The 521,420-nt window shown below is 34.5% G+C and overlaps 19 protein-coding genes and 1 long non-coding RNA gene across 41 annotated transcripts; 7 read left to right on the top strand and 13 right to left on the bottom strand.

Annotated features, from left to right (window-relative positions):
* The first annotated feature begins 149,691 nt into the window (after positions 1-149,691).
* On the top strand, positions 149,692-151,536 carry LOC143180512 (U3 small nucleolar ribonucleoprotein IMP4). Of its 3 annotated transcripts, none has more exons than XM_076380281.1 (2): positions 149,692-149,831; positions 150,450-151,536. In XM_076380281.1, exon 2 carries the CDS (start codon positions 150,504-150,506, stop codon positions 151,437-151,439), a length of 936 nt encoding a protein of 311 aa, XP_076236396.1. In that variant the 5' UTR covers positions 149,692-149,831; positions 150,450-150,503; the 3' UTR covers positions 151,440-151,536. The 3 variants fall into 3 exon arrangements, with proteins under 3 accessions (XP_076236396.1, XP_076236397.1, XP_076236395.1); XM_076380282.1 differs by lacking the exon at positions 149,692-149,831 and adding an exon at positions 149,983-150,000; XM_076380280.1 differs by lacking the exon at positions 149,692-149,831 and adding an exon at positions 150,213-150,308.
* A 39-nt stretch (positions 151,537-151,575) lies between these two features.
* Positions 151,576-155,005, top strand: LOC143180511 (uncharacterized). 3 transcript variants are annotated; one of them, XM_076380279.1, is made up of 5 exons: positions 151,576-151,907; positions 152,559-153,097; positions 153,155-153,230; positions 153,316-153,501; positions 154,052-155,005. In XM_076380279.1, exons 1-5 carry the CDS (start codon positions 151,787-151,789, stop codon positions 154,393-154,395), a joined length of 1,266 nt encoding a protein of 421 aa, XP_076236394.1. In that variant the 5' UTR covers positions 151,576-151,786; the 3' UTR covers positions 154,396-155,005. The 3 variants fall into 3 exon arrangements, with proteins under 3 accessions (XP_076236394.1, XP_076236393.1, XP_076236392.1); XM_076380278.1 differs by having other exon boundaries at positions 151,580-151,907; positions 152,565-153,097; positions 153,983-155,005; XM_076380277.1 differs by having other exon boundaries at positions 151,580-151,907; positions 153,983-155,005.
* Positions 154,660-158,759, bottom strand: LOC143180513 (glycine dehydrogenase (decarboxylating), mitochondrial). Its single transcript, XM_076380283.1, has 10 exons — positions 158,545-158,759; positions 158,376-158,454; positions 157,721-157,856; positions 157,270-157,660; positions 156,677-157,197; positions 156,329-156,605; positions 155,610-156,259; positions 155,083-155,546; positions 154,860-155,005; positions 154,660-154,797 (listed from the first exon to the last, which is right to left on the bottom strand). Exons 1-10 carry the CDS (start codon positions 158,746-158,748, stop codon positions 154,687-154,689), a joined length of 2,979 nt encoding a protein of 992 aa, XP_076236398.1. The 5' UTR covers positions 158,749-158,759; the 3' UTR covers positions 154,660-154,686.
* Positions 158,760-159,362: 603 nt separating this feature from the next.
* On the bottom strand, positions 159,363-161,093 carry Pont (RuvB-like helicase pontin). Its single transcript, XM_076380054.1, has 3 exons — positions 160,892-161,093; positions 159,990-160,665; positions 159,363-159,917 (listed from the first exon to the last, which is right to left on the bottom strand). The coding sequence occupies exons 1-3, from the start codon at positions 161,030-161,032 to the stop codon at positions 159,364-159,366; spliced, it is 1,371 nt and encodes a 456-aa protein (XP_076236169.1). The 5' UTR covers positions 161,033-161,093; the 3' UTR covers position 159,363.
* Positions 161,094-161,710: 617 nt separating this feature from the next.
* LOC143180601 (solute carrier family 35 member E3-like) lies at positions 161,711-163,366 on the bottom strand. The gene is made up of 5 exons (XM_076380456.1): positions 162,531-163,366; positions 162,286-162,438; positions 162,141-162,223; positions 161,929-162,067; positions 161,711-161,858 (listed from the first exon to the last, which is right to left on the bottom strand). Exons 1-5 carry the CDS (start codon positions 163,020-163,022, stop codon positions 161,796-161,798), a joined length of 930 nt encoding a protein of 309 aa, XP_076236571.1. The 5' UTR covers positions 163,023-163,366; the 3' UTR covers positions 161,711-161,795.
* Positions 163,367-163,461: 95 nt separating this feature from the next.
* Positions 163,462-169,357, top strand: Nup160 (nuclear pore complex protein Nup160). Its single transcript, XM_076381435.1, has 9 exons — positions 163,462-163,546; positions 163,803-164,116; positions 164,200-164,329; positions 164,393-164,919; positions 164,995-167,134; positions 167,203-167,906; positions 167,974-168,207; positions 168,285-168,388; positions 169,109-169,357. The coding sequence occupies exons 1-8, from the start codon at positions 163,462-163,464 to the stop codon at positions 168,384-168,386; spliced, it is 4,236 nt and encodes a 1,411-aa protein (XP_076237550.1). The 3' UTR covers positions 168,387-168,388; positions 169,109-169,357.
* Positions 168,424-170,297, bottom strand: LOC143181163 (uncharacterized). The gene is made up of 3 exons (XM_076381438.1): positions 169,965-170,297; positions 168,821-168,909; positions 168,424-168,709 (listed from the first exon to the last, which is right to left on the bottom strand). Exons 1-3 carry the CDS (start codon positions 169,978-169,980, stop codon positions 168,596-168,598), a joined length of 219 nt encoding a protein of 72 aa, XP_076237553.1. The 5' UTR covers positions 169,981-170,297; the 3' UTR covers positions 168,424-168,595.
* A 235-nt stretch (positions 170,298-170,532) lies between these two features.
* On the top strand, positions 170,533-182,360 carry LOC143181160 (calcineurin-binding protein cabin-1). 2 transcript variants are annotated; one of them, XM_076381434.1, is made up of 14 exons: positions 170,533-170,965; positions 171,280-172,841; positions 172,977-173,102; positions 173,161-173,349; positions 173,422-173,565; positions 173,641-173,821; positions 173,949-174,073; positions 174,145-175,407; positions 175,482-175,857; positions 175,921-177,339; positions 179,066-179,229; positions 179,344-179,611; positions 179,699-179,845; positions 180,006-182,360. In XM_076381434.1, exons 1-14 carry the CDS (start codon positions 170,882-170,884, stop codon positions 181,686-181,688), a joined length of 7,731 nt encoding a protein of 2,576 aa, XP_076237549.1. In that variant the 5' UTR covers positions 170,533-170,881; the 3' UTR covers positions 181,689-182,360. The 2 variants fall into 2 exon arrangements, with proteins under 2 accessions (XP_076237549.1, XP_076237548.1); XM_076381433.1 differs by having other exon boundaries at positions 170,534-170,965; positions 172,938-173,102.
* LOC143181162 (uncharacterized) lies at positions 177,322-178,888 on the bottom strand. Of its 2 annotated transcripts, none has more exons than XM_076381437.1 (5): positions 178,786-178,888; positions 178,366-178,561; positions 178,113-178,284; positions 177,792-178,042; positions 177,322-177,712 (listed from the first exon to the last, which is right to left on the bottom strand). In XM_076381437.1, the coding sequence occupies exons 1-5, from the start codon at positions 178,845-178,847 to the stop codon at positions 177,401-177,403; spliced, it is 993 nt and encodes a 330-aa protein (XP_076237552.1). In that variant the 5' UTR covers positions 178,848-178,888; the 3' UTR covers positions 177,322-177,400. The 2 variants fall into 2 exon arrangements, with proteins under 2 accessions (XP_076237552.1, XP_076237551.1); XM_076381436.1 differs by having other exon boundaries at positions 178,366-178,615; positions 178,786-178,851.
* A 114-nt stretch (positions 182,361-182,474) lies between the features above and the next one.
* LOC143181185 (uncharacterized) lies at positions 182,475-187,211 on the bottom strand. Its single transcript, XM_076381471.1, has 11 exons — positions 186,901-187,211; positions 186,398-186,588; positions 186,114-186,323; positions 185,830-186,042; positions 185,641-185,753; positions 185,337-185,563; positions 183,764-183,936; positions 183,474-183,683; positions 183,180-183,392; positions 182,986-183,098; positions 182,475-182,888 (listed from the first exon to the last, which is right to left on the bottom strand). The coding sequence occupies exons 1-11, from the start codon at positions 186,963-186,965 to the stop codon at positions 182,640-182,642; spliced, it is 1,977 nt and encodes a 658-aa protein (XP_076237586.1). The 5' UTR covers positions 186,966-187,211; the 3' UTR covers positions 182,475-182,639.
* Positions 187,212-193,924: 6,713 nt separating this feature from the next.
* Positions 193,925-197,117, top strand: LOC143180796 (uncharacterized). The gene is made up of 2 exons (XM_076380762.1): positions 193,925-194,112; positions 196,543-197,117. Exons 1-2 carry the CDS (start codon positions 193,987-193,989, stop codon positions 196,744-196,746), a joined length of 330 nt encoding a protein of 109 aa, XP_076236877.1. The 5' UTR covers positions 193,925-193,986; the 3' UTR covers positions 196,747-197,117.
* A 2,292-nt stretch (positions 197,118-199,409) lies between these two features.
* On the bottom strand, positions 199,410-310,331 carry LOC143181101 (uncharacterized). Of its 6 annotated transcripts, none has more exons than XM_076381321.1 (9): positions 309,979-310,287; positions 270,024-270,145; positions 229,908-231,571; positions 227,852-228,883; positions 225,929-226,364; positions 225,419-225,519; positions 212,660-223,627; positions 210,270-210,811; positions 199,410-204,883 (listed from the first exon to the last, which is right to left on the bottom strand). In XM_076381321.1, exons 2-9 carry the CDS (start codon positions 270,085-270,087, stop codon positions 202,003-202,005), a joined length of 17,688 nt encoding a protein of 5,895 aa, XP_076237436.1. In that variant the 5' UTR covers positions 270,088-270,145; positions 309,979-310,287; the 3' UTR covers positions 199,410-202,002. The 6 variants fall into 6 exon arrangements, with proteins under 6 accessions (XP_076237436.1, XP_076237440.1, XP_076237439.1 ...); XM_076381325.1 differs by having other exon boundaries at positions 210,270-210,796; XM_076381324.1 differs by having other exon boundaries at positions 225,941-226,364.
* Positions 310,332-313,683: 3,352 nt separating this feature from the next.
* Positions 313,684-343,602, top strand: LOC143180777 (uncharacterized). 2 transcript variants are annotated; one of them, XR_013002180.1, is made up of 9 exons: positions 313,684-313,918; positions 333,954-334,136; positions 334,926-335,401; positions 335,865-336,011; positions 340,896-341,305; positions 341,501-341,535; positions 341,601-341,628; positions 341,727-341,801; positions 341,864-343,602. XR_013002180.1 is itself a non-coding variant. In XM_076380739.1 (8 exons), exons 2-7 carry the CDS (start codon positions 333,956-333,958, stop codon positions 341,780-341,782), a joined length of 1,398 nt encoding a protein of 465 aa, XP_076236854.1. In that variant the 5' UTR covers positions 313,684-313,918; positions 333,954-333,955; the 3' UTR covers positions 341,783-341,801; positions 341,864-343,602. The 2 variants fall into 2 exon arrangements, 1 of the variants encoding a protein (XP_076236854.1); XM_076380739.1 differs by having other exon boundaries at positions 341,501-341,628.
* A 5,131-nt stretch (positions 343,603-348,733) lies between these two features.
* Positions 348,734-352,898, top strand: Idgf4 (Imaginal disc growth factor 4). 2 transcript variants are annotated; one of them, XM_076381119.1, is made up of 6 exons: positions 348,734-348,752; positions 349,523-349,658; positions 349,834-350,087; positions 350,950-351,253; positions 351,355-351,517; positions 352,269-352,898. In XM_076381119.1, the coding sequence occupies exons 2-6, from the start codon at positions 349,538-349,540 to the stop codon at positions 352,729-352,731; spliced, it is 1,305 nt and encodes a 434-aa protein (XP_076237234.1). In that variant the 5' UTR covers positions 348,734-348,752; positions 349,523-349,537; the 3' UTR covers positions 352,732-352,898. The 2 variants fall into 2 exon arrangements, with proteins under 2 accessions (XP_076237234.1, XP_076237232.1); XM_076381117.1 differs by having other exon boundaries at positions 352,251-352,898.
* A 535-nt stretch (positions 352,899-353,433) lies between these two features.
* On the bottom strand, positions 353,434-359,289 carry LOC143181002 (uncharacterized). Its single transcript, XM_076381120.1, has one exon. The coding sequence runs from the start codon at positions 359,156-359,158 to the stop codon at positions 358,634-358,636; it is 525 nt and encodes a 174-aa protein (XP_076237235.1). The 5' UTR covers positions 359,159-359,289; the 3' UTR covers positions 353,434-358,633.
* Positions 359,248-454,232, bottom strand: Stacl (SH3 and cysteine-rich domain-containing protein). The gene is made up of 13 exons (XM_076381116.1): positions 453,963-454,232; positions 424,830-425,627; positions 390,905-391,161; positions 389,498-389,890; positions 388,363-388,619; positions 387,458-387,569; positions 375,835-375,986; positions 373,818-374,089; positions 371,537-371,695; positions 363,710-363,886; positions 361,840-362,089; positions 360,992-361,175; positions 359,248-359,542 (listed from the first exon to the last, which is right to left on the bottom strand). Exons 2-13 carry the CDS (start codon positions 425,233-425,235, stop codon positions 359,396-359,398), a joined length of 2,766 nt encoding a protein of 921 aa, XP_076237231.1. The 5' UTR covers positions 425,236-425,627; positions 453,963-454,232; the 3' UTR covers positions 359,248-359,395.
* Positions 454,233-460,067: 5,835 nt separating this feature from the next.
* Rab3 (RAS oncogene family member Rab3) lies at positions 460,068-474,903 on the bottom strand. Of its 4 annotated transcripts, none has more exons than XM_076379510.1 (4): positions 474,689-474,903; positions 467,069-467,290; positions 466,075-466,365; positions 460,068-464,476 (listed from the first exon to the last, which is right to left on the bottom strand). In XM_076379510.1, exons 2-4 carry the CDS (start codon positions 467,288-467,290, stop codon positions 464,321-464,323), a joined length of 669 nt encoding a protein of 222 aa, XP_076235625.1. In that variant the 5' UTR covers positions 474,689-474,903; the 3' UTR covers positions 460,068-464,320. The 4 variants fall into 4 exon arrangements, with proteins under 4 accessions (XP_076235625.1, XP_076235624.1, XP_076235626.1 ...); XM_076379509.1 differs by lacking the exon at positions 474,689-474,903 and adding an exon at positions 468,772-469,117; XM_076379511.1 differs by lacking the exon at positions 474,689-474,903 and adding an exon at positions 468,537-468,716.
* Positions 474,904-481,679: 6,776 nt separating this feature from the next.
* On the bottom strand, positions 481,680-489,767 carry LOC143180023 (facilitated trehalose transporter Tret1). Its single transcript, XM_076379508.1, has 5 exons — positions 488,586-489,767; positions 483,843-484,063; positions 483,206-483,619; positions 482,419-482,984; positions 481,680-482,340 (listed from the first exon to the last, which is right to left on the bottom strand). The coding sequence occupies exons 1-5, from the start codon at positions 488,621-488,623 to the stop codon at positions 482,017-482,019; spliced, it is 1,563 nt and encodes a 520-aa protein (XP_076235623.1). The 5' UTR covers positions 488,624-489,767; the 3' UTR covers positions 481,680-482,016.
* Positions 489,768-491,563: 1,796 nt separating this feature from the next.
* Positions 491,564-501,181, bottom strand: Scap (SREBP cleavage activating protein). Of its 5 annotated transcripts, none has more exons than XM_076380693.1 (13): positions 500,707-501,181; positions 500,070-500,252; positions 499,465-499,698; positions 499,217-499,397; positions 498,957-499,102; positions 497,776-498,874; positions 497,428-497,701; positions 496,307-497,352; positions 496,067-496,226; positions 495,812-495,995; positions 495,599-495,738; positions 495,319-495,530; positions 491,564-494,622 (listed from the first exon to the last, which is right to left on the bottom strand). In XM_076380693.1, exons 2-13 carry the CDS (start codon positions 500,183-500,185, stop codon positions 494,443-494,445), a joined length of 3,972 nt encoding a protein of 1,323 aa, XP_076236808.1. In that variant the 5' UTR covers positions 500,186-500,252; positions 500,707-501,181; the 3' UTR covers positions 491,564-494,442. The 5 variants fall into 5 exon arrangements, with proteins under 5 accessions (XP_076236808.1, XP_076236809.1, XP_076236810.1 ...); XM_076380694.1 differs by having other exon boundaries at positions 496,067-496,120; positions 496,318-497,352; XM_076380695.1 differs by lacking the exon at positions 500,070-500,252.
* Positions 501,182-514,188: 13,007 nt separating this feature from the next.
* LOC143180773 (uncharacterized) lies at positions 514,189-518,708 on the bottom strand. Of its 2 annotated transcripts, none has more exons than XR_013002178.1 (2): positions 518,303-518,708; positions 514,189-514,410 (listed from the first exon to the last, which is right to left on the bottom strand). It is a non-coding gene; the product is annotated as an uncharacterized LOC143180773 (long non-coding RNA). The 2 variants fall into 2 exon arrangements; XR_013002179.1 differs by having other exon boundaries at positions 518,364-518,708.
* Between the last annotated feature and the right edge of the window lie 2,712 nt (positions 518,709-521,420).

Here is a 521,420-nt window from a genome sequence, read left to right as displayed (position 1 = left end):
CATTATTCTAAAAGTGATCCAAGTTTGGGGAGCTTTCAGATTGCTCAGGGTAACTGAGAAGTTAAAGGAAGAGTCCTAAGCAAGCAAGTGGCAAAAGTGACCTAAGAAGCATGAAGGGTCGACCAGCGACCGTCGGCGCCATCTTTCCCTCTTGTTCTGTTAAGAGAACAATAAATTTCGTGGAATTCTAAACAAACATCGAGTCAATGAACCTTGGAATAAGGAAAAACAATCATTAATCGTATTTAGATATAAGAGTTCATTGACTTCCCAAGTTTTCAACGAGTACATACTCGAGATACGATTTTATTAAATTAGAATGTTGAAAGTTCATACTAACAGGAATTATGATGTTCTAATAGTTGATTATGGATCTAATTAGGATTTCAGGAGTTCTAATTTCCGAATTTGCTTACCAATACCACGATGCATAATCCCAAAACATCATTTCCACTATCACTTCAATTTTAACACAACACTTGCTTTAGAAGATCCTGATTTCCATCGTAATTTGAGCTCTACCACAGTAGTTATTCTAGTGGATTTAGATTTCCACCACAACATGAATCTTAACTTTGGAATTTGCTTCGAGGGTCTCAATTTCCATTATGATGTAGACCTTGGTGCTAAGTCTCTATGAAGGGTAAAGATACTCTCTGCTCCTATCTATCGCCAAATAATTCTTTACATGAGTGCTCTAGAAAACATCAATTTTAACTATGACCAAATTGATCTTCTCAACTAAATCTAAAACTCGTCTCAAAATTCAGAATTCGAATCAAAAGCCGCTATCCTTTAATTTGATAGAGGATTGATGTTCATGGAAGATCAATCCTATTTCTATGTAATACATAGAGAGTATTGATTTTCTGTAGGTCTTTACTCAACTCAATCTTCTTAAACTACTGTGTGCCTGAAGACACTATTTGTCTGGATAAAATCAATCAGTCTAACCGCAACAAATTTACTTCATGATTTTAAACTTCGACATAATGCTACAGAAACTTCAATTAAGATTACACAATACTCTTTTCACTTTGAACTTTACCTAACTCAACTATCTTAAAACCCTGCGTATACAGAGACACAATCTGCTCCGAAAGAAATTTAATATTTCAACCTATTGCTCCAACTTTACCTTACAATCTGGAACGCCATTACACTATTGGGACTTCAACTAAAACTATACAGCAGGTATAATACGTTTCACCTAGAATTTGACTAAACTCATTTTCTTCAATCAGTATGTGTGCGAAAACACAATTTGCTTTAAAAGAAGTTTATCGCTTTAGACTCTTGCTCTATAATCTGAAACCCCAATGCATTGCTATGGAGTCTAATTAAAACCACACGATATTTATTTCACTTAAATCCTTACGAAACTCACTTTAAAACTTGTCAAACCACTTGCTCTAAAAGAAATCAACTGCTCCCAGCCCTGGTCCCAAGCCTACTCTACGATCTCAAACTCCAAAGCGTCGCTTTGGGGATTTTACTTAAAACGATACTACGTCTGTTTCACCCAGATATTTCCTAAATCGAACTTTCTCAAACCACTATGATATATTGGACACTTGCTCCGACAGACGTCAACTGCTCCAATTCTACCCTATAATCTGCACCCCGAACGCAGCGACTGCTTTGGAGACTTCAATAACCTACCCAACATCCACGACCTGGTTCTGAGCTATTTCCTTCCGAGTCAGGGGGTCCGATATCACCAATCCCTCAGACAAAGCCCACGCTTGAGACGCAGGAAACCGGCGAGCGACGAGCCGCGCGTTAACGCCGGCATGCCCCACTCGGTGGGTCGTCTAGCGGTCTTACCTTGTCTCTTATCAATCCAGAGTGGCGCGATAAATCGCGGCGCGTCGCCTCGGCAGCGTGTCGGTGGGCGTGTTCAAGATTCGTTATCACTAAGTTAGCACCAACAAGACACTGCACTGTACACACACACAGCAGCACATCGTGGCTTCGTTCGGAGCGTTCCTCGCGGCGAGAGCCTGGCCCCTCTCGCGAGTCGAGGCGTATGAAGCGGCAACAGTACGAGAGTAAACGGTCGACCCTCGGGTCGGAAGTACACCGGTTGGTCCCAACGGAAGTGATCGTCCCCCGCGGAAGAACCAAAAACTATCGAAATCCTGCTCCTGCGTCTGCCTTCCTCCTTTCCTTCTTCTGCCAGTGTTTTTTCCTCTCGTTAACCCACTGGGAGGAGGGGGGGGGAGGTAACGAGAACGAGAAAGAGAGAGAGAGAAAGAGAGATTTTTGGAAGCACGCGCGCGCGCGCACGTGAACTCGAGTCGATGCGACTATCGTGGCACCCGGCGCGGAACTAAGGCGAACGAAAACACCGGTCTCGGCGTTCCCCTCGAGATCGCCGGCGTTCGTGCGCGCCCGCGCGCACTCGGCCGACTTCGGCTCCCGTCGGACACGCCCACCGCCGAACGGACCAACCCACACGCGGGCGTTTACTTCATGTCCCCACCACTGGCAACCGCCGAGAACGACCCCGCCGCGTTCGTGTTGCTTCTCCTGTCAACACCGAATCCCCCACTCCTTTCTACGACGACCACGACTCTGACGGTGTTTTTCTTCCTCTTCTTCAGCGCGACACCGAGTCGGTTGTTTTTTTCGGCTACACGGTTTTTTCTTCGGTAGGCTTTTTTTCGGTCGCGTTTTCTTTGATGGATCTTTAGGGGGATTCAAAGGGAGTTTGATTTCGGCTAGGTTTTTCTTATGTTTGGGTATTAAAGTTGTGGTTTAGAGAGTCTAGGCATCTCTCGTAGCTGACCATGCAATTTTGAATATGTTAGAAATGGTAGGAGCTAGTGAGTAATTAGTTAAATAGGTTAATTTTTGTGACACCTCAAGCACGGTCGTGTGCGTAGACGTGTATATCCTGGCCCGTGATCAGAGCGCGAGGCACGCGCCATGACCTCCCGTTTTCCTCGATCCGATCTAAATTCGGGGCGACCGATCGCGAAAGGCATCTCTTTCAGTGCTACACACAGGGACACGCGCGTGCACGCAGCTGCACGCTCACAGTCGTAAGAGGGAACGATGGAATCAGTGCACTGATCCGATGGAATTATTCAACACCTCCCTCACTGCTGGCTAAATCTAGATAATATTCGTACGTTCGATAAGCTCAATTTCGCAGAGGGACATCTTTACGAGGCTTTCGGACTTTCGAATTCCAAGAGTTCTGGTCTCTGTTTTCGATGTGAGTTACGTATTTGGATTCTGACATGGAAGACGTAATCTATTCACGAGAACAATTAACGTTATCATTAATGAACTTATCGTCGGTAATACTATTTATCGTGGGGACAACCTAACCCAAATTCAATCGAGCTTGACTCGACATGGCTCAATTTGGAATTTAATCAGTTTTAACTGCAAATTAATTAAAATCTGTCTCACAGTTGGTTCTACTTGTAAACGATTCAGAAGTACAGAATTTAATGCAAGTTTTACTTAGCCTGACTTAAGTAGCTGGGTAACTTAAACTAACTTGATTTTGAATTGACTATAACTCAAGGATCTTTCGTTTTTATTTCTAAGTTAATCTAAGACAACTTTGATAAAACTCAACTGAGCTTAACTTTTGACCAACTTTAACTGAAAGACGATTTGACTTTGACTGTAACTTGAGTTAACTTAACTTAACAGATAAGCGATTCAGAAATAATTTAAAAAGCTAATGTTCTATGCCACTAATTTTTTAACATTTTCTCATACAAAATTACAGTTTGTAGAATATCCAACAGCGCAAGTTTAAGTTAGGTTGGGTTAGGTCTTGCGTCGACTAATGCACACAAGGCGGCACTAAATTCGGCAGAAACGTCAGGCAAGGGATACCCGGGCCGAGATATTCAGAAATATTTATACAGAGCAAACATTTGTAAATTTTCGTGCGTCCCACTGTAAAACACTTTCCGTGTAACGTTAGACGCGTCGTTTTATCGTGGATCTACGCAAATTTGTCGTGCAAATATTCCAGCGTGCCTGTGGTGGGGTTATTAATGTATTCAAAACAGTTCGTACGAGAGCATATGGTGTGCCCACGGTCTGATGGAACGATTTGGCAGCGTCGAGTCGTAGTATCTGCCAATCGCTGGTGAGAACTGCATTAAATTCGCCTGGGGAATATTGAATTTTCTGCTGGCGCCCTTTCGCGGCCACGGATGGCTGATAATTACGCATATCTCTGAGAAATTAGATAAACTTGGATTAAAACACATCATTACACAGAATTCACTTGCTATAAGCTCGTGACTGGATAGAACATGCACTTGCAAAAAATAACGTACAGTAGGAGTATAGTATTCCCTTGATATAAACTTAAGACTTTTTACTGAGCTCATAACGAAGTACACATTTCTAAGATCACAATTGGAGCAGTACTCTTTTACGTACACCAATTAAAATAATTTAAAATTCCAGCGAATTAGTGAAGATTCCATAACAAACAACCCACGAAGTATTTATTAACATATAGATACATGTCTTATCAATTCTAATCTTAAGTAATAGATTTCCAAGTAAATTTTACCTCAATATTTCTTAATCCTTCGACGAAGGCATTTTACCTACAAATAGAAATTTTCTTTTTAATTTTTTCAACAATTTTCTGTTTTCGATTCATGACAGATTATTCGCAGTGATGCGACATGATAAGGGACATTTTTGTTGTATTTACCCAAAAGGTAGGGAACAGAAGTTTTCTAACTTTTCTTATGGAATAATATGTAGTACTACTTTTCAAGCAGATAACACTTCGTAAAAAAAATAAATATTAAAGGCGTCGTCAGACCACCAAGAAAGTCAGAAGGTGCTGTCTGCCAGTCAGATCTGGTCAGCATTAGTACAGTGGCGTAGTTTGACGCGCTACACGCTTCTAGAGCAGCGCCAGCGTGGATAGAGGCGGTGTTGCACGCGTGCACGCGTTTCCATGAGCCGATCTTGATGTCGCGGCCCTATCTAGATGAGATACGACGATTAAGATACACGCCCCCTCGAAATCCAAAGACCGAAATCCGACGGGAGATGCGTCGACACCGGTGCACCGACCACGTTACAGGTTGTCCCAGGTCGGGCCATCCGATGGCCCACTTTCCCAATCTATTCTCACGGCTTCTATCGCGATCGGATCACGGGACCTCGACGACAATGATGCAGGATGGATTTAACGAGGAACTGAGCAACAGCGTTCCCTAGAAATTATTAGGAGCGTCATTAATGAGGATAGGGGCGAGACACTGGCGAGGCTGAAGGTGGGATTGACCTTAAAGGGTTGGGAACGAATCGATCCGATTAGCAGTGGAAATTGCAGTCTGGACAAGGAGGATATTCCCTTAAGAGGATTAGCTAAAAATCTTAATGACTTTTGGGTACTTCCGACCATCGAACTCACTGGCACGAGGGATCGCTAGAAGTACCTACTTACAGGAGGCCTGAAATTTTTCTTGAAAAATGCTGTAGTTGTAAGACAAAACAGCATAAGTCATATACAGAATATCTCTTTGTGGTAATCTCACTATTATGCTTACTTCTTGAAGTTATTTGGAGCAAACCAGTTCTACTTGTAGACTGTCATTTGCATATTTTAGTAAGAATAAATTGGGTGACCAATTATTGAATTGACCTCAAAAATGTATCTCACTATAAACTCGTCAATGAACATATACGAGTCTGTAGCAAAAAAACAGTGAATACAAATTTCCGATATGTTGACGATCGTAGTTTTCTCTAGTGTCTCATTATAGTCATTTATGAAACAAAAAGTTCCTTAAACTCGCACCCCTTTTATCAAAAACACAAATTCTATCCTACAGTTCCACTTCAGTAATACATTTAAATCTGTTCAAAAATGTGACTTACATCGTGCTACCTTACGAGCACAGAATTTTTCAGGCTAATATCGTCCGAAGACTCCTCAATTCATTTAGAGATCACCTCCCGGGATCAGAAAACGAGAAAGCACAGTGGGTAAGTAAACAGAAGGAGAAAATCCGACGAAAAGGGCTCTCGAGAGGAGCAGTCGTGTCGGTTCGGAATCGTCTCGGGAAGGACGCGTCGTCCAGCGTGTCGTCTCGCTTTCACGGTCCCGTGGTGGGGGTAAGCGCGGTGTGCGTGAGCCAGGGTGGTGGGAGGAAGGGGTTGGCGGTGTTGCCGGGTCGCGGGGTGGCTGGAGTGCCGTCAGAGAGAGTACAACCGAACAATCTGTAGAAGCTTGTTCGGGACGAGAGAAGTCCGTAGATCAGCCAATCAGATAGGCATACCCCCTCTCGTCCATTGTCACAAAATGGCGGCCCTAAATCAGCCAGACTCCGCCTATCGCGTCCCCCACCCTCGGAGCGCCTTTAGCGGCGCGTCGTGAAAAACTCCGCCTATCGATTCATTTTTACCGCTCTTGTTTCCCCTCTCTCCCTGTTTCGAGCGTCTTTCCACCACCCGCGCCCTCTCTCACTCTCGCCAGCTCCTTCCGCGGATCGCTCGACCGGCATACGGATGCATCCCGTTCTCGTCGAGGCGTTAGTGCCTCCAAGTCGATGAAAAATGGTTGAAAGGGTAGCAGTGCTTTCTTCTTTTTTTAGAGTTACTGGAATCTTGCTGGGAATTTCGAGGAAACTCGTTTTATTAATTTTTGGAAGACTGGAAAAGGCGATGAGTTTTTGGAGCGTGAATTTTTTGGTGAAAAAAATGGAGTAGTTCTCTATTAATTGAGGGCATAGGCACTTCGTATAAAGTATTATTTCGCTATAAGCTTATGACTTGAAATTGGGAGTTTTAAGCATGTTAGAAATGAGTTTTGATGATGATATTTTGCACTAACAATTTGTCTTTTCCTCTTCAAAGACGTACTGGAGTGAAAGAATATTTGCAAGGAAACACTAGTACCTACACTTTAAAGCTTTCATCGGGACAAAACGTTTTTTATGTGTAATGAATGTGGTATAGGTACTTGGATGTTTTACAGATGTACGCAGCTTACTGATTTTCAAGTACTTTTAGTTTCAATTTTCAGCTATCCCTTTTTCACTTCAAATGAAAATCGGAAATCGTATCTTTTATTATAGACTCCCGCTCTTGAAATCACTTCATAAGGTAGTGACTTGTTCTCATGGTATTGTCTGGATACAAACTTGACAGTAGACTTATGTTCCTTAGAAGTAGAATATTCTTTTACTTCTTCTTTTAAATTCAAGTTGCTAATTTCTTATATTCTCGGTATGCCCTTAACTAATTCTAATTTGTGAGCTTCTATCAAGGCAATACAAAAACCATGATAAGCTAAGTAAGTTTCTAAAAATTACCGTGTTCAATGAATTCCTGTTATACCAATCTACTTAGAAACTATACAATGTGAACATATCAGAATACAAAAATATCTACGTTTCCAAAAGCTAACAGAACTAGACTATTTGGTTCTCATATCTAACAAAAGTGTTACGGTATTCCCTCGATATAGGCTTGTTGCTCAAGTTTATACCGTTTTGAGATCAATTCATGCTTATATTTGTCCACTTGTGTTTTATTAAAATTGTGAATGCCAGCACACAGAAAGAAAACCATTTTGCTCTAAATAATTTCATGCAACACTAAATTACCTATAGCAATGACTTTATACCGAGGGAATATGTGCTGTACTTACTAAAAATATTAGTAATTAACAAAAAATATCTAGGTTTTAGTTATTAATAAATAACTAAACGCCCGTTAAATTATTTTCTTTCTAAAATTTTAAAAACTTCAACTTAACTTCCTCAAAGTTTCTTCAATTTAAGGGTTGTCTATACAGCACCCCAAGACTTTGTGACTACAGTAATAAACTTATAGCGTAGGAATGCTACATATTTCCAGGAACATTGTACCTACCTGCAGATATTAGATCGTAAGTTTGATTTCCCTAGTTACAATAAATTTTCTAACCGGTGAACGATAAGGGGGTGAAGAGTGTCGAATCAGTCTTTAATCTACTGTGTTTGCTGATAGAGCAATTCACGGACAATTTTCTGTCTGCACACACACGTGACCTTAGGGGTGCATCGGTATCGCGTTATCGCGGGCTACCTCCACTTTCATCGGAACGTATTTTAACCGGATTCGGTAGAAGCAGCCTTGGAATAAGCGGCGCGCGAAATAATCCCAGCCCTAGCAGGGGTCGAAGCTCATTATCGTTAAATGCGTGTCCCAAACTCATTTGGCTGTGTGCCGAGCGAATAAAGTTCAATCGAATTATTTGTCGACTGTTCGAGAGTCCGTTCACACGAATGCTCTATCTATTACTGGAGTATTCTAACGACGCTAAAATAGGTTTCTCAGTCTCTATAGACTCAACAACGACAAAATATTGTGAAGATCGAAAATTCATATTTTATAAAAAAGAGTAAGGTAGAATATACTCAAATTGTTGTATACTTTACACTCTTTGAAAGAGATGAATAAAATATTTAAACATATAAAAGTGGAGCAATTCTGCTGTCTCTGTTTGTTGGCTTTGCACTCAGTTCAGTATGGAATTAATCAATTCTTGTCTATTTTCAAGATCTCAAATTAATTGCTGTATTTATACTAAGGCGGACAGACAAACTGACACAACATTATAGTGGCTGTAATTTGAAAACAAGATATCGAACGTATCTTTATAGAAATTTCTTTTATTGTTTACTTTCGCAACTTGATTCCATCCCTTGCAATACTTTTCACATGCTACAAGGTACTACATAAAGGTTGTTCAGATACAGGTGGAGAAAAATTAAGGGGTAATTGTAAATGTTAAAATAAGAAAAACATTAAGAATAGCGAAAATGCAATTATTCTTTCGTTTGTTAATTCGAGTAAAAGCCTCAAATTAAGAACTTTAAGTCTCTTTAAGGATCGAATCTAACATTGTTTGCTTATTTCCATAGTTTTTCAACCATAATTTCGTTACTCTTGATACTCGTCTTACATATTTGAAAGTTTGGAATTACATCTTACTATTCATCCCATCTATGACTAAATATCCTGTAAATAGTGTATGTGCATAAATCTCTCCACGCACTCCAAACGTGTAAATAGGACTATTGGTCTTTGACGACTGCAAAAATTGTCTAAGCAAAACGTCTCTAATCCCAAAGCAAAGAAGCTATCATCGACACGAGAAACTCTGTACCAAGACATACCATTCGTTGGCGATACTCGCGCAGCTTCACTCGACTGGACTCGACCTAAGCTCGAATTCCGTCTGGATAAACAAACAGTGGTCGTCTAGCAGGAGAAAGGTCTGCTCCCCCGGGAGAAAAGGCCGAAAAAACAACGACGAGCAAACTTTCCAGGCTTCATCCCTCGTTCGGCTAATTTACGACGTTTGCTTTTCCGTGGGCGAGAGAGAGAGACAGAGTGCGCACGCTAGCTCTGAACCACTCGACTTTTACATTGTGTAACCTAGACTCGTAAAACACAGACACCTTTTCGGGGGCTCCGACCGCGAGATCCGAGGTTGCTCGTTAGAAGGACATCGATATCCTGGCCTGGCGACAACTGTCCAGGACGAGACAGGTCAGAAAAAAACGTTGGAGCCTTTTGTTTTACGCGGGACTCGAAAGCAGTTCCCTTTCTTCTGATGAGATCGATTTAGCCTCTGTGCTCCGATAGAGCAAGGGTTCTTGCGGCTGGGCAGTGTTAGACGAAGGAACGTGTCACGCTAGTTAAGCTCTTTGTCTTTCGCTTTTTGCTCGCGAGGTTATTATGTTTGGGAAAGTCGATGAATCTTTCTTGAAACAGGTAGAGCCAGATTTTTTCAATTTCTTTTTACGTTTAGTAGAAATTATAATTATTAGTTAGAGATACACATTGTTTTTCATATTTATATGGGTAATGTACCTATTGAAGAAAAATTAATTTGAAGTATTCTAAGAAAATGTAGCATAATTTTCTTTCATCTTATTTCTTCTTCATAATATGTCTTTGGAGTAGTTGAAATTATGTTAGATTACTTTGATTCGATTACTAATATTCATTATATTAGTTAACACTAATATACAAATGTATAAAACCAACCTACATTTTACGTGCTCTAGTAAACTGTCTGATACACATACAATTTTCGATGAAAATCTTCATTTATTGAGAAACAATAATTAAATATTTGACAAATATCTAAATATTTGAATTTTGTAGGATTTAAATATTTCAATGTTCATAAAAGATACAAACCTGAACTATGAATGTATAATTTAGTTTAGATCTATGAACATATAACTTCATCTCTAATGACCAGAAAATCAAGGTAATTCGATTCGATGTAATAACAGTAATTCGCATAAAAAGATATTATAATTTCCTAATTTCCAAATATTACAACAGATTTTCAAACGTTTAAGTACACTAATACTTAAAGGTTCATATTTTGACTGTAAATTTGACTTTGAATTTAAAATTGTAAAACGTAAAATTGAAATTTAAAGAGAAATTTTAACGTGCTCTAAGAATCTGTCAACTATGTAGTTCTAAATGAGAAACATATCCAATAGAAGTACATCAACCTCAAACACTGCTTTAGAGTATTGGATTCATTCATTCTTAATCGAACTAACTCTTGAAAAATGGATTGTACGTGATTCAATTCCTTAAAATCCAGTCTAAAATAAAATTCCTTACAGCCATGAAGTTAAGTGAAGTCTTGAAAGTCCACTCCAGTGACTCCTTTTTAGATGAGTGCTAATTTATTTTTGCTTGATGGCTTCTTAGTAATAGCTACTGAAAGTAGATTTTTTTGCAGTATCCCTTATAAACATTAAGTTGTTTGAGAAAGGTCGGGGATTTTGTACCTTGACGCCACATTTACTGTCACTTTTTAATTTTAATATATCATTTTTCAATTTTGAGTATTGAAGCCTTTCGTTTTTATTTAAAGCAAAAGTAGATCATGATAATAAATAAGTCCCAAACCCTATATTCATAAATTAGGTAATTATGAGGGAATATTTTAATATTAACAAATTATGCATTTGATAAATAGTGTTCGAGAGTTCTGAGCATAATGAACCTTGGCTAATGACTCATGACTCCTTCAACGGCTTACTAACGTCCTTCCATTAACCAGCATTAGCGAAATCACGAAATACTTTAAGTAAACCGCTCTTAATTGTCCACTTTAGTCTGTTAAGCACTCTATTACGCCTAAATTACGAGTTTCGATCTCAACCTCCCTTTCACTGCTGACATTTCACCCTTTAAGTACAGCATTATGTGCTTTATCATAATCTCATATTACATAATTACTACAGAACAGTAACAGTACCTACATTACTATATACAATTACATGTATGTACATAAAGACAACACTTACAATTAGAACTAGATTGGTATACCTTTTATAAATTTTGCAAACAGATTGGTTTCTCAAGATACTACTGCTTAATGGCTTCTACAATATATCCATTTTTTATACTTCATACTATAATATACCTATTATAAAATATGATAGGTAGAATATCAAACCCTAAAGCCTAGAATCTGGACTCTAGACGAAAATTACATATAGTACCTGCATACTAAGTTTGGTCATTTGAAAGCTTCACCTCAAAGGGGTAAACGCTTTTTAATGGATAACAACACCCAAGTTTCATGAAAAGTTTTCCCTAAACAAATAACTTGCGAAGTTTCGACTTCAGTTACGTGAAGACACGTCCAAGGTAGGGTAAAGAAAGTTATTATCGCCAAGAATTTGACTTTTGGGAGGTCACCCCGCAAGGAAAAAGACACCTCGCTATCTGAAAGGAGACCCTGGAGAGTGCTTTTTCTTTTCCTACCTATACTTATATTTGCGGCGTTTGATACCGCGAGGCTTTTCTAGCTCCGATCATACAACTACCCGCTTTTTCGAACGTCTTATATTCAAGAGGATTTCCTTATCAGGAGGGTCAAGCGATGCTTTTTCAGAAAGTGAAGCTGAATCATTTTTAGGAACAGTGGATATCAATTTACGTTGCTTCGGCTATTTTTGTGTAATTCATCTTTAACATTAAGAAAAGAAAATAGAACGTTCAAATCAGTAGCATTTAGTTTATACTAGAAGCCTTTTGGTATATTTTTATACTGTATTATATTTTTATCTTATATATATTCTTAAGTATTTCTATTTTCGGAAGTGTTCACGACGAAGAATATATTTCTACATCACATTTTCGAATTGTTGATTTCATTCTTTTTACTTCTGTTACTACTATCTCTTTAAAATACAGAAATTTTTACATACATATATTTGACTATTTATATTTTATATTAATTTCATTTTTTTTAAGTTGTTTTTCCTTTATTGTTCCGATTTTCAACTCTATTTTGAATACCAAAACTCGTCGATTTCCACTTAATAAAGGCACAACATACACCACTGTAAAAAATGTCAAGGAACGTAGCTCAATTGTCAGAAAGTCTCGACGAGGCGCTCCAAAAGGCGACATAGCGTTTTCTGGCCATACGAAAGAAATGATTGCACCCTTGAAGAGAAAACGCTTTACGACGCCTTTGTACCTGGATTCTCGGACAAACGAGACGTCCATTGCTGAACGCCACAAATTCACGGGCTTTATTACGGATCAGTTACAGAGTAGAATCGCTGGTTTGTAGAAAACGGCGCCCTCTTAATGATTTTATTAACCTTTATCGCTCTAATCTGTCGCGTATCTGGTTGAAGGCACTGTCTGGTTAGTTAGATAAAAATCAAAGTTAGAGCCCGGTCGAGGAAAACGCTATTCGTCACTGTCTCTTGCGTGACAAACGACCTTTGACTTTGGAGAAAATCTTTCAGACCAGTTTTTCGAAAACGTATACATATATGTACATTATCTGTATGTATACAGCAAATAATAGATATAAGTCAAATACTTTTATTTTCGAGATTACTGATATTCGAAGTTTTAGATCTTAATTCTGTTTTATGTACGTAGACTTATGTTTCATTAATTATGGTTTTTTTTTAAAGGTGAGGTTCTTTAGTTGAATCTTTTCTGAAAATCTCTTTTGCTGGAATCACAGATTGAATTTTGCAGATTATAATTAAGGTATGAATTCAAGTCCTTTGAAAATGTAACTTTTAACTACAAATATGTGGTGTTATAGAACTAGGATTACCAGACGTTTGGAATTGACCTGAATAGTCCTGAATTCGAGAAAGTTCGGGATTTTTAAATAAGTGGTTGTAAAAATTGATAAATATGTTATTAACTTATAGAAGCAAAAGAATGGAAGAAATTTAAAAATGTTACTACCAGACCGAAGGGTGTTTATGAGTGAAAGTATATAATTGTTGGAATCTTGGTGCATAAATTCATTAACACGTTGAGTTTCTTATCCTACAACATGGATCCTTTTTATTGCTTCATATTAACTGTTTCCAAACTAATTAGGATATAGATCAGTCGATTATAAGTATTGAAGAATTAAACCCTTATTTGGGTATTTACTGTATTTATAAATTTCCTTGTATTAACTTGTGGTATCCTTATAAAGATATTGCAAAATCGTTCCAAGTACTCATTCTTTACACATTATTATATCAATTCACGTTTTGTAAAAATATTTATACTCAATATTTTAAATAACTAAGCTTCAAAAAGAACCTGGGAGTCCGATTATACAGAGAAGGATAAAAGGATGATTCTAGATATTAAAATAAAAATATCTGGGCGAAATTTTTGCTTTGCTCTCATTTGTTATCGTTTAAAAATCTGTACCTCAAAGCTAAAATAACTCAAGTCCTTTTTTGTTATTTTTCAGGAGAGCCGAAAAACAAATGCGATTACCCATGTATTAACATGGCATTCAAAGTAGTCTATCCTATTAAATTTCCTTCACTTACAACGTAACTTAACTAAATTCCTATTATTCTAATAAAACGAAGAGAAAGTAATAAGATTCCGTAAAAAACTTCATTTGAAAATAATGGACTTGGGTTACTCTGGCTCTAGGGTACAGAAATGGTTAAAATTTTTCTGAAACTCGATAAATTCAATAGTATGACTGCTAATGCGAAACCTGTGCCTAAAGTACCTCTCTTATGTATCATGGATCAAGCGATCGAGAACGGTAATAAAAAAACGGAGGTTTAATCATAATTTCATTGTTCTTAATTGTCGTCTTATTTTAACGTCTAGAATCACCTCTTGAATTATCTTTCACTTCTTACCAAATATCTTAGTGTGGTATACGTACTCAGAAAAATTCTAAGAATCATGTGAAGTGACTGTAAAAGAAATGATGTGGAAGGGACTGAATACTTAAAAAAGAAGGAAAGCTTGATACCACGTATTACTGTTCGTGTCTCATGAGAAGTTGCTTGGAAAGCATTAGGGGCAATGCTTGTTAAAAGACTTCTCACGAGACACAAATAGTAAAAGCTATTGCACAAATTATTTAAAATAATGATTGGTTACAGTCTACTACAGTATTCAATATTATAATTTCCTGGTATTAGATATTTACGTTCATTGTAACAAATTATATTCAGAAGTAAATTCGAAAGAGGACGCTACGCGATTTCAAAGCTAGGAGTTCGGGTAGGACGTTGCACAAAGCGCTCCAGAATTCCAGTGGATTTCGTTACTCGAGGACAGTTAATTAAAGAGGACAAAATTGGCCATTTTCTCGGCATCGATTCCAACTTCCTCGAGAACTTTAGCACTTCTTCAGAACTTACTGGCAGATTTACAGTCCCATGACGCTGCGTCCACCGTTTCCAACGAGATCCTTCTTTTTTTTTTTTTTTTATTATACCCGATATATCTCTTTACGAAATAAATCCTCTCGGACTTGCTCTCTTCCACTGAGTAAGAGAAATCGCGAGAATTATTTTCGTTCGCGGCTAATTGAATTTCGAGACGCGATAAAAGAGTTCAAGTGCTTTCCATGCGGTCGAATTGTTTACCGCGAAATACCTATCTACACCACTTGGTTGCGATTCGCCATTCGACTTGGAAACAAGACTGTCGTTCCCTGATCATCGTTCGATGTCGATAGCGATCGTGAACAGGAAGAGTATCACCGTGAATTCATTTGGTCGGTGTCGTAATTAGATTTGGAGCGATTCCGTTTTTATCGATTGCCCCGAATCAAGCTTATTTGTCGGACTGAAAACGATAGCGGCTTCTGGGCTGACAATCGCGTCGATAATCGGAGATAAGGGGGCCGTGAAGCGAGAGCAGCGAAATATCATGTCGGGCCGCGCTTTCAGCCCACAAAAATCGAATTCCTGCAGAGTCATAGCCTCGTACCAACACGAAACACGACTATACAGAGCGTTTCCAAAGCAACGTCTGCTGCTGGTTCATAGTGTTCTCGAAATGTGTTTGAAATGCTGTAGGTACATATTTGAAACGCAAATTGAATGGAACTCATTCGTTGCTTCTGCATACGTGGCTTGAACATATACTGCATGGACATATTTCAAAAGTGATACAATTCAAAAAAGTGTTTTTCAAAAGCCAAACGCTTCTCATGAGCTCGAAAGAAATTATTTAGTAAGCATAGACAAAAAGAATAGAATTATTTAACGAAAGTTATTTAACTTGAATAATTCGCAATTTGCAATAAATGATTGTGTCAACATTATTTGTATAATTTGTAATTTCTTACTATTTTAATGGAATGTATACTATTAGTTATTTTAAATAGCGTTATTCTATCATTATTTCTTTTTTAAAAAATAATTGCGTTACTTTATTTAAATTTTTACTTATGCTGTAATTGTAAGCTGTTATGTAACTCCGATAGGGAGGATAAATTGAGTAAATGTATAGAATTATTAGTAAGGATAAAATATCACAAGTCTTTTCTTAATTTTATGAGTTTATAAAAACTAAACGATTTTAAATCAAGGAGAAAATAATTGATTTATTTATGGTAACTCTAACACAATGTAAATATTCGCATAATTTTTAGTAACAAAAATAATGAGCTTCTCTTCCTTAATAATTATTGCACCTCAATTATTGTTTTAAAATATTGGTAATATATCAAGTGAAAAATAAATGGTTGCCTCTAGCTGATCAGTTAAAAAAAAGCACAAAATAGAGTTTCTTGATCTGATTCTCGCTCGAGAGCTTAATTACACTCTTTTTAACGAAAGAATCTATTACTTTACCATTTCATATAAGTATTAATCACACTGTTCCACACTATTTAATGTAAACCTCAGTATTTCTTCAATTCCTACTACTCGAAGAGGATTCTAAATGCACCTTTGTTCATGGAACTTATTTGGAACGCGCTATATATTTTCACCGTAGGTCGACGCAGCAAATTCGAGTCGAGGGGTCGAATGGGTGGATTTCTGGTAACATATAGACGCGTGTCAGGAACGTGTTGCATCGACCGGATGGCGGGCAACCGGAAAACGAGCGGTTTCGGACGGGGATTCAGAAAAAAAAGACGGCCCATCCTGCGGAGTCTCTGTGATTACGCTAATGCACCGACCAACAGGGATGTGCTCTCTGCGCTCGCAACTTTGGTACGCGATACCTTGACTTTGGCGAACGGCCCTTTAAAAAGAAGGTGGAAAAAAGGGACTTGAAAAAAGTACTCCGGAACCCCTTTAAAAACTCCATCTTTGAATGTGGAGAGAAACAAAGAGGACGCAAGCGAATTTGTTCGGTACGAAGGTTCGAAAGAAATTCATCCCTCCGAAGAATCGAATCTCCCGATCGTTCCACCAGGACGATTTCCGAACGATCAATCTGACCAAAGGACAAAGGGACCCGTGGGCTCTGTTTACGTACGAATCGCAACTGTTCGTGCCTCCCTTTTGTGCATTGTGACGCGGTTGATTCGACGCTGCACGACAATGGAGACGCTTCGAATACTGCTCCACTCGGGAGGACAGGAATTGAAGTTCATGGAGTCCTTGGAACGTGTCCTTACACTCCTTCTGTCGCCGCGGGACGGAGGATTTTCGTGGCTCCGCGAGATAACATCTCCTTCGATCTTTTATGGCTGCTCCGGAAAACTCGAAGATGGACAGTTGCTCTAGTTTGCAAGGCCTCCTACGATCTTTACAATTTTCTTCGCTACCTACCAGCTTCTCTTTGTACCGAGGTTCATTTTCATGTAGATTGTAGAGAGAATAAGCAAGATGAGAGAATAACGCGGAATAAACGATAAATGCAATAGTTGATTGAACTCTTTACGCTCAATAGACCTTGTAGGTACATATGTACATGTATGAGAGATTGGCATGTTTTCTGTATACAGAATAGAAAAATTTCTTTTTCTTTTGAGGAGGATACGTAGTTACTTAACACTTATCAACTTCTGGTACACATAGTGTTAAGAAAGACACTATTACAGTTAGACTACAAACCTTTCGTCTATGAAAAGCCAAATGCAAAGTAGTTGACCGAATTCCAATTTAATAAATCACTATATCGCATACTTGCTTCAAAAATGACACAGACGAGGAAACATGGTTTCAAATTATGACTATACTTTCTTGAGTTGTGTCACGTTTAAAGCAAGTGTGCGTACGTACCCTAGTTATACCTATTTAGTAAAGTATCTCATAGACTAAGCTGAATGGTCTGAACTACAAAAGTCAATCAGAAATTAAAGTGCCTGTTTTACTATTTATTTTATTAATATTATTAGATAACATTCTATGCAGGTGTATCATTCAGAAATCTTCTTCTTTCAGTATATTCAGTAGTTAAAAACAAAAATAACAACTGAATGAGATCAAACCCAAATCGAAGAAGATTTCCAAATACTGCAGCCACACAGTATGCTTTCAGAGAACACTGTGAGTAATCAAGAGTCAGATTTCTACCAAGAACGAGCTTATTCCATAAAGGAACAAGTGTATAAATCCTCTCAAAGACTATGTAGAAACTAGTTTAACAGTAACGAATTCATTTGTGCATCAGTAATGAATAAAAACCATAGCAAATTGGGGAATCTCAGTGTCTGATCGACTCTCGTCTTTTTAAGCTAGGCTCGATTATGTCTGTCTTAATTCTGAACTTAGCAAGCTTGAATCTCAACGAACCAGGGAAACTCGGCGAGCTCCTCCGAGCAGCTCGGTCTGGGATCTCGAAAAGGGCAAAACATAAAGCACGCGTACAATATGTTCTCGGTTCCTTCGCGAGCTGGAGCGCCTACCTTCTCGCTTCCTCCAAAGTGTTCCACCACCAGACCCCTTGGACAGCGTTCTCTTGGAAGAAACACAAAGCCAGCCAGGGAGTTATCTTGATGAACCCTAAGTACTACAAGACCTATTTGGAGGAGAGATAGGCCCAGTCTCTGCTGTCGGGGGGACGAGGGGGCAAGCTCGAAGGAAAGGCGAAGGTGGACGAAGGGAAGGTAAAAAGGACGGGAAGGGGGGCAGCGTCCACCTTGGAAAAGAGATCTTTCACGGTTGTCGATGCCACGATGATAAGAGGACGGCATTCTCCATTGCTACTCTTTTTACTACCACTCACGGCCTTTCTCTATCGCTTCCTTTGCTTCCCTGCACTTTCTTGTCGCTACGCCGCGGCTACTGATCGCTGACAAACCGACTCTCTGCGCCCAGGACACCCGATCGAAAGTGTGCCGATCAAAAAGCCACCAGCGAGGCACGTCGCGTTGGTCAGAGGACGAATTTTCACCTGCATAGATCGATAAACTGAAATGGAGGGGATGACTAAGAATGCGGAGGTGCTTGGGCGATGCAAACAAATTAAGTATCTGTAAATAGCCTGGAGATGGCTCACAGAGACCATTTGGCAAGAGATGACTGAAGAATGGCTGAAGAACGACTGAGGTTGCTGGATTCGCGTAGAATATTTCAGAACTGAGCATTATTTGAATAAAATATTTCAAAAATTATTATTTCAATAACATATCCTATTTAGTTAGAAGACATTTTGAGACAATTACAGTTAGTTTGTTTAAACAAAGTGTGATTTTTCTTTGAATTATTTCATTATTTATCTATGAAATGAAATTATCTGTCATCTTACTTTGTATCTGAATAAGTGATTTCTAATACAGTTTCTGAAATATTGTTTGATTCTACTATATCAAATCTATTATGTCTAAATTATTTTTTTAAGAAAAATAAAAATATCATTTAAATGTCCTATTTTTCCAAATTATTATTTTTTATATTCATTTAACAAAAAGTTTGTCCAGGTCTAAAATATTGTTTCTGAAAAGTCACAAGCTAAAAAAAAATAAAGAAAAGTCACTTAACTAAAAGTATCTCGAACAATACTAAGCTCTGAATATTTAAACGAATGAGCAAAGACGAATTCTAGAATATTAGCTACTAATGTTCCACTACATTCACTCCAAAATAATTTCTGACTCCTCCTATACTCTGACGGCTTTCAAAATATTCCAGAGTCCCAGTAGATTTCCTTAACTTACAAAACCTCAATTCTCTTACTTTTCCTGACTTAGCAAAACCTTTCAAATGTCCAAGGCTCCCAAAACATTCAAAGCAGACGTTTCTGAATGAGTCGAATATTCATTAATTCATTTCACGTTCAAATCACTTAAAAGCTCTCATAAGGAAGTCATCAAGTCACCCAGAGACCTCGTTGAGGCACCTGGCTACCAGGTTTCGTCTTCGACGGCTCGTCGCGACGAGTAATTAACGATCCAAAGACTAAGCCGACCCAGGGACAGTCAGGAGGTCGAACAATTACGTTGCAGCGACACTGAAGGGTCTGAACGTCGTCGAAGGGCGTGCCAACGCTCTGCTCATTCAAGATTCACGTGGTTTCTCCTATTTTCCGGAAGCAAGGGTTGGTAGGGCCACGCGCGGACATAAATCTTCCAGCTCGATCGTCTGTGCGAATTTTCGACGGCTAATTTCACGAGGAATCTTCGAACAATTGGCTTGTTTTGGAGACTCGAATTCTTCAGGGTTAAGGGAAGATTTCTAAATGGGTTCCTTTTGTCTTTTTGTCGCGACTATTAATCATGGGTTTGAGACTCTTGGGTTTGAAATGGCCCCTTGAATGACTTCTTAATCCTGTAACTGCTACTGGCGCCTATTGGCGTTTACGTTATGAATGTAACTGTGCGTAAGACGTTTATAAGCGTCGGTATATAAGGTAAATGTCTCAGTAGCCGACTATGTCTCGGGACCCGAATAGTAATGACAATTTTATTTAACTGTAACTCTCAATTGGTATGATGTTAATATTATAACATATAATAGTAGAATTACTGACATTCCATTACAAAAAACGATTAATAATAGTAAATAGAAAATTGAGGTAGTAGAGATACTGTGACCTCAACATACTAGTTAAGAGTTAAACTTAAATTCTAATGCAATTAAAAACAAGGAATAGAATAGACGTGGTATGTGTAACCAAGAATTTCAAAGTCCTTATATATTTTTCACGAATTGTAAATAATTTTTGCTATTATAACATTTTTCTGAAAACTTGTCCTACATTTGGAAGCGTCAGAATGTTCAGGAAATGAAGAAAGCGGAATCAGAAAGGGAGAAATCGAAGGCTAAGAAACCTTAAGGGTCCTAGAGATGTCATGGATTAGTCTAGCACCGATTCGACGCGGTGGTATTTTTGAATCTCGACCTCAGGTTCCTTCCTGATTTCACCCCGACGACGCCGTCACGGATTTGGTATCTTCAAGCTTGACATCTTTCGGCTTCCTTTCTCAATGCAACGCTGAATGAAGGAACATGTTCCACCCAAACTCAAAATTCGTAAATTCATCATATCGACAGATTTTTAGACAGATCTTTAGTTATAGTAAATCATTCAAATCTATATACAGTTTTCGAGTTTGCAAAATTTTAAATATTGTAACGAATTGGAGTATTCGATCATAAATACGTACATAATAATTGTATTCAGTTTTTCACAAAATTAATTTTTTTCTTTCTACTTTCCTCCAGTTACAAATTGAGAAATAACTAAATTTTTAAATCTTTAATCTAAACCACCTTTCTACTTACTTGCATAATTAGCGTCACTCAACTCCCAGAATTCCATATTTTAAATCCTGCATTTAATGCACCTTCTCAAATGACTCGTCAATTAAGAGTTAACCATTAGAATCAATTTCACTTTCGAGCCAAGCACCAATCACCTAGCAGGTGTTCAACCATGATCCTTCCAATCGTTCTTCCACCATTCGATAAGCATCGAAGACTGAATCTCTCCAATATCAACCTGGGCATATAAAATAGCATTATTTATAGCCTTATTTCATTTTTTAAATATAATTATATTTAAAAAAATAAAAAGTTTCTGCTCGAATTAGTGATATTTTAAAGCTTATTTTCTTCTCAAGTTTTCATAATTCATTATTTAATAATTAATTTGCAATTATTTGAAATAAATGGATATTTTCGCTATTTTCAAATAACATAATTAAAAATAACGAAATTAAATATTATTTTCAAAACATAGTTACTTTAGTACCCAATTACTTATAATACTGCTAGCCAAACCTAGTCATAATAGGAGTCATATTTCATTTATCAGTAACACTTAAGAGCCACATCCTCTATTGAGATAGTAACAATAATATATATCACACATGTATTTTAAAAATGACAGAACTAAAAATGGTGAACTGTTCAAGAGAAACCAAAATCAACATATAAACCTACATGAAAAACTGAGTCGAAAATGTAGAACAAAATTTTTTCATGTCGTACTTCGTTTTCGAGAAAATTGACTTTGAGTATCAATCGGGTAGAAATGTACGGAATGTCGGGCATCTGAAGGATGCACAAGTTAAGGGAAACACTCGTGATGTGATCTCTACAATAAGCTAAATAGAAATATATCTTTCTCGCCATTTACCCTTTAAGTGCGTAACATTGCGCTTTGGTACTTTTCTCTTAAATTTAAATTCAAAGTCAATTTTTTCATTAAACGAAGCACAGTATTAAAAAATTGTATTCCATATTTTCGACTTACTTTTTCGTGTACTATCACCATCTTTTCGCTTACACCACTGTTTATACTAAAATATCTTGTATAGTATAAAATATAGTCCTCCCTCAAAATGCACCTCCACAACATACTTCAAACTTATTGAAATCGACAAAATGTACCTTATCGAATATAATTATCGTTACAGTTTATCTTGATTCGAAATAAAATTTGCCGAAGTCTGTTCCAAGAGCTTCCCCTTCAATCAACACCTGAGTGCCAGCCCACCGTCAGCTTCGGCACCAGTGCCCAAACGAGATCGACAATTACAGCGATTCCGAGCGGCGAAAGCGTTGTCAATCGACGCTGGTTGAGGATCGATGGCTATCTGGGGCCCAGATAACCGGTTCCCTCCGTGAGAAGCCGCTAGGAAACGAACACGATAAGGCTGGACGAGCGTCGACCGATGGACGCGCGCTGGTATCCGAGGAGGATCGGCCACTTATCTGTTGCTGGCCCCTCGCAGATAACCGCCGCGCGGTTTTACACGGTGTCCGGGGCGTGTCGAGGCCTCTTTCCTCGTTTGTTCGAAAATTGAAGTTTATCGACGCAGCCCTGTTGTCCGTCGCCCTTATCTCCGAGGCGTGGCCAGGGGGGCTTTTACCATCGCCACGAGCCCCGGAAACACGTGTAATCTGGACGCCGCGTTCGAAAGGGTTTGTCACGGAGGATTTTTCCACCGACCAACTCTTCGATGCTCGTCGTGCACGGCTTCGGGGTGGCTGACTTCCTGGCGGGGGCGGCCCCCGGGGGCGTTCTGGACGACCGATAAGGGACAAAGCGATTGCTGGACGGGTTTCGTGGACTTCGGCTACTGCAGAAGTTTTTAAAATCCGAAGGAAAGGTGTGTGTTACGGTGGAATGAATTATAGGAGTGAAATTTTTGTAATATTTATGACTTCTAATGGTGGACGGAAAATGTTTCTTACAGCGGTATTTAATATCTTCGGAGACGAATTTCTTAAAGTCAAATAGAATAATTGTAGTTTACGTTTTTAAGCGTGTTTATTTGAAATATATTCAAATGGATCACAAAGGAAGAACGATAGGCAATTTTCTGAAAAATACCTACTTCCATGAATTTTCATTGTGACTTTTGTAATTATATGTGGATTAAATAAAAACTAAATTTACACATATTTATGTGCTATCTTCAAGAGGATAAGCTGATGAAAGCTAAGTTTGACCGATGAATTATTTGAAATGTCACAAGTCACCCAAAAAAGATTATTATGAAGTATTATCTTTATAAGTTCTTTTTCTTGTGAAATGTGAAACTTTATTAGATTCTTTCTCATGAAAGAATTGCAAAACAGTACAAATTTTCATTTTTTCCTTTTATTGCCGTGAATGTCTATGTGTATTAATCTAAGATTTTATAAATGTACAAAAGCAGAAACTAAAATATGTTAGAAAGTGTTGGCAATTTTGATATAGGAGACACTTTGCTGTCATTTACACACAGTATAGAAGTTACTTCGTAAATTAACTTAGACATGCCAATATTTTCTTTCGTAATTTCTTTTACAAAGTAAATAATGCCACTTTTCTGTTTTTTCCGAAATAAACTAGAATATGCACCAATTTTACTCACAAAAACACAACATTTATACCTAAAATTTGAACAATGCCACTCAGAGAACATAATTAAAATAAATGTATTGAATAATCATATAAATTTATTTGACTATGTTAGTATATTCCATTTTCATAGAATGTAATACAGAAATCGGAATAAAATAATTCTGAAGACACCTAAGTAGCAGCTCGTAAAGATCAAGCCTCGTATCCAGAAAAATAGATTTCTTAAACCTCATCAATTTCTTTTCTAAACAAAAAAGGTGAACTTCATTGTCTGTACCTTTAACACCCTTGGACTACTATAAAATTTCATATTTTACTGTTCACTAAAAACTGTATTTTTTAAACTACGTGCATCTTTAACACACTGTATATATAAGGAAGATTTAATAAAATTTCAAGTATCGAATTTTATCGAGAGAGAAATTTATTAAGAATGAGCTTCGAGTTGGCCGACGCCTCATATTTAAATGCAAATTCCTTCGTAAAAGGCCAAGGGTGCTTTCAGAGGATGTTTCGAGGGTGAAAGAGGAGGGCTGGGTACATTGTAAACCAGGCGCCAGGCCTTGTAACCTCTAAATACTGTCTCCCTTTCCTTTTTCACCCGCGTCCCCTTTCTTCTCGGGGGTTAGTAAACCCCGATGGCTTCGCCTTACACCGCAAAGATTCCTTTTCCAAGCTTCTCCCTGTGTCGTTTACGATGTCTTTATCAATTCACGTTTCACGGTTCTTTGTGGCGACCACATTCAGCTACGTGACTCGGCATAATCCATGTATAGGCTACACAATTAAATCGTACAATGAGGCGACTATTTGGAATAAGTAGCTTCTATCACGTAAAGATATTGTAAATCTGACGAAAAAGAAATGTTGAGATTTCGAACTTTGAGAGTACAGAATAGTAGAACTGAAATTGAAAAAATTGTAAGTTTTCATATTCTGACGATTGAAATTGGAAAATTGGAAAAATTGGAGAGTTAAGACCTTAAAGAAATTCGTAGATAGCAGGCACAGAATAGAAGAATTTTAAAAGTCAGAAATGAAAAGGTTCGAGAACTAAAAACGGAAAAATTTCGAGTATCTACATAAAAGAAATAAATTACAAAATTGTAGGTTGAAGAACAGGGAAGTTGGAAAAATAATCGAAAATGTCAAAGATTTAAAGCAGGAGGAACCCGAAATTTTGGATAAATTATGATGCATAGTTAATTAAGAATTGAAAAATCAAGAAAAAATCGTTTCGCCGATTCTTTCAAAGATTTTGAACAGCTTTCGAGTAAAATACCGTTCTCGCTCCGTTTCGCCTGATTTGCACTGTTCAGCCGCTTACCTGCGCCGACAGGGGGTGACGAAGAGAATGAATGGAAATTCGGCTAGGAACTGGAGTATCCGTGCGGATGCGATGAAACAGGGGTGACCCAGTTTCGCATTACCGATATTTACGATGTCACTGGGGGGTCCATGGTAAGGTGCACAAGCTGACCATAGCCCAGTGAAACACTTACCTGGATCACCTGTGCTTCCATGCTCTAGAAACCCCTATAGAAAGCGGCTCCGCGGCTCTGTGTTGTCTCAGAAAATATTTTTAATGAGGGTGGATACCTAGCAAAGTGAAAGGGAATTTGCAGTATTGTAAATGATATATTGAGACCCTTGAAAAATTATGAAGCAGTTGTAGTTGGCGCCAGATTGCTATAAATGGTTCTACTCGTTTTTAGAAAAATAGTACATAAAAAATATTGTGTTTTTCTAGTTGAAATCATCTTCAAATTTTACAGATATTTTGTTTTTGTACTGAAATTAAGGAAACCAGATAAGGGCTGTACGTGAAAGGTGAAAATGAGATAGATAGGATAAAAATACACCATTATTAATTAATATCACTACGTCAGTGTACATTCACATACTACTACTCTTGTCTACACATCCATTTGCTATAACAATTCAGCACACAACTGGAATTATAGATTACTACGGCTTGCTGTGTTTTCTTATGTCAAAATCTTATGCTACATATTCTAATCAAATCCAATTTTCATCAAATATACTACAAAACATTATGAATTATTTCTCACAAGTTATCACTGATTATGAGTACGAACTCATTCAGAGTATAAATACAGAATACAAGACAGTGTATAATTCTTCCTAAATTAAATACTATTAACTATTATCCAGAAATTACACCTATGTACTTAGTTACATTTTTCCCTGTTCCACCTCCATTTCTTCGTACTTAAACCCAACCATAAGAAATTATACTACACTAATTTTCCCCAAAATTCTTCTAAAAGTAGAGCAATTAGAGTAAAATACAGCGATCGAGAAAACGTCTACGTTCCTATTCAAACACTTTAAACCGGCGATTGAGACAAAACTTCTGCTCAAAGATCACGCGCGGGGGTGGTTGGATTAGCTGCTGAAGACGTTCCCGGAAGAGTTTCATCCAGCTTAAAGCCGCAGGTACAAGGGATCCTAACGTTCCTTCGTCGAGCCGGTGTCGTCGCTCCAAAATGTCGCAATGTCTTACGTGTCCAGGGCCCCCTTTGTCCTTGTCTGGGGCACCCTGCCTGCGTCTCCCCTTCCTCCCCACAAGCCCCTGGACCTCTGCACCTCTGCACCTCCGTGTTTCAGGAGAGGACCCGTGGAACGACGACGAGACAAGCTACGCTCACTTCTGTATACCTTCGGCGCGAATACCACGGTTTTATGGTCGGTCGTGGCTGATTTATGGACGGTGCGAACCCCGTAAAATGTAAAAAGCGTCTCGTGCTCACGTGAGCTCCCCTCCCTCTCCTTGGACGCGACGCCGCCCCCACCGCTGCATCATCTGTAGCAACGTTGGCGCACGATACTTAATCGCTGACTTCTTTGTGAAGCTGTTGTAATACATTTTTAAGGAAACTGGAAGTGTCTGAATTTTTACAATTTTTGAAAGAAAACTATTTTCACTTTTCTACCTGCTTTTTAGAGTAGAAACTTGTTCGTGGCAATTCAACTCAGGGATATGAATGTAGGGGGTTCGCTTTTTGAAATGACTCCAGGAGAGTTAGTGCACGATCTTTTTCTCGATGTTATAGCAATTTAAAAATTGATAATGTGATCCTGAAAACGGAATCTATGTAGTACATTATCTAATTGCAGACACAACGATAAGCATGTCAACCATCAAAACAATAGAACATAGAGCATAGTCTAGGCATTATAGAAGTTTCAATTAGAGTATCGGAAAAAGAGAAACTGGAGTTTTTCAATTTACAGTAAAATTTTTCCTTAAAATAAAAACAATCAGAATTGAGTGAACGAAATAGCAAATAAAATTCAGTTCCTTAAAATCTCTAGAAGACACTACAGAAGAAGTGTAAAGACTATATTTTATGTCATTAGATTGCTTCAACAATGATATAATTCCAAATAATGACAGTTTTGGAATTAGGCGTATATTAATCAAAAAAAGAATGATATTTCCTATGATTTATCATATGTCGTTTTGCGGATCTTCGCATTGTCTAACTACATATGTCTCTAATATAGAAAAAAGGCGATATTATTTCAAATTATGTAAATAATTATGTAAATAAAATTTAAGTAAATTTACTTAATAAATAAGACTGATTGATTATGTGACAAAGTAGTATTGCCAACGACAACAGTAGTACCTGTATTCCTGTACCTAATTTTTCGTGAGCTTTGTAGCATCTGAAATATAATTCTTATATTGCTTCACACTGTTGAAACAGAAAAGTGCAAAGACCATTCTTTTCGATCCATAAAAAAAATCGTATCATAACGCCCAATTTCTATGGATTTTGTCAATTTCACCAAAGTTCAATAGCATCCCCTAACAATCTTCTTAGAGACGTTCGTGAGGTGTAAAAGGTGTCCCAGGCAGCGAGCCTCCGCCTCGGACGACCATCAGAAAAGCTATATTGTCATAATTGATTTGCCGGGGTATCGATTTCAGCGGTCGTAAATAACGATCCACCCTTCGATGCGGGGTGTCCTTGTGACTCGGCCTGTTTCGTATTCTTCGGGAGGATTAGGGTAGCGCAGGCAATACCTTCCAATTTTATGGCACGTCCAGAGGAGAACCGGAGGACTCCCCGACTTCTGTAGTACGAGGACTTGCTTGCCCCTCGCAGCCACCCTAAAACCATTATTTTTTTCACTCCACCTTTTTCTCCTCGCTTCGTTAACGGAGCTGACTGAAAGGAGGTCCCGTAACAATCGTTTCGGAGGACGGAAGGGATATCCTCCAACTTTCATAATTCGTGGCGCCTTACTTCCGTATTTCATCCTTCGAGTTTTTACTTCAACGTCGCGAATGAAGGTTCGAAAGATTTGTTTTCGACGAATTAATGGGGAATGTTTTTAAGCAGAAGTTTAAATTTAATCGTGTGGTAATACCTGGAGCTTCGTAATTAAGTTTCGCAGTTAATTCTTAAGTCAGCTGGAGGTGGAGAAGACTTGGTAACGCGAATTAGTAGTCATAATTACAGGTAATTGGGAAGCAATTAGTCTGACACGTGACGAACATCGAATTCTTCTCTAATAAGGGGTCCTGTGAACCCTCCTTTCTTCCAACGGATTTTTTCTTCCTCTCCGTGGACCCATCGCCTGACCCCACTCCTTCTTCCCAATGATTCGGTGATCTGTGGTTATACGGTAGCCCGTTCTTTAACAATCGCAACAGTGGAAGACCGGAAGCCCCTGCGATCCTAATTTCTGTTATTACTGGTCGATATTTTCCACGTTCTCGACAGCTTGATCGTCTTGCCGTTCGTAATTGAGGGTTCAACATTAAACGGAGGGGGCTACAGGTATTCTTTTGGCGCGAAATTCAAGTTACTGTTGCACGAATGATGAAGGTTACAATTTTAGGTCACAATGTTTTTTAAAAATAGTGGCACTTTTGATGAAAGGAATAGTTGTATTTTAAATAAAATGCAACAAAATGGAAGTAAATACTTGATTTTAAATAATTTTCGAGTAAAGAAGTATACAAAATTTAGTAAGATGAAGAAGTGGAAAATATAAAAATTCCTGAAGTACGTTATAATGCTACTGATTGTCATTTTATTTGCTTATACATGATGGAAAATATTCTAAGATTAAATTTGTTAGCATTCAAAATTCAAAGATATCGCTTTCAAAATTTTTGTAATACTTTCTTCAAACTTGTTTTAAAGAATTAAAAAAAATGATATATGCGAAGTTAATCAATAGTTCTACCCTTATTTCAAAATTTTATTTGTAACATTAACAAAGGTCTGTTCATTCTTTAAACCATTCACCAATTTTTTACATGGTCCTCTCAGTTTTCTCAAATTCTAATCACAAGAATAAAATCAGAATTAGGCGTTATCTGAATACAATTTCCAAATACATTTCCTCAAATCGATACCACTTCGAATAAAGTAAAATTACAAATGCATTGACTCACTCGTAAAGATTTCCAGATTGTACAGTAAAGTATTACAAGCTACAACTTCAGTTGGATACTTTTACCTGTATTTTTACACACATTCATGTATTTGGCGGGAACGTAAAATAAAAATAAATGTTTATTCGACTAAATGATTGTCCGTTATTCACTATTTTCTTTTCATTGAAAAAATAAATCTGTTTAAATAACGTTCAGTTCTCGATGCAGTGGATCATTAGCTACACCCGAAACACATGTAAAACCCATCGCAAAACAGAACATATTCCCATGAGAAATAGAAGGTCTTCTGGCAATTCCGCAAAATATTTTCGAATGGAAGGAGGAAGAACCTCGGCAAGGTAAATCTTCGTCCTCGGGGGACGCGTTTTTCGGGGATTCTCGGGGGTTCCCGGGCTTTTCGGCATCGCGCACGTAAAACGGAAAAACGGGGCACGCCTACCTCGTTATCGAGCATGAACGACTTATCCCGACAAATGCTTTACGACCTTCTAATGTGCGGTCGTCTCCTTGACTTCTGGGCTTGCCTCTTCATTCGTCTTCTGCTTTTCTAAATATCGACCGTAAATTACTGGGAGTCCAACAGGCGAAAAATAAATTTATGGGGAATTGGTTTAGAAAATTGGGGCGAAGTCTGGGCGGTACAAAAGAGGCAGGGGTTCTATGGTTCTTCATAACATCATTTATCCTTTTCAAGTTGATGATTTAACGTGTGTCGTGTCTGTTATTGGATTAACCCTGTGTGTTCATCGTATTATCTTCGATGCACACCTGTTTCAGACAATTTTACTGTTACTACTATGTATATTGACCCATTTGGAGACTTTTAGTATTTTGAAGGTTATCAGGGAATCAATATTAAAAAGAATAATCCTAAAATGATACCATTTTTACCCGTGTTTGGCATACAATTACGAAACTAAGATTTATACCAAATGTTAATTCATAATGGGACATGAATTACTGTAAAATTTTTAATTGAGCTGACAATTGGTTTCTAAGATATGAGAAGTCAAAGTTGATAAAATTCATTGAAACGTTAGTCACCATACACTCTTATATCACGCTTTCGAACATTTTCGTTTGTCTGATAATTTCAAAAATTGTTTCCGGAGTTTTTAGATGCTTACAATGAATTTTAACTTGGATTTTTAAAATTCATAATGGCTCATTGTAACGACAGTTGTGTGATTCCGCGGATATGATCAATGTCATGGAATAATTATACCCAATCCTGTTACTTGTAATATATCCATCACTATATCCAAAAATTAAAATCAATAAAAATAAAAAATATTGATGTAGCGTGTAGGATTAATATCATATATCACCCATCATATTAAATCGGTAAAGAAATCAAATTAATACCCAATCAGACATTTTAATCAATACAAATAATAATCAATACAAATATGACATCCTAAGCCACATTTGAACAAAAATGGAGATATTTACATAGACATATGCCATACGATTTTAACGAACTACGTAACACAAAATTATAAGAAAATAATGAAAATTAGTGACACTGTGCTTAAAAGTCCTTATTTATCCAATTTAAATATTTACATTATTTTATATCAATAACATCCTAAGTCACGCGCAATTTGACATGACGGGTAAGTAAGAAACTGCCCCTACACAGAAATAATAAGTATACTTTATATAGTACATATTTAATAAATTTTTACCTATTTTCAAGATTTATTGAAAATCATTCAAGTCGATTTTCTCAATACAAACATAAGTCTAATATAGCTTAATTATATCCTTGTTGCTCTGAACGCTTCAATTTATGTATCAACAACTCATACTTGTCTCATGAGAGCTGAACTAGAGAGACAATACTAGTAATTCCAAGAAGAAACCGAGATGTTAAGATGAACCCTAATGCACTGATGAGTATGAAATTGGGGTTAGTCTAAAATTAAAAAAGAAGTTACCCTATTACTTCAATCGCATAAAAAGGAATCAAATAAAAAGAAGACAAGTTTTAGAAAAAAATATTAGACTCACTCCACTTTCATAACTACCACCACATATATCATTTCAATTAAAAATGATAAAGAAAAAGAAAGCTCAAAGTCCGACCAATCGTATCCCATGTTTCATTAGCATAGCAACTTCGAGGACTTGAGCGTAATCGTCGCAAAGGATCAAGGGAAGCAGAATCTTACCATCATCGTCGAATTATCCCCGTCCACTCGGTTCCTGAATTCGGAGGCAGATAAGGAAAATCATACTTGTCTGTTGTCTAGGAATGCTCGCAGCATGCATAGGAAAGCCATTAGTGGCCGGTGTTAATCCAACGTACGGGCCGTGCCGCATTAAGCCGCATTTCCAGCGTCCGCGTGTCGCTCGTTAGGCTGATTTGTCGCTTTATTAGATCTTAGTTTGCGCACCGGCTCGGGGATCGTCGACATTACCGCGTAACACGCCGTGAGAGCGACGGAGAACGGGCAGATTTGCAATTTGCGTAAATTAGACGATTGCGCATCGGCCTTCGTGCTCCCTCCCCCTTTCCTCTCCCGCCCTCTCTTATTCGCTTGTGATCTCAGGGTCTCTCTGTCGAGGACTCGGTCTCTCTGTTTCGCTTCAAGTCAACAGGAGCCTCTAATGGCACGTGTAATTGGCCGATAATTCGCGCCAGGTGTTTTGACTTGGCGTTAATTGAGCCCCGACTGAGGTTAATTAATGAGACACGGAAGGTGAGAAGAAATTTTCTTGATTTTCTCCCTTCGTCGCTTGCTTTTGCTTCGTAATCTTAGGAAATTGCGTTCTTAGGCTAGTCAACTGCTGATGAGATTGATATTTGTTATTAAAGTAGCGAATTGGAAAGGAGCGGATGTAATAATTAGATTCATAATCGAGTTCTGCACCATTAAGATGATATATGCGTTTACATAGATCCTGAGTAATGTTTTATGAATCCTCACACGAAACTATTGGAATATTTGAAAATTTTAATATTGAAAACTTCGATATCTAAGACTTGTGAGATGAGGAAAATTTGGAAGGTAAATATTAGTGTATTCAAAGTTCGAATGCTTAACTATTAAAATAGCTAGAAATTTCAATATTTAAATATTCGAATATTGGTAAATTTAAATACTTACTTAAATTCTGAGATATTTGAAAATTTGAATGTCTAAAAATTAAAATATACGAAAATTAGTAGGTAATTATATTTGAGTCTCGAAACACGTGGAAAATATTTAAATATTTAATACAATAAAATTTGTTGGTACTACCTTTCCCTTACGAGATGTGCCTCTGTCTCCTGATCAAATTTTTAGTAACTTTAATAGTATCAATGTCCCATGTACGGAAGCCATCATATCAAATTTTTGGATTCAAGAGACCTCAAAACGTCAAAAAATTGAAAAAACGCGGGGCTGGGGGGTAAAAATTTAACTGATAGCGATACTTTCCTCTCTGTTATCTATATCATAACACTCAAGAAAGGAAGAAAAGTAACCATCAGGCAATACTTCGTCTGAGAAAACGAGAGAAATGTAATAAGGATATAACGAATAAGAATAACCCGATGTGAAAATCATAACTATACCCGTGCTCTTCTATAGTATAGAAAGTTGTACGCGCGATAGAAACGAGTGGAAAGCTATACTTCCGGGCGTCATCGTCCTTCGTGACACGACAATGAGAAAGATCAGAAGGCGTTCGCAGGGCTCCTCCGTTGAAAAGGCTCTACTCGACGCCGCTGCGGAACTCGAGTTACCTTTTTCACCCCGCCAGTCCTTCTGAGCTCGTCGAGTAGGGTACCTTGAGGAGGGCCACGATCTGCCCTATCGACATCTGTAAACTGGAGGGCGCTAAAGCGTTTAATGCAGGCCACTCCTTGAACCCATACGCCGCAGACGAGTGCACCGCTTCTGCGGAACGGTTTGTATAACGATAGGTGAAGTGGCCTTAGGCTTGAGGGGAGAGCCAGTCTCGCGGATGTCATTTCATCAAGTCAACTGGCTAACTCACCCTACAGCACCTTGCATCGACTCAGGCTCGATGGAAATATTGCCTCCAAGGTATTATTGGTGTAGGCATGTATTGTGTATGTATGTACCTTGATGATCATATGTTCTTCATTTTATTGAATTCTGGACTTGGCGAAAACTGATAGAAGAGTTTCTGTGTAATCATCTACAGACAGTAGAATCAGTGATACAGAGTACAATAGTGAGACGACAGTACATAATCCTATAGTTTGAGTATGTATTTTATAGTTTATACCTCTGTTGTTATTTAATATTTACGATCACATTTAAAGCATTCAAACATTCCTAATGAATCCGATGAATATAATATTGCCTTAATGAAAAAAAGTCTACAATCGAATAAAATTTAATGAATTATACTGGATAGGATTACCAACAGGACATTAATATTCAAAACTAATATTTAATAAAAGAAAACAGAATTACCTTACTTTTTTACCGAATCCTTACACTGTTAGAATTAAATGAATTAGATACGTACCTAATTCTATTCTGCGTACAGCTGTGAGCAAACAACTGCAAAGAAATATTATTAAATTTGGAAAATAGTCGTAAAGTAATACAGTGGAGTCTTCCATATTCGAACTACTCCCTCGAAAAGGGATTCGATGGACTGAAGGACCGAAAAGAATGTAACTATACAAAATTACATATTGAGTACATATTCACTTAAGAGTCAAACTATCACGAGTTGCTCTCGACTCTCGAGAGTAGTCCTGCAAGTGAACATTATGTTTGAGGGTCACTGTCTGATAGCAACGTCCAACTATCTGATAACAATATTTACGTAAATTTTATTGATTTCTGTATATTTGCATAAGTGAAAATTAAAGTCCCCCACAGACCAACGTGAATTTGTCGCAGCGACAACGAATTCGAGACGAATAATAAAAACAGACATATCAATTGATATTAGTGCGAAGAGGATGCCACGAGAAATTCGCTGCTGCTACAGAAAATTCGCGTTGGTTGTGAAGGCCTTAATATCGTCAACCTTCCTATACATGATTAATTCGTTTCCCATTGTATAAAAATTACGAATAATGAGAATGCGTTTGAGGCTTCCTTTGAGAATTAATTGACTGTAGAAAAAACGCCGAAACTACGCGTAAAATACGACTGACATAGGACTTGTTCTACTACTGACATGTACTACCGTGGTCAGACTCAGGCGCATCGAAGCCAGTAGAATAAGCCCCAAGTCAGACATATTTCTCCCGAGTTCTGAGTGTTTTCTCAACAACTAATAACACTGAAATGAAGGATTATACACAGTTTTGTCATTTTTTATTTTCGTCCTATTTTGACATGTAGAATCACTCCCATAAGTTTCTGATACCCTGTACAGAAAGCTATAATCAACACATTGTCGAACCTATTGGATGCAAAGGATTAAATAACTACTACATAGAAACAAATGTTAAGCTGAAGGTATTGAAGTCTTTTGTAGAATTCATAAAAGTATTCTAACAGGCCTGAGTATAATAGAATTAGAAAGAGCCAACTTTGTAAGATTTAACAAATCTGCTCTTACTGTAGTAAAGCTACTTGCGTTAATTTTATAAAATCCTACTCTGCTTAAATTTACTTAGAAGACTTTTGCAAGATCAGTATCACCATTTTTTTCGCGTAAATGAACAAAAACATTACTTTACTCTTAAGAATTTCCACTAGAAAAACCAAAACTAGATAAAACTTAACCGAAACTTAATCTAAAGGTATCAGTCTAAAATACACGAGCGTCTAAGTATAGGAGTCTTGAAGTTATCCTAACACTAACTGTTCTAACTTAGAAGCACTACCTTCCGCTTCTAAAGGGACACCTGGAAGGGGTTGTAACGCGTTCACGGATAAGATCCAGCGGCGATAGAGGCAAATTTCGAAATCCCCAGGCCGCTCGGACTCCTCGTTGGCGAATTAATTGAACGTTGGCGTATTTATGCGTGCATTATGCGACACGCCGAGGGATAAGACTTTCGGTCAGGCCCGCGGCTAATTGAAACGCCACTGTACGCCCGATAAGCCCGATTGCGACGGAGAGTTATGAGACAATATTATGAGGCGTCGTACGTCAAGCTGAAATTAATTTCAGCCATCGCTTTGCCGACTGCAGATAGTCCCTCTGGCCGTCTCTATACGTCATCGCGATGGAACCGCGATCGTTTCCACGCTGCTCCTTTCCGTGCGTTATCTTGCTACTCTCGAGCTCGTTGGAACCTATCTTCCTGTGATTTCGAGTCCAATTGGAGCAAGCATTATGACTCTCGATGGGCTGACTAGGAACAAGAACACTATATTAATAGTGATGGAAATGCACAGATTTTGTTGCATAAATCAGGGAGTTCTAGTCTCAGAAAAGTTTAGAGGAAAGGGTAGGAATATGAAATAGTTGCTCATTTCTTTTCAATAGCTGAAAATGAAAACCGTGTCAGGGAATTTCAAATGATATGTAAAGTAAATGTCTCAGTAGCCGACCATATCCCGAATCACGGATACTAACGATAATTTTAAACTTAAATTCTAATAAAATACCAGTACTGCTAATAAAAAATAAGGAATATTATCGTAAAATAGCATGCTCAGTCAATAAAATGCAATTTAAGTGTTGAGATATGTATTTTCAACTGTTGACTTACTGAGATATTTGACATCTTAACCGACCACGTATTGGGACATTTACTTTACTGCATAAACATGGATATTCTGGATCTTATAGAACTCTTAAACTTTTAATTTTTTACACCAAAGCAAAAGCGGAAAAACAAAAATTCGAATAATAATATGAGATAGTATTACTTAGGGATGGGTTGGAACATAAATTTTAAATTTTCAAAATTAGAATTCGAAACATTCAAAACTATCGAAATTATCGGAACTCGAGAGTCTCAAGATTTAAACTGCTGGTTTTGTTTGGTACGAGGAATATATTGTTTGAACTATTGATAACCATTTAAAACAAGTTCTAACAACAAATTTAAAAACGTCTAGAATCTAGAAAATAAATTCAGAGTCAAGGATATAAAAACCCATTAAATCCTCGTGTCCCCTACTTCATTATCTACTCGCAGACTTCCTTTAATTAAGTTACTACGAATCTGCTTCGAATCTGATTAATATCTCCGAACTTCTTCATCAACATGTCTCAGGATAACAGATATAATTCCCTATCGATGCGTTTCTATCCAGATGGGCTTTACCGCACCCCAGAGGCCTAATAAAACCACGGCAACGTCAACACGGTGGTTCCAGGTCATCCTCACGACGATTTAACATCTCTATCCGCGCGGACAGGTCGCGTTGGCGAACAGATGCGTGGTGCAGTTTGATCCGGCCAATTGACCTCCGCGGGTGGTCCCTTGACGGGGGGTGAATCGACCCTTAACGACCGCCCAGGGGCCGCGAAACAGTCGTCGCATGGGTCTTTAAGTGGCTCGTAATTGTTGGTGTTGCGTATTGGCGACACGCGAGCAAACAAGTAACTCACAACTGACCATCTATCCACTTTACCACATCTGAACAAGTGAATCGTATAACTGGATTGAATTTCAGAATATGCTAAAATCAGTGATTGGAGAACCTCGGCACAGGACAGTTTTTATTCAGAGGATCGAAAACTAATCACTAGACTATGGATTTCTATGCATTTATGGACATTTCAGAATGTATAAAAAATTACAGAATACATATAATATTCAAAAATATAGAAAATATTAAAAACAGCTTGCAAATTATAATATTTGAAAGACGAAACAAATGTTTATTTAGGTTCCATTTCTTTAACTGTGTTTATAGAATACATGTGCTTAATTATTCTTATGATTTTCATCGCAGATTATAACTAATCATTTCTATTATTTTTTTTGTTTCTTCCAGGTGAACGCTTTCCCATGATCAACCATTGGAATATTTAAATATTTTAATTTTCAAAGTTTTGGCTACTTTAGCAGTTAAATATCTAAATTTTCAAATATCCAAATATTTAGATAGTCTAAGTTTCTAAATCTTAGTCCTATCATAGTCCTAAAATTTTTAAATATTCTTATTAGTAATTAAATCTTAATTACTAAATTACTTTAAAATACTTAAATTTTATAGTGTTCAAATATAAAATCTTTCCTTTTTTCCATACTTCAATTTTTGAATTGTCCTCGTCAATACTTTTACAAGCGACCCCGAAAAACTATAACTGGCCACCTCCGCGTAGAGATATCACAAATATGTAACACTGATGTAAAATTTCATTACCTTTTATAATAAAACATTTTTAAGTTTTTATAATAAATAAATTAAGTAATATAATAAAAGTATTATATATAGTATATGTATCTATGTTGTCAAGTTGAAACTTCACGTATGCACAAAATAAATAATTACTGTTCTATTTCAATCTTTAAGGAAAAAAGTTAATATAAGTTGAAACACGAGGAATTTACACTATTTCTTGTAACTTAAGCTCAAATAGCCTTTACCTAATGGACGAGTAAAATTAATTACTTTACGGTAACAACGATTTATGAAAATTCTTACTAGTCAAAAATGGCCAATCCCTGCGACTGTAAACGTTCCAAAAATCGCTGTAGTAGACGACAAATCGCAGTGCCAGAACTCCAAGAAACTTGTGGAATCATGAGTTCACCAAGAAGTCGATACGACAGGCAAGAAGAAGAAAAGTTGCGGAGATAAAAAGCGTGAAACAAAATTCCAACTCTGCGAGGGATGGTGGAGCGTCGTGACGGGGTGGGGGAGGAATAAATCAGACGGGCACCCGAAGGTACCCGCGGAATACAAAACAGAAGAAGAATCGTCCAGCCCCCTTCTCTTTTGGAGCTACTGGAGGATCTCAGGGCGGCCGACTATTTTCCAATAATTTACCCCGACGGGAGGGGGTTGCGTTGGGTGGCGGTTTTCCGGACGGGATGTAGGTGTACGACTTGATGGTGGTGGTGGTGCTCGAGCGCGCAGGACTGACACTATCGCGGCCATAAATACTGGGGAGCAGCCTCTGACGTCACCCAGCGAGGGCCCGATATTATACTTTATCTCGAAACTAATTCCCCGCGACCAGATTTATTGCAAGAAAAGGGGTGAAAAAATACACCTCCTCATCCCTTCTTCAACCCCCTACCACCCCATAGCTCGGAGTTATCTGTCTGATGGAAAAGTAACGAGTGGTCTTTCTTGCGTTTTTTTTGGACATCCCCTTTCAAGGGTTAAGTCTGATTCAGGTTCTAAGTTTCGACCAAGTCCATTAGATTCAGTTGGATCTGTGACATTTTAATTTCTGCGGTGGTCATATGTGAGCATTCATTTCCTGAGTGAGACTGTGGAGATCAACAATAATCAGCGGTATGAAGTTTAAATGTAGGTAATTACGATAAATTAAAAATCATCGAATAGAAAATCTGTTATACAAATTATAACCTACGTACGTAACAGTATTATAAGTCAAGGTGTTATACTGTTGACTTAATAGTACATTCGTATTTTCCTGTAGGTAGACGTTCATTCTTCCACTGTCCTTAGTCCTCGCGTTTCGAAAAAGAAAATGGAAATTGTTTGCACATAAGCTTATGTTAGGAACTGTTTTCTTCTATTTTCCAAAGTGCACCTGATTCCAAGTTGCAAGTTTAGATACATTAAGACAATATTGTAATCGAAGCGTTTTTATGCAAAGGTAACGTAAGTGCCAAAATTGAACAATTTTGTTTTTCGTGTCACATAAAATATTCTTCATAAAAACAAAATTTTTCAATTTTGGAACTTACATAACTATCCACAAAGCTATCTGTAAATTACAAACGGATTAAAGAGCGAAACTAGAATCAAATTAAAAGAATTGTTTTTTCAAAACATTCTTAACCTTCCCTAGAAAACTAACTCTTGAACTAACGTTACTGTGTTCCTTCTTGTTTCTTTCTTTTGAATTGTCTGATTATCTACTGAGTATGCCCTTGAATTAAACCTCAAGAAGCCAGAAAAAGAGAATACAAAGAAACTTATTGCAAACAAAGAGCAAGCAGAACAAGCAGCACTCCTCGTCTACTCCTCTCGACATTTATCATCCTCGTTCGTGTAACTTATCTGGTTAACATAAATGTAACGAGCAGAGCTGATGTCCTCTGGGTTTTTCCGCGGCGTCGCGATAAACCCGTGCTTCCAAGGAATTCGAATACGCTGGCTGAAGTGACGAACCATGGAAAATGCAAATGGCGCCTGATCTCGTCTCCCCTCGGGAGTCGTAGCTTATCTCCCAACTAATTCCCCGCGATAATATTCGTCGAGGTCGTGGAACAGAGTATTTCACCGCTCGAGAATTTTAATCTTTCGCATCCACAACGTCTCTGGCTCGTTCCTCTGTATCGAGCTCCGAGCACCCCCTACCAATTTTCCGTCTGAGGATTCGTCGAACGTTTCACTCGCGAAGGCAGCTTTATGGGAATTTTTCCTCCTTCTCCTTTTTTTTTTAAATTCTTCCGCTGATTCCGAAAATATACGAGCAGCAGGAGGAGTCCTGGAGAAGAGCCCTGGCAGGACGGCGGCCATATAGAGACGGCGATATATGTATATCAGTGATATCGGCGTTATCTGTGACCAGATACATCGAACTCGTATACTTCGGCAGGACGCGACCGGGAAAAAGACATTTTTACGAGGAGCCTGCGGGATATGCGTACAAATACGAGCAATATATCCTATTGGTCGACCGGCAGTCATTCTCTTGTGTGAAATATTTTAACCGGAGATAACGGTTCCATTATTTTATTCGGCGTCTGCGTTACGTCCACCCAAAACGCCACCCTTGTGTTTCATTCATTTTTCTTTTTTTTTTTTAATTAAAAATTTGGGTTACATTTTTGTTGTTTTAGTAATTCTGAGTTATTTCGAGGAATTCTCAGGACAGTCGCTACGATACTTTATGAGAAGAGATGCCGAAACGTACATGCCATGATAATATTCATTTTTGCAGATACATGACATATTCTTTGTGAAATACTATTTAAAGTTACCCTGTTGGCCGTTGCTTTTTGATAGGTTTCAGAATTCAAGAATTAAAAAATTAAAAAATTTGAAGTTCAAATATTTCAGTATTGGGATATTTAAATATTTAAATGTTTAGGCATATAAAGGTTTTAATATCAGAAAACTTTACTATTTAAGTACTGAAATACGTACTTGAAATTGTGGATATTTAAATTTTGAAATGTGCAACCTACTGCGCATATTAATTAGAGCATGTAATTCTACTAATTTAAGCATGCCCTCTAAAAGCATGCGGTCAGCGTTACAACAAAACATTCCGTTGTACAAAACAATTAATAGCAGTACAGAAAAATCTACGACCTTTTCGGTTTCTAAAACTCAGTCTTCTGTCTGTAAATGATCCGTGACTATTTTCCAGATGAAATAACTATTAAAAATTGGTCACTGCAAATTCTGTGACCAGCATCATAGTGGACAAGTAAGAGTTACTAGACTACCAATGTACAATGACTACATACGAGTTACCTATGTACACAAAAACCTACCAAGGTAAATACTTGTCCATATTTCTGTGCCCATACCTATTTCTGTACCTTCGAATTAATATCATTTATAAAAAAACGAACTTCTGTTAAATGTGTAATACTTCTTTTCAGTCTTATATGTTAATAACTAAACACAAATAAAAAAAAATAGTTCCTCGATTTAGGTATAAAAGTTCGTTTTTTAATAAATAATTTTACTCTGAAGGCATAGAAATAGGTAAACGCACGAAAATATAAACAAGTGCCCTATAACCGTATAATTTTATTTTAGGACGTTCCATTTTTAATTAGAATATACATCAGAATCCAAGAAAGTGGAGGAGATGGCAGACAGACCGGAGAGCGGAATTAAAACAAATCCCTCGACACGATTTCATTAAAAGTGATCCAAGCATGGAATGAAACGGGAAGACGAAGGGGACAGAGCGGAGGCAGAAAAAAAAGAGGAACACTTGGATGAGAGACGTGTTCGCCGCGAGTTCTGTAATTACTGCTGATCGAATCCACCCCCTGGTGGCGCGTCCACCCCCGCGAAAGGGGAAGCGTAGTGGAGCGTGCAGGCCGCAATCGGCGAACGCTTAATGGAGACATCGGTTATCCGTGTCTATTCGCTTTGTACTTCCAATTACCCCTTCCCACCTCGTAGAGTCACGTTCCTGTCCCCACATACGGGATTCACGTTTCCAACCCCTTTTGAAGGGGGCAGGAAGGGAGGGGCTGCTGGCGCGACGAGAGAGTCAGATAGACTCGACTATCTGCCTTTGTACCCGTTCTTGGTACGTGAGTCGACGAAAAAAATTCTGGAGAGCAGAGGAAAGGGTATGGGGAGGGACATAGGGGACAATGGGAATGGGAATAGGAGTGGAGGAGGGTGGCGAGAGAAGGAGGAAGTGGAATGAGACTCGATGAGAATGCATGGAAAGAAGAAGGAAAAGAAAGAAGGGGTGGGAATATGGAAAATCTGAAAGAGAAGGAAGACGAGCGAGAAGGACAGTAATGTAGAAAAGGGGGTATTATAGAAAATTATAAGATTGAAATAAGTAATTAAGGGGAAGAAAGAGAAAAATAGGAACCACTGATTTTTTGTTATTTTTATACTACTTGTATAGTTTTTAACTAAAAAAAGAACATTAAAATGGAGTGCTTTAAAAAATTATATTTACACTTTGAGTATCACCTTAACAATTAGTGGGTAGCAGTTTTTATATGATTATGAGTGCTATCTAATAAACAATTATAGTGGACGTTATTATAATAGAAGAACAGGAGTCCTACTATTAAAAAAAATAAAACAAATTAGAATCGCTGTGCATATAATAGCAGTTGTAGTAAATATAGCGTTACACTCAAGTATTAGAGAAATATGATAAAAAATGAGAAAAAAGTCTCCAATATCTTCTCAAAGACCAAAACAAACATCACAAATATTTTAAAATAAGAATTTAAATCGTTAGGTGGAAATGAAAAAGGCTCAAAATTCTTAATAAATCGTGCAGATAAAAAGGGCACGATCGCCACCAACCTCTGGGTACAAGCGAAACGTGGACGATGAACCGAAAGGAGGAGTAAAAACGGGGGTGGTTGGCGATATAGAAGGAGACTCGTTTAATTTTGCGGTTTAATTATTTTCTAAATTAAAGCCGGTGCAGCGACGCGTGCAGGTGCAATCCACGGATGCACCCTCGTCCACCCGCATGCAGACAACCACTACCACTCGCGACGCTCCGCGTTTTTATATTCCTTGCAGAGATAGAACTCTGTCCAGGAGAGTCCACGAAGGGGTGAGTCCAGCCGCCCTCGTCGGAAGAGGACGCTTTGAATGTGAAATACGGGATGGGGTGGGTCGAGGCGGTGTCGGGGGGTTGATCGTGTGCTCGTTCGTTCACCAGCAATGGAGCCCAGCCAGGGAAAAAAGGAGAGCGTGGAGTAAAAATGTAAAATGCGACTCGCCTCCGGGTTCCTCCTACATGTACATATGCACCCTCTGCAAGCGTGGCGTGGAGGTGCGTTCGTGGCCGTTCCTACAGAGGTGTGTGTGTGTGCAGGTCTACTAGCTTGTTTTTCTCGGTGGCTTCAGAGACAGCGACGCTTCCCGAGGTTTTTCGACTACGAGTTTTCATAGGGGTTGTTCGTTACGATTTTAATACTACCCTAGTTGCTCAAGCTTGTCCAAAAGCATTACAATGTTTGGAGAACTTTTCTTAAAATTCTGGTGGTGTATACTAGATAACATCCCTACAATACGATACAAAGAAACAATCAAAATTGTATGACTAATACGTCCATCTAGGTATAGTGAAAGAATTTGTCTTCCTAATTACACTTGTCAAAGATTAGTTCTCATTTTTGAGGTGTCGTAAAATTGAAACTTCAAGCTTTTATTTCCTAAGATACATTTACAGAATTTTGTCTCTCAGTTTTCATATATTTTTAACATTAAAAGTGGCTCTTCGTGTTTCCTGGTAAAACGGAATTCATACAAGGAGTAAGTCAAAATTCTTTCAGTACCTATCTACATTTTTAAAAGCTTTTGGGCTTTTTTGTATTCTGAAAAGAGGCTCTCATGTTATAAAACACTTTTTTGAGAGATCATCTAAATGGTTCAGTAAGAATATATAATATAATCTCTCAAATAAAAAGGAAGCAAAATCAATAGCAATAAGTTTTAATTGCTTCCGCTACTTCAAAAAAAGTATCAAACAATTCAGCCTTAAGATGCGACTCCGCTGAAGCAACAACGGGCAATATTTTGTCGCTTCTTGTTACTGTATGTTCCAAAAGGTTTACAACTAACTGTAACTTATGCAAGCTTTTTGTTCACAGTGGAGCGACACAATCCAAGGAACACCTGGATTTTGTAGGCTACATTTGTTGTCTACAATAAGTTGACCACAAATGTACATATACACCGCGTTCGTTCCAGCAACTACAAAATCGGATGACAAAACCTACAAACTGAAGAAACATTTTTTTGTGTTGCGAATGGAAACAAACAATAGGCGGCGACAATATCACCAGTAACAAAAGCATGAAGAAATTACGCCAACAAACGGCAGCCTTTTTGTTAAATATTACTCGTTGTTGCCTCAGTAGAGTCACACCTTTAACAGCTAAAATATCTCTATAAAAACAACCTTTGTCCATTATCAGAAGTCATAACAAATGCAGAAAAATTTCTGTCCTTATACATATTGAGTTCCACCCTATACTACAGCATGACTTATAGAAGAAGAATCGCCATAGAATCGTCACTATACCAAACAAATAATGCTATTTAGATTTACTTTATTCTTAACATCAACAAAGTGTACATTCTCAAATACACTTTACTATCCTTTACAAATAAAACTTTCACAGCCCAAAAAACCACAATAGCGAGGACAAGTGCGCGCGGAAAATGGAAGAGCGTCCATCACGCCGAAGGCATCAATGTTTACAGAGCTTAACGCGAGAGGATATTGTTCGAGCAGGTTGCTAACAATGCTCTCGCATTACGCGGCTCTCATTATATTGGCGCCAACTCTTTTTGTTAGCGCGGATTAAGGCCGATCCCTCCCAGCGGGGGTGCACACCCCCGGGACTGAGATCCTTCGGTTTCAACCCAGGGAAAAGTGGAGCCGCCCACCTCCATTCTTCACAATAACTGAGACAATGGATGAAGGCCAGTTGCGAAGGATCGGCCAGGTCCTGCGCAGGATTTCGCGATCCTGTCACAGGATAACGCGGTCGCGAGAAACCTTGAACCGGATTCCACCTTTTTCCTCTCTCTACCCTTTTTTTAGAGCTTGGACAGGGCGGTAAAAGAATTTCAGCAATCTTAAGTGAAACACGTTGCGAACGTAACGAATACTATTCAATTTCTAGAAGACATAAAACTGTAGCTTTACACTTAATCACATTAACCCCTTAAAACGGCGCACTATATGTTCTATACTGCGTTCACTGGGAGAACGCAGTTGCCGGTTGACGAGTTTTCGTACCCTTTGCGCAGTTCACGCTTACGCTCATTAGTTATTGGCTCTGTCACTCCCGAGCACATCCCTACCCATGAACCCCTTGTTGGGCCCTTGGAGGTCCTACCATTTCTAAAGAAAGTCACTTCTTCAAGTGTTAGCGCATAAACGGTGTGAAAGAAATTTTGAGCAAGCAAACGATATTCTTTTAGATTTTAATTTTCTCCGAAAGTATTAATGCGGCTCTGTTAGCAAATAAAAATCTTCTTGAATATCGTCTCTGTCGACCGAAAACGTACTGGTACTAGTCAGAATTCTTACTACGTTGCAATACCATAAACGACCCTAGATTTCCCGTGTCATAAACTACCTGGTCGCATCGAACATTTTGTAGGAAATCCAGGAAACAGTTCTACCGTTGCTGTTTCTTTATAATCAAATAAGCTGTGGATTCTTATACATTGATATCTCAATAAATATTGTTTCTTAATAGATAGAAACATTTGTTTCATTTGGACACTAGGTATACAGAGTAGAAAGAAGCAAGGCGTGTCCTTTTAGACTCTTGAATCCTTCACCAATCTCAGTGGAAAAGTCAGTTGGGGCAATGGAAGCCATCTGCGTGAAACGACTGCGTTCTCTCAGTGAACGCAGTATAGCTGCAGAAATCCTGTGCAAATGGATATTAAAATTATCTATATTGTTAGGAAGCTTGCGTTTTACTGACAATGAATTAAGCAGCCTATAAGCGTGTTAGAATTATTCAAAAATTATTGAGAAAAATTTTCCTAAATAGAACTATGGTGTTTATGATGTACTGTATGCATTTGATAATGGTAGGTATATAGAACTGAAGGGTTAATATTAATATAAGTATGGAACATAGACTTTCATCGCTAATGACTCACCGAAGCTGGTGTAATATTAAATCTTCATAAGAAGAAGGAACCGAAGACTTTTAAGTCGAAAAGGAGTCAAAGATTCCAAGATTAAACTAGATATTTGAGAATTTGAAAATTTAAGAATTTGAAAGTTAAAATAAGTATTTGAACATCTAAATCTGTATCTACAGGTATATCGAAAAATTTTTAAATTTGGAAGCTCGAATATTTAAATATTTCAAAATTTTAAACATGCTTTGCTTCAAATAAAAATTTTAATACTGTTGGATGGAGAAAAGACGAGATAGACGACGTTAACATAAATCGCCGGCTGTCGTCTCGATTAAACCCGATTAGACGCGTATCGATGGCATAGAGGGGAGGATAAAACTCAGCGTTGCGCGTGCAGGAGCTCAGGTGTCTCCGAATCGGTCGCGATGCACCTGCAGAACAGATATCACGGCTCGGTGATCGGCATCTGCTAGTAAACGATAGCCAATGTCATTACGCACCAGTGGGATCATTTGAATATCAGCTAACCGCGGTCGGTGTTTTCTCCTGAGGAAAGAATCACGTGGAAATGTCTCGTGGAACGATTGGTGTTTCTTAATCCCTTGGTGTATCATCTTTTCCGCTTCAGTGGGAAGAAATAATCGACTTTTTTTATTTACACAGATTTAGTATCTACGAATATCGCATCATGGTGTTTATATATCTGGTAAGATATAAAGAATTTTTTACAATGCAAATACTGTCACAGACATGTGTCAAAGACAATACGATTTTATACCATAGGAACTCTTTAATGTACGAATTTCAAAATTTACAATCACCTATATTTTATCATTTCATTTATGCTCGGTGTACCATGTGAAAATACAGTTTTAGAAAAATATCCAAATTGAAATTTGAAAATATTATGTTAATAAGTACTTTGCTTTACGTTTTTCCGAAGTACAAAAATGGGTAGTGCTTATTTTATGTAAAATAATGCATTGCTTCTGGCTTATCAACCCCTCAGTGTATGCCTGTACATGATACGTAATTCCGTTTTTTTTCTTACACTATTATCAAATACATGTAACGAGCCCCATACCACGATTCTAGCTAGGAGAATGTTTGTAAATAATTTTTAAACAATTGTAGAATACGCATGAACTATTTAAAAAAAACTAAAGCTTTTGAATGTATCTAATATTCATTTTTCTTTGCACAATATTTTTTGCAGAAATATGTCCTCGTTGAAGGATTAAGATAAGTTTTTGACTCTTCCTAATATTTTTAATAAATAGGCATGAATTTGGCTTAATGTATAAAAATACGATACTTAATACAATCCAGGTACCTAGGTAAATTATCTCTACAACCATTTTAGTTACATATTATTCCTAATTCTGTAAAATCTGAGCTAAGCCTTGGTTAGGCATAAAACGAATCACTTGTTGCTTGCAGCAACAACCTCCCTATCTACATCTTAGTATCAATGAAATCGGTGTCGACGTACGAATCAAAGGAATACAATCGACGCTCGACTAGATATCCGCGAAAAGAGGAATCTCGCGGTGCCTCGAGTGCATCCCGATATCGCGGTGCACCTACCCCCCCCCTCCCCACCACCTTGAACTCTGTCGATCACGAAATTGCCCAAAGCGTTGCAATAAGCTATAAAGATACCAGGATGGATACTGCAACGTGCACGCGAGCCCTTCCTTATAAAGATATGTGTATCCTGCATCAAGAATAATTATATAGAGGCAACCGGTGCACCGTTCGTGAATCGGCAGATTCGTACCATAGATGCACCCTCGATGCACCGTCTTCCCCCTTCCTTTTCAATCGCTTCTTTTCTCTTTATTTTGGCCGGTGTTCAGAATTCCTTCATCTACGCATCGATATCTTACCGCGATGCATCATAAATGACTCCTTGATTTAAATATTCGTTCGTTCTTGTCCCACGTGATTGGCTATTGCAATTTAAAGTCCTACGCCATTTGTGAAAGAATGCAACATCTGCAAAGCTTGTATGGATTATTTTACAGATTATTCGAATAGAGTAGGTACCTACACTATTGTTGGAAGTCCACGATATTGAAATGTAATGTTCGAAGTTATTTAAATTCAAACGATAAATTAAAGTCTTAAAACTCTTAAATATTGTTTCATTAGAAACCAGCTTTCCGAAGTTTAGCCCTAAACAACGAACATCCAATTTTAAGATACGATAACTCTGATTATGATCTATTCATATTAAATATTTATAAAATTAAGATGACGTTAATTTCAATAGAAAAACGAGGTATGACATATATATCCAATTTTCCATATTTAAATGGGAGCAGTAATAACAATATATTGTATGGAGTCCACCACACTCCATATCAATAATTAAGGGTAAATCCAAAAGGTGAAAATTTTGTTCACTATTAGGAAACAGTTAACTCATTTTTATTTTTCTTGCACATTATTACACAATGATTTGAGATCTAATGAAAAAAAGTGGGAAATAGAATGCAGACACGATCTCTAAAGTCCCCTCTGAACTTGGTAGAAGAGGACTGGCATTTCCGTCGCCGAGAGGCAGGAGGACGTTCCAAACCGAGTAATTCGCGGGGCAATGAACAGATAGAGAAAGACAAACAGGTCTCCACGGGCGAAACGGGGACGAAATCAAAGGGACGTAGAGCTGGCCGAGTCGAACAGAGGGCGGAACGAGCGCGAGATGAAAGGAGAAAGGAGATTGTTGAATGCTATCTATATTATCCGAGCAAGGGTTTAGCCTGGTCACGCTGTTTGGCGTAGATCGAGATTATCTTCAGCGGTATCTGGAGGTCGCGGCCGCCGAAAAGCGAAGGGGTGAAGCGGGGCTGAAAAGAGAGACAGAGGGAGAAGATTATCGCGAGATAGGTTTGTCTGCACGCACGTTTGCTCTCCAAATCTAATGTGACGTCTGCGTCACGTACCTCTCGTCCCTTTTCCTTCTACCCCTATGTCCCTGGCTTGTGATAATTGTCCCCCGACTGGGTGAATGCCGTTGATATAACGTGGACGACACGGTTTCGCGAAACAGGAAACCTGGTCCGATCTGTTCGCCCAAGTTTCAGATTCTTTGGGACATTAATTGATGCGGAACGATACGGCCTTTACTACGACTCCTGGACTAGACTATGTCACTTCGGAGTCTGAGACTTATTCTGACGAGAACAGCTGAGAAACTCTGTAAAGCACACTTTTTAATGGGTCTTATCTAATTCGTCGAATTGAATATGCTAATATGCACTTTTGTGGCTGAATGAATAATTCAAGTCGTTCACGTGTTCCATTTTCTCGACAATTTATTCATTTAGAAATTTGAAAAATTTTGAAATTTAGTAACCAGAAAATTTATAGGCGTAGTCGGAAACTTAAGAATTTGAGTGTTTGATAACTAGAGAATTTGACAAACAAGAAATTTGAAGTTTCCCAGATTTTAAAATTCTGGAAATTTTAAAATTTTCAAATCATCATTTAAATAAACAATTATAGGTAAAGTTACATGTTTGCTTTCATTAGACAGATATATCCCAAAATTAGGGAACCTAGTATCTACTTGTTAAAAGTAAATAATCAAATTCATATATTTGCTACAAGCCTAATTTAAAGACTGTAATACTTGATCAAATTCTATCTGATTTAGATGAACTTAAATACAAGCAAGAACCTTAAATGTTCAAATCCTTAAAAATCGAAGAATTAAACTATGTTGCAAAACACACTATATTAACAAACTTTTGCATTCACTGTCGACTTTAATAACATAGGCACCTGCGAGGAATCGCTCTTCGACTCGATAATCCTCTCTTTGTTTTGATCTGCGGAAACTATCGATAATTGGTAGATTACGAGAGACGAACTGAAGAATAATGAAACTCGATGATTAGTCTCTTTAATCGCCGGTAAGTCCAGGTCCGTTACCTGAAAGTAGAGCGGATTTTCGACGCAGGAACAGACCCAGATTTTCCACTTGGCACCTGACTATCTACCTACTATTACCTAGGTTTGTGGGCGTTTCTCTTTCATTCCACTTACTTGAAAGAAAGGCCGAGAAAATTACGCTAACGACCTGTGTAATCGTCGGCGAAACGAAGATCATTTCCTACCTTGAATCATTAATTCTTCTAAATCAAGTATATTAGGCTTTTCTGGACTAAAGTTGGGATAGATATAGCTATTATTGTTTCAAACTATCAGTTGTTACCGTTATACAATAAAACTTTTATTTCGATGCTTATTTCAGTGACAGGATGATATAGAATTTTAAGGTTTGCAACAAGAGCTAGTATATTATGAAGAAAGAAGTAAATACCCATAGACAGTAGGTATTTTTAATTATGCAAATTATAATAACTTTAGAATCTACATATTTAAAACCTTTATTCATAGACTATTAGTCATTCAAATTAATTTCATGTCCTTTTAAATAAAATATTATTTTCATTTATTCGTTTATGTAATATTTACTATAGAACTAAAGTATACGAAATTATCTAACTGCAACTGGTATTTCTTTAAATAATGAATTCCCTCTTCACCAGCACCATTCCGTGCCTTCCCTATAACAATCTTGTGATTTCGTTAATGAAACATTCTACTTATTTAGTTTCAAGTTTGTAACCATCAAGAAAGTTTCTTCTCAAACCAATGTTCCCAAATTTCCCCTAAACAAAATTCATTCCTATTATGTGTCAATGATATTTCAAATGCAAATATATGCACATAGTAATAGTTAAAATTTTCTCCTTAAATCATAATTTGGTATGATATTTCTATCTATTTTATCAATTCGAGCAATTGTAAATTTTGGAATGTTTAAGATTATCGAAACTAAAATTTTCAAATCTTCAAATCTATATATTTTGGATCTATCTTCTTTATAGTCTATCTCCTTATGAATAGTTTGTATGTAAATCTGAAAAATATACCTACAATTGAATCGATAAGTCGAAGAAAAGTATAAGTTCAAAATTAGCTATTTTCAAATAATCTCAAAACTATGTCTGGATCCAGAAGCCAAAGTATACTAAAGTCATACAGAAAACAAGTGGACTTAATATACTCTACCTCTGGAGTTCGCATATGTAAAATGCATAGAACTACACGTTGGAATCGAATACCTAAAAATATGGTTTTTAGATTTGTATTGTTCTTCAACTCAAAAATTCAACTGGCCGTCTGTATTCAGTCTCGCCCTTGAATCCACCTTTCCAGTTTTCCATCAAATATAAAACCTGGGCTCTATATTTGATCTCATTACCAGGATTCAATTAACAAAGTCACACCACAAATTAATTCTACTGGAAATAACGTTCGCGAAGCCAGAGGGCTGTCGTATCAAGCGTCAGCGTCTCTAGGAATTGATTCGTCGGGTCTGCTGAATTTAATTAGCGTGATCTTGACCCCGATCGACCGGAGGACGCCTCGAGTCATCCGCTAATTGATTTACGAGCCTGGCTTCTGCGCGGTGGCCGTTAATCGACTCTGAAAGCTGAAAGTCGCGGTCCATTTCGGCTTCCTCGAACACGCAACCAGCGTAAATCGTGGATCGCGGTGAATTTCATCGCGGCCACCGCTTCGTTCGCGAGGGATTTAACAATTTCTACGGGCGGGAGCTTTCTTGTTTCGTTTATAAGTTATGGGGATGTGCTTCCGCGTTATTCTTTGGGAAAAAGTTTCGATGGCAGTTATCGGGGTCTGGTAGCCGCGGCCCCGTCGTGATAACTTGAAATTAAAGCGGACGCTGATAAGGAATTTATGACCGAGCGCTCAAGGCGCGTTGTTTGCGCGTTGTACCGTGGAATTGCGCGCTTGCCCATCGATTTCTGAGCCGGGGACTCCTTGTGAAACAAATCTGTGGGAAATATAGGGTGTCAGCGGGTTACTCCTATAATTCAGGGGGAATGGTTCTTTAATGAAAAATGGGCTGAAGATATGGGGCAGCATTCTTCAATTTGGAGCTTTATGTTTTAAAAACAGTTCCTGTAATGTACGGTTTTCATGTAGTCACCTGTTCGTTGTTTTATTACTTTCTTATCGCATATATTTGGTCTCTTGTCTTTTAACCCATGCGTGCATAACTGAATGTGTACTCGGGCACCCATTTGTAATTTTCCTTGTAGGGATTAACTTTTTGTGTTCTTGTAAAAATAGGTTTACCTTGATTCATGTTTTACAAAAAAATTTATACCTTAAATTTTAAGTGGTTAAGCTTCGGAAAAGTCTGGGAATCCGTCTGTGTACACAAGGATTAACAATCAGTATCATCCTAAGTTACGTAGTTTCAATAGTTTAAAGACTCTCCATAATTTTAATATTTTAGAAAAAGAAGAATAGTTAAGAAACAGCGATATTTGTTAAACTTGTTTGTAAAGGCGGCAGACAAGTCTTCTCGGCTCGGCGCGTGCTAACTTATACGAATCCAAATCTACAAATCGTATGAAATTCGAAACTCAGCAAACCAAGGAAAGGTACAAGTTCACAGATTCGGACAAACTTCCACGAGTCGAATCAGACTTGCTGAGGCAGGTCTGTCGAATCACTCGTCAAGCCAAGCAGGCTTACCAAATTACTCGCCCAGCCAGGCTTGCCAAATGACGCGCTGTAGGAAGCTTTGTTAAGAAACATATTAAAATAAAATTATATCACAAATTGTATGTACCTACAAATATATTAAAGTTTAATAAATTTGTTCCAATAAATGTACTTCCAATACATTTCATGTAAATGCATGCATATACATATGCTAGAAATTTATTTTACAGTGAACATTTAATTAATTTCTGCTATATCATAGCTATATCTGCTATATCATGTGAGAAAATCATAAGACAAAGGGTTGATCATTCGTAACACTGTGATCCCCCAAAAAGAATTTCGCAAGAAAGTTCTTAGATTTGCTACGTTATTAAAAATAAATTAATTCACATTGCTTTATAATATTGTATAAAATTGCGAATGTCTGAGGAAAGAAAAATCGTTAAACTATTTGTTGTCATAATAACTACGTTTTCAAGTATCAAATATATTTCATGTACTCAACCAGTGAAGAAATTTTACGCTCTATGTATTGCAATGATAATATGAAGAAGCGAATCGGAAATGACTGTGAACAGTGTGGATAAATTGTCCGCGATAAATATTAAATTACCTGGAACACTGAATGTTCTGAAAATTGGCCTTGAGACGCTTTTATCGTTAAGATGATTAAGAACATTTATTTTAGAGACAAATATCGACTTCAAAGCACTCAATTATTATAATGAATTTTATCATTATATTAAATTACATAAAATATACAATCAATTATCTGTCTATAATATAATGATTTTAGTAACAGAATTTGTAACATGGCAGAGAAATAAACAAGTCAGAAGCGAAATTTATTTTCAGATAAAATGGACATACCTAAACCTAACTTAACATATAACTTAATATATAGAGGTAAATATTGGAATCGTCCACGTTTCGCACCAACGAATTTCATTTCTTCAAAGCGTGTGATAAAATACAGTAGCAACACTAAATTCATCATTTAAGTATAATATTGATTTTAGAAAATATATCTTATTTTAAACCAAATATAAAGTTCACCTTCTATACAAATAAATTTAATTTATGATAATGTAAGCTTACTAAATTAGGTATAATTAATATTACGATTATACCTGCAAAACGCCTCCCCCTGGCAAAACGCGTACGACCAAACGCAACAATACAAAACTATTTAAAAATATTGAACCTCTATATTAAACGCAATAAAATATTTCACTCGAACCCATCTAATATTGCCATACGCTTTATATTCATATAATAGAGTTTTACGTTTAAAAAACTACAATACTTTTAAATAACTTTATATTGTGATCGAAAACCTCTTGCTAGGGGTTGTAGTGCCTATCTATGCAACATATAAGGAAGTCGAAAGTTGCATGCAAATTTTTATTGAAACATAAAATTATGCATTTTTGCAGAATCTGGATTGATTCAAAAAGTAACTAGGCTACGATACCAATTACTGTGCACTGAACAACTATTGTAACCCTCTTTTTATTTTCACATATGACAACATGTAGTAGGTATTATTAAAGTGAAAATGCTTGAATTTATTTACAAAACATAAATATTTTCAATTCAATAGTGATACATCTTCTTACATGTTAAAATTAAAGAGATGTACACAGTGATCGATCAGCACATAGTATGCAAGTTATCGATACCCTTACTCTGAAGTACTATAAATAATGAAAACGTCATAGGATCTTTGTATCTACTTATTTAATCCCCTTCCAAAAAGCGCGACGAAATAATATAAAAAAAGACATTTCTAAATATTTAATATACCTGAAATTGAACAACCAATAACATCAAAATTCAGAGACACCTGATGCCCAAAAAATGAAAAGAACTCAATTATGTTCTAAATCAGTTTCAACTAAAAGTTCACGAGTCCGCCCGAATAAAATTAATACAGGAGAAACCGTCATTTTCCATTAATGATGCAATTGATCGCGGAGCAGTGCCCGACGTATCTGGCGGGACGTCGCTGTTTAATCCGTTTCGAGGCGTCCCGACGTCCCGTCGCCGCTCGAACGGCCACCGAAACCCATGGACTCCTCGTAAAATCCAGCACGAGCCCACGTGCCCCCTGGAATAACGCGCGTTCGTTCCAGAAAATGTGGAACAAACTTCTCGGCCCCAGTACTGTTGGTTTTTTGCGTGCGTGCATAACGAGACGGTCCTAAGAAGTCTCGAAGGGGAACGCGAAGAGGCGGGCTCGCTTAACGCGCAATTGGCGTCGACCGAGCCGGAAAGAATCGCTGACAGGACGTCGACGAAGTGGCTCGACTGTGTCATAATTAATTGCCAGAAACGAGGAGCAAGCCAGGTTTTGCTTTCCCTTTCTTGGGATCCTGTGGCCTTTTTATGCCTTTTTTTCAATCTTGGTGGAACCTCGAATTTGTTTGTTTGATACATGGCATTGATTAGTACGGTCATTAATTATAATTAAACAAGGGATCTGTAGTTGTAGGTTGTAGGTGGATTAACCCTTCAACGACGCAAGATACATTTTCACTTTTAAGAGCAAGAACACTGTGCCAATAGAAATCAGAATTATATCATTTGAAAGCTTGTGTTCTCTGAGTTAAATACTTTGTATGCATTTCAGAATTATTAATAAATTACTTAGGAAAATTCAGCATACCATTGCTGATCGATACATGCATTTAAGGGATATTGTCACTTGGACAATATGCCGTAAATTTTAGACAATTGTTAAAGTAAAGTATTATTATACAATTATAGACTAAAAAATTTGAATCTTTTTGTACATATATTAAGTAATTATTCTATATAATACAGTATAGTTTTCATGCAATTATCTTTATTATTACTCAAATTATTACATGTTTCCCGTAGTGAATCGTTTTGAATGATTGCCATAATTAACATCATTGCAATCATCTGAAGTAGAAAAATCAGGCAGTCTTTATCAATATGAGTGTAGTTACTGTCTGAACTAGAATAAAATAAAGAAAATGCATTTTATCAAAGTGGCAGTTATGTAAAGTCAACATTCCTTTTTTGTTGTGAAATTTTTTATTTCTTCCGGTGATAAGAAAAAACTATTGCAGATATTGACAATTCTAGTTCGTGCAATAAAGAATCATGTATTTTATATCTATGTAAAATATTTAAAGGCAATCGGTTAAATTATTATTCATAGTAAGCTATGGCAGCCATTCAAAACAATGCACGTCAGGAAACATGCAATAAACTTGAATAATAATAAGGTCAATTACAATTAAGTTAAAAAAATTATAATATGTTATCTTGAAAAATGACTAAACATATAACAAAAATTTTAGAATTTTTAACCTACAATTATTTAGTAATTCTGTATTTTAAAAATTCGCTACAGCCGAGACACCTTCAGTTAGGAATGCCCCCTTAACATTTTACAAATCTTACAATTAGTCTACGTGCCGCGATTTCATGAAGTGGATGACGTAAAAACAGAATTTTCCGTTGACCACAGATAAGTGTTGCAAAAGTAAATACGGAACACTCTATCGCCCGCATGTAGGTATTTAAAGTGTTAATAGCGACATAAAAAAGAATGAGAGTCTATTTGACATGTAAAACTCTGTAGGGTTAATATCCCTGATTTGGCAACAATTGGCAGTGATTCCTACGTGGCCATGTATCCAATAAAGTGCAGAATTTCTGTTTATTATTTATGACTAGACTGCAAATATCCGTGCAAATTAAAATTTCTGCAAACATCAAACCTAGAAATAGAGCCTAAAAAAAGATCTACCTCATTTTCCAAATATTAGATATAACAAGTACTTTTTTTAGAGATTATTATTTATTCAATTAACTTTATACGATTCGTTAATATTTTTGGTGACTAAGGAAAGACTTCATTTGACTTCGCAGACTTTACTCATGATAATGCTGCGACTTGTTATCAGCAATACATGTGTGAAATATAACAGACATACTAATTGCATGTATGTAAATCATTAATTTAAGTATCAATAGCTTATGCTTGAACACAGGTGAAATTGATGATAAATAAACAATAAGACTATCACCTGAAGAGATAGTAGAGATGGCGGAAACCTACAGTATATTTAATTCTATGAGTACCAATAGGTACTTTCTAGATCCTGAATGCTGTTACATAATAGGATCTACAACCTGGTACGTAAAACCTGGACAAGTTAGACATATTTATAAAAACTATGATCGAAAATGGTTCAACAGTAACTGAAAAAAAGGAATACTTTCGCGCAGCAATTTTTGATAAATCAATCAAATCGAGCCGCTGGAAATTCCGCAATAAGTTCCCATTGGAACAGCGCGCGCGTATCCGTCCGACTGTAAATCAGATAAATCCGTTTCCGTGTTATCTGAGCGGGCTTTTCAAAAGTGCATTTTTTACACTTCGTATATTTACAATCGGCAGATGATCTCGAATTAACGCGGTCCATAAATCAGTATTAGCTCCGCGGACCAGCAAGGAAAAAACAAAAAAAAAATAGCGGGGAACGTTCGGTACCAGACTCGGAAAAAAGCCTGATCGAGATTAATTTTGTTTGCCCGTTCGACGACAGTCGAATTTTTATAAGCCGCTGCATAATGCCGATAACTTATCGGATCGGTATCGCGAAACGATACCCCGGACACTGCTGTTTCAACGACAGAACAGCGAGGAAAAGTATATATGATATTCCAAATTCCCGATTTTTTCATGGCCTTTCCAATAGAAGGCAGTTTTCGTGCACCAGTTTCTCGAAATTCGCTTGAACCTGTTTCCTACCGTGGATAAAGGAAATTGTGCGAGAAATTACAAATTTGTGGAGGCTATTATGATCTTAAGGGTGGACCTTGACAGCTACTAAAAAGTACCTACTGAAAAGGATTGCAAATTAATATTCAGCACCATGTGAATTAAATCTATCGATGGCTTGATTCACAAACGTTATTTGTCCATTTTTAGACCACTTTTGGTCATCGATATGTTACTTGAAATCGTGTAGTTTGAAATGGTAGCCAGTAGTTTTTTTTCAAAACTACAATATCTGTGATTTGTTTCAAATTTTGGTACATTATTTCTCATAAAATTATTTACAATGTAACACATGATGCTTTCCATATTTTAGTTTGCCGAAACTTATATTAAATACAAGGTGTCTCAATTTTTTCCGGCATAACTTTGCCAGCATATTCTACAAGTAAATTGAAGAGAAAAATGTTATACAAACATAGGTTCTTAAATGCTTCGTTATGGAGTTATAATGAAAATAAAAAATAAAAATATATTGCTTTGTTGATGGATTCGCATTGTAATTCGATTTCAAAATATGCAATATCAGTACTCAGTAGTATCAGTAATGGTTAACTGACCATTATCTACAATGATGGATAGGTTGAGAAGGTCCAATTCCTTGTGTAAAAGAAAAAGTTTACTAAAAGGATTCCTGACGTATTTACTGCAATTAAGGAAAATGAAGAAGAAATCAAAATTGCACTAAATTCTATTTCTTTTAGATGTCAGTTCTATATTTGTAATAACAGATAACATTTTGAAATAGAATTATGATGCAAATTTATTCATGGAACAGACCGTAATTATTTTGTACTTTTATAATAATTTCTTAATAAAGCATTTAAGAGCCTATGTTTATATAAGATTTTGTTTCATTTGACTTGTACAGTATGTTGGCAAAGTTATACCAAAAAAAACTGGAACACTGTCGATAAAAACGAGATTAAAACGTAGTCGAATAACTCCTGTAAAATCCTGATATTTTCCTAAATAGTTACTCGAGTAAAAATATTTTATTTACTAGCATGTCTTAAGTCAATAAAGTGATGCATCCCTTTAATAATCACTAAACCATTGAAGACGCGGAAAATAGAATGAAAAATAAAGATAATATTCATTTAGAAATATAAACTTGTGTACTCACGTTACTTGTCGTGTTACCATCCATGGCAAGTGTTTTGTATTTATGAAAATCTCTTTAAAATAGTTTCTCCACATCAACTGGGCGGTAGCAGATCGATTTTCTGTTTCCTTACTCCTTGTCAGTATCTAAAAAACAGAAACAATACGTATTACATATTCAATATTTTTTTCTTGACATAGCATACATGTAAGTATATAAATAATTCTCTTTAATCGAAGAATGCAAAAAGTGCATTCATATTCATGAAAAAAGAAAATTATGAAACACGCAACATGAAAATAACAACAGTAACAAAAGAGTAACTAGTAGAAATCCTAACTATACAAAATCAAAATATCAAGATTTATCGAATTCACACTTCGTCATTTTATTTTCAAATTTCCTAATACCTACATTCCTTTCGCTATATTATAAATATAGGTATACAATACTATGTAGATATTACTAGATGTGACAGTACAAAATATTGTATGTAATGGTAATAACTAATTTCTATACAAGTAAACTATACATGACACAAAAGTGACTTTGAGAAATTCTCAAAACAAGAACCTCACGATGTCACCTGCAGAAACGCTGATTACACAAAGCAAAATAAGCAAATTTAATTAATTTTCATTTTAACGCATTACTATGATACTACATTAGAATGTAAAATTATATTCAACAATAAAAATTGCAAACCTTGCCAAACGATCTATTCGATAAAGTAACGTAACCTATATCTCTTTAGTTGGCAGTTTTTTCTATCACATAATAAATAGACATTTTATGCAATAACACAAGAACCAATATATCAGGGCTAGGAAAATTAGTACTGAGATTAATGACGAAGAATTAAACACTTACTCCACAGAAAAAACAAACAGAAACTGAGAGACACTTTTGACGTTCGAAGGAACGCGAGAAAACTGACAGGGCGAATGCGCATGCACAGTACTAATCACGTGACTACTGTTCAAATATACGTACTATTTAAATAAACAATATGTTTCTATAGAAAAAATGATTAATTGTAACGTTTATTAAAAATATTATAAAGCACTTATACATATAATGAGAATTCTCTTAAACTCAGTATGTATTATGTGATTTTAATTACGTAATTTATTTTTATATTATATGCGAAATTATATGTAGGAAACTGTAACATTTCATTTATGAATATCAAGATTAACTTGAAATTCTATGAGATACAACATTTTAAACGATTACATTTATTTATTTGCAGACTTTTTCGGAGACATTTTCTGGAACATATAGGTAAATGATAAAATTATTCGGGTGCTTGTGAATCATAATAACATGAGCGAAACTGTGTATTTCCCGGAATCTCTGTAAGGTTTTACTTCCATTAAAAAGAATTTTAAAAATTTGACAATGTACGATTGTACAATGTAGTACAGGCTTATTCAGTATCTCAAACTTTTTCAAATGATTAATGAGCTTCAAAAAGTAAAACGATTAAGTTTAAACATAAATTACTCAATTTGTCTATAACGATAATTGATAGAACATTGTCTAAGGAAGGTTAAGCAACTGAATTCCAGATGTACTTAGTGTACTGTAAGAATAAAAATAAAACAATAAAATTTCTATTTTACTATTACAGTTGTCCTTAAATTTTATGAGACTACCTAATTTTTTGATACCAAATAAACTTGTAATTTTAGTGAAACCAAACAATTTTATAATGGTTGTAGACTTTCTTGAATATGAATAAATTTGTGGATATAGAATACAATTTAGAAATCTACGTAACCTTGTCTGTTTTCGTAGATTTATAAGACTAAATAAAATATGTCTTTAAGCTCTTCTGAATAGACTCGCTTCTTCAAACTCAAGAATGTTAAGTACCAAGATCTCTAGACCATTTGAGACATTCAAGCTTCACTAAAACTCTGCAACAGAACACCAAGCACTTACGCCTTCGCAAAGTACTGAAACCTTAATCAGACTGTTTCTCAGCGTTTCAATCTCCCCCATAATCAAGGATCAAGGAAGGAGAACAGGTCGACGACATACCACCCGACCCCCGTTGTAAATTCGTCGACAAAGAACGCGTCTCGTCCTAGCCTCGTCAAATTTTCCATCCTTAATAAGGATGTCCCGTTTGAACGTGGGCAGAAGAGAGGAGGCCACCGAGCAATCTCGTCATCTAAATTCGCGTCGAATGATCATTCGTGGCCCCGGTCCCCGACGCTCGGAAGCTACTCCCAGCACGTGAATATGGACGCGTGGTTCGTGTACACGGGCGCAAAACGCGCGTTTACGTGGGTAGAAAGGGACTAAAAAAAATAGAGGAGAAGGGAAGAGAAGAAAGACAGAAAGAGAAAGAACGGGCAGAGGAGGGATGCAGATGAGATCGTATCGGGACGCGTAATCGTCGGATCTCTGAGAGCAGGACAATACCGGGTGTTCTCCAGTGTTCGGGAACACTCAAAACATCGCGCGACAATGGCGCAGAATGGGCGACAGCTGCCTAACGCTCTGGTCGTGCCACTCTCTTTCTCGGTCCCGCGTGGAAGACCCGTGAAAGAACAACCATGTCGGAGAACAAACTTCGGGGGTATTCTTTCGATAATTGTGTTGTCAGATTCGATGGAGACCGAGACCTTTATCTCGCGAGATACAGACGCTTCAAGTTGGCCATTTCGGAGAAACATCGTGTCCTCTGAACGTTTCAACGGAATACAGTACCTCCTCGATGTGGATTCATGGATCACTGACGAACTTGTGGCGAGCAACACGTTTCTAAGGCAAATCTATGCTTGTAGTATCTGGTTTTAGGCATTGCTTCGCTTTAAATAATTGTGGGCTAGCGTAAATATAACAAAGAGCTTATACCAAGGAATTACTGTGTTGTAACATATAAATGTAATTGTAAGATTTAGGACTCTACCTCCACCGCGACTCAGTCCAAATTATGTACAGAGAAGAAATGACAGAATTGAAAATTAAATAAATGTATCAGGTGTACTCAAAGGATATTCAAACTGCCATTATAACTTTGTTCATCCCTTATATATATATCATATTATTAATTTGTCAAACATAAAAGTATTCATATTTTTCAACATTCCCAAAATCCCCAGTTCCCTTTCCCTTTTCCCCAAAATCTGGAAACTCCACATCCCCTTCGACTCGCTACAGAGGCAGCCCTGGACCGTTTGCCCCAAACAAACGGTCCAAAACGAGCTGGCGAGCAGGAAGAAGACCAGTGATCCCCGAAGGAAGGAATTCCTCCGGAGGTGCTCGCAGGCAACGGGAATCCAAGGAGACAGAGTATCGAGCGGTAAAAACCGGTGGTGAAAGCGGTTTCGCCCCGGCAGGGGGGTGCGCGTCGCCCTCACCCCCTCCCTAGCCGGCCATAAAAACCGAAAATCCGCAGATCGGCGATGGCCGATAACCGAAAATACAGCTGCAGTTTGCGGTCACACGATGCACGCTGCCTGCTAGATGCCTGATCGCGATTACCGCGCAAAAGGGGAGCGAAACGAACGGAGGGGCGTGAGGAAGGGCGGCTGAGGGGGAGGGATATATTTTGATTAGAACGGGCGTAATTTGCCGAGCATTGTGCATTGCCATTGTACGCCGCTGCAAGAACGTCGTGACGACGGACAACCACCACGGGAATGGCGTATGTCTTCATGTGAAAGGATCGACGGGAGGTAGCCGCTTGCGGGATCTCCTAGGCATCTCCGTCACGTGACACGCTCGAGCCCCTCGAGAATTTGTTTGCGGTTGTTGGTACCATCGAGTGTCAAGATCGTGTTCGAGGGGGGAGACGCGATCGGGACACCATTGTGACGATCACGACAACAAGGATGCTTTTACTGGGAAATCGGCTCTACTGCTGTGCGAAATCGACGTGATTGGAGGTGTATTGATGTGTTTTGAGTGGACTTTGCCACCTCCACAGCGTGTTGCCGAGTGAAGCTCTTTGAAGATAGCCTCTATCGATCGTGAAGAGATTTGAACGAAGGGTTAAATATTTTGGTGGGTTTGGGAACAACGTCGGCTTGGGTATTATTTAAATAAAATATTTCATAAATAAATGTTAAAATAATATAGCATGTTATTGAGTTGTTGTAATAATTATTTTAAAATAAGTAGGTATAATCTTTTCATTTTTACTTGAATTATTTCATTATTTGGGAATTTAGAGAAAAAAGTTTTTATTTTATTTTATATTTCAATAAATTATTTTCGAAATAATTGGTTAAATATTATCCAATATTATTTATGTCAACAAGCGCTGCAAATATATTTCCACAATAACTTTATAGATACAGATTCTTATCATATCAGATATTGTATTATTTTTGGAAAAAGACTAAAATGTAAAATAATTAACTTATTATTTAAAGTGCAATTTTTTACATATTGTAATTTATAATATATAAAATTATTATAATATGTAATATAACTTATCGATATATTATAATTTATAATATATGTACCTATAAAGTTGTCCAAATTGATGCCGATTCTGTTGATTATTAGGTCTGAACTAGTGATTGTGTAACCCTCGATAGTGATACAAATAGACATTTTGTCATCAACATTTTATTATTTTTAAGTTTCTGTCTGAAAGTTAGAATTTTTTTAAATTTTACTTCGGTTAACGCTCCTAATTTACAACTATTGTACGATAATACAACAAAATTAATCTGAAAGAAGTTGTAAAAGCGGTGTAATGTACTTTACGATTGCACGATGGTGCAAAAACTGTATCGACTAAAAAAACCTAATTGTTAAATTAAGTTTAACTTAATTAAATTAAACCATTAAATTAAATGTTCCTTCCGTATCTGAAAGGATTAATCTAACGCTGTGACAAAATTATTGACCTAAGAAAATATTTAAATGAAACATTGTAGCACTCATAACAGTAAACTTCGTTCTGAAAAACTAACACGACAGAATTTTTCTTCCTTCAATACCAAAAATTTACATCCATGTAATAGTTAAAAATCGTAAAAATATTAATAACCTATGGAAACTGAAATTCTTGAGGAATTCAAGCGCCTCAAAGTATTTCAAAACCATAAAAGAACTTCAATACCTTAAGGTGGATCTACACCAGCGAACAATCCGTAAATACTGAACAATGTTCGTAAACAATGTTTACAAAGTTTGCAAACTTTTCATCACCCTTACTCAATTTATCGAACATTATGAACAGAATTTGAAAAGATGTGCGAACAGACAATTTCTAGGAAATTTAATGTGTATACTGTTCGCGAACAGTTCGCCATCTCTGGTGTATTTACAGCTTTATAGTCCTAAATTATTCAATGCATAAACATTTGAAAGAATTTTCAAGAAGAATCCAAGGTATCAGGTATAACACGCAATAAGAAACTTCTTCGACAACAATTTATCTTGCGCAAAGCCCACACATTCCGCGAACAATCGTCCCAATCAAGATTAAGCCCTCGGAAACGTTGGACAAGCTAAGGAAACTGGCTAGCGGAGGAAGCCTCGGAAAATAATGGTTCCACGGAAAACAGGGAACGATCGTCATGGAGGATGACGCGAGGTTCCAGGATGTAACCCATACATTATGTTCGGTGTTGGCTGGGATAGGTTTGCATCCTGAGGGACTGGTAGCACGATCGTTAACTGTAGGAGGCCTTGCCAACGTCCTGGGGGGCTCTACGGCTAGGTATCAATCTCGACACCTGGCCAGACTGATTTCCCTACGAACGCAAGTCACTCTTGTAATTTATTTTACAGACACGTCGCTACTCCCACGCGTTAATTTCAACGTACCACGATGCTGTAATAAGGCTCTTCCTATGGTCATTTTTTTCTTTCGTCAAAGAAACTACTCTCGTAATGGAATTGCGAAGACAGTCAAGACGCATACACTGTTTCCTCGTTATTACACTCACGGTTCAGTGTGACTAGTTAAATAACTTATAATGATGAGTACTTTTCTAAAATCAATTCGTGTACTGATAGATCCCTTTTATTTATTTAGAAACATGAATGAATGTATAAAAAAGTAAAGTTCACTTACTTTAAATAAGTAGTTATAAGGTATATATTGTGATCATAATAAGCCTTTAACGAAAAAGTACTTTTAGATGTTTGATCTCGCTCCACAACGAAGAGGACTTAAGCTTCATACCATTTGGATCCAAATTTATATGGCTTAGGTACTTTTTTCGATTATATTGAAATTACCTATTTAAATAGTAATAAAATTTATAGCCTCATTTACTAAAACAATTATTTTTAATTGCGTTCCTACTTATGGCAGTTTAATCTTAAATTCCTTAATTACAGAAAATATTCGTGATACACATATGCATGCAGTAAGTAGGTATTATTGTCACTAATTTATATAAATGTAACAAGTGTAATACTGATGTCGTGTATGTCGAAGGTGAGTGAAAATGCGTATGTACTAATCACTAAGATTTATTATAAACTAATACAGTGACGAGTTGGGTTGAAGGCTGGAGACGCAACTGCAGCGCGTGGCAACGAGTATCCCGGTTTCTTGCTCGGCTACTCGTTTTTCTGTTGTTTTTCAAACATTCGGGATCATTCTCTACAATGCTTCTCGAACCTTCCCGCGCGTTCTCGAACAACTGATATCTTTTAAGTAATTACTAAATATTATGTCAACATTGGCTTTAAAACTTTCGTTAACCCATATGAGATAAGATTTCATAACATTTTCTACCAAATGATAACCTCGCCACATACATGAACTAGCAATCAGTAACTATTCATTGGAATTAACTCCTAATAATTATCGCATACAGCGATATTCTTCGTTCGACTAAGTAGTTTGAAAAAAGAAATAATTTTCAGGAGATGTGAAGAATGTTACCTCGTTGGTGAAATTAGGGGTTGAAATTGTCCATTCAAAATGGGCACCATTTCGTTCCAGAGATATGCTATATGTATAGTCCCAAGGAAGTCCCAGGAAGTTTCAGCTCCAACGAAAGGAGAAAAGAAGAAGGGTGTGGCCGACGGTAGCCGAATCAGAGAGACGAAGTCGTGAGGTCCCCGATGGATCCGATTTGAGTCCTCGAGCGTTAAATATGGGTGTTCCCCCGGGGATAACAGGATGTCCTCTGATTGCCCCCTTGTCCGCGAGATTACCAGCGGCTGGGAATTCCTCTGATCTATTAGCATTTTTAATATCCCGAACGGTAGCCGCGCGAGGGATTTAAATATGATCACGGACAACCACCTGGTCCTCCGACTGACGTAACTTGACAACGAAACGCCTTGATCTTTGAAAGAGGATCAAAAGATTCCGAGAAATTGACGGTTAGGACTGGTGATACCGACTGCCAAGATTCAATTTGATCTTGGAAGGTGGTGGAATTGAAATATCAAATAATTTAGGAGGGACACTAAAAAATATACATGTATTGCTGTTCTTATAAACACTGGTACTTTCCTTTATTCTCTTCTTCACTTATTTAGAATGTTTGTAATAATTTTTCTGAATTACGAAAGGTGCAATAGAAGACAAGATACTACTAAATTTTCTACCTGTAACAAAACTTACTTTAAGTTTATATTTTATTAAAATGCAAGTAAAATAAAACATTTTCTATATTAAATTAGATTACTATCTTGCAGCATTTAAAAGATAATGAAAACGACAGCAGTAATTTACAGCTAACATTGGACTTTTTGGTCAAAATACATATCATGCATTCTACATATAAATTGGAACACAAATACCATATAAAATAGAATATAAATAAATTGAATACACTTTCGCTACTTCATTTCAATATTCGTCTAGTACCTCGAGGAAATTCGTAGGTATGTTTTAATTATTACACAAAACTATTCCAAAAAAACTTCACAGCATATTTAAAATATAATTAAGCATGTATACCAATTGTTTTTTTAAATTACATGTTCCGATTTTCCAGAAAAAAGTTCTCAAACATCCTCTTACAATCGTGCCACCAAACCGGAACACACTAACTCAACTCGAGCACCGAAATTGCAATTTCTGAACCTCGAGCTAACATTTATTAAAACTTCCACCGAGATTACTTACTCTGAGTACAAGTTAGAGGAACAGGAAAACAACAACCTCGAGAAAAAATTATAGTCCTCTGAAAGGAAGCCTGCCATTATGTTCCAAGGGTGAAGCAGCCATCAAGCACGAGCTTCCTGACACAGCGCAGAGACATCCTCGTATTTTGCAATAACAGAGGAAAATCGGCTGGCTTCGACACCTAACGAGACGTCCATTAATTATAATTAATTATAATTAGCCCGAGCGACAAGTACGCGACCGCGTCGACAAGGAAGAGAGGAGGGAGGTCAGCAACGGAGACGGAATAATTTCTCAGGCACACGGTGGCCGTCTAATTAGCGGAAAAAGGGGACGAAGGGGGAAAGAGGAGGAGAGGAGACGTCCTTTTCACCTGAAAAGAGTGGGTTGCACGCGCTTAGGTTTGTGCAAACATAACACATGAAAGCCTGTCTGTGCCCTCTCTGTGGAACAGGAAGAGACCTTTGATCGTGGCGATGTGCGACGACGAAACCCCGGCCGTGAGGAAAAAGCAGAAAATGTGGAGTGAAAGGGGAAAACATGTATGATGAAGAATATAGGGATTTAGAGGAAAAAGGATACGGTGTTTAACCCTTAGCTGATATAGTGAGGCCACCGTGTTTATACTATTCAACTTTTTATGTACACTTGATACACAAAAGATTCATGGATAACTTACAGAAACTGATAAATCCAAATACTAAAAAGCTTTTGTACGTGTGATATTTTGAATCAGTTTTCTTAATAGAATCACTGTAACTTTAGTTTAATATGTTATAATACTAATACTGTAGCGGAGAGTTAAAAAATAGAGAAAGATGAAAAGTTGATATGTGGACACTTAAAGAGGAACATCATTTAGAGTCCCTTGAATATAGAAGTTCTTAATAAGAAGGATCATGAATTCTTTTTCTACATTATCTGCTTGTATAGAGTCCAACATATGCATGTAGAATCATACTGGAAAATTTGTCAAATTGACGAAACTAAATGGCTTAGAATGAAACAATTTGTTTAGCTACATTTTCCTTCTCAATAAGTAAGTCGCAAAATGAGCTTCTTTATAAAACTTTGTTCAATTAGTTAGAGTTCAGTATGTACCTCATTTCAAGAAAACTTTCAAAAGAACCTACTTAGTTTCAAGAAAATCCCATTTGTACATCCTTCTGTTTTTAGCACATTAATTAATGAAGTTTATTTTTCCAGACACTGAACGTAAGGACCCCTCCATTAACAGTGGTCAGTTATTTTTCCAAGAATATAGGTATATGTATACATTTACATAATAAGATGACTGTATCTCCCAAAATTAGAGAGTAAAACACACATTTGTTCCCATATTTCACAGACCACTCGATAGCAATAACATCTAATTGTAAGTACGAAACTAGTATATTTTATAATAATTAAAAAATTGCAAGAAAGCTTCCAAAAAGGACAAAAAATCAATTTCAGCTTTCTTTACTTTAACAACCAACTCAAAAAAGATTGTTCCGTGAACGAAAGAGAACAGAAGCTGCAAAGAAAAAAAAATTGTGGAAGATGCGACGCTAAAGAGAAAGACCGATGGCGGTCGAATGAAGAGGAAGAGGTTGAATCGGTGGTGAAGAGAGAAAGAGGAGAGCTGGTTTCCTATGACGGGGCGAAGAGCAGAGGCCCGTCGTCCTCGTCCTCGTCGTCTATGCAGATACGCCGAGCTGATACGTTTCAGCTCCCGGTCTAGCCCCCACAGATAGAACCGATATTATTCAGCTAGCCTCCTCACTAATTCCATTCATTCGCTCGAAAATGGAGAGAGGAGAGAAGGTTCCAGCCGGACCCTCGGCATCGAGGAACGTGCTCCCGGCACCCCTCGAATTTACATCAACGCACCCCCTCCTAACCCTGCCTCGCGTTACTTCCATCCGGGTCTCTTCTGTGTCGCGTTCCCCGTTTTCATCGCTCCTTTCCCTTCTCCACTGCTTTAATTAAATTGTCCCATCGGGATTTTTGGGACTCTTCAAGCTAACTAGGGTGGTCAGTGAACCGAGGTTCGCTGTTTACTCGTTCATTCAATTTTAAACGAAATTCGAGAGTCTGAATCCCGTACGTCGACCTTTGGATTTTAGAAGAAAGATTATTGTATGCTTTGAAACTTGCATTTGGAAAACAACTGGCAATATGTACATAATACAATGGTATAAATACTAATAATTACAGAAATACACGTAAAAATACGAGTATGTAGTTAATATTTGCGCAGACATTAAGATATATAATCTTTTTATTACGTACTGAACAAATGGATTATTTTAAAAACTGTCCTTTAGTATTGGACCGACGTCTGATAGCTTTCAAAACATGACATTAAACGTAAAGACTAAAAGAATAAATAATTAGTAGACAGAAGAAGCAAGTCCAATTTCATTTTCCGCTTTTTCTATTGGCAGTTTCTGATTTTAATGTAGAAGTTGATTTTTCAATTATTATGTCATTTGATCACGAAAAGAAATATTTTCCGGTTGAATACAAACAATTTTAGTTACATAAAATTTTTCTAATAAAAATAAAAAATTAATTAAACTTTAAAACTACTCTTCTATAAAAAATCGAATACGTGATATGTCATACTTTTTCTTATGGTTCTCATATATTTTCTATCTCCAATTTTATCAATGATTTTCGCACTGAAACATAAATAAAAAGTCACAAAAAAATACGCGCCAAAAATTTTTAGCTACTCCATAAATCTTTAAAGCTGCTTTAAAATTGGGAATGCTAGTATTGAAATAGATCCTCGTTAAAATTTTAATTGCTGAATGCGACATATGTCAGCGGCCGAAAATGTGCTGCCCTCAACCATGAAATGTCACTGGAGCCAATGCACTTGCCGCAAAGCTACTTGTTCCATCCACAGTGATTTCTGATCAGAGTTGCCCGAAAGCAGATGCGCAATGCGAATTACACGGCCGATTGTAGGGACAGGATCGCCACAGGGGTCTCTGCATTATGTCCTAACCACGTAACCCTCGTTAAGGGGTTTCTTAATGGGGTATAGACCACCGTATCGCGCGTCGATAGTTTAGCGAGGACTATTAACCGACCGCCAGCAACCTGCTGCCATTTAATCTCGATATTCCTCGATCTACGGTAGAACTCCTCGAACTGCTTGATTATCTCATTCCTTAGAACTATATAGTCCAGTATAGTTTCCTCTGCAAAAGCAATACACTGTTTAATTATGAACGATGGTGTTTAATTTCGCGCCATCAGTGATTTCTCGGTATAAAGCTACTGTACAAGCTTTGAACACAAGGAAACAGGTTTTCTCTGCACAATTTTGTCTATGTACTCTACTCACGGAAGTTAGCCACTATTGCGTTTGCACACTAACGAAATATGTAAAACGTCGATATGATAAGCTCTTAGTAAATAACGAATTTATTTCTAATGCAGATACATGCATTGTATCTGGGGCTGTGAGACAAAATAATATAAGTTATATTTTCAAAAAATATGAGTTTATGCCTTAATCGAAGTCTGTGAGATAAAATTTATATTTTTATATTTATACCAATAATTGTTTGACAGAAGGAAAGAAGAAGATTCACTTAAAGGAACTCTCTGTTTAAAAAGTGAGCATACATATAACGTATGTAGGTATGCATGAATCATTTTTTTTAAATGACTTTGGAACTGAAAAACTAGTTAATAAAAGAGTAAGAATAAAAGTTGCACAAAAAAGTAATTGAGCTACAAAAGAGTTAAGATTCAAAGTTGCAACAATGAAACTCATTTACTTCAAATTATTGTAAGAAATGTAGCGTACTAGTAATGAGAAAATATCGTACAATGTATCATTGTATCATTGAAAAGAGAGCAATAGCTTTGCCACATTAAAACATATCTTTATCTAATATTGTTTAGTAAGTTGAACTTCTTCATTACAGTCAGGTGAAATTTCAGGTGAAATTTCAGGTGAAACGCAAATAGAAGGAAAATTAATCTATATTACATATTTACACGAAATACAATGTTCGATTTTCTCTAAAATCTCACATTCATCTGATTACGCTATTTAAAGCATATTTAAATTCTTCAAATTTGAATAAACTGTTCAAATTTATCTAATTTTTCACAAAAAATAGCATCGTATACCTATATTCGAATAATCAAGTATCATATAAGAAGAGAAACAGAGTAGAAGGTTCTTTCAAAGGTGATAATGGGATGGAAGTACAGGAAACGAGAAAAGTGACGTAATTGGTCGATCAGTGGAGCCGAAACAACGCAGTGCTCTAATAACAGGGGACGATCGGTTAATAAATACGCCGCGTCATCGTCATTCTCCGGGCGTCATCGTACTCGCGGAGAACCGTTCTCGTTCGAAAGGCAGAGCAAGAAGGTCACACGGTTAATGTATTCAGATTACGTGGATGGGCGTTTATCGAATAAAGTGCTGGGCGTCCACTTTCGCCGGCCCTTCGAAATTCCTGCTGCTTGCTTACTCAATCGCCCCTTTTTTCCCTTCTTCGTTTCCATCCTCGCCCCTTTCTCGGCCACTGAACCACCCCTTCCCCTGACTTCAGTAAAAACATTTTACTAAAGACAATGGATATCGAGGACTACAAAGCAATGGAATTCTAATTTCTTGTACAAGATTTAAATTTAAGAGCTTATAACGAAAGCAGTCCTTGTTAAATTGTATGACTTTTCTAGAGTGAGAACACATTGTAATGGTTAGAAACAAGATTTACAACATAATGGAATCTTTTTCATTGAAAACGAAATATGTGTACTGTAACGAATATTTTGTTAAAAAGAGCATTAATAATTCAAAATTCTACAGTATCTTTTTTATTTCCTAAAAGAAGATAAGAATTGATAAGGGTTGTTTTTGTAATGAGCTCTTCAATTCTGCTAAAATTGAAGAATTTTAGAAGCTGCGATTAAATATAGAATTTGGTAATTTGATCAACACTTTCATTGGTATATTTTATTTATCATTACTTCCTCGACTGTTAAGTATAACTTAACAAAGAAAAAGTACTGCTATTGGCCAAATTTTGACCCTTCCTATTTTTTTTAAAATTTCTCGACGTTTTAAAGTCTCAAAGCTTCAAAATGTCCTGAATTTAAAGTAGCATGATGGCTTCTATATATAGGACATTGATGCTATTAAATTTTTCAAAAATTTGATCAAAGAAAATGAATTAAAGTTACAAAACAACTTATTCTATCAAGTTTTCAGCTTATTATAAAGAAGTACAACAAACAACAAAACAAAAGACTTTCGTATCATATATCAACACCTAGGATAAACAATTTTGTGTTCACATAATAAACTACTTATCCAATGTCAGAAAAATATTGCAACCACGTCCACGTTGCCAATTTTGAAAAGTTCTATCGGCCACGGTGATTTCAATTTTAACCTATGATCCTTCAAACTTATTAGAATATGTATCCCCTCTCGATCTCATCCGCGGCAGGGTTGTGCTTCAGACTAAATTCTAGCTGCTCCGCTTGTTTCCTCGAAGGAATCTCGACGAAATCAGCCGCGAGGAGGCTGGAGTTTATCGTCGAAACGCGGAACTACTTTCTGTCCCCGATACAATATTTACGAGGCGATGCATCATGGGCAACAATGGCTCATAACACCCTCGAAGAAGAGGTAGCACCCCAGTCTGATCGCGGCCGCATACACGTCCCCGAAAGGAGGGTAAAAGTGGCCCGTACACGACGTGCATGTGCGCACGCACACGCGCCACCGAATACCCGGGGGCTCTATCGTATCGGAGGCCAGCAGATAACTCTTATCTCTGCACAGCAGTATTCTTACGGAGCTCGGGAACGGGGACGGAATGTCGAGCCTCAGGGTCGTATCTACAAGGGGGCAGGAAGCGAGCTTTCGCGAAGAATGTTCTTCTGAGGAGGATCTACCTTCAAAATCGATGGGCTCGTTGAGTCGTCTGATAAAATTACATAACCTTCGGCTCAAAAAGTCAGTTATCAGAGAGAGGAGTCTATAAAATAAATATAAAACCAAAAACGTAAGACGATAGCCGAGTTCAACTCAGAGGATCTTACTAGAGATGAAAAAGGGTGAGATTCAATGTATTTTCTGTTTATGTGGGTGGCGTTAGGCCCCTAGTAGATACGATCCTGTGCAGAGTGACGATCAGGCATTCTGAAAATTCGAGAACGAATGTGGCGTAGGTTGCGCGTATAAATAACTGTTGGTGTGACTGGAAGCAGGGGTTGATCGTCGCGGAACCAACAGGGGTGGGACGACACCCCCATCGAGGGGTTGCACGCGCGCTCTCCGCAACCCCCGGGGTAAGAGTAAATCGACTAAACATATACCTTCCGCTTCGTTTAACCGGTGAATATGTTTTAGATTCAGTTCGACCTTAGGCGGTGTTACTCGATAAGTCGGCCAATTAGGTTCTCCCAGTACTGATAAAAGAGATTTCTGATACGATTACACTTTGCTGTCGATTCTTGGCAATGTAATGAGTTAAACATATATTTCGGATGCCTCGCGATAAATATGGGTCCTCTGGTGTTGATTTAACGAAACAAGAAAGTGTTTTGCATCAGTTATAAGTATGTATTGATATTGTATATGTATGATTAGATTAAAAGAAATATTGTCTTCCTTCGCTATGAACTCATGAACCACTGATAAGCTTATAGGGAGAGAGACGTTCCTGAGAACACATTATACGTGTATGTATTGATAGCTCAGTGTGGTACTACTAAAGATGTGACAACGTATAACAAGCGAAACTCATATATCTACTCCCAATACAGATTATAATTTCAAGGTGTAGTGAATTTGGCAATGAGCTTATAATGAGGGATTCTGTAAATAATTAATGCATATAATTTTAGGTTCTTCTTTTAGAGACTTCATTTAACTTTATGATGTTAATAGCTCGTTTATCATATTATTCGTATATGGAACAGTCTTATTTGCATTAATATGGTGATAATTTAATACTCTGACAGAAATGGTTAGGTATTATCACTTCAATTTTTAATTCGATTTTCACAAAATATTAACTTACAAGAAATGTTGACCACCCTTTGCAAATTAGTATAAAATTTTAAACAGGTATATTAATATAATTTAGAAGTAATAAAAGTTACGTTTAACATCATTTTTGTTCAAGATCGGGCAACTATCTCGAATTTACCCTATCTCTCGATCTACACCAAATCAAGTATCTATACATATAGATAATTATGATCTCTGATTCTTCTATTTACAATATTTGTTATTTAACTTCTATGTGAATTCATTAGGAAATACCTACACTAATTCCATAACGAATACTTCACTTCAGATCCTTCTAAGAAACTATTAACCACATACTATAGAAAATTACAAGAAAGTATAATTAGAAAATAGGTCACCAAATTCATCGTAAATTCCAAACTAAGTTAGATACAATAAGATGTTTCCTTTGAAAATTATTGAAACTGCCTTTCAATACTGAAATAGTAAAAAATATGCTGCCTGAATGTTGTAAACGATCATAGAAAAATATAAACGCTAAATAAGACACTAAAGAACAAAGTGGTTTTACTATGTAATAAGAAATTATCTATCGATGTCCCCTTAATTATATCCAAGGTACCTTAAAACAAATATTCTTTTACCACCATGCTTAGGATGATCTTTAAGGATGAAACTTAAAACTACCCTCAAAATCCACCCCCAAGTATGAAAGCATTTCTCGATGAATTCTTCGACAGGTTCGAAACCGATCGGTGCTCTAATGCTCGCGGCTCGCTAAGTATAAAGCTGGACCAGGAACGGTTTTGTCCCTCGCGCTGAGTAGCCGGGCGTAATCTTCATCGATGGTATCTCCGGTGCTCGGCCACGGACTATAATTATATCGGATCCCCGAGCCACCGCGTATATTATTATTAATATACTTTACTTGGGGAGCGGTTGGCTCGTATGTGTAACACGTTCCAGTACTCGAGTTTCCCTGCCATGTATGCGTTCATACGTGCCCATAGCACAATGGACGCCCGAGGACGGGGGTGGAGCTCTGACCGAAGGAGAGAGAGAGGCCTTATTTGCATACGGAACCACCCTGTAGAATGTGGATCGGCCGTTTCGTTCTCTACAGGGTGTTCCTTCAGCTCCTTTCCAACAATTCACCAAGAAGCTATCGCTGTACCAAAAATTATTTTCCATTGCTCTCTGAGTTGTATCATCCTACCCTACTCAATTGTTCTTGATATCTGTTATTAAATAGTGTCTATTAATCTGTCGATGTGACAACATAAACCAGGCGTACCTATTAGTATCTGTATAAATATATCAGACAGTAAATTTACTAACATTTATTTACACAACTGATATCAAGAACAATTGAGTAGAGTAGGATGACAGAAGCTATAATAAAAACCATGTAAATAAACATAAACACAAGTAAGAACAAAGAGAAATATGACTTATTACCTACTTATGCATTTAGGAGTTCACTTTTTTAGAACTTAATCTTCAAATTTGATTTTCTCTAAAACGATGCTTTACTTGAACAAATTTTATTCTTCATTTTCAATGTATTCTAACATTAAGAATCACCCCTTCTTTGATTATATTACAGTTTGCAGATCACCCTATACATTAATTTTCTGTGATATGTAGTCATTTACAATAATTTCCAAGAATCAACCTCTGTCACGTTGACGCAACTAGGTATGTAAAAGAATTAAAAGGCACAACTACAAGAGAAGTACTTGATATTTTTTTTTGTTGATCTACGATATTTTCCCATCATATCCCAACAATTTTTTTACTGATATATTATACGGAGTCAGTTTACTATTGCTCAAATTCATCTAATACAAAAAGCAGAGAATTTACCATCCTGGTTAAGTGTAGCTATCACTTGAATTATCCCTCAGCTAAAGAAAATCAATTTAAAAAAATTATTACATTTTAAGTAATAAAGAATAGAATCAATTTTTACATGGATTTTTGTAACATTCAAATTTAATTTCATTTAATTTCGTATATTCATTACTCACTTGGTAGATCCGATAATTACATTATGTAGATTAATCGTTATATTTCATTAAATCTAATGATTATGATCATATCAGTCACACAAAATACAAAGAAACGCACTGCAAGGAAACTTAGGATATCTTACAATTATCATACATATTATTTCATTAGCAAAAAAGATTCTAAAATTACGTACAAACACCTATGTCAAATATATTTAAGTATATTATTGTGGAAATGTTGAAAATGTTGAACTGTATAACATGAAAAAAATGAATAATTAAATTACTTCTTTAAATTCCTCTTATTTTTGTTCTATAGTAATTGAGAGCTACTTGATAATTTCTCTCACATTGACGTTCGAGTGAAAGATAGAAGAAAATGTTTTCCCGCAGAATTAGAGGCTTCGTGGCTGGGATGAAGGTGGAAAAGAGGAAATGTCAAGAAACTACGGTGTTCGATGGAAGATGGCTCGCGAATGGAGTGACAGACTCATTTTCAGCCCGATCTTGGTTCGCCAGCACGGCCCACCAAGACCGTCGTCTGGGATAAAAACGAGCAGACGGCGGACTTGTATATCCCTTGGACGTCTCGACTGCTTCTTGAATGGAATTTTCATCTTGAAATGTCACTTAAAATCACTCCATCATTATACAAAATCTTATAATAAGAAAACTCGTTAAAAATAATGAAAATCAATATACATACAGTGACTCAGAAAATCCATTCGAAATGTATGCAAAACATTAATAAACTATGAAAACTACTGTGGTGTATTTTATCTACCATCTACATCCTTTTTAATTAGTTCACTTAGTGAGTTTTAGCTTTCAGTTTCCTTAATCTTAAAACAATAAGGAAAATATCTTCCGATTTTCAATATGTGAATTTAGTAACCCTCCCTGAATCAGCAATTTCATGAGTCACTCTAGTTCGTAGATAGTTACATACTAAATTTTCAGTCTCCCTAAAGATGTTTTCAACAAAAGATCTAATAAAAAAGCCTCAAAGAGTTCTAAACAGACTTTTGATGCGGAAAATGTTCGTACAGAAATTTCTAAAGAAACCACAAAGACCACAAAACACCTGAGAAATATAGAAAAACGCTTCGAGTCAAAACCTGTCGCACAATTTGACTTCCCCGTGTCTGTAAGGGACGTATGGTATGAATATTCTTCGAGGGAGAATATCAACGGGACAAAGTGCATTGGTGCTTTCCATTTCTGAGAAGTTTCAAGGGAAAGGACCGAACCCGCATTCGAGATATGTGATCCTAACGCAGAAGGACCGTTTTCCTTCGTTTCAGCCAGCGTTTTGACGTATCCTCGACATATTTTGACGCATCATTCTTCCACGGAGGATTTCCAGGGCCCAACCACCAACCTTTTTCCCCCCTTTTCTCTGAGTCGTCGCGAAAGATGACAGGCTTTTTCTAACCACCGTCAACCTGGTAAAATTGAAGCTACAGTGGACAGAAGATGGACCTGTCTCACCTTCTAATTTTTACTATGCATCCATTTCATTTTCGGAGAGCCATTATGTTAATGCTAGAATTACCAACGACTAACACCTACTCCAATCTCTGGCGATTAAATTGAAAAGCATTTATATAATTACTTGTACCTATTTCTTTTTAACATTATTTAACAATTATTAAAATGTAATACAGTTAACAGATATAGTTAGCACAAATTATTTAAATTAAGTAAATAATTATACTAATTATTTTGATTGTTTTGGTAGCTCCAAGTTCAGGAACTTTTCAAGTTAGAAAATATATAAAAGTTAGAAAGTTAATGTAACTGACGGAACTAGCAATATTGATAGAATTGATAAAATTATAAAACGTAAATTGAATAGTATCAACAGAATAAATGAAATTGACAAAGTTCAAAAAACTAATATAATGGAACTTTCAAACTCGGACGAACAGGATTATACAGAAATCGTTCTATCATAATGTGCAAATGGCAGCACAGTAACAAGTAATGAATAGATTGACAATGCAAATGAATTTATATAAACATAATTAAAAGAATGAATACATATTTAAATCTCTATTTATAATACTTCGAACAATTTTGTCTATTATGTTTTAAAGAAGAACAGAATAAGTTGATACATAAGCAGGTGTATCAATTAAATGTATATAAAAATGTTGAGTTTCTGTTTAATCCATATTCAGATTAAAATTTCCTTACATTCGTAATTTATTATTTTTTTAAAGCACTACGTTAAATTGAAATATAAAATCTATTGCGTCTGAGACGATTTCTAAAATGGAGTTAAATTATAATATAATATCGACAAACCTAGAACAATATATTTTGATTATTATATAAACTACTCAATATTTTGATTATCTGATAATGAAATAGAGTGATAGATTTTTATTTGATCAAATGAATATTTCTCCATGTACAGTATATGTATTATATTTTTTTAAATTGTAATTTTTCATAACTGTCTAAAGATCCACCGTCGCGTAATAAGGAAATTATAATTTGAAGAAGAAGTGTAAGTATATCTCTGTACATGTACAAAACATAAAAACTTTACTAAACAAATCTGTAATACTGAAGTATACAGGGTGTTTTAGGTCTCAACCATCAAACTTTGCCGACATGACTGAGAGATCATCCTGATCAAAAAAATATTACATACACTATGGGTCACTTCGTTACCATTTTCAAGATGCAGACAGAAATATTGAGGCTACTTTTACCATTCATAATTATCTTCCTAATATGAAGTCGATGCGATCCATGGAAGCACACCTATAGTACTACTTGTGTGCATAGAAACAAGAGGTGATCGTTTTGAACAACATGTTTAAATCAGTCTAAGCCAGTACAAATCAGTGTAAACCATACTTCCAAATAAATTACTATAATTAAAAGCTAAGTATCTTGAATCCATTTGATTACTTATGGTTTATACTACTTTCCTGTCCATATTTCGAAAACGAAAACAAATGAATCCATAATCTATACAAAACTTCTTGCTCAAGATTACCTCCTAAACACGCGAACAAAGTTTGTCGATTGAGATCTGAACCCCAAAATCTACTATACGTACATACACTTACTTGAACAAGTTAAGCATCATCAATCTTCGTTCGACGATCACATCACACACAAGACACTTGTGACTTACGACACCACTACTACTAGTTATATAATTCAAGGATTAGCAAAAGCTCGGAGTGAGAAACAAACGTTTCGAAGAAGTCATCGTAAGTCCGATTCAGAATCGATCAGGGCCAGGGGTCGCGTCCGAGGATTCCAAGCTCGCGCTATCGATTTTGTATCGGGTGAAACTCGAGGCGGCCACTTAGTCACGAGATTAGCCGGTCCCAAAATTCCACGTGTCACCGTCGGTTCCCGTTTGGTTCCTTTTCTCCCGAGAGACGTTCCCAATGGGAAGAATGACAGAAACACAGAGAGAGGCTCGAGAGGCGAGGTGGAAAAAAAAGGAGGAAACCGAGGTCCCGGATCGGAGAGGCCGCAGGAGCACAATGTTCGTCAGTCGGACAATGAAGTCAGTCTCTCGGACTCCAGTCCGAGAGTATCGATACTAATCGATGTACACGCACACCGACCTGTTCGTGCCCATACGTTACACATTGTAATGCATACAGCACCAGGCAAAAGTTTACGACGTCAATGTTCCTCCCCTGAACAGTCCATTTCTTCTTTTTTTTGTAAACTCACTTGTAAACCTAGCTTGAGAATAGCTAGATGACACCTGACCTATCCAAGCTCTGTTTTTGAGGAAAACTGAAAATTGATCCTGATAAGTCTTTGATAGGCTCGACCTCCGCTTTACAAGCTGATTTCTAATGATACTGAAAGTGAGAATATATCTGATGAAATTCCTAGCAATAGATTGTAGATACGAAGTGGAAATATGGTGGACTTAAGTGTATGCACAGTATTAGTACTAATCAGAGCAGAATATTTCTTTCCAGGTCTCACAGACCCAAAAGAGCTACTGCTAGGTGAAAGAATATGTAAAATGCAATAGCTAGGAAACAAATTATAGGCAAGATGTCCTTTATCTTTTAATCTGATTTTCACTAATCTCTACTTTTATATCTTTCCATGACAATTCAGTCGTTTGCAATTTCTCTAGTAGTGTCCCGTTTAGAGTTACAGAAGTATTATTAAAAAGACAGACTGGGTTATGTCTAGATTAAGTAATCTCTAACGAAACTGAAAGTAAAAAGATTTAATCCTGATGAATTTCCTAATGCCAGATTGCAGATACGATGTGCAAAACTGTAAGACTTAAGCATAGACACAGTTTTAGTATCAATCACAACAGAATAAGAACTGCTGATAGGTAACCCGCCGATAGGTAGCATGCAACACCTATGAAACGAGTTAAAGACAAGGTTTTCTTCATTATCTAATCTGGTTTTCACTAATCTTTACCTCTACATCTTTCTATGACAATTCAATCGTTTTTAATTCTCATAGCTCATTTAGGGATTCAACATCGTTAAAAGAATGGACTGAGCATCTGTGATCGCCAGGGATGATCCTCAGCGAGAGTCCAAGGGAACTTTTACCAGGCACTGTACGTGAATGCAGAGTCGCAGAGAACGCGAGATTCGATTAGTCTCCGCTTTGTGGGCCACGTCTATGGTCGTGCAGAGTCTGAATGCACCTGAAGCCCACGTACACACTGGCAGCAGGTGTGTCTGAATCACAGCCACGGGAAGAGTCAAGCACACACGCCCGCCTAGAGGATCCGTGGAAGAGAGGCGAGCGTGTCATTGTTAACCACCTGAGGTCCTAAGTGATTCCTGACACGTTGCCCGTGAAAATGCTTCCTGAGGAGAATCGGAGTGGCCCTTTCTCTCGCCTCATCTCCCGGGGGGAGGAATGGCAGTCGAGGCCTCCCCCCAGATCGATCGCTATTACCGGGCCAGGCTTTTTGTTTCGAGTTCCAGAGGTTCGGGGTGCACCGAACCGAGAGGGGAATCCCTGCAGCGGCGATAAGCGAGATGACGGTCATTCGTTCGGCTCTTCTGCCCGCTCATCTGCTTCCTTTCGCGGACGCCGCCGTTTACGTATTCATCCACTCGTCCCTTTGATACCGGGGATGACGCGCCTGCTCAGGAAATCGTTTTTGTTCTTGACTTTGGCTTGCGGAGACTACAGGCGATCCTGGATCGACGATCATTTCTTAGTGTACCTGTTTTAATATTGTCTTTTGGATACAAATTAATTTTCAATCATGTGAAAATCAGTTTTATTTAGTTTCTTTTTTGTTAGGATTGCAGAGATTGATTATCCTTGGAACTTGCTATTCACTGTTATAAATATATCAACAGTTTTCGGGTAAGCTCTTGTAAATGAACGATACGGATAATTCTAGTGTGTGTAATTACAATTGAATCAGTAATTTGAAGAACAGTACACGTACAAACACCGCATTTTGAGGGATTTGATCCTAACGTGTAGTTCTGTGTATTTTACATATTTGGATCCCATAGTGATTGCAACTGAACACACTTTGGCTTTGGAATCCAGATATATATAGTTTTGAGATTATTTACAAATGTCTAATTTTGGATGAGTTCTTTAATTCACCGATTCAATTATAGAAACTGTCACTATTACAACGCACATACTTCTGCGTAATGTGTATAGTAGGGTGGAACGAAAGAATCAAAATTATACTCAAAATATATACTCTCGAAACATTTTAGATGAAGAGCGCTTACTTTTTCTATAAAAGCATAAGTGATATCATTTGCAAGCGTTCTCTTGTTATAGACTCACGGCGGCTATTTTATAACAAAGACATGTATCTGCAAATAACTCGTACCATGATAATTTACTTTGGTTTTTACTAAAAATGCGCGTGAGCAAAGCTGGTTCAGTATATAGATTACTTCAAAGTACTAGTGAATATAGTAATGAATTTGAAACTGAGGTATACTGTACTTTTCAGAAGTTACTTATTTAATACTTTAATAGTCAAATCACCTGTATTTGAGTAATACTTTCATCTACTAACGATGAATAATCTTAGTTTATTAATAGAATACTGTGACAGAATTAAAATATTGTACCTAATTAATTAAAAACAATTACCTACACCTGCTTAAGCTTTAGAATAGAAATACGCAAAATCTAATCAAACTTCTGTTAAATGAAACGCAGCACTAAACATACTAAATAAGAAACCAACGAATATCATTTTGAATCATTTGAGTTTCTCAATTTGAAACAATAATTTCACAAATGCTAATTCGACGAAAATCGAGCACTTACCCCAAATATAAAAACCCGATGACCACAGTTCGCAAGCGACTGCGTCTTCGTAACATCCCAATAAATTTCCCCGACAGAGACGCATTAAGAGACCTATTCTTCTTGGAGGTGGCTCTCAGGTTGGACCAAAAGCTCCAAGACAATTTCACGGCCTGTTCCACGGGCAGCCGTCTTTAATTTTTCATCCCCCGTCAGAGGCTGGACAATATGTGCACGATCCTCGCCAAGGATTCCACGGTTGCCCCAAGGATAGTCAAAACAGCCCTATCCTCGCTCGTGGTCACGCGTATATACCTACTACCCCCTGGACAGGATCCTTCCCTGGGCCCTCCAGCGCGTGTCCCAAGGGTTGGCGAGCCGCTGGAGGGGATGGAAACGTGGAGCACGGACCGTGACACCATCGAGTTACGGCTGTTTTGTACACAGATTCGGCACGGCCAATATAATGGCTATTTGCTAGCCAGCTAGAGCTCGTGCTCTCGTTGTTCTGCTTGCTAATAAAATTATTCAAGGTACGGACGTTATAACGCGTTGCCAGTCGATTCGTGGCCACCGACAGCCCTCGAAGAATAAGGGAGAACTGTTACGTCATTGTTCCGACGCCCGTGTCGCAAATACCATGGGCTATTTCAATTATCCAGAGAAGCTATCGGCGATGATAGATGCGCGACAGGGTCGCTAAGAGAATCGAGGAGGCGTGTGAACACGGTCGTTCCTATATTAGATCGCGACCAAGAAGTCCATAAAAACGTGACTTTACGACCTATGCGTTTGGTCGCGCGATTCGCTACGCGAGCCTTTTCCATTTGAACAATTGAATCCTGATGGATAGGAGGTGGACTGAAATTTGAATTCGAAACATATTTGCAGATTTACTAGAGTTTTTGAAAATATTGGCTCTCTTGGAAAGCTTGATCTCCTGTGACCCGATTTTTCCTTTATTTGTGAAAAAGAAATTACAGAGTTAGATACAGAAATTCATATTTTATTTCAACGAATTTGAAGTAATATTACTGAATGTGTGTAAATTTATATATTTTTAACGTTATTTGTTAACCCCTTGTGTTATAATGTTGAACACATACTGTTAATGGTTAACAAAGAAGGAGAAATTCTATAATCTTCAAGCAGATAATTTATTACTTTATAATAATCATTTACATAACAATTAATTCATTTATATATTTTTCTTTCTTTTAAATTAACTCTGATGTGTACAGCTTTCAAAAATTGTGAAGTTGGGATTAAATAATTCAGTATGTAATTATATCTTTAAAAATACTTTAGAATCCAACCTTATAAATGAATTTAATGACAATTATTGTCCTTTTAGAAACATTCTTACAGTCACTTAAAAAATAATTTAATTAGCATCCCATTACGAAAAGTTTCATGCTACCTAAAATATTATGACTTACAAGGTGCATTTAAACTTTTGAAACTAATTACCTGTAGAACATTGTTACATCAAACGCGATCTATAAAAAAACGAAAAAGTTCTTATACTGGAGGTAGATATATTTGTAATCCTAAAGGTGAACACACAACAATACCCTGCATATCTACTATTCAAGACATTCGAGCAAACCACTGAACTACAAAATATACTCTTCTTATCTCTCAAAAACAATTTCTAAGAGAATACCTTATAATATTTATCGCGTAATGTAACCAGTATATAACTTATTTTTAGTAAGCACGCAAAGTCATAAAATAGTTTGCACTAATTAGAGGCAATAAAACAAGAACAAAACGTATCAATCTACTTGCAATTCATTGTATTACATTACAAAAGGTTCAGAAGAAAATACCTCTGAATAGGCATACAAATGAAAAGTTCTAATAACGAGGTTATAAACTGTAACAGATATTTATTACCAATTCATTTGCTAATAGCTCGTTTTCGCCATTATGAAGTCACGAATGGGAAAGCATGAAAATTGAACACATTTATACCGTATAATTTCAGGCAATAGTAGAGATAACAACGAGCTTCTAGCGAAAGAAGGTAGTAATGACTGAAGTACGACTACCGGAAGTAATGACGCTCAGTTAGATACGCGTCAGATAAACCTTCAGATGAGAAAAAAGAGACCAGAGGAAAAAAGCGAGGTTCCAGGGGCGCGTAATGCGCTTCGAGATTTCGGTGCGCATCAATCAGCTGCAGATTGCAAGGTATCGTAACTGCATTAGGTAAATTATACGTTGTTCCGTACCGCCTCAACGATGAAGAGACTCATTATCGTTTAGTAATGATTCGACGACGTGTTATATAATTTATGAAACACGCGATGCCAATTACCTTGATACACAATGCTGATTTACATATAAAACCGTCTCTCTGAAAGCATTTTAATCCTTATCTATCAGATACTAAACATGCTCAAGACTTGCATTATTACATCGACTCTAATGCACAAGAAAGTGCATGCTTCTTAGCGAATAAAACGGAGATGGAAGAAATCGAGAGCGCTCAGGCCTAAAATGGCTCTGGGAAAAGTCTGCTTAAAGTCTGTGCTCAGCCTAAATTAAAATTAGGTTTAGATGATCTGAGATCTAGATCGAGTTGAACTTAAATTGAAATTGAGCCTACTTTAGGATCAATTTAAATAAAAGTTATATCCAAGAGACGACCATATTAAGTCTTAATTATATTATCAATGAAATCTGAATTAAATATTAAAAATGAACTTAACTTGAGATTGAGTTGAGCTTGACGTTTAACTTGAATTCTAAATTATAATAAAGTTAAATCTATATAGATGAAATTTGAATCATAACTACCAAATTTAGATAAACTTTGAATTGGATGTGAATTGTTTCCGTCAAATTTTAGTTACATCTCGGTTAGATGGATACTTAAGTCTTAATTACGTCTACTATTCCTCAGTTGTGTAACAATTAGGGGAAGATTGGACAAAACGAGATAGTCCAATAAAATGGGATACTCATTGGTATATATAGTTTTTGTAGATGATGCTATCTTATTGTTGGCAGTACCTACTTACTTCTGTTATTAGGTATTGCACTTAACCTCTATTTTCAAAAATTATTTAACAACTACAAAAATATATTTATCATATTCATACCTCATTCCATTCGTTGTGATTTTCTAACAATAGCAAATAAAAAATTTAAATAAAATTTTGATTTAAATTGATATATAGTTATATGATTACTTAGGGGACGAAAGTGTTAACAGTTTTCTTCAATAAGCACAAAATTCCAAAAGTTCTGAAATCATGTACAGTACTGCCCCACAATAAGGCCTAGTTTTAGATAGTTTACCCAAAAGATTGCGTCTAAGGGGTTTATCAAAAAACAATTCGAGCATTCTCTTCAGAATTTCCAGCAGCGCAGGACGATATACAGCTGCGAAATACATATGTACTGGCAGGGACACGAAGTGGCTCAGCGAGATGAAGATAAAACGTAGCAACGCGTGATAACGGGACGATAAACACACGGTTGACGTAGCTCCCTGGCCGGCTGGCTACAGCCATTGCATGCAACCATATTTCTTAAACATTTCCAATTCCAACTTTCCGCGGGATCTCGCCTCCGCGGAACGGGTTGCATGTCTGAACTTCTTCAGGCCGTGTGTCTTAACTGCAACGATGAATAGTCTGCGCGCGCGTTGCTCCAACTTCCCGTGTACGAACTTCTCGTGTTTTCGCAACGGCGCATCGAAACTTGTTAAATTTCCGCGTACACGCGCCCCGCGTTCTTATCAGATGCGATCCTTATAATTGGAAAAAGCAGCCTTGCTGGCGCCTGACTGTCTTCAGTTTCTAGGCCGTTATGAAGGATAAACTTCGCTTCAGTTTTGATATTTACTATTAATAGGTGTAATCACTCGCAGATCAATCGTTCAAGTAAATAATTAACTGACTAGTGACAAACTTCTTATTTTCTTCTTTGGAATCATATTGGAAATGGTTTAAAATAAAATAACTTTTATTTGGACGAATAAAATGTTTATCTGAATTTTAAGAAAACAACTTTCCTGCCATTCGAAAAAGAGACACGCGATACTATGCCTCTTAAAGTAAGGATATGATGATTTTCAAAGTTTGCATAGTAGCCCCAGTTACCATTTTTATTACAAAAAGTTAAGTATATACAAAATGTTCAAATAAATAAGTAGTAAAAAGAACTATCAATAAGAAATCGAGATCCAAGCCATAGGGCTTGTATTGAAGAAGATATTCTGGTGGAAAGCATTTGATGTAAAAACATATTTGTACTTTGCAAGTGTTATGCTCATCTATTTAATAAATTTTACTGGTTTGTCGAACTCTTCAAATCAAATGCGTTAATAGTCCTGTTGCTGAGCGTATGGTCAATAATTTATGTAATGTGTATTATACATGTAACAATTTATGTTCCTTCGTTTGCTTTAATTTCTTGAAAGATTTCGATACGAAAATGTAGATATTTAGTGATTTGAAAATTTAAAAAAATCTAGAATTTTAAAACTAAAATATTCGAGCATTCAATAATGTAAAAATTGTGAATATTGCAAACTAAAAATTCTGAAGATTATGACAGCAGAGAATTTCTAACCATCTATACCCTTCAAAAAGATAAAATGTAGCAACTTCAATTGTTAATATTTCATAAACTATTAACCGTGTATGCACCCAAAATAGAATAGCATACTCACTTGACAGAATTCGATGAATTAGCAGAGATTTATTAAAAGGTAAGTATTCCAGTTAGGAAATTCTCCTAGTCAGAAGTTATTGATGACTATACTAAAATGCCTCCTCACATAGTTACCGAAAAACAACGCAGTGGTGCGCATGATTTCAATCCGGTGCACCAAGTTTCCTTATCCTAGCAGAAATGATCGCTCACAGACGATGGACTTTCTCGCGGGATTCTAGATATCGGGGAAAGCTAGCTCGGCAGACGGTTCCCAGTGTCCGTCGCTTCCAGGAAACCCTGAGATCGATCAAATCGGGTAGGGTGACCGTTGCGTCGCGAAAAAGCGACGCGGAGGTGGAGAAGAATAATAGGAAACGACACGAGAGCGTAGGAGACGAAGAAGAGAGGGGGGGACAAGACCGAGAGGAGATTCGTAAGGTGCGCAAGAGCCACGGGGGTGTCCATCGTCCATGGCCCATAAGGACTTCTCCGCGGGTTCCCATGGGCAGGTTGGCCCACCCATGGGTTTTTGAGGACACGGCACGCTGGCATTCAGGGGGGACAGAAACCGAGGGAAGAAACGGATAGAGTCCTTCGTTGCTCGTGACAGCGGGGGCCCGCCGACCTGGCAGATATAAACGTGTAATTCTTTCGCGTTTCGCACTCATTGTTCCCCTAGACTATGGATTGCGCCATTGTCGCGGCGAGCGCACCGCTCCGCGGGGGTGGAGGCATTATTTCCCGCGGGGTGAACGCGCAAGCTCACGGGGACTCCGCTCGTTACCTCGTGAAAACGATGCACTTGACTCTCGGCCCACCTGAAGACATCTTTGGACCTCCTTGCTGCTAGGCATAGAGGATCATTAACCCATCTGAGGTTTCTTGTCACCGAGCCACTATTCCGTGTCAAGAGAGCCTTTTCTCCAAAGGAAGAAAGGAGCTTATTCTGTGTGACCTGAAGTCAGCCACTCAGTAATGACTAGTGGATCACCTGAAGCAATGTGGAACTGAGTGTTGGAAAACCGAGTGAGAAACACCATATACCAAATATTTGATATGTTAACAATTTTAATAAAGTTTTGATATACAGCACGGGTGATAAATATTGGATTAAGTAGATTCAACGAAACGTAAATTTATGCAATTGAATCGTTGAGCTAAAGAACAGTACGACTCCAAAATCAGCCATTTTCAAATAATCTTAAAACTATATCTGAATCCCAGAGTCAAAATGCATGATATCACACAAAAAACAAATGGACTATGTTAATACACTTTGGTTCTAGGGTCTAGATATATAAAACACATGAGATCATATACCTTAAAATGTAGTTTTACTGTCCTTTAACTCACTAATCTTTTTCATGCTATTCAAGGATCAATGTTGTGTATACGTAATCCCACCAAAAATAAGTATATTAAGCGCTTAGTTTTTGTGAGCTAAAATATAATGTTATATGGAAGGGTCAAGAATACTACCCTAGATTTTAAATACAGTAGGTATTTAGTGGAGACAGAATAACCAAAGTTCTTAGATGTTAAGGTCAGCAAGTTTTGTTCCACATAATTTTGTACTTTAAATGCAATTATACGTAACTTATTTAACTTACAGAATGTTAGCAAAAAGCTGGTCATCCAACTTAAGCAACAGAAAAAGTCACTGACTGAAATATGTCAATCTTGACGAAAGATTGATCCAATAAGACTTTCACACGATCTGACAAGGGTTGCCCAAGTATAAGCTGACCAATTAATGATCTGGACTCCCTTGATCCAACCATTTGGTTCGCGAATGACTTTTCATCCCCCTGGCATAATTCGATCCACGCTACCCCTTGGCTTTAGCCGGTCGAACGACCAGGCTAAGGGTGTTACGACCTCCCCTCGAGACCGTTTTAACCCACCGACTAGACATCCTCGTTCTCCCTCCCCGTATTAAAGGCATCAGCCACTTATCTGGCACGCGCATCGGATTGCGTTCCTTATCACGCGGCTGCACTACTTTCGCTGCGATCCACCCTCGACCACTTGGCCAGAACGATGGAAAGTAAACGGGAGAAGCAATGGAATTGTCTGATCCAGGGTGGACTTTTAATTTCGCTGCTCTACAACTACATTTCGAAGATTTCTCGTTGACTCTAAGTCTATGTTACGAAGTGCCTGTTTGCGTTGACCTGCTCAGTAATGAATGATATTCCCTGTCTTGATGACTTCAAATCCTTGTCGAGGGATACAAAGTTTACATCACAGTGGACACATCACTGTAAATCCGCCACCGTAGACCATAGAATGTGCACCAAAAGAAAAAACATATTTATTGAAACTTCGAAAAAGTAGCTAGAAGTAAATTTTCAAAAAGTCATACCATAATTGAATCGTTAAGCTGAAGCATAGTACAAGTCCAAAATTATGTATTTTTAAATATGTACTCTCAAAACTACATCTGGATCCAAGAAACAAAGTCTAAGAAGTCACAAAGAAAACAATTGGACTCAAAACACTTTGGCTCTAAGGTCCAAATACATACGTAGAATGCGTGTAACTACATGTTGGGATCAAATATCTGAAAATTTGGATTTGTAGGTACTATTCTTACTTGTTAGAGTATTAATCGCGACATCTCATGATTTCAAGTATAAACATAATGTTGAACGTGTATTTACGGTTGTGTGTGTGGCGTGTGTTTTTATATGTCACGGCCTAGTGTGCCTCAGTCTGCCTGAAACAGTGGCAAATAAAAGACCTATCCTGCACAACGAACAGATTCTATAATATCAGCAACATTCGTTCAATCCACTATAACTAGCGTACTCCATCATTATTCAAATATCCTCTGGTGAAATTGATATTAATAATACCTATGCCGTACTCAAAAACTTCTATTTGTATTAATAAAGTGTATTAAGTGAACCCGAAAGCTTTGATTTCACTTCGTAACGTTCTACGAAGAGTTGATCTTCCATCCAAAGAGCCCTCGCACATTTTCCCAAATATAGGATCATCTTCTCTGATCCTTCCACGAGTAATTCTTCGTCACGCTTCAAGGATGACATATGACCAGTCATGGGGTCAAGGAGTTGCATCAGGATTCGATAGAAACACGAACGATCTCCTGAGACGACTCCGTCGCCATAATCCGTAACAGGGCCTTTATAAAAGTATAGTTACACTGTCGTACATTATATCGCGGACATTGTGTTCGTAAGGGCCCCTCCATGTGTCAACGTCTTATTCTTATTCTTAGAGGGGGCCTATAGAGAATCCCTGGGAAAAGGTTAGAGGGAACGCATTATACTCGCAGTCCATTATATGGAAGTGCATTAAAATGTTGATAAATAGAGTCTGAAAGCTTGTCGAGGAGAGCACGTAGCTTGTTATCGCGTAGCCTCGTGTAACTGATCTTATTAATTGAAAATTTGGGTCGGGAGACTGACGAGGGAACTTGTCTGAGATAGGGACGGTTCTTGGAGCTGAACAGGTACATCTCTCCCAAAGAAGGGAACGTAAGAGGATACCTAACTGTTTCAGGCGAGATCGTAATGATCCAGGGATCAGGTGTAGCCCAAGGAAAATGTTCGGAAGAGGACGCTCGTAAGTCACAGTATTTATAATGGGTTTGTTTGGAAGTTGCTGGAAAATTATGCAGACTCTCGACCCATGGAAAGCGCCACCCTCTTTGGGACGCGCTAGTGGATGTTTTTCGACTGAGAATGTCAGCCCAGCGCGTGGACTGTACCTGGAGCGAAGGATGCCATTGACTTTCAAAGCCACGATATGAATCAGGTGTATTAAAGCGTCAGTCATAATTTGCAAATAGCGGAGAAGACGAGGGCACGAATCAAAGAGAGGTTATCTAGATCTACCCTTTACCAACAGATGGAATTTTGGATCCTCTAAACGACGCTAAGAGACCAAAATAATTCACTCTCTTTTGAAAGAGGACTGACACCGAGCTTTAGACTAATAGCATCTAGGGTGAAAAAAAATCAGGATTGTACACCTATTTCTTAACAGTGAATAAAATTAGTTTTAATCTTACAGATAAAACCTCTTGAAGACAATGTTCGTGCAAATAATTTTTGAAGTATTACAAAGGCTTTGAAGCTCTAATTTTTTCTTCCCTTACATAGGTTCCTAATTGTGTCTTTAAATTTTCTGTACTCTCGAAAATCATTTTTATGCCTTCTTTTAAAACAGAATTTATTTAAGGAAATATAGAATATGCGCTAGACTGTCTTCCTGCAAGTTTAAATCCGTATGTGGAAAAACTGCAAAACTGAAGTTATTGAAATCTTTTGTAGAATTTACAAAAGTACTCTAACAGACCTGAGTTTAATAGAATCCATAAGAGTCGACTTTGTAGATTTAACAAAGCTAGTCTTAGTGTAGTAAAACTACCTTTGTTAATTTTACAAGGTTTTATAACAGATCTTACAAAAGCCTACCCTGCTTAAATCTGCTTAGCAAACTTTTATAAGGTCTGTATGATTCTCTTTTTTTATGGAGCACCTTTCGTCTAGATGTGTACTTTTCACTTACACTTAACTTTAATTTTGATACAAAGAATTTTCAAATTATAGAAATATCCAATTTTAATTGATTCTGATCCTTGTCGCTTCCCTCCTCATTCCCTCAACCAGAATGATATTAGTCTTCAAAGATTCAAATTTCCAAACATTATTTAAGCTAAGGTATTGAAATCTTCATTAACATTCACGTAGACTCACAATTATTCGCAATTTTCTTCATTCAGGATTAATGTAATCCAGTGTAATAAAAAAAGAAAAAATAGAACACTGATTCCAACTTGAACTATGTTTTCATAGTAATCTATTGAAAATAATGAAATTAGAAATACTAGTAATCATATCTGCGAATAATTTTTTACATACTGTATCAGGATCCTTCCATCAAGTGGCAAAAGTATATTAACAAACACTCACAATACAAATTCAGATTTCGTTAAAGATTCTCACACGTGGTGCTAAAATCATGGTATGAATATTTTCAAAATATTCAAGTCCTTACAATTTTATATCTTGTTGTTAGGATCTGCTGGGTTGTTCAACATAAAGAAATTACTTTCTACAATCTTCTCTATATTACACACAACATGTACTTTTATGTTACAATATGTCACAATGATCTATACTCGTCGGAAGTCAGATCCAGAGAGAATCACGTGACAATTGGTTACGCGTTATCGGAAATCGATAAGAGATGTCGTGATTATTGTCCATTCTAACATCTGCTTTCAATTTTTAAGTTTCAATATCAAATAGTTTCTCGTATAATATACTCCCGACAACGTAAAATAAGTTTCTTTAACTTGAGTAACAATAGAAAACAACTGTGCACCTAGAACCATCTAAAGATGATCAATGAAATAGGCCTTCATTTTGTGAAACAGATCTCGCGTCCGAGTGGCTTTACGTTCTACGTGGACCTGTATGCGTATTTAGCGGACGCGGCACGAAAACCAGAAGGCAGCATCGTATAATTGATAGACTGAGAGCCCAGCATAATGCCAGACGATTTGTCCAGTTACCCGAACACAATCAGACTTATTGCCGGCGAACGGATACATCGCATTCGTAATCTTTTATGTCTCGCGTGGCGGGCAGCATTCACTGCCGTGGCGGCGTGCGCGCGCGTTCTACCACTGGCACGCACACCCACGCATGGACCCTTTGGAAAAGTGTCTTGTTACGCGGCGATATTAATCCCGGCCATTAAAAACTGGACGAGTGAAAAATAGTCGCGCAAAAGGAGCATCGAGTGCGAGCTGGCTACCTGTGTTCGGATGGATGGCAGGGATACGGTCTGCCTCGTCTGGGAGATCACTCGATGCATGGGCGAAAGAGAAGAGGTAGGAGATCGAATGGACGATCGACTGTCGTGGAGTTTTTGTAAGTTTTGTTCAGATGACAAAGATACTTGTGTTGAGGCTCATGATAGAATGTCAACAAATTTGGTGCAAGTTCGGGTGAAGTGTTTAAGTCTAAGCTGAAGGTGCCTAAATAGATTATGTTATAATTTTTTAAATGTTGACCAATTTTTGTATATGTAGACCTCGATTTAATTGCATTAAGCCTGATTTGAAAGTTGGTTAATTGTCAGTTAGGTTCTAGTTGTTCTATAATATCTTTGATACCTAGATCATATTTTGAAATCTAGACTAAATCCAAATTAGTTTTCTATTACATGAAATTTCATATGAAAACCTCATAAAGTTATCTTTACTTGCAGACTATAATTAACTACAATATTTAATCATAATACCCAAATATGTCATATAAATTTATATTCAGCTATTAAAACATACAGATATGTACAAACACATAATCAACTTTACCATGCAAACAAGAAACGCAATTTTAAAGACATGAAAAATAGGTACACCACAAGGCTATAAATTAGAAGTTTAGATGTCTTTAGATATAGGAGTAATTAATATGAAATACGGCTAATAAAGCACTGCATGGATTACCTGTCAGAAGTCATGTTATATAGCAGTGCTCAACGAGTAGAATAATAATCATCTGTTGGGTGCAGTAGAGAAACTTAGAAAAAGATCTGGGATATATTACATACATAATTTCCTAAAGTTATATCGATACCGAACTGTGCTTCAGCATTCCATGAAGTTATTACATTGCAAATAAGTAAGCTCTGCGTCGTTTGTGACTAAAATCTTAGGAAATTCAGATAAATAGACGATGGGAGACCGAAAAGTTTTTTCTAACTAGGAGCAGATACCTAACGCTAGGCGCGTATAATGTCCTCATTCGTCATAAGCACGCCGTGTATAATATGGAGTTCAACTGGCCCAGCGATCGCCCAATGGGTCTGTCGTCCTTCTTCCAGCGCGTTAGGGGTGGTCCCCTGAGGTAGAAAGAAGGACGCCACGCTGAGAGAGTCGAGAAGTCCCTAATTGAAACGTTCTCTTTCATTTATTATTCGAAAACCACAAGATGTCATTTTACTTCCTGAGAATTGGTTCGGGATCAACGTTCTACTTGGGGCCAACGCCCTCCGGGTGGGCTGAATCATTACTCCCGAATAGGAATCAATAAAAGCGCCATAATACTGTAATATTCAAAGTTGTGATTGTCAAATTCCTGTGGACCCAAACTTGTAATACCTCTTTAGACTCACTTATTGCAAGGAAAGGGATACCTCTACCTCTATAAAGGAAACTTGTCTTTCTTACAATTTTCCAGAACGATCGTGTGTTACATACAAGTTCCTGATTGATTTTTGATTGGTTTTAGATATAGGTACTTAATAGGTATTAGACTGTTGAAAATGAAATGATCGATTTTCATAATTTAAACTTTCTGTCTTTGTAGCTTAGCTTCTACTTCGTACATGATATATACTTGCACTACTTGGAAAATGTATGTTTAAACATGTATGCGTCATACGCGAATGGGCATGCAATTATTTCATTTACTTCATACGTTATATGTAAGTAATGGGCAATTATTCGTCATTTTTCTTCATTACCAGGACAGTCAAAATAACCCATATGCTTATTTTTTACTTACACTCAATGCATTGAAACTGTTATGTTTTTTCTTCGTTAACCCTTGTGTGTTCAATCGGATCCCAGGTTTGTTTTAAGCTTAGTTATTTAAAACTTTAATCTAAATATGTGCCTTTATGGGGATCTGAAACGTTTTTGCGATACTTTCACAAGAACACAAGAAATTAAAACAAAGAAATTTATAAATGAATACTCAGGTAGCCGGTTGTAAACACAAAAGTTAATGTTGAATAAAAGTAAGGGAGTGTATAAATAAACATAGCAAAATTTTTTATGAACTTTTTAAGAAAGCTGTTATTTTGTTTCTTCGAAAAAAATAAACACAGAAGACAAAAAATGGATTTTGTATAACAGCTGACGACGTTTTGTACAATAAATGGATGCAAGTATACCACAGAGATATGTAACTTTTATTACCTAATATTCTTAAAATTATGTCGTCTACAACTATATCCTATCACCCCGCGAAAATACACACATCAGTTGACAATGACTCCAGTTGATCTACTTTGTTACTTTTTCAACAGCATCAGATGCCAAGATTCCTATGAGCTCAATTAACTCCTAACCAGTTTAGATGGAACGAAACCGCTATCTGGGTCAGCATTAATCTACTCACCAGTGATTTCTCGTATCGGGGACCGACAGAGTCGTGCCACGCACAGGTAACCCGACAAAGCAAATGGGATTGCTGGACAACAATGCGCATGCAGCAGCATCGATTCGATCTACGCGGAGATACGCATCAACGACGCGGATTTTCTGGTGGCATCGGGAGCAGAAGAAGGGGCAGGAGGCATACCGTGGGTTGCAGTTAGAGGATAAGATCTGCTCATCCCCCTAACGGGGAGGGTAGACATCGCGGTTTCAACGTCACTCCCATCAACCCCTGTTTGCTGGCTCGCCCGGCTTTTATACGCCGCTCGTTTCACTTTACGGCCGCGATGCTTGCTCGCAGGGGCGGCAGTGAGGCCTCCGATTCCACCCTCACTCCGATTTTCCTCTTTCGGGCCTATTTCTCGCGAAAAGAAGGTCCACGGAAACGACTGGACATAAGAGGATTAGATTCCCGTGACGTTGAACATTTCTTTAGATAACCTCTATTCGACATTTGTTGAATTTTTTGTTTCCAAATACCGTTTCCCGTATTTCTAGCAAATGTGAAAATAAGAGATTGGAACATAAAAATTTAACATTTATGGATTTCATCACAATTCCTGAAACAGGAGATTTGTTTGACAGTTCCAGAAATAGTATTTAAATGTTTCGATATATATTTTTGATACACTGAAAAGTAAAGTACGGTTGTTGCATTTATGGGAAATTTTCATATGCAAAAAATACAGAATGTAGATGCAATGTAAAAATATAATATCTAAAGTACATAACATAATATGTAATAATAATAACAGTTATAGGGTAAAACAGATCTTAATTTAGGTTAAATTCCTTCGGTTGTGTTTATAACAACATAAATTTGTATAATAATTCATAATACTGGTAGGACATTTTATTTTCATTTTATTTGCCATTTTCCCGTTCCTTGCCTTTAAGAACACCATTTATTTTAGAGACACTTTATGCTATCAAAAATTATATCTTTCTCTCTTGAAACATACACCAAAATTACAGTAAAAGTAGTTTAGAACAAAAAACGTATTAAAAGCTGAGAATAATTCTGGTATCCCATCGTGTTTCCCCAAACAGGGTCCGGTTATAAGTTTAGCCAGCAGATATTGCAAGATTAACGAGCACCTGGACGGCAAGCATCGCCATCCAAGCGGAAGCTCCTCGCATTTTATTATTCCTCTTCCTGGTTAGAGCGGACGGTCACCATAAAAATTTTAATTTCGCCAACGGCGAACGCGTACCGTTGCTGCGCAGGGCGCTCGTATATCTAGGGTCTTTTTATCTAACTTCATACATCGCGTTTTACGTCCTTCTTCTGCGAAGGATCAGTGCACAAGGGTTTCTTACACTTTGGCTTGCACTTCGCCTGCAATTCGCCTTAAGGGGAGGTAGCGGTAAACCTAATTGGAGATTAACCCTTAATACTCGACCATGTGACTTTTATTTGACATTCTTTAAGTCTATATCCTTAAGTAATTAAATAGTTGAATAAAATTACGAGCAGCTTCTAAGAAGGATCAAATGCAATTGTGTCGTTTTTAATTTTCGTTTTATCTTGACGTTTTAGGTGACCCTTTAAAATTTAAGGCTTAAACGTTTCCCCATCTGTGGTTCATCACTTAGTATATCTAAAGAAGTATCTTAATACGTGATCAGGTTTCTGTATTCATTGTGTAGTGGTGCCAATAAAATTGCAACATTCGCTAACACACTATTTGATGAAAGTAATTATAAACGTGATACCTAAATATACCTAGATTATTATATAACTCAAAATTTCAGACAAAAAAGGGAGTTAGATTAAGGACAAATAATACAGACGATTACTTCCCATGTGACAGTTAAACCAAAAGCATTGATATTTGTAAGGTGGTGCAATTTCAATCGTCACTACTCTAGACTACGTATAATCACGATTGGTCCTGAGATTCGACTACATTTAGAAACAAAACTATATGTGAATCCTTGCCTATTACCTACACCTTTCTTTATTAAATAAATCCAATATAATGAAATACTATAAACGCATAAACGATCAAGCGTATTGTAAATGCTACCTCGATCCACGTCGATTCTTCTAAAATCGACCCTAGAAGAATTGAATTCAGAAGAGCATGTTCAAATCCAAGAATCCAAAGAATCCAAGGGGACCGAGACCACACCCCCACATTCCCCCATTAGCTCATCCAACCAAAAGCCTCGGTGGTATCGCAACAAGGTTACAGGCTCATCTCTTCTTTTATTATTCTCCCGGCAGTCCACCGTAAAAATTCTAATTTCGCGAACCCTTTTTCGCGTGCGGCGCAGCCCGGCCGTATATCTATGCCGCTCCCTTATCAGGCTTTATGCTCTTATATACGTTATACTTTATATTTTATAGCGTATACACCTCCTCCGCCTCGGCCAACCCCTGTCTCCCTCCTCCAGCCCGCGCCCCTTCCTCGGCAGGGCGATTGCATGCACCGACGGTGGTTTCTCCAGGCGCAGATATTATGCCGTTGCCGTAGACCGACTCTCGAACGCGACTTTCGCGATCCTTCCCTCCCCACCCTCTTTCCTCCCCCGCGAGGAGAAACATTTTTCCGGGGCATTACTTTTATCGCGCGGGCTCTCTTCGTACGTGAGCTCCCGTGGGTCGCGATACCATCCGCGAATTAATCGCTCGGCCGCAAAAAAGAAAGAAAGAGAAAAGAATAGAAAGTGGCCCCGCCGCGGGGAAATCCAAATCGTGGGAGGGATCAGTTTCGGCTAGGTGCACGCGTGCGAAAGGCGTTCGTGCCTGTGGGCAGTTTCTAGGACCGAGATATTGGAGGAAATAAAGGGCGCTGCTCTAATGGAATATCCGATTGGGCTTCGGCGTCATCGACATAGGTTTTCGACGCCCTTGTTGATGAACGCTCCGACTCGACGGACAGAGTGCAGTTAAACGCGCTATAAAATTGTCCGTCGGCTAAAACGACCTTGTCGAGAATAATGGTGGACTCCAAATGGTGGTGCATGCGCTGGTATTTAATGTTGAGAAGTTATTGGGTGTAGATGGGAGCATAACTCGCCGTGTCTGTTTATTGTAGTCTGAAACTACTTATAAGGGATACTGTGGGCTGTGTGAGAATTTCAATGAAACTTTATGGATTTGTGAAGTAGTTAAAAATGAGGTCAGTGTTATCTTCTAAAATTAATTCTGTAACCTTTTTGAATAATACTATGTGCTGATGATTCTATTTTGTCGTGAATATACTACTTATGCTTTTATTAAATGCTTTTATAGTTGTTACTCTGTGTAATATTCATTTGGAAGTTGTTTAGCGTTCTGTATTTTAATAACTTTTTTGAAATTACCTGATAGTTGGGATTTATAAAATTTATTAAAACAGACATTTATAAGTTTACGTTTATATTAAATGTTACTTATAAGTAAAGTAATGCAGCTGAAAAAATTATTGTTTCTTCTTATACTGGGTATTCAATAAGAGGTGTAATAAAATTTTAAGAGGCAATTCTATATACATGTAGTAATTCTACACTGTGTTTGAGGCTACACCTCAGAGTTATTAATTACTCCAAAAATGTTTAAAATTCGCTTGAAATGTGTCTGACTTATGACTTATTCTACTACCAACGTGTATTAGATTAGGAGTAGTATAAATATAATCAATAGAGTAAAGCCGGAGGTGGACATGTTTCACGCGTATTTTAGGGGTTTTCTTAACAATTAATAACTCAAAAACGAATCTAAAATACAATTTCATCTATCCTCATTTTCATCTTATTTCAGCATGAGCCCTTAAAATTGTTGACGCCAATCGTTAAACACTATATGTATACAGGTAACATCATATAGTTCTACAGAAGATTGTTATACTTCATACATACAACTCATTTTGTCCAATCAATTGCAGAATTTAGAATCGTTTCAAAATTATAATTACATTTAGACTCGTTTCAAGGTTAGATAACTATTTAAAGTTAGAAGTTCTTAAAACTCTTTAAAGCTTATACAAAATATGATGGTCCTAATAATGTCCTATCAAAGTACTAATTATTTTATTGTCTTATAAGTTTGAACACACTGTAAGGACTCTTAATTAAACGGTATTAAAACTTGGATAATCATAAATAAAATATAAAGAAATCTGAACCTCTAATATTTCAAGGGATTTCTTATTCCCAATTTACCGATTTCTGGTTGTTAACCCTCCATTACCAGTAAAACATAACCACTCCTCAGTATTTCACCTCTGCAAATACTTTGAAAATACGACCTGCCTTCAGGCGTATCTCTTATAATGTCCTATAGGAAACAAAGCGAAAAAAAGTTAAACGGTCGAGTTAAAAAAGATCACTGTTATCGTTGTACAAGATATCGTTTTATCTAAAGCCAACCAGTAGCATCATGTAGAACCACTTGAGACAAGGTCAGACACGATCACGGATACAGGGAGCTACCTGAAGCTCCTCAGCAAAGCTTCTCGCTACCTTCGACGCGCTAGGAGTGAAAAAATCGAGTAAAAATGTCGGAGCAAACACGTGCAGAGACGACGGGCGATAATCGCGTCAAGATTCCCCGATAACGGCGCGTAGGACCATCTGGCATCGGTCCCAGAAGATGCTCCTCAGAAATCTAATCGCGCACGCGAAAGGACTAATTACTCCTCTGACACGGTAATCCTGGCATCCCGACTGACAGATAGCATTCAGAAGGTTCGCGATTATCACTCGTCATTGGCGCCGTGCGGCTCCCATGGTAGTCGATGTCATCTTGATATATCGGGTTATCGTATCAGATATACGCGTCCATATCCCGCAAGGTATTACCGATTCACTTCGCCGCACAATGGATATTGTTGTCGGCTGACGTGTGACTGACAGACGCGGCCCTCGCGAATGCCTCTCAGAAACCCCCCAGTCCTCCCCCTGATCTCGTTCACCGGCGTTATCTGACTGCGAAGGATATGGATTTCCGATCGATTCAACGTTGGTTTAGCGAACACCTTCCTCGATGCAACGTGCTCTCTACGTGAACGAGACTCCACCGAGCCGTGACTCTTTCTGCCATGTCCATTGGAGTACCAGGAGACACACAAAGGCAGACAGTGGCTACCATTCGGATCACGGTGTTTCATAGCGACCGATACCACTTTTTTCACGAACTAAATTGAGATTAGTTGTCTATGGACTTTGTTAGGGCGTTCTGTGGGCTCCTGGCTACCGAAAATTCGCTGGCCAATAAAACAAACCCGGGCAGGATAAGCCAACAGGCGAATGGAGTCTTGACGAAACCGGCCTGGCTGGTTACAACTTCATTCCTTTTTTCTGCAGGCCTGTCGATTCTCGGTCTCATTAGCTATTCAGCAGATTCAGTGCCACCTGAGCGATATGACTAACAGGACGTATGCAAAGCTTCATCATCGTCCGCCGAGAGGGACTTCTGACATTTTAACTGGCGTGCCGTGGCGAGACGGTGGCGTCACTGATGCCAGATTTGCAATCGCGCTTGGTGGAGTTTCACTTTATCAATAGGGGCCGGGGTTGGGGTCTTTCTTGCGGAACAAGTACTGCTTCCACTGTTGAATGGAATTGAATGCCTACTAAGAATCCCCTTCTAGAGTTTAGTAGCTTTAATAAGACTAACTGAGTTAGAAATTCTAAGAAACTGTTTGGATCATCCTTCAAGGATGATCTCATTATTGAAGATATAATAATATTAGTCTACTTAGTGTGTGGGAACTCTAACTATACGTACTCGTTTAAAAAATTTCAAAAGTCCAAGTCTTTAAAGATCATTTTTGCAAATGTATGTCTACATAGTTCTATCTAATCTACAAAAATTCAACTTAAGATTGCTTTCACTGTCCGAGGTTTCCCGCCAATTTCTTTCTAAATATCATTAAAAATCTCGAAAGTATCTAAGTCGATTTTGCTTCTAATCTTTCCTGGAGGTAATCCCCGCTTGCACCAGCCAGCAAAGCACACACCAACTTCCAGGTTTCTCTTGTAGTCCTCTGAATCTCAGCCGGCATGTTGTTTTTGCGTGGAGGCTGCGAGAAATCTATCGACCGATGTATTCTCAATGCGTACCAGTGTATTACTGTGTAGTAGAGACACAAGCAAAGAGACAGAGAGTGAGAGAAAGAGAGGGAAGATGGCCGCATAGCATTATATGTATCCGGATGGCATCGTAGCTCGGCAGGGATGCGCGGCATAGGTGCAATCTTCGCACGCATCGACATGTGTATTTAAATTAGCCGCTCCTACGGTTGGTACCACTGCAGCCGAGCCTCTCTCCGAGGAGCATCGGGAATCGAGCTACACGTTTACACGTACTCCACGCACACACGACTCCCGGCTGATATGTGTTTACACGTACTTGCGTGGCATCGACGCGCAAGCCGCCCCGGCCAGCTTGTATTCAAATTAACTCCCCGAGAAGCTGTTAATTAGCGGCCCTATTGCTACAGGCCCTTTCATTAGCGCGTCTCACGCTTCGTTATCCGCGTAACTCTTAAATATCACGCGCTCACGTGCCAGAAATGCTGCCACCTCACATTCCCTGGAACCCTGCCGAAGTGGCCCTTAATCGAGCAAGGATCAAGCGACAGTCAGAGAGGATGGGCCTAAGAAGGATCTAACGCTTCGGGAATAACTTTAGGCTCGACAGAGATACAGCAGGTTCAAGAGGATTCACTGACAATGCGGGGTTGTCATTCGAAGGGGCAGTATCCCCGATAATCGTAACTATAACTATCCTAGTGGCATGTATATACGTGCATTTTGCTAACGATCAAAGGATTAAATCAAGTCCCTCATCAAGGTAGCATCACTTACGATCAGCAGATATCCCTGCTTAGAGCCATAAGTACTTTAATTCCTCTTTTTGGGAAGTCAGATCGCAAGGTAGCTACTTCGATATCACACTCCGATCTTCTGAAGATCTTCAAGCGATAGTGAATGTTGCTTGCATCTTTGATCATAAAATCTTAATTCCTCCAGTAAAGAACGTGCAACAGCCTTTCAATCTTCCTACGTCTTCATTATTTCAAACTCAATCCCTGAAGCCGAGTCAGGGCTCTCGACACATCATTGGTTCGGCAGCAGCAGCGATCGCGCGGTGCAATCGCAGGAACAAGTGTCTCGGAGCCAATAAAGACGTTAACTGCAACAAGTGCCAATCCCATACGAGGATTTCGATTCTATCCGGCCGGGTGTACGCGTACAACGTTGCTCTATCTCGGATCCATCGCAGCAATATCGGCGCGTCATGTTTCGACGTACGCGCGCGCCTATGTAAATGCCCGTTAAAGTTGCAGCAGCCTGCTCGCTTAGCAGATACCAGCCTCGATTACTTCCCCCTCTGGCTGTCCTACAGAGCTTCCTCGGCGACACTTCGCGGCGAGTTAAGGCCGGGGCTCGGTATCGAACGCGCCGAATTAAACGGGTGTGTCGAGAAAACAGCTGCCGCGGCCCGCTTCGATCAGGATAAGCGGCTTAATTCCGCTCGGGACACCTTTCCAACAGACATCGTCGTCGCTGGTGCATTAACTGGACGCGTTAGTCCACGGGAAACGTCGCGACATCTGATTGAAAGCCACTTGCGAAGTGCCGCGACGCACGAGAGAGTCAACGGCGATGGGTGTACGCTGCACCCGTCTAAAGGATTGCCTGCTCGGCTCTGACGATCGTTGAAGACGAAACTAGAAGAGCAAATTTTGCTCGTTTAGTTGATCCGCCGGCTCAGAAAGGCTACAGTTTGGATTTGACAACAGGAACAGCGATATTGAACGCCATATTGGTGGCGGGAGTAGTCACGCCTATGATCTTCGCAGCGCGACGAATCAAAGTTAAATCCTCGAAGTAACAACCCCGTCAACAGAGGGTAGATGCTGTCTGTAGCCACGGAGATGCGATCAATATTATGCCTCTCTCTCCCTCTCTTTTCCTCCTCCCTCCTCGTCCCTCTCCTTCTTATCCTCGCTGTCTCCCTCTTTCTCTCCGTTCTCGTTCCCTCTCACTGATTATTCTGTTTCCTTCTCATGGACCAGCCACTGCCTCCCTCTTACCCCTTGTCTCCTCCTCCTCACCCTCTGCACGCTTCTCCGTCTCGCTTCCTGGATAGTGATGGCCTTAAAATGCGTGTTCAAAAGCTCGTTCGTTGTTCGATTTTGATCTTGAGCTTTGAATAATTTGACAGTATCGTTGTAATAAATGCAATTTATTTTGAAATCGTGTAAAAAGTGGAAAGCTCGAATATGTGGGATATCTTGGATGAAGCTTAATGATTGTAATATTTCTGGAGCATTAAATATTGTGTCGTTTAAAGTGTTCTATTTTCAGCATTGAAATTTATAATTATGATAGATGAATGGCGAATTTCATAGCTAAGTTACAGGTTTCGACAAGATTCTAGTTTAAAAGAGACTTTCCAATCAATTATTTCATTGCCATTATAATACATTCGTCGTTAAAGCAAACCATTAAAATGTTATCAAACTGAATATAATTGCAAAAAGTAATATTACTTATATTGTTATTATGTGTAATTATGACTATCAACGGTACATTTGTCCTTGTTAGATGATGTGACAATCAAAATGACCATTTGTACTTAATCCCAAAAAACTGATAATAGTTTTTTGTAAACTTTAAATGAGTACTCTAATTAAGACAGAAAATACAGTGCGTAGCTTTAGAAAAAGGAGATTGAATGAAACAGCCTATTCGTCTTGGAATAATAATGTACAGTATTAATTAATTGTGAAAGCTATCATGGTGTATTGTTTCTTTATTTGCTACATTCCCAGCTTTTACATTGAATTTTTATCTAGTTTCTTTAACTGTTTAACTGTAAAACTTTAACTGTAACTTTAACTGTAAAATATTATACAAGTATAATATTATACAAGTATAATATTTTTGAAATTTCAACAAATGTGTGAAGTTAATAAACCTTCACGAACAAAATCGTGAGTCACTGTATGAAGAGTTTAAGAAGTATCAAGTATTCAAATAGACCTGATAGTAAATATATCTGCGCTTAGAAATCAAGATGACAACCCACATTCTTTAAAATTTAAACTTCGATTAAAATTTGGAAAATGTATTTATAACAGGAAAAGATTGAATTGAAAAGTCATTCTCCTCTTCAAATATTAGGTTTCTCAAAACGTTCGTGTTAATTCTTAAATAATGAAAGGAGCCGTAGAATTTAGTTTCTTTATTTAATAAAGCAAACACATGAAAAGATCATCTTTAGGAATATTGCATATGTAAACATATATGTTCATTAACAACTCAATATATTATTGATATCCGAAACATTAATACATAAATGATCTATTTACTGCTTGCTTTACCCCCAAACGTACTTTTACCACTAGCCATTTAGGCGTTGAACAGCAGAATTGCTCAAATCGTTCAAATCGTCCCATCGCTACTTCCCCAGTCCCAGTACTCCGCTTCTCCCGTCTTGCTCGCGTCCTATTCTCCCTTTTCCACCCTCTTCCATCCCCGTCCCGGTTCCTCTCGCCCAGCTTTCTCTGCCACCCCCTCGTGGCCTCTTCCAACTCGAACCACAACCTGTGACGTCACTATCGTAGGACGCCATCTTGCCATCAGACAACCGAGGCCCTCCGTTATCGTTCCTCTATATAGCCGCACCCTGGCTGGCTTTTCCGACCCTCTCTCGACCAGGGATCCGCTAAGGATATTCTCGTTCCACCCCCTGGCAAGGGTTCTCTACGTTGGCCCGCACTGGCACGCAAATTAACGAGATTACTCGGGCTCTCCTACCACCCTGCGTCACCCTCCACTGACCCCATCTCTCGTTCTCGAAATCACCGACTCCTTTGTGGACGCTGAAGACGCTGGTCGTCGAAGTCGTTGGGGTCCTCAGGATCGTTGGCCCCGAATTTTGCGAGCAGAGAACGAATTTTCGGGGTGGTATTTTCGTTCATGAAAGCATAAAGGGATGGACGTCGAGACTCAAGAGATTTTGGGGAGATTGCTGGGAGATTTCGAGTTTACGCCATTTTTCACCGTATTTTCGAGAGCGTATCTCGAGGAAGTTGTGGAAGAAGCGTCTAAGAGAGCTCGAGAATCTTCGAGGGGTCGAATGGAAGTTTCCCGAACGCTGATTCAGAACGATGATCCTCTTTGTTTCGAGGTCGGGTCCTCTTTTTTTTACAAAAACGTTGCGATATACTCAGGAAAGTGAAACGGGGTCTCTTGGAGTTGACTTAATTAGACGAGCCACCTTCACAGGAAGCGTATTAATTAATTGAAGGCTGAGTTTATTCAACAAAGAATATTCAGCTGCTGGTTTGCATCACCGAGTTTCCGAGTTTCCAGATCGAAACCAACCGGATTAATAATTTCCATTAATTTAGCGGAAACCACCTGAAGCGTGGCAACGGTTTGCCAAGACAGAAGGTTGCTGCAATAATTAAGAGAAGAAACTTGCAAATAGCACGATTATATCGACGGGCTGGAGGTTACTCGGTGAAAATGAGAAAGAGCGATTAATTATTATTTAGTGATACAAGACTTTGCCAACGCGATTTATTGCTTCCCTTTGGTGAATCGAAGCTGCTACTATGTATATTCAGAAGGACAGATCTTGCGTAAAGAACTTAAATACAAATTGCGTTTTCTCTATTTATTCAGAACCTTCAGTTTGTAGTACGAAAATTTACAACTAAAGACTTTTTTAATGTAACAAGAAAAAAATACGCAGGTACATTTCGTTGAAATGAAAGTCGATGCATTTGATATTGGAGAAATGTAACATGCGGAAATTAGAGTTTCAGGTTTGCAATCTATGATCAATGCGGTCACGTATGTAAACAGAATTATAAATGAGAGAAATTACTCTAACATAAGGCAACAATCTAGTTAAGACACTCAGATTAGATCTAATTTAAACTTAACGTAGATTTAACATTCACCTAATTTTGATTTAGCTGAAATTTAATCTAAGCCACCTCTAAACCAGACTTAGATTTAAGATAGAAAAAAAGCGAGAAAATAAGTAATAAAAATTATTACAGCCATATTAAATCTAATTTAGTTTCTCCATTAAACTTTTTTACTATTTTTTATTATTTTTACTTTTTCAGTTGTCTTCTTTGTCGAAGAAATTCTTTAATTTAAAAGTCGGATATAATCTTACTTAGCAACGAGTTACATTTTTATTCGTTATTTGAATTTACTGACTACAAAATGACACTTATTGTATAAAATTAGTCTATTTAAGCCACTTCGAAACTAAAGCTATTTAATTATCGTAAGAGTGCAAAACGTCTGCAAAATATTCATGTTATCAAAAATAACAAATAAACATGATTTTCTCGGGCAAACGATATTATGTCCACGTTTTCTACATCCCGAGTTTACATCTTGACCGTAACTGAAGATCTTTAGATTTCAACAGTTCTAATCTGTCATACATATAAAATATACCCATAAAACTGATTTTTCATAAGAGACGAATGAAATACTATGAAAACAAAGAAAGATAAATTATCTTCTAACTAAGAACGATTTTAATTTAAACCAAAATCATCTCTACACGAAACCGAGTTCACTCAATTAATAATCCAATTCAGAACAAAGATGAGAAAACAGGGTGGTAACATACAGCAACTTCGATTAGGGAATCCAAAGGAGGAAAGAAGTGCCGCTTCATCTGTTACTCCAACCAAAGCCAGGATCGTGCAAAGTGTTGGCAACCCTCTTCCGCACAGGGTGTGTTTCCGTCGACCTCCCGGGCAATGCGCACGAGGTAACGAGCATACTGTCAGCCCTAGGCCGTGCACAATGGCCGCATGGAAACGTGTGTTGCATGTCTCCTTGTTCGTAGCCGCGTAGCCCCCTGAAACCTACCGCAGCAGCTCGGTGTGTGACAGGGGCGCGTGCCCTCACAAAGAACACTTCAGGGATGACTCGAGTGCCGTCGTGGTGGTAGTTAAGCTTTATTGTTTCAACTTACAGAGGAGGCTCACCGTTCTCGTTGCGGAAGATCGCGAATGGGGTGGCCAGACCACCACCGCGTTCCGCCGACAATGCTTTCAATTTCAGCTCGCAAACTCCCTCGCCGACCATCCAATAATATAACTATGAACGCGAGCCATTGTTTCGCACGCCGTGGAAACAGATCTCCGAACTGCCCTCGAGATTCGGTTCGTAATTGTCTCGGCTACTGAATTCTACGACCTGATCCAGTTAGTGTCTACTGATCTGCGTCCTTTTTGGATAGGCTGGTTTACAATCTTGGACGAGTCTTTCTGAACCGAGACTACTTAAGCAGCGGAGAGATATTTTGAGTACTGAGTTTCCCCTTTGACAAGATAGATTCATGAAAAAGATGTAGGATGTGTTTCTCTTAAGATGGTATCAATGAGTGGAACTTGGCTGATTAAAGCATTTGTGTTAAAGAATAATTAATGGAGAATTCATTCACTTTACAGAAGTGTATCGTTACTTCAAGATTTGGAAAATTTTCGAAAATTGAAACAAACAGTAAAACTTCAAAATTTCAATTCTATCCTATTTTTGTGCTCCTAATCTGAATTTTTAACTTTTGAATTTAGTAAATATTAACAAATACACACATTATTAATAGATTCCCATCCACTAATTAAGAGCAAAGATTAAAAAATTACCTAAATTTATATACATATACATATGTACACATGTACCTATATCCTAATTTCCAACTACAGATAGTTACATTTAAGTATGTACCCAGGTAGCTTTCTATCTTTATCAACTTACACCGATTATTCAGGAATTTATTCAAATATTGGAATATTTCGTATATTTCTACAAAAAGCATCAATTATTTATCCTTACTTGAATAAAGAAGAATACTTTACTGAAGCAACACTTAATGTGTAAAAGGTTAATGGAAGTTTTCAACTTGTACTCCTCATAAAGTGGGTCTTTCGAAGATCCAAAGCAACGCTATTTTAAGTTAATGAAAATACGTTAGCACTAGACAATGATAATGAAAAGAGATTCCTGCTTCCTTCTCGGCCACTTGCATTCACGAACGCCGTTTCCAAAGTCGTCCTTCCACGGTCAGTTGCTCCTGTAATCTGCGACATGCTCGACGAGCTGTAAATCGAATTTCGCAAGGGCGGCACGCTGCGAAAGAGGAAGTTTCGTGGCCGATAGCTGCCGGCACCAAGTGCGTGCACGCCAGCAGACAATCGGCCGGATAGGTTTCGCAACTGATTCGAAACATATGCGCCGCACTCGAGGCGAAGTGCGCCAGGCATGTAGTAGCAGCGCGTGCCACACAATGCGTGCTCCTGCCTGGAGGACACCTCAAGTGGTCTCCAGTTATTTTATCGTTACCCTGGAGCCTCCTGAACCCTTTCCAAGACCACACAACGTACCACCGCAGCCACACGTTGACGGGCAACCGGTGTAATGAGCCACCCTCGAGGATGGACTCGAGGAGACCTAACTGGGATTCTTCAGCTGTTAAATATCGTCTGAACTAGACACACTGGTCGTTAACGTGAAACATGCTAGATCGAAGCGATATATCGGGATTCTTCCTGTGCTACTCTACTATCCATCATCATTCATCGAAGAACTGTAACTACAAAGGTATCGTTTCTAAGGTGGTCCAGACTTGACGAAAATAAAGAGTAACTCTGATAACCTACATCCTTAGTTATCCGAAGTTCTTGTACACTGGACTCCTGCTTAATAAAATCAACGTTGCTCTTGACAGTGTTATTCGTGTACAATAACGTAAAAAAATTGAATAAAGATAGACTCAAAATATAATATGAACAAAATAACTTGCAGTGTTATGGTACATACAGCAGCGTATGTACCAGTGTATGTATGGTACATAGATATGTACCATATGTATGATGTATACATAGTGTACACACCAGAGATTAACTAACATTGTGATATTTTACAGGATTTGCTCCTAAATATTACACTCTGCTACTCAAATTAGTAAAAACCACTGTTCTCGTTAACCGTGTCAGTCTCAAAAGACGTAACTTCACAGAGAGGAAATCCCCGTTTTTACAGACTCCAAACAAGCAAGGCGTACCCACCTTCAGGGCGATTATAAATTCCGCGAGCAATCACACGATGCGATCTTAGCGGCGCTAGCAGGGTGGAAGATATGCAAAACGCGAGCAGTAGATATCGGCCTAAGCATAAATTCCTCAAGCGTAGTGACACACGCGGCGGCATAATCTCCCTAACGGTGCTGGGGCTGCGACGGGCCGAATCTGCGCGAACCCGCGCAATATCGTCTCAGATTTATGACCGCCGAAGATAGACCAGAGTGATATTCGACACACGATGAATCGGTGACGAGCTTGCTCGTGGTTAGATTCACTTCCTAATTACCGAAATTAGCTGATGCCCGATTCCATTATCCCTCAGCAACGCTGATGAGCAAACCGGAGTTGCTTTGCATTTCAAGCGCTGAGAAATCGCTTTTATTGATGAATTACCGTATCTTCAAGTATTATTCATCCTGCTAGGTGGTAATTAAGAGAACATTTACTGGTGGAAGGAGAATCTACAGTGAAAGTCTAGATCTAGACGTCTCTAGAATCACTGTAAAGTAGAAGTTAGCTTGAATGATTGAGCTTGAACTTTTCGGAAAACAAAAGTAAGTTATTTTGTAAACAGTCTAATTGAACAATAAATACAAAAATTTTAAAGATAGTCGAAGAAAAAGAAATTACGAAATATCTGCATATAATATAATATGTAGATACTCATATACTATGCACATATCAAGTTTTGGTTTTCTTCTCTTAGCTACTAATTTTGTATATTTAAGAAATCTGTTTAAATTTAAGTATCCCTAAATTTCTGGATATCAACTTGCATTAATGTATCTGCTAAATGTATTGTACTTGCTGTTGTGTTACTCTCGCCCTTAAAATGTGAGAGTTGTGGCTCTTCAGAAACTGGCAAAGCAGAACTCTGCTTTTCCGTCTTAATTCAAATTGTATTAATTTATATACTAATTTAAAATTGTAATTAGGACATTGGCGAAGGAGTTTCTCGGGATAGCCGAAGGCCAGTCGCGGGTGGAGCGCGCTTCGGAGTGTGAAAAAGACCATCCTGTGTCACGCAATGTGTTCTCCATTCCCATTGGCTCTCCTTTCCCGAGAAGATCGTGAACGCCCCCGCGCACGCACACGGGACGAGCTCTCGTGACCGGTGACAATATTCCCAGCCACCATTTTCATCCGTGCTGTTTTTTTTTTTTTTTTTTTTACCAGAACGTTTTATGCCGCCATTTTGCACGACACCCGATCGCTAAGAAGATCCGCAAAGAATCGACACGCGAAGGTGCGTTCCAGGGCAACCTGCAGCAATGATTCTCCTTGATTCAGGAAAATCTTAGCTGTTTGAGGCTGCACGTACTTTTCAATTAAACCAAGTATATCAGAGGTTTGAATTGCTCGGCCAGAAGACAAAATCTAAGAGATTATATTGATCACTTATTACATTATACGTAAATACTTACTAATTATATGTTGGAATATGGATTTCTTAGGTCAGTATCACATATCATCACTTTTAATACACTATTCAAAATTCAAACTTCATTAACTGAACTTGAAATATTCAAAATTTCTGTTATTCAGAGTTATGAATAGTGAGTATAATAACTATAAAAGTGCAGTAGAACATCGATTAAGACTTAAACAGTGAGTTATTTAAAGAATATAAAGTTAGTTATCAAAAGGATGCTTCAGGTTTGAATCTTCTGGTACTTCGGATTATCGAGATCCTACTGTACATGAAGACTCGATTCATTTATTTTAAACTATACCCATAAGAAAGTATTTTTTAAGAACTCAGAAAATTCAAAACTCCATTTTACTTTCTACACTTAGATAGGACATAGATCTTGCCTCGATTTAATTCAGATCTAACTGAAGATTAATGCTAGCCTAAATGAACTCGAACTTAGCATCCTACTGTACAGACCAGCTAATCATAAGTTACACGCTGCCATCTTCGTGTGTGCAGTATCACGATTGATCCGCTATGCATGGCATTCGGAGGCGAGCACGATAAATAATTCGCTTCCAGGCTTGTCTGAGCCTCCATCAGCGTACTTTCCTCCGCCAGTGATTCCTATTCGAGGAACCAGACTTACGAAATCATTTATAAAATGCAGGAACCTACTGTCAAGCTGGTAAACAAATGATCCTCTTTCTGACGATCGCCAGTCAAGGATCGCACGCACCATGGTACCCAGCGCGATCCAAATTTCATCGAGAACCACTCGAGTTCAACCTCCAATTCGTAATTTCAATTCAACTATCACAGAAAAAGAAAAATTGTTCCATCAAATCAATCACAGTGTGGTGAATTGCTTGGAACAACGCCATCACCGATTCGCAGTGGAATTGGTGAAACAGTGATCCAAATAAATACACAGCCATTGGCCATGAATCACAGTGATAGCATCGTGCTCTGGCCCCCCTAGTTTAGGGGGCCTTATTTGGGACACTGCGAGCCTTCTGGTTTGATAGGTGTCGCATGATTGAAAGGTTCGACTCGGTTGAGCCGATGGCTTGTCGATCGGTGATTCCATTTTGGAGCCTCCTCCGGTAACCCACCGACGCGAAGATGCTCACATCCATTCGGAGCAGCTTTCTTCAACCATCAAAGAGATACTCGGGAAGATACCAGGCTCTGGGACTAGTCCTTTCTCAACCCTCTCCCTTCCTTGCTACGCGTTTGTGTTCCATCGTTTGGAGACAGGACAGATAACGATATTGAGATATTGACTCGACGCGGTCAGCCTTTCAGGCTATTAGTTTGAGAACCGTACCAGATCCACGACGAGGGTCTGGGACTTGTTCAGACATCGAGTAACAGAAGCCTGTCACTGATGAACCAAAGTTATTGACCGCTTCCTTCGGGAATATTTGTATCGGTCACGGTGTCAGGAAGTCAGACAGCATGGATCTTGAAGGTCGAGGAATGCAAATGAACATTGAAATGCTAATTTAGGCCTGATTGGTTTAGAGTAAGTTTATTGTAGTTGTAAGACTAAACCTCGCATTTTATGTTGTAATCACAAATACAAGTAAGTATTCTTGTAATTAAAGTGCAACACTGTCGATTAAATGTTAGGAATACCCTTCATTATTCGTACAAAAAGCTCGTTTTTATACATGTATGCAATTATTGTATTTGAAGTATTGCAATTAAACGGTACATTAAAAATGATTATTTAATTTAGAATATGTGTTTTCTCATAAAGCAAAAAATGTCATCATTTACAATGTGAATACACTTAATTCAATTTTGACAGTCGACTCTTCAGTCAGCATTGTTTTGAACTTAGTATTATCGAAATTGCATGATGTGGTCATACAGAGCAATAGAGTATTCTTTTACAAGAAAAACGTTATTTAATACAAACTTACTGTTCTCACTTACGAGGCTTTCGGGTGTAAGCCGTGTCCTAGTAGAATTATTTTCCCAACGTTTCGCAAGCATTTCAGCTAGCTTCATCAGGGGGTCAAAAGACACACTGATATTTTTTGATAATAAAAGACCCTAAGCTAATGATTTAATAATTGGACACTAGATTCTTGGATTTATAATCTGTTATAACAAATTATACTCTTTATTTCTCAATTTGTACATTAATACATTTATAACATTGACACTACTAATCTAAACTTACCTAATTTAATTCCAAACAAAACTGAAATTAAATTCTACTCCTAATATTAATACCACTGCTTAACAAATTTTTTGTCTCTAAGTGACATATCTAACTAAAATCTCATCTACCTCAAAGCATACTATACTCATCGTCCAGATGACCTCTTCTCATTAGCCAAAGATACAAATACTATCATTTCCTCTTTCTTAAACTTTAGATCAGCAGCCTGACTTGCAGTTGATTATGCTTCTAAGCACAAATTCGACGGCCAAGGACAACAGCACGCATAGAATACAGATGAATAATTAATAACACGACTCACAAGGGGACGTCGTTCATGAATGCAGATCCTATTTAGCGTAGTTTTGACCCGACTACTCGAGCACCGCTATCAGAAACTAATCCAGCCATTAGGGTGACTTTGTCGCTCGTAGAGATGACGTTGCGCACGAGGCTGGCTTTTCAGGGGTGGGCGGTCTGTGTTCAGCGACCCCGTGTCGTCATAGACCGTCGATACATCAAGCTTTGCATGCCTGATATGGGAACGGCTTCTTTTCGGTGAAGGCAGCAGCAGCCAAGGTTTGCGTCACCAAAAGCAGGTTCATGGGAATAGACTGAGCGATGCGCGTTTACGATGGAATTTGGGGGAGGAAATTGATCGATGTTTGCCGAGGGTATTGTGTACCATTTTGCATAAGACCTACATATCATTTTGTTGAGAAAAATCGGATAACCTTACCCTTGAAAAAGCCAAGCGTGTGAAAACAACGAAAAGCACTTTTTTAATACACATTGGTACCAAACAATGTTTAAGATCGATATTGCTGTATATCGCGTAAAGTAGCTTCAATGAAGTTTTCGTAGAAATGACGGAAACAGAATACATAATATGTATGGAGCATGATTACTACTATTGTTACTTCTATTTTCTTTAAAATTGGAAATTCTATAGCTACAGCAAGTATGATTACAAGTAATGTACTAAGTGCAAATGAAAATGTACATGAAAATAAAAATACTCAATTAATGAGTGTTAAATTGTTTGATAGAATTCAGGTCATATAGATTTCTATTAGTTCCCAGTAAAAATAAAGACTTGGACAGTGAAAGTAATCGTGATGATACATTTGCAAACAGTTTCGAATAACTGGACAGTAGTGTGAACAAATTACCAGGAGTCCTAAGGAAACAAACTTGACTCCCTAAGCAAATACTCGAAAAGGCTGAGTCCCTGTTGACGTCGGTGACTTAGCGCCCGTTTACCCTGCGAATCCGAGTTTACTTGTCCAAAGAAGAGGCCTAAAATGCTGAGGGGGGCTGACAACCCCGACTTTTATGCGTACCAATGTCAGAGGGTGCGACTAGCCACGTGCCGATCTCTGTGGGATCATTTAGGGCAGGGCGTTAGAATCAAATCTACTGTGAATCGATCTTCCTGCCCACCAGTCGTCTCTTGTAACTTTAAACCCGATTGTTCAATCTTTCCTCTATTTTTCATTATCAACCTTTTTAGTTGAAAGAATCTCTGAAAGGTGAACAATGACGTCAGTACCATCGTTCAAAGAAGATGAAACCTTCTGCACTTTCCATAGAACCATGGAAATCCTACATTATGTATGAAATTTGATTTTGGTACTATTTATCATTTTAGAATTTTAATAGCTGTTTTTGAATCCGTTCATCTAAGCGCCAAGTTAGGTCTACAGTCAAAGTGAATTAATTTTAATACTTCTTATTCTTTTTGAACCAATCTTAAATTTGGCTCAACTAAGTATTCAGTCACATATGGACTATATCTAAAGTCAATTTTGAATTATGAATCTGTAAAAGAATTGCTTTATATATTTATTTTCCTAGTTTTTTAAAACTGATCTTCAGCTTGATTCAGTTAAGTGTACGGTTACACTTCATCTAAAATTAAATCACTTCTAAGAAACAGAATAGTCAAGGGATTCCTAAGATTAATGGCGTCCATGTTGTAAAAAGGTTCATTCTTAATATTAATTAATTTTTAATTAATCTTTAATTAAATTCAACTGATTTGTCTTGGGTTTTAAATTAAGATCTGAGATCAAATATAATCTACATAGATCTACCATAAATTTAATTATGCTAACTACTAACTAACAAAGTCTAGTTAAGACTAAGAGAGAATGATCAATAAAAAATCAATTTTCCAGGGAACGAACCACAAAACAGACATTTCTTCGGAGAACTGAATTTTAATCATTGTTTTAAGTATTTGATCGCATACGAAACAAGACTCGAGCTAGATAGGCGGGACTACAGCCTGCTTACCGATGCATTTCCACGTACGCAAGTACATGCAGTGCGTTCACCCAGTATTTCGAGGCTGGGAAAGCAGCCTGCAACCTTAATCGCTTTCAATTGTTTGAATTTTTTCTTCTCAACTTTGACACTCAAATAACATCATTCAAACACGTTCTATGTTGCGTATACACTGGTAGAAACTGAAATACAATGGTTGAAAATTGTATACATACCTCTATATTGACTGCTTTCTTATCCATTAGATTAGATAGATTGCCCAGCATTTCAGTCTGTATTGGCCTTTACACGTTATGTATAGGATTTTCGATTAAGTTTGTTGGGAGCTGAATTTCTTCACTTCTAACAGAAATTCAATTTTATCCCCATCGAAACGTTAAGAGACCTGAACTCTCGATTTCGACTAACCGTCGCTAAAAAACTGCACAACACACAACCTGGGAGTCAGTAACTCCAAATGTAAAAGCTTTCCTTATTAAAATGGCTATTTGATTGCGATTCAATGAGCACCAGCAAGTATCCTCCTAGTCTCCATCAGCAAGTAGAAAAACGCCCTTGAACTGGATCTAGAGTGAAGTACCCGAGAAACAGGAGGATAAAGGAGTGTAAGAGTAGCCGGGAGCGGCCACATCGTAGGTGCAAAGTTTAACAATGCAGTTGTACACGATGCAGAGTGTGCAGTGCGTTCACCTACTACCTCGACTTCTCGCTAGAACGACGATTTATGCACCAAGAAGTCCGCCCACTTCTAGTATCTTCATCTCAGCCGGAGGACGTGCCTCGTCCGGCACGGAAGAGTGAGAGGGACAGTGGAATCAAAAGGAAGGAAGCAACACAAGTGACTGTCCTCAGCGATGGGCGTTCGATTCTCTGGATTTCCTATGGTCTCGAGTCGCCCACAATTCGTTCTTACCTTCGAAAGCATTTTACTCAACTGTATGAATCTTTCAAAGTTTTAAGATCTTCGAGACATTAAAAGGTCTTGGACTTCTGGAAGGCTTTAGAATGACTCTTTTCGAATGGAACGACGTTTGGAGTGATATGGAGCGTGTTGAGGCCATCGCTAGCAGCCAGGCTCTGTCCTCCCAGCAGACTTGAGGCTCTTTGGCTAACCTCTAATTAATAAACGCACCGACAACGCTCTGCCCCCGGGAACACAAGAACCTGGTAGGTGTTACTATCGGGTAGAAAGGATAGTTTCCACAGAGGAAGATATATGTGACACCTGGAACCATGTCGAGGAACCAGAAACGTGTCTCAGAACCTTTGCATCCTAAATGAGTCGGACTTGAATTAGGAGTGGAATTGGCGTAACATTAACCAAGAAGCAATCCTATTTTACTGAACGTTTTTACGTGAACTATTAGAAAATATTTATAATTATTATAACTTTTCTTTCAACGTATTTACAGAGTATGTAGTTGGATAATTTCTTTTAGTCCCCATCTCCGATTTTTCGAATAAATAAAATATCGGTTCTATTTCTATTAATTCCAAAAAGTTTCTATAAAAATATACCTACTCTATAATTATTCAAATTTTAACAATTACAAATTTTTTATTCGTTTTCTATTACAATACATATTTTATTCTATCAAACTGATGCAAGTAAACTAATAACAACATTAAGAGGTTAAAAAATTTAATTTACATCACCTTGTCGACATCCCTTATACGTTTCAATTAAAGTATCCCTACACTTCCTTCTTTGAAGTAAATACTCTGTTTAAAATCTCAAAAGAAAGGCCCATGGCAACCAGGAGAAACCCTCATCGACCTATGCAACAGGAAGTGTCGCAAGACAGTCACACTGTAAGAATTGAATTTATTCGCATGGTCCAACGGCGTGCTATCGAAAGATAAATACGGCGTGTTTATCGATGCAGCGCCTTGACCTTTCCACGAGGGAAGAACGATGCCAAAGAACGATAAAGGAAGTGGAAGGACCGCGATAGCTCGCGATACTCTGGCTACGGTGCATTATAAATCAGCGGGCAAACCATCCCTGACTAAATCGACTTTGCGTAACCAAAACTGCGGGGTGGGAGGGTTCGCAGTGGTTACCGGTGTGAAATGTTCCCATGGGGGGTCGGGGCCCGACCCCATAGAGACGTCCCAATGCGCTATATCCCCAACAGGACAATATGTTAACCGTCTTTCGTTACGCTAGCCACCAGACATCCGATTAGGCTTATTATCCTGTAAGCACGATGATCTCTGTGAGAATCCCGATGAACTGAAATCGACCACTGTCTTTTTTTTCAACTTATGCCATTTGAACACTTCTGTCATGACTTTAACATATGCGACGTATGTGTTAGATTGACATTGTCAGACCATCTATGCTTTTCATTTGGATCACTTTATAGTATGAATATGAACTGTTATGTCATTATAAAATACTTTACGATATTATTAATTAATATACAGAATGTATCAAGAAAAAACGGAACCATTTCACTAATGTGATTGGTAAATTATTCTGAATCAAAAGAGTCAAACCTGTAATATCTACATTATTAGTCTTGGTTCCTTCGTTATTAATTTATTTTAAAAAAAATGATTCACGCATGTGACTAAAACAGAACACTAGTTTAAATATAAATTTATTTTATACTCTAATGTACTGTCTAAATAATAATAATTTGAAAACAGAGTGATCATCATAAACAGTTTGCTATTCGACAATAAGTAACCCTTATACAACACTTTTTATACAAATTGAACAACAGTTATCTCGAAAAATGTATGAATCCTCACCGATAGTATACATGAGTCTTTTAATTTGCAACGATCTATTAAAGATGTTGCTTAAGTTATTTGATTTCCCCCTGTGAAACTCTGCATAGGTATATTGTCATATGTAAAATAAATACGTAGTTTGAACTATTTCATGAAACTGGAAGAAGAAATAAATTAACTACTCATAAGATGGTATAAAACCAGAACATATATCTTCGATTGGTAACAAGTAAAATTAATCAACTGACGACATTTTATGTTCAAAAAAACCTCCTACTGCACGTTGGTAGAAAGAAAGAAACACTATCAGATCAACGAAAATGTTGATAAAATCATTTATTAGTATTCACGTGAATGTTTGCTCAATGCTTGCTTCAAAATTCGAGGATTCTAAAGCATCTAAATAAAAGCGATATTATATCTCACATTCCACTAACACTTGCTGTTTTGCAGACATTCTCCTCGTTCCAGTAAGAAATCCATTTCGATTCAATCAAGATCGATTTCTCCAGCGAGCGATTGTAAAACGCGATCTCTAGAATCCCTTTCGTTTGTAATTCCGTGACGTCCCGGTCAGTGAATCCGTGCGATCATCAACGACGATTTTGAATGGGTAAACATTCCGTTTTCTCAGGTAATTAGATGAGCGTTCATTATTTCGGGCAGAAATTAATTGGCCGACTATACGACGCGATAATGAGAGTCTTTATGCCTTGATCATTCAGCAGACAGGCCCGCAAGCCGACGAACCGTGAACCAGTGAAAAACGGAAAATGCGACCCCATGCAACGAGGTCGTAAAAAGGACTTTCGTTTTCTCACGTGAGCCCAACTAGGCCCAGACAGATTGCGTCAGTTCTAATTAAAGGAACGATGAAACTGCGCCTTGATGAAAAATTCTTGCGCAACCACGCCGGTGAGAAAATGCTCGACGAGAGACCATTGTAAACTATTCACCTATCGTATTTTTATCTGGCGCGTTTACACGCGGTATTGCCGTGTACATTTTCATAACCAGGAACTGCTTCAGACAGGGACTTGTTTGGGATGAGCATGAGTGATAAATCTGTGGCTGTAACAAAAATTGCCTATGTCACATTTTCAAAAAAATCGAGTTAGGACCTTCATTGATATAATACAGAATTTATATTTGCAGAGAAAAGGTCATTTAGAGAATTTTTCACTTTGAAATAAGAGTTCAAGAGTATCTCGAAAACAACATGTGACATCAGACATTTTGCTTTACAACCACATAAATAAGTAGGTTGACTAGTGATTGTTGGTACAAATGAAAGAATCAGTAAATGTACATGATATAGTACGTCACAAAAATAAAACATTTTCGTAACCCGTTTTTGGTTTTCAATAGAGTTGGATTTGAATTATTACCAGTACTGGTACGACAAATTAGTTTCAGGAGCTCAACAGATGCGCTGAAATAAGAAGTACACAAACGTACCTACAAGGTGATCAGTTTATCTGGTAACCCTCCGAGTGTTGTCAACATTTATTCCAAATGCTGTTAACGTTATAAATGCTGCCAACACTCATTAGAAGATTTCAAGTTAAACTGACCACCCTGTGTTTGAATACACTTAAAATTCGATACATGTGTATAATTTCAGCAATGAATCAGAGACACATATCAATGAAATAAATTTGCACAATCATTGTTGCAATGATTATACAATTTAGCATAATAGATCATTCATTTTTAAAATGAATTTACATTTACAAAAATTCAATTACAAAATTTTGTAAATATACTACACTAACTCAGTTCGCAGTAAATTAAATTAATTTAATACAAAAATTTAATACAAAGTACGTATAAATCAGAAACAAAAGTAAATACAAGATATTAATTAATTATAATAAGTACTGTGCTATTTGCTTCATTCTCACCTCCCAATGGCAACTCTTGTCCAAGTTACTCATTTGTATGTAATACAAAAAATATAAAAAATATCTTTTGAATTTGAAGTTACAAATTCAATAATTTATCGTGAATAAATTCGTGTGCTATTGTACAAACAAAATACAAGAACTTCTCCATTACTTTTCACTTTTTTTTCACGAAATGATGAAAAGATTTGAAACAACGTTTACCCTTTAAATTATTATAGATACTAAAATACTGCAGAATACTCTATAATTTTTCATTTATTTTTTATGTAAATTCACTGATCTTTCGTTTACACCATCAATTAGAAGATACCGTATATACGATCAAGTATTTTTGCGAACGAGGGAGAGCCAAGAAGATTCGTTTCCTTGCGCATGCGCTAAAGAAAAGCAAGGAGAAGAGTAATCGAAAAAGCGTGTTTTGAAGCAGATAGTTTAGCGCGAGCGTAAATCCTGAGCGCAGTAGGAAACAACTAATCACAGAGGGTGTATCCTCGTAAATCTCAACTCCGTGTCATTCGCGAGTCACAACTCAGGATTTAATAACACGCCGCAGAACTGACCGGCGCAAGCTGTTATTTGGCTATGCGCAACTTTCGCCCGTAGGCCAGTCACACTTTCTCGATCAGGCCTTGTATTCTTCATTCGTTTTTATAGCGCGAAACGGAGTCCTCCGAGTGTTGAATTGTTCATATAAAAATCTATGGCGTGATCAAGCATTAAACACAAAGTTATTCATAAAGGAAATTGTACAACTAAAATTTTCAGTTTTTGAACACTCGATCAGTTTATAAAGAAGTTCAATAAAAAATTACTTTTATTTTCTCGATGTAAATTTCAAAATATTTTTTATTTTAGTAACTGGTTTTCTATAAACATGAGCATCGTAATTACTGTCATCTTCCAAAAATATTTTTAATTGTAATCCATAAAGAATTTAATACTCCTGGTTATTATGGAACCGTTTATTCTTTCTAAATTACTGTAACATGTATATAGTCTTTTATAACTGTACAATTATAGTACGTATCCGGTGATTCAACAGTTATTATACAAACTGTTGTAAAAATTAAATAGTATTCTCCTTTATACGTCTGACCATTTGAGATACAGTAGCTTGTATCAATTGTGGCAGGTATCCTAATGGGTTTTTTATTATATTTTTTTTCAATTTCTTGACAAAATGTGTGCAATTGTGAGGACCTAAATCTTTTTCAGATTTTTAATACTTAGTAGTAGCAGTTCTCAGTATTCTGTCTAAAACTAGCTCACAATTCCTCGATCGGAGCGAGATCGTGTGATTCTGAAAATCATTGCATTATTTCACAGGTAGTAATTATTTTCAACTCTTTGAAACAACTTCTATAGTATTCTATACGCTTTTACACAATGTTTGGGAATACTTTCTTGCATACAAGCAGAAACTCATTTAATAAGTCTTTCTCTTAACAGAATAACTTAAATATATTGCGTTCATAAAGTATTTCACATCATTCTAAAATCAATTAGCTCTTTGACTTCATAATAAATTCAACATTTTGTTTCGATAGTTCGGTAACGTAATATAGAATACTCAATTATGAGAACATTAAAAAAGGTTAGTAACAGAAGGATTAAATTCATCGCTTTAACCCTGATTTCTGAGATCTTTAGGTATAGTTTCAATTATTAATTATTTCTAATCTGTAAAGTGACAGTATATTGATTCTAACATTTTCACTATCAAATCAGTCATACCATTAATAATCTTCACAATCTATTATATTTATCAACCCACATTGTATTTTGTTTAGAGATAAAATGGTAATAAAACACATATTATATTATTAAAATATGAAATATAATGGCAGAAACATTTCCATCATATATTCCCAGATTTTAGAGCACGTATAAAAGATGTTACATAATTACCTACAAGTTACTTTTAATTAGTATCTAGAGCGCCTGATGTAATTCATTGAAACGACTAAACTCAGCATCACACTCTGGCATTTTTGTCTTCGAAGCAAAGCGTGATACAATTAATAGGGAGTTATTACACCCCGCGCGCAAGTATTTCTGCACGCAGGATCGTACAAAGCGAAGGGTGGCGAGTGCCGAAATCGATCAGGAACCCCGTGGCGTACAACCCCCGAAAATGATTTCTGTAGGGTGAGCAGGAAAATCTGGAGTATCGATGACGGAGTCACCCTCGAGTGTCGGGATTAGAGATTAAATAACCAGCATCCCCGATTTGACCGCCCTTTTAACGCCGACCGGAATTCACAAGTGGTTGAACGTGCAATCGTAAGGGAAGTGAACTAAACTATCGCAATTTGTGCATGGTTATCAATTAACACTTAAATATTTTAAGTTTTAACCCTTAAATATTGATGCGATATTTTATAGACACAAGGCGATAGATACTTTTATTTCTGTCTTTTCTAAATATTGTTTTCTTTATGTAATTGTACAATATTTTCTAACAAAAACTAGTCCTAGTGTTCAACGACAGGTGTAAGAAATTTTAAGAGATGACTCTACACGCTGAAATAAGACGAAAACCAAGAATGACGGAAATACATTTAAGACTTCGTTTCAAACTTATTAATTGCTGAGACATCGCTCAAAATTTGCAAGAAATGTGCTTGACTTGGGACTTATTCTACTGGCGATGTGCACTAACCAGGTCAGACATAGCGAAGTCAGTTTTATTCTACTTTGATATGTAGAATCACTATTTAATATTTCTGACATCTGTATAAGAGTTAATTTATTATCAACTTTATGAATATTTACTAACAACATGTTATAATTGAAATCTGACTCAATTCTTGTTTATGTATATCTTCAGAAATTCGGTGTCAACAGTTAAATGTTATTGTACCCCAAACGTACTACTTTAGCATGGAGGAATGAGTTAAAATTGTATTTTTAAAGAATACACTTGGGAGCAGGCGAATTGGCTGTCGAAGGAAACGAGAAATCGTAATTCGAGTCCAGGCGACATCGATCCTATCGCGACTGATCGACGACGTCGTCCACACGGCTATTCCGCAATTACAAGCCGTCTATGTACTTGTGTACAACCGACAACGCTTCTCAGCACGCGGCCCTAAGACCGTTGGCCGGTCTCGAAAATTTTAATTGGCCAGGGACCTCTAATCTCTTCCTAATAATCTCGCGCTCCCGCCCATCTGTTTCCGGCATTAAAAAGAAAAAGCAAATACTCTGAGACGAGACACTGACTCTAGATATGCATAGATACCAAACACTAACGATAACTTGTAACAACGAGCTTGCAATATCTATTGGGACTTATTAAAATCTTTTGCTCGATTAAATGGAAGATACTGTCAGATTTTTTGGATGGAAACTATCAACTGTCGACTAGTTTTCAGTAATTTATTTTTTGAATGAAAAAGATGAGCAACTTAATAATTTTAATGTACAGTTACGGAAAAGGGGAAAATGTAGATACAGATGAATTAAAGGTAAGCTGATCAAATAGCATACTTATATGTTTACGTGAACTGTTTTCATTCTTTTTAGGTGACGAATCGGCCCCGGAAGTATTGCCCACTTATTACAGGACACTGTGTATATTTGTATTATATATCTGATAATATCACCTACTTAATATCTACCTATTACAATCTATTTATGTCTATTAATACTCCCTAGTATTTCAAGAGCCTATTTCTACCTATTAATGTTTTACTAACCCCTATCTATCGATATCCCCTAATCCCTAATATCGCTTTCCAATGTTTTCCAGTGTTTATCAAGTAGTATCTGTGATAATCTCTTATCACCCTTATGTTTACTATTTTCACTGTCATCTAATAGTACCTATGAAATCGATTGAATGGAACGAATCAGTAAATGTAAACAAATGCACATGTATGGGACAAGGACCAGGACACTCGACATAACACACAGAACAAAGACAACACACCTACATTTACTGACTCGTCTCGTTGAATTGACATTATCTCGTTAATATGTTTCACCTCGTATTTACTAATTACTAGTCTTCAGTAAAATGCTTTCTAATATCCCCTAAAGTCTCAACCACTTATACCCACGATTACTTACTAGTATCTTACCTGCCAATATCTCTTATTATCCATAATAAATATTATCCCGACTATTGTCTAGCAGTACCCTGTATCTATTACTATTCATTAAATCTTAGCAATGCTTTCCAATGCCTCCTAGTATCTCCTAGTATTTATATAGTAATATATTTCAGTACCTTAATAATGTACCCACTATAATCTAATAATCTCCATTATTTCTTTCAACCTTCAAGAACCCTCTAGTATCTCCTACTAGATAATTTCAACCTATTGAATATCCTCTGGCATTCATACGAAACTCATAATCCCCAATGTACCAAAACTTATACCCCAATGCTTCCATGGTAACGTCATAACCCCGTCGCATAACTCCATGTCTAACGCTGCAGCGCTGTATTACTCCAACACTGTATTACGCGGCGCTACATCGTGCGCGCATTGCCAAACCATAAGACACAATAGTGACGTATGTATCTCTACTCGCGATCAAACACGGGGAAAACAGCACGCCACGCGAGCTTCTTCCTTCGCAGGCACGTCGATGCGTGTCCAGGTATTGCGACGTACGCTCCCTCTTCTTCTTCAGGAGCGTACAAGGGGACAGAGGTGTCCTCTTCAGGGCTCAGGTTTATCGGATATTCAGCGGACGTTGCGTTCACTGGTATCACCTGCTGCAGCCCCGGACATCGACCGATGACTGGTCGAATTCTAATTTGCCGGACGACGAAATCCGTTGGGCCGCGTGGATGGCTGAATCGCGGAACTGTGGAGGCGATTCCTCCGATCGGGCCACTGGCCCCGTCCAATCCTTAATTCCACGTTGTAAGCGCATAATGTAAGCGGCCATTAACCGTAATGAACATGGGCGTGCTTTTTTCGGGCGGACCGTATTCGAGAATTTGCACGGAATTTGCTAAGACAACGCTGTATGAATTATATCAGTACGATCCTGTATCACTTGAACGACTTTTGTTTTTTTCTTCGTTCAAGTGTGATATTAGGTTTTATTTTGTGAAGATGAATTTAGAGGTCACGTCACCCTGCAGGCATTAAAATATAGAAATTCTTTTTTCCTTAATAGAATAACAGAAATAATGTTTCAAATATCACACTAAAAGACTCACAATGATGGTACAAATACAATGGATAGAATAAAAGGTTACAAGGCAGAATACACTGGACATTTAAAATTGTAAATGTGTTTTTTCCAAATCTACATTTTTTTATGTATTACGAGTGATTTCTCGACTACCGTTTAGTCAATTTTTATAGAATTCGATATTGTATTTTTAAGTGTATTATCTATCGAATGACGTAGAATTTTTTTGAAACTATGATCAGCTTTTGAATTACTAATAAAACATATCTTGTAAGAAATGTAGAACTTCTTTTTTTAAAAACGCCTTTATTTCTATAATTATTGGAATTTCAAAAGTTTCATATGTTACACAATAATCAATACATTAAGAAATAACATTAATTTATTTTTTATATTGATACACTCTTGATATAAGATACTATCTTCATTTCGTATTTATAGATACATACATATATTTGCACATATCAAACTCAACATGTTTGTAAAGTTAACTGTACAACACATGAATTTACTAAAAAAATTTCATTTTGATGAAACGAATAGTTTCTCTATTATAAATTCGTAAAAGTAACTTTCGTTTTGACAGCTTGTATCATGCTAATTTCTACACCGTTGTATAATTTTTCCAAATATCCATTTAGTAAACTTTTCAACCGACAAAATTATTACCTGTGCAATACATATTGTAGGCAGCAAATTTGTACACAAAATTCACTAAACACAGGAATTGATTGCATGTAGCTTGAAATATAGCAGAAACCTCCCTGCAGATTTTACATCTACATTATGTATTTAGCAATTATAATTCCTGCTTCATGAATTTCTTCAGGCGCGTCCCCATCAATGTTCGTATACTATTCTTAATGTTTGAGAAAAGGTCAAGTAAGGCTGCGGTTACAGTGGATGTGTATTCTGACGATCTGATGTCCTAATGAATATGTCCGAACAATTTCTCGTACAAGCGAGACAAGTTCAGACGTAATCGTCAAAAAACGCACCCACCATAACTGTTGCCTTACGATTATAGGAAGTTTGTGAACTGTTTGTGAACAGTGATATGTACAAAACACTGACAAGATTGTATACACCTACCAAAATTTTAACCCAACGTTTTTGATGTACTAAATATATAAAGCAGGCCATACACGATGCAACATGTTACGATGCACGACTATTGTAATGACAAAACTTGGCATGGATTTAGACTTGGAAAGTGAAGGTTCGAAGTAATTCCAAGTAAATAGTCTTGTTTCTCGAATCCATCGGTTGTCTTCATATCACAAGGATATATAAATTTATGAATGACCTCAGTACGTTAAGGGGTTAATAAAGTCATCAAGGCATATTAAATCTAGTACAACTTATAAACCAATTAAACTTTCAAGATGAAAAGTCCTCTTGAATCCCTCGTAAAGGTTAGTTCTTCCTGTTTGCGGTTCCCGTAAAATATTCATGAGCTACTTGCAAATTTGTGTCCGTAATTTGAGGAGACTGGCCATCAGCGTTTGACGGGTCGTCGGTGATTTTCTTAATGTCATAATGGACCAGTTCGATTACCGCGGCATAATTTATACATTTGTCATCGCGGATTCGTTGGCCATGCGCCATGGGAACAGAGTAAGGACGTTATGGGGTGCGCCGCTGAATTACGGAAATCCCATTTGATCTTTCGACGTAAAACAAACACACCCACCGTACGCGCCAAGTTTACCATGGGATTCTCATAGGGCCGCGGTATTATCCCCCTTGTGCAGCAAATTAGCCAGTTTGACTTTGCTCAACACCCCTACGCTGCACTGTCGTATTCCCTAGGGGACATTCTCTTGGATTAACCCGAATCTGATAATCTCTTTTTGGTTGTACAGTGGAAGTTTGAAACAATATCTGAATGTTTAAAAGATCGAGATTTTAGAAACGTAAAAGCAAATCGCACAATCATCCCCATTGTCGATTGACAACCCACCGACATTTTGGTCACAGTTCAGTTACCAGAGTTGCGATTAATCTACAACGGCGTGAATGCGTGCAGTGGTAGTTACTATCATAAACAGAGAGCCACCCTCGTTTGACGAGATCGCTCCTGTTTGTCCGTCGACATGGGAAACGAACATCTCCACGACTTCTTTCACTCCATTAAGTAGATAATGAACTGATTCGATCATCTTTGTAGTCGTATGAACAAAGAATGAACACTGACTTTTCGTTGTGGTTCATCAATATTGGATCGCTTTTATCACTCAAGAGGGCTATTATTATCTCCTTGTGGAAAAGTTAATGAATAGTTTGGAAAGTTAAAGGTTCGCAAGATATGAAGAATACAGAAGAATAAATCTTTGTAGAAATTAGAAGATATTTTCAGGAGACAATAGACGACTTTATTTCAGAAATTTAAATATGTGGAAAGACTGAAAATTTAAAACATTTTAGTGTTTGAAAATTTGAATATTGAAATATTTGAATATTTGAGTAAGTGAACGTCTGAATAATAGAAAGATGAACATTAGAAAATAAAATCTAAAATTTGCAGAATTAAAAATTCTAATGGTGTGGAAGCTTGAAAAATTTAAATCGCTGATACTTAGGAAAGTGGACAAAAATAGTAATAAGAATATCACACGTAACATTAACTCGGGATGAAAAACGTAACTATGATCGAAAACTTCTTTGATTACCTCCAGACAAATTAATCAAAACTGGATATACGTATTCGTTTAATTTTATAATTTTCCAATTGAGGAAGTGAGCGACGGGGCAATACTCCTGGGAATAAAGTTTCAAAGATGAATTGAGGTGGTTTCGAACGAGCTGCTTTCAGTGGCAACACAATAACGATAACAAGCTAATGGGCTAATAAATAAGTAACCCGATTCCCGCGGTAACCCTTTCCTAGTTTAAAATTTTACAGGGGTTGGCTAGGTGATCGTCCATATCGCGTGTGAAACGTTCCAAGTATACGAGGCGATACGTGACAGGAACAATATGGTCCACGAAGGGATGCATAGGGGGAGTCCGCCTCCAAGTCGATGAGTCAATTTGTAACGGGAGCTTAAAAGAAAATGCTTGGCCACCCTTCTGTTATATTTAAAAATATTTTATTATTTCAATTTATGTTTCCAAATAATGAAAATAGATATTTAACAAAATAGATCCAAAGATTCAAATGAAACAACTCTTTGAATTTTATAAAAATGCACAAAAAGAAATTTTCGAAATGTTCAGAGCTTTAAAGATTTTTCTTAGAATTTGAAAAAATTTAATGAACATTGAAAATAATGCAATAATGCAATATTTATGGGACCCATTATCACCACAAAATTTAAAGGATCCATAAATTCTTTAAGACTCAAAACAAGACTCACAGTATCTCAGGTTTTATAATGTACACAAATTTTATAAAACCCATAAATCATTTAAAATACAGTGTAAATCCTACAAGAACAATAAATCCTAGAACTTCTAAAATTCCTTCAAGACTCACAAATATGTGCATTCAAATTCGTTAATCTTATGAAACTCAAGAACCATACATTTCGTAAGTTCCAAAAAATCTACAAATTTAACGAAATTCTCGAATCCTATGAAAACCACTAAATTTACAAACTAGAATTTTCGCAAGTCTTCTAAGTTACTAAAATTTTGTCACAGACACAGAACACGCACTATTTAAGAAACTCAGACACTCAAATACAACACTTGCCAAATTTTACAATCTTTCCATAAGAACACATTTTGGTGTGTGGAAGCGAGATACATTATAGCGGAACCTATAGCATCAAAAATATGATTATTTTATTAACCCTCAACTAGTAGCTAAAAGTTAAGAGTAATTTTAATTTATTGACCAAGAATTAAAAATGCTAGATCCTGAAAAATTAACAAGGGGCGTTTTTGTATGAACCTCTCAATTAGAAACCACAAAGTTGATAAAATTGAAAAAACTTCCATGACTATCAAATTCATTGAAATTGCATAACTACGATTGCAATTCCGTACGTTTGAGTCCAAAGATTAACGAGCCAAGGAAAATCGAAGCGTTCATGTTGCAAACAGCACACGCGCTGCCTGTCGCGGCAACTTCTCCCTGCCTTGGTGGCATTCATCGAGAACTGAAAGGAAACAACGCCGCTTTGTCGGCGGACAAAAAATAAATGACGGTTGATGCAAGAAGCGCGGCCGGACTCGCTTCCGCGTGCACTGTATCGAAATGACAGGAGGCGTACTTGCGCCAAGCTGCGGGACGCTTGTCGGCCGCCCCTCTTTACCATTTCAATAGTGCAATCGACTATGACAGTGACAACTGTAACACCCGTGCTCGATACCCATGAGAATCCTGTCGATGACCAAGTTCGCTCGCAGCTCTGCCTCCACTAATGGAAGAAAACATGGTTATCGTGGAGATCACTCTCGTGATCGACGCAACGCTGGGAAAGGTATTTTCTTACGCCCTAGATAGACATAACACAACCTGAAATCCACTTTTCTGGAGATGAACCTATGAGAGTAAAACTAGAATTTTTAAGTAACAAAACGTACAACCTTGAACCGATTAAAAATTAACGATATTGAATTGTAAATAAAAAAAAGTAAATCTTGTGTGTCTAAAGCTACTTAAGTAACCAGGGGTGAGAAATCATTAAGTGTAATATTCATTGAATCTCTGCTAATACTAATATGTAGAACACAGTAAACTGAATATATGTAGAAACATTCCTTGTTGGTGGCACATGGCCCATGGGTATGATGAGATACTAATAAATTATTAATAATAATTTAGTTGCACTATGCATCTTAGTTTCCTAAAAGGTGTTGATTATTTAAAAATTTCGAAATTTTCACATCTTTTAAAAGAGTAAAAAATAACTTTAATTATAAATCTCTCGCAAACTATTGCCCTTACATCTGTGGCTGTAAGGCAAAGCGACCAATGTCACATTTTCAAAAAATTTGAGTTAAGACTGTAATTGAGATCCAGAGTATAAAATTTATATTTTCAAAAAGAAGAAAGGGCATGAAATGAACCTTTTTACATAAAAATAAGGGTTTAAGAAAGTACAAGTCCATAAGACAATATTGAAGTTGACAGTTTTAAACATCAATATTTCGAAAATAAAAACATGTGACTTTGCCTTACAACTACAAAATATGTCCAAGAGGTTATATTGGCCTATTCGACTCGACAAATACTGTAAACTGCTGCAAAGTCATTGAGAAGTAATTATTACATTTGGAAAGCTCTTTCCATGAGTTGTCTACTGACTGACATAAATATCAAAATGCAAAATCGTTAGTGCGAAAAACTATTAAGTTGGACACTAAGGCTGTGGAGTTGTACGTTCTCTTCTGTAGTTATATAAGTCAAAATTCTAATCTACATTAAAATGAATGGGTCCACCATTCAGATATCGTTCATAAATCACGAGGCATCGGGGCCAGTTTCTCACAAAATGAAAATCATGGAAGGTGATAGAGAAAAAAGGTAGTATACGACGAATTTCCCACTACGCCCACCGTTCGTCGCTTTAAAGCCACCCCTTTCACCGAAGGGGTTACGTACGAAATTTATACATCCATCATCTCTCGCTCCAGCCCCTTAACGGTCGGCCTTCGCTCGGCACGCGCCATTATAATGCTCCGGCTTAACTCGCTCGAAATTTAACTGCCTCTTAAAACTTTAACTACGCTTTACGGGCATGCTGCTGCGCGGCCGAAACCACCTCCAAGGCGCCGTCTGTTTTTACGACCTCTCTATCTCGCGCCCTTTTGTTGCACAAGGCGAATCGACCAGGGAAGATGGAAATTTCATGCAGGAGCATCGCAGGAAGATCCCTAGACGAGGGAAGGATAAGTTCATAAAGTCATGCGTAAAATTCCAGTAAAAATTCTTCCCCTGGTGATGCCTGCCGTTTACGTCTCCCCGCGACATTTTGGTTCGCTTGCTTTTGAAAAACACTGCGGGGAAATCTTGGTCCCTCGAGACAGCTGATTCTCTTATTTAACCCTGCGCTCACGAATGGTGCTCCCCAGACAACATGAAGTGTTTTTAAAGCTCATATGATATCTTATGAACACTATAATTTGTGTACATATATGTCACTAAATTAAAGAGTTACTAAAAATTTACTCTTGCATCGTGACTACAAATGTTGTTAGGTAGATATTAAGAAAATTATGTAATTATGTAATTACGTTTAAAATGTTAGATAATATTTTTACATACATTATGTAGTGAAATTATCGAACGTTTCATAAAACTTAGGAACTTATCTGATGCCTACAACAAACTATTATCCACAAAAGGGATTTTTAATTATAGTATAAAACAAAATAGTAAAAGGCTAGAACTGACGAATTTACCAGAATGCGCAATTTCGCCATACCGTAGTGAAAAGGGTAGCTAACTTTCTGAGAGTTTAACTGTCAGATTGAAAGGATTGACAACGCTAGTCTATCAAATTTGCATACAGGACAAGTCTCAATAAACAGAAACCTTCGTGTAAATTATCCTTGGACTTCTTACGCGATTATATCGCGGTTTACAAAACTGTTTATTATTCACCATCATATTATAATTTTTGGTTGAAAATTTCTCATGATTGGCGAAATTAAGAGCACTGGCGAAATTGGGGTCACCTACCTTATATAAGTTTCATTAGTATTACTTTGTCTCTAGCGAATTTCATCAGGGCACTTCATATAATATCAAGTGTCTAGCCCTAATAAGTAAAAATAAATAGAGTTAATATCTACGAATTCTACGGCTGGCCAAGAGACAAGTCGGTGTAGTCTGTTCTGACACTTTACTGAAAAACCTGGAATATAAATAGAGGTACATATGTAAAAGTATTTTCAAAATAATCTTTTGTAAAACATTATCCCTTATGCAATTATACAATTCCAATATTTTCTACTAATTCTGTAGATATACCTAATACTTTAAGCACGTATAGATACATTTTAATTAAAATAGGATATCGGGGTTTGTCCTTCCTACTAGTTTAACCTTTAAGCGTTGTCTTGTTGGCCTAATTTACTATATCAGTGGATATGAAACTACCATTTTAAGTCAAAAAGTTTAAAGATTAAAATTTTACGGTTTTATATTTTATATTCCTTAAAGAAATTAATTATCATCAACTTATATTTACTCCATAACAATATGATCTCCTTCTTCCTGAACATACTCTTCTATACACTAACTTAATATTGTACTATTTTTATATCCTAAAATTTGCCATTATTTTATATTTTTAGTATTATCTTTCTGCTAATTAACTTCAAATTAAAGACTGCATTAAGTGAAAATAACCTCCAGCGCAAGGGTTGATAACCAAATAAGACCAAAAAATCCTCATTTCTCAAAATTTTGAAGTACTAGCGATAATAGATCCCCAAAAATAGAAATTCCAATTGCATGACCGAATACCAGTCAGTGAACAAGTCAAGGGAGTAAAGGGGGCGTTCTTCAGCGTGATAAATCAAGCAACCTGGAATCACGAGATCGGAAAAACGGAGGGAAATTCAGTCTGGCGGGTGGACTTCCCTAGAACCCACTCGGGAGAACAAAACCGTCGCTATTGTTTCCCCGGAACAAGTCCGGACAGAAACGTTCTGGCCTTCGTGCTTGAATCGGCCGATGGTATCGCGCGTGACCCAGCGTTGAAACGTAAACGGAGAGATTTCAAGCAGCCTGAAAGGGAGAACGAGTGACGAGGGGAGGGAAAAAACGCCACGCGAGAGAAGCCTTGCCGTGCAAAAATTCCATGCGTAGGAAGAGCGGAAATCCTTATGGAAATGGCTCGCGACTGCTCGCTAACGGAAGTCGAGATGTTGAGTCTATCCCGTATCCTGCTTGATAAAATGCTACGAAAAAGGACAAGCAAGAGGATCGCGACGATCATATGTACAAAAGATTGTTATTGTTTTTCATTATTTAATACAGTCTTGGATGAACTTTATTTTAAGTGGGGATAAGAATAACTATATTCAAAATAATAGTTAGATTCGTTGGTTTGAATTATGTTATTTGAAAATATGAAAAAACAACTGTTCCAAATAGTGTGTATTGCATATCTCATTGCTTTCATACTTTGATAGCTAGGAAGAAAGTATTTGTCAAAATAATTTTGTTGTAACATGGACTATTTGATTATTTTCAATATCATTTCTTGAAATAAGTAAAATAATTGTTAAATCAACAATTGTGAAACAAATAAAATAAAATATCATTTGAAACAATATATCGAAGAATGTTATTTCAAACACGTATACCCAGGTTTAATTTCAGGGCTACTTTATCTTTACATTTGAGTGGTGAATACTTATATTGTATTTCATATTGTGTGTCGATAAAAATTTAGTCTTAATATCAAGTGTAGATTGAGTCAGTCACACTTAGGTTGAATAGTTGATCACGTTACTTCTCAATTAGATATTTGTTTTTGAATTGAATTTAAGTTATGCCTGCGTAGACTCTTATTTTATTCAAATTAAATCTGAAACACAGTTAAGGTAGATTTTATTGGGGCTGTGTTGCATTTCATAGTGTATTGACTTATTATTAAATTTAGAATTTAAACAAAAATATGCTATATGATTTAACTTAAGTAGGATGTTAAATAAACAAGTTTAAACTCAAATTTTCCAAAGACTTAACTAATATGATGTTATAATTATGATATACCTAATGCATCTAATAAGATATATCTAATTTATGGATATTTCTCACACCAAAGATTATTAGTGGAATAGTCGGGCTTGAACAAATTTTATTTGAAATAAAAATAAAAACTCGATACTATTTTCAGGTAATAAATTATTTCAACTACTTTATTATTTTCATTTCAGAAATAGCGTAAAAAAGTAACTTTACTAGGTATTATTTGTGTATTATTTTAGTTACTGAATTTGGATAAAACAGCAGTTATAACCTCTTATAGTGAGATTACCTGCTATTTTATTTAAATGAATTATAATTTCTGTTTCGCCACAACAAATTATTAAATTTTAAATCCGAAAATTGTTGTAATGAAACTGTGTTTGTTCCTAAAATTGTTCTCGCTTTAATTATGTTTATTATAGTTACGACTGAACATGTATTTATCCCTTGAGAAAATTGATATTATATATTGACATAATAAAACTAGAAATTATTTGAAAATATCTAAATAACCAAATAATGAAATAATTCGAAAAAATCATTTGCTTATTTAAATTGCAATACTTCCCTTTTTTTTATATTATAACAGTCAAGGAAGTAATAAATTAATGCATAATCATTTCAAAATAACATATGGCCAAATAAGATGGTAGGTATATTATTTGAGTAATCTCTTCTCAAATATTTTATTTAAATAATTCCCATTCTTGATGTACATACTATGTTCTCAACTTAGCTAAATTATAACGCTTCTAAAATCGAACTCCTTCTCCAGTAGAGCTCACAAATAATCAATTCACTCAACTTGTTAGTCCCATATAAAAACCTTAAACTCTAAACGCCCTTATCTCCATAAACTCAGCCTCCTCCTCCCGGAGGAGCGTGGTGCCAGAAGGGGTTCCATAACTCGAATCGCATGCTGCTCCCACCAGAATACATCACTCGACTATTTTCGCTTATTATTCATGATAGGATGTTGGCATCGTTTCGCCCAACAAACGTTGATTTACCATCGCAAACCTCTGCACCCGTCTGATCCAGTTGGGAAAAGAAATCTCCCATGTCTTCCATGGCCCGTTTGTCTTCCACCGCGGAAATCAGTCTGCTGCTTGCGTAATTGAATCAGAAATGAATCGAAAGCGAAACCGTCGAAAGCGTCGCGCCGCGAGGCGCGCTTATGTGCAAATCACCGCGAGAAATCATGGCTAACCGATCGGCGTCGCGGTTGCGAAATTCGTCGCGCGAATCCGCCACGGTGGCGAAAGCGTAACTCGTGGCCCTTCGTGGCACAGACGAAGGAACAAAAGGGGGGGGAGAGAGAGAAAGAGAAGACGGACGGATGATTCTTGAAGCGGGAAAATGAGTATCTGTGCGTTCGATCGACCGAAGAGGAGTCATCGGGTGCCAGGTGCATCTGAACTTCCAAACGAGGCGAGCAGAGAGGATCGACGAGGACGGGCGAGCGAGCGAGAGGGTCGTGAGGAGACAGGAAGACGGAGAAGCTGGTAGGAGAACACCGCGAGGGAGCGAGTTATCTCGGACTATCTCGTTCGCTGAGCGATCGTCTTTTGGTTCGGCTAACGCGGCAGCGCCGCGGCGAAACCGGAAATTACGTCTGGGGTTCCATCTCCGGTGTTGCGCGGAGAGTCGGTGCGCGCGCCTTGGCGGAATTCTCCGTGAGAAAACGCCGGGACGAGCTGGGGGCAGCCGGCAGCATCGCTTTCGTGGAGTTATTAAACTTCTAACCGCGCCTTCGCCTCGCTCCTAACCCTTCCTCCCCCTCTGTTTTAATAACGAAACGGGATGGAAGAAGCTGCGCTCCCTCCGATGCTCTTGTAAGCTTGAGCTGTCCGAGGGAAGGGGTCGACAAACCGAACACACAACCGAAATTTTGTCAATTGTTCTGGGTGGCTGGACAATCTGGACATTTTTCTTGCCCAGGACGCTATCGATTTTTGCGATCTACCGCCGCCCGACGGGGCAAGGGGGTTGTCTGGCGGTGACGTCACTAGGTCATACATCAACGCGTTATCAGCTCGCCCTTTTTTTCCTGGCTCGAAGGGAACGCGCTGGAGAGACTGGAAAATGGAGAAAAAGTGGACCGAGGAGATGAAACTATCCGGATGCAAATTTATTGCCGCCTGGGCGATCGTTCAATTTGCCAAAAAAAAGGGTGGCTTCGGGGAACTGTGGCGAAGACATCGATGAATTTTTTGGGTAAAGTTTTTGTTTAAATTAATTGCTAGATTATTAACCTTTTTACGATCAATAACTAGAGAAGAGTTAGTTAGTTGAGCATTAGATTTTACGTTTCAAATTGACACTTTTGCTTGTGCGTCGTCAGTGACACATGAAAGATTGCAAATTTTTATTGAAGAAGATCTAGCTCTAAAAATAACCTACTACGAAAGATTTCAAGCTAAACTATTTTTTTCCTGAAAAATTTAGTTTTTTTAAACAAATGTGTCAGGCTTCTACAAACTACATAATCAATAACACATATACTGATTTACTGACTTATACACATGAATTGATGAGTTGAAGAATAATACAAGTCCAAAATTAGATATTTTCAAATAATCTCAAAACTATATCTAAATCCCAGAGCTAAAGTCTATTCAATTACATAGAAAACAGATATCGCACGTGTATGTACTTCAAAAGTGGCAGAACTAAAAAAACGTAATTTTTTAATTTCAACTATAAATCAGGTTGGTAAATGCGGCTCTATTCATTTTAAACAGTTTACTAGTTAAGCATCAAAATTATAGAATTTATGCAAAGAACCCTTCAAATATAAATCATAAATTATTTAAATAATAACAAGAAAATAAGTTAATGCAAGTAAAACAACTATTTTTTAGACTAATTATTCAAGTAAGATAACTTTTATTATGTAAAACTACTCTTTATGTCAATATTATATGTTTAAAAAATAATTTTCTCTTAAACTCATGAATAGTTTTTCGCTTCCCCTGAAAAACGTACTTTCTTTTAGTTATGTCACGTTTGAAATACATATGTGATGTATAAAATCTGCAGAACTACACGTTAAGATCAACTATCTCAAAATGTGGCTTTCGAACTTATATTAGTATTCAACTCACTAATTCAATGCACATAGTATATAATTAATTTGTCTAATGATTGACTCACATTTAACAGCATTTTCAACGTGTGCAAAAACTATGTCCCTTAGTTCTAAAAGAGTTAAGAAATGTTTTCAATAGAAAAATGGTATGTTACACTAAAGAGCTGTTGTTATTCAGGCAAAACTTGTTTCAGAATTATTGCTACATTTTTATATATTATCAATTTCCTTGTATCGTACTTCCTTCGTTTATTTCGCATGGTTTAATAAATTACCCAATGAAAAACACAGAATCACCAAAATTCATGACATTTATCGTGAATAAGACTGTCCGTAAGATTTACAATCGTTTACCGTAAGAAGAGAATCCAGACTGTAAACAGCGCGGAGAATCTCTCGTGGTTCTAATTTTATTGCGGCAGATCGAATCAGACGCTTGCATCCACCCCTCCGCTTGTCAATCCACCCCCAGGAAAAGGCAGTTGGAAGGAGGGGAACGAAGGCGCGACGAGGAGGAGGACGAAACGGAAGCTGAAGGCGGTCGGTATCTCGCGAGATAAGAGCGCAATCTCTGCTCCCTGTCTCTCTACCCCCTCTCTCCCCAGAGATCAAATTTTCTCCCTCTGTCCCTTTCTTGCCTATATACTCATCCCTTCACCTCTCCTCTTCCCTTTTCCCTCTCTTGAAATTGTTCGACCTTTCTTCGTCTAAATTTTCCTCCCTTAGACGGTCTTTTTTTGTCACAAGCGTAGGAAGGGGAAAGATTGTGAGTGGCGATGGATTTAAACTGCCATCAGTTTAATTTGTTCAAATACTGTATAGAAATACTGAAATAACATCTCTCTTTATTTACTTTTTCAGGAAATTAATCGCTATAATATTAGCGAAATACTGTTCTGATTACTCAAAATATTCGCGTTAAAATATTATTTCGTTTTATTCCATTAGAATATTATATAATATTAGTAAAATTTTATCCAAGGGAGTTAAAAAAATCGAACAGCTTAATTAGCGATCGTGAAGTATCTCCACCGATACGTTAATCAAACAAGCTTCCGAGCGTGGCAAATTGAAAACCGTTGCTCGTCGAAATTCGCTCGAAAACTCGAAACACGGGGAGAGAATCGGTGAACTCGATCTTCCCTCTCCTACGCGCCCCCTCTCTCTCCCTGCCACCAGTTTCTCTCTCTTCCTCTGGGCATAGAGAGGTCGGAAGAACCCCGAGCTGTAGAAGGGGTTGAAAGAGACAGAGAGAGGGACGGTTGCCTGGCAACGACGAGAGGGGTGCCCAGGCAGTATAGATCGCTATCCAGCCACCTTCTCAGGGGCGGGCTGCGTGGGTGAAAGAGGCGAAACCACCCCCGTTGGCAAGATGGCTTTATTACCCTCCGACGAGGACTTGCCGATGTTGCTGCAGTAACTTGCTGCTCGCTCTAGGAAATGACTTCGCCGTCAGTGCTTCGTGCGGTGTATCTAGTCTATGGGGTGGCAGGGGGTGGGGTTTAGGTTTGTACATTACGGGTGCAGCCTGGTTCCACGTTCGCTAGGGATGCTTTCGATTTATGGCCGCCGTGCGAGATTTCGGACTTTCTTCGCGAGTCCCCACGGATGGAATTGCTTCGTGGACCATCGAACAGAAATGATTGATCTGTTCTCCTTGTCCTACTGGATTTCGAACAACCTTCAGGGCTCAGGAGTGTCATTCAGAAATCGCAAGGTTTTGAGGTTTTTGAGGTTCCTGCTGAAGCTTGAAGGACTCAATGGTGTCAAGTTCTCAAATACGCTAAAGGGATTTGAAGCGTTAGGAGGTTTCAACAATTTATTAATTTGAGACGTAGAAGAATGTTGGAAGTCTTGAGAGGAATAAGAGGGACTTGAAATGTTTTAAACAGTGTAAATAATGTAATAAAATTGTAGATACGAAGATTAAACAGATTGAAGTGAATGAAGGGTTAGACTCAACAATGGCTTAATCGTCTGAAGATATGATATAGATGTTAGATTAGACCTGAGATGTTTAAAACGATTGAGATGTTCGAAAAGTCTGAGCTATCTCAAACATTTGAAAGATCTAAAATGCCTACAAATTTGTAAAGTATAAAGTGTCTGAAATAATTATATAGCCCAAGTCTTCGAAATTTCAGAAAGATGTACATGAAAGGCGTATACTGTCTGAAAAACAAGAATATCTCAAAACTGTTTCTGACGAATCCAATAAAATCATCAAATCTAATCTCTCCCAAACCTGCAAGGCTCGATTTTAAAAGCTTTAAAGTGTAATCCTTATTATTTTGTTCTCACAATTCAAATCTTTCTAATTTAGATACTTATATAATTCTTGTAACTTTTTAAAGTTTATTAATTCTAACAAACCACAAAAAATCTCAAATGAATACCCTGCTAACCATGGAATAACTGCTTTATATCCAAACAACGAGAGCAAAACGTATTGATAATCTTTCGTAGAGTTTCAAGAAATCGCCTTGTTTAGTTCTGATGTTAGTGCTCCTTGAACAGGACACTGGCAGACGGTGGAGAGGTTACAGGGGCGCGGGGGTGATTTAGTAAGATGAAAAGCCATCCCTCTCCGCCGCCCCTCCAATGGCGTTATCTAACGCAGACAGAGATTGGCTGTTCCTTACAAAACCCTACCGGAAGGCAACGCATTCGGGGATATCTTTCAGCGCTTCACGTCGCGTGGAAAAGCGGGGCTGCGCAAGGAAAAGCCGCGGGAAAATCGATGCTCGTAGGAGTAAATCGTCCTGCAAATTACTGGCTACGATCGATCGATCGACTGTGCCCTCGTGGAAGGATGGCGACAGAGAGAAATAAAGGACATTAAATATGCGAAATATAAATCAGACTCGGAAAGAAGCTGGGTTGGTGAATCGAACTACGTTGGTCCAGCATATTGATTCCTTGGGGAGATTCGCCAGGAGGTGCAGGAGGAAAGGAATAAAAAAGGAGTACAGAAAGTTATCAGAGCTGGTTCGACAGCAAGTTTCCGAACGATTCATTCGCGCTGTCGACTCCATTTCTTCCGGTCAATTTAATACAGGGTGTGCCGAGACAAGTGGTACAACTGGACAGGAAGTGATTTTACGTGAAAAAATTAAATAAAATATATAAATAAAAGTTTCTCATACGCAGTTTGGTTCTTTAACAGCCATAATTGATTACTCGAGGCTCCATATTTGGTACTTTACAGATGCCAGTGTGTAATATGTATCTCTTACGCAGGGCAAATGTTTTCAGCCTTCATTATTTTTATATACATTCAAAGACAATATAATCATAAAAAACATTGCTATTTTACACGGACACATTAAATGAACTATTAAATTCAGCATTTCCCACTATGAATTTCATTTTCCATTTAGTCTTTATGATAATAACATCAAAGAAACTTTGACAGTCTCCCGATTAAAATGATAAATACTTGTAATCTCCAAATTCTATAAGTTAATTGTGTAACATCTTTAAAAATTAAAAAAGGAACACAGAAAGAAAGGTCATATAGATCTTGCAAACGTCTAAGTAGATTTAAGCAGGGTATACTTTCTAACTATCTGATATAAAGCTTCGTAAAATTAACAAAACGTAACTTGACTACAGTAACAGCAGCTTTGTTAAATCTACAAAGTCAACTCTTACTGATTCTATTAAATTCAAGATGGTTAGAGTACTTTTGTAAATTTTACAAGAGCCTTCAATAACTTCAGCTTAACATTTTTTTCTGTGAACTTACAAGGCAACATAAAAATGTTTCTTGCTAAAAGGAGATGACACGAAGGAACTGAAAACCAACGACGTTCTGAAAATCAATTTGTGAAACTTCGCTGTAATATTTACGATATTATCTCGAGAAGGAGTGGTGGTTCGTGCTGGCTGCGTATTTAACGACGATCTCAACCGAGAACGTGAATTTTCCCCGAAACGATCCTGCTAACGACCCGAAGAATGGAGAAAGTTTTTCCTTGGTAAAAAGAGGAAGGTTGGGAAACGAGTGGTCAGGGGTGAAAAGGAAAGAGCAGTCTCCAGTCTTCCCAATCAATAAACGCTTGATTCCGAAACTAGCACAAGAAAGTAAGAATTTCGACAATTTGTTGAATTTTTCAGATTTACAAGAACGTTTCGTTTGAATTAATACTTGAGACGTTTTGGACTCTTCGCTGTACTCCAGCTAAGGAGAAAAGAGGCAGGATGAAACGAGGGTGATCAAGGCGAGGGATGGACGTGAAAGAAGTCGAAGCCCGGGGCTGTGGCACGTCATTCTCCGGGAAGAATTAAATTTTTATATCTTCCGTTGAAAGTTTGAGCGATAGAAAAACTTCCAGGGCCTTTCTCAACCTTGCCTCGTCCCTTAATTCAAGAAGATAAATGAATTCAGATCGAGGGAGATCAACTAACGCGTTAATCTCTCGTACAATTGTTTCCAATTCAATTCAAATCTTTTTCAATTCAATTCAAATATTTTTTTAATTACTATCGAATAATCGTATTAGTACTAAATACTCTTATTATTCAAGCTTATAATAGTATCTAATATTCTAGTTTAAACCATTAGACGTGTTTAAAGAGGAAGTTGATGAGTAGACAATAAATGAAGTTATAGTCGTAACGACTATCTTGTAAAGAAGAAAATAGAAAAGAATTAAGACGTCGTAATCTAAAATGAACAATAGCCAAAGAAAATGGAATGAGATACTCGTAAAATACGACGAAATGAACAACGATGTCGCAAGGAGGACCGTGAACGATGAAAAGCCAGGAAAAGCTGAGGGGGCACAAGTAATGGAGAAAACGTTGGAAGAAGTCGTAAACCACGTAATCCCTCGTAAAGTTTACCTTATCCTGAAGTCCTTCAAATGATAAGTTATCCTTCGAAAGACTCCAACTTAATGAGAGATGTAGAAACGACGGTTGGACTCCTGTTGGATCGAATAACCAGCAGAAATATTTCAAGAAAATGGTTCTCCAGTTTTTGGTAACAGGTTATTACTTGCCTAATATTTTCGAGAAATATTCAAAATAAAAATTCAAACTAAAGAATACTTAAAACTTACAAATACCATTATACTAAAAATCTAAAATCTTCCTGTTATTCTATTATTCCATTAAACTTTCCTTATACAGATAATTATATTATTCTCTTAATCTACTGTCATGATAGCTTCCTTAGGATACCCAAAATATACTTAAATTAAATAACAAAAATTTAATTATAACTTAGAACATAGATAGTACTTTAGATTCTTCATTTCTAGAAATCAATAATATTTCAAGAATTCCAAATTTTTAAACTTTTACAGTTTTTTCATCAGTTTTCTCAAAGTTCTAAAGAATTTGTCTTTGAATAATGATCAAATTAACTCAAAACTTAGCAACAGTTACATAATTTGAATATTTACCAATAGAGTACATATACAACTGTTTATCGCTAACTGTCATATATTACAAACTTAACGGTCATCGATACCAGGTTGAAAGTCCTTGATCTTTAACATTGAATTCTCCCAAACAACGCTCCACCACAGAACACATCTAATAGGCCAAATTGCTTCCATCTATCGTCGCTTAAGGGACGACGGAATCGGGTCGAGATCGATGCAGCAATTTAGTTTCACCGTCTCGTTTCCACGAAGGAGAAGGTCGATTCGAGAGACAGAGCAGAGGCGAGTGGCCATCAGATAGCCTCGTCCTTAATGTCCTCCTCCGAGACAAGAGGGTCTGCCACCCCTTGTGGTCCTTGTCCACCTATCCTGCGCGATCGCGCCTTGTCCTCGTGGACCTTGCATTATCAGTGACGATCTTGCGTCCCCATGGAAATCCCATGGAATTTTGGGGTTGACCACGTTCGATTCGATTCGATTTTGGACCAAGGCAATGATCCCTCGCCCTGATTTACATTAACAGTACTGGTCTAGGGAAACTGAACCCGGAAGATTGTTGGGTTTAATGGATTACCATTAAAGACCATGAAAATAGCACTTTTTCAAACAGCGTATCATGCAATTTCTGGTCAATATTTTAGTGATGAATGGAAGAAAATTGTAAATTGTATTATCTTTATATTTTAGTTGATATTATGTGTGATACTTAGTATGTAAATAAAACGGATTGGTGGTTAGTTTTTTGAAGAAGATTTATTTCCTGCGTACCATTTAGTGAAAATATTCTGCTACAATATATCAATTACTTTTCTATAATAATCTGTAAAATTTTTAAATTAATATAAATAAAGATGTACCTATTTAAAATATCACTGAATCACGTTGTATGTAAGTCGTAGACAATACTAAAAGTAGAATTTTCTGTCTAATGAAAAAAACTAGCAAAAAAACTCAATTCTTTGACAAATCTTAAAACTAAGATACATATCTATAGTATAATACTCAAGTAAAGAAATCACAATTTTTCCTATAATTAGCTAAGACGAATTTTTTGTGCATATATTGCTGTTACTAAGAAAATTTGGCTAGATTATTGAGTTTATCTCTCAATCTTCTATTTGGTAGTCACTCCTGACTAATTCCTTTAAGAATCTCTTAATCCTTCTAACAATCTAACAGTTTACCGTCTACGTTATTATTAACATGAGTATCAACTATCCAAAATAAACTTTTTCGTTGAAATATCATTGCGTGATGATTTTTAAAGTAAATGAAGATCTTATAATCTTTTAACATCCAAAGTAGACCAGATAACATTTCATTTCACTTCTGCGCATTCCTGAAACGTGTACAAACGAACGTACAACTGCTGACATCGAGTAGGGGGCAAGTATTTTCGATAGAGCAGCGAAAATAGCTCCGTTTAAGGTGCAAATGGAAGAGGATTGCTCCAAATCGGGCTTGCAGCAAATGCCTTGGTAATTTTCCACTTTCTATTCGATCTAAGCTAATTAATTTACTTCCAATTAATTACCGACAATTGCTCTCGCTCTAATTACGCCCGCTCGATTAGAATCTGCGAAAGTTTACGGGCGAACGGGGCGATCTTAGCGTCTCGGGTTTTGCATGGTGATTTCTCCCTAATGATACCGTGACTGGTTGCAGCCTCTGCCTGATCCAAACTCTCCGCGATCGCGTTATCGATCCTCGACCAGCCAATTCGAGATCGTAACGAAAAAGTCTTTCTAAATTGCTTTCACGATTTACCCTTTCGCAGATTAGAGCACCAAGAGACACGCGAGGAAAACAAGTCAAAATTGTTTAACACTATTGCTTGTCGTAATTCCTGTCGAATCTTGCACAGTGATCCTAACTATTATACAATGAACTATTTTCAAACAGTCATTTAAATAATTTTACAGTATCTTTCCATTTCAATCAATCAGATCAGGAATTTTCGTTAATTTTATTCATGGTTAAAGAAAATATTGTTTGTAGTGATGCAAATATAACAAATGATCAAAATTTTTCAGAACTATCACATTCAGCCTATTTCAAGTAGTACACTGATAAGTTAGCAAAAAACAAAAGAAACAGCTAAACTTGAGCAATTTTAACATCATCACTTTAATTGAAACATATATCATTCACTATACAGTCAATGAAGAACAAAGTCTATGCAAATCATAAAAAAGAGAAGCATTCCAAAAACTTCAAAAATATAAGCTCAAATGATTACAACATATATTAAATATAGATACTATTACTTAAATAGGATACAATAATAAGCAAGTATGAAAACTGCCAGACTTAGTCTAGCGTGATCGTGAACGTGATTTTCACAGTTTATGATTCTCATTAATTACTGTGCTAATTAAGAAACTAGTATCTTATTACTACGAAGACGAGGTTCGACGGAAAGTGAGAAGAGCGTGCCTCTTCAAAATGCACGATTCAGCGAGGATTAGAATATTTGTTTAATATCATCCAAAAACACATTTGGGTGAGTTGACCTGAAGTAATCATCATACACATTCAGAGATATGAAAAATCGAAGCAAAGAATGACCTCGAATGAGCGTTTATAAGCAAATAGCTAATATGCAAGGCATCCATCAAGTTTAATCCCCATGTGCACAAAGACTTGTTTGCCAGTGCGATTTCTTTTGCTGAAGATCCATCTCATACGCAAATGATCGATGAACGATTAGTCCCTATCAGCTCAATGGAAGGAAAATGTGAACACCTATCTATTGAATGAAAAGTAACATTATATTCGATTTATCTTGGAAATTTTAGTATGATAAAAGCAAAACAAGTTGGCTTACGTAAACCTATATTTATCTCAAATTTTGTCGATAATGTCGCCTCTCTGCCATAATGATCCTATGTTCAAGCATTGGTCTACATAATCTTATCTATATGAAATTTAACTTTATGAAATTTAACATTTGCCGAGTAGTACCTACTGTAACTGTCTTGTAATGTCACATGACATTATTAGTCTGTAATTTACTAATATACTATACTTATTTTTTAACAATACATCTCCGATCGTGACCACCGTCTACTAAATTCCAGAGTTTTAGAATTTGTACAGTGAAAGTGCATATACCACGAGTGTTAATCCCTAGCTAACATGATTAAGTCACAGTATTTCTACTAACTCAACATTCTACGTTCAGTATGAAAGATACTTATGAATAATTTTCAAAAATTAAAACAAATTTTTGGGTATTACAAATTATTTTTATACATACTGGAATCATATATATCGTATTAGAGTGGTCAACACACCTCTCAACCGCACTCCACTGAAAGAATTTCCTCTTTCTAAAGGAAGAAAAGCAAAGCGCCCTAAAGGATGTAGCCCGTGTCAATCAAAAATTGAAATTGGAAAAGGAATTCCAACTCTCGATTTTCCTCGACTTTATCAAGAATCGTTTCGCAGTGAGCAGAGAGCGGGTCCCAAGTATCCAGCCAGATGAAGGCAGCTTTGTGGGACGATATCGGTAAGTGGAAATCAGTGGCTGGATGACGCCTCCGCCCTGTTGGCCCTTAAGGGCTCCTCTCGTTCGCGCTCCTGGAATCGCGTCTACGCCGACCAGACCGTCGGCCGCTTCCGGGAACTTGCTAACTTCATTAAAATATTGCCATCAACACCGGGCCCCATTGTCCTTGGGGCGAGGCCCGTGCCTTAATCGGTCGATTAAACCTGACCATCCTTCCTTGCACGGCGAACAGTAGCCGCATTTTCTTTGTACGTGCGCCCCGCGAGAGCCAGGCATTCATGCCGTTCAATGGACCCTGTAAAAAGCGCCCTCTGTGCACGCCATCTCGCCGGTAGAGAATTTTCGGAGCGCTGACAAGATGTTGCGCAGGGATGGGTTGAGTATATTTGTAAGTGGGTTGGTAGGTAGTTGCATAGTTTCAAACCCTTTACTCTAAGAACTTTGAACAAGAAAAGAATCAATGTAACACGGAATTTTTTCGTTGCGAAGTTGCAACTTGAGGTCTGTAAGCTTGTGGTATGACGCAAGAAGTATTTAAAATGGAATCATACGTTGGTAGCTGATTGCCTTCCAGGCAAAATCTTAAACACGATAAACAATAAATAAGTATTATGAACGTAAAGTAATTTAATGCTTTTTTAATAAAAATTCAAATTCTATTTATCAATCATATCTAATATTCATTATTCACATAAACAGAGACAGTATTTCTGTAAAACTTTTACAAGATAGAAAAAGATTTAAATTTAAAAAAATGACTGTTGGTATAGATATTTAAGGCCACAGAAATAATTAATTAGCCTACTTAATAATAAATGGAGATAAACTAAAATGGTTCAGTGTTTGTTCGGTAAGGGTTAAAGAAGAATACCAAAATAACAAAATGTATCCAAATGTTTCACTGCATCAACCAACAATATTGCACACCATCGACACCGACAACAAAGCAGCTTTATCGAAAGAATAAAGCGGCAGCAAAAGAAAGTTCGGGAGAAGCGAGGACCTCCTAGGCGACTATCTACACCAGAAATTCCAGGCGTTTTGCGCGTACCGAAAGGGTCCTCGGTTTAATGGCAACAGCTCGAGCAAGACGGATGACAAAGAGGCTTCAAACGATAGCCGCGATCCGCGCGTTTGAGTGACAGAGGACACGAGCCCGTGATGCTTCTTCTCCGCGCCATTAAAAGAAAAGAGGAACGGGTGTTTCGGGGGCAATACCGCGCACGGACCACGCACGTCGTACGAAGAAGCTGCACGCTCGTTCCTGCGGTTTTTTGCGCCGAGCGTAATTGAGCATGTCTCGCACGGCACGAGTTACGCGTCCGTCCTGATCGCACTGATCCTGAAGCAGTTAACTTGTCCCCTTCTGATTTTTAAGCGGAACGCTTCCTCATTTACGACTCGACTTATGTGCCGATAGCTCAGTGCTGTCATACCAAAAGTGTAAGTGAATATACGAAAAATCGAATCTAATTTGTTATAAATACAGCAGGATTCTAATACAGTTGGGAGTCTGCATTGGAATTCTTGCGTAACAGGTCAACTTGCTTTAGGAAAAAGCTCAAGTTCAAATAGACTTCAATAGGTTTAGATTATACTGACCCTCGAGATAATTAGTAACAGGGCTGGGTTATTGGAATTTAGGTGTAACAACTGTATTGGAATTTAAGCATGCGAGGCTGCAATACTAGATATGGCGAATTTAGCAATGAGCTTCTAATGGAGGAATACTGTATTTCAGCAGCATAATGTTGAGATTCTATTAATTATGCCTTGTAGATGTACAATTGCTTGTTGTTATTTGTTTTTCTATTTATTCTTTATTTACATACCATTGTGAACAGTAATTGTATTTGTAAAATTTTTAATATGTCCATTTAGGAATAGTAGTTTAGATGATACAAGTGGTTGCATTAATATGGACATTGCGTACGTTCTACGTATACGGTTATCGTGTATGTTAATAGCACATGTTATTCAAATAACATTAAAAATACATACTTATCAACTTTTTAAGATTTCTTGGTAGGTACATCTTTAAGGTGTTTTCAAGGATATTCCTTATGATATGATATCACTTCTTTTCTTAGCTTATTTGCACTGCTTAAAGATATTTTAAGTACCTACATGTTTAAGTAAAACCTAAAAATGTTTTAGTTTAGTTTTACTTAAATTATGTAAACTGTGTAAAAACAATATTTTTTTAAATTTCTTGTTTTATGTGTATAAATTAGACTGTTAATAAAGTTGAATAAAATAATAAATTAATCATTTCAGAAATAGAAATATTTTAATACTATTTGAGATGATAGTGTCTGTAATATCACAACTAAAAATATTTCAGTTCTGCACGTGTAAGTAAAATTTCTGAAATGAGTAACTTATCATTTCATTTAACTTGATTAAAAATGTTATTTAAAGTATAGTAAAATAAGTATAGTATAGTAAAAAATATAGTAAAATAAACTTTTCTGATTATAGCTTCATGTGGTCTATCAATAAATTGAAATAAATCTTTATACAATACTCCACAGATTGGAAGTTTAAAATTTTAAAAATCTCAAACATTTATCAGTTTCACACTGTCTCGTAAAAGAAATACCTACTGATAAAGAAGTGTTAAAAAATGCTTTACGAGCTAATATATTTTTAAGAGAAAAAAATGAATAATTCAATATCCCACATCTTTATTCTTTTCTCTAATATATCGTTTATTGATGAAAAGAATCCTTCTATGATAACAATTTGGAGTTCGCCAGTAATTAAACGCAGCCAAAAAAATTCTATTCCACGAAGAGGATAGAATAACAAGCCTCGCGGTTAAATCAAAGAGCTCCAGAGAAATTGCAAGCTGCTTGCAATTAAATCCAACGCAAGAAAATGCGTCGGAACAAGACGAAAAAGATTGTTTCGCGATTCTTAACATCTGGATACTTACGATTCAGTCATAGTTAATAATGCACGTGTATCTTTAAAAAATATTTACGTTATAATAAGCCCAGATAGCACAGGACGTCTTGAAGACGTTTATTTTATATCCGTTTTATACCTGAACGTCTTACGACATAACTTGGACATCCTAAAAACATTCGACAGCGTACATCTTAAACACAGCCGAAATTTGCAGCTATAGAACTTCTTAAAGACGTTCATGTAGTACGTCTTAAAGTCTTACGCTTTTCGATGCTTAAAGATGTCTAATATTTGCCTAAACATCTTATAGATGTAATACGGACGTCTTTAAGACATTTGATGAGTGTCTTTTAAGATATCCTAAAGACATATTGATTTATAACTTTGGACATTTCAAAGATATCTTTTGGATATTTTTAGAACTTTACTGAATGTCCTTAAAACGTTTTTAAGACGTCTCTCTGCTATATGGGAGAAAAATTGAATATTTATTGATATATTAAAAAAAATTGTACTCAATAAATTTAGCTGTCCACTAATAATTATTGTTACAATATATTACTTGCTCTCTATAATTTAAAAATTTGAAAAGAAATATCTAATGCGACATCTAACATCAGAGTTCTGCATACAATAACTTAATTATGATTTGCAATCGGTAATATTATTGACTGTAGAATATTTATCGACTTATTGAACTCCGATTACCTTACCGACCTAGAACTTCAAGCATAAACCACAGATTATGTAAACAAAATCGCATGTGCATTGACAAAATTTGTGATTCAAGGTTGATTTTAATAGACTTTATCATTAATGATGATCAGTTTAAAAATTAAGAATTATCCACTGAAGTAGTTTAATCATTAGAGCTATCATTTATCAGCCTATCGCCCAATGTATTTTTCTATCAAATCATTTACGAATTATAAGAACTCCCAAATAATCTACTTCAATAATTAATTTTCCAACTCATAATTATTCATGAGCAGAGGATGCTAAAAACACCTTTAAATTTCTAAGTCGGTACTGCAGTTTGACCGTGGACATAAAACACCATAAGATGTAAAGTCTGTCCTTATGCTTCAGTAACGCTTGTATAAAATAAAATATTACTTACATTAATTTTCACGTTTGGATGCCTTAATCGATAACGCAGAAACTCGTCTTCGTCAACTGACCAATACAAGGACTCTACCCCAAATAACTAATTTTGCAATAAAATCTCTGTAACAACAAAAGACACACACTGAAAATAAAATAAGTAACAGTAAAATCATGAAAACGCTTAAAATTGTACAAAAATGTCAAATGAATTTTAAATAGAAATGTATTAATATTAAATAGAAATAGTAATGAAAAATAAATAAGAGTACTAATTGAAATTAAGTGAATGTCAATGGGTAGATTATACCTACCTCAATACTTGTGAAGCTATCAGATCCTATTAACTTTCCAATATCCGTCAAATAAAATAACAACTTTTCATTGGTATCAAATAGCTTAAAAAATGGTCTTTGAAACGCCAGGTCTTTTCCTACATTATACAGTTTCAAAAATTCTGTTATATATTTTTAGAAATTGACAAAAATTCAATAAATTCTACAATAATAAAACAGAAAATAGTAGAAAGCTTACCTTTGCGACGAGTTTTGCTTTTCGCGTTATTCCATTCGATTTCGAACTAAAGATGCGACTATCGATCATCGATAAGTTATCGATAACGAAATTTTATATCGATATATCGTTAAGTTATCGATAAATAGAAAACAAGTGCCTGAGGAAGAATGTATGCAATGCATTTTACAACAAATTCACTCAGAATCTTTGTGTGATGTATAATGAGTAATAAAAATATTCCAACGACATACCTACTAGAAAATAATTCATCATGTAAAAATTGTGCAATAGATTACAATCAAGGAATTAAAATCGATATAATTACGGTTATGTTACGGTATCGGTCTTTCAAAGACAAAAGTGTTATTTTCAATCTTCAAAATTAAAATGTTCGAGAAGGTTTTCTCTCAACATTACGGTTGAAATTCGTTCGAGAATTATCTACGGTACTTTGAACACTCATATTACTAAACGTCAATGGAATCTGACTAAACCATGACCAGAGCGCTCACGATTAAACCTTTCTCTATTGAATGAGTCCTTTCCCAGCTCAAAATCTCCCAATATGAAGACGAGAAGTGTATTCCTGTAAATCCATATTTTTACCTAATTTAATCGGTAATGTCGTCTCCCTACCATATCCAGATCTACCCTCTTAAACTTGTATAGTTTATGGTAATACATAGTGATAAAATCTTCCTTGTTACATGTTGTAAATATATTTAAATCACTTTCTAATGACAAATAAAATAACTAAAATAAAGTAACTGACTTTTAGTTGCCAAAATCTTTTTTCTTTTTAGAAGTTTTAACTGTTCCATTCATCGAAAAGAATAAATGTAAGTCAAAATTACTGTGTAATATTTTACATGCCAAGTGACAAAGAAAGTTTGAGAGAATTGTATCGATTATAATTACGAAACAGAGAAATTATTATTGTGTATTTTTACAAATATTTCGCATTCCACATGCATTTTACAGGGTCACTACGGCATACAACTGTAGACTGTAGGTAGCTAAATCACATATGTGTATTTCAAATTGATAGATAGATATGAACCAATCATATTTTAGAATGACTGATATAGGTATTACATATATGTAAAAAAAATTAAGAACCTTTTTATTTAAATACATTCTTCTTTAATTAGTGATGAAGCATTTCAATACAAATGATTTAAAAATATTTTTAATTCTAAACTCAATTAAAATATAATGACAATTACTTTAGGTTACGTTGGCTATGTAAACCTTATGACTGTATTGATTAGAATTTATTCCTTATTCGATAAAAGCTTCATTTAAAAGACTTAAAGGTAATTTAACAATTTGATATTACGAAGTATTATAGCAGCCATAAGAATACATTCAGTACATACAATTTGAAAGTATTTATGACATTCTACAAACACATGTATGCTTAACATAACCTATTATTATCTGTCAATTTTCTTTAGATTCCAGAATAAGATTGATCAAAAGTAAACGTACGTATATAGTAAAAGATAAAAATGTTACGCAGACAAGCAAGACTTCGTAGAGAGTATCTCTACAGAAAATCAGTTCAGGATAAATTGAAAAGTATACAAGACAAAAAGGAAAAACTCAGACGTAGTTTGGAAGAAAATGTACCACTACATCCAAATCTGAGAAAAAATGCATTGCAGTTACAAGAAAAACTAGATTGGGAAGATGCAGGTCCAGAAATGTCTGTTGCCATAGGAACTGAAATAGGTGGAACTGTAGGTTCTCATGAGGATGATGAGTACAGATGGGCTGGAGTAGAAGATCCAAAGATTGTGATTACAACTTCTCGTGACCCAAGTTCTAGACTAAAAATGTTCGTTAAAGAACTGCGTTTAATATTCCCTAATTCTCAAAAAATGAATAGAGGAAATTATGAAATGAAGCAACTCATACATGCTTGTAGAGCAAACGACGTTACAGATTTTATAATTGTACATGAACATAGAGGTGTACCTGATTCTCTTATTATCTGTCACTTACCATATGGACCTACAGCATACTTTACAATGTCAGATGTTATTATGAGGCATGATATACCTGATATTGGTACAATGTCAGAACAATATCCTCATCTCATTTTCCACAACTTTAAAACAAAACTAGCTACGCGAGTCATGAGTATTTTAAAATATTTGTTTCCAGTACCAAAAGAAGATAGTAAAAGAATAATCACATTTGCCAACCATGATGATTATATATCTTTTCGACATCATACTTATAAAAAAATTCATGGAAAGGACGTAGAATTGACAGAAGTTGGACCTAGGTTTCAACTAAAATTGTACGAAATTAAAATGGGTACTCTGGATGCAGAAGCAGCTGCAGATACAGAATGGGCTTTACGACCATACATGAACACAAGCCATAAGAGAAGATTTTTATCTGATGAAGATGGATGGCAACAAGAAGATGATATTTAAATTTTTATTTTACTTTTGTATTAACTCGTTAAGAAATAAATTTTATAAACTAATAAATAATACATTTCTATTATCTTGTTCATGATACAAATGGTTCATTTAACTATGATAAATATTGGTATAACACTCACGAAACCAAAAAGCTTTCAAATTTCCCGCGTTACATCATAAGTGCGTCATACGCAGTGCGCGATGCATTCTGGTTTTCTTCGTGGCAGTTGTTTTTAAAAACGTCAATAGAATTAAAACAAAGTTTGCTTGGCGAAGAAAAATAGTTTCCTCACAGGGAAAAAAAGCTGATAAAAAGTACAAATGAAGAGCATATTAGCAAGAAGAGTTAATCCGTAATGCAGGCCAATGTTCGTAAGCCCGCGAAATCCGAGAAGACGCCGCGGCGCAAGAAGCTAGCTGAGCAACAGAGCGACGCTATGGATATGTTCGTGACTCCCAAACGTCAGAAGAATGACGGTGAGATCAGCATTCATTTTATACAGGGCATAGAATTGGTAGATCAGTTGCTTGTATTGCTCGTATCCGCTTGCAGTATTACGCATGATTTGCGCGCGTTCGTAGTAAATTTATCAATTTTCTTGCAATATTTTGGCCCGTGCTGCGTTTTTTGGTTACTAGCGCTTCTGTACGTAGCGGAGAATCGTCGTACTAACGATATGTACGATTCAGTCGCAGTTAGGTTCTTATATTTACTCAATTTAGAGAAAATTAAGTAGGCTTGAATAATAAAACAATGACGCTATTAAATAGAATGTTGTTACAATAAATTGCATTCAAAACAATCGTAGTATTTGTCTTGTTTGTTCTGAATTGTATGTTTATTATGTATCCAAAGCATATAGGATATTTTTTGTTTATATTCATGTATATTAAATTTCTATATGACAAATAATACGCGTTCACGAGATTCAATAGATTACCGTTAAGAACTTGAATACACAAAGAACTATTTTTAAATACCCACTCAACTCGATGTTAAAGTATGTTTGTTATAATGTACAAATATAATGTTTGAATTCTAAGGGTGTGAGTTTGTTAGTTAGCTGTTACAAAGTATTTTGGACCCTTTCTCTTTCTTGGCAAGGTGCAGTCCGCTTTATCTTTCAGATCTAGAGGTCACGGGTATCTCCCGCAGTGGCCGTGTCAGAAAGAAATCTTCCAAACTTGTTGACTTTGAGTCACCAGATGATTTTACGGATAACAAGTACAAGCGACAAAAAGCTCAACAATTACAAAATCAACAATTGTTGGATAGATACGACTCTCAGCATGTCTCACCCAATCAGTCAACACAACATGGAAGCGGTGGACGAACAAGGAAAAATTCTAATTCTAATTCAGGACAACAAAGAGTTAAAGCAGAAACATTGTCAGATAATGAAGCACAATCGTCAGGCTCAGAATCAGATGATCCCTCTGGGCTAAATGAAGATGAAAGATATAGTATGGACTCTGGAAGTGACGACGATGTAGATCCTCTTATGATAGATGATAGAGAAACAGGTTTCAGAAAACTTGAACCACCTGGTCAAGAAACACCTTCACAAGCAAATAGTTTATACATGCTTGAGAAATGTAAGAAAAAGCTAATAATCAAAGATGGGAAAATAATAGGTAGAATGAAGGCGCAACGAAAAGACAAAGGGGTATGTACAAATGAAAGTTATTAAGGGGATTATCTTACAGTTCCATGATATTTTCAGAAAACAAGATTTACCGCTTACATGTTGTGGGCTAAAGAAATTAGGCAAGAATTACTAGAGCAATGTCCTTATATGGGTATACAAGCTTCACTTGTTTCTCAATACTTTGTTCAAACATAGGAATCATGCTAATATTATTCGTGAAACATTGCTTTTTGTAGATTTTGCAGCAATTTCTAAACGGTTAGGAGAACTATGGGCTACAGTACCAAATCTGGAAAAATATAATTGGCGCAGACGTGCCAAACGTTTGGCAGCAAAGCCTCATTCTTTACCGGCAAGTAAAGATGAACCTATTTGGAAAATGCCACCACCTGCTTCACGAAAAAAATTCATTAATAAAATTGGTGGGTTTGTTGGTAGTAATGTATAAGTTATCGACAAAAAGTGAAATCTAACAATGTATACACTGGTTAGATAATGCTATTGCTGAAATTCACTCAACGAACTGTGAAATAATATTTCTCTGAACAACTTTATTTAAATTTTTTTGATTCATGTAAAGTATTTTTATGCTGTTACACTTTAAACATTGCCTAGGCAGTATGTACATTACCTGAATTTTACACTTTGCCGATAACATATACATCATGTTTACGAGTGTGTCACTAAAATTACACAGTAGTTTCGTTCATTCTAATTTGCTTCTCGTGCACGCGTATTAGTCAAGATTTTATCGAATAAAATATTATTTCTATGCCTAAAAGTTCTATAGTAGATGTTTCGTTTTCATTTGTTTCATATGCATGCATCTCATTTAGAAGTAGATACCTAAACAGTACAATAAACAGTAGAACTTTCATGTTTTTTTCTGTTTTTGTATTGCAGGTAATGGAAAAGAACAGAAACCTGCTAGTTCGAAAAAAACTATTCAACTAGGTCTACCCTCCGTTGTAGGAAATGTGCCTGTATCACCACCGTCGAAAGGAAGCGGGAAAGATCTGGTTAATGAACCAGTGATAGGCACTGGAATGTACAAAGTAGTTGGAACACAACCCATTGATGTAGCAGCTCATCTGAAACTTCTTGGTGAGAGTTTAACCATCATTGGGGAACGGTTGAAGGAACATGATGGGCAAATAGCTGTTTCGGGCAGTTTATCGGTTTTGTTGGATTCTTTACTTTGTGCTCTGGGCCCCTTAATCTGCTTAACACAACAAGTACCAGAAACTAATGGAGCTAAACATGAAACACTCTCACAAATGCTGGACAATATTGCATACCTTATGCCCGGTTTATAATATATTGTATAAAATAGTATGGAGATAGTCTGTAATAATATATGTTGTAAATACATCTATTAAATAGATACATATATAGCCACTAAGTTACAAAACTGATAAATAATAAAAATGTTTTTAGTTTGCTAAAGAAACAAGAATTCTAAAAATTACAGTCAAATCTTTGTTATATTTTATCTGCTTGTAAAAGTATAACGTTTTATATAAATAATATGTTTGTACAAAAGTTACAATAAATATTTAAATAGGTCTATTACAACTAACTGTACACAATAAATAATTACAAACGCCTCACTGGTTTGGTAAAATAGGAGGACATGTACAAAACAGGTTTTTATCTCCATATATGTCATCTATTCTACCGACACTTGGCCAAATCTTATTACTTCCTTTTACAAATGGCTGAAATTTGTACATATAAATATTGTTTACTTATTTTAATTTACATATGTTCAAATACTTACAGCTGGAAATGCTGCCAATTCCCTCGAGTAAGGTCGATCCCATGTGCTCGATATTACTTGTTCTTGAGTATGTGGCGCCATTTTCAACGGGTTTTTAATAATGTCTAACTTTCCATTTTCAATATCACTAATTTCATGTCTTATAGCTAAAAAGTAGAATTTGTTAATACTTAATAATTATTATTTTAAAATAAAATATTTATAAGAAAAATAGCAATCTTACAAATAAGAGCATTGCAAAATCTATCTAATTCTGCTTTATCTTCAGATTCAGTTGGTTCGATCATTAATGTGCCTGCTACAGGCCAGCTCATTGTTGGAGCATGAAAACCATAATCCATTAATCTTTTTGCAATGTCTACAGCTTCAATATTTGCAGTTTTCTTAAAATCCCTTACATCTAAGATGAATTCATGAGCTACTAATTGAGTGTTTCCTTTGTACAGAGTTTTATAATACTTCTCCAGTCTTTTACTCATGTAATTGGCATTGAGAATAGCAACTTGTGTGGCTTTTCTCAATCCCTTTGGACCCATCATTTTAATATAGGCCCATGAAATTGGCAAAATAGCCGATGATCCAAATGGAGCAGCTGACACTGCACCAGATTGTTTCATGTTATTGTTGTTATTACCTGTACAATTGATTACAGGATGATTTGGAAGGAAAGGTGTGAGATGCCGCTTCCTATAAACAAGATACATTATTTCTGTTGTTGCAATATTAAAATATGACAGTAGTATTACTTACACGCCGATAGGTCCCATTCCAGGTCCTCCACCTCCATGAGGTATGCAAAACGTTTTATGCAAGTTCAAATGTGAAACGTCACTGCCATAATCACCTGGACGACACAGTCCAACTTGGGCATTCATATTAGCTCCATCTAGATATACTTGACCACCAGCTTCATGAACCATAAAACAAATATCGCCGATTGTCTCTTCAAACACACCGTTTGTCGATGGATATGTGATCATTAAGCAAGACAATGTTTCTCGATATTTATCAATCATTTCTGTTAAGTGTGCAATATCCACTGAACCATCTTTTTGTATCAAAATAGGCTTTACTTGCATACCCGCCATCTGAGCGGAGGCAGGATTTGTGCCATGAGCAGAGATAGGAATCAAACACACTTGTCTGTGATTATCACCTTTAGATTCATGATAACACTGTATAGCTCTTAAACCAGCATATTCTCCTTGTGCGCCACTGTTTGGCTGAAAACTTATACTGTCATAACCAGTTATAGCACAAAGATCCTTTTCCAATTCAGTAAATAATTGTTGATATCCTTTAGCTTGTTCGATAGGAACGAAAGGGTGTAAGTCTGTAAATCCTGGTAAACTGCAGGGCATCATTTCAGTAGTAGAATTCAATTTCATTGTACAAGATCCCTGTTAATAAAATTGAAAATACAATCGTATAATTCACATAATTAACGGCAATATGCGCAAATGATTTACCAGTGGTATCATACTGTGTACAAGAGACACATCTTTATTTTCTAAAGACTTCATGTAGCGAACTATTCTTGTTTCGGAACGATGGCTATTGAATACAGGATGTTGCAAATATGGTGTAGTACGAACAAAATGCGAAATGTTTAGATTTCTATTCGATGAGTGATTTTGACATATATCCTCAACTGTTATGTCTGCAGAAAATACTTTGTATATATCATTTACATCTTGCACTGTAGTAGTTTCATCCAAAGATATTCCAATTTCATCCTCATAATACCTAAAATAGTTGATAATTATACATTTTATTAAATTTTTATGAAGACGTTTAAATGACCATTGATTGTTTACCTGAAATTTATCTTCAATGCAATTGCCTTTTCTTTTATGGTCTCTATAGAAGTTTTAGGTGATACTTTTATGGTATCGAAAAAGAATTCATTATTTACATTATTACCAGCATTTTCTAGACCTTTAGCAAGTGTCAAAGTCAAATTATGTATTCTATTTGCTATATTCTTTATCCCTTCAGGTCCATGGTACACTGCGTACATTGCAGACATATTTGCTAGCAATGCCTGTGCAGTACAAATATTACTGGTAGCTTTATCTCTTCTGATGTGTTGTTCACGTGTTTGAAGAGCTAATCGATATGCATCCTGTCCATTTAAATCTTTTGTAACGCCAATCATTCTGCCAGGCATTAAACGTACTAGTTTTTGCCGACAGGCGAAAAATCCAGCATGAGGACCTCCATATCCAAGAGGTACACCAAAGCGTTGACTTGTACCAACACATATATCAGCTCCATATTCACCTGGAGGTCGAATTAGAGCCAATGCTAATAAATCAGTAGCAACACAAACAAGTGTCTGTAGGAAAATATAACAGTTTTATGTAAGAAATTTTCTTCGTCTGAAAATCCAAAACTTTGAAATACTTACACCATCTGCATGTGCTTTCTTTACAATGTCCTCGAACGTGTAAATAGATCCAGTTGTATCTGGATATTGTACAAGAATTCCAGCAATATCTTTTGTGCTGGTGTTAACTTGAAAAACATCTCCAATTTCAAGGGTGAGACCCAAAGAAGTAGCACGTGTAGCAATCACGCTAATTGTTTGAGGATGAACTTTATCAGAAACAAACAATTTCTTTCTTTTACTGTTCCTGTAAGTAAGAGCTAGAGCTTCTGCTGCTGCTGTGCCTTCATCTAAAAGTGATGCATTTGCTACCTCCATTCCAGTTAAGTCACAGATCATTGTTTGATAATTTAAGAGACCCTCTAGTCTACCCTGTGATATTTCTGGCTGGTAAGGTGTATATTGTGTTGTCCTATGATAAAATTAAATAAATTAGTTCAATTATATCAAATTATGTTACAAAATAGCTTACCATCCTGGATTTTCAAACATATTTCTCATGATAGTATGCGGAACACAGCAATTGTGATATCCCATGCCAATATATGAACGCCACACATCATTTTTCTCAGAAATTTTAGTGATTCTTTTTAATAATTCATATTCAGCTGAAATTGTTAGTTTGCAATATTATGTATGAAACTGTAGTAAACAATGGTATTCAATAAAATCATTACGAAAAGAAATAAGTACATTAATAGACAGTAGTAGAAGAGTAGGAATCACATTAAAGGAATCACGTGAGTACCAATTTGTATGCACGAGAATGACCTCTGACCCAAGATATACTTCACATATAACAAGGGGTCATCTTATTTATGTTATACTGTTGCAACAGTTGTGTATGCTTTTAATAAAAAAAAATATTTTTACAAATACCTAATTTATTTAGATTATATAAAATGATAAGACTATACAATACACAAAGTAATTCTAATATTTCTTGGATAGTTTTATTTCAATACTTTTACTTTGATATTGCAATGTTATCAAGTCTCACGTTTTTCTTATCATAAGTCTCGTGATTCCACACGTTTTTGTGCGCAATACTTCACTTTTCAATTGTTTTAACATATTATTACTAATAACAATCTTGTAAATGTTTTATAAACTATAATTTTACTCACTAACTGGTTGTTCAATTTTTAATTCTTCTTTATAAAGAATTTTAGTTGGAACTGCTGCTTTTGTTAATTCTTCTAGACTCTATAAAATTAGAAAAAAGCTTATTGTGAGAATTAATTTAATTAGTTAATTTTTAATTTTTATAACAATACAACAGATAAAAGACACTACCTGGAATCCAATCGTTTTTAGCATTTCTAATTGATCATGTTCACGTGGACCAATATGCCTAACTTGAAATTCGTCCTTTTGTGGTAAAAGTTTCTCAACACTTTCTCTAAATACATTGCTTATTCTTATTCCACGTGCCTGTTTAATAACACTATATTTACCTAACAATCTTAAACACTTTGTTGCATCCAAAATATGTAACATGGTGAACTGAATCTCAGTATTAAATAACAATAGTATATATAAAAAAGATATTAAACATTAAACAGAATTACACCCTTAAGATTAAAATTAAACAGTGTAATCACTTGGAATTCAGAAAACTAAATAGCATACTGAAGTAGAGAAAGACTTTATACCCTAAGACCTATCACTTAATGATGTCACAACTCCTGATTACAGCTTGAACTTTTGTAACCTTTGTTATAAAATATCTTAAACAATATTGGGAAACTACCTTCGCACGTGTATCGTTCTAAAATAATAAAGTTATAGAAGAAAATAAAACATTATTACTTAACTTTTTTTTTGAGATTCTTGAGAAAAATATCTAATGAAATACCATGCTTGCATCTTAATGACGTATTTTAAAGTACTTATTTTGTTCATAACATAATTGGTGTTACTCATTGGTAAGATAAATAAGATTCCATTAAGAAATCACATTAAAAATAACTGTTCGTAAACATTTAATTTTATTCATAAAGACTATGACTAAATCAGAAATATACAAATGTTCTTATAACATACGAAAATATTACTTAAAATATTGAAGAAGGGAATTCATGATTACTTATTAAATAATAATCAATTAAATATTTATTTCATAAATTTATCTTTATTTTGTGTAAGAATTTTAGCAGAGGATTTCGCATCCAAGAAAAGTGATCCCACTTCTTCGACATCTTCTTTTTTAATAATAGTTCTCTCATTTACTTTTGCAGTTAACGCAGCAGGAGTTAATAGTTGTACTACATATCTAAGTGTTGTTTTTGTACCTAATTCACCAAGGGTGGATAAAGCTTCATCATCAATTTGCAATCCTTCTGTTGTAGCTCTCAACTTAACTATTTGTTCTATTTCTGTTCTGGAGTATGGTAGGGTTCTTATAATGAGTAATCTATCTAAAAGATCAAGAGGTATTCCATGTGGGGATACAATATCCTCTGTTCCCCTAATTACACAACGTCCTCGATTTGTAGCAAAAATAACAATAGGAGCAATAGCACTTTCTAATGCACGGTGGAGATAAGTAAATGTTTCTATATCCAACATGTGCACTTCATCTATGAATAAAACTCCTGGTACTAATTCTGCTATCCCTTGGTCAATATACTTATTTACTACTTTATTTATTTCCTTACGCAACTTATCTGCAACAAATAATTTAGATTGAATCTCACTTCATATTGGAACAAAATTTTTTTAAAAACTTTAAATATTACCTGTAATTTCTGTTTTCTTAGGTTTCATTAATTGACCCATCATGGACATAATATCTTGACCACCTTGTGGTTTTGCATTGGCAACATCTAAATCATGCAATGTTACATCTTGAATAACTTCTTTCTTTTTATGTACATCTCCCTTAGGTAAAGGCACATATTCTTCTGCTTCCAAATCAAATTCTGTAGCAAAATTATCACTTCTGCCCTGTCTTTTTACAGCACCACTGTTAGCTTCGATATAAATTACATCTCCTGTTTCTACTTTTTCTTTTTGTAAAGACTCATATATGGAAGGATCTAACTTCAACTGCTTTGTACCCTTAGCAGTTTTCAATCCGATAACCACATGAGACACTGTTTTCCCATATCCACCCATTGGATTTTCAGTCTCAACTGGTGTCAATTCTGTAACTTCTCCTTCATATACTTCCTTGGTCTCTTTAATTCTAAGACCAATGGCTCGTCTGAAGTTTTCCATTAGAACTTCTGTCTTTTTTATTTCAGAACTATAGACTTCTGAACCCACCATAGGGCAAAAGGGCACTTTGTTGCCTAACTCTTGAGCAATAGCAAGAGCAATTGCTGTTTTTCCTGTACCTGGTGGGCCAGCTAATAAAACAGCACGACCAGCCATCTTTTTAGACTTTATCATATCGACCACTATCCCAGCAGCCTAAAACATTTAATATTAATATTTATATAAATATTACCCTTGCTTTATTCCTGTAATTTAAAACACCTAACATGCAATTATATACATATGTTACTAATCATTTCCGAAAAGTTCTTTATTTTAATCTTAAATGATATGGCATAAATATATATTATTAACAAAATAATTTACTCTAACAGATAATAAAAACTTTTTGTACTATATGTATTAATATAAAAATTCTAACCTCTCGTGCCATTTCTTGACCGACAAGGCCGGCTGCAGTTTGAATCGCCACTCCATTTTCGTCAAGACCCAAACCCTTTATATGTGTATGGGCTGAAATTCTTTGAGTCTTTGCAGTACTTTTTACTTCTTCGATCTTCATTCTTTCAAAGTATAATGCGTAATTCGTAAGTCAAGAACACGTTGTATAGATACCTGTTTGATTGATACAGCACTTTTCCTACCATAACTATCCGGTTGTCATAGAAACGTGTTTCTACCATGTAGATGCACGAAGAACATTTCCAATTGGTTAAACTCGGATTCATAAAACCCGCGTAAATTAAAATCTTGTTTCGAAAGCTCTGAAATGCATTTCTGATTAATTGCTGTATATAACAGTTAATATAATTCAATACGTATTTCATGGGTATTAAAAAATCATAAATGCTTTTTGGACAAACATCTTACAAAATATATGTATATATGGAGTATAATAGCACCATAAAACTCGAAAATTCATTGAAATTGTGATACGTTTTTTCGACTATAGATGTCTCAGACATTTACAACTTTCTCAAAAGTAACTGGAAACAGACTAAGTTAGTATATAAAGGCCTTTAAAGGGAGGTACTGTCGGGTCCGATACACCTGGGAAAATATTTGAGCTAAATCTATCTATATAATTTAAGAGTTACATTGATTTCAACGGAGCTCGAATCTAATTCTACATTAGCCCTAGGTGTGATGTTGACCCCCCTTTTGCTATTATTTACAAATATTTTTAAAAATATTGTAAGATGTGAAATCCTAATTAGAGAGACTTTTAATAAATATAAAATATGGAATGATAAAAAATTATTTATTGTACAAAATGAAGTAACATCAACTTTTTTCTTATTATTTATAAAAACAATCATATAAAATTATACTTTGTACAATGGCTTCCTGTCTTTTCCTTCTGATATAGTAGTTTGATTATCCCTCATCTGAAATGGGAATAGTATTTAAGAAATTTTCTTCTGACTCTATGAAATATCCTAAATTCTTTATACTCACTTTAACATGTGCATATAAAATAATTCCCACTAATGTCAAAGTTATACCAATTGCTTGGTTTATAGCTAATGTTTCATGAAAGATCAATGATCCACCTAGAAGGAGGAGGCAGAATTTGGAATGTCCAACCATGTTATAACTAATTATTGAATAAGGAATAATAATGTACATATTCTAGAAAACACTTTTTATAAAACATTAAGAAAGGATACGTTAATGGAGAAGTTTTTCCTATTATCCAATAGGAAGTTAGATTGACGAAGAATGCTACTATAGCTGATAGTATAATCATAATCTAAAAATAACATGTACTTAATTAATTTATTTATTCAATTATATTTATATGGAACAACATACTATATTGATTGGCGACCAGCTCCTTGCAAATGTTTCCTCTATTGGTTCTAAAAATGGCACAATAAAAAATAACATGATAGCAGATAAGGGTGCCTGATAATATAATAATTGCATTGGATCCATCTGAAATTCCTTTTGTTTTATATTAATCATCTAGAAATACAATATGTTTAATATTTTAAAAGAATTTTCCAAATATTACTTGATGTAATAAACTTTTTAAAAATTGAAGAAAAATATTGTACCACTTGATATAAGGATGTAACAACTACTCCTAATGTTGCATATAGAGTCCCAATAACATTAAATTGTATATCATAATAAAAGTTAATTATCACACCTAATATAATAGGAATTAATGTTAATTTAATGAGAATACTGAAGTGCTTCTTGTAAAATATCATTTGCATTATTATCACACAAGGCGTGGTTAACATTTTAGCTACTTGATAAGTTCCAACTGTATTATGTGCTAAACTCAAATTTGTGAGTACAACAAATCCACAAAATGTTACAGCAATCAAAAGCATTTCTTTGATTGCGACATCTTTTATACTAAAGACATCTAACTTTTCACAAATTATTAATCCAATGAAAGTTATAATAAAATGTATCATAGATAATGTAATATTTGGAAAGCCAGTATGAATATAGAGCCATTTATTCAACAATACAATTACAATTGAAAAAAAAATATTCAGTATCAAATAGAATGCCGTAATAAGTTTCTTATTCATGTCTTTTCTTGCACTGTTTAGTATTAGTGTTGAATATAGTTCATAAACAATTTGTTAAATTCTAGGTTATGTCACGTATGACAGCCGGTACGACCACACTTTACTCTTCATGTTTGTAAATATGAATCGATAAAAATAAATTGACGTTTGCTTTACTAAAGTTTTTTCATTTATATTTATCTCTGATAATCATTGATTCAAATGTGTATTACAAATGGTTGCGTTATCATGCTTTCGAATTCTAACCTAAACTGATAGCCACTGTAATCTGTAGGATACGGTTACTTAAAAAACGGTTAAGTAAGAGCGCCAGCGCGGGAAGCGTGAAACAACGTGAAGCGTGACACCAATGTGAGGTGCCCGCTAAAATTTCGAGCGGCGTTGTGATGTGATTTAAAAATTAAGCAAACATAGTGTTTGTTTAAAAACAAAGTAGAACATGGAAGAATTTTTGTTAGGATATAGAGAAGTTGTACCCGATCAAACAGTGCCGGAAGAATGGAACGAAATCACGTTGAACACAGGTGAATTGCCATAACCTCTTTTGATTAGCCGGATAAATGGAAATATTGTTAAGAAAAGAAGTTATATACAACTTTTAGTGTATACTGTAACAAGAAGTATTCTACGCTTTTATAGATGTATATTATTTAAATAATAAATCATTATTATCTTTGTAATGTAATTTCTAACCTCTATTTATTTATATTTAACTTTCTTAAATTCTAATGCTTAATTTTAATTCTTAAGCATATAATATCACATAATGCTATTTTACAGGAGGAAGTCAAAGTACATTACAAGATATAAAAGTGCCAGAAAGAGCTGGTGGTTATTCATATAAGGATTGTTCAAAATATTTTACTCGTAATCGCTTTATTTATTGGCGTATCTCTCACGATGTACTTGAATTAGTTGAACACAGTTTAGACATTAATTTGGCCAATTGTAGAGTTCGATACAGATTTACAGACACACCAATTCTAGATGGTATTTCTATACATGAAACAGTTAACTCTGTTATCATATTGGTAGTAACTGTTTCTAGCGTTCATAAATTATTATTTCCCCACCCTGAAAGAATTCATAAAACTGTAAGTAAAAAAATTCTGAAAATATCAAACAGGAATATGTATGTTATATAATTATTGAGATAATAAAATAATTTATTTCAAAGGATCATTCACTAAGTACATATAAGGATTTAGGTGTACAATCAATATTTAGTGAAGTGACTACACAAAATGTGAAAAAAACAAAAGAGGAACCTCATGTGTTTCATGTCATTACAAATGCAGGGACTACAAGTAAGTAAATAATTTATTAAATATAATATTTATTTTATTAAAGGTATTTGTTTCTTTACATAGATTCTCCAGTGCCTCATGCAGCTACATCTTGGTTCATACAACCACAAGAAGCGCTTTTTGCTCTTGCTTACAATTCAGGAACTATACTTCTCTTAAGGCTTGATACCAAAACTGGTCTAGTACACACTAGTGAATTGAAGCAAGATTCGATTGTGCCAAGGTTTCTCAGTGGTATTGCAACTGCTTTCAGAGGTCGTACTTGTGAAGCCCAGGTGGCTATGTCTTTAATAATACATAGTTGTGGAAATGACACATATTTGTTTGCTTTGTGTCGTGATGGCAATATTCGTATGTGGTCCTGTAATAAAGCTCAATGTATAGCAGTGGTTGATGCAGCAATTGATAACCGTGTTGCATCTCAAGGTGCACAAGGTCATATGTTGAGGAAAGCATTAGGACCTGAGAATGAATTGTATTTAGGAACTTTTCTAAAATTTAGTACTCGATGTGAATTTAGTATTTTAAAACCTGTTCAAGATAATGGCATATATAAATTTGTTAGACTGTGCACAAGATTTGCACAAGATGTAAGTATTTATTATAGCCATTTATTATATTAATAATAAAGCACAGTTTTATAATTTTTGTATCAATGTTTACAGCAACATTTAGTCGACTTTTCTTTTACAACTACTCGATTATGGGCAGTTTGGAGGACAACTGATATGGACACTGTTGAAGTAACACATGCACAATTATCTTTAAATGGAGCAAGAGTTAATTCGGAATGGGAAACAGCAGTTCTAGAACAAATGCCAGATAGAGATTATATACTTAGTGATCCTGACACTGACCCAAGACAAGCATATATTAATTATATTTTTCATCAGGGACAGTTTTCTTTGGTTGATATCACAAAGGCATTGAACATTTACAGAAAATTAAAGCGTGTAAAGAGCAAAGTTCCTTCTATTACAGAATTAAAAGAACGCGTATGTAGTGCAGTAGAAGCGGAAATACGAGCTGAAGTTAAGGACTACGAACTAATGGCTGAAGATTATTTGGAAATTGCCAATCGTTGTTGGTCGAAATTTTATTCTTGTGTCATACAGTATCATGCAAACAGTACTAGACCTGTAGGATTATTATTGCTACCAAACTTGTATGGAGTCGTTTTACTTAAAAAATCACCATTCTCACTTCTGAGACCAATGGAAGCTTTGGAGTATTTAATGTTCTGTAATGAAAGATCATATACATCTCGATTTAAGACAACGCCTGTTTTATCACAAGATGAAGATATATGTCAAGATCTTATTACATTGATGTCAGCATTAGTGTTACTGGAAGAACAATTATCTGAGGAGATCAAAACGACGATAAAAAGAGAATTGTATCATTTGAAAAGTCCAGACATCATTATCGACAACTTATTGTCGAAGTTGATGTTGGAATCAGAAGAGCCTATTAGCGATTTTATTACACACCATCCTAGTTGTCACAGATTATCAAATATTAGAGACATATCTAGTGCCATGGCAATGTTATTGGAAGCATTAACATATGATCTTGGCCAGCCGAATAAGTTACAACTGAATGAAGATCATGATGCTTCAAAGATGTTACTTAATATAAATCACTTTTTTTGTAGTCAATTAGGAATCTCAGCAATATCAAAAAGTATTGCTCAAATAACACAATTAAGATTTTCAATTTGTAGGAATCTCTTAATTTTGCAACAAATGATACTGTTACGACCTGAATTGTTTGACTCACGGTCTTTACATTCCATAAAATCATCAATAGCACCGAAAACTGTAGTATTAACACAGGCTTATTATGTTGTAACGTGGATATGCGAATCTACGGCATTACCAACGCCTTCGCAATCCTTACTGGATTCTAGTATCCAACGCCTAGCATTGTTGAAACTCGTTGATTCGAGAGCAAATATAGGATTTAGACAACATAGATCTGTATCATTATTAGAGTTATTTATACAAAGTAATGGTGCGATGCATGCCCATAACCTGATGGTACATACAAATTTAGATTCGACCACTCTGATACCATGGCATTATGGCATGTTAACACATGTTACTCTAATTGCACAACTTATATGGCCAAGATCTGGAAACTTCATTTTCCCCGAATGGTTATTGTCCAGTTGTCAATTTTTACTTGTTCAAGAATATGTGAGACTTTTGAATACATGGTGTGAATGGAATAGTGCATCAAGAAAATTTATATTAGCAGTTGCATTGCTGGAAATGGGAGAAGCTCAAAAGGCTTGTGATCATTTTCTACGAGCCTCTGGGGGAATTTTAACAGATGAATTTTTAGCCAACGCCTTACTTGAATCTACTATATTGACAAAAAATAATTCATTAATTCAGTATTATCTAAAAGTTATAAAATTATTTGAAGAACACAATGCTTTTGACTGTGTAATACAACTTGCTGAGACAGCTATACTGATGGCTGACAAAGATGATCCTAATTTACCAACATTACATTCTATAGTTTTTACACAACACTTAAATTTGGGTCACCATACTAAAGCATATAATTGTTTGAACTCAAATCCAGATGCTGCTCGTAGAGTAGATTGCCTAAGACAATTAGTGGTAATTCTGTTTGAAAGGAAAAAACTGATAGACTTAATTTCGTTCCCATACGTTGACATGTACGAAGATCTTGAGAGAATTGTAGAAGGAAGAGCTAGGAGTGTAGATCTCATGGAAAATAACTATTACAATTTCTTATACAGTTTTCATATAAACAAAGGAAATATGCGAAAAGGTATTACTTTTATTATAAAATTGACAATTAATAATTTTTCAATTTTTCAACTTATTTATTTTTTTTAGCTGCTTCTGTAATGTATGAACAAGCTATGCGTTTGAGCCAAGAATCACAATCTATTCCAATTGTGTCGAAACAAGCTCAATGTTTATTGGCATGTATCAATGTGTTACATCTTGTATCTGATAAGTATAGATGGATTGTGAGACCTGTAATTGATCAAAATTTCTCTGATCAATTACATCATCAAGACTTAGAAACAATGAGGAGCATAGACTGCAATGATGTTTTGCACTATAAAATAAAGAAGCAAGTAGAGGTTCTTGAATTGAGCGATATAAAGAAAGAATATTATGTAGTGGATGCCAGATTAAAAATATCAAAAATAAATTCAGAATTGAACGTTGTAGCTCATGCTGGTCCATCAGAACTTGTCATTATTTTGTCAACTATTGGTTTATACACAACTGCATTACATTTATGTGATGAATTTAAAATCAACAAAAATTCTGTACTTGAAAGCCTGACCTCCCAATGCATACGATTAAGTAAGAGAGAAGATCCAAATGCTTGGGATTGGCTTATTCAAAATGATATTTTTGATATTGGCTTATCTAATACAAATATCACAAACACAGCTTGGAGATTGTTAGAATATTTAACGTTGAAACATGAAAAAGATGAGTGTAGTGAACTGCATAAAGCAGTGGCACGAAAATTACTTCAAGATGGAGCATTTATACCCCAATGGTTACTAATATCATATAAGGTAACTAATTCTTGAACCAATAATTATATTTGCTTAATGAATTCAAATATTTTCTTAAACTTTACAGAAACGAAATGCTGCAGAATTACTACGTCTCATGTTAAACACTGGTAGAATATTAGAAGCTAGTGATTTAGCAGTGGAATACATTAATGCAGTTTTGGGTGACGGTAAAGAACATTTTGGTCTTCAAACACCTTTGACATCTATTGCTCCAGCGGTTTGGTTACCACTTAATACATTAGAAGTACTTTTATACGAGTTGGAAGGAGCTAGTAAGAAGAATGCAATTTTTTCTGAGGTAATAATATAACCTATTTTCTATTTTTAATTAATAAAATGTGAATATGTGTTTGAAAACATTAATATTGACTACAGGGATACCAGAAATTACAAAACACGTTAAATTACTATGAAGAAAAAGTAGCAAGGGTATCAAAGGATATGATTACAATGAAATTAAGTAACAGAAACCGTTAGCAGTAAGTAAAGAAATTATATTAATAAATATATAAAAATTATAAAATTAATGAAGTAATATTACTTTGTTTCATCATTATATAAAAATATGATTTTACATGTTTTACATCAGTCTTAATTATTTTACATCTTAAACTTTAATATTTGACGTAGACTAGAAAATGTAATGATTTATATTTTGTATTTTATAATGATAATATTAGAAAATATCAAACATAAATTGGACCATGATTGACTGATAGCAGCACAGCACATATAACAATAATAGTCAGAATCGATATGACAATCGCCGCGACCATTTGTGGGCATCTTTTGAATAGAACCTAAAATTTTAAATTTAAGCTTGTATTTTAGTAAAAGAATGCGATAATTAATATAATATTTAGTTAAATATCTTATCATCAAACTGTGATCAAACAGAAGTAGAACATTACCATTAAAAGAACAATCAGGACAAGAACCAAAATTGTTCCAACAGGTAGAATAAAGGGTACTGTCCAATGATGTTTTTGGATGTCAGAATCTAAATATAGTAATGTCTTATGATAAAAAAAATATATAAAATAGAAATAAAGTTTGTAAAATATAAGTAAGGAGATTCTAAAATTGGATTAATCTTTATCCCAAGGCTAGAATCTCACTGTTGTATCAATGACTTTTGTATATTTTATAGGTCAGTACACGAATTCCTTTTATAATACTTTTATTGGTTATAATTACAGAATGAAGAAGGTTTTGCGTGTTTCTACAGATTGCTCTCCACCTGAGAACCAGTTTTCTACAGTGTATATACTTATCGTAACAATTTACAACCACTATTTTTTTGCGTGCTCAAAATTTTTGATACAAGTTCAATGAAGAAAATAGACTTGACTTTATATATTTGTTATTGGATATCAATGTTTCTGTTACATAGATATAAGGAAATTATCTTATTTATACTATAATTTACAAGTGCCAACAATAATGAATCTTATTTTGCACATTTCAGACTTTGTTAAAACACATTTGGGGGACAAGGAGTTATTAACTATATTCACTGAATTTTCTGGAGAATTAATTTCAACTCAGTTTTATTGAGTTTTTAGTGATGAATACATGTTGTTATAATCGTTATCGTTTTTTCATATTTGTGATTTTGAATGTTTGAACCTTGTCCCTTTTAGTGTCTAACAATGTCCATTAAAATCATCTCTCCTTTCCCTTAGTTTATTGCCATGTTTCATAATTTTTCTATAATGCTAAGAAATAAATCAAATTCACAATAATTGTGGTCTATCAATATTAATGTAACTTATAACAAAATGTATTCAACATTCTTGACAACAATATAGCAATATTTTATGAATTGTAATAATTGCATTTGCTGCATAAACTAGACATTAATTTAAACAAAAAAACAAAATGCGTGTCAGAAATACTGTATATACTCGCATACGTGTCTAATTTTGTACAGGTCAAAGAAATTAAAGAAATTTATAATCAAAGTTGTAGTATGTTTAAAATATTGCCCATAAAAAAGTTATTTAACTTATAAACGTACAAACAGGCACACTAAACTGCTGTGTTTGCACTTACCCCAAATCATAAACATTGTTGCATGTTAAGTGTAGCTATTTTATGAACCGATTGCAGCAGAAATCTAAACTGTCCTTTCGAAGTTTATTTTCATAATAAGACAATATTTTCGTAAAAACCACTACAATTGATTCATTAAAAGTCTGTCTATACGATGTTTATTTGCGTCTTTATGTTGAGATAAACAAATTAAAAAGTCAGCTGTAATTCTACGAACAGTAGAATAAAAGGCCTAGAAGCAAAGCAAAATTGTGCAACAATACAAACGTAACGAAATAATAATATGATAACAAAGTTTTGTTAAACACTAATTGTATAATTTTAAGTAAATGAAATAAGTAAAACAATTTTAACAACTTTTAAGAAACAGGAAACACTTGTGGATCTTATATATATAAAATGTAGGAAATTTATGCGTTTAAATTATCTTGGTGTTTATAGATAATGCGTATACGAAGTGCTTCAAAGATAGGTTTAAATGACTATAATCTACGTATAACTTTAATCAAATATATGCGTTTGTATACGCGCAAAAATATGAACTATACTTTATAACGAATTTCGACATATGCCGAGATATGTGTATGTAGATAAAATATAAGTTGAATGAACTGATAATTTTTTTAGTGAATGTGATTTTAACTAGTTTTATATAAATCAGAACTTATGCTTTGTGTCGTAGTAGTTGACGATCTTTACATTTAAGTAGGTACAAGAATGTTTCTTACAGATAATTGAAATATTTAGAATGACATTTAGTAATTACTTTTTAGACACTGTGATAAGTTAAATGTGTATGTATGTACATATAATACAAATCGACATGTGTGTAACTAGTAACATGGCGGCGCTAAAAAAAACCGGTTGATTTGTTGATGTTTTACACATAAGTAGAAGTTTTACAGAAATTTGCGAAAATGATAAAAATATCAGCATTGAACGAAGAATCAAGTGAGGAAAGCGAGGAGGAGGATGTACCAACTATTACAAAAGAAGCTCAAGTATGTATTAAAATAAATCATTTTACTTATTTCAGGAAACTTAACCTGTAAAACTTGTCATTCTCCGAAATCTGTTTAATTTGTATACATGATAACCTAGGTATTTAATGTTGATAAATAATATAAACAGTTGTATAACGTAAGAATAAGTTGACATTTGTTCCCAATGACTCACCATAATTTCCTATGAATAATTACTTTTTATTTACTGTTATGTGAATATCTTAATAAGCTACTATTTTTATTAAGTTATCTCTAAGATTCTTATCATATCATTAATCATTACTATCACATGATATGTCTATTTGTTGCAGGAGCAAGTAGCTCTCACAGAATATAATAAAGCCTTAGTCTCATTGAAAGAAAATAAACAAGAAGATGCATTGAATATTTTTAAGGATCTATTAGAAACTGAATTATTGGATGAAGTTGAGAAACCCCAGGTACCAGATGGTAGATCTAGGCCAATGTTATCATTAAAATATTCTTGCTTTAAAAATATTGGTGCCATACAAGCTACACTGAAGAACTATGAAGAGGCAATAGAAAATTATTGGGAAGCTGCAAATCTAGATGACACAGATGTAACATTATGGTACAGAATAGGCACTTTAGCTATAAAAACCTGCAATTTAGAGTTAGCGTGTTCTTCATTCAAGCAAGGTTTAAAATGTAATTCAAATCATTGGCCATGCCTAGATAACATAATAACTGTCTTATATGCAGTTCCTGATTATATGAATTGTCTTTTATATATTTCTATGGCATTAGAGCGTGACCCTAGTTATGTAAAAGGTTTGGCTTTCAGAGACAGAATATTTAAAAACATTCCACGTCTTGAAGAATGTTATAAATTGTATAATAGTGATTGGCACTTAGATCCACCATTATGTACAGAATATGATCATATGATAGGAGATAAATTAATAGCAGAAGCAGAAGATATTGCAGAAAGATGGGCAGAAGCATGTAAAATAGAATTTACTCCAAAACCATTACCAAACTTGACTCTTAGGAAACCTATTAAAAGTTGCACTTGGTTAGATTTAGGAGAAAGTTTACTAGACATGCACAGATACATTGCTGAAAATGATTTAAGTTTCGTTAGTAGAATTAATTTAACAGTCTTTAATTCTGAGGAAATAACTCCAAAAGCAAATACTGAAAACCATATACAAGAAAATACAGATGTCCATATAGTTCAAGATACATCACAAGATATTCCTGTAAAGAAAGAAAATAATATTGAAAAACCAATCAAAATGGACACAGAAGAAATTAACTTTCAATTTGAACCACTGGATGAAAACCAAGCATGTGATAGTACTGATGCATTGATGGAAGTTGAAGTAGAAGATGATAAAAAGTCATGCTCAAGTGATGTGCAAATTATAGAAGATGAAGATCCTTTGAGAGTTTCAGATAATGAGGGAATCTTAGAACAGAATCATATTAAACATGAATCAGAGGAGCAAAATAATTTTGAGATGGATGAAAATGAAGATAAATCACATCCTGGGAAAATGATGAATGAAAATGATACATATAATGCAGGTAATGAAGCACAGAACGACAAAGCTAGCGATAAAGACAGTAACAAATCCGGTGATAAACTATATGAAAAATCTTCAAAAAAGACAGAAAAAGGACAGTGCAAGGGGGAAGAAAAATCTAATGATAAAAGTGAAGGAAAAGAAGAGGTACAAAAAGTGAAAAAAAGACGCAGAAGTGCGCTGTGCTTTTTACAACAGTGGGCCTGGAGTTGTAGTAGTATGAGGCGTTCAGCGAGAGTGAGAAGTTCAAATAGAAGAGAAGCTGAAAGAGATGATGTTCAATTAGAAGAAACTCTTAGAAGAATATTTCCAAGTACATTATTGTATGCATTGAAAATATTTCAGTATTTATGTATACATATATTAATAAGTTTTTTTAAGGTGTATGTTTTTAATGTATTGTGATTTTTATGCTTCAGACCAGATACAGTAAAATTAACTAAAGATGATCCTTCTAGAAATATGGATGATTCCATGGATACAATGGATTTGTATCAATTATTTGCTAATCAAGAAAATAATAGTAATGCTATGGAAACAATTAAAAGCTCTGAAAGTTCAAAGTCACCAAGTCCTGATACTAGGTAATATTTTACGAATATGAATAGAATTGTACAGAATATAATTTTCTTTTTGTTGTAGTTGCCAACAAAACTATTTTGGTACAGAAGCTGAAATGATGGATGTGAATATGTTTATTAATGAACACAGTGGTAAAAGTAATTTAATGATAATAATAGCACAGTATACCAAATTTTTGTGTACTAAATGGAATCAAGAATGGCCAAAAGGAATATCAGAAACATATTTACAAGCCTATATATTTATGAGGTATAATAAATACATGTGAATATTTTCTTAAGTATTATCTATGAAAGGTAAAATTTATTTTTCTTTCAAAAGAGAACACATTCCACATCCATCACCATTTGAAGAAGATGTACAGGATGATATCTTGAAATTGGATGCTGAAATGACTTTATTATTTGGAGAACTTCATACAGATAGGTGGTTGAACAACAAGCCAGATATTCTACCGTCTTCAACGTATGTTATTTATTTTACCTTTTCATATATTATCGATACTTAATACTGTTACATAAATAAGTAATATTGTTTTAGATTAGACAAACTCGGAACAGGAATGCCATCAGAAGAACTAGGACATATAATTTTTACAAGCGTTAGAAAGGATATTTTAAATGAAGAAAATATTTTCATATTAGTGAGAGTTCTTTGGCTTAAAGCTAATATTTTTTTGTGTCAAGGTGACACAGATATAGTTATTGAAACTTTAGAATTGGTAAGTAATTTGTTTGCATCTAAACAAAATTTTATATTGTCTGCTTGACTAATTGTCATTAATATTGTAATTACTTTTTATCTGAATTTTGAGTTCATTTAATTGGAAGTTGTTTATTTTGTTTTAGTTACTAAATCACATGCAAGAATTAGAAAAACAAAATCAAAATATTTATCTTCAATTGCCTAATTGTAAATACAATTCTCAGATCAGTATTAAAATTGTAGAGAAGAAACTTAAATCTATACAAAGGTATGTATTTAAAAAGGATATTATCAATATATATAATTGACAATGTTCTTATGAAAATAATTTGAATACAGGGGACAAAAGCTGGGAGAGATACAAAATCTATATGATGAGAAAAAATATGCTGAATTAGCTTATATATTACAAGACACATTTAAATTTGCAAAACAGGGAAATAAACTTTTGTCCGTCAGCGATAATATTGTCGATAGAGTGCAACAGTTATCTATGTTATTAGATAGCTTATGGCAACTTCAACAATATGAAGAATGCTATGTGTGGGCGGAAGCTTGCCTTAACGAATCATGGCAGAACTACTTAAATGCGTCTGATGAAATGGAGCAAAAGAAGTGGACAGGATCTGTTTTAATAGCACTTGAAAAATTGGAAGCTTGCACAATTGAAGTTAGCACATTTGTTGTCAAGTATTTACCAGAGACTCGTCTTTCAAGATTAGTACAAAATTTAGTTCATATTGTTTGCAATCAATTAGACGTATCGGAAACTACTGTAGAAATGCCACTTGAAACTGTACTTCCTTGGATTTTACTACATTACATATTACAATACAAAGAAGACAAAGAAAGAGCAAAAACTGAATCGTCGCATAGGAACAAGCAACACGGTTCAAATTATTCTGAATCAGATGATGAAGATGAAGGTGTGCCAGCATCTATCATGATTTTATTTATTGCCCATGAATTCATGGGTAGACATTCATGGTGTTGCTACAATGAAGCAAAATTATTATTTTTCACATTAAATCTAGTTATCCCAAAGTTAGAGGCGCCTCAATTTTCTAGTATAAAGGATAAAGTGTCTAAATATCTGGAACAAATATTTTTTTGTCTGTACGGTCATTATAATAGAGTAAATAAGGGAAAACTAAAGCACGTTGTGGATCATGGAGTACCTCAAATGAAGATGACCTGGGAAGGAGCACAATTGCTATTCGACTTTTACAAACCTAAACAAATACCAGAATTTTTTTCACCCAAATCCTTGACAATTAGTGCAGACACGGAAGAATTATTTAAGAAAATAATAAAGTTAATTCCTCCAGAAAGTGATCCGAATCAATTGATTAATGACATGATGGCATATATAATAGGAGAGCGAGAAACAATGCCAACAGTTCAGAAACCTTTACCACATTCTGTGTCAACAATTTATTATTTGTTGGCAGATTTTTACTTCAAGAACTGTAAGTGGAACGCAGCAATGAGATATTATTTATTAGATTTGTGTTTCCATCCAACAAGGTTGAACTCTTGGACTGCCTTAGCAATGTCATCAGGTACTACTATTGAAACTTTGCTGAACAAATACAAACCGATGTAAGTATTCGCTCAAATCTCTTGTTAACATCGCATGACATAGTTCAATAATATGTTTCTTATTTTATGTTTAGAAACGAAGATAAACTTTTAGAAAGAGCTAAATTAGCTCAATCAAGTTATCGACATGCTGTTGAATTGGACTCTTGTAATCATATTATTTGGACAGAATATGGAAGCTTTGCATACTTTGTTCACTCCTTTTGTTCGCGATTGTTAAAGCAAGAAACAGACACATTAAGTATGGAACGATTTGAAATGTTGGAAACTATAAAAGAGGAAATGTTGGAAACTGCATACCAGTGTTTTGAATCTTGTGCTCGATTATTCATCAGTGTCAAAGATGGACCGATACCTCATGATGAAAGGTGGCTTTATCAATATATGCTTGGTAAAGTTGCAGAAAAGAAGAATCAAGATCCTCCCATATTTTTAGAACATTATGCAAAGGTATATACAAATGTTTACATAATATATCAATGTAAGTTTTATTTAACTTATTCCTAATTGCAGGCTAGTGAGTTGCTGTACAACAATAATGCACAATATCCACGTAGAATAAGTCATAAATATCCGCAGCAGCTTTCAGTTGAGGCATTAGAAGTACATTATCGAATTCATGCAAGTATCTTAAAGTATTTAGAACAGCACGAAGGCAAACCTCTTAAAAAATCTTTAGGGCAGTTATTGCAATTGCATCTTGAGAAATGTGCAGATGGACCTTTTATGAAGTATAGTTCAAAGTTGAACGAGAAAAGCAAGGAGGATAGTATGAGTGCAAGTAATAAAAACACTGGAAAAGAGGTTGACATTGTTATAGAAGGTGATAAAAATGTTGTTACTGTTTATCAGCGTTCGAATAGCATCGAGGAAATCGAAATTGTAGATAGAACAAATAAAGCATTTACTACTAATCAACGCACCGAAAAAATGGAAACACGTAAAAGATCTCCTACTGAGATACCGCAAGATAACATAAAAAAAATAAAATTGGGGAGCGTATCCCACTTGCAGCTGATGCAGGATGTCGTTGCTCTAATAGACGACGTAATCACGAAAGTTTGCGAGATGGTTTCGCAGAAAGAGAAAAATGATGATATTATGGTATTATCCAGTGACGAAAGTAATGAATCAAAGTCAAAGAAAGTAAAAATGAAAACTATTGAAAAAGCGAAAGCACAAATGAAATCTGAGGAGAATAAAAAGAGCCCTTTAGGACCATTGAAAATTGATAAAGTGTTTGAAAATGAAGGAAAATCAGAAAATGTTCAAGATTTGATGGATGCGCTTATGAAACAAGCAATGGAAATTAGTCAAGAAACACAACAGTCTTTCCCTGAAGATGAAGACACTAGGAAATTTGAAGGAAAATGGTTGCAAAATGAAGATTTACAGTCATGCAGCAAAGAAACAAAAGATAAATCAGGAGATAAAAAGAAAGTTGTTAGTAGTACTAAAGAAGAAGTAACATTAAGTAGGAGAGGTTCTCAAGAAAGTACAACAACAACACAGACAACAACGACAACAACAGAAACAAATAACTCCAGTTCTAGTAGTAGTGATGAATCGAGCAGTAGTGATGATAGTTCTGACAGTGACAGTTCCAGTGACACTGATAGTGATTCTGGTGAAAGTGAGAGTGAAAAAAAGAAGAAGGAATCTGAATCCGCACAAAAAGAAAAAAATATGACAGAAGAAGAAGTTGCTACTTTAATCACATACTGTTTAGCTGGTTTAGAACAGTGTATTTTGAGATTTTCTGAACACTATAAATCGTTTTATAGGTTGTCACATTTTTTCTTCAACAATAAAACTGCTAAGGACATAACAAAGTGTAGGAACCTTTTGTTGGACAGCTATAATTGTCAGTTTTACCCTGGTGAGAGTTTTCAAGGACTATTTGCTGACAGAAAGAGTACTAACTTTTTTAGTGTAAGTATAGTTTATTTCTGCTTTTATAAATCACATATTATAGTATTAAATTTAGATATATCTAAGAAAATGCTTCTAATAGTACTTGTTGAAAGGCACTTATATTAAATGATTGTACAATTTCTGCATTGTTTGGTTTACCAGTTAAATTAGTGTAATCCACAAGTACTGAGCCTTTTGCCATTCCAGTAAATACAGGACTTAAATTTGTTACTATGGATTTTGTCACAAATTCTGGCCACATTATAAGTGAAGCAGCCATAGCATCTGAAGTTAACCATGAAGTAGATTGTAATAAACTTTGCCTTTCTGCTTTATTTAGGAAATTCACAATAGTAGAATTTATGTTTCCTAATACATTCAAGCGCCAATCCTGTTTAAATATTATTCATACTTTCATATAATATATTCATATTAATTTAACTAACAAAATTACTTTTCTAAATAATTACCAGAGATATATCGTTATTAAGAACTGTCTCCCATGGAAATACTATACTTGTATCAGTATGATTCAAAACAATATAATTACTTTCTGGATCTTGGTAAAAATTAAACTCAATATTAGGAAGTATATTACCAACACCAGAAACGCTAGAGCCTAATATTATATGATTTTTCAAGTATTTTAAAAATGAAGGTTCTAATGCAATTGCTAAAGCAACATTTGTTAATGGACCAATACTTAGCAGAATTATTTCACCTATAAACAATAAAATGAGTATATCTTACATTGAATACATTTTTTGTTGTTTCATTATTAAATTTTCTACCTGGATACTGTTTAGCCAAATCCACAAGTGCTACAGCTGCATGTTTGCTTTCATCCACTTTGGCAGTGATATTTTCAGTGAAGTTAAAGTCACCAAAACCATCAGAACCAAAGTAGTTAGTTGGAGTGTAATCTTTTATTAATGCTTTATCTGCTCCTTTATACACAGGTATCTAAAGAATTCAAAGTTATAAAAACAACATATAAAGTTTCATGCAATACATAATAACATAATCAAAATATAAAATACTTACATCACTTCTGTTAGCAATTGTTAAAATTTTAAGTACATTTTGCGTTACATTATCTACATATGTATTTCCATATGTACTAGTAATTGCTATAACTTTGAATCCTTTGAATTCACTTTTTAAAGTCAAAAGTATAGCTACAGCATCATCTGCCCCAGCATCTGTATCTATTATAACTTTCTCCCAGGTATTAACAGACCTTATAAAAGTTTTAATAGTAATACCTCTAAACTCTTTTATAATAACATATGTACTATATGAAAGGGTTAATATTCATATCACTTAAATTTTTATCAAAATAAATTTGCTATATTACTTAGTAAGAATTTATAAAAACTTTTTCATAAATTATAATTAAGTAAAATTTAGGAGAGTATAGTTAAGTAATAAAATTTTTCTTGTATAACATATGTTTATTTTTACCTGATACTGCACAGTATTAAACCAAAAGCGATTGAAATATTGAACTTGGTATGTAATTTCATGGTCTTGATATTAGGAAATGTTTAGTAATGATATCTTATCTATGTAAAACAAAATTCAGAAAGTACTGTAGTATACTGACCAAGTTTTTATGGAGATAAGTGTACTTGTAAATCTATTACACTTTTAAAAACTTAATGTATTACCTTCCTGTACATACATTTGACATTTTCACTTCTTATCTATTATTAATTGTGATAATATTGTCTTATCTGTTTAGGGCGTTTGGCACATACCAAATCGAGAAGTGGATAGAGCAGGAAGTTTTGCATTTCATATGTCCAGATGTGTAACACTGCTTATGCAAGTACTTAAAGAAACAAATGATGGTCGTATGCTAATGCAATTAAGTGTACAACTTGGAAAAACACCTGAATCTGACAAGTACATGTTCAAATTAAAATTATATATTATTCCTTTTACATTGTTTTGGAACAAAATGATAAATTATATAAGAAACTATTAATTTTTTTATATCACGTACATATTATTTTTCAGGCAATACTTACGCGACTCGGAAAGAGAACAACTATCTTGTCAAGCATTAACTCTATGCTTACAATCTCTAAGAACAAAAGTGCAGTTAATGGGATCAATTAGTTCTGATCCCGCGCCTGATAAGAATGTAGATGCCAGAACTCAAGTACTTCTAGATACATATTGGGTATATCAAAGAGCTTTGAAAAATTTTCAGAATAAGGAGCAAACTATACAAACACTCGCTGCTTTATTAATAGACACATATAAAACATACGTCGGCAATAAAGTACGTTTATATTCATAATAAAACGTAAAATTTCATTAAAAGTGTTAATATAAAACGTAATTAAGTATCTTAATAATTTTTTAACAGAATTTGGAAGGCAACGTTTTGGAAACTGCTACGAAATTTTGTAATGAATATACTTATAATAGGAAAGTTTTAAGCAAGTTTTTCTCCAGCCTTGACAAGCCTGCTTCAGGTGCTCAAGTACAGCCTCAAGCTGTATCTCCAACTCCTGTAAGTTTGAAATGTTCTTTTCTCCCTTCTTTTATATTGTCTCTATCAACATTAATTATAGAGCACATAATGCACAAATAAAATTATAGATAAAATTGTTGTATAGTTCAGTTTCAAATATCAAACCTTTGTTTTGATAATTTTTCATGTTTATGCATAGGTGATTTCATCACAACCTCAAGTTACTTCAGTCTCACCACAGTCATCTCAATGCCGAAAACCATACAGAAATTTAACAGCTACTGGTCGACCAAGAGGACGTCCTCCCAATGTTAACAAATATTTGCAAGCTATGCAACAAGGTGGCAACACGATAAACCAGTTCAATCCAAAAACAAATTTTGCTAACTATATGAATGCATCAGGAAATCGTTCTCTTCTGAATCCTTATTTCATGCATCCATTTGTTGATCCAAACATACTGTCTGCTTTATTAACCAGTGATTTAAGCGGCAGTATGATGGATCCTTTATCAGCTATGAATTACTTGAACCAAATGGGAAATTATCAAGACATCCTTAGACAGTATCAAAATAATCTTTCTTCACTATCTAATATGACCAGTGCATTAAACACTTCAATGCCTCCTACATCTAGTATCAGCAATGCAGCCACAATGAACACTACTAGTTCTACTATCAGCAGCACACCGAATATGAGTAATTTAGGGAGTTTGAATAATCTGACAGTACAACAGTTGTTAGCTTTGAGCAACTCTACTGCTACTACTGCCCGGTCCACGCCAATGTATCAGCAAGCAGCTACAACAAAAACCACTACTACTGCATCAATGACTAAAGATAGACCTAATATATCAATAACTCCTGTGAATACAATACCGCCTAAGAATAAGCCATCTAAGCCGACTTCGCAGAGCGATTCATTATCAGTTCAACTTCCAAAGTCTTTACAAATATCACAAGCCTCAAAACCAGTCTTGCAACCACCAGTCACACAAGTTTCTCTTCTCAAACCTTCCATCGTGCAACACGTAAAGACCAGTCCGCCTAAACAAATGGGTGCACCACAGATTAGAGTCTCCAAGTCGCTAACTGAACCTCAGCCAGCACACAATCCTTCTCTATCGCATTCTCCCTTAAAAAGCAATGCTACTACGAATCCATCTACGGTACCACAAGTCGCTCATGCAGCAATGGGTCCATCGATAAATCTAAAACAAACATTATCGATGAATATGCCTAGTTCTCATTCAGGAACGTCTTTACAGCATAAACTATTGTCGAAGAAAAATTCACAACGAACTTATACGCAAGTGAACGTGCAAAATCCAGTAAGGAAAACAAAACAAGCCAAAATGGTACCCACAATACCTAGCAATATCCAAAATTTATTGAATGCTATACCTGGAAATTCATCAATAAGTCAACCACCCTACATACCGCCTGATTTGAGTGGAATTTCAGTAAGTTCTGTAAATCCTCAAACAGGGCTGAAAGGTCCAAATGTGAAGTACACCAATTACAAAAAGTCATCTACAAAAACGAAGCCACCTACCTCTATGGATATCTCCAGTTCTTTGCCAAACTTTCCTCAAGGAAGTTCTGCAGAAGCCCTTTCTATGCTTTCTCAACTGAAACAGCACTCACATTTGGAAATCATACCTCAACAGAAACCACAAATGAAGACAACTATGGAATATCCCAAGAATTTATCTTCTGGAGTTACTGTAGTTCCCCAAAAAATGTCTGACCCCTTAAGGCCATCAAATATTGATTGCATAACTATATATGATTTACCTAGAGGGAAACCAAACAACATTCCCAATAAGAAACCAGAGAAATCTGTTAATGATAGCGTTGAGATTATAACCTTGGACGATTGAACATGTTATCGTCCACGACGAGCATAACAATAATTTTCGTTCCTTTACCATTTTGTCTGAACATGCTCACGCTCGGCATTTTTTAAAGTAATATGATTTATAAAAAAATTGCGTTTGTCAAGCATAGTTATTCACAGTGTATTATTAGTAAGGTGCAGAGTCATGCAGTAATATCTTCTGGCATTATTACTACCTTACAAAGTTTTACTTTTGTCGAAAATGATTGAAAAAGGAAACAAATTACTAGCCTTCTCTCACTTCTGTGCCTAATATGAAATGATTCTACATGGAACCATTTGATTACCACATGCATATATATGAGAATAGATAGTAATACTTGTATCGTAACACATGAAAATAATTATTAAAAAGACACTGAAGAGTAAACAATAACAAGAATGAACTTTTAAAAGGTTCAATATGCTTCAGAATTACAATATTTGAATACCACTGATTTTCATGATGTTGTAATAATAATCAAATGTAGTATGTGTATTATTGTATATTATTTATTTCATGGTAATTCCAAGGAAACGTTTTTTCATATTAATGAAACAATATTACATTACATACGATACATTATTTTTCTACTGTGTACATTTGAACAACTAACAAATTTTTTCTTTATAGATAAAAACAAAGAAAAACAAGGATAGGTGAATGTAATTATGTATTAGTGAATACTGTAAATTTCCTAATAAATGAATTATAAAAATGTTTTTCTAAGTGAAAAAATATACATATTTAAGATACCACTTATAACTATTAAATAAGAATTGAACAATATCTTTTTTCAACTTATGCACTTTATTTCTCTGCAATTATTGGATTATATAAATGCTATATTATTATATTTGTAATTTACACGATCGTTTGTTGCTCTGGTAATTTACCATTAAGGAAGTGTATTTTATATATTTGTACATATATGAAATAATTATACAAATGTAACTATATTAATTTTTTTAGTGGTTTGAATGAATTTGCAGGCAAACCATGTACGCCTAGACCCTTAACAGCAAATACACAGCCAGCATTCGGTTGTTCCTTTATTTGATTTTCGTTCAGTCCAATATATGCTGTTGTTACATACAAAGTGTCCAATTCATCTCCGCCAAATGTGACGCTTGTTACGTTTGAAACGTTCTCAATTTTAATAAAACGCATCAATTCACCCGTTTTTGGATCAACTTGACATACCTAGATGTTAAATATTTGTAAAAAATATTTCAATGTTAATTACTTATTTTGCAATGAATTTCAGACTATGATTCATAAATATTGTCAGAATACTTACGCCACCTCCACCAAATACAGCTACCCAAAGATTTCCAGATGAATCTATAGTCATACCATCTGGCATTCCAGGAATGTTAGTTTTTTGAAGATCAAAAACAGTTTTCTTATTAGCTGCAAATAAAGTTTTATAAAACTTGTAAATTTATGTAACACAAAACATATATCATAAAAAATACAGAGTAAATTTCTCACATATGTCTCCTGTTTGGGGACTGTAGTCATATGCGACTACTTGTTGGGTTGGTGAATCAATGTAATAAAGTGTATCATCATTAAGACTCCAAGCAATTCCATTACTTATAGTAACAGGAGTTACATGTTTCTTCAGCACAAGGTCATTATTAACAGAATAAAAAGATCCCTTATTGGGTGGAAATTGTCCATTTTCCAGGTTACTCATTGTTCCTAATAAAGTTATTTTATTGTACATTACCAAATTTTATAATAATACATTTGCTTATTAAAGAATTTATATGGTCAACCAACCACCCCATATTCTTCCAGAACTGTCTGCTTTCGCATCATTCCACCTTGTTTCAGCAGGATCGCTATCTGCAGCAACTAATTTTTTAACTGTACATTTTGCAAGATCTTTTTCTCCATCCCATGTAACCAAAGCAATATCTGTACTAACTCCTGCTACTAATTTACCAGGAACACCATCAACTGGAATTGCAAACCCAACAGGTCCTTCTTCTAATAATTAGAAAATTCGAGTTATTATTGAATAAGCATTTTAAGTCTAGTAAAGTATATTAGATATATTAAATATTTACCTACAAAAGTAGAAGTAAGAGATTTTGTGAAAGGATCATATCTATATATTTTTTGATCAAATATATCAACAAAATAAAGTTTCTTAGAATCAGGATCCCAGTGTGGACCTTCTCCAAGTTGATATGGTCCTGCGATTCGTTCAATTGTCACTTTAGACATTGTCCTAATATGACTATGAATATATTTAAAATTACTATTAGTAACATAAAAACAATTATATATATTTATATTATACGATTGTAAATATGTATGACATATGTATACAGGGTGTGTCAGAAAATGTGAGACACATACATAGATAAAAAAAGTTCAACATTGTTGAGTTTAGCTTTTTAGTTATACGCTATTTTGCATTCCGTAAAAAACTGGTCCAGACTGCGTAAAAAATAAAATCGCGAGAAAGTTCTAGATAAAAAATAATAAAAAAAAGTAAAATGCACATATGCTCAAAAATGCTTAGTTTTTTAGTCATACAGGTACTTTATATTGTATGAAACACTGGCCCAATACTTGGCTCTATGGTGTGCTATCCTCTTTAAGTTTTATTAGGCCCAAGGATATCCCAGCCTTTTAAATAAGTGAGACACCGCCATGGATCTTAAAGAAAGTATCACAACGTACACAATATAAAATAACGTATAAATAAAAAACCGAATGTTCTAAGCATATGTAGTATGTAGTCATGAAGTTTTTTCATTGCTTCGTGTAGAATTTACTCTTCAAAAGTGTCTTCTGATACACCCTGTATGTAGCATATATTGAAGCAACAGGTATTTCGATATTTGGTTTACATGTCTCATTATGTCATCTTATATCATTATTGAATGAAATATAAGAATACTTACGCTTTTAATGTGTGCAAGTAAATTGTTTCGAGTAGATATGTACGAACTGATCTTAGTTGCTAATAAAATCTAAAATTAAGAGCTCTTCGATTACAGACCAGATACCGAGACCGAAGTACGTGCAATTACTGCAAATGTATAAATGCTTGGCTATATATATACATTCACAACCGTAGATAGAGAAGCATATTCTTGCTTAGTTTTATCACACTATTTAATTCAATACATGCTTAATTCATTTAATAGATATATACATACATGTTGTGAAGCGTGGAAAGGTTATCACACCTACTTTGAAAGATAATATTATAAGCAAGATATGTGTAAAGTTCTGCAATGATTTAAGTTGACACAAGTTCTCATATTATACTTTTATGACTTATCAAGGTGATAATTTCAGTCAGCAGTTTCATGATTTAATACTGACTATTTCACATATTTAAGTTTCCATTATCGCTGATTAAATTAAAATTTTAAACCTGCTTACATAACATTACAAATTGTTTAGTAAATATATCATTTTAAATACTGTAATAAAATGCGGTTATAGAGATGATATAAATTTATTTATTGTTATTTATTTTTTATTCTTTTTAGTAATATTTGCAAATATTAAGGTATATGGTTGGGGTATAATTATAAAATAAATATTGTAAGAGTATTCAGTTGAAAGTTTATTTAGAATACTTTAATAGTATTTAATTATAGTGAAATAGAAAAATATTACAGTTTGAATGAATTTGAAAAAAGACCACGAACGTTTAATCCATGAACTGCGAAGACATAACCGGCATATGGTTCTTCTACTTTTTCTTGTTCAGTTTCGCCACGGCTGGATGTTGTTACAAATAGAATATCACAGAGGGGACCTCCAAATGCAACGCTAGTTACCTTCGATACTGGTAGTTTCAAAAAACGTATTACTTCACCAGTACGAGGGTTCACATTGAGTACCTACATATTAAAAATTTTATTATATAAAAATTCTTCTATAATATAATTATTCTATAATTATTAATACTAGTACTTACACCGCCTCCACTGTATAAAGCTATCCATAGATTTCCATTTGTGTCTATGGTCATACCATCAGGTAACCCAGAAATATTATGTTGTTGTAGATCAAATACAATCCTCTTGTTAGCTAAAAATGAATGAAGTTTACTATAAATTATTTTCTAAGTATTATATGTACATAATATACATTAACAATTTCATACATATAGTTCCTTCAGTGGAATTAAAATCAAATGCTGCTATTTTAAGTGTTGGTGTATCAATGTAATAAAGAGTATCATCTTCAATGTTCCAAGCTAATCCATTACTATTAGTAACTGGAGATAGCTCTTTTTTTGGTTTGAGATCACTATCGATACGATAGAAAGATGCCTGATCAGGCACAACAACTTCATTCACTTCTGGACCAATTGTACCTACAAGGAAAATATTAGTAGTAATTGAATATTAACATTCTCATTCAACAAATTGAAAATATTAAAATAACCTGCCCAGATTCTTCCAGAAGAATCTGCCTTTCCATCATTCCATCTGGTACCATTACGATCTCTGTCAACGACAGTTAATGTTTCTGGAGCAGATCGAGTATAATTTTCATAACTGTCCCAATTAATTAAAACGAAATCTGTGGCTGCTCCAGCTACAAATTTATGAGGTTCTCCTTGAACCCTAGCAAGAAATCCAACAGGCCCATTTGCTAATAATCATTAAATAATAAATTAAAAATAATTCCTGTTTTAAAATTCAAATACATGTAAAGTACTAATTTACCTATGTAAATACAGGTAAGCTTTTTTGTTGGTGGATCAAATCTACATATTTTTTGTGCATCTATATCAACGAAATAGAGTTTTTGAGTACGATGGTCCCAAATGGGACCTTCACTGTGATCGAACGGGCCTACTATAGGTCGAATCTCTAGTTGATCATGATCTTTGTATACAGAACAACTACGCGTATCACTGCAAATAACAGACAAAACTTAAGTTCCCTCAGAAAATACATGTATCTTCAAATATTTTGTAACTAGTTATGAAATATATCTTATAACAAACAATTACTCTATTCAATCTTACAAATTGTATGTTGTTACATATATATTAGCCAATACTAAATTTTATATTATGATAAATACTGTAAAGAATTAAAAATCACTTAAAGAACTACTCATTTCATTTTACGCGAGACTTATTGTTAGTATACCATATTTGAGAGAAAACAATAATAAATACATAATGTGTATATACATTCCAATACGAGATCCTTTCACTTACCCATGACTCACGAAGCTAACGATGGTTAATCCAATAAGTAAAACTTTGTAAATAATATGTAACATTGTATTGCAGCCGTGAAATTAGAACACGAAATGGAAGAATAAAAAAAGTACGCATATAAGGTAGAAAACTGAGAAGCGCGCGCGTCTACCGTGCACCGCAGACTTCGCTGGTCGTGCAGTCTTGCTTCTTTATAAAGTATTTATACATTCACTAATTCTGATGAACAATTGTAAATTATACCATACATAATTTAGTATGTTCTGAAAGATAAATAATGGAGATATTGTCATTCTGTCTTAGGTAAAACTGTCGAACACAGCTCTACATGTCTCTCACCATGATAAATATTTCTACATTATCTTTGTTGACGAAACTATAACTAATATTTATTAATGGCTCTTTTCTTCGTCATGTTTTTGGTATTTCATGCTAAATTAAAACATAAGTGCAATATCATATATTTCGATAAATATATAAATATATATTCTAATATATTTCGATAGTAATTTTTTAAAAATATATTTTTTCAGAGAGATGAGAAATCCAGTTCTTAAGAGAAAAAAAGTAAAACTGATTGAAAATGAATAACTTTCATTTCAAGAATAAATAATATTTACTCATGAGAAAATTGGTACTATATCCGTATAACTGTACCATAGAAGTACATATAGTACAGTATATGTATATATTTAGTACGTATAGTATAACAGTATCATCAGCATGGTGGATTTTTGTAAATTCTAAACTAGAAACTTAATTTTAAACTACACTTATAGAAAGAATCAAGAACTAAATAGGTCTGTGCCGATTATCAGATACTTTATCCTATTAACAAAATAAATGTGAATAACTTTGAGAACCATTTAAGAATTTTATTAACGTCCTCTAATCGTTTAAAGTAGTTACGGTGTTAATAGGAGTTTTTTCAGTATAAGCGTTTTCTATTAGTTTAAGATAAGATTCTTTTTATCACGAAAGTAAAGATTGTATATATGCGTAGTGCAATTAATATTTGGGAATATTAACTTGTCTTTTTTAAATCCATACGCCTGATAACAGGCAACTTCAGAAAGACATAGATACTATATATTATTAACTTTTATTAACTATGTATAATTAACTGTATGTACATTTTAATGTGTATTTACCTAAAAGAAAGAAAAACGTCACACTGTTTATACAACTAAAAATTTCAAATGAAAAAAATCTTATAACTCGAGCCATTTATATTTTGAAAAATAACTTTAAATTTTCTGTAAAGATAAAAATATTTAATTGAAACATAAAATCATTTTTATGTCAGAAAATAATATCTTTTTAAGAAAAATATTCGATAACTATAATTACGAAATAAAACATGAAGAAAAGAAGGTTGGTGATGTGGTTTTGTCAGTTATTTTTGAGCTTGTCAGTTATGGTAAAATATGTGCATATGTTTGAAACCTCCGGTAGTTTCGAAATTTTATTCTTAAAAAAATATCGTTATATAATGAAAATTAAGTACTGAGTTAGAACTCCTAACAATCACTATTCGTGGTTTAAAATCGAACTTTTTATTTTTCAAATTAACACATACAAATCTAATGTTTATTCTTGTTAGATAAAATAGTAAAATGTATAAATACTGGGGCCCGTGGGGCAATATAAAATTAGAATCCCTAATATTGAGACAACGAGGGCTATTATTATAAAGATTGTATTTTAAAACAAAAAAGATAATTAATAAGAAAAAACTTACAATTAAATAATTTTATTTGTTTTATAATAAAGTAATTAGTATAAACAACAGTTTTCCTGCATTTTTATTTTGCAAAATTGTTAATAATCTTTTCATAATCTAAACTTTCAATTATGTCAACAAGAAATACATTTTTTGCCAATTTTAATTTTTGTCCAGGGGTCCTTCCAAAAAAGGCGTGCGCCTGATGCGCCCCATGTATAATCCACAATTGACATTGAGCATAGTATAAGTACTTATGTATCCTCATATAAGAATATCTTTATCGAATATTATTTCTAATTCGGTAAATTTTTATCGAATTAAATTTCTGTCAAAAGAAACTATCGTTTAATTTATCGTTAGCAATTTTATTATTGTATTGTAAGATAATGTTACAGTTGGGCACATAGGTAGAATAACGCGATTGATATAGTTTTAAAATAAAAATAAACAAACTTTAGATTATAAAACAGATTATAAATTTAGATTATAAATCTTTTATTTTGTGAGAGTTGCATTACGTTACAGAGAGATATCGATAAACGTGTATACAGGGTGTTCAACAACAGGTGTTAAAAATTTAAAAGGCGATTCTATGCGTGGAAATAAAACAAAAATGCAGAATGATGTTTTGAAACACTAATTATATTATCTATAAGAGTACTTTTAAAATACTGATATACTTAAAATACATAAAACTACTGACGAAGATATCAGCTAAATAGCCAGGAAAGGCGCAGCAATGTCAGTAGAACATGTAAAGGCAGACACAGTTCGTGCGTATTTTAAAAATTCTTTCAATTATCAATAACTCGAATATATCTTAAATGCAATTAGCAATTCTTTATTTTCATCTGGGAGCACGGCAGTGCCCCCGCCAAGTCGAACAAAAGGCATGGCCCGTACCATCTTTTTCTCGAAGCCATTCAGAACATTTTCGACGTAACTTCGTAGCGGATAAAGCTAGAAGCCTGAATTTTCAGTGACTAAGAGGGCATAATATAATTAAGTATATTCCCAAATTACATTTAATTTGAACCTGCAGTTTAAGAATTATTGCAGGTCAAAGTTCTTTAATTTTGTCACTGACTCACTCACTCACCGATCATCAAAATTCTAAGGTACTTCTAGCAGACACACGAGCTTCAAATTTTGAATACAATTAGTATTTAGCCTATAAAGCAAGGAAAAACTAAAACATCCCGCAATTCCAATCCCGTTTTCTAGATATACAAACTGCATAAGTAACTTTGTAATTCTATATAAATATATGTGACTACAAAGTTACTTTTGCAGTTCCTATCATTTTCAATGGATTTCAGTTTATCAATGGATTTATGTATATGTATATATATATATAAAAAAGGAGAAATACTTACAAAAAGAATTGAGATACCATCAAAAACATAACATGTAAAAAAATGCAAGTCTCGCAACACAGTTCTTCTAGCGCAAAAAGGTGTGAGATCTAATGTAAAACCAAGGTTAATTTATTCAGTACTTATCTATGGAAGCATCTATCCAACAACTTTGTCATAAATTGTTACCTAATTAGTTAAATAACAACATTTTATAGTGACCGTATCAATATTTGATATTTTTATTTCTTTAATAAGTAGAATGACTTGGCCATCGCACACGGCAATAGAATCTACGTATAACAAAATTTACTTAATATTAGCGTCCTGAGCGCATTATTTTCCGTCCGATGGCCAAGTCATTCTACTTATTAAAGAAATAAAAATATCAAATATTGATACGGTCACTATAAGATGTTGTTATTTAAATAATTAGGTAACAATTTATGACAAAGTTGTTGAATAGATGCTTCCATAGACAAGTACTGAATAAATTAACCTTGGTTTTACATTAGATCTCACATCTTTTTGCGTTAGAAGAATTGCGTTGCGAGACTTGTATTTTTTTACATGTTATGTTTTTGATGGGATCTTATTTTGACATATAAAATTACTCACGACAGTCACAACTTCAAAGTTTTGACATTAATTTCTTAACCCTTTGCACTCGAGGCCTTTTTCGCTTCAAAGAGGCCGGGCGCCGCATTGGCGCCGCTCAAGTGCAAAGGGTTAATAATAAATTAACACATTTACCATTTTCATGTTACGATCAATATTATCGATAGTATCACTTTGAATTTCGAATTTGATTTTAAAAAACATGTTGCATTACTTCGTTTACTAATAACAAATGCTATCCGTTTAGAAAATTTTTATTTCAACCAATAAACAGTTCAGTTCAAAATGATTCACGCAAGAAATGAATGCATTATTTATACTCTGCTGCTACATTATTTATGGTTACACTTAATTCTCAGAAGTACAAATATAGGGTGTTCAATATTATTTGTTGAACATTTTAAGGTGTGATTTTATTTAGAAAAAAAAACAAAATTCAAGGACGGCGAAACTGTGCTTGGACGTTAATTTTTGTTATATTAATTGTTAAAAATATGTGTTTGATTTAAAACTTCTTTTTACGTCTGATTTGGCACGTAAATACATGTTACGTTCTACAGCATAAAACTCCAAGTCAGACATATCTCACGTACGCTTGTATCAATAATTATTATCTCAGAAATAAAACTTGAAACACAATTTCTTTATTATGAAATGAAATAATATAGAACAGACCTACGTTTAATACTTTGTATGTGGTGCGTTTTGGTTGTGTGCAATACTTTTTGCGTTTAAATCAATTCTCGAGCATTGATAAAGGGTTGTCATGTAATTTTTCGTAATCAAATGACAACATGCTAAAGACGTATTTTTACGTGTCCCGCTCACTACTGATAATTTAAAAAAAACGTATTTATACGTGACTAGATAATAATGTGTGAATTATCAAAGTAGATATGTTGAAATTTTTTAGATTGGAGTATTCCTCTGTGTACATTCAAGTAAATGAAAATGTTAAACAGTTTCAAAAATCTGCTTAAAATTCCATCTCGTCTGACTCGAGGCAAAGTCACATAGAAATGACGATCATGACAATACACAAACAGGTTCAAATTAACCGACTCGTTTATCTTGGAATAATAAACGTAATATTCTTTTAACATTATCCGTTTCTTTAAGTGCACACATTTCTGACAACGAAAATTGAATTTTACTGTATCATGTAAATTAGAGACAAAGTAATTTAGATATACACACTTCATACATATCTTTTAATAGTATGTTTAAAAATACTTTTGAATTTGCAAAATTATAAAATAATGAACTTAAAATATTTCAAAAAGATGCTTGTTTAGAAAAAAAACTTGGGAACATTTCTGCCCTATATCTAATCATTTCATTTACATACTTTTATAATCTAGTAAATAAATATACTTAAATATGTTTAGGAATAACTCTGTTGTTATGTTTTTGTAAAACCATACGTTCAGTTTAACTTGAAATGAAGTGAATTTTTTAGGACGGGATTATGTATTTGCAAATATGAAATAAAAAGTTTAGTTGTGTGTGGTTAGTTTTTGATATTTATTTTTAGAATATAATTACAGTAATGTAATAATGGGATGCAAGTATGCAAATAATATGGAAATTATTCGAAGGTATACATAGTTATTGGTTTTAAAATAAAATATACAAATATTGATGATAAATTGGATAGAACTTGAACTATTTGAATAAGAAGTTGGAATTTGTAATACAAATAGACGATTACCCATCACATAAAAATATTAAGTTACACTTCTGTTTTTCTATTGGTACATTTAGTACCAATATCTTATAGATAAGTATGATTTAATACTGATTATAAAGTAAAATGCAGGAAAAGCCGGGAATTTACCAGAAAGTTAAGCTAACAATAAGCTATGATATGTTAACTTACCACCCTGCATGACGCCATCGAAATAGAAGCAATATTTTTGGACTTGTAACGAAACTATGCGCTTGATTGAATTGAGCTTCTACAATATAGTGGCACGTATAACGAACTTTAAGAAATGTCTAGCTTTTTTATAAATATCTTTATAAGTAAGCAACAGAAATGACGTCCATCATACCCTTGCCACCGCGCATATCGTTTACTCGTGACAGTGATTCCTTCCTTCAACAATTTATGAATATAAAAAGTGGACTGACTTTATTATTTTTAAATATATTCGCTACCATATTACGTATGGAATTTTTGCAATTCCAAAAATCGTTTAAAAAAAAACGTAAGATATTAATGCGATATTCCTTTAATATCTTAGAACTAATTACGATATCAAAAAAATTGTACGGGTCATTCCACGCGAAATCGGGCACGTTTCGGAGCAAGTTCTTGTAATTTGCTCAAATTTGAATATGTTGTAGTCTTTAACGATATTTAAATGTACTCCAAAGGATTTTTCAAAATTTTGAAAATTGTCGATTTTACAGCTGTTTGAAGTTAAGTGCTACCTTTTCTTAAAAAAATTATAGCTATTGAACTAGTAAGCGGATGGAGATGAGCTTTACGGTGCTTATAGAGAAAATATTGAAGTTTGTAAAAAAAATTATTTCATTTAAAAAAAATTGTTTTTTAATCATCTTTTTTGCAATTATTTTAAACAAATGCAGGTTTTTAAGATGATGCGCGATTTTAAAAATCTGAAAAAAAAGGAGAATATAGTTTGATCCTTCCCCTTGATGGACAAACTTTCAAAAAGATGGACATTTTAAAATTGTCCCTGTGAAAATTGCCGAAAGTTGACGCTGCGTCGAGTCGCACTGCTGTGGCGGGCGCGTCGTTGCTGGCAGCCTACTCGACTCCAGCGGACGAACGTGCGTTATTTGGAATCAAGGCGACTTCACCCAACATTATTCTACATTATCTCCGAGCATTTGCAAGGTTTAATGCAATCAATAAATATTGGTAACTCAATCTTCGTGTTATTCTTGAAAACATAAATATAATCTCTTAAATCCTAGCTTTCATTTCGAAGCAGCCAATTCTGATTCATAATGGAAGTCTTCCTTCGATGTTGTAGCATCTTTCTGAGATAAACGTGTTTGTCCTTTTGCTATTCCACCCTCTTAGCACGACAGTGTGCAGCACGGCACTATCCTCAGACGAGGTGTAGCAAGGCACAAATTTCCTGAATCTCACAATTTTCGTGCGGCTGAGGTACAATAACGCGTGTAAAACTCACTAGTGCAACACAGCACCTCGAACTCAATTAGATTTAAGGCAGTTTACTCGTGTAATTTGACATGTGCTCTGAAACTGCTCAGAAAAACAAACATCGTAAAGAAACGTAAAGAAACTCGAAACAAAGTCACGAGCGGTTCTTTCGAAACCCTCTGAATCCAGCGCTAACAACAAGACAGAAGACTGCATGCCTGTCGTTTCGCTTTACGACTACAAACATGTCCTTTACTGCAAAGAGTATTAGTATTAACACTCTTTACTGTTCGCAGCCAATTAGCTCGGTTATTGCCGATTGCCCAGGTCTCACCGCGTGGAGGTTGCTGCGAGTGGAGACCTATCGAGAGGTAAGTACATAATACAGCATCAAAATTCCACCGATCTTCTTTTATAATAACCTTAAAGTCAAGAATTTAATCTGGGAACCAAAAGAGGCAGAGTACTTGATCATCATTGATGATAAAAACATAAGGTGGTGACTTCCTCATCAAAAATAAGAAGTAAACGCGAGTGAGACGAACAAGCGAAGTGTTGAAAACAATTATTTGGCAAAGTAGGCCATCCCAAAAATCGACCACAGATCGGTGAAATTAATTCTATAATTCTAAATCAGCAAAGTGATGACTTATTCAGCGTAGAATGACCCACAGGGTCATTCCCAGCTAGAGCTGTTGTTTTATGAAATAATCGGGTACTCGAGTGCCCGTGAGATATTCAGGTAAAGAAAAATTACCTTGGTTGTAATGAGATACCTGGATAAATGAGATGATTGAGAATCTCGATTCGGATTCGGAATCGGGATTGGAAGCCGACCGTTTATCGGTAATTTTTGGCTAACATTGGTATCAATCGACAATGAATGGAATACACTGCAAGCAATTGAGTGTAATATTGTCTGAACATTTTACGTTATAATTAATTATAATCGATTAAATGTAATTATTTAAATGTTTCTTAACAAGAGTAAGGAAAACACACATTACACTGTTCGACAAATTTTGACTTTTTTTCGATTTTGTAAGCGTGAATAAACATTTCTTATAGATTTCGACGTGCTGATTACGAATCTGCAAACCGTTTTTTTCCAGAACGTACAGTTTTTGAAAAAAATGACAAATTTTTAACTTTGGGATTTTTTTCTGTTTTTACCGTAGTAGTTATTTAGTTGCTCTTTGCACGAAATGATTCTGTGGACTCTCCTGAATAAAATAATATAAATAGTTATTAGATTATAAACATCGTAATAGGTTTAAATAAGAATTAAAGTGAAAAGGACACCCAAAACACACCCATTTTTGCTGATATTTTTCACTTTATTTCAAAAAGTAAGGGTCTAGGTGAAAATTTGACTATACCACGCGATAGAGCAAACCTTTCTACTAAGGAAAGCATCAGGCGAATGTCCAAAATTATTTTTGTTTTCAATATAGAAATAAAATAGTTTGGCGAAACGGGCGGCGGCGACAGTGATACTCAATGACAGCGGCGCGCGTCTCCGTACCACTGTCTCCGCTGCACGTTTCGTCAAACTATTTTATTTCTATATTGAAAACAAAAATAATTTTGGACACATTCGCTTGGTGCTTTCCTTAGTAGAAAGGTTTGCTCTATCGCGTGGTATAGTCAAATTTTTTCCTAGACCCTTACTTTTTGAAATAAAGTGAAAAATATCACCCAAAATGGGTGCGTTTTGGGTGTCCTTTTCACTTTAATTCTTATTTAAACCTATTAAGATGTTTATTATCTAATAACTATTTATATTATTTTATTCAGGAGAGTCCACAGAATCATTTCGTGCAAAGAGCAACTAAATAACTACTACGGTAAAAGCAGAAAAAAATTCCAAAGTTGAAAATTTATTATTTTTTTCAAAATTGATTTTTTCAAAAACTGTACGTTCTGGAAAAAACGGTTTGCAGATTCGTAATCAGCACGTCGAAATCTATAAGAAATGTTTATTCACGCTTACAAAATCAGACCCGTGTTGAACAGTGTTATTAGTGTTTTTATTGGCTTATATAAAAGTATGTCTAAAGTATATACGACATGGCATCAATTATATAGGACCCACGGTTATTTAAAAAAAAAAAATTGTACTTGTACTAATTAATCATTATTTAAAGAATAACAATTAGGATACATTTCTTGGATAATCCTGTCGAGGAATTTATAGTTGTAAATGCGAACAACATTGATTTTTGCGTTTTTCTAATTTTTATTAAAAATTAAAATATATTCAGCCGCAAGAGTTGTAATGTGTCAGCAAAGCAATACCATATTGAATTTTGTAAGCTTTTCCAATCAATATCGTGGCTGAGAGAAAACCCTCAGCAAACAGTCAAATCTTGAATTCAGATATTCGACTAACTTTAGATATTTCATAATTACCTGGGTACACGGGTAATTTCTATTACTCAGATAATTCGGGTACCCAGTATCAAAATTTGAAAATGCGATTAAAAATACAATTAAATTAAAGATTAATTTGGAAAACAAATTTTTAAATTAAAATTAAAAATTTTAAATTAGTACCAATATTCATTGGTATTTGTTCCACAACAATTGTAATTATAATTATGATTAAAGTCACGATTCTGAGTTAAAAACAGTAAAGTTTTGAACCAGAAGAAAGGTAAAGCTTTGAAAATTTATCGTGAAGCAATATTTTTGAATTTTTCATTCTACTGAAAAGGTTAAAAAGCAAAGTTGAGACTAATTAAAAAAAAAGTAAATTTGCTGTATCGAGATCTGAATACTATCTTCTGCCTGTGACGCAGCGCATGGATTTTGGGATCGAAAATTATGGCGGAATGAGTCCAATAAACAGCGCAAACGGACAGGATTGGGGTTATGCTTGTGTGGAGCAGTATGAATTGTCACATGCCGTGACAAGATGTCTTCCAGTGTCGTCAAAGAATACAAGAATGGGGGTATGGCAGGCAATGCTGTCAAATACTGTGCGGCACTCGTTTATTCTATAACGTCATCGGAAGAGATTTTTTTCCGGCATCTGGCAATGTGGTGTGGAGTTCGATAGGTCATAGTGGTAGTAAGTTGTTTGTTCCACGTCCTATGATTCTGGCATCACTGAATTCTACACAATATCGATGTTTATACTTTCTTAGACAGGGCAGATAAATCGGTTAATTATGCGATCAATTAATATTTCCAATAAAATAGTGATCATAGTAACAATCATAAATACATTGTAACATCGAATAAAGAATTTTATTATACTATTTTGCTACATATTTCATTTTACTCGTTCTTCATATACCTCGTACATATTAAATATATCAAGATGAAAATTAGTAAGTTAAGTATAGTAAGATGGAACTTATAGGAACTAAAATTGTTGTAATTGTACGTTTTGTTATAACGCATGCAGCATCCTTTTGAAGTATCTAGATTCGGCTGCCACTGCTTGGGATACTATTTTCGCATGATGTATTCACTGTTTTTGTCAATGGGTTTAATTTACGCTGATCTCAAGATCGTGAATAGTGGGGTTAGGTCATCGGAATTTAGGTGTAACAGCTCTATTGAAATTTAAACGAGTACTACACAATTGGAAAATACAAAATTTATACTAGAGACAGTAGTACGAAATTAATATAAAAGCAATAGTGTGTGAACAGAGACGCTAAATAGAAGTAAAAATGGATATCAAATTCAAATGAATACACGTTAGTAGGTACACTTAACGTATCACACTGTAGAAATATTTTCTTCGTAAGTATCGATAGCTTTTTATACACCATTTTTATAGTTCTTAATAGCGATGACAGGAACGATTATTTATGAGGAAATAATACCTTAATACTTTTTTTCGATTTGGTGGTAAGATGTAATATGAAAATTGCGTTCAAGATAGTAAACTTTAAAAAAACCGCGCTCCTGATTCAGAGTGAGCATTTCTCACATCTAGTGTGGTACTACGTAACTACCGTAATTTAAAAGTAAGGATTAATGCTCGTATGATATCTCTGAAATGTCAACGGTAGGGATGTTGATTCTTGTTGAAGAAATCGATTTTTCAAATTGGTATTCATCAGAAGTTAGAAAATCGAATCACTGAAATATCCATTTGCAAAAAATTACACACCCATGAAGATGGCAACATAACTCAAAAAAGTACATTTCTCAGGAAAAGCTTAAAGAAGCTATTTATGAGCATTAAACAAAATTAATTACTAGACAAAATAATATTATTTGAAAAATTGAATTTTACTAAGTAATTTCAAGTTAAATAAATTGTCAAACAAAGAATTATTCCATAATTTTCAATAAAATACTCCACGAATAAAAAAATTATTTCCACTTGTAGAATGAACTTACATCGAATACATTCTTTATTTGTTATTTTTTAAATAAAAATAACTGGAATTATCTTCATTCTAAATAATTTCTCATTTAAATAATGCCCAACTCTGATATTATATATTCTCTATATCTTGTTTCTTTTTTTTTTAATTGATTGGATTCTGTGGGAAAATATTAATTCATGATAAAATCGGCCAATACGAGATCAATACAGAAAATCCGTCTGCTGCTCTAAAAAAATCGACCTTTTGAAAAAATCAATTTAAGGTTGACCTTCGTAGTCAATGGTCAACGTTATAAGGATAAGAGGTCTTGCGAGCCCTCCGGATAAATACAGTTTCTACAATTGGCACTAACCAAGATATCGATTTATTGAGAAAGTGTTAAAATTGTTACAGAAAAATTCATCGGTAGCTACTTTAAAACTCTTCTACTTTCTAACTTTGTTTGCTGTTAAATGCGTGGAAAAATACAACTTTTTTTAGTTCGTGTATTCTAGAAGAATTTGCCGACACATGAGAAAAATTTCGTTTACCCGTAACATCTGTGGTGAGTACAAAATTGTTTCCTTAACACATTATTTACTGGTAAATCCTATTATAAACCTATTAATCCCTTGACCTACGATTTTCTGTCGTAATTTTATCACCTTCACTGCCGATCTGAAACGGGTATCTATCCTAAACTGCCAACCGCAGAGCACCCATTAAGCGAACATAGACTCCTCACGCAATAGTGCGTGATCGGTTACTTGCCAAACATTCTCATCACACGTTATCGCGTAGTCGGCAGTGAAGATACTATAAAAAGTGCACGAAACTGACTCGTTGTAGGTCAAGGGGTTAATAGGTTTCCGGTAAGTAACATGTTAACCATCTTAGGGATTGGTGTGGTGTGGTTTGTAACAAACTTAGTGTTCTCGGTATATTTTGCGATATAAGTGAAGCAGACGTACATTTTTTTAAACTAAAGTAGGGGTCGCAGGAAAACGTAAATTCCCGTTTGCGATCCTTAAAGTGTTAATGCATGAAAATTATTTCGGAAATATATAATTCCAATACCTATTTCCCATAGAGTTGTAATTTTGTTTTGACTGAATCGATAACATCGGGCGCGAGTTGAAAATAAAGTTCGGGACATGGATCAGTTAGCTTGGACATGCACTATGTTTTCAATAGAGAAATTAAAGTCAACAGATGGCGTTAAAGTCAGTTCAGAACTTGAATTCATAGAAAAGCAATTAATTATTAGTATTATCGTCCATCGTCAAAGGCCATTTGAATTTTGTTAAATGTAAGTATGAATAAATAAATCAACGATGTTTTTATGCTTGTATGAAGACAATTCTGTCTATCGATTTTATTGTCAGATCGCTACATGTGTAGCTACAAACATGTTACGTCTGTTCTATCGTACTTTTTGATTTCTAAATTCAATGAATTTTTTGAAAACTGATATAAAGCAATAAATAAAAAATACTATTGTATCATAATTTTTAGCTATATGTAAGAGGAGCAATAGATCAGATGAAAGAATGAGTAAGTGAATAAGTCATTTATAAGGTTCTACAGTTAATTTATAACATTAATTTGTACCATCGGTAATTAGTCTTTAATAATTTTATTTTCCTTTGCAATCCTTATATTACAAAACATACTTTTCCAGACACATTGAAAATATGCTCTATGTACATTGGATTGTTGCCTAGTTTTTGTGCTAAACATTTTTTTTGTCCTCGCTGTTGTTCCGATCATTTATTTTTACAAGGAGTTGATATTAATAACTATATTCGCGTAGGCTTTCGTACAATAATATGATTATGGCAGTACATTTACATGTAAAAGTCTATGTTTGCTTCTTCTTTCAATTGTTTCTGTTATACATTCAAATATTCTCTCATATTTATATTCATATTTATATATATAATTCATTTATGTATTTATATATATTTATATATATATCATATGAAAATCTACAGTACTTAGAATTATGTGCATCAACTAGGCGTACGAAAGGAAAGTTTCTTTCTATCGCTTTTCATTTTAATCGTAAGCTTTATTTTTAAATAATGTGGCAAGCATCAAAGTGCCGATGCTGCGACATGAGATCTAGGAATTCGAACGTGTTTCCAATGGAAAACAAGAGGTTTTCGCATTAATGCATTAAGCAATTCTTATCGAGGATGGAGATTTTGCATTCTAACGGTGTTGAAAATTTGCTGAAGTTATCAACGCAATTGGCGTTTTTATTCATTACTACACGCTTTCATTCATGTTGAGATATGTACGAATCACAAACAAGCTGGCAAAAGCGCGTTGCTACTCGATTTGGACCCCTTTTTATATCGTCCTTCAGGAATCGAATGATAGCTGTTTTCTCCTGTCCTCTTTTTTAATCATTTGGTTCACCGCAATGTTTTCCTTCGCTTTTCCCACTCTTTTTTTTTTCGTTTTGATCAGTCACCTAAAGATTCGCTACGTAACTAAAAACATTATAAATGTCCTCCTAGTATTGTCTAAACGTGCTCTTTTTCATACATTTTTTGTTTCATTTCATTTTTTAATTTTCGCTATTCCTCACATTCAGTCTAACATTAGATTATTATTTATAATATTTATAAGAGCTTGGAATTATTATACTCTTAACGTAATACGAGCTAGCCTTTTTTTAAACGATTTAACACCAAGCTGCTATGTACAAATTGCCGTTTTTCCAAGCATAACTTGGTTACAACACGCGGCGCTTCTTGTCCTTTCCGGTTCTTTAAAAATGAATTTCTCGACACATCTCATTGTGGCAAAATCTCGCAATGATTTGCAAAAACGAAAAAAGTCGAATTTGTTGGCAGTATATTACAGTTTGTTCATTAGTTGGTAGAACAAATATAAGCGTCGATTGTAAACATTTAACGTCTACTTCTCTAACTAAAATTAGCTGTTATAAATCAAAGAAACATTTATAAAGAGAAAAAAATGAACTAAATCGAAACGCGATGGCTTAACACGATCGCATTTATTTCATATACTTGAAAAAGAACACGAAGAAAACTATAAACGAACAATCTAATTTCTATACTAAAGTCTTTCCTCTAATTATTTTCTTTATAGCTTTAAAATTCTTGTTTGACATTCCGTCGATTCTTTACTTTTGCTCTGCCAGACACACAGTGGTTACGAACTGTTCTGTTTGTTGTTTCCTTCTCAGCGAAATTGCTGACTTGGGTTACTATTAGTATTTAACAACTGAACAGTTTTCGGATATTCTACAATAATAAATCTAATTTTTTTATTTACTTCTGTGAACCTAAGACTAGTATCAAAAGACCCAGTTTTGCTACTTTTATTTAGAAAAATCCTTCTAGTTTAATCCAACTGGTATCAATCAAGTAATCCAGTCCTGACTTTAGAAAAAGAAACAGCGTAATCTTTCGAGCGTTCATAATCACCTAAATAAACTTAGTCACGAAATGCGTATCAAAAGTTGCTGTGTCTTCTGATATTTTTTTAATGGTATTTCTTGCATTTTGTTTCCTTCATAACTTTTAGAATCACTTAGAATCGAGTCATATGTCTTCAACAGAAGAACAGTTGCTTCTATTTATTTCAACAGATCTACATTATAAAACACGTATCAAGAATTGTAGTTCTTTTGCTGTTTCCATTACTCTAAGAGAGTCACTCAGCTATATTACTTCTGTTTTTAAAAAGGAACTCTGTAGTCTTCAGCACGTTCCATATCATCTCACGGAACTCGATAATGAGACACGTATCAAATTGTTTTCATCAGAAACATCTTGATCATTGTCTCCTGAGGTTCTTTAATCATTCAGCTAGGTCCACCTGAATTTCAAGAGACAAGAATAAATTCTTCTTTTATCTACAGAATCTTCAACCAATTTAATCATGAAATACGTATCAAGAGGTGCTGTTCCTGTGCTTTTTGTTTTTCGCTTTGGTAGGCTCAAATTCATCCTCACTTCTTCGTCTTTTTTCTTTTAGTTGCTTTTCCATAGCCAGCATAGTTATCATTCTCTTATGAGAATCTCCGACAATCCAGCCATGCTGCTCCAGGCGATCGTCTTCCTCTTCTTCAACTGCAGGAACCACCTCTAACATCTCTTCTTCATCACTTGAACTGGACCAGTAATACAGTTGATTAGCAGCTGCACGTTTTCTTCGACCAATTGCTACTCCAACACCTTCTTCGACTTTGTTCCATGATTTTGTTGTTTTCAATTCTTCATCACCTGAATCTCGCTTACCGCTGGCAGATCTGCTCTCTTTTTCCTTCGATCCTTTTGAGTCTGTTCGGTTTCTCGACCTGTCATTAGTTGAATTTTTGCCCTTCTTACCTGTCGTAGCCTTAGCGTCTCCCTTTTGACTTTTTCTCGGTTTCGTTGGAGACTTTGGATGTTTCTTTTGTTTTCCAGGCGATTCTTGATTGTTCTCATTTTTGTGATTGTTTTCTGCGTTTACTGACTTATGACTGTTCTCCAGATCGTTTAGACCTTCGTCGTTTTTAACGCAAATATCTTCATCCATTTTGTTGGGTTTCTTCTGTTTTTCTTTTGCTTGGTGTTTTTTCTTGTGTATTTGCTCAAAAGCAATTTTTTCTTCTTCAGTACTTTCTGGTTCTTTTGTGGTCTCAGAATCTATTTTAGCATCAATAGTATTTTGAGTGAGAGACTCCTCCTTCTTCTTTCCAAGTTCCCTTAGGATTTCTTCTTCTATGGCCTTCTGTTCTTTGGCTATCATTTGTTCATGCTTTTTCTCTATGTATCTCTCTTTTCGTCTTTCCTTTGATTCTCGCTTTTGCTTACGTGGCTTCTCGTGGTCTGACCTGTCATTAGATTTTCTGCTGTCTCTTGGACTCATTTCTTCATCAGAGCTACTTATTTCTGCCAGCAGGCCTTGCTTGCCAATTGCACATTTCCTCTGTCTTCTAGTTGGCTGGAAATCCATTAGAATCCTTTCTTGTTCTTCTTGCATTTTCTTTAATTGCTGTTCTTTTCGCTTCTTTGATTCTTGAACCTTCCTACTCAGGAAAACGTGAAGCGGAAGGTTATCAGATTCTTTCTGTGGTTTTTCATTAGTCGATAATTTTTCTGGCAAAGAAAGGAGATCATTATCTGGTTCCTCTTCTTGATCTTCTAAAGAAGCAGAACACTTTTCTGTCGATTCTTCAATGAGATCAAATGTTTTATCGACAGTTTCTGTTGGTTCTACCGTATCAATATGCTCTACAGGCTGAGCTTCTTTATTTACATTGTCATATTTAGTCTCTAAGTTATTGTCAGCCTGATCTAAGAGATCCAATGCCTGCTCCAAAGGAATCAGTTCATCATCCTGTATATAGTCTACTTTACCACCTACCTTTTCTTCAGATAAGTTTTTGATTTTAGGTTCATCTGAAACATTTTCGATTTTTGAAACTGTTGATTCTTCGACCTCTGAGTCGACAACGGAACTGTCTTCCCTGTATAAGTCATCTAATTCATAGTTTCTTTCGTACTGATTTTCGGTTTCCTCATCACTGTTTCTCTGATCGTCCATATCTTTTCTCTCGTCAATGACCAAAGGATGATCTGACATCTCTGATTCAGATTTTTTATTATCGCAATCATTTTTAGTGGCATCATCCTTCAAATCTTGATTTCTCCACTCGTCCACATGATACTCATTCTCGGAACAATATTTGTTAATCAGTTCTTGGCTTTGTTCAATAACTCCCAGCTCTTGAACCTTTTTTGTACTCTTTTTTACCTTTCTCTGCCTCTTTGTTTCGTAATCCATATCTTCATTTTCAAACTCACTTTCGGACGAGGTATACAACTCCGCAAAAATATTCTGTTTTCCTTTAGAACAGGTTCTTTGACTTTTCGAGATCCCTACGCCAACATCCTCAGCCTTCACTGCAGTTCTATACTCATCAGAGCTGTCGTTCTCATACCAGGCATTTCTATTCTTTTTCTTGGGGTTCTTATTACGTTTTTTGAGTTTCGGATGCTTCAAATTTTGCTCTGGAGGTCGCTTAGATTGTGACTGCTTTCTTTCGACAAATTCATCCATAGGTCCAGTGATGTGACGCTGTTGTTCTTCGCTCTGAAAAGCCTTTAGCGCGCCTTTGGTTTTAGGAGCAAACTTCTCTAATTCCTTGAACTTGCGGTCTATTATGGACTCTAGCCTGGTGCTTAATGCGTCTCCAGGTTTTCCATTCTCTAAGGTATCGCCAATGGCTTTGGACATCAGTTCTGCTACATCCACTTCCTTGGTCTTTAAGCAATTCACTTCGTACCCTGGTCTGTTTCTGTAGGACATTACACTGCCTAGATTTGGCTCCATCTGACTTTCTTCTTCGTCGAACTCATAAACGTCTTTTATCCTGCCTGACACGAACTCTTCTTTACGTTCAAAACCATCACGACGTTTTTTCCTCTCAACTAGACCTCCGTGCTCACCGCGACGGATCAGAGGGAAATCTTGATGCTTCTTCGTCTTTTTCGTTTTCCGCTGTCTATGAACGTTTAACTCTCGGAGAGCAGCCTCGGTTTTCGACTTCTCTTGCTGCTTCCTCTCGTTCATTTCCTTCTTTTTTTCGAATAGTTCCTTGATGGGGTTCCTGGTCTTCTTCTGCAAATCTTTGGAGACGGTTAATGGAATGGGATTTGGTAGTGACTCCTTCGTTGGTGAAGTTTTGACGGATTTGATGTCTTCTTGGGATGTAGAGTCACCCGCTGTGGAAGTCGGTGCTCGAGCACAGGCTAGTTCTGCTAAAAGCTTCATTGGCGTAGATCCACTGTGGACAGAATCAGTACAGGGTTCAGTTAATGCGAGTTATGGGTTACATTTTTACTTTACTTACAAGGAACATCACTCAAATAGCACGTTAACTTTGTTTTTAAATAGATCGTGCAAGAAAGATTTAATAGTTTTTTTATATGTTCATAAGTTTTCAAATTACATATTCCACTTAAGGGAGAAATTTCTTTTTCTCTTAATAAAAAAAATTTCTTTTGTATTCTTTATTAATAAAATAATGTGGTAAATTATTTTCAATTTTTTTATGTTTTAATTTTATGTTTAAGTAGCTATAATATTCTTTTAGACAAGATTTGATTGCTTTTTGCGCCTAAAGGGTGTCCTAGCGAACACTGTACAGTACGTTATTTTCTAATGTATTAGAGATAAAAAAAATTGTTTATACAGGATTGCATGGTTCGACGGAGCTAATTTATTAGCGAAGGCGAATTTTTTGTAACATTATTATTACATGAGATATGATAGTCAAGTTTGGTTTTTTAAACGGAACTATATATTTTTTTACAGATCAGTTGATAGTGTGTTTCAAGACGAATCCAGCGACGTCTAATTTATGTACTTTTTTAAATTAATTTTCGAGATATTGCGCTTACAAATTTAGTGATTTTCGTCGGAAGAGAACCTTTCTGACCAGCAGGTACTGCGGGCGGTCTATTGTTCCCTCCCGATGGCGTGTGTTAGACATTACCCCTTGAAACCGATGCTAAGGTTCTCTTCCGACGAAAATCACTAAATTTGTAGGCGTAATATCACAAAAATTAATTTAAAAAAGTATATAAATTAGACGTCGCTGGATTCGTCTTGAAATACACTATCAACTGATCTGTAAAAAAATATGTAGTTCCATTTAAAAAACCAAACTTGACCATCATATCTCATGTAATAATAATCTTATAAAAAATTCGCCTTCGCTAATAAATTGGCCCCTTCGATCCATGTAATCCTACATGAATTACTTTTTTATTTCTAATACTTTAGGAATTAACGCACTATACAGTGTTCGCTGGGACACCCTGTATATTTCTTCTCATCCACTATGACTTGGTTTCGCTGGTTGGTATAGCTCTCCTCCAAGTTATGTAAAACAGTGAAGTAAATGAATTCAAATAGTCGATTTTAGTCTGAAAAATGATTTAATTTTTGTAATAAAAACGAAAAATATACAACGTATCGGGTTTCTCCTTATCAGACAGTAGAAGAATACCTTCTCAATATACAGCCAGAACTTCAAGTTAATCGATTAAATACTGTTTTTAAAGATTCTGCTAAACAGTGAAATATGAGACATGGTGATTGAGGAAAAATTTGGGCAGAGTGTGTAATCAAATCTCTAAATAAATAATATAACTACTTGAACATGTAATAAAAACAAACTGGATATAAGTTAGCATAGTTTAAACAAAATTCCCTCTTAAACATTTCCTAGAATTTAATTTTTAAGAATGATTGTAAACTTTAAATAGAGATTTTGACTGATGTTCTTTATAAATTAAAAATAAATATAAATTTGTAAATAATAGATGCAAATACGTACTATAATAAATCAAATAAAATTTATTTCGATTAGTGGAATGAAAAGTTGATATAATAAATTTAGTTTAATTTAATTAAAGAAAGTAAGTTAAATATAATTACTTAATAAATTAATAATAGCTTCATATATCTATTATATTTAATAGTAGATTAGTATATTAATTACTACGGATAGACATAAATATAAATAATTGTAAATAGAAGAATTATTAATTAGTAAATATTAAATTCAACTGTAAATATACAGGGTGGAACTTATAAAGCGTTACAGACGAATATCTCCAAAAATATTAATAATACATAAAAATGTTTCAGATGTAAGTTATTCAGTGCCGAGGGGTATATCATGTGGTGGGACTTTTATTATTTCCGTGGACGTGCAAAGGTGAGATGAAGGTCATGACCATTTTTCCAAATGGAACCATACTTTTATTTTTTGCTAGTATTGTAGCTTACTTTAAGGCGAATTTGAAAACTACCTAGAGAAGGTTAGTCAAAATCAAACTTGCAGGGAAATGCCGAAAAGGTGATTGAAATAAATGTATTGATAATTTAACGTAATTGCATTTTATTTGTACTTCAGTAAGTGTTGAAAATGATTACCTTGTACTTCAATGCACTTAACAATACTTTATTCAATTTATTTCCAAAAAATAATTTAATTTTCGCTTTACAAGTCTATTGTGTATTCATTTCATTCACACGTTTCGTGTCTTCGAACTTTCACACTAAAACAATAACATGTGTTCAATATCAGCAATACTAAGGACAACATCAAAGTCATTATCAATGAAATGAAAGTAAATGTATTTATTTATTATTGTGTATAACATAACAGGCATAAAATACAATACTGGACACCTCAAAATTCGCATTGGATGAGAACAACGGCGTTTCAACATCCATCGACTCTAAACATTTGGTGTGGCATTATTAGTAATTTTGTCATTGGCCTGTACTTTTTCGAAGGACAGTTAACTGGACAAATTTATGTTAACTTCCTACGCAATGTACTACCTCAATTATGCGAGGAAGTACCTTTAAATACACGTTGCGGTATATGGATGCAACATGACGGTGCACCTCCCCACTATGCATTATGCTCTCGAATAGCAATGAACGAAATCTTTCCAGAAAAGTGGGTAGGTCGAGGAGGTCTCGTAGCCTGGCCTCCCCGTTTGCCAGATTCAACACCACTCGACTACTTCCTATGGGGTTACATTAAAGATTGTGTAATGTTCATTAAGCCCATGACACGTGAAAACATGAAAGTCAGAATACGCGAAGCTTGTGCTAAGATAAACGTTGGAATGTTGCGCAAGGTTAGACAATCATTTCAACAGAGAACTGTTAAGTGCACTGAAGTACAAGGTAATCATTTTGAACACTTACTAAAGTACAAATAAAACGTAATTACGTTAAATTATCAATACATTTATTTCAATCACCTTTTCGGTATTTCCTTGCAAGTTCGACTTTGACTGACCTTCTGTAGGTAGTTTTCGAATTCGCCTTAAAATAAGCTACAATAGTAGCAGAAAATAAAAGTATGGTTCCATTTGAAAAATTGGTCATGACCTTCATCTCACCTTTGCGCGTCCACGGAAATAATAAGTCCCACTACATGATATACCCCTCGGCGCTGAACAACTTACATCTGAAACATTTTTGTGTGTTATCAATATTTTTGAAGATATTCGTCTTAAACGCTTTATAAGTTCCACCCTGTATATTCTTGAATGTAATAATTTCTCAATTGATTTTTCTGAAGAAAATAATAAAAGCAATAAAAAGATAATTTACTATTTTTATGAGAACTATAAACAAATATAGAAGTGTATCTAACATTACACACTCATTCCACTTTTATTTTTTATCTATTTTTCCATTATTCATCTGTTGCAATACAGTTTGTTGAATTAGGTTGTGGGTTTTCCTGTTTAGATTCCATAGAATTCTTCATCAGTATTTCGTGCTAATATGTTTATATACATAGGAATACATTTACAACCATTTATTAACATGTAAGTATTTATTCTTCTACGTTGATTCATTTGATGCCCATAAATTGCGAGAATGTTGCAACATATGCATGAGAGATTAAGATGGTACGTGTTGCTATAGTATTTGAATTGTTGTTTAGATAAATAACAAATGTCAAAATGTACATTCTCCATTGCTGTTATGTGGAGATTGCTATGTGGGTGTCGCAAGTGGGTGGAGTGAGAGGTTCAGATCAATACAGAGAACAGGAACGAATAGAAGACCATTCAATGAGAGTAGAGTCATTAGCTTTGTTTATTTACAGATATCTTTTAATCTTGACCACCTGACTTGTATTTAACTTCGGCTTAGGCATCATAAAGTTCAACGACTTCAGATTTTTAGTCTATAAAAATTTAAAGACTGAAAACTTAATGACAGAGAATTACGATACGAATCTACAAATTGGCGTTAAATTCCTTTTATTATTTTGTGATCTATTTTAGATAAGTTGTTTCACATTTAGAGGATAATAATTTCTCAGAAACACTCTTTATTAAATCTCTAATTACTGTTAACAATTAGGACCTATAATTGTGAATCTACTGTACCTGTAATCAAACATAATCAGTATTTTACTTTGACCGTAATAGAGTGGAACATTCAATACTGACTGATTAAACAAACATCAAGAAATTAAAGGTGCACTCAACAGGTGTACAAATGAAAAATAGTTTGTTTAGTATTTGATTTTATGTGTAAACTGGAACAGTCTATAATTGAGAAATTGTGTATAGAACACAGACTTTATGAATAATTCCTAACAGTTAGACATTGAGTATTTAAACAAAGAATACCGAGAAGGAGTCAATACTATTTTTACTTTTCGTTAAATCTCTTCTGTAAAAGTTTGAAATAAGAAGTTGACAAAGGTTCTACAAGCGTATAGAAACTTTTAGTACATGTATAAAGCATTTTATAAAAGGACAATTCACAATATACGTTTAAAGGAGCGAGTTGTGAATTCTGGAGAACTTTTTCAAATTGCAATGCAGCAAAACTTCTTATTTACTAAATTCTCAAATTTTAGAACATTCAAGATTCTTAACTCTTACTTCGTAAATATGGATCACTTTTGTCGAGGGGAGTTCCAAAAGAAGATGGTATCTCGAAAACTTATAAGTAACAGATATATCTGTTATTATAATCTCCATACAGCGTGTTCGACAACAGTGTGAGAAATGTTAAAGGATAATTCTATATATAAAAATACATCGAAAATTAAAACTGATAAAATTGCGTTTGGAGCTTTGTTGCGGAGTTATTAATTGTTGCAGAAACGTCTAAAATTTACGTGAAATGTGTCTGACTTAGGACTTGCTCTACTGTCACTGTGTGTTACTCAGGTCAGACCCATTGTCAGTGAAGCCAATAGAATAAGCCTGGGGTCAGACACACTTTAGGCATTCTTTTAATTAATAATTTGAAAATGAAATCTGAGACGCAGTTTCACCAATCTCCAGTTTCGTCTTATTTTAGCATGTAGAATTACTTTTTAAAATTTCTGATTCTTGTTCTCGAACTTTTTGTACAAAATTTTTAAAGAAGTTATATGAATTTTTTCACATTTTTTCTTAAATTTTTACTCATTAAAAATACTGTCAGAAATAAACAATCTATGATTACTATATAAAGGTATCGAAAATACGTTTACGGAATAATGGTTAAAATTTGGCGATTTTAATAGCCCCAACAATCTATTAAAACTTAATTTTTAATAATAGTGAAGTAATAATAGAAATGTCACAAATTTTCGTAACCAAATACAACATTAACAAGTTACTTACTTGTGATCGTTCTTCCCATTGTTGTGCAGTAAGTTGGATAATGCTTTATCCAGCAAGCCACCAAGGGCAGAGTTCATTCTGTTCTTAAATCCTGAAGAATCTAAATTCATTTTCTTGGGGCTTTGTTGTTCTTGTAGACTTCTCACACGTAAGTCATCATTATAATCTCCATTGGACAGATTTGTTCCAGACAAGTGCTCCTGGTCTTGCAGATGAGTGTAAGAGCTCCTCAAAGTTTCACGTTCATCGTTTTTAGAAGAATGTTTATCATTAACAATCTCGCTATTGCTTTTTTGCCCAAAAGTGCTGGCTATCAAGCTTTCGCTTTCTCTTATGCGTTGTTGGATTTTATCCCTCAGTTTGTTGTTATGCTCGAACGCAACATCTAAGCTGTCCTCATAACCGAGATTGTCAGCTCTGGACATATCTGGGCTCGCTGACCTGCTCGAGTACTCGCTTCTCAGGTTCCGACTCCCTCGCTTTGGATAATCCCTTTCCCTGGTGCTGTACATCTCCTCACCCAGTAACTGAAATTCATCAGGCTTGTGAATATTGATTGGTTTAAGTCTGTGTTGTTTCATATGAACGTTTGAATACTTAAAAATTGAGTCTGGATTGTGCAAATGAGACACAAAATAGACCACTTGAGAATGACAATATTATGAGATTAAGTGATAGTCTATGTTTTATCAATGTTTTATACAGTCGTCTTAGAAAGTAAATTAATGCTCTCTCTCTGAATACACAAAAATATACATAACTCAACTATTGAATATCACTATCTAGAATGTATTTTATTCATTTACTCACGAACGATTGATTGATAACTTACTTTTCGAGGCGACTGTAAATATTGATTTCATTATTAGTACATGTATTAATTGAATGTAAGGAAATCAAGTTAAACCAAATAAAATGTAAATTTTGGCACTTTTAATGGGCCACTTTCTATTGGATAATATTAGTATTTGAAATAGCTTGAAGTACTTTCAGATTTACGTTTTGTAAACTGAAATAGTTAAAGGTCTCTTAATGTGCTAATTTGAAGATTAAGATGAATGGAGAAAGTTAATAAGGCCAAGCTGAATATTTCTTTCACCAACAATATATGAGTAAGAAAAGTGCTTAATTAATGAAATATGATGTATATGTTTGTAATTAGTGAAAGAGAATGAATATTATTATTCTACAATTGTTTTACACTATTTAATGTTGTTTGTTTATAACACTTGTTGGACAAATAGATGCTATTAAATATAATTTGAAGGTCAGACAAATGTCATAACTACCGTACACACTAAGAAATGTCAAAGGAATGAAAGAACTACCTTTTGCATGCATACTGAGAGACATTGTCTGTATAAAGCTGGTTCATAGGTCCTGCAAACATTACCACAATAATGTATAGAGTATTTCTTGTTTGGAATTCCATGTAAGGGTGTCATCTATTTAGATGATGAAACCGCAGAACAGTTTGATTATACTTTACAAAAATGTAATGTTGTCAGGATACTTGATCATTCGATTCTTTTACTTTTCGATCAATAATGTTATTTCTATTCATAGGAAAACAATGTTCATTATAAAAGATGAAACTGTTGTTCAGAAAACACCCTCACAGATGAAAATTCCATGAGCTTGTATGTATAAAAGAAAACAAAACCAGCAGAGTTAAAGCTATTCTTTATAGCTATGGCTTGCTACATGCAGTATAAAAGCACAAAGCAATAACGTAAAAACAAGGAAAGAAACAGAAAATGAGTGCATGTGAGGTGCAGAATTTTTTAAATAAAAATGATTTATTTAATGATAATTTACTGAAGTGCAAAGTTTTGTTAACTTACCGAGGATTTAAAATGTGAAGTATTTATTATTTTTGGGGGTACATGTGTATAATATTATTCTTACGTACTTAAACAAATTTTACATTTTTTGATAATGTGATGTGATATGTTGGTTTAAATATGCAAAACTGTACATTCAAATAGATGATCATTTGTATATTCTGGTTTAATGTATGCAGAGTTTTTGTTGTGTATATAAATTTGCATTAAGATTATTTGGCTATTAATATATACTGAAGTATTTTTTTTTTCAATTTCTATTAAATTTCAAAATATACTTATTAAATCACTTTACCATTGATTATTATTGAATTTCAAAATTTATACTTTCTCAATCTTATTTATACATTTCATATTTGATTTAGCTCTACATCTGTATGATTCCTAATTGCCATTGTGTCTGATATACTGTGTACGATATAATATAGAGATAAAACGATCGTCAAACCTTCATCACAAATGTTTACATTTTCTAAAGATGATAACAATCTTTAAATTTCAAGAACATGCAAAAATTCTGTCTGATCACTCTAAATAGGTACTCACCTGATTGACCGATTCTAGCAGGCTTCCCAAACTATTCTGGCTTTCAACATCTCTCCATCGATCTCTGGGCCCTTTGAATCCTTCTTGCTGATCATCTTTTTTGTGATAGCCTTCGTTGTGGTCCAATTTGATCTTTTTTGCCCCCCTTAATTCATTCTCCGTAGTAGCTTTTAACCTGGAGCAGCATTCAACAAACAACTCCTCATCAAAATTCAAAACTTTTCCCTGTCGAGGCTTTGCTGTTTCTATCTCTTGAGGAACATCTAAAGCATTGTCTTCGATCGCATCAGTTGGCGCGATAGTGACAACTTCAGTCTTGTGTGTTGAAGAGGGTGATCTGATCACTATCTTTTCACCAGAGAACTCGCTGGAACTCCTTTTGCATGCTGCAGTCTCGCTAGGAGTTACATTCTCGTCTTCTTCCTCATTTTCACTGTTAGAACTGCTGTTGATGGAACTTCTAGGCGTTCCACAGACAAACAGAGGTGATATTCTTCTATGACCCATTTCTTCGTCGTTTCTATCTTCCTCATCAACGTCAGAGTCTCTAGTAGTTTGAGAATTCCTGCCCATACTGGGAGATCGATTTCTCACACTACTAGGCGTAAGACTGGAACAGCTATGCGAAGACTCTAGATCAACAGACAGCATGTTGGTCAACTTCCCTTCACGCTGAAGATCCTTAACTGAGTACACATCCTCATAATCGGATTCCTTATTGTTCTTTGTGACATTCTTTTCCATTACTAAATCATCAGATTTCCTCTTTTTCGTTCCTTTCTGATCCTTTTCGGTTGAATTTTCTAAAGAAATCAGCTTTGAAGAATCCTCATCATAATTAAAGGATCCATAACCGCTATCTTTTATCGTTAAATTTGATTTGCTTTGGTTCCTCGATTCAGATGAACCCTTGGATTCACAGATATAATCGAGTGATGGGAAGGACTTTGAACTCTTTTCTTCAGCCTTTTTTTTACTATTTCTGTAACCAGTAGGTGGTAGTACCTTACTGATATCGTCTTGCACATCAATGTCGTTCTTTTTACGGTTGGTTGAATTATTCTTTGGTTCTCCATGTTTATCGGAATAATGTTCTTCTTGATTCGAAGGTATCGGATTCTTTCCCTTTGATCTATCTGGAGAAAAGCTTTTCTTTGACTTCTTTCCAGAACGTTTCTTCGGATTCGAAAGTACAGGCGATGAGCTGGATTGTCGTTCCATGTCCTTTTCGCTTCTAGACTCTGAGATTTCTCTGATTTTCAGTTCATTAGGACTAGAAGATTTGAATTCACTTCTTGAATCATCTGAATCATCCTCGGATTTGGAACCCCAGATAGACTTAGCGAATAAATTACCGAGTGATGATTCCTCTGAAATCCTCTTCTTAGCTTTCTTTTTGCTTCTTCTGCAAGAGGTAGGAGGTAGAATTTCATCGACGCAATGTCGTCGAAGTAGCAAATCCATATTCATGTTGCTCTTCTTACGATAGTTCGAGTTATCTTGCGACTCTGTATCTTTATCAGAGTCTTCTTGGCTTTCAGACACCACGTTCTTTTCCTTCGCTTTATCCAAACAAGAGTTTTTCTTTGATTTCTTCCCAAAACATTTCTTTGAACTGGTAAATATAGATGAGGTGGACAGTTTTCTCACATTTTGTTCCTCATTTTCAGCTTCCAAGGGCTCTCTAGTTTTCAGGTCACTGGAATTAGAAGACTTGAACTCATTTCTTGATACATCTGAGTCATCCTCAGACTTGGATTCCCAATCATGTTTAGCCTCGATACGTTCAAACAAAGTCCCAAGTGGCAAATAGGATTCTGAGATTCTTTTCTTTGCTTTCTTCTTACTGTTTCTGTAGCTGGTAAGCGATAGATCTTCCTTGATGTCACTTACTACATCTAACTCGTTCTGTTTACGGTTAATAGAGTTATCTTTTAGTTCTGTGTATTTGTCTGAATGATAATCCTCTTGGTTTTCAGACACTGAATCCTTTTCTTTGAGTCTATCCGACGAAGAGTTTTTCTTCGATTTCTTTCCAGAACGTTTCTTGTCGGCTTTGGCCTCTAAAATTTCTGGAGTTTTCGGTTCATTAGGACTAGAAGATTTGATTTCATTTCTTGACACATCTGAATCATCGTCAGACTTGCATCCCCAATTGAACTTATCATCCATGCGTTCAAAAAAGTTATCGAATGACAAGAATTCCTCTGAAATTCTTTTCTTGGCCCTCTTCTTGCTGCTTCTATTGCATGTAGGTGGTAAAATTTCGCCAACTTCATGTCGCCGAAATAGTAAGTCTGTATCCGGATTACCCTTTTTGTAGTTCGAATTATTCTGCGATTCTGTGTACTTGTCAGGACGCGAATCCTCTTGATCTACAGTCGTTAAATTCTTCTCTTTTGCTCTATCCGAAGAAGAGTTAGTCTTTGACTTCTTGCCAGAAGATCTTTTTGAGCTGGATGTTATAGACTGCCTCTCTACGTTCTTTTCCTCGGTTTTGGTTTCTGAGGATTCTCTAGTTTTCAGAGAGCTTTCATTGGGACTAAAGGATCTGAACTGAGTTCTCGATGCATCTGAATCATCCTCTGATTTGGATACCCAATCATTCAGTACCTCCTTCACTTTGTCCGTTTTCTCACTACCAAAAACTCGCCCAAAGACGCTTTTTACAATTTTGCTCTTATTTTGTGATTCGATTTTATCTTCATATTCACTATCATCGCTTTCACTTGTCAAATCAGCAATCTTGTTCTTGAAAGAAGTCTTTCGATTTTTGCACCTTCGGTGACTTTCTTTATTCGAGTGTTTATGTGATTTAGATACTTTCTTCCCGCTCGATTTGCGAGTACTGTTGCTTGTTTTCACTTCTTTATTATTTGAAATGCCTTTTATTTGTTGAATTGTTTCACTATTCTCAGACTCTGATAATATTGTAACATCTTTTTCAGAATTTTTCACGAGGTCTAACATCTCAGGTTTATATTCTTCTTCAAGTGCAATCTGTACTTTTTCGTTATCTATTAATTCGCTATTATCAATATGTTGATCATTGGTTGTTAAATTTTTATCATCAAACGTGGTCTTGAAATATTTGTCGTTTTCATGGTTTGATTCCACAGAACATTTCAGTAAGTTTACGGATAAATCTCGTTCCATCTTTTGTTTTTTATCTTCCTTCAATTTTTCGTCTACTTTCAATAAAACCTGTGATAGAGGTTTATCTTCGATACTTGAAAAAGAATCTCCATCCTCTTCTATAGAGAGCTGATAATTCTTTTTATTTTCAGAATCCACTTTATTTTGATTTTCCTCTCTTACGTTTATCTGGGAACCTTCTTTCGATGTTCCTAAATCAAAAGAAAGTTTCTGCAGATTTTCAATAACATCCAATGCATTGAATTTGCAATTAGTTTCACTCTCTAGCTCTGTAAATCTAATCGAATTGTTCATTTCACCAGAGTTATTTTCAAGAAGCTTTGCTGTTTTGTCATCAGCCTTGTCAATAATTTTGCACTCGAAGGTCTCAGAAAACTCGTTTGATCCTCGATCATCTACAATATTTGAAAGATTCATAACTTCATCTAAACTTTGCTTGTGCTGATTAGCTTTGAGTTTTGATGATTTCCGGACAGTTAAAGAATCTGTTGAAAGAGTTTCTGTTTCTTCAACATGCTTCTTGGCCTTATTTTTCTTCACTTTACTGTGTTTTGGCGTTTTAGCTGACTGATTTTGTAGATCTGGAATGTCTTCTACTGTACTTTCTGTGACTATAGAAGTGTTTTGTTCATACAGATTATTTAACGTGATTTGATCTGTTTCTCCACTTTCTTCTTCAAGAGTTTTCACAATGTCTACTATTTGCATTGTTTCCTTGGTAACATTTGAATCATCAACAGTACTGTTTAGATCTCTTTTATTTTCCTCTTTCAAATTTTCAGATAATGGAGAATTTAACTCTTGGTTAGATTTAGAATTAATGTAACTGTAATTTTCAGTACATTCTGTCTGTATGGCGCATCGATTGCTATTAATGGCTTCAAACTCCCTTGAAGAATTTAAATCTAAACTTCTGTTGGTTTCAGTATTAGTTTCTTTAAACTGCTCTATGTTGCGTTTGTTAATAGTTAATTTCAAACTTAAACGTTCATGGACCTGATTTTCCTTTGCGATGACTTTAACGTTCGAATCACTTTTTGGAATGTCTTCAAGCGTTCCATCAAGTTTGTTTTCTAGTTCCGTTTCAATGCTTTGTTCTTTTATTTGTTCTACACCTTTTCTTAGATTTTCTATTTCCAAGTCCTTTTCTAGCATTGAAACGTCAGTGCTGTCTAAACGTTTCTCTTGGGAACTGCTTTCCTCCAATATAGAAACATCAGTTCTTGATTCTGAACTGTTTGACGTCTTATTTGTGGGTGATTCAGACGTACCCAAATGTGAAGATTTAGAAATTTTAATAGACGTATCAGAACTAAGTACACTTAAGAGAGATCCAGATGTTAGATTTAAAGATGTTTCTTGGTCAGAAGTGTTTAAAGTACTATGTTCCTCAACCAAGTTTTTCTTTTTTGCTTTGTCCTTCTTCTTATCGTGTTTCTTTTTCTTCGTAGTATCCTCTGTCTTCTTAATCTCCATTTGTATAGGAGTCGACGTGGATTCTGGTGCAGGACTACAGTGTTCCGTGAGGACATACTCATCGTGGCTCATATTTTCTGTAATTTTGCAAATTTCTTCATCTAACAACTCATCTTCCACAATATGTTGTTGTGTTGTTTGAGAATTAATGAAGGATTCTTGCTCCATCGTGGTTCTAGGACCAGAAATATTCTGTTCAGGTTCCACATTTTTTGAATCAGATTTCAAATCCTCTTGATCCTCCTTTAATTCTTCACTAACGTTCATTGTCTCATTAGTCAAACTCTTGTTCTCTTCATTGGAAGTTTCATTCTGATCTGACGCCTCCCTCCAACTAGCATTATAAGTTTCTTCTATGTTTTCATTGAACGTTTTATCCTTCTTAGATTTCGTTAACTGTAGTAGATGTGACTGGGACAGGTTGTGCTTTTTCAAAGAGCTCTTGCGAGTGAAGCTAGTCGCACAGACATCGCAGAAGAACTTGGCTGCCTCCTTTGTGAGTTTTTTTCGCTTCTCGACGATCAGAATCTCTCCTGTCTTCTTATGGACAACCACAAAGTTTCCTGCTGCTCGTTTCTTAGGTGTTTGAAAATCTTCTGGTGCATCTGAAGGAGCATCTGCTTTAATATCTGTGTTCTCTACTTTGGATCCTTCTTCAGCTTCTTCTTCTTCTTCTTCTTCTTCAGCGGACTGTTTACAACCTGGAATTGCTTTGCTCTCTTTATGTTGACAATCCAAAGTATTGTTTACAGTCGTATCATCAGCTACTTTATCTTTCACTTGCGATGATTTTGTTTTCAATTCTTGACTCAGATCCTTTAGAGTATCCACCGGTTGCAAGCACTCCTCAATATCCATGGGAATGTCGAAATCATCGACTAGGTCGAATTGGAGCTCGAAGAAAGATATATTCTTCTTTGCTCTCCTCTTCAGGCTCTGTCTTCTATCAGTGTGCCTCTCAGTATCGATTGATTCTGAGTCCGTAATAGAGGTGTCTGTTTGCGCGTCCTCTGGAGGTGCCTGGAATCCCTTTTTCTTCTTAGAAAACCTTTTCTTCCTGAAGTAACAGGATTCACTGACAACCGAAGTTTCAGACAAACTATCCACACTTCCTGCTCGATGATCCTCCTGATTTAGAAGGTCCTCGGATGACAGTTGTTTTCTTTTGGATGACCTTGTTTTGTTCGATTGGACTAGGTCGATAGATCCTGAAGAACTTGGCCTTTCCAATTCGAGTTGTCCTTTATTAGAGTTCCGAGATAAACGTTTTCGACCATCGGGGGACACCTTTTGATCCTTATTTTCTTCCTGTTCTTCCTTTTCAACAAAGGTCTTGTTTGAGTCTGACGATTCTGCACTATTTGCTTCAGATTCGACAGAAGAAATATTGGTTTGAGTATCTAGATGCTCGTCGGTTATTGATTTTCTTTTGGAAGTCCTCTTCTTTGTGAGTTGCAACACGTCTGTTACTTCTGGAATTTTGAAATGCTCTAAACTTGGGGATGGGGTATGTGAGGTAGATATGCTATTAGAAATCTTGGTTTCTTTTTCAATTTCTTCATTGACTCGGCTTATACGTAAAGATTTCTTGTCAGGGATCTCGTCTAGGACAATTGAATTAGGCTCTATGAGTTGAGTTTCTACTTTAGAATTAGAATTTTCTTCAGGAAAATCATTTGTGGTCTTCATCTGTTCGTTAAGTAGTACCTTTTTCTTGCGACCACGCTTCTTGGAGACCTTTGGAATTACTGGAGACTGCGAGACCTTTAAATCAGCTTCCATAATATTTTCAACGACTATCTCTTTATTTGCTTGTCGATTTTCTATACTATCTGGAGTAAAACTTTCTTCAGCCTTATTTGTTTCCTTGCTTTTTTGCACTGAAGAAGAATCGTTCTCTAACGGTTCATTTTTCTTAAGTGCTTCGTTTAATGGAAGTTCAGAATTATCTGCTGTAACAGCATTAATAATATTACAAGTAGAATCATCTTCGGTATCTTTTTGAGTCTTTCCTTGATTCTTTTGTTGAACCGTAGATTTCGTCCTTGAAGACCTTCTTCTAGACGTCCCAGATTCATTCACAGGAAGCTCGATTTTGGAAGTTTCCTCCTCAGAAGACACTTTTTCTTCCAAGACTGATCTCCTTTTTGAGGATCTTCTAACTACAGACTCTGTTTCTGGGAACTGCTCCACTACTTCAGTAGATGATTTTCTTTTCCCTGTTGTTTGCGGTGAATTACAATGTACTCCTTCATTATTTACACAAGTTTTGTCATCAGATTCATTAGTAGAATCTTCAATACTACCTTTTTCAATAACTATTTTATCTTCATCATTTACTTTTGCTTGTTCTTTTATATTCTTTGGGACATCGATTTTAATCTTTTTCACACTATTATTAGTGTCTTCAGATGTTTGTATGTGTTCAGTTTCTTTACTATCTATCGAGTTTGTTACCTCGGTATCATTGTTCTCTGTTTTCCTCTTGCCAGGTTGAACTCTTTCCATAGCAGCCACTGAAAAGTCGTCTTCTGTGTTTTCTCCCGTAGAAGGCACTTCTTTTGATCTATCGATTAGTTTCATAATATCAGCTAAATGCAATTCTTCTGGGATAAGATTTTCCTCAGATTCGTCTGTCGGCTCGATAGACTTCCTTTTGTTCTTTTTTGGCGAATTTCCTTCCAGAGACCGTTTTTTCGACTTTCTCTTAGATTTTGAGTCCTCGATCACTCCCTTTTGGTCTTGTTTTATCAATTTATCCTCTTGTTTTAGTGACTGTGCCTGTGTCGAGCAATCTAATGTTGATGCCGACACATTTCCAGAGCTTAATAACAGAGTTCCATTTGAAGCAGATTCATTAACTACAGGAATAATTTGATCTTTGGGTTTTAAATGATCAGAATTCGCATCCTTCTGGACTTTTAATATTTCAATTTGTTGATCAGCTATTTCATGATCTGAATTATTAATCGTCTCATTTTTCATTTCTTTTTGATTAATACTTTCAATGTCATTCGTGTCTTCCTTTCGACATTCTTCTTCTTTCAAGAGTGTCTTCTTTTCTTCCTTTTCAACTACCTGAAGTTTATCAATGTCAGTATTTGTATCTTCTAATATTTTGTTAGAATTATTATTAGTTACTGAAAAATCTTTATCAACAGATTTTTCCTTGATTTCTTGTTTACTGTTTTCAGTCTTCTCCTCGCTCTTAGAATTACTGACTTCATTTTTTACGTCAGCTGGATTATCTGTGGTTTCTGAAAGACCAGGTCCCACTTCGTCCAGAATACTCGTCAACTCGTCAGCGGCTGTGTCTAACAAGGAACCAACTTCGCCTTCCAGCAAAGCATCTTTTTGTTTGGCAATCTTAGAAACAATTTTTTCCAAAAACGAGCCCTTTCCTTTTTGTTTCCTTCTCGACAAGTCTAAAATAATATCATTAGTTGGCGATTGTTCTTTAGTATCATTAGAAGATGAATCAATCTTCTGAATATTCGCTAACGAATCTCCCACACTTGAATCTTTCGCAGAGACCTCTGCGGCTTGCAATTGTTTCGAACTTTCGTTTGTCTTCTCCACCGAAGAACATGTCTCTTCAATCAAGTTGCCAACACTATTTGCTGTTTCAGGAGACTTATCAGTTCCCTCTAAGTTTGCAGATCTTGAACTGCCATCGTTAGACTCTTGAGTACTGTTTTGAGAAATACCATTAGCACTCGTGCTATCCAAGGTAGTCTGAACTGTCAAAACCACGCTTTGTTGCGACTCTACGGGAATATTCATGCCCTCTGTAAGGATTCCAATCACGTTATTCAAAGATCTCTTTGATGTTCTTTCGCGCCGGGATCCCCAGGATTTCCTAGGTCTCCCAACCTTCAATTTCTGAACACCAACTACGGTTTCTATGGAATTCTCTTTACCACTATCTATAGAACCGCTAGTCTCTAGTTGCAAGTTATTTAAACTCAAATTTATGTTCGGAGCTTCTGATGAAACATCTTCTGATCGTCCAGCTTTAGTTACATTTCTGTCTTTCTCTCCTTCGACCTTGAAAGCATTCTTCCCTTCTGGTGTGATGGACTCTTTATCATCAGAGCTGGCTTTGTTTTCTTCTACTGTATTGATTTTATCGATGACCTCAGTTAAGTTATTTTTAACATATTCTTCGTTCTTTGTTTGAGAATCTTCAGAGCTATCTTTATCAGGAATGTCGTTGCTAGATTTAATCCTACCGCGTCTCTTTCCGAGATAAGTATTCTTCTCCAGACACACATCGTGTTGTTCGCTGCAATTTTCTTTACTCGGTGCGTCTGCCTCATTGTTTAACACTGAACCTCTAGTCTGCCTCTTATTACTTGAGTTTTCATTATCAGTATTCTGAGGCGAAAGTTCAACTTCTGCTTTATTTTGGGTTTCCACTGGTGATATCTGATTCACACTGACTGATTTATTTTCACTAGGTAAGCTGCTGCTTCTTCTCCCCTTAATTGTTGTTTTCACTTCGTTCACCGCGTTTCGAATTTTATTAGTTTCTTCAATTACCAATTTATCATCTTTCGGAGTAATCTTGTCCTCTAATTTCTTTTCTGTCTTTCTTAACGATTTTCTTCGGAAACCACCTGTCTCTTTCTTGCTGGATCCTGTGAATGCACTTGGACTGGTCTCTGAATTTAGACTTGTCTTTTCTATTTCCGAATCTACTCGAGTTTTAGTCTTACCTTGATCAGGATTCACTTTCGGCGTTGACTGTCTCAGACAACGTTTCGAAGTGGCATTTCTAGACGTTAAAACCAATTTAGTCAACAAATCTTCCTTGTTGTCAGACCCTATCAGTTTCTTTACCTCAAACGGCACGTTCTGAATTTTGATTTGACCATCAGCGTCTAGTATTTTGTCTAACTTTGTTTTAGAATTACTCCTAGTCTCCAATGTTTTTGTTATTCCATCTTCCTTTTTGTGTCTCAACTCTTTCTTTAAATTTGTTTCTTCAGAAGCCCTCAATGTACTTGTTTTCTTTTCTTCAGCGTTCAGAATTCTCGTCGAAGCACTTTCCTTCTTTAATTTCTCTTTCGTGCCTTTAGGCTTCTCCTTTGAAACGTCACCTTTAACGGCAACGGTTTTCAAGTTCTTGTCCAAATGCTTACCATCACTTTTTGCTCTTCTAGTTTTACCATGCTTTTGTTCCTTGTCCTCTTCCTGCAAATCGCCTGAAACCTCATTCTTCCCTTCTATTCCTTCAATGTCGCTTCCTTTTTTGAGACTCTCCTTTTCCTCCGAGTTCTTATTAATTAAACTTTTACCACGCGATGCTTTCTCAGTACTGGAAGACGAGGTAGCTGGTGAAAGAATTGGTAGGTCGTTTGCTGAGACGTCAACATCTTCCTCGTTATTCGAAGGGACCTCAACAGCTGGTTCTAATGTGGGCATCTTATCGCTATCTGAAGAAAGTCTAGTGGTTCTTTTAGGCAGCTGATCATCATTCCTATTTCTAGAAATTGCTCTCAATCTTGATCTGGTGACCGATGACTCTGGACTAGTTTCATTGCTCCTACCTTTCACCAATTGACGACCAACAATTGGTGGTTTGATCTCTGGGGACTTCTGTGGAGACAGACTTTTATTGGGATTCCTGGCGAACTTTCCGTCCTGTGTTCTCAGCTGCGATTTGGCTTTAATGGAAGCGTTCAAAGAAGCCACAGGATCTACCGGCCGCTTTCTCTTTGGAGTAGTCTGTACGGACAATTTGTTCTTCCCTGATGGACTGGGAGATTTCGATTGCGTTGGACTAGTTGCTGGGCTGACCTCATCTGCCTCATGCTCAGTACTTTTAGACGGAACTTTGACGTTCTTGCCAGTACCCGAACTATCTTCAACATCATGGAACTTCGTCTCTGATGCATTTTTTGATACTGATTTTATTTTTGCTTTCAAGTTACCCATTTTTCTCATTTGAACCACATTTCTGACAGTTCCCTCCTTTGTCTTCAAGTTTCTTTTCTTGCTTAGAATACGGGGACCTCTAAGAATCTTTGCTCTGTTGCTCTTCTCGACTGCTTCAGTTTCCTCTTTCGTACTCTCTTCTCTTTTTTCTTTGGCATCCTTTTTAGTGTCAGGTCTTTCTTCTTCATTCTTTTCTTCGTCAGATTGTTTTTCCTCCGCGTTGTAGTTCCTCACGACGCTTTCGATCACTGCTGAAATATTGTCGATACGACAGCGATTCCGTTGGATCGATTTCGCGTTCTTCAGTAATTTGTTCCTCAGGGCTGCTTTGTTGCGGGACATTCGCGACGCGGTGGTATTGTCACCGACCATTCGCGGCCTCGATCTCGTTTGCACCTGTACAGATAGGTAAAAAGCCCTCGTGCAGCTGTGTGATCAATAATGATTAAGCTATTTTGCTGTAGAAGTTTGGAACTATCAGCGACATTATAATATTTGTTAAATTCAATAAAGGTAGATTTGATTACTTTGCAGAAACAGAAATTAACTTGTTTAAGTGTTGTTAAAGACTTATAATTAGTGAGGTATTTAATCTTTCAAAATTTCTAGTATCTATTTATACCTGACTATTAATTCCAATTAAATGCTGTCATAACAACGATATTTTGAATAATTTTCATGTTATATTTATTAAAAAATTGTCAATTATTCTAATGGAAATAACTATTAGATTTTTAAATTATCTTCTGATGTACGTTAGCTTTTAAATCTCAAAAGTTATCTTTCAAATCAACCTTTTAACACGTTTGCTACCATGATAGATTAGGAAAAGGATTCATGATATTTTTTGTTTTTGAAAAAGAAATCTTTGGATTTCTATTTTAATAAACATAAAGAATGGTTTTCATTTTCTCCTATCATTATGAAATAGAAAATTATTAGTGTCATATATGTTACTATAACATAGTTATAAATGATTGTAAATAAGGAAATAGTTATAAATAATGTAAAAAAAATATAAATCAAAATTGGTGTGTCATAAATATGTAATGGTGATGACAAACGTGTTAAATAAATTTGTTACGAATATGTACTGTATGTTTCGCCTCAGCAATAATAAATTTTATGCTTCTAATATTAGTCATACAACCCAATCGAATTTTACCTAATTATTTATCTCATTCTGATGCTAATTAAGTATGAAAGAATTTCCATTTATCACAGCAGCATAATTATCAAATTATTTTAATAATTATCAAAATTAATATTTTGCTACAAAACCCTCTTCATTTATAATCATCTTTTTCCTGTTTCAAAGTGATTCCAAAGATATTTCCAACAGATTATCTTCGATTAATCTAAGCCAGGACATTATCTTGCAACATAAGATTTCAGCAAAAAGTCCTAGGGGGAGTGTCCAATTCATGCTCGTTTTCTTGGGGGATTGAGGCTGACGTCGTCAGGAGGACATGAAAACCATCTTGTTCATGTAACTCTCTACATGCCATATCCTGTGTCTTTGTCTTTATGTGTATGTGCCAGGTCCATGTGTGGACGTTCAGACGGGCGTGTTTGGTAATCAATACTCCACTTATATACGTGTCGTCCAGCTAAAGCTGGTCTTCTACGTTGCTGCCTTATCATTACAGAGTTTTATCTTTTTTGACCCAGGATTTGGGTCATCTGCTCGTTGAAGTCCGAACCGTTCGTTTACCTAATTTCTAGTCTAATACTTAGTTAATTTTCGGCCACCTTATGCTTCATTTTGTCACTCTTCAATGAGGTTTCTATTATACATACGTAGTGGGGTAATTTAGTCCTTCCAGGCTAAGGCTGGCCATTAAACAGTGCACATCATCTTCAAATTTTGTATCTTTTTATCTTATTTATTTTATTCTTTACCTAATATTGTATTAGTTTGTCTAATAGTGATGATTATACTGTTTCACGAATTTTGTCTAATAAAATGATTAGACTTTCTACCAAAACGGTTCAACGTATATGTTAATTAATATGATATTTTTTAAATTATTAAGTACACTGTTCCTTCTTCAACATGAAATTTTGTAACCTTTTTTCCCGAGAAATATTAAGCAATATATGATTTCAGATTACACTAATAGTTACTAAAGAAACTGAATTTTCTGGGGCACAAAATATGAAATTATTTGTATATCTAATACTCACATTGCGTAGTCTACCCTGCGCTCTTAATGTATTATCTTGCATCACTTTTCTTGTTGCTCGTTTAGGGGGTAAATTCGCCAGCATTTTTTGAATACTTTCACCTGCGAACACAATCAGGATGTAAATTATTAAACCACAACAATAACAAATATGTCGAACTGGCGGAAAAAGAAGGAAACGTTATTAGAAATAGTAGCGGATAAAAGAAAGTTTAAAAATTAGCGGAACTAAATGACGCTATAATTTTACAAAAGATTTATGAATCTTCTGAAAAAAAAAAAAAAACAAAAATTCACAAGGATCGGTTTTGTTATGAACCCCTCAATTGATTTGGGTTTGAAGTTGCATAGGTTTTGTGAATTGTATAATAAAAGGAATTATTTGTACGCTATACATTCACAGTTCTCTTTCCCCCTTAAAAGAATTAAAAATAATTTATATCTAAAATATTAAATATTACGTATCTTCATGTCTTTCAAGACATTTGAAGTTACATAATCTAAAACATACATGCAGACTTACGGTCACTAGGTCTGACCCTTGGACCTGTCGGCTGCTTCTCCTTAGGGGTGTTGACTCTAGGTGTTTGTGAGTTCTGGATATTTCTCTTCATACCACGTTGCCTTCGTCTTCTGCTGCGACTGCCAAACGGTCTCCACTTGCATTTCTTCTTTCCATTACCGAAAAGACCCAATAACCATGCCTGATCACCTCCACATTCCAACATATGTCTATGTAATTCTGGCAACGTGTTGCAATTTCTAGAACACTTGGTGCAAACTTTCTCCACCAGGACGGCAGTTTTCGCTTTTGCTGTGGGCATGTTTCTTCCTGGGAGAAACAGGTGCTTGTAAAGTTCCCTTTGGTCGCCGGAGAACTCAAAATGGGAACACCAAACATTTGGGTGCAAAGAGGCCTTATGATCCTCCATCTCTTTTAAAGTGACCTGCAACAAGAACACGAGGAAGTTTGTTATAAGAGATTCTATGAAACTTGAGTTCTATGAAAATTGAAGACATTAAGAGAAGAACTTGATGTCATTTGGTAGCAAATAGGGAATGTATTTTTAATATATTATGTTAGGGTTGAAAAGGTGAGACGCTTGATGCACGTGAAATAAAAACGCAATTTGATAAGTGTACATAAAATTCAAAATCATTAAATAGTATATAATAGTTTTATTTGAAAAACACACACATACGCATGCGCACAAATGTGGAAAATTTTAAAGAGAAACTAAAACATTACTTGAAAAAAATAATTATCAGTCGAAGAAAATGTTGATAAATCAAGGAAAATTTTTAAAAATCAAAGAGAATAACTAATATAATGAAAATCAAAACGTTTTTTATTTTTAATAGTATTTTTAATAGCGTGAAAAAAATATATCCAATCTGAAAACAATAAAATCACAGTTTTCAAATTTGTGAACTTTGAAATTACTGTCTTGTAAAATGTAGAAAATGTGACTTCGTAAATTCTTTCTTTGAGATCTTCAACCGATAATAATTTCGTATTAGCAATAATGGCTAATTCAACAAAGTAGAATCTCATTATTCTTTATATTACAGAGAGTTAGAGCAAGAACGCTCCTTTATAAGTTTCTTTCGTTTATTGTCCTTAACGTTTTCTTACACATAAATATCTATGAAGCATTGCACATTGGATCAAAACTCATCTTAAGATAAGCTAAACAGCTTAAAGACCAATTATTCAATTTCTTTCAAGAAATTACTACTTGTAAGTAAAAAAATAGATACTGTTTGGTTAATGAGTAAGATATCCCTTAATGGATATCGTTCGGAATTGTTGAGTAAGTGAATAGAGATACTGAATGTATTACGCTCGGTTACTATTGTTTTGTATCATACAAAAGTCAAAGGGCAATTAGTACCATAATAAATAAACTACTTAGCTCATGTGGGTGATAATAATAATGGAATATATTGAAAAGTATCAACATGCCATAAATATTTAAAGCTTCTAATATTATAAATGCATATGACAGAAAAATGCATATAAGGTGTAACAAATATAGCTCTGTAAAAATTAAATTGTAAGAGACACATCAAAATGTATTAAGACTTAATTACTCTGTTTCTGTTCCTCGATTTATTTGCGAAATTACAAATTTTTCTAATTGTTAGTTTAGAATATAAATATGTTAACTGTAAGGCATTATTATTGCAAAATGAAGGCTGACTGGACGCTATGTCATAGGTCATTTTGTGCTCCAATTTGGATTTCCTACCATTCCTTCAAGTATCGAAGGCTATATTTATTACATTCTGTATAAAATAAAAGAATGAAGAAGAAACTTATAGACGTGCAATAAATAATCTTGTTCGTTTCTTGATTGAAATATCGCCTTATTAAACAACTGCTTTTACCCTACTATTGCTAAGTTATCTAACGATTCTCATGAAAACTTACATGTCTAGAAGCACAAGCTCCACAGACGTAGATTCTTGGCCTCGACCATTCACCCGTCAGTTCAGCGTAAACAAGTTCTTGCTTCTTTGTGGTATCGTTGGACGCTTTCTCGTCCCATTTTCGAAGCATCAGAAAATTGCCAAACTCCAAGGTGAACTTTGTCGCCTGTAGAGATTTCAGCTCAGAAGCCTCCGATTTGGGTTCTGATTTCACAACATCGCAACGTAGCACTTGATCGACTTTTGAGTCATTCCTGCCAGAGGACGCCTCTTGAACATTCTGAGATTCCTTAGACTGCTCAGAACCTACGTTCTGTTCATCCTGAGCGATGTCTGTAGTCTCCGAGGGACCAAGACTTGGGATTTGGTGCAACCTGTTTAGGGTTACATGCTCCTTCAGCACCTGCTGTTTCTTTCTTAATGACAACTGCGTTGAGATATCAAACTTGCTAAGGTCCTTGATGGAACAGGTCCACTGCTCCTTGCCGTCGTACTTTCTAGGGAAGTTGTATTTTTCAAACGATACTCGTCTGGGATGCGACCTGTTGCTCTTGCCTGGTTTCTGTGCATATTCGCTCGAATTTTCGTACTCCTCATTTGTGTATTCTTTAGAATAAACCGGCGTGGCGGCTGTCAAAGAGATGTCGATAGGGAGTTGAATCTGGTTGACGTTGTGTTCGTAATAGGATTGCTGTTGTTGAGGCTTTGAGTCCACGGTAGATGAGGTAGTGGGCATGACAGATGAAGAGGTGCTTTGCAACTTTCCGTCCAAATGATGGAGAAGATTCTCTCGGATGTTACAGCTGACACTACTGTAAAAGGAACTGTCGAACTCTGGACTGCCTGGGTTACTGAAGGTGTCCTTAGGAGGTATGATCGGCGGCTTTAGCAGAATAGAGTCTGTTCTGTGTTCCGGCATTCCATGATCAGGATCTTCTGATTTTTTGTCTTTGGAACTTACAGGTTCCGTTTTATCCCTTGGACTTTGACAAGCAACAAGTTCCTTGCAGGGAGAGGATTCCTTTATTTTTTCCTACAACAGAGAAGAAAAAACCTTATAAAAATTCTTCAAAATACAATTTCATTCTAACTTTACAAACATAATATAAATTCAATTTTTTATTGGGTTGCTGTATAAGTTTGTGGTATTTTTCTCATTTTTTCTCAGTAGAATATAATTGTTGATATTGATGTACTGAAATACATTATTTTATACCATCATCTTACTATTACACATTAAGATACTCGTGTCATTTTTAAAGATCACAAATGATCAAGTGTTACGTTGAGAAAAGAAGACATTTCTGATACCTGCTTTTGTATAATAAAGTTTAGTAAATATGTTATCGACACTGTTAAGAATATTTATGCTGTTTATGAGAAAAACTGAATGTTACTGCGATTTGAAGATCTCAGGGATGAATCGACATCTTTCCTACATTCCTTTACTGAGCAGTTCTATTGCCTAACAACTATATTAAGTGATTGAACAGGGACGAATTAACTTTCATTCAAAAATAAATCGTCGGAGAAAATCTGGAGGACTTTCCTTGACTTCTTGTTTGCAAGGAAGTTCTAGGTTGGATTTTAAAGAAATACACAATTCACTTTTCGGAATCCAGTCTAGGTTATAGAAAATACTATAGCCCACAGGACAACACAAAAATAAGTTTCCTATTTTAATGATGATCATTTGAATACACTACATTACAAAAATTCTCGTCATTTTAGGATTGTTCTCTAGGCTATATCATCTACCCCGTGCACATTACAAATGTTTTAAACAGAGTGAGTAACGATAGTACCTTTCTTAAATTTGTACAAAAACAGGTATCGAATAATTTTTTTTTTCTTAATCTGACACCATCATGTGTGATCTCTATAAATCACATTATTAACTTAATGAAGTCAAAAACTATACGTATATGTAGCAGGAATGTGATGCTATAAAATAACATATTTCGATGCACAAATATCATAAATATCAATTCCACCGAGAAAGAAAGGAGACATCACGAACTTACGTACTAATCCAATAGTTTTGCTCTTTCTCTTACCTGAATCTGAAAGTTCCTCTCTAAATTCACTCCATGATTCTCGCTCATATGACCCACTAGAGCTTCCCTGGTAAGGTATCTCGTAGAACATTGAACACAAGCATGGTATTTGTCCCCATGATTTCCCACCATGTGTTGGAACAGACCCTCCAGACCTTCAGCACATTTGTCAGAGCAGTACTGGCAATTTTGTGAAGGCTTTCTTGAGTTTCTTTCGGATCTTCTGCCGCCGCCTTGTTGGTGAACCCTTTCAGTATGCCGTTGTCTGAGAGATATGGACAAAAACTTCCTATCGCAGTAGAGGCAAAGGTGTCTGACGGTGGGTGATGGTGGTTTAGGGGGTGATTTGGAACCTTGTGACGAAGAAGATGAAGAAGAAGGGGAAGAAGGTGGTTGTGGAACTGCCAGTTCAGTCGACTGACAATTCTGCAAAACAGAGGCTACTTTGTCCAGAGGTAGACTACAATGCAGACTTGTCATAGAAAAATCCTGGCGTTTAGAATCCTTAGGCTCCTCCGAAGAAGTGTCTAAGGTTCTAACTTCCTCCTTTTCCTGACTGTTCTCGTCGATTAACTGGTTGATACCATTTAACAGATCGTTTAGAAGATCCCTGCAGACATTTCGGAGCTCAGTGTTCTCAGAAACAAATTCCCTATAGTCCTCTTTACTGGCATCATTGTTTCCCTTGTCATCTGACTGATGATCACTTAGCCTTTCCATGATAATCGTCCCTAGTGACTTGCTTTCCTTCCTCTCCTCTTCATGACCCTCGTTCTGCGCAATCTCTTGGATGGATTGGTCTTCGGGCTTCGTTTCTTTTGCAGAACACTTGTTACCCTCAGACATTCCCCCCTTCTCCACAGTGTCAAACTTACAAGACTTCTCTTCGTTAAGATTACCAGTCAGATCTACCTGACTTTCTTCTCGCTCTAAGTAGCCGGACTCCTTAGTTTGCTCCAAATTATCATCCTTATCATCCAATTTTTCATACTCTAGAGATGCTTCCTTGCCTGAGCCAGTTCCTAACGGGCTCTCCGCTTTCTCAGTAAGCTCCGACGGGAAAACAGCGGCCTCCGTTCTACTCTCATTTGGCTTCGAAGGCTCAAACTTGGCCGCTGGACCCTTAGAGTCCTCGTCTTCCTGATCTTCGGTCAGTTTCTCTGGCTCCTTACTTTTTTCAATCTCCTTCTTTCTTCCCACATCTCTGTCGTCATCCTCTTCGTCCTTGATCACTCCGTTCAGCACCGTCATCACATACTTTTCCAAGGTTTCCAGATTTCTCTCTACACTGTTCCTATCGTCCTCTTCCTCCCTAGGCGAGTCCCCACTTCTGGAGTCGGGGACCTTTTTCCTGAGATTGTTTATCACGTTGCTCAGCCTGCTCCGCTTGTCTTGGGCAGTCTGAGCGGATTTGTACGTATGAGCGTGCTTCTCTTGCTGCTGCTGTCGGTCGGTGCTCGCACTGGCCGGGTGGCTCACACCCAGATCGTCGAGACTGTGCGTGGATGCGACCATCCTGACGTCGACGCTCGATGGGGACGACGCTGTCGTCGTAGCGACCGCTGTCGGCGACGCCGTCGTTGACGAGGAGAACTTCGCTGCGCCGAAAGCTTCGGCCGTCTCGCTGCTCGTCTTGCTACCAGCTACGTCTGCAGAGGCTGCTTCTGGAAATTGATCAAATTCAAACTGAAAGGGCTTAGTTACAACTGAGTAGTTCAGATGAGTTGTTAGAATTCAGTAGAATCTCCATTAAGGTAGTTCTCAGCCAACTATGCTAGTTAAATGGGAGTTTGTTGATACGCAACAAATTAAAAGTGAAATGATAGTGCGTAAATTATAGTAATATGTTTTAACACCATTTAAATTTATTTTAAAAAAGTTAAATGTTGATATAAATTATTGTAATGCGAAAATAGGATATTCAATTGACTAGTGTTTGGCTACAATTTATCGACTAGCCTCATTGCAATTGACTAAAAAATTTTACATAAATCTTTTGTTTCATTAGCAATTACGATAACACTACAAGAACAATTTAAAAAAATTAATTCGGTCACTCCTTAACATTTCGATATAATTTTAGGCCAATTTTGGTAAGATTCCTGAATATATATAGTTTTTTGTTTCAGGGAAAAAAAGTAAAAGAAAAGCAGTCTTCAACTCTACTATATGTTACTATGTTAAAATGCACTAATTTTTATTAACAATTTCCCAATAACTATCAGAAATCAGTAATAATACTATTTTAATCAAACAAAGTTAAAATATTTATTCAAATTAATTATAATAATATAAAAAAATAAAAAATATTTGTACTTATACATAGAAAAAGGTAAAAGTATGTTAAATTATTTAAAAATTTTAAGATTTATCAAGTTTTTTAGTTTAAGGAGGTAATATACCATTTTTCACAGTAGATATAATATGTTTATTCATATATTGATATATTTTTATGCTTCTATTAGTTTTTGTACAAGGTTGTACTTTTAGTACAACGTATTTTAAATGAAGTTCAAGTATGTTTTAGAATTATAAGTTAGATATAAGATATAAGGTTTATTAATTAATTCAGAGAGAACTTTGATAAATGACAGAATATTTTCCTTCTGCGCAATTTTTTCTTTTCGCAACTGTACGAATGCATTCTAACTAGGATCAACTAAGATTGTTACAATCAGTTCTACCAGTAATGTTAGAATGATTTACGATCATATCATTAAACGTTAATTACAAATTCTCACTAATAAGGTACTTAAGAGTATTGAATAACAAGCATCTCTACACTCAAGACAGGCTAAAAATTAAAAAGAAAAAGTTAAAAAGACATACACATTTGAAGAGGAAATATTCACATTCCAGTTTTAATGTACTAAAAAAGAAGAACTTTATGTTCTTTGTCTGTCTAATGTGGATCTAAGCTGTTATCGTGGATACCTGGGTATTTTAACTATAATTTTTCATCGCCTAACCAACACTTGCGTTAACAATTGTGATGTATTTTAAAATATATGTGTAACTCGTTGCTTTCACCCCTTGTGACTTTTGGCTCCCAGTTACTCCATAATAAATCAAAACTTGAGCTATGATTTAATAGTAGTCTATCAAAAATAATAAAATTAGCTATCAAAAATGTACTTCAAGTTTAAGACTCATGTTAAGCCAGTTTAATCGAAGTTTTGAATGTTGCTGCTTTTTCGTTTCACGTTTCATACCTACGTCAATTCTATTATATTTTTTATCGACCCATAAGAACGTAAATAACGAAGCGAAAATACTTATGGCCGCATGTTTGGAAAATGGAATATACAACCTACGCAAACGGAAGTAAAAAAACAGGCTGAGTTATATAAGCTGGATGAAGGGGATCAATAATTCCTTAGTTGGCTGAAACGAACGTAAACATAAACGAACTTTTAAATATGTGATTACTTAACAATTATTTTATTTCTGTAAAATCAACAATTTCTCCGATTTTTGTAACGTTTCTTTGACTTTTTAAACGATGCTAATCATTCGTAAATGTCTTCTTGGATAGAGAAAGAAAGTTTTAAAAAATCACATCTTTTCGTAGAAGAAGTAAAATAGGAGTTGAAGCAATTTTTCAACACTAAAAGGTCTAAAGTTTCTTTCTGTTGAAAAGTAAATGTATGCCGTTTCCATCCAGTCATTTGTTTCTGTCACGTAGTTCACCTGAAAAATTTCTTGTGGCTATTGCTATTGTATTACTAAAATATTTTTATGTACAGAAAAGGACAGAAGAAAATTTGAAATTGATCTTTGTAAGTATATGTATATGAGAATTAATAACTGCTATAATAGGTATTTTACTGTATATTGATAAGATTTATCCATTCTGAGATATCTCCACATTCTGTAACAACATAAATATTTAATAATTTTATGTCATAAAATTACTGTATTTCTTCATTTTACTTGCTTTATAGATTTTCTTTTGTTCATTATTGTATATATGTACGTATACGTATATGAATATACGCTGAACGTTAAAGTTTTATTTTTTAAATATTATCTTCAATTTTAATATTGTGTAAAATATCAATGAATTACTTATAGATGATAAGAAACTGAAAATTTGTAAATTCTCTGCTCAGTATTATTAATAATTTTTATCATGGAATGGCAGCAATTGAATCACATCATGTTAGAACACTGACAACAGACTATTTAAGGGTTGAAAATTGCGAATAGGTCATTTTAACCCGATTGATCCTTTTCGTGTTAATAACTCAATGAAAAGCAAACAGTCTTGTGTTCACTTCGACGAAGTGAATTCGGCTTCACAGAGGCTATTGCGTTCATCGATCGTCTTGTATCAGACACCCCGTGCTAATTAATATTTCGCCATTAAACATGCTGTATCGTGTACCAGAGGACGTTACAAAATTAACGGAGTGATGCATCGATATCAATAGAAGTTATATTAAGGGGTAATTTCCAATAATGCAAACTTTATTACCAGTTAAGTGGCATCTATAATACAGAATTTTAGACCTATAATTCTAACATGAGAATTTCGTCTAATTTCTTATGATTGCAGTATAAAGCCACAACTAGGGAATAATTGAGGCGTTGTAGGTAGTAAGGGCGAGCTCAACAAATTCCAATTTTGACACAAACGTTTTCCATTTATTTTCTCTGAAAGAGAATAAAGTTCTAAGTTATTTTGTAATTGTTGAGTTCACCTTTATTATTTACCTGCAACGCCTCAATTGTACCAACATAAAAATAGTAGAAGAGATATTATTCAGTGGAAGGTACTTTTTAACTTTTAGATAATATTCAATATATCCTCACTTTGCTGGGTTGTAAACTCTTTTATCTGATGCTATGAAATCTTAAGCGACTTCTTAAGGATACTAAATCCTAAAGGATCTTTTCCTTCAAAGAAGTAATACTTAATTAATATTCATTACAAAGTCGAGACTAATCAACTACGTTCGACTGTGTGTGACTTGAGTAAGTTGATTAATTTGCGAGAAGAAACGGTAATTAAAATTGAATTTTAATGACCGTTCACTTTCCAAGGGTTCTATTGTTATTTGAACGACTGCGTTTCATAAAATAAATATGATCAAACACTTTAACACAAATCATTCATGTGATTTTAAATAGATACAAAAATACGTAGAGTAAGGCCAACCTGACGATTGAATCAATTAACTGTAAACGATTATTAGCTGTAAGTTACTTCAAGTGGCAACGATTTATGAGCACTGAATTAAATTAGATTCATGAATACATGTTATAGCAGATCCTATTAGTTTTTACCGAGCTGGCTGCAAATTCGTTGGTTTGTTAGCAGAGAATATCAATATATAACAGTATCCCAACTATCTGGTAGTTCATGTAAAACGTTTACGTGGCCGTAAGGCGCATCGAGTGGAACGGTCTAACTTGCATACTCCATTTCCGGTGGACGTAGAGTTTGCAGTGGGCTCCGCAACTCGTAATTGGGTCATTTCGATGATACTATACTGAATATTCGATTAAGGCCTCACTGTAGATTCGTCATCGCATTATTCTGCAATATCCAAAACTCACTGACTCCTTTTAGTGTAGTAACAGAAGGGGATTAATTAACAGTGTGCTTGACATTCGCTATACATTTAAATAGAATAGTCTTAAGTCGGCTACGGATTGTTATGCAAATTCTTATTTCTGTAAATACAACTAGAAAAGTGAGACCCAATTAAAGATTCTTTTATGATATTTGAAAGATGAAGCAAATCTTTAATTAGATTGTATTTCTTTAGTTGTACTTACAAAAATAGGAATTTGCATAAAAATCCGCAGTGTACTTGTGACTATTCTGTTTAAAAGCATAGAGCGAGTGTTAAGGATACTGTTAGTCAGTCACCGTCTGTTTTTAGATTAAAAGGAATAAGTGATTTTTAACATTACAGAATAATACGATGAAGTATATTTAATTTTCTATATTTTGTATACTTTTGCATATTATGTGGATTCTGTACTTTTCTGTGTATTGAAGTGTTTCATAACTGCATCGAGTTCCGCAGTCTAGTCCTAAGAGACTGCACCGGAAGTTAATCTGCTAGGGTAAAAGAAATATGTGCCATTTTCCGCGAAATCGAACATCAAAGTATATATGTGATTTTCTAGTTACCTATACCATAATCTTCAAAGTAGCTAATTGCATAGGTTACATTGCTAGAAGTATACAAGTGATTTTCTAGTTACCTGTACCATAATCTTCAAAGTAGCTAATTGCATAGGTTACATTGCTAGAAGTATACAAGTGATTTTCTAGTTACCTGTACCATAATCTTTAAAGTAGCTAATTGTGTAGGTTACATCGCTAGAATATAAAATGTATCAACCACTTTAATTTAGAGAAATAAATCAGAAATTTTGTTGCATCTCTGAATAGAATGAACCCTTTCAATACTGTTTTTTTTTTTTTTTTTTTTTTACGTAAGATTATGTTAGTTGAATAAATATTACAGAACAACATAAAACGAAGTAACATTTTTTGCTTAGTTGAATCGGTTTCAATTGCGATTGTTTTAATTGAGAAAGCAATAACGAAACGAAGGTACCAAGTAACTATTTGCAAAATAGGCTGAATGGGTTCGTTCAATAAGAACTTCTGATCAAACAAATAAGTTATTATTTGAGCAATCTTGCCGAGACAAGCTCATTCAAATAATGTCCATGTCTGGTTTAAACGATTAACTCCACTGTTTGCGTTCACTCAGGCTGAGTGTTTTGCATTGCGCTTCCCTTGTTTCCTGCTCGCTGCACGTGACGCGTGGTATTGTAAAACAATTTTTATCGCTCGAGGAACCTTGCATACATGCATTTCTCTAATATGCTGTGCACGTTTTATTTATGAAAACATTTTGACTTTGCTTCTGGAATGTTAATTCAACAATCCTGCCATTAGACATAGCGGCATCATTTGGAAGTACTTAAAGGAGACGAATTAGAGAGAGAGAGAACATCAGAAATTTGTTTTGGATAAAGTGCTGCATGTTTTTGGATTACGTTCAGTTACATAAAAGCTAGATTTCATTAAAAAATTATTGATGAAGAAAAATGTTATTTAAGTATCAATTATTGTATTAAGATTGGACTAGATTTGTGTTAAGTATTGTTAAAAATAGTGAAAAGAGGAAAACTGATATCTTATACGCCAAAATTTGAAAGAACCTAAATTGAATGAGATAGTTGAACAGTAAAGTAGAAAAACCACTAATGTGTAGTTCTGTGCGCTTTGCATATTTGAACTCTAACGCCAGAGTATATTGAGTCCACTTGTTTTCTATATGACAAAATACATTGTCATTCTAAGCACCAAATATAGCTTAAAAATTATTTGAAAATTACTAAGTTTGGACTTGTACTATCCTTCAACTCGTCAATTAAATTTTTGAGTTAAGTAAAAGTAGATTGAATTTCTTAAAGTTTACATCTTGTCAAGAATATTCAAAAAAAAGAAAATGAATATCTCATTGAGATACTTGAAAATTGAGAAAAAGTAAAGTTTTTGTGAAAACTTTTTAGTTAAAATTAAAATTAGTTTGTTAAAGATAAGATCTTGTCAAATATAGGTATTTAAACGAATAAAATTGGAGTCTCGTTAAGATAACCCAAAACTTAAAGGAAGTAACTTTTTTCGGATATTTTTTAGTCAAATCTTGCCTAACTTAGTTGAAGTCTAAAGTAAAACGCACAAAAAATGTCCATGTTAGGGAGACTTTTCCTTCCCTTACAAGAGCCCTTTAAAATATTTTAAAAATATGAGTTTCATGAAAATCTTGACGTTAAGTTTTCTTAGAAACACATCACGTATATATTCACATTTTCTTTTTCTTTTCTCAAGATCTGCCTGAAGTATTTTATACACACAACTGTATGACCTCGAATGTAGGTTGTGTTTGGATTAGGTTAAAGTTACGTCTCGTGTCCAATTTTCAGAATGGAAAATTCCCTTCCAATACGATGACCAAAGAATTCGCAAAAATTTCCATTCCTTTTTCCCACTGTTACAGTTTTCTCTCCTTCATGCTCCCCTACATCCCCCTTTCTCATCTCGTAAACAATATTTCCGCTCCTCACGGGCGTCCTCATTCGACCAGCTTCTAGGGTGGGATGTGAGGGACAAAGGGAGAGATAGGGTGGAGTGAATGATTAGAGAGAAGCAGAGGGGACGAGAAGCAAGCGCGTGAATTAGAAAGAGAAAGGGGAGTAGGAGTATAAAGAGAGAAGGATGAGGGAAGATGGAAATAAAAAAGGGCGACAAGCAGAACACAATGCAGAGGAGAGAAACGAGTGGAGCGAGAATTGAGGGAACAAAGACGCGGCAAGGGAAAGAAGAAAACGAATAAAAGGGGGAGGGGAGGGAAATGCATATACAGGGTGTTGAAGCAGTATGAAAAGGGACACGAAACATTACCAATCATCAAACAGTAAATCTATTAGGTGAATAAACAAGTTAATAGTTTATTAAACGAGAAGTTCATTTCTTCAGATGTGTTCATTTTATTTCTTCTTTTGAACGCGCTCTCTACTAGGGTTATACAGAGCGCAAACAATATACGTAGAAATATTTTAAAAGGTGAGAGGGGAATTTAAATGGAATAACAGATGTCCTATGAATTAGTATTCGATTTGATTCCATTTTGCAATAATAATGCCTTTACGTTAACGTATCTAGGTATATACTAAACCCACAGTAGGAGGATTCTGTAATTTTATAGATATATTGAACCACAGAAATAAAGTAAAACAGTTTTTATGCATTTTGCCGTATATATTACAATTTAACTTTTATAAACTATAAATATTTATAAATTTTAGATACTAAAACTCTTTTTGTCCCGTTTTTCTCTTCAATGCATCTATAAAATTACAGAATCGTCTGACTGTTAGTATACAATATGTATAATGTACAATATAAATAGCACATTGTTGCTCATACATGACGCAGTGGAGAACATGTTAAACAAATTTCGATATAAGATATGTTTGTTGAGTTTTACTTTTATCAATAGACTGAAATTAATGGAAATTGATATTCTTATAAATACGGCTAATGAAATGGAACTCAAATACAGATCTTGTCCACCGTTAAAAAATAATATTCTAACGTGTATTTTAGATATTTTGTATATTTTCGCAAATTATGCGTATTCTATACTATTTTGAAAACTTAAATTTCTCATAAATGCATAAAGATCCGTGGTCTATTCATCAATAATGTAATTGTTATTTTATCCATTAATCTTCTATACTTTTATTACTTTATAAGCACCATTTTTTATGAAACTTTACTTTTAGAATGCAAATCAATGCGTAATGTTTCGTTGAAAACTTAATATGACTGTATTATTTGCAACAAGGAATGATTACGGAAAATAAAAATATGTAGTCTTTTGGGAAACTTTTTTTCTGAAAGAGATTGCATTATTCGAAACTTTGTATTATTCGCAATCAAAGTTGGTCGAGCGCGTTGCAACATAAAAATTTGCATACAGCGCGTGATACAAGCTTTTTAAGTAACTTTCTGCGGTTCGTGGAGAAGAAAACGAGAACCGAAAGAGAATATCACATACAGATAATCTTCAAAGTATTTTCTGATAGAAAAGAAGAGATAGGAGAGTACTTGATACGCAGTTGCAATATATGGTTCAAATTTTCAATGTTAGTAGCTGAGAAATGCAGACGTATTTAAAAGAATTCGCTATCTTAACATAATTGTTTAAGTTTGATTTATGCTTATTAGAGAAACTAAAATTAGTAAAAGAATTATCAAAACACTCGAAATAATTGGTTAGACCCTTTATTTTATCTAACAATAGGGTGAAATAGGGGCAAAGCGAAATGATAAACCAAACTAAAATAGTGCTTTCGCTGTTAGTAGTGCTAATAACGGCTGTTTTAGTAAATATGATACAAATGGAAGCCATAATTGAGCCGTTTACAGGCCAAAGTGATTGGCCTCCACTTTTCGAATGTTTGGAGTTAATCGGTTTGACAAATGAGCAGCTCAATTATCTACCAGCTCGTTTGTCAGTTAAGTACATTGTTTACAGATATTCGGATTTGCAACATTTTTTGTATAACACTGTTATTTTTCAAATCAGCTGAGTAATGTCGTTATATATGTTAAATATGACGTTATATACGTTATATACGTTAAATATGAAATTCATATATTTTTCTTTCAATGAACCCAGAAGCAAAGTCAAAGGAATAAAGCAAAATATTTCAAACGATGCCTGCAGTTTCTATCTCTGAGTCTGTAATTTTGGTGACTTTAGAATGACCAGAAAATGTTGGTAAAAGGAAAATAAAGTAGTACAGGTAGAGATAGAGGATAAATGTATTGATCACAAAAAAGAAATAAAAAGAACTCTAATGGACTTTCATGTAGCAATGGCATGGAAAAACTCGACTTGCTTCAGCTTAACATAGATATATGTCTGTATTAATTCAATACTGTGTACTTCCAGAAGCAACGGAGCTTTAGTATTGTAAATTTTAAAAGATAAAAGTGAATAAGTCTGTTATTTATACTTTAAATATTTCCCTTTGCATCTACTTTCTTTATATTTCATGTTCTTTAAATATTAAATTGACTTTAAATTAACACTAAATAGAACTAACGATAACCTCACACAAATTATTTACTTGAAGATCTATCATTATGATATCCTTCGTAGTTCTAGCGTTGAAGATATCACTTATACCAAAGAAGATAGTTTAAATACACTATGAATTTTTCTTTATTACCCGAATATTTCTTTACTGCTTTTCAAAAACAATTAAAAATGATATCCTAACCATTACCACATGTATTTCATTGTGTACATCAATAGTTACCAAAGCAACTCGATTTTCCATGTACATGTACCGTATACTTTATCCAACAATGTTTTAATCCCCTTTGTCGCTTGGAAAACATTTCGAGTACCTTAACAACTGCAAAAAGGAGAAACAAAAAGTAAAGAAAACCGCTGTCAGAATGGAAAAAGGAATATAAAAATCCATGATTGCAAAAGGGGAAACGGAGGCAAGGACAGTAAAAATGAGGGAACCAGAAGTGGCGGCGAAATGAAGAAACCATAAAAAAGGGAGAGGGTGATAAAAGAAACTGAGGCCAGAGAGAAAGATAAAACCGTACACACAGTCGACGCTTCTCCTGACGCCGTTTCATCCGGAAGTTGGGACGGAGGGGGAACCCCAGAATCGATAACCGCCCCTCTGCCACGTCGGAAGGGGTCGCTACCCTCCTTTTAAGAGAAAGGGAGAGAGGAGGCTCGACACACCAGGTCGGCCCCTCGCAGGGAAAAACCGGCTGGCTCGATGAACGATGACGCCAGCGATGACGCCGATTCTTTAAAAGAGACTTTAAAGCCCCTCGACATTAGGTAATGATACGATTTTCAGTAAGCGGGGATTTACTGGAGTTTCAGCTTTGTCAATTCTCTACATTGTCTCAGAGATTATTTGTAATCCAGGAATGAATATAGTTTGCTGAAGTTAGGAACAATTGATTGTTTGTGCAGTGAAGTTTGTAATCTAATATGAATGTGCATCTTAATCCATCAATGCCTAAAGTTGCGTACTGTGCAGCGCTGGTAAGGTTGCACCAGAGACACATTTTGACGTAGCAGTAATGTTCCGTATAATAGGGGATACGTCGATTTAGTTAGCAGTTATGATTAGTTTGGTCAATAAGACGCCAAATTCAGATGTATCTGAAAGTGGGTGTGAAGTCAGGCGATTCCATCCACTGTAACCATATGAAGACTTCAGGGGAAAACTATAAGTTCATTTTTTTCGATTTTTTGTTTCTGACATTATGTGGTAGACGAGATGGTGCATTTTAATTATTTATAGCGAAAAGGTGAGAGTTCTCGATAGATTCCAAGATATAAACATTTTTGTAAAACATATACAGGGGGATAACTTGATAAGTCTATGAGAAATCGATGAATACATGTTGAGTCCACGCGATATTTTAATGTTTAATAATTTTACTGAGGAACGTTCGTCACACTAAATATTCGATTTGCTTTCCAAGGAGAAGTTTAAAAATTTATACAATTAAAAGTACTTTGCAGTTCAGTAGCTAAAGAGTTTTTCGAAAAACTTCGATACTGAATCTTACTATATGAGCAATACTAATAAAACTAAAATTTAGTACTGTTATTTTCGCATTATTAATGTTATTCCCATATTTCAACTTCTCAACATCTTCTATCAACTTTAATTGCGTGATTTTTCCTGTTTTTATTTTATATTTTATTTAAGTAGTAACATTTTTTCCTGTATAAATTGTTTCAATAAGAGATTATTAGATTATCTTCTGCATTAAGTTACGGTGTCAAATTTTCAATATAATCAAAAATACCCTTGTATAAGCCGAAAATCAAACACCAAAATAGTTTTATGAAAGTGAGACTCATTTAAAATATTTCAAAGTTTGAAATCGCTCTCGTATAAAATTACGAAAATTTGACTTATTAAGTTCTTCCCTTGTGGTCTTTATATAGATTCACATATTTTTCAGTTGCAACCTTACCAGTTCTATACAATACACGCAACATTATTGAAAAACATAAATGTATACATTCTATACATTGCATACTAAATGAAATGGATCCACAAAAAATAGTCTATGACTTATATAAAATTGGTGAACTCTAATGTTATAAATACACAACTTTTTTAGTTTCCAAAATGTTGTACAATTTAAATCAGAAAGGAGAAATAGCAATGAAGAAAATATGAAGTTAATCTTTAGATTTCCTTTAATAAAAGCAACATGGAGAGACACAATCCAATAATGTAGATTCACTAAAAAAATAGTGTGGTTGGTAGTGTTAATTAAATCTAAGAATCGAATACTATTAGAAAGTTTTAGATCAGACTCAAATCCATGAACAGACGTACCTACATACACGCAATACCTAATCTGTTCGTTTATAATTACAGAAATGGAACTTGTTGCTGTCGCAAAAATTAATTACTCTGAAAGCGTATACAAGTTATTTTATAGAAAAGAACTAGGTAACATAAAATATGTGGACAATTTTTACCCTCTTGGGTTTTCTAGCATTAATGGAAAGTAGACTTATACAGCAGTGTGTACGTTTCATGCTACTAGGGAACCCTTGGGCACGTAGACATGAATAGTTACTTAAACACATCTTGTAACATCTAAAGTAATGGAAATGTAGATAGAGGTACACTACGATAACTGTTGTAGGTAACTATCAATAAATCGGTTAACCACCCAACGTAGAAGTTATTAGCAACTTCTGAAATGAATCATCCCCTAGTATCAGAAATATGGAATTCAATAGTGCAATAGAGCTGAATCACAGAGAAATAGTACCTGATATTATTAAAATTGAAATTTATGTACAGAGTGAGTCACGCAATTGGAACAGGTTACGTGCGTCTCGAATTGAGTAATAGATAACAGGAAAACTGTAAGAGGAAAGCTAAATAGCATAATAATGTCCATTTTTCTATGCCTTCAGTTTCTTCACAAGTGCCACAATGCGCCTGAAAAATGCAAATGCATTATTCTTTTTAACAGAGTCATATATTCTTTTCTACTCGTGTCGATTTCTCGGGATGTCTGCGTAAAAAAGTATTAGGCTGCGGTTAGTGGATGCAGTTTCTGACGAATATGTCCAGACTATTTATCGTACGAGCGAGGCAAATTCAGACATATTCATCAGAACATCAGTTCGTCAGGGAACGCATAGCTAGAGCCTTAGAGCTCTTTCATACAGCGATTCGTGAATCGCGATTCACGTATGATAGATACTGGATACCGACCGTACACGTAATTAAATGGAAGCTTTCACGCGGCGATTCTCGTGAGGTACAGAATCGCGATACGAATTTCGTGTATCCACGATCGATCGGCCGCCAGCGGCGACTTTCTTCAAAAATCAATGCGAACGATGAAGTATGGAAACAAGTGATGGCGTAAATTTAGAAAAACTGGCGAAATTCATTTTTTCAACATATGCGTAGGAAAAAGTTGAATATAGGAAGAACAAAATATATTATTGGAGTTTTCATTCATTATTTTATCTATATATAATATCTATTTCTTGATCTGTACAAATTCTATGTGGAGTATACATATGAAAATAGTTAAAGAATTTATTAGAGTCCTTTTGAACTTCTTCAAATAATACGTGGAAAGTTTTTTCTTCTTTGGTCAAAAATGCGTATGTTATGAAAAAGATTATTACAATCGAAAGACAAATCAACGATTTTTAGCTACGAAATTATACATACATTTTATGTAATTTGATCCACGCAAAATTATGTTCCACGTTAACGATTTTGTTAATTTATGGCATAGTTTCGAATTCAAAATCACTTCAAAGACATGATATAGTTTTGTCATTAGCTACAACAATATGAAATCAAAATTATATGATCTCATTTAAAGAATTCAAGGTCAATTTGGTCTCTTCTTGAAGAAAAGCTTCTTAGAAATTTTTAATATCGTAATGTGTAGCCCATTTGAAACTAATTAGCTGATGTTGGCAATAGTTTTTTCTAAAATTATCGAGAAAGCCTGAAAAATCAAGCTTTTCGTCAAATTTTGACGCGCGATCTTATTACAATCATATGTTTGCCTTCGTTGTTTGTAATTGAAAAAACAAAGAAAAATATAAACGCAAATTGCAAATCAGGAATCAATATACGGAAGAATCGTCGAACGCGAATCGCATATCGCATACGTGAATCGCGATTCCTGAATCGCTGTGTGAAACAGGTCTTAGAATACGTTTAAAAAATTAATGATATAGGTATTTGACATTTTTGACAAGTTGTTTGCTTTATAAAACTGTGTCTGAGAGGCAACCTGATTCAAGTTCTTTTACGCTATTTTGTAGAAGAGCTGCAAAATAAATGCGATCAGGAATTTCTTATCACAGTAAGTATTTGCAGTTTGTACCATTTTACCTCTTGTGGTACGTAAGCAAGTTGGTATGCTTGGGGATAAGAACAATTGCTGCTAGATGAACTATTTCCATGAGTGAGGTGTGAATGAAATGTGTGTAGGTGAATGTTGAAGAGTTTCGTGTGACTGTTTAGATTAAGTGTCGAGTGTCAGAGGTTTCAGAGAATGCTTAGCGCAGTTCAGGACCAGGGATACAAGGCTTGGGTGTGTGATGATGGTGTGAATCTGTAATCCCTTTTCAATTTTCAATTTTTTCATAACTATTTTCTTTTGTTACGTTATCATCTTCGCTGCCGATCTGAAATGGGTGGCTATCCCAAACTGCCAACCACAGAGCTTCCATTAAGCAAACATAGATCCATTACGTGATGGTGCGTGATCTGTTACTTGCAAAAAATCCTCATCACGCGTTGCCGCATAATCGCCAGCGAAAGTATTGTAAAAAGTGCATGAGTCAGACTCGTTGAAAAAGGTAAAGAGGTTAAGAGAATGAAGAGCATATGAGTTCGAGATCAGTTGTTAAATGTCTGTAGTCAAGTGGAGTTCAAAGTCGGAACGTATTGTACAATTGTTTTTTTTTATGTACTAAATATCTTTTAACCTTAAAGCACTAAACACCTGTTTAATTCCCCTACGCTACTATTAGATCTCCTTTGCTTGTAATGAAACTCAAATGGATTCCTATTATTCTAATAAAATTAGGAAAAAGTAGTAAACTGTTGTATAAAATTTAATTTTGAAAAATTGGACTTGGGTTAGTTTGACTCTCAAATGGATGTTTGGATATTCCCTCTTTATGTAGTAAGTACTTCACGCATCATTTCTTAATGTTTTTCATAACGATTTTATTGTGGTCGCTGTTACCACATTTTTTGAACAATGTAGTTTAATTCTTTAATTCCATCTTTCAAGTCGTCCAAGGAATAAATGGACATAAATGCACTTTATCTTTGAAGTGTCCCATAAAAAAGAGTTAAGTGGATTTAGGTCTAGAGAATGTGGTGGCCAAGGTGTACTGTGTGTTCTAAGCCATCTGTTAGGATAAGTTCGTCATATGCAATTTGTTGCAATGTGTGTATTTTGTGCTGGGACACCATCTTATGGATATTTCAAATTCAGTTGTGCTTGAAAAAGAAGAATACCAATGAAATCAGATAGTACAAATTCCAAAAAATATAGATATTTTTCACCATTAATATTATCTATGAAGAATTGTCTCACGAAATAATGATTTTTTAAACATTGTACCGCAATACTTGTTACACACAATGCTCCGAGGAATTAATACTAGTAAAAAAATATACGCTTCCATTAGAAAAAAAGTACATTTGTATTTATCAGTATAGGTATCGTTGCACTTATGAAAGAAGTGAAGTCGTAAAAAAGTAGACATTATCCATTCAACTTTCCTGTTTACAATTTTCTTATGTGTATAAATATTTTATATCATATTGGTAATCATCATTTATTTTTTACTAACTTCTTACTTGACTCATAGCTCTTCTTTTTGCAAAATTATAGATACTGCTTTTTTGTATACCTTCGTTTACCTTCTAAAGTTCCTTCTGTTCGCTACTGTTACAAGTACATGAAGTACACATACGCCAAGTAAGCTAAAGCTAAAACTGTTGTTGATAATAAGTAAGAAAATTCACAACTTTTCATTTTATTAATTTCTGTTCAATATTAAAACCTGAATTAGTATAAATACTGTGATCCCCAGTATATTAAATATGAATTAATATATACTAGTATATGATTTATAAATGAATAAAGATACCAGTGCTATAATAAATTTTAAAATATTGATTAATGAATAAATTCCAATACTACGCCCTAATTATAACACATTCCAATTATTTGCTAAAACCTACATTTCAATAGAAACAGTTGAAATTTCATGTGTGCAATGGAACTAAGCACAAGTGGCAACACCTAATCACCTAAAGACTCTTAAAAAGTCATACCTAGATTATTATATCCATTAACGAGCAGGACCTGTAAAAATCAGTGATAGCAATTCATCATCACGTCACATCAAGTCGAGCTAGAGATAGAATGCCAAACTAGTCTAAAAAGGGCACAAACAGGCAACTAGATAAGAAACTCATCACCGAAGATCCACTGCAGATCCTAGCAACCGCCATTTCGTGCATATTGCAAAAAACGTGGCAGCCAGGAGAACACAAAGCGAGGGGGGAAGATTAAAAGGAATGGATCATGCAAAACCTGGCAGCGATCCAGCCGAGACTAGGATTCCAAAATCGTGATCCAGGGGAACATGCACGGGTCCATCAGATTGAGGTTGTTAATGATGATTATGAGAGCTTTATAATTTCAGGTCACGCTCGTTAATGATCCCTCGAGCCTGCATCATCGACGACCTATTGACGAATTCAATTGCTTTGGAGAGAGCTTACAAGGTTTCCTATGTTAACAAGCAACTAGGATCAGCTATGAATGGAACGTGCTTGTCAATCGCCGATTTTGATGAAATTTTGTGGGCTTATAGTGTAGTCGAAAATTGGTTGGCTAGCATGCATATTAAAGGGGTGAAAATTACCCTTAAATCAGAGACAGAAAACCTATTTTGCCTAATATCTCAAAATCTATTGCGTATAGGATAATGGGGTAAATGGGTTGAATGCGTATTTGTGAACGTCGAATCGATTGCAGTGAAAGTCATTTGAATTTCGAATCGTTTGCACTTTCCATTATAGCGACGTAACGTTATAAATATTCGTTAATTATGTTATTATTCATACGTTTAATAGACTAATTAACAACACAAATGTATCATAATACAATGATGAAAACATCACACGAATATAGATACGTTTTCCTTGAAACAATTCGTTTCAGAATTCAGATTAACACAAAATATGAATAAATTATGTTGTTTTTTATTTGGTTACAATGCAACAATTCAAATATCTATTTTATTCATATTTTATGATTTGGTTTATAGTATTCATACATGAATTTGTGAAAAAGTTGATCAATATTTTATCAAGAAAAGTAATAAAGACATACTAACCTTTTATATAATTTTCTAAACAAATAGGAATTTTTCAAAACTGCTTATACAGATCGATTTATCGTTAAAAAATATGCAAACGTCTGATTTATATCATTTTTTTACATGCAATAGTTTTTGAAATATTAAACCAAGTAAGTTCATCACCTTCAACTTCAAGGAAGTTGTTACCCTTGTGACATATTTGTGACAGCTAATGAGAAAAATACATGCCGAATAATTTCACCTACTATACAAACCTGCAAGGTTTCATTAAAGTCTAAGTAAGACTGCAACATTGGAATAGTCTCATATAAGTTCATTTTGACACATTTCAATGTGCTAGCCATGTAAAACAATTGAAAAAATTTCTTTTCTACCTATACCAATGAATCTCGTAGAAGTGTTTGAAGATATTAGTTGTTAGCATTTAAAAGAATTAATAAGTAAATGACCAAATTCTAATTGCGTTGTGTTGGAATTATAAAATGTAATTTTTCTGTTATATTCAAATGTCGCGCCAGTGCTATCACGCGAGCTTTCACGATATGTGACCCTTGTCGTTATCTTTATAATTAGAACATCGTCCTCATTACTGATTACGTAGAGACGATAAAGGATCAACATGTGTTTTTCAGCAACAAGCGTTAGGGTTATTACTATTGTAAAGTACCACAAAAGTTACTTTTTTACGAAAAAGTGTCGTTTCAAGCAAAGTTTTTTGTATTTTTGTTATACATATATAATCTTTGTTTTTTTTCTGTATTTCTAAATAATAAATACTAAAGAATATGAAATGTTGAAACACAGTGGGAAACAACAAATTGATTTGGTACTTATTTACTGTGTTTGTTTAATATACCCTACAAAAACTCAACCAAATTTGTAACCGGACTTCCCTCCAACTTTTTAGCATGTAGCTTTTTTATAAGAGAACTATGATCTATTGCGAATACAGATATTTGCAAAAAGTGTGTTTGGAGTGAACTAGATGAACGAAAAACTCAAATTTTTAGTTCAATTTAAATCTCTTTTAAGTTAGAAGATTCTTTAGAAGAAATTCCCAATAACTTGTGTAATTTGGTGGTAATTATGAATGTGGTCTAAGTAAAAGATCTGAAGAACTTGAATTTATCGAGGCAATATTAAATAAATAACGAATTCAATTTTTTTAGAGTTTTGCCTTAGACCACTTTCATAATTATTGACACAAATATTCTAATCTACATTACACAAAAGATAGAATAAATACAGTAGAAAGTTTGAATTCTTCAAAGCGAAAACCCAAGTTACTTGATTTGTCAATTTGATTATTCCAACCCTTAAATTATTGTAACTTCTTAAAATATGTATAAATGAATTATAAAAGACCCAAAACTTAAGCTTCATCCTGAAACCTCCTGCGCTTAACACACTGTACGTTTTTAACTGAATCCTCCGCCTGGATAGACGTCCTAAATGGATTTTCTTATCGATTAATGTCCTTAAATTTCCATGGAAGACTCATAGAAACTGTTACTAAAAAACATGTTCTAGTTGCAACGTCTTCAGCTACCCTCTAAGATTTTAAGTTCAACTTGATGCACAGGAACATCCTTACCATTGTTAGAATATTTCAAATAATTCACAGCATCGAAAAAATAATTTGAATACGATACTACTTTCAGCGAAGTTTAGCTTCCCATGAAACCGCAGATCCGAGAATCCTCACTATCAGCCATCTGACACGATTTTCAGCATTCTATTGTCCCTGAAGGAATCTTTCACGAGAATGTTACCAGGAAGTGACCTGGATAAGAGGATGTCTTCAGCAGAGCTTCATCGATCGAAGGCCTACATTGCAACCCCTAAATACCACTCCAATTCTCCGACGTTCTTCAAATCCTGTCGAATGAAGCCCACTGCATCGTTTAATCAAACACGACACGAAAAATTCGAATGTAACATTAGCTTGGACATCGTTCAACGATTGCTGATGGAGCAGCAGTCGCGCTCGCTTCTTCCTGGCCAAAGTTTGAGGAAGTTACAAAGCGCTCAACGATGATCGATGATCATCTCTGTTACTATTATACAAACGTTCTCGCTGCTGTTTTCGCGGTTATAGATTTTCTTGAGCATAGTATTTAGCACAGACTGATTGGTAAGAAAGTTACAGAGTTAATGAGGTGTTGTTAGAAGAGAAAATCGATGAGAAATAGGGTGTTCCTACTTTGAAATTTATAGAATGAAGTAAGCATAGTAAAGTATCTTGATTGGTGAGGTGAGCTTCTCATTTCTAACGTTTACTTTTGATGAGTCTTTATTAATTTGTAGAAACGTGTTAAATTCAATACGTTTTCGGAGTAATATAGTGAATACTTTATGTGTTCTTTGATTGATTTGAGGATTTAAAGATTTGAATATCTAAAGATCTAAAATTGAATAAATTATTAATTTGAAAATTTAAAACTTTGAAGATTTAAGAATTTAACTAATTGAGCATTTAGAACCTTAAATATTTTAAGGTATGAAAATTTAAATGTTTGAGAATTTAAGAATTCCTGCATTTTCAAATTATTCAAGAGCCTAAGGAGCAACATTTATTATTAATACTGCCCTTCTTAGTTAAAATGCCTTAACTAGTATCTTTTATTTTTCAAAATACTTTTTTCGGTTTTTAAGCACAGTTGAACAGCCCTATGTGCTCTGTAGAGATCTACAAACAGATCATTTGTTTTTCGTAACAGTTTTTCACGTAGTTTCACTAGCTTGTAATATGTTATGTATCACGTATTAATTGCAAATTAGACAGTTCTAAACTTACATCACACAATTTCAAGTGTTTTCTACATTTATGTTCCATTTCACTTTTATTATACAGTTAAAGTTCTATTTGAAGCATTTAATTAATTACTATGTGAAGAACGCGAAATAATAACTGAATTTTTAACTTAAATAACGAAAGACAAATATAACAGAGAAAATGATAGGTCTCCAGTTTTTTCGAATGTTTCAAAATGCTAGATAGGCAATTTTAACTAAGAAGGGTATAGTACCTCATAAGTAACTAATGCCCATGTAGCTCCAATTGTGAGTACAGGCGTATTTGACTTGGTGAGTTCCACAAACTAGACAAAGACTCATCAAAATTGACTGTTCCACTTGGAACTCTCTCCTCCTGAGGAAGCAAGTTTCCTAACTGCATGGAATAAAGAAAATTTGGCTACATTGTTTCTCCAAAAGACAAAGAACCTCGATGATTCAATCAACTTGTATCGCTGAAAATGTAATTCCGTGGGTGGTTACAGCACAGTCCAATCTCCAGGATCACCTGACCGTTTCTTTAGCTGCAGTTGCCCCTAGAGAAAATACTAGCTCTTTTAGATACAGGCGAACCGACGGTCGTTGCAGTAAATCTACGTCGAATGCTCTTCCACCTCGCAGGAGGCGCTACGTTCTCTGGAAAATTGCTGCAGCGCTAGTAGGTCGTACATTCTGTCCCCTGAAAAGCCTCTTTTCACCAGTCTGACACCCTTTCAGGCCGACTCACGTCTCCCCAAGAACATGATCGTGTCCAAGTGATTAGGCGGACAGCGTAGTGACGCTAGAGACCAAGGAATCAGTGTTAATCCATGTTTCAGCTGTTCCAAGGCCTGCTGGATACCTCGTAGAGCACGTATCACCGACTGCCTCGGTGATCCCTCAAATTTATCGCGAGAGGTGGCAAGACACCATATGTGCACTGGACCTAGGTCAACATACAGTCCCTGTGTTTCAGGTAGCGATTAGCAAGTATCTAGGTCTAACCAGTAGATAAAATTCAAGGTGTACAGCTGGCAAAAAATGCCTTGAATTTGGATACTGTTGCATTTTTAGTAACATAATTTATGATCGATTTTTTCCAGATTTGCAATTGTTTGACTTGGCAATACATCCGTGTTAAAACACAAGGCATATGTAGTAAAGATCTTCTTCATTATGAACTCTTGCTATTTGCCTTATTTCTTGTCATTATTTACTTGTTTTTTCTTTCATTCTGACGTCTGATAATACAGAAATGAGTTATTGGTGCCTTGATTAACCTTGGGAAGATATTTCTTATTCACTATAAACCAAAATTTAGAACTGTTATAAGCTTTATTAAAAGAAATTTGTGTACCCGATAATAATTTGAAGAAAATTATTTGTTACACTACTAATCGTTAATGCTATAATACTTTTTAGTCACTACTTTTTTAATACATATTTCACATAATATTACTCTTTCAGATGTCTTTAATACTTTTCAAAATATTTGGTCGAGTTTAATTATTGAGAATTTTTATTACTATTTGTTTACTATTTGGTTTTACGTAGACAATTTAGGATATTTTAGTATAATACAGTCTCACACTACTGCTGATGGTCAGAGTAATTAAAAAGTTTTTGCGTTTGCGGTATTGGTTGTTTGCAAATGAAAAAGAACTTACTTCGACGATGGTTAATATAAGCAACCAAAACACATTTTTTAATAATACTGCTTATTAGTAATAAATCATAGTAATAAGTCAGCAACAAAACTGCTTACAAATTTATGTTTCTATCAGGGGATTATAGAACATATCTTTAATTTTTTAACTTAAACCACTTATAGCTTCTCCACAATAATTTTTACAATTTCGAAAACAGTTGTTATTTTTTATTTCTGTTACAAATAGACGGATTTTTATGCTATTTCATATTTTCATAAATACAACTAAAGGAAGAGAACCTAAACAAAAATTCGCTTCCTCTTTCAAATATTATAATTTGCACTCTACTTTTTATATTGTCTGTTTTTAGATATTACATGCATTTTGTAACTTTTAACACGTTTCAATTTTCCATAAACGCATAAAAATCTGCCGTTTATTTATAAACTCGATACTTGCCCCAAATTTCAAACTTATACCATGTAAACCCTGTATTCTATAATTTTCTCTAAAGGATGTCCTTCACACGACGCCAGATTTCCCATTTTCTTATAACCAAGACGAGAAACGAGGCGAAGGTGTTCCAAAAATCTTTTCAGATAAAATCATTTCTGTTTAAGATGAAATCAGAGAACTCGCAGGATTCAAAGGGAGCAAGGGGTCTCTGTAAAGCTCTTTAAGAACTCGGTCTTCCTTTTACAGCGACGTCCAACGAGGAGAAATAAAGCGTGACGGAGCAGGCAGAACGTGTCGTAGCTCTCCGATTCGAGCGCGAGCCTGGCGAGCACACGCTGCGGATTTTACAAGGAACATCGGCTCGTGCCAGTGTCAGTACGATCCTATCGGTCATAACTCAGCCGTCGGACTTCCGCCCGCGGTGAGGAAGGTGAAAAACGGCGCGAAAAGCAACTCCGCGGATTCAGCAAACCGAGCGGGTTCAACGAACCTAGTTTTAATTACACGGCTGCGCTACGCGTTCAACGATACACTCAGTCGGTAGCGTCTTTCAGACGCGCTCTCTCCTTCCCTCCCGATTAGCATGATCATCTTTATTAATTCGAGGACACGTTCCACTAAACCTGCCGCCTGTTCCTACTCACGGGCGAAAGGAAGGAATCGCTCTGTTTTCTAAGAGCAGATGACTCGTATAGTTCCAAAAGTTCCAGAGAGCATCTAGGATAAGATGTCAAGTTACTGTAATTTTAAGGATTGACTCTAACATTGCTGTATCGTTTTTTATTTATCGACCAAAGACTTGTTTCTTTTACTATTTGTCATTATTTAATCTGTTTATCCGAAGTAGGAGAATGGGTGATTCTTAAAATGTCTACTTTTATTTGAAGGTTGATCGATTTGGAAGTAGTATTTCGAGAACGATTACAGTTATTTAATCAACACACATATTAAAGGAAATAAATCAATCAATCCCTGAATTATGATAAGTAGTAGGTATGTTTGATGACGCTTGTTAAAAAAGTTATATTTTATTATATTAGTAACTTAAACGTTATAATTACAGGCTTTTCATTCATGTCTTACTTTCACTTTATTGAGAAAGTATCAGTGAAAAATTTATGGAAAAAAGTGAGTGATATGTTTTCTTCCAAATAAATTGCAGTTTTAATTGTATGCTATTTATTGTGTAGGATTTCAAAAGGTCTATTTGCTATTTCAACTAAAATAACTTGGAGTGACAGTAATTGACACTGTGTTAATAATTGGATCTTTTACCCAAATCACAAAAACAGCAAAAACATTTAAGATGTTGAAATCTGAGCAGTTCAGATGTTAAACTGAATTAACTACAATTCATTCTATTCAAGCAACAAATAGGGATAATTATACATCTTTTCAACTTTTCCTTGCCTTGAAATGCACATAGATTGAGATATACCATATCGTATAGTCGTATACTATACCATACAGAGTAAATTTCAAGCAAATGAAGGAACATGTGAACGTCAAGGAAGATGTCAAATGTGCATGTTTTGTTTAAAAAATACGTAACCAAATAACCAGGATGCATCACCTTTATTATTTTTGCCTGACAGCTTGAATTCAAGTTACTTTTGAATTCGAATCACTTCAATTAAAGAAACTTGACATCGGGCTACTTAAGGGGGTACGATCAGATATGTCAAACTGGCGACATTACCGACAAAATTAAGCAAAAGCGTCGTCCTACAACTTTCGTCGTTATATAAGTAAATTTTGAGCTGGAAATGGGTTCATTCGAAAGAAAAAAGTTTAACGCAGCGCAGTCAGCTCGAGATTTAACGAAATTCTGCAAGCATTTAGTAATACGAGCGTTACAAAGTAAAGCAAAAATCTATCATTCACAGCCACGGAATTCCAGCATTTTTCTGTTTAATTCTTAATCTCTAATTTAGAGAATATTGGGAACGAAATCACGAGTTGACTGCGCTGCGTTAAACTTTTTTCTTTCAAATGAACCCTTTCCCAGCTAAAAATTTTCTCATATAACGACGAAGAGTCGCAGAGCATAACCCCATGCCACAGTATTGCTTTTTGCTGGGTTATCGATAAAACAGAATAACAAATGTGACAAATTTAGTTAGGCTTTTGCGAACCAGGCAGCGTCTAATTTGGAAGGCTGCCGATGTGAAATCGAAATCTGTGATACCCAAATTGGCGATGGGAGTTACTGAAAATTTCCCTCTCCATTACACACACCACTGCAGGAGTCGCGTGTGAGGTCGGTGCTTCGGGCCACTTCGGACAGCTTCGGAAAATCAAACGAGAAGGCGAATATAAAGTGAACCTTACTTTCTCGCTCTTGAAAGTGAAACATTGTCCACGTCGCGGGTAAGTGGCATGAACCATGTGCGATCTTCTCGATTGTCCAAATATTTTCACTTCTCAGTTTACAGTTCAAAGAGGACTCTTAGGTATTTTACGAATACTGTAATTTCTTTATACAAATTTTCGTTTATAAATATATATTTAAGACATAGGTACGTACATTTGAACTTTTTTCTCTGTATTTTATCAGGGAATTTCCACTGCTTAGGGCCTAGATGCGGCGTCGAAACACGCATAACGTTTCTGCGTGTGTGTGTGATCTACTACATTTGCTTTCTTGTATGTTGTACGTGGTTGTGTGTGTGGACGCAGCGGCTGGCCGCAACGTCAGACACGTTATTCTAATTTTCTGTAAACACACGCACATATATATGTATACATATTGTTAGCTTCTAACACCTAGAGTGTGGATTATAAAGCTACATTATTACTGCGATAAATGTGAAACAGGTGTCTTTTCAGATACTTGATCTAAATATTCTTAATTTAATGTCTATTTAATTTTGCATAAAAGTGAAGCAATACATATTCTGCATAATTTATTTATTTTATGGCTCCAAAAATTTGTGATGTCTCGAGCATCTTGAAGACTAAATTCGTTACTGCCCCCTTTTATCAAATGGAAAAAAGAAAATATTTGAGCAATTGAAAAGATTGTGTGTGGCTCGTGTAGCTTGCCGGTAACTTGAACAGTTGAATCTTAGCGTTTCAAGAGCGAGAGAGTAAGAGCCACATCTGCCTTCTCTCACGGCTTTCTGCAGCTGTCCGAACCGCCAAGCTCACATACACGTGGCTTGTATACTAGTGTGTGTATGATTTCAATTTGGAATCATAGAGTGACTCCATCTCGCCATCTTTAGACAGCCAAGTGTCTGTAGATAATACTATTCCTATAACGAACGCTGTAATAGCAGATACCGACCTGTCAGTCTCGAAAAGTCGCATGATTGCAGTACCCCATTAAATACAAGTGGCTTGAATTCAAGTAATTTGACTAATCTGAACAAGGCTTAAAAGTATTGTTTTACTTGATTTGAAATATTTTTCTAAGCTTGAAGTCACATTCAGGTCCTTTCAACTTTTCCTTGCCTTGAAAGACACATAGATTGATGTGCCATACTTGAAAGAAACAAATTCTTAAAATACTTGAATACAAATGGTTTAAAAAACTCGGGTCACACTATGGATTTGTTATAGTACGTAACCTGAACATGATAACATATGTATCACTTTGGATATTTTGTGCATTTTTTGGATATTCTGTGTTTTCTGTGTCATTTTACACATTTTTTTCTTTTAAATGCATCAATAATTAAGGAATTATTATATTAATTTAATTGATGCAATTAAGGGATTAATTACTTCAAAGATGATCAGTTTTATTCCTAAAATGTTGAATTCCTAATTAAGCATTAAATATTTTTTTAAATATCTTATTTAACAAACATGCATAATTTATTCATCATAGTACATAAATATGTACTAATATATATAATTTTTAATTTTTTAAAAATTAACCATTGATCATTTGATTTTGTGATAAAATTGAAAATCTCACAAAAAATGAAGTTGATCAGTTTGGCTTTTGAAAGATTCATTTGTGATTCGAAACTGTGTAGATTACTTTATAGCAAAAAATTTAGTATTTACTAGCTATAATCTCATGACTTGTTGCCATCAATGAGTTTATAGACAGCAATTGATCTTCCGAATTGTTACTAGTAATGAGCTTATAAAGTGTAATTGATATTCACGACATTTTATCAGCTATAAGTTTACAACGTGTGAAACATATTACGCCTCTGTGATTACAGTCATACTCTATATGTATGTATACAATTTTGAACTTGTTATTGCTTCTGCAATTGCAGTCTTTAGCCTTTATAATTTCACGACTTGTTAATATCAGCAACGAACTTACATAGAATAGGAGACGTCTTTCAGAATTCAATTCATACATTAGTCATTTATTTTGATTTTGTGAGAGTGGAAAGTGAAATAAAATGTGAGAATGCTTGCGAAAGATAAGGAAAAGAGTGATGAATCTATAATGAGAAAGTAATGCAATGCATGTGTGTATGTTAATGATACGTAAATATTTGTTTAGTCAAAAGTAACGCAAACGGCAATTTTCAAAAAAACAGCAGAGATAATAAAGATAGCGATGAAGTTACAGTGCGCAAATGCTGTATAGTATTATTTCGTTATTAGCTATTTACTATAGGTATTTGCTATAACTTAGAATTGTTTTGAGTAAACAAGTTTTAGTTGCATGCACTCTTGCTTACAGTTTAACGATGCAAAAGAGAACTATCAGCAAATGAGCCTACTCCAGAAATCTGTATCTTATTATAAGTTTATTATTAATGAAACCTGAATTTATAATGAGAAGACACTGTACCTTGAAATACTTATTGTTAGCATGACGTATGCTCCATTGTAGCTTTATTTCGAGATAAATGAATTTGAACGTCTACCGAAGCATAAAGGCTGAACAGTATTTGCTCGTTATAAACTCATCGCTACTTCCACCATCTCGACTTTCCTTCTCAGAATTACTGTCACTTTCCTCTGCGCTTAACTTTGATAAGACAAATATAAATTATTGACGTATGAATTAACCCCGCGTGTCTCTTACTTTCTACAATCCTGTAGTCGATAATAACTTGCGAGATTATAGCGAATAAAATTCACAGCGTCACAGGCCTACAAATTTCGCTTTGTACAACAGGACTACAAGAAATTTTTAACTAAGATGGGTGATACCCATTTCGCCAGTGCTCTCAAATTCGTCACCCATCAGAAATTCAATAATTCATAATTACAATCGCAAAATAACACTAGTATAAGATTTTTAGAGAGAATGTCCATTGTTTTACAGCGTTTCAAACAAAAATTACAATATGTTGATGAATAATAAGCATTTCTGTGAAACGTAAGGAGTACAAGATGACTTACGCAAAACTCTCTATTTGGTAAGTCTTGTCTTGTCTTGTATGCAAATTTTGTACTAGCTCAGACAATTCTTTCAATTTGACTAGTGAGCTCTGAAAAAGAATTCTCTTAGACCAAATTGACAACCTTTTCCCCAACGACATGGACAAATTACTATACCCATATAAGTAAGCAATTTCGCCAGTTGCAGTCTTTTAGGTACTATTTTCTTCTAAACTCTAATAAAAAGTCCTTTTAATGGATAATATTTTACTGTAGCTGTCAGATAAGATCCTAAACTTGACGAAACATTCAATAATTTCACTACACATGTATTTAGAAATATTATACAACGTTTTAAATGTTAGCTTGGCGAAATTGGGGTCACCTACCTTAATTGCAACCCCTACCCATGCGACTCAAATCTTAACAGTGTTCTGCATATGCAGAAACTATTCTTCGATCCAACAAGAAGAAAAAGAAAAGCTGAAGAAATATAGCAGCCGGTCCTGCTGTTGCAGAAAGTGCATCACCCCCTCGAAATCGTCTCATGAATGCGCTTAAAAACTTCTCCCGCGGTTTCGCAAAGTTTCTTGAATATTTAAACAACACTGGCGACTTCGAAACAGAAAACGAAGTACAGGGTGTGGCTGAATGGAAGAGGGGGGGTGGCGAGTTTCACGAAGAAGAAATTACTTCGTGACAAATGCGAGTGCGCACCTCTTGAAACCGACGGTAGAACGAGTAATATCTCGCATCGGACTGGGCTTTGAGAATTTAAGGCTGGCTTTCATTAAAAGATCGTGTAGTACTGGTTGTGCACGCTAGGCGTGGTAAATTCTAACTTTTACCCGTTTTCAATTACATACCTCGTCTCGCGAGAAAATCGACTTTGCTGAAATTAATGACCAGTGATGAATTGCGGTGCAATTTTAATTGTAATTGGGATGGTTGTCTCATTTCGATGCTGGAAGCATTTTAGGGTGGAGGGTATCAGAGATATTTGACATGATAGGCATTTCGTTGTTTGATTAAGATATAGTAAGAAGTAACAATGAAATCTTAGAATAGCGAAAGTACTATTAGTGCTATGACAGTAGATAATATTAATACTTCCTACGTTGTTTCTATGTTGTTTCATTAGAATATGTTAAAAATATTATCAGTGTAGTACTATAACATAGTAGTTGAGTTATTAGTAGTACTGTCACTGTCCAAATTCCTGATCAATTAGGGCTATTCTTATAACATTGGAAATGTACAATTAATAGTAACACAAAATCTAAAAAAAATTTTTCTGTATATGAATAAATGCTTGTTTTTTCATTCTTATACTTTGAAAATTGTTATAATTTTCATAAGCTGTAGTAAACGTTTATTTCATTGCGTTTCGACCTTTGAAAAGGAGTTACATACTGTACGTGTAATTTTCGTATTTCTCAGTTCTAATTATTAGTGATATTATTTTTAATTTTTATTATTATTATTACTTTATATTATAATAATTATTGGTATTGTTATTTTTGTTATTTATTCTTATTTTATTTTGATGCAATTTCTCTTGCGTCTCAGATTTTCTTTATCCATCTTGGCCCTTCCCCTGTGTTCTTGAGAAACTCTGTCATTGAAATCTTATTGTTTGTTCTTTCTATAGCTTCGCACTCCTCTATTAGGTGTTCCAGTGTTTCTGATTTAATTTTGCATATCCTGCATACCTTATCCTCTGTTCTATAATTTTCATAAATATTACAGAAAATAGCAATTTAAAGCAGTAGGTACTGTCATTAACCAATTCTTGATCACTAAATTCACCTACAAGCCCGATCTCTAATCAAAGCATATTTTTCACAATTCAGTAAATTATAAACATTGTAAACGTTCCCAAAATAACTTTAACTTTTCGCAACTCAATTTTACACCGGATGACAGTGAAGTGACGTCAATATGGGAAAAACAAAAGACATTGAACTTCTACATTTATTTTCATGGAAACGAGGTTTATTACAAATTTTTTAAACTAATTTAGCATAGTTAATGATTTTATTTTTTACAAACATCTATTATTATAAAGACAATGTTATGTTTTAGAGGATAAAATGATCAGGAATTGGGACACTTTGGTACTTTTAATATACATTTGGGTACTTTTAACATATTCTGTATTAAGATAAAAAATATTTTGTGACAGCATAAACTATCATAGAAGTACAAACTAAAACTATAAAATATGTACTAAAAGTATAAAAAGTATTTTGTGTTATTTGACGAACACAAATATAATAGTTGATTAATAAAATAATAGAATATATGCGATAGTAATCGCAAAGTACCTTTGTATAATTTTGGCTTTCGCGATATTCTAATCCCCAGAAAATTAGTAGAAAATTCTTTTGTTAGCTTGCTTACGATCAGTAGATATGAACGTACTTCTATGTGACACTACATTTTCCTGTAAGATGGCACTCACGTAGATTCCACATAAACTTCAATAACGATTATTATTATGAATAAGCATTATTAATTAAAAAAGCTTCTCTAAGAAAAATTTCTCACGTCAAAATGTAATAACTACGTTTTCAAGAGATACGTACTCTACATATAGTACGAGCTGAATAATGAAAATCAGTATGCCTTACTTTTTTCATAATGAAAATGTTCATTATAAATGCAAATAAATTAAGAAGTCTAATACTGCCATAAATGCAGTACCAACTTCCTCGATATTTTGCAAATCAACAGTATGCAGCCAACTGTATTAATTCATACTGTATCTTATTAGAAAACAAGATCAAGGGTCAAGGACGTCCTACTATATACATAACGAATGATTGGCGTAATAACATATCTTCAGCCTCACACCTTAAAAGTGAAGTTTATCGTTAATTAATTTCCCTCTATTAAACCCATCTTACATTGCACACAATCTCCCCACAATTCACCACCTGTCCCAACGTCTCAACCTTCAACAAAAGAAGAGCTGGAATGAAATTTCATCAGGAGATCTCGGCTGAAAAATCACATCGCCAAATATTCAGTGAAACCTCCCTACTGATTCACTATCTGCTAGAAAACGTCGGACTTTGTGAAAGGTAGAAGCGTAGCAGGGAGATCAATGGAATCATCCAACTTTCAGCTGCAACGCGTGGTACGGTTTCACGCATGTAACACCTCGACTGATGGGCAAAAAGGAAACCCTGCAGGGGCTCGGCCGCCATCGCATCGCAGACACCGTTATGCATGTCGTGTATGTGCGAACGAAAGGGACATACCCGCGGGGAATGCAATCGTCGAGCGAGAAAATCAGCTTTCGCAGCGGCTCTCAATTAGACCATCCGACGGAGAGTCGCTCGGACAGGCAGGCTGACCTGATTAAACACCCGTTCCCTTTCGCGGACATTTAAAATATGCTTCTGCCGATTGATATCCGTTAGTTTACGGCCTTACTACTTACTTCTGCGTTGCCTGAAAGCGTGTATGGTGTTTGCCCAGAAATATAGCGTGGTAAATCGAGGCATCGAATGGAAGTACCGCTTAATATAAATAGATAATAATAACTGCGAGATTCCTGTCACTTCACTTGCCTTAGTGCCCCAACGTGTTTATTTTACCGTTTGATTAACTTTACGACCACTCTATATCTCAGGATTAACTATACTTAAGCAGCAATCAAATCAGCGCATCTTGAGGTTTAACCACGAAGGACCTCTACAGAGGCAAAACTTCTCCTTTTGGGGTCCCAATTTCTACAGTGCATGTGTCTTCAGAGAATATCATCGTGAATGTAACTTCAGAATTTCGAGGTAGCAATAGCTGAAATCAATTTTGTAAGCCTGTATAGATATTAGGATTAGGGCATCTTTCGACGTCTTCATTTTGTTGGTCTCATCCTTTAAAATACTTCGTATTAATAAAGAAGTAATATGAGTAAAGGATGGATTCAATCTGATAACGAGAAAATAACCCGGGGCCCTTAAGTTTTATATGTAAAATCCTTTAAACGCAGCTCCATCGCTATTTCAAGTTCTTTACCAGAGCTGTTCATGTAAGTAACCAGGGATCTTGTATTTTTTATTATTGCGCCTGTTGCCGTAAACGGTTTTATATTTGTATAGTCTCTGCAATTTACTGCTGCTGGAACTGCAAATCGGGATTATGAATTTCTAAAACATTTATATCCTGAAGCTATTACAATTGCATTTCTTTTTATCTTAAATAGGTAGTTCTATGAAGCTAAATGATTTAGAATTTAGAGTAATGATCGTACTGCGATTATTTATGAGATTGTACTTGATAGAGCCCATTCTTTTAAACATATTATTTTTTTCTGTAAATGTGAACTATTTTTGGGGATGAGAATAAAAAGTCAGTAAAAAATTGTTCGTCATTTCGTCAAAGCAATTTTTGGTTGCTGTTCCATGTATTTTGAAGAAATTCCCGCTTGTTATCTGTTTGCATTCAGATTGCTAAAAATCAAACAAAAAAGGACGCGTAAAAAGGAAACTAGGAAGCAAATGTTGCTTCAATCTAAACGCTTTGTCATCCGATTCGTAACGCATTGTCGCTTTGAAACTAAAATAAAATTCAAGTGTTCCTCGGATTATGTTGCGTCAGTGTGAACGAAGTGTTTCTATGAGTTGACGTTTGTTGGAAACGTTTTGGAACATACACCGAGAGGAGGCAAGGCGTCCCTCGTTGCTGCTTCAATGGAGATAGTTTTATACTAGAAATATCGTTGCGTTTTCTACTGTTTCTTCAGAGTCTCTCTTTCACGTTATCCAGTGATTAATAAATAGTGATAAAGATTATATGCTTCCAGAGAATTAAATGCGTTGCCTGTACAGAGCACTTCAAATTTTGGCATAAGAGTATCAAAGGCTCTAATACAAGTTTCACTTTCGTTTAAATCTTCTATTGTTCGACTTCAGAACACTCATAGTAGAAATTCTATTGCTGCGACAAGGGTCGCCCAACTCGTTATTAACAATGAGTTTATAGATCGCAGGAATTATGCTTCCGAGATGGATATCAACGATTTTTGTTCGTCTAACTGAAGTTGAAAATGAAAAAAAAAAAAAATGGCAGCAATTCCGCAAAGAAAAGTATAAATATAAATGAATCAAACAAATCTGGTAGAGTTGACTCATTAGTGCAATTGGAACTTCAGTGCAAGGGAAATTAACTCTCTACCCACACGATTAAAAGAATTTTGTTCGATAGAGATTCGTTTTATTACACACAATGGAATATGGCCTAGAATACTGCAACATGAACGACAATTTGAGTGAAGACAAAAATTTATCGTTTTTAGTTTATGTAATTATATTGACATTATTCTTAACAATTAATGAACAAGACATCAAAAAAGAATAAATTGTTGAAGCCTCTTTTAGGTTACCTACTTTAACTTTTGAGCTGTTTCTTTAACTTTAACCCTCCCACTCCCACTGTACCACAAGCGCTTAATACAGATACAGTACATACATGTGTCAACTTTGAAGTACATTATAGGTATATTAAATATTAGAAGAGAGACAATCTCTCACATAATAATCATTGGCTTCGAAATTATGATTAAACGAACAGTCCATTTTGACAATCAAGTGATCATAAACAGTAGCGAATGAGAGCACAATTCATTCAGTGAATCCATAATTAATAGATGTAATATATTAACGTTGAACGTTTGCCCAGTCAGGATAAGAGTAAGGAGATCCGTCAAGTTTATTTGGATAATGCCAATAAAATGAGCAACGAGTTTACAACGCGTACTCAATATTTTCCTGGCATTTGACAAGCGAAAATCGCGGTAGAAATTCCAATTTGCATGAGATCGATTCGCCTTGCTATTAGGGGGTCAATTGAAAGTCGTGCGTGGCGTAAACTGTGACCCGGCAACGTCGACTGGAATGAGCAAAAGAAACGACACCATATGTGACCCCCCCACAGAGAGGGAAGAACGCTGCAACTTGATTCAACAGGCGATGGTGATAAGAATATGGGCCTGAATCACACAGCCCTCTGCTGTCAAAACTGATGGTGATCGGGAGGTAGTGTTTTCGAAAGAAAATGAAGAATACAATGCTTCGTGAATGAAATTAGAGAAAAATGGGAAACACAGCGCTATGTTTGGAGTGAAACAGGATTACATAGGCTTGGATTAAGGGGAGGATGCTATAGCTCTGGGTCTCATCCCTTAAGGGGCCTCATTTTTATATACAGAAATAGATTTCTGCAAATAGTTAAGAAAAAAATTATTTTCGATTTATCAAGGTTTTTTTTAAGTCACATTTACTGTAGAAATTCGGACTTTACTTTGGTACAAGGATTGAAAATAGTTGTTCTTTATAAAATACTTTTAAAAAGTAGGAAATATTTCAGTATTGTATCATCCAATGAAATCTTAATCTGGCCCTGGGATTACATATTTATTAGTGTCAGCGATTTCAGAGATATTATTCTCTGAGATTATTATATCTATTTTCAGAGATATTATTCTATTATTAAAGACGAGCTTAAATGAAAGGAAAAACGAAATTTTTTAATTATATTTCTTTAACTTACTGTTTCCCCAAAAGTGTTTGAATTACTGCATAAATAATACACATACACAGTGTCCTATTATGTTTTTGATGCGAACAAAATTTTAAAACGATCTTTGATTTTTTAAAACATTTTTCTTTCAACTCTGCGGTAAGATTATCAATTTATGACATATGGAATTTTCATGGTCAACTAAGGCCATCTAAGGTCACTGAAAATAGCTCTAAGTCTATTTTTAAAATATTACAATGGGACGTTCTTGTACATGTATATGTATATTATTTTTTATTGTATATCTATGAGTTATAAAAGCGAATCCGTACAAACCTATCCCTTATTAATATTACATTACACTATGTTCTATAAATAACAACAATAATAACAAGATTAAAAGTACAGTAGCTACATTAGTGGATATTATTATGTAATATCTCAATACTTTCACTTAAAGTTTTCTTCACTTTCGTCGCACCCTAATGCTCGTATACGTTTTCAATTACTAAAGTACAGTAGAACTCCATTGTATCTGAACTCCGTTTTTCTGGCGCAATGTCATCACAATACACGGTTTACCGAATACGTTATTCGGCAAAATCCAGTTATATGAAACTTAACTCCAACTATTAGAATGAATAAACAGCTAGGTAGGAGATAATCCGTGGGCTCCTATTATTCGACAGATCCAGTTATCCGATCAACCTTGTCCCGCGACCATGTTGGATAAATGGAGTTCTACTGTAGATGAAAGTGAAAAGAGTCAAGAATTAAAATGTACTGATAACATGATACATTAAATAAAGCACTATTGCAACTATTGTAGTTACGCTCTGATTATCATTCTTGGTATTTATCTTTGTTATTTATTAAACACGTGAAACAATGTAATATTGATAATGGCTGATGAATCAATGGTTTATTCAAATTAGAATATAAAAGGGGTTAAATAACGCAATTATTTGGTTGTACTTGCCATCTAATTCAATTACGAGCTAAAATAATTACAATTTAGTACCAAACTTCTTGAGAAAATGATTTTCCCCAGAACCTATTTCCCTGTAAGTTTATGGTACTATAACATGTGCCATTTTCCACTGGACTTGTCAGTTTTAGTACGGTAGTAATTTCCAATTGTTTGTAAGTTGAAAGCAGTTAAGAGGGATAGCATTCTGAGGCATAAATAAATGAGTAATGTTTTTAGAATTGTATTTCATGGGCAATTACTAGATGAAAAATTTACTTTTTCTGAGACAATATAAATGTGAGAATCAGTTTTATTTTAAAACTGTTTAAAAGTAGAAATATCACAAAAGGCCGGAGTTATTCACTGTTCCTTTCTAGTAGAGTACAATATTAACTGCTGACCATCACATCAGATAAGAACTAAGAGGTCGAAAATAAACAACTTGTTGATTCATAATCTACAAACTATTACGTAGCTTACGATTGTTTTGATACCTCAATTACTTAATTTTTTATAAGTGATTAAAATTAATCTTATGGCGTAAAACCTATCGTTTTTTTTTCAAATTGCGATTGTTCCTACAATCATTACCATTTTCAGAAGATCGTAAACTATATTATAAGTAACACTTTCTACTTTATGAATTAATAAAAGTTTTTTATTTCAGTTTTTTCTTACGTACTTTTTCTTTGTCAAAACTGATTTATACAGTCAAACTGCAGAATCTGCTACTTTTTCTTTTTACAAGAATATTTTCTAAACTAATCATTGTTTTAAAAGAATATTTACAATAGATTTCCGTTTAAAAACCTAAGCATTACTCTGTATTAAGTATACAATTGCATACTGAAAAATCAAATTGAGACGTTTGGAGTAGTAAAGGCGAACTCAACATGTTGATAAAACTTTATTTTATGAAATTGATTTATGGTAGCCAACACACATTCCTATGTATATGTTTTATGAATTTTACGTTCCTTTTGCAGAAAAAGAAAAATTTTGTTGAGCGTTTTCAGTAGTAAGGGTAAATTCCACAGCCCACACTCTGCAAAATCTGCTCTTTCTAGACCCAACCATACCTACACTATCCATGTTTAAATAAAAAGTGGAGAAAATATCTCAGTTTTACTAGTATCTTGTAGGTACAATTATAACAGCTAACACATAAAAACAGAAAGAAAACGAAAAAGGAATTACTGATACATAAAAGTACAATAACTTTTTCTTCTCCTTCTGGAAAATGTTTAAAACGCGTTTTCCTTTAAACATAGCTTAGTTAAATTCTCTTGCTACCCCAAACGCCTTAATTATCTCATCTTGTAATGTAAAACGCTCTAAAACTAAACTTCTAAACGATGATACATCATCGTCTATATCCTGAGATTCCCCTCAAGAAAAGGTAAAACTGAACAATTCCTTAATACCCAGAAGACAAGCTTGAACTGCTTGAACCATGCAGGATTCAACTGATGCAGGCCACCTCGCTCTTAACGATGTTCCTACGCCCAAAGACGATCCATCACAATCTTCGAAATCAACGGCGTTCGGGACAGCCGAGTTCAGTCTAATATTAGCCTCGCACGTTCAAGCGTCCAAACGGTGGTCCTGCGAATCTCTAAGCTCGTGATCGGCGCCGTAACGAGCGGCTGCTTTCGAAACGGGCGCAGTTCGCGGCGCACGGAACTACCTGGACTTCGTGAATGATGCGTTATGTAATGAGCGTTGCAGGTTGCAGGTTAGGCGCGGGCGTCACAGGCACCGCGACCAGCGGCGATAACTTGGCGATATTAAGTCCCAATAACGCTCGCAGGACAGGTTATAGACGCATAGCTATGTGTGCCAGTGAAACGGCCGACGTTTAATGGGGCCTTGAAAACGCTTAGCTAAATATTCGCGCAATCCATGCTGGATTACCTTAGCTAGGGTCGAGCAGCGAATTCACTTGGGAGATCCTGTCTCAGTAGCTTTTTTTATGGAAAAAAATGCTTTGTTCCATTTTTAAGGTGGGGGTTGGTGCATGTGTAGGAGGAGCGTTCAAAAAATTCCTTAGATTTTGAGGGAAAAAAAGTTTATCTATTAATTTATTTACTTGACCAATGAACGAAGTGAAGGAATATGAAAGATATAAACGACTTAATTTGTTTACATTGTTACCTGATCTCATTGTTAGTCTAAACGAAATTTTTTTATTATTCTTCGAGACCAGGCATAGTTATACGCATAGGATGTAAGGATTTTTTGAACGCCCTTCGTCTATTTAAAGTTAGTCACTGTTTAGTGGAAGCAGTAATGGATTCAAACGCACTGCAAGTATTTTTGTTCGATTTAAAGTGTAATTTCGCTGAAGCAACATTATGCGACTTGTGGCATGCCACAATATCTTTTAAGTTAAATAGTGTTTATACATTTTACAATCATTGACAAAGTATTTGAAAAACTGTGTCATGATTTTGTTTAGGAGAAGTTTTCTAAACAATTTTTCAGTTATTGTAAAATATGCATGTATATACAATTTAATTTAAACAGCACTGCGACATGTTATAAATCGCTTAGTGTTGTATCATTGTCAGTGGAATTACATACACCTTTAGATAGCAAGATTAGCAAACAAGCACAAGGTTCTTCCTAAACAACTGAGTGTCCCGTTTACATTGGACAAGGTTTGGTCGATCGATCTAGTTGATCGACTTCAAATCGCTCAGAATCGTTCGTGTAAACTCAATTTCAACCATGATCCTTTCAATTATAGCTAATCGTGGAAACCTTAAAAAGCCATTGAAAAATGTTGAACAACGAAGCTATAATGTAAACCTTTTAGTTAAGCAACTTGAGGTTGGTCGACTGAATCGACCGACAGTTACCTAATGCAAACGTGGCTTTAGGGATACCATGGAAGGTCTGTCACCAGCAGCCACCACCCACACTATCAAACGTCCGAATAAGGACAATTTAGCCCTTGCTCGACAAGGAATCAGAATGGGTACGAAGGAATTCCCTTGATTTCCTAGCTACAAGACATTTTATTCTAGGTACAATTTAAAGGGAATGGGCCATACGTAATTCACCTAACCCAGACCTAGTTCTTGTTCAATTTAGACAGTATGAAACTTGAGCGAATTTTGAATTTACAGATGATAATGTACAAAGCTTTGAAAACTAATATAAGATAACTGAATCAGGTAAGTATACGCAATTTTACCAAGAAATTCGAAAAGTAGAAACCAGAATTGCTAAATAACATTAGTGTAATCTATATACAGACAGAGAGAGAACTTCGGTACACAGTATTTCAACCAAAATTTGCAAAGTGTTATTAAACATTAATCATTTTTATTAAAAATAACGTGGTCCATCTTAGTTTTTTTCGGTGAGTACACTTTATGGTTTATGAACGACTAATTTCAACATAAAGGACTAATATAATGTCACTAAACTTCATATTACCTACATATCTGCTGCACTTGAAACCACAGTTAATTTTTAATTATTTAATAAAATAAAAAGATTATTTTTTGCTCTAAATGGACTACATCATAAATATCTAAATTTATTTTCTATGTATCAGTCTTTTCCATACTTAACTTCCACATTTTCGTTCAATTTATGTTATATATTTTCTAATAAAGTGCAAATATAAATATAAATTATTCATATACCGTTTCATATACTCTTTCGATAATGTATTCTGTATGCAATTTTGCTACATCACAGCAAAGTTGTGTATATCGTATATGATAATTTCGGCAGTTGTATCTTTTTTGCTACTTTTGTTTCAGACTAGTTAAAAAACTGTTTCAAGTATTAATTTATTCCAGGGGTCCAGTAAAATTCTAAACTACATGAGAAATTTGGAAAATTCATTTAGTCGATATTTAGAAAAATTATATAACGTCCTCAGGATTAGAATGGCGTAATTGTATGTGCTTAAAGTTTAAAAATTGGAATACTTATAAGTTTAAAATTATTCGTTTCACTTCACTATAATTTGGGATGACAATTATAAGTACAATGTTAAACATTTAAATTACGAAAGCCTTCAAAATGACAGATACAATAAATTATACTGTATATATCTCCAATTTTTTACACACTTATTCCTCCCTCAGCTAATTCTGAGTATAACTACAAAACATATAAATAAACACTACTTCCATAGATCATGCTCTTTCTTAAAAACCTGTAATTTTGGCATAAAGTTAATAATAGAAATATGTTAACCTCTGTATTAAGGCAATATTCAAGGTTCATTTATCGCGCGCAATGAAATAAAATTGTTTCCGACATATTCGACCCACATCACTACTGATGTTATATTTAATTTTTATAAAAGTAATGACTTTTCTCAAGGGGACGTGGGGAATATGAGTGCTTCACAGACTATGATTGTAGAGTAGTGGATGACGAATAATTGCAGTGTGCAACTGACCTCTGGGTGGTGCTGGTGGAGCCCTCTTCGGGGTATCGTCCGCAGAGGGTGTTCTTTCCCTCATGCTTTCCTGTGAGACCCCTTAAAGCCACCATTTAGCCGAACCCATATGCCACGTCCTCCTGAAACACATGAAACAATAAAATATCTTAATGAGCTCATTCAATGATCCTTTCGTTTAGAGACACCTTATATGTATGTACTACTGTTCCTCAATAAGTAGTGGAGTGGAACGCTCTCCATTCGAGTGAAAGATAACAAATAATTACTTCTGGATACAAGTTCGTCAAATATAACTGCGACTGGACACGTTTGCAGATAAGCGGTATTTGAAGTAACATCTTATCGCTAGTAATCTATTCTTTTCTGATAACCGTGCGACCCAGAGTTCAAACAGTGCATTAACACAGAATTATTTAACAATCGTTCTAGTAGTGATTTAGAATTTAGTGTGACGTCTTTGTTACTATTTATAGCAACAATATCGTACTTCGATAATCGCGAGTAAATTCCTCTACGAGAAATGGAGGAAGGGTAAGAAAAGGGAAATATCGTCGGTGGAACTGTTTTACAGTAGAAACTATATACAAATGAAATCATGAAGTACAAAATGGTTTCATAATTATCTCTGATCAAAAAAAGATTGTTATAATTATAAAACATAAAATGATGCAAAAAAACAGAGATAATGCTATGCTAACTATGTTTATCCTTAAATGATTCCTAATCAAAGTAGAACTCCAGTAATATGCAAATAATGTGTACATAGTTTCAACTATACATTTCAAGCATGAAAAGTAGTTTTACTATTCCATAGCAAGGACGTTGCAGCAGAGGAACAACACAAAACATTGTTCACCAATGATAAGACAGAGTTCGTTTCTATTTCACAGTCTACGCGCGCGCACGTCTGCATCCATAATCAAAGTCAGTGGTGCTCTATTGCCAATCTCCCATTCCAATTACCACCGATTTCCACGAAAGATCGAACATTTAGCGTTACCGAAATGTTGTAGGAACAAACCGCGTGGCTAGGACAAGCTTAGTAAGTTAATGCCTTTGAAACAGTGTTCGTTTGAGCAGCGGTTCTCATTCGACCCGATAGTCAAGGATGGTGCACTCCATCAATGCGATACCAGTAGCAGTTCTCGGCTGCACTTCGCGTAATGGACATAATTACAGCGACTGACGGTCCGTTATTAGACGTGTCGCTTCTTGAGAACCGTAGGAGACCTCGTATCGCCTCCGCAGGGGTTCTCGATAGACCTCTATCGCTGCTAATAGCTATCGAAAACGCGTTCTATATAGTAAACGATAGACGATGAAATTTCAGAGCTTTGGAACCGCTCAAATCTGCACGATATTAGACAAATGGGAATATTCAGAGTGAATGTGTAATATTGAGGATATCGATATATCACTGTACTGTTACTCAATCTTCCAAATGAAAGGGAGTTCTAAAAGATTGAAAAGTCTGTCAAAGATACATCAATTCACAGTATTTCAATGGACTTGGTGAGTTGAAGAAAAGTACAAGTTCACATTTTGAGATATTTGATTGCAACATGTAGTTCTGTGCATTCTACACACAGGGTGTCCTAGTTTTTTTGCAATTTTGCCAGCATATTCTGCACGTAAGAATAAGAAGAAAATGTTGTATAAACATAGACTCATAAATGCTTTATTAAAAAATTTTAATAAAAATACGAAATGACTAGTGATTCATTTGACACAGTACAGGAACATGTTGCCAATTTCTGTTTAATATGTTTACATGAACTTTATCTCAACTTGCCGAGGATGCTAATTTGTAATTTCTGTTGAAATTAATACTACTTAATACCCTGTACAATTGTAAATACGGCGAAATGCATTTCGTTTACAATATGTACAGTTAATTTGCTGTAATTAAGGAATATCAACAAGAAGCTAGTAATGTAATAAATTCAATTTTCTGTAGATGCCAGTCCTGTATTTGTAATAAAGGGTAACATTTTGTAATAGAATTAGAATGCAAGCTCTGTAAACCAACAATATATTTTTATGTGGTATCGAATATAAAAGCAGTCCCTTGTTATTCGTATTTTTGCTGTAGCTTTTTAATAAAGCACTTATAAGCTTATGTTTATATATATTTTTTATTTTTGCTTATAGTACATATTGGAAATGTTTTGCGGAAAAAACTGGGATATCCTGTATGTGTTTGGAATTCAGAGTATATATATATTAAATTCACTTATTTTCTGTACGACATAATATACTTCGACTCTGAGGTTCACATATAGTTTTGAGATTATTTGAAAATATCGATACTGTTCCTCTCTGTAATTTGTTACAATATACGGCGCAGCGAAAAACAAGTACGTTAAGAAAAAGCGAATTGTAGTCGCAGCTGACAAAACATAAGGTAAAAAAGTAGAACATAACGGAAAATCAGACATCACGAAAAGATAAAAGGCATGAAAATGGAAGGAGCACAATACTAGAAGAAGCTAGGGAGCAAAAGCAGAGGAAAGAATACTATAATAGGAACTAAAAGAAGTAGAAATATGACTAGATCTAATTAAACTAAGAAGCTAAGAAAAAAGCATCCTCCAAACTAAGGAAACAGCCAATTTCAGTGAATTGAATTCTTTCAAAGTGATCAAATGAACCTACCTAATTATCTGGAAACAGAGATCTCATATATATTATCCGTTTTAAAATTGAAGTATTTCAGACGTTTTACTGAATTTCTGCTTCTCCTCTCTCCATTTCACTCTCTAAGAACCGAGTACGTAGTCCTTTCGAAACAGGAAATCGATAAGAGGCGACCGAATTTCTCCATGTCACGAAAGTCCCAGCCCACTTCCCCCTGGTGTTACAGAAACCACCGACCAGTTCAGATTAGACGATCTGCCAGCTTGGGTGCATTCGATCCGCTAGCAGAAACTCGAGATTCAGTAGGCGTTGGCATAGGCCGTGCACCAGCCACTTCGAGACGACCCTGGCTCTTCGTAGCTTGGTCCAGAGCCAAGGCAACAAGCACAGCCGCTCCTTCTCGCTCTCTTTCCGTTCCTGAGCCTTCCCCCCTTAACTTCCGCCTACAGAGATCCCCGTTAAATCTCATGGGATTAGGAGACTGTTCGGATGCTCGAGCAGGGTGTTGCTAGGGTAGTCATGATGTTGCTTTCAACAGGTAAAAGTAGATAATATCGTGGTATTCTGGGAGAAACTTCGCTCCTTGAAGCTTCACAGAAAAGATCTTAAAATAGAGGCTTGATAAATCTTTGAGACCTGTGTGAGCTCAGTTCCATGAGAATTCATGCAGTTTCTATACTCTTCTACTTTTTCTTTTTGGAACGTGGCTTTTAGTTACAGTTTTTGTTTTACGAGTTATACCAGGTATAGATTATTTATTATAATTTTTCGGACACCCTATATGTGAGGAACAAACGAGTCGACCCACTCAACCAGCTCTGTGATTCTCCCTGAACAGTTCGGTATTTCCAACAGGTGAAAAAGTGGAAATTCTGGTCGGGCATCTTTAAACACAGCAGTACGACCGCTGCACGAAAAGACGATAATCAGCCCTATGTTCTATAAAAAGGGGAAACTAAAAAGTAGCGGCAACAAAGATCTTACGCTTTACGAATTCCAAACTACCGCTATGTACCTATTGTTAATTCATTCAAAATTAGTGTACCGAAGCAGTAAATGAAAATAACAATTTGAAGTATTTATTACACGTTATTCTTGTGTCTTAAAACCTCTATACAGCTACATACTATTCTTCGGTTTCATAAATCGCGAAGAATAAACGCTTGTAGAGTCAAAGACGCTATTATATTGAAGTTTGTATTGAAATTTGTTAAAGACGAGTTGACAAGGATAAATTGAAAATATATAGTTCCATAAAAGTTCGGTTCATTACAGTTTTCATTTAGTTACGTTCTTTTTGTTAAAAAGTTCCTTGGTTGTTCTCGTTATTTATAGCAATTTTTACAGCGTTTCTCGATTTTTCTATCAAGCGTTGAACTTTATGCAACACATTTCTCGAATACTACCAAGATGTGTTAATGTAATATATGAGATAATGGGGAGTAGAAAAGTACCCAGATGACCCTGCCCAGTCAAATCTATTTAAGTTCAGAGAGGATCATCTCGACGAGTTTTAAACACAGAATCCCTATAAATCAAAGGTTGTCGAGGGTCTCCGTACTGTTTGCCTGGAATGCTGAAACGCGACATTCCAGCGTGGAAAAGTCTGCACTGCACCACTGTTACTGGAACCATTCCATTTTTCCCCCTTTTGGACCGTTCGTCTCGTTCTTTCACAGAAGCACTCTTTAAGTGACCATGATGATATCGATTAAACGCCTCGCTTTCATATTCGTTAAACCGGTTGATGCTGATAAAGTAACCTTCTTTTGCATAAGGGGAACAAGCAAAAGATTTTGGAAAATGCGAGCAAATGTTTTCTACTTCTGTGATATTGAACTAATGTTATTGATTAGTGTTGTTCATAATGGTTTTTAGAAAAGATTCTGAAACAAATGTCAAAGAAATTTTTAAATCTAAGTCAGTAATTTTTTCTTGTAATTTGAGAGGTAGAGAATATGAGCACAGAAACTGGTGGAAGAAAACTCGAAATGGCGTGTAAGTAATGTGGTTAGAGAAATTGAGCAATACGATAGAGGAATATCATTAATAGTATTGCGTGGAGAGTTGATTTTATTCTGACTAGTCAGTTGTGTCACTCACTTTACTGTGTTAAAGTTATAATTCAGACTAATTACAATAAACAATTGATCATATTACATTTTGAAGATATATAACCTGTTTGACCACTTAGTTATACGTACTTATAAAGTACAATCATTTTTAATTCCATAAAATGTAACACCAAACATGAACCAAACTATAAAAACATGAGACAAAATTCTAATTTTTTGTTATTAAAAATTTTGAAAATTTTGTCATGAGAACCACTGTGACTCATTGTCCCGTGTGTGTCATTGGCATCATTGAATAAAACCACCGCTGATGGTTACTATATACCGAGAGCTTTATTAACCACTGTGAGGTGATCGTGCCCACGTTTTGCAACACCGAGTTATTTAGAGTTTAAGCGGACGAGTTTTTGCGCTTCCGGTGGTCAACGATGAAACTCGGAAACTGACAGCAAAGTTTCTCTTTTTTCCATCTAATGGAAAATTTACAGCCTGACCCAGCCGAAATTTTGCTGTTAGCAAGTTCAGCTATGTATGACCATCGAAGACGTTTTGATTGATTACTGCGCAGAGAATTCAGTTAGCACCGGAGCGACACGATTGGACCACGGTTTTGTCGTTTTCTGGAAATATGGCGAAAAGTATGATTTGTGAAGTTTGTATTTGCGTTAGAAAATTTATAACTATATTAACTATTAATTATAAGGACATTTTCAATTAAACAAGGAAGAAGCAATCTGTAATTTGGAAGTTCTGACTGATATCTGTGGTTGTCAGGCAAAATTACCTAAATCACATGTTCTTGTATTCGAGATATTGGCGAGAAGAAATTTTGAGATACATTAAAGTTTTCAATTTAATTGCTGCCTTACCGTCTTGTGTCTTCTTGAACACTTATTTTTAATTAAAAGAATTCTTTGAATGCTTTTTCTTCTTTTTGAAAATGTAAATTTTATATTCTAGATATTAATTAAGGGCTTAATCTAAATTTTTTAAGAATGTTAAATCAGTCGTTCTTTGTAACCAAGAATACAATTGTGCCAGTAATTATGAAAGTGGTCTAAATAAAAAATTGAAGAAAGGTTGCATTTTCTAATGAAAAGCGATTGAATACAAAACAGGTAATAAATCCAAAGTTGAATTTTTTACTTAGATCATTTTCAGAATTACCAATACAGTTTACTTATTTTCAATCATTAAGTACTACTCCTTCTCTATAAAGTAATGAGATATTTAGAAAACACTTTTGCTTATATTAATTTAGTTGATACTTTCACATCTTTTACTTCCTAACGTGTTAATTATTTAGTATTTTTCTCATACTTTATGCATTTTATTCTTGTCCATTTATCAAAGAAAACAATTCAAAGTCCTCGACATATAGCATACAACTTTACTATTAATTAACCGATCACAGAAGTGTACATCATTAACAATTATCAAAGCCATAAACCACAGCATTATACAAAAGCCTATCTTTCATACGCATAAAAATCATTCGAGGCAATTCATGAAGGCTATAAACCTTCTATTCATAAATATCAAGATAATCAGACTGTACATTCTCACTATGCATATGTGAAAGATATAGTTAACAAATTTGCACCTTATTCATCATAAATATTTCATGGAAATTCCCACAGTTCTTGAAGATAAGCTATTCTTTATACAAATTCTGTTTTTTTTTTATGACATATGAATGACTCTTGCTTTTTACGCTTTCTCTCAATTTTACTTTTCATGGAACTTGACTATGAATTATCAACAGTAGAACAACTTTCAACCAATGATAATGTTATTAATCGAATAGGTATGCGGCTGTTCGCGTCACGTAGCGCGATATTTAACAACTATACCTGTTAATCGACGCTTATCGGTGGCTCTATAATTACAACCATTATCGACGTCCATGAAGTAGCTCGGAACGTTAGTAATCGAAACGATACTTATATCTTTCGACGTATTAATCGACGTTAATCGATCTCCAATAGCGTCGATGATGTAGATTATGGGACTCCAACCTTCCTCAACCGATAGCTGCAAAACGTTACCAAAGAAACTTCGAATTCTATATCATGTAACATTGAAATTTTTTGTGCAAAATTGCTACTTTTTATACAGTAAATTGATTGTATTTTAAAAAAAGAGAGATGGTAGCTTGGATGGCCAATTGATCCCATCGAAATTGTAGTTCACAATAGTGGTGAATGCCTTTTCGACCAAAATTACCATACTTCCTCGCTTGTTGCAGGGACATAAACAAAAAGGTAGAATTCTATAGTAAAAACTCTCTTTAAAATGTGCATGTTTCAAAAGTGTTTTAATAAAAAAAAACGAAACAAAAATTTGCACGCCACTTGCACGCTGAAGTGCTTCGAAACGTCAATACCGTTTAGTATTTATTTAAACGTATTTTTAAATACATCAAACAGAACAATATTTTCTATTAGTTAGAAAACTGTGGAGGATTAGTTAATAAGCAGGATTTTAGCACGAACTGAAATTGTAGAAAATTAATGCTAATGCTAATTACTAATTAAAAGGGTTTCCTCGGCTTAATATTCGACTACATTTCTCATGGCACTCGTTGCAAATTAAACGAACTCGGTTCTCGTCAGAGAAGTTAAAAAGTTCGTACAGCCTCGTTCTGCCGAGCGTCTTTTTGCAAAAAACTATAAAAACAAATATCACTACAGCACGTGCCTCGCGCAAGGGTAATTCTATAAGCGTGCCCTGCGTATGACACGAGAATCCGTGTTTAGGGAAACGTCACGCGCAAATACACGTCTACTCTGAGTTCGATGGAAACTCGGGAGACTAATCTGGGGAGAATTTAACTTCCGGCGAACTGTTAAAACGAAATTAATCGACTATGCAGCGATAATTAATCGCTGACATATTCAAAAACCAAAAAGTTAATTAATTCTCTAGAAAACTTGGAGTAATCACTTTGCCTTGAAATCTCTAATAGATATTGAAAAGTAGCAATAAAGTAGTTAATAATGGATATCTAGATTCAATAGATCTTCAGAAAAATTTGAAGGTTTCATTCATTCATTAATGGACTGCAATTAAGAGAATTTTAAATATTTAAACAGTTATAAAATGCATTTTAATATGCAAAAATACAAAATATCAAAGGTAAAGTGTAAATTGGAGTGTTTGAGGCGTGAAACAAAGTTTTATTTGGGATCTATCTCTTTAGCTGCTTCTATAAATATATGTATTTATGAATCTTGAAGAACAAACATGAACAAACCAACGTGAGTTAAAGAATAGTACAAGTCCAGAAACGTCATTTTAAGACATTTGATCCCAACGTATAATTCTGTTCATTCTACATACATTTGTATGCATGAGTCACTCAAATGCCAAACTGATCAACTCCATAAAACAGAAAGCAGGGAAAAGTAACGATGCAATAAATGAGTACTTTAGTACTTTAAAATTCAGTTTGGAGTAAACAACCAAACTAATCTACTATAGCGAATTCTTTAAGAGATGATTAATTTTGTTTTCAAGATATTGTATTCTTGACTCAGAATTTAAACTTTGTCAATGTGGCTTCGAAAATATGTTAAATCTTATCTACCAACCATACAAAGTTTTACTATTTCATGACAGTAAACATAATTATGCAGGAAAATTTTTCAGTTTGTGAAACGTTAACTATTAGTCACGTATTTTGGCGATAAAAATGAAATTTTTACAAAAATTGAAGCTTTCAGAAGGCTCATATAGTTCTGCAATGATTCAAAAGTGCCTAAGTTTGGATGTATGCTGTTCTTCAACTCATCAATTCATACCTATAGATTTACGTAAAAATACACTGTTCACTTATTAGAGTTTAAAATTCATATTTTTTTGTTTTCTAATACTTGGTGAGAAATGTGAATGAAAATTGTAGAAAACAGAACAAATTTCAAGCTAATCAGATTTCATTACGTCAATAGGAGTGGAATTGCTTGGATCCTCCCACTTTGTCACTCGTTACTATGGCAACACGTGAACCACCGCCCTTTTTCGTTAGCTTTCGAACACTGCTGCTGATATTAAAAGTAAATTTCGGGCATAAGAAACAATTCTTACAGATCAAGATTTACCTATACATGTACATACAATACTTCATGAAACATAGCACAATGTTTACAAATTATATACCGATATATCTTTGAATCGACTACTTATGCATTCGAACTTTTCTATCTGTTTATATGGTTCTGACAATGTATACCGATATTTCTAATTTACAACCACCTGGTATATTAGTACATTCACAGGTACATCCCTTGGCACTTTACTATTCAATATTACTAAGAAGAACGCCTAAATTGAAGGAAAATATTGTCCAAACCTCGCTTTTCTTTTATAATCTGCACGATCAGAAATATCGTTTTAAGATGGAGTAGAAGATAATAAATATTTGATCGAAAGTGAAGTGCAAGGACACGTACCATGCTTTGTCCATAAAAATAGACATCATTTCTAAAGACACAATGGCAGACGGCATTGATTCCCAATCGCTATTTCCAGGAATTTCCGCGATCCATCGAGGGAAATTCCGGGTTGGCAATACGTGGCTGCAAAATCAACGCCTAATGAGAATCGAACTCGACGCGTCGGCCATAGTCGACCAGCTCCAGGGCACGTATTTTCTGACATATGCTTCTCCTTGTGTGCACAGCATGCCTGCGTGTGTGTGTGCCAACATAGTGAAAGTGTAGTGCACGCATCTCACGACTCCAATCCTCGAGCCAGATCTCAAATTTTCCACGTTTCATTCTCACAAGTTTTTCTCAGGAAAAAAATTTCAAAATCTGGTTAAATATAATTTTCGTAATGGAACCATTTGTAGAAAGATGGACTACTTGGTTGAAAAATCGCATGAAATGAAATTTTATCGTTGGATTTTATGGACAGTAGAATACTCGCGTATTCGAACATTCATTATCCGATTATACTATGATTTATTACCCATGTATTCTGTTATTATACTCAAAAAGAGTGTTTCCAAGCAACTGACGACTTTTTCTGTTGTAAGTATGTGATATCTACGTACAGTGTATAATTCTTTTTCTCTGACTAATTATAAATGAATTTTGATCATAATATTTGAACACAGGACTAATATTTTACAATATAATAATGGCAATTAAATAAAAATGTATAGTTCTGTTTATTCATATCAAATACAAGATACCTAATTAAAAAGGTTCAAAGTGATGAAAGTGTAATAAGTTAGTGATGCCAAAATGAGCAAAAATACATGATATTAAAATTATACATAACACGTATCTTTTTTAAACAGGAAGTGAAATTGTACTCAGTCACGTACATATGTATAGGTATATATATTGAAAAATTTACGTAATTTAATAGCAACAAGATATAGGACTCGTATTAAATTCTTTGATTTCTATTTCATTGTAAGTGAAATGAAGCTTCCTAATATCAGACAAATGGTTATTCTATTACTCGAAAATTCATTTATTCGATGAGCCATATTTGATTCAGATCATAACTGTTATTTTAGAATAATTATCATAATTACAAAATTGCTCGAATAATGTATGTACCATTTTGGTTAGATGTATTCTTATCTAAATAATTTTGTATTAATTATTCAAACGATTTACTTGAATAAATAATGATCAATTCTTGAAATAAACTGATAGAATAATTCGTACGAACACCAAATAATTATTATTTCGATGAAAATTTTGACTAAGAACAATTTATTCGGACGATTACATACATATTACCCAACTCTAATTGGAACACTTACACTGACTTACATGTACTTACTTCGAAGTACATGTTATATAGATCTTCAAGTTTAAAATTTTGTAGGGTCGCCGACGACCTCAGGGTGTCCAATTCAGACAACGCGATTTTACTGATAATTCTACTGAATTGATAATAAGGCAGTGTTAACAGGATTCCGTATTTTCGCGAAAAATTTTCACACGTATGTCTACTTCCCTCCTTTGTTTATACAGAAATATGTGAACGCTGCCTTCCGTTATTGCTGATTCAGAAGACGACCAAATCGCTTGAACTAGCTGTAATTCTTCCTACTAACCTAAATACAGGAAATTCTACTGTATTCATACATAACAGTCAAAGAAATATTACTCTTTGCAGAAGTAAAAAATGGTCTTACAGATGTGGGAAGAAATTAAAATCAAGGGGATTCTAGCACCGAGCGAAGTGTACGGTGTTCAAAGCAAACAGAGCTTATATTTCGTTTAATCGTCGACCAGGGCAAAATGTTATCTTTCAAAGCGTTGTCACGGCGAGGCTCTGCTTCGTCACGCGACAAAGCTGTACCCATGGCTACTGATTTATTCTACTGGAACGAACACGAGTGCATGCGATGTACTACTACATCATGCGGTCCGTGTTACAAATATGACACAATTTTCCGTTCCGCGGATGGACAATGGAACTTCAACGTCGAACAAAACGAATGTAAAAGCGCTTCCTATCTATTCGTAATTGGCATCGAGCTATCGAGACGAATAAGCAAGATTGAAATTATTTATATTTCATCGGTGAACTATTTCACCGAATTATTTCATCATTCTCTGTAAGGTTGAAATCATGGCGCGTCGATTAAGTATAAATGATCTCACTCGTTACTTTCAATGAACTTAGAGTTCAAGCTGTAGACTGCTTGCAGTGCTAATTGAGTTGTATTTTGCAGTATTTCGATTGAATGTTTTCTAGATCGAAGAATGGATTCTTCAGTCGTTGGGTGGAGAAATGATTTCTTTTTTCGAAATATGAATATGGAGCTTTAGAGCTTAAGTGATAAACGATGGGAAAAAATAAAACAGTCTTATTATTAGTCATTCATCGTGATATCCAACAAATTATTCTTTTAATGGAAAAGAATTAAGAAATTCGATATTGAATACGGTAGTAAATGTTGCAAAAGATAAAAAATTCACAAAATCGTATTTTTAGTGCTTTGTATTGGTATAGTATTTGTACACTCATTATAAGCTCACTGCTGTTTCTTGAAATCACTATTATTTTCGGTAATTATGTAGAAAAGAATACATCTCAATGATTCTGATAATTTTTGTATGTACATATTGTCAAGGTCAATGTTCTGAGTTATTTTCATTTTGCTCATATAATCATCATGTAGCTTTAATTTCCAAGATATACGCAAGAAAATATTTAATATTACGTATTGTATTATTTTAGGGTTTGGGTTTGTGAGAAAAAGATTAATTACACATTATATAAATATTACAGTACATCATTATTAGCATTGATCGAGAACATTTCAACATTAAAAAAGGACAACTATAGATGGAATACTGGCTCTAGTTCTTCGCCAAACATTTTTCATGTTCTGGGGTATGCGCATTGTATACTACTGTCCAACTAGACAAAATTTATTTTGTCATTTACAACTAGGTGTCGACATTCCTCGTTATTCAAGCAGTTGTAACCCTTCCAACAACCAGGCATAATGATGGTACTAACTTTGATCCAGTTGCGAATGACGCCAAGTAAAGTTAGACAAAGTATGTACATTGATGCACATAACATGTAAACCATAATATTAGAATTGGTGACCGTGAAAAACCTTCAAATATATTTTCTTTGAAATATGTAAATTTATATTATCTTATTTATTTATTATATGCACTCTTCAGATGCATTCGAGGAATCATGCATTTCTTGCGTCATAGTGCAGAATGAGTAATCTAGCTCGTCGATCAATTGAAATTGAAGTGGATTCACATGGAAAATTTCTTCTAATTAAATTGGTACCTAATATTCTTTTAATTTTCACCTGTGACAAGATAACTAAAGTTATAGTGCGGTCACGTGAATTAATCTCACAAATGCGACTCTCACTCTACTACTATTAAGTACCATAATTCTCATATCTAGTACTTAATGTTACTGATCACTTCAATTCTTCAATTATACAAATAATTTTATTACTTGCCGCTATAAGGCAAGACAATATTAGTCACATTTTCAAAAAATTTATGTGTGTGCCCTAATTAATGATAAAACAAGCTTTTGTTAGATTAACAAAAAAAAAAATTACAATCACTAATAGGTGGCGATTTAAAATCAAAAAATTTTAAACCGTAAGGTAATTTTCCATTTACAATTTTTGTGCCCATACTTAACTCTGTGTCTTCGAATTAAAATCATTCATAAAAAGATAATTTTTATATATAAACTGATGAATCATTTTTTTAATTTAAATTTACTTATTTACATGTAAGATTAAAAAAAAGTATTATCTCCACTTTTAATAAAAATTCTTTCTTTAAAAATGATGTTAATACGGAGTCACAGAAATATAAACGAATACTTTATTCGTTAACAAATGTACTCTAGCGTAGAAAAAGATACAGTTCTTTTAAATCAAGGTTGTTACAATTTCTCTAGTTTATTAATGTAATAATTTACAAGGTTATCTCTAGAAAATATGCAACTTATACTGTTTTGTCTTACAGCTACAAATATTCTATGGAGATCGTTTTCCATGCGAAGACTCCGACTGACGTTGATTTCTTCGAGACTTATCAGGGCTAGCTTCGCGATAATATTCAGGACGAGCCCGATAAGATTAACAAGACTAGAAGTATTCGTCGCTCGTCCAAATGGATCATTAACCACCATAACTGTACTGGCGACGGTATCCACGCAAGAAAATCTAGTGAGAGAGAAGCCATCTCCTAAGTTTCCACCTAATAGCACGGCTTCGCGAACTTAGAAGCGCGCTAACTCGCCTGAAACAGTTCTTCGTCCGAGGCGAGAGTTTTGCAACCGAACGCCATCAATCTGGCAGTTTTGCAAGGTTCTCACGGAAGACATTTCGTATTGTTCCTTCCGAAAAACCACTTCTGTCGCCCTTGCCCTCTCGCGTATTCACGCAGAAGACCTCTACTTTGGCATTCTGTCCCGCTCCCTCTTCCTCCCTCTCGAAGTCGTTTGAACCTTTCCCTCTAGGCTCTCACCCTTTCTTTAATATTCTTCGACCGTTCCCTTTTCCCTCGCAGGGTCACGAAATCGAGGCACAAAGGGAGAGAGAAGGACGAAGAAATGCGAAGAACGACACAGAGGGAGAGAAAACAAGGACACAGAGGGGCGATAGAAAGACAGGAAGAGTAAAGGAGAGAGGAGAGGGGAGAGAGAGAGAGAAAGAGAGACCATAAAAGCGGAGAGGTCCGTCTTTTGTCCGCGGTGAGCGTGTTCGAGCGTCCTTCTGTTTCTCGACTTATTCAGGAAAAACTGCGCTGAAATGGACTGGTTTCGAATCACCACGATAAAAGAGAAACTGTGATTCCTGTGCGATTTGCGGTCCCCATGATCAACTAATTTGATTCCTTTTATGTGGAAAATTTGTGGGTTGCTTTTATTCATGCAAGAAGGAGCATGATTTAGGACGAATGAAAGACTGCTTTCGCATCTCGAGAACTTGTATTATACTGGCTCAAATTATTTTTCTATTTTGTTTCTTCTTCAGAAATAGTGTTTGATAAGTGCACACTTTATTAACGTGCAAGACTTGTAGGAATTTATTGCATAAAGGACTATTTAATTAATTTAACTCACAAGTAGAGACAATTTCGAAGCGAGTTTAATATTACAAATGTGGCGTCTGTGTTCTGCATTTGAGGGTTAATTGCTAGGTTTTAAGGATTAACAGTGTGTAACTAGCGAAGAAGCGAGTTCACTACAATGTGTTTACTGTTTTAATTGGATTAAAACGCACCATTGAAGAAATAAATAGTTTACACGTGAACGGAAACAGAATTTAAATTTGCAATAGGTGGAAAGGTGACCATTTAACGAGTAGGCAATTTTATTAATATTCCTAATTAGGAAAGAACTATTTGACGTGATGATTCATTTCCTAACTAAAGCGTGTGTTTCTGTTTATTTATACAAAGTCTGTAACAAGAAGGAATTAGGAAGTGACTTTTAACACATCCTGTACTACATAATGAATAATTGATAAACATTTATGAAATTTGATGCTACTACTTGTATGTTTACGATTTTCTGTGGGTGATTATTACTTTTACTTGCTAGAATTTCTGTGAAAATTCAAAAAACATAGTAGGTACTCTGTCATTTGTAATTACTAAAAAATTTATAAAGTAACGCTACTATATCTACATATCGCAGATGTATGTCAAAAGTGACACAATTGAAGAAAGTATATTTTTTCAGGAAAAGCAAGGAACTATTTATGAACTTGGAAAAAAATTAACTAAATAAGTAATATTGACATAAAGACCAGTTTTACTCAATGAAAGTTATCTTACTTGAATAATTTGTCTGAAAATAGTTAGGTCTGGGTTTCTTAGAACAGATAATTTTCCTCTCATTACTTGAATAATTTGTAATATATTTGAAGAATTTTTTGAATAAACTCTACAATTTCAATGTTTAAGTAGCAAAATTTGTATAATCAATAAAGGTGTATTTACCAAACAGATTCATAGTTGTAACTTGAAAATTGCGAGTTTTAAATAGAAATTAGTTCATCAATTCACTTTTGATTTCTGTTATTACTAATGAATTCTTTTTTTAAGATTTTTATCAGTAGACCATATTACCTTCACTTTTATAGAAGCTCCTAAAATGACTTATTCTCATAATACATATTAAATTTGATTAAATTGTGTTTCTGTTGCTTCCACCTTTCATGACTCACAACCTTATTAGTTTATCTACGTTGTAAACAAACGTTTCAATCAGTTTAAATTACGAATTAAATTTTATGGAGAAATATAAGACTGAGGGCCACTTTACTACCCCTTCCTCCATTTCTAGAACAGTAGCACCAATAACTGATACATCTTCCAGAAATTAAAAAGACAGAAGATACTTATAAGACCACCATCTATGGAATTTAACTTTGCTTGGCCTAATACCTGTTTCAGAGTTCCGCAGAGCAAAGTACTTATATTGTATAGAAGCGTTCACAATTTTGCGGATGATCTGCGCGTTGACGCGGAGGCGGACGCTCGACTCAACTCTGAAACAGGCCTAATGTGTCACAATTTATAGAGAAATACAAACACATAACCCTACGCGTTTCAGAATCCTCATACTAATTTAACAACGTAATAAATACAATAAATAACTATAGCATATTTGTGTGCTGAGTATTGCTCTTCAGAAACGCTCTCATAATTGAAACGCATAACGAAGTCTTCCCAGCGTTGCCGAACCTTATTAAAGCCGATCGCGACCCGTTACAGTCATTGTTAATTTTTCAAAGGTGTTTTAAAATTCTCTTGGCGCTTTATAAAAGGTAGTCTTTGACTCTTGAAACGACAGCGACTGCGAAGCATTTTCGTACGACAAAGGAGCCCTCATAAATGGGATATGAATGGAGGAAAAGTTCCATGACGTCAGCGATATTGCAGACTGGAAAGCATTTTCAGAAATATTCACGATAAACCCGCCACTGTTTCAAGCATTTCACCAGTACGAATCGTTCCTCACTTGAAAAGCAACGCTGAGCAAAATTTCTTTCGATTTCGAAATGAAAGAAACCAAAATGCGTCAAAAATCGTCCTCCGTTTGTCGACGACTGAATGGCGCCCGAGGGAGGAAAGATAAAAGACGATCGATAAAATCGTGCGGACTGAGACTCCTTGACATGAAAACGCACGCAATGTGTGTTCGCTTGCAGAAAGTACACTCGTGCAAATACCTCAAAGAGCAGCCCCTTTATGATTTTGATAAAATGCCACTCTTTCTTCGCTTTGTTCGCCTCAAAGCTGCCATTAACAACATGCAGTGGCGGTGGACATCTCAGGCACACTTTGTACCGGCGAAATTCATATTTAAAGCAGGACAGGGACAGATCAAAGCAAGGTAAGTTGTACGCAAAGCTGCTACATCTGCAGTTGAAATGAAAATCAGGAACAAAAATGTTGGTCGATGTAGGTACGCTTTGTGATTATAATATTGATCATGCTTGTTTGAACAATTAGTAGAATTTAAAGGAAGAAATCATTGTGTGCGGATTAAAAAAAGAAAAAATCTTTGATTCTTTATGATTCTTTAAAATACTAAAGTAAAATTCACAAAATTAACAAAGATATAGAAGTTTTAATAAATAATGGATAATTCTCGCAAGTGGTCGCTTTAATCTTTAAACGCATTTTTCTCGAAACCATGGTTTTTAAGCCATAATTCAGTTAATTTTCATTCGCCTTTACTTCAAAGAGGAGACGGTTCCTAATACTATGCTCTTCAGTTGCATGTAGTGATTTTAAATTGAATAATTAGTTATTAATGTTAAAAGAAATGCTGACTTTTTCACACTTTGTTGACATTTCCATTATGAGTTCTACCATCTTATAACAAATTTTCCTTTTTTCAAATCCGTATGTGCAACTGAAGCTACTGCCTTATACTTTGAGAAAATAGAATGACTTCTTTTTTTACAATTTGCAGTGAAAAATTACACGTCCGCTCGTTTCTAACAAATTTTTGGAGAGCTCTTTCACTAATTCTTATTATAACTACAATGATTAATATTTTTCTATGAAATGTATACAAGAAATAGTTCAAGAAATATACTTAGGTAAACATTAAAGACTTTTCAGAAGAAATTTCCCCCTTTAATCAAAATGTACATATCTTTATTTGAATAATAGCAAGTAGATCGTTATCGATGAATATTATTAATGCTTAGAAGAACTAATGTGGATTACATACCTATGTCCAAAATCGTACTAGCCAATGGGCGATTAAAAATGAACAAAAAAATGATGCAGTCGTCAGATTGTCATTATAATCAATTGATGACGAGTCGATCGAAATTTGTAAGATGAAATAGATCGTAAAATATGAGAGAAGTATCAAAACTTGGAAAAATAGCTGTGATAAATTTATCTATATAATATCTAGTAGGAGTAGGAGATTCTGATAAGATTTTTAGCAATCACACATATATTTCAAAAGTGACACAACACTAAAAAGTATGTTTTCTAGGAAAAGTTGAAGTCTGTGTACAGTTAGATTGTTAAAAAGTTATCTGCAGTTAGATTGCAAATTCTAATATATCATGATTTTCTAACTTTTCAGCGTAGCGATTTTAAAGTTTTAAAGTTTTTCTTTTAACTATGTGATATACAAGTATCATTTTTTGCAAATTGGTAGATCTTATCTAGACACACAAGGAAGAGTACATATTTCGATTTTGACAAAAAGTAACATATCAGTTTTACCATCTGACCAAAGAACTAATAAAATTGATAAAAAAGATAGAATTATCTAATGAAACTTATCTTATTTGTACAATTCGTCTCAAGAAATTACTCCTTACTTGCAATAAATAATTTTATTTACACTATTCTAGATAAGCAATTAATTATTTAAGGACTCTTTGAACAGACTTTCGGATTTCGAATTACAGTAACTACAATTTTTATATTAAATAAAAGTGTATTTACTAAACTGCTATTATTAATTATTACTGTTTATTAATTTGTTTACAGATCAATACCTAAAATTCACTTCGAAACACTATCACTGAAATAAATATATGAATATTTTAATCAAGAGGTATCAAATATCAAAATATTTATAGACGGTCGTGCAAAGTGAAAAAGTGTATACAATAAAGTGAAGCTTCATTCAAAACATGAAACCGCGCTAATTATTTGTTTACACATCACTTCGCCATTCATTAACAAAGTATGACTGCACAAAGGCTCTATAACGTTCAATCAATGTGTCCACGTAAACGACTAACAAAGTCCGCTTCTGACATCGCGTAGAACATAATATCTTCCCGCCCTATAAAAGTACTGCAAAACGTATAGTGCTTCCCTTCGACGATTAACATTACGTACACAGAGATAGAGCTACACAAGCACAGCAAACTGTGCTTATAAACAACATCGTGATAGTGTTCAAACACGTCAACGAGTAATGGCACGTAGCAGTCTTTTGAAAGCGTCGGGACGTGTCGCGTGTGTGCAAGCTCGCGATTGCACAGAGCGTTACGATGCGCTGCGCTGGTCCCAATGCAGCTAACGTGATTTAACGACGTCTGCTGTGATTTATTTGCAAATCGACAGCATGGAACAGGCTGGAAAGCAACGTTTCTACGATAAACGTAAAAAAATTCCACGCGAAGGTCTCTTCGAGAAACTTTACGCGCAATGTATCTTTTAAATTCTACGGGCTCGAAGAGACTAATGGCGGCGCAGAAAAATTAATTACATTTTGCGCGAGGAAACTACACGAGCTCGATAATTCTGGTTTAAATGAAATTCTGTGGGAATGCGAGCCGTGATTAAATACAAGAAATAATTTTCTTTTTCGTTGGAAATTCATACTGCAGCAGAGAAATCGACTGCTGGAATGTAAATATGAAATATACATACATCTTCATTTAGAAAAATTGTGCAGGTTTATGTGATCCTTGCAAGACGACATTTTCGTCAAGAAATTTTTTTTAATATAATTTACTGTTTTAAAGATTAAATAATACTAAATAATACTAGATGCATTGAAATGTGATGTTCTATACATATAATAACGTGTATTTTTATTTTTTTATTATATTCTCTATTCTTATTTTTATTTTCTAGGTTTATCGATATGTCCAGCCTATTATTAGGTAAGTACTCATAATTTCATGTTTATGCTTGATATGACAAAATGGCGGTACCTATATGTAAGAATAAGGTATCAACTGTTTAAAAAATTATTCAGCTTAAATTAGTTACTGGAAATATAGTAAGTATGTACTACTTGTATCATTCTGATACGAACTCTAAAAGAAAAAACAGTGTTTCTCAAATTGTGATACGACCGTAAAGCAAGTCATTCCCGATATAGAAGTAAGACAAACATATAAAATAAAATTTTGTCATGCAGGACTCCGTTTCCGAGAAGATTGAATTTCAGTATTCGTTTTGATATTATAGATAAAGTCCAGTTAAGCGAATTACAAACGCGTGAATTAATGATAATGTGTTCAAAGTTTTCATTCCTTGAAATTCATAAATGATATTGTTTTTTAATTCATGAGGGATTTTGGTTATTTTTAGAATAAACTATTTCTTTTATATCACATTTCTCTACGAGAGTGAAATCAGTGATCTCGACAGGGGATTATAAATAATTAAAACTTAAAGGCGATATTTCTGATATCTTGTAAATTAATAAAATAAATTATTGAAATTTACTGCTTATAAGCACAAGTAGGAATAGAGTTAGTTAATGAATAATGACGGTTGATAAATGAAGCTACTTCATGAATTTTCAAGTTTGATTTTATCAAAAGCAGAACTCCACGGGAAAAAAATTTTATTTCACATTGTTGACTTATTTTTTTCTGAGGAATTAAACTCATTTCGTTTATACCATGATTTTAGAAACATCCTGTACATAAAATATACAAAAATTTAAAAACAGTTGCTTAAACCTTTTTTCATAATTCTCAGAAATGGTTTTTATAATTTTTAAATCATTTTCAGAACCATAGATTCGAGAAATATGCGTTCAAAGCTCTTCAGATACATTTCATAGTAACATTTATAATGGTTTGTTATTTACATCAACATACTTAGCAATATCAAGGCCATACACGATTTTCTTCTTCTTTTTTTACATTTATTCTGTATGCAATACTCAGTTTAATGGCCAATAGAACATTTTAATGCTCATTACCAGCAATGGAAAAAACATTATAATGTTACAAGAGGGAGTTGTTTGACGACAAAAAAAGCCAGTAAGAGTAAAATAACAGATGTAAACAAAATCTAAAATAATTTCGCTTGTAAAAGATAAAAGAATGATCTTTTTGAATTCAAACTGAACTAGTACTACTTGAAAAGTACAAGAGTGTAAACGTTGCCGTAGGCAAAGTGTTGAATGTTAGGTACTTACCTTTGCATGACTTATATAATAGCCAAAGTGCTATAAAACTAAAGCTTTTACAGCACACAAGATGCATATTGTTTTCAGAGTATTATAAGATTACGTATTATATTTTACATTTAATAGTTCATTCTGGGTACAATTTTAAACAGACGTATTTAAGAAGTTTATTTTACGTACATAATTTTAGATATGAACTTCTTAGCAGTATTTGATTAAAATTTCACTGATGCTTCAGCGTTAAAGTAGGAAACCAGTGAATCACTACTGTGTCTTTTTAAATAGTAAACCTACATATGGATATTATAGAGGTCTACTTTAATCGGGGAAACCACTGTGACGTATTAAAAAAAGAAAAAAAAATAAACAATTTTTTTTAATCCTTTAATATTTAACCTTTTTCTCTAAGAACTTTTTCCCCATATATTTTCTTTAAAGTTCTACCATTTTATAACAAATCCTTTTTTAAATCCATGCGTGCAACTGAAGCTACTGTTTCACAGTTTAAGAAAATGGCATGATTTCTCAAGTCAGAGCTAGCAGTGAGAAGTTACGCATTCACCCGTTTTCAACAAATTTTTAAAAATTTCTTACGCTGGTTTCTACTATGACTGTAATAGTTGACATTTTTTAATGACATTTTTAGTAGTTCAAGAAACGTACTCTTTAAAAATGTTAAAGATTTTTCAGAAAAAATTTAGATTTATCCAAAATAATTGTTTGAAAATAGCCTTTATTTTTAGTTATCACAGTAATTTTTCTCCTTAAGCAAATATACATAGATATACATAGATATTATTGTTCAGTATTTTTGTTGTAGTTTATATCCTTTTCCTACGACGTTCGAAAGCATGTGGGTACATTAAAACCTCGACTAACCATGTCTCAATTATTCAGAATTAACCCTTTGCACTCGGAGATTTCCCATTTTGTCATCATAATGTTTTACAGGCGACGCAGCGACAGTCAAGTGGGAAGGGTCACTATTATTCGGTGGACTAACAATAAGAATACAATAGAAAATCGACTGTGACTTAAACTATGGTCGAACAATAGTCTACTATATATAATAAAAACAGCCATTAAGAGAGCGATTCAAGTTTGAGTACAGCGTCAAGCTGGTTATTCGAGGTCCTGCTGTACTCTGGATCAATACAACAGGAACATATTCACCGTCTGATGAATGAAATTTGCAATTTTGACAGCCGTCAATTTCAATCGAGCAGCGCCAGCAGAACGGTCTCCTGACTAGTGCAATCTCGGCGTCGCGTCGCTAGGAATGGCGCAACGCGATTTTACCGGTGGGACACGCTCCGAGGCCGACGAAAATACACCTCGTCCGTTCCTTAATCGTCTCGCCGTCTCTATCGACGCCAAATCTATCCCCCCGATCACGAGGCGCCGAAGCAGCAGCCTCAGCCGGAAAGGATAACTCCTATCGACCCTACAGACGCAGAAGAGAGACCTTCCCCGATAGCGATACACGTAATTAAACACTTTGCACGAGTGATGAGCGTTCGGAGCGTGTGGGATTCAGATCGAGAAGTTTGCGATTCTCGAAGCAGCGGGGAACTTTGGCTTATTTGTTATTGACCTCGCGGTACCGTGGCACCTGGTTCTCCGGCCATTTTCGTCGGCGTTATGTAGGCGGTTGTGAAAGCGTTAACGTCTACTTCGCGCTTTCGAGCCGCCAGGCGATGGTGTTACGCGTTAATGGGATGCTAAGGTAGCGAAAACCGTGTGAGAGAGAATTAGATGAACGAACAATGATGAATTACATACCTGTTAATGTACGAGGAAATTATTTTTCGTGTTATGCGTGATTTTATTTGCATGAAATTCTCTGCAAATTGAGTTTTAGGTAAACGTAGTATAATCTACATATTTGGACCCCAGAGACAAAGTGTACTAAGTCGCGTAGAAATCAAGTAGACTTAAGGGGACTGGAGGCCACAGGGAGGTCTAGAGGGATTTAGATGTCTTAGCAGTTCACAGGCCACAGTGATTAATTTCACTTATTGAATTTGATAAAACTTTAGTGAAAAAAACATTTAATTAATGCTTCATTTTTTATAATTAAAATAAATACGAATACTTTTGTTTTGTAAAGTTACTCGACTTGGCAAGTGAGGGGCTCATATCTTACAAGTAGCATGCGAATCTTTATACAATCATAGTTATTTTAAACGTGTATAAGTTATAATATATGCAGAATATAAAAAGTAAAGTGTAAATTAGGGTATTTAAAGAGTGAAGCAAATTTGTATTTAGATTCCATCCCTTTAGGAAATATGTATAAATACTTGTTGAATAATAAATAAGTGTTGAAGATTTACGACACTAGTACGTGGATCATAAATTTACGACAGTACTGTTTATGATCTTTATGACAGTACTGTTGACGTAGGCTACTCTGAACGATCTTTATTTAACATAATTTACTTAAAAATAGAAAGAATGTAACATTACGTGTTTTGCGATTCACTAATCAAATTAAATTTTAAAAAAATAACCCTAAAATAAATTGACATCGTCTGTAGTTGGTTAATTGAAAAGTGGAAAGTAATAGGGCTGCAAGCGACTTAAAAAAAAATATATATGAAGGTCAATATCAGTAAATTGTTTTTCTCACAAGTTTAGTTTTAGCACTTACAACCTTTTTTATTTTCACTCTTCAATTGTATGTTATTTATAAGTCAATATGAAGTTCGTAATTTGCACTACGTGTTTTGTAATTCATAGAAATTTAATAAAAGTAAGTCTAGGCGCACACGAACGACAATTTTGTTGGTCTAACTAGAAGCCGATTAGAGACTTAACAGAACTTTATATATCGATCCTCTTCTTCTCCATTAGATAAAAAAAAGGATTGTTCAATCTGTAATCGGCTTTTAGTTACATCGATAAAATTGACGATGTAAGCAAGTAAAACCCTAAAACAAGTATACCCACTCTGTGGTTCATTTATTTAGCAATAAAGATGTGATAACAGTTAATAAGTATTATTAAGAGTTTTGCAATTCATATAAATTTTCGCAAAATAACTTTACATTAAATGCACGCCCAGAGTAAATGACTTAATTTCCATCAATTGCACGATAAGAAAATGACATGTAATACTGTACAATTTATTCTTTACAACAAATTCGTAAAACTTAATTATCATGAAAACTTCGTCTTTAGTTTACTAATCGTGTGACATTTCCAAAAAAAGTTGTTCTGTATCCAAAGAGGTACCTGTTTCAATCATGTACATACAGGGTGTTCCAGAGCTGGTGGTACAAACAGAAAAAGCGTGACTGTATATAAATACATGAGGCGAAAATGTAAAATAATAATTCTTGATATCGCGTTTTGTTTTAAAAAAACTGGAGTTGAAATTATGGTCAGATGCAAGCGTACGGAATTACAGTTTGGGATGCTTGGAGGATATACGGGGTTAGGGGAACACTTACGGTCTGACCACTGACTATCTCCTCTACAGTGCGCTAGAAGCATTCCCCTTTCCCCATTTACCCTTTAAACGTCTAATCTATAGTTCGGTACGCTTGTACTCGGTCAGAATTCAAAGTTAATTTTCTTGAAAACGAAGCGTGATATCAATAATTTTTATATTACGTTTTCATCTTGTTTTTTCATGCAAAATCACGCCCTTTCCGCTTGTATCATCAGTTCTGAAACACTCTGTATATCGTCCTACTTCAAGTAAGGACGAGTTGTTTCTAATAAAATGAAGCTCCTCAGTGTAAGACTAATTTTGATGTTTTATATGGCAGTAAGTCCAGCTGATTTCAGATGTGAGAAGATGCTATTTAGATGTTAGATGTAAATCTAAATGGTTTTAATAGAATCTTAAATGATTTCAGACAATTATACAAAATGTATTCCAAAGCATATATTTATAAATCTCTAAGCATGTTTATAACCTCATTATTCTCGAGATGAAGGACCGAGTTTTTAGAGAAACTTTCTAATTAAAGGCTACTTTTAGAAAAAAGAAACAAAATTTAAACAATTGCTTATTGTCTAAAAAACCGACACTTAAACAGTCCCTGTAATAAATTCATGCAACATAGATTTTCCTTCTGTAGAATTAGCTGTATACTCTCAACTAAAACTCTCAACTAAAAACACCCAGTTGATTAAAATCTACTGATATCAAATATTTTTAAAATTAATGTGATGTTAATTAGCACGTGGAAACGAGATATGACATATATTCTCACGTTTCTTTATAAAGTCTTTCATATTTGAATGAGAGCAATAATAAAAATATATCTGGCAATCTACCAGACTCCGTGTCAATAGTTAAGAGATAAGAAAACTTAGGATTAGAATGCTTCTAACAACTTCCATGTGGTATCACGTACGGATATTGACAAGCTTAAAATAGCACTAATACCAATAAAATAATACTCAGCAAAGAACGAGGGTCGACCCTTTGGAAAATACACCTGGAGTAGTTAGATGCTTACATAGTAATGGTGAGAGAAAGAGCAGTGGTAGTTTACGTGATAATAGGAGGTCTCTTTTACCTAAATTTTCCATAAAAAGGGCGTTCACGTACAATATTGTTTTAATCTTTTATGAAGTTTTAGAAGATGGTCCTTTTTTTACTTTTAATGTAGACTTATTGATGTAAGATATAAATTTTAATAAACTATAACGGAGACTCACAAAGTACCTAATACATAATATATTTTTCAAATTATTTTTTAGACGTACGTTTGGATAATCTAAATTTTTTAGATGTCTTTTATACGTTTTCTAAATTAAAAACAGAAAATTCAGTTAGCAATACTGGCTCTGATTTGCGTCGCCTTCTCAACTAACCGTGAAACAATATCGCGAGAACGTGTTAATGTTGCCATCTATGGATTCTCAAAATGTTGAACGAAATTTCTGAGATTAAAATCGAGCCGTAGAAATTCTATCTCGCAATGAACGCGGTTGAGAATCGAGTCTAGCAGCCGCAGACAGCGCCTTAAGCTTTTTTCGCGCTGGATACCGAGAGAAGTTGACCCACTTGCACGAGAGCCTATCTGTCGTCGTGTAAATTGCCCGCAGAAATTCCGTCTGAAGTTTCCGTGTGCAAAATTCTGCAAGCTGCGTCGCAAAACTTGCACGTCTCGCCTCCTCGCGGGCTAAACGGAAGCTCCAAGAATCCACGAAAAATCGATATCACCAGCCGACGCGATAGGGAAAAACTGGTTTAACAAACGCCTGAGAATGCATCTCGTTGCAACAGCTCGGCGTAACGGCACCACGTTCTTTAGAAGCACGCTGTGGCGCGTTGTAATCCTAACTTCCTGTTGCTATGTATACCGAGAGGAGGGCGGCGGTACGCGTTACTAAATCGAGGGAGAAAAATGCTTCCATTGCCTCGCGCTAGCTACACAATTTGTTTAAATCGGTTTACTTGTGCTCGTTGAAAACGGATAACGTAGCACCTATGTATCAGTGTTGCAAATTGAATTTTCGGTTTTTCATTCAGAGAAGAAATAAAAAGTATCGGAAAAATCTAGGTTTTCCACGTATACATCTAAAAAGATTATGTAAAATATATATTATATATGACTAATTCTCCAGTATAGTTTAATGAAGCTACTTTTACATTAGGTAAGTTTTGATCGAGGAACCGAGTTGATCATCCTAAAGTCGATTAAAAATGTCGTTTCAATTTAGTTGAAATTGGTTTGATACAGATCATTTTGGGTTTCCTGACTAAAAGTTGCTTAACATAAAGGTAGCTTATAATACAAATCTTATATTGACAAATCTACATTAAGCAATACAAATAATCATCGTATTAAACTTTGTCGAAGACAAGGAATATTGTATGTGCACGGCCTTCTTCTTATGTAAAATTTAGGTAAAGGGAAACTTCCATTATGTACCACGTAAACATGCATTGCTCTTTCTGTCACAGTGACTCCAAGTATGTAAGTAGGTACTCCAAGTGGATTTTTCAACGGGTCGACTCTCGTTCTTTTCCAAACATTTTTTTATTGCTGTTAGTGTTATTTCGAGACTTCAAATATCCATCCGTGATATTGAAATATATAGAAGTTGTAAAGAGCATACTAATCGACCTAATTTTAAGTTTCTTAAAAATAGAAATAATTATACACCTGATTCTAAGGAAGAAAAATTTATGTTTAATAGATTTCTTGTAGCCTACGTGTTGGTCGTTAAAAGATTTTTTTAATTTTGTCTTCTTCTTTTAGAAAACTTTAGAAACTTTAGAAACTTCCTCAAAAAACCTTGACCTGCGTCCCATGGTTGATAAAGTGATTTGAGCATACTTGGAGACTTATAAATATATGTTCTGCTCCAAGTTTTATAAAATCACCTAATAACCTCGAAGATTTTATTAAAACCATCCAGATTTACATCTAACATCTGAATAGTATCTTCTAAGATCCAAACCTAACTAAACCCCTCTAGATTTGGATGTAAAATATCTAAACTAATAACATTACTATACGTGTACTCGTAAATAAGTAATGTGTTTCTTTTTAATAGAAAAAGTTTGAGGGCATGGGCAAACTAGAGGCTACAACTATACAAATAGGTACATTTTTTGAAAATTGTATGTTTTAGAATATTCTATGAGAAAATATTTCTTTTGTTAAACGAACTTGAAAGCTATAGAAAAGGTGTGTCGTATTTTCCTTCGCAATGGGTGAGATTTGATCGTAATATACTGGTGTTTCCTCAGTAAATTCAGGTGAAAATTAGTTACATAATAAGTACGTCGTTCTTGTTAATTAAAATTAAAGGCAACTTGAGGAATGTGTTTTCTCTCTTAAGTCCAATTCGAAGACTAAATAGTAAATGAATTCTCTTATTAAAACTAGAACCACCGAAGCCAATGTGTCTCTATTTCTATCAAAGTATCAAAATAACAGTTTTCAAGTATCAAAATAACTAGAAAAAGTTTATAAATTACAGAAATAATACTTATTTATACATTTCCTTATTTTTATTTAGCATTAACGGAAAAGAAAGATAACATTTATAAAAAATAAAATATACGTAAACAATATATATAAGAGTTATTATGACTTTTCTGGTAGATCTAGTATCAAACAAGATTAAAAATTAAATACATAGCACTATGTTCTTTTCGTTACAGCCATTCAAAAGTTACACAAAAAAGTCCACTGTATTTCCATGGAAAAATTGCAAGCTACTCATACCACATTTTCTGCTAAATTAATATAAAAATCAATCTCATATTAGTCCTAGCGCTATATTCTCCTTGTTATCGGAAATCGACAGTACAGCGCGTTCTTCCTTTGTAAAATTTTAAAACCCCTTGATATATTACATTTTCTCTCCAAATGAAATTACGAAGCAAAGAAAAATCACATAGCTGTACATTTTCCTGTCTATGTGTCCAATACTACCAAAGTTACAGCTTGAAAAATTGAGAGCAACTAGTTTTCGACACATGAAATTCCCTATCCCATGTTCCCCTTCTGTAACAACTTCACAAAACGAAATGGAAGTATTTCTGTTAATTCTACTGCAACCACCCTCTGTCCCTCCTTGTTCTCCACCCCGTTGCGCTGCAGATTGATACGTTCTCCGAAGTCTGAAACCCATCACCGACTCATTTTAATTCAAATAGACGATGACGGCAAAATCGATCCCACCCGATGAAAGAGTCGGTTCGATTTCAAAGCTTTAATGGAATTCTTGTTTCCACGAAAACCGAGGGAAAAGTTACCAATAATACCAGAGGAAAGGGTATTTCCCAGCGGCTGAGATTCCGTTTTTTAATTCAACAACACGGCTCCTGCCCCTTCGACAGCAGATAGTAAATAATACAGGATCGTATTTGAGAACGGAAGAAAGCATTCTGGAGCGGGAGTCTTGCTGCGCTCTTCGGTTTGCTTGCGAGTAAGATAAAGATAAAGATGAATACACAAAAAGGGAACGGAAAAAAGGCAAGAGACCATTCTGGAAAAAAAAATGTACGCGGAGACGTAAACGCAGCAACGTCGAGGAAAAAGAAATGACTGTTCACTATGGAAACGTAACCTTGCCAGATAATGAATTTACAGAGACGACATTGAGGATATCCATTGAATATTTATGATACGTTTGCGTTATTTAAACAACGAGGAATTACAGCTGGCTAAGCGCAACAATGTTGATCAGGATCACGTGGATGCCCGTGAATTAATGCATTTCCGTCCACGGCCGAATCTTGTGTAATTGGCATAATCTTCTGTAATTAATCAATACGATAATGCTCCTCGATGGCATTAATCGAGCAACGACCGATTAATGTTAAATACTTGCTGGGCAGGAGCGCATCGGTGTATGAGTTATGACCGTTCGCGGGCTACCATGCTGTTCGAATATTCACGCAGTTGTTCGAAAGTATGCGAGGCATGAATGAAGATATTCAAGGAATGATTATTCCTTAATTACCTAATTATTTCACCGAACATCGAAAACGTAGTTCGAGTACATCTTTTTTCTTTCGTTGTTATCTTTGACGCTTACTTCGACCGTAGTGATGTATATTTTTGTAGTTTTTTTGAACACGTGCTCCAAAAGAGGAAGGATAGATCGATAGAAGTACTATAATAAATAAATATAAGTTTGAAAATTATTAGAATGTAGGAAAATGTATTTAAATGTAATACATATAAATGTAATTGTTTGAGATTGATATTGCAGTTATGGGAATTTAAGACTATGTTATAGTTTCGATAGATGGACATTTAAAATTATGTTACAGGTTCGATAAGAAAGGAATGAATTAATAATAACGTAATAATGTGTTTCATTATTTCACAAGAATCCTCATGTATAAATTCGTCTTTTTATCTTCTTATCATTAGTTCAAAACGAGAAAATGATCATGTTATACGTAAGTAATTAAAAATGTACTTACAGTACTATATACTTACTTCATCATTTTACGAGAACTGCTATGCAGAAATTCGTATTGTTTTCTTTTTACGTATTAATCGAATTTAAAGCTAGAAAATTATTACCCTTCATCCTGTTTAATTAATTCAAAATGGAGTATTATGAGTGTAAAAATAATTTATGGCCAATACAGAATGTATTAACAAATACTTTACTACTCTACAAATATTTGAATCATCAAACTTTGGAATAATTACATGCTAAGTAAAAACACAGCAAATATTCAATCTTTTTTTAAAATCTTAGAAGTCATATAGTAGCTAAACTGCAACCGATTCGTCTATGAATACACATTACTCTACATATATAGGTATGTGTGTAACAACACATTATGGTCTACCGAGAAAGTTGTTTTCATCTTTCCACCTTCTCTTAATCGAAACTGAAGCTGTTAATTAACCCTTGGATGGCCAATGTCAGATCTCCTTTGACCCGTCTTTTAGATACAGAGGTATATTCATTAGGGAGCAGTCACGCTCAACCATCACCACCGATCGTCAACCATCGACCAAATTTCAAACGTAGAAATTACAAGTTCAATACAGTAATTATATCTAAGAAATAACTCACAGTAGATAATTTGCAAGTAACATTATTATTTCTCAGATATAATTACTATATCGAACCTGTCGTTTCTACGTTTTAAATTTGGTTGGTAGCTGTCGATCGATGGCGATGGTGAGCGTGACCGCTCCCTTCTGCATGGCCAGATAATCAATTCTGTATAGAGTAACATTGTTCCCCTCTACGACTATCTTATTTTCTATCATTCTCACTTTAATTTATTATTTTTCCTTCTAAATTTCATCTATAATTTTATTATTATTATAAAATAGTAAGCATTATAAAAAAAAAGTAGCAGTAACTTTTTATAAGAACCAAAGAACTTAACACCAAACTATAAATTGACGGTGAAAGTTTGACCTCGGCGTAACAGGATGAACATATTTGCTCTAAAAAAACTAAGATAACTGCACGAAAACAGTAATTACTTCTTGCTGAAACTCCATAAACATAGCTCACACCTTTTACCCAGTTAAAATAATTCATTGCTAATATTACAGTGTACTATAAGAAACATGACTCGTCAAGTAGCATCTTTACAAGACGTACAGTTTACTAACTTTCATGTAAATTTATCCTATGAAACAATTTTTATAGATATATAACATTTCAAATAAGGGTCCCTAAGCATTTAGGAAGTCAATAACACCAAAACCTGAATACTTAGAAATGATCACAATTATAATTTCTCTGCGATAAATTGTAATTATCAGACAATCCTTTCAGAATACCATACGCTGTCTTTAGATAGTAGAACGTTCAAGAATTAATACACCTCGAATCGCAAGCCGTCGGGAAGTCAATCAATCGACGGATCGACAAACGAGAATAGTCGAGACTCGATTTTCTATCGCTTTCAAGTAAACGCGTCGTCGCGCCCGTTTAATTCAACCCTGATTCGTTTGACGTTTTAATTCGCGCGCGATGATAGCGACGCAATTGATTGGCTTTGACGAAGTAGCCTCCCCCGTATTGATTGATTCAATGGAGCTAGGGATTTCTTTGAGAGTAATCCCGAATCATCGATTCGAAATGGAAAGAGAGAAAGAGAATCATTATCCCAGGTCTCGTTAAGAATAATCTCTTTCGTGAAGCGTGAGCACAATTCTTTCGAGTATTAAATGCCTCGTAACTCCTTGTTACGTCTTCGAACAATATTCCACTCTTTTGTTGCGAGCTCCAACTATCCAAGCGATAACGCCGCGCTCCGCGGCAGCATTGAAAAGAAACTGGAATTACACAGCTGGTTCAATTTTTGCGCGGAAATTACTTTGATATGGACGTTAAACTTCATGACCCGAAGAAAAGTTAGAGGTATTATATGGGGGCAATTAAACATTAAAGGTTCATGAATAGTAATTAAATATACGTAGGAAATATATTCAAAAAGTCATAAGTTAATTGCACGAGGAAATTCGTTGTGGAAATGTGTTGTTTGAGAGATTAATTCGTGACTGACAGGATTTTACGGTACCTGTTGACGTGGATCAGATTTTCAGAATGTGGTGAAGAGAATAATCGTAAACAATTAATGATCACAATGGACAAAATCGTTATTTACTCGAGGAAAGCAAGGCTTTCATCAAAAATTGATTGAATTTTTTCTGTCAAGATGATAAGCTTGTGATTTTTTTTAAAAAATATTAACAAAATATTCATTTTCATTGGTGCACCGTTGATAAAGTTTTCGGCAGAGGCCAGAAAACATTATTTGAAATGAAAAAACAAAAAATATTTGAATTAGTTTAAAGACTAGTCGGTAAAAGTAACTTTATTCAATAATAGGATCAACACATTTTATTTCAGTTGATTGTTTAAAATATATATAATAATCGGTAATGTTTCTAGTGTATCTGAAAGAAGGTAGGTAGATATATGTACATGTAATATTTAAAGTCCATGAAAGTAGGTAATAATTAAACTACAAGTATTTATACAAATTCCTATTTGCATAAAAACAATTGAAGCAATGAAACTTAATTAAAGATTTGTTTCGCTCTCCAGATCTTTTGCACATTTTTGCACATTATATGGATTATGTACTTCTTTACTTTTTTGTAGATTAACCCTCGCAGTACTAGTGGGCGCCAAAGTCACTTCTGACTTGCACTGGCGAGTTACCAGTGGACTCTGGCATAGTATTGGGAAGGTTAACATTTGCTATCAATCTATAAAAATCCGTAATCTAAGAATAATACACCACATTATAGAGTTCTAAAATCAAAAATTACTAAAATTATTAAAAAAAGATGATTTAATATATTTCTGATTACACCTATGGTTAACAATTTGGAATCATTACCTAACTTCAGAAAAATAAAGATTACCTTTTTAAAGACGTAATGAAAGTATAACGATAAATAAATGTAATATTTTATGAAGACGATAATCGAATACGCAATAAGATAAAACAATAATTTTACTATTTACTCATCAAATAAAAGAAATAATTTGCTTTGCTGAAATAAAATAATGTACAATTATTTTGTACATAATAATATTTTGTATATAAGAAAATCACAAAATCACCTTCAAATAAATTCATTCGTATAATGCTCAAGTTTGATTCTCGAATAAATCTGTCTTATCGTTATCCGAGTCGACACTGCATTTCAATTTTTCCTATGCGATGGATTGAAAATTATAAATTACGTTTGATGTTACATTCAACATAAAATCTTGCATTTTTCTTCTAAGGAAAGGGAAAAAATTGGACGGTATCCAATGTTTCCGCATTCGAAGAAAAAATCAAGAATCGAGAAACGTGCGATGACCTCTTCGTGAATCGAATCTTACGATAAGACTCGATTCGAATCAAGGCGATTTATCGTCACGTTCCCGGCAGCATCATAGATGTTAAATATATCATTTACTGATAATTCGCGCTTCTGTTTACGTTCACGGCATGTTATCAGTGCGAGAGAACCCTCTTTTAGCAATCGACTCGCTCACTAGGCAAACGAGAACTTTATGTCAGCTTTGCGACGAAATTCAGATGAATTTTGCTTACTCAATGACACGATAGAAATATACGTTTCTCTCTTCGGGCATTCTGTCTAGGAACATTTATATCACTGTATTGATTTTGCGTGGGTAAAAAAAATTCATCGGAAAGGTTTCAACTTTTATGCACTTGTATATCTACTGACTTAGGTGAACATAAAATTGAGGAGAGAAATATTTTAAACAATAGATGTTTATGGAATTCAAATAAAATGGTATCTATTTTAAATGAAATGAGAGTTGATAAAATATTTTGATTTTAATGAAGAAAGAAAGAGAAAGAAGAATGAAGAAAAACGTTATAAATGGTACAGTATAAGAAATTATAAAGATCGGCAAAATAAACTTGTCTTTAACTCAATAATACTGTTTTCGATTTCAAGAATAGTTTGTTTGATGTAAGTATCTATATTCAGTAGGGCTTTAATTTGTTAATTATTAACGCTCATAAATAGCTGATTTAATTGAATACCAATATTAAAGTACCAGTTTAAAATACATATACCCATGTATTTTCTATACTTTAAATTATCAAACTAAAAATATTTGATTTAGAATAAGAAAGCAAAACATGTACTGCGAAATGAAACCACACTATTTTGAAATTAAAGACTATTTTAAAATCTCAACTCAAACCAAATACTACTTTATTTCATAGGACATAATACGTAAGAGAAAACACAGCACTACAAACAATTCACAGATGACAATTTAGACTAATTCACATTAAAAATTTTATAAAAACCTTAGGCGGAGTTCCCCTAGTGTCGGATGGTACCTAACGCTGAACATTAGCTATATCTATCTTTGAAAAATGAAGTGCGTTGAAGGGGCCAAACTGCGAAAATAAAGAAGAGTTTCGCCTCTATCACTTTTGCAGTTTGGTTGCCTTGCCTTCTTTCATTTTTTAAAGACATAGCTAATGTCCAATTTTAGGTGGCGTCCGGTGCTAGGGGAAGTCCCCCTAGACCTATATCTTTTTTGTTCTTAATTAAAAAATCTTTTAGTTTTTGAAATAAAAAAACAATCAAATACCTACATATTACTACTGGTCCTTATCGAATTCACCTACAAATATAAAAGTTATATGTTCTATTTGCAATAGAACATGAAATACTACATCAGATTCCCATTGTAAGTATTTACCGAGCACAAGCTACAGAGCGCCACATCAGACATTTTAAGTTGAAAAGGAATATGCTATCACGTAACAGTAAAACACTTTTGGCTCTTGACTTACTACAAACGCGTGCAAGTTTTTCATTAATTAATTCTGTTCGCGCAAAATGGAGTGTACACTTGTGTACCTCGACTCTTTGCGGTTTAACACTGCCTGCACCGTGTCGACGCCCTACTTAATAAGCAAAACCTCACTTGAGAATCCTAATAAATAAAGCAACAATGCACAGAATCGCAGAAAAATTTTCTCGGTAACATCATGTGTCTCGTGCCAAACATCGACGGTGCTAATGAATTAAACGTGCCCGTGGGAATGTCGAACCCGCTAATAATTTTGTCTCAAGAGCGTGAATTTGTCTCGAGAGACAACAGTTTTACTTTAAAAACGCACGGGATTATGGGTTTCGATTGAATGCGTATTTCGCGCTAATGATGTTCAACGATAATATGGAGCTCAATAGTGCTCAGTTTCACTTGTACCGAGGTGTTTCCCGAGACATGTAGTACTACGTGATTATCGTATAGCCCTCGAAATGATCGGTATGCTATCTGATTTTGTGAGGGTTTGATTCAATGAACATGCGTCGTGCCAGCTTGGGAATTCTGAATTACGAATGATAAATTCAACGCGCAGTAGGTATCTACGTGTTTTAATTTCCAGTCCGAAAATCTGTGATTGCAGTCTTCTCTAAATTAAGGTCAACGAAGTTTAACGCAGTAACGCAGTAATAAGAGAAAAGCACTATAGTCGGAACATAACCCCCATGTTAGACCCCCGACTTACTTTGTTGATAGACTGCCGTAAATTAGTGGTAAGTGTCATAAGTACTCAGAATAACGCCACGAAGCCATGACATGACGATCATTATATGATTTATTTAATGCATTTATTTCGATTCCTGTTTCATTTCTTCAACTTTGTTTGATTTCTAAATAGCGAAGTATTTACATCTTACTATGTATTGAATCGGTAAGTTTAAGAACAGTATAAGTTAAAAATTAGTCATTTTTAAATAGTCTCAAACATTTGTTTGAGTATTTCTCTTGTACATTTGAAACCCAGAGCCAAAATATATTAAATCACACAGAAAACAAGTGGACTTGATACTTAATACACTCTGGCTCTGAGATCTTTGGACATGTACGGTCTTCAATTCACTGAATCTATTAATTTGTAGAAATAAAGTAGGAGTAATTATTTATATAGTTTTTAATCATAGAGTTGATCAATAAACAACTAGATGTTTCCAAAACCTACATTACCTACACACCTTTCAAAATCGGATCTCCACTTTTTACAGAGTATTTTTACGCGGATAAATTATCCCTGTTAAGTTTTAGGTCACAAATGGTGATAGGCGATAATAAGAACCAAAAGAAGAAATCGTGGTCCAATGAATTCATAGAGACAGTGATAGAATCAGTAGGAAAGAAATATACATATTTGTGACTTTTGCAGATAAGATTAAATGAAGAGACCTTTTCTTCTAGTTGAAATATGTAGATTACTCTTTTCATTACAATTTGACTATTCATAAGAAAATCATCAAATAAATTTAATTTAACATAACAGTACTCATCATTTACTACCTACTTTATATATCATTTAAAATAAAATAAAATCAATATGACCCCGGACCGCATTTTCTATAAAAATGATTTTTTTTCAATATGCTCTCTTGTAAAATTATAAAATTATGCCATGTGACTGTCTTCTACTGACCTTCTCAATTATTTATAGCTACTCGGTAACCCTGAATTTACGAGAAAAAGGAAGTCCGAATTGGAGCATTTTTAAAAACATTGTCTTTATCACTTTCTATCACATCTGAAAATGTAATTTTTTACATGAATTCTGACCGAGCTAATGTTTTGACAAGAATCTTTTGCAGGTGAAAAATTACGAATAGTACCAGTAGTACATACTACATTTCTTTTGAGCGCCTTAGAAAGCTAAACACAGAGAACTTCCTCGACTTAGCAAAATTTGTTTCCTTTTTCCTTCGCATAGCAATATCACTGGAATGTTCAAAATGTCTCTAGGAAGGACGTTACACGACTTAGGACAAAACGCCACGAAAATGTCCCTGGTTATTCACGTTTCATGGCCCGATCCACATACATACGCCTTCTCGACAAATCGATTCCGACAAAAACTAGGCGGTCCTCCTCCAGGCCGAGTGGCGCTCAACCTACTTTTCCTTTGCGCTAGAAGGAGAGCCTCGGAAATCGGTGACCAATATGCCTTTCCTTCGGTCACTGTTTACACTGACCCTCTAACTTTCGTTGATTCTTCACCACTGAAAGCTTCTCGTGGTCATCGAGGTCGGCCAATGGCGCACTTAGCCCTTCACAAGGTCTTGTTTAATTTTTTACTAGCGCCCGATTGACCCTAGGGGGGATAATTAAGCCGCGTTTCCAGAGACGAAATTGGCCCGATTCACTAGAGTTAATTTAGCACGGGCACGTTTTATTCTAGACGTCTGGGATATGAAAACTTGTGTTTCAATTGTTCGAGTATCCCACTGAAGAGCTATTGATAGAATAATCAATACAACGCAGCTTCAAATTTCTCGTAATATTTTTCTCTTCCTTTTCATCCCTTAATTGAATCACAACAAATCTGTCAAAATTGTCAAATCAAATATTGCGTTAAGGTGATAAGATATAATCTTATAATTAGTAGCGACTCGGTCGCCTATTATTTAGTCATGCTCGTTAGAGGACTTTTAAAGGCCGTTTCAAATCAACCATCTATCTTAATCTTTCATCAAGCAATAATACTTTCCTTATACGCCTCCGTTGGGATAGCAAAAAGACGTTTAACATCCCTGACGTGTTCTTGAAAGAGGCGATACACTTCGTGGCTACTCCATGTTAACGTATCCTTGCTGATACATTTAAGATTCAGATACCTAAGTAATCTGACTGGTCATTCGCCAGGGATTCTCAATCTACTATCGCTGCAACGGAACTCTCACAAAAGCGTGTAGAACTTCTCATCAGAATCAGTATCAGAAATTTTCTAGACCTTCGAGGGCTGCAAGATCTTATTTCGTTTCTAATTAGGTAATGAAGGAACTTACATATCACCAGGTTGATCGCAAAATTACCTATTTCAAGATCCAGTAAATGTATCTTAAAAACAGAAGACAAATTCAACCAAAAAATGAAATGAAATACCCCAAAATCCAAGAAAATATGAATAAAAGGAATAACCTTACATTGCAATTATATTGCCATTGCTAGGGAATACATTTAAACTGTCCTAAAATTAAGCAAAGGGATACTCTTCAACAGCAAAACTAATTTTAAGAATAAGACGATGAGAATTTAAGATAGATGAAGATATTCTTACAAAATAGAATTTTGTATTCCCAAATTGGTTAATGTCAATGAGCCAACTAAAAGAATATTTTCTAACACAGAGAACAATCTCAAACCTCGATTCCGATATAAATAAAAATACTTCGTCTCTAGCGTCCGGTTTAACCGGGAAACAGAACTATTTGCATAACCTTATGCAGGGAGCAGCCATTAGCGCAACACATGTTCAACTTTCATGACTCCCGCAGCAACTCGAGAAGCTGGAATCGAGTGACATCGATGTTTCTTTTCTTTTTCTTTTTTTGCATTCTTATTTCATACGCAAAACTGATACTCTTAAATATTCCAGCTTGCTCATTATTCTTGCGCAAGATGATACATCTATAACAGGAAGAAGTCAAAACATGACAATCAAATCCTCCATTTCTATACTCCATCCTCCCGCGTCTAACTTCCATGAGAAGGTGGCAATAGAACCGGAAGAGTCTGCAATTTACGAGCGACACTGCCACTAAATAATACGTTTCATATTCTAAATGTCTTTCCACGGTCCTATAAATATTATCGACCTCGTAAATCCAAATGAACTTCACAAGTCCATATGTTGAAACTGGGTAAAGGTTCTTTATCTTTATCCTCAAATTGAAATCATCTACTGGATGTCCCGAAAATGGCGCGAAAATTTGATTAACGGAAAATGATAAATAAAAATCAGTTACTTCGTAATTGGGGTGTATCAAAAGGTGGCCATGGAGAAAATGATCAGCATGGTAAGTTTAGGGTATATGATAATAAAAAAAAGAGCTGTTACATTAAGTTAGAGTTACGAGGTTGATTTTCTACGGCAAAACATGGCGGATCGAAATCTGTTTGTCGCACAGGAACGGTACACGTCACTGCGCGGCGACACGCAGCAACGACCGTTACATTCCCTATTTGCTTAATGAGTTAAGGACGCCAGTGAAAAATGGCGTCTAATCGTCTCTGGATTCTTGCGATTCCTCGCGCCGTGTTACGTAAGTGTCTATCAATTTCATAGATTTCCGAGGTGGCGTATGTATTATCACGCGACCCGTTTTCCTACGACACTTGTTTCCTAAGGATTGCACGATCTTTCGACTACAGTAAACTCCAATCTAAACTGACCATCAACTGCACATACATTCGATCCTAGATCCTTCCTATCTAATGAACCAATATTTACAATTTAATCTCTTCGACGATAAAAGGATACAATATTCAATTACGTATCTTAGTGCATTATATGACTAACCTCATACATTAATCCGCCCACACAATCAAATATTCGATTGATTCGAAAGCTTAGTAGCACAGTATTTACTATACCCTTATTTCTCATTGAAATATTCAGCTTAACCGCCCTCGGGCGTCGTACATACTTCACGAATATGGAGTCGTTACGAGTTTCACGCGTGACTAATTGTTCTCATTCATCGAAGCGTGCCACGGTTCGTCTCCAAGGGGAGGAGGGGGACCTTCCATGCTCAAGTTTCGAAATCGAGCTCATCTCAGAGGGGAGGGGAGGTGTATGTATTCGAAGGACTAATTTCAATAGGGTTTTCGACAATTCGATGCGATGCTGGCATGCCAAAGAGAAATGTCTATGGCTTCGACAGTGCGACGAGACACGACCGGAAACGGGAAACACGTCGAAACCTTTTCCCGACGGACTTCCAACATATCCGTCGGGACTCCATGTTAGCGTTGCCCCGCACGATCGCCTTTATTGCGCAGCAACGACGAAAAAACTGCCCCGCTGGCTCCTTCGGTTATCTCTCGGACAAGGGGAAAAAATACAGCTGCAAGCATAGGAGGCTACAGCCTACGGAGGAAAAATATCTGCGCCTGACATTCGTACATTATTATCGGAGCAACGGCCTCGGTTTCAGGTTTTTGTCCACTCCGTCGTCGAATTTACTCGCGATTTTGCCGCGAATCGATATCCCAGCGCAATTCCCGTCCGACTATGGGGACTACATCGCCACGCGAACACCCTCGTTTCCGGTGTTCGCGTTCAAAATATTTACTCCGAAAGGAGTGACCAGATCAGGGCGGGAGAAGGGAAGAAAAGTTCTCAGGCCTCGTTGCAAGGTGGCAATGGGCATGATTCACGATAGGAAATCACGATTTCGACCCGTTTCCGGGCCGACCTTCGTACCATCTGCGACATATAAACAAGCACAGAGGACATTAGTGGAATAATAGGTTGAATGGGACGGCGGAGGCAGCGATTTCGCGGGCAGACAGAGGCGTAGGAATACACGGAAAAAAAGAACTAGACGAGTCGTACTTACAGCATCTCCTCGGGGCTCGCGAAGCACATCACGGCGGCGACGGCAGGCAGCAGCAGTCACGGTCACAGAAGTCACGTAAGTCCCGAGCTACGGCCACGATGGTGTCGACGGCAAGCACAACCGGGAAAACACTCATCACTGTCACACCGACGCTGCCTGGTTTTGGCAGTGGACGATTTACGAGCACGAGAACCGTCCGTGAGTCCAGGAGCGATGCGCGTCTGTCCTCAGAGGTAGAAACGAGCGGTATATTCTTCTCTTTCCCGTCCCCCGTTCCGCCTAGCCCGTCCTTAGCGATCGCGAGAACCTGGCAACACACTTCGTCGGTCCCCGACACGACGATTTTCACGGCACTCGGCACACGCAGGGAACGGCGGCGACACGGATTCTCGACAGAGAGCCACTGCCCGTGCAGGCAGAGCCGATAGCAGCAGAGAGCAGCGCGCTCCTGACTCGTACGATATTAACCTCGCTCGTAGTGATTCGGTGCAGTCGAGTTTCTTGACTGAGCGGCCGATGCTTGTCGAGCCGTGCCCCGCGAGGCCGCAGAGCTGCCAACTGCGGCGGCGTTGCCATGGGAAATCACTAGATCGGCCGCGTAGGCGCTCTGCGTGCTTCCGACTCCGCATGCTTTTTAAAATTCGAGATTAAAGGGACGGCTTCTCGGGACAGTCGGTGTACGCTTATTTTGTTAAATTGTGATAGATTCCTCTTGAAAACTTCATGTGAAATAGTATTTCTTACTAGATTGCTGATTTCTATGTAATTTCATATTTTCGTAAATACAGCTAACGAACTGGAATCAAAATCAAAATTTGCTTAATCTTTCAAATACTATAATTTATTCTTTACTTTTCGATATTTGTATATTTTTTAGTAGATATTATTATATGATTTCTGTAATTTTTTACGCGTTTTAAATTTCCATAAGTGCATAAAATTCATATTCTATTAGTAGTAAGCCATTGCGTGAATGCCGCTAATGAATGTTTAGTGTAATTAAGAAATTAGAAATATAGATTCCAGAAATAACTGTGTTATGCTGTTTTTAAAAAGACTCGAGGAATATAGTAAGAGGTAAGCTACTATTCAAACTTTAATATGATGTTCGAATTATTAGAACAATCAAAATACAAAATGACTAAAATCATTATTTCTTATACACGTTTTACACTTTACAAAAATGTTATTTTTCTCAGTTAATGCTAATAAATAAAACTTTCAAATAAAATTTGAAAAATGTATAAATAAATATTATTTCTGTGAATTATGTACTTCTTTAAAAACTTGTAGTTTTGACACATCATTAAAAATAGACACACATTAATGTTTATAATGGTTGTAATTAAGTACAGATAACGAACAGCAAATATGTATTACTCCGAATTATTGTACAGTATTAAATTTTTAAACTGAGGAAAGTTAGATTTATTATATGAGGTTGCTTAAATTTTAGTATAAGCAGCAAAAACAAGATTGAATTCTGATGATATACAAAGATACAAAATTAACCCTGATCATATCAAGAGGTCACTTAAGAGCTCATATATCCAGTTTCAGGAATTGTTATCCTAAACTTAGAATAAATACATACAGAGACTTCGTAAAATTGAGTATTTGACAATCTGAAAGTTCAAGACTGGAATATTTAAGAAATTGAATCAATGTGAACTGTTATTCTTTTATTACATAAATTGTTAACTTTTAAATAGTTATTTTTTGTAGTATTTATTGTTGTTTTTATGATGTTTATGGTCCAGTTCGTTCAGTAAGGGTAGTTATGCTTTTACAAATACAATTGTTATTTTAACTTCATGACCTTTTGTAAAATGTCAGAAAATTTTTGTGACATCAATATCCATGTCTCTTTATATTTAAGATACCTGTATTATTTAACTAGCGGTAAATATGTTAACAGTTCTTTTTAGGCGTCAGTATATTGCCATCTATAACGGGGTGTAAGGTTTTCGTTATTTATTGTACATTAATTTCAAATATAATATTTAAAAATAAAAAGTCCTAATTTCCAAATATTAATAACAGCCGCTGTATGTCGTGGTGAAGATTAACGAGGAATAAGTAATAAATGCAAACACATATCGTCGTATACGTTACATTTATATGTTTCAATGAACTATTATGATATTAAAAGTCTTTTAAATAACGTAGGTCTCAGTCTATAATAGAATACTTGAAAATGGAAACTTTCGCAAAATGTTTATCGATATATGGTTGTTAAAAAATCAAAAACAAATTACTTGTTTTTGTAGAGCATTAGTACCAATTATGATTAATAAAACAAAGTAAACTGATATTTGAATGCGAATTGTCACAGTACAATTTTCATAAATAGGTACATATACTAAATTTTCGAGTAACCTCGAGGTTTGATATTATATCTAATTAGATTTTTATTAAAATATAAGAACAGATAATTTTGGTTCACTATTATTTCGATAGTTTAATTGCTAGCAAATTAAAGAGCAAAGTTGCTGTATAAAATTTTAGTAACGATCTTTCATAAATAATATTGATATTAAAAATTTATAAATTCTTAGCTTTTTAAGCAGTAATAGTGTTTAATGTTTAGAAATATTTTTCCAAATTACACTAGTTTTACATTTCACGAAGACTATACTGACGGAAAATTATGATTGCAGGTAATTGCAACGGAAGTGCACTTGTCTTCATACATATTTTGTTACGCTACAGATTTATATTGATAAGTGACTTTTCTGTTTTTCATAAAAGGCACATTTCCGCTCGCTTTCAAGCTTTGTTTATCTGTCATGCAATGAACATGTATACAGAATCAGGTAAACAAAATGTAAGAGAGAGTAACGAGATGTTACATTAACAAATTTGAATAAAATTCTTGAAAAATGATATAACAGATGGTATAAAGTATTTACTTTCGGCTAAAATAACCAGTAAACGTGTTCGTAGTCTAAATTGAAGTGGAAATTACACCTGTGAACACTAACAATACGCGCCAAGCGGAACGAACTAGAGAAATGCATCGTCTTCGGATAAGAAACTCTCGGCGACCTAGTAGCCGTAAGAAAAGGGTCACTCTCACATCTTCTGCTTTCATTTACGAAATAAGAAATTGCTCCGGTTCACAATAATTTGTCCATCAATATAGCGAGCAATCTAGGTACATATATCTTCTAAACTACAGCTAACAAAATACTCATTATTGATAAATAAATTCAAATAACATTCAATCTTATAGAAAACAAATTTAGTTAATATTCAATCTTATCTGGATTCTTAAAATTGTTAAATTAAACTCAAACTTCTCTTTTAATTTAAATCACGTGCTATCTGAACAAAGGTTAAACCAAATTCCTATCAAAAACCAATCCAATCAACACAATCCATACTACGAGAACGCAAACCTCTCTGAAACCTCATTTAAAACCCGAATTACACATTCATCGAAAACTGGCGAAAATTTCTAAATCCTATTCCTGATCCACTTAAACGCTAATAAATTTTTAATTCCCCTTGTTTCCACCAAACAACCACGGTCGCGCATCGAAGCAGTCCTGCTTTTCGGTGAGACATTTTTAATTCAAAAGTTGGCACCGCCAAGTCCCCGCATTGGTCACCAGCCGAAGTGGCGCCACGCGATTGGCCTGTCCGCGACACGCTTAATGGCGGCGGCGATCGTGGGTCGCTGGAGGGGGAATCGAATTCGGAGCGTCCTCAACTGTAACGTCGAGTTCCTGGCTTTCCATACGAGTCCTAACCTGTCGGTCGCGCTTCGTGTCGATCGCGAGCGTCGATTTCGTATCGAAAGACCGAGTTCGCCGACGAGAACGTCGCGTTCGCGTACCAACGATCGCGTCGTGACGTCTCCTCTTTCAACGGGAAAACGCTCGAGGACGCGGCGATGACGGAGAGCTGAGAGTACGGTGCTCGTATTGTGCATGAGGTATGACCAAACTTGATTCTGAGGTAGATAGGTCGTAAAGGAGTGCCCTGTGTTCTGCCTCGAGAATTCGATGACCTGTGCCAGTGAAACGATGATCACCTCGATTTTGAGTAGTCCCCGACTGATCGGTCTGCTTGGTCGAAGTGTCGTTGCGGAAGCACCACCTGCGAAATAAATCGTGAATTTTGAATAGGGATGTGTGACGATAATCGTTCAGGAATGATGAGCTAAGCGTGGGAAACCAGACGATATTTCGTGTCTTTCGTTGGGATCATGTATTGACGTTTGTATATACGATACATGTGTAAATAAGTTTGGTTAGGACGCACTTGTTCCTCATGATGCGTCGCATGTTTTGGAGCGCCTTTAGAATACTGGCAATCGTACATACTTTTTTGCGCTTGGATATTGGAGTCGAGTATTGTTCATGAGGTTTGTTTGTTGTTTTGCTTATTGTATGACACAGTGATCAGGTTTCAGAATGTAAAGTAGTTTGTGTGTTCCACGGAGTGTCGTATTTTTTATGCGTCGGTCACGATTGATATTCGTGAAATCGCTGATGAATGATGTGCAATCTAATTTGCACGTTCTTTAATAGCTAAGTTTCATAATCTTTGGTAAACACTTGTCGAGTAAGTCAATATTTTTGAAGAAGCTTTGATGTCGGTTTATGTATTGCTGGGATACACGGTGAGTAACTGTTTTCTCATTTTACGTATTTTCGAATGCGTTTTACAAATTAATGAACAACTAAACGTGAAATTGCGTTCTTTAAGTAAGTATGCTATTATTTCATCGTTAAATTCGATGAAACGAACAATTAAAGTGTTTCTAATCCGTTAAAGCTTTCGATTTTTCTTTTTAATAATATTTGCAATTAGCAGTAGTTTCACGTGTTGACGATTAATCTCAGAACGCGATGAAATGGATTTATTTACTAGGCACAAGATTTATTTAAGATCTGTTCGTGTGTAGAAAGATAAATAACGCCATTTAACGAGATGCAATCTTCAGCTGGTCAGTGAGGTTAACGATGCTGCATATACAGGGTGTTCCAAGACTGCCCCGCAAAATTTGTAGCCGTTTACAACAATATAGTGAAAAAAGTTATTAATAACAATTTACGTGAATAGTCATGAACATAAATACAAACATGTCTATGATTGTAAGGTAATTGAGTCACATATTATTATTTTTGAAATATTAAAGTTTGAAATAGATATTAAACTTAAATCCTGTATCTTTTCTTGTGGTTTATTATATTATTTGTTATTTTAATAATATTTTTTGTTAAAAATACAAATTCTATCTAGTAAATTTAATTAAGTTATACAGTATAATTTTTTAAAAATGTTGCTTGTGTTGTTTTACTAAACACAGATAAAACGATAGAAAATATTTTCAAAATACTTTTTTCAAAAAATTTATATATAATGAAGCCAATTTTGAGTTTTTTAAATTGTATTGTATAGGTAGTTTCTATTTCTATTATATTCCAAGAAATAGTAACGTTTTCACTATTTCTGGTTTAGAATAGAAATTCTCTTTAAATATGCGTAAATTCGGTCAAAAAATACGGAGATTTATTATTAGTATTTAACATAACTTGTACTATTGATTCCTTTCAGGCATGCGATTAAACAAATTGATAATACATTTGTGTTAGTACACCCATTGTACTTTTTCAGAAATTTACGTGTATACGTATATGTACGTAAAAGCTGGAATCTATGAATATATAGACAGTATAAATAATAAATAAATATGTAGATAGTAATACATATTTACTGCTTGTTTATGTCGTGTGTAAAAGTACTTGTATAAAATGTGACTATACCTACTATACTTATTACACCCAGTATACTTAACTTTACCTAGTTACATTTTTGGGATTCATTCGCGAACTATTTGCCACGAAATAAACAATCTTGTATTTAAAACTCAGATATTCTAATAAATAAAAAGATTTTGAGAAATTAAAGATTTTGAGAAATTAAAGTTGAGTATTTGAACATGTGAAAGTGTTAAAATTTGAATTTATATTTACAGCAGTAAAAGTACTAGTACTTGTACTTTAGGCTCATTGATCTTGCTTTGTTCTTCATTCTTAATGTTTTTAATAGATCAAAGTACGAAGATAAAATCACAATTAGGTTCAAGGAACGTTTAATGTTTACGGTTATATTGCTCAAGTCTTGTTATTATTAGTATTGCATGAATAAAAGTGTTATATTCTGTACTGGTTGAATTTGTTTTAACCCTAAACTACTATTGTCGATCTGTGAGACCCCTATTAATTACTGATTTACATTTATTTCCCTTCCTGCATGATTCACGGGTATTTCAAGAACAATTGATTTTGAGTTTTTATTTGCCACTTTTACGTTAATAATAACACAGTAAACATTAACGGTCTGTGAGACCGCTAATATCGGTTACGTAAGATTTAGTAGGTATAGTAATTAAGGGTTAATGTCCCTCACAATATACCTATAACATTATTATTATATATGGTTCCATTTAAAAAGCTCAGGGAAACCTTTAGAACCCATTATAAAAGAAAGTGCTTTGAAAAGATTGTACACCATGTGTATGTTACATGCAGATATACTATTTATTCATGGTGAAGTCATCACTCTCAGAAGTTGCGACTGCAATACTGATTTCTCAGCTACAGAATCTTAATATTTTAATTATAAAAACGCTTCGAAACTGAATAAATAATACTTTGGTGGTAAGATAGTAATTAATTAATACTTACTTATCTATTAAAAGACTTACTTTAGTATTGCTCCTTTTCAACTTTTTTGAATATTAATTAATTACACTTTTTCAGTACTTCATTGTTAGATTCGATCTCTGCATTTAATAAATATTCTTAACTTAATCTTTTTTCTCATACTCGATTGGTGTTTGTGAATAAAGAGTATGCGTTATCGTTACATTGTATCGTATACCAAATTAGTGTCACGAATTAATTAATCTGAAGTTTTAAATTTAAACGTTTACAAAAAAAATTCTGTACCATTGAACGTCGAAGTTATTTGTACTTGGGAGTTTTATGAATAAATTGCAATCGAGGGATGCGAAACATTTCTTAATTGCACATTGGATTTTCAATGCTGCGTGGAGGAACTTCAAAAAGGCACGTTTATAGCGTCACACTCGTGCCGTCCTCTGTAAACCGGTTTTACGGTGGCCTTCTGAGAACTCTATCGAATTGACGATAAAATTATCCCCCGTACAATTTTTGCGGGACGCTTGTATCGCGTCCGAATATTTTATGGACGTTCCTAAAAATATGGCCGAGTTGTGAATGTAAAACATCATATGAATAAAATATTCCTAAATCGGGTCAACAAGATTGTCATCAAAGATACAACAGCACCTTCAGAATAACGTTGTAAACGTATCGAATTTCATATTTTAGAAAATCCGTAATGTGCATTTCCTAAACGAAAATATCTGGTTTATTGTAAATGAGGATAATATTGTATTAGCATTTTCGAAAGAATAATTAGAAATCTTTCTTCTGATAATTATTAAATCATCACAATTTATAATTCAACAAATAATACATTTCAATTCAGTTGCATATGTATAGTATATTACTTAGAAACATGAAATGTACCATCTTAAGTTTTGAACGTGCTTATCTCTCGAACTACTCATTATTGGAGGTAATATTAATGATTTTAAATAGTAATAATATTTTAAGTGAAATTGAGGTTTCAATAATAGGCTTAACATTCAAACATTTGAAGTAAGATATGGACGAAACTGATTTCAAATAGTAATTTAAAAATAATTATTTCAAATAACGTTAATTGTTATTTCATAAATAATGTATTTCAGTAGATTTTTTTCTTGATTTGGTTAATTCAATAGTAAATAGAAAAATTGACTATTTCAGGAAGTAACATTTATTTTGTAAGTGAAAATTTTGTTTTTCAAATTATATTTAGAATAAGTATTGAATAATAGTAATAGTATCACTATTAATATTTAATTATATTAATAAAAATGTTATTATCGCTAATATTTATTAGATTAGTATCTAATACTTTGTTATAATAATACATAAGTGAAGACAGGAACTACATATAGCTACATTATTATTAGTGATTATAGTGTTATTTATCGCGGAAAAAATTTGCTGTAGCCCTTTAACGTAACACAAACATTACAAGAAGCGTAAGAAGTAGTTTACATAGTAACTGTCACATTATGATACTGTATAAGCGTATCATAATATTAGTAAAAAATAGTAACGATAGGAACATAAAATATAGACATTATACGAAGAAACCAGCTAATTTCATCAAAACCAAATATCAAATTACGATATCAAATAATAAATACCTCTTAGTAATTTATTATTTAAAATACTGAATAAAACATCCAATTGCAAACACATTAATTCATTTTCCGTGTGAAATACTTCATAAAATAATGTTATTTCGAAGATAGAGTATTTTTCAAATAGCTTTGAAAATTCATTTTAAAATAATTTATTTCGAAAATTTCCCAAAACGCCAAGGTCTGTAATCAGTATCTGAATGTAATCAGTATCTGTTTATGACAAATACATACCATGAAATATAAGTATAAATTCTGATCTGTGTATACTTTTAATAATAATTTGCGTTACATACAAAGATTAACAATAAATTACACGATATGTTAGTTCGAGCCTAATTTCGTCACAATAGAAGCCACATTTCGACTATAGCAGAAATGCTTCAAAGTTGCGTTCTTTATTGGGACGGCATTTTATAAAGGGTGTTCAGCTGGGAAGATTCTGTATTTAAAAATAATACAGAAAAGAACGAAATTTTTTGTTTGCGATTTTGCTTTGGAGAAAATCGACTTTGAAAATTCATTGGAAACGCGTTCTCGTATTTAAGTTTTAAATTCTATACATTTCACTGTATACTGTCTCTGTAGTGTTTGTGAACATTGCTATTGCTTGTTTACCTGTATCAAATAGATGGAATGATGAAACACAAAGAGATTACTTTCCACGAATTCATTTAATTGTCAAGTTGTAGAAAAAGATGTCGAAGTTGTTAAATGTATAACTTATTAAACTTTCTAGAAGTTCTATAAAGTGCTATTTTCTAGTTTTAATTTTTTGAAAATTAAAACAATTTTTTCTTGTAATTGTTTAACATTCATTAAAACAAAACATCGATAATGTTACTAAACCTGTTCAATAAGTTAATAATATTTTTCAGACCCCTGAAAGGTAAAGCTGGTTTGCGATGAAACCTGCGGAATCGAAATTTTATTAAATTTATGCTTACTCGATAGATTCTCAAACTCGATTGTCACGGAAACGTAGCCTCAAACGAAAAAATTTTATTTTCTCCTTTCGATTTATTTTTGCATGTGGAATCATTTCCTGTTCAGTTGTAGCTGCCACCAGTTATCGGTAAGCAGCGGATATGCATTTATGGGAAAGTTTCAACGGGCAAAAAGGTACAGAATCCATTTAATATGGGAAAATGTAAAAATTATATTAAAATTGTTTTATTATATAGATAACAACCGTATAAAGTTCATTACTCAGGGTTTAGGTAGTTAACGTGTCAGCTTATTACAGTTACAAAGCTCGCTGTATAAATGTATTCAGGCTGTCATGAAAGTCTACATACGCCATGTTAGAAGGAAGTTCACATAACCCGAAAATTCAGCATAACAGATCATATGTACACATATGCTAGAATTTTTTAAAACTTAATATCACTTTAACCATTTGCAGCCTAGCGTCAAGTGTGACTGGACATAACATACCATTGCGCCAAATCTAATGACATACTTACTGATACATTTATACAATGTATACTATCATGAAAAATGAATTGAAGTTAGAAGTTATTAGGGCGAAAATAAATTGGAAAAAGTCAAACAAATAAAATTGAGACCGGATTAAATCTGAAACAAATAAACCAGACTGTAAACGATTAAGGAGGTGAAATGAATGCTTAAGTTTAAAGCTTCAAAGTTTTCACACAAGACACGGGAAAACTTTTCGCGTAAAAAATGTTTAATTTTTTTGCTCTACCACCATGTTCTAAAAAAATTCCTAGACGTAACTGTACTGAAAGCATAAAACTACCGAAACTTTGGAAATTGATTTCTCTCTTTTAAAGAGCTTTTCCATTAGCAACAAAGTTATCCTATCACAAGCTTTCATTAAAATCATAATTTTCGGGTTACATGAATTTACTTAAATTTCTGTGACTGTCTATATAATACGTGGTGCACAGTGAAAAATGATTCTTTTCTGAAAAAGGCCAGGCTGCAGAGCACTTTACACATCTTTATATGAAATACTGCCTTTAGGATAGTTGCTAACCAGGATTTGCCAAATACCTTCCACATACGCGAAACACGTAGATGAAAGCAGAATCCATCGCGCGTGCTCGAAAGTGTCAGTGAACTCGAATTCAGCTAGGTGTATAGCCAACTCCACCCTACGTTCGCATATTTTTCCCTTGCACATAGGATATCGACGCCCTGTGCAAACATCCTCAGTAATTCGTTCGATCGGCAAGGACGAACGAAGCCAGGATGTGCCATGCGAGACGGATGTAATTTCCGTTCACGCAGAATCGACAGAAGTACAGCGATAAAAGCTGCCTATATTGTAATCATGTACCGGTGTCCAATTTCAGTCGATCCTGCTCGCATTACCTTATATGCGCGTATATACAGCGCCACTCGTAAGTATTCGCACCATTTTACAAGTTTGAAAGATTACAGACTTATTGGTAGCAACCGATATTTATTGCTTAAGTTAATCATTAATCGCTGCTAAAAATACAATTACTGTAATTATTATATACTTAATTTGAAGATATAATATAAACACGAAATAAATGTAAAGAATACACATCAGTTATTATAAAGAAACCTGTATTTTTCTCAATATGTGACACCATTCGAATACTTATGAGCGGTACTGTACTCGTGTTTTGTGAGAAAACAGGAGACGAGAAGATCAACAATGGGGCACTATATGAATTAAATTAGTTTTACATAATTAGGTGGAGTCTTGTTTAAGTATTAGGAAACCTATCTTCAATGAACTTCCACATTACAATATAAATCAGGGTTCGAAATACACAGTTATTTTTTGTTTTCAACAAAATTCTGTCCGAACTAATGTCTTTTGTTTAAAAAAATATCTGTTCCTATGGAATTTTTATGATAGGAACTGATACCATTAGGAACTTTTTTAAAAAAGTTCTTATAGAACACATAATTTTAGAATTCGTATTAATAAAATAAATACCTACTACCAAACTATAAGGTACGAATTTTATTTAGCGATATTTACGCTTAACTTTTCACTGAATAATATTCGGTATTCGTTACAATGATTGAGAATTGTTTTAACATTGGTGAACAAAGTATCTGTTCCTGTTCGAGAACAATTTTTATTTTCATATTTTATAAGTTCTATTTAGACTAAAACTGTTATTTTTAAGAAGTTTTTTCTATCTGTTCTCATCGAAACTCATAATGAGAGAACTTTTTTAAAAAAGTTCCACGGTAGATGATTTGAATGAAACCTATTAAAGGGGGAAACTCAAGCAAAAAGTTAAAGTGATTTTCAGTCAGTTTTTTATGATATAAAATCTTGATGAAACTTGTCATCACTTTTTATATATATTTTTTATCTTTTCAAGATATAACATTTTTTTTGTTACCATTTATTGCCTTTTTGTGAAGTAATAAATGTTATTCTCCATGGACCTTCTTGTTGACGATGTTTGTCAGTGTGCAGTCTAGCATCTTTTTAGTGTAGTCTAGGAGAAAAAGTAAAGCCTTTGTTGTAAAAGCAAAGTAATGATACTTGCATAAAATTTTTATTTTATTTATGCAATAAACATCGTTTGAATAATTAATATTATGAATCAAGTAGGTTCATACGATGAGCAACTTATAGTTATGTATATGTATGCTTCGGATCAGTTCAATTGATTATTTTTTGAGTGACGCTGCACGCTAATTTTAAACATGCAGTTTTGAGAAAAACGGATTTAAAGTTTTCGTTTTAGAAGAGTCATTAGTGCAAGTGAGTCTTCTTCCAGAGACGACTTAAAATTTTGGTCTGAAATATTTACACAAAATTCTTAAGATAAGCATTGTAAAAATATTGTTTCGAGCATTTAAAAAGAAATCGATTTTCCTGACCCGTTACTTGAGTCTCTCCCTTTAAGAAGTTCCATGTCTGTTTCGGTCCCTGGTATAAATTACCAATATTGTCACTTATTTTTCACGAATACACATTCCACTTATTTTTTCCGAATATATATTTACCAGTTTACCTAGTCTAATTGGATATATATGTCAGTAGTTGCCAAACTTTGTCATATCAGAAATTCTCGAAAGTCTCACTCTCCACAGGAACAGTATTTTACACATATGAATATTAATAATTGCAAGTCCAAAACCTTAATTTTGAAATATCTGATTCTAATGTGTAGTTCTGTAGATTTCACGGATCTGGGCCCCAAAGGCAGAATGTATTAAGTTCACTTCTTTTTTTATTTAATGCACTTTGACTTTGAGGTCCAGATAGAGCTCTGAGATTATCTGAAAATGGCTAATTTTGAATTTTAGCGATTTAATTATAAATACAGTTGAAATAATATATGTGAATCATTTCGTTATTTAAATTTTCATAATTATTAACCATTTATAGACTGTGTCTTTGCTGTATTTTGTTTGTAAAATATTCAGCTAGTTTTCAAACATTCGAAAAGATTTTGGAAAGGCAATGATAAAATAGAATATCAGTACAGCAATTAGTAGCAAACATATTCGGAATTATCAAAGCAATGCTAGAAGTACCTAGTGAATGTATGTGTAGATGAAAAAGAAATATAAATATTGTTTAATGACCTTGATAAAATATTTAGTGGATTATTTATTGACTGTTATACTCTAATGCATCGTAATATACTTTACTATAATTTAGTATTTTACTAGTCCAAAACAAAATACTTAAGTGCAATTACTGATTTTACAACTTTTTCAAGTATACACGATGTGACTATATAAGTGTTCTAATGCTTTTGAACGGAGGTATATTTTTAGAATCACGAGATGCAATGAAACTAGTGTTTTTTTAGTTATTCTGCATTTTATCCTCTGTGCGTTTATGTAGGTTCGCGATGGCCTTCAGCTTTCACCAGCGAATGGGAGTCCTCGTTCAACTCTAGAGGCGCATAATTTATACCAGAAAAGCCGTGTAAATAGAAATCTAAATCTATTAACATCTAATTATGTATTCCGATAGATTCGGTATATGTCGAAGTGCTTCAGGCACTGTCCGATTGATTAATAGTAATGGAATATAATAGACAATAATGGTGCGATACTGTCACTTAATGAATTGCTCTGTTTCAATAATTGCCTCGGTTTATTGACTAGAGATTCTAATTAGAATCAATTGAATAATGGGCAAATTTGCCGGCCCTCTAACGCGATTAAATTGATTGGCTTACGTAATATAGTTAAAATTAAAGTTAGAGATATTTGTGACTGGTACTAGGGAATTTCACATGAAGATATTGATCGTGATCTTGGAGATTGAAACCTGATTTCATTTGTAATGCTTCTGGTTATGCTATCGAGCATTTTTACACATAATCTTTTTGCGCATGCTTCCGGCCGTCGAAGGTCGTCACGAGGAAAAAAGAAAAAGCTCAATTTATTTGTCAGTTAATGGGACCTTAAGCCGCACGCATACCAACTTGGCGAGAAAAATTTGCTGGCGAAAACTATCAGAGTATAAAAATTACGGAAATTCATCATCCGTGAACGGCGTAATGGTACATGCAAGAGACTAATATATTAATTTTTAAGCGTTCCCTCGAATAATGATTTATGTAAGTGTTCTGAAAGTGCCGATATTAAACGGGTCATATTTTTTCTCTCTGACGTAAAAGCACCAATTTCACTGTGGGAATTTATGAAAAGCGGACTGGATTTATGCACTACATTAAAGTGAAACGGAGGGGTATTTCGTGGCAGCGCCTGCTGAATTATTGAGTGAAATTAAATTTGGTTTATACTGCCGAATATTAATCAGCCGGCTTAACGCCGCGTTGTTGATAATTAAATATCCCGGAGGACAGAAACGCCAGATTTATTAAAGTGATAACATTCGTATATCATAGTAGACTTGCCCGATATATGGTGAAAAATTCTATATACACAATTCCAATGATATACTGTAGATACATAGAATCTTCGAGAACAGGTATTTGAAATTTTAGGAGGTGAATTTACATGCTAAAATAAGACGAATGTGTCTGACTCGGGACATATTCTACTGGCTTTATTATCTCAGATTTGAGTAATACGCGTCGGCAGTAGTATAAGTCCTAAGTCAGACACATTGCTTGCGAATTTTAGACATTTTTGCAACAATTAATAACTTTGAAACGAAACCAATTTCGTTGCTTTTGATTTTCGTCCTATTTTAACATGTAGAATCACTGTGTAACATTTCTGACACCTGTTGCCAAACATCTAGTATGTATAGCTTTTCTAATCGTGTATTAAAATAGGCTTTTTAATTTTTATTTAGCAGTACTACTAAAATAATAATAGTATCTATTATGAACTATAATAGGTTGAACATAATTAAAGTACCTATTGTTATACTGTTTCTAAATTATTGTAGAATGATGCTACACCATAGTATTTGTCTGTATAGTTTGACAGGTCTAGTTTTACCAGTTATATGTATCGATTATTGTCAATTCTGTGATTGTAAAGCAAACCAACCTATGTTACATTTTCAAACAATTCGAGTTAAGGCCTTAATTGACATCTAGAATATAAAATTTATATTTTTAGAAAGAAGAAAGGGCATTAACAGAATTTCTTCGCCTAAAAATAAGGGTTCAAGAAAACACAAGTCCATAAAGCAGTACTAAAGCTGAAAACTTTAAACGCCAATATCTCGAAAATAAAAGCATATGACTTACGTCGTTTTGCCTTATAATCACAGAATTATTGATACCTTATCAATTGTTTTACTTCTATACTCTCACAGACGTTCTACTGTGTAGCAGATACTTCATCTGTGAAAATGTAGAAATAAACCAATTGATAAATCATCAAAGGTTAACAACAATCGACAAAGGTGACCAGCAAAACTAGATTTGTCAAATCGTACTGTAATTGGTTGATATCAACATAATAGCTCTAATTATTAATCAACTTAACAGGTTAATCAACTTAACCTTTGGAAGTCGAATAGTTTTCGATGAACATGGGAGACGAATGCAAGGCCATTTTGACCCATGATAGATTTCCTATTTCAAACTAGTTTTAGGAAGGTATTATATAGAAATACATAGTTTGAACATTATATATTTTACTTCTTTTTAGTTTTCTTTAGTTCAGTTTTGTATGATTTATTATACTTTTGACATCTTGTACTATGTATATTTAGGGTCTGAGTGACTGCATTCGTCATTCGTTTTAACAGAAGGACACTAGTTCTACCAGTTAAACATAGAAACCCTTTTTATTAAAATTTTTCCATATATTATCCTGGTATCTCAATATGTATAGAGATCGGTTATAGACGTATGATGTTCCCACTACTTTTTTTTTGTTCAAATACTCTTGAACTTTTGGTTGTCATTCTGAGTTGAAACGATCCAGAGCTTAGATTTGAAGGAAAATGTTTTCAAAATATCGTTTATAATTTATAACGACTCTACTTTTGCCGTTTGGTATTAATTTTAATTGATTACATTCACTAAAATCACTATCAATAATTAAAAAGGAACAATGTACTATTTCTGCCAGTAAATTATATTGTGTATATAGTTATAAGTACCACTTATTCAGAAATTACCATTTTTCAATACGCATGTCAAATAAATACCTTTTTATTAAGTTTACTAAAACACTATTCCTTTCTTAAAGACCTTTACTTCTTAAGAGCATCACTCTAAATTTGTAGTAATGCAGGTTAAAATGTGTAAAAGTTATTATTTTTTTTTTTACAAAGCTACATTTTTTTAGGATTTATGTGCCATTTTATTTAGTGAATCTTTATGATCGAAACATTTTATAATGTTCAAACTATATTCCAGAATTTTTTCAGTTTAATATCACTGTTATTTTTTTATCACTAGCTGTTAGAAAATTGAACCGATAGTGTGTTCAGATGACCCAGTGTGACTACAAATATTTAAGTTTCCAAATTTTGAAGTTCTTAAATGTTTATACTAACAAATTTTTATATCTCTAAAATCTCTTACCGTTTTCTCTACGTCAAATTAAAACTACAGTACAAACATAAGGTAAAAAAACTAACATTCAATGAAGAAACCGTGAATTCACAAATAATAAAATATTTTAATTATTCTATAAACTCCAATTTTCCAACGTTCCTAGCTTATCTTTATAAACCATCCATTCTACACCCTATGTCCAGGGTAATCCACTAACCGCAGGTAATGCGGAATATTTAGTTTCCAGAATAAAATGACAAAAACTCGAGGATACGATACACGCTGAAAAACATGTATCCTGTTGTTCGATCGTGAGACAGAATGAAGGAAGAGGTTGCACATGAAACCTGACTGCAAGTTTTATCATGTTACGTACTTATCTCTCTGTTAATACACGATAGCGCGATGAAAAGTGTTTTCATTTCTGAAAAAATTGACTCAGATACAACGCCGACGTCGTTTTACCCTCTTCATTTAATCCTAGCTTTAAACCAGCCAGCTGAAGCTGTTCGTTAAAGTACGCGTAATTCCTCGCACGTTACTCTAATTCAGGGTATAAAATAACAGTATAACGAGCAAACGTACAATTACGATTTTTCCTGTTCCCGTGGCTTGTGTACCCAGCGAGGGACCAGGGATATAATTAAGAGGAATTAAAGGGAGGAGAAGACAAATGGTCCTGGTGTGTATCATCCTACTTCACGTCGCGTCGGTCGTTTTAATTCCTTTGCGATCTAGGAGATGAAAACGTGTCACGCAACGTGTTCCCTTTTCCTTACAAATACGTGGCGCTTCGTAGTTAATATTTAAATTGCTACTTGTTTAACGCTTATTGAAAATTATGTTATCATCGCGATAGCTCGGTTAGACGGTGAATCGAGGCGTTTCACTTTCAATTGAGCACAGTTTACGGGGTATGATTCATTTATTAATAAAGCATGTGGAAGATTTACCACGGAATTTTCTTTGGTCTTTACTGATTTTTATTTCTGTAAATACTATTTTGTATAACTAGTTTTCCTTTCTCCTTTTGTGAACACTGACATCATGCTTGTTTTCAACAACAGTGACTTAAGAGAGTATTCGTACACTAGGTAGAAATAGTTTCCATTTTTTAATTACTGTAACTTTGTGAAAGGAATTCTTGTACTAACTTTCCTAGAGTCATTTTAAAGAGAGAATCCTTTTTTCATATCCATTCGTCAAATTTTTACGAAGACGTTACGCTAAAAAGCAGACGGGAGAGTAAAGATACTTTTTCAGGGAAAAATAATAAAAATTCAAACAACTCCAACTCCTTTAAAAAGTTTTTTCTGCAATTGAAATCACCATGTATTTACAGATTGAAATTCCTTATTTAAAGGACGTCCATAAAAGTTGGTGTGCGATTTTTTGTTTCTGAGTTATTCCACTTTCAATGAAGTGTATATTACCGACATAATAAAACCCGAAGTATATTTCGAGGAGTTCATATAGTCGCTCACACACGAGATGCAAGTTAACTACATATACCCGTCGTGATGAACAGAAACGAGTAAAATGCCGTCTGAATTTTTTTAGTTATAATAGTTCTTAATATTTTGATACGAGTAGCATACTTCATTCAAAGTTGAATAACTTGGCAATAAAAAATCACATACAAATTTTATGGAAATTCTTGTAAAGACGAGATTGAAATCTTCATAGAGAAAAACTATCTTCACTTTCTCACCTACTTTTTAGTGTAGAAAAGCCTTCGTAGAAATTCGAATTGTTATTAGCGATGTGAAAGTAGAGGATTTGTTCTTTGAAATGATTTTAGGTTTTTCAACATGTGCAAAAGTACAGAATTCATATAATATTAAAAAGTATATAATATATAAAAAATATAGTGCGAATTATAGTATTTGATAAAGGTGAAGCTCTTTTATTGTGATTCTACTTCCTTAACTAAGCATGTAAAAATATAAAATTGCACAAAAATCCACAGTATCGCTATCACCGATTCACTATTTCTTCGAGCTTGCTTGTTCTACCAATCTCTTTCGCGTCCAGTTATGTACCGATTTTTTCCAACAAGCCTTTAAAACCCCAAGACATTTTTCGTTTAAAGCATAGATCGGTTTTGTCACATTAGCTGCACCTTTCAAATTGTTATCTCCGATAAACATCTTATTTAAAATCCTGACTACTAGTCGAAGTTTCTTGTGTCGATTACACACGCGTGATCACCACGATCTATCGCCAATGTCACTGACTGTATACATACCCACGCTTCGAATGCTAAATAGCAACTGCTCGGTCACCGTGTTCCCAAGTTCAGTGATCCCTGGATTGTTTGTGGACACCCCAATAGAAACAGACCCAAATTGGACCCTTTGAAAGAGAAGCCTGCTGGGAGGGGAGCGGTCAAGGTTTATGGTTATTAATACACACTTTGTTGAGGTGTTGATTCTTCATAAACCTTTTTGTCCTAATAGCTCTCAGGTAGAAAATGAGCATGTTGTTTTGGGAAGATATTCTAACAATAAGATATGTATCAGGATATCCCATAAATAAGTAATGTGTATAGAGTAAAAGGTCCTCTTTTTAACTATTTCTTTTATTCAAGATTTTGCATATTGGGTGTACCTAATAATACGAGTACAGCAGAGTATTGAATAGTGATCTAATAGTACTGTATCGGAGACAATAAAACTACTTATAATAAGGATGCTTTAGATTTCGATCATGTGATATTCCGAATAATCGAACTTAGACTGTAATTTCACTAATTGTCACATTTCGTTAGAGATATACCGTATGTTGGTAACTGTTTTAGTAAAGTTATGAGTCTTTTTAAATGTGTACTCTGATATAAATGTATAATAGGTTGATGAAGTTTGTTATATTATGTATAGTGACTGAATATTTTTCCACTATGTATACATGTAGAAAAAGATATTTCTTTTTGAGAACATACATATATGTATAAATAGGGTACACATAAAAGCTTCTAAAGCTTTCTCAATCTCCGTGAAATAAAACCTTTTGTGCGTGCATCGTCTAATTATTCCGAGAAGTCTCTTTATCTACTTATTAATAATCCAATAACTGAAAAATTAACTACTCTACATAGTAGAATAGCTTTACTCTATATCTGAGTAATCTAATTACTCTAACTACGTTATTTATTATTATATACTATTTTACATAGTAGGATATACAGACAGCTCTAGTCTATATCTGAGTAATTTAATTACTCTAACTACGTTATTTATCTTTCTTAAGTGCACATAAAAATGAACTTGGAGAACTGAATTATTGATCAAATATTTGAATAATTGAATATCTTAAATAATAGTAAGATACTTATGTAGACGTAGGTACGTGTGTCTGAAGTTCCAAGTCCTTTGAATGAATTATTTAATTGTCTTATCTTTCACGTCTTCGGGTAATAACTTATCATTTAACAAATTAGGTATACACATTAACACTTGAATATTCAAATAACCAAATACTTCAATTGATAGCACAGATTGTACCTACATCTCTTTATTAAAAAGTGAAGATTCCTTGGAGATAAGCATTCTTCTAGGCATTTTACTGTACCGTTTGGAGGGGGACAGGTTCTCAAGAAAAGTGGAAGTCAGCGGAATAGTTACCAGCGAAGACATGGATGGAAGGCATAATTAGGACGTGCCATCCTTCGTTTAAGTTTCAGAGCAGCTAGCTCGCGACCATTACGAATTCTGCGGCCTTGTTCTTCGCTCGTTAAATTTAATGCTGGCCAATTCCCTCGTCTGCCATGTTCGCCTGTACGCTCCCCGGATCGCAGTATATTTAAGCAGTTAACTTCGAAAATCTGCTTTCACGGAAAACGACCGACATTCAATCGTAGCCCCTGTTTCACATGGCTTTTCCTTGATTTCCATGCGGAGATAGTATGCGTTCATAAAATCATTGGAAAAATAGTAATTTGAGGTGATGTTTTAGGATTGTAATGGATCTCCTGAGAAGTTCTTTTTCAGAGTTTCAAATTTTTATTTCGTTATTGATTCTGGATATTGTATGATTAGAATCTTGATAATCTGTCATATGTACTATGAAGTTCAAACTTAAAGCTCATTTTTGTTAAATACTTTAGGAAGACTACTATATGTATATTAGATTATTGTCTAAGACTTAATCGATAGTTCCCTGGACACTTATTGTTATTACCTCCAATATGTGTAACTCTGTATAACAAAAGTAATCAATAGTGAAGGTCTGGTTAACCGAAATTCTACTGTGGTTTAACTCTTTAACACCTGAATTATGTTGACGTTATTGTTATTCTAGATACGAGTAATAATTCTAGATACTAATTATTCTAGATAATAGTAATAACTATTAGGGTTTGTATTCAGTATGTTTGTATTCAGTAACGTCCATAACTTGCTGAATAAACAGTGAATTATCTACATAAATTACATAGCAATATTTGTTTTTTTTTTTTTAATATCGATGAACAAAATATCTGTTCCTGTCGTAAAGAAATTCGTATTTTTACGCTTTATAAGTTCTATTTAAATAACAATTTTTATTTTCAATTATTGTCAAGAATTACTTTTTACTTATTCTGGTCAGAACCTATAAGGCGAGAACTTTTTAAAAAAAGTTCCATGGTTTATGTTTTAAGTAAATCCCATCGAAAAGTTCCAGAACCATTTCGACCCCTGCTTCATATTATTTACTTTAACAGTTTGTTATAGTATTTATACTTCTAAAACATAGCGTTGGTTTCGCATTCGGAGTTCCTTCTTGCGGATCAATATGATTGGAAAGTATTCGTATAGTTTCGACAGAAATGTGATAAAACATTCTTCTTTTTTTACGAATATAATTTCTTTACCACTAAATTGCCAAATAAGAATAAGATTGTTTTGGTATTCCTAACAAGTTTATATTAACTCTCTAAATCTCTAATCAGTCTTGACTAGAAAGAATCAAGGTTGCCAGAAATAATTTTACAGTCAATGAAACATAAAATAATATAAATCAATAGTGTCTACAACATATCGATTTCAATTTTCCTTCGATTATCATACGTGTTAATCATAAAGTTGATATTGTTCAGCGTTAATTGTCATTCAAAGGGATTACCTAACGAGGAGATAGATGTGCAGTTCCGGCGAATTGAAAATTATCATACGTTCCATTGCAATCATCGACTTTCACTTCCAGTTAACGTTGAAACACAGGCTATGACGAGGACTGGCGTAAATTACTTTCCTGTTCGAGCCTCTCTCACCCCTTGACCTTATTCTCTGTTTTCACTCCGTTGTAGAGAACAAAGGGATTTCCGTAGCACCTCTAGTTGAAAGAATACTAATTCTTCGGATCTTTATTGTGCGGGGACTTAGTACATTCAACGTTTCCGGTTTAATAGGAATTTTCTTTCAAAATACTCTTAGTCACTATTCAATGCACACGCTTTCTATTTCTTCCCTGATATTATCTGTTATTCTAAAGTCAGACTTTGAAGACCACAATGTACCCTTCTGCTTGATTAGTTATTCATTAAATACTAATATTAATCTTTATGGACGATATTCACTTTTAACATGATATTTCTACAACAATTAGATATTTAAAACAGTCACCTTTTATATTAGCTACAGTGTGTAGAGTTCGTATGCGCATCACCTTATTAATTTTGAACCTTCGCGGGTGATCCTCTAATTGAGGAGCTCCTTAAATTATGGAAGTTTCTTGAGATGCATGTTCATTTTCCCGATTATCGTATCTTTTAAATCTACAGATCTTACTATGTACGTTTTTAAATTTGTCAGTATACTATAATATTTCAGTTAGATACATCAGATTAGTAGTTAAGATTAAAAGTTAACTGGAGAAAGGGAAATTCTTAAGAAACACCCTTTCCTTATTTAGTATCTTTTTACCTAGAGAAAAGTCATTTTTTAAATTTTAAATAAAATTGATTTTTTGTTTTTGCAAAATTTATAAAGAGAGTTTTTATTATGGAGTACATTTGATTTATCATGAAGTGCATAAGAAGTTAATACTTCTCCAAAATACAAAATTTCACGTTTAGGATTCAATCATATAAAAAGATAAACGTAATGATTCTCAATGATCTTTTTCATGTACAATAAAAAGAGAAATTTTATTTACAAAAGTCTTATTAGAACTTGTTTATGCAGTTTTAGAAAGTCTGTTATAAAATTCTAAAGAATTATTGAAAACTAAATTATAATACACAAAAAATAACTTCATAAATATTTGTCTACTACTAAGATAAGTTCGTACAAATTTAAGGTGTAAATGTAGATAGTCTTTTTCTTGCATTTGTTTCCTGTTTAGAAAATATTAAAATACCTTTATATTTGTTTCTATCGCTTTGTGTCTCTTTATATGGAAATAGACTTTGAATTAAATATTGCACACATGTAACTATTTGTATGCATGGATAAATTCTATATTCAGAAAAAGAGCGTCCAAAATTATTTTTAAAAATTCCTGTCATCTTTTTACTGAAAGTAAAATAATCATGTTTTGTGTTGTCGTTTTATTTGATATTAAAAATGAAGGTTACACACTTTTAGCTGAATATATGATCTTGTCATTAATATAACGGCTTTATAAAAGAAAGAAAGTTTCAACTCTGAATATCTCGAAAAACTATTTTGACAGATAAGACCGTATTCTGAATAGATAGCTCTTCCATTCTAAATACTCTAATTACGGCAATTCATTAAAAGAACGTAGGTACTAATAAATTATAGAGACATTCTAATTAAATGAGTGTATCTCGACCTTTTTGCTGCGTGACCCAATATATAATTTGATTCTCATGCCTCTGGGATCTAAATTTTTAACATATAAAATTTTTAAAAACATTGGCTGATTGGAGTCATTGTACCTATATTATATAAATGAATAAGGTTTTATACATTTATCAATAATTTCTACACGTTAAAAATAACATTTCAGTTCAGTACATTTCTACTGACAATCAGAATGGTGCAAAGGAGTTTTGATGTGTAAATTATTCTCAAGTATACACTTAAAATCATTTAACTGGATCTTCGCTTTAGTGTAAGCTAACAGCCATTATTTTGTGATTCATTAAAAATTCAAAACGACTCAATATTTGGTCACGACCTATAGGTTGAGAAACGCTGCTCTAGGTTACTAAATAGTTTTCGAAAATATGTGCACAAAGAGGACAAATTGGATGATATATACTTACCTATTCTTATTTTTACGAATTTTTAAATTTATTTCTGCTATAAAAAAACATATTTGTTCAAAACAATTGCAAAAAGTGCTACAGAAACTTCAGTTTACGTTTAGATTATTTTTCTAAACTCTTATATGTTCAGTATAAGCACTCGAAAATTAATTCTCATGAATTTGCTACTACTTCCAGACTTATAATATTTTGAAAAAAATTAGTGATATATTTTGAACTTTGTAAAATCAACAATTTTCAAAATCGTGAAGAACCCTTGAAGATACCTTTAAATATCGCTAAAAACTGTGACATGTTCGAATTTCAATAAAATTCGAAATGGCACTCCAAAAATTGTCTGATTTCCCGTGAAGTGACCCTAAAGGGAATGAAATACATAAGCCTTCTCTCTTTTATATTTTGTTTAAGCTACATTTACGTATTTTTACGCGTCGAATGTAACTATTGATAATGGAAGAGTCTTCATAAAAGTGGAGTAATTTAATGAAATTTTATTAGGCTATTCGAAAAGACGTCAAGTAATGAGACATCCCACTGTTTACAGAGATGAGCGGCTCTCGGCTTGGCAGAGGCCGTGGTGGCCGCCTAGCCGTATATGGGGGTTGCGGGGTGGTGGTTGTTCTCCTGGTGTTCCTTTATCGTGCCGCCACCTTGGAGATGGCTAGACTTCGAGAACTTCATGTCCAATGTGCTCATCAACAGGAGGCCCTCGCTGCTCAACTCCAAGGTAGGGATCCTTACTTTCTCGGACACATTCAGCTTTGTGCTACTACCGAGAAAGATTATAAGAATGATAAAAAGAAACGTCCTAGTACTGTTGTGCTTGTGAAAAAAGATCTCAGCAAGGTAGATAGTAAATATCTATCACCAATGTATTTTAAAAATGACAATTCAATGGAGTATAAGTACTTTTCAGGAAAAGTAAAAACCAATTTGAGATTAAAACAAACTCATTTTCGAAATAATTAATATTGAAAACAAGACAATTACTTTTCAAAAAAGATGGAATAGAATTATCTAATGACAGTTACTTTGTGTGAATAATTTGTTTGAAGAATAGTTACTTGTTATTTGCGTAAAATGATTTTATTCACATTATTCCTCGGACTATTCTTAGGATTTTAAAGTTTTATTAGTAAAACTCTTAAAATGTATAAGAGTATGTTAATACTAGAGTGATAATAGATATCTAAATTGAAGATTACCGTGACATACATATTTTTTAGTAACATAATTACTATAATTGAGTCAGTGAGTTAAAGAACAGTACAAGTCCAAAAACCACATTTTGAGATATTTGATCCCAATATGTAGTTCTGTGCATTTTACGTATCTGGACCCCAGAGTTGAAGAGTGCTAAGTCTACTTATTTTCTGTGTGATTTAGTACACTCTGGCCCTGGGTTCTTGACGTAATTTTGAGATTATTTGAAAATGGCTAATTTTGGACTTTGTACTGTTCTTCAAGTCACCGATCCAATTAGGAAGCACAATCAATGATCTCTATCGATTTTCAGTTATATTCGAGTACAAAGTGCGTCTGGAGAAGTCCTTGGCTGAAGAGAAGAGTTCAAATGCAGCAGTGAAGCAGGAGCTGCAGCAACGTGCCACTCGAGAAAAATCTCTGCGTGATAAGGACAGCATTGAAGCAATGCAGAGGTTCAACTCCCTTCAACAAACTTATAAGCTCCTGCAGACGGAGCACCAAGATCTGCAGGAGGAGTGCAAGAAGCGGGAAAAGCAAGCTTTGGACGACACCAATAGATTGGAGGCGACGCTTCGAGACCTTCGTAGTCGCATTCAGCAAGCGAGGAAGGACAAAGAAAAAGCATTGGATCATTTAAAGACCAAATTTCTAGAGCTGGATACCGAAAAGACGAAACTGGAAGAAAAATATAACGATGTATTAAGGAACAATGATCACACTGATAGCACTATTCTACATCTCAGGAAGGAAGTGCTCCAGCTGAAACGTGAGCTGGAGTTAGCCAGGGTACGAAACTATTACTATCTGTAATTAGAGCTTGTCAATAATATGCAGGTTTTGTTTTCTGTTTTGCATTTCGCATTCTTTACTGTAAATGAAGAGAAGCTTACTGTCAGACTTTTGTTGATCAATCAAACTCCATTCAATTCGAAATTTTGTATCGGAGTACATAAAGTTATATGTTAAAATATTCCCTAGTTTTTGAAGGTAATTTGATAAAGAATAACTATTTTCAATCATTGAACCAAAGAAAACTGACTTTTAAAGAAAACCGTTAATAAATAGAAAATTATAAGAGAGCCTTCAAATGGTTAAATTTATTTGATACAGTCGTGTCTTACAATTAGTCGTTTTAAAGATTGATTAACGCAAGCATACTTACTTTAACGCAATAAACTATCCTATTTTTTACTAATTTAAATTATTAGTAAGAGATACAATTTCCAACTCGAAATTTTCTTTCTATTAGAAATCCTCGAATAAAATCATTTCACCTGGGCCAAGCATAGCAAGTCTGCAAACTTCTCAGCAAACGAAGGAACAAACGAAGGAACAAACGAAGTTTGAACCAGTACAAAACGTTGAGCAGCCAGTTGGTTCGTCGCAACAGCAACAGGTAAGTCCACCGAACAACGACGAGAAAATAGCACAGCCCGTACGTCCGCTCCTTGATCCCCTGCAATCGAACGAACAACGGGAGAACGAGGGAGCAAATGAGTTCAGTAACGTTCAGTTTGCCCAGAAGAACGGAAACATCGTTCCGGTGGGTCCGAACGAGTTGAAGGAAGGTAAATTGCGAGATTCTTTGCCGTTGCCTTATGAAACTTCCACATCTAAAAGTTCTGTGAATAAACAGTAAATGTTTGACAGCTTTTAAATGGTTAAAGCATTTAGTGCCAATAATTGTGAAACTTCATGAAGGATATTATAATTTTATAGCTGTTGTGAATGAAACAATATAATAAGAATCATTAAAGAGCATTATAAGATCTTGTGCAAGTATTTTATGTCTTTATTGGCATAAGAATCTTCTCCTTGTGTTGGAAAGACTGTGTTTTCCTTTAATGCAAGACTGTTTTTTATCTTGAATATGGGCAACAAAAGTATGACAATCAGAGAAAGTTATGAATCTATATATATTGAATTATTAATAAATTCGCTAATAGGTTGTATTCGTATTACTTCCGTGGTTAAAGGTGTATAAGTATTAACATTTATTTTTAAGTAGGTTTTCTAATTATAAACTTCAAAGTGGTGCAATATTTTAGACACTTGTAATAAAAAAAATGCTTGGAGTGATTTATTATTTTAGTAGTCGTGTGAAGATTTTTTAAATTTGTATCTTTATGTAATCATTTTTAGTGATTTGTATTTATGAAATAGAGTAAATTAGGCTGTTAACAAATTGATCTTATTTCTATGCCGATACAATTAATACTTAAATTTTGCATACAAAAATATGCTAAAATTATTATAGATTTTGAGATTTTAATAATAATATACTGAATGTTTTTTTTTGGAATAAACTCGATTCGTTGACAGCCTACTGCAAATAGAGAGTAACGTTGAGATGCTTTTATTCTTTTACGGAAAATAAGGAAATCATGTATATGTAGATTGCAAGCCATATTGAATGTGCCTGTATTTTCGTGTTAATTAATGCATCAATAAATTGTTATTATTTTGATCTGCTTGCATTTTTTCTGGCACCCTTGCACAACCTAACTGATCTGCTTCCTTACTGCTATTTAGTTTGCTGTATTAGGAATGCAAGTATAGTTTGTGGTCCTGGTATTTCTAAAAAGTTAAACTAGATGAAGTTTAAAGTAATTGGTTTAAATAGATATTACTCTTTCTTCCATTTTTCATGAACTAAAAATGGCTAAATGATGATAAGTTGTACAATTTTTCTAATGCATTTTCACTCTTTTGGTGCTATTTTCTTATTGTAACGTATAGTGTAAGATGTAAGTAAAAGACTTTGCTAATTAAGGTATAATATATATATTCGGAATTAACTTAAACTTAGCGTTTTTGTTACTGCTACTGATATCATAAAGTGCTTTGATAAATAAATACATTAGTTGAATAGACTTAAATTTCTATTTTATTTTAATTAGAATGCAATGAAATTGAATTCGATGTAACTAAATGATAATTTGGTTCTAATTAGATGTTTATCTCGAACATACAGAAATTAAAATGCTAAATTAGTAATAAATCAGGTTTATTAAAACTGTTTGAATTTTAAAAGAGTATAAAAAAATAACATACTTTTCTTTTTTTATTTTGCAACTTTGCTTCTTGTTGGTGGTTTTCTTTTCAACAAAGCATGCTTTGTGCAGATTTCTTTAATTACACACGCTCTTGTAGCTTCAAAAAGAAGCTTTTAAAAAACTATCTTCTTTACTAAAAAATATCTTCGCAGGTAAGTCAAAGTATTAACATGAGCTGCTGTTTAAATCTTGAACTTTGTACGATGATATACAAGAAAAGTTCTGTAAATAGTATTAAAAAAATAACGAATGAGACATTCGTTCAGATAAACTATTTCAATAATAATTACGAATGTACTTTATAATCCTGTAACATAATTAATTCTTACATTTCTGCAATGAAGAAATAATATTCATGCAAATATATCAATGATATTAGTTTAATAATGCTTTAATACAAATATTTGTAATGCATATATTTAATTATTTCAAACATTGATATCATGTAATTAAGGATTACATATTAACAAAGGAATTAACTGAAGTGATCATTTTCGATTTTGATGAAACTTTGTAGGATAGCTGAAAATATCTGTTACGTATTTTTTTTATTTCGACTCTTATTGTCAGTTATGTTGCACAGGTAAAAACAGCCTCTAAAATTAGGGGTGGAAACCATATTTCGCTTGACATGTCGGAAACTATTGGATGTAAAAACAAACTTTAAATTAGTCAATTATACGTTTCTGAACGTCAAACCCATTTGTGCACAGCTTTTGAAAATACCTATCTGTTTAAAAAATATACTGAAAAATGACTGATATAATGAAATATGCTGAAATTGAAAAGTAATGCACACTTACTTGTTCTTGAGAACAGAAAGAGGTATTGAGGGAAATCGGAATAAGAATGAAAGTTTAATGCATGAATGAATCAAACAATTCCTTTGCTTAAAAATAATACGTTTATTTTTCAACATAATCCCCGTTTAGGGATATTCATTGCTCCAAATGCATGACAACTTTTTTCACTGTGTCACTGAGATATTCCAGTGGTTAATTGTTGATTCAAGATTTTACTGTCTTTCACTGTCTTAACGCGTAGAAAGAAATAAAAATTACAGAGTACCCAATCAGATGAGTATAGTGATCGTGGAACAGGTTCAGATTGCAATTTTCTGAGTGTCGAGAGTTGCGAATAACGCGTGTGATCCATCGTTATCATGCTGTATTCGTTACACAATTGATTTTTAGATTTTCGTAAACGTCACACATGTTTACTCAGTCTACTCAATGTCTTAATGTACCACATAGTATTTACGAAAATCCTGGGTCAAAAATTAACCCTTGGAATACTTCAGTGACACAGTGAGAAAACTTGTCAAGCGTTTGGATAAATAAATATGTATACATGGGGATTATGTACCATTTGAAGACAAGGAATTTGACTTTCATTATTATGATGGAATAAGTTTCGGGTAACGATGGAATACCTAGTTTTCGAGAAAAAAGATAACGCGGCAGTGATCGACTTATGTACTTGATGGCGAGACACTATCACCTTCCTTGATTTCGATTTTCTTCAATATTTCTTTTCGTTCTCGAGACATTTGTAAATGTACATTATTTTTCAGCTTGTACTTTTCATTATTTTTAGGGTGAAATGTTAATCAAGTTAATTCACAAATTTGTACATGGATTCCATATAGCACAGATACGTCTTACAAACGTCTTACAGTTATCCCATAAAATTCTAAAACTGTCTAAGAAACGCTTTTAAGACGTCCAAAGTTACAAATCAGTATATCCTTAGGACGTTTTAAAAGACACTCATAAGACGTCTTAAGGAAGTACAAATTATGTTTATAAGATGTTCAGAGGAAAAATAGACATCCAAAAGTGTAAGTCTTTAAGATGTCTTATGAACAGAACTTTTGGAAGACTTTAAGACGTATGTCGTCGGATGTTTTTAAAATGTCAAAATTATATAGGGTGAGTGAAAAATCGTAGTACAACCGGGCGGAGGGTAATTCTACGTAAAAAAATAAGGAAAAAATTTGATATTCAATTTTTTCATCCGAGGCTTTGTTTTCGAGAAAATCGAATTCGAAGTTTATTACCTTCATTTTAGTTTATTAAAGATAACTGGATTGTAGCGTATTATCATTTTTTAGTTTTTCAAACACTTGAAGAACTTTTTGCTTTAGCTGTGCAATCTTATGAACATTTTCTTTGTACACTTCTTTTTTGACATGTCCTTATAAGTAAAAGTCCAGGGGTGTGAGGTTCGGAGACCTTGGAGGCCAGTGTATCTTACCGCCACGACCTGTCCAGCATGAATACTTTTCATTTAAGAAATTTAAAACTGGTCTCGTGAAATGTAGCGAGGCACCGTTACGTTGAAAAATAATTCTGTTTCTGATATCTAAAGGTATTTCTAACAAAGAAGACAACGTATCACGTAAAAACTTTAAATCGAACTATCTGTGGATTTCCTGCAGTATCTTATCATTAACGATGTTTATAAACACTAACCGATAGAGATAACCAGTAATAGAATATACGATAAGTAAATTGCATTGCATCGTTAGGCAAACTTCAAATTCGATTTTTACGAAAACGAAGCTTCGGATAAAAAAATTATATAGCATATTTGTTTCTTATTTTTTAAGTATAATTATTACCTCCTGGTTGGTTGTATTACAATTTATCACCCACTCTGTATTGTAAAACGTTTAGGCATAAAATGGACATAAAATAGACGTGCTCAGAACGTCGTGTGCTATCTAGGATATTATAGACCAATCTATAGATATTTCAGAATTTTGAATTTTTACAGTGTAAAGGAAATAATTTCGTTCATAGTTTATTTGTGTTTTATGTAAAACACAAAATAAAATTAAAAAGATTTTCTCAAAAACTGTTTACACAGATGGATTTGACGTTCAAAAATACGTAAGCGACTAATTAAAATTTTTTTACGTTCAATGGCTTCTGATATATTAGATAAAATACGGTTTCCATCCCTAACTGTGGAGATGGTTTTCACCTTCTTGACGCGGTTAAGAGCTGATATAAAAAATGTACCTGTCAACTATTTTCAGCTAGTCTACAAATCTATCAAGTTTCATGAAAATCAGAAATTATCACTTCGGGTAGTTCCTTTATAAGCTCACAGAAACTATTTTTGCTTATGTGTTACAAAAATGTAAAAAGCTACGCAAACATCATCAAGAGATGTGTTCAGTATCGTTTATAATTTTGATGCGATAAATTATTTTTTAGAGCACTGTGGCGACCAGTTCGATGAAGTCTATTCCTGCAATGAAGTTAGAGACTTCAACGCCAACAAGTAGCGGAAATCCAGTTTCAACAGTTTTAGACAAATCACTTCCGATCGTGAGGCCCGCTTTGAAAGCTAAGCTTCCTGATGGCGTACCACCTATCCCTGTGATAATCGATGCGAAGGTTGAAAATCGGGATGAAAAACGAGTTGAAGACACAAAGAAGGAAGAGTCGAAGCAAAAAAAAGAAGTTGCAAGCAAGGAGAAGAGAGCTGAAAATGAGAATTTGGACTCACCGCAAGGGAAACGTGGCGACGAGCAACTTCCTGAGAGGCATGGAAACGGGTGGTTTAATGTTGGCCCTGGTGTACAAGAAATTGGCGACGAACTTAATCACCTTCGGCGTCCTGGGTGAGTTGTATAATACTTTTTTATTTGTATGAAAGACTTTCTATATTTCACTTTTATCCAGTCAAGCCTTTTGTACCAAGTTCACAAAAAAAAATCTATTTTATTAGTCTTCAAAACTAATTCTGCGATATATTAAATCTTCTCTTATTGGTAGTTTAAATATCAGACTGTTGCTCTAATTTTATACTGTTTTAGCTTGGATGATGGTGCAGAACGAAATGTTGAAGCAGGTGATGAGCAATATGAAGGTGTTGATTATGATAAAGAACCCCAACAAAAGAATAGTGATTTGCAGTTAGTTGAAGAAGAAGATGAAGGCGAAGGTAATTTACTTTTAATAGTGTATTACTAAAAACTTCATTTTATATTTATATATGTATTTATTTAAATACTAAATTAATATTTAACTTCATCATTTCAGATGAAGACGATCAGATAGATTATCCTCATAATATAAAACAAGAGAAACATGGGTGAGGAGACATTTTCAGAGAAGGTAATAATTATCCTCAATATGTAATACTAATTCAGATTCTAAATTAGAAATGTCTTTTCCAGGTACAAGAGTTTGAATGATGAGTAAGGACCTTCAATCAAGAGAAAGCTACACGTTCTTAATAATTAAACATCTATGGCGAACTCTTCACACTAGGATTACTTAACGAAACAGACTGGTTGACACTAACTTTAGCACGAGGAGAATAAGATGAAAATCGTAAAAACAAACTTCTCGGATAGTTGCACCGCTTCACTTTCTTTTCCCTTTTGATTCTTAATAAGGGAAATCTTGTATGAGGATCTAGCCAAGAAATTTAGATAGTCGATAACTCTATGCAGATGCTATTTACAGAACCGTTGCTCGACGAATAGACAGATTAGTATTTTTATTCAGAAATTTATGGCCGGGTTCGAGTAGCGGATCAACAGAAGAAACAGATTGTATTTTTCTAGATTTAAAAATGCGATAAGAGATCAAGTTAGAAAGAAAACCCTGTTATAAAAATTCACTCTTTCGCTGACAGATGTGTATAACAGAAAAAAAAAGAAAAGGAAATGTTAAAAGTAGTTGATAATTCATTCTTTACACTTGTAATTCTATTTTACTCTATATTTTCAGTGAGACTGGTAGTTTTAGAAACATTTTTGAGAACTGATGACAATTTGATGTACCATGGAAATCTAAAAAAAGACTGTTTTTGAAACAAATTTTCATTCACTCCACTTATTAAAGCATATTTTTTTTTACACAATGAAGATTGTAGATTTTATTCTCTTTAAAGTTTAACATAGAAATTTGCATTATTAACCAACTATTTCTAAATATGATAAGAAATTTATAATTTTGTACGTTAAAATTATGTTTGAAATTGCTTAGTACAGATCTGTGGAAAATGAGATATTAATTATCGAGAAGCTCAACAAACATATAATACCATCCTTGAAATTATACAACACATTTGCTAGTTTAGCAAATATTATACATACTATAATACACGTAGGTTAAGATTAAAACAACGACATACATTAATTTTCAAGTATTTATAAGAGAAAGTTAATGTTCTTCAAGAAAACTATTCTTTCTATAAATCGTACAAAACTTTCTTGAAGAGCTATACTATTGAAAGTATTTTCTTGATAAAAATAATAGTAAATCTAGTTTTTCTCTGACCAGATACTACTGTTTTGCAAATCCAGACCTAATCAAATTAAATATCTTACACTGAATAAAATCTTAAGTTAAATTTTGTAGCGACACAAATTCTTAGCGAATTAGATTATCAAGTATTTGTACACAGCTATTAAATTATAAGGAAATTTGATTCAGTCCATTGTAGTGAAACATCTACTCATTCAATTGTGCATTATACGTAGAAGTATTTCTACTACAATTCAAGTCCCTGAAGTAAACTTATCAGATACACTCTGCCAGTGAAAGAGTTGAGCACTTTCTCCTTTTGAAAATACACGTATGTGGAGTTGTGACATCAATGCACTTATACTTAGCGACACATTGAAATTTTGTACGAATGTCGCGATTTTAATCAGACGACTATTCTTGTCAAAACCGTGCAATATGAACCGGTGCAAGAAGTACACGTGATTTATTTATTGCCTACCAGCCGTTATTCAGGCGCTAACAATCAAGACTTAACAGAATGAAAGGAATTACTTTAAGGAATTTATTACTGACATAGATTAATATTTGTTATGATCGTAGATATCTACTTATACACCGATACCGAGCAGTGATTCACATGTACATAAGATTCTTTTCTTAATAAAAGATTAAAAAACTACTTATTCGTTTTAGTACTTATTTTATCATGTCTACAATAAATTATCTGTGATTCTAAAGTTAATCTAGTGTATGACTTCGAGAATAGAACAGTAAGTTGCAACATATTTTTAGATAGACATTTATGTCTATCTTGATGTCTTAGCGAAGCAGAAGTACATGTATAATAATCTGTGTTGTCCCAGTAACCTTTAACAGTGATATGGACGAGCCTCCCTATCAATGATTTATTGATTATTATTCCACTTAAAACTTCATGCGTATTTTTGTTGAGTTTAATATTCATAGCTTTGTTATGATAATCACTTTACAGAAACTTATTCAAAGAAATCAAATAAGTTTTTCATTGTATTATTAGAGAACATTCTTACTATTATTACTATTATAATCATTTTTATACTTCATCAGTAATGATGAAATACTTTATTAAATGAAAAATTAACTATAATAGTTTACATGTAACATAATTACATAATATTCTTTTTTGTTATTTTATGTTTTAAATTATGAAAGTATCCAGGTGACTTATCAGTCACCTAAAAGCCATTTAAGTATATTAATCAGTGTGTTAATAGGTTCATTATCTGCGTGTTATTGTTTTTGTCAATCAACAAATGGCCAAAAATATTTCCGATATTTCGTGAAATCTTTGTTAGAGTAAATCAAGTACAACTGGTTTGTAAATGGAATATAGTGTACATATTTTTTTTGTCCCACTATCGTTCCAATGAATTATCGTTTTTATGACTGTTAGTCACAGTCACTTCAATATTTTACTTCTTCCTTGCAATAAAGCTAAGACAAAAGAATGATTAATATACATGCTTTAATATTGATGTTTGAAAAAGTTTTGTACGAGTTTAAAATCCCTCCGGAAGGTAGTTTTAAACATACGTGACACTTTTTAGCAATATCATTTACCAGTTTTTATATTCAAGTAATTTTCATTATTTTCACGTAATAATTTGGATTCATTTTCTAAATATTAATATGAAGTACTGTTTGGTGCCATTTGATTTTGAAGAATATCTAATTTTAAAGAGAGAATGCTGTCACTTATGTCGGTATTTAATTTTACAACTGTTCCGTTCGAAGAAGCAAACGCATTTATTGCTGCCAGATGTGGAAATCCGAATTCTTTAAGGACTTGCTTATTCATTCATATTTCTAAAAATCCACATCTGGCCGAATAAAGTAATTTCGTGCTTTCTTCGAGCGGAGTGTTCCTCCCTAATAACCATCGAAGGCCGTATTGCCCCGCAATCGGTGCCTTCGCCAGCTCATCCTTTTCGGACTTGTAGGATCGGAGCTGACTAGCGGGACAATACGGCCATAAAAAGATTCGGAAAATACGCGCGTGGGCCCGCTCGAGCCACGCTATTCCGGGGTTCGTTCTTCCTCCCCAATCTTCGCGGCCTTCGACATGAAGGCGAGGTCTCCTCCACCTTCATCGCGAGGAGATCGGGGGCGGTTCCTTTGCCCCGTCAGGGTGACAAGGAGGATCGTCCTTCTTTCGGTCGAAGGCCAATTAATATCGATTTTTGTTTCATCGTGCAAAATCGGTGACGCCCTTAGAGTCGGGCGTTTTGGGGGTTGTAAGGGGATGAAGAGCGAACTCCGAAAAAATCGAAACCAGAAAATCAAACGTCGTCGTTCGGACTAGTTGATTTCTAAGGAGAAGATCAAACGTCGTCATTCGGACTAGTTGATTTCAAAACAGAAGATAACACGTCGGCATTCGGACGAGTTGATTTCTAACGTAACGACAGGGGATCGCAAGTCATCGTTTGGACTTGTCGATTTTTAACCTAACGAGTCATCGAATCGGACTCTTCAACTTTAGTCATATTACACTTTATCGTCGAGGAGTATCCGAAGTAATTTGAAACAGTTACTCAATATTAATTTGGCGAGTGACAACCCGAGATTCGCGAGACGAAATCGCGAACCGTACAACAACAGAGTTTTCTATTTTTTTACAGAAACCTAAGAATCGTTGATAAAGTATCTTTTTTTACATGAGTACTTAATTTCATATTCATATCTATCATTACAGATTTAAAACAAAATAAAATTAACGCAGTATTGAAGATGGTGTTACCAAGAAATAATCAAAGTAAATAACAAAATCATTCTACGAAAATTGATTACAAACATTATTAAATAAAAATACAAGTTTTCCTGCTTTTTATACGAATAAATCCAAGAAATTTATGTTTATATAAACAGTTTTGTAAATCTGAGTATACTTTATTTAAAATTTTTGTTTATTAAAAATTGTTCTTAACGTTATTTAAGAGATGATTATTTTACTAAATTTTTGCAAAAATTTAAAAAAGTCTGCTGTTTTTTATCGAATTAATACATGTTATCACAATTATCGTACAGCTGCACTTGTGTCGTTTCAAAGTAGTGTTACAAAAGCGATTACACATAATGCAAATCGCTTCTAAGAACCGAGATTGTCCTGTATCGTATTCCATGCTTACGTAACATGTATGTATGTACATACGTTTGTACCTCTTACTCATTGGTAAACTAAATAAGAAACGAATGTGTTCCAGTCGATTCAATAAAATGAAGCATGAACTACTACGCATTTCGCATAACAATTTTAATCGAGAACACCTTTGATTGAAATATCTATATATAGAATGCTAGCCTTTACACTATTCTACCTACAATTAGAAATTGTGTAAATTTTTGTTAGTAATGAAAAGAAATGAGAAATCGTTTGTATAATAATCGGTATATAAATTAATTTCCTTTTCTCTACAGTCAAATTTTCCTTTATACTTGTTCTTTATTTGTATTTCCAGTCTTCTACCACTTTTATTTTCTACTAGAACAATTGTTGAATATTTTACTGGTAATTATTGCTAATAATATTCCTTATATATATAATATAGCGTTTATATTTAAATGAAAGTGAAGCAAAGAGAACTTACCATTTTAGATTGAAGTTGATTCTGTACCTTCCTCATCTGTCATATTGACCATCGTAAGGGTTTATGTCTACAGGATAGAAAGGAAGGTTGAAATCAAGATAAAAAGTACCCTCAATTCATAAATATTCATTAATTGTGTGTATCCAGTTCAGGTGACAAAGTTCCAAAAATGAAAAAAACCTAAAATAAACTTTTAAAACTTATTCTTTTTCAAAATCTCGTTTTCTACATTTCTGTTTTAACTTTCACTATGAAATCACTTTCTATCAAACGAGCAAAAGAAGAAGAAATCACGTCTCTTCAAAAACTCACTTTCATCAAAAATAAAATAATTAAATATTTTTTTTTCGTAATAAAATTCCAAGAAAAAAGTAGATATGAAATACTAATAAAAAGTTTTACAATTTGCTGATTTATTCTCGATGTTAGGAAGAAAAACTTTGATAGTCAAGGGAAGACGAGGAAAAAATTTCGTCTCGTGCAACTTCCCAGAGGCTATTCGCACGCGAATTAACAAATACGTGAAGAGACTCGTGACAAGGTAATTGGAAATGATTGTGAGACGTTTCGAGGATGAGATCACACATCTCTTGCTTGCCCCAATGTAGGTCATATTCGGTGAACATGCAGGAAGTCGGATTATTGTATTCAGAGCTCTTTAATTGATGGTTTCAAAACAAATTTTGAGAGATGTTAAACACGAGTTTCTTCATTTGTTTATTTAAATGTAAAATAGAACTTGATTAATTTGGAGAGTTGAGGACCGAAATGAAGAAATATATATATGTACTTGCATTATAATTTATAAATATAATAATAGTTTTTCCAAAGTACCTTCATCTTCCTGAATATTTTCTTTATATTTGTATTTTATGTATTTTCTACTGTGCTAAATCATTTTTACTATTCTTCAGTGTAATCGAATATGTTTAAAAATTTTTCTAAATTTCTTTAATCTTTCTCATTATATTCTTTCCATACTCTATTCGAACTACATTATATTCTTTATTTTTGAGGTTCGACCTATTTTAGTATTCACTGTGTTTTAGTGTTACTCTTTTTAAAATCATTTCACTTTCTTCAATATTTTTCAATGCTCTACGTTAATATTTACATATTTCTGTTTAGTATTCTGCACTGTATCTCAACTTTATCCTATCACCACTTAGAATTCCTTATGCAGAATTTCATTTCGAAGCTGTAGTCCTTCGTATCTCCGTGTACGAGGTCCATTCCAATATGATAACCCGAGTGAAAGGTTGCGCAGAGTTCCATTAAATTAACACGAAATTACTCATTTGTCAGATAATCTATATCAAGTGGAATAACACGTTAGATAATATGGTAAACAAGCTAGATAAAGACTGCAGACGCCTGAAAGATCCTTGATTTTCCAAAGATAAATCCTTTTTCCCTCGTATCAATTCTAATATAACAAAAACTCCATTATGCAAAAATATGAGCTCACTCGTGTTATACGAAACAGATGTCTACGATAAGTTCCATTTATGATATTAGTAATAACACTTCTGATATTAATAACGTATTTAATCTTTTATTCATGTTGCAAGAACTAGGAAGGAGTTTTTTTTTTATAGTTTACTTCATCTCTTATTCAAAATGTCTATGTTAAAACAGTTTTCAATGCACATGAAATAAAGATCCTCTCCAAATATTTCTCTAGCCTCACTACGAAGACGTTTTAAATGACGAATCGTTATATTTGTGGTCATAAGGCAAGGTGTTTTCGTTTTTGAAATATTTGAACTCTTATTTTAAAGTTTCTTTTCTTTAAATTTCTGCTTCTTTCTTTTTTTTTCGAAAGTATACACTTTATATTCTAGATCTCAGGTAAGGCCTCAATTCGAATTTTTTGAAAATTTGACGTAGATCACCTTGCCTTGTAATCATAGATGTATGTTCTGCTACTAAGACGGTCGTTGATTATTGACGATTTCAACGTCCAATTTTTCAATCAGAGTTCCAAGAAACTTTTCGGACCCCTGACCTTGGTTTCTTGATTCTTCGTGTCAACAACAAGTCACGTACAGTGTACTCACGAACGTGGAGAAACTGTTTCTGGAAGATCATATTGGTGACGTAAGATCGACAAGCCCCACTACTTTGGCGGAGATCAGGCCAAGGTATCAAAGTCCCTGACGAAGAAATTGTTCCAGACAGTCTGCTTCTTCCTTTCGAAAAGGTAAGACGAACACATATTCCTTTGATTCGTTCGGTTAATGTAGAAATAGTTAACCTTGGATTACTGGCCAGGGAACCCCATAATTTTTCTTTTGTAAAAAGTTGGAATATGATTTCCTGAGAGGAATCTCAGGACTCTTCTTATCGGTTCAATTAAAAATAATTACAGTGCTTGGTAGTTAAGGTATTGTTTGAAGACATCGTGATATTTTTATTCAGTTGCTATAATCACAGTCAATTTTGGTTTCCTCCATTATTGAGACTCCTGGAAATTCTGTTACAAATATTTGTGGTGTCTAATAGTTGGAATATTATTTGGAAATGATGTAACACTTGTATTTATGTAGGGGAAGTTAATTTTGTACTTTTTATTGGAGAAATTGTGCTATATTATTCTTGAAATAAAAGTTCTGTAGATATGATCGACAGAAATTTCATCATTCAGTAAATAAAGTATTACTTCAGAACAGTATTATAGTGTCTCTTGTAACTGTATGGAATAACTATTATAGTAGCAGTATAAAATAATTCCATTTTTCAGTGCTTAAAGTGTGTTAAAACAGTGTAGTAGTTTTCATTAAACTAGATGCATAGCATTATTCTAACAGTAGTAAAAATTGAACATCAAAATTTACTTTTTAAATTTCTTCTTTTGTTATTAACTAATTTAAGTAGATATTATTCATTATTAATAATGTCATTTATTAAACTATGGAATGAAAAATTGGAAAATGTTGTAAGAGTTAATATTATTCGTAATATATTTTTCAGAACTAGTCTGGAAGGATGAAGGTGTTAATTTTCGCCGCATTAGCGGTGCTCAGCGTGCAGTCAGTTTTAAGTGTCGATACACATGAGCATAATAAAGTTGTGTGCTATTGGAACAGCACAGCCTTTGAAAGACAAGGTCAGGTTTCTGTTATGAAATATTTGTATTTATCTAATATTAGGTATTATAGTTATTCGCGCGATTATAAGATAACAGTCATTAAAATTTTCGAACTTTGTCATGATCTCTATTGGTCATTTTACTAAAAAATATTTTCTTATTCAATAAGTAATTAATTGAGCTTATTTTTCAGGCCCAGGAAAATTCCAGTTAGATGATGTTCGATCAGCCTTGTCCCTCTGCACACATTTGGTCTACGGATTTGCAGGAATTAACGCTGATAGTTTTGAAGTTATCCCATTGAGTCCAAATCTTGATACAGGAGCTGGATACGCTTACTACAAACTGACTACACAGCTGAAGAAAGCTTTCCCTGAGTTGAAGGTCTATCTAAGCATTGGTGGCAATGCTGATCCTGAGGAAGATACTCATAAATATCTCGTTGTTGTAAGTAGAACATGGCAAGAAATAATATTTCTTGGATACAAAATTGATCACTTCAAGTGTTACAAACTTGCCATTGAAAATAATGTTGAAAAGAAAGCAAGTTTTAAAATGAAAAGTAGTTTACTCTATATGTACAGGTTGTTTCTAAACAGCACAACATAACTTTAAGGAGTGATTCTAGATATCAAAATAAGACGAAAATCAAGAATAACGATTTCGCATTTCAGGCTTCCTTTGTTATTTATAAGCGTCTAAAAATCTGGTGGAAATCACCAGAAATGAGCTCGTGCAGAGGCCTCGAGCAGGGGTTGTCAGCTAAACTGACAAGGAGAGATCACTCATCATTGAACAGCTGATCTCCCTCTGTTGTGTCAGGGTTACACTGTCGTGCGGACAACTACTGGTCAAGGCCTCCACACGGGTTTATTTCTGGTGATTTCCACTAGATTTTTAGACGCTTATAACTAACAAATGAATCCTCCAGCGCAAAATCGTTATTTTTGAGTTTCGCCTTATTTTGGTGTTCAGAAATACCTTGTATATTGCAGTGATGGAATATCTAGTTACTTGGGTGGGATCAACTTATCCTGTTAACTTATTTTTCTTTAACACTTATTTTCTGAATAAATTTTTTTACTTTTTTTCGTATCAATTGAAAAGACAGTTTAGTTCATAAAAATCTTCCTAAGCTAAGAAAATTTTTATTTATTGTATTGGTATCACTAAATGATTGTGGAGAATCCCCTTACATTGGGACATATTTTACTTAGGCATTTTTATTAGTGTGCACCTTTTTGTACTTCCGTTAGTTGTTTGTCAATGTTTCCCTTTTCTTAACAAGTATTTTTGAAAATGTTTGCAGACCGAGACGCCAGAATCAAGATCGAAATTCATTAATTCAGTGAACCGACTTCTAAACGATTATGACTTTGATGGAATCGATCTCGCTTGGCAATTCCCACCTGTCAAAGTTAAGAAGCAACGAAGCACGCTTGGATCTTTCTGGCATGGTGTGAAGAAGACTTTCGGCTATGGAAAGTTCAAGGATGAGAAGGAACAGGAACATCGTGACGGTTTCACTATTTTGGTTCGCGATCTGAAGGCTCAACTTAGACCAAAAATGAAGGCTTTAACTATTACTGTCTTACCTCACGTGAACAGCAGTAGTCAGTATCTCAAATTTCTTCAATTATTCATAACGAAAATAAATTGAAATGAACACATCAGTAAGTTTAGTGTAAGAAATAATATGCGTTTTTCATTATAGTTTACTATGATGCCAGACTGTTAGCACCCAACATCGAAGCTGTGCATCTGTTTGCTTTCGATCAGAAGACGCCACAACGTAATCCACAGGAAGCTGATTACCCAGCACCTATCTATGAAAGCTATGGACGTGTGCCTCAAGACAACGTTGATGCCACAACTAGGTGAGAAATTTCATACATAAATATCTTTTACTGATTTTTCAATAGAAAAAACTTTCATCCTACACAAAATCCAAATCGACCACACGAAAATCATACGTAAACAACTAAAAAAAAAAAAGAAAAACATTTCCATCTTACTGTGTCAATATTTCGTGACTCACGAACACATTGATATCTTGTAAAAAATATGAAATTACACGAAATTATGCCAAACTCCTTAACTCACTAAAGGAAGAACATTCTTAACCCATTGCACTTCTATGCCGAGTGTGATTTGACAAATTTTCTTCACAGATACTCCAATGTGGAGTTACATTCAAAACATTTTTAAATTGATTTAGAATAATAGAGAGTTTTTGGAAAGAAAATTTTTAAGAAATTGGTAATGCAAAGTGTTAACTTAGAATAGTAGAGAGTTATTGAAGAGAAAATTTAAAAAAATAGAGAATGTAAAGGGTTAAGCTTATCCAAAGTAACAAACTCCTTTACGATTCCAATGTCATCGATTATCAGTCCATGTCGCTAATAACCTAGTAGATGCAACGTTAATCCTTACTTAAAAAAAGACATCTTTCATCATTTTTGTAACATAATCAGTTGTCTTCTCTTACCCAGAACCGGCCTGCCTTTCATTTTACATCCAAACAAAATGCTGACTCTTCAAATCTTCAATTCACTTAGATTTCTAAAACAGCTTCCAACCTTAAAAGGCCAACCAAAAATATCCGTAAAGTATGAATTCTTCTTCCAGATACTGGCTCGAAAACGGCACTCCCGGCTCGAAAATCGTCGTGGGAATTCCAAGCTTTGCTCGTACCTGGAAGCTGACGTCTGAAAGTCAGATATCAGGGGTGCCACCTCTCGTCGCCGATGGCCCAGGCGCAGAAGGTCCACACACTAACATGCCAGGCATTCTATCCTACAGCGAAGTCTGCGCAAGGTTAACCGAAAGTGCTGTTGGCCGTTTGAGACGCGTTAGTGACCCCTCGAAGAAATACGGTAGTTATGCCTATCAACCGTATGACGAGAACACTGGCGCTGAAGGAATCTGGGTTGGTTACGAGGATCCCGACACTGCTGGAAACAAGGCTGCTTACGCTAAGGCGAAGGGTCTTGGTGGTGTAGCCATTTACGATCTTTCCTTGGACGACTTCCGGGGAATCTGCACTGGAGACAAATACCCTATTGTTAGGGGTGCTAAGTATAAGCTGTAGAGTGAATTGACTGACGCTGGGAGAGATTGTCGTGCGAAAGTTTTATGAAGTTGGAGTATGTGCTGTGCCACGTTGATAACGAAGCATTTGTGTTCCTTTTTATTGTTCTTGAGAAACGTTTGTGTATTGTTCTTATGGAAAATTAAAGTTCCCTTTCTTTATCTGTAGTGGAGTAGTTCTTCTTCTGTCTTTAGTAGACCTACAGTTACCTGTGTGTATTATTCTTATGGAAAATTCTGTGGCTGCAAGGTAACACGACCTACGTCATATTTTGAAAAAATTGAAGTTGAGGCCTCAGTTGAGATACAGAATATGGAATTTATATTTGCAGAAAGACGAAAAGGTATTAAAAGAATTTTTTCACTTAAAAATAAGGGTTGCAGGAGACACAAGTTTATAACATAGTATTGAAGTTGAAAACTTTAATCGGCAATGTCTCGAAAATAAGAACATGTTACTTTAGTCATTTTTTTTCTTTTTTGTTAGTAGTTTTTCTCTTTGGTATACCTGCAGCTTTTAGTCGTTTATGGCTAGAAATGGTTAGAGATAAATAATATACATATCAGGAATATTAATAGTTTTGGGATTCTTGCTTTTATAAATAGCCGATGTTCAATTTTTCTTATATCAGATTACATTTACTTACATTCTGACACGGTTGGAAAGGGTCAGTCAGGTGTTACTGAGGAAGTAACTCAAAAGTTATCGTATATGTAGATAATATATATTTCGTGCAGTCTATGAATTCGGATAAACACATTTGCTCGGGTGTGTACGAAAGGTTCCCTTTGTAAATGGACTAAGCTCGGTAAATATATCAAACGTTAGGAGTTATGGCACACGAGACATAACTAATACGCAGCCACTCTCATACAATAGAAACAAAACTTTCCTGAAATCCCATTGGTACAATTTGATCCGATATTCCTTTCGCATGCTTAAGACCCACCATCGAACAGAATCATTCTGCTGTTTCAATCGAACTCACGGTATCTCAACAAATCATCAAACACTCGTGCACTTCGGTTCAATGAACGTAGTGTCGTCAACATGGTAATTCTCCTTGCTTCCATTTTGTGGGACTGCTGTTTTACTAAGCTTCTTAAGTATTGTAGAGCAATACTGTGCACTTTATCAAGAGATAGTGCGGACAATTGGTCTCTTGTATGTGCACTTAATTGGACATGTGTCACCATCCAGCTGTTGTGTTGTAAAATGGATAATATGTATAATAGTCAAAGTAGTTTTATGTTATTGTAAGAATTATGATTCGAGTATCTGAAAAGTCAATGAACCACGATAGTCACATATTGCTCATATAATCGCCTTTCACACTTTCTCGGTAGAGAACATACATTACATTATTATATGATATTTCGTTGTAGGAAAACAGCAGACCCGAAATGGTCACAACACAAACACATCCAGCTGCATAATCGTTAATACTTAGAAAATACTGGGCGTGGTAGTTGGAATAGCTTACACACTATAGTACAGTTAATAATTCGATATACAGTTTAACAGGGGGTAGGGCACTCGTTACATTACGGCATATAATATAATGAAATATATGTAGCATTACAACATACGATAACACAATAGTTATCCCTGATACTTAATCCTACGCTACTCTGATTCTCGTTTCTCGCGAATCTTTAGTGCAAACTCGTTCACGAGCCTGAGAAACCTCTTGCTGATCGTGAAATCAGATTTTTACCAAAATACGTGACATGCATCAATCAATAAAATAAATTCACAAGATTTTCTCCCTATAATTATAACAAGAATTTATTATTTATTAAATTCTGCCTGAATTAAACCCTGTCAAATATTTTTACGTGTTTCTAGGAAACGAAAAGATAGAATATTGTGGTATTAAACAATACGTATAAGTGCGGTAAGATTCAACAAACAATTGAGACAATAAAATCTTCATGATGGGATTAGTGGTACTCTTATTTCTAAGTTTAAACGTTGCTGACATAAAATTTTTGTTAGATTCCTCCTGTAGTTTATTTTACAGTCGAATTTAAGGAAAACGTAATAATACAACAATAAAAAGAAGAAAAGAAGAAACTAGTGTCAAAGACTTAGAAATAGCTAACTGATAAACTGAATAATTTTGAATCTTACAACGCTTAAACAACAAAAGACAATATCTTCAAAACAAAGTTCGAGATATTAGAAGAAAAACGGGCCACAATAAAAAGAAAGATTGCCATGATAATACATACGTGGCAATTTCTCATATTTTCCTTAATACCAACAATTCTATCATCTACGAAACTGGAATACGACCTTTAAAAAAGTCCAAAGTGGCCGTTCGTTCATCGTAACGCGACTTTTCCTGAGTTTCGCAAACGAGTTCGATCTGATCGAAGACGATCAAAGGATTATAAGCAGGAACAGGCCACACTTGGCGAGATTAGAAGTGAATAGGTGACTAGCGTCAGCTCGTTATGAGTTATCTGGAGCTAGACAGTGAAAAAATAAGCACGCGGAGCTCTTCGATGTGATCTGTCAATATACTGTGGAACGTTTTCTCAAACGCTTTGAAATCGTTCGACATGGAAATGCAATGTATATACATAATTGATAAACGTAGAGACATCAATAAGAAAACAATTCTCGAATCTTGTTGCTTCATTAAAAAATTGCTGCTTTTCATTTGTTAACACTCACTCAATAGAAAAGTTAATAATTTCCTTCTCTTTCCTTGGTTTGGCAATTATTATTGTGATAATTGATGCCTATGTCTGGCCTTTTAGGTATTTGTTTCTTTTAGTTATTTCCTTTAAATTTAAAGGTTTTGGAATGAAAATCTTCAACGTTTATATATTTCTCAGGTTCAACGATTCAAGTGGATAATGTTTTTGAAGGTACACAGCGTAAAATTTTCTTTTTTTAAATTAAATTATTATGAATAAATTGCCCAATAATTAGTAATTTTATTAGTCTCTTTATTCACTTTTAGAGTATTTCTGATCAAAAAGAGAAAAGTGGTCAACGAAATATTAGTAATTTTGTTGTAATTTGAAAACCTATTGCGCACCTTCAAGAACGCTCTCTCTTTATAAATGCATATGAAGTAAATGCAAATTCGCGCAATTGGTCAACTTTGTGATAGAATATCGCATAAAAAATAAAGCGACATTTGAAAATTGAATTGTTGCGAGCAATAAAGCTGTACGAACTCTTACAGAAGGAAAAAATGTTTTACTTCTTAAATTGTGATGTTTTTATATTTAAAAAATTACAAATATGTAATTTTTATATTATCCCTGGTGGTTTTATATTACTTTAAGAATTAATTTTAAAATAGTAAGCACTTACAACAATTTAATTCTCTATTGTCGGTAACATCCATCGGTATGTATAGTATTTTCCAAATTTGTATAAATACTCTTTTTCAATTTTGATTACTTTTTACAACGAAATAATTCTCAATGACTTCGACTTGATATTAGTTTGTAAAAGGCGGAACAATGTCTTAAAAATTAAAGTTCAACAAGTATTCAAACATGTCTATGAATAAAAACCAAATTAAATTGTAAATGTTTTAATAGATGAAAGTTCATCCTTTGGGGACGGATTTAGTTGTAAAATGCAAGCGTGTGAATGTTAGAATTTTTGTTCTGTTTTCATTCAATTTCGTTTAGCTGATAGAGAATACTTTTCCAATGCAAGACCCATCCTAAATTATCAAACCCATCAAAATATTACAAAAGTAACATTCCATGTCTATGCGGCTATTTAAAATTCATGTTTGTAAATCAGATGTTTCAAAGTCTGTTTCTTAAATTTCCTATCGTGAATATTCCAAAAAGAATGTTAAGATGGAAGGAAAAAAGTTTATCAAGAAATATAATACCTACGCTTTTGGTCATAAAAAATAATAATTTTAGAGTAGTAATATCATGAAGAAATGAGATGAAATGTAGGAAAATTTTATGGTCAGCTAATGAGGACCTCTAAGCCTCCCACACTCCGCAAATTACCCAATTTTCTTCATCGATCGCTAACAACATCAGAATTGTTCGTATGAAATATTCCATTATCGATCGTCACCAATCGATCAACTATTTATGTTTCCATTTGTCATTTGTTACTTAATATTAATCACTTTTTCTTAGTTTTCTAGTTGAATAATAAAATTAGGAAAACTAGATCTTTAACGTTAGTAAAGACAAATGTAATGAAAAATTACAAAAAACATCGATCGTTTAATATCTTTTAAAAGGAGAAGGAATATTCGCAATAAAGAAGTGAAGAAATAAATATTCGCTTAAAGAATTTCCTCTAGAGAGACACTCTTTCAGCATTAAGGATTATTCTTATTCTTAACATCAATCCAGATAAATATTCTAATAAATTCAGATCGATTCAATTTTCACTCAATTATTAATTATTACAGTATACCTACTACTTTTCTTCAGTTATCTGGAGTGCCTTTGGATATCCTATCATGTACACTCTCATCCACGAACGTTATCGTAAACTTTCTACCTTAAAAACGATACAAACATCTGTCTCTCTGTCCAGAGAGGCGATTTTATCAAACTCAACAAGTGATAGTGCTAAAATTTGAGTCACGCTGAACGAAAAACTTTTTTATTGTTAGTGAAACACGCGTCATAAGTTTTAACACGCGTTTGTATTGTACCAGCTTCCATTCGAAATGGAATGGGTACTCGAGGAAGGGCCTTAAATTCGCATCAAAGAGAATACTGGTGTGAACTTTTAAATCTAGGATTCATAGAGACATCTGAACATTTCTTCCTTGACTTTTTCAAAATCTAGTCTTCCAATAAAGCTTTACCGTCAAGCCATGATACACTTTGTACAAAGTGCATCGACTTCTACAGATGTAGCGCATTTGAAACTTCTTCGAACAGGTTTCCTGTTAGGAAGAATACTCATTGAGCTATCTTTTGATCTTTTAGTTCACTACTGCAAAATATCATCAAACTTCTTGGCCCCTTCATTCCAAGAAAATAGAGGTGGGAAATACTCGAAAAAAACGAACCGAATTTTACTCGGTTCATATTAGGGATCTGAGCCGAGTACTTGAGAGAACCGAGCAGTTCGAAAATATTCGAGTACTCGGCTCGGATCGCAAAGTGAGTTTCGCTTTAGTTCGAATGTTGGATTACTCAAATATGCGAGTATAGTCGCACCCCTACAAGAAAACTCTCGATACTTTACTCAGAAGTTATTCAATCTTTTTTCTTTCTAACTCTACAAATTCGGAACTCTTCGTTTTATTGAAATCTCTGAATCCCAGTCCCTTTTCATTGAACAAGTCAACTATGTAACACCAGTACTATTGATGGCACCTTAAATTCGTTCACAATCAGTTGTCAAATTTTAGCTTACTGATTGTAAGTCATAAAAAGATTCCAATCACTTCAAATATTACTCCATTTGAGAAAGTATTTAAAAACTGAGATAAACTTTTGATTTAGAACATTTTTTAGGCTTCTTTTCTTCTCTTGTTTAACATCCGCAACCGCTTAAAAAGCCATCACTGATTTCGATTACTTTCAAATTACTCATATGTTACGAAGGCAACTCGACATTTAAGTTTACCCATCTATAAAATGTTCAATACATTAAAACAATTAAGTTTAATTTCTTGAGGTATTCTCAAGGTTTCAATACATCAAACAATTTCAAAAGTTGGAGGCAGAGAAGAAGTCATTCAAAACAGTTTATTCAAGTGAACCTTTTAACATCTTAAAGATTTTCAACACTCTTTAACCTAATTAAATCGAGACCACCTACTTAGCTGGACTCTTTCAAATAAGATCACAAGTGATTCGAAGCCTCGTATGACTCCTCAGCCCTTTGCCAACCGAGCCCCAGATTTCTTCTCTTTCTTCCAGGTCTTCCTCTACAGTCTCTACATGACAGAACACCGTGTGACGTTGTACCTATTATCTTGGTCCACATTGTTAACGCTGAGCACACGGAGCAGCCTCTCAGTGTCCTTGCAAACATGCCTACTCTGCTGCTGCTGCTGCTTCATCAGCCTCAGCTTCTTCTTTCTTCTCCTCTTTCTGGTGTGTGGCAGAGTCAGTTCAAGCATCTGCTCGAGCCTGAGCCGTATAGGCCAGGTAGTTTCTTCATGTTCATCGTCCTCATACGTAGACTCGCTGGTCTCTCTCTTCTGTAACGTTTGGAACGCGTAATTCGGCGGCGTCAGGTTCCTAGCCTGAGAGAACGAGTCATGAACGCGAACTGGACGAGTCAGCGAGGACCTCTTCTTGGCAGGGGTCAAAGGCAACGGCTGCTTTTTCAGGGGCCTGGACAGGTTGATGTTCTTCGGGTTCTTCAGGTTCCTAGTTTCGTCCAGGCGAGCCAGAGCCCTGTTGGTGTCCTTCATCATCGAGGAACCGATAGGATTGGTCACTCGACAGTTGTTCATACTGCTCTTGGACAGATCGTTGTTTTTCGCGGTTTTAACAAGCGATACGTTGTTGTTATTGTTATTGTTATTATTGTTATTCGGGGTGACATTCGTCACGTGTCGACACTGCTCAGCACACTGCAGACAGTCATAGTACTTCTCGACCACGTTTCTTCGTGCTGAAGCGGAGAATCGGTCACGCAGGTACGCGCGATTCTGACGCTCAATAACGCGGCCAGTATGGCGAGACTGTTGTCACACCTCCTGGAGGTACTTCAGAGGGCAGAGGGTCTCCTTGTACAGGACGTCACCTTCTTTGCCGGTTTGGTCCGCAGATCGGACGTCCGCAGCGCAGCGCACCATCGCGACGCCGTCTACCTCCTCGCCGACTTGGATCACAATCTACCAAAAGGGAAATCCCCATAGACATTTATTTCATGACGTCTGTGCTCTTAATTTACGAGATATGCATTAATAATTACTAGCCAATGTTTTTCTCAAAAATGGTATCTAAATCTGTAGGAAAAACGAAAGATAAAAAGTATTATCTTTTTTGTAATTAATATAGCAATGTACGTTAATTTTTTACATTTGTAATCATTTTCGAGAAATGGAAGTGAATTTTCATTTTTAGATGGAATTCTATAGATATCTTTATATGAATATTATATTTATATGTCTAGAAAAATAAATTTTCAAGCTTTCGTTTTATGGAAAATAGGACATTGTTAGCTGGTATCCAGCAGATCTTCGCAAGTGTCCAATTAATTTCAAAGTGGGAGATTTTATTCCTTGTAAATGTATCTAAAATGTAGTGAACGATTTTTGAATAATTTTAAAAAGTAAGACAACGGTGGTTTCCTAAAGAACAAATTTCTTTCTTCGTCGGAAAATAAAATTTTTAGAAGTTAAATTAGTATAAAATTTGATAAGGAATAATATATTTAAATTTTAAGTCCATCAGATGAATAATTTCGGAGACTTATGATAAGCAGTCTTTACCCAGACTGTATACGACGTCTTGAAAAGGTCCATTTTATGTCCACTTTATGTCCATTTTATGTCTGAATGTCCTACGATATAATTTAGGTGTTTTAAAAACATCCGTCAGCGTATCTCTGAAATTTATGTCCATAAGACATCTTAAAGAAATGCTATATAAACGCTTTAAAGGCGTCTTAAATTTACATTCTTCGGACATCTAAAAGATGTACCAGATGGATGTTTTAATAACGTCTGAAATTTACGTCCTCAAGATGTCTCAAGGCATCTTAAAGAGGTATCAGGTGGCATCAAGTATCGGATATCTTAAAAACATCTGAAATTATTGTCTTTTAGACATCTATGAGGCGTATCATACATCTTATTCTTCTTATCACAAGTCCCGATGATCTTCTACTTGATACATGTATCGACCTCGCATCCGATGTATTACAATGTCTGTATGACGTTCTAAAGATGTCATAAAGATGTCACGCTTTGTAACAACAGATGTTCACATGATCTGTCTACGACGTTCACAGGATATTACCGACGTCGTTAGGACGTTTTGAATCTTAGGCACGGATGTCTTTATGACGTTACTATGATGCTTTGTGCTATTTACTATAACTTTATTAATTGGTTCAATTTCAAAAAATCATTCTAGCAAAATATTCTACACTAATGAAACTTAACAATATTTTAGAAACAAAATTTATGATTTCTGTATAAATTACCTTTACTATTACACTCCTAAATAATAGTATAGGTAAATATAACTAAAGTCTCACTTACTGAAGAAATAAACTAACGAACTGAAATATGTATTATAAACGGTTGAATCATAAGTAAATGGTTCAACAGACATACCTGATCACGCAACAAAGTTATCTGATCAGTCAACTGAAGGTTACAAGTGACTTGCAGAGTTTTCTGTCCAGATTCTACTCGCATCACGTATGCGCTGGGGAAGTACCCTATCCGTCCACCCAAACACTTGCCTTTCCACCAATCTTTTTCTGACTTGTCAATCACTGTGACCTTATAACCCGCTCTGCAAAAATATGATAACGGTACAACCGTTAATGAAAACTCGCCGGCGATAGAGAAGAAGTAATAATTACTTCTTTCAACTCACTATTAGTTAATCAAAAAGAATAACATTAAAAAACAGGAACGTGAATAGGAGTGAAAGAAACTGCAAGATGGAAAGAAAAAGGGTTCATCATTTTTAATGTAGACAGTACGTACTCGCCAAACGGATTATTGTTATATTTTCAAAATTATAAACAATTTTTTATTTCTATTTAAATTAATGACTTGCTCGCTTTATATCGTATATACTATATGGAAACCAAGGTATAATTATCTGTCTTTACACAATTATTTTATTTAAACCCTTTTGTAACCAAAAAAAAAAAAAAAGAAATGTAAAGTAATCCATTGTTTCCATGAGGTGTAGTAACTTTTTAAAGTGAGCAAGTCCCTCACTTAAACAAGAACAAAAAATTATTTATAACGTTGTAAATATTAATTTTTCGATTCATGTATGTTAAGACTTATCTGGTCTGTTTGGTGAGTACTATTTACCCTAAAAGTTATGAACCCTTTTTTTCTACAGTAAAAAGAGCTTTCGTGTCTTTTATAGGGTGAACTAGATCCTGAGGAGCTTAAATTTTGGGTCACTTTCTAAACAGAAAGTTTGGTTCAGTGATTACTTCAGATCCAGCTCGTCACGGTGGCGGGCGTCGAAGTTGTAGAGGGCGACGTAGAGGTTGTTAGGCGGCAGAACACGTTTCCCCGGGAGATTCATGTGATTTTGATTGTTAGTATGCGGGGATGGGCACGGTGAAGTGCTCGCTGAAGAATAGGATTTCTCGTTCTCGTCTGGTAACTCCATGCTCGACATCCTGATAGCTCCCCTTACGTGCTTGTGAACACCGTGTCCCTGACCTGGACTGCACGGTGCTGTAGCAACATACGAGGACAAATTCTTCAGCTCAATAATATCTTGTATAAGTTGTCACCCGAACGATAAACTGCAATTCTACTGAAACTTGGAAGACGAATGGAATACTAAAGAATATTCAAGGGCTGTTTTCATCTTTCTAACATAAATATCAAAACATAAAAAACTTAAAGTTAGCATTATGTTATGTTCTAAGTGGTAACAAACTGTGGACCATGACATGAGATGTGTTGCTACGAGTAAAATCTTTCTGTAAACTCTATCTTTAACCTTTCAACGAGGGAGCACAATTTTAAAATTAACAAACGAGAATAAAAATTGTATCATTAAAAAGCTTGAGTTTTCTAACAATAAGTGAAATGCTACATAAGTAATTTACAATTATGGAAAGATTATTTAAAAGAATTCTAAATAGAACCACGTTATAGTGTATACTGTATGTATGTAATGCATGGTGACGTACCTAAAAAAAGAAGTTCGTACGACGCAAGGAGCTATCGTTGAAGAGTTAATGAAGACTAAAGACTATCGTCCACTGAACAGCACAGCACATGAACCGCATTAGACCCACGTCATGTAGTTTAAATGAAGGTGTGTCCATCTATCCCTAACAGCGTCAATGCTCTTATGGATAGGTAAACGTAACTAAGTACATTTGAGCTACATACATATCTATAATAAAATTGACACTGTGGTTGCGATACTTTCCAGGCACTGGACTTGTGATTCAAAATTTTGTATTCTTGATGTTGGGAGAGATATACGAAAAAAAGGTTTTTACTGATATTTCGTTATAATATGTTAAAAATTTGATAGAATACAATTAAAACCCTCTTTGAAATGAGGTACTCCATATCTACGTAACTACATATGCATACATATCACTTTTCTTCCTTAACAAAATTTTTGAAAATTTAATAGCATTTTTTTTACTAATCGTACTTTTCCATAATATGCTATCAATAGGAATTTGATAGAATAAAATTTTCTGCCCTCTCTCATGACCAAATTTTTTGAAACTTTAATGGCATCAATACCTTATTTACATATATCTAGAAGCCAATATACCAAATTTTCTGACATTTCGATAACCAAGTTCAGAGATACAAGGGACACAGGGGATCTCGAAACGTTGAAAGATTAAAAACGCAAGATAGGGGATTGAAATTTGATGAATAGCAATATTTTCTCTCTGTTACACTATACATAACAGTCGGGAAAGTAAAAGTGAACGTTGACTTTGGTCTGATGCGGTCCACATGTTGTGTTGAGTGGACGACAGCCTTAAATATTCGTTGAAATGTAGATGTCTAAGAATTAAATTGTGTTGAAGAAGAATATAAGTCCATAAGCCATATTTTGAGGTAGTTGATCTTAGTGTGTAGTTCTGCATATTTTACACATCTAGAACCCGGAGCCAGAGTGTTAATACACTCTTAAACAAGTGGATTATTAAATCCACTGCGTGACATAATGCACTTTGGCTTTGGAATCCACATACAGTTTTGAGATTATTTGAAAATGGCTAATTTTGAACTTGTATTGCTCTTCAACTCACCAATTCGATTGTATGTAACATGTCCAAAAGGTTTTACTTGTCTCTTTTTCGTCTTACTTACATAGTCTGTTAATGCTTCCACTATCAGAGTGTCTGGGTGGCGTAGACTCCCTCTGACCTCCGGTATAATAATCACGAGGACGATGTCGGACGTGAGCTGTGCCTTCTGGAGAGTCCAGGCTGAGACTCTTCATCCTCAGGTTAAGCCTTTCGCGTCTACGTTGCGGACTATGTGGCGCTTCATGTTCCATAATTACCGATCATAACAAGTTAGCCTTTGACAATACCTCAACACTCGACGTTGATGTCACTCGGATAAGCTGATTCGTTCGTTAAGCGTTATTTTGGTGCAAACTGTTACTACCGCACAAATTTAGTTGTAAAACAGAAGTTAGTTACGTAGCGGTCTTTGTTAGTACTATCGTTTCAGTCTGTCTTGCTTTGCTAATTTAGAGGGTATTTAATTCGTTATGTCGAAACGTGACTTGTCTTTTATAGACAGAAGGATTAACTTTTGATTATTTTAGATAATTCATAGCTTGAAATTGTTTTGTTTCGAAATTGCTACAGTTGCATGGAAAAGATAGCGAATGAAGAGTATGCAAGCAGAAGCAATATTTACGCATAAAGCGATAGTTAATATTTAATAGTAATAGTATGAAATTTAGGAATTAAGATTGCAACAAATTAAAGAGTACATTTTTTCCTATAACAGTGAAATAAGGTTTAACAATTGAAGATAGTCACTAATCAGAGATACAAGTGATAAGAGTAGTTTATAGTTCATTTACAGTACGAAAGAGTTACCATGTACACACAAACACAGACAACATATACATAATTTTCATTACTTTGAATGTTAGTGATTCGTTTTGTTAGTTGAACATTGCAACACGTTTCTCTGACACCAACGTCGAGTCTAAAGAAAACACGTACAACAAGGCAAGAACACCATAAATACAAATTATTACAAATGCACACAGAGATACGTTTTTTTCAGGCGTCAAAAATCCGACCAAGTATAAAATTCACATAGAAGAGTAGAATTTACAAAACAACGTCCAAAAAGAATACAACGAATGGGACACGACTCGCGCGAAGAAGTGAAGATATTAGAGTAGTTGCAAAAGAAGATACGTTTCTCTTATTTACAATATTTGCATGGAATTTGTGGTGTATACTTTCTCCATTGTATTTTCTCCTCTTTCTCAATGTATTTTGTTCACTTTTGATCTGTGGTCTCATATTACACGCCACCTGCGTCACTATTTTTTCATTTTCGTTCTTCCCCTTTTTTTGTGCCATTTATTCCCATTATAACATATCGTGTTTTTGGGGAACTTTAGTTCCAGTTAAAATGTTAAATAATAGGAGTTTTATTAAAAGTTCACGTCATTCTCGCGAATGAAAATATTAAATAGATTTTAATTGAGCATCTTTGAAAATGTCCAACGTACTGTGAAATATTTGTATTTAATTCTTGTATCAATTGTTTTGTTATATAAGATCTAACCATAGAACGAAGCAGGAAAATTATAAATTTAGAAACCGAGACTGAGTTATAAAATAAGTAAAATATCGTAAGCTTTTCTTTAGGTTAAGCAATTTTTAATGCTTTTGATAAGAGGATATTAGAGAAAAAAGAAATATTAATAATTAAATTAGAATGGAAAAACTAAGTATAAAGAAATAAATACAGAAAAATTATAATAAGTATTTACGATTAAATATCAGTAAAATAAATTCGAAAATGTGTTAAATACTTTTAAAAGAAATGTATTTTATATTTCTTCTTCAACATCAACTTTTAATTCAAGTTCAGTTGTTAATTTATTTGGGATAGTAAAAAGTAAGAAGTGTTGATAATGAGATTTTACCATTTATTTTTCGTTATCTTCGTTGTACCTACCATAATTATGGGGTTCATAATTTTTCTGACGAATGTCACAAAGGTGAATATTCATAAAGTGACAGTGAATTTCTTAAGCATAATTGAATCACATTTCTTTTAAGTCTTTCAAATACTTTTTCTTCTTTTTTGTATTGCACATTTCAATACATTATTGTATAAGTAGCAGTTTATTGATTGAAACTTAAGAATTCGATTCTAAGTAGACAAATGAATGAACTTCAACTTCAATGGTGTAACTTTCAATGAGAGATCATTTTTTTCTGGGTTTTCTAAGATTTGTGATCTCGAAGATCGATAAACAATCCCAAAATTGATAAACTGTTAACAATCTGGATTCAGAAGTACCTATGCAGTGAAAATACATTTTTAATTTTCTTTTTGTAAATTAATTTAAGATTTTTTAACACACTGGTGAATTTTTACCTTTTCGGTATAACGATTTTCTAAACCACCTGTGCATGAATAATAAAAATCCTTCAATTAATTTTGTTTTTTTTTTACGGTTGTTCCAAGAAATACATAAATAGATATCTATTAATAATTCCAAATTTTCTTTTGGTTCTAAGGAAGTATATTTAAACATCCTAAATCATAATTTTTTCAAACTATGGTATTATGACCAAACCATTTCTCCTAATTATTATGTTTAAGCAATTTCGCAATTCTCAAAGTATTTTTCTCCTCAAAAATCAAAATAAACATAAATATCCAACAAAAATAAAGGAATAAATATACCGAACAACTCTCTTCCTTCTGGACCGATAAATTCACAGTAGAAAACTGTCTTTATCTCCATTTTCAATTATCCAACAATTTCGAATCGATTCCACATGAGTATCACAAAAAGCACTCAAGCAAATCCTCTTACCGATCCTTCCACTTCCTTCAAATACTTCCCCACCAATTGTCATCAATTCTACCGATTCCTCGATCAAATACTGCAGGAAACGTTTTCACACACCGTGTTGCAGTTAACAAAAAATAACAATGAAAGAAGGTTGCATTAGTCAGCCGTGGTTGAATTTAATTCCATCCATTTATTCGAAACGATTCCATGTTTCTCGAAGGTTTCGAGCGTCTAACCCAAAGATCACTCCTAGAAAATGGGACACTCGAATGGTCGACTTGTATTCTCGAGCGAATATCTCTTTGTTCAATTTTCGTTCGTGGGCAGTGAAGAAAATCGGTCGGTCGCGTCGATCGGGAGCGTCGGTCGCGCCGCAACGCGCCTCCGCTTCCGGGGTCATCGTTTCCGGTTGGCGCCGCGATAAGGGGGCTCCGGCGTCCTTCTGGTCGAGGTAGAGGGTGTCTCACGGGTCATCAACACTAGTGGCTGTCCGAACGGCCTGGTTCCTGACATCGATCCACCGCTGCCTCTTCCTGGTCAACGGAATTGCAAACGATTCCACGGTGATTCCGTTTCGCTTAGCCCCCCTCCCACTCTGCTCTAAAATCTCGCGCCGCGGCTTTTTCTCTCTCAAAAAATGCGACCGAACCTGGAGACATTGCAGAGCTCTGCGTTACGAGTTCATGTTTGTTAGTGGACGCGGTTCCTTGATCGCATCAGTCGTTTAGGGTCATTTGGAGTCTTTGGTGACGATTTTGGCTCCCGAGCGTGACACGCTCTTGCTCAACACGCCTCTTCCGCGTCCTCGTGGCTCACGATCGCTTGTTAGCTTTCTTTTCAACTGTCCCTTGCCTTTTTCTCGTCCTTACAAGTGATCGAAGTCGACAGTTTGTTAGCTTCTGGCGATGCTTTTGATTAGTCGAGATGAGGAATTTGTCACCTCTTAGTTACGATTTTATGGAGGACAGTTATGTAGCTGAGCTGTTCTTTTTGCGAAGAGTTTGTTACTGGTTGCAGTTTGCGGGTTTTATGTGGCTCCCTGAAGCTTTGTGGAGACGGATGAAATGTCCGCATTACGGTCCTTATGAATGCTCGTTTACGGTTATCCTTTTATGGAACAATGTCTGTCTAGCTTTGCGTAATTTGTGGAAATACTGCTCTAAGAATTATATATCGTTGAAAAATACGTGAAAATAGTAGAATACGCTTCTCTGATAGTATGCTTTGTTTTCGAGAAAATCAACGTGGAAGTTTATCACGTACACTATTAATATATTTGAATGGTTTTCATGTCTTTATACAAGTAGTATCTAAATTTTTTTAGAAAAAATGAAAAAAAGAGTTTCACCATTTTTTGTTCAGAATATGGTAGCGTGAACAGATTTTTCAAACTTGCAGTAGTCCTTGTGAAGCGACACTATATGAAATTTTGTTATATTATTACTTTTTTAAATTGTATCAAATTTACTATCAAGATGAATGTAAGGATTTGATTTCTTCTGTAATATTAAGTTAGTCTTCTGTCACTGCTGCCCTTCAGAAAAAGTTTAAAGTCGTTTTTCATGAAAACGTAGCATCTAACAAAAGACACATTATTCTACATTTTTTATGAAATTTGTCACAAAGAAGCGCCCTATTATTATTTCATGATATAAATTATTCTACACTGTTAAATATTCGTCGACTTCACTAAAGTATACCTTTTTATCTCATTGTTAATGTACTCAGCATTGGTCAGCAGACAGAGATAACAAGATTTTCGCGAGATGAGATTCGCGGAAAAGCGGAAAAATATTTTTCCCTTTATCGAGGGAAAGCCACAATAACGGACTTTGAATTGTCGATACCCAATCATGCCTTTGAGGGATTTAGCTTCTCTATGGGAGCTCTTACAGACACGTTGGAAGAGGATTCGTGTAGATCCCTAAGAAGATATCACGACAGCTTTTGAAATTCTCAACTTCCGTGAAAAAAACAGCATTGGATACAGAATGCGCGAACACAATGTACAACAATAAGTAAACGTTTAGCTATTACCTGACAACCTATTGTTTGATTTCTATCGATGAAAAATATAAAATAATTCTAATATTATAATTATAATATTTCGTAAAAATCTAAACAATAATAAAGGATATCAATATTATAATTATAATATTCATTGAGTACTTGACGATTTATTTTAAATATTGTTTGATTTCATTTAATCATTTTTACGTGCCATATTGAAGTATCCATTTTGACATTCAAAATAATTAAAAACACAATCGTATTGAAATGAAATATTTCTGTCTAATAAAAAATTCTATATAATATTAGTTACACTAATAATATTGTAGGCAATTGAGAATTAAGAAAACATTAAAAAACAATAGTTTCTTAAAATATGTAGGTGCTTTGAAGGGATTCAACACCTTCGTCAAAGTTCAACTTTTCTTGACATATTTTCAGCGTAAGGTTAAATCTTTTGCATGAAGGTTTAATGGATTCGAAGCAACAAATGAGAAAACTTTTAGATCCCTCGATAAACACGCGAATCACGGATGAACGATTCAGTTGATTCATTTAACTTGATTTTTCTTTAGATATCGAGGGAGAATTACAATTCACGATGACGCGGGTAAAGGGGAAGAATGAAGATGAAGTAGGAGAAGAAGATGAAAAGACAGAGAGAAAATTAGAGAGAGTAAAATGTGAAAATGAAATTACGAGTCATGTCCCTCAAGAAGACAAGCATTCTTCTTTCGATTAAAAAAAATAGAAAGAATAGGGTTACGTGAGATCTTGAAGCAGAAAATTGGAGATTGTTTTGCAACAATTCGATAATGTCTCTTCAAGAGTGCATCGTGTAATTTCAAGTATGTTTATTTAATAAATAAACAATTGAAAATAATAAATAACTTTTTAGAAACACAAAATTCACATGTATACATATATGAACATATATGAATTCCTGGCGATAACAAAAATTAAAAATATGTAACATTTTATTTTTATTAGTCTAGTTCTTAAATATTTAATAACTACTTCATAACAGGTATATTTGAAAACAGAAATTGCAATAAGAAATTAAAAGATAAATATAAAGTATGAAGTGCTACTTTTCCACAACTGTTGAGCATGAAAACCATTTATTAGAAAATGTAAAGAATATTCTAAATTGGACGTTTGCAAAAAAAGAGTTGGACTAGGATGCTATTGAAATTACAACATTGTGCAAAAGAAATTTAACTCACTTTTTATACCACTATTGAAAGAAAATAGAAAAGCCTGAAGAGTCGTTGCTAATAATTACTGATTATGAAGAGATTAATAATTGTTTATATTTGTTTACTACAAAGTCAACTCGTAGGTTAAGAATCTTTCATGGAAATGTGCAAAACGAGATTATAAATTAAGAGTCAACAACTGTGCGAAATACCCAATTATTATTCTAATTTAGTTACAGATACGGCTTTAGTTATCTTGGTTCGCTTCATTCCTACAATCTCCAGAGTAAATTTAACTCTCTTATGGTTGTAATGAATATGGTAATTGCATGTTATGTTTTAGAAAATATACATACCAATTTGCGCACAATAAATTTGGGAAAAAAGTAAACCTTAAAATTCAAATTTAATATTTACCAAAATAATTTTTAATAATAGCTAATTTAATTAACAACGCTTTTTTACAAACCTAGTTCAAATGTTCATAATTTAATTTATGACTACATCAGTATCTCCTATAATTTGTGCAATATTGATATCATACAGGGTGTAACAAAAATGTCGCAGTTCCTTAAAAGGGGTGATTCAGGGGGTGATTTGAAACAACTTTTTCCTTAGCGAAAATGTAAGATGAGGCTTCGTTAACGAGTTATTTACGAAAAACACCGGCCAATGAGAGCTCGAGTTTGTCGCCCGAGCGACTGCGGTAGCGTTGGGTATGCGCGCTAGATGCTACGGTTGTACTCCGAACAAGAAAGTCGTCATACATCGAAGAAAACAGCATTAGTATGAAAACTGAAAGCGACATAATAAATAATACCGAGTCCTTTTTTTGTGTATCACTTGAAGCGAATAATTACTTAAAATCGAGGAAAACTACGTGCAACGTAAAAACACGAATATGTAAATTTCTTATTCGCATAACGTATAAACGAAAAAGCAATACAACGAAAAATAAAGGAAGAAGAGAACAAACTTCACCTGTAGTTTGTAAACCTGTGTCACTGGGTCACTGTACCGATCCTGGTCATCGACCGTCGAAATGGTTTATGCTAGGGCACGCGTTTAGGTAATTTATGGCTTTATTGCTTTGGTTTCGAAGGAGACATGATCTCGGAGTGTCCGAACAAAGAAGGTCTGAGGTGCTTAAACTACGTGGGGGGTACAAGGAGCTTCTTTGGAAAAATTCTACCCTGCCATAAACCATTCCAGAGGTCGATGACCAGTATCGGTACAGTGACCCAGTGACACAGATTTACAAACTACAGATGAATTGCATTTAATTCATTAATGATTATTATTTTTTAAATCTAACGCAGACTACTTTCAACGTTTCTATCTTCAACGTTAATTCTCCAATTCTCCGTTCATTTCTTTTGTTGCATTGCTTTTTCGTTTATACGTTATGCAAATATTTTCACACTAATGCTATTTCCTTCGACGCATGTCGACTTCCTTGTTCGGAGTACAACCGTAGCGCCCAGCGCGTACTCAACGCTACCGCAGTCGCTCGGACGGCAAACTCGCGCTCTCATTGGCCGGTGTTTTTCATTAATAACTCGTTAACGAAGCCTCATCTTACATTTTCGCTAAGGAAAAAGTTGTTTCAAATAACCCCCTGAATCACCCCTTTTAAGGAACTGCGACATTTTTGTTACACCCTGTATATGTTTGTACCACGATAAAATTCATATTCGAAATACAACGTTCCTTAAAACCAACTACAAATCATTTCAACCTGCTTTAGGCTAAGTAAGTATTTAAACCTCAATTTCGCGCATTTGTCGAAACTTTCTTTTGCACAGTAGGATGCACCTGAACAGTACTTTAAAAATAATTCAGAAAAACATACTAAGTTCTGCCAAAAATTGTGGAATGAATTCTGCTTCAAGGTCAAGAGGAATTGGTGCTGTGCCTTACCAGAGGTGGACGAGGAACAAGGGTGGGAGGAGGCCCTCGTTGACGAAGGTGCTGCACCGGAGGAAGGATGATCTGCTGTGGGAGGCGTAGGTGGTGAGTTTGTCGAGTTTCCACGGATCTCGCCTGCCTGCTTCAGCACCTGGTATATGGCGTCCACGTCTGCCCACACGGGATAGAGAGATAGCAATGCAAATGCACACGAGAGACAACACACGAAATGATTTCCTGTCACTCCTGTCTTTTTGCTGTGCTTTTTGCTTCATTCAACATCCTACGTGAATTACTGATCCCTTGGACAACAAGTATCTTAACGGTGTCTTACGCAGTATCAATGAAAAGGAAGGAATATGTTCTTTCATGTAGAAGACAAAGAAGGAAACAGACTATACGTAGACAGTGGTAACTTATTGTTTCTTCTTTGCTGAATGAGATAGTGTGAATGAACAGAATTGCTATAAATAATATTTTGCTGCGTTTTCTTTGATAAAGATCTAAATGAAGAAATAAAAAAATGACACTATGTTTTTCTCTTTTTGTATATCTGTTTTTGCGATATGATGCAAGTAGAAATAATGACGAAAAGGGTATTCGAGAAATAGTATTGAATTAAATTGAGAATGGAATATTGTAAATTTAAAGACATTTGTTGCTCCAAGGTCCAATACTTTATTATCACTAATTGATAATATATCCAGTGCCGTTCGCCCAGCGTCAATGAAGCTTGATTAGTCTAGTGTAATTTTAACATATCATAGCGCAATAATTTTATGTTGCACTAAAAGAGATTTAAAATGACTCTTTTCAATATTTCCTGCTTTGATATCGTTCACCAATTGATGTCTATCATTTCAGGGTGACCAACATATGTAACAAAATTACCATCGATCGTATATAGGATAGGCTCACTATGACGTCAATTGAAGTAAATCACGTTGAAAGGATTAAGAGCATATAACAAGCCGCCGTTTAATTTGGAGGTTGGGGAGGACCTGGAGAGATCCCCGAACAATTTTCGACACGAATAACCCGCTTTTGGGAGCTTATCCGAGTGCTAGGTCAATTGTGTTCGAAATTAATTAAGAATCAAGAGATTCAGTCTCTACGCCATATCTTACTTTTCAAAACAGGATTCAAGAAATTATGTTCTTTGAATAAATTTTGTAAAGTTGTAACAAATAATTCCGGAACGTACGAGGAAATATTGTCTTTTTCAGAAGAATCTGAGGAAATGTCAGTTAACAAGATACATAAAAAAAAATTAATTTTATCCGAATATAAGTACTTTCTACCATTTCTTCACTGGCAGATCTAATTAAACCTAACAAACTCCAAACGAATGAACTTCAAGATTCAGTGACTGTGAACAGTGGACAATAACGACACTGGGCTACACGGAACAACGCTTATTTCGTGGAAAAAGACCTCTCGCTTATCCGCAGCTTTTTCCCTTTTCGTTTTCACGTGAAGCGACAAAGGGGCGTGAAAAGAGATAGTTTGCCGTGGATCGTTTGGTAATTACGGTGGACACAGTGATGCAATCGGGTTTCCCGTGCTTTATCGAGAGACTGTCGATGATATCGTGATTAGGGGTTGGATGGGAAGTCGACCGTGCGTCGACGTGAAAAGATGAGGAGCAGAACTTCGTGCAAAGTTGATCCTCCAGAGACGCTTTGTTTCCCGTTTTTTTCCTTTCTTGGTTTTGACGCTGATGGATCGATCCATGCCAGTCGGGACGAAACTGAGCTGTCTGAGAGCTATAGAGTTACTGAGTACTAAAACTACATTAGATAAAAATACACCAGAAATCTGAAGCTAAGTTGTAAAAAGATGTCTTGCAGTCTTTTTAAACAAATAATCTAAAATCTCGCTTATTCCAGGCTCAATTTCGACTTCGAAATTTAAAGTGACCTGACTTTGCAAATACAAATCAGTTATTCACTGATTTTTACTGTCGTCAATTTACCTTAGCTTCTTTGTTTTAAAAAATCTCGCATAACAAAGATCCATCTCTACCAGATCACAGTACACGTAGTTCAAATATCTTTTGAAAAGCCACCTGTCTATTATATTATCAATCTCAGTTTTGTCCAGAAAAGCATCAATCACTCACACCAACGGGGTAGAGAGAGAAAAAGGTAAAAAGAGAGAGAGAGAGATAGAGAGATAGACAGACAGAGAGAGAGAGAGAGAAAAAGAAAAATCCTCGCTCGAGATGTCGAGCCAACGAGAATCGAAAGAACCCATTTAGAGGTCCTAAGGCCCAAAATTGGCTCGCACTTACTGTGCTCCGTCGCCGGCGTCTCGTCCACCTGAGTCTGTGTCTTCTGTCGACGAAGAAGAGGTATGCCGCCGCTTTTTTTTGGCGCCAGACTGGGGCACATCGCTGGTTGGACCAGGTGTATGCAATCGGTGTGCGCGTTCGCCTTGCATCCGCGACATCGAACACCCTGACGGCTGTGGCCGCGGAGAACCTGGCCGCAGGCGTCGCAAGGGGTGATCTTCCGGTACGTGTACTCGCGCCACATGTGGCCGCCCTCCGATTCGAGGCTTTTTCTGGAAAAAGTCATTCGATTGTAGTCGTAGACGTCGAGTTTAAAAGTTTGCTAGTAGCTCCGTTAGGGCTTAGGTTGAGCAGAAAATATTTTTTAGACTTTCTATGGGTGAGAAATTTCAAATCGTTTTTAGTGATTTAAGTGAACAAGAATAAGGTGCCTGATAAGTGAGAGAGTCAGAAAATGCCTATATCTGTGGATTTAAGACAAAACGACATAATTAAAATCTAGAAGATAAGATTTGTATTTTTAACACTTGGACACTGTTTAAATAATTATTATACTGTATAAGTGTCATCGAGTTAACTTCTATCACATAAAATAGTGTAAATTGGGTTTTTATGTAAGAATGTGCACCTTAAACACAGTAGTTAAAGGACAAAAAGTTTTATGTAAATTAAATTTTTGTTAAAGACAGTGTTCAAAATGAACATTAAGTCTTAAATCAAAGTAATCTAACAAGAAGGAATTGAAGGAGTCTATCCTTCAAAAAACGAAAATCTAATAGAATACAATTCTTAACATAGAATTGAAGTACATAATTTCGAATTGAGTAATTTGAAAATAAAAATGAATAACTTGTGTTGTTTTGGCTTACAGCTACAGATATAGGAAAGTAAAAAATTAGTTATTTTCTTGAAAGATTAGACAAATTAATCTGATCAACCTAATACAGCATCTATTCGCTATAAGCTCAGCACAAACAACTACTGTTGTCATCTCCACTTTTTTATGGAGATTGTGGAATTGATCTCATTTTCTTTCTTTGATCTCTCATATTAGCATAAGTTCGTAACTAAATTGGTTTGCTTCTATGCAAAAACGTACAAAATCGATACAATGTACAAAATGCTACAAAGTATTGAACATTAAACACAATTGATAGTATTTGCAGGGTAAAACAAATCTCTAATTACGTAGCATTTTACTAATTATATCTAAGAAACTAGGAATTTGCATAAACACCTGCAATTTGCTCACGGTAACTTAAGAGACTATAGCGAATAAAGACTGCATACTTTCTTCCTCAAGCACTCGGTGGCTATATGCCTACTTTGTCCTCCTATATTGCACTTCAATGGGAGATCTATCTAAAAAGTGATGAAATGCTGCCTTACTTCTGCAAGCGTTGAATGGAAGCAAATGAAGCAATTACATTAACCAAAATCGGAAATTGGTTTTTTACTAATAACTTTTTGCTTACATTCTGTACCATTTATACTTTCTAGAAGTTTAATTATAATTGAGTGATTGTATAATACACTATAATGATTGATGCACTAAAAAAGAGCTAAGCAACTAAGGAAGGTGTATGAGACCGTAGCACGTACGGACTTAGGCCGTCAGCGGAAGCACATGTGTCGAATAATCAAAATGTCAAATTGAAAATATAGAAATTAAAAATGCGTACGTGGTGAAACCATCCAAAAGGGAAAACGGATGAAACACTGAATGTTAGTGATGTCTCATTATTATCTTTAATGTAATTGGCGTCAAAAGTCTGGAGTATTACCTGGACATGGCGACAACCGTGGAGACAGCATGGTACATCGCCTGTTTTCCTCTGTGTTAGTCGAGCATTCACAAAACAACAATTCCAGTTATTCTAAGTAAACAACTTCTCAATTCCATTGTTAATAAAACACTAAAAAATGAACCAAAGAAATGCGGATATTTTTAAGTACACACTTCACTTTTAGAGCGACTGTTTGTTCAAAAAAGAAAAGCTCTAGAAAGTAAACTGACTTGTCGGACGACGGTGAAGTCGGCGAACTCGTCTTCAAACTCTTGAACGCTTTCAGCCATTTGTGCTTCGTACTTCCGGTCGAACCATTCGACATCTTCCGGCTGGTCACCCCATCCGGTTGGCCAGCCTCTCCACCCCCGAACAGCTCTTTCTGAAAATTAACGTAAATACTGAATAAAATATTAGTTTTAACAAAATAAATTATTTTATTTAAATCATTCCTTATCTTCAAAAAAATTCATTATAATTTAATAATACTATTATGTGATTTAAATAATATTTCTGTAACCTTCACTACATTTTGTTGTATTTTACTAATAATGTTTTATTAATAATAATAGTACTGTCTTATTGATATTTTAATAATTTCTTCTAAAGTTAATGGCACATACTTTTATTAATATTTCTATGTCAATTTCAGTATATTAGTTACTTATAGCAAGTGAAATGAAATAGTAAACAACTTTTTGATTCAAAGCTTCTATTTCCTCGAATTTCCTTTTCATCTACAATTTTTGTTATTGAATAGCTTTCCTAAGTAACTCTATAAACTAGAAAAGTTTTATATAGCAATGTGATTGACGAAAAATTCAAGCTGAGTGATGGAAGATCAAAGTATTGTTACTTCGTGAAACATTCGGAGTTTACTCGATGTAACGTGTCTAGCTTTGGAACAGAAACGTCGTCGCTTCCGGCGTGGACAAATAGCAATGGAAATTGTCGCGTTTCTGCACGAGTTGTTTGACGGGTCGCGCACGACCGACTGAGTGTGTAAATAGATATCGAATGAAAAGGGAAGCCAGCACGGTTTTAATGCGACGAAGGAGCTGGCCATTAATTGGATTCGACGGCATACACCTGGTCGCTCATTGTGATACGAATACTCGTTTCTGTTTCAATTCAATTTATCCCTTTCTTAATTAATTTTTAAGGAAATTAAGTGCGGGGAGTAATTCTATTTCGATCGCGGAAAATTCCATTATATTGGAAGGATGTTGGGAAAAGATATTTCCAGTGAGTGAATACTATGAGTGATATTATTTTCTGATTAATTTTAAAAAGAAATACAAGAAAATCTTTTTTTCATTAAAAAGCTGGTTCTGTAAATCGAAAATATGGTCTGAAAATAATTCTGAATTTCGAAATTTCTAAAATGATGAAGAAAAATGAAGGAAAAACGTTATTCCTTTATGTTTTGTATAAAAAAAAAAAAATGTATTTCTTTGAGTATATTTAAAGCAATAAAATAGCTTGGGTTTTAAATTGCAACAATTATGTTGACAATAATTAATCCAAAATATGTTATTTTTATTTAGTTAAACTTCATAATTTCATGATTTAATTAAATTATTATTTCTCCAAAAATTTGGTTTCGTGTGACCATTTGCAGGAAATTTATGAAAGCGATTTACTGTAGTTTGTGACGCTTAAATTAATTCTTCTCTGACTTTATAGTACAATTAAAATTCAATTTGATTATGAAAAATATTAAAAATTGAAAAATTCAATTTCAAAAAAATTCAAATTCAATTTGATTATGAAAAATATTAAAAATTGTTAATTGTTATATATGGCGAGACTTGCTTAATACAGGCCATGGGGATTGGCAATATTGAAGCTGAGGCTGCTATCGATTTCGGACAAGGCTGCCTATGTATCGTGCTATTGTATTCAGGATCGGATATTGTGGAAACTTCATTCATGAAGAGACTAGAGGTGCGTCGACCACGCGAGCGCACTGTATTCTATGTTATCTTACGGTACAGTGTTCGGTAGAGTTGTTCAATGAAGAATAAACAAATACAGAGCGATAGGATTGAATACATGCAGCTGTCTATAGAGTATTTTCATATTTATATTGTAGAAGCATTTATATCGTGTATCAATATAGCATCATAATTTTAACATAGTTAATAAACCATCTAAACAATTTAGTTAAGTTTAATGTAAATAGAGTTATTGAATTTAACATAAATAACAAAATAAAAGATAGAAGTTGTTTACATTCACTTGACATAAAATTAGTAATAATTATTTAGACGAAATTAGAAGCAAGAGCCAGTGTAATTGCAATTTCATAAAATTTTAATATTGAATTATTTTAAGAAATCCATTGACTTGGAAGAAAAATAAGAGATACAGGATGACAGAGGGATGAGAAAAGTGGTGGTAATAGATGAATGAGGGTAACAGTGCATCAACCGTGTGGTATTTCGAGAACTGAGATTCCAGAAGGTACAGAAGCCTCCAGGGTTTATGAACAGCCAAAATTTCCAATAATCCAAATGTTTAAGACTTCGGAGATATTCTTGGATTTCAAAATTTAGTTAGGACATTCCACGATACCCTTGAACACTCAAGCATTTTGAAAATTTCGCTCTTACATCCATAAGTACCCTATTCATTCAAAATCTCTAAAATGGAACCCTAAATCGTACCCTTTAGAATGGAACTAATTCTTCAGTAATTATTCTAGACATATAACTGTCAAAATAAAAGGTAGACGACTTAAACAGTTTCTCCAATAATCACTCTCCCCAGTCAGCCCACCACGCGGTACGCAGCAGATGCGCGAAATGCATAAAGAGGCCGGAGAAGAGTCCATTCTTCGTCCCAGGAAAAAGCATTTCGCTCTCCCATTGACAGTTCACACTTTCCAGTCGACACGTGCTTCAGGACATGTCTGCCACGTGTCAATGAACCGTATACGAAGCACCACAATGGGAACCAAAAACTAGTCACGTGACCAACCACCCAGAAGTAGCACACAGCTAGCGAACGAAGAACAGAGGAGAATCACATTATAGCCTAACTCTTCGATAGACGACCTTCACTGATCGTCACGGGATACACCGAAAACGAAATAACAACACGATCACGATCCCACCTGCTACCACTGTCACCATCGGCATCCTGGACGCAGGGTCACCCAGTGTCACCGCAGAGAGCTGCATAGCAACAAACACTGCGTCCTCCAAGGAGACAACGCGAAGGATAGAGTGAACCCAATTGAAGACTGTGACTACGAATAAGTTCAACCACGTTCCGGTCCAGGGAGGATGATCGACACAACCTGGGTGGCTTGATCGAAATGTGGACCAGGTCTTCCAGGTAATCAGGAGGGATACTAACTACTCGTGTGCGCAACGTTGTCCAACCCATTTCCGCGAGGACCTCGGATGCTGCTCCTGCTACCCTGACCTAGGAAGGCGGACTCGTACCACGGGAATGGATTTTCAGACGGTCGTGGTGGACGGTGACCCAGTTGTGAGGGCGCATGTCGCGCGATTGCGCGCCGTATTTATTCGTCGACCGTGTACACTGCTGTTTCTGGCCGGTATTTTACCGCGCGTTTCCTTTGACTTTTCGCGTAGCGCCACTTCGAGGACTGTTGGGCATTCTTTTTTGAGGTGGTTGCCGAAAACAAGGGAAATTTCGGAGCAAAGTGAACTTGGTACTTGGGCCTTTTTAACTCGAGATTTTTCGACTGCTGGTATTTGGAAAAGTTGTTGAAGATTTTTTGCAGATGCAATGTTTGAGGACACGAAGTACTTTTGATGACTTGCGGAGGAAGTTGATAAAGGAGATTCTGAACATGCTTTGGTTATTTTGACAGTGGAGGGCAATATCCTTTTGGGATATTGGAAATGTTGATGATGCACTGTCTGTTGAATGTTTTGGAGATGCAGTGTTACATGCGTTCAGACTGGGTCCAATTTTGCTGGAAATGAAAATAAGAAATAAGTATTTAGTAAATAAGTAGACTACATATGTCACTAATTTCTTATTTTAAGATCTGAAAATAACTTCTGTACGTATGATAAGTTTAATTACAGTACAGAATAGTCAATCATTTCTTTTATTATTATTATTATATTTTAATTAATAAAATTTTTTTATTATTATATTTTAAACAAAACAAAACGACTACATTTCTGACATTAATAATTATGAAATAAAGTAATATGTACTGGAAGCAACATTCCAAATATTATTATTTCTAAATGTGCTCTAATCTGAGTAGATTTGAAGAAGGCTGATACACAAGTTTCTGAGGATGTCATAGGAAGGAAGATAATGAAGAAATTTTTAATTTGTCTTGAGTCAATTTGGTAAGTATGTGGGGATTCTTTTTGTAATTTTGATACTATTGTTAATTGCATTTACTAGACACTGTTTCTTAGAGACATACACATATTATATAGAACTAGATGGACAGGCTGGTTTTCATGGATTCGAAGGAAGATTAACAGAAGACTTTTTAAAGATGTTCAGTGAAGAAGAATAATGGAGAAATTTCAGAATATGTATTAAGTACATTGAAGACTATATAGAAACGCTTCTTTGTAATTTTGAGAGTGATGGCGATGATACAAATTTTTGAATATTTTAAGAATAAAGTATTAAGTAGATTATCTTCAATGGGTTGGGTAAAAGCTGATAGAGAAGTTTCTAAAGATATCTTGGAAAGAAGATAATAGAATTTTTAAATATGTCTTGAATTACTTTGATGAATAAGTGAAAAACTTTCCTGGATCGATCGTTAAATATATGTACGTATATTTTAAAGATACGGTACTACATAGAATCTTTAGAATTGTTTGTAAACTAAAGTATCGATTAAAATAATTAATGCAGAAAATATCTTGTTATATTAGTAAAGAGAAACTAATGATAAATAAATCTTCTAGGTACCATAAACTGATTTTAAGTTAGTTTTGTATATTTTCAGAAATTTTATAAAATTTCTGTTCTTTGTGTGCAGATAAATATACCACACTCGATTTTCACAACGTAGTCGAGAATAGGTCGAACCCTAATGCAAAGGAAATTGCTACGACGGATCGAAGCGGCCAATTATCGATACCTGGACAGCTTGTTCCACAGACACCCGTATCTGGTGGTTGTCGACAGGTCCATTAGGACGTGTCTTCTTGAAAATTTCAAGACTTGTTCCTAATATCGATTCCTCCTTGAAAGCTCGCCGATTAAGAGGCTTTCCTACAATCTCTGATCTACGTGTCCAGGTAACTTGATTCTGACGGTTCACAGAATTGCTTTTGTCTTCCACGATAAGGTACCTATACTTGTCCCTTAACATAGAATATTAACCAAGTTTGTAGAAAGACCCTCTTACTAGGGTAGTGAAGGATCTGCTAACTTAATTAACAACACTCGCTTGAAATGGCTGATACAGTGTTCAAATTTAAAACGGTCTCAGGAACTATCGCCTTTGTTCTAAAGTTTCTCTTAATCTACGTTCTCAGATGAAATTTTCTACGTGATCAAGTAGCTTTTGACAAGAAGTTTCACGAATGAAAAACCATTAGTAATTGAACTTCTTTGTTCAATCTTATTCTCCCTGATCCATACGCTGTAAAGGAACTTTTGAATTTTGACCGCAATTTCCACGCTTCTAATTTGTCTTCGGCACAATCCAAAGCATTCAGAGATCTTGACATGTTGCCAGAAGGATCAGGAGATGGCGTGTTCAGGAATTTTGTGAACGCTCGAATCGGGCCAATCGTCCTCGAATGGAGCCAGTGCATTCGACGCGCAAGCACAAGCACATACTTCAAAGTCGTATGCAAATCAATATTATCGAATTCTGTGTAGGGCATGTTCATCGTGGTATGTTACGCGCTCTGTCTCCAACTGATTTCCAGTGAAATGAAAAACGGGAAGCCAATCCATTTCACGCTGTACCCTTTCATTTTATTCTTGTTGGACGCTAAAATTTATTTAATTCTCTTTTCCCTTTGAACTCCTCTAGTTTCTTAATTAAAAATTGTGCGCACTTTTTCAAAAAAGACGTCAGTTTTAAAACTTCATATATTTCACATTTTTCAACGCACACTGTTGGTTATGACGGTTCATTTCCTTTTTAATTAGGTTGGGATGAAATTTCAGTGAAATTTAGTATGATCTAGATGTAACTTAAGCTAGAGGTGAAATTAATTTGGGTTAAGTGATTAACGATACTTAAGCTCGGCTTGAGTCTATATTAAGTTAGGGTTAAGTGTCAATTACGTATAAGTTGTATTTACTTGGGAATTTTGAACAGTTTTAGAAAAACTTTACAGTGTTCATACAATTCTGAACTTACACATACGTATTTTCTAAAATACTCACAAATCTAAGATTTTCTATTTCCAAAGTTCTTAGCTTTGTTAGCGATGACCCTATAACATATGTACACTTATACGGTTGAAGTTAATGAGGAATTCCCTTCTTTTTCATGTAACACGGTACGAATTATTATTCTGATTTACACAAATTCTGAGTTTTTTAAAAACGTGGTTTCCACATGACGCGGTATGAATTAATCGCTGTATAGGAGCATTGACTGTACTCAATATTTTCTACATTTTCCATAATTTTAAGATACGGTAAAAAATAAGAAAATAATTGTCTAATAATTTTTTCAAATTATTTTAACTTTCAATTTCATTTACATTATCAAAAATGACTAACTCTTAAACCCAATGTATTTATCAAAATTTCGAATCCCTAATTCAAAAACCTCGAAAGAATTCTGCCTCCAAAAAGCAAGTCCACATTTCTCGCTTGAGAGCACTTATCATTCATAATCCTCCATCAACGATAACACGAATCCTAAACCTCTCCTACAGCAGCCAGACGCTAATTAATTGCTCCTTAGAGCAACGAATCTGGTTGTCGATTTACTCACAGCCGGGTATCGATTATCTCACCGGTTTCACCGAGCCACTCCACCTCAGTTTCACCTCTTACTTTCTTCCTGTCGAAATGCAACCGCTCCCTTGGACCAGCCGAATCCAATCAACTGACGATTCTCCGACGCGAGGCAACGGAATTGCCCGTCGCCGACGACCGAGAGAACGAAAGTGGCGATCGACTGCACGGAAATGCTCCGCCGCACGTGCAGGTGCACCCAGCAAGGTGCATTGTACTTGTTCGCGGTCCGTGGAAGGGAACAATGGATGGCTCGTGCTAATTTTAATCGGCTAAGCCACGACCCTCTCGAGAGTCAAGTGCCTCCAACTGCTGCGTGACCAGTTCTTTTTCTCCGCTCGATCGACAGTTTCTTTTGTTGCACCGCGATTTTAGTGGTCTCTGATTGGCCGGGGACATGGAGCAGGCCTGTTTCGCTGCGATATTAGTGTCACGGGTTCCCTCTGTCTCGCTCTCAGACGGTCGAGTGAACGTTGGGTCATCTGATTCGGGAGGGTAATGGTTCTGCTGACGGCTCACGATGACAACCGTGAAACATAGCATAGCTATTAGGTCGTTTATTAAGTTCTGCGGATTTCTCGTGGATTATATTAATGTACGCTGTGTTTATAATTTACAAAGATTATTCTTTCGCATAAATAATTTTCAATGTTTCAGTGAGAAAGTTTCGATTGTTATAATTAAAAATGATTTCTGAAAAGAAGCATATCTGACATTGCATTCAGCTGGATTTTAATTCAAAAGCAATAGCGGTAGAAATAAAACGATGTACTGAAGGAACTCATAGAGAAAGCACTGTATCTGCAGATACGGTGCGAAAAGTGATTTGAAAGATTCCAGAGAGGAGATTTTGATTTAAGCGACAAAGACTCAGTGAAAGGCCAGCAAATATGAAAACCGATGATTTATTACTGTTGTTGAAAGAAGAACTGGCCCAATCGCCTAGTGAGCTAGCAAATTGGTTAAAACAGTTAGGAAAAGTGCAAAAGGAAGAAGAGTAGGCTCCGCACATTTTGACCGAAAGTACAATTTTAAATCGATACAGGATTTGTGTCTCTTTTTGATTTTTAGTTCAAAATTAATTTTTATTAATTTTTAGTTACATCCAAGTCAGGATGGGAAGTTCTTCCTAACCCAGTCTTATTTTCAAGATGTAACACCTACTAACTACCTACCACTTGTTCCTATTGATGGCACACAATTTCAAAGCGCAATTATTTCGAAAATTCGATGGAGTGAAAAATTGAGTGGATGCATACTTTAAATGTAAACCTTCAAAATTGTACAGCTGTGGAATTCAGTTTTTAGTTTTACAGAAGTAAGGGACGGTAACAGAAGTTGACGACAAATAATTCAATTTAAAAAAAATATTATGATCACATTGATTTCATACAAACTTTAAAATAAAACCAGCAGAACTTAATGAACGATCTAATAATTTGCAAAATGAATGTGGGCTTAGCTACAAAGTAACCAGGAGAGTTTTTGAAGTAGAACGATGATTTTTTAATGAGTTTGTTTGTTTGTAGAACTTGTCAAATCGAATGTGACGATACTCCTTTTGTAGGCATATGGATAATAGTTAGAAGAACGATTAATACGGAAGAGACAAATTAGCAGGAGATATTAACACTTACAGTCTATGTGTATTATCTCCTCCAATAATTTAAAGATATAGGATTTACATTTTTAAATTGTCAAATCCTTAAATCTTAAAATATTTCAATTTTGAAATATTCAAACACTTAAATATTCAAATATGTTCAAGTATTCAATTATTAAAATACAAATGATTCAAATTCTTTAATTTTCGAATTTTTAATTTCCAACCAAATCTTCAGACTTTCACATTACAGAATATATAAATTTTCAGAATTTCAAATACTCAAATGTATTCAAGCTTCAAATATATTCAAGCTTCAAATATATTTAAATCCATTAAAATATTCGAAGTTTTAAATTTTCATATCTTTTAAGTAGATAAGATATATAGAGTAATACTAATTAAGTTCAAAGTCTATATGTTCAAAATGTAGTATTGCCATATTCAGTTTAATGACTTCAACAAACTGGCAGAGTCATTAAAAAGTGAGCACTACCTAGATTTGAGGAGTTCTTTCCTTGGATAGTTTTCCTTGGACTAGACGAGCGCTTGCGTGTTCGGGAATTCATTTTGGGATTCAGAAGCGTTCCTTTACACAAGATTTTTCAATAAAAAAGGTAACAGAGAATCCTACATTTTTTAAGACCGACTACATGTCTATAGTACTATGTAGCAGGGATTTTGGAAAAGAATTGAAGGGTAGTAGAAGGATGAAGAAAAAGAGAGTAGCCTGTAGAGGCCAGGCCTGCTTAACTGATTACTCCTGGGAGCAGTTTTCCACGAGCAAGAACAGACGGTATTGAGGAATATACGAACATGCTCTCGTGAAGGATAGGCCTATAATAAGGACAATTTATGCACGAGCAGATGCAAAATTCCCACAGTTCTTTATTACATTTTATGTACTCTTATTTGTTACGTTATTTCTTTTTAGTGTTAATTTTGTCTCTGTTCGGTTAACTGGACTTTGATGTTCTATGTATGTATATTCTCTATTACTGTGGGTTTCAGTTATTCGATATATTAATAATAAGTAAACATTAGGGCAGAGATTAAGATTTAAATCATGATTTAACGATAATTTAACATAATTTCGAAAATTAGATACTAAAGGGACATCACTTTCGCATATGGTTTCAAATTGGTCAATTGAGGTTCTAGCATATTTGAAGACTGTATGCAATTTTATAAATATAGAATTTTATATGTTCGTTCTATGTTTATATCGTAAGAAAATACTTGTACCGAATCTTTGTTTTCGAGAAAACTGCTTTTAAAAACTTGTCTAAAAGAAAACGAAAGCAAAAGTAGACGTAATGGTGTTTCAAAATTTATTTTTAAGGCAGTCTGATCGTGAATAGTGTCTGACTCGGGTCTTATTCTATTAACTTCGTTGTGTCTGACCTGGCTACTGTAATACAGACCAGCAGTAAAATAAGTCTTACTCAAAAATTAATAACTCTGAAACCAAACTCTAAATGCAATTTCGACACTCTTGATTTTTGCCTTATTCTGACTTTCAGAATAACTTCTTAAAACTTCTTAAACTTGTTACCGAACTCCCTCTATCAAGTTTTCATTTCTGCCGCCACTATTTATTCTGCTATGCCCCATTGTCAGATCTATCACTCTTTATTATCGTAGCTTTGCTTCAGCACCTCACGTTATCATATTACTATCTGTATATCCCCATTTTCGTATCCCCACCGTTCGATTCTTATCGCCATATCCTTATCTCCATAAACCTATCATCATGATCCTACAGGAGTATCCGCCAGCAACTCTTCTTTGACTTCCTTTTCATTTTCAACGAAAATATTGCGTCGAAGGGAATGGTGACGCGAAGAATGCTGTCATCGAGATTTCTTTTTCGACGAAGAACTGTCGATGTAAGGGAACAGTGGGAAGATTGGTGTTACTTCTTTCCTCGCGAGACGCGCCACAGATGCAATCCCGAAGTCACGAAACGAGTTTTCCTTCCTCTGTCTTGTTACGCTCGTTTCGCTGTTACTTTCCCCACCGCGGATGAAAAAAGTTTCAAGCCGACCTGTGTCGCGGTTTTTGGAACGGGAACGAACGCGACGCTGACGATAAAGTAGCAAGTTCTCAGGACTTACGAGCCACGGAACTTTGCCAAGGGGCTTTCCCGCGTTAGGGGTATTAGATTGGCAGCAGTGGGACAATTTGTGAGCGACAACCTCGATAGTCGATAAAAGGTTTTCGGCGTCTTGTAATGGATTCTTTTGTAGGGTCCACTTATGACAAAGTCGTGAGGAAAAGTAGTAAGAGAAAATATTGGAAAAAATGAAAAATAGATACAATAGAGTAAGATAAATTGTCAGACGAAATTGTGGCTGATTTTTTTCAAACATTTAATTTACTAATTAATCAAGTGTGAAGTTAAGTATGATAAAATTAAAAGAATTTCTGGTCTTTTAAATTTTGTAAAATTGTGGCAGAATTTTAAGCCTTTTAATAAAATCTTTAAAATTGAAAGAAAAAATTAACTGCGAAAGTTTCTTCCTACTGCGCAGTCTCTTGAATTTAGTTTTGAATGAGTAGAAAACGAAAAACTTTTTTGAAAAAGGTTTCTAATACCCAAGTAAATTTTTGTATTTGGTCACACTTTATAAAATTATTGCGTTCTTAAACGAGAATTGTGCTTATTAAATCGAAATACGTACATATCGTTGTCATTAATGCCTTTTTTTCACGGGATCTTAATTGATACACCTTATTTTCATAGAAATCTGGTTATAAAGATGATAGTTGTTTGGAGGAGAGTCCGATGAATACGATTGATTTGAAAAATTTTGAAAGAATCCTGAACTATTATAATGAAGATAACATAATTATTGAGATAGAAAATTTTGTTATCAGTATCTATCAAACATTATTCCCACAAATTATCGTGTTTTCCACCAGTTAGAACTCGTTCTAAGAAATAAAATCTTTTGTACTCCAGAGAAGGTCATTAAAATTTTTCTAGAATTCATTCAGTTTAAAAATGAAAATTTTTATAAAAATAAAATATATAAAATAATATTCTCTGAGGAAAAAGCCATTAATATCGACAATATATGTATATTTTTTTATTTTGATCTATAAAAGCGATTTTAAGTGGTATTCTGGAATATTTTGTATTATAGAATCTTGTACTCTTAGAACATATCTTACTTTTATGATTTTATGATACCTTATAATAAACAATGCAAAAAACATTGCAGCTTCAGCTGTATGTAAACAAATAGTACTGTGCAATCCTACCTTTCATAGTATTTGTTAACAAGTACTAATAAAAATACCTGTGCTTGCACAGCTGCGAGATAGAGTTGCGCTTCTCCAAGCTCGAAGCGCTTCATGGAGATGTCTTCCTGCAACTCGGCCACTTTAGTGTAAAGATTGCTTTCGGCGCTCCTGCAATTAAAGAAGGGAAACGGTTTAACGATTCGGGTTGCTGGGAATTAAAGCGCGAACGGTTGAGTGTTTTCCTCTTCGAAGAGGCCGGGTAAGATTTCTCGACAGAGAAACCGGGTGCCTCAGCGCAACGTGTTCACCTTTGATAAATATAATGTTACAGAAAAGCGAAGCACGAGGTAATTAAATCGATTTTTTCCCTCTGATATTAAAGTTTCTAGAATTGTTCTTATTTGTGAAATAATATCTACTAGAATTAGGACATAGAAGATTTGTCTAAACCATATTGTGAGCAGTGTAAATTTCGATTTTATGTAGAATTAAAACGAGAGCTGCGTGAGACCATTGGGACTCAATCTTTACCTCTACATCTTGTTCGTACTATATTTTCCTTGTATCAACCCACCTATTTTATGTCTTTTGGCGAAGATTTATACTGATAATAAATTTGTATGTGGCTGTATATTCAAGACAGAAAGTATACTCTAACCACTATATCATGTTGAGTTGAAAGGACATTAAAACCGTGAGAATGGTTGGACATTGAAATAAGGTTAACGTTATGGCGAAAGTAGTTAAATACTGTCATAATAAAAGGGAACATTCCCTTAATATCCCTAAACAGGCATTATTAATATTATTTGAACTATAGAGATCTAGGAATTCAGTGTATAAACTTCCAAATAACAATATTTTAAGAAACCAGATATAGGTTAAGTATTCCACTCAGTGTTTCGACCTCTCATAATTATAAAGCTTCTTGTTCACTGAAGCTTCTAAGAATTATACGTACTTGCGTTGCATGCGTATAAGAGCATCTAAAGCATCCTGAAGGCGAGTGATCTCTTGGTTGAGGCTATCATGTTCCCGTCGAAGTTCTTCCATTAGTGGCAAAGTGGTAGTCCCTGTAGGGGCCAGTTCATCCCTCAATGTAGGTATTTGATTGATTCTTTCCATGGGTACCTGTTCTGGAGGTCCTGGTGCGACGAACAGGCGTCTTGATGGCTTCTTGGATGGAGTCGCGGTAGCTAAAAGACTCCGTGCCAGAACCTGAGTATTGAACCTTTATTTTAATATATTTCTGAAGCAACGAGTTTTTATCTACTCATTTGAACTGTTATTATGTGCTAAGTCTAAAAAAATAAATATATCTTCTTTACTCAGATGAATTATTATTTTCCTGAGTGTCATAATATAACCGGGAAAGTATAGCTATTAGCCAAATCTTGACTACCTTGGTTTTTTTAATTTCTCGACGTTTTGAGATCTTCTAAATACCAAAACAACCGATAATTAAATTCTATTTACTCATAAGTTATTATTTTAGGCTAAATTCCATTTTTTGATTCTTCATATACGTGAATACTAGTGTTTATTTTGCTTTATATTTCTGGACTTCGTTGTCAGAATTTCATAACACTCAATACGGTAGCTTCTGTTTATGGGGCATTGATGCTACTAAGTTTTCAAGAAATTTAGTCAAAATGAAATGGGAGAGGAGGGTACATACGGAAGTATGCGATATCATATTCCAAAGGAAGTTAAGTTTATAGAAAATGTTATTCCATCAAGGTTTTAGCTCTTTATGAAGAAACAGTGTTAGCAAACAAATTTTTTCTCATATATCTTTCCCTAACATCAAGAATAAAAAATGTTGAGTTCTCAAAATAAACTTCTTCAGTGTCGGAAAAGTATCACAATCATATAGCTAATTTTTCCACTGGAAAAATTCATCTGAGATAGTAGAATTCTACACCTTATCACGCTCCTGTGACTACCAATTCCATCAAATCCGTAATTGAGAACCGTGCCAAGCGAGAAAAGCCTACCTGCCCTAATTTTCCTCCCTTAAAGATACTCCTCTCACGCGGAACGATTCAAATGAGTTCTTTAATAATTCAGGGATCAGAAAAGCTTTCCAGGCGTACTTGCAAATCATTCAGTGGTGTGACAACTTGAGCCTCCTTGCCGACAGCCTGATAGCGCTTCGCTTGCTCGCCAGCTTGCTCTGCCGCAGATTCAGATATTCCAGTAACACATTTGCAGGCTAACCCACATAGTTCCTCGTACACCTCTGCTATTTCTCCCAGAAGACCAGGTAGGCAGTACGTTTGGTAACGTTCCGTAATGGCATTTGTTGCCTTCAGTTGGAGAACATACGCGTTATGCGCCTCAAAGTAGAGGCGTTTCAGTTCCTGTTCGTTTCCACCGTCAATCATCAACAGCGCAGCATAAGCGCGCTTGTAGTCCGCTCGAGCACGCTGCAGCTTCTCTTCAGACTTGGCGACCACTTGCTCGTAGGCCTCGCGATGAGTAAATACCTAAGAACAAAGGAAATCGTGTCAATTATAGTAATTTAGGAACAGTAGAGTATAGTCAACAAGTAATAGATGATAGAGAATAGATAATAGACTGCAGATTCTGAATTACAGACTATAGACTGTAAGTCAAAGGTTATAGAAAATAGGTAATGGATTACAGGATAAGTAGTAAGAGTGGTGGGTATTACTTTTCCATGACTTGTTAGGTATAATACTAGGTCTACATATAGTAGGGATATAGTATTGAAAGTTATATGCAAGATTCTTCTACAATATTTACAAAGCGGAAGACTCTGACTTAATACTGAAGAATAAATATAGGTAGCAGAATATCTCAGTTTCCTACAACTTTATTCTGAAAAGTATGTAACTTTAATTTGTTTCACAAATGGACAAAGTTATAATCAGGACAGTATGCTTTACACTATTCTTAAACGAAATGAAATCTTCAATAGATAAAACCTGTATATCTGAGGTGTTTCCGATGACATGAATACCATGTCAAGGATAAAACTGGCATTGATACAAAGATTAAGCCCTCGGATATAAACGCAACTTTTTTCCTAGGAAGACATTCCTATCACCTGAAGCAACAGAGATACACAGTTACCCCATTTTGTGTATCCTTTTCTGCTCAGGCTATAGTGCTCTTATCTCGTGGGTGATAGGGATGCATCTACTCATCTGTGGTATCCCTAACAGCACAAACATTATACTACGAATGAAATTGCATAGTTAGATAAGGCAAACATAGTGATGTGAAAGCAACTATGTACTCATCAAAATATTCATATCAGGGACATCAAAGGTGTATAATATCCTCTTTTCGGTCCTCCAGTCTATTTAGTAGAAGCACTCCAACGACGACATTAATAACTTAAGGTAGGGAACTAGTTTCCATAGATTCTTGTTTAAACACTACTACCAAACCAAACTTTATTAGACATTCTTCAACGCTTGCTTCCCTGGCCACGAAAGGGGGTCATCAAAAGAGATTACAGAAGAGATGCTTGCCTTTCTGGACTGTAGCTTCCGGTGGAAGCTAGCCTCCAAAGTCGGTCTGGAAAGCTGCTGTTGGAGAATTGCGGCCAGATCCAGATGCGCCACAGCGTCTGCTTCAACTTGTCGCAGTAGGCTCTCCCAAACGCGTCGCATACCACCTGAATCCACCCTCGTCTCCGCGGATCTGCTGCGAAACTCGTCGACGAGTCGTCGTACGTTCGCGGAATGATTCTCCATAGCCACTCCCAGCTCTTGGGCGAACTCCGACACTGTTGACAAAAGGAACATAAGTGTCAGAAATGGTAAAGTAGCTTTGACGTCTGCTGAGGTACTTCAGAGAAAGCTGTGATTCTGTTTGAGAGGAGATGGGTTTGAATTTCAGATCAGCTTGGATTGGACGCGACTTTGAGTCTAAATAAACTACGGCTCTAGGCTTGGATTACGTTTAGATTAGATTTTTGTTTTGGTTTGAATGGATCGATTCTAAGCTTAGAATGTGAATTAGATCTGTGTTAGATTGAAAATTTAGTGTGGGTTTGATTTAGACTAAATTTAGATTAGGTTTAGATTAGATTTTTGTTTTGGTTTGATTTGAATGATTCTTACAAGTACCTAAGTTTAAAATGTGAATTAGATCTGTGTTAGATCTAATTTTTAACTTGGATTTGATTTAGACTAGATCTGGGTTAAGTTTAGATTAGATTAGTTTTTATTTTGGTTTGTAATGAAAGTTCCTAACTTTATATTAAATCCATGTTAGTTTGAAGTGTATTTAAATTTAGTGCAGTTAAATTTAGTACTAACAAGCTATTGACATAAACAACCTGTGCAATAACTCTACATTATGAATACTGATAAGTCAAATACATTATTATTTGTTCAGTATTGATTAATATATGTCGCACTGCATTCCTAATTAACGATGTCTTTATTAATGATAATACATTATTAAATACCACCTATTGAATTTTCAACGAAATATGAATATTCATAAGTCCTGTAACTCATTTAAAATCCTCCCACATTTCTTTCATCCATTATCGTAATTGCACCATTAAATTACTTTTATCATTAACAGTTCATCAATTGTTTTTATTCTCTATTAACGCGCTCGATGGAGTAAATTTCCTCTGATGGAAATATATCCGATCTAGTCACTGTTCTCTGAAATACTCTACAAACTATCAAATATCTCTTTCAGCTATGTTACTATTGAACAGTGGGAAGCATTTATTGCACAAACCGATACCCTGTCGATTCAAGGTAATTGTTTATTGATACAAGAGCGGCTCCCTGTTAGTTGGCTGTCGAAATATTTGACGAGAACTTGAAATCTCGTGTACCCAGCGGTCGCAGACTTTCAATTCCACTCCACTGAATGTGTCTGACACGGCGCACCCTCTTCTACGCTCTCGAGTTTAAAACTGCTGAATGATTTTAGTTCGATAGCGATTGTTGTCGAAACGTTTTAACCGACGTTTGGTTTGACTAATTGAATAGTATGTCCCGATTCGACCGACAATCCCGCTGTGAAATGAAATTACCGTTATTGGTACAAATTGAATTTGACATATTCTACTTGACATTTCTTACTCAACATATTCTAAATGTTAATTAAATTTTTCAATTTCATTTGCGACTAAGTTCTGCATATATTTTTATTTTTGGAACCTTGTTCGAAATTTTGAATCTCAATTCTGTATTATAGATTTGCTTTTTATTAATTATTACTTTTTTCAAGGAAAGCACCTTTAGTTGAATACTATTTTATTACTTTACATTTTCTAAAAATGTTACTTACGTCATTATACTATAATCATAGAAGTACATTTGTATAAAACGACCTATGTTATATATTCAAAAAATTCAAGTCAATTTGTATGTTTATTTTTTCAAAATACCGCCAATTTGCCACGGATAAATTACCGCTGCGGGAAATCGTGTTGATCTGTTGGAACCTTTCCTCGTCTTCATACCCGTGAACACACTTCTAGACTGAGCGAAAGCGGAGCTAGTTATAGCTAAATCCTTCCTATTATTTGCATAATTTGCCTAATGGCAAGGATTATGCAAATAATCACGATCAAGCAATTGTCTACGCGAAACGGAATGATGACGCTGTTAGCTTTGACGTACATACCTAAATTAAAGAAATAAAATAAGGCATTAAACTATCTAACGAGCAAGTTTCTGAACTTCTTGAGAAACGAGAAAAAGAAGTGGTTTTGTGAAACTTGAAGCACCCGTTGGGGCGAATGAGTACGAGGCTATCTGAGTTCAAGTATGAGCGAGTAGTGTGGGAGTTTCGACTCGTCATCGATTATACTCGGGCATAACCGTATTCAAGAATATTCGCGATATGTGTGGAGCCAGCTTTATGGATAAGAAGACAATCGATATATAAAATTCTGTTAAGGCTTTAATCGGCGTTTAGTTAGACCGATGAAAAACGCTAATATTTCGAAAACAAACACATGTGACTTATTATTAGGTCATTTTGTCTATTTAATAAATATGTGTTTGTAAGTGCAACAATAGTAGTGTCAAAAATGTCAAGTTAGATATTTAGATAGGAAACTTTGAAAAAAGAAAGCTATAATGTTTAAGAATTCAGTTCAAACTACATTATACATTTTTCTGCGAATATTATTTAAATTTTAACGTGAGTATAAGAAGATCGTCGCCAACAAACTGTTCAAAAAACTGATAAAATTTTACTATTTCCAGTGTATTTACGTTACTTAGGTTTTATCGAGTAAGGAGAACATTAAGTAGCCGTTTGTCAACGTCTTCATCTCGCACGTGACGAACAGAAAACGATTACTTGTCGAGGTTCAGAGGATCTATGTTCACCAATACACCTTGGCACCAACTTGCGAGGCTTACAAAGTATTTACGCGACAATGATCCCCTCGTCGACATGTCATCGTTACTTTTAGTGTCGTTCACGGTCTTTACAGTTTGTTTTACGATACAAGGTTTATGAAAATAAATATTCTTTACGCAGGTGCTGTCGCCAACGGTTCAGGAGTGCGTGTTGAACAAGCTGGCAGCACTACTGGATGCAAAATAAGCGAATAATAGTGGAATGTTGATTGGATCTCCTGCTGCCCTTTTTGAGGATAAATTAAATATTCTGTCGACAGAACTCAATAAATCTCTATTAAAAGTTTAAATATTTTGAAGGAAATTTAAATGAAATTTCAGCAAAATTACAGTCAAATAGAATTTGACACAGAATACTACAATTACACAAAATTCGCAATAATCGTATGAAATTTAACAGAACAATGTTCCAACGTGAATTAAATATAAATTTCTCGTATTCAAATCGTACGTGTTGAGCAAACGAAACTTTTCGACAATGATCATACACCAAATCTGATTTTCATATTACCATAAAGTTAATACCATTTCAGTTTGTTACTTTCTATACATTGGAACTCACGCAGAACTGATGCTATTTCGTACCGCTCCCTTTTGCATTAAAAATCCATTCGTTTCGATCCACTCGCTAAAAATAAAATGTCAAAGGTTGCGCAGGACTAGATGTCGAAGGCTGTTGCGTTAAACAATGGTTTCGCGGAAAATACAGCCCTCGTGAAAAATTTGATTGTTATCGTCAACGTTGTCGGCTACTGAACGATACCGCAAAGGTCATTATATTGTGTTACTGGTCCGTTAACGAGCAAGAAATTGACATTCAATTACCGTGGACGTTCCTAAAAATATGAGGCAAAGACTTGATCAATTCCGTGACGCAGCAAATTTTGCGATGATCATGTAAAATGAAATCAAAGGTCACGTTATAAGTAAAGTGCCTTAAATTTTGTTTCTTTAGTTAACAACCATCTTTATCAGTTTTACTTTTTTAATCTTGAAAATATTTTAAAATTCTACTTGGTGATTTTTGCAGTTTTTTATGAACTTGAGCTTTAACTTTTCTGGAATTTCACAGGTTTTCGGTTTGAACAATATTTTATTTTGTTATATTGCTCATTTGCTGCAACAAGGACACAAGACAAAAACCATGGGTTTCAGAAAAATGTGATAATATTGTCATTTTATACAAAAACCGTTCTTTCTGTACCAATAATTCAGAAAGGAAACATTTTTGAGTTACATCATCGTTGCAACAAAACGAACGATATTAATGCTATTTTGATTTAATTAAGTTTCTTTAGAAAATATGATTCTAGTAATTTGATTGTATCTTTGGACCACCATGACCCACTGCTGACGCCCGTTTTGCTCTATTTAGAAATGATACTACTGTCCTAGTATCACTGCCAGACGATCGTGTTGCTAAACAGGTGAAGTCATTGCATGTTGGATTCGCGTGCAACCGTGTTTTCGTGTATTCGAGGTGAAATTACGCTGCATTTTTGGACAGACTAATGATGCTTTATGACGACACGTCATCAGCTTAGAAGCTGTGCTATTTTTCTGTTACACGATTGTTCATCGTGTCTATCGAATAGCTGACCTCCCCGTTCTATAGCACTGCTATTGCAGATCTCACGTCAATATGTCGCCAGCATTTGCTACTTGACACCTTCAATTATTCGTGTACGTGTCAACTTCAATGGGAGAGTAATCGATATTGCCGACAGACCAGGTCAGATTAGATCCATGGGCAAATTGTCATGGATGACTGATGAATATTAAGCTATCGTGTCAATAATGAAGTAATTAACTCGAATAGTGATCAATAGTTTTATGAGTCTTTTATTCTGTAGGTACTCCTCGATTATTCTTTATTTCCTATTTTCTTGTTTTCTTTTCTTCAATTTGAACTTTCTCTACTTCTCTTTTTACGGCTCCATTATAATTCTATATTTCTTCTACATTCCTTTTATCTTGCTTTCATTTCCTGTATCGTGTTATATTCCCGCACCATATACTGTTTCTATTATTTCATTTTTTAATACTTTCTGTCATTTACTATTATTGGTCGTATTTATTGAAATATTACTTTCTCTTTGTTTGTTTGGATATTATTATGTTTCATTAAATTAATTTTAGTTTATAACGATTTTACTGTACGACAAATACTGGGAAAGATGCAAAAGATTGTCACAAAAATATCTACTGTATGTATGCATCATGTATGTGAAAGATGAAGAACAGTCATAACATCGTCATCGGAAACAACCTTGAAGTCTTAGAGTTTTATTTCACGTACTTTATTGGTCCTTTGAATTTCATTAGTTCTATTACCTTTTTCTTCTATCGAGTATTTAAGACCTCTTACGAGTCAAGGCCAAATTGTAGAAACATAATCTGTGTTATATAATACATAGATTTAAGCTTATGTTTTAGGTTATGATTGTTACTCTAAATTTTGAAATTACAATTCTTTAAAAACATTGTGAATGTGTGTACAGGCTGGTATGTTTGGTTCAGTAATTATGTCTATACTTAAGGGAGGATTTAATTTAATTTTTTGTAGTTGTCTTATTAGTTTGGATCCTTGTAACTTATGGAGATTGCACTGCCATATTATATGGCAGTTTTCTTATTCACATTTCAGTTCATTGATAATACCTATATGAGAGACTGTTGCGGTTAAACTGTAACGATCAGCTGTGCAGCGGTTCATGGTGACAATAAGCTCACGTGAAAGCCTTTTGTAGGTATACCATGGGACTGAATTATCACGGTAGAATTTTTGAAAGTGACTTTTCCCCTTTGTAAGGACTTTTTGTTTCACAATGCTAGGAATTTTTGAGCTCGTCGATTTACGAAAGTCTTCGAATAGGTCTATGTAAGGGATAGTCAGTATTTCATCCTTGGGTGTTATAGTAGTCAACTTAGCTAAACGGTCAATGCTTTCGTTGACTTCTATACCAACGTGTGACGGAATCTAGAAAAATCTTGTGCTTCTATTGAGATTTTTTTGTGAGCATAAGTTGTATCGTTTTTTTTTATTTCAAGAATGTAAACGTTTGTTTTGATGTCAGCTTTAGTGTTCTGGATGCCTTGCAAAGCACTTACGGAGTCGGAAAAAATAAGAATGTCTTTGTCATTGCATTTTAGAGAGATTTCAAGAGCATTGTTTAGTGGTATGCATTCTGCAGTGAAAACGGAAGCTTTATTGTTGATGCTTCTTGTCCTTGCAATACCTAGCTCGGGGGACTTGCAGGATGACCCCACGTACCTATTACCCGGTATTTTGCTTTCGTCTGTATAAATCGCATAGGCATTATTTCTGTAGAGTACCTCAGTCATCAGTTGGTTTGGATTTGTGGTTTTCTTCAAGACTTTTCTAAGTTCAAAGTCAATTGGAATGGACATGACTATAGGTCTATACTCGTGACTATAGATATTAAAATGTTTTTGGGGATTAATCAATTTGCAGGCTTCTATAGAATTCTCAATACATTGTTTTAATATTCCATCTATTCTATTCTTTTTCTTAATACATTTTTTCTAGTAATTGTGTATTATTTTATTTACAGGCAAATTAGAGTTTGACAATACTTTACTTAAATAACAGTTACATAAAAACTTTGTTTGCTCTTGGATTAGTGGCAGTTTGCATTCCACTAACAGAACATTGGTTGGTGTACTATTTCTATATCCTAGGGCAATCCTTATAGATGAATTCTGTATTGTTTCGAGTTTTCTTCTAAAATCTATACTTGTAGAAAAATATATGAAGCAACTGTAATCCATGACAGAGCGAACAAAATGATCAGTGTTTCGGGTTTGCAGTCGAACCATGTGCCACATAGAAACTTTATGATATTTAGAGCCCTCATACACTTACCACATATTAATTTTACTTGCGAGGTAAATGTCATTTTGTAATCAAAAGAAATACCTAAGAAACCTGCTGAGTAACTGGATTTTATTCTGGCAAAATATTTTTGTTATTAAAATGTATCAATACATTCTTTTATGGAGATAAATCCAACCCAAGGTTTGCAAGATTGCTCATAACAATGTTTACCGATTTTTCAATTGCATTCACTACACTTACTGGCAAGTGAGATTTTTGAAAAGACTGCAATGTTGTCTGCGAATTTAGAGACAGTTACACTCTTTGGTACATTATCAGTAATGTCTCGTACGTACATATATAATGTATAATAACGGACTGAGGACTCCACCTTGAGGTACTTCCTTATGTACCGTCCTATATTCGTCACCAGTGTAATCTGTATAGATATGTCTTTCATATGTAAGGAACCTGACAAATCTGATTAAGTTCTCTGAGCAACCCACCTCTGCGAGTTTTCTTAACAGTATATCGCTTTTAACGTTGTCGAACGCTCCACAGACATCTAGAAAAGAGGCCATGGCATCTCTTTTGAATGTCAAAACCTCATCGACTTGCAGCGTAAGATTCACTAGATTATCGACACAGGATCTGCCTTTTCTAAAACCAGATTGATTGTTAGGTAGTAAGTTGGTAGATTCCACCCACCATTACAGTTTGTTTTTTATGAGAAGTTCTAGAAGTTTGCATAGGCACGAGGACAGGGTTATTGGTCTTACAGTTTTGCCCTCTGGTTTGTCAATAAAGTACACGAAAGATAGTTTCCAACTAGTTGGATAGTTATATATGTCCAATAGTATTGATTTAAATTTTACTGGCATGTTTTGTAAGACCTCATAATCAATTCCGTTTATTCTCGGGGCCAAGTTAGAATTTGCCGAATTTAGGGCTATGTTAAACTCTATAAAATCAAAGTATATGTCAAAAAAATCGTTTTTGTTAACGCGAGGGAGTTAGTTTGGATCGGTGGCAGTCCACGGGGGGCTTATTTTGTTCAAGGAGGTCGCTATTTTGATTTCTGTTTGTAGGTTATCTGTAATATTCGAAGGGTTGATTCTGGTCCATTTATTTTTAAAAATCTTGCATTCATCCCATACGAATTTGGGATTAGTTTGAAAGTTAATACTTTTAACAAATTCCCTGAAGCTCTCCCGTTTTTTTCTTTTAAAAGTTTTGATCGCTAAGATACAGTTTTGTTTATAGGCTACTAGATCATTTAGACCTTTAACGAAGTACGCTTAAGCCTCTTGATTCGATTACATTCGGAATCCCATCAGGGAACTGGATTCTTTACATTAAGTGGGTTTATTGTTTTCCTTATGGGAGTGCAAGACTACTGCTTCGCTAATAATTTTAACGAATGACTCGTATTTTTTAGTCGATGAAGATTGACAGTAATCCACGAAAAGGAATTGTGAGTAACTACGATCTAAGTATGTTATGAAATTTTCCCAGTTTGTTCGGCGTGTTTTTAACTGAAAGATATTTTTTTTATAATAATTTTTACTTACATTAATTTCTATGAAAATAGGGTACCGATCCGAGCCCTAGGTTTCCTCGTCTATTTTTATATTAATTTTGTCTGCTATGTTCATGGTGGAAAAGGCGAGGTCTTTATTTGATTTTAAATTTCTTTGAGTGCCAATATGTGTTAAAGTATTTTCATTGTGTAGAAAGTGTTATCAGTGTTTGAGCAATTCCAGATTTTGTTATAGGAATTAAAATCTCCCAGTAGAATATCGTATTGATTTTTGTCAATATTTTCTTCAATTTGATTCCATTGGTATTGTGTGAGAGTGTAACCTGGGACTTTGTAAAACTATCAGATTAAGGGTGGGTTTTGTATTCATGATTTGGATACCACATATTTCCACAGATTGGTCCGGTAATTTTACTCTGGACAGTTCCAAAAATGCTAATTTCTTGAGGATTAGGATAAGAATACTTTCTCCACAAGAGTGGGTTCTGTCTTTTCTGAAAGGTACAAAACCTGTGCATTGGAAGTCCTCTTCAGGCTTTAGCCAGGATTTAACACATACAAAGATGTCGACGTCTTGGAGGATGATCTGCAATTTTTCTTTGCGTTTTGAAACACTTCGTGTATTCCAAAATAAGATTCTTATTGTTGCTATGTGATGGTCCATGATAGAAGTTCTTTAATTTGTTATATGGTGAAGTCGTCATTAGATGTTAAGTTGTCACTGATGTAGTAGTCTGGGTCTTGAAGTTAAACTCGTTTTTTAATTCTAATAATGCGATTTTTTATATTTCGTTTATCTAGGAAACCATATGATTCTGTAAGCAGGTTGATTAGAGCTACGGTGTCAATTGTATATTCTTTTGCAATGTCACTTATATTGGATTTACCAAATATAAATCTTACAAAATTTCCAAAGGTTAGTTTTTTTTCAATATCGTTGATGAAAAATGATTTGTTTTCGTCCAAGCACTTCTTAACTTCTTTTGTTTTTTTATGACTATTTTAATTTTCTTTTCTTTATCTGTATTACCTGTATTTTTATTGCCTGTATTTATTATCTCGGAAAAGCTTGTAGATGATGTTGCAGTGAACAGTGGTCTTTTCGTCTTAATAGGAGGTGACATATCCTGTCTAGCTTTTTCGTCTTCTTCGTCCATTTGTGAAATATCCATCTGACTTTCATGATCATTTACTGTTATGTGAGGAGCGTTATCCTGTGGTTCCTGAATGTTGGTTTCTGTGTTTTTACAGTGGCTTGCTATATGTCCTTCTTCCTTGCAGAGGAAGCATGATACTTTTCCCGTTGAGAAGTAGATCCAGTACACTGTATTATCAAAATTTATTTTAAGAGTGTTTGGTAGCTTATCAACGTCTTTCAGTTGCACGTACATTTGTTTGCGGAAGCTGAGTACATGAGCATATCCCGGAATGCTTATAGCTGCTCTAATGCTTGTGATCTGAGAGGTGGGTTTTATATTTAATTTTAGCAATTTCTCTTCTATAATGGAGTTAGGAATAATTGGACAAACGTTGGATATTATGATGCGTCTTGATTTGAATATTAGCGGTCGTATTTCTAAGGTATGCGGTCCGATGTTTACCTTAGTGTGATTACCAGTAAGCTTGTCAGCTATCTCTCTTGTGTTTATATATATGTATATACACACACATGTCCATGGGATATACGTGAAATGTATCGAACATTATTAGGTTGAACTATATTACCGATCGCCAATGCATAGTCCTGCACTGTAAGGCCTATTAAGTTTAAAATTATTGCTTGTTCCTTCGTCGGATATTGCATTTGTTGCGCCATCCTTTGTTGCGACATTGAAGGAGTGACTTTTGCTGCCATATATTTGCTGCGGTTCCTTTCCCTTCTTTTAAATTTCTTGCTTGGTCTTTAGAAAATTGATGAGCTATTGTTCCAGTATGTTCATTTGCTGAACGATTGAAATACGGATTTAAACTTCTTCGCTTCGATTGTGTTCCGCTATCACTCGTTAACACACGTGCCTAAACACGTCTTGCCTCTGCGAGAGTTCGACACTCAATATTCTATTACCTTTCTTCTTGTATTCTATCCATTTCTTCCTACACAGGGTGTCCCAGAAATAGATGATTAAACTTTGTCATCGTATTCTATTTTTCTTAAAGGCGAAGGAACGTCACATAAACATAGGGCCGGAAATTCTTTCTTTTCGAGACGTTGTACGTGACACAATTTGAAATACATCAAAACTTTTTGAACATATTCGATAGTCTCTGAAACATCAATGCCAAGCGTGTATTACAGCACAAGGAAAGCATTTTCAGCAATTTTTTTAAGTAAGTTATAAGTGTTTCTACAATATGCTCTCCAAATAAGAAGCGTTTACGTCTCGAGAGGAAGAATTTCTGCACCAATGTTTATATGACCTTTATTTTATCTTTAGGAAGAGGGGAATACGATGTCAAAGCTTGGCCACCTATTCCTAGGACACTCTATATAATTTGCTTGTACTTGTCAATATTTCAGCTTCTTCATTTTCTTCTTTTATTACCACACTTCAATTACTTCTTTATTTCCCGCATTTATTTGTTTCTCACACTTCTTCGTTCATTTAATTATTCATTTACCTCTTCATTTCTTTAACTTTTATTTATTACCTTCACATCTGTACATTCATTCCATTCAATCGTTAAAATAAATAAAAGATACTTCGTACTTGTACTTTCTTTGTTTTTTCCTACAAAAGCACGATACGCTTGGAGTGAGAATTCCTGCCGAGCCAGGTATCAGTGTGTAAAACCTATCGAGAGCAATTTATCGCAACACGATTGTACGAAGAATTGCAACGTGTTTGTAGCCAATCATGGGAGGAGGCGTTGAGATACGCAGGGCGGAATTTCGCGGGGGATTGCCGTGACTGTGGGGTTTTGTTAGAAAGATTACTTCTCGGAGGATGCACTGTGACACGTGGCTTAGGTGGATCAGTTGCAAAATATGATGAATCACGTGGGAACAATTAAAGTCCAGGGAAACGAAATAATCCAATGCAATCTCTTCCGATTCCTGACTTTTCGTCGCTGAATTATTACTTGGACACGCGGGGCTTGTTAACGAGGAGACTGGGGTGTCGACTTCTCCTCTTCTGAGGAGACAATTAGAACGTTGGTCACGAAAATCTTGGAAGGAAAAATGAAAGAAAAACATTCCAGAGCTTAATTCTGCGAGATATTGTAGACAATTTCGAAAGAAGAGAAACTTTTGATCAAAAAGAAACTTAAGACTGTTGAATTTTCTTCAATTTCTCGGTGAAACGTGTTTATTTTCCTATACTTAAGATCATAGTGTTTAATTAATTTTTAACGTAAGTGATTCAACAAACATTTTAGATTTCCAAATATTGGAACTTCTAAACCTTTAAATTATCAAATTTTTTAATTATCTATTAAACTTTCGAATTAAGAAATTATGAAATACACAACCTTGCAGGTATTCAAATATTTAAATATCCATGTTTTAAAAGTTGAACAGTTCAAATTTGTGATTGACGATTTCAGAAGGAACTTTGAAACGTTAAATTTTCCTAAATTTTTCCATAGAATAACTATGCACCTAAATAATTGTTTTCTAATAAGTATTTCGTTTGATATATTTTTCAAATAATGGTTATTCAATGGTTGTTCAACAATTTGCAGTTCCTTATCGAGGACTTGAGAAAGAGGCTTGGGTGAACAGGTTAATGGCTGTTCAAAAGTCTAATGAAGGTAATCCTAATCGCTGGCAAATGGACATCGACCTTATTTGCTCCGCCAGAGGAGATATCGATCGGTCGTTGCACGAAAATTGACGTGACAAGGTTAATTGAAGGGGGTGGAACATCAGCCTATAGGGGCTCGGCTATTGAGTTCCAAGGAAGGCCGATGACGGTTGTGGCAAAGATTGTATGTAATAAGTTTTCGATATAGTTCATTTGAATTACACTTGTAGTGTGTTTACATCGACAGATTGAATTGGATGTTGTTTTAAAACGGATGTTGTTTTAATTTCTTTTATCATTATATTTCTTTATTATTGGTTTAGTAGAACCTTAAAAGCATAAAGCTATTATAAATATCATCGCGTAGATTTATCTCTCGAATGTTTTTAATTTTACATTCTCTTTAAATTAATGGTAGATATCAAATTATTTTGAAAACAGAATGGAAAGTAATTAATTATTGGTTTTCGTAAGGAGGAGCAAGAAGACTAGAATTTCTTGGAATTACTTTCTGTAGGAGAGGAAGCTACATTTAACTCTTATTTTTCTACCTTATATGAAAATTGAAACAGAGCCCATAATTGAAGTCTCTTTTACCTGTATCAGACACGTGTAATTAATTTCAAAATTATTTTTTTTCAGAAACGGCAACATCCATTAAACAACGATAATTGCATACTTTTGACTTACTTATCAGAGGGAATAATAACAAACTGTTCTCTTTCTGATACGTATATTCAACTTTAAAATTACTTTTTTCCAGAAATTACGGTTCTAATAAAAAAATTGCAGTAAGGTTTCGATGCAAATTGTCACACTCAATTGTCTCTCTTAAGCACTAAATCTATTTTTTAATTAACGAAAATGGTACACGAACAAATAATTTTTTTCTTTATGTAGAAATATTGCGTATGGAAATTCAATTTTAAAATTATTTTTGCTGAAATGAAGCCCTCAATGAAAAAATGTCATAGCAAGTTTTCAATGCAATTTTTCACAAACAATTGTCTTTCATAAGCTTCGAATTTATTTCCTTATTAAGGAAAATGGTACACAAATAAATCATTTTTGATTCATAAAAACAATTGTCTTTCATAAGCTTCGAATTTATTTCCTTATTAAGGAAAATGGTACACAAATAAATCATTTTCTACTTTGTAATCTCTCAGGAATCCTTCCTGAGTTTAAGAGAAACTACTTGTCCCTACTATTCATTATGCTCAAGGTTACCTAGTCATCTTCAGGATTTAAGTAACGCTAATTAATTTGCATCAGGGATGCAAATTCCTTACATCTGGGAAGCATAACAGTTGTACACTTGAACTCTGGCCAGAGTTTGCCTAATCGTCGACACGGCTGCTTTGCAAAGGCCATGAATTGTATATGGCACCTGTTTCAGGTGAACTGACAGGAAGCTTATTAAACGTTTCATAGGCACATAAAACATTTTGTGGGCAAACTGTATCGTTCAAACGTCACTATAATTAGCGACCTGTCCTGATCGAACGCCGTTGCAAACTGTACCAGTTACTAAAACAAATCGCTATAAATTTGGCAAAACTCAAGGTCACATTTTTCTTTCGTGACAGTACAAGAGCACGCTGCGAGCAAGTAGAAACGCTTCTCTGTATCCTTGGATTTGATAATAATAAACCAGATTTGTATGCGTTTGGATCCCGGTATTGATCCAGCAACTCAAAACCGGTCAGTTTTGAATTGAATGCCAGGTAATATCCGATTAAAGACCGTAATACTACACTATGCGATCCACAGAACTAGACTAAACCTTGATGAATAACCACGACTAAAACTGACAATTCCCTAGTTCAGAAATGAAATAAGCAGTAGAACGAGACCTTATCGAATTAATTGCAAAACAGCATGGGGCTATGATTAGGGCAAGCGAGGTAGTTAGGAGTTTAGACTCAATCGTGTTAATTCATGGAAAAGTGAAGCTTCGCCAGACTGCGTGTATATCGAGAGCGGAGCTGAACTTCGATAGATAAGTTATGGTTGAAAGCTCGAACTTTGCTCATAGTTCGATCTGCGATCACAACGGTTCCCAGAAGCGCGGCTTCTGGCTAGGGATGCAATAATTGCCGGGTAATTTTAGCCGAAAGCTGTCGAGTTTCATCCTTGATAGCATCGTGGGGACCACGCACGCCTACAGGCGCCGTGACGACGATAATAATTATAGAAGGACTGACGAAATTCTCATCGGCCTCAGAGGACACCCGGAAACTCGCGGTCGTCCTTCGCTGGGTATCTCTTGGGTCGTTAATTTCAGTTAATTAAGACAGCCCAGGCTGGAAGCATGGCTGCAAGATTTGACAGAACAAGATCATAAGGTTAGTTTTGGTCCAGGAAGAGAAATGGCAGATCGTTTGACCTGCGAAAAGTTGAGCTGGGTTCATGGATCTTGTAAACTGACAGTACCTTGGTTATATCTACAGAATACGTTTGTGATTTCCTTAACGAGTTCTCGATTTGATCCAGCCTATTTCAATATCTGTATTATATTTGATTTAAATTAGACGGGTGAATCCTGAAGTCCTATTAAAATATCTCGTGCCTTCGAGATCGAGTATAATGTAGGCTACTTGGAGGATTGTGAAGAAGCTTTTGAGAGAGGTACAGTGATGATTTATGAACTTGTTTCGGAAGAATCATTAAGTTTACATTTTTAAATCAGGATTTCTCAATGGGGGCAATATGGTCTCCTAGACACTAAAGAAAAGAAAAATGGAGACATGAAAGAAAATGGATATAAAAAAAAAGAAAGATGGGAGGGAGCCATAGAGGTGGCTAATGGTTGAAAGAGAGTCATAAGCTGAAAAAGGTTGAGAAATTCTGGTTTAGAGGTTCAAGATATTTCTGTACCTGTAAACTAAAACAACGGAAGTTGCATATATATTTTTATGTTCGAGATATTTATATTTCTGTAGCTGTAAACTAAAACAACAGAAGTTGCATATATATTTTTATGTTCGAGATATTGATATTCAAATTGAAACTTAATTCTGTATTATGAACTTACATCTTATTGTGTTCACCTTTTTAAAGGGAAAAGTTTTTTCAATGTTCCTTTAAGTTCCTAATTTTGTAAACATTAATTAAGGTGAAAACTCAAATATTTTGAAAATGTGACTCGTATCGTTTTACCTTCATATATTTTTTACATCTATCTTTAGATGATAAAAGGAAAACGGTATAGTAGAGATGTGCTTAAAGTAAAATATCCTTGTATCTATTAACGTAAAATGGTTTTCAAAACCCAGTCGGTTTATATGAAAAGTGGATTTTCAGTGCAATACAGCGAAGATGATCACAGATTTGCTCTTTGATACCTCGATACTGTAGTACAGCTCAAAGATATTATATTGAACTGTCGCAAATATATCCTTAAGGATACTCTCACGTGTACAGATTGCTAAACACACATGTATAAATTCTGAAAATGGTAGACTAAAGAGCACTGAATAAACATTAAATGTAAAAACTAAAAATGAAACAATTATTTATTTTTTGATTTCAGTTTATTTTAGTTTACCTTCTGGATACAAACATGTGTATCTGTAAATTACTGTGATCTACCCTGAATGGTGAAAAATACTTATTCATTGTTAAACATTTTTCATAAAACGGTGAAGAAACTCTCCTATAGTTGCAATCCAAACTTGACATAGTCTACATATGTTAGAACGTGAAAATATCACTTTAACGTAGTATTGTCACCACGTCGCTACAAATAAAATTCAAGAAAAGACAAAGAAGAAAATGTTTCAACATCTCAGGTGAATAATTAACTTTTTCTCATATTATACAGATATAAATTTGAAATTTCTTTTGGAATTCTTATCTTGTATTTAATCGTAAATTTGATGCACAAAGGTATTCCATGCTTGTTATGCTAATAGGGTAGCAAATATATCCCACAGAACATTGCTGTGAATCGAAATACGACCTTACTGAATTGGTGCAGATTTGTATCGACATGTATTGAACTGCACGTTAAAATCAGCGTCAGCATTGGCTGTAAAGGTTACCAGCGCAAATACTAATTTGTTAAGTGACGACGGGATAGAACATAGAACGCACGCGGGTACAGGGAGACCGTCCGGCAACTGGGTGATTTATACTGAAGTTTAATGGCACGATAATTACTTCGCCTATCCTTCCTAGAAGTTGCATTAATGGAGGCGCCCATTAAGTTTTACACTAATGTGGTCTGTAAATAGAAAATTGACCTCTCGCGACGGTGAATCTTCCAGAACCTGTCCATCAATACGGAATTCTTTGTCGAAGGTTTACCGCTTTTGGTAGAATAATTTCAATATGAAAATAATTTAGATGGATTCATAAATAATCTGACACTAATTTTAATACAAACGAAGGAATATCCTATCCTGATATCCTATTTTAATAACAAAACCAATGTCTAGGTGTGCCCTCGCGGATTTAAACTGGATCTTTTTAAATACGTTGACAGCCACGTTAAATTCACTAAAAATTCCATCATTTTGGCAATAATTCTGAATTGAAAAAAAATTATTTTTAATTCATTTCTATGTTTATTTTACACTGTTCTCCTTCATCTAGTTAGCTGTGGCTATACTTCTTTGTTAATACCTTTCATAATTATGTACATTAATGTAAAAATTGTCGCTCCTACATGGGTGACATGACAGTCAACGTATTAATCGCTTTGTTCTGACAAGAGGAAAGATAATAAAAACTAGCGATTGGATTAAGTTTCCAAGATATTTGCAAAATACTATAAATGGTCACAATCGGTATGAGATAGGTATAGTGTATAATTAGTTGGAGCTAGACTAACGGGGGCAGAGATCGAAATCCAACCAACTCAGACGATACAACTTATACTCATTCTTTTTATCAATCTATTCTCAATTGTGTGAAAATCAATGCTTTTCTAAAGGTTTTCTAGTACATTACATTACATATTGATTATAAGCATAGTGTGAAATACAAACTGACCATATATTTTAAAGTCATCAAAACCCATTAGGGGGTACCTTCTTTGGAAAGTTCATCGATAATTATTATTATACGAATACGTATTATCTTTTTTGGATCACATTACTAATTGTTTATGAAATATTATAAATACTGGAAAAGTTTTAAGGCTTAAACATTTAAGCACCTACATGTTACATTATTTGAAGATTTTAAAATAGATATGATAATTTAAGTATTTACAAACAAAACTTTCAAATCTATCCTTATGGTTAAAACGTAGAATCATTTTTTCTAAATTTCAAATTATACTGATATACAAGGTGTTCCACGACAGGTGTCAGAAATTTTAGCAGATGATTCTATATGCTAAAATAAGAGAAAATTCCATTTCAAGGTTGGTTTCCAGATTACTAATTGTTGAGAAAACGTTTAGAATACTCGTGAAATGTGTTTGGCTCGAGACTTTCCTAGTGATTTTGCTGTATCTGACCTAACTAATGCACGTTGGCAGTAGCATAAGTCTCAAGTCAGTCACATCTTATGCGAATTTTATATGTTTTCGCATCAATTAGTAACTCTGGAGTGAAGCCTCATACGCAACTTCTTCATTACCGATTTTCGTCCTATTTTTACATGTAGAATCACCTCTTATAATTTCTGACACTTGTTGTCGAACGCGCTGTATTACGATTGACTTGAACAGAATTTTTATCGATTAAAGGAAAATCTATATATTATTATTCAAACTAAGTTACTTTTTAATCTGTTATACGCATATTATCTATAATTTTTTATAATTATCCTTCATCTATTAGACAGCTCTTATTTTTATAGTATTTAACTAGTAAAAAATACTTTATACACTTCGATAGAAATATTCGACGGAATTTTTGATGAAGTTGTCCCATATATAAGTTATTCTAAGCCAGAGCGAACTGACAAGTCCTTAAACGGATAGACAGCACATTGAACGACTAAAGACGAGCTCTACATCGATTTCGAAGGAAGCGAGGAGTAAACTGGGTAAAAATCAATGAACCTCTGGACGAACTTCGGTATAAATAAATTGAAAGTTGAATAAATCAATAGCCTTCTAGGGTCAGACAGGTGAAATATTTCCACGCTTTGCTACTTGGCTGGAAAAATTGAATTTTCTGCTACATTCCCGTCGAAGTTAACTGAACGGTACGCGTGGGACACGAAATGGAGCATTGAAATTCCCATGTCGCGTCGGCTGGTCGCTACCCCAAAACGAAATTTCTGCGGGGAACGGTAATCGTAACAAAATTTTACGCTTGCCCATCAATAATGCTCGTTACAGTTCGGCAATTGATTTATCAGCGACGATGGCTGACCGTAATGGCATTATTTAACGACGTTACACTGCCGTATCGTTTAATCGAGTTTTCATGTAAGCTGAAACCCCGTCGCGGTTTCATGCGTTTGCGGCTTCTGCCTATACTCGCGTTTTTAGAAGTTATCAGCATATTTCATTATGCGTGTCCTATGTCTCAAAGATGTTGCGATGTTTGAACTCACAAGCAGGAGGACAAATTCATCGTGTTCTCAAATTAAACTAGCTATTGTTTTACTTCCATGATGTATTTTACAGTTTTGAAATTGCACTATCTTACAAACATCGATACTTTTGGTTTGACTGTCATATTAGAAGTAATAGTGTGTGTTATTTATCATTAAAGATCTGATTCTCTTGCTTTACTTCAAATTTTGATTTATATAGTAATTTAAATATATTTAGTTATCACGTTTATAATTATTTTCATATTTAACAAATAGTATTTTTAGCGAATGTTTTAATTTTATCAGCTACCACCGTAGTACTTTTGAGTAATGCATGTACCTACTTATTTAGAATAAATTACAATTACTGTGTTTTAGGGGCTTAAAATTAGTTAAGCTTAACGTGAATTTGAATTGTGAGTAATTATATAATTTAAGTTTGAATCATATCTAAGCTGTTTGTGCAAGAATTGAGGTATGAAGGTTTACATGTTCGAATAATATTTAAGGCTGTTGTAAATTAAGTATGAAGCTTTGAAGTATGTATACACTATATTCAACATAAATTTGCTATACGTTTAACCTACGATTAAATTATCTCTGAGCTAAGCTTGTGATAGATTTTGATCTGGGTTCGAACTAAGTTTGAACTAGATTTTCGCAACGACCTCTGCTGTCTCTGATTGATCTCAATAAGCTTTGAGTTCTGAATTAGAAACTAGACTTGTAGTACGTATAGATTAGATTTGAACTAAGTTCCAGGAAAATCTGAGACATATCTAAGCTAGATCTCAATTAGACTAGGTCTAGGCCTAGGGTACGCTAGGATCATATCGAAGTTTTAGCAATTAAGTCTCGTTTATCTTCAACATGGAAAAATACATTAATCCAGTTTAATTGCGGTTTCAGTTTGATCGAGCACACCAATAATTCATCTATACATATTTTACGGGCTGATAAACTTAACGGTTGATAACACTCATCCATAAAAAATCGCGTACGGACAATGTAGGCCTCTGAGCGCAAGGTTTCGCTTAATTGCTGTCACCATTATCAATCCAGTATCGATGAACATTTACGAGCTCGTGTTCCTTATCTGATCCAACTTCCGCGCTGCTGAATAGTGAACGTTTTATCGTCGCGTAATACCACCGTTCTATCAAATGAAGTCGTTAAGAAGACCCTGACTCTGTACACCTATAGGTATTGCCATCAATTTTAGACAAACTGTAACACACGCTTATAGCTTAAAATACAATAAAAGGTGAATGAGCATGTAGAAAGTGTGCTTAAAGTGCTCTGTGTAAAGTATTCTTCCAGTTATCAAGGTAAAATAATTTTCAGAACCGAGTTGCTTTATATGAAATCTAGAATTGCAATGCGACAAGCTAAAAGTTTCACAGAAATATACTTTTTGATACCTTGGTGGTATAACTAAAAAGTGTCGTCAGGATATTATAATATGAATAAATTAAGGCGAGTCTCACGCGCATTCAATGCATATAAGCTATTCACAGGCCAAAGTGATTTACTTCACTTTCTGAATTTTTTAAAAATTTAATGCTAAGGCACGTGATTGATGCTTAACCTTTTATACTTTTGCTTTCTAGGGTTAATCGATTTGGTAAATGGGCGTTTATCTGCAAAGATTTATACATGTACAAGTTTTAACGATATTTTACTTTTGAATTTAAACGTGAGATTTTCAACCCGTAGAATTTGCACCCAAACTTTCAAACGAATAAAATTATTAAATTATAATATATTCAAGTTTCTTAATATTCACACGTCGAAATTTTTAAATATTCCATGTTTTTTAATGATTAAAGTCCTATATTTTCCGATTTCCAAGTTTCCAAAAATCACCTGACTATCTCTTCGTAAATTCACGTGCATAATTTCACGTGTCTACGCATCTAATTCTGTGCTGTTGTATTAAAATCATTTATAAACCAAGGAACTTTTATACTTAAACTAAGGAATTATTTTTTTATTTAAAGTTACTTATTAACATATAGGATTAAAAAGAAGTATTACACTTTCAATAAGAATTCTTTTTTAAAAATGATTTTAATCTGACAGATTCACCATGTATAACCCTGTGCATTTCTTGTTATAGATAAACCAATTCATGAGTCACTATAACTACACAAATTCCCAATGCATTAAGAATACATATGTAATAAGAAGCGATACGATTGCAGTCGTTGTACCCCAATTAGGAAGCCAGGACATATGTACCCAACACAGGTATCCCCTATTATTCCAGTCATCCTTCCACGTATATCGACATCCTACCCCCTGCGCGATTCTATCTACAGCAAAGCGTGCGTCTACGGTGTCTAGAAAGGCGGCCCACCATCCCTATCAAGATGAACCACATCCATAATGTATGACGGTCGCGTGTCCCACGCGCACAGAAGCGATGGGGTGGCGAAGATCGGAGAGGAATCCAGCTGAAGGAGTAGGGGTACGCAACGGAAACAGAGACAAGGCTTTGTGTAACACAGGGGGAAAGGTGTTTAGTCAGGGGCTGACCTGAATTCAGGTGGGCTGAATCAATACCGGCGCTCGTTCACCTCGCAGTTACCGTGGCAACCGGACTCCTTTATTAAATATAACCTGCACGCCGTTTCCTGCGTGCAGGCATCGGCCCTCTGCGCGGCTGCTCACCTGGACCGGAGTCGTCGACCCATCCGTCGAGTTCTAGGAACCTCGACGGAGGACGAACGACGCCCTGGTGGGCTAGAAGCGTAGCGACCTTGGCACCTGGTCGATGTGCCGGGGTCGGTGCCAGGTTTCAGGAAGAGGTGGATCTAACCCAGACCTGGCTAGCCTCGATGTTGTTCTTCACGAACTATAGAAGCGGTTCTTAAGGTGCTAGTCCACTGAGGCATAACGAGCAGCATTTTGTCGCTTCCTGTTGTTGCATGTTCCTAAAGGTTTCCAACGAACTGTAATTTATGGAAACTTTTTGTCCATGCTGGAGCAACACAATCCAAGGAACATTTGAAGTTTGAAGACTATATTTATTGCCTACTACAAATTGTCCACATATGTATGTATAAATCGCGTTCGTTCCAGCAGCTACAAAATCGGGTGACAAAACGTACAGATTGAAGAAACATTTGTTTGTGTTGCGAATGGAAACAAGCAACAAGCGCAACATTGTCACCAGTAGCAGAAACATGAAGAAGTTATGGCAACAAACGGTGACTTTTTCAAGAAACGCAGAACGGCAACAAAATGATGCTCGTTGTTGCCTCAGTGGGGCCGCACCTTTAAGCTATGTCTTCAAAGAAGTAACCACGAGGAATATGTTGTCGTCTCTTGATGCTACATGTCACAAGATGTTTTGATCAAGACCAACTTATATATAGAGATATTTTGTCCACATTAAAGCAAAATACTTTGAGGAATATTCAAGTTTTGTTTTGATTTTAGCTATGTCTACACTGAAGCAAGAATGAGGTACTTTTTGTTGCTGTCCTATGTAAACTGAAAAGTCTCCGCACATTGCCCCGCAATTTTTTCGCGTTTTTATTGCCAGCACCAAATGTTGCCGCTTGTTGCTGGTTTCTATTCGGAGCAGTAACATCCATTCTTCGAATTATGTTGCTTCAATATGGACAAAATGTTTCTATAAGTTGGTGTTCCTTGGCAACATTTTGAAACTTGTAGCAACAAAAGTTGACAAAATGTTCCCCTTTGTTACCTCAATCTAGACATAGTAAGGCGACATTTATCGTTGGTAATAGAAACATAAAGAAACCTGAGGAAATATTTCACAATAAACGGCGATTTCTTTAGGACAAATGGAACAGCAACAAACAGTTTCTTGTTATTGCTTCAGTGCAGATATATCATTATCTTTTGTAACAGTTTAAGAGATTAGGAAGAAGTCTGTGTTTTAGAAATGTGGATTCGGTTACTACGGGACAGACACTCATGAGGGTAGGTTTGAAGTCTGATTGAACAAGCTATCTTCTTTTGATTGTACCTTGGTCTATTTCAAGAGATTATAAGCAATAATGGTTCTTGACGTTCAGTTTCGTCTTGTGACCTGGTTGGTACGAAGCTTGACTTCTTCTGAAGCTTCTCTTGGCTTGATGAAACGTGGACGACAGGGGTCGTGAGTCATTAGAAATTTAGGGTTTGTCATTGTAGGAAAAAGGCGACAGCTTTGATGATGAGATTCAACTTCTGAATTAAACAGCAGGTGCTATTTGGTTTTTCCTTGGTTTCTGATTGGTGTTTTTATATTTATGACTAGTCGTATTCGATACATACATTACAATTTTTGTATTGCATGAAATGTTAATTTTACGTAAGGCAAAAACTATAGTTTTCATTTAAAAAAGAGACAATTATGTACCTGATAGTTAAGCAGACTCCCTTTTTGGTCACTTTTTTGAGAATAGTTTCTTTTAAATAGTTTATATCACTAAGACTTTTTTATTTCTTAGGTAGTAAAAATTGGATTTCTGTTATTTTGATAAAAAGCAGAGAAAATAATAAAAAGACATGTAAAGTACAATTTCGAAAAACATAGACTTGAGTGAGTCTTGCTGCCAGGTCCAGAATGAAAGATGTGACAATATTCTGAAGTATGACTATCGATTCTTTTCCTCTTTTTCTTATTTCTCGACTTATAACGACACATGCAACAAAGGTGCATGCAAAATTAACGACAAAAAGACTTCCTTCTTATGTGATAGAGTTGCACTGTCATTGGATCCTTTTTTGTACAAAAAATTTGTTAATATTATTGAAATATAAAAAGATGTATATAAAAGAGCTGGCTCAAAAGAAGTGTTGCTATTCGTTAGTAAGCAATTGCGGAAAAATCCTAAAAACCGCGTCTTGCAGAAAAGCACCCTCTTAAGTTTTTAGGAGCGTCGTTCCCAAAGCAGAAAGAAAGAAGTAGGTGCACTGGTGCAACCGATGAAAGCAACAACCCGGCGCCAATGATCTGAATAGGCATCCAGGTCACCACACGTGACAGCCAGAAGATTGTTTGGGCCCAGTCGCACCCGCTACTCCGCGGCTGTTAAACTGAATCCACGCCAGGAGGAAAGCTCTATTTATACCGCGGTAACGAGGTCTTGAATGTAATCTTGCGAAACGCTCCGAGGAGAATTCGTTTCCTCGTGGAAGCATCGCGCCTTCGACGACACACCTTTGAAGCTCCTCTTGCTGTTCTCAGTCAGCGCGAAAAAGCTCAGCCTGTTTCGACCACCTGCATTCCAATGAACCTAAAACTACTTTCATCAAAGACAGCTTGGTCGTGATATACAGTGGAAAAAGTGATCGTGGATCAACTTATCAGATAATGTGATTCAAAGAAGATCGGAGAGATCACTAGCGAGCTTTGAGGATAAATTGAAATTCATTGCCAGACTATGGATCTTTGGTATATCTAAAAGTGAAGAAAATGAAGATATGTAGTTTTACTGCAAAGATCGTTTTTTAATGTAACAAATTTATTTATTGAATCATTTCTGTAGCAGATGCAGCGTATTTTTTTCAAGAGATAGTTGTCACTGTTATAACTTTGGTGGCAATTGAACACATCTGTTGCAGTGAAACACGAGAGGTACGAACCGTTTCAATTTGCAAGACCATCGATTTCGTAATAATCATTTTGCTAGAACGCAATCAATTAACGGTCGAACGAGCCTTGTCGAGAGAGGAAATAAAAATTACCGCAACATATGAAGAAAAAAAGTGCAATAACGCATACTATTCGAGGAAAATGTGCTGTCGCTTGCGTGACGTGTATTTGTGTCACCAGGACACAACGTGACACGACATTTTTATCATGAATAATTATTGTGGCTCTTATATTTTTCTTCGGTGGTGCAAAAGCTATTATTGCTTCAAAATAATTCTCAATTTCCGTGAAATTTTCCACTAATTTATTTCTTAATCGCGGTAACGGATAATATTGTATAAAATTTGTGTTAGTATATTCTTTGGGTGTTTTTGTATTGAAATTGTGTCAAGTACATAGATCCGTAGTGATGGTCGAGTTTTTTTTAGAATTTGAAAGGTTAAGACTTTGATGGCTACAGTTTATGAAAATATTGATAAGAAGTTGAGCTTACGAATTCTAAAATATTGAGGGAAAAATTTGAAAATTCAAATATTAAATATTTAAAATATTCAAAAGTTAGAAAATTAAAAATTTCAAAATAAAGAAAACAATCTCTATTCCCCTTTTTATAAACTGATCTAAAAATAAAAAATAATACATAAAGCAACTGTTAAAACATCCTACTGTACAATTTCTGCAATCATTATACAAGTTCCGGAAGTTCAAATAAATTTTCCGGTTTCCAGCGAAACCTCTTCATCCCCTTTCACTCCCCAGTTAACAAATTAGCCTCACATGGAGCCGGAACACAATCGATCGACAAACGAGCTAGTGAATTCAAACTTCTATCGAACAACCTGACGCGTCGACCGTATGAACTGACCAATTCACATTTCACGAACAAACAAATAATTAATTCCACTACTGAAATGAGTGTAATACGATTTGGTTAATGCATTGTTCACGAAACGGCTTCCTATAACATCAATGAATCATAAACTGGGACTCTAATCCTCAGTTTGGCTAGGAAAACAGGCTTAAAACGCGGAAGGTAAGAACTCTTTTCGGTTACAAGGGCTACACGAGATTTCACATCCGTATCGCGTGCACGCAGGAAAGGAAAACGTTGAAAGAAGTTCCGGGAACCATGAATCGAATCCCTTCGTGCTCTGAAGTACAAATGAAGAGGAAAATTACGAAACTTTTTTTTGTACAATTTTTACTGGAGCACGCGTGCTCGCAAAAAAGAGGAAAGGAATATTTTGTACCAAAGATTAAATTATTATCGGGTGGGAAATATGATACGAGAGCAGAGCACTTGTTGAATCAATGATATTCCTCCGGTGTTTGTTGAGTGCAAAATTGAGCGAAACAGTGGCCACTGAATACGAATGACGAATACATATTTCCGATTAATTTAAATTGATAGTATATTCAATTAAACTAGAAAAAATAATTTGTTACTGCTGTTGACTCTGCCAATCATATTTTCTTTCATCGATATTAATTAAATAATAAATGATAAACTTTTTCGAATATTGTTTATATGTTTCATCGTTGAAATTGTTGGCCATAGAAATGAGTAGTTTGCGAATACAAATGACGTATCTTTCATTGAGACACTATTTTCCTCCCTATAAATGTTTTGAATTATTTTCAATCAAATTTGTCAAATATTTATGATAAATTGATAACTCGTTGCTAAAATTGAAGATATTATTATACTGTTTTGTCTTCTTTTATATTTAGTCATTGTAATTAGTTGAAAATGTTAACGAATAGTACAGCTTACATGTTAATTAATATTCTCTGCTTCCTCTACGATCATCAATCACTGAGGAACTTGAATAATAAGTTTACAGAATTCTTATAAACCTAGGCAATATTTCTTCCACCCTCATCTTTCCAAGACACTTCATAAATTTGCAAATTCTGTCCTTCAGAAAATAAGAAAAGGGGAGAGAACACTTTCGCAGCTGATAAAGTAAACAAAGTCAATATTTACTGAATATTTGCAAGCGTGATTCCATGAATATACGTGCAGCTTCCTATTTTCTTCCTCGTCTTTTCCTTCGATTCAACATACTAAAACATGTAAACAATTTTTCTGAAGAGTATGCAAGAAGTAAGGCAATGTTCCTGTCACAAAAAAATGTTGCATATTGGATCATTAGAAATAAATTCGGATAATAACTTCCATCTTTTGTGCCTGCAAACTTTCAAATTGCTTTCTAGTGGTAATAAAAGGTTAAATAGGTTTTTATTTATTTTTCCAATTATTATTATTTAAATTAGCATAACTGTGCACCCAAAACAATGATACAGATAACATACCTTTACTTGTTCATATTTTCTCCATAATGTTTTCAAAGTAAAGGAAAGAAAGTCATTTACTATTTTCTAATTTTCTTCAGTAAAGTTATTTTAAAACTTAAGGATTTTCCGACGCAAAAGCTCCAAGATAAATTCACCAATGGCATATAAATAATCAACAGTTTGCAACATATTCAATATTAAACTTTCTCTGTGTACTCTGATTTTTTGAAAAGTTCGAATACTGAACAATTACAAAGTTTCAAAATTTGAATACTCGAAAATTTAAATGGTAAAAAATTTAAAAGTATAATTATTTCCAAATTTAAAAATATGGATATCTGAATATTTATAAATTTTGTAAATCCAGAAATCTATTAAAAAACTGGAGCCCATACTACAAATTCAGAAACATACATCTATGTATTAACGTATTTAGCTTGACAAGCTCTGGAAGCTGCCAAAGGTTGATTAAAGAGCGACTTTACATTTGAGGAACTCTTCTCGTCAGTATCTAACAAGATGGTGACTGTTAAGTAAACACGTATGTATGTTTTCCACTTGCACAAACTCCCAAAAATATAGATGAATCAGTTATCCGTTGTCAGACCTTATAAATTTACGAACATATTATCCCTTCTATCGGCGGCAAGATCGATCGAAAACGTCGAAGGGGACAAAGGTTAATAAGTTCTCGGTACAGAATCGACATTTTCAAGAATGGAACGCGAGAGGCCGATAAAAACGCGTAGCAGGGAGACCGATGACCGAACGACTCGGCCATAGAATCGACAACCCCTATTTTTGACGCGACATAATTAATCTTCGCGCCCCCGAAGCTCAGCGTGATTGGCCTCAAAGGAAACAGCCGTGCTGTGAAAAATACAGCTGCTCTCGCGACAAAAATCCTTGTCCCATCTTCCTTCCGGGTAGATAGGTTTTTGCGCTTGCAGGAAGAGTTCGATACACTTTTCTTACCGAAAGGGGGTGAGGGAGAGAGTGAGGGTTTTTTCTCGCTCGAGCTACCGCGATGAATAATGAATCTCCTGCTTACTAAACACGGTACCTCATTTAATGTAAAAATTAATGTTTGGAAAGGGTTTCCCACTTGTTGTATCAACGTTTCTTTTCTTTGTGGCGAAGATAGTTCCTGGAAACTGGAGCGTTCGAGAAGATTACTTGTTGAGCAAGGTTACTGTACTTGGTCGATTAAACTCGACTTTATTTTCAAGGGTTTTAACTGAAATATTTTAAGACTTGGTATTCTTTATTCAGTTTTTAATTGTGGAAGTCCTTTACTTTTTGACGTTTTTAAGCAGTTTTCCTGCAGTTATTTTTCTTAAACTGTAAAACACGAGAAATAAAACTACAAATAAATTGCAAACTTCTCGGAGGTATTCCTATGAACATATTTTCATGTTTTAATAACATTGACAAATATTTTTTAAACGAAAAGAAGCGACGTTGAAATCAATATAACACAATCACTCAAAGGGTTAGTCTGTTTATAGTATTGTTGATTTTGGATATTCTATACATTAAAAGTAAAAAAAATCAAAAGGATTCTTTAAAAACTTCACGAATGTTTCTGAAATATAGGTAAATATTGGGTTGTCTGGAAAGTTCGTGATGATTTTTAAGTGGATGAAACAGGAAACCTTATATTTTAATGTTATTACTGAAAAATCGAAGGCTTTTTGGGAAAATAGCGTTTCCAAATTACTCTCCAGAATAAAAGCTTGTAGGAAAAATCGTGTACACCTAACTGAATAAAAACATAAATATATTAAAATATAAAGTTTTTTATTTTATTTAAAAATCGACACGAAATTTCCGGACAAATTAGTACAAATATTAGTAAAAGAGACCCTATTATTCTTTATCAAAATAATGCAGAATGTAGCATAAACTAGCATGCCCTGCAAAAGAACACCCACCTATGTGCACAACTATCCGGTTTAGTATTTTGTATTTTGATTACTGATTTTAGAATTTTTTTGGTAGAATTAGATTTTTATCTACTATAGATTAATTCTGTCATGTTTAATTTGTTTTCAGTAGTACAGATTTATAAACTTTCTTACATTTAGTTTGATATTAAGAAATGTTTTTTACTTATGTTAAAAGTGATGATTTCTTATATTGCACTTTTAATTAATAACTTGATCGTCTATATTTCTTTATTCCATCATCAGAATCTCAGTTAAGGTACACTAATTTATTTGATTGCGAAGGATTGAGTTAAGTAAATAGTTTAGTAGGTGGATGTTTTGCTTGAGATTAAATTGGAAAACCGATTCACTTAATTGAAGTGCTTTAGTTACAATTGAAAGGTTAAATATTACAATGCGATTGTAATACTTTAATTAAAATTAAACCATTAATGTAATTGCAGCCGTCTACCCGTTGTTAACTAATTTCCCTAATTGATGTGGAAATTAATTAAAGATGAATTATTCGCTTGAAGAATAAACTTTTTTAGTTCTATCTCGTAAAATTCATGGAATTCAACATAATGAATCATAAAAATAGTGAAAGTTATGAAAATTATAGAAACATCTTTGAAACTTCATAGAAATTCAAAACGAAGGCAACCATCTATCCAAGGAATATTAGAAATCCTGATTTTAAATACAAACATTCAGTAAACCCCTTTCTTTTTAAAGGAAGAACTGGAAAGTCAGAAAAATCTTAAACCTCTATTTAATTAAGCAGGAAGTAGAGTCGCAAAAAGTACATAATGAGAGAACTTCAGAGCTAATGGAGTTTCCTCGTTGAAAAATTATGCTTTTTAAGATTTCTATGGATGAAAGTACTCAGTCTCTCATATTCCCTCGGAAAATAAAAACATTCACAGAATTACGTTTGACAAATTGTAGCAGCCTTAAAGAATAATAGGGACAATTTCAGCTGTTTGTCTTTATAATGTTGCGTGGATCGAAAAAGAAGAAAAAAACAGGGAGCAAATAAATAACGAAATAAAGACTGCCGCTTAAGATACTGCACAAGCGACAAGGCAATTATAAGTGGGGAAACGAGCACCCGCCATTCAGTGCGCCGTTTTGTAAAGCACATGTACGCGTTTTATGGGGCAATAATTTACAATTGTGTCATCGCTTCGAGTTATTTTATTCGACACAGAATGCGTGTGCTTCTGTCCCTGCGGATTCACCTCTTTTTTCTTGAATTCTCTTCTCTTCTAGTGTGGAAAGATGCACTTTTGCATCGAGATTTTTTTTGTAACCCTTTTTTTTAGCCCTTCTGTGCTTTTGTAACGAAAAGGTAAAGATACACATTGTCCAACTGAGAACGGTGGAAATGAAAAGAATTTTCTTTGTTTGAGAAAAACTTGCTGAAAAATTTAGCTAGCTAAAATTTAGATATTCCAGAATACTTACAAGTTTTCTAGTTTGAAGAGTATTAAAATTGTATAAATTGAAAACATATAAATCTGAAAATTTCCGTAATCGAAAGCTTAGCAGAGTAAACAACTCATAAAATTGAAAATTTAGAAACGGAAAAACTTGTGTGCTCGTGGTGTAAAAAGCTCGACAGCTCATAAAATTAAGCACTCGTAAATTTGGAATCTTTAAAGCTTGGAAACTTCCATGCTTGTCCGTTTAAAAGCCATGGAACTTAAGAGGTCTAAAATTTCAAAAGTTCGAAAACTGAAGATTTGAAAAATTAGACATTTGCAAATTAGGAATTTGAAATATTAAAAACTCGTGAAATTTAAAACCTCGGGAGTTTAAAAGTTCACAAGTTTCAGGGTTAAAAATTTTGAAAGCGCGAGAACTTAATAATTTCAAAGTTATCAGCCTAGAAGTTCAGTAGCTTGAGAATTTGTAAGTTCAAAAGCTCAAGTTCTAAGATATTTAAGACTTAAAGAGTTAGGGAATTCAAAAACTGATCAATCTTGTAGTTGTAAATTCAAAAGCTTGTAAGTCTAAAAAGTTACTTATGAGAATATGTAAATTTGCTACCACAAACGCTTGAAATTTAAAAATTGTAAAACTTCGAAAAATTAGAAACGAGCGTCCTCAAAAGTTTGAAAATTATTACCTCGTTTTTTGATTAAATATGCATCTTTCGTCATTTCGATGGCCGAGGCAACCGAAACAAATAGTACGTACATATACGTATATCTCCAATTTAAATTTTGATTCATGTTATTCTTAGCTTTTATCATAAAGACTCTACATTCAGCATAAATCTTATACGAGTTCAACGTAGAGAATATAAGCTCTATGAAGTCTGAATAGCTGTTATGACGACAGTTTCTTTACAAACGTGACTTCCACAAGTTTATCCTATGTTGCTTCATTCTTATGACCTTCCTACACTATATCCCTTAAATTTATCGGTTACAACGTCGCGGATGAGACTGTCGTATATTAAGATCATCGTAAAAAGGTTGGATGTTATGGCTTAAGCTTTGGATAGAAGGCTTACACGAGACCCGTGCCAAAACAGTCTTCCCTACGATTGGAATTTCGGTGTTGTTCGTTGGCATTAGATCTATCAAAAGTTTTTTTAAACAATAACTAGCCATAACAACGCTGACAATGCCTATAGGAACTCATTCTAAAGCTATGGTAGATTTTAGCTCATTCAACGAAGCACATATGAAGAACTAGGTTACTACTAAAATTGCCTGTCGAGTATCACTTGGAGTAATTTGCATTATTCATTAATCAAACATTTTTTACTCCACTCTCTTTTGCGTCTCAAACTGATTTCTTCGGTTAATTATATTCACGGTGCTTCCCAGAGGGGAGACTGAGGTGGATAGAAATCATTAAGCAAAGCAAAGGGAAGGCTTGTCCCCGAGGGACATGTCGACTTCACAAACGAGCAATCAGCCTCTTAAATGGTTCGTTTGGATCAACTATCAGGTAACTTATAACTTCTGAGCACGAAATTCAAATGCATATTACATGGAATCTTTAGTGCATTACATTTTCCACCATCAGCGGTACGTTAAATAACTCTCAAGTTTAACAACTACTTTGGATATAAAGGAAAACAACCTTTAAACACGTGTGTACTAGGAACCTTTGATCGTACCACGTGTAATCAGGTTACCCTTATGTTTGTGTAACGAAGTAATTACATGTTCGTGGAGGAGTTTTACAATGTAACCCAAGGCTGCTCCCTTTTGTAATGTCAACCGTGGAAAGAAGAGTCTTAAATTGGAAAAATTTTTTCCTGCGGTTACCTTATCTTTGGATAGAAAATTATAGCAATTATGTCGCTCATTTGCTGCAACAGTGACATAGCTAAAAAATTATTATTTTTTTAAGAAATAGGAAAATAACTCCATTTCACAGAACAACCGTGTCTTTTTATTAATAACACAAAAATATGTTTTTATATCATCATTGCAGCAAGTGAGCGATATCTTTTTATAAGAATTTTCCTTTTTCGTTTTTTAGACGAAAATAATGAAATTAATATTTGAATTTATTTGATATGTAAATTCATAAATTTGATGAGTTTTGGTATACATCAAAGCTTTCTGAAAGCGAAAGCTCGCATAACAAACAATTCTTTCAAACGTTGCTTTGTTCGAAGGAATACAAAGGATCATAAAATTGTATTGAAGAGGAAAGTATTCCACGTTACGAACGCGACAAACGGATATACGTAATATTCTGTGAGACAGAGTTCTTTATAACAGCGCAAAGAAAGTGCATTTCTGCATTGTGCGTGTTTGCTATGGATGAATACGTAATCTAGGAAAGTCTGTATTGTACTTCTCTTAATACCACTAAAGCTAGTTTCTATATACATATATGTGTACATATAGGTTAGCATGTATGAAAGTATGCTGTGAACTACTGTGAAGCTAGCAAATCTCTGAAACATTAAGTTAAATATGAAACCGAACATATTCGACACATCTATAATACGTAATAATAAATACATGTGCATTTATTATTAATAAATGAGTAATAAATGCATATAAACGAACCGATACTCAGATCAATAATGAATTCTAAATGATGAGTGAAAAATTTTAAATCACTGATCATTCTTATAACAGAAAGAGCTGGGTTTGCAAAGATATTACGTTACGGTTTAAAAGGCAAAGATGACATTCGCTGCTCCATATTTGATGTCATCCTTGAACTGAATTTTTTAATTAGATTATACACAACTACGATACTCAATTAACTTTCCATGTTTTTACTTTGTGCAAGTTTCAAGAAGAATCACAATAAGAGATTCTGAAAACAGAAAAGGATTTCTGAAAGCAAAACACTCTGTAGCACAAGCTTCCTTAGTGGAGAATGTGTTAACAGAAAATATCTCAAGAGAGAATGTTTTAACAGAGAACGTTTCAAACACGTATCTCAAGAGAGAAATAAAATAAAAGAATATATGTTTTCAATCTCGAGTACTATAGCGTAAAAATGATAATAGTATAAGGCATGAGTATAGAGTATATTAATTGAGTATAAAACAAATTAATAAGTAACAACATGGACAATCAAAAATAGAATAGACCATTTATCCTTTACTATTTACTATTTGAAATGAATAATATTTTACTCAGCTTTGACTTTTTCAATTTTTCTGGTGGAGTAAAATTTTACGACTGGTCAAATTGAAAAACTTCATATCTGTGACCTTCATACCTCGATAGAAAACAAAACAAAATAGTAAAATACTAGTTAGAACATAGTGTGCTCCCCTTCATAGCTTACAACTTTTGTTTAAAACATTTTTTCATGTAGCCAATAGTTCTCTAGTAATTTAGGTGGCAGACGTTGGTGAATCACATTGTTTATAACAACATTTGAAGTACCATATTCTCTGTATTCTTCACGTTCTGGGGATAGTACAGACACTTTCAGGACAATATTCTGTATAAAATATTTACCTCGGTAAACCTCGTAGAAATACAATCACCTGGAATACCCCAGAAAAATACCTCAACAAAAAATAGTCAATAAAAGTCACATTTTTAACAGAGGATATCCATGAAAAATTTCAATAAAAGAACTTAACAAGAAAATACAATATGCGAATCCAATAAAGCATTTCGCCAAAATATCAAGCTAGAGTATTTCAAAACAGAATTCTATGACACAACAGTGATTAAAAGTGTCCAATGAAGTACTTCCATTAAAAAGTCGTAATATCCGATTCAAGTTTATCTCACCATAAAAAGTGCGTATATACTACCCATAGATGGCACTATTAAAAACCAATTGATATGTTTATTCCCTTCGTATTCTTTTAGGGTCCAAAGATAAAAGCACTTATAGTAATTATTGAAGTTTTAATCGAAAATAATATTAGACTATAAGGGAGAGAAGCACAAATAATTATAATGAGGCGATTCACACATTAGTAAATAAGTAAACATGTAAAATGAGATAAATCTAAAGTAATATCTACCTATGGGTTATATTACACGTAATACCTACTTATGGGTTATAAATAACCCAAGCATTTATATTTACTAAATAGGTAAATATAAATAAAGGTAAAAAAAATGCAAAACTCACCAGTCTGTACGAGCTTAAGCGCGGCGGCATTGTGCTGCTTGAGCGGCTCGTTGAGCCCTGGCTGCGTGAGGTCCTTGAGAGGATTGGCGGCATCCTCGCCGGCGCCACGGCTGTTTTGCATAGTCCTGGTGTTCTTCTCGGGACGTGTGCCCCTCGCGACCTCGTGATTACGAGCCCCGTTATGTCGGGCTGTTCTCTTCCTCCGTGTTTGGCCCCGATCACCCCTCCGCTCTCGTCGCTTCTTGCGCTCTTCCTCCTCGACGACACGATCGGTTCTGTCACTGACAGTGATTACAGTGATCTGACAGCTCGAACGACGACGCTCGCCGGTCAACACTGAGCTCTGATCACGGCTTCGATTCTCATAGATACGCAGGAGCTCGTCCGCCGGGTAGATGACGTACATGCCCAGCCGATGGTGTCTTCGTGGCGTTCCACAGCCTCCTCACCGACTCTGACGACTCGCTCGGTAGCGTGGCTGCCGTCGACGTTGCTGCCGCTGGCCCTGCTGCTGCCACTTGTCTCGGGTATGCGTGAGCCAACATCGCTGCCCGCCAATTCATCGTTTACGATACCGTTGCGAGTCACACTGCCAGGCCACGTAAACAGCCGCATCTTTTTGGCATGCTCGCTACCCCTCCCCCGTTTCTTCCAGCCCTCCTCTTTTCGATTTTGCTCCCCGCTGCTGTCGTCTGTTCGGTCTTCTTTTTCCTTAGAAGGGAGGAGCCAGCCAGGAGGTCACTGGACGCATTGGAGAACAGTCTAACGACCTCCCATGGATCACCGATGATTCATCGTCTGTAATAAAGAAAACATTGTTATGGGATTCTTCCGGCTGCTGAAGATCTCTTTTGTTAGCAGTTCGAACGTTTGTTGGCAATAGTTTGGAAAGTTTTAGATTGGTTGTGTTGCTTTGAGAAGCAGCGGTGGGTAGGTGGAAGGTAGGATATAGAGATTCTTGCGACAGAGTGAGCTGCAGTAGTTTTCAAAGATTTCATTGTTGTGAGATCTTTCATTTTTAAAAATGGATTCATCATTCGTGACTGAATGATTCCTTTTTGAGGACCTTTATTTCTATTTTTTTAAGTAGATTTCCAACGCCGTTCTAGTGCGATAACATACAAAATCAAGTGAAACGTAAGGGTATATTAGAAAGTGTGACATACTTTTGTAAGATAGATTCTACATTCGTAGACAATGGAATGAATTTGTGTGCACATATGCTTGGAAGCTTCAGTTACGTTTAAAAAACTTTGTAATGTGTAAAACGCTAGCCTAGAATGCATGAAGCATAATACATGTACTGCAACACTTTTGGAGGACAGGTCCTATACAGATGATGTCGTTCCATTGCGAAGATCTCAAAGACATTTCAGCCCTTAGGCCATAGTACTTCATCGAGCAAACTATCCACTCTCAAGTAGCCACCACAATTAAGCGTCTAAGCACGGACGAATTAGCCCTCATCCTTTACCAGAATCATTGGAATGAGTATAAAAGACTTCACTTGACCATCTTAGCTGTAAGGATTTTTTCTCTAGACTGGATTAAAATGGTACAGACGACACTAAATCCACCTTAGCGGGACCCAGCTTCATCCTATGTTCTAACTGGATGTGCGACATGCGATAAATCCAACCGACCGACAAACACTGATAGTACACAAACCAATAACAGTTACATGTGTCACATTGTAAATACCACTACATTCATATGATTCATTGTTTATCGACATCAGCCGAATTTGTCGCAACGATTTTGTCGTTGTATGATATTCAATTAGAACAAAGCCCCAGAGGTATTAGACACAAAAATAATGAAAAAAATTCATATGTATATATGCCCAGTTATTTTATATTACGCGAGGCGTTAAACGTATACTTGCCTGTACTGTGCTCTAGCCCCCTTAAGACCTTATTGGGTCCAGAAATATCCTGGTCCTTTAAATAAGTGGAGCAACGTTATGAATTTTAGATGTATCAGAACAATGTATAAACAAAAAAAAACTAAGCGTTTCCGGGCATATGTGCACATGAACTTCTTTCATTATCGTCGTGTATAGAATTTACCCTCTAAAACTGTCCCACATTTTCTACAAAAGAATTGAATTGAGGAAATAAATTAATAAGGACGCAATTGAAAGTTGGCGCATAACAAGGAATTATACTCGTGGTACAAGTACAAGTTAGTACTGGAGTAGACAATAATTCGTGTAGACATCGTTACACCATCAAAGTTACAAAGAGCAGGCCTCATTAATACGCTCAGATTTCGCTCGAATATTGCATGCAGGTAAAGCAGCGAAAATTACTAACATGTATTTTTGATATCTCTTCAAGTTTATGTTTACAGCCTGAAAATAGCTTTCATAGTTAAGAATGAAAAATCTAATTTGCCAATTTTTTTGAAAACCAATATAGATAATAAAGAAAGTTAAATAGGTATAAAAGTTACTATCTTTTTTATGCGAGATAATATTAGCGTCAGTATCACTTTAATGATCCCTTTTTTGGTAAATATATTTTCGTAACAGCACAATCGTTTTTCTTAAAACGTAGTTTATATGAACAACTTAATCGAATTAATAAACAAACCATTTTCTCAATTTTGCTAAAATTCTTTGAGTCTCATATAGTCGTAAAAGACTATTTTGCATATATATAAAAATATGTATAGTAAATGATTGCGATGATTACTGTGAATAAGAAAGATTATGTAAACAAAATCTGACGTCACATATTTACCAGTTAGATACATAACTATATGATTTTTCATCTATCGTATAATAATTATTTATCCACCAATTAATTAGCTGACGTATATCTTTTTTATAACAATCAGTTTTAAACTTGTATAGCCTGAGAGAAATCGTATGCCAGGATCTCAGAAAGAGACACGCAAGAAATATATGCCTATAAATCATCTACTATTAGAATGACACAAATACAACTTGGATCTTGAAATAATATTCACACCTCAAACATAAATTGTAAATACACTACTTTAACTCAAATAAACCTGCTTGTATAAGAAGGTTTAATTGTGGAAATTATATAGAATTATAGAGAATGTCCAAGAATTAGTAATATAAGCGCAAAACTAGCGATTCCATATAAAAAATTACATCGAAAAATAGGGAATACGATATACTGACATCGTGCTTCGATTTTTGGAAAATTGACTTTGAATTACAGCCGAGAACGCGTGCACCGAAGTACAATTTTATGCGCCTGAGGCATACACACAGTAAGAGAAGTGCTTCTACTTTACAGTAGAGTGGGTTAGTGGTCAGACTGCGAATGTTCCTCTTATTCTGTACAGGGTGTTTCCAAACATGTGGGATATTTTTGGAGGATAGGTTCTAAAGATGAAAACAATAAAAAGAAGTGTATGTGCACATATGCCCGAAAACGTCTAGTTTTTTGCTACACGTTATTCTATATTGCGTAAGATACTGGCGCAGAATCCATAAAACATAACAAAAACATAATACACTTTTTCAGAATAGATTCTAGACACAACCAAAATGAAAATGTCATAGTAGGTCTAGAGATATTCCAGCTTTTTAAATGAGTGCACACGACCATGAAGCATAAAGTGTCACATCGTACGCAATGTAAAATAGTGTACATGTAACTAATTAAAAAACTAGACAGTTCTGGACATATGTGCACATGAACTCTTTTCATTGTCTTTGTGTTTAGAATCTACCCTCCAAAAATATCCTACATGTTTGGAAACTCGTTGTATATCCCTTTACCGCCTAAAACTTGCATAGACACGTTCCAAATCAAAATTGGGAATCACTTTTTCAAAAACAAATCGATGCAAAAATTGTATTCCATATTCTCAACTTATTTTTTTACATTCCACTGGTTCTCGAACATTCTGCATAACATACATACCTGGGTACTAACATAATTATCTAAGGAATATAAGATATTCACCGTCACTAATAGTCTTATAGTCTACGCAACCTAAACCTTCTCATAAAACAAAAGAAGTATACTTTTGCAGCCATTCATGTCTCGTTCTTTAATATCTTCGACTTTGAGACAAAAAATAAGAGGATTTCAAAGAGCTTCTTACGTTTAAGATACCTATATTTCTGTAAGCTTTATTCTCGTAATGGCAATGTTTTGTCCATTACCGCTTTGATAGTTGATAGATACCTACGTTTCTTTTCGTTTTCATTGACATCCCCCGAATCAAAGACTATCTCGAGTGCATTTAAATAATCGTTATACTGTGACCGCTTTCATGAATTATTAATGAAACTCGTTTCAACACGCTCCAGGCTGCGTTTGTTCCGCCGTAAAGGGGGCGAACTCTGTTCGCAGGGTAAACGACTTATTCAACGACCGAATAAAGACGAAAACGTCCTCTTATTCCCGTGATTCGAGAACCTAGACGTCATGCAAATCGTTACAGGTGATTTAAATCCGATTTGAATGCACTTCAATGGCCGACGCTAAATACAACCGGATCCGATTCTCTTTTTAATAGGTAGCTTCTCTATAGTTGGAGGGTTTTTCGCGCGAGAGGCAAATTAGATTTTCTTGGGCGAATCAAGTTGTTTCTGATGCCACCAATTTTACGAGTGAATGAATCCATTTAGTCTTATGTCAAGAATATTGGTTTTACTCGTAAAAGCGGTTGTATTTTCCAATGTGAACTTTTCCGTCTGATGGTTTTTGCTGAATAAATTTTGTTTTGTTTGACATAATTCTTAGAGATTGCTAGCGAAGTTACAATTATTTGTAAAACATGTCGGAACAATCCCAGAGAATTTAAATGAATGCCAAAAAGTTCAATAGAACTTCAAAGAATTCCAGAGAACCACTAAAATTCGCAAAATATCCTAGTAAAGCTGCGTTTAACACCATATGAATTTCATTGAATTTTATACCAGCCCAGGAAATTCTGTTTAATACTTCATAAATTTCAGCGAATTGCATGGAATTGCATACAATTCTGAAGAATGTTGAATTGAATTGAATAAATAGATACTAATAAATATTAGAAAATTTTAGAGAATTCCACTACAATTCAAATTTCTATGGAATATTCTTAATTTCTATAGAATCCTTACAAATTTTATAAGCATGGAATTCTACCCAACTGAAATAGTAGAACAACTTTAATGAAATATAATTTGATCATCTTTCTTTACTTCCTATTTTTTCCTTTACTCTTTCGTACTTCCGCTATTTTTCCAATAATCCCAAAACTCTAGAATTCCTGAATTCGTGGATACCTATGCACTTAACTTAACCCTTAAATTCGTATTTATGTGTTCTTATACTTTATCTACCCTTCGTGTATTCAACGTTATCTTGTATTACAGTCGTTCCTTCCGCCAAACAAATATTTATATTATGTGCTCATCAATTTCCAATAGACTTCCCGTTATAAGCATTCACGCAATCCCAAGGGAAGCTCGCGCCCCATTAAGCACGTAAGAAAGCGTACGGCCTTATGCGAAAATCGACCAATCAATCAAGATAACATTCTTATATTCCAGCTCTCACATCTGAATTGAATAGATACACACTATATGTATACTCGTGAAAAGTTTTTGTAAACTCGAACCATAACAAAAATTGCAAATATTTCGTCCATATATTATATGTATGACAAATCTATGTTTATTACATGGGATAGTCTATATTATATAACAAATTTGTTTCTAATTTTGTTAGGTAATATGTATTGTTTTATGATCTACTAAGATACATTTACAATATACATACTCGTAAGATATATTATGTTCAGCCAAGTTATAAATTTTGTGAAAAAAGCAAATGTGATATACATATAACGTTTGTTTTGTTATGGCACGTTTAAATCACGTAAACGAATACTTCTTGTTCCCTCACTTCAGCAAAATTCAAGTGAGACGAGCATTTTTTCATTCAGTTGTCGGTTTTATTCATTCGTAATAGCGGAGAGTGAGGATAAAGGTAATGACGTCATGAAAGTGACAAGTCTCGTCCCCTCTTCCACAAACATTTCCAAAAAAATTGTTTTACACAGTTACATATGTATAGTAATATTTCTTTTATTTCATCAATCGAAGCTGTGCAGTAACGCGAATTGTAAATAGTCAAGCTGAATATTTACTTGTGTAGATATTTACATCCTTCATATCAAGCTCTATTCTTTTAGTTTTTCTGTTAATATTCATGTATAAACTATAAGGCCCGATGCACACGAGCGATATTTTGACTCTCAATCTTGTTACGATCATATATTTTTCTTTGTTTTTCCAATGACAAACAATGAAGACAGATATACGAGCGCAACGAGATCGTGCGTTAAAATATCGCTCATGTGCATCGAGCCTGAATATTGAAACAACTATTTGTCAGAGAAATTTTAGATAATGTCTTTATAACTTCTTACATTTATTTATTATAGGCTTTTTGTAGTTTATGGGGTATAACATTTTTATTCTAAAAAACGTGGGTTGGGGCAAAAGTAACACGTCACTATGGAGACAAAAGTAACACATCACTATGGGGATGAAAGTAATGTTACTATTTTGTCCACATGGAAGTTTAATGGGTACATATTGATAACAAGCAAAATAGCATACAGAATAGGAATTCTCCTCATAACAATGATTGTATGTGTCTGGTTTGTTTGGAGCTCTTCATTGAAAGCTGTTCGAGAGAGAAGTGAATCCAATGTACAAATTGTAAGGGTTGCTTCTATAAAGACTACACCATAAATGATCTTCATTAGATATGTCATAATTGTAATTTAGAGTAGGTAACAAATATTATTAAACCAATACACGATACCAAAGAAATATACATATGAAGTTATTTATGCATTTTATCTCTCGTTATATAAATATATATCTTTGTTATCGTTACTTAAAATACGTTCATATAAATGCTTGTTTCTATCGTGTTTTACAATAAAATATTCTATTACTGCATCGAAAAAAATATTTTTACTTTGTCTTCCTCAAAACAATTAGTATTGCTTTTGTCCCCATATTTCAGCTAGGCCAAACGTAAAAAATGTTACTTTTGTCCCCACTCTCCTCTACCTAATTGACTTTTGCTGAAGGTGGGAGGAGAACGAGCATTCGCTCACTTGGACTAACGCAGCATTATTGTTTAGCAAATTATTCATATTCATCAAGTGTTAATAAAGACCAAGTAAAATTAGAAAACATAGTCACGTACCAAGTTACACGGAAAATGTGTTAGACTGAAATTATTCAAGTCTTTTATAAAATATATAAAACAACTCTGACAGATATGATATTAACAGGATCGGTAAGAGTCGACTTTGTAAATTTAACAATGCTGCTCTTACTGTAGTCAAGCTACTTTTCGTAATTTTATAAACGTCTATAACAGAACTTACAAAAGTTTACACTGTTTATATTTACTTAGGAAACTTTTGCAAGATCTGTATTACAATTTTGTTTTCTGTGTAGAGTTTAAATAAGCGAAAAATCCGATGCGATTATAAAACATTTGCCATCGGCTCAATCTAGCTGAAATATTCGAATCGAAAGCATTTTCTGTTCGCATAAATATATATATATACATTTATCACTATTTACTACTTTTATTATTGAAGATTGCTTCTTATTTAAATCGTTCTATTTCTTTTATTTAAGGGGGGAGACTCAAGTAATGGTTCAAAAAATCGATTTCTTTTATAATGCATAAAACAATGCTTTTACATATTAAGAGCGTAGTATACATATTTCAAATCAAAGTTTTAAGTCGTTTTTGAAAGGAGATTCTCGCTTGCATTATAGCTAATTCAAAACATACATATAATTAACTATAAGTACCTTATCATACGAACCTATCTGATTAATTATTCAAATTATGTTTATTGTATAATCAAAATAAAAATTGTATGCAAAGATTATTTCTTTGCCTTCAGAGCCGTGTATTATCATTAATGTTGTATTTTTTAAAACAAGATTTAGGTTGTTACAATGCATAATTCTATAACGAAAAAAACTCCATTTGACCTTTTTCCTAGATCATACTAAAATGATGCTATACTATACGCCTATCAATACTATCGACAGGGAAGGACCATGGAGAATAACATTCAATTAGTTTAAAAAAGTTAACAAATTGCAACAAAAAAAATATTGATATCTTGAAATATTTGAGAATATGGACAACAGAATTATTAATTGGTTGAATTAATTTATCGCGTGTACTTACTTCTCTACTGTACACTTTTTATTTTTGTTCGTGAAATCGTAAAGAAATTTACAATGCTCGATGTCAAGCTTGCATTGATGTAGGTAATTGAAATGATATAAAAAATTGTTAACGATGTTCACATATTGCGGAATATTTTTGTAACTTTGTAATAAATCATTTATAAGCAAACTTTATATAAAATGTTTTTCTTATTTTTGTTTGTAAATAGATTATGCTTCTGAAATATTATCGTTAAAATAAGGAACACTTTGTATATGGAAAGTGACGATAGGTTTCATCAAGGTTTTATGTTATAAAAAAATTGCCGAAAATCCCTTTTATTTTAATGTTTTACTTTTTTCTTACCCCCTCCTAGCCTTAATATTTCGATTTATAAATGTCCTTCATGACCGATTGAAAATCTAATTCAAACAAAAAATTTTTAACAGACTTTCATTACATGTTATAATATGTGTATAGCATGCAATACGTGTATAGTATTTTACTATTTGATTCTTTAGTTTTTTCATTCAATCTTTCCCTAGCAATAAAAAAGAATTGCTAAAATAGAAACTTCCCTACTTCATTCATGGATTAAAAACACAACAGCTGGTTCCATAAGTGTGTCTCGAATCTCGGAGGATTAATAACGTTCTCTAGAGTAAAAGCCTTGTTAATTTCTCTTAAAAGTTCATCCTCCACAGCGAATGATGCCATTATTATCTCCGTGCGAAACCAGAGAATGGGAATGAAAAAATATGCGAGGTCTTCGCGTTTAAATTCTACCTGGCCGTTGCGCGCTGATAACCCAGTCGAAAAGACCTTTTTAAGTAATTGAACGCCGCTACGGGCTATCGCAGAGGAGCACGTCCGATGATTATTCTTGACGATCCACCTGTCCCGCGGAAATGCTTCATAAAGGGTTATGCAAATTGCGATAAGCTGTTTCACGTAATTACGCGCACCGTCGACAGTGTCCTTTCTGTCCGCGCAAGGAAGAGAATTTACGGGAGCTTTTCATCAGTCCTTCCGATGGACTATCGAAGAGCAGAGTTCCAATGGTTTTCGTTCGGCAAAGAGTTGCAGTCATTATCAAGCCTTTTCAATGCTCGCTAACAGATTACTGGTTATTTTGGGATAATCGAGGCGATTATAATTTTAGAAAATGAATAAATGGAGAGATTACTGGCTCAAAGTATCATCGCATTCGACTCTGAAATGGAATATTAATGTATACGTATTTTCATTAGAAAAAGTGGAATATGTACCTAGAAGGCTTTTTAAAAAATATGTACTCGTAGGAAATAGTGTTTCTACGTGTAATACCTCATGAATTTGTTCATACAGGATTATTAAATTTGCATGTGTGAATTTTAAAGAAAATTTAATTATAAGTAAACTAGATTCCTGTTTAAATTAAAATCATTATGAAGTATGGTTATTAAGTAATATTACCTATACTGCGAGTAGTACGAAACGTAAAATAATAATAAGGTAAGAGAAGATAAATCAATATAAACAGCCAACTTTATGCAGCTTTAAGAAAGTATTTGTCCTAAATGTAAGTATTGATAAAAAATTTTAATAAATATAAAACAAAATAAGTAAGTATAACATAAATTGCATGCAATATAGATTAAAAAAGAAAAATACACGAATCAACAGACAGGTTGAAAGAATTATTTACAATAAATATTTTATGGCACCAGTTATTTTCACTTTTTTGGTAATTCTAGTTGTAATAATTTTTTGGACTATAAGAATATTCAAATAAAATAAATTTTTTAAAAATGGAGGAATTAAAGCATAATTTTTCTCATCTGCATTGAATTAAATAATTATCATAATTCTACAGGATTTACGTCTCATAAGTGCCTCCTTTCATTCATGTCCTCGCTGTCCCTTCAAAAAGTGCGCCTTCTTCAATAAACCTAACCTAATTCATTAGCCTGCGATGAAGAGCACGCGGACGAAAGGCATTTTAAAAGGCATCTCGAAAAGTTCAAAAATCGCGTTACAATATTGGATTAAAAAAGCTCGCATACAATCGCTATTCCATTCCACGGCTAAATAATTGGAGCACTCGCTCAATTATCTGGCTCTTCGGCCTGCCCCGTTTCTCTTCTTCCCTCTTCGCTCCTCCTGTTCAACATGGTGCTTCAAGAAATCCTCGACACAACTTTGTCGATATGGAAAGCTAACAGTATGTTCCAGATGCATTCATCCGCCATCGAATCGAATCAACTCGACGGGCTTCCAGTGGCCGCAATTATTTTTATTAGGAGTGCTCTTTTCGTAGCGATAGTTTGCCATAGAAAACTTTGAGAAAAACAACTTTGTACTGCTTCTAGCATTCCTTTAGCATCGTTCTTGATTTCTCCTTCCTGTTTTCTGGGTTGCAATCGAGACTCTCTTCAGTATTATGTCTTTATATTTGTGGTTGTAAAACCTTTTAGAAATATTGGCGTTTTGAAGTTTTCAACTTCAATACTGTCTTATGGACTTCTGACTTTCTGAACGATTATTTTTGAGTTAGAAAATTCTTTTAGTGCATTTTCATCTGTTTAGAAATATAAATTCTATATCTCACTTGCGGTCTTAATTCAAATTTTTTGAAAATGAAACATAGGTCGTTTTGCTTAGGGCTACAAGGTATAGATGAGCAGGTTGTTCACCACACAAGGGCGGCTAATCATAGGGGTGACATTGTAACCCACAGTGCACAGAAACGTCTTAAACTCCTAAAACTGTCCAAAATTCGCCTTTAAGATGTTCAAAGTTACAAATCAGTATGTCTTCAGGACGTCTCAAAAGACATTTATAACACATCTTAAAGACGATCACACAAAGAAATACGTCTTTAAGACGACTGTGTAGTGTGTCTTTAAGACGTACGTAATAAAAAGCTTCATATTTATTCGTGAATAACGTATAACGACTTTATTCGTTGAAAAATTATTCGTTAGTCGCGAATAAATATCTAACGTTATTCGAAACAAATTTATTCGACTACAATTATATTCGTTATTCAACCTTATTGAATACTGATACACATATATTAGTGGAAAGAAGTGGTCGTAACAAGTCGTTGCAGTAGGACAAGTAATTGTGGCCATTTTGAAGAAAACGGTTAATCATTTATGACTTGATTGTAGAAAATTACAAGGATATGTTTATATTTTAATTATATAGAGGGTACATCGATGATTTTTGCATTTAAAATTTTAAAAATTTATAAAAGTAAAAATTTCTTTTTATTCAAACATCATGAGTTATTTTATCTGTTTTTAAAAATAAACCCATACATTTTTTAAAGCATTATTCGATACAGCTCGTTATTCCGTATTTAAAGAACTATTAAGTTATTTGTGATAAGAAACATTAAATTAGAAGATGCACAGTTTTAGCTTCACTATTACAAAGCAGTCGTATTTAATAACGTACAATATTTTTTATAGCAACATGGCAAAAGATAGTTATAATTATAAATTACTATTATAGTAATATTATGATTATTAAAATATTTACTTTTTCATTTGTTTTTATTGATTTCTGAGGCGAAAAGGGGGGTGGGTGGATTTTTAAAGTTGCACAAGGGTAACTAACCCGTACAAGGTAACCCTGGTTTTACTTTAGAGCCACAGTGTAAATTTGTGGCAATTGTGATCAAAAACAGAATTTAATATTTTGTATGCAACTAATTTTGCGGTGAAAAGTAGGCGATATATATGTATAATATATCTTCACGGTTCTCTGAACCCTTTTTGTATTTTGCTACTGTTTTTTCCTCTGATAAGCGACGTGTTCAGAATACCGTAACTGGAAACCTATATTTTTTTATTGACAAACTTTGCGTTGCAAACTGAATTCAATGCACGGCAATACACCTCTATATTTTTGCGCTGTGTGTATCTGTTCTCTCTTCTTTATACGTTCCACGCATTGGAAACATTGCCATTAGAAATCCTACTTCGTTGGAGAAACAAATAGAGAAATAGACATAGGAAATGCATCTTAATTGGATCACCATCCATTCATTTGCTTTTACTCACTTTTTTCCTGTGTTTTTTGCTATATTTGTGATACTTCGAGCTTCGTTCCAATTTGTTTATTTTTGTTACATTCTTACACGCTTTTCGTAGTGTTCAAACTTTCATTTTATTTGAAACTCTGAAATTGTAAATATTACACATATGTATAAGTAATGATTCGACTATTCCGTATGTGTCTTGTTTATTGTAGGGGAGACCAGAGACAAACGTAACACAGAACGAATGTAACAAGGGACAAAAGTAACAAATGACATACCTTAAAGAAAGGTTTCTTTAAAAAAATTGATGTAACATATTGCTAGTTTTTATTTGATTATGTTGTTTAATAATGTAGGTTTACTGTCCTGTACTACCTTTTTAAAAATTTCATGAAACCTAGAAGTTACAGAGTCAAAAGCATTACTATTAATACTACATTAAATCAAAGTATTAATTGTTTATCAGAAGTATCTTAAAGCTATGTTTACTTAATTTGAAATCCTGTCACGTACTTCATTTTTCTTCAAATCTTTCATAAATTCGTAAAGCACGTAGTTTTACGATTATTCGAGAGTAAGGAGTCAAGCACGTTCACCGAACCATGAGGACCACGTGCCGTTGCATAATTTGATCATAATTTGAACGCAATTACAACTTGAAAGAATGAAGACAGTATCCATACAAGCTAGATAATGAACCTAGTGGCACTGCTTTGTGAATTGATCACACAGCCGATACTTGATGCACGAGGTGCAATTAATTTTACAAAAGAGCTATTAGACTTCGTCTGTGTTAACCTGCTGTTACCCTCCGTCATCTATTTCTTTGAAAATGGTTTTTTATTTAAGGGGTATCGAAGTCTATTTTTTGTCTGTTGCACTTACACTCTTATACTTTATAAGAGCACTCTTATACCTCACAGTTGGGAAGAAAAACAAATTTATTTTTCTTTTTGAAAAATGAGAGATAATAGAATAATTTTTAAGTTTTATTATTTGTATTAACGACTTGACAAATGAATGACAGGAAACTAATTAAATTTTCGAAATATTGTATCAAGTATTTTCTGTGGCGCTTACTCACATTTCAAAATTGTATAACTGACGTTAGATTACATGTTTCCATTTGAGATTGAATTTACAGAACAATTATTGACAATTTATATTATTATGTACTTTTACTAGTTTTTCAGTATCTAAAAGTAACAAAGAAATCTTTTTACAAAATAAAAATCTGAAACGCAGTCACAGATACTATAATTACGCTCATAAGTTTGATTAAATCGATAGGAAGAAATGGAACAAGGACATTGTAGAAAATTAAGTCTTGTAGCTTACAAGGACTATGGAAACTTTTTTGTGCTCATTGTAGATTGTGATTTAAATAAAATTATTACCAAGAAATGTTATAATCGTATCGTCCCACCTGTTGTACCAAGCCTTCCTGACGCTGCAACGGCAAAGTACAAAAATTGTAATTTCGTCTCAAGAAATAAACAATTAAATCTTGGATCTGGCTTCTCCATCTGAAAACGTTTTCGCAATTTAATCGAGAGACAAGTAAAATGAATTGGGAACTTTTCAAGCCTGGAAACGAGTTTCCAACGGTTCGAAGCCACGAGAGAGCACAGTGAAAAAAAAGTAGATTGGATCGTCCGCCATATTCGTGTACACCTAAAGAACACCTTTCGACCTCTGCTCTGTTAAGAGAATAGAAATTTAAATCTGGACAAACGTGCTGGATTGATTTATATTCGAATAAAATTTTGTTCGCCGAAAGATTCTTCAGCAATGATTTTCTACCAATTGCAGCTTTAAAATTTTCAAGAATTTTCGTCAATCCTTTGATGGTTTCGAATCGGCAAGTGATACATATTCAATTATCGATTCAAAATTTAAAATGCTAATTTCTGCAAGAACAGCTTCCCGATAATTTTATGAGTTCAAAATAAACGAAAGTAAACAGATTACTGAAGATTAGGTTTGACAGAGCTGCGGACATTTCAGTGAAATTGATTCGCTCACACACTCCAAAAAAGATTACGAATAAAAAGTTATACACTATCTGGTCTTTTTCGTGATATGTTTTTATAGCATTGAAGAGATAAACATGGTACGTACCTACTTGTAGGGCTTGGAAGGGAAAAAGGGAGAATCTTTAATACAGGTTGACTTATAACTGTGGTTTGAATGGAAAGGTATTGATTTTATCTCAATTGTATCTCACATCTTTGTTTTTTATGTGCATTTTGATTGTCCGTGGAAACATTACGTATGTGGAAGCTCTTTTAAAAGTTTAATGAACATGCAGAAAGTCATTTCTGTTTTCCATTTCTTTTTTGCAATATGAATCAGTATTTAAGATCAAGTCTATTGTATGCCTAGGAAACGAATTTTGTTACTTGCATAATAAAACAAACTATTTGTTATTTTTTACCGTGACAAATATGAAATTTTATTACACAACTTTATTGATTTTTTTATATAGTTAGTATATCTTTCGTCGTTTCCATTGTTAGAAATAAGAAATAACTTTAAAAAATTAAGGGGATGGTGCTGATACGAGAAAATCCAAGGAACACTGTTTTATATGAAAAAATTAGGACAAAATGTGGATTAAAAATGTTGGTTATCGCATTTTTTTACGAGAAAATGTATTAATTCGAAAGTTGTACTAGCACGAGTCTATAATCAACGGACTTACGGACGTACAGTTTTATAGGCGTCTGGGGAGTCTAACTACTGACCCTTTCTACGATTAAGTGGAGCTATTGTCGTTACATACATACATATCAACAATTGAGCCGTTTACAGACCAAAGTGATTAACTCCACTTTATGAATTTTTTAGAATCTTAGTGTCAAAGCACTCGATTGATGCTTAACTTTTTACACTTATAAAAAATATGAATATTTTTATTTAATAGTTTCAATCGGTTTGGTAAATGGACAATTCAACTGTACTTCAGTAATATTAGCAATTTTCTTAAAAACAAAGTAGGGTGTCAACTAATTTTATTTTATATTTGTAACTTATTTCTCTGTGTAGAATTGTTTCTTTTTTATTCATGCCACTGGTACTGGGACATTATATAAAAAAAGGTAGAAGAATGAAGAAGACGTTGGGGATCATAGTTAATTTTATGCTAGCAGTCGACTCTATAATGACGACCTTCGTCGCCCCGTTGTCGTGCGTAATGCCAACCTTTCCGTGCCAAAAGTGACTCGAAGGATAGGATTTCTCCGCTTTAATCAACTAGGTGAGATTATCACACGGAATTTTGCGAGCTGTCGATGAACAACGAATTTTTCGTAGCAATTGTAAATGTATAATTGTCCCACAATAGGACATATGTTGAACCAAAAGCCACCATTTCATTTCGAAAGTTTTTATATTTTGCTTCTGACAACTTTTGCGTTTTTGCAGAAATATAGTTCAGCGAAATTGTTAAGAATAGACAAATAGGCACCCTGTCAGCATTCGAAAACTGTAAAAAGTTATAAACAATTTAAAGATACTACACATGTTTCGCCTGCACTCTGCATTTAGTTGTTAATCACATCGAATGTTGAGATGTCCGAAATGACAGATTTATGTTCATAAACTCGTAACTTTGAATGAGTTAAGAAATAACATCATTGAAGACGTAAACAATTGATCGTCTGAAGTTCTAAGTAAAGTAATGAAAATACTATGTGAAAATTCTTAAACTTGTGAACGTTAGAGAGAAGCCTAATGGATGTAATTTTGCACAGATAATTATAAAACAAACTATCTGCATTAGTGAATAATTTCCTAACTAAATTTTGTCTTTCTATTTATTTTTACGAAAGTGATTTTCGATGCCAGCTATAGATACAAGTGGTGATATTCTTTGATCTGGATTTTATACCGAGATCCTCGGGAATCCTAATTAAGAGGAGTTGTGGGTAGTAACGACGAACTTAACAATTCCAAAAATATTTTTTATTTTATTCACTCTTATAGAAAATAAATAAAAGGGGTTTTTCTCGAGATTCGGATTTGTTAATTTTGCCCTTCCTACCCACAACGTCTCATATGTAAAACAAAAGACAACAGTTAAGTAACAGAAAAAAGGTCAAGATTCTCGTTTCTAAGTATTGGAAAGAAGAAATATGTGTGCCGACGAGCACACATTCTAGAAATTGAAGATTGAGTGATATGTAATAATGACGTACAGTTCAAATACAGATGAAGGATTATGATAGAACTGTATCCGCTGGAACGAAGAAGTTTTAATAAAGGTGATAGGTCGAGAACGAGAATGAACAATTTTTAACTTGACTAGACTTTCATAGGTGGCCATAATTGAACTTCGACTAGGCAGATGCAGCTCTCGTCTGCGGTGCAACGAAGCTGAAAATGAACGATCTGTGGAAGGAGGACAGCTGAGTGACATTTAATTCAACGATCTTTCTCCCATTTCTACTTAATCAAGAATGGAATTTAACCGTATTTGAAGTCTAGTGGAAGAAGTATCAATTTCTGTTCGATATCTGGGTAATACCGAGTTATCGTAATCTTTGGTAAATGATAATCGAGTTCTGAGATGTAAGAGACACTTTCGAGACCTATAGATTTTATTCAAAGTTCCAGAATGTCGAAACGAAGCCTGTAAATTTTCACTTTCGATGCCCGTTTATCGATTTCGATGTCTATTATTTATAATGTCGAACCGTGTCCCTTTTACGCAACGATACCGAACCAGTGCAGAAACTCATGCAGAAGCAAGAGTAAAAATAGCAAATAAAAATAATCCCCCGACACAGAGCATTAAATTTACTGGGAACCTGGGTATTCCCCACTTTTTCAGCGACGCCTCATCCTTCTGATACGTTTCCATTCGATCACGGGCAACTTTCTGCCCCCTCGGACTCCGACAGAAACTTCACCATTTTTGTATGCGATGCGGAGTATAACTTTTGCGCAGAATTGGACGTGAAATAGTTGTTATCGAAAAATAGTTTGAAATGCTTAGTTTTTGTAATTTTATTACTTATATGATATTGTAGTCGGAAAATATAAAGTAGAAAGTTCTACTTTGGATGAAAAGTATCATTGAGATATATTAATGCATGTTTCATTAACTAGTTTTATACATATCGATAGTTTTATACATGGTTAATAAATCACTGATATGTTGGTGCCAGGAGGAGTGATATATTAACGACAAGAGTAATATATTGATGATATACATATGTACCTATTATATGCATGAGATATTATAAATTGTATAATTGTGAAGTTTCAGCGTTGAATTATAGTATGTATATTTTTACATTTGCACAAATTTATAATCATGTAATTACATAATAGTGTGTAGATGATCATATAACAGATCGTATAATTGGGCATATAGATAGTTGTATAATTGGATTACTCTGTATTTGATCATTTTTATAATCGCGTAATTTTATAATTGCATGATGGTGCTTATATTTAATAAAGTAAATATGTCATTGCAAAATCTTATCTCTGTATAATCCCACAATAATTATAATATCGTCAACATGTTTAGTGATATATGTAGTTATAGTTACGTGGTTATGTATTATACAAGTATTCGAGAATTTACACGATAGTATGATTTTACAATAATATACACATACATATAATTAAATAACTCCATAATTTATAACAGTGTAAGTACAAATTCTCTTCTAATCGTATAATTGCACTACAAATAAAATACACAAACAATGAGAATATTTAATTTGAAGTAAAATCATTCAAAAATATTTTAATTATACTATTATAGATTATGAGTATATACTACGATAATAGTAGTCAAAGATCCAATTCAAAGAATGATTGAATGCCGACAATTGTCAAAGGTTAAGGAAAAAATATAACAGAAATAAACAAAATATAGTATTAAAATTCCCAGAGTGAATCGAGGAAACTACAAGTACTTATGCTGTTTGCCATTTGCCAACGAATTTAACGCGTTATTAACTTTGTCAGCCTAAAGTGTCAAAACGAAACGTTGCACCGGAGCAAGGAGGAAAATTTGAGGAAATCGCGCCCAACTTTTCCGGGACGACAGAGTCGAAATAACGAATTTCAAGGCGCCCGTTCCCGTTTCTCTTTGCGATGCCAATTCTGGCCAATTTGCAAGTACAACGAACGCGCTGCACCGCAGCGAATCAGTCGTTTCCTTTGGTTTCTTCTTTTCTCCTGTTGTCTTCCTAATTCCTGGGGGATTTCACCCATGGTTGCTTTCATCACCGTTTAACGAGTTTTGATCCCGAAGCGTGGAACAAAGACTGAAACTTCGCGAGAAACTTCACTTCGAACCCTTTCTTGGAACGAGCTACCCATTTTTTCACGAGAAACTTATTTTCACAACTTTCTATTAGTTTTGTTAAATTAAATTTCCAGTTCAATAACAATGTTTCTTCGAGAAGAAGTTAACGTTACTTATATAACACTATTCAGTCAACTCGTGGTTTAAATATCTATGAATTTTTTACATGATTCAAGTTCTGCATGAAACGTAGTGTCTCGTATTGAACGAGTAATGAGAACCTTAAATAGTGTTCGAAGTTAAATAAAATATAAACCTTCTAAGTTCTTCCTATTAAGCAGTATGTATTTTCATAAACCACTGTAGGTTGTTAATTCCGAAAACCTATGAACTTTAAATATATTCAAAGTCAATTTCCAATCTTTTCCCAATGTTGTATCATAAAAGTCTCCAATTATTTTTTTAGAACTGTCAAAAATTGAATAATGATATAACCTTCTTTCAGTCATTTTTCAATACATTCTGTGAGTTTTGTTCTCTAAATACAACATTCTTTATTTCCTAAATACACGATTTTTTATTCTCTAAATACTCTGTTACATTTATCACTAAACTTGCAACAACTCAATTGTTTTATTAAAAAGTTTGAAGGAAAACGAGCATTGAATGCCAAAAGTACTCGAATTTGGAACGGAGTCAGGAACAACGCATAAAGGTCGACTGCTGGCTTTCGATTTTCGTCCAACGTTCTGTAATATCATTGCTAGCTTATTCACCTCGGTTTTAATTTATCGGTGTATTTACTGGATTCGTCTTCTGCACGTATGTATACACGCTGCCATTGTTTGCACACGTTCCCAGATTTATTAATACCGTTCATCGCGAGGGACGATTCTTGGTAAAAATCGTACGTACGAGAACCGATACTCGACTCATCTCAATGCAAACAGAGCAATTTTGCATACTGCTCTGACGTCGTTTCTTTGACTATTCTACAATACTTACTTTTCTGCAATACTTTCGATTTAGCAACCCTGAATATTGATTTCATTAATAAGTTCACACAATAATTTATTTTAGAATAAATAGGACAGCATTTTACTGTATGAAACTTCACTTGCAGGACTCTGTTTAAAATAGTTCGTTTTTAGTTAAGTCAACTTAGATCGTTTTGATAAACTATTATAATTTTACTTCTGTGAAGAAAGATGCAGGGATTTACCACGTTCTCTGCGGTTCAATGATTTGCAGTTGAAATTATCGGAAAATCGAGAATATAGGTTGCGATAAGAACCGATGTATAGGTTCAACGCGCTCTCACCTAATTTCGTCTGGCAATGACGATCAATTTTTTAATTAAAAATTTAACACATTTGGTTTTACACTGTTTTATTAAGTGTAATATTTAATGTCCATTGATAGTTACCGTTACTTCCTTGGAAATTAATAATGACAGTAGCACAAAAGCTTCCGAGGCAAAATTAGCTCGCTTGTTACTATTATAATGCTATTCCGTCAGATACGGAAACGCACGAAACTGTAGAAAGGACAAAGGGGAGCCATTCACTGTCGCGTGATCGTCAACAATTAAGCGGGAAATCATGGCTTATCAAATTTCACCTCGCAGATTAATTTCGAGTCTGGATTAGCTTTTAATTACATCCATTTATCAGAGTAACGCCATGATTTATTAAGTACACATCATAGGAATAATGCATTATATTTTAATGCTCTCATGCCAAATGCCATCTTCAACATTCCATGTGTTTTCCATAAGAAAGATGCTATCACAAGAGGCTAAATTGTGTGGATGGAAAATCCATTCATTTTACAAGAACATCTTGTCTTAAATGAAGGACGTCACATTAGTTTTTTTTGGTTACTATGTATAAGATTTGACTGACAAAATGGTGTTCATATGGCAGATTTCTTTTAATTTATCGAAATTTACAATCGTGCTCTTTCCATACGAAGAGTTGCTAATGTTCATGAGCCACTTTCTCTCAAACTAATGAAGCAATTTCGATTAAATTTTCAATAAGTACTTTACTAATAGTGCTAAATAAATTGAGCAGTCGGTTTTCTTAGAATCCGTTTAGGAAAAAGTTGTATGATGCTTGATAGACCGTATAAAAGAAAAATGATTACTTTTATTCTCCAAAAATCTACAAGCATTGTTTTTAAAGAATTTTACAGGAGTGCTATTTTTCGATATGCGGTGATAATTTTTGTTGTTAATTATTTAATTTCTAAAATAAATATTTTTGCACTTTTAGTGCCCAGAAGATAACAAAGGTCTACCAAATTATCAAACAGAGAAAATAATGCAAATTGTCAAAATTATCAATAAAAAAAAAAAATTACGTTTTTGTTATTTTTTGAGTAGTAGGTTCTTTTAAGCATGAGTCAAAAAATTAATGATTTAATCAAATTTATGCAACATAATTATATTTTGTTTTTGTAGAAATGGAACAAACAATATAGAATCATGGTTGGGTAGATTGCGTAAGAATATAGTGAGGCAGATTATATAAGACTTCAGTAGAATAAAGTATGAGAACATAGTATGTATAGACTATGCAACGTGGCAATAGAATAAGCTGCACAGAAAGATAATAGAATACTTTACAAATCTTCAGGATTAAACTACGTATTTCCCAAAAAAGCTAATACAGGAAACCATACAAAGCTGTAGATTACATTTCATATAAATATAGTAAGGTAAACTATACAAAATGACAATGGGGTAACATGTATAAAAGAAGTACCTTAATAACAGGCAAACAATACTAAAACGTAACAGAAAACCTTAAAAAAGATTATAGCTAAATAAACTATAAAAGACCAAGTCAAGGCAGATCATATTGCACGCAATGTTTATTATAATTAACTGATTACCATTCATACACTACAATTAACATATTACCGTATAATCACACATTTACTACACTTTCTCAAAAGAACTTCCTCCCCTAATCGAATCGTCGCGTTGAATAATTTAACATATACTTATCATTTCGATTTAGCGTACACTTCTATTCCAGAGAAGGTAATTCAGTAAAATGTTTCAGAGACTGTTTGCATGACAAATAGAGCACGAAAGCTTGCAGGTCACGAAACCTACTTTACGTCTAAGTATTTCGAACTCCAATAACTTGATCGTGGCTTGTTGCAAAAGTATGACCCTTCTCGTAACTTTTATCCCTGGTATGATAACATGAGATACGAGAGATCTGCGCACGTGCTGGATGCAGGGGAGACAGAAACACGCATCCTTATTCATTTTCTCTTTCCCCCTCTTTCTAGTCAAATTTGAGTCATATTTCATGTTATTTCAACACCTAGTATAATACTGAAACAAACCAAAACTATGAAATACAAGGAAAAAAGACTTTAGTATATGTAGCTGAAGCAACAATCAAGGTAAGTAGACGACATAAAATCTGTTATGTAATATTTGTTCTCCTAGCAATATGAATAAACTGAAACGTTCAAATATGGAAAACAGTGTTCTTAGTCACGAGGTAGATTTATCAATTCAAAATTGCAGAGTCTGAAAAATGTGTATACACGTTTGACTAAAACCTAGATCTACAAGGGAGCTCCAACGATTGACTGTTCGTCAATGTTTACAAAACATTCGATCAGAATCGTGAGGCTATATTTGGCTTTGAATAATTTATGGAAACAGCTTGAATGGAGAGAATGCGAGGATAAAGCGAAGAAATCCACCGTCGAAAACATTGACATCATCCATTGTCGACGGTGATGTTCCCAAAATATTCAAGGCTTTAATGAGCCCCGGCAGTATTGATTGACAGGAACAATTTTTCGTAAAAATGACGAGAAGAGAAGTGAAGTACGATTAATCAATTTACGAGATACAATGTTATTCAACAAAACATTAAACACGATAAATAATACCCTTAGCCACTCGTGTAGAGCTGTAATGATTTTATGCTACATTTTTTAATTTTAATTCCTAAATTATTATAGATAATATATGCTGTGCGTAATATCATGTCTATTCTAGGTAGTATGTCTGTGACTGTAAAGTAAAACGATTTATGCCACTTTTTTTAAAAAATTCAAGTTAAAGCCTTAATTGCACTGATCTCTACATGTATAACACAGACACAACTTGGTGCCTCCTTTTGAACGCATCCATGACGCTATAGATTGAAAATTTATGCCAACTCAATATGGCGACACAGGCCAAGCTATGCAAAATCGATACTATGCCATATGCATAGTCAATACCACGTACATTTAGTCGATTGCATATGGTAATAATTTTTTTTAGATTTTCGTACAGGAATTTTGGTTGATTTAAATTTTATGCTAAAAGTTGCTACAAATATTTAATTTAGGGTATCATGACTGCCTTTCAATTGGGGGAAGAAGCTCTTAACATGACGATTGGAAGCTAATAGCTTCAAGCTATGATCTCTCCAGTGCTGTATACAGATCAGTGCTTAATTAAGATTTAAGATACAGAATTTATATTTTTTGAAAAAAGAAATAGTATGAAAAGAGGCTCTTCACTTAAAAGTAAGTATTTAAGAAGTTCAAGTTGAAACTTTAAACGTAAACATCTCGAAATCAAAAACATGTGACTTAGATTATTTTGCCTTACAGTCAAATGCAGATAGTATGTATGCACCAAAAAATATACGAAGCTTTAAAATTAGTGTACATGTATAACGGAATATTAATATTAAATTTTTTCTACCAATTAAGTGTCATTATGGGCAAAGTTTCTTCCTTATGTATTAAAAACTTTTAATAAAGAGTGTGAAATAGTATCCTAAGACTTCTACATGTATCTAAACAAAGGCTCCATTTTATTTCCGCTCGACCCGAGAACTTTTATGTCGGGTATCGAAGCGTTTTATGAGACCATTTCAACCCCAACTAGCAGTCTCGCCCCAAACCTGCCTCTCGTCTACTTTGACTCTGTGCAGGCTATTCTACTTGTAGGCGTCGAATTGCACGTTCACCTTCATTTAACAGAATCAGAAGCATGTTGCGAAGCTGCTTGCGAGCAATCACACGAGTTCAAGGTTACGTTGATGGCCCTTTTCCTCTCCACTCAGTGGTTCGCCACTTTGCAGAACACTCGACGTTGCAATCGCGTAAAGTTCGAGAATTTCGTGGCGAGAAACGGAGCGAAGCCAATCGAGGGTCCAAAAAGCTTCGGGGGCGAGGCGAAAGTGGAAGAAGGAACAAACGGAACAGGGAAAAGCTATTCAAGAGGGTGCAACGTTCGATTGACCGTTTCGAAAGGCGCGGAAATGGAATCCGACACCCTAAGAACAGCCTCCTTCCAGCGATTCCTTTTCCCCCTAGAAACGGTGTTTACAGTGCAACAAAACTACTTGTGCCTTTAAGGAGCAACCCTCACCCTATCGTACGTGAGGAGCTCAGGCCGAGATCAAAATGGTGGTTGTGTAACCACATAAAGATCGTGGAAATTGTAACATGTGGTACAAGGGTGCGTGGTTCTGCGATTGTGTGAGCAAGATTTTAGGGGAATCCATGATTTTAAAAACAGTATGTATTTTTCAGACAGAAATAAAACTAGAAAGGATGTTTCTTAGAGGAGAGAGGAAAGGATTTCGTAAGTGTTCAGACTTACTTAGAGTAAGTACTCTGATTTTCTAAAGGAAATTCTGAAAAGAAGAATCTACAATTTTAGAAAGCTATTGAATTTGTAAAAATAGAAGTACATTAGTTAAAATCTTAGGTGTTACAAAAGAGAAGTATATGATTTTTTAAACTTTCCTAAGTTATATCACTTTCGAAATACATGTACGATATGGCAATTATAGAAATAAAAGTAAATGGGCTAACATCTAAAGCGTTATGTGATGAAAACAACATTAATGATTCAAATCAAGCATGACAGTCATATACAGAGATCTTAAGTAAACAAAACTAAATGATTTCAAATTTAAAGCTTCTTAAAATTCTTCAGGGAAAGCACTATGACTATGTGCAGAAGATATTAAAGGATCAATCATTCTGAAAATAAATACTTGAATAGTCTAAAAACTATGGTATTAAATAAGAAGCTAGAGGAAGACATTATCAATACAAGTTTCGTGGAGTAATTACCTTTCAAACAGGATTTAGAAGTGGCTTTATAGTTAAGACACATGTCGATTGCAACAAATGATACCTGTCACCGAACTATCCATTTATTTCAAATTTTGACAGAGGAAGGATCGAAAGGAGCTTCGAATTTCGCGAGACAGCTGTAACTGGCAACGTAAAATATTCAGCATGAGCCTCTAAATAAGTGTCCCTATAAATAGGAGTAGGTCTATTAGCGGAAGATGTAGAGTCCGGCTAGCGCTTCTCGATGAGAGGCGAAATTCGACTAACGTATACGGAAAGAAGTGGAAGTAAGAAAGATATTGATGAGAGAAGTAGAAGAAAGATTTTGTGTCGACTAACAGAAATCTGTAAGAAGAGATATCGCTTCGATTTCAAAGCAATTTTTCTGAATTTGTGTCAAGTATCTACGAGTACGATTTTTTGAATAAGCGTTAAGGCAAAATACAATTTAATCGATTTTTCATGTCATTTAAAAGTATTTTTTGACAGTGAGTAAACTTTTCAGTAGAATATTTGTTAGATTCTTGAAAATGAACTATTTCTAAACCAAACTTATTATAAATCTAAGTAGATTTTTGATAAGAGTCTAAACTAGAATTTGGATGAATTACTTTGGGAAATTTATGGATATTTAAGTTATTGACTTTGGGTGAATTTTTAAGCTAGTTTTTGACAGTACCTGAGTATTCTAGACTCTGAGCAAACCTTTTAAGGTGTCTTTTTAGTACCTATAACCTGAGTATCATTTTCAGCAAATTTCTTGAGAAAACTCTGAATAAACTTTGTACTGTGTCAAGTATGTGTATGATTTCGTCATGGTTCTCGTATTACGAGAAATAAAATCTGTAATATTTTCTGAATAGAAAAGATTACAATATTATTATAATTTCTAAGCATTCAGTAGATATTATACGTATGATCAATGGAATTTGAGTTTAAACAAATTATTTAATACATTTTGAATTGAACAGAAATTAAATAGCTTTCTAAGCAAAGTTTCGATAAATTTTCAATTGAATTTTCCAATGAAATTCAAGCAACGTTCAAACGAAACCCCACAAACTCCAAGCAATTACAACATTTAAATTCAGCCAACCATACCCAAAGAACAGCAAACAAATTCGCGTGGAATTCGAGTGTGCCGAAATAAACTCGATTTATCTACAAATTCAGCTATACATCACTGGTAATGAATACTCCAACGAGCAACAAATTGCTCTTGCAACAAGGAAACAACCACGCGATTCGAATTCCGAATGATCTCTTCCTCCCAGAAAGACAAATTGCTCAAGACAGTGATCCGTTTGAAACAATGCTCATTCAATACATCGAAAACATATCTGGTCGGTCCACACAAAGAGCTCCCAGAGCATTTATCCTAGACTGAAACGAAAGGTGGTCAAACCCACGTCCCGCGAGCGCTCGTCCGTGCCAGCACGCGGAACACTTGTCGGTCTTCTCGACCGCTCCACTTCGAAATATTAATTTATACGAGAGGGAAGCCAGACCAGCCCCGATTATCATGTAGATCGCCCGCGGATCTACTCCTCGCCGCGGGTCGATTCGACCAAACAGTAGACTTCTTATCAGCCAGCGACGCCACACACGGTAATTGAACGCCACGGCACAAAGAAGCGGAATTAAAACGGCTTGGCGGATGCGCGGAGACTCCCATTCCGCATAGAACAACGGAAAGATGCGCGGGAAGGGAACGGTACGTTTTCAATTTGAATCAGAAGAGGAAAAGCTGCCCTCGATTCATTTCGGTTAAAGTCGAACCTGCCTGAGTATTGGGGGGATTGAGGAAGATTATTCGAAGAAAAGGAGATAAAGGGTTATTAACTTGGCTAAGTTTCGAGGTTATGTTTGAAAGGTCGGAGAAAGGGTGGAGTTGTATTATAGTAGGATATTTTCTGAGATTCTTCTTAGAAAATTGCTTCAAGTGTATTTTACTAAAACACTATTTAGCTTTTTATTGAATAACATAGTCAATATACCTACTACGTATTTTTCAGTTTAAGGTGCTCGTGATTTTAGTGATATTCGATGTGACTTTAATTAAAAGTGTAATTAATTAACTCTCGGATGGCGGGTGGGGTCGTTTAGCTGGGGTTAATCACTATACGTCTATACATATAGAGTACATCTCTCGCTACAAAAAAGTTTTGATTAATAATGTTAAATATTATAAATTTTTTACGTAGTTAAACGCAAACAAAATTGCGAAGGCAGTAAATTCAATCGTGAATGATTATTTCCAGATCGTTTTCGGAGGCTTGATTCGTGAAATTGATTGAAAAATTACTAAAATATACAAACAAAGGTACAATTACTGTTACATGTGTAAAGTGTAAACGTACTGATTTTTAAAATAAAAATCTGCAACATTATGAAATGAAGTTATTTCAGTTTTTTTTCAGATAAACCCTTTACAAATGTTAACTTGGGGTGTATTAGTTTATACAGTTGTATTTGCTATGTACATTTATATAATTATGTAAGAAAAGTATACATTTTCAGTTTATAAATGTTACACCCATTTTAAGAATTCCAAACGCACAGTTCATTAACGTTTGACGAAAAACGAGAATTGTTCTTGACGTGTAATTTTATTAAATATAAATGAATAATGCATTTCAGTATTATTGAATTTAGTTACAGTATTTCTTTTTTAGTAATTATAATGGTGAGCTCAACAATCTAGTTGGGTTATATCAAGTTTTGGTGGAGATAGGAAGAAAAAGTTTGTAGAGGAGAAAAAAAGTTGAATGGGATAAGGTCTATTTTTCTACGATTTCACTCTTCTCGTAAGTTCTTTTCACTTCTTACTAAACTTTAGTTATAACTCAATCTAATTACATAGCTCACTCCGTATATTTTTCTCTTACTATTACATAATGTTGCAAATGTACAACATACTATAATTATTTCTGAAACAATATTATTTGTCTTATTTTTGTATAACAATCACTTGTGAAGATTTAAAGATACATGTTTTTTGTGTAGAATTAAAAACATCATACTCGCAAATTTATAGTTGAATATTGTTGAATCTTGGAACCTCGATTGCTGTGAGTGAATCTCACTTTTATCTAGTGAGAATAATAAATGAGAGGTAAATATCAGAATTATAAGTTTAGAATGTTTCTTTTTAATGTCAATAATTGTAAAAACCTTGATGAATGAATATTTTTGCATTCCTAATAATCATAAAGTTTATCGAATTTTAATTTTTTCGAAGAATGTACTTAAACTCTGTTTTGAAGAAAGGTAAAACTATTTTAATTTTTAGATTTACTTGAAGAGAATGGGTTGAAGACTGTGTACATGTTTACAGAAAGATCAAAAAACAAATACGTATTGCTTAGTGAAAAGCTCAGGTTTCGTTTTGAGGGAATCGAACAAAGTTATTTAGGTACATGTAGTAGTAATAAGCAAACATAAAAACAATTATATTTAGTTTCGTATATTTTGTAATTTCTAAGGAAAATGTAAACATTTTAAAGGAAAAAGTAAATAACTTTAGTTTCAAAAATATGGAAGTGTTTAAGAATAAGTAATTAAAAATATGAAACCTTTTAGAAATATAAAAAAAGATTTCTTTGTTTATAAACAATGATTATTAAAATGAAATTTTAATCCTGATTTGTTTTTATGCAGAACTGAAGATACGATAACAATTCAATAAAATATTTATTAAATGGAGTAGTATTGCTTTCATTTGTAAATAAATTAAAAAGGTTTTATTTCTAGAGTGCATTTTTAATTCAGCTTAGTAAAGAAGTGAAAATTTTCTTTTAGTTTGCACGTGGTAGAGAAAAATCAGAAGAAGCTTATCAGAAAAGCTTCAATTATAAAAAGCATTGATAAAAAGTGTGTATGGACCTACGCTTGAATAAATCAGAGAAGCGAAAGAAAGAAATGTCTTCTATTTGAAACGTATTGTGCAGTTATTCATATAATTAATTTTCTGAAAAATTCTCAATTAATTATTCTCCCAAAAATTCTTTAATTTTTTTTTAATTTAACGTGAATTATTTTATATTACCTACAATAATCGTAAATGAAGGCAATATCATGAACTTTTTTTAATTGAGACAAATTTTAATTTTTTTAGAGATCTTGTTTTTACTAGGCACTAACTTCAATTATTTCAACTCCTTTCCAAAATAAATATAAAAGCTTGTCTTTAAAGCTAAGAAAAGTATACCATTGAAAAAACAGATGTTAAATCGATTTCTTAAAAATTTGTGATTCTACTTCCACTTAATTTAGACAGTCTAATTAAAACAAGTTGAGGAATTTGAAAAAGAACTGGAGAAAAACTTGTAAAATGTTAGAAAAGAATTTTAATTCCTCCGTCAGATATCTTTGATACCACTTCATACGACCTCTACGCGACAAATGACACTTTGCCAACAAGCATTCTCATCAATTCTGCACACATTCCTGTGTAATTTTATACGCGGAAACTCATGTCCTTCTACATGACGTAAAACAAACAGGAATAGACAACTACTCACTTTATGAGAAAGAAGAATCGATCTATGGGGATGGATCTTCTAACAGCAGCCCGAGGCACCAGCAACAAAAAAACGGAACCAATTTAAAAAATACGTTGATAAGGAACAGTCAGATTCGTGTCGAAAAACGATAAAAAGTTCTTTTCCAGTTCTTCACACGCACTCACGCGGGCTAACGAACTTGCACGCACCAGGAACCGGAAACGGTGAAGCAACGTGCACGTCCTCGCGCCATGAAGGCCCGCGCACCACTGACAGACTCCTCTTGCGTCGTCGGCACGCGTTACCTCGGGGAAACTCGGCTTGTGGGACGGAAAAACGGGAACGGGAGGGGACAGCTATTTCCACAAGCGCGGCATCCACAAACGAACCGCGAGAAGGGGGGAAAACGTTTCGAGATCGCGGTTTTTTGGGGATATTGCGAATATTCGACACGACGCGGGAACTACTTGCTGGCTGACTGAGGGCGGGAAATCGCGCATGCGTGCACGCTGGTGCACGCCACCATGGTGTAGCGTCCACGACGATTCAAACGAGAGGCCCAATAACAAAAATCGCCCTTTGCTTATTTAAAATTACAATTTTTTAGTTTCATCAATTTGATTCATGGAAAATATTGTGTACATAAGGATTTTTAATTTTATAGTATATAATTTTGTATTTTTGAATAAAATACATTTTTCGGTTTAAAGTGTATCGAAAAACAAGGGAAGAATAGTAAGAGAATTATTCTTAACCTTTTCATATTTTTATACTAGAAATTTTAAATTAAATGTATATAATGATCCATAGTTCATGTGTGTAGGACTGCGCACAACTTTTACATTGTTTGTAAATATACTAATTTTTCTGAAATACATGTATGAAATAGCCCGCAGTTTTGTCATTTCAATTTTCCATAGGAAAAAAGGTAAGAAAAAACTTGGATGATCCATATCTACATCATTACGCACTGTAGAATTCATTAGAATTTTGACACGTATGTCACAGTAGACGATGTAACATTAAGACGAAAGATCATGTTGTGAATTTTAGTTTACAAGGGGCAGATTATTCGAAAAATTAACTAAGAAATCATTTACTGACTATTGTAAAATAAATTTGTTTGTCTTGTGTAATATAAATAAGAAATGATTTTGATTGTCAGTTGTTATTCTTCATTTAAGCATTCAATTCTTAAAGATTCGATAAAATGTTTATTAATATTATAGATTTTTAATACCTTAACGATATTAAGTAATAATCTGTGTAAATTTTCATGGATAATATTGTTTCCGCAATGATTTTAATTTTTCTTGTAATTGTATAATTGATGCATCGATTCCGTATTTTGCTGTTAACATTATTGTATTGATTGTTATTATTATTATTATTATCATATATGTTTTTACAAGTAAATGTTTGTACTACGTAAGATTGTATTCTTCATCGAATATCATAAAAATATAGAGAAGAGACATACTTATGTATACGTATACGAGGTGTTCGACGACAGGTGTCAGAAATTTAAAGGAGAGAATCTATTCTCTCAACTAAGTCGAAAATCAAAAATAATGAAAATGCGTTTGAGGCTTCGATTTAGAGTTATAAACTGTTGAAAAGACGCCTAAATTTCGCGTGAAATATGCCTGACTCGGAATTTATTCTACTGATTTCGCCTAACTAATGCACGGCGGCATAGCAGTAGCTCAAGCCCAAGTCAGACACATCTCACACAAATTTTAGTTATTTTTACACGAATTAAACTTAAATTAACTCTAAAACGAAGTCCCAAACACAATTTCACTATTTCTGATTTTCATCCTATTTTGACATGTAGAATAGCCTCTTAAAATTTCTAACACCTGTTATCGAACACCCCGGATATAAGGTGTTTTTTTTACATTGCACATCCTAATATCTTTGTTATTTTTCCTGATACAAAAAAATATGTCAAGACAAATTTGTTTGGTTCAAAGCTAAGAATATTATGATCCGCATTTTATTCTCTCAAGGTCATTTTTTCGAGTTTTGAAGGTCATCGTAATTTTTTTGCACATTAACATGTACTTTTTATGATGTAGCATTATAGTGCACATCAAGACGAATTCAATGAACTATGACACTATAACCTCTAAATGAGCTTGAATGAAAAAATTGCCCTACTATAAAGACAATTAAAAAATACTATATTTTTGGTTTCATTATTATTTTAATTATTTTAAATTTACTCCACAATAAATGTTCAAAATGGTGTTCATTGACTTCGATACATTTTCGGGCACGAGAAAATTTTTGCTTGCATGGCTTGAATGGCATTGCAAGTATGTAAAATTCTTTCTTTCACGTTTTCTGGTGTGTAGCGTGATTCTTTAATTCAAGATCATTTTTAAAGGTCATAGTGTCATAGTTCATTGAATTCGTCTTGATGTGCACTATAGGCTGCATCAAAAAATAGCGATGACCTTCAAATTTTGAAGAAAAAAATGATCTTGAGCACATCAAACAAATTTGTCTTGATACATCTTTTCGTATCAGTAAAAATAACAAAGATATTAAGACGTGCAAGATTAAAGAAACACCCTCTATACAAATTTGTTAAAATCTAAAATTTTTTTGAAATAATCAGTTCAATAATGAAACTAGAAAAGTTACATCATTCAAATGAATTATTAAAAGTATGTCCATAAATTTGTTCCAACTAATTCCTACAATATTTAATTCCTTGTCATCAAATATTAATTGTACTTGTAAAAAATAAATAGATGTCCCAAATAGTCATGCAGGTATTGAATTATTGAATCATTGAACATATTCTGTCGGAGAACTTGTTCGTATCGATTTTCAGCGCCTTTTTTTGGGCTAAATATAAATACATTTGAAAGAAGATTACGAGAGTCACAATTTTCCAGTCTTTCTCCTCGCCCTCTCGCCATTAGTTTGTACACGTGTATACATGTTTCAGATGTGTCTGAAAACCGAAATTTCGCGAACAGACGGGTGTAACGATGAATATTAATGAACTTCAACGTCGAAAGAATATTTTAAGGGACGTCGAGCTCGGAGGAGACGAACAAAGGCGGCAGAACAACCCTCTGCAAGAGAAAGGGATTGCACGACCGCAGTTTTCTCTACTGCACTCCGCGATACACTTTCGTCGCAGACCCTACTCAACCCGAAGAGGTCGACCCGACGAAGAGTGGCTCAACGTTTCGGTGACCCTTGGTGTAACCCTGACAAGGAAGGGGAGAGATCGCCGTTACCAACCCTCGATTTTGCCCTTTCTTCCTGCTTTTCCTTGCTATTCACATCGCAAGACTGGAAGAATTCAACGTTGACGAAAGGAGTATAAAAAAGCGAAAGGAGAACGAATTTATTTTTATGTACTCTGGATTCTTCTTTCCGCTGCTTTTCATCTTCTAAAATTTTGCTAAAGCTTCTTCACGTGTAAGAGGTAATACTTCAAATGACTCGATAGCGAACCATGTCCCAGTACCTGCACACTATATCTAATTTTATGTAATTGTAAGCTTAAATACTAACCTAATGTACTTAATAAAAAACAAAGATAGTATGAAATAATGTATTCAGGTACTGGAATACAATTCAATCATCTCATTTCATCATTCAATCATCATATCAGTGGTTTAAGAATCTGGGAAGTAAATTAAAGAAGAAGCACAATGATTAACTTGGAATCATTTTTTACTCCGAATGGATTCTATTGATTGAAAGCAACATGATCGGATATTTCTTTTGTAAGTATTTTCCTGAAAATTAAGGATTATACCCCTTACATTTTCTCTTTTATTATGGATTCTAACACTCGAAGCAATAAACACTAAATTTTGAACTAAAATGTGTATATGCATTTTGTATGTATGTATATAAATGACTTAGAGGATGAAGGAGTTATTTTACAAATATGCTATTTTGAGTAAATTGAGTTTAAAGTTAATCTGTCTATATTTCTTATAGGTATAGTCTGTTATACTAAAGAGTCGTAAAAATAACGTTAGTAATACACACTATTGCTTAATAGGAAATGCAAACAGATTAACTTTAAAGTCAATTTATTCCAAATGAAATATTTTTAATATAATACTTTCATCCCCTAATCCCTTCATAATATATTGGACATCTAGATAATATTTTACAAGGTTCTTATCGAAAATATTTTTAGAACATACGGCAAACTAAAACTAGCTATTCTTATTATTCCAATAAATTATTTCCTGAACTTCCTATGTAGGGTAATTACAAATATTTAAGTTCTTCAGTAATAGTAAATGTTTTATATTATACTCTTGCCTGTTTCCTAAAATTTTAAGAAGATAATTTTTCAATCACTTAACATCACCTCAGTTTACTGAAATTGAATCTGTACCATAAAAGTCAGCTAACAGAATGATCGGCTGTACATTTTAAAAAGCTATCGCGCTTTTTAGGGCACACGTCGATCATACTCATGTTGGTAAAGGAACTCGAGCTCCTCTGAATGCATTTTCTAGTTCGAATCTCTTCAGGGAGTCGATAACTGTCGGTTTAAAACAGCTTAATAAATATCGACATATCGCAAAATCCTTTTTCTGACTGGAGAATCGCAATTCTTCCTTTTCTTGTGTGTCTATTTGAGTTTCTGGGTACTTTAAATCCTGTTTCTGTCATAGAGTAATTCGAATTGATTGTAAGTAGTGTATTCCTGACATGTGCAAAGATTAAAAAACTGAGAAACACTTTTGGAAAATGTATTCGTTAAATGCACTTGATAAAATATATTTTATTTAATTAATTTATTTAGTAAATAAAATATATTTTTTGTATATCGTTTCAAGTAATATTTAAAATTTATTTTTTTAACAAAAATTTAAGACAGTTAAGGAACTACATCATTGGTATCTATTTATTTTTTCTCGTGTTAATAAAAAGGGAAGTTTAAAATTAAAATTAACAGTAACAGTTCTTTTTCAAGTTGATAACACTGGTCTGTAATAGTTGCTATAACCTTTCTTAATATTTTTTAAACTTTCAATACCAAGTTTTACAACAGAACATGTAATTTCAAGAACAGCTTGACTTATATTTGTCATAGAAATGTCTCCATTACTCAATATTTTCGCAACTGTGCTCAAGCTTAGCATCAAGAACACCAGGCCTTCAAGAAAGAAAAATTATCACCAAGCGGATTCAAATAAAAATATTAAAACGAGCACAAACACGACGTGAGTCTTTTAATAGTTCGTTTAACCCAGTTTTCCCGCTCCATCCTCCACCTCTTTATTCGTTCCACGATTTCTGGACAAGCTCATTAATGTCCACTAGCGCGAATTCAGAAACTAATCACCCCTTCTGGTATAAGAGACGGTTAATGAAGACATGGGCACTGATCGATGCCTCTTGAAATTCCTCACACGTCTGGCTCCGTGCTGCAAAAGTTGCTCACCTTCAGGACAGAATGTAAAACTAGGAATAACAAACTAGTTCCTATACTTCGGAAAACAACTAGAAAACTAAGATTACATTTTTTTAAAAGTTGTTTAGTTTTAAATTGTTTTAAATATGACAAACTTCGTTTCTTCTAGATGAATACTTAATACTAAACTTGAAGACTCAACGATTTTAAATTGGAAATTTACAACATAATATACATCAAGTGTAAAGTGTTTTTATTTTTATAGTGATAAATTAAGTATTCGAAACACTATTTCGCCAACTTTGCTTTAGAGATAAAGCCTTGAAGCCATCAACTTTCGAAAGAAGATTAGTTTTTCTAGAAAAGTCTTGTGAAAAGAAAAACGAAGAAAATAGTATAGACCTCGTTTGCCTACATGATTTTCCACGCATTAAAGGCTGAAAAGCTACGTTAAAAGTTTTGGCACCGTAATGTACTTGGAAGAAACACTTTTGGAAGAAAATGGTAGTGGCTGTTAAGATTTCTTAAAAAATAATTTGTTCTCAAAATATACATAGTAAAGTAATGGTAAAAAATCGAGGCTTGCCATGTAAAAATAATATTAGGAAGCAGGAGTTAAAACAAAAATGATGCACTTTAACATCTGTAAATATTATAAAAATAAAATCAGATTAATGAATAGTGTAATAAATGTTCTGTAGATGGTAGAACGCTCCACGTTAACAGCACAGTTTTATTTTTCTCCGATGTGATCGGTACAATTCTTCGATCGACAGATTATTCTTCGACTCGGTTACTCGATTTCGACGCTTCACTTCTTCCTCTTTCTCGAGTCGTATCCGAGTTGACACGAATAAGTAACGCTTACATTACACTTCATTACAGATTCAATAATATACATATATATATTTTTTTATATTTATATAATATAATTTATATATAATATGTATTCTTCTTTCTTTTTTTAAATATATTGCTGTATGTACAGAGGGCAGGCTCGCCTATAGTAGATTAATAACGCCAGGCGACGGCTAAAGTAATCGGATGGACGCTGCAGTGTTCACGATAATTGACGCCGAAGATCAATCGATATGCTCTATCGTTCGACCCTTTTTTCTTCCCAAAATTTTTCACTTATTGTTCAAAGAGGTCAGCACACTCGAAAATGAATATTTCATGTTAAATTTCCAATCATGAACTGTCGTTTTCTGAAATATTAATTCGAAAAACTGAAATTTTTAGACTTCGATTTTTCATTAAAATTTAATAGTTCGAGCTAGTGGTAAATATTCCCCTATTGTTTCTTGATTGCGCTACAATAATTAAGAATTGCAGATTTCTAATTAAATCATAATTTGAATATTAAAAATTCAAAATACTTGAATATAAAATTTGGAATTATTTTAGAACGAAATTAATTCTGTCAAAATTGTTACTAAAATAACGAGTAATCCGTGCAATATTATAAAACGGTAAGAAAATAGTTACTGCAGTTGCAAATAATTTAAATCTTGGAGTAATTTATACAAATATTACTAAGGCTGAGAATTCATTGAAATACTCTGTAAAATTGGAAAACCAGGTCGCTTTAATTTCGTGTTTGCTTTCCTTTAATTAATGCCCTTTTGTAGGGAGCTTGATGTTCTTTAACCAATAAAACCTGCCTATATGGGACAAGAACAATGGAATTCCTGCTTCTCTGTGAACTTTTTGATTCTTTAAAGAGAAGGAGAAAATGGGGCATCGGCGCATGTTGGTTAATATAAAATAGTTAACTCTTTCCACTTATTTGGAATTTCACTTTTCTTAGAATCGATTGGCCACCAAATGTCTATTTATTGTCACGCAAACATTGAAGTTAGAAAACATATTTGAGTATAAAAGAACTTTAGTAAATAAGTGTTTTAACAATATTTCTTCTCGTTCCTCATTGTAATTTTTGCAATTCTAATTTCAGTAGATTCTTCATATTATTATGTTACAAGCACAAGACTTTTTTAAGATGTCCGCATTTTTCATTTTTTCAATTACTGCACGCATCAAGAAACTTTCCCAAATAATTGCCTTATTAATTCAGTACCATTCTTGTAATATCTTTTTTATCAAATTTGTAGTTGAAATTTAGTTACATCATACACATATTGCATCCATGTTACTCCTTTTTAAAAATACTTTTTCCACAGAATACATCCCTACAATTTCGAATTTATTGCTATGATGAATTCATGAGATTTTTAATTTTTATTTGTGCTTGTACTTTTATCAAATTTGTAGTTTCAATTTATTCTATACATGCAAAACATCATTGCTTACATTTCTTCATTGTTTTCTAATCTCTTAAATTATTCTTCCATTAAATTTTCTTAGAAAATGTATTCAATTCTCAGATTGATCAACATATTGGACAAATTACAGAATCCATTCCTTTTTTCGGCAATCTAATCACTGTAAGACAAGCAAAAGTCCTCAATGGAAGACAAAGTAGCAGTTTTTTTACTTTCGCTTCAAATTTACCCGATTTATCCGTCGATACTTAGCGTCCACACCAATGCACTTCAGCCATCGCAACAATTCTATTAACGTCCGCATCTTGGGTGCTCGAGCTTCCGAAGATCAAAATTAATATTGTGCATCAGCTTGACGTCATTGAGATTTCAGGTTCGAATGAGAACTCCAATAAAAAGTCATAATCGTACAAAAATTCCTATAACTTTCTTTTAGGTAAATACAAACATTAAAAATTAAACCGCCCACCGAAATGAATTTCAAATTTAAATATTTTCTAAAACAACACTCATAAACTTTCTCTTTTGATCATGTATAACAAAGATGATTGAAAGGCTGTTATGCCTTTAAACTAAGACATATTCTTCCCGTTTGGCATTAAGGATAGTAATCAGCAAACCATAAAATTATTTGTAGTCTTTCCATAGTTACCCAAGGAAATATCTTCAATAATTCCAGCAGGGATTTAGAAGAGTCTTCGAAACTACCTGAAATGTACACATCTTTCTTATCTTTAAGAGTTTTGGTAGTTGAACTGAGATCAGGTTCGAAACTTAAAAGAGAAAAATGAATAACAAAGATCCCAACCTACACGAAGTACTTCTTTCATTAAATACAACACATATTTATATATTTCTTTCTTTTGTTGCCACAGTTGCAATTAAACGCATAACATTTATTTGTCACATAAATTGCACACTTGCCGCTTGACCACGGTGTCCTAAAACTGCATTTACGCGTGAAAAAATGCAGCCCACTGAAATTTCAACGTAAAACGAAATACATGCCGCTAAAATTTGCGGAATGCACGGTAATAATGCGCTACAAATTTTTCAAGCGTATATGCGGTTTAATATGAACATTTTCATGTTTTTTAAATCGACGTTCTTTCTATCCGTGGACCATCAAATATTCTCAGTTATGAATCGAGGTGCGCTTGATAATCGTCAACGACAATCGTTATCGAGTTGGCTGTGTTCCTCTGAAACTGATTACAATGAAAGAGATCCTAGGCAATGGCTAAAACTGATCTAGAAAAAATGGTAAGGAAAAGATATTACATGAAAAGAAACAACGTAGTGGTCAGTTTGTTCTCGAATAATTTTGGAGGAACACAGTCATTTTGTCTAACAACCTTATCGAGATTCCTTGTCTAGAACAGAATCGATCAAAATCACGACTCAGGAACATTGTTGTTACCCTTCAACCCCTTCGCCACTGGAAAAAAATTGAAAGTTTTTACTCTTAAATAGTATTAGAAAATAGTTACTTAATTAAATTTAAATTCAAGTTCAATTAGTTTAAATGTTTTTTGCTCCGTCTTTATAAACGTGCCATAAATCGTTTTCTTTCTCTTACTAGCTCCGTCCTCATTATTGTCCAACGGTTTCTGGGTCTACGAACAAACTTTTTATGAACGTTAAACAGAATAAAAAGATTAGACCCATACAAAGTGGCGAAAGGCAAATTTCGGCATCATGACAAGAATACATCTCTGTTTTAAGCCAAAGACTGGCGTGAAATTTAACACCCTGAAGCAGGGGCACGTGCTTTCAATTTTCTTGCTACGATGCCATTTGAATTCATCGAATCTACTCGAGCCACCGTCGGTTCCCTCGCCACATATTTCTCGAAACTTCTCTTTGAACCCGAAAAACAACGACATCTACTCGCAATCGGACACGGATCAACTCGGTGGCACCTCCGCGTAATCTGACTACAACCTTCATACATATTTATACATACAGGGTGAATAGCGCAATATTGGTCATCCAGTTGTTTTCACAATCGGTTATTTTGAGTTATTTTATCAAATAACTGAGTAGAAAAGTATAGAAACTAATTACAGCAAACAATTTCATAATTGTAATTTCGTTTGCTAGGTCCAGCTGTGATGAGAGTCGTTTCTTCAAACCTTTAAAATTAAAAATAACAAAATGTATCTGTATGATGGAATTCGAACTGTGGAAGAATAATGACTGTTTAAAAAAGATGAGATTGAGCTTCACATTTCAGTTGTTTAACCTTCTATATCGAGTTTAATCTCGAACATCTTCAAGAAATTCATCTGATCAAGGACAAAAACCATACTTGTGGTCGCATGGCCCACCCTGTATGCATACGTACATACGTATTTATGTGCATATATATAAATATATTAATCGAGACAGGAGGAAAGAAAAAGAGCAGAACGAAGAACGGCTGGAAAAAAGAATGAAATGAAAGACGAAGAAGGGGTAAACTAGAGCCAGCGTTATTTTCCCTCCCTTGCTATCTCCTTCCCACACACACGAGTACATACACGAGCGTACACGCATACACATACTTCACAGGCATTCAGGCACACATGTACAGGCATACACGCGTTTTTTCTTCTAATATTTCTTCTTCTGTTTTCTTCTTCTTCTTGCTTCTTTTTCTTATCCTTCTTGTGAGAGCGTTTACATGGGTCTCCATGTTTTTAACAATTGCAATTGGTGTTCGCTGGATTGGTCGGCTGATCGGTAAGTCGTTGACCCTTATCCTGACCCATGCCACCCGCGATCAGACTAGGATCGTTGTCAAGGGATTCTCTCATCTTCTCGCATATACAGTCTACCAGTACTTCGAACACCGTCTACGAGAACAAAGAAAGTTATATACATAAATCATTCAGTTTGTGATCTTGTAAGGATTCCACCTATGAAGATAATTAGTTCTCTAATAATTTGGAACGTGGCTTTTGGTCCCACTTGATTTAAGCGATCGTAGACTCCTTTAAAAATATCTTCAGTTAAAGCATAAGGCGCTATTTTAACTATTAATATCTCATAAATTAACAGCATCAGTATCGACAACAAATGACAGAAATTGTAAAGGGTGATGCTAGATGTTATAATAGGCCGAAAATCAAGAATGACAAAATTGCGTTCTAGGCTTCCTTTCAGAAATATTAATTGTTGAGAAAACGCCTAAAATTTGCACGGAATGTTTGATTTGGTACTTATTCGAGTACTAGCATGCATTAATCAGGTCAGACACAACGACAGCAGTAGTATAAGTCCCAAATCAGCCAGATTTCATACATATTTTAGTCGTTTTTCATCAATTAATAACTTGAAAACAAAACCTGAAACGCAATTTCGTCTATCTTCATTTTTGTGTTATCTTAGCATGTAGAAATACCCTTGCAATTTCTGACACCTGTCGTCTGTCCACCCATCGTCCACCTGCATGTCCCTGAAAGAAGATATTAGTACAGTTAATTTGACGCATTTTAAAATATGGCGATCTTCTTAAAAACTGCTTTTCTTCTATGACATATTCTTAATTGTCTGTTGTCGTGACTTAAGACTGGTCTGATCTAAATTTATCGTTAGTATGATTTAAACATAATTTAAGTATAACCATAATTTCAGTATACCCAATCCAGATTTACTTAGCTTTGTTAAGGCCTAACTAACAAGTATCTGCAATATCGAAGTTATCAAGAAACTTGTTATTTTTTGGTACTATATTGGTCTCCAATAAATGAATCCCAAACATGTCAGATACCACTCTTCAGAAATGTCTGTAAGTATTTTTCATTAAAATGAGACGTGGCTGCGTTTGAGCTTCAAGGTAAACGCTACTGACTGCAAACAGAAAAGTCGATCGGGTGGACGTCAATATGTCAATGCCAATAGCTTCGACTTGGTTGTGCAAGAATGATTAATAGGCGAAGACAAGCGGCAAGGGGGAGGATGCTTAATCGAAAGTAATGGTACAGTACACACAGCTTGCAGAAAATAAGTGTGAAACGTGACACGGTAACCTTTCTACTGGTCGTCTGCTAATGGCAGCAACACGCGATCGCTGCACTACTAGGGATAATGGTATCGGTAAACAATTTAGGAAGGGATGATGATAGGTGAGGCGCGAGAGAGGAAATGGTTGAGAAACTTATACAAAAATGTATGAAGCTGAAACGTACTCATGTTCTCTAATTAAACCATCTAATTGGATTCTAATTGAAGTTAATTGAAATTTTCTCACCTTCGCATTAAATTGAATCTTAAGTTCACCTGAGTCGCTGAACAAAATTGAGTTGTGAGACTATTTTAATGTAAATGACTTTTGAAATTGAAATCCAACATTTTTATATTATTAGTTATTAACATTGTATTATCGCAAATCTAATATAGAATTTTGCCTAGCTTAACTTCGAAGTTTTTTGTAGATTAAAATTAGGTTTACCTTAATGTTAATATTCTCTTTGGCAGATGTTTCAAAGAACGGCACACCCAACTGATCCGCCAATGCCTTGCCCCTTTCAGTGCTAATCACCCTTTCGTCCTTCATGTCACACTTGTTGCCAACTAGAATTACTTGAGAATTGTCATTTGAGTAATTCTTGATCTGTGTAACCCAGTCTTGTACTGCATTAAATGACTCTTCGTTCGTAATGTCATACACCAAGATGAAGCCCATTGCCCCTCTATAATAGGCCGTTGTTATTGTTCTGTATCTTTCTTGACCTGCGGTATCCTGCAATCATTAATGTACCATATTAGATTATACGAGAAATTCTACAACAAAATTTATATTATGCAGTAAAAATAGATTTCCATGTTCCTTCCATAATAACTTTACAGTTAAATTGTTCCAACGCACAAGAAACATGAATTAGAATCCCAGCCATGAATTACAGAAACTTCACAGAAGTGAACATATTTGAACGAAAGAAAAATAACTGATTAAAATAGGTGAAGAAAATGCACGTGCAAAGATAATATATGACTATGAATTTTTCTGTGTCTCTGTTTAAGTGATAAATGAAGCCACGTGTGGGCAAACTTGTCAGTAGAATCACATTTCCATGGAAACTATATAAATATTCAGTTATATTTAGTTGCTTATTTTTAAAAAGTTGCTCTTTCCCGACACGTTACAACATTTTGATTACCTAATTATTAAATCTATTTTATAAAATTGGTAATTTAAATTCAGTTAAAAAATTAATTTAATTAAGAATTTAAATGCATAAGAAATTTCATTATTAGCTATGATTTATTACATGAAGCTTCCATATGCAATTGCATACATAGATCAGACTCAGGGGATTCCCTAGAATAGTGATACTAAAATGATAAGGTAATCTGATATTGAATTCATATTTCTCTATAAGACTATTATCTTTGAATGTTTTTTGCGTGTTACTTTATACATATAAGTACAAAAATTGACTGACCCAAATCTGTAACTTGACCCTTTTCGCGCCTCTGTGGACCGTTTTCACCTTAAAATCAATCCCCACGGTCGATACGAAGGCCGAGGTGAAGGAATCCTCTGCATAACGGAAGAGAAAGGACGTTTTACCGACAGCCGAATTGCCGATGAGCAACATCTTGAACATATAGTCGAAGTTTTGGTCCGCGGCGTCCTTTTGCATTTTGGGATCGTTGCCCGCCATCTGCAAAGAAATCATAGATAAAATAGAAAGAAAAAGAAAGGATTATAAAGCCCGTTTGAACATGCAAAAGTACCCTAATAAATTTCGAATTACTTTCATATCTACTCATTTACATTGCTTTAATGCTCATATCTACTAAGGCATACTTTCTAGTGTAAAATAAGATATTTACAATATTAGTTCTCCTATTAAATTGATTTCTTCAAATTTTAAAGAACGTTGTATTTGAAGTAGAAAATATTTCTACCATTTACGGCTTACAAAATTACTCAAAGTACGTTGGAGTAGTTAGCAAGAAATGAGTTAGTTAATACTTCAAAAAAATTATAATGCGACATAGAAAATTAAAATTTTTTGTTAATTTCAACTGGAATTTTAGAAGACGATGTTTAAAGGAAAATGACTAGCTTTGTATAACTTTCTTCCACTTTTGTTTCGTAATTAACTTCTGTATATCATGAAAGTATAAAAGGGAATGTTACAAGCACTTTACTTTTATCATTCTTCCTGTTCTTACCTCACCCCTTGTAAAAAACCGGATTTTCATTGAGAGATAATATTCATGAAATGTGTTTATGTGAGACTATTATGTAAGCGTATCTATATTTGTAAAAGTAACTAACGTTTCATAACTAAAATATCTACAAAAGGTTATTATTTCGAAAAATATTGTTTCCTTACAAAGCGTTAATTTATTCTTCCTTTCATTACCTATATTAACTTAATCATCATAAAATTATTTTTATTTTTACTATACTGTTTATGCATCCATTATTTAATTACGCCATTATTCAGTTATTAATAATGCCTCCATTGTGTAAATACGTATTCATTATCCTATACAAGTTGCTAATTTTTAGAAGTAAAATTCATTCATCATCAGTGCACCTTTGTTATTCCTGAATGGTAACATATGGAGTTAAACATAAGTAACATGTATTTAATCATTCATTATTCTTCACTTGTATGATTTTTGTGTTTTCTATAAAAAAACAAGTATAATACAACCTTCTTACTATTTAGTTTTGATTGATAGAAAGCTATTAATAAGAGTATAATAACTAACTGACTTAGACTACATTCACTAATTGTAAGAATATTTTATTGCCTATACCACCTTTAACTTGTTTCTTTCAACTACTCTCTAGAAATCAACTTGAATAATGTTTACGATCTCCAGAATTTACTCCAGAATTTACTATCCTTCCGCGAAGAATTTTAGGATCTATTTTCACAGATTTCCTACCTTCAGTCGTGCTCCGTTTTAGTCCTTATCCTTTATAACATAAAGTTTAAGTCCAAACTGCCTACCCACTCTTTAGAATCGACTGTATCTATTGATATCCAATTACTGAACGATTTTGTCATTGTTTTCACCCACTTAGAAACCTCTACGAACCAACTACGTTCCCTGATCAACTAGCACTGTTCGCAATTGACTGAGAAATATACGTGGCTATCGAAGGCACACTTGTCAATACCGGATGTCTGTTGCGCGGGGTAATCTCAACGATGGACATCATCCGAGCCATCCTTGTTCGCAATTCCAGGACAGAATCCTTTACTGGAGGCCTAGCTGAGTTTCCAGTTTGGCTTTTTGTCTGCTTCTCTGGCATTTCAAGGGAACTCTTTGTCTTCTTTTACGAGATCGAAATTTAACACTTTACATTACTCTAATAACTTCTTGCACATAATTTGACAGGATTTACTGAATTTTCAGATTACTTTCTTTTTTCCTTATGAATGTTAAGACACTTTAAGAGATACACAATGTTTTCTGGTTTTAACTCACTTTTTTTTTTTATTCTTTTTAAAGTATTTTGAAATTTAATGTTTCGCTTTATTGAAAATCTTTGGAAGAAAAAATCTAATCAACTTCGAATTTCGAGAAATTTAATAGTTTTGAAAGATTAGAACGAATTAAAATTTGTGAGAATTTTTTATTGTAGGTAGTGATGAATAAACGCCTTAATATACTGATAATTCTTTTTTTCGGTAAATTTACTTCATATATTAAAGTAGAATTTTAAGAACCTACAAACTATTTCATAAATAGACTTCTTTCAATTTAAATTATTTGGAAAATTCTTACATTGCAATTTATAGCTAACAAAAAATTGATTGATTTTTATTCAAAGCAATGTTTCTCAGATTCTGAAACGTCCCAGTGTCATTAAGTAAACATAAAAAAAGTAACTAAAAATATTTTAATGTAAACATGTATATGTATATACAAACGTGTCTTCCATGTATTCAACAAACTCCAATGTTTTCCACATGTAAAGTTTTTACAAATATGAAATGCAGCACCGTCCTTACATTTTCACTTAACAATTATAAAATGATCGACACTGACTATAACAAAGGATTCGCAAATTCGTAATAATAAATGTTGTATATTCCACGTTGTTCTATTTAATTTTGACGTTTAAAGTTTCAAATTTAAAGAAGGAACAAATAAAATATTGATTCTTAGAAATAACTGCTAACAGCTCTGTTCACGTTTCACCAAACTTCTAATCGTCGATCTTGACAACGTAGACAGGTTCACGGTTTCTTTCCGTTCCTTTTCGTTGTTTAAACGATATCGCGGTTTCTTGATAGGTGGGTGCACGCCCACACAGTAGCGGAAGAAGAATGGCACCACTGAAGGTTATTACCAATTAAAATATAGTTACAGCTTTCAAGACAGCAATTCGTTGATATATATTTTTCATGATTATAGTACTGTGTAATTGAATTCTTTACATTGTTTATTATTTGCAGAAAGATAGTAGGTACAATTTTTATTTAAAATGTGTTATAATAATTTTACTTCTTTAAATAAGTAATTTATGGTATTCCTATATATCTATAAATAGAATGTTATATCTTTTGTTACGGACAAAACAGTGATGTATAAAAATGAGGACAATGGAAGCATTAATTGATAGTACTTTCCTTTTCGGGAATTCTTCTTTTCATTCATATAATAAAATTAGTTTCACTAATTCAAATAGCGTTACAGTTTCTAACTCTTTAATTTAATGTAAATATCAATCCCCACTTTTACCTTTCTTTATCAGATTTATTATTTTCAATAGATTCAATTTCAAAAAGGGATTTGAAATGGTAACAACACAATACAGTACAAATTTCCGACGTATTTACAATAAATAACATGAACCTTGACAAACTTTTCTACAACTTCACTCACTAAAGTCACAAATATAGTTCCCTAACAAGCTGGTATTATTGAAGAATCCAATGCATCGATCAATCCAACTGGTTGCAATTCTCTAACACAGGTGCACGGATGCCTGATGAAATCTATAATCCCATAAATAGGGCAATCAATTCCGAGAATTCCAATCTCTTATGTCCTGTCCCATAAATACGATCTCAATGACAACATAATCCTATGGAAACCTAAAAATATGCACAACACGATGAAATTGTAACAGTGTCGAAAATCGACAAAAAAACATAAAAGCAAGTCAACATTTCATTCATGAAATTTTCAATATAAAATTTCTTAGAACTTTAATGATCCTTCTAGTTTCAGCTACATATCCAACACTTTCATTTTTTCTTTTATAAAGTTCTATTCCCATTCCATTCTCTCTCTTTCTCTCTCTCTCTCTCTTTCTTTTAACTTCAACAAGAATGGAAATAAAATACATGCATTTGTAACCCGCAGAACGTCCACATATTAGCTGTTCTTAATCGGTCTATGTTTTCTAGCGATAGGAAGACAAGCGGTTCCGTGTCCATGACTTTTTCCGGGTGGCAATTGCGGCCATAGATATCGCAAACCCATGTAGAAAACGTGGACTGAATGTGTTTGAAAGGGGAATCGCGTCAATGAATAAATGGAAAGAGAAGGAAAATAATTGAATTACATTCGCGTTGGAAAATGTAATTTGAACTGAACCTCTGATTTGAAATATTAAAGTACTGTGATTACTGTACAAGTTAGTACTTGTAAACGAAAAAGGTGGTTAAGAGTTACATTTGCATCAGAATCGGATTATATAAATGGAAATCCTAATTACATTTAATTAAGATGATTAGAAGTTACAACTGCAATTGTATTGAATAGCTGAATACTGTAAGCATAAATCCGACAAAGCTTTAAGCATAATAGGTTTAACCGTGTTAAACAGTCAAGTTTGAGAACACAAGTTATAACTACAGTTGAGTTAGATAACTCTATTGGAGGATCAAATATAACAAGCGTAAGTATATTGAATCATTCCAAATAGAAGCATCATAGAAAATCTCAGGATCTAATTAAAATTGCATCACAGTATACGTAAATAAAATAATTGAAAATTGTAGGCAACGTTATGCTACAGGAGTAGTAATTAATACTTTGGTTATTAAAGAACCAAAGTTTGCTAATGAGTTTTGATTACAAAACTACGATTGAAACTGAAATTTTAGTAGGGACTCAGTAGACGTAACTGTAACATTGTTATAAAATTAAAATTTACATTTGCCATTAAATAAAGAAACTTAAGAGTATATTTGCAACTAGTAAAGTAAAAATTTGAAAGTTATAATTCAGATGGAATCTTGAAATTGCAACTTACATTTTTCGATATAAATTTAAACACGAAAATGATTTGAAGATACTTGACAATTATCTTGACAGTAAATTCGCAATAACTGAGAGGAGACATTATAAGTCGAAGGGCAAACAATTTCTAATCATTATCTGTGATCCTAAGTGCAGTTATGGCTGAAAATAAACTCTACGAGCAAATGACTTTAAATAAACGACGCTGAAGCATAGACTCTGTGAAGTTTTTAGACTGGGTGGGAGGTTCTTATCGATTTCATGCTCGAGTCGCAGCGGCAACTCTAGAGTTCTCTCAGATTTTCAAGTTTTATCATTTCTACCTCACTTATTTCTAGGATACTCATGGAAACGAGAGAAAATTAGGAAATATCAACTCAACTACACACCAATTTAGTAATTAACTAATAAATTAATTACATTACCATAAGAACACTTCATTCATTTTTATTTGTTCCGTTAGAAATTTTTAATAACTAAGATTATGTACCTTTTTTAAATATAATTTAAATAAAAGAATTTTCAATCTACTTCATTAACCCAACTTGTACTTTCATTTTAACAATTGTTAACTGTGTTAAAAGAATAGCAACAAATTATTGACAAAACCGATACAATTGTTTCCTAAAAATTGATATAAAGAACTCAAAGGACCAAAATAGTCAATTGGTTGTTTTTAAAATTTTGTTTTATATCTTTCGAAAAATCAGTCTTCGAGTGATTTCAAACACCGGAAGTTCGATAACCCATCGTCGATGCTGGAACGTCATGAAAAGATTTCGTCAGGTAAATGTGTCAGTCAACGCATCTGTGCTCCGAACACCAGAGCCGCGAAAAGTGGGACAAGGTTCGCGATAATCATATCGTCGCCCATATGTTAACGTTGACGTGCAGCCAGTGCTGCACACAAATTGCATCCCTGCAATATCATGTGTGTACGAAATTTTTCAATGTGTAAGATCGTATTCCAAACAGGAAATAGTAATAGACACTTGCACCTCATGTCTAGTCTTTCAGAGCACTGAAAAGAAGTTCCTTTGACAACAAAGTTCATAGCTTACACGTGGAGACTTGGAGCAACTTGTGTTGATCTGATATGTTTATATTGATACTGCTCTATTAGACGCTCCTTCGATTCCTTGTTGGTTTATGACACAAGATAGAAGAATGAGTCAAGAAGCTAATGAATGCAATGCTTCATTGCAAGATAGTAAGAGGGCAGAAAACCTAACAGACATGTATAATAGGCTCTTTCCAGTTTACATTGCCTTTTTTAGCAAAATATTTTTATATTGTCCACGTTAATCACTCACCTAACTTATAAAAACTTATAGATCATATTGGTATATTCTATCAATCAACTGGAAGCAATGAAATACTTATTGAAATATAGGCCAACTGATGTACAGACATTTTGATGTTTTCCACTATTACTAGGTAACTTTTAGTCTATTGCAATTTAGCTTACAATTTGACTTCTTATAAGTTTTAGTTAGAGTTACCTGTTGCAAAAGTAATAACACATATTAAGTAAATAAATACATCATGGGTAAAAGAGAAGTTAAATGCAAAACTGGTTCAAATTTAACGCGTCTATTCTAGATCTACCTTAAACTTGACAGACACCTTAAGTAAAAGAAGAAAATTCTTACTAAACTTCTAGACACTTCAACACTACTGTACTATATTATCATCCCTTTGGATCATCTTCCACCCACTACCCTTTAATTCCAACAAACAATCCAATAACTTGAATGGGAAATATCTGCTAAAATGGCGGAAATATCATTAAGAAGGGTTGAATCCTTCACGCTCGTCGATTATGTTGCGCCACGGGATGGCGACAGTGGGGGAAGAAAGGGGATAGCAACAGAGCAAATATTTTTGGTAGATCGATTCTCAACTCCTAACCACCCACGCCGCTTGCTACATGGATTTGATTTCAGCGGCTGCCAGAATGAACGTAGACGAAAGATGGAGCCTCCATATGTGTAACGACGTGACGCTCGAATCTGGATCCCGAAAGTGCGTTTGAATCGATACGTTGGATTCCTTCGTATCAGTCCATTCGACTGCGACTAGTAGTATGTCGACGAGACCATGACATAAGCCAATTTCTTGTCGATTCCTTCCATTCTACGGATTTCTCCTCCTGGTACGAATCCTTGGTCCCTTATATCATTCACAGCTGACACATTCGTCTCGAATTAGAACCAAAGGCTCACACAAATACCTCGAAAAGAAAGACAAAGATAGATGAGAGAAGAAGAGGTCACACAGGAGCAAGAGAAACTCATAACGGAGACGAATCCTCACTGACAATCACTTCAACATCAAAGCAGATCCGAAGTCGACACAAGACATATACAGTCAATCCAAGCGAATTCATAGCCCCAGATTCACCTGGCGGTCTGAATAATTCATGTTTTTAACTCTTTGGACTGATTCCAGGAGCTGGACTTCCAATAGTCAAGACTTCGATCCAGCGCCAGGACAGATTGCTGACGATGGAGAAGAAGGGAAAAAAATACTGGCATGAGCTTCATGCAGCGCGAAAAGTGCGTGGGAAGGTGGCTCATGGTTTTCAACGCGATAGAGGAAAAGTGAGGAAGAGACAAGGAGAGGAAGAGAGAGAAACGGGGAGAGAGTGTGAGAGTATGAGAGTGACAGGGACAGAGTGAGCAAGAAAGAGAGAGACAGATAGACAGAGAGAAATCAATAAGTGGTCTATCGACGGACTGGCTGGTCGGACAGAAATATTCAGGTTCGAAATCGGAAGAGTTTAAATATACGAGTCTGCTCTTCCTATCCGACGAGTCGATTCTCGATGATTGTACCTTCGGATATGAAGGATGATCCTCTCACGACTGATCGCTGATTACGGGGGATGCACCGTGCGCTGCACTCGGGGCCCTAGTACCTCGCCTCGAGAACGTTACTTCCGGCGTGAACGGCGAGCTCCGGGGATCCGACACGACGACGAACACACGCAGCACCGACCAGGGGTTGTTTCGCGACGATTTTAAAGAGACTGGACTGGCCTCGGTAAAGGCTCGCACCACTGTAGCCCGCTATAGCTAAAATATCGACCATTTCGTGGACCCCCGCCCGTCCTCGGGCCAATCCCGAGGAAAGCCGCGCCTGCGTGGTGAGCAACCCATCCAACATCAATATACCGTCAGGAGACATTCGTCTCTGGGGGAGGACACTTGTTGATCCGGGATACGAGGGTCAGTTAAAAAACATACGCGATGATCTTTCCCATATTTCTACGCTGCTGGCCACGAAACTAATTGTACTATATACGCGTTAGCGGAAGAGTGCGATGCAGGTTCGAGAAGGTTTAATTGGTTGGGAAGAGGGGACAATGTACTATTGTTTTCGTGTATTGACAAAGAGCTATGTAGATTCAAATTGTATTTAGAGATTGAAGATTTGCTTTGAGTAAGATACATTATGGCTGAATTTTAATAATAGGCATAATATTTTAGTTTTGAGGGGTGTCTAATAATTAGGAATTTTTGAGTCCCAGTGGGTAAGAAGCATACCACCACCTCTTATAATTGAATTCATACATGAATGAAAGTGGTAACACGAAGCGATGAAATTCTGTTTTCTCAGAGTATACTCAAGCGTTGAGATTAATGTACTTATAATTTAGGGACCTGTATGGACAGAAAACGATGAAGTAATCTTTAGATGAATTTTCGTGAACATATTGTACACATTTTTGACTGGATCTTGAAGTTTGATTCCTATAGCCATGGATAAGGTATAAGATAGACCTGCTATTGTATGAACCGAAATACCGACATCTCGCTAACGGTCTATGAATCACCACAAACGGGATATACGATAAATATCATTTAAGGAGGTTTCATGTTTTAAATGTGACTGCTTTACCGATCTAGAAGTTCAAGACTGATTTCAACGACCTCTCTGTTTAAATGACGGCAGGTTTAAGAACTGTTCACTGAAGTAGTACCACCGATGAAGGTAGCTTCTAAATAAATTAAAAAAATGTCAAACAAATTTCATTGAACATAATTTTCCACGAGTCTAAATCCTGAAATAGATGTTTCCTAAAATAGAAAGGAAAGAAGCATTAAAATAGTATTATGCGATTGAATTTAATTAAATAATATTTAATAAATAATACGTAAATCCTGAGACTCTAGTCTGTTTTCCTCACAGACTTTTAGAGGTTTTCTTCTTTCTCTCTTTCTCTATATAAAGTGTCCATATTATAAAGCAAAATCCATTTCCAATTGCATATAAAATGTATCATCTATGAGTTTCCAATCTCATTTGCATTTCAATTTTTCGTGATTTTTACAATGAAGCTATATTTGCCTAGAAACATGTAATGTAATAGAAACTTATCTGATTAGAATATCAACAACCAGACTTGAACACATTTAAAGAATATATTATTTTACCTTGTACCTATTCTTTTTCTTGAAATATTATTGTTTTATGTATACTTACCATATTTCTGAATAATAAAATTGACATCACCAAACTTAAATATGCATTACATTTTACACTGAATAATTATTTTCAGCTCTATTTTGGATGAAATCTGCTCCATATTTATACAGGGTCTTTGACAACAGGTGTCAGAAATTCTAAGGAATCATTCTAAATGCTAAAATAAGACGAAAGTAGAGTTAGACGAAATTGCGTTTTAGGTCTTATTTCTGAGTTATTAATAGTTGAGAAAACGCGTCAAGTGTGTCTGACTCGGAAATTATTCTACTTACTCGGTTGTTCCTGACTTGAATAATATACGCCGACAGTAGATAAGTCCCAAGTCAGACACTTTTGATTAGAACTTTAAACATTTTTGCAATATTTAGTTACTTTGAAACGAAGCCTCAAACGCAATTTTGTCATTTTTAATGTTCGTGTTATTTTAACATGTATATATATATATATATACATATATAGAATCACCTCTTAAAATTTCTGATACTTCTTGTTGAATTCTCCGTATATAACATACAATACAATATAAATTATGTATTATAGTTACTATTCAATTTTTTAAACATATTTTTTAATTTTCTAAAAATTCAAACATTTGAATTGTTACAAATACAATAATAAAAAAGCTGCCACAAGGGACGCTAAAATTTAATTATCCACTCATTTCATAGCTATGAACGAAACGCGTGATGTTCTTCACAACTGTACGTCTGTAATGTATCTTCATAGCACATTAGTCGTTACATAAAATGAGTCATATAAAAATGTTTCCTTGTGCATCCAAAAAGGTATACTACTTGGTCACAACATTAATTTCATGAACGTGAAGAGCTCCTGGCAACAGCCCCAAATGTGCTAAATCGCTCACTATTTTACTCAACTCTATCTCAGAAACTCAAGACGTATTATTCGCAATCCCTCCATAATTCACTGAATAAAAAAACTTTCAAATGGATCCAAAAAAGAGATGCATAATTGATCGCTATATTAGTATAGATATGTATTAAGACGATCATAATTGTGTGACATCTGGTAGACTAGGTTTACGATACGGACGAATTGGGCCTGCTATTTTTGAGGAAATACACTGTTAGCTTATTGGTAATTATTTATTAATTTGAATTGAGGAGTAAAGACCCTAGAAATCGCTTCATCATTTTACGAGTCTGAAGAACACGTGTACTTTAGGGTCCCGAGTCTCTGCTCAATAGCAATTGACGTATCGTAAACATAAAACCTGAGCGTCTTCCGTTAGCGCGCTACCCTCGGGGTCCGTCGCCCCTTGGGCCTTTCCGGGGTGATGTCATCCTACGGAGTCTAGCCACTACCCCCACGCGCTGTCGACAAAGGCTTTCCTCCCATGTCTGTGGTGGGAGTTTTTGGGCATAACCTACCCCAGAGAGGCCTCTCTCGAAGGAGTAACGAGGGTTCCTATTAGGTAAATATTTTCTCCTCCCTCTAAACTCATTTCTACATAAAGTAAGATTTATCAAAATAAAGATTAGATACAACTTACAATTCATCGGTATCTCTGGTCCTTCGAGCTAAACCTTAGTCGGCACACCACGTGCAAAATTCAACAAAACCAGAAAGATCTATTGATCAACCGCTGGTCTAAACAATATGAAAATCAAATTCCCTAGAGTAACTATATAAAAACGTTATGTCAAAAAGGTTTCAACCTCGAACCCTCACGTATAAATTGTTTTTGCAACATTAATTTAGTAAATGCAAAGTTAGCTCCTGATAACAACTACATAAAAGGCGCTGTACTATTTTCGACTCTACTGTTTCAAATATTTAAACAGAATTCCCTAAGGTGCTTTTCTAATAACAAGTTCTCATGATTCATTAAATAGAAAAGCTACTCAGTGATCGCCAAGTTATTTAAATTAATATAAAGAACGAGCTCCCGCATATTATACTATAATATTGCGTACCTATATCTCGTGATACACAACACTATTTCATGTAAAGTACGTCGCGGCCTTCCCGAAGGCTGTGTGGAACCACTAAAGCAGTGCAGCTATCTCAGCTGTGAGATGGTTTTCCGATGCCAGTAATCATTTTTAGGCTTCTCGTAAAACAAATATAAAGTTGTAAAAATTGAATTTAACAATAAAGCAAAGTCAAAGAGGACTCTAATTAGAAAAAAAATAAAAATAGATTAACAATACTTACTACTTCTAGGTAACAAATCTAAATAATGTAGCAACTCTAATGCAAAGCAAATTTATCTCAAAACATATGTAGCAAAACCGACGCGGTTAGTAGTATTTAATCACAACACTAATTCAATTCATGATTGTACAATATATTTTCACAATTCTAGCACAAGTCGTGAACACTTTTTCGCAACTCTAATTTATATCGTGGTAGTTTTTCCACAACACTATCTCAAACCGTGTTAATCTCTCGCAACACTAACTTCAATCGCGGTTTGTTCAACATCACTGAATCTCTCGTTGGGCCAGCCTAAGGCAATCAAGTCATGCAAGTTACTATAACTACTACTACAAAACTACGAACGAGTATAGCGACAAAGTAGTAACGAAAATGACTCCCTATCCGAGGATGGCGAGCCATTAGTAGTTTCCCATTTTTGCAAGAACAAAAGACGGCTAGCCTTTCTTAGGGTAGCTTACCCTGATGAAACTTAACTTTAGGCTCGAGATTCCCCACCACATTGAGAACGAACGAATTCTCTAGCTAGGGTAAAGGAAGAGAACACGACCAGCAATTGCGAGGAAGTCCAGGACTCTCTGGAAATTTCGGTTCGTGAACGCGTATCTCGAACACAACGCTCGAACCTTTCCTTCCGACCGCAGCTCAACAACCCTAGTGCAATGTCGCTGAATTTAAAGAGATAAAAGAAGAACTGAAGCGATAGTATTGCTATTATAGCACCAGCTATACTTTTAACTCTCCAAATGGATTTTACTCCAGAAACTGGTATAGAATTTGGAAGCAAACATTCGAACATATTCTACTCCTCGCGGCTTAGCGACCCTAGTAGAACGTCGCTAAATTTGAAAAACCAAGAGCAAAATTGAGGCAATGGCATGCTCCATCGTGGCAGTTTCACCTTGTTCTCTTAACTGAATTACCCCAGGAACAAGTCAACAAGCAAAAACGTGTCTACCCGATCAAAGACACTATGGCGATTTACTTTGGAACTACTTACTTACATCTAAAATTCACATCAGAAAGTAAACTATCTACCTAATTGACCTTCTATTACTTAAAAAATGGCAAAAGACGATCACACCATTCACGTTCCTCACTTCCCTACCTCTCTTCCAACGTCTCTTTCACTCCACGGTTCTTTCACGTGATACAAGGGCCTATACTAGGGAAGAGGTCCCGGGACGCTTCAGTCATCCGAGCTTGGCAACAATCACTCTAAAGTACGTACCATTTTCTCAAATCAACTGGCAAAGCTAGTGGCCAGAACTTATATGTGTAATTGAAACGAGAAACAAAGATTTGCTTTTCTTTATTTTTTTTTTATAACCAGGTATAACGTCAAATATTTTATCGTAATGTAGATACTGAACATTATACAACTTCTAATTTCTTTTACAACTTGTTGCTTTGCAATTTGTCATCTTTTTATTTATTTCAACGGACTTTTAAAAACATTCTGTCATTATTGAATTATGAACACAGTCTCAAACTTCTACTTTGGCTTTACCTTGACACTGATCACGAATATTTTTATTCTCTTATAAAACAAACGGATACTTTCAATTTCATTTCAATTTCAATTCCAACCACAATGAGCAATGTAATCACTTTTTTTAGTCTGTTGGTAACACTAAGTTGTTTGTGACTAAAATAATAAATTTATCCCTTACCATTCTTTAATTTAAAGACTAACAACAATTTACTTACTATTTTTCTGACAACGAATCTAACAAGTATCACAAAAATGGCATTTAGGTTTTACATACAGTTTAAAATGATAATTAGTAACTCATATTTGTCAGAATAAAATAAGAATAGTTTTTTTTTTAAACAAACCCCGTTTTATAGAAATTTGCAATGAATTACACAATGTCGAAACCCAGAATTCCACAAGTTTCAACATAAACTAGACAGAAAAAAAAGCTATGAATATACATATGCATATATATAATATACGTGTAACATATGACACATATAGGACATAAGAATTATTTCAATTACTGACAACTTTACAATGTAATACCGCTGTGAAATCAGCTAGATAATAACTAAAGGCTTTTGTTTTAAACACTACCAATTAATTTGGTTTATTACTGAACTGTCTGAACTACTTATAAATTTCAAAGAATACAATCGTTAATTATACGATGAATACACAATTGTCTAAAAAATTTATTTTTTGAGAATGTCTTACAATATTTCTCGTGGTCAGAGAAACAGCTTTGTGAAAGAGAAACAGATATTGGAACAGGAAGCTAGCAGCGAGAATGTTATAAAACGATCACAGTCTGGGCGTAAAATCAAAGAAAATAATCTCAGGTACAACGAATTTTTAGAAATAATGATGACTAAACTTCTTATTTTTATTGTTAATTTAAACTGAGGAAATCCATTAGTCTAGAATTGTTAGCTAGATTTTCAAACATAATAGAAACATTAAAAATTACCTTTTTAGCCTAAGAAAGTGTCGGAGCGTAAATGTATCGCTGAAGAAAACTAAAAACAGAAACCTGCATAGATTAGAGACACAGAAGCTGAAGGTCCCACAAATACCCGAGAGACTCGTCAATATAGTAAATATTTTACAACATAAAAATTTGTTAAAGGTGGTAAATAAATTTTTTAAACCAACGACAAATAAGCACTCGCGAAAAATGTTGCATTCGAAAAAATCCACTGCGACTGTTGTACCAGCTGTACCCTGTTCAAATGATTTTGAGAGCAATACTTTGTAATTCTTTTGATGAATGAAATTGTAAATGTATAAATAAACAAAATTGTATCGTATAAACGAAAATCCCATGTTACTTATATTGTTCAACAACTTCATCTGTATTCTTATTTATTATTTAAATTTTTATTTTTCCTATCTTTTTATCATTTAAATTTGATTCGTGAGTTAAAATAACTGTTTAAAATTATGCAAGATTTTAATTGGTAAGAATTATTATTATTATTATTATTATTATTATTAAATTCTTCATATCAGAATTTAAAGCAAACATTTTTCTTTTGATTTGACACCATTTGTATTTTATTTTGTATTTTGCGCAAGCAGAAGCATGCTTCAAAGAACAAATTTAAGAACACAACGTTGTGCAGTTATCTTTTTCTTCTATCGTACAACTATAATTAGATCATTTATTTATAATTAAGGTATCACTTGTCTTTAACGTTTTAATAATTATAAATAAAAGAGAAATTATGTATTGTTATATAATATACACTAATTATACAATTATGCTAAATACTTTGTGTTTCTATTTACAAAATATAAGATTGTTTGAACAATAAATGAAAAGAAGAATCTCTCCTGTTACTAAGCGTTTCTACTAATTACAAAAATACAATAATCTCATGGAATTTGAAAACTAAAATGGCTTCATTTTTTGTGCTAACATGGACAAGGAACTTCTGACAAAAATATTCACTTCTTCCGTGATGGTACACAGTTTAGTCAAACAATTAACATTATAACATTTCCTTTCCTTCAGAGTTTGCTTTCAGTGTCATCATATATCACAACCGGATTCGTGGCTGCCCACTTCTCTTTCATCTGTAAGTTCTCTTTTTTCGGTTTGTTCTTCAAACTCTGAACGCCAGAGTAATGCTCCAAGATCTCTTTCAGTGTTCTACCTTCCGTTTCTGGCAGTATGAAGTACAGCAAAATGCCACCGCAGAAGTTTATTAAGCCATAGAAAAGAAACGTCCCAGCGAGAGACATTCCATTTGTCATGTACAAAAAGGTTTTGTTCGCGATAGAGGTACAGATGTAACCTATAGAACCAGCAGCTCCTGTCGCGCTGCTTCTCACCTGATAAAGGTAATCCAGTTAGGCTATTTAGGTCTCTATTAAAGGCAGAAATGAAAAACGAAAATGTATATCACTTACTTTTGCAGGGAAGACTTCTCCAGCAAGGACCCAGGGAAGCTGTCTGATACCAACATGAGAGAGGAACGCAGCACCAATTAGCAGAGTGGTCGGCAACCAGGTGGAATTCTCTCCTTCTATTACTTGGCTCTCATTTAAATATCCATAGATCGCCGTCAGGCAAAAGCAAGCACCCGTAGTGCTGATAGAGAAGAAGTTCAGCTTCCGTTTGCCAGTAAAATGAATGACGAATACGCACACCATTGTACCCAGAAGCTGGCCTAGACCAAGAATCACTGCGGCAGTGTATCGTTCGATAGGTGCTTCCAATTCTTTGAAAATTACGACAGCAAAGGTCTGAAGTGTAGTAGAACCACCAAATGCGCCGATGAAGAAGGCAGCGCTGACCAGAAAGAAGGGTCGGTAGAAGGTTTTCCTTCGAAAGGCTGTCCATACCCTCTCTTGTGCGTTTTCAGGATTGTTAATTTCCTGGCAGATACTTTGAAACTCGGACTTTACTTGACTCGGACTTACCCAGCCTCTGAGCCAGCACAAAGCTTTTTCAGCATCCTGTTCTCGTCCTTTAGCTGAGGAAAGTTTATAGGAGAATGAAATAGTAAGTCGCAATTTAATAGATTTGAGACTGAAATTCGAATCTAAGTGTATAACGGTATAAATGAGGTGGAACTTAAACATATTTTATCCAAATCTAGGTGTAATGTGAAAGTAGTTTTTAGCTAGGTTGCCTAGTGAAATATACTCCAACTCTAGTCCCAATTCTATGAGTGTACTGTTAAAAGAAATTTACCTATAAGCCAGTGCGGGCTCTCTGGTACCATACAAAGTGCGACAAAACAAATAAGTGGATAGATCAAATTGATTATGGTTACTGTCCTCCAGTTGACTAATTTACCACTTAACATCTGCGTGAAAATGCCCAGAATGATAGACATGCTCGATGTAGCAGACAGCATGCCTCGAAGGTGGGGCTGTGTTACTTCTGCTACATAGGTCATTACTGGAGCCTCAAGGAGACCACCTGTCAATCCTGTCATAGCTAATGCTACGAAGAGCATAGTAGAGCTAGTCGCATAATAGAAAATTAGCCATGCTATTATAAAAGGAATGTTGGTTAACAGCATCGTTCGTTTACGACCTAGGTACTGCGAAATTGGTCCACTAATAAAACAACCAATTGGTACTAAGAACAGGTTCAGGCTACCTAGAAAAAAAATTTTATAAGGTCAAAGAGTTGTATTTTATATTTTACTTCACATCAGGACTAATTTAATAAGGAAGATTCTTTTACAAATTAAAACTCATATTTTTTACTATTTTCTAATATATTCTATTCTGGGATTAAAGGAAACTTTAATATAAACTGTCATTATTATTTTTTTCTAAAACTATTGGTTACATAAAAAAGTTAAAAAAGAAATATTTACTGATCCAAGTCAGCTCCTCCATGGTAACTGGGATCTCTGAATTCTCTTTCTGTAATTCTGGGATCAGAATCGTGGAGAATCCTAGTGTAGATCCAAAGACAATCATTAAAAGATTTTTTGCGGAGACAGCACAACATTGTGGTAGGGCTTGTCGAAATTTCGATATTTGATAAATTTCGGCGTTGCCATTCAATTCAGTTGGGGAAGTCTTTTTTTCATTACTGAAAAAGTAATCAAATAAATGGTTACTGAGAAGCTGGAGATAAAAATGTTATTTCAAAAAATATGTGCTTACAATTAATGACTCACGTTAATTACTTTTCAATTCGATGCTTTGTATACAAAAGGATGATTTAAATTAAGATATGAACCGTCTGTTGTAGTTTGTAAATATATAAACAATCTCTTGGAAAACAATAGCATTTAATGCTACAATCATTTTTAATACATGTACTGTCAAAGCAAGTAAACTTTAAAAAAAATGTTTGCACCTTTTAAAAGAAAATTCATTGAAACGTATCTATGTGCTTATAAAATAAAATACTTTTAAAATTTCAATTGGAAGACAGCAATTAATTCAAAATTATAATTAAAAACGAAACTAAATTTCTATTACACCATTATATTTAAAAAAAATTATTGTAATCATGCCGAAGCGTTTAAATGGTGTTATTAAAGAAAAGGGATACGTGGCAAAGTATTGAGGTCCACTTCTTTTTTGTACATTTTATAGATAAAACATTTTTTTAGTTATAGAATATCCCAATATTAGTATGATGCACAAATTTAAATCTTTTCATCTTTTAAATTGAATCGTTTATTTGTAAACCATTATACAACTAAATATTATTATTATTATTGAGAAATTGTTTATGTATTTTAAAATTGCAAGAAATGATTCATATTTTTATAAAATTTATACATATTTATACATATGTTATATACATATTCATATTTTTATATAATTTATACAAATTTATACATATGTATTTATACATATATTACATATACATATGTATTATACATATGTATTTATACATATGTATAAATTTATAATATAAATTATCCTTTCGTATTTGAAGCAACAAATTAGAAAACAAGATTGTGTTCAAATGTTATTGTGAGTAAATGTAGCAGATCAAGTGTGAAATAGCAATACTCATTATCAGTATTGTCATGTGAATGTAACAAATGATCAATAGAAATGGCATTCCAAAGGCAAAGAGTGAATATTTCGGGCCTGAATTGAATTGTGTAACTTTTAAGGGGAGTCATGATTCAGCGTGCTCATCATTCACGCTTAGCAGGCTGTTGTGTTTTCCGTCATTGACATAGTTCTTTTCAGCGTGAAAGGAACCACCGCACCGCTCTGAACTTATCGCGGTTACATAAAACATCAATGCACGTTCTCCCGCGGTTTGCGCAATTCTGTTTCTCTTCGTAAACCGGTTTGTACAGGTGGATCACCTGCACTGTTCTGTGAATCTTCAATTTGCAATTATTTTTTCTGGTTAGAAATCATTTTCTAACCAACATCTAAAAGAATCTAAACTGCTCCGACAGGAATCAATGATAAGTAAAAGTTGAAGTGATTCTCAAACGTTGAGGTACAGTGTTCTAAAATTATACAATCCCTTACAATACATCCTAAACGTTTACTGCCCTTTGCAATTATGTTTTACAACTGTCCCTTATTCAACATTGAAGGATTATTTATAATAAGTATTAATTACCGTCAAGGATACGAAAGTGCATATTTTATATACATGTATCAAAAAGAAAAAATTTAGTCAACGCGAAGGAGAAATTCGCGATTATTTTATATCATTAAAATCAATCTACGCTTGCTTTAAAAGTGACAACTCAAAAAGCTACGCTTACTAAAATATATGTTTTATATTAAACTGCTTTATGATCGTAATTTATAAACTCTTGAAGCAAGAGTGCGATATATTAAATTCCTTTACCAAATATTCTAAGTGAGACCTCGTAACCAATATACCTTACCATCGAGGAAAAACTTCAATGTATTAGCTCGCGAAACAAATTGATTTGACGTAATTTGCAGAATTGAAAACTAGAATCCAAGAAAGAGGCAGGTCGTTGACAGTTATCACGATTTATTCCTCTTTAAACCATTGTGTATTGACAGCTTCGGTCACAACGATAAGGGCACGAGTGTTATTGACAAAAAGATCAGTGATTCAATGAAGTTGTAAGTTTCTACCAACTACGCAGAAATGACTTAATCGACTTAGATGGCTTTCAATCACTTATGTCTTTCTCAAAAAGTATACACTACGCCTCGAAACGGTGGATACGATGTTCCACAGAGATACGTGGAGTTTAAGCTCTGTAGGATTATTCGTCTACAAAAATTGCTATACTTTCATTTTTTTCACTTGAAAAGTGATGATAAGATTCAATTTTCTTTGCCCTACGGAAAAGAACATTTAAGTAATCCCCTCTATCGGTACTTCCACCTACCATTATCACCTCTTTATTACATTACTAATAACGAAAATTATGTAATTGCACTGTCATGGTTGTAAGAAACGCTTATTTGTCGACTGTAATTTTTGGATTGCGATATGTGTTGATGATTGTACACAATTACTATAACAGTACACTTTTTCCCCATTCCTGTAAAATTACTGCGATACATAAAACCTTTGGTACGAAGATTTCAAATTATTTTCTAATGTTTATTCAAATAAAATCATCATCGATTATTGCGATCTTGTCAGCAAGCTATTTAAAAATTGTAATTTTTGTTTACGCGGTAGTAAGAAAAATGCACATGAATTATGGAAACCATATATTTTCCTATACCCTTGAAAATTCTCCATAATAGTTTATTTATGTAACTTTTATTATTTTTAAATCCTTAATGTTTTAACTAGAAGATAATTGTTTATTTTAGTTCATTGAAGATATATTTTTTTGTTACTATTAATGGGGATAAGCCAATAAACAATTTAACGCCAAATCATTAATAATACTAACAATATAACAATACAAATTACAAACCTATGTTTTAAGAAGTTAAACAAGAATATGTTCGTGATTCTTATCGTACTAACCATTCTATGATTCAGTATTCGAACGAAAGCTCTAAGTATCGATACAATAGTGCTCCGATTAGCGTTAAGCTGCAAACAAAGATTACTTAGAAAGTCTTGAAACGTCAGTTGACAAGAAAAGTCAATAATAGTTCAAATAAACATTTTGATTTTCAAAATGATATTTTAAGAGTTCAATTCAGAAATGTAATATAAGATAAAATATGATATCATAAAATAATTCCGACAGAGTTATTCTGAAACTTTTCTTCCTTAAGATACTGGTAATTCCTAGTTATGCATGAGATTGAAATCACAACGATAAGATGAAGTTCATAGACATTAATTGCCCATTTGATTTGTTAATCATTCGCGTGGAATTCCCTACCTCGGTTATGTTTTGTCACATGAAAGATGAATAATTCTATTATTACAACCATGTAAAATACATTATGTTAATAAAAGAAGCGATATGATAAATATAGATACATATAGTAGTTGAATCGTCAAGGTCTACGAGTGTGCTCACTGATATTCATCGAAAGGAACAAGCCTTGCAACTACCTACTGTATGCATTGAACTCCATACATTTCCGCGATGAAAGTTGTCTTCCTTTACTTGCCTGTTGACTTTGAATATGACTGTTTGACCTCGCAAGATGCTTTGATTTCTGATTATTCGAAACACAGCATTTGGATACGTAAATTGTTGAACCTTTTTTTTTAAACCTCTAAATCCTTAAAAGTTTGAACCCAAATCTTCGATCTTTTTTATTTCTAAATCTCTAAATCTTTAAATCTATGAACTCTTGATCTTCTGACATATTTTGGATTGCTTGGATTGCGAATATCGTGAATTCTTGAATCTTTCAACTCCTGACAGCAATTGGGGTGTTATCAAATTCTTAATATTTAATCCTTGGAATTGAATGTAACTTGAAATGTAATCTCGAAATGTAGCTTTACGTATCTTTACTTTTCTTTAATAAAGTTGTGCATCTTATGTAATTTATCGACATGACGTCTTTAGTTAAAGACTTTTGGTCCAATTGAAAAAGTTTTCCTTATCTAAAGGCATCTAATAATAAGACAAGTAAAACAAAGACATTTATGGTAGGTGCAATAAAATGATCATTAAACGAACTAGTGAATGAGCAGCATGCATAAAAAAATATTATTCGACAATTAAGGTTATTAGAAGTAGGAATTTTACGCCATCTCATAAATCCCTACTGTTTGCACATATCGGTGAAGGTCGAACATGATAAAATTTTAAGAACATGTAATTATTAAGAGATAACTCTATTATTTGTTATGGAGATATGCAATTGAATTACATAAAATTTTAATTATGCTAAACATGAATTTTTAAATCTTTCTGACTGTGGAAAATATAACCAAAATGATTCGTCAATACAATATGTGGATATCGAAAGGAAAACATTTGGTGATTCACTCCTAGGTATTTAAAAATAAAAATTCCCTCGTTCAAATATACAAACAACACTACTAATCCCCCAACGCCAAAATGGCTTAAACAGTGTCTAATCTTCAATCGCATGTAGAAAGTCCGAAAATATGTTATTATTTGTTATATTTTTGCAATATAAAGAAATAAATTATATTATGTTCAAAAATTAATTTTAAACACTCAGGACTATTATGAATAAAAGCTACCAACCTTTTTGCATTGTCGTTGATGGGTGGTGGTTGTGCCATTTTGAATCGATAAAATGCAACTGATCACACAGGCAAAAGCTTCTTACATATGCATTTTTCCTTACAAACTCCTTCGTCAAATGCAAAAATAATTTTTGTACTTCCTGTATTCTTTTTCTTCTTATCTTATCAACTAAAACTATGTTCTTTACAATTCGTACTTTTTGAATGTTTTTTTACGTAAAATATTTTTCTTCCTCGAAGTCCCTTTATTTCATCTGCTATCCAAACCTTATTTTTGAATCTTAATTTGTTGCAATATTTTTTCACAATTTTATTCAAACTTTTATGTTCCGGTAATTGTATAGTATTTTCTTAATCTTTTTTAATCTTTATTTGTCAACTGGGTATAAATTTTTCTTCTTTCAAAGTACTTCAAAACACTTAAGTTTTATAGATTTATAAACGTTAAAAACGTTTCTTCTTGAAGTTATTACTCGTTCCTACAGCGTTTTCTTTAAGGAACATTTCAATTTTACCTCCAGACTTTTTTTCTAACTCTGTCTAACTTAATCGTTACATTGATAAAACCAAGAACGAAACGTAGACTCTCAAGGATATAAAGCCGCTTTTGTATTTTACCTTCGTTAAATAAAATTTCCTTAAACGGTTCTCCTTTTCTAACATTCCTTCGTTTAACTCATAAATGGTTTTCTCTACTGTTTCTTCTTCATCACTCAGACAATGGCTTCAAAGGTATAAATGGCTTTTCGTATCACAAAAATGATCAACAAGACAAATTATCGATTTCTTTTCATTTCACGTCAGTTTCAGTAACCAGATATTTCTTCTTTATTCCTTATATTCTACCAAAGCCTTTAATTCACTATCAGTTAACAATGCAGTTATCACAAATTTGTTCCAAACAATGAAGAAATTAGCAATAGCGATGCGATTAACGTGGATTTCAATAAGCACCTTCCTTTCCCTTTCGACTCTCTCACAGCCCACGAATGTTTTTATTTAAAGAAACTAGTCTCCTTCTACTTTCATTTCAGGAATTCTTTTGCACTCAAATTTGTTACCTTTTTTTTTGTTAGTCGCTTTCCTTCTTTTTGCAGATAGTTCGCTAGATGATAGAAGGACCAATGTCTTCTTTCGTTTTCTTCGGTTGGAAACTTGAAGAAAGATGAAAGAGAGAAAGGAGCTGGTCCTTCTATGGCGCGTTGTGAGGCACTGAACGATCAACGAGAGCGAATAACACTAATACCTTCCAATTCCACTTCCTCCTGCTACTAGACTGCTTGCATGGGCTGTTTCATGAACGAATACTTACTACCTCCCTCTGTTTCGTAAGCAAGCCGCTTGTTACACCTAGCAAACAGTTGTGCTTTAGAGCTGAAGAAGGAATAAACTGTTGGTAATCTTCTTTAAGAATTGGCAATGACGTTTAATGATTTGGAATTTTTCGATGAGACCAACAGGTAGTATTACGGAATTGAGTACACACTTCACATTTGAGCGATTAAAAATTGTTTATTGTCAACGAATTAAATAAATAAACTAAATAAATTAATTGTAAAAATATAACTACCATTCCTATTAGAGTACACTAATTCATTAGAAGCTTTCTTTCTTAATTTTTATGTTGCATTAAAGTATACGGTTTTATTTCTTTCTTTTATCTTCTCTTTTCACTTTTGAAGTGTAGTGTTTCCTTTTTGGGAACACCATTTACCTCATCTAAAACATTGATAAGTTTTAATAGCATGATATAATTATAAAGAAGATTAGTCATGCTTTATGATGAGATTTCTTCAACTTGTCATATGATATTCTCCATACAGAAGTTTCATTTAAAATAACATGAATATTTATTTGTTACAGTTGTTAACTATCTATACTTAGTATACATAATCTAAAAAAAGTTATAAGATTAATATCACTCAGAAGTGTGTGATATTGACATGAGGTAAACGAATTTTGGCAAGCTAAAAGAACAAAATTAAATTAGTTTCGCATTCATCGTGGTTTAAGTAACACTACTGTATATAAAAACTTGCATTTCATATTTACTATAATGTCTTTGGAAGTGTTAATTACTCCTGACACCTATTGTTCATGAAAGTGTTACTATGGTCTGAATCATGGAAAATTTCTTACCCCCAATAAACTGTCTTTAATTAGTCTTTAGAGCAGATAGTATAATGAAAAGATGTAGAACTTCATTATTAATTGTAATCTGAACAAAAGTATATTATGTCTTTACGTCTATATCTATTTCTACTTACTAATTTATTTATATTCGCAATACACTACTTTGTCAATGTAGAATTGTTTATATTTATAATTTTTTAATTTCTTCCTATTTTTTCCAGGCGTCATTGCAGCACACACAACCAATAACATTATTGTTGAAGAATCAAACACGATATAATGCATTGCACTGTCCATTGTTATGTTAACAAAATGAATTAGCTTATCAATTACGCTGTCTGCACTGAGCTATAGTTATAGATAGACTCATGTCTATCTAACATAATCAATTATCCCCGAGTATATTCTTCTTATCGAAGTTTAACGTATCATTCGTTATCAAGTTTATACAAATGATCTGTCTTTCAACATTTAGGTATCAGAAGAGATTTTGTGAATATAAACACATATTAAATAAACGATTTAAAAAAAAAAAATAAAATGACACTAGTTACTCTTTCAGTATATTCGTATGAAAAATAGATTTAATCATATCATTTTAATATTAATACATATCATTTTAATAATCTTTATAGTCAGTATTAAATCCATGCTGAATAAACTTTAAATGAAGAGAATGTGTGATAAATTGAACCATTCGAAGGAAAGATTTTGACAAAACGTATTAATTTATAAAAAAATATTTATGCATTTGCAAACTATGTAGATACTTTTAATTAATTCTTTTAATATTGTAATAATTTTATAATACTTGATACTTCGTCAAATAGTAATGTCCCGCTTCTTCAAAAGTGAATATTAATACATTTACATTATTTAACATTAGTAGAACTTAATTTTAACTTAGTATTACAATTGGATTCTCTAGAATTGAAATAGTTAATTTCAAAATGTAGCATCGATAACATACATTACATACAGTGTATAACAGTATACACATGTATACATACGTACAAGCACGGTCGTTTGTAGATTATATACATCATTAATTTACAGTCTTAGAAGGGATTAAAATTTGCATTCGATATTACGTACACTGTCTGCTTGTGGAATTATCCACCACCTGTTATATCGTTCATTGATCTCACATAGGACTGTTAAAACAGTTCTAATAAATTTTCATTCCGAATAAGCCAACAACAACCTAATCTCCTTTAACAAGAGATTTGCATGCAGCTTAAATTACTGTTTGGAAATATATCTGACTGTAATTTTTAATCATTATTTTATATGTATATAATAAATATTCGATTATTTTCATTCAAAAACTAAATAAGGTATAAATTTGCTAAAATTAAGTAAATCATAAACTTCCTCCTTTTTTTTAAGTTGCAACCTGATAAAATTATATTCTTCGCGTTTTCTTCTTTTCAATAAAGTGCTTATGAATAATTTTAACACAATAAATTCATTCATAGAAAATTAAGAATTCGAGAATCGTTTAAGGGTACAATAGAAAGTCAGGATTTAGTAAATGTGAGAATTTATTAAGAACAATATATCTGGTGTACGACATATTTACACATGTTAAATTAATTAAATAAATATAAAAATCACACATACTCCTGAATGATCGTTAGCCAACTAATTGCGCCGTTACAAACACTATATATACTTTTTCTTTCATTTTCTTTATCTTTTTTATTAATGACTTCCTATGTATACGAGCGTGTCATGACCTGATATGATTTATAACTTTGGTTAAGAAAAATATATATATCTCTATATATTAATAGATTAATGATCGTGATCGCGAGCACTAGTTATCTCGAATAGGTAATCAGAAAATAAAAGAGACTCGTCGATGTAATTCGTGTTACAATTCAGTCTAAAGGCGTATAGATCACTATTTGATAACATTCATTTCGCAACACACATATTAAACTTCCATCGCAGAAGGAATACCCTAAAATTAACTGGAAACTGTTGTATAAACGTTTTTAAATCTTTGGACCCGTTTAAAAGCAAAAATTAAAGCTTTTATCCTTACTGTTCCACTGGAAGCTGCTCGTGTACATATTATGATGTATCACGTCACTGGAAGCATAGACATTTATATGCTGTTAAATATTACACTGAACTGCTTTATAAACTAGAAAATAATCATCTTAATTAAGTGAAGTGCTTTTATCTTTAAAAAGAAGTACCATCCTTAAATTTTCATTCAAATAGACATCCAGTTAATTGTTAGGAATCCTTTGTGTAACGTTATATATCTTCTTTTATAATGTAATTTTTTACGTGGGCACAATCCTCGGACACTTCAGTTCACACTATTCTGAATGTGTCGCAAAATGTATATACAAGTATTCTTCTTTGAACTATCATGTATCATAAAGCGGAAACATATTTCATAGGTACACACTCGTAAGTCTTCTACAATATATGTATATATAAAATAGGACCCATGTTAGCTCACTCAAGAGCAATGATTCTCCTTACAAAAATAGACTGCTAAAGCTAAACAAGACTAAACGTTTAGTACGGGCAATCTTCAAATTGAAGAATTCCATTTCAAGAGTTAAGCTCAACAATGTGAAAAATTCTTATTGCTTACATTACTCTTTAATCCGCAGCTGAAGATCAATATTCTAAATGAGTGAACATTTAGCATACCATTCTAATTTGTGTAAGTCTTCTTTAAAACTACGTAGAATGTGCTACGTATTAGAAGACTGAGATCTATTCTTTCAATTTTCATAGATCTTTACTACAACATTTCTCTATTTAGTTCTACTAAATAAAGACGGAATAAAGGCACTGTTAGACCGTGATATTTCTAATAAAGTTACATTAATATACACAAAACCAAGGTTTACTACACAATTAACATAAGACTTCATAACACCCATCTTAAAACTTTTAATATTCAAAGATAAAGTGTTAGATTCAGTTCTTAAACTTTTTACTCTAACATTTGATCAACAAATTTAGCAAATTAACTTCTTATTTAATAAGTTTATAATTATCAATATCACTCATATTTTGTGATTAACTAATGTCGTACATATTCATTTTTATAACATAAAGGCAAAAGTTCGTTACCTCTGTGTTATAGAACAGCACCGATATAAGAAATGCAATTTTCACTTATAATTTCGTTCAAAGTTTATAAATCTGTTCCAAAATTCTTTACATACAAAATGACGCAATAAACATACCCTCAAATCATGCCGCGGAACAAAAGTGATGTTTTGAAGTGTAGCACAGCCATTCTTTCAAGACAATGAATAGGGATACTAGAATTAATTGAGTTATAGTTTAATTATCGAAAAATAGAATTTTTCGTACCATGTATGTCATTGTCTTTAACTTTCTATTTTTCAATAGTTTAGTGTTTTCGTGCCTATGTATTGATTCAAAACTACATAAACAAACTATTCCAAAAATTGATTAAAACTGTGTATACATTTCTCAATTTTGTGGAAAGGATAAGCGTATTTTACTTGCTGTTTCAATGGAGTATAAACATTAAGGCGCGACTATGATGTAGTCGACAATGTAAAACATTTATCTTAAAACTGTGTACAATGATTTAAAATGTAAAATATTCGTCGTACTAAAATCTATATCCCCAGGCAAAGTTAAGACTCTGCTCAAGTATTAAAATTAAATAAGAAAAAAGAAAGGAAACAGCTATATACAACATGCATGTACAGGTCTTAGTCTAATTTGTCAGAGACGAGTGGGAATCTAATTATTCGCAACTGTCGACCAAAATCACAAACTACACTATCTCTTAATGCTAACATTTGTTTTACAAAGATACAACTATCTTTGTGACCCAGCCTTACTTCACGCACAGGTTCTCCTGTTCTTACGTCCCAAACTATTAATGACCCCTGAAATCCAGTTCACATGCATTTAATAACATGTTTGTTTTATTTTGTTGGTGCTTAACCATAGTAATCATCATTTATAAAGAAGTACTTCTAATTGGTAATGAACAAAAATTTAATTGTTATATTTTAATATTTATTTTTATCGAAAATAGAAAAGTACTACACAAGGTATCCCAAAAATAAGTGACCAAAATTTGATATCATATTCTACTGTTTCTAAAGATTCTAAAAAAGGTCATAAAAACATAGGTTCAAGAATTCTTCCTTTTGGAGATGCTGCATGTGACAAAATTCAAAATACACCACAACTTTTTGAACGTCTTTTATAATCAGTCTGTCAAATGTCGATGCCGAGCGTGTACTACTTCATAAGAAAATTATTTTCAGCAATTTCTTTAAGTAAGTTACAAGCATTTTTAAAATATTCTTTCACAAATAAAAAGCTTTCGTATCACGAAAAGAAAGAGTTTCTGGACCTATATTTACATGACATTTCTTCATCTTTAAGAAGAGTAGAATACGATGCTAAAGTTTTGCCACCTATTTCTGGAACAACTTACGTAATTTTTATTTATATGTATAATTCCACACAAAATAAGTTAAAATCAAATATCAGTGTCCAAAATAAATGATACAAATTATATGAAACACACATAAAATTTAAACACAAAAAGATAGAAAAGAAAGATAACATACCTGATTACTGGTGATGAGTAAATGATGTGTTAACATAACTAACTGTAAACTGTACGCTGATCTGTGTGCTGGAAGAGCATGTAATAAGTGTCCCTGAAATCGTTCCCACACACATAACCTTTCATCAGTTCCAATGCTTATCACATATGACACGGAACATGTAATAGCTGCTACGGCACCATCATGGGCTTGTATGCTGTACATGCACGTTCCTGAAAATATATATAAACAGATAAATAAATTTATATGTATCTTTATCTACCAATATAGGTATACTTACCAGTTAAGAGATCCCAGACGCATAATAATCCATCTTGAGATCCACTACCAGAAGTCATAGGACTTATCCTGTCAATAAAAAGACACGATATAGGCCCACAATGTCCATGAAGGGTATACAATGGTAATTGATCTTCTAATCTGAAATTAAAGGTGAAATGCTATTACTAATAGGTACATATTTCAAATAAAAGTATAGAATTGTTATATCTACCTATACACTTTAAGAGTATGATCCTGACTACCAGTTAAAACGCGACCACCTTCACTATCTAACACAGTTATCGCTTGTCTGTGTGCTCTATGAGAACTAATTTTCATGCAACGAAGGTCCTCTTCCGATTGCATGATATTATTTATATCCATGGGCGATCCAGCACTTCCCGTTCTGACATGAGCTAAGAAAAGGTAATAGGATGAAGAAGGTTAGGTTAAAGTGGCAATGAAAACAGTTTAAAGATAAACTTACTTCTTCTATAAGAAGTGAAACCCCAGTCAATTTGTTGACCCTCACTGTAACTTTCTAGTTGCAAGAAATCAACAGAACCATTTAATTTAGCTGCTATTACTCTACTACCAACAAATTTGACAACAGATATTCCAAGTCCTGACCCATCATCAAATAAACACTGAAACATTGAATTTATTTTTAAGGTTCTTGAAGTACATTTGTACATGACATTAAAGTAGGCTTTCATTGTCTACTTACTTTGAATCTACCTGTAGTACCTTCCCAAAATTCTAAACTACCATTAGCACATCCTACTACTATAAGGTTTTCTTGATAATCCATGCACCAAATAGGAGATACATTTGAAATTTGCATGGCTTTATCCAAGTTTGGTGGAGACATACTGTCTGCCATTGAATTTAAATTTCCATTTGGTATGTATAATTGCTCCAAACTTTCTGATTTTTGTAATTCATCTATGGATTTATTATGCTCTTCAAAAAGATGTTTATACTGATCACCAAAATCGAATCCTTGTTCATAATTGCGTTGAGTTGAAGAATATTTCATAGTAGAAAATTTGATGTTAATTGCTGATTTCAAGTCAGGTATATCATAAGAATTGTCTAAACTTTTACGCAAATTTGTCTGTCTCCCTATACTAAATTCATTCACTTGGTAGTCATAATCTAAGGTCTCCATTGAATGTCTTTTACTAACATTATTATTTGGCCCTTTTTTTGCATTGCATAATGCAGAAGGCGATTTCCTATAATGAACAGCTGAGTAAAGACCAAATGAGTTAGTATTTTCAATTTCTCCTCTCGAAGGTGGCGAGCCACTTTCATAATCCGACATTAATTCATCCATATCTGCTGTTATATGATTCAAATTCTTCCGAGGACTACTAAAAAATAGTTTTCTGTCTATGTGAGCTAGCTGTTCACCAGACGTTGCATCCCATACTCTAATATGTCCAGCTAAACACGTACTAGCAATAGTATTATTATCTGTAGCAATGCATTCTACTTCTTGTGTGTGTCCTTCAAGGACTAATGGCAGTGCCTCTAAAACTAATTGTGTTGCTGAATCGTGTGCTTTTTCTGACTGATACCAACTGGCTCGCCATTCAGCATAGTTTCTTGAACAGATACATCGATAGAGAACAACCATGGTATAAGCAACAACAATAACACTAATAAGACAAAGTAATGCTGCCAAGAATATTTCCATGGGACTTGATGGAATGAAAGGAGCATCTGCATTAAAACCTCGACCTTCAGATCTGGTTGATATTTCCATATCTGTAATAATGAATTACCATTAAGCGATTTAGAAGTACAAAGATTAAACTTTTACCATTTTCATACATTACATACCTGAGAAGTCAAGGGGATCAAGGGCAGCAGTTGCAAGACTCTGCCACTGAAAATGTTGCACATCATTTGGGTTACTAATTTGTTTAGCCAACTGTGGACTCACAGCATGAGATAATTTTATTGTTGGTAATATAGTTATACGTCCACCAGCAGCCGAAATGTTATACATAGAAAGTATTGAAGACCAATGATAAAGCGATAAGCGATTCCAAGGTGGGAAATCTACTGGTTTCAGTTTATTCCATTCCTCAGTGACATTATTGGTTAGATCATCCTTATGTTTATGAAAAAAAAAAGGAGTTAAAAATAATCAAATAAAATATTAAAAATGCATTTGTATAGAATTACCTGTCTATTTAAATGATCTGGAGCAATGGTAGCAGATGGCATCGATAACGGTTTTATTGTGTTTACTTCTATATAATTATTTACACTCTGAGGTTTGTCTACAGTGTATCCTTCAGTATCAGATTCTGTCTTTGTTGTTTCACTTAAATGTATAACATGTTCAACAATACCAGAATTATAAATAATCATACTAATCCAAACAACCATCCACACCATAAAGGCACGTTGAAATATTCGTGTTCTTGCCCAGAAGTGTACTATACGTAAACGCTTTGGAATTTTACCCAATGTATGAGTATTTTGTGTATTAGGAGCAATCACATTTGTTGGGCCATTGGACAAACCATTTAATCTCGGATGAGATTTTGAACGAAAAATGTTTGGTTTTCTATTTGTTACAGTTGTTGTAAATTGTTGTTGTTTACGTATAGCTGGTATATTTTGCAAATGAAATTTAGATGTTTCGCTAGACAGCTCTGTGCGTCTAATGTCAATGGCAAGAATTGTTGAGAAAAATACCATTTGAAGAAAGAAATCATTGACTAATCCAACAATGGCGAATATACAGAATTCTTGGATAGCTGGTACAAAAGTGAACAATCCAATTGTCAAAATTGTCACCTCTGTAAGTAAGTTTTTAGTAATGGACCACCCCTCTTTGGACAGAGCCTGAGCAACACGTATTTTTACATCCAAATGTGCTGGAGCACTCACTACACTTTTCGTTAACACCAAAACATTCTCCAATCCTACGATAATCACCAAATATGGAAACACTTCTTTCCCACTTAAGCTTAATGTTAAACCAAAAAAAAAGCATACACCCACAGTCATAGATAGTGAACTCATCACTGTAAAAGTTGCACCAAATGCTATACCAACTTTTGACTTTACTAATTCTATCTTCCGCACAGAGAAATAAACATATAAGAATAAAGCATTAAATGTCATCATTAGTAAGAAAAAGTCACTGTAATTAAATTCGCCAGGATAAAAGATATGTAACGTATCATCCACAGGTATACATGTATCATTATTATTTTCTGTCTGGTGAAGGTGATAGTAGGTTTTTAATTTATTTTGTAACCCTTTTATAAATCTGCAAAATACATTACAATTTTAAATTATTGAATAAATCAATATTACTTTAAATCAATATTACTTCAGATTTAATTACTCACTCAGGATCATAGTCTTTTAAATAAATAGTTACTGCATATTGTAAAACCCTCTGCCTCAAACGAATTGGATACCGTTTTATTCCAGTTTCTTTCAGATTCATTCCAAACATTATTTCAGCTAAACTAATTTTACCCTTTTGCAGATTCTATAATACACAATCATATAAAGTAGCAGTCCATTCTACTCAAAATAGTATGATAATAAATAATTTGTTTTTATTGAAATTATATATTATAAAATATCTTTTTAACATTTTTACCTGATATGAATATATAGTGTTTATAAGATTTGTATCTTGTGCATATAGTTCAATGCTACGCTGCCATAAGTTTGCAGGAGAAAGAACAAGACAATTGTATTCTGGTAAAACTTCTGGTTTTTTGCTATTTCTTTTTTTAACAGCTTCAATGTGCAGACAAACTTGACCAAGTGTCTTTAATCTATAGAATACAATAAATACATAAAACTATTTGATCCACATTTCTTTATAGGGCATATAAAACTTACGTTTCTGGATGTTGATAATTTTGTATAATCTCTAAAAGATTAAAAACTTCATACAGTGGACCCCGAAAAGCATCCATTAGTGTCAATTCTTCTGTCCATGGTATAACTCCAACTCTTAATGCCACTTGTTGCACATAAAAAACTGAATTATCTGTGTTATTTTCAGGTACAACAGTCTGGTTGATTATAGTTCGTGGCGCATTGCCAGGCATGGGTAAATTAACCAGTGGATAGCTAAAGGATAAACAATAATTATTTATTGGTTTTCTACTCTATGTATTGAATTTTATTCCATTTAGTCAAAATGAAAAACTAGCTTTACAAAGTAAATAGTAATGTCTAATGCAAATGTATAGTAGATATGCTATATATATAGTACAATATATTGTAATAAGATTAATCTAGTTCCATTTAATAGCAGAAAGTTGATAATTTAACTTTAATGAATAATACACTTAACTCCCATGTGGTTGCTATAATTTACTTAATTAAAGTTGTATTTGAATATTACATAAAATTCTTACAATGAATTCATAGCAACCATAAAAAGAATATTTGCCAAATGGATAAATATTCAAATATAACGTGTACAGAATACTACTAACCAACATAGTAATATAACTGAGATTGCCAATGAAATAACAGCAACAGGATGAGAGGAGCAAAACAGGCCATGGGCATAATATAGCCCAGCCACCCTGTCTGGTAAACTACGAAACATTTCACCTTAAGACTGCCTCACTAGCATGTTTCATACCACGTACACACACATATTGCTTGCAATTGACCTATGAACATTCAACAAAACTCTATATAGTAGCATTAAGTGTTAGAGAAGGAAATATGCCATGAGAGAAGAAATTGCAACAAGTTTATTAGAATAAACTAATCATTCAAAATCTCGTTAGTTGTGATCAATAAGCAAAATCATCACTACTTTGCACGTGTATTCAAAGCATTTAAAGGCAAAACATGGTTATGGAAATTCAAAGAAAATATCCACGTGTTGATCTTGGTATTATCAGTGACATTACGCAATTGACACATCATTCAATTCGCATTTTCAACGTGAAAGGGTCAATGATGCGCACCATGCCGCGCTACGACGTAATAAATCCGTTTCTTTCGTGTAAATTAATGACGCAATAGCGACAATAAAAGGAACAATACCGCGATCGAATCCAAAGAAAAGACGTATTATTGTCGCGAAGAAACCATTAGTAACAAATATATATTACTCACCTATGCGTATAATATTAAGCATGTCATTCCTCCTGCTTCGCTTTACATCGTGAGTCCACGAAATATCACAGAAGTAACGTTAGTTTTCATTAATGCAAACACTGTTAAAAGAACATCCTTAACTCTTGAAACACCATGTTGCAGAATATTCTTCTAGATTTCCCGTGCACTGGGATTTATCCTTGATCGAGAATACCTTGCGTAACACTTTTTGCAATCGAATCTAAAATCCAATAGATCACCGAAATATGATCATATATCTGAAAGTCACGCACGGATTCGTGAGATTTGGAGGTTAGGTCCGATCCACTGTCGCGCACATTATAACGTAAATAACACTATCGGCATTAAACCGTGGATGAATGACAATAAAATGCACAAATCACTCGCACATGTTGACGCATACCGTTTGCAGAGTACACGACAGAGACGACGTAATGCAACGAGACGGCCAAAAGCGACTTCTAAGCGCGAGGCGTAAATTCCCTGAGTGCACTGGCCGGTTTCAATTTAACTCGCGCGATACCACGCGTGCGGTGCTAATTTATTTTTGAACGGTCCAGCCGAGCCTCCGACTCGCAACCAATCGCAGGTGCTCGCCAGCCACTTAATGGACAAGTGGCACGAATCCAAAACTTTGAAAAATCGTTTGCTACGAGAATACCTAGTAAATGTTCAGGATAGTTGTGGTATCTATGGGTTGTCTTATTCTGATAAAGGGAAAAAGTATTTTAGGTTTAAGCTGTTCTAATGATTGATGTGTCTAATGTCTAGAATTCGCGATTGTTTTTGTATGAGAGTCATTTTCATTATGTATACAGTTGTGCTTAGTAATTTGCAGCAAATGACCTGATATTAGGAATAATTGCTGAATTTGGTTCAGAATGCGCTTAGAAGAAAATAATAAACGATATTTATACAAATTTATATTTTTATGAGTATAACTAATGAAATGGAGTGTAAGTAGAGATTTCATCCTCTAAAAGTTAGAGTCTAAATTTTAAATATTGGAATATGTATTTGAATTTTGAATATTTTGTACACGATTGAACATTATGTGTATTGTGTGCCTTTTAGTATACCATTAAAATAGTCTATGAAAAAAATCATTTTTGATGGAGGGCCATCTAACTCCAATGCAACATTTTTTAAACTATGCGGCACTGGAATGTAATATCGAAATCTTTTATGTAACGTAGCATGTATCGTTTAATTTATTTATAATTTCATAAATTATTTATCAACAATTTAAAAAAAAAGATATAATATATGCATAAGTAATGAGTTAGTAAATTATCACGTGACCTAGTTGTAAGTTACGTTGACAGTACTTCTGTATACGAAAAGAATTGGTATTAAGACTTAGTGACTTAATTGAGATTATAGTTCATTTTCTATAAAAATTATCTTCTATTTTATGATATGTTAATACAAACTGTAGTTTCTTAGTATGAGTATATTTAGAACAAATACTTCGTTTCAGAATTTGTCGTAAAAATTAAAAACAGGACTCACTTCATTTGTCGACTAAATGACTCATGATAATATTATGACACAAGCCTGTATTCCGTTTTTCTTTTGTATTTTTTGCGCTTTGAAAAATTTGTTTAAAAGCTTTGGAACGTAACAAGCCGCAGGATTCAATGTTGGATAATCGTTAGTGCTTTCGCAGACGAATTAAAGGCTTGGAACAGACTTCTAAACGCATTGGATCACATTAGATACTACAGTTACTTTTCATGTATGTATGTTTGTAAATAGTATATACGTTGTAGTATGTGGTGTTTCTCTTATCTTTTATCATAGACGAATCGTTTGTGTCAAATAAATCATGTTCAAATAAATTTGAACGCATGTGAATGTCAAAAGAATGTAGCAACTACTTAGTTTTAAGGAATTTTAATTTTTGTTACAAATTATACAACAATAATACAATGTCTTTTTCTTTTATAACTGTGGAAAAAAAAGTTGTTCCATATTCTACCAAATTTGTAGAGAATACCTTTTTTTATCAGTTTCTCAAAATTTTATTTCGTACAAAGAAATATTATTTAATGCAATTAAGATGTTATTTTCGCGATTTGAAATCGAAAATGATGTAGACAGTTAAAGTGTAAACGAAAAGAGCAAAGTCACTCTTCTTTCTTAGTTTCTACACGTCAGTTATATGTACGTTCTGTATGAATATTTGCATTTCATTTTCTCATAATGAACCTTGAGAATACATATACATATTGGCTAATGAATGGAACGTAATAACAAATCCATAAGAGGTAAATATGAAGTATAGGTTTTGGAAAGACGAAAAATAAGAATCAGGTTTTTTATGTGTTAGAGTTAGTTTTTGTTCATTTTAAAGCAAATCGTTTTTCGTCCCCAGAAAGTGAAATGTTTGAGTATTTCCTATTTCAAGAAGAACTGAAAGAACAGATATTGTGTAAGATAATCAGTTTTTTCAAGGAATTAGATGAGAATCGGGTTAGCGTATCAAATATTTTATATTTCTCATGACTTTCGGTTACTTTTATTACTTTCGAAGCGATTATGGGAATGGCACTAAGTTATCGCATCGCAACAAATTAAAATTTTCTCCAATACTCTCTTTTTTATATTTTCTGTTATGAATGGTAATAGATCGTTTAATATGATTATTGGAGCAATTTAATCTTAATAGAGATAAATGAAATAAAGAAGGAGCGAAATAAAATGGTAGAAAGGAGTAAATTAGATACTAATTAACGAGAAAAGGGGCGTTGCTATGAGAATTGATAAATTTATTTGCTCCAATTCTAATTAAATTTATATTTACATATTAACTTGTTTATTTATTAAAGTAATTGTATGTAGAAGAAAATAATTGCTAAACATAAGTAATAATCAATGTCATTAATTATTACAATTGAATTATTATGTAATTATTAGTTATAGTCATATTGTTAAATATGATTATTATTGAGTGTAAATTACAGCAATATTGTTAGATTTGTGTTATAATACAATTATAAGTAATGTAGTTTAATGTATGTAGTTTAATAGAGTTTAAGGAATTATTTTATAAAAATATTATTATGTTTATGTTTGTAGAAAGGGTGAGTGATTTACTTTAATCATTGTATGTGAAAAAAATCATTGTAGTTAAGTATATTTCTATGCATGTACACACTAGAATGTCCACTTATTTTCATAATTTTATGTATAAGATAATATTTTATGTTAACTATTATAAATTAACTTATTAATTTTGATTCGTCTATATCTTCTACTTTTTTGTAACTATAAATATTTTTAATTATTATATCTTAATAATAATAATTAAATGATTTTTAATTAGTGATCATTGCAACACATAGGAAAATTGGTATACTTTATTTACATGTTACCTAAATTGTTAATTCAACCAAATTTATCGATATTTTTCAAATACATTTTTAGATATTTATAGATATTTTCAATATTTCATAGAGTAGTGACGTAAATTGAGAGTAATACTGGAGCAAAATAAGCGAACTACTTGTTTCTTGTTATATCAAGCTACTTTCGTAATACTAATAATGAGATTGCTATTTAAATGAGCAACAATTATTACGAGACGTCGTTATGAACTAGTCGGATTAAACTGCATACAATATTGGACACTCGATCCTTTAACTCGATACCTTGATCAGGATAAAGAAATCGATCTCTGTTACAGATCGTTATAAAATTCTCCAATAGCCATGCGAATTGTATTACGTTCGGACAAAAATTCGTTTTCTTTCTTTTTGTTCTGCGTTTTAAGTAACTGTTATACTGAAGAGATCATAAATGGTCTAAAGGTAAATAATTTATTTCATTAAGATCTGAAAAGTTTTAAATATTTCTTATAGTTCCAATATCAGATTTTTAATTCGTTTCTCTTTCTGACAAAGTGAAACTTTTACTGTTATAAGAGTGTCTTCAAATTTTTTCCACTTCTCATAGAAAAGTTTTGTTCTTAACTTAGTTTTATTTTAGTTTTCAATAAAAATATTAGAAATTCTTCGCAATAGAATACAACGAAGTAGAAAATTAAAGATACGACAATAATGAAGGAAGTAAAGATTATCTAAGGATTGCAATTAGTGTTCTTAAACTTGTAACAGCACGAACTTCCCTGTTTTCATAACATCTCAGCTGGGAGTTCGATAAGGAGTCAATCTTGACACAGTTTTCTGTTGTCCGAGAAATTTTCTTGTTCTAATCACTTGTTATCGTTCGATATTTACTGTCGTTGACTCGAAAACCGTGACCTTGCGTAAAGTCACTGCGTTCGAAATGAATCAGTTTTCAATAGAAATTCTTCAAGCCGTTCAGAAAATTCTGGCGTTGGCGACCTTTTGCGTTTCAGTAGCTAAAAGACCTTTGGTTCCAAACATGTAAATCAAGGCATTCAAGTTGCAAGCTATCTTTTGATTATTTTTGAAAGGAGTTTCTCTCCTCGCCTATTCAGTATTATATTTTGGGACAAAAAATTTACCTTCTTGTGTACGTTTTTGACTTTTTCAGCGATTTTATGTTCTTCGAATACTGAATAGTTTCTGAATAAAAGATAGTAGAATAATTTTCAATAATTTTGGAACTTTGTAACTCTGAAAGTAAAACGGTTTTTAGTTTCCTTTCAGCTGTGGAATATTACTTTTTAAAGTACTACATTTTTCTGATTTGTTCTAAGTTGTATTTGTAATATTGTTGAAAAAGTTTAATAGGATTTCTCACTCCTTTTGAAATTTAGAGTTTTTGAAAACTTGTTACAGAAAATCAGAACATATTTAGTTTCTATTATTCTTTGTATAATATGTTAAGCTTCGGCTATTTATTATTTTCTGCTACGATTTACCTATTCCTTGGAATAGAGTTTAAAAAATTACATGCGTTGCTTTGAGATTTAAAAATTTTAGATCTTTTAGATAGATATTGTGAGTCTCATTTTGAATTTTCCTCGCTTCGTAAATTTTTCATCTCTTTTTCACATATTTCTTCTTACATTTATATTTATCACAAATTCGTTCAATCTCAGAGGGAAAGTATTGCTTCAATTTTAGATATCTAACACTTTTTCAACGGAAGATTTTCTTCAACGAGAGGAAGATCCCTAAATTATTCCATAGATTAAGCCGTGACGGTTTTCATACGATTCAAGTTACACGCATTGGAAGAAATGGAAAATTTCTAATTGGGACGAGATTTCAAGGGGAGCGTTCAGCGTTGTAATCGAGAGGGCTGTTTAAGTGTGAGGGTTATCTGCCCCTCTTCACGGCCGTCAGATATCATTTTCGTCACGTGCATAGTTCGTGGATTTTTTCGTGTATCGTAGGTCCACGGATAGCATTATTGATTTTCTTTTTAAAAGCAATAGCTGCTCTGATGAATAATACAATACAATATATAATATTATAAAATACTAAAGGATGTTATTGAAAACCATAATAACAAACAAGCAATTCAAGCACTCTAATTACTGTATATAGTTAGAGTATTTCATAAAAGATATTAATATCTATTATTTTTTATTAAACTGTTACTTTGCATTTGAAAAATTGTTCACTATGTATTCTTTGAATGAAAAATAAGTAACCACCCAACAAACCACTAATTCTATATTAGAAGACAGTATTTTAATCATTCCTGGAAAGGAAATTAATTAATTTTATAATATTGTATCGTATTTTATAATATTGTAACGCAAGTGTGCGTATCTAACTTCGGTTTTACTTAATCTTAATTACAGTCACATTATCTTCACTTTTTACTATCGTTGTTATTAGTGCCACTAATTCTTATCGTATTTTTTCTGACAAGATCTAAAGATTTAAACAAGGCTTGAAACGATGCATCTGTCTAAAAACCATTAATTTCCAACGAAAATGTGAGTGAATATTATTTCAGTTTGTTTTCACGAATCGTAAGCAATTAATAAATCGTTCAATACTGCTATTATGACCAATTTTTATTAGGAGTGAGGAGAAAGTCTATTCGATTTTGTTCCAATTATAATTACGTTTGATTTCTTGTAGTCATGTGGAGTCATTTTACATATTGACGTAGTTTGTAATGCATTTAAAAATGAATATTTACAAACCTTTAAATGGAATCGATTATTCAATCTGTGTGGGACAGCAAATAAGTATTCTTACTTTTTGGATACTTTAGTTTTAGTTATTACAATATGTTACAGTATTAATTATTACAATAACAAATTTGTATATCACATCAACAAATCTCTGTACTAAAACTTTTTTCAAAAGTAAACGATATTCATAAATATGCGCAATTCTAGTGACGAAGTACAAGTGAAGCTAAGAAAAAAGATTGAAGTATCTTATTTTCTGTACATTTTTTGTTCTATCGGCAATAGATGTCAATTACTTATGTTTCCAAACACACTAGTTTTACAAAAATAGTTGTACAGAATTTTGTAACCGAAATTTGTCTGATTCATTGCTCTAATTGCAAGTGAATGTTGAAATTATATACAATATTAAAAAATTGTAATTCAATGTAGGAAATGGTTCTGTAACGTAAAGCAAACGTACAGATACATATCACCTGACCCTGTGGACGGATTTGACGCAAATTTTAATATCACTGAGGTCGAATTGGTCAAGCGAATCGCTCGTTAATTATTATTTATGTAATCTTGTTTTATTGCACGCAGGTACAGAATAATTCGGGTTACATGGAAATCGGGAAAACATCATGAAATGCATCTCACTTAAATGAGTATTAAGAAAAATGGGCATAAATTCTCTGCGTTATTTTGTTTGGAAAATATTTGTTGTAGATACAGATAAATCATTTGCAAATTCCTGTAGACAAAAAATAGCAATATATTGCAATTTAATTTCATTTATAATAATGAAACATTTGGTAATTATTATTTATACAGTTGAAATTTAGATAAGAATAGAGATACTTCTTCCATTAAATTACTTTGCATCTTGAAATAAAGTCGATAAAATTCGAGTAAGAAAAATAGATCACTTCAAATGCATTGTTATTTTCGTGAAATATCTTGAAAATTTCCTTCTACCGTAGGATTGGTAAAGTTCAAAACGAAGCAACAATTTGATATACTGATAACTTTTAATCGAAAAGACTGATCTGAACAAAGTCATATTTTTATTTTTACATTTTGCAGAATTCTTTTCTTTATTCAATTCTTGGTATTCTGTTTCTACCACTTTTTTCATTTCTCTGACGTCTTCACTTTAAATAATCGCCGCTCCAACAGTGGTATTTGCACAGTTTATGGAAATAAAGCTTGGTGAGTCGGTGCGGCGAAGAGAAATGAAGTCAGCGAGAAACACTGATAGCGAGGTCAGAACTCATCGTTATCGTGATGATCGACCAATGGAATATCGTATATCTCGTGTGAAATCAAGATACTGCAATACAAAATCGATTATTTTATTGTCTTCCATTCCACTTTCTCTTCGAACGATTCCTATCTATTAATTGTCGAATATTGCTAATGATGTTTTTATAGCAATCAGTAATTTCACAATTAAATGCAATTTGCTATAATTTTATAATGAAGTAGACTGTGATAATACGTTCACACTATTCATTCAAGCTTGAATAAGTAAATTCAGATATCGTCATCGCTTTCAGTTATTTATATGATTAAATGTATTTAGCTATTCAAGTTAGTGGAATTCCTGATTATTATATAATGAATGTAATACGTCATTACAAGTTTGTTTTGTTTATCTACTAAAGAGTTGAATCACTGCAGGCAACAAGTTCATTTTAGTAACACTTACGCTAAGTTCATATTGACACATAAGGCAAAAGATACACGAATGAAGGATTGGTTCATATTTAATTAATTATTTAATTAGATTTTCATATCTATGAATATTTTCAATTGATATCCTACTCCTAGCAGAATAACGATTCATAGGTATTATCTAAGAAACTGGTACATATTTGTTCCGACTGTAACTCAATAGTTACAATAGGTCAAACCATTACTGAAAGACTGTCTATAGAAAGAGAGCATAGAAAAATTAAGTTTTTGAAACAAGTTAAAGTAATGTCCAAAATAATTTAAATTAGTTTATTCCCTAATTTAAAATACAAGGAAAGAAACACAAATGTTTCAGAATTGTATATACTGGTTATATGTAAACAACTTAAATATTATTTTTATATTCTTTTCAGTCAAGACTAAGGTTACGTTTTACAATCAGTAAAGCTTTCTATGATTTCTTAAATGTTAGGATCAAATACTACGACAAAAATTATTTTGATTTTTCAATCTTTCAAATCTCTAGTTCAAAAATGAAAACAGAAAAGCTTTCTTCTCTCTAAAATAAAAGAAGCAGACAATTTCAAGTTTGTTAGTTGAAACATTTTAATCTCGAACAAAACCTTGTCTACCTAGATTAATTCTTTGGTTGCATGGTAAAATGACCTAAGTTACATGTTCTCGTTTTCGAGATACTGTGTTTAAAGTTTTCAACTTCAATACTTTAAACCCTTATTTTTAAGTGGAAAGGTTTTTTGAATGCCCTTTCCTCCCTGAAAATATACATTCAATATTCTAAATCTCAATTAAAACCTTAACTCGAATTTTTTAAAAATGCAACATAAGTCGTCTTGCCTTACAACTACAGAATTATCTTCAAGGTGCTAAAAACTGCCCCAATCAGTACTCTCATTTCAATGAGATTATGACCTTCTTTTCTAAATTTATCAAGCCCCTAGACTCTAGCACATAGAGTGAAGGAGAAAGCATTTAATTCGACGTAAAAGAAACGAACGTTATAAGTAAGTGGTTGGTGAAAGAAGAGAAGTTGTGATGCGCAGCGGTGACCACGCCGCAGCATGTTTTCATCTTGCCGGCGTTTGAAGTCGGATTAACTTCGTATTGTCAGACAGTGTCTATCTCGTCCAGTCCATTATCCTCCTGATTGACGTATCTAATTGCATCAATTGCGTAATAAATGGAAATTAGGCTGCTCTGAAATGGTCAATGCCGCGCTGGGGTCAACCGTCGGCGCGAACGCGGATGTCAAGGAAATGCGTATCGCGGCTGATCTTTCTTATTCTTTCCGCGACTTTTTAGCCTTACATCACCTAGATGACTTATTAACAACGATACTTTTATCAGTCTACACCAAAGAGTCAAATTTCAGCGTATTAATCGAACTTCAAATTTTGGTAGATATGAGAAGAGCGATCGTTCGTTGGGTACTTACTGCTGAAATGTTTCAATTCTTTCTTTGGAATTGATCAGAGATTGCTCATTGTCTGAGTCATAATGCAAAGATAACGGTTATGTAATTTGGACTGTTTTGAATCAATATTACGTGTTGAATTGTTTCGAAATGTGTATACAAAATCGACAAGTTATCGCTAATGTCATATTCCGTTAAATGATGAAACTATTGTTCGTGAGTTGTTAGCAATTTCGCCGAGTAAATTAGATTAGAATCATATTAATGTTCTTAAACTAAGGATAATTTAAAATAAAATATTGTAGGTACTACATTGTGAGGTAACTGGGTATTTGAATTCATACATTTATTGTTCTGAAATACGCGTAACCCGTTATTTAGATGATACAGTTCTTTAAAATGTTAACAGAATTTCACAATAACTTATATTATTGGCAGTTTTTCGTGTTACAATATACAGTGAATTCACATATCGTAAATTTACGAAATTGATGATTGCAAATGTAAAGCAAGTGAACTATCGTCCTCGTATTTTTCCAAAAACGTCGAGAGTTAAAAGTTTGATAATTGTGTTTTCGAGCGCAGATCGGTTATCAATTTTCGATTTATTAACATTCAAAATTTATTGTTGGCTCAGGACCATTCATGTACAAGCGGTTTTAAATAGATTACAAGCGGTAAACATGGAATTTCAATAGCATTTTCATTTGTAAGACAAAGTTACAAAAAGAAACAAAGAGAAATTATTTTTTTTCCTGCAGTTTTTGTTACTAACATTGACATTAACTATGATGATGTATCGAATTTATTTTAAAAATTATAATGTATTTGTAATGTTATAAACTTTTCCTGTAGACAAGTACTTATTAATAATTTTCTGTTGTTTTCTTTTGGCTTTAAAGTTACATTACCATTTCTATGTCACTCGCGACATTACCAATGGATTTAGAAAGAGATCGTAGCGCTCGTTATGGTAACAACAACAAATTTAATCAGTTATATATTATAATATATATTTGTTGCATACATGAAATAGGTGTAAGAATATGTATATTTAAAGTATTTTACAACGGCTGTAGAATTTCACTATTATTTTTGCATCACTCTCGACGTTATCAACAGATTAGTGAGGGCGATTATAGCGCTCAGCGTGGTAAAAATTGGTATTTAATTTTACCACCGCAATTATGGAAGTTAATAAACGTATTTGTATACTTAAATTATACAACGTGTGTATCTATCCCCGTGCATGATACATCTAATCCTGTTTCTGTAGTCCCTAACCATTTATAAAGGTACATTTTCTTTTATCATATTAGCGTACAGTTAATGAAAAACTTCACTTAAGTTCAGTAGTCTTAATGGTTAACACTCATTTGAAAAATTGGTACTCCTTGTTTCATTGTATGAGCACTCGGCGACATATGTTAATCAGTTTTTTTATTATTTTAGCAAATCTATATAGATTTAACGAATTTCGAATACTTATTTCTATATTCTATTGTTTTACATGTCTCGTAATACAATATAGCTAATTCATTGCGAATTTTTTTTATACATATAGTTTTTTGTACATATAGTTTGAAGTAAATTGATAGACCTTGAAGCTTGTAAAATTTAATGAAACTAAAGTAACTTTTTGAACTTTTTTGATGGAATTCATAATATTCACGGACATTGTTTTAAATAGTTCTTTATTCATCCATTGTTACGTTTTATAAATTATAGATACATTTTCATAACTTTTACAGTGAGATACGGGTAGCATTCTATGTTTTTTACTCATTTTTACCGTATTGTAAAAATGAGTTTTACCGTATGTTATATTACGTGATAAATTGATCACAGTAGATCCAAATCGAACGAGATTCGATACTCTCGCAATTGAGACGATATGCTTGGCATTCTCGAAGCTGCGCACGCAGTTCACTTCAAACGAAATGACGTCGGAATGCACAACTCATTACAAAGGTAAGTTTTTCACTATTTTCCTTAATATTATGCGCGATTTATCGAATTTTTGTGCGTTTGAGCAATATAAAAAATATTTTTGTGTTACTTCATAGTAAAATTATACGTACCTATGTTTCAAAGTATCGAAGTATTTTCAAATGGATATATTTGTTTTTCAGTGTTAGAAAATGGATCATAAGTGAACTAATTCATTATTTTGTAGTTATTTTTATGTTTTCTTTTACTAAAAAACATTTGTTACGTACACCCAGCTCAGATGAATCTGACCGTATTGATATTATCTACCTCTTTCTTACATGGGAGTCATTAAATAAGAGAGAGAGAGAAATAGAAAATATGGATGCAGCCAGAATCGTTTGATTTGGCCGTACATTTCTCACTAAAACTTCATTTAATACTTTCGTGATTGTACTCTGTTTTCCACTTGCAATCTTTTGGTTAATATGTTTATACATACATTCATTTTATTATTTTGAATAGTTATACTTTTAGTATTCATTTGTATTTATCTAAATCTTTTTTTTCTTTTTTGTTACAGTTGTTTTATTGGAATTAAAGTGTATCAAGTGTATCATGACGTCAAGGAAAGTGAGTTCCTGTGTTGGCGAGGTCGGGTGCCGGAACGTGAAGATTAATGTAAGTATTATTTACTTTGTTGAGATTTTAAAGAAAATTTAGAAAGTAATGATCAAAGTAAAATTCGAAAATTTGATAGCTTGGTAATTTGAGAAATGATTGTTTAATAGTTCCACTTTCTTTCGTTTCAGATTTAGCAGACACCCCCTGGGTAATTTGTCGAGAGGCCAACATTCTGTGGGTGTTAAGGTAAGATGTATAGTTTCTTACAGTTTCTTAAATACAGTACTGTATTTACAGTTTCTTTGATCACTTAACCATCGTAGGACAAAAGGTCCGAAGTAACATGAGTGACATTTTTTTTGCAAGCATAGTGACTATGAGAATGGTTTTATAACCATAAGTAGCAATGCTTTTTTTTTCTAATCATTACCGATAAGAAAAATATCCTTTTGCAATATTGACAAAAATATTAATGTGGGTTATTAAGTAAAATATCAGTATATAATTTCAAATTTTTCCTGGTGAAAGCTAAAATTGAAGACATGAATAGAACCTGAATTCATTCATGTCTTTAATTTTTGATTTTCATTCCAAGTCATGAGCTTTAGAATTATTCTAGCGGAAGATAGGTGGAATCAAAATTCCATCAATCTTCCTATTGGTCTTCACGTGATGAGACTTGAGTAATGGGCGATGATACAAATTGATTGCAAACTATGAAATGAATGAGACTATAATTACAAGGTAAATTTAAGATTAAATATAACTTAGAACAGGTAGAACAGGATTTTCAGTATTTTCTGAATTCCTTCGTTTGTTCCGAGGAAGAACGAGCATTTGGTCGTTACTGACAAATATATCTGAACTTGTCTCACTCGTAAGATAAATATTTCGGTCTTCATCCGAAGATGTGTCCATGGTAACCGCAACCTTACTTGAGTTAACGCAAATGTATGAGGAAAATAGTGTTAATAGAACATGCTATATATTGTTACAATCAACTTTGAAATTCTTTCCCGTGTTAAAGTAGAAATATTTTCTTATTTACAAATTTTACCAGCGGCAATTATAGTAATAGAAGCTTCCTACATCCATCGATTGGAAAACATAGAGGTCGCTCGAAACCATTGTCATTTCAGAATGTCGGTATTTCAGTACGGGAGAAAATTCACAAGACGTCAGGTCTGTTTTGTAATTTCTTCTATGATATTCTGCAATTTCATCTATCATATTAATATACATGGAGATGTGTCCACTTGTAATCTTGTCTGTTACATAAGCAAAATAGGTTCTTTGCGAGGTCCTAGATTGCGCTAGTTATAACCAAGTCGTTTCAGCAAAATTAATCGATCAAATTCAGAACATTTAATTGAAAATTTTTTATTAGTTGCTGATTTAGCACTAGTTTTTCGAGAATGGAAAGTGTAATATTTACTAGTAAACAAACAGTATTCTGCTAAATTTGCAATTTTATGATAAAAACAATTGTGGTTCTGCGCAATTTGCGTGATTTATGATGCAATTTAGCAGAGAACGTTCACAATATCGTGTGCGGAATTTTAATTTATAAGTAAATTTCGGGTTCTAGTTAACATATTGTTCTATGGATTGGATTTCATTGCTTTACTGATGTGAGTTATAGTAGTAGAATGTATCACTAGTTTAGTTCTAAATGATTGCTTTTAAAAATAAAAATGCAGGTACATACTTTAAATTGAAAAGTCAGATCTTTGGTTTGTAATCTTTTATTTATTATAAAATTACAATTTTATACAATATTTTATATTTATATTTGATAATTAAATGAAATAAAGTTTTTTAGAATTGGTAAATAAGATTATGTATAGAATTGTTCTCCAAGATTATTAAATCTATATTTTTATTTTATTTTGGCTTTGTTAAGCCTGACTCTTGGATCCAATCGTTTGTAATTTGCAGTCTCCAGTAAATTCTGTAAATAAGTAACATCAAATTTTCATTTATTTCATTGACTTCGAGTACCTCATTTATTGAGATAAGTGGACGTAAACTTATTGCTAGAATTATTGCTAGAAAGCGGAGATAAAATGTTATATAACGAAAATACTTCAAAACATAGTATTCACAGCTACCTACGTAGCAGATTCAGAGTTTATTTATTCGAAGTTACCCATAAATATTTTAGATTTCTCAAGGATATTCTGAAGGATGTAAAAGTGGATATAAATTTCCATTTACTATCTGCATATAAATTCCAAATTCGAATCATTTCTGTCGGAAAATATGTTACCACATCTAGAAGGCTATTACATAACTACTTATTTTATTGTTGGTACTACTAAACTAGCTTTTTTTATATCTACTGATTTACACTCCCGCTTTCTTAGGTTAAGTCTTAGGTTACTTGCGGTTTTTAATAAATCTCTAATATTTCGTGTAGATTATGGACTTTTAGCTACATTAATCACATAATATAAGTATATGAATATGTTTAACATTTGTTATACGATATAGACATCACGAAATTAATAAATTAATTATCTAAATTACTTAAAAATGTATTCGCAGTCCCTTATAACATGCCTTGTAGGCTTCTATGGTGACACTTTCTTGTGTTAGTTTTCATTTATTCACAAAGATTGCATTCTTTTGGCTAGAAGCCTGTTTATGTATGGTGTACATAACTGTTTATGTATGGTGTACATAAACAGTTTGGTTCTTCTAAAGACTTAGAGGATAACCGAGAGCTCTTTAACCGTTCAGCGAAGTCGCTGAAAGTTTCGTTCAAATATGAGTGCGGTCACAAAGAATTAAGAAAAGAATTAAGTGTCGAAAAGAAGTCAGAAATTATTACAGAAGGATATACTGTTAGATAAATTTCTGAAAAAGTAGGAGTTTCGAAGTCTTCTGTGGGTGACGCTATAATAAAATTTGCAGTTACTGGTAGTTGTAACTACAAAAAACAGCTATATCGTCCAAGAAAAATTACCACCGCCGAAGATCGTTTCATACAACGTCTAAGCAAGCGCAATCAAAGAGCAACTGTTTCAGAAATAACAGCGGAAGTTAATAGTTCCATTGATACACCGATTTCAATTGCAACTGTGAAGCAGCGGCTACTAGAAGGTAAAAAAACCTTTAGAAGGCTGTAAAAAAACCTTTATGAAGAAAGCAAAATAACGTGAAAAGACTGCAGTGGGTAAAAAATAGAAATTGGACAATTAAAAATTGGGAAAAGATGCTATGGACTGATGAGTCGAAGTTTGAAGTGTACGGTTGCAAACGACAAGTTTATGGTAGAAGAAATGTGCATGGAAAATTGAATCCTGACTGCATAGTGCCAACTGTGAAACATGGCGAATAATCCATAATGATATGGGGTTGCTTTGATGCAAACAGAACAGGAGATTTAGTTAAAATAAGTGGTATTTTCTTATATTATGAAATAACGCAATATCTTCTGGACACTGCTTAATTGGATAAAATTTTACGTTCACGCATGACAACGACTCCAAACGTACTGTAAAAGTATGTAAAAAATATTTAGAACAACTACAAAGCAGTAGTTTAATCAAAATCATGGAATGGGCACCTCAGTCACTGGATTTTAATATGATTGAGAAATCGCGGGACGAAGTGGATAGAAAAGTTCAAAAATGTTTCCCTACTTCAGAAACACAATTATGGAACATCCTAAAACGAGAGTGGAGCAATATAGAAGAAGAAATTTAAAAAAGATTAATCACACGAATGCCAAACATAGTGGAGGCTGTAATTAAAAAACGTGATGGATACTTCGATGAAAAGAAAGCATAAATATTTTCTATTTTCCGGTACGAATTTTAAATATATGAATTAGTATTTCTTTCTTAACGTATAAACTTTTAAATGAGATGAAATTCATTCATATCTATCAATGATTACTTCGCTTTCTTTAGACTTCAATGCAAATATAACAAGTGTCCTAAAACTCATGAGCGAGAGTGTACATGTGATTTTAACATCATTTATTGTATTATTTGAATATTTTATGACTGTGGTGACTTTATATAAAGACATAAATTGAAAACATCGAATGAAGTTATTTGAAATTTTTTGAAAAAATTGGCATTAAATTTTTTTTAGATTCAAGTGTACAGAGGTATACTTATTCATAGTCTGACCACCAATTCTACTTTAAAGTAGAAACGTTCATTCACAATCAGTATTATATTCTTCTACTTTATTACTCAAGCTTCTAAAATTGTACATTCTCCGGTGCATACGTAGGGAAGATCAGGGAGAAACGTAACAATTTGGGTTTTTGAATCTGTAATTTTTAAGTTTCATAAAATTTTTAAAAAGGTCGAGCAGGATAGCAAAGCTACATTATTAAACAACGTAATCAAGTAAAAAAGTTAGCAATATAATGTACCAATTCTTTTAAATAAACCTTTTTTGAAAGTATCTTATTTGTTACTTTTATCCCTACACCTAGGGACGAAAGTAACATGCCATAATTTAAGGTAGGGACGATGGTAATATTTTATTTAAGTTTAAAAATTAAATTAAGTAATAGAAAAAATACTTCTGAAAGGTATTTCTACTTATTTTAAAGGTAAAACTAAATATAAATAGTAACATAAACTTAACATAGACTTTTAAGAAACCAATCCACAATCTGTTTTTCTTTTACGAATGTGGGACATTCTGTAAACAGCAATCTCGTATTTGAAAATTACGTTTAAGAACTTAATAACTCCATTTTTGTCCATTTTCCGTTTTTTATTTATGTCGTATGATAATGAAAAGAGAATGCTTTTATTGTATGTCAAAGTTGAGAAGCTGAAAATGTTGACAAATCCCAAGATATGAATAACTATTTTCATAATGGGTATATAGCGAAATAATTTAACAAGTCTATGCAAAACAGGAGAATAATTTGACAAATTAATAGCAAATTCAAAGTTATTACGTAGTTTCTAATAATTGTTTTGAAAAACGTTGACTACGCTGATTGCATCACTCGTTTTTGTTATTTTGTAGTGTTCTGTTTAAAACTTCAAAATCACTGGTCTGTAAAATTTAGTAAATGTGACTTAACAAGTTTTTTCTTTAATAAATTTGATTAAAGTAATATATCTGTTAAAGCAAAATGTATAGTGGAAAGTCGCAAGTTACAATCAGGACAAAAGTAACAACTTGCTACTTTCATCCCTACTAGCAGTATTTCTCATGAACGTGTTCTACATACTAATCTAAGTTATAACAATAACAATTTTTATATCTACCTATAAGGTCAATATCCAATGAATACAATGCAAAAAAAGTCAAAAGATTTTATGAAGCCAGAATAAAAGAATACGTAATTGAAACAGACCATACAAGTTTATTTTTAATATACTATTTTAATGAAATGTTAGAATACGAAGAACCCCTTATTAACCAAGCTGGAGGAAAGATGGAAATAACATGCAAAGATGGAAGTACAAGATTACTGATAGATTAGCATTTGTTTTATAACGTTTGTTACAATCATCCCATATTACGTTAGTTCCTGGATTCCCCTACCTAATTAAAAATCAAAGTTAATTTTCTTCAAATCGAAGAGCAATGTCAAAAAATTTCATTGTATATTTTTTATGTATTTCTTTATGTAAAGTTACCATGTTTTGTCTTATGAAACTGCACTGGTTCTTGAACATCTAATAACTCTAGTTATCTAAATAACTCTAAAATAATCTTTAAATTATATTGGAATTCATCTCGAAAATTTGTCCTTCCCATGTTACACTTCTCTTAGTCGCTTTTTCAAAAAGCATTCACAAAATAATATCACAATTTATTCTCTACTTGCGCATAACTTAAAGGATATTCTAACATACCAAACAAACAGGCAAAAGATTCTTCATCAGTTCTCTAACTAAAGAGATTTCAGAAACTTACTTATGACTCCAAATTTATAACCGCTCGGCACTCATTTTTGGCATCTACTTTTTCACCCGGAGGGCAGTTTTTGCTAGGAGCAGTGATAATATGATAACGCCTAGCCTTAAAACGATACTTGTAAGCGATCCTGTCGTTGGGTGTCGTAGAGTTGCAGATCGCCGTCGCCATCAGACACAGCAGCAGCAACAAGTGTCCGAAGAAGCACCTCATCGTGTACGACGGAAATCTTGCATGGACGGAGTTGGAATTTTTTGAATCGATAACTCTCTGCTCTCGGGGTAGACAACTTGGATTTCTCAAAAGAACTAACTGTTTGTAAGAGCAGAAACGTTTTTACGTGGCGTTTCCAAGCGATGTCTAGAGATACTGACCAGACAGGTTTTACGTTCTTTCCTTGATTGCTCAGCCAAGGTGGAACGAGGACGATGAATAATGAATATTCGATGCAGCGCGCGTGGAATATTGAGGCAGGTTAGGTAAACGTCCCGTTTGCGGAAATTGCCACGAACTTCGGATTTTACGCGGCGCATTCTCGCGATGAGTCACAATTCTATTGAAAATTTTCCTGAAGAAGCTTTTCGATCCACATCGATCTCTAGGCCATCGACACTTTGGCTGAAATTGCTTCACTTCGTTCTCGGACATTGTTTAACCTTCTATTTTTCGTTCGTGACTGAATTTCTGTTAATTGGAGCGTGGGTATACTGCAGGACGCCTATTCTCAAAATGCAATTAGCGAGCATGCGTCAGTTCCGAAATTGGAGAGTCGTACGTTCATTTTCTCTCCCAGCCCTTTTATTTTTGAGCAAGGGGATTCGTTGTTACTATGGCTTTCCTTTCTTTTCTCTTTTTTCCATTTTTTCTCTGATTTCTGCCGGTGTCGAATAATTGCTACATCGTGTTTCGGGGCGACTCGAATTTCTCGTATAAAAGTGCGTTGAAATCGTGGAGTACGTTTCTCTCATACAATACTTCGTTTTTGAGGAAATTGGCCTTTTCTCACAGTTATTCTTTTTTAAACGAAGATTGGGTTAGAAAAATGTTATCCACTGTTTTTTTCGATTTTCTCAATAAAGTGTTTTTCTTTAATGTCATAAGAAGAGCGTGAACAATATCTAATTTATGCTTATTAACGTGATTTTTATTCTTGTTTTCGATCATTTTGGGTTTTGAGTTGAGTTTCATTGGGGAATTAAAAATCGCTTCATGTTTAGTGATTAAAAAATGTTCCAGATAGAAATATTTTTCTAGCAGAGTTACTATTTTCATCAGATCTGTGCTTATGGAAATTTCTTTAGTCGATGTTTTCCTGTGGTATGCGACTTCAGAGATTCGTATCCACGAAACTTTAAATTTCTCTTAGAATGAATTATAACTTGCTCGAATTTGAGTTTTGTAATACTTTGAGAAATTCGGAATATGCATTATGAAGTTGTTTTTACTTTCATGTGATTTCCTCATCGAATTTATTATGTTTCACTTCTATTTTATAGAGGCGAAGCTCTTTCCTAATTTCCATGAGACTTGCAAAACAAACATTCTCATTCGATAATATTCTTTTACTGACATATACATATCTATTTATCATGGAACATTATTCTTTAATATTCTTATTTATTAATATGTAGGTATGTATTAGTATACTTATACATATTTCTTCATTTTTGTAATATTAGAAGCCAGTTATTTATAATTTGTTGCGGTAGACTGCTATCGTCAAGATAAGGATAATATAAGAATAATATAAGAACACTATGAACATTATTTTAAAATATCAATCTTATATCGAATTGTTCTTCAGAACAACAAATTATTTTGTTAGAAAATTGCACAGAGAAAATATTGAATTTTATACATGAGGAAAAGTAACAGAATAAAATATAAAATGTTTTACTCATTTGTCATTTGCAACTAGCTAAGGCTCTTGCGCTAGATGCAGCAGTTGTCAATGTGTTAACCCTATTACCAATTCGATGATATCATTATAAAATTAGTACAACCTGTTCAATTTGTTTTCTTTTCTCTTGTTTGACAGTTCATTTCCGAACAAACGATATGCTCAAAACTATAAATATGATAAGCCATTGATAATTTAGAAGAAACAAAGAAAAGCTTATAAGCAAATTACATCAGTGGTTGCGAATGTGTTAATATACAGAGTGAATGCTGCAACTGCATCACCTACATTTTTTTGTAAATTATTTGTTGCATGAGAAAATGTTTCAACCAAAAGTTGATTGGTATCAAGAGAAACATATTAAGGAGAAGAGGAGCATACCCACGACAACAAACAACTTTCGTTTGAAACATTCTCTCATGCAACAAATAGTTTAATGAAAATTCAAATGATACAGTTGCGTAACTCACCCTGTACATACATATATTATTGTTTTACAAATTTTACGTGTATAAAAATATAAGAAATATTATTTTCACTATATGGAGAAGAGTACAATATCTCAAGGTTAAGAAAAGACATAGAATAACTTCTTTATCATTCGAAAGTTCTATTATTGAATATTGAAAATAATACATGACAATTTTTTAAACTAATTTATATTTTTTTGTTTTTTATTATTATTTCTATTATTTTCTAGTTCTAGTACTAATGTTCTTCAAGGAATTTTGTATCATCACCACTATTATATTTCAGAGATAAAAGGTTAAAAATTGATTCGAACACTCAATATTAATGAAATTATTTATGAGTTGTCTGCGAAAGAACAGGTCGAAATTTCCCTATTTTAAGCATCAATTCATCTATTGACGGTTTTCATTCCATTCGTATGATTATAAGGTCTTTGAATCGATTCCTGTAACCCTAACTCAACCTCTCAATCAACAGCTGAGTAATCTGATCCGTGGTCCTCGTTAACGATTAGCGAGCTTGCATTGATACGGGTATCACATTATGCAGAACGATCCGAAGAAAACACGGATCCAGTTGATTCTAACGAAATCAGCTGGGTAGGGCATGCGCCCAGCGATCGTTTCACTGAACGACACGGGGGTTGTGAGTTTCAACCCTCAGTCTAGCGCCGCGTGCGAGCGCGA

The sequence above is a fragment of the Calliopsis andreniformis genome, chromosome 6, assembly GCF_051401765.1.
Source record: "Calliopsis andreniformis isolate RMS-2024a chromosome 6, iyCalAndr_principal, whole genome shotgun sequence".
In the NCBI taxonomy this organism is placed as follows: Eukaryota; Metazoa; Arthropoda; class Insecta; order Hymenoptera; family Andrenidae; genus Calliopsis; species Calliopsis andreniformis.
The sequence above is the reverse complement of the archived record's forward strand: the minus strand, read 5'-3'. Positions and strand labels throughout refer to the sequence as shown.

What these genes read in the sequence shown, in the direction of transcription:
- LOC143181160 (XM_076381433.1), top strand. Translation starts at nt 170,882, where the DNA reads ATGATAAAAATATCAGCATTGAACGAAGAATCAAGTGAGGAAAGCGAG. An exon ending in CAAGCCTATATATTTATGAG is followed by an intron (nt 173,350 to 173,421) that starts GTATAATAAATA and finishes TTCTTTCAAAAG; the next exon opens with AGAACACATTCCACATCCAT. An exon ending in AAAACACCTGAATCTGACAA is followed by an intron (nt 179,230 to 179,343) that starts GTACATGTTCAA and finishes ATTATTTTTCAG; the next exon opens with GCAATACTTACGCGACTCGG.
- LOC143181101 (XM_076381321.1), bottom strand. Translation starts at nt 270,087, where the DNA reads ATGAGGGAAAGAACACCCTCTGCGGACGATACCCCGAAGAGGGCTCCA. An exon ending in TCCACCAGCACCACCCAGAG is followed by an intron (nt 231,572 to 270,023) that starts GTCAGTTGCACA and finishes ATCAATTTCCAG; the next exon opens with AAGCAGCCTCTGCAGACGTA. An exon ending in TGCTAGAATCGGTCAATCAG is followed by an intron (nt 210,812 to 212,659) that starts GTGAGTACCTAT and finishes AATATTCACAAG; the next exon opens with CCTGATGAATTTCAGTTACT.
- Stacl (XM_076381116.1), bottom strand. Translation starts at nt 425,235, where the DNA reads ATGTACGTCATCTACCCGGCGGACGAGCTCCTGCGTATCTATGAGAAT. An exon ending in TTGTTCCTCGTCCACCTCTG is followed by an intron (nt 363,887 to 371,536) that starts GTAAGGCACAGC and finishes TGGAACATGAAG; the next exon opens with CGCCACATAGTCCGCAACGT. An exon ending in TGGAAGCATTAACAGACTAT is followed by an intron (nt 362,090 to 363,709) that starts GTAAGTAAGACG and finishes ATGTTGCTACAG; the next exon opens with CACCGTGCAGTCCAGGTCAG.
- Idgf4 (XM_076381117.1), top strand. Translation starts at nt 349,538, where the DNA reads ATGAAGGTGTTAATTTTCGCCGCATTAGCGGTGCTCAGCGTGCAGTCA. An exon ending in CACAGCCTTTGAAAGACAAG is followed by an intron (nt 349,659 to 349,833) that starts GTCAGGTTTCTG and finishes CTTATTTTTCAG; the next exon opens with GCCCAGGAAAATTCCAGTTA. An exon ending in ACCTCACGTGAACAGCAGTA is followed by an intron (nt 351,254 to 351,354) that starts GTCAGTATCTCA and finishes TTTTCATTATAG; the next exon opens with TTTACTATGATGCCAGACTG.
- LOC143180512 (XM_076380281.1), top strand. Translation starts at nt 150,504, where the DNA reads ATGTTACGCAGACAAGCAAGACTTCGTAGAGAGTATCTCTACAGAAAA.
- LOC143181162 (XM_076381436.1), bottom strand. Translation starts at nt 178,847, where the DNA reads ATGAAATTACATACCAAGTTCAATATTTCAATCGCTTTTGGTTTAATA. An exon ending in TTAATACTGTGCAGTATCAG is followed by an intron (nt 178,616 to 178,785) that starts GTAAAAATAAAC and finishes CCTTTCATATAG; the next exon opens with TACATATGTTATTATAAAAG. An exon ending in CAATTGCTAACAGAAGTGAT is followed by an intron (nt 178,285 to 178,365) that starts GTAAGTATTTTA and finishes TGAATTCTTTAG; the next exon opens with ATACCTGTGTATAAAGGAGC.
- LOC143181002 (XM_076381120.1), bottom strand. Translation starts at nt 359,158, where the DNA reads ATGAACAACTGTCGAGTGACCAATCCTATCGGTTCCTCGATGATGAAG.
- LOC143180796 (XM_076380762.1), top strand. Translation starts at nt 193,987, where the DNA reads ATGTCCTTTACTGCAAAGAGTATTAGTATTAACACTCTTTACTGTTCG. An exon ending in GAGTGGAGACCTATCGAGAG is followed by an intron (nt 194,113 to 196,542) that starts GTAAGTACATAA and finishes CCTGTGACGCAG; the next exon opens with CGCATGGATTTTGGGATCGA.
- LOC143180023 (XM_076379508.1), bottom strand. Translation starts at nt 488,623, where the DNA reads ATGGCACAACCACCACCCATCAACGACAATGCAAAAAG. An exon ending in GAGCCCGCACTGGCTTATAG is followed by an intron (nt 482,985 to 483,205) that starts GTAAATTTCTTT and finishes AACTTTCCTCAG; the next exon opens with CTAAAGGACGAGAACAGGAT. An exon ending in GAGAAGTCTTCCCTGCAAAA is followed by an intron (nt 482,341 to 482,418) that starts GTAAGTGATATA and finishes TACCTTTATCAG; the next exon opens with GTGAGAAGCAGCGCGACAGG.
- LOC143181185 (XM_076381471.1), bottom strand. Translation starts at nt 186,965, where the DNA reads ATGTTACATATTATTTACAAAGTTTTACTTATTGGATTAACCATCGTT. An exon ending in GTTAGCTTCGTGAGTCATGG is followed by an intron (nt 186,589 to 186,900) that starts GTAAGTGAAAGG and finishes TGTTATTTGCAG; the next exon opens with TGATACGCGTAGTTGTTCTG. An exon ending in CTGTATTTGGTGGAGGTGGC is followed by an intron (nt 182,889 to 182,985) that starts GTAAGTATTCTG and finishes TTTAACATCTAG; the next exon opens with GTATGTCAAGTTGATCCAAA.
- Pont (XM_076380054.1), bottom strand. Translation starts at nt 161,032, where the DNA reads ATGAAGATCGAAGAAGTAAAAAGTACTGCAAAGACTCAAAGAATTTCA. An exon ending in GTCAAGAAATGGCACGAGAG is followed by an intron (nt 160,666 to 160,891) that starts GTTAGAATTTTT and finishes TAAATGTTTTAG; the next exon opens with GCTGCTGGGATAGTGGTCGA. An exon ending in TAAGAAAACAGAAATTACAG is followed by an intron (nt 159,918 to 159,989) that starts GTAATATTTAAA and finishes TATTTGTTGCAG; the next exon opens with ATAAGTTGCGTAAGGAAATA.
- Scap (XM_076380693.1), bottom strand. Translation starts at nt 500,185, where the DNA reads ATGTTTCGTAGTTTACCAGACAGGGTGGCTGGGCTATATTATGCCCAT. An exon ending in CGTCTGGGATCTCTTAACTG is followed by an intron (nt 495,531 to 495,598) that starts GTAAGTATACCT and finishes ATATATTTTCAG; the next exon opens with GAACGTGCATGTACAGCATA. An exon ending in TACTCATCACCAGTAATCAG is followed by an intron (nt 494,623 to 495,318) that starts GTATGTTATCTT and finishes ACTGGATTTCAG; the next exon opens with GGGTCATTAATAGTTTGGGA.
- Nup160 (XM_076381435.1), top strand. Translation starts at nt 163,462, where the DNA reads ATGGAAGAATTTTTGTTAGGATATAGAGAAGTTGTACCCGATCAAACA. An exon ending in GCACAAGATTTGCACAAGAT is followed by an intron (nt 164,920 to 164,994) that starts GTAAGTATTTAT and finishes CAATGTTTACAG; the next exon opens with CAACATTTAGTCGACTTTTC. An exon ending in CAAAGGAAATATGCGAAAAG is followed by an intron (nt 167,135 to 167,202) that starts GTATTACTTTTA and finishes TATTTTTTTTAG; the next exon opens with CTGCTTCTGTAATGTATGAA.
- Rab3 (XM_076379509.1), bottom strand. Translation starts at nt 468,906, where the DNA reads ATGCCAGAGAAGCAGACAAAAAGCCAAACTGGAAACTCAGCTAGGCCT. An exon ending in CCCCGCGCAACAGACATCCG is followed by an intron (nt 467,291 to 468,771) that starts GTATTGACAAGT and finishes ATTTCTTTGCAG; the next exon opens with ATGGCGGGCAACGATCCCAA. An exon ending in AAGAGAATATTAACATTAAG is followed by an intron (nt 464,477 to 466,074) that starts GTAAACCTAATT and finishes TTGTTCTCGTAG; the next exon opens with ACGGTGTTCGAAGTACTGGT.
- LOC143180511 (XM_076380277.1), top strand. Translation starts at nt 151,787, where the DNA reads ATGCAGGCCAATGTTCGTAAGCCCGCGAAATCCGAGAAGACGCCGCGG. An exon ending in CAAACGTCAGAAGAATGACG is followed by an intron (nt 151,908 to 152,558) that starts GTGAGATCAGCA and finishes TTTATCTTTCAG; the next exon opens with ATCTAGAGGTCACGGGTATC. An exon ending in AAAATTCATTAATAAAATTG is followed by an intron (nt 153,502 to 153,982) that starts GTGGGTTTGTTG and finishes TTTGTATTGCAG; the next exon opens with GTAATGGAAAAGAACAGAAA.
- LOC143180777 (XM_076380739.1), top strand. Translation starts at nt 333,956, where the DNA reads ATGAGCGGCTCTCGGCTTGGCAGAGGCCGTGGTGGCCGCCTAGCCGTA. An exon ending in CCTCGCTGCTCAACTCCAAG is followed by an intron (nt 334,137 to 334,925) that starts GTAGGGATCCTT and finishes ATCGATTTTCAG; the next exon opens with TTATATTCGAGTACAAAGTG. An exon ending in AATCACCTTCGGCGTCCTGG is followed by an intron (nt 341,306 to 341,500) that starts GTGAGTTGTATA and finishes ATACTGTTTTAG; the next exon opens with CTTGGATGATGGTGCAGAAC.
- LOC143180601 (XM_076380456.1), bottom strand. Translation starts at nt 163,022, where the DNA reads ATGAATAAGAAACTTATTACGGCATTCTATTTGATACTGAATATTTTT. An exon ending in TTACATCCTTATATCAAGTG is followed by an intron (nt 162,439 to 162,530) that starts GTACAATATTTT and finishes TTGTATTTCTAG; the next exon opens with ATGATTAATATAAAACAAAA. An exon ending in TTTTATATGCACATGTTAAA is followed by an intron (nt 161,859 to 161,928) that starts GTGAGTATAAAG and finishes TTCCCATTTCAG; the next exon opens with ATGAGGGATAATCAAACTAC.
- LOC143181163 (XM_076381438.1), bottom strand. An exon ending in TCCTGATTGTTCTTTTAATG is followed by an intron (nt 168,710 to 168,820) that starts GTAATGTTCTAC and finishes TTAAAATTTTAG; the next exon opens with GTTCTATTCAAAAGATGCCC.
- LOC143180513 (XM_076380283.1), bottom strand. Translation starts at nt 158,748, where the DNA reads ATGTTACATATTTTGGATGCAACAAAGTGTTTAAGATTGTTAGGTAAA. An exon ending in GCATTGAAGATAAATTTCAG is followed by an intron (nt 156,606 to 156,676) that starts GTAAACAATCAA and finishes CAACTATTTTAG; the next exon opens with GTATTATGAGGATGAAATTG. An exon ending in TACACAGTATGATACCACTG is followed by an intron (nt 156,260 to 156,328) that starts GTAAATCATTTG and finishes TTTTATTAACAG; the next exon opens with GGATCTTGTACAATGAAATT.